This window comes from Myotis nattereri, assembly GCF_964212035.1.
Source record: "Myotis nattereri genome assembly, chromosome: X".
Lineage (NCBI taxonomy): Eukaryota > Metazoa > Chordata > Mammalia > Chiroptera > Vespertilionidae > Myotis > Myotis nattereri.
This window is the reverse complement of record NC_138078.1, coordinates 39062752-39639467: the sequence shown is the minus strand read 5'-3', so window position 1 is coordinate 39639467 and position 576716 is coordinate 39062752. Positions and strand designations below refer to the sequence as shown.

Genomic DNA, 576716 nt, shown 5'->3' with positions numbered 1-576716 from the left:
ACAGCTGAGGAGACAATTTACAAAAAAGGAAGGGCAGAGGGTGCCTGGAGAATGGTAGGAACAGGGATCTGGACTAGAGAGGGACACCCAGCCACCGGGCCAAGCAGGTGAGGAGGAAGCTGCATTGCACCAAAGCCATGTCCCTTGTTGACAGACATAACACCCAACTGTGAAAAGGAAAAGCCACAGGACTGCTGGTGGCTGGGGAATCTAGACCTAAGACCACAGCCAAGAAAGGCTGCACCCCAAAAGGCGGCCTGAAAAGTGACCCGAACAGTGTGGTGCCAGGAGGAAAGAATCCCGCAGTTTCATGGCTGTTTTGCTTTTGTTTTGTCATTGTTTTTATTCACTAAACCCAGAACATAGGACTTTTCAATTGCAAACACTCACCTGAGGCTGCTGTGCAGGTGGAGGCACAGGCTTGAGGTGCCTGAGGAGAGGCTGTGGAGGGAAGCAGGGCAAGGAGATTTGCCAGGACTCCGGCATTGGAACATTTGTAACCTTCCAAACCTAAGAGGCCATTTCTCCCCTGAAGAGACAACTCCTCCCAGTAGCCTTAAGGCAGGTAACACAGCCTGCCACAGCCAGCCTGCATTTTGAGCTATACAAAGGAAACAAAAGCTCTGAATAGCCCCCAAAGAGCCCTCAGTGACTGGGTTGGAAGAGGGGCCAATCTGCCCCACTATTCTTGGAACCAAACTGTTAAAAATTCCAGGTTTTCAGCCAACAACATTGGTTTCCATAAAAACATATCTGACCAACCAAGACCAGAGTAATATCTTGGGACACTCATGGAGTAGTAGATCTGGGTCAGGGAAAAAAATATCCATCTGATTCCCAGAAAGTGAAACAGCACTACCCCCACCTAAAGCCCTGTCAAAAAGAGATACTTGAGTGATTAAGATTGACAGCTGGCAGACAGGTAAAGCGGGCAAATTGGTCCCACCTGCTTGCAGCCAAGACTGTGGAGATAGACACAAGCATAGGAGCTGTGGATCGCTTGGAGCTTCAACAGGATGCTAAAAACCAAAGACAGTGCCTGACAGTGTTCAGCACCTAACTACCTAACAGGAAGCCCAAAATTGGCAGACAGAACAGAAGAGTGGGGTCCTAAACCAGCTCCCATGGGACATTAAAACCCGGCTGAAGCAAACAACACTTCACTTTTTTTTAGTATTATTTTTTCTATTTTTTTTACCTTTTTCTTCCTTGCTTCTCCCTTTTTCATTCTGTTTTTTTCTCCTTTCCCTGCCTTAGTTTTTCTCTTTCTTTTCTTTTTAACCCTTTTTAAAAATTGATCTTCTGACTGTCTCCTGCACACCCCACACTGGGGATTGAGCCCACAACCCGAGCATGTGCCTCGACTGGGAATCAAACTGTGACCTCCTGGTTCATGGGTCAACGCTCAACCACTGAGCCATGCTGGCTGGGCTGAAGATCTTAAAATATTCTCCAATAACAAAGTAGATGGGGACCACATCAAAATAAAAAGCTTCTGCACAGCAAAAGAAACATCGACAAAATAACAGGAGGGCCCGCTACATGGGAGAACATATTTGCCAATGATACATCCAATAAGGGGTTAATCTCCTAAATATATAGGGCACTCATACAACTTAACAAAAGGAAGACAAATAATCTAATTTAAAAATGGGGAAAGTACCTAAATAGACACTTCTCCAAAGTGGATATACAGAAGGCCAAGAGGGACGTGAAAACATGCTCAAAGTCACTAAGCATCCAAGAGATGCAAATCAAACAGCAATGAAGTACCACCTCACACTTTTTTGTTGGCTATCATCAACAAATCAACAAACAACAAGTGTTGGCAAGGATGTGGAGAAAAGGGAATCCTTGTATACTGCTGGTGGGAATGCAGACTGGTGCAGCCACTGTGAAAAACAGTATGGAATTTCTTCAAAAAATTAAAAATGGAACTACCATTTGACCCAGTAATCCCACTTCTAGGGATATATTCTAAGAAATCACAAACACCAATCAGAAAGGATATATGCACCCCTATGTTTGTGGCAGCACAATTTACAATAGCTAAGATTTGGAAACTGCCTAAATGCCCATGAGCAGATGAGTGGATAAAAAACTGTGGTACATTTACACAGTGGCATACTACACGGCAATAAAAAATAACTCCGACCATTTGCAACAGCATGGATATACCTGGAGTGCATTATGCTAAGCAAAATAAGCCAGTCAGAGAAAGATAAGTATCACATGATCTTACTCATATGTGGAATCTAATGAACAACATAGCTGATGAACAAAAATAGATCCAGAGACACAGAAGCATCGAACAGACTGTTGAACCTCAGAGGGAAGGCAGGGATGGGTGGGTGGGTGGGAAGAGATCAACTAAAGAGCTTATATGTATATATGCATAACCCATGGTCGCTGACAACAGTGTTAGGAAGGCCTGGGTTGGAGGGTGGGGGTAGACTAGAAGGTCAATGGGGAGGGGGGAGGGAACATATGTAATACTTCCAACAATAAAGATTTTCTTTAAATTTTAAAAAATAAAGAAATAATGGAAGAAGATCATCCAATGAAAATAAAAAACAAAGCAGATGTTTCACAGAACCTTAAAGCCAATGAAGAGGCTGAGACATAAGAAATAAGAGCTTTCCTGCTGAGAAGAGGGCAAAATGTACTAGACAACAAGACTGCCATCATGATGCTTGCCACAAATGTAATGTAGGCAAAGGACAGGAAATGCTCGAGTTAGCTCTATATCTACATGAAAATCAAACCTAGGCTGCTTCCATCTTTTCAAAAGTGACTAATGTGGTTTCCCATCCTTCCTTTTGGACTCGGTGTTCTGTCCCCAAGGATAGGACTCTCCTGTGAATCCTGGCCACAGTAATAAGTGCCTGAAATTATGCACTAATGGCCTGAAACCTTGAGGATGTTTATTAAGTTGTCTCTGTCATGCGCTTGAAGTTGGGTTTCAGAACAAACATTTTAAAGAGCAAATAAAGGCTGGCAGGTAATTTTGTTCCTTGAACCGCTGGGATATATGAATGTGTTAGACATATACTTGTATACATATAAAGTTTATTTTATACGAATATATATATATATATATATATATATATATATATATATATTGCTTAAAGTAATACAAAGGGTATTACATATGTGTCCATTTTTCCCCTCCGCCCTAGACAGTCCACTAGCCTCCCGTATCCCCCAGTGTCTTATGTCCATTGGTTATACTTATATGCATGCATACAAGTCCTTTGGTTGATCTCTTACCCCCCTCCCTCCTGCCCCCCAACCCTCCCCGGCCTTCCCGCTGCAGTTTGACAATTTGTTTGAGGCAGCTCTGCCTCTGTATCTATTATTGTTCAAAAGTTTATAATGGTCTCTATTATCCATGAAAGAGTGAGATCATGTGGTATTTTTCCTTCATTGACTGGCTTATTTCACTTAGCATAATGCTCTCCAGTTCCATCCATGACGTTGCAAATGGTAAGAGTTCCTTCCTTTTTAGAGCAGCATAGTATTCCATCATGTAGATGTACCACAGTTTCCTAATCCATTCATCTACTGATGGGCACTTAGGCTGTTTCCAGATCTTAGCTATGGTGAATTGTGCTGCTATGAACATAGGGGTGCATATATCCTTTCTGATTGGTGTTTCTGGTTTCTAGGAATATATTCCTAGAAGTGGGAACACAGGGTCAAATGGGAGTTCCATTTTCAGTTTTTTAAGGAAACTCCATACTGTCTTCCATAGTGGCTGCACCAGTCTGCATTCCCACCAGCAGTGCACAAGTGTTCCTTTTTCTCCACATCCTCTCCAGCACTTGTCGTTTGTTGATTTGTTGATGATAGCCAGTCTGACAGGTGTGAGATGGTACCTCATTGTTGTTTTGATTTGCATCTCTCGGATGATTAGTGACTTTGAGCATGTTTTCAGATGTCTCTTGGCTTTCTGAAAGTCCTCTTTTGAAAGGTGTCTATTTAGGTCCTTTGCCCATTTTTTGATTGGATTGTTTATCTTCCTTTTGTTAAGTTGTATGAGTTCCCTATAAATTTTGGAGATTAGGCCCTTATCAGATATGACATTGGCAAATATGTTTTCCCACACAGTGGGTTTTCTCCTTGTTTTGTTGATGGTTTCTTTTGCTGTGCAGAAGCTTTTTATTTTGATGTAGTCCCATTTGTTCATTTTCTCTTTAGTTTCAAGTGCCCTAGGAGCTGTATCAGTGAAGAAATTGCTTCAGCATATGTCTGAGATTTTGTTGCCTTTGGATTCTTCTAGAATTTTTATGGTTTCCTGTCATACATTTAAGTCCTTTATTCATTTTGAGTTTATTTTTGTGTATGGTGTAAGTTGGTGGTCTAGTTTCATTTTCTTGCATATATCTGTCCAATTTTCCCAACACCATTTATTGAAGAGACTATCTTGGCTCCATTGTATGTTCTTGCCTCCTTTGTCAAATATTAATTGAGCATATTGGTTCGGGCCGATTTCTGGGCTCTCTATTCTATTCCATTGATCTATATGCCTATTCTTGTGCCAGTACCAGGCAGTTTTGAGAACAGTGGCTTTGTAATACAACTTGATATCTGGTATTGAGATCCCACCTACTTTGTTCTTTTTCAGGATTGCGGCAGCTATTCGGGGTCTTTTTTTATTCCAGATGAATTTTTGGAGAGTTCGTTCTAGATCTGTGAAGTATGCCATTGGTATTTTAATGGGAAGTGCATTGAATTTACAGATTCCTTTGGGTAGTATGGACATTTTAATGATGTTGATTCTACCAATCCATGAACACGGTATGTTCTTCCATCTGTTTATGTCTTCCTCTATATCTTTTTTCAACATCATGAAGTTTTCTGAGTAGAGGTCTTTTACCTCTTTAGTTAAGTTTATTCCTAGGTAGCTTAATTTTTTTGGTGCGATGGTAAACGGGATTGTTTTTATAATCTCTCTTTCGGAAAGTTCACTATTGGTGTATAGAAATCCCTCAGATTTCTTGAGGTTAATTTTGTATCCTGCTACATTGCCAAATTCATGTATTAAGTTTAGTAGCTTTTTGATGGAGTCTCTAGGGTTTTGTATGTATAATATCATGTCGTCTGCAAATAAGGACAGTTTTACTTCCTCTTTTCCAATTTGGATGCCTTTTATTTCTTCTTCTTGCCGAATTGCAATGGCTAACACTTCCAGTACTATGTTGAACAGGAGTGGTGAGGGGGGGCTTCCCTGTCTTGTTCCTGTTCTTAGGAGAAATGATGTTAGTTTTTGTCCATTGAGTATGATGTTGGCTGTGGGCCTGTCATATATGGCTTTTATTATGTTGAGGTATGATCCTTCTACTCCCACCTTACTGAGAGTTTTTATCAAAAACGGGTGTTGAATTTTGTCAAATGCTTTTTCTGCATCAATTGATAGGACCATGTGGTTTTTTTCTTTCAATTTGTTTATGTGATGTATCACGTTTATTGATTTGCGGATATTGTACCATCCTTACATCCCTTGGATAAATGCAACTTGGTCGTGGTGTATGATCTTTCTGATGTACTGCTGGATCCGATTTGCTAAGATTTTGTTGAGGATTTTGGCATCTATGTTCATGAGGGATATTGGCCTGTAATTCTCTTTCATTGTGTTGTCTTTACCTGGTTTTGGTATGAGGGTGATGCTGGTTTCATAGAATGAGCTTGGAAGTGTTCCTTCCTCTTGAATTTTTTGTAGCCGTCTGAGGAGGATAGGTTTTAGTTCTTCCTTGAATGTTTGGTAAAACTCCCCTGTGAAGCCATCTGGTCCTGGGCTTTTGTTTGATGGAAGCTTTTTGATGACTGCTTCAATGTCTTCCATAGTTATTGGCCTGTTGAGATTTTTAGATTCTTCCTGATTGAGTTTTGGAATGTTGTATTTTTCTAGGAATTTGTCCATTTCCTCCAGGTTGTCTAGTTTGTTGGAGTAGAGCTGTCCATAGTATTTTTTAACAATCATTTGTATTTCTGTGGGGTCTGTTGTTATTTCGCCTCTATCGTTTCTGATTTTGTTTATTTGGGTCCTCTCTCTTTGCTTCTTGGTGAGTCTGGCTAGAGGTTTGTCAATCTTGTTTATCCTTTCAAAGAACCAGCTCTTGCTTTCATTGATTTTCTGTATTGTTTTTTTGGTCTCTATGTCATTTATTTCTGCTCTAATCTTTATTATCTCCTTCCTTCTGCACACTCTGGGCTTTTCTTGTTGCTCTCTTTCTAATTCTTTGAGTTGTAGAGTAAGCTGATTTACTACCATTTTTTCTTGTTTTTTGAGATAGGCCTGTAGAGCTATAAACTTCCCTCTCAGGACTGCTTTCATTGTGTCCCATAGGTTTTGGATTGTTGTGTTTTCATTGTCATTAGTTTCCAGGATGTTTTTAATTTCTTCTTTGTTCTCATTGGTAACCCAATCAATATTTAATAGCATGCTATTCAGCTTCCAGGTGTTTGAGTATTTTGGGTTGTTTTTATTGTAGTTTATTTCTAAAATTATGCCATTGTGGTCTGCGAAGATGCTTTTTATGATTTCAGTCTTCTTGAATTTGGGGATATATGGTCCCAATATACGGTCTATTTTTGAATATGTGTCATGAGCACTTGAGTAGAATGTATATTCCGTGGCACTGGGGTGAAGTGTTCTGAAGATGTCTATTCAGTCCATCTGATCTAGTGAGTCATTTAGGATTGCTGTATCTTTGCTGATTGTTTGTCTAGAGGACTTATCCAGTGCTGTCAGTGGTGTATTAAAGTCCCCTACTATGATTGTATTGTTATTGATCTCTCCTTTGATATCTTCCAGGAGTTCTTTTTATGAATTTGGGTGCTCCTGCATTGGGTGCATATATGTTTACCAGGGTTATATCTTCTTGTTGTATTGATCCCTTTAGTATTATGAAGTGGCCTTTCTTATCTCTTGTTATGGCCTTCACTTTGAGGTCTATTTTGTCTGATATAAGTATTGCTACCCCAGCTTTCTTTTCCTTTCCATTTGCCTGAAAGATATTTTTCCATCCTTTCACTTTCAGTCTGTGTGAGTCCCTTCTAATGAGGTGGGTTTCTTGTAGACAGCAGATGTATGGGTCATGTTTTTTTATCCATTCAGCCACTCGATGTCTTTTGTTTGGAGCATTTAGTTCGTTTACGTTTAAAGTTATTATTGAAAGGTACTTGTTTGTAGCCATTTCTTTTTTTGTGTGTGGTTGTTTTCTTTCTGAGCTTTTTATTATTTTTATACCAGTCCCTTTAGCATTCCTTGCATTGCTGGCTTGGTGGTGATAAACTCCCTTAGCCTTTTTTTGTCTGTGAAGCTTCTTATTTCCCCTTCAAGTTTGAATGCTAGCCTTGCTGGATAGAGTATTCTTGGATTCAGTCCTTTGCTTTGCATCACTTTGTAAATTTCTGTCCATTCTTTTCTGGCCTGATGTGTTTCTGTTGAGAAATCATTTGACAATCTAATGGGAGATACCTTGTATGTAACTTTCCATCTCTCTCTTGCAGTCTGTAAGATTCTCTCTTTTTCCTGAACATTTGCCATGGTAATTATGATGTGTCTTGGTGTGGGTCTTTTCGGGTTCACCTTGTTTGGGACTCTCTGGGCTTGTGTGACTTTTTTCTTCCCCACCTCAGGGAAGTTTTCTGATATTATTTCTTCTAATAGGTTTTCTAATCCTTGTTCATCCTTCTGTTGTTCTGGTACCCCTATTATTCTTATATTGTTTCATTTCATGCTGTCCCAAAGCTCCCTTAGGCTCTCCTCCTGTCTTTTAATTTTTTTCTCCAATTGCAGTATATTTTGGGTGTGTTTTGCTTCCTTGTCTTCTAATTCACTAATTCGGTCCTCCACTTCTCCTAGTCTACTGTTGATACTTTCAATGGTGATTTTCATTGCAGCTATATCACTCTTCATTTCTTCTTGGGTCTTACATAAGTTGTTGATTTTTTCATCTGTTTCTTCTAGCTTCTTCCATATGTTATCGATTTTTTCATCTGTTTCTTCTTGCTTCTTGCAGAGGTTGTCGATTTTTTCCTCCATCCGGTTTATGCACTCTAGGACCCTTTTTCTGAATTCTTTTTCTGTCATGTTGCATGCCTCTGTATTACTTAGCTGCTTTTCTGGAGAGTCCTCCTTCTCTTTCCTTTGGGGGTTTCTTTGTCTACCCATGTTTGATCTCACTGACATATCTAGGCATTGAGTCGTTCAGTGGTTGCTCCCTTGGTGGCAGTGACTCCTTGGTCTGTGCTTGCTCTTCGGGCGGTTGCGGTAGCAGCTGCTCTTCAGTTGGCAGCAGGTCCTCTGGTGGGTGCTGTTCACAGCTGAGGTGGCTCTTCTGGCTGGTGGGGCGATGTTTCACGTACAACTGCTGTTCCTCAGCAGAGGGTGTGGTGCTCTGGAGGTTGCTGTAGCTTCGATCTGCTTCGTTGATTTAAAGGCACAAAATACAACACCACAAGGCACCATGTACCAGGCAGTATACACAAATATATTCACGATATTAATAACCCCAATAAAATGTGACCACCCAAATTAAGAGAATTAGGGGATAAGGAGGAAGGAAGGGAAAAAGATAAAAGAGAAAAAAGAAAAGAAAAGTAGGGACCAAAAAAAGGAGTACAAAAATGAAATTGGGAAAAAGGAGGGGGGAAAATAAAAGCGAGAAAAGAAAAGAAAAGAAAAAAAAGGAAGAGAAAAAAGGAAAAAAAAGAGTGAAAAGAGAGAATGAAGTGGAAGAGGGGAAGAGACTTTTAATATGAGGAGAATACTCCTATAGAACAGCCATTAATCCCAACAGATTCCAGCAACAGCTCCCTGGAGATGAAGGCAAACTAGAAACAACCAATAATATAATTATGAATATAGAATGGAGAACACTAATCCCAATATAAAATAAAGAGAAAATAAAATGGCACTTTAAAAAATGGTTAAATAGTAGCAGTAATAATACTGGTTAAAAATAAGAAGGTAGTAATTAAAAGGGTAAAATCAGGTGATGGAAAAAGAAGAAAAAAAAAAGAAAAGAAAAAAGTAGAAGAAGAAGAAAAAAAATTGGTTTCTTAGTTAAAAGGTGAAACAAGAAAAAAAAAATTGCAGTAGTGAAGGTCCTTCGGTTCTTCTATTCTTCAGTGTGGCTCGCCTTAGACCTGCCAGGTATTCAGGAGAGTGTTGGGTTTCCCTGCGATACACTGTTCCTCTGTGTTGTAAACCACAGTCCTTATTTTAAAGCAGGCCGCATTTGTTTCCCAGACTGCCTTATTTTGTGTTTAGCAAAGAGTCAGTTTGTGGGTCAGCCTCTGGGTGGCAGTGTTCTGGGGTTGGCCTCTGAGGCTATAGGGCCTCTCTGTCAAGTGGAGGTTCACTGCCCAGAGCTGTCTGCGTAATAGTTAGTTACTGGCTCTGTGTTGTTGCTGGGATTGAAAATCCCTCTATAGGCCTGACCCTGTTAACTCCCAGGGACTGATCAGGTTATTTTAATCCTTGATGTCCTACAGGGTGAAATCTGGGTGTGGCTGTGCTCCTTGCCTGGGGGCTGGGGGGAGGAGTCTCACTCTCTGGAGAGAATGGCTGCCCCAGACCTGGGCTCAGGAGTGTCTCAGCACTCAATTCGCTGCCACCTCTCCCAGACCCCCTTCTCTCCTCAGTCTCTCCCCAGATTCCACTCCTCCGCACACTCTCCCTCTCTTCAGCACAGGTGAGTGTCTGTATCCGAAATGTCCCATGAACAGGATTCAGCAAAAACAAACAAACAAATGCTGGCCGCGGTAACGGGGAAGGCTTGGTTTCTGTAAGCTCCTTCTCTTACTGGGACTGCATGGTCTGGTCAGCTCTTCAGGCTTCCCCCTTTAGGCTCAGTCCTCCGTGATCACAGAACCCAGCTCTCAATTCCCCTGGCGGCGCCAGGAATCCCACGGTTCTCCTTTCCCCTGTCAGGGGCTGTGCCTGTCCCAAGGGACGCGGCTGTCTGCCACTTGGTCTCCCTCTGACTCTCTGGGCTCAGAGGTCTGGCAAACTTCCCTGCCCAAAACCCTGGTTTTTTTACCTTTCCAGGGGAGTTCTTCTCTTCCCGGCTGCAAACCGTCTCACCAGCTGAGCAATTACGCCAATTCGGGGTGGATGCTATTAGTTTCAGCTGCTCACTCCATTTGCTCCGGGACAGGACCTGCGACGCGTCTGTCTATATCGCCGCCATCTTCCCTTTTGTTTACACTTTTTTGTTCATTTATTTCTTTTGTTTTGTTCTCTCCACAAATTCTTAATTCTCTTTTGTGTTTTTTTTCTTTTAATCTTTTCTTGCTAACATTTTTGCTCTCTTTTCTCTCTCCTAATTCTCTTTTCTCTGGTGGTCACTTTTATTGGGGTTATCGTGTCTCATGTACAATCGTGTTCTGTTCCTTTTGTGTTGTGTCTTGTAGTGTTGCGTTTTGTGCTGTTCGGTCAGCACCTCCACAACGGTTGGCACAACGTGGTAGAGAACAAGCCACATAACAAGACAATCTGCAAGGAGATTCCATTCATGAACAGGACAATAACATTCAAGACCCAACTACATCAAGAGAACCCAAATATCTCAAGTAGTGGGCATACCTAGAGTACCCAGCCCAGAAGACCTGAAAGACTGCACTACTGGGTCTCACAAAACATCTATTACATAAGGCCAACCCAAAAAAATCTGGGTGGTAGAGCAGTTTTATCTAATACATAGACACAAGTACAAAGAAAAGGCACAAATGGGGAGACAGAGAAACAACCCATAAATGAAAGAAAAGGAGGAATTACCAGAAAAGGAACTAAATGTAATGGAGGAGAGTAATTTTTCAGAGAAAGAATTCAGAATAATGGTTATAAGGATGCTCAAATGTCAGCATGAGAAATACATGCAACTCAGTGAGAATTATAAGGAGCTGATTGAGAAATACACCAACATAAATTGGAATCAACAGGAAATAAAGAATGACATAGCTGCAATAAAGAACATCATGGAAGGTTTCAACAATAGACAGTAGTCAAGAAACTGAGAACCAAATTAGTGAGTTAGAAGACAAGGTAGGGGAAAAAAACCGTCCAATCAGAGAAGCAACTGGAAAAAAATTAAAAAGCAGGAGAAGAGTCTAAGATAGCTTTGGGGCAACATGAAACCAAAGAACATAAGCATAATAAGGGTGCTAGAAGGAGAGGAAGCTGAGCAAGGAATAGAAAATCTGTTTGAAGAAATAATGATAGCAAATGTCCCTGATTAGGGGAAGAGAAAAAGTCACACAAGTCCAAGAAGTACAGAGAGTCCCAATTAAGATGAACCTAAAAAGACCCACACCAAGATACAGTATAATTAAATTGGTAAATGATAAAGACAAAGAAAGAATCTTAAAGGCTGCAAGAGAGAGACAGAAAGTTACCTACAAAGGATCTCCCATTAGACTATAAACTGACTTTCTCAGCAGAAACACATCAGGCCACAAAGGATTGGCATAAAGTATACAAAGTGATGTAAAGCAAGGGATTGAATCCAAGAATACTCTATTCAGCAAGGCTAGCATTCAAAATTGAAGGTGAAATCAGGTGATTTGCAGACCAAAAAAAAAACTAAGGAAGTTTATTACCACCAAACCAGCAATGCAAGAAATTCTAAAGGGACTGCTGTAAAAAGAAGAAATAGAAAAGGAGGAAGGGACACAGGCATAAAGAATAAAAACGGCTACAAACAAGTACCTATCAATAATAACCTTAAACATAAATGGATTAAATGCTCCAATCAAAAGACTTAGGGTAGCTAAATGGATAAGAAAACATGACCCATATATACGCTGTCTACAAGAGACCCACCTTAGAACAAAGGAATGACACAGGCTGAAAGTGAACATATGGAAAAATAATTGTTCAAATGAATGAAAAAAAAATCTGGGGTAGCAAACTTATATCTGACAAATTGACCTCAAAGTGAAGACCATAACAAAAGATAAGAAAGGCCACTTCATAATACTAAAGGGATCAATACAACAAGAAGTTATAACTCTTATAAACATATATGCACCAAATACAAGATCATCTAAATATGTATAGTAAGAAAACTTCTGGGGGATATCAAGGGGGATACAAACAGCAATATAATCATAGTAGGGGACTTTAATACCCTACCAACATTACTGGATACATCTTCTGGACGAAAGATCAACAAGGATATAGCAATCCTAAATGACTCACTAGATCATATGGAACTAATTGACATCTTCAGAACATTTCATCCCAAAGCTATGGAATATACATTCTTCTCAAGTGAACTTGAAACATTTTCAAAGATAGACCACAAGTAAGGACACAAGCTAAGTCTCCACAAGTTCAAGAAGATTGAAATCATATCAAGCATCTTCTCAGACCACAAAGGCATGAAATTAGAAATCAGCTATAATAAAAATGCTCAAAAACAATCAAATACATGGAGACTAAATAGCGTGCTATTAAACAATGAATGGGTTACCACAGAAATCAAAGAAGAAAAAAATCCTAAAGACAAATGAAAATAAACACAAAACAATCCAAAATCTATTGGACACAGTGAAAAGAGCCCTGAGATGGAAGTTCATAGCACTATAGCCCTACCACACACACACACAAAAAAAATGGTATTAAGTTATCTAACCTTACAATTTAAAGAATTAGAAAGAGAACAATAAGAAAAGCCCACAGAAGAAGGAAGGAAAGAATAAATATTAGAGCATAAATAAATGAGATAGAGACTAAAAAATACAAAAAAAGGGACTAAGAACTGGTTCTTTAGAAAGATAAACAAGATTGCTGAACCGTTAGCCAGACATATCAAAAAACAAAGACAGAGGACCCAAATAAATAAAATCTGAAATGAAAGGGGTGAAGTAACAAGTGACAGCACAGAAATACAAAGGATAGTAAGAAAATACTATGAGCAAATATATACGAACAGACTGGACAATGTGGATGAAATGGAAAAAAGTTCTAGAAAAACACAACTGTCCAAAATGAATCAGGAAGAATCAAAAAACCTGAACAGGCCAACAACAATTGTTGAAATTGAAGCAGTAACAAAAAAATTTCCAGCAAACAAAAGCCCTGGTCTGTATGGCTTCACATGGGGAGTTTTACCAAACATTCAAAGAAGAAATAACACCTATCATCCTCAAACTATTAAAAAAAAAAAACAAGAGGAAGGAATACTTCCAGCCTCTTTTTATGAGGCCAGCATTATCCTAATTCCAAAACCAGAAAAAGACACTACAAAGAAAGAAAATTACAGGCCAACTTCCTTAATGAACCTAGAATCTAGGTCCTAGATGCTAAAATCCTCAACAAAATATTAGCAAATCATATCCAGCAATACATTAAAAAGATCATACACCATGACCAAGTGGGATTTATTATAGGGATGTAAAGCTGGGAAAATGTTCACATCAATAAACATGATACATCACATAAAAAAATTGAAAGACAAATTCACATGATTACATCAATAGATGCAAAAAAAAAAAAACATTGGACAAAATCCACCACCTATTTTCAATGAAAACTCTCAGCAAAGTGGTATTATGGGGATCATACCTCAACATAATAAAAGCCATGTATGACAAACCTGCCACCAATATCATACTCAATGACCAAAAAAATAAATAAAAACATTTCCCATCAGAACAGGAGCAAGACAAGGATGTCCGCTTTCATTAATGTTATTCAACATAGTACTGGAAGTCCTAGCCACAGTGATCAGAAAAGAAAACATAAAAGGCATCCAAATTAAAAAGGAGGAAGTAAAACTGTCAGTATTCGCAGATGATATGATATTGTACATAGAAAACCCTAAAGACTCCACAAAAACTACTAGGTTTAATCAATGAATTCAGCAATGCAGCAGGATACAAAATTAACACCCAGAAATCAATGGCATTTTTACACACCAATATTGAATTCTCAGAAAGAGAAATTAAACAAACAATCCCATTTACCATTGCAACAAAAAATTAAGATACATAGCAATAAAAGTAATTATGTAGGTAATAGGCCTATACTTGAAAACTACAGGAAAATGAAAGAAGATATAGAGCAAGACATAAAAAAGTGGAAGAATATACTGTGTTCATGGATTGGAAGAATTAGCATAATTATAATGTTCATACTACCCAAAGCAATCTATACATTCAATGCAATCCCTATTAAATTACCAATGACATATTTCACAGATCTAGAACACATTCTCCAAAAATTTATATGGAACAAAAAAAGACCTTGGGGAGAAAAACCAAGATGGCAGCATACGTTAACGCCAGAGATTGCTGCCTCGAACAACCACTTCAGAGATATAACTAAAGGACAGAACAGACATCATCCAGAACCACAGGAAGGCTGGCTGAGTGGAAATTCTACAACTAGGAGGAAAGAGAATATCATACCCAGACTCAGAGGAGGGGCAGTGCTGAAGTGAAATACTCAGGTGCGGAGTGCGCGCGCGGAGCGGGCTGGCGGCAAGGGCGCGGTTGTTGTTTTCAATCGGGAGGGAGTTTCAGACTCTGAGCTCCAGATCCCAGCGAGTCTCTGGGGACCCAGACTCAAACGGGAGAAGCAGGACTGTCTGGCTTCGGTCAGAACTCGAAGGCAGCTTTCTCTCCGAGGTTGGCAGTGGTTGCTGGGACTCTGAGAGGCAGAGCCCCTAGGGACGGAACTGAGAGCAGCCATAACTCCTTGCTCCGCCCGCCTTGTAGATCCCCAGGGACCCGCCCCGCCCAAGCCCTGCGCAGAGCCACTTGCCAGATAGCCTCAGGCAAATGCTAGATTAGCACCGCCCTAGAGATCCAGCACAGAAGCTCTCACACTGCAGACACAGCTGACTCTCATAGCCAGTTAGCCTGGAGGTCAAATCACCCCTGGTATTGCCGACAATCAAGGCTTAACTACAAGACTGCGCACAAAGACCACTAGGGGGTGCACCAAGAAAAGATAAAAAAATGCAGAGACAAAGAAACAGGACGCAAATGTCAGAAATGGAAGATATAGAGCTCAAAACCACACTTTTAAGGTCTCTCTCAAGAACTGTCTAGAAGCTGCCGATAAACTTAGTAAGGCCCTCGAAAAGACTGGTGAGACCGCCAATAAATGTAGTGAGATCCTCAAGAAATCTAATGAGACCCTCGATGTGATAAAGAACCAACTAGAAATTAAGCATACACTGACTGAAATAAAGAATATTATACAGACACCCAACAGCAGACCAGAGGAGCTCAAGAATCAAGTCAAAGATTCGAAACGGGAAGAAGCAAAAAACACCCAACTGGAAAAGCAAAATGAAAAAGAATCCGAAAATACGAAGATAGTGTAAGGAGCCTCTGGGACAGCTTCAAACGTACCAACATCAGAATTATAGGGGTGCCAGAAGATGAGAGAGAGCAAGATATTGAAATCCTATTTGAAGAAATAATGACAGAAAACTTCCCCCACCTGGTGAAAGAAATAGACTTACAAGTCCAGGAAGCGCAGAGAACCCCAAACAAAAGGAATCCAAAGAGGACCACACCAAGACACATCATAATTAAAATGCCAAGAGCAAAAGACAAAGAGAGAATCCTAAAAGCAGCAAGAGAAAGAAACCCAGTTACCTACAAGGGAATACCCATACAATTGTCAGCTGATTTCTCAACAGAAACTTTGCAGGCCAGGAGGAAGTGGCAAGAAATATTCAAATTGATGAATACCAAGAACCTACAACCAAGATTACTTTATCCAGCAAAGCTATCATTCAGAACTGAAGGTCAGATAAAGAGCTTCACAGAAAAGGAAAAGCTAAAGGAGTTCATCACCACCAAACCAGTATTATATGAAATGCTGAAAGGTATCCTTTAAGAAGAGGAAGAAGAAGAAAAAGGTAAAGATACAAATTATGATCAACAAATATGCATCTATCAACAAGTGAATCTAAGAATCAAGTGAATAAATAATCTGGTGATCATAATAGAATCAGGGACATAGAAAGGGAATGGACTGACTATTCTTGGGGGGGAAAGGGGTGTGGGAGATGCGGGAAGAGACTGGACAAAAATCGTGCACCTATGGATGAGGACAGTGGGTGGGGAGTGAGGGCAGAGAGTGGGGCGGGAACTGGGAGGAGGGGAGTTATGGGGGGAAAAAAGAGGAACAAATGTAATAATCTGAACAATAAAGATTTAATTTAAAAAAAAAAGACCTTGAATAGCCACAGCAATCTTGAGAAAGAAGAACAAAGTTGGAGGGATAACAATACCAGATATCAAGTTATACTACAAAGCAATTTTACTCAAAACAGCCTGGTACTAACACAAGAACAGGCATATAGATCAGTGGAACAAAACAGAGAGCCCAGAAATCAACCCAACCCATTATGCTTAATTCATGTTTGAAAAAGGAGGCGAGAGCATACAATGTAATAAAGGCAGTCTCAGAAATAAATGGTGTTGGGAAAAATTGGACAGGTACATGCAAAAAAAATAAAACTAGACCACCAGCTTACACCATACACAAAAATAAATTTAAAATGGATTAAAGACTTAAATATAAGACATGAATCCATAAAAATCCTAGAAGAAACCTTAGGCAACAAAATCTCAGACATATCTCATAGCAATATGTTTATGGATACATCTCCTAGGGCAAAGGAAACTAAAGAGAATATAAACAAATGGGACTACATCAAAATAAAAAGGTTCTGCACAGCAAAAGGAACTATCAACAAAATGAAAACTGAGCCCACTGTATGGGATAACATATTTGGCAATGATACATCTGATAAAGGGTTAATATCCAAAATATATCAGGAACTCATACAACTGAACAAAAGAAAGATAAATAATCCAATGAAAAAAAAATTGAGAAAGGACTAAAATAGACACTTCTCCAAAAGAGACATATAGATGGCCAAGAGATATATGAAAAAATGCTCAAAGTCACTGCTCATCAGTGAGATGCAAATCAAATGACAGTGAAGTATCACCTCACACCTGTCAGAATGGCTACCATCAACAAATCAGCAAATGACAAGTATTTGTGAGGATGTGGAATAAAGGGAACCCTAGTACACTCCTAGTGGGAATGCACACTGGTACAGCCATTATGTAAAACAGTATGGAGTTTCCTCAAAAATTAAATATGTAACTGCCTTTTGATCTATTGATCCTACTTATAGGATTATATCTTATGAAATCTGAAACACCAATCAGAAAGAATGCATGCACCCCTATGTTCATAGTAGCACAGTTTAGAATAGCTAAGATCTGGAAACAACCCAAGTGCCCATCAGCAGACGAGTGGATTAAAAACAGTGGTGGTACATTTACCCTGTGGAATACTATGCAGCAATATAAAAGAATGATCTCTTACCCTTTGAGACAGCATGGAGGGACTTGGAGAGTATTATGCTAAGTTAAATAAGACAGTAAGGGAAAGACAGGTATCACATGATCTCACTTATATGTGGAATCTAATGAACAAAAGAACTGATGAACAAAATAGATAGAGATACCCAGAAACATTGAACAGACTTTTGAAACTCAGAGGGAAGGCTGGGTTGGCTGGGCAGGAGGTAAGAGATCAACCAAAGAACTTGTATGTATATATGCATAACCTATGAACACAGAAAATAGGGTGGTGAAGGCCTGGGGTAGGGGGCAGGGGCAGACTTGAATGGGTCAATGGGGGGAAAGGGGACATATGTAATATTTTCAACATAAATATTTTTAAATTCATAAATTAATTAAATTAAAATACTATATTAAAACCGCAGAGGGCACACTTGAAACTAATATAATATTGTGTCAATTATAATTAAAAATAAGTTCATTTTTTTAATCACAGAAGGCAGAAATTGAATGGAAGACAAAAATAGAAACAAAGAAGAAAGAGAATAGAAAACAGTGACAAATATGGTAGATATTAATTCAACTATATCAATCATTTCTTTAACTGTCAACAGTAAACACACCAATTAAAAGACAGAGATATCATAGGGGATTAAAAAATAAGACCCAAGTAATTATATATTGTCTAAAAGAAATACACTTTAAGGCCCTGACTGGTTTGGCTCAGTGGATAGAGCCTCGGCCTGTGGACTCAAGAGTCCCAGGTTCGATTCCAGTCAAGGGCATGTACCTTGGTTGCAGGCACATCCCCAATGGGGGGTATGCAGGAGGCAGCTGATCGATGTTTCTCTCTCATCGATGTTTCTAACTCTCTATCCCTCTCCCTTCCTCTCTGTAAAAAAATCAATAAAATATATTTTTTTAAAAAAAGAAATACACTTTAAGTATGAATGCATATGTAGATTAAAAGCATATAAAGTACAGCATAGGGAATGTAGTTAGTAATCCTGTATAATAAAAGCCCAGTGACCGAAAGGTGGAACAACCAGAATGACCAGTCAACCAGCTGCCATGGTGCACACTGACCACCAGGGGCACTCAATGCAGGAGTTGCCCCCTGATGGTCAGTGCGCTCCCACAGTGGGAGCATCACTCAGAGGACGGGTTCACAGCCACTCAGCTGATTGGGATGAGCGGTGCTCCCACAGGGGCCGATCCTTGCAGGCCACACACCCCCCCACCAGTGTAAGAATCCTTTGCACCAGGCCTCTAGTATTATAATAACTATGTATGCTGCCAGGTGGGTACTGGAAATATCAGGGGGAACACTTTTTAAAGGATGTGGTTGTTTAACTAATATGTGAAACTAATATAAAATAAAATTGAATGTAATGTGTAATTTAAAAATAACATTTTTAAAAAGTAAAGTGATGGAAGAAGATACACCATGCTTACACTAATCAAAAGTAACCTGGAGTGGCCATATTAATTTCAGACAAACCTGACTTCAGAACAAAGAAATTATCAGGGATAAAGAAGGGTTTTACATAATGATTAAGAGATTAATTCTCCAAGAAACCCTAACAAGGTTTAATGTGCATGCACTGAACAAGAGAGCATCAAAATATATTAGGCAAACACTAAAGAATTGAAAGGAGATATAGATAAATCGAATATTATAGTTAGAGGCTTGAACACTCTATCAGAAACAGACAAATCTGTTGGCAAAAAATTAGTAAGGGCATAACTGAACTCAACAGCACTCAACCAACTGGACGTAATTGAAATCTACAGAATACTTCACCAACAATAAATTGAGAAGAAATAGTAGAAAGAGGTTGAAAATATGGAAGTATATGGGGAGAGTTGATCACATAAATGTATGAGGAAGCTGAATAGAATGGGATCCATAGTTTGGGTGGAGGGATATACTCAGAACAGAAGCTATACCTCCTCCACTGAGACAGAAGGAAAGACGGAAGTATTGGGTTCATATAAAATTGGGATTATAGATGATGAAAATGGAAGTTGAGGGAGGTACTACTTGATTTTCTTCATGTTTGCAGTCAAATAGGAGACAGTCAACTTCCATGAATGAGAGAAGAGAGAGAGTAGAATAGAGGGCAGGGGTCCTCAAACTTTTTAACCAGGGGCCAGTTCACTGTCCTTCAGACCATTGGAGGGCCGGACTATAGTTTTTAAAAAAACTATGAACAAATTCCTATGCACACTGCACATAACTTATTTTGAAGTAAAAAAACAAAACGGGAACAAATACAATATTTGTATTTGCATGTGGCCCGCAGGCCGTAATTTGAGGACCCCTGATATAGGGATTAAGAAGAAAAGTGAAAATGTAAAATAGCCACTAACAAAGTCAATAATGAGCTACCCAGGGACATGCAGAAGGGTTGCTAGGCAGCTCAGTGGAGGAGGGGAAACCGTAAATTTTTATTGGCTCCAAACTTCAGTGTGTGAGTGTGTGCATGTGTGTGTTCCAACAGCCTGAATATTGAGCAGAAAAGTGATGGAAACTTAGACTTATCCTAGGTTTCAGCTCTATATGGTAAGTGTGGCAAAGGGAGTAGGAAGAGTGGTGAGAATGAATGAAGTAAGGCTCCCAGGCTTAAGATGGACCCCTGGGAAACACAAAAATGTAAATAGTAAACAGAAGAAGAACATGCAAAGGTAAATGAGAAGGAGAAGCCAGAAGTCAATGGTTTTATAAAAGAAACAGTCCTGCCCAGCCAGTGTGGTTCAGTGGTTGAGCATTGACATATGAACCAGGAAGTCATGGTTTTATTCCTGGTCATGATATATGCCTGAGTTAAAGGGCATGCAAGAGGCAGCCAATCAATGATTCTTTCTCATCATTGATGTTTCTATCTCTCTCTCCCTCTCCCTTCCTCTCTGAAACCAATATAAAAAGAAATAGTCATGAAAACTCCAGCATTTGGAGAGCCTTATGAGATCATGTAGTCCAAACCCTTAAGTGTGGCAAGTGAGGAAAGAGAGGCCCCAAGAAAGTAAGGAACTTACCAAGGTTTACAGTGAATTAGGGGCAGAGGTAGGACTACAATGCAGGTCTTTTAACTCTTTTCCATGCTCTTATTTATTCTGTGGCACTTGGTTATCTTTTTATCTCTTATTTTAAAAGTAATATATGTTTCTGCAGATAATTTGAAAAATTAAAAAAATAAAGAGTAAAATTTTAATATTTTATAATGTTACCACTGATTGTTGACATATGTGGTAGTTTTAAAACAAGTTCAAAAATTCTTTCACATTTATCCCATCAAGAGGTGGAATCTAATTCTCCTCCTCTAGAATATAGGCTAGCTTTAATGACTTGCTTCTAACAAAATTTAGTTTATGTAATTTAATGCTGCATAACTCCCGATGCTAGGTCATAAAATCAATATAGTTTCCACCTGGCTCTCTCTTTCTCAGAACACTTGTTCTTGGAACATAACTGTCTCAACTTGAGGAAACTCAGACTACACAGATAAGCCGCATGTAAGTGTTCCAGCTGAAAGCCTCAGCTGAGTTCCTAGCCAGCAACCAGCAGCAACTGCCAGACATATGAATGAGGAAGCCTTTCAGATTTCTCCACCTACAGCCATTGTCTGACTGCAACTGCATGAGAGACTCTGAGCAAGAATCAGAGTCTAGTCAATCATCAGAGTCTTTAAAGGTAGTAATAAATGATTGTCATTTTACATTACTAAGTTTGTTACGCAGAAATCATTGTATTAGGCACATAATATCTGCCATATACAGCATATTTAACCAGTATTTCTTGTCAGACATTTATATTATTTTCCCATTTTTCACTATCACAGAAAATGCTGCAGTGAACATTCTTGCATATATGCCTTTTTAAGTATGTTTATTTTGTCACTTGAATGACTAAAGCAATACAGGTTAAATGAAACAATTCAAATACAAAAGTTAAAATGATATATTTTTCCACTCTCCCTCCAAAGCCATCACACAAATGAAGCCACTGTTGAAAATCTAGTGTGAAACCTTACATTCTTTCTCCACTGACACATATAAAAACATAGTGTGAGTGCTCGCTTCGGCAGCACATATACTAAAATTAGAATGATACAAAGAAGATTAGCATGGCCCCTGCACAAGGATGACATGCAAATTCATGAAGCGTTCCATATTTTTTTAAAAAAACTAGTGTGAGTTTATTTTCTTTCACAAAAATGAAGTTACTATAGCCTTCTCTTTTACTTAGCACAATGTATAATGGACAGCCTTCCAAGTCAATGTGCTTTATTCCTTCCAGTCCATGTTATAGATACAACATAATTTACATAACTAGTTCCCTATCAGTGGACATTTAGGATGTTGCTATTGCAAATAATATTAGAGCAAACAGAAGGAGAAATTGGAAGATGAATAGGCATCAGTGTTGTGCACCTCCTCCCAGGGCCAGGCCACAAAATCAACTAATCAGAGAACATCCACCATGAATAAAAAAATTAAAAACAGCTCAAGAGACAGTATTCAATAAGGAATGGCAGAGGACGCCTAGAGAATGCTGCTTGCCAGCCATAACCTGTGTGGAACCACCACTGTGCCCCAGCAGTGAGTGGCACATACTTCTTGGCAGGCTCCGAGATGTCTGCAGGGAGCATGTGCCACCAGAGTGAGCTCCCACACCAGGCATCCTTACCAGCCAGCTGGGACCCAGTGCCTTAGGATAAAGCAACTAGACCCCACTGTGAGTGCAAGCCAGGGGGAACCCTGTGCCCCACCCCAGCCCTGGGCCCAAGAACTGTGATGCAAACCTGAACCAGAGCAACCTGGCACCCACTCCATCCCAAGCCCTGGGACCTGCTGTCAGGGTCACCCAGAGCAACCCAGAGCATGCCCCAGTCTGGGCCACAGGGGAGCACTGATTGTGCAACCCAGAGAAAGCTCTGCCTGCTCCACCCTGGCCCCGAGGACAGTCCTACCAGGCCCATCCAGAAAAACCCAATGTGCATATTGCCCTGGGCAACAGGAGAGCAACACCTCACCCTAGGTGGGTGACAGGGGAGCACAGACAGAGTGACCCAGGGCGACCCAGGGCAACCCACCTCCACTTCACATTGAGGAGGGGCAAATTGGAGGAACCCAGTGTGCATCTCCATCCAGGCTATAAGAAAGTAGGGACTGTGCAATCTAGAGCAACCCATGCCCACTCCATACCAAGGCCAGCATCTTGCTGCCAAGGCAACCTGAAATAACCCAGCATGTGCCCCACTCAGGCCACAGAGGAGCTCTGACTGTGTGACACAGAATAACCTGCACCTGCTTCTCCCTGGACCCTGGAACAGTCCTGCAGGGGCTACCCAGAGAAACCCAGCAAATGCCTCACTCCAGGCTATAGGAAAGTGCTGCCAGGGTGACCTGGAGCAAACCAGTGTGCCTAGCCAGGGGCCACAGGACCACACTACAGGTGCACTGCCAGACGGATATAGGGTGCCATCCTACCGTGGGTGCTGGGGCCCCACAGCAAATTGCATGCAAGAGGGCTCTGGGTCCTCACAGGGAGTCACACATCAGAGGAACAGTGCATGTGCTCTCACCACCTCAAGAATCTGAAGCAGACAACTGAGGGATCAGATCCCTGGGAGAAAGGGTTACAACTCAGAGCAGAGACAATAAAGACATGAGACTCAAGGCAGGCCCAGCCTCAGGGCTAACGATTTCTAGACCATTGCCCCAATAGGCAAACCCTAAGCAGGGTACTCAGGGTCAGAAAGATACAGAAAAAAATGGGGAGACAAAGGGCAACTACCAAGGAAAAAAAGGAGGCATCTTCACAAAATGAACTATATGAAACAAAGGCATGCAATATGTCAGAAAAAGAAATCAGAATAAGGGTCATACAGTTTATAAACCAGATGGATGAGAAAATCAACAACTTAGTTCAGAATAAAGAAGAAATTAAGAATGATAGAGAGAAACCAAGATGGTGGCATATGTAAACACCGGAGATTGCTGCCTCGGACAACCATTTCAAAAATACAACTAAAAGACGGAACGGACATCACCCAGAACCACAGGAAGGCTGGCTGAGGGGAAATTCTACAACTAGAAGGAAAGAGAAAAGCATACCGAGACTCAGAGGAGGTGCGGTGCTGAAGTAAAATACAAAGGTGCGGAGGTGCATGCGGAGTGGGCTGGCGGCTGAGGGTGTGGTTGTCTGTTTCAATCAGGAGGGAGTCTCAGGCTCTGGGCTCCAGTTCCCGGCGAGTCTCTGGGGACCCAGACTCAAACGGGAGAAGCGGGACTGTCTAGCATTGGTCGGAACTCGAGGGTAGCTTTCTCTCCAAGGTACTTGCAGCGGTTGCTGGGACACTGAGAGGCAGAGCCTCTGGGGACAGGACTGAGAGCAGCCATAACTGCTCGCTCCGCCACCCTGTTGATCCCCTGAGACCGACCCCACCCAAGCCTTGCACGGAGGCATTTGCTGGTTAGCCTCAGGCAGAGGCTAGATTAGTGCCGCCCTAGAAGACAGAAGTTCTCCCACTGCAGACACAGCTGATTCTCACAGACAATTGGCCTGTAGGTCAAATCGCTCCCAGTGTTACCTACAACAATCAAGGCTTAGCTACAACAAGACTGTGCACAAAGACCACAAGGGGGTGCACAGAGAGTGTCTACCTCAGGTAATTGGGACACTTAGCACAGAAAGCCACTCTATCGACACAGCGAAGCATAAAAAATGCCAAGACAAAGAAACAGGACACAAATGACAGAAATGGAGGAGAGCAGGCTGCTGGATGGAGAATTCAAAACCACACTTTTGAGGTCTTTCAAGAGTCTTCTAGAGACTGCCGATAAACTTAATGAGATGTACAAGAAATCTAATGAGACCCTCGATGTTGTGATAAAGGACCAACTAGAAATTAAGCATACACTGACTGAAATTAAAAATATTATATAGACTCCCAACAGCAGACCAGAGGATCGCAAGATTCAAGTCAAAGATTTGAATTATCAAGAAGAAAAAAACACGCAACCAGAAAAGCAAAATGAAAAAAGAATCCAAAAATACAAAGATAGTGTAAGGAGCCTCTGGGACAGCTTCAATCGTACCAACATCCGAATTATAGGGGTGCCAGAAGATGAGAGAGAGCAAGATATTGAAAACCTATTTGAAGAAATAATGACAGAAAACGTCCCCCACCTGGTGAAAGAAATGGACTTACAGGTCCAAGAAGCGTGGAGAACCCCAAACAAAAGGAATCCAAAAAGGACCACACCAAGACACATCATAATTAAAATGCCAAGAGCAAAAGACAAAGAGATAATCTTAAAAGCAGCAAGAGAAAGAAACTCAGTTACCTACAAGGGAATACCCATACCACTGTCAGCCGATTTCTCAACAGAAACTTTGCAGGCCAGAAGGGAGAGGCAAGAAATATTCAAAGTGATTAATACCAAGAACCTAAAACCAAGATTATTTTATCCAGCAAAACTATCATTCAGAATTGAAGGTCAGATAAAGAGCTTCACAGATAAGGAAAAGCTAAAGGAGTTCATCACCACCAAACCAGGATTATATGAAATGCTGAAAGGTATCCTTTAAGAAGAGTAAGAAGAAGAAAAAGGTAAATATACTAATTTTGAACAACAAATACACATCTATCAACAAGTGAATCTGAAAATCAAGTGAATAATCTGATGAACAGAATTAACTGGTGATTATAATAGAATCAGGGACATAGAAAGGGAATGGACTGACTATTCTTGGGGAGGAAAGGAGTGTGGGGATGGGGGAAGAGACTGGACAAAAATTGTGCACCTATGGATGAGGATAGTGGGTGGGGAGTGAGGGTGGAGGGTGGGGTGGGAACTAGGAGGAGGGGAGTTTTGGGCGAAAAAAGAGGAACAAATGTAATAATCTGAACAATAAAGATTTAATTTTTTTAAAAAAAGAAAGATATAGCTTCAATAAAAAGAAACACAAAGGAAGGTTTCTACAGTATACTCAAAGAAGCAGAGGACCGAATTAGTGAGTTAGAAGATAAGGCAGCAAAACACAGCCAATCTGAACAGCAATTAGAGAAAAAAATTAGAAAGCAGGACAGCATAATGGAGCTTTAGTACAACATGAAACGAAGTAATCTACACTAATAAAAGACAAAGATGTTAATTGACCATACCTTCGCTACGCCCCAAGCCATACCCACCAGCCAATCAGAGCGACTATATGCAAATTAACCCAACCAAGATGGCAGCCGGAAGCCAAGGAGCTGGAGGAAGCAGGAGGCTTGGTTGCCCGGGTGATGGAAGAACCCAAGCTTCCCGCCGGCCCTAAGCCGGCTGGCCCTCCACTCATGGCAACAAAGTTTCAATTATAGAAGATAAATAAACCCCGGATACCTACTTCCAACCAGCCTCCACTGGAAGCTTGGGTGGCTGGGGGCTGTGGCCAGCCTGCAAACAGCCATCAGCTTCTCACCGAGGCTGGTCAGGCACCCCAGCGGGGACCCCTATCCTGAAGGGGCTGTGGCCAGCACACCAACAGCCATCAGCCCCTCGCCCAGGCTGTCCAGGCACCCCAGCAGGGACCGCCACCCTGAAGGGGCTGTGGTCAGCCTGCAAACAGCCATCAGTCCCTCTCCCAGGCTGGCCCGGCGCTCCTATATAATAAAATGGTGATATGCAAATTGACCCTAACAGCAGAACGACTGTGAATGACTGGTCACTATGACACACACTGACCACCAGGGGGCAGATGCTCAATGCAGGAGCTGCCCCCTGGTTGTCAGTGTGCTCCCACAGGGGGAGCTCTGCTCAGCCACAAGCCAGGCTGATGGTTGCCAGTACAGCGGTGGTGGTGGGAGCCTCTCCCACCTCCTCATCAGCACTAAGAATGTCCAACTACAGTTTAGGCCTGCTCCCCGCTGGCAAGTGGACATCACCTGAGGGCTACCGGCCTGGCAGAGAGATGTCTGACAGCCAGCTTAGGCCCAATCCCCCAGGTAGCGGGCCTAAGCCAACAGGTGGTCATCCCCCGAGGGGTCCCAGACTGTAGAGGGCACAGGCAAGGCTGAGGGACCACCCCCCCGAGTGCACAAATTTTTATGCACCAGGTCTCTAGTGTATGTATAATAGGGGTATCAGAAGAACAAGAAGAGGAGCAAGGATTAGAAAACTTATTTGAAGAAATAATGACAGACAAGTTCCCTGATTTGGGGAAGAAAAAAGTCACACAAGCACACAGTGTTCCAAACAAGTTGAACCCAAAATGACCCACACCAAGACACGTCGTAATTACAATGGCAAACATTAACAACAAAGAGAGAATCTTAAAGGCTGCCAGAGAGAGACAGAAAGCTACCTACAAAGGATCTCCCATTAGATTATCAAATGATTTCTCAACAGAAACACATCAGGCCAGAAAGGAATGAAATGAAGTATACAAAGTGATGCAAAGCAAGGGACTGAATAAAAGAACACTCTATCCAGCAAGGCTATCATTCAAAATTGAAGGGGAACTCAGGAGCTTCTAAGACAAAAAAACACATACACACACACACACACACACACACACACACACACACAAAAAAAAAAAAAAAACCCTAAGGGAGTTTCTCACTACCAACCCAGCAATGCAAGAAATGCCAAATGGACTGTTGTAAAAAGAAGAAATAGAAAGGGAAGAGGGAACACAGGCATAAAGAATAAAAATGGCCATAAAAAGTACCAATCAATAATAACCTTAAATGAAAATGAGCTAAATGCTCCAATCAAAAGACATCGAGTGGCTGAATGGATAAGAAAACATGTCCCATATATATGCTGTCTACAAGAGACATACCTCAGACCAAGCGATCCCACAGATGTAAAGTGAAGGGATAAAAATATATTTTTCAGGCAAATGGCAGGGAAAAACAAAAAAATCTGGGGTCCCAATACTTATATCTGACAAAATATACCTCAAAGTGAAGACCATAACAAGAGATAAGGGAGGCAACCTCATAATACTAAAGGAATTGATACAACAAGAGGATATAACTCGGTAAACATATATGCACCAAATGTAGGAGCACTCAAATACATAAAAAAGCTTCTGGAAGATATCAAGGGAGAGATCAACAGCAATACAATCATAGTGTGGGACTTTAATACCCCATTGACATCACTGGATAAATCCTCTAGACAAAATATCAACAAATAAACAGCAATCCTAAATAACTCACTAGATCAGATGGACTCAATCGACATCTTCAGCACATTTCACGCCAAAACTACAGAATACACATTCTTCTCAAGTGCACAGGGGACATTTTCAAAGATAGACCACATATTGGGACACAGGCAGAGTCTCTTTGAATTCAAAAAGGTTGAAATCATATCAAGCATCTTCTCAGACCACAATGGCATAATATTAGAAATAAAGTATAATAAAAACAATCAAAAAATTAAAACACGTGGAGGCTGAAAAGCATACTGTTAAAAAATTATTGGGTTACCAAAGAGATCAAAAAAGAAATAAAAACATCCTGAAAACAATTGACAATGAAAAAACAACAATCCAAAATCTATGGGACACAGTGAAAGCAGTCCTGAGAGGGAAGTTCATAACATTACAGGCCTACCTAAAAAGAAAGAAAGAAAGAAGAAAGAAAGAAAGAAAGAAAGAAAGAAAGAAAGAAAGAAAGAAAGAAAGAGAAAAACTTGTAATAAATCATCTAACTCTACAACTTAAAGAATTAGAAAGAGAACAACAAGAAAAGCACAGAGTGAGCAGAAGGAAGGAAATAATAAAGATCAGAGCAGAAATATACAACATAGGGACCAAAAAAAAGTAAAACACACAATAAAAAGATCAATAAAATCAAGAGCTGGTTCTTTGAAAGGAAAAACAAGATTGATGAACCTCCAACCAGGCTCATCAAGAAGCAAAGAGAGAGGATCCAAATAAAGAAAATCAGAAATGAAAGAGGCAAAATAACAACAGACCCCACAGACATAGGATTGTAAAAAAAAAAAATTAAAAATAACTGTTCCAACAAACTGGACAACCTAGAAGAAATGGACATATTCCTAAAAAATATATGACCTTACAAAACTCAATAGGACGAAATCAAAATACCGGAATAGGCAGATAACTATGGAGGAAATTGAAGCAGTTAAGAAAAACTTACAGCAAAGAAAAGCCCTGGACCACACAGCTTCACAGGGGAGTTTTACCAAACATTAAAAGAGGAACTAAAACCTATCCTCCTCAGACTATTTGAAAAATTTAAGAGGAAGGAACTCTTCCAAGCTCTTTCCATGAAGCCAGCATTATCCTAATCCCAAATCCAGATAAAGGCACTACAAAAAAAAAAGAGAGAGAGAGAGAGAATTACAGGCCAATATCTCTGATTAACATAGATGCTAAAATTCTCAAAAAATTCTAGCAAATCTGATCCAGCATCACATTAGAAAGATCATACAATATGACCAAGTGAGATTTATTCCAGGGATGCAAGGATGGTACAATATGCACAAATCAATAAACATGATACATCACAAAAACAACTAGAGAGATAAAAATCACATAATCATATCATTTAATGCAGAAAAGGCATTTGGCAAAATCCAACACCCTTTCTTGATAAAAACTCAGCAAAGTGGGAATAGGGAGATCATACCTTGAAATAATAAAAGCCTAATATGACAAACCTACAGACAACATCATAATCAATTGGAATAAACTAAAATCATATCCCTGAGAACAGGAATAATAAAGGATTGCCCACTCTCACCACTACTGTTTGACATAGTTCTGGAAATGCTAGCCATAGAAATCAGACAAGCATAAGAAATAGGCATCCAAATTGAAAAAAAGAAGTAAAACTGTCAGTATTCACAGATGACATGATTCTGTACATAGAAAACCCTAAAGACTCCAACAAAAAACTACTAGATTTAATAAATGAATTCAGCAATGTAGCAGGATACAAAATTAACACCCAGAGATACATGGCTATTTTATACACCAACTAGGGGCCTGGTGCATGAAATTCGTGCACTGGTAGGGGGGGGGAGTGTCCCTCATCCCAGCCTGCCTCCTCTCACATACTGGGAGCCCTCAGGGGATGTCCTATTGACCGCTTAGTCCCGCTCCCAGCTCCCCTTGGGGAGTGGGCCTAAGCAGTAGTCTGGCCTCCCTTTGTGGGAGGTGACCAGGCTGATCAGGGGAAGGCACCAGCCCCATCACCCCGCTGCTGCAGCCACTTCCAGTCACCACAGCCAGCAAGGTTTTTTCATCAACACGGACTCCAGTCCCATCACCATGAAAAAAATAACAACTTTTTTTAGGCATTTTCAAGATGTGTCTTTCATATAATAATAATTTCTTTATTATTTTTTTATCCTCACCTGAAGATATGTTTCCATTGATTTTTAGAGAATGTGGAAGAGAAAGGGAAAGACAGAGAGAAACATCAAAATGAGAGGAACACTTTGATTGGTTGCCAACTGCATGAGCCCTGACCTGGGCCCCAGCCAGGAAGGAGCCTGCAACCTAGGTACATGCCCTTGGTCAGAATTGAACCCAGACCCTGCCATCAGCAGGCCAAGGCATTATCCACTGAGCCAAAGTGGCTAGGGCAGGATGTGACATTTCTTAGCCCTCCAGCAGCGGACCTTCGTTTTTTTCACCAGGAGTGTGGTGAAAAACCCTAGGTCACCGTTTTGGATTCTTATTACCCAAGTTACTAAGAATATTACCAGTGGCATACAGGGAGCTTAACCAATGAGCGGTCAGAAAAGGTGCTTCCTCCGTAGTTCACACCAATATGCATCTTGGCACCCCACCCACCCCCACCCCAGGCTTGACGCCTCTGGCCCAGGCTTCAGGCCTGAGCAGGGGAACCCCATCTCCCCCGATCACGGGCTCCACCCTTGCCCAGGACTGACCCCTTGGCCAGAGGCGTTGACCCACATCACCCTCCGATTGCCAGATTGGCCCCTTGCCCAGGCCTGATGCCTCCGCTAGCGGTGTAAGGCCTGGGCAGGGGACCCCCATCTCCCTCCCATAGCTGGCTCAGCCCCCAGACCAGGCCTGATGCCTCGGCCAGAGGAGTTGACCCTCATCACCCTCCGATCCCTGGATCGGCCCCTTGCCCAGGCCTGAGGCCTCCCACAGAGGTGTCAGGCCTGGGCAGGGGACCCCCAGCTCCCACCATCCCCGGCTCCGCCCCTGCTAACCACACTCTCTGGCACCGCCCCTGCCAAGACCTAAGGCCTCTGGTGGAGGCATTAGTCCTGGGCAGGAGACCCCCAGCTCCCCGCCATCACCTGCTCTGCCCCGGCCTAGACCTAATGCCTCTGGCCAAGGCATTAGGCCTGGGCAGGGGAACCCCAGCTGCCCAGGATCACTGACTCCACCCCGCGATGGCTGGTTCCACCCCTGCCCAGGCCTAACGCCTCTGGCCAAGGCATTAGGCCTGGGCAGGGGACCCCCAGCTCCCCGCGGTTGCAGGCTCTGCCCCTGCCCAGGCCTAATGCCTCTGGCCAAGGCATTAGGCCTGGGCAGGGGACCCCCAGCTGCTCACGATTGCTGACTCCACCCCTGCTCCCTGCGATGGCTGGTTCCACCCCTGCCCAGGCCTAACACCTCTGGCCAAGGCGTTAGGTCTGTGCAGGGGACCCCCAGCTCCCCGGATTGCAGGCTCTACCCCTTCCCAGGCCTAACGTCTTTGGCCAAGGCTTTAGGCCTGGGCAAGGGACCCCTAGCTCCTCGGACTGTCGGCTCCGCCCCTGCCCAGCTCCCATCGCAGGCTCCACCCCTGCTTCCGGCGATCACTGGTCAGGGGTGGCAAAGGCGCCCGGTTCTCTGCCCCCGGCTCTTAGCTCCCCCCTGGGTTTCGGATCACCGTCAGTGGCAGGAAGGGGGCTTCTTCTGTCCTTTCCCTTTCGCCTCCCAGCATTGTGCCTACATATGCAAATTAACCACCATATTTGTTGGCAGTTAATTTGCATATCTCCCTGATTAGCCAATGGGAAGGGTAGCGGTCGTATGCTAATTACCATGTTTCTCTTTTATTAGATAGGATAATGAACTCACAGAAAGAGAAACTAAAAAAACAATCCCATTTACCATTGCACCAAAAAAATTAAGATACCTCAAAACTGCCTGTTATTGGCATAAAAACAGACATGTAAACCAATGGAACAGAAGAGAAAACACAGAAATCTACCTAAGCCATTAGGCTCAATTAATATTTGACAAAGTAGGCAACAGCATACAATGGAGTCAAGACAATCTCTTCAATAAATGGTGCTGGGAAAATTGGACAGATACATGCAAAAAAATGAAACTAGCCCACCAACTTACACCAGACACAAAAATAAACTCAAAATGGATAAAGGACTTAAATGTAAGATGGGAAACCATAAAAATCTTAGAAGAAGCCATAGGCAGCAAAATCTCAGACATATGTCATAGCAATATCTTTACCGAAACAGCTCCTAGGGCAATGGAAACTAAAGAGGAAATAAACAAATGGACTACATAAAAATAAAAAGCTTCTGCACAGCAAAAGAAACCATAAACAAAACAATAAGAGAGCCCACTGCATGGGAGAACATATTTGCCAATGTTATATCCAATAAGGGCCTAATCTTCAAAATTTATAAGGAACTCATACATCTTATCAAAGGGAAGATAAGTAATCAAATCAAAAAATGGGCAAAGGAGTTAACTAGACATTTTTCAAGCGTGGACATACAGAAGGCTAAGAGACATATGTAAACATGCTCAAAGTCACTAATCATCTGAGAGATGCAAATCAAAATGACAATGAGGTACCATCTCACACCTGTCAGAATGGCTACCATCAACAAATGTACAAAAGACAAGTTCTGGTGAGGATGTGGAGAAAAAGGAACCCCCGTGAACTGCCAGTGAGAATGTAGACTGGTGCAGTCACTGTGGAAAACAGTATGGCATTTCCTGAAAAAAATAAAAATTAGAACTTCCAATTGACCTAGTGATCCCACTTTTAGGTATATATCCCAAGAAATAAGAAACACCAATAAGAAAAAACATATGCCCTTCTATATTCATAGTAGCACAAATTGCAATAGATAAAATTTGGAAACAGCTTAAGTGCCCATTAGCAGATGAATGGATTAAAAAAATGGTGGTACATAAACACAATGGAATACTAAACTGCTGTAAAAAAGAAAGAATTCACCATTCACACCAGCATTGAAAGACAAGGAGAGCATTATGCTAAGCAAAATAAGCCAGTCAGAGAAAGATAAATATCACATGATCTCACTCATATGTGGAATATAATGAACAACATAAACTGATGAACAAAAATAGATCCAAAGTCAGAGAAACATCAAACAGACCATCAAAATTCAGAGGGAAGAAATGGGATGGGAGGGTTTGGGGGGTGGGGTAGGGTAAGAGATCAACCAAAGGCCTTGTATGTATGCATATAAACATAACCAATGGAGACAGGCATTGGAGGAGTAAGGGCATATGCTGGGGGGTGAGGGTGCTGGGGAGAGTTCAATGGGGGAAAAAGGAGTCATATGTAATACTTTAATAAACAATAATGAATTTAAAAATAAATAAATTAATTAAAATTAAAAATTTTAAAAATATTACAGGAAACACCCCTCTACACTTACCTATACATATTGACTCTTTTATTTCTTTTTAAATCATTTTTTATATTTCAATTATAGTTGACATACAATATTATATAAGTTATATAATTAGACTAGACATTATATAACTTACAAAGTGATAATCCTGATAAATCTCATACCCATCTGACACCATACATGGATATTAAAATACTGTTGACTATATTGTCTATACAGTATTTTACATCCCCATGACTATTCTGTAACTACCAATTTGTACTTCTAAATCCCTTCACCTTTTTCACCACTTCTCCCTTCCCCGCTCCCGTCTAGCAACCATCAAAATGTTCACTATATCTGAGTCTCCTTCTGTTCTGCTTGTTTGCTTATTTTTATTTTTAGATTTAATTGTTGATAGACATGTATTTGCCGGAGACCAATTCCAGCATGTACAGCAGGGCTGCATCTGGGAATGTCTGAGGGCATTTCCCCAAACCTGAATAGGATACATTAAATTGATTTCTTGGCTGCCAGACAGCTAAAAGGCATCTTAATTTACATGTTATTGCCTCCTACTGGCCAAACACCTGAACAGCCGTAGGCTAATTCCCCCATTCTGACAATGGACTCTGTACCAAACCCTGACCCTTTGAAGTGTATATTTCTGCCTTGCCTCAGGACAAGTTGTGTTAATAAAACGCATGGGGTCCTGGGGACGAGGAGAACCTAAGACCTTAGACTATAAGGCCTTAGAACTTAGCTCCTTTAGCTAAGCTCCTCTGACCCCCAATGCCTTTCAAAATTATATTTCATCTCTGGACTCTTTATTAGTCTCTCAACTCCTCTTATTTAACATCTACGTACAGCCTTCTCCGGATTCATCAATCCTTCTTGATGCTGGGACAAGAACCCCAACATGTATTTATTGCCTTTTATTGTTTATATTTTTCTTCATCTTTTGGTTTGGTGGTGATGAACACCTGTAGCTTCTTGTCCTGGAAGCTCTTTTGCTGTCATTTTTTCATATAGGTTTTCAATTTCTTGCTCTCTCTCTTCTCCTTCTGGCACCTTCATAATGGGAATGTTGGTACATTTGAACTTGTCCCAAAGGCTCCTTACACTATCCTCATTTGGGAGGAGGGATTATTTTTTCTTTTTGCTGTGCATGCTATAGAATGACTAGATAGATCAGAAATTAGAGACATCAGTGACCAAAGAAGGCAGGGATGTGTCAAGATGGTGAAAATAGAGGATTTGGTGCTTGTGTGTGAAAAATGCAGTTAGACCACTCTTAGGACCTTCATCCTGCTCAGTCAGGAAAATACCCAAGGCAGTTCCTCTTAAAGGGCTGGCTCATAAACCTGCACTGTAATGCTTCCTCTGGGATCCAGGGACATATGGGGAGGAACTGGATTGTCTGGTATGAGAGCAGGAATTTGGGGGGTGGCTTTCTCCCAGATGGAGGTGCTCATAGGAGTCATTGTTCCTGTGATGGGACCTCCCTATCACAGAGCTGACTGGCAGCCATATCTGAGTTTCCATCAGCATGGTCTACACTGTCTGCCTTGCCCTGGTGATTCCCTGAGACCCCACCCCATCCAAATTTCAGCCCCACCCAAGCTGTTTGCAGTGGCTTTTCCATAATGGCCTGTCCTGGCTCAGGCTTCAGACTTTCCTTAAATCTCTCAAACAAGCCACAGATGGTGTCAGCATGACACAAGCCTATCAATAAGAGTCCCAAACCCTGTCCTAGCATCAGCCTGCCTGCTTCATAGCTGGGCCTCTCCTGGGCACCTCCTAGCCCAATACAAGTGAGAGCCATCTGAAGAAGTTTCTGTAGCTCCTGCCAAGTGGCCCCAGGCAGTGGCTGACTTTTTACCTCCTGGGAGGCCCCTGAACCAGGGCACCCAGTGGATATCTTCAGACCATACCAGATTAAAACTCTACACATTCACAAGTGACACACTCAAGGCACAAACTCAGTGAGCACCAAAACCCTACTGAAGCAAATCTTGTTCCATAGGGGTATCTCCTGCATAGCAGCTCTTCCACTGTAGTCACAGCTGGTCCTCTCAGCCAATTGGCATGAATGTCAATTCCTCCCAGTGACACCAATAGAAATCAAGGCTTGACTAAAAGACTGTGCACACAGCCCACAGAGGGATGCACTTAGAGTGCACAGTTCAGGTGACTGGGAAGGCTGAGCCACTGGGCCCTATAGAACACCTATTACACAAGGCCACTCTACCAATTCCAGGAGACATGGCAGCTCTACCTAATATATAGAAACAAACACAGGGAAGCAGCCAAAATGCAGAGACAAAGAAACAGGTCACAAATGAAAGAAATGGAAGCAAGCAAGTTCCTCAATACAGAGTTCAAAACAATGGTTATAAGGTTGCTCAAGGATTTTAATGAGAGCTTTAAAGAACTTAATGAGAGCTTCAAGTGACTTAGTCAGACTTTTAAGGATCTTAGTGAGAATTTCAAAGATGTGAAAAAGGACCAGTTAGAAATTAAGCATACACTAACTGAGATAAATAACAATTTACAGGGATTCAATAGTAGAGTAGAGGAGTCTGAGAATCCAATCAACAATCTGGATTATGAGGAAGCAAAAAACACCCAATCAGAGGAGCAAAAAGAAAAAAAGAATACAAAAATATGAAGATAGTGTAATGAGCCTCTGGGACAACTTCAAGTGTACCAATATTTGCATTATGGGGGTGCCAGAAAGAGAAGAGAGGGAGCAAGATATTGAAAACCTATTTGAAAACTTCCCCTACCTGGTTAGAGAAATAGACTTACAAGTCTAGGAAGCAGAGAGTCCCAAACAAGAGGAACTCAAAGATGACCACACCAAGGCACATCATAATTAAAATGCCAAGGGTTAGAGACATAGAGAGAATCTTAAAAGCAGCAAGGGAAAAGCAGTTAGTTACCTACAAGGAAACACCCATATGACTGTCAGCTGATTTCTCAACAGAAACTTTGTAGGCCAGAAGGGAGTGGCAATAAATATTCAAAGTAATGAACAGCAAGGACCTACAACCAAGCTACCCAGCAAAGCTGTCATTTAGAATTGAAGGTCAGATAAAGAGCTTCACAAACAAGAAATAGCTAAAGGAGTTCATCACCTCCAAGCCAATGTTACATGAAATGTTGAAGAGTATTCTTGAAGATGAAGAAGAGAAAGAAGAAGAAGAAGAAGAACAATAAAGTGGCAAGAAATACATATCTATCAACAATTGAATCTAAAAACAAAATAAATGAATAATATATCTAATGAACAAAATAAACTGATGAATAAAATAGAATCAGAGGCATGGAAACATGGAACAGACTGACGAACTTCAGAGTGGAGGGGGAGGGCTGGTAAGTGATTAACAAAAGACCTTATATGTATATATGCATTACCTATGAACACAGACAATAGGGTGGTGAAGGCCTGGGATGGGGCAGGAACTGGGTTGAGGGGGGTAATGGGGGAAAAGGGGAGACATTTTTAATACTCTCAACAATAAAATTTTTTAAGTAAACAAATAAAATTAGGACAGTTCTGAAAAATAAAAATAATGAGAAAAATAAGCTCTTTTATATGTTAAAACAAATTATAAAGTTATAATGTTAAAACAGTGTCATGTTGGCATATGAATAGATAAATCAATGGATGTGCATAGAAAGTCAGAAATAGACCCCAATACAAATTGTAACTTATATAATAAAGAAAGAATTTAAAATCCAAAAATTAAAAAATAAAACTGCACTCACCTACTTTGACAAGAGTGTTATTTCATGAAATGGATGTGATAGCTCTTCTCTAATGCACTTAGAGATGTGTTTAAAATCACATGTAAAAAATCACATGTGATAAAGATGTTTATAAGAAAAAGAAAACTATGCATTTGGGATTGCTTGTAAAAATGAATTGTTATAAAAACTTAAATTCCACCAATAAGAATCTAATTAAACAAAATATTCCACATTCAACTAAGTGGAATGCAGATCATTTTTAAAAGAGTTTCATATACACTGACATGAAAAGATGCATTATTAGATTTTTTAAGCATATTTCAAAATGGAATATTTATTCACTAGGCTGATATTTACTGAGAATCTACTATGTACCAGTCATTGCTCTAGGCTCTGGAAGAAAGTTGAATTTATTTATAATAGCATATATAGTATAATATCATTTCTATAAAATTTTGAATGTATGTATATGTATGTTTAAATTTGTATAAAGAGAGAGATGTCTGAAAGCACAGCATAAACCTAATGGTCATTTTTTCTGGGTGGTAAGATTTTAGTTAATTTTTACTTTTTTATTTGAATTTTTCCTTAGTGTTTAAACTTTTAACATTAAGCATATATTTTATAATTATAAGAAACAATGAAGTTATACTCACTTGTGAAAGAAATTCCCAGTCACCATCCTTCACCCTTCACTCCCAGTTATTGTCCTTGAAAAATGTCAAATCTCTAAGAAAGAACAGCTAAGCTATCATCACCCTTCAATACCTCTTTGTGAACTTCTTTGTTATCCTTTTGAGGGAGTCATTGGCTAAGGGAAAATATTCCAAAAAGTTAAAGTAGGATGCTTGGATGTGGGAAGACAATCACTGAAATGGATCTGTTGACTACAGTTTTCTGAGGGAAAGTTGGAAAAAGCAACTACATCTAAATCTGAGGGAAGGGAAAGGTCCACACAATGCCAGAGAGATTTCAGACTTCTCTAGCCTTCTTGGCCCTTCACAGCATCCTAGGGGGAGCTATACTCTGTAGTAAGCCATGAGCCCTCTGGCATAAAAAAAGATCATAGGGAGGAGGAAAGATCTCATATGTGTAAATAATTGTCCTTCTTCTTTTTTCCTCCCTATATATAGACTCAGTAGACTTTTGGCATCCTCCAGACAGAGTACATGGGAGCCAGCCCCTCGCTGCTGACAATTCCCATTAGCATGCCTTCATTGCAGCTTTTTTATTGCATTAATCAAATTCCTTTTTCCAACAACATTCCCCAGCCCACTAACTAAATTATGTATTGAAGAGCATCTGGTAGCTCTCATGCTTCTTATTTAGCATGCAGATTCCCTGAAAATGGCAAGGTAGGGTACTCCTTAACTGAGGCTATACTCCCATTCCATTTACCAGAATCTATCACAAGTTCTGTTGCATTTAATTAACAGATATTTACTTAGAAGTATAGCATACCAATTAAGGGTTTAGTTTACAGTCCTGGAAGACTTACAGATATGTATATAATAAACAATACCAACCATGAGGAATTAAATGATATAATAAAGCACATCAAAGAGCTAAGAGATTAAAAAGTACCATTCAGTTTGATTGGAAGGTCATGGCCAACTCCATACAGAAAGTGGCATAGGAGCTAAGACATGAAGGATGAGTTTGATTTCAGGAGACAGAAATGATGAGAAGAATTAATCCAGGAGGAGAGAACAGTGTGAGTAAGGGCATGAAGGCAGAGAAGTAAGTGAAGTATTGAGCTAAGAGTAAGTAATCAGCTGTAACTAAAAAAGAGGTCACTGTAGCCCTCGCTCACAATGCTCACTAAATATTGAATAACATGTAGTATACCTGGAGAAATGTACTGAAATGACATCATAAAAAAGTGGCAGGGGCCATATTGTGAGAGCCCTTGAATTCCAGGCTATGGATTTTAGATTTAATTATTTAGGAACTAGAGGCCGGGTGCACGATATTTGTGCACAGAGGACTGGGGGGTGTCCCTCAGCCCAGCCTGCACCCTCTCCAATCTGGGACCCCTCGAGGGATGTCCAATTGCCCGGTGGGATCAGGGCCTAAACGGGCAGTCGGACATCCCTCTCGCAATCCAGAACTGCTGGCTCCCAGCCACTTGCTGCCTGCCAGCCTGATCACCCCCTAACCCAGTGATGGCAAACTTATGAAACGAGTGTCAGAGGTGACACACGAACCCATGTTTTGGTTGATTTTTCTTTGTTAAATGATATAATAAATGTTAAATGGCATTTAAATATATAAAATAAATATCAAAAATATAAGTCTTTGTTTTACTATGGTTGCAAATATCAAAAAATTTCTATATGTGACACGGCACCAGAGTTAAGTTAGGGTTTTTCAAAATGCTGACACGCCGAGCTCAAAAGGTTTGCCATCACTGCCCTAACTACTCCCCTGCCAGCCTGATCAATGCCTAACTGCTCCCCTGCTGGTTTGATTGCCCCTAACTTCCCTCCCCTGATAGCCTGCTCACCCCTAACTGCCCTCCCTTGCCAGCCTGGTTGCCCCCAACTGCCCTCCCCTGCAGGCCTGGTCACCTCCAACTGCCCTCCCCTGCTGGCCTGGTCACCCCTAACTGCCCTCCCTGCTGGCCTGGCACCCCAACTGCCCTCCCCTGCAGGCCTGGTCCTCCCAAACTGTCCCTCCCTGCAGGCCTGGTCACCGCTAACTGCCCTCCCCTGCCGGCCATCTTGTGGCAGCCATCTTGTGACCACATGGAGGCGGCCATCTTTGACCACATTGGGGCAGCCACCTTGTGTGTTGGAGTGATGGTCAATTTGCATATTACCTCTTTATTATACAGGATTATCAAGGGAGAGGAGTGACAGTATCTAGGTTTTTTTTCTTTTTTTATATCTTTTTTTTTATTATTGCTTAAAGTATTACAAAGGGTATTACATATGTGTCCATTTTATCCCCCCGCCCTAGACAGTCCCCCAGCCTCCCCTATCCCCCAGTGTCTTATGTCCATTGGTTATGCTTATATGCATGCATACAAGTCCTTTAGTTGATCTCTTACCCCCCTACCTCCTGCCCCCCAACCCTCCCCGGCCTTCCCGCTGCAGTTTGACAATCTGTTTGAGGCAGCTCTGCCTCTGTATCTATTATTGTTCAAAAGTTTATAATGGTCTCTATTATCCATGAATGAGTGAGATCATGTGGTATGTTTCCTTCATTGACTGGCTTATTTCACTTAGCATAATGCTCTCCAGTTCCATCCATGACGTTGCAAATGGTAAGAGTTCCTTCCTTTTTAGAGCAGCATAGTATTCCATCATGTAGATGTACCACAGTTTCCTAATCCATTCATCTACTGATGGGCACTTAGGCTGTTTCCAGATCTTAGCTATGGTGAATTGTGCTGCTATGAACATAGGGGTGCATATATCCTTTCTGATTGGTGTTTCTGGTTTCTAGGAATATATTCCTAGAAGTGGGAACACAGGGTCAAATGGGAGTTCCATTTTCAGTTTTTTAAGGAAACTCCATACTGTCTTCCATAGTGGCTGCACCAGTCTGCATTCCCACCAGCAGTGCACAAGTGTTTCTTTTTCTCCACATCCTCTCCAGCACTTGTCGTTTGCTGATTTGTTGATGATAGCCAGTCTGACAGGTGTGAGATGGTACCTCATTGTTGTTTTGATTTGCATCTCTCGGATGATTAGTGACTTTGAGCATGTTTTCATATGTCTCTTGGCTTTCTGAATGTCCTCTTTTGAAAGGTGTCTGTTTAGGTCCTTTGCCCATTTTTTGATTGGATTGTTTATCTTCCTTTTGTTAAGTTGTATGAGTTCCCTATAAATTTTGGAGATTAGGCCCTTATCAGATATGACATTGGCAAATATGTTTTCCCACACAGTGGGTTTTCTCCTTGTTTTGTTGATGGTTTCTTTTGCTGTGCAGAAGCTTTTTATTTTGATGTAGTCCCATTTGTTCATTTTCTCTTTAGTTTCAAGTGCCCTAGGAGCTGTATCAGTGAAGAAATTGCTTCGGCATATGTCTGAGATTTTGTTGCCTTTGGATTCTTCTAGAATTTTTATGGTTTCCTGTCGTACATTTAAGTCCTTTATCCATTTTGAGTTTATTTTTGTGTATGGTATAAGTTGGTGGTCTAGTTTCATTTTCTTGCATATATCTGTCCAATTTTCCCAACACCATTTATTGAAGAGACTATCTTGGCTCCATTGTATGTTCTTGCCTCCTTTGTCAAATATTAATTGAGCATATTGGTTCGGGCCGATTTCTGGGCTCTCTATTCTATTCCATTGATCTATATGCCTATTCTTGTGCCAGTACCAGGCAGTTTTGAGAACAGTGGCTTTGTAATACAACTTGATATCAGGATTATCAAGGGAGAGGAGTGACAGTATCTAGCTTTTTTTTCTTGAAATATTAATTTTTATTGCCGTATCTAACCTTTGACTTAAAAAGACAATTCCAGCATTTGTAATGAAGGTAGAGTAAAAAAATGAGACTGGTACTTAAGGAAGACCACTTAAGAGGCTACTTCAGTAGTCTAAGTGAAAGACAACAAAGGCCTGGACTAAGGTATTTACAATGAGGATAAAAAATAAGGATATAAATTTGAGTCTTCAATATATAGACCATGAGTTTATGTAACTAGAAAAAAATATAGACTGAAAAGAGAAGGTAATCAAAAATTAACCCCCAGATAAGACTATGTTAATTAGCTTAATTGTGGTAATCATTTCACAATGTATACATATATCAAATATCACATTGTGTACCTCAAATATATACAATTTCTATTTATCAATCATACCTCAATAAATCTGGACAGGAAGAGATGGAACAGTAGGAGAACCAGTAGAATACAGTGCCCTGAAAATCAAGGATAGAAAGTCTCTCAAAGTCTACTGTACCCTAGAGCTAGCACACCTTTGCTCTGCACACCAAAAAATTAGCCTGTGATTGTAGCCGCTTGTTTTTAGCAGCCATACCATTATTTAGGCTTATAGTGAGTTTGGTGTCATTTACATCTCCCAAGTGTTAGCTGCAAGAATTGTAATCCAGTCATATCTCCGTACTAGATGTTTACAGTCACAAAAGCAAGACCTATTTTGTTCCTACATAATGACATTGTGTTTGTTTTGACTTGTTATTCCAGCCTGGCCAAGAATTTTTACATTCAACATTTTAGCTCTTTCTCCCAGCTTTCTGTCTGCAATTTGGTCAGCTCACTACCTATGTTTTCATCCATAGCACTGATTAAAATCTTGACCAGAAGAGGACCAAATTAAAAAAAAAAAAAGTAAAGGAGCAAGTTCGATGTGGCTCTAGTCATCTCCATTAGGCTGACATAAAGCATTAATCAGCCATTGGGGAGTTCAAATTATGAATCTTGTACTGTTTCAGCACCCAGCCTACATTTCTGCATTCTGTTTACTAAGATATCACAGAGAAAATTTACTGAAGGCAATATACACCATTACTAAAGAGTTCTCTTTGTTAAGAAGTCTAGTAAACACAATTAGAGAAGAAATTGATGCCCTTTTGGTGTTTTGTTTTTTACTTTTTTTCATTTTATTGAATTTATTGGGGTGACACTGGTTAACAAAAGTATATAGTTTCAGGTGCGCACTTTTTCACCACATAATCTGTATACTGTATTATGTGTTTACTACACCAAGTCGTCTTCATCCATCACCATTTATGCCCCCTATACCCTCCTCAACCTTCTTCCCTTGCTCTCCCCCACCCCTGCAATCACCACATAGTTGTCTGTGTCCATGAGTTTTTTCTATTTATTGCTCAATCCCTCCACCGCCACCCAGCCCCTTACCCCAACAGCTGTCAGCCTGTTCTCTACGAGTCTTTTCCATGCCCTTTTGTAGACTACCTCCTAGTGATCACTTCTTTTTCTGGATGCTCACAAGGCATCAGCTTACTAATCAATTCTAAAATGTTGATGAGCATTGAAATCTAGTTTTTAGTCTCTACTTTCTAGAATCTGACTCCAGTTTTATGGTACTCCCTCTTCAAAGAGCATTTAAATGAGTACTACAGATAGTATCTGCAAATTTTTTTTATCTCCATAGTATGGAATGTTGGTGTTGTTATAAATGTGAGGAGAGGTCATGGTGGTTTTGAATAGGGATTAGGTGACATAAGTTTATTTACATGCTGCCTAGAACTAGACTAGATTGTCAATCCAGGGGAAGACTCCAAAGCTGAAAGAGGCTGCATAAAGTCCTTTTGAAATTTCATTAATGTCTTTAATTTTCCATAATGCAAGACCACACACTTCCCACTTCTGTTTTTATTCACTCTTTCCCTTTCTGCTTGGGACATCCCTTTCCTATTCCCACTACCTTCTTACCTATGAGCAAATTTGGTCCGTCCTTTAAGTTCCAATTCTAATATCACCTTTTACCAAGAAGACTTCTGTATTTCCCCAGCATCTGAATTCCTATATTGTTTCTCTGTGGCTTCCTCAGGCACTGAACACTTTCTACCTTAGACTATACTCTTGAGAAGTACCAAGGTAAAGTGAATAGACACACCAAAGGCTATTCTAAAATGATATGTTTTCACTGTATCCTACTATCTGATATTACAAGGCACTTCAAAATATATTTGGGTCCCTGAGAGTGCTATTAAGGAGCAATCAAGATGCTCTCAACACCCTAGCTGGGTTGGCTCAGTGGATAGAGTGTCAGCCTGCGGACTGAAGGGTCCCAGGTTTGATTCCGGTCAAGGGCACATGCCCGGGTTGTGGGCTGGATCCCAAGTAGAGGGCGTGCAGGAGGCAGCCAATCAATGATTCTCTCTCATCACTGATGTTTCTCTCTCTTTCTTCCTCTCTGAAATCAATAAAAATATATTTTTTAAAAAGATGATCTCAACGATGAACCTTTCTTCTTATTATTTAGCCCCATTATTACTAGGCTGTTTCATTAGCTAGGTTGTGCTCCCCAACCCACCTTTTACCTCCCACACTAAATGTATCAATACATCTGGAACAAAGATGACACTACAACAAAATTTTTGTTTTCAGTGCACCCATGTGATGATACAGGCCCCAAACATGAGCTTCAATGCCCTTTTCCATCGTATGTAGGCCTTCTTGTTGGAATGGGAGCTAAAATGTCTGATCACAGGGTATCATTCAGTTATGGCTCAAATGAAACTGCCCAGATATGTCCAAAAGCATACATTTCTTTTTTTTTTCTTTTTTATAATATGTTTTTATTGATTACAGAGAAAGGAAGGGAGAGGGAGAGAGAGATGGAAACATCAATGATAAGAGAGAATTATTGACTGACTGCCTCCTGCATGCCCCCTACTGGGAATCAAGCCTGCAACTTGGGCATGTGCCCTGACCTGGAATCAAACCATGACCTCCTGGTTCATGGGTCGACGCTCAATCACTGAGCCACACCACTTGGGCCATCCAGGAATTCTTAATCTAGATTTCCTTACGGGAGGGAGAAAGAGAGGAGCAGGGAGAATGAAGTCCACAGATCATGTGAAATTATGTGAAAAATTCTACGCATACACATATATACATTTTTCTGAGAAGAGGATCCATAGTTGTCATCGGATTGGCTGAAGCCCTCTTCAACTGCATTTCCAAAAGTGAAGCATACGTTTCTTAAAGAATAAATACTATACTTCCTTAAATTCTAAAGGAAAATTCCAGTATAAGTGAAAAAATCTGAAACCCTATTGTATCAGTTATGATTTTGTTCATCTTAATGTAATAGAAACCTAGGACCAGTGATAAACAAGAAGGGAGTTTATTTTCCCATGAAGCCAGAAGTCTGATGACATGCAGTCCAAGGCACATACAACAGTTCTATAACATCCCATGTTACAAGATAGCTGCTACAGGTGTAGATATCACATGTGCATTCCAGGCAGAAAGGAAAGAGAAAAGACCAAATGGAGCAAAACAGTCAGATATGTCAGTAAAACACTCACTTTCTGGAAGACCCATCCTGTAAAAACATTCATTGACATCTCATTGGCCAGAACTGTATGGCATGATTTAACTTCAGCTGCAAAGGTTCTCAGAAATCAAAAATTTTGAGAGACAAAAATCACATAATCATATTAATCGATACAGAAAAAGCATTTGACAAAATCCAACACCCTTTCTTGATAAAAACTCTGAGCAAAGTGGGAATAGAGGGATCCTACCTCAACATAATAAAAGCCTTATGTGACAAACCTACAGCCAACATCATACTCAATGGGCAAAAACTAAACTCATTTCCCCTAAGAACAGAAACAAGACAGGGATGCCCACTTTCACCACTCCTGTTCTATATAGTACTGGAAGTGCTAGTCATAACGATCAGACAACAAGAAAAAATAAAAGGCATCCAAAATGGAAAAGAAGAAGTAAAACTGTCCTTATTCTCAGATGACATGATACTATATGTAGAAAGCCCTAAAGACTCCATCAAAAAACTACTAGACCTAATAAATGAATTCGAGAACGTAGCAGGATACAAAATTAACACCAAGAAATCTATGGCCTTTTTATAAACCAATAATGAACTCACAAAAAGAGAAACTAAAAAACAATCCCAATTGCAACAAAAAATTAAGATACCTAGGAATAATCTCAACTAAGGAGGTAAAAGACCTGTACTCAGAAAACTACAGGACATTGAAAAGAGACAGATGAAGATATAAATAAATGGAAGAACATACCATTTTCACGGATTGGTAGAATCAACATCATTAAAATGTCCATACTACCCAAAGCAATCTACAGATTCAATGCAATCCCCATTGAAGTACCAATGGCATATTTCAAAGATGTAGAACAAACTCTCCAAAAATTCATCTGGAATTAAAAAAGACCCCAAATATCCACAGCAATCCTGAGAAAGAAGAACTAAGTTGGAGGGATCACAATACCAGATATCAAGCTATATTACCAAGCCACAGTTGGCAAAACTGCCTGGTTCTGGCACAAGAACAGACATATAGACCAATGGAACAGAACAGAGAACCCAGAAATTGACCCAAGCCTTTATGCTCAATTAATATTTGACAAAGGAGGCAAGAGCATACAGTGGAGTCAAGACAGTCTCTTCAATAAATGGTGCTGGGAAATTTGGTCAGATACATGCAAAAAATGAAACAAGACCACCAACTTACACCATACACAAATATAAACTCAAAATGGATAAAGGACTTAAATGTAAGACAGGAAACCATAAAAAGCCTACAAGACTCCATAGGTAGCAAAATAGCAGACATATGTCGTAGCAATATCTTTACCAACACAGCTCCTAGGGCAATGGAGACTAAGGTGAAAATAAACAAATGGAACTACATCAAAACAAAAAGCTTCTGCACAGCAAAAGAAACCATCAACAAAACAACAGGAAAATCCACTGCATGGGAGAACATATTTGCCAATGCTATTTCAGATAAGGGTTTACTCTCCAAAATTTCCAGAGAAGTCATACAACTTAACAAAAGGAAGATAAACAATCCAATCAAAAAATGGGCAAAGGACCTAAACAGACACCTTTCAAAAGAGGACATTCAGAAAGCCAAGAGACATATGAAAACATGCTCAAAGTCACTAATCATCCGAGAGATGCAAATCAAAACAACAATGAGGTACCATCTCACACCTGTCAGACTGGCTATCATCAACAAATCAACAAAGGACAAGGGCTAGTGAGAAACCCTCCTGCACTGCTGGTGGGAATGCAGACTGGTGCAGCCACTGTGGAAGAGAGTATGGAGTTTCCTCAAAAAGTTAAAAATGGAGCTCCCATTTGACCCAGTGACCCCACTTCTAAGACTCTATCACAAGAAACCAGAAACACCAATCAGAAAGGATATCTGCACCCCTATGTTCATAGCAGCACAATTTATAATAGCTAATATTTGGAAACAGCCTAAGTGCCCATCAGCAGATGAGTGGATTAAAAATCTGTGGAAGCCCTGGCTGGTTTGGCTCAGTGGATAGAGCGTCGGCCTGTGGATTGAAGGGGCCCTGGGTCGATTCCGGTCAAGGACATGTGCCTTAGTTGCGGGCACATCCCCAGTGGGGGGTGTGCAGGAGGCAGCTGATCGATGCTTCTCTCTCATCAGTGTTTCTAGCTCTCTATCCCTCTCCCTTCCTCTCTGTAAAAAATCAATAAAATAGCCGAAACCGGTTTGGCTCAGTGGATAGAGCGTTGGCCTGCGGACTGAATGGTCCCAGGTTTGATTCCGGTCAAGGGCATGTACCTGGGTTGCGGGCACATCCCCAGTGGGAAATGTGCAGGAGGCAGCTGATCGATGTTTCTCTCTCATCGATGTTTTTAACTCTCTATCTCTCTCCCTTCCTCTCTGTAAAAAAAAATCAATAAAATATATTTTTAAAAAAAATCAATAAAATATATTTTTTTTAAAAAAGCTGTGGTACATCTACACAATGGACTACTAAGCCACTTTAAAAAAGAAGGAACTTTTACCATTTGCAACAGCATGGATGGAACTGGAGAGCATATGCTAAGCAATATAAGCCAGTCAGAGAAAGATAAATATCACAGGATCTCATTCACATGTAGGATATAATGATCAACATAATTTGATGAACAAAAATATATCCAGAGACAAATGGCAGGGGAGGTGGTGGGGGAAAGGGTTAGAGAGCAACCAAAGGACTTATATGCATGCATATTAGCATAACCAATGGACACAGGAACTGGGGTGGTGGGGGCTTGCCTGGGGTGGGAATGGCTCGGGGGAGAGATCCATCAGGGGAAAAGGAGACATATGTAAAATTTTAAACAATAAATTTTATATATATATGAAATTAAAAATTTTAACTAGGCATGTCACAGCACCAAATAAAATCAGTGTATGTTGTTTAGTACAGAAGAAATTAAGAAATTACCTATTAAATAGGTAATTATCAGTGTTTGCTACTTATACAGAGATAAAGAGATCGAAACTATAAAATGTATAACAGTCATTTGAGTACATGGCTTATCTCCCTTTTTAGGCTGTACTTTCCCTAGTCAGTGCCTTAATCTTCATCTCTCCATTCCACAAAGTGAGTATAGAACATTTATTCCACACGCATGTTTTTACTAGAAAATGTATAGGCACTTAACATGTATTATTTCATCTAAAGTCCCCCCACCAACCCTAGAAGATAGATAATGTTACTCTTCATATTTAATAAATGATGAAATGAAGGCTCAGAGAGTTGGGATGATTTGTCTGAGCTCACATCTATAGCAAGTAATCTAGGTAGAATTTGAACTTTCAGATGATAAAGGCTGTGTTCTTCCACTATAACAAAGTACCTGATATAAGCATGACAATAACTGTTTCTTAATCAATCAATCACAATGATCACACCAAACTCCCTTTTTACACTGCTACCTACTTCAAAGGATCATATGCCTTCAAATTTGGGGGTACTCTTCACACAGCCTCTTGTGGCTCTATGCGCACTGCTCTCCTGCCCACCTTTCTGCCTCACCAGGGATTTGTCTCCAGAGCAGTAGAGGCTTTTGCAGCTTAATATAGGTCAACTCTAGGTGCCAGACAATTTCTGTTATTATGGTGCAAAACATTGTTTCAAGGACAACAGGCAAAAGCCTGCTTAAAGCAAAGAAATGAGAGAACTATTTATTGAGGTATGCCCAAGGTTGACCATGTTGGATCCTGGGAGGAGTGTTCTATTCACATCAGTCCAGTGCTAAGTAAGGGCAGGGAGGGGAGAATACAGGACTGGCAGTCAGGAGACTTATGTCCTAGCCCAGGTTTTGTTATTGATACATTGCATGACCTTAGACAAGTCACTGACCAGTTCTCATTCTCAGTGTTTACTGTCTGTAGAACAAGGGGCTTAGGATAAATAAGGTTGCTTTGAGTACATATATCTGTATATCTATAACCTAGAATTAAAAGGATGCTGGTAAGACTCATATGCATGGACAGATGCATGAAAGCATGCACACACACACAGTATTGAATAAGCCCTATCATTTGTGTAAGTACTAGCCATTTTCATAAAGGCCAAATTTAGTACTTTCTCTCTGCTTGCCAAAGCTAAGCCATGTGATCATTTTTCTTGTAATCTACATTCATTCACAAGAAGAATGTTGTTTTTCACGATGTCACCCAAATTATATTCACTAAAGTGCGTGATACTGGAAGCTGGGTCTGAGGAGTCTGCTTAATTGTATTATTTCAGTATATTAAGTTATCTCAGGTGTTCAAGTCTGACTGCGATGAGAAGAAAATCTGCCAGTGTTTGGGTTTTATTCACCAGCATTGAAGGTGGTCTTAGAGCTTGAGCAAAGAGGTAGATAGATTTTTTAAATGCTCACATTCTTCCTATTAAGCTTTCAAGCCTGTTTTTCCATTGCCTTGATCCTTATCAAAGGCTCTAGCACTCACCTGGGCCTAAATCTTACTGGGTTAACCCAAGTGGTTTTCCTTAGCCCTATGAGTACCCCAGCTTTTCTAACAGTTTCCTCATCTTGCCTCCCACCCTTCAAAAGACAAATGAAGATTGAAAATACTTTAGTGCCACTCATGGAACTTTGTTTCCCTCTGAGGAGCTGGCCTTATGGTTCTAACACATGTAGAAGACTGGCATGTACACTGGTGAAGGCATTCAGTGGAATTTAAGAAGACTGGCTTCTGGTCCAAATTCTGCCATCATGTATGTGGCCTTGAGAAAGTCATTTCTATTATTTTGGTTTTTAAAATTAATCTGGTTCTGACTGGTGTTTCTCAGTGGTTAGAGCATCAGTCTGTGCACCAAAGGGTGGTGGGTTTGATTCTCAGTCAAGGGCGTGTACCTAGGCTGCAGGTTCAATCTCTGGCCCTTGTCGGGGTGTATGCAGGAGGCAACCAATTGATATGTTTCTCTCACATTAATGTTCCCCTCTCTTCCATCCACTCTCTCTAAAAATCTTTGGGAAAAGATCCTAGGGTGAGTTTTACCAAAAAGAAAATTCATGTGCAAAATCACAGGATTGAACTAGGCAAAGTCTAAAAACTCCTTTGGTGCTAATAATCAAGATTTGCCCACATAAATACATCCATGTTAGAATACATTCTCCCAGAAATTGGGGCTATAAGTCATCTTTAGTACCTTGAGGTCACACAACTCCAAGGGGTACCATCTACATTGTGGTGAATACCACTCACCTGAAGGCCGGAGATCATCTGGCCTCATGTTTAAGAGAACATGACAAAGGCTTTTTTTAGTATGATACCTGCCATGGTATATGTATGTCTTAGGCTGGGCATGCTGCTTAAAAGCCTTTTTTCCCCACTAACCCTTGGCACAGAAGTCCCCACTCTAAAACCTCAGGTTTCCTCTTCACTGAGAAACCACCTATCTGTTTTGATATCTTTCAAAAAAATGTAGAGCCCATAGTGAATGGCATCTATGGTCAAAGGAAGATCTAAAGGTAGCATCTTTTGTTATTTTAGAGAGAGAGAGAGAGAGAGAGAGAGAGAGAGAGAGAGAGAGAGAATCTTCCTGCAACCTAATTGGAGATCCAACCTGAAACCTGGGTATGTGCCCTGACCATGAATCAAACCCACCATCTCTTGGTATACAGGAAGATGAACAGAGCCACATCAGCCAGGGCTTAAGGCAGCATCTTGGCCTGAATACAATCAGTAGGATTTTTCTCTCTTGCACAAAAGCCCAAGTACCTATGGGAGAAGGTCACAGAAAGGTAAGGTTTTGATGTTTTAAGCTAAGTGGAAGATTCCACAAATTTCATTGGCCAAACCAATAGTGCACCACCTATATATACCCAGCCAGGGGATGTATCAGAGGGTCATGAGATATTTCCCCAAGGGTATCTTTGGCAGAGGTGAGTAGTTTACACATCTCCCAGTGGAATGATCTAAGTTCTATTGAAATATCATATATGAGTATAAGTAGGAGAGGACTTGTGAACACATCTACATCCATTTACAAGAGGTTCCAGAGAACAATAGCTCTACTACATGTTCTCTACATGCATATTGTCTCTAACTTTGCTGACCAGATTAACTGGCCTTTCTATCCATATTTTTATACCCTTGAGCATTTCCCTCACTGGACTCAGTTTCTCAGTATGTAAGTGAGGGAGATGGAATGCAATCATAGCTTTGAAACTGTTCTGTGGAGCCCTAGGTTCAGACTCAAGGGCATGGCTTAAGTACATGCATCAAAGGCTACCTTATGAATGAGAAAGGCAAAGAGAGGCCAAGAGAGCAGATATCCTGAAACACCCTTCTCCCCCCCCCCCAAAAAAAAAAAACACATTTCAAGAAAGCAATTCAGTTGTTATCATTTTTACATATTGGGCTTCCACAAAAGATTCCATTGGGGGGCGATGTTCCAATGTGAAAAACAGTTGGAAAGCTATTGGTTTGCATGATTTCTAAGTGTCCTACAAATACTAATATTCTATATGTCTATAAAGAAAGAGTCATAAATTGAGAAGGACTATTCTTTTCTTGGGAGACTGATATTCTTTTAGCAAGAAATTATACTGAAAACCTCAAGAAGTAGCAAACAATCATCTTTCACTGAGCTATTTGAATAGATCTTTGGTTGAATTTTGTTTCCCACTCAGAGCAAGAGGTGAAAATCTTCTGTGCTTTAATTACCTTACTGTGGGTGAGATTCCAACTGAAAGAAAACTGATTTAGCTTGAAAGGAGCCAGGATGTATGGGTAAAAGGGCCCCCTAAGTTTCAGGTGGAGCTCTGTTCAAGAAAGTTAAATGGTGATGAGCATCACCCTCATCTGAATTTTCCAGGGTAATTGGTTACTATACCTACATTTAACTAGTCTATCGTTTTAGGAAAATTTTAGGTACTTGTTTTAAGAGGAAGAAACTACATTTTAGCACCATCTGCTGGTGTTAAGCTGGTTCTAGAAACCAAATGCCAACTGCCTACCTTACTTGCAAACTGTGCATCTTCTATCACTAATTAGTCAAGGTGACTTGCCTGTTTCAGTCATGTGGTCACTTTGAATTATTCACTTATAAAGAAGAAATTTGTCATAAAATACAGGTTCCATAGGAGTCTAGAACTATTGACTTCCACCAAAAGCCTGCCTACTAGAATTTGAGGAGCCCCAAAATAGAATTTCCTATTCCTAATTTCCCCACTGCTTGTCAACTCTAATATTCTTACATCTGTGTTATTTTATATCTTAAAGGCTCTTTGGTATCCTAAAGCCCTATGTGAAAATACAACTAGAAATAGCAGCTAACACTTCGTAAGGAATTAATTGGATACATATTAAGAGTCACCCTCCATAGGGCTATGACTAAGATTTGCTTTGGACAACCCCACTTTATACCTATTATCCTGATATGATTATTTAACAGCATTTACTCTCAATTTACTTTCAAATGTGTCCCATTTTTTAAAATGCATCTCAACTATTTAATATTGTGAAGGAAAACTCCTATTCTGTAAAACTACTGTTTGGAATTCTCTGCTATTCTTTGGACGGCCTCTATCTAATTCTGAAAAAGTAACTTTGTTTTCTAGCCTGCTTGAATAGTGGGGGAGATAAACTTAGCTATCTGACCTTGTAGGCCAGAGACTAGATACACCCAATGCCATGCCAGGTGCATTTTTTTAGTTGATAGAACTGTGTAGTTTTCAAGGCCGCCACCAGCAAGCGCACAAAGGGCTGGCTCTTCCATAAAAAGGGAAGTTCTGCTTGTAGCTTTGCTTAGAATTTGAATTCATTTCCTTAAGCCCACTGCAGTGAATAAAATGTAACTCCAAACTCTCAGAGAGCTGTTTGGTTCTTGTCTGGTTTTTCTGTAACAATATAAGAAAAGCTTAAACATTATAGAGATGCTAGAGAAAATGGCAGTGAAATAGGCAAGCCTGTTCTGAACCTCATCCTAGGGCCAGACTGGAAATACAACTAAATTGGAGAGTATTCACCAGGAATTACCAACTAAGGTCCAGCTGAGGAGGAGACATATCAAGGAAGGACAGAAAACACCTTGAGACTGGTAGTAAGGGTGAGGTCACAAGAGGAATGGACCCAGCTCCTAGGGGCAGCAGGCCAGTGGACCGAAAGGGAGGCAGAAACTCCCACGTATGGGAGAGTGTGTTCCCTCAGAAGACAGAGGCCCAGAAATTAAGCTGGGCTCCACAGCCCCAAGCACCAGAGCTGTAACCTGCAGCCCCTGTAACACCCAACTGTGAAAGGCGGCAGGGATGCTGGCCACAGTGGAGCCTTGAGTCCATAGACCAGAGCCAGTTGGAGAGAAAGCAGCAGTTTTATGGGTTTTTGTTTTTGGTTTTTTTCTTTTTCGTGTGTGTGTGTGTGTGTGTGTGTGTGTGTGTGTGTGTGTGTGTTTCTCTAAACCCAGAGCCCTGGAATTTTCATTTGCAACTATTCACCAGAGGCTTTGGTGAAGGGGCGTGGGGGGGCATGGAATCCACTCGAGGTGCCTGGGGAGATGCTGGGGTGGGAAGCATTTCAGGGAGAATTCCTAGAACAGCAGCCAAGAGCATTTGGTCATAGGTTCCCAAACCAAAATGGTCATTTTTCCTGAGGAGCTAGCTGTTCCCAGCAGCCAGAGTGCAGGTAAAGAAAAAAAAAAAACTGCCCTAGGGATGCAGCCCGCCTCCACCCTCAGGTGCCCTGCCTGCCACACCCTGCATTTTGAGCTTTTCAGATGAAACAAAAGCAGAGGCCAAGCTATGGGTTTGAACAGTTTCAAGGAGCCCTCAGTGACTGGATTGGGGGAAGGACGTCCCCCTCCCCCCCCCCCCCCCCCGCCCCAATATCCTGGGAATCAAACTATTATTTTCCCTGCACAGGAGAACTGATAGAAACTCCAGGTTTCCAGCTGACCCCATTGGTCTCCATATAAGGATCTCTGTCCAGCCAAGGGCAGAGTAATATTTTGGGCCACTTGCAGAGGAGTAGCTCTGGGACAGGAAACACAACCACCATATTCCCTGAAAGCCAAAAAGCACTTCCCTTGCCAAAAGCCCTTTCAGAAACAGACTATTGAGTGATTAAGATTGACAGCTGGCTAGCAGGCAAAGGCAGAGAGAGGGGGAGCCTGGGGAACCAAGGGAAGTTTGCTGACCTAGCCTGGGCCCCATGCTGCTAACAAACCTACTTTAAAGGGAAGATTGGCCCCTCCTGCTTGAAACCAAGGCCTGTGGAGACAAACACAAGCAGTGGATTGGTAGATCACTTGGAAATTCAAGCAGGTTTCTGAAAGCCAAAAGACAGTTCCAGGCAGTGGTTAGCACCTAAGTACCTAATAGGAAGCCCAGAATTGGCAGATGAACAGAAGAGTGGGATCCAAAGCAAGCTCCCATGGGACATTAAACTCAGCTGGAATGAACACCACTTCACTTTTTTTTCTTTTCTCTTTTTTCCTCCCCTTTTTCTTCTTTTCTTTTTTTTAGACTTTTTCTCTTTCCTTTATTTTTCCCATTTTTAAATTTATCTTTTTTTATCTGTCTGCTTTTTTAAGTTATTATTCTAGTCTGTTGTTTCATTCATATATCTAATTTTACTCTTTCCTTTTCCTACTCAATTTTTTTTCTCTTATTCACTACTCAATTTTTTCCTCTCTTTTCTTTATCTTTTCTCTTTCTCCTACTTTTTCATTTTTTCTTTTAATTATTTTAGATCTATCTGCTTTCTCCTCTATTATCCTTTTCAATTTTTTTCTTGTCTTTTCTTTTCCTTCCCCTATTCCTCTAATTCTGTATTCTTATTTTCTTTATTTCAGCTATACATCTACATGTTCTACCCCCATTGTTGTTTTTTGTTTGTTCTTTTTTGTTTTGTTTTCTCCTCAGTTTTTTCTATCATTCTTGCTCTCTTTTCTCTTTCTTAATTGTTGTTTCTCTAGTGGCTACTTTTGTTGGTGCTGTAGGGTACTTGTGTACATTTTTGTTTTGTTTCTAATGATTCATGTTTTGTTTTGTTGTATTTTTTTCTGTTCTATCAGCACCTCCACAGCAGCTTGCACTACATGATTGGGAGTGAACCACATAGTCAGTCAACCTAAGAGGAGACTCCATCCATGAGTGGGACAATCACATTCAAGACCCAACTACAATAGAAGAACCCAAATAACTCAAGTAAGGGGCTCTCCCAGAGCACCCATCTCACGATATCTAAGATACTGCACCACTGGGCCCCACTAAACACCTACTACATAAGACTACCCCACAAAATCTGGGAAGCATAAGAGTTTGATCTAATACATAGTAACAAATAAAAATAGACAGCAAAAATGGGGAGACAAAGAAACAAACTCCAAATGAAAGAAAAGGAGGAATTGCCAGAAATGGAACTAAATGAAATGGAGATAAGCAATTTGGCAGATAAAGAATTCAGAGTAATGGTAATAAAGATGTTCAAACAATTCAGTTAGAACTACAAGCAACTCACCCTAACTGGTTTGGCTCAGTGGATAGAGCGTTGGCCTGCGGACTGAAGGGTCCCAGGTTCGATTCCAGTCAAGGGCATATACCTTGGTTACAGGCACATCACCAGTAGAGAGTGTGCAGGAGGCAGCTAAATTGATGTTTCTCTCTCATCAATGTTTCTAACTCTCTATCCCTCTCCCTTTCTCTCTGTAAAAAAATCAATAAAATTTATTTTTTTTAAAAAAGAACTACAAGCAACTCAATAAGAATTATAAAGAAATTAATGAGAATATTAAGAGACTTAATGACAGGTACACCAACATGAAAAGAGAGGTTGAAATAATGAATAAGAATCAATTGGAAATGAGGAACAATATAACTCAAATAAAAAACACCCTGGAAGGATTCAACAGTAGACTAGAAGAAGCTGAGGACCAAATCAGTAAATTAGAAGACAAGGTAGAAAAAACACCCATTCAGAGAAGCAAATGGAAAAAAAAATTAAAAAGCAGGAGGAGAGTTTAAGGGAGCTTTGAGACAACATAAAATGTAATAACATTCACATTATAGGGGTGCCAGAAGGAGAAGAATCCAAGCAAGGAATAGAAAACCTGTTTGAAGAAATAATGGTAGAAAATTTCCCTAACCTGGTGAAGGAAGAAGTCACTCGAGTCCAGGAAACACAGAAATTCCCAGCCAAGATGAACCCCAAAAAACCCACCCACTCCTAGGGCAGTCTCTTAAATTTCCTGAGATGGGTGCTCTAGGAGAGCCCCTTACTTGAGGCACATAATAATTAAAATGGCAAACATTAAAGACAAAGAAAGAATCTTAAAGGCTGTAAGAGAGAAATAAAAGTTACATACAAGGGAGCTCCCATTATAAAGTCAGTGACTTCTCAATAGAAACACTTCATGCCAGAAGGGAATGGCATGAAGTATACAAAGTAATGAAAACTAAGGGACTGAACCCAAGACTATTCTATCCAGCAAGGCTATCTTTCAAAATTGAAGATGAAAATTTAGAGCTTCATAGACAAAAAGAGGCTAAAAGAGTTTAGTACCACCTAAACAGCACTGCAAGTAATGCTAAAGGGATCGTTGTAAGAAGAAGAAATAAAGATAAAGAGAAGAACACAGGCATAAAGAATAAGAGTGGCAATAAATAAGTACCTATAAATAATCACCTTAAATGTAAATGGCTTAAATGCTTCAATAAAAGACACAGGGTAGCTGAATGGATACAACAACATGACCCAAATATATGCTGTCTACAAGAGACCAACCTCAGAACAAAGGGCTACGTGAAATAAGCAAATCAGAGAAAGACAAGTATCACATGATCTCACTCATAAGTTGAAGCTAATGAACAAAATAATCTGATGAAAAAAATAGATCCAGAGACATAGAAGCATTGAACAGACTGTGGAATCTCAGAGGAAAGGTGAAGGTGGGTGGGTGGGTGGAAAGGGATCAACCAAAGAATTTGTATGCATATATGCATTATACATGGACACAGAAAATAGCTGGTGAAGGCCTGGGGTGGGGGGTGGCGGCAGACTAGAAGAGGTCAATGGGGTAGAAACAGGGGACGTGTGTAATACTATCAACAATAAAGATTAAAAATTAATAATAATAAGTAAATAAGTAAAAGCTGTTAGTGTCAACTTTATTATATCTCAATGACTGTAACATAACTGCATTTATTTGTTCAACACAAATGACTCTCTGCTAGACTTTGGTCCCTCCTTAGGAAATTAGACTTTTCAAGGTAAAAGCAACAAGGTAACATTTTTAAACATCACTCAATAGGTTTTACCTTCTTTTAAAAAGATATGTTGATTTTTAGAGAGAGAGGAAAGGAGAGGAATAGAGAGAAAGAAACATCAGCTGTCTCCTGCATGCCTCCTATTGGGTACTGAACCCACAACCCACGCATGTGTCCTAACCTGGAATTGAACCAATGACCTCTTGGTTACTGAGTTGCACTCAATCACTGAGCCATACCAGTCAGGCAGGTTTTACCTTCTTGGGTATTAATGGTGTGGACATAGATTAAAGTTTCTCAATGTAAGCAGTCTTGACATTTTGGCATGGGTGGGGGAGTATCCTGTGCACTATAGGACGTTTAGCAGCATCCCTGGCCTCTACCCACTAGATTCCAATAGCTTCAACCCCTAGATGTGACTATCAAATGGTCCCTAGAGGACAACTTCAACCCCATTTAAGTACTAGACCTTCTGTGCTGAAGCCTGGACCCAAGAGATTATAACTTCTTCTTCTGAAGAAGAAGAACAAGTAGTGCTGAAAAGTCATTGCTCATATGTCCCCTTTTTAGTTCTATTGACCCTCATAGCCCACCCTCTATGTAATTCTTTTAATAATAAAGATTTTTTTTAAAAAAGTAATTGCTTAGCTTTAAGTTTCTAACTAAGCTTTTGAAAGTCCATATGGAGACAATGATCTTGAAACTCAGCTTTTTAAAGAGAAAAAAAATGTTATTCTCAGAACTGTAAAGGCTGACCTTTTAAATTTCAATAATCAAATTTGGAGGGCTCTCCATAAAGTAAATCATAGCACTGAGAATGCAAATTATAACATATGAGAACTTCCCACCCCACAGGGAAAAGAGAAGCCTTCTAGGGCTGGAGAATGAAAATATAGGGGCAGAGTGAAGGGAAGGAATTGAAACTTGATTTTCTTGGTTTATGTCACAGGATCAAAACCTCCATGTGAGGCTGCATGGCGAGAACCCCAGTTAGATTTGGAGAATAAAAGAACATCTAAGGCTTATGCCATGTTTCCCCAGCCATAGCCTAGGGAAACTGCAAGCCTCACAGAGAAGCCCCTCAAATCCTAGTGCTTTGAACAATATGATGCAAAGGCTATGGAGCAGGTAGGACTAAAAGAGGGGGTGAATCTGAAGGCAGTGTTGCAGGAGCTTGTACACTCCTGCAGGATGTGGAGAAAAAAACTAAAGGGTTCCTAAGTCCTATTGGCATATAAATATTTTTAAAAGAATTAATTAGCCAGAACATGAGGTACCAAATTACAGGGACCTCCTGACTAGAGAAGGGCATGGCAACATCTATGGTCTTTAGCAGCGAGTGAATGCACAATGCCCTGAAAAACAGGTGGTCTGATATAATAATTGTTATAATTGCTAGAAAAGTCAATATATAAGTCTGAGCTGGGTTCAGAGAAAAATTTAGCTAATAGAAAGGAAAGTAGGTCACAGTTTTTCCCATCTGCTATGTGTTTAGTTTCTATTGCTCTATATTCTTGGAAATACAAGAAAGACGAGTGGCCTTCTTAGTATGCTCCCATTTAGATTTCAAGTACTTGTCCTGCAGAGGAAAAAAACTGCTCTCAGTTCCATATGAGTCTTCTCTGCTTTTACCTGGTTTCAGTTTGATAAAGAACAACTTCCACCACATCAAAATTCCATAAGTTTACCTAGGGTGGATGCTCCAGGATGCCTACAGATGAAGCCCCATGATTTTGCTTTGTTTTGTCAGTGGATCTTCTCTCCACTTGTTTCCTCTGTTATCAAATTCCCCTGCTCTTTAGAGCACAGAGCTGTGTAAAATTTAATTTGCCTTGGGCTACTCAAAATTATCTCTTAAAAATCCTAGTAGTTTTTTTTTTTTTTAATCAGGCATAGAACTTGTCTTCTGCCACAAACTTCTTACAGGAGCAATGCCTTTCTTCTTTTCTCGAGCATTGCATTTTATATAATGAATAATTAATACATGCTTAAATATGCACAAAATAGTGCCAACCAAATAGTAATTTTGTAACAGCCCTTAGGGAGCCTGGACTTTGTCTGAACAACCTTTCCACCTGTCAGGCCAAATAAACTTCCACAAAGTTGTCATATTAGGCAGAGGCTCTGTAGGGAACCAGTTGTACTGGAAGGCAAGGAGAAGAGAAGAGCAAGGGGGTTAAATATGGGGAAAACTCAAACACTTCAAGTTGAAGGCCCCTCAGTACCTCCCTTAATGGTCTCTTCACAGTTACCTGAAATCACTTAACCACAACAGCCACCAGCTTTGCTTCCATTGTATGCCCTGCCTGGAATGGCTTCCTTTGTTTTTTCTACTAATAAATCCTTCAAGGTCTGGCTCAAGCATTAGTTCTCCTAGGAAGCCTGCCTTGCCTCATTTAGCCTCACAGATATCTCCCTTTTCTGAACTTATGGAAGACTTACTATCACTTGGCACTTAACATACATTGTCCTCTAACATATCCTGTATTTTCATCTTTGTCAGTTATTTAATTTTTCCTGGAAGCTCATTCAGAGAAAGGGTAGAATGCAGTGAGCTTTCATATTCCCCACAGCATGCCCACAGTAAACAATCTATAATAAGGACACATCCACTGACTAATTGAACAAGGCCCTTGGCATAAAAGCAGAATGTCTGGTGGTCACACTCCTTTACAAAAACTCTGTTTTTATACCCCTAGCAGAGGCTTTTGCCCATGGTAGGCCTTAATAAAGACTTACTCAGGTGTGTGTGTGTGTGTGTGTTTTAAGTTGTCTCTTAAGAGATCCCTAGCCCTTCAAGATATGAGACTCTGTTCATATTTTTTTTTCAATTTTAGGAAAGCAAGCATGAATGTATTAACCACAGCAAAAAATATACTTAGGGTAGAGAAACAGGGAAGGGCATAAAAGATGCAACAGGAGAGCCTAGGCTGGACTGCCTTAGCTCCCTGGGAAGTCAAAGAAAAGGGGGCCTTGGAGTCAAGTTAGCCCAAGATGAGATGTCACTGCCCATTGCTCCTCTGGTTGCAAGTCTCATGGGGTCTCTTTGAGGATACGTGCTGGGGGCAGGGAGGAATGGCACATGAGTGCTCCCTAGAGGGAGAGAGTCTCTGTTTGTATTATTTAATAACAGCTGCTAATATTCATTAAGAATATGTTCTAAGCACTATTATAAGTGTCTTATAGAGTTGCATCATTTAATCACCTCAACCTCAGGAAATAGATTATAATGCTCATTTTATAAATGAGGAAAGTGAAGCATAATGAAGTTAACTTGTCTAAGGTTACACAGTTAGTAATTAGGAGAGCTTTGATAAAAACCCAAGAAGTCTGACTCAAGGGTGTGTTCTTTTAACCACTCTGTGATAATGGTTCCCTTACTTAGAAGAAAGACAATGTCACAAATAATTATAATCAGAACTTTAAATGAAAGAATATAAAGGATGCAGGTTTGAAAATAGGTTGACACACCCAGCCAGCATGGCTCAGTGGTTGAGCATTGACCTATGAACCAGGAGGTTATGGTTCAATTCCTGGTCAGGGCACATGCCTAGGTTGTGGGCTTGATCCCCAGTTTGGGGCATGCAGGAGGGAGCCGATCAATGATTCTCTCTTCTCATTGATGTTTCTCTCTCTTTCCCTCTCCCTTCCTCTCTGAAATCAATAAAAATATATTTAAAAAATATTTTAAAATGATAAAACAAGCAACTTTGTCATAGACACAAAGTCAGTACCATACGGGTGAGTGTACCTATGACACATGCCACCTCTGAGCAAACCTGTTAATACTAAGGGAAGTTGGCACTATCTCTAATGCCTAAGAGAAGATTTTTCAGCAAAGAAGTTTCTTTCATGTAGGGAGAGGGGATTTAAATGAAGTGGCTAATGAGGTACAAAATAAATTAATAGGAAGAGGTTTTCAGAGTTGAAAAGAGTAACATGTCTTTGAGAACATTTCCTGGTTTTAAAAGAATGTAAATTTTTTTGTTTCCTCAAAGTGTTTGTTTTTCTCTATACTTGGACAGGTCCTGGCAGTATATTTATGAGCAGGCTAGTTTTAGCCAATGACCCACAACAGGTAACTCAAATTTAGATGGCTATTGTGATTATTGCTGTGTGACAAAATACCTCAAAAATTTTTTTTTCATTGTACTCACAAAAGTTGGGAATCAAGAATTTGGGCTGAGCCGAGACCGGTTTGGCTCAGTGGATAGAGCGTCGGCCTGCGGACTGAGGGGTCGCGGGTTCGATTCCGGTCAAGGGCATGTACCTGGGTTGCGGGCATATCCCCAGTGGGGGATGTGCAGAAGGCAGCTGGTCGATGTTTCTCTCTCATCGATGTTTCTAACTCTCTATCTCTCTCCCTTCCTCTCTGTAAAAAATCAATAAAATATATTTAAAAAAAAGAATTTGGGCTGGACTCAACTGGATACTTCTGCTGGACACTCTTGGGTCACTCATGCCTATAGCTACCTCAAAGCTTAGCGGGATGGGTCGGTCTAAGATGACCTCACTCATCTGTGTGGCAGTAGGTACTGTGTCAGCTGGGCCTCTCAGTGTGGTCGCTCACCTCAACTTGTTCAGCTTGGTCTTTTTCATATGATGACAGAAGATTTCCCAGGAGCAAGAGAAGGAAACTACAAATCACTAGGGCTGTTCAATTTTCGGTTTATGTAACATTTGCTAACATTCAAATGGTCAAAGCAAGTTACTGTGTCAAGCATAGATGTGGGAGGGAACCATAAAAGTGCATAGATCTCTGGAGGAATGATTCATCAGGGACATTTACTTTATAAATTTATCCTTATTGTTGAAAGTATTACAGATGCCCCTCCTTTTTCCCATCGATCTGTTGGGAGCCATTAGAGATATTGGCTTAGACAAAGCCATCTTAAGAACTATAAGTTTCTGGTTCCTCCAGAAACTCCTAATTACCAGAAACCACCTGTGTCTTGCAATTTGGCCAGCAGTTAAAAGATAAACTACCCTCACACAGCCGCTAAATCACACATCTCCACTGATAAGCACACAGCCATCTGGAGCCTGCTAAATCACACATCTCCGCTAATAAGCACAGCCATCCGGAGCCTACTAAATCTCTAGTGATAGGTTACTGCCCATAGGCCCCTTTACCCACCCCCCCCGTCCCTAAAACAGTATATATCCTGCCACTGTAAGAATAAAATTTGAGGCTTGATCAGAACACTGTCTTGCCTCCGTTCTTTCGTGTCCCTTGTTTGTCTCATTCTCCTAGGGTGTCTCTTTGTTCCCCAGTTGTTGTCCCGCGGGACGGGACAGTCTGGCACCCAACGTGGACCTGGGGACCCCCTGCGAGAACGTCTGCTTGAAGCGCCTGGCCAGGCACCCCTTACAGTTGCCGCGCAGTATTGACTCGTGAGTGAAGACTCGGCATCTTGATCGCCACGGTTTCGCCCGCCCGTGAGACAGATCGTTGTGAAGGTAAGCAGACGAAACTTTTCAAACAAGAATTTCAAAATACCTCTTCAGAGCCTTCACCCTCTTTGGCTGGCCTTTTTAGTTTTCTTGATCTCCCTCCAGTCCACTAATAAGCGCTTCACCTCGCCGTTCGGGGAAGGGTGAAAGGTACCCAAAACCGGCAGTGAAAACTCTGAATCACTCGGAAGAGTAATTCTTCTCTGGCCCGACCTGTGTCACCCTCTCTGGCAAACTCTGAGCTCGCTACGTCTTAGTGGTTGCCATCCTGGTATGGGGCTTATACATCCCAACCTATGACACGTGAGCAGAAGCCATAAGGTAAAAAGAGAGCGGTTACATAAGAATCATCAGTGATTTAAGAAATTCCAAGATGACCTGGCACGGGGTTTTTACCTCCCAGAGGCTTACGTGGAGGAGGAAATCTTGAGAACTACCCAGCCAAAATAATAGGCAACTCATTGAACTCTCATGAGGTATTTCTAGATGGGCTCAGGGAGTCCCTCAGGACACGGGGAGTAAGGGTTAAAAGAAAGATTTAAGGATGTCTCAGGGGACTCAGGGAGTTCCTCAAGGCTCGAGGATTTCGGGTTAAAAAAGAAAGATTTAAGGATTTCTCAGGGGACTCAGGGAGTTCCTCAAGGCTCGAGGATTTCGGGTTAAAAAGAAAGATTTAAGGAATTTTTTCACTTTCATCACTGACCTTTGCTCATGGTTTATTATAGACTTTTGATTTGCATGTTTAAAGTGTTAAAATTTTAGAAGATAATCTTTTACAGTTTTTGCATGTTATTATAGAAAATAACCTTTGTTTTCCTTGAAAAAGGTACTCCTTTAGATAAGGCTGAAGAAAAAATAGTACCATGGTCATCTTAATGTGTTTTCTTATCTTAATTTGTATTTGGAATCTATCTGTAATAAGAAATGAAACCCCGCGGCCGAATCTCTCTCTGGTTCGGAGAGATTCAAAGGTGGCAGCAGAGCACAGAGCAATAGGCTCTCCTGCAATGAGATTACTTAATGTTCTGTTTAAGAATTACCTGAGAACATGTCAGGAAGTGCAAAGTCTAGCCAAGGTCACCTTGGGTGCTAGCTATTACTTTGGAAAGCGAAAAAGGAAAAACATTTTAAAATCTGTTTTTCTATTAAGCATGACTTTGGGAACAAATATGCCATCCGAGTCATTTGCTGAAACTTCCCCCAAAAGCAGGATGTGGAGGAAAGAAAAAGGGAGCACATGGCGATCTAATATGGACGCCCCCTCCCCAGTATTCTAATTTAAAGTCTCCTTCTCGTAATTGGAAAGTTTTACAAAATTTAAAATGCATCTGGGATTTCTGTTCACGTGTAAAGAGAAAACCTGGCTTAAAACTGATGGGCGCAAGTTCCGATTTTGGACATTTAGATAGAGTTTTAAGCTAGAATCTCTTTGCAAATGAGCAGAATAAAACCCAAGACTGTTTATTTCCTAAGGAAAATGGCGAATTTTACCCAGGGTAGAAATTCTAGCAACAAGATTGGTATTTTCCCATAATAATGTTAATGAAGCCTACTCCAAAGCTAACTTTAAGACCTCTACAAGGAAAATCAGTAAAATTGTCTCTGTTACAAAAATTTGCTAAAGTAAATGCCTGAAAATAATTGGATTCGAACCCCAAGAATTATTAAAAATATCTTAATTATAAAAATCTAAGTAGCCCGGTAAAAAAAAACGGCCCTTTGTTAATTAAAAAGGCTAGCCACGCCTTTCTGATGGAGAAAGGGGCTGCTTCCTGCCTGTAGCAAATTCTTAAAGAATGGGGTCAATTTGCATCTGATTGGTCCAGGGTAGGCCAAACCTGTTCTTCAAGGGAAAACAGTTCCTCCCCCGCCTCCCCGTCCCCCAGGCCAATTTTGAAACTTCCCACGGCAAGCAAGGGGCAGGAAACAATGTAGCTAAACCTTGTTTCTTGACCTTCCCCAGAGGAAAAAATTATGGTCCTTTTAAAATCAAAGGCTGGGCCAAGCCTGCCTTGCCAGGCTCAAGTGTGGTTTTCCAAAGCTGCTGTGAAATTTAAGACCTTGAAGTTTACACCTAGGTATCTTGAAGTGACATAATACTGAAATGTTGATCTGAGTACGCCTAGTATAAAGTCAAGATGATAGAAGTTAATCTATTAATTGAAAATGCCTTATATTTTGTTTGAAATGTATCCTTAAATGTAAAAGTATTGATTTGAAGAATGCTAAGTATTTAATTTGCTACCTAAGATTTAAAGCTCTGAAAGTTTTTAAGGTCTCTTTTCTTGCCATTAAAAGGTTTAAAGCTACACCTTTTTTTTTTAGTGGAGGGAGGGGGTAGACACGCCCTTCCCCTAGCATGTAGGTAATCCAATTCCCGCCAGCAGCCATCTTTAGGAATGTTAATTTGCATTTCAATGGCTACACCTTTTGCTAGCCGACTTTCCCAGAAAAGGTCAAGCGGCCAAAAGGTGGCTCCTTTGAAATCAGCTTTCCACCAGTAGTCATTTTGTAATACCTACAAGTTCGCTTCTCAGTTTCCCCGAGCAGAAAAAAACATGGTTTAAGGTTAATTATTAGATTTTAGTATTTATTCTTAAAAAGATAAAAGTGTAGTTAATCAAAGAACTGCTAATATTTGACTTGTAAGCTCTAAAAGTTTAAAGTGCAAATTGAATCGGGAGAAATTAAATATCTAATGTATAACTTGTTTTTGAAAAAATAAAATTGTTTTCTCTTAAATGATTAGGAATTCAAAATATGTTACTTCTTGGTCTGATTTTAAAAAGAGGATTAATTTTTAAGATCTCAACTGAAAATTTTTAATACAAAAACCAGTTTAAATGTAATTGATATTAAGATAATTATAAAGGGTATAAACAGCTAATGAGATTTCTGTTTGTCTACAATATAATGTTGGCCATCTATCTTTTAGGAATTTAGTTTGCTCTTCCCTTGTTTATTGTGAGAATAAGGAAATCATCTTTTCTGTCAGAGAACAGTGTAGACAGCCACAATGTTGGGCTGCGTGACTTGGCAGCTGCCATGTTGGCCACATGGCTTACCGCGCCCCTAGGGGTCGCCATCTTGGAACAACAAAGGCCCCGCCCTCTCATTTAGCCAATCACAAAAGGAATGTCTGCTCACTGAGGCAGGATGGGATTTCAGGGGTGGAGTTTTAAGGCGGAGTTTTACTGAGGAAATGCGGATGAGGCAGAAAGTGTGCTTGCCTCTCAGATTTATTTAATACTATTTTTAAGAAGATATTTTTAATGCTTAATAAATTAGCAATCATGGTCTTAATATAATTTCAGTGGTATGATAGACCAATGTTTTAAGCAGTTGGCTTTATAAGGGCCGACAATAGAGCTCATATTTCTTAAAAGGCTTGTAGATACATTTTTAAAAGATATCTTAAATTCTCAGTAGAACCACAGTTATACATATATCATAAACAAATTAAGAGTAATTGATTCCATGGTCAAGACTAGATCCTATTATGTTGAGAACTGTTTAAAAAGTGTTGAAAATGTTTTAATTAGATATGTATTTGACCGTTTTTCCCGAGAGCAATATTTCAAAATATAATATACTTGGTTGCATAAGGAATTTCTGCCAAATAAGAGAAAAAATTGATTTATTAGTAGTAATGTCTTTATTTAAACTAACAAAAGCTCCTCGCCGCTGCATTTTAAATTAGGCTAGAAGTGAAGCAGCGTTTGCATCTCGTGTATCAAAATAAAACTTTACTAAATTTACTAATCTTTGTAAGCAATTGAATCCTAGTAAAGTAAATTCTTCTAAAAAGGTTACTGATGGCTTCCCATGATCCCTCTGTATATGCAAATAAACCTAAAGGGAATGCTGTTTAAAAATATTATTTTAAATTTAATAAAAAGGAGAAAGTTTAATATTTTGAAATATCTTCCACTAATATTTACAGGATAATCTAATGATTTGCTGTTAAAATACCAAATCTGAAAATAAGTACAGTCACCATAAATGTTTTATGACTTTGACTTGAAATACATGGCCTTGCGGCACTATCAGTCAACATCCAAGAAGTAACCCTATAGTTACTTGGTGTAAAAAAGAAAGATTTTTCTTTTTTAAGTTAAAGTTCTCCAAGTGTAATTCAGCAGGAGGAAGACAAACCAGACAACCAACAGCCCAGAGACCACCTGGGGCATGGTAAAGTGAAGTATGGTAACAATTAATTCAGGTAAAAACTGTAATTCAGATAACATGCCTAAGTTTTACCTAGGTTACCCAAGGACTCTAGATAATGTGTTTACCCAAAACTGTAGTTTGGATGGCATGCTGTTTCTGTTTCTGTAAATTGCATTTTTTTGCAAACTAGGTTCCTCATTCCAAACCTCGAGACAGCCAATTTAAAATTGAATTGTCATGACCTAGAGCAAAGAATATTCTTACATGGTATTATTCTGCAAGTTTTATTCATAATTTTTGATGCTTTATAACAGTATATTGTACATTTATCCCAAACAAACTTACAAATTAATATTTACTTTGGATATTTTGAGAATGTGAAGGGATTTATCCCCTCCTGGGGAAGGCACTTAAGCATTCTGTATTGACCTCTCTTGACCTTTTTTTGCCAAAAGGAGCTGTAGCTACCAGTTCCGCCGGATTAGGAACAGCATTACATACTTATAACAAATTATCTAACCAGCTAATTGATGATGTCCAAGCTCTCTCAGGTACTATCAATGATCTCCAAGATCAGATAGATTCATTAGCTGAAGTAGTACTACAAAATAGAAGAGGGTTAGATTTGCTCACAGCAGAACAGGGAGGAATATGCTTGCCCTACAGGAACGCTGCTGCTTCTATGCCAACAAATCCGGGATCGTCCGAGACAAGATAAAGAAATTACAAGAAGATCTAGTGAAAAGACGGAGAGAATTATTCGAGAACCCCCTTTGGAGCGGACTGAATGGACTCCTGCCCTACCTGCTTCCTGCTCTCGGCCCCCTTATAAGCCTTCTCCTAATCCTAGCTTTCGGCCCCTGGGCTTTTAGAAAATTAACAGACTTTGTAAAACAGCAGGTTGATAGCATCCTGGCCAAACCCATTCAGGTACACTACCACCGTCTAGCCATGATAGACCGTGAACGTGATTATAATGACTGCCAAAACTCCCTCCCTGTGGGGACAGCATGACGCCAGAGGGATGCTTGCCTACTCCCCATAGAAGGAGAAAGGCATGGGCACCGACCTGGGTGCACGGCAAAGCACTGCAAGGGAAGGTCACAAAAATTTTCGACTGCCTCTGGATTTCCCTGTGAGCACACCTGGTTTGGATAGAGGTTGGTATCCATACATAACTATTGGCTCTGCCTCTCCTCCCCAAAAGATACCAAGAGCCACTAATGATGGGATTCCACAATCCCATGGGAGGAACCAGGTCCCTACTCCCCCAGTCGGATAAAGCCCACCCTTAATAAAAAAAAAGGGAGGAAATGTGGGAGCCATTAGAGATATTGGCTTAGACAAAGCCATCTTAAGAACTATAAGTTTCTGGTTCCTCCAGAAACTCCTAATTACCAGAAAACCACCTGTGTCTTGCAATTTGGCCAGCAGTTAAAAGATAAACTACCCTCACACAGCCGCTAAATCACACATCTCCGCTAATAAGCACAGCCATCCGGAGCCTACTAAATCTCTAGTGATAGGTTACTGCCCATAGACCCCTTTACCCACCCCCTGTCCCTAAAACAGTATATATCCTGCCGCTGTAAGAATAAAATTTGAGGCTTGATCAGAACACTGTCTTGCCTCCATTCTTTCGTGTCCCTTGTTTGTCTCATTCTCCTAGGGTGTCTCTTCATTCCCCAGTTGTTGTCCCGCAGGTCGGGACATAGATTCCCTCCCCCACACCTGTTAAACCCCCAGACCTTCACGATACCATTGTCTGTGTCCATGGGTTATGCATATCCTATATAATAAAGAGGTAATATGCAAATGGTCATTACACCGTGAAGTGTAATGACTGACCGCTTAACGACAGGATCATGGATCAGCAGGAGGGTGGGGCAGTGAGCTACAAGCGGGCAGTGGGGAGCTACAGGAGGAGGCAGGGCAGCAAGCTATGGGGGGGGGGGGCAGGAAGAGGGGTGCAGGGAGCTACAGGAGGGCGGGGCAGTGGGCAGAGAGCTACTGGAGGGCGGCAGCGAGCTAATGGCAAGCTACAGGTGGACGGATTCATGAGCAGGGTTACTAGTATGAATATAAGTTCTTTGGTTAATTTCTTCCCAACCACACCTTCCCTTTGAGATACATCAGTCTGTTATATATTTCTTGTCTCTGGATCTATTTTGTCCATCATTTTATTTTGCTCATTAGATTCCACATATGAGTGAGATCATGTGATATCTGCCTTTCTCTGACTGGCTTATTTTCCTTAGCATAATACTCTCCAGATACCTCCAGGCTATCTCAAAGGGTAAGAGAACCTTTTTTACTGCTGCATAGTATTTCATGGTGTAAATGTATCACAGATTTTTTTTTTATCCCCTCATATACTTATGGGCACTTGTGCTGTTTCCAGATCTTAGCTATTATAAATTACCCTGCTATGAACATAGGAGTGCACATATTCTTTCTGATTGGTGTTTCAGGTTTCACAGGATATAATCCTATAAGTGGGATCAATAGATCAAAAGGCAGTTACATATTTAATTTTTGAGGAAACTCCGTATTATTTTATATAATGGCTGCACCAGTCTGCATTCCCACCAGCAGTGTACTAAGGTTCCCTTTATTCCACATCTTCGCAAATACTTGTCATTTGTTAATTTGTTGATGGTAAATATTCTGACAAGTATGAGATGATAACTCATTGTCATTTTAATTTACATGTCTATGATGATCAAAGACTTTGAGCATTTTTTCATGTCTCTTGGCCATCTGTATGTCCACTTTGGAGAAGTGTCTATTTAGGTCCTTTGCCCTTTTTTTTTATTGGATTGTTTGTCTTCCTTCAGTTAAGTTGTATGAATTTCTTATATATTTTGAATATTGACCTTTATCAGATGTATCATTGCCAAATATATTCTCCCATACAGTGGGGTCCCTTTTCATTTTGTTGATGGTTTCTTTTGCTCTGCCAGCGCTTTTTATTTTGATGTAGTCTAATGTTTATTTTCTCCTTAGTTTACTTTGCCACAGGAGATGTATCCACAAACATATTGGAGGAGAGATGCCTAAGATTTTGCTGCCTATGGTTTCCTCTATGATTTTAATGGTTTCACAACTTAACATTTAAGTATTCTAACCATTTTGTTTATTCTTGTGTGTGGTATAAGTTTGTGGGTTAGTTTCACTTTTTTGCATGTATCTATCCAATTTGCCCGACACCATTCATTAAAGAGACTGCCTTTATTGCATTGTATGCTCTTGCCTCCTTTGTCAAATATTGAGCATAATAGGTTGGAATGATTTCTGGGTTCTCTGTTCTGTTCCATTGATCTACTTGCCTGTTCTTATGCTAGTATCAGGCTGTTTTTATTACAGTGGATTTTAGTATAACTGGCATTGTGATTCCTCCAACTTTGTCTTTCTTTCTTGAGATTGCTGCAACTATTCGGGGTCTTTTTTGCTTCCATATAAATTTTTGGAGTATTTGTTCTAGCTCTGTGAAATATTCCATTGGTATTTTAATAGGGATTACATTGAATCTGTTGAGTAGTATGGACATTTTAATGATGTTGATTCTACCAATCCATGAACATGGTATATTCTTCCACTTGTTTATATCTTCTTCTATCTCTTTTTTTTAACTTCCTATAGTTTTTAGAATACAAATCATTTACCTGCTTGGTTAAGTTTATTCCTAAGTATCTTAATTTATTTGTTGTAATGGTAATTGGGATTGTTTGTTTAGTTTCTCTTTCTGAGAATACATTTTTCGTGTATAAAAATTCAATAGATTTCTGGGTGTTAATTTAGTATCCTGCTGCACTGCGATATTTATTGGTTAAATCTTGTAGATATTTAGTGGAATCTTTTGGATTTGCCTTGTACAATATCATGTCATCTGCAAATAATGACAGTTTTACTCCATCCTTTCCAATTTAGATTCCTTTTATATATTTTTCTTGTCTGATCACTGTGGCTAGCACTTCCAGTACTGTGTTGAATAAGAGTGGTGAAAGCAGATCTCCCTGTCTGATTCTTAGGGAAAAGAATTTATTTTGTGCACATTGACTATGATGTTGGCTCTATGCTTGTCACATATGGCCTTGATTATGCAGAGGTATGATCCCTCTATTTCCACTTTGCTGAGAGTTTTTATCAAAAAGCGGTGTTGGATTTTGTTGAATGCTTTTTCTGCATCTATTAATATGATCATGTGATTTTTGTCTTTCTCTTTTTTTAAAAAAATATATTTTATTGCTTTCTTACAGGGAGGAAGAGAGAGAGATAGAGAGTTAGAAACATCGATGAGAGAGAAACATCGATCAGCTGCCTCCTGCACACCCCCTGGAGATGTGCCCGCAACCTGGGTACATGCCCTTGACCGGAATCGAACCTGGGACCTTTCAGTCTGCAGGCCGATGCTCTATCCACTGAGCCAAACCGGTTTCAGCAAGATTTTTGTCTTTCAATTTGTCATGGTTTATGATCTTTTTAATATATTGCTTGATCTGATTTGTTAATATTTTGTTGAGGATTTTAACATCTATGTTCATTAGGGATATTGGCTGGTAATTCACTGTCTTTGTAGTATCTTTATATGGTTTTGGAATTAGGATAATACTGGCCTTATAAAAGGAGCCAGAAAGTATTCCTTCCTTTTGGATTTTTTGGAACAGATTGAGGATGATAGGTGTTATTCCTTCTTTGAAGATTTGGTAGAACTCCCCATGTGAAGTATCTGGACCAGGACTTTTGTTTGCTGGGAATTTTTTTTTTTCTGTTCATCAGATTATTTATTCACTTGATTCTTAGATTCACTTGATAGATGCATATTTGTTGTTCATAATTTGTATCTTTACCTTTTTCTTCCTATTCCTCTTCTTAAAGGATACCTTTCAGCAATTCATATAATCCTGGTTTGGTGGTGATGAACTCCTTTAGCTTTTCCTTATCTGTGAAGCTCTTTATCTGACCTTCAGTTCTGAATGATAGCTTTGCTGGATAAAGTAATCTTGGTTGTAGGTTCTTGGTATTCATCACTTTGAATATTTCTTGCCACTCCCTTCTGGCCTGCAAAGTTTCTGTTGAGAAATCAGCTGACAGTCGTATGGGTATTCCCTTGTAGGTAACTGAGTTTCTTTCTCTTGCTGTTTTTAAGATTCTCTCTTTATCTTTTGCTCTTGGCATTTTAATTATGATGTGTCTTGGTGTGGTCCTCTTTGGATTCCTTTTGTTTGGGGTTCTCCGCGCTTCTTGGACCTGTAAGTCCATTTCTTTCACCAGGTGGGGGAAGTTTTCTGTCATTATTTCTTCAAATAGGTTTTCAATATCTTGCTCTCTCTCATCTTCTGGCACCCCTATAATTCTGATGTTGGTACGCTGAAGCTGTCCCAGAGGCTCCTTACACTATCCTCACATTTTTGGATTCTTTTTTCATTTTGCTTTTCCGGTTGGGTGTTTTTTGCTTCCTCGCATTTCAAATCATTGACTTGATTCTTGCGCTCCTCTGGTCTGCTGTCAGGAGTCTGTATATTATTCGTTATTTCAGTCCGTGTATGCTTAATTTCTAGTTGGTTCCCCAACATAACATCGAGGGTCTCATTAGTTTTCTTGTAGATCTCATTAAGTTTATCGGCGGCTTCTAAACGGTTCTTGAGAGACCTTAAAAGTGTGGTTCTGAACTCTATATCTTCCATTGACAATTTTGTTCTGTTTCTTTGTCTCCGCATTTTGTTATCTGCTGGGAATTTTTTTTATTACTGCTTTAATTTCATCAGTTGTCATTGCCATATTCAGGATTTCTGATTCTTCCTAATACAGTGTTAGAAGATTGTATTTTTCTAGGAATTTGTCCATTTCGTCTATATTGTCTAGCTTGTTGGTATATAGTTATTCATAGTATTTTCTAACCATTCTTTGTATTTCAGTGGTGTCAGTTATTACTTCACCTCCTTCATTTCTTATTTTATTTTTTTGGGACCCATCTCTTTCTTTCTTGATGAGTTTGGCTAAAGGTTCATTAATCTTGTTTATCTTTGCAAAGAATCAGGTCTTGGATTAATTTATCTCATATTGTTTTTTTAGTCTTTATGTCATGTATTGCTACTCTGATCTTTATTAAATACTTCCTTCTACTTACTCTGGGATTTTCTTGTTGCTCTTTTTATAGTTCTTTAAGCTGTAGGGTTAGAGTTTATTAGAAATTTTTCTTCTTACTTGAGATAGGCCTACATTGCTATGAACTTCCCTCTCAGGACAGCTTTCACTGTGTCCTATAGATTTAGTGTTGTGTGTCCAATTTCATTTGTTTCCAGGAAGTTTTATATTTATGTCTTATTTTATTGTGTAAAGTATAACAAAGAGTACTACATATGTTTCCTTTTCCCCCCATTGACCTTCCCCCAGTCTCCCCTACCCCCAGTATCTTGTGTCCATTGGTTATACTTATATGCATGCATACAATTCCTTCAGTTGATCTCTTACCTCCCCCCAATCCTCCCCAGCCTTCCCACTGTAGTTTCACAGTCTGTTCGATGCTGCTCTGCCTCTGTATCTATTTTTGTTCATCAGTTTAAAATGTTCTTTATTATCCATAAATGAGTGAGATCATGTGGTATTTTTCTTTCATTGACTGGCTTATTTCACTTAGCATAATGCTCTCTGGGCCCATCCATGCTGCTGCAAATAGTAAGAATTCCTTCTTTTTTACAGCAGTGTAGTATTACATTGTGTAGATGTACCACAGTTTTCTAATCCATTCACCTGCTGATGGGCATTAAGGCTGTTTCCAGATCTTAGCTATGGTGAATTGTGCTGCTATGAACATAGGGGTGCATATATCCTTTCTGATTGGTGTTTCTAGTTTCTTGGGATATAGTCCTAGAAGTGGGATTACTGGGTCAAATGGGAATTCCATTTTTAACTTTTTGAGGAAAATCTGTACTCTCTTCCACAGTGACTGCACCAGTCTGCATTCCCACCAGCAGTGCAGGAGGGTTCCTTTTTCTCCACATCCTCGCCAGCACTTGTCTATTGTTGATTTGTTGATGATAGCCATTCTGACAGATGTGAGATGATACCTCATTGTTGTTTTGATTTGCATATCTCGGATGATTAATGACTTTGAGCATGTATTCATATAACTGTTGGATTTCTGAATGTCCTCTTTTGAAAAGTGTCTATTTAGGTCCTTTGCCCATTTTTTGATTGGATTGTTATCTTCCTTTTGTTAAGTTGTATGAATTCCCTGTATATGTTGGAGATTAAACCCTTATTGGTGATAACATTGGCGAATATGTTCTCCCATGCAGTGGGTTTTCCTGTTGTTTTGTTGATGGTTTCTTTTGCTGTGGAGAAGCTTTTTATTTTGATGTAGTCCCATTTGTGTATTTTCTCTTTAGTTTCCCTTGCCCTAGGTGCTATATCGGTAAAGATATTGCTACGACATATGCCTGCTATTTTGCTGCCTATGGCTTCTTCGAAGATTTTTATAGTTTTCCATCTTACATGTAAGTCCTTTATTCATTTTGAGTTTATTTTTGTGTATGGTGTAAGTTGGTGATCTAGTTTTATTTTTTTCAAGTATCTGTCCAATTTTCCCAACATCATTTATTAAAGAGACTGTCTTGTCTCCATTGTTTGCTCTTGCCTTCTTTGTCAAATATTAATTCAGCATACTGGCTTGTGTCAATTTCTGGGTTCTCTGTTCTGTTCCACTGGTCTATATGTCTATTCTGGTGCCAGTACCAGGCAGTTTTGAGAACAGTGGCTTTGTAGTATAGCTTGATATCTGGTATTGTGATCCCTCCTATGTTGTTCTTCTTTCTCGAGATTTCTGCAGCTATTCGGGGTCTTCTTTTATTCCAGATGAATTTTTGGAAAGTTTGTTCTAGGTCTTTGAAGTGTGCCGTTGGTATTTTAATGGGGATTGTGTTGAATTATCGATTGCTTTGGGTAGTATGGACATTTTAATGATGTTGATTCTACCAATTCATGAACATGGTATATTCTTCCATTTTTTCATGTCTTTCTCTATCTCTTTTTTAAATGTCCTGTAGTTTAATGAGTACAGGCCTTTTACATTCTTAGTTAAGTTTATTTCTAGTTATCTTAATTGTTTTTGGTACAATGGTAAATGGGATTGTTTTTTTTTTCACTTCTCTTTCTATGAGTTAATTATTAGTGTATAAAAAGGCCATAGATTTCTGGGATTTACTTTTGTATCCTGCTACTTTGCCAAATTCACTTATTAAGTCCAATAGTTTTTTCATGGAGTCTTTTGGGTCTTCTATGTACAGTATCAGATCATCTGCAAATAAGGACAGTTTAATTTCTTCTTTTCCAATTTGGATGCGTTTTATTTCTTCTTCTTGTCTGATCACTATGGCTAGCACTTCCAGTACTGTATCAAACAGGAGTGGTGAAAGTGGGCATCCCTGTCTTGTTCCCGTTCTTAGGGGAATGAGTTTAGTTTTTGCCCATTGAGTATGATGTTGGCTGTAGGTTTGTCATACAAGGCTTTTATTATGTTGAGGTATGATTCCTCTATTCCCAGTTTGATAAGACTTTGTACTAAGAAAGGGTGTTGGATTTTGTCAAATGCATTTGATGCATCGATTGATATGATTATGTGATTTTTGTCTCTCAGTTTGTTTATGTGATATATCACATTTATTGATTTGCAGATATTGTACCATCCTTTCCACCCCAGAATAAATCCCACTTGGTATGGCGTATGATCTTTCTAATGTAATGTTGAATTTGATTTGCTAGAATTTTGTTCAGGATTTTAGCATCTATGTTCATCAAGGATATTGGCCAGTAGTTCTTTTTTTTTTTTTTTGATGTTCTTATCTTGTTTTGAAATTAGGGTAATGCTGGCTTCATATAAAGAGCTTGGAAGTGTGCCTTCCTCTTGAATTTTTTGAAGTAGTCTTAAGAGGATATGTTTTAGTTCTTCTTTGAATGCTTGGTAGAACTCCCCTGTAAAGTCGTCCGGACCAGGGCTTTTGTTTGCTGGACGGTTTTGATCGCTTTTTCAATTTCTTCGGTAGTTATCGACCTATTCAGGTTTGTTGATTCTTCTTGATTGAGTTTTGGGAACTTGTATTTTTTTAAGAATTCGTCCATTTCATCTAGGTTTCCCATTTTGTTGAAATAGAGTTGTTCATAGTAATTTTCATAATCATTTGTATTTTTGTGGGGTCAGTTGTTACTTCGCCTCTTTCACTTCTGATTTTGTTTATTTGGGTCCTCTCTCTTTGTTTCTTGGTGAGCTTGGCTATCAGTTCATGAATCTTGTTTATCCTTTCAAAGAAGCAGCTCTTGGTTACTTTGAACTTTTGTATTTTTTTTTGTCTCTATCTCATTTATCTCTGCTCTGATTTTTATTATTTTCTTCCTTCTGCTTACGCTGGACTTTTCTTGTTTCTCAATTTCTAACTCTTTGAGTTGTAGGGTTAGATAATTTATTACCATCTTTTCTTTCTTTCTTTTTTTTTTTATAGGCCGGCAGAGCTATGAACTTCCCTCTCAAGACTGTTTTTGCCGTGTTCCATAGATTTTGGATTGTTGTGGGTTCATTGTCATTTGTTGTCATGATGCCTTTTTATTTCTTCTTTGATCTCTTTAGTATCTCAATCATTGTTTAAAAGCAGGCTGTTTATCCTCCAAGTGTTTAGTTATTTTATTGTTTTTATTGTAGTTGATTTCTATTTTTATGCCATTGTGATCTGAGAAGATGCTTGATATGATTTCTATCTTCTTGATTTTGAAGAGACTTTGCCTGTGCCCCAATATGTGGTCTATCTTTGAAAATGACCCATGTGCACTTGAGAAGAATGTATATTCTGTGGCTTTGGGGTGGAATGTTCTGAAGATGTCAATTAATTCCATCTGATCCAATGTGTCATTTAGGATTACTGTTTCTTTGCTGATTTTTTCTTTAGAGGATTTGTCCAGTGGTGTTAGTAGGGTATTAAGGTCCCCAACTATGACTGTATTGCTGTCAATCTCTCCCTTAATATCCTCCAGAAGATTTTATGTATTTTGGTGCTCCTCTATTGGGTGCATATATGTTTAGCAGCATTATAACTTCTTGTTGAATTGCTCCCTTTAGTATTATGAAGTGGCCTTGCTTATCTCTTGTTATGGCCTTCACTTTGAGGTCTAATTTGTTGGATATAAGTATTGCTACCCCAGTATGTTTGTTTTTTTCATTTTTATTTGCCTGAAAAATCTTTTTCCATCCCTTCACTATCAGTCTGTATGAGTCTTTTGTTCTAAGGTGGGTTTCCTGTACACAGCAGATATATGGGTCATGTTTTCTTATCCACTCAGCTACTCTATGCTTTTTGATTGGGGCATGTAATCCATTTACATTTAAAGTTATTATTGATAGGTACTTGTTTGTCGCCATTTTTATTCTTTATGCCTGTGTTCCTTCTACCCTTCCTATTTCTTGTTTTTATAGCAGACCTTTTAGCATTTCTTGCATTGGTGGTTTTGTGTGAATAAACTCCCTTAGTCCTTTTTTGTCTATGAAGCTCCTGATTTCACCCTCAATTTTGGTTAATCGCCTTGCTGGGTACAGTATTCTTGGATTCAGACCCTTGCTTTGCATGACTTTGTATATTTCATTCCATTCCCTTCTGGCCTGATGTGTTTCTGTTGAGAAATTATTTGATAGTCTGATGGGAGATGCTTTGTAGGTAACTTTCTGTCTCTCTCTGGCAACCTTTAAGATTCTTACTTTGTTGTTGGCGTTTGCCAATTTTACTATAATGTGTCTTGTGTCGAAATTTTGGAGTTCATCTTGTTTGGGATTCTGTGAGCTTCTTGGACTTGTGTGAGTTTTTTCTTCCTGATATCAGGGAAGTTTTCTGTCATTATTTCTTCAAACAGGTTTTCTAATCCTTTCTGTTTCCTCTCCTTCTAGAACCCCTATTATGAGGATGTTGTTTTGTTTTGTGTTGTCCCAAAGTAACCTTAGGCCAGTGGTTCTCAACCTGTGGGTCACGACCCCTTTGGGGGTCAAACAACCCTTTCACAGAGGTCGGCTAAGACCATTGAAAAACACATATATAATTACATATTGTTTTTGTGATTAATCACTATGCTTTATTTATGTTCAATTTGTAACAATGAAAATACATCCTGCATATCAGATATTTACATTATGATTCATAACAGTAGCAAACTTACAGTTATGAAGTAGCAACAAAAATAATTTTATGGTTGGGGGTCACCACAACATGAGGAACTGTATTAAAGGGTTGCAGCATTAGGAAGGTTGAGAACCACTGCTTTAGGCTCTCCTCCTGTTTTTTGATTTTTTTTTCTAGATGCTGCTCTGCTTTGGTATTTTTTCCTACCTTGTCTTCTAGCTCACTGACGCAGTCCTCTGCTTCTTCTAGTCTACTTTTGATGCTTTCTATTGAGTTCTTTATTGCAGCAATGTCATTTTTCATTTCTTCTTGGTTCTTCTTCATTTCTTCCTGGTTCTTACACATATTGTTTAATTTGTCATCCATCCTTTTCAGGGACCTTATGACCATTCCTCTGAATTCTTTCTCTGTCATATTGCTTGACTCTATTTTATTTACTTCCTTTTGTGGTGATTTCTCTTTTTCTTTAGTATGTGGGCTGTTTCTTTGTCTCCCCATGATTGTTCCTCTCAGAGTTTCTGGTTATGTAGCTCTCTCTCTCCTGCATTGACTTAAAGGCACATAATACAACACAACCAGACACAATGCACAGGGTACCAAACACAAATGTATTCACAATACTAATACCCCTAAGTCAGTGGTCGGCAAACTGCGGCCCCTTGAGTGTGGCTCTTCCACAAAATACCATGTGCGAACATGCACATACAGTGCAATTGAAACTTCGTGGCCACACTCATAGGGTCAAAGAGCTGCATGTGGCTCGTGGGCCACAGTTTGCCGACCACTGCCCTAAGTAAAGGTTTCCACCAGAGAAAAGAAAATTAGGGAATAGAGAAGAGTGCAAAAATGATATTGAGAAAAGGAAAAAATGTAAAAGAGAAAAGAGAAGAAAAAAAGAACGGGAAAATATGTATATGGGGAGAAGGCTCCAATAAAACAACAACTAATCCAAAAAAATGCAAACAACAAACACCCAGAGATGAATGCAAACTACAAAGAACAACTAATCCACAAAATGCAAACAACAAACACCCAGATGAATCTGAGGAGGCAGAGCTTATTTCCAGGAGGAAAGGGCAAGGAATTGAATGAATGGGGAAATAGCCACAATTCAGTATAGAGGAGGTAGAAAGAGAATGGGTGTATAAGAAGAAAAGTAAAAAACTAAATACAAAAAAAGAAAATATATATATTGAAATATATATAAAAGGAAATTCATATTTATATTCAAATATATATAAAAGAAAATTTATATATACATATATAAAAATTTCCTCCTTCTTTAATCTATTTATCTATGTATCTGTTTACTATTGGAAAAGCAGGATGGAGAGTAGATAGGCCTGTGTCTGCCTGCCTGATCTCCCCTAACTGCTCACCTGCTTGCCTGATTGCCCCTAACTGCCTCTGCCTCAGCCACCGCCACTGCAGCTTCACCTAGAATGACATCCGGAAGGTCTTTCGGCTGTCCAGTCTAATTAGCATATTAAGCTTTTATTATTATCTAGATATCGCTATAGATATAGAGATATAGATACAGGTATAATTTCTTCTTCTCATTACAGCAGTCCCCTTAGCATTTCTTGAAGTGCTGGTTCAGTGGTAATAAGTTCCTTTAGCATTTTTTGTCTGGAAAGCTCTTTATTTTACCATCTATTTTGAATGATAGCATTGCTGGGTAGAGTAACCTTGGGTTCAGATCCTTGCTCTTCATTACCTTGAATACTTTATACCATTCCCTTCTGGCCTATGGAGTTTCTGATGAGAAATCAGCTAACAGCCTTGTAGGAGTTTCTTTGTAGGTCACAAATTGCTTTACTCTTGTTGCCTTTAAGATTCTCTCTTTGTCTTTAATTTTTGGCATTTTAATTATGATGTGTCTGGGCATGGGCTTGTTTGGAATCTTCTTGCTTGGAATAGCCTATGTCTCCTGAACTTATGTGACTTTTTCCTTCACCAGGTTAGGGAAGTTTTCTGCCATGATTTCTTAAAACAGGTTCTCTATCCCTTTCTCACTTTATTCCGCTTATGGTTCTCCTATGATGCAAATAGTGTTACTTTCATGTAGTCCCATAGCTCCCTTAAGCTGCCCTCCTTTTTTTAATTGTTTTTTTTTTCTTTTTCATTTTCTTACTGAGTGATTCTTTTCTACCCTGTCTTCTAATTAACTAATCTAATTATCAGCTTATCAGCTTCCCCTAATCTGCTGTGTATTCTTTTTTGTTTGTTTGTTTCATGGTGACATGGCAGACACTTAATTTGCTCTGGTATTCACTTTCTTTCTTTTTTTAAATTAAATCTTTATTGTTCAGATTATTACAGTTGTTCCTCTTTTCCCCAATAGCTCCCCTCCACCCAGTTCCCACCCTACCCTCTGCCCTTACCACCCCCCACACACACCTAACCTCATCCATAGGTGTACATTTTTGTCCAGTCTATTCCCTCACCCCCCACACCCCTTTCCTCCCCAAGATAGTCAGTACACTCCCTTTCTATGCCCCTGATTCTATTATATTCACCAGTGTATTCTGTTCAACAGATTATTTATTAACTTGATTTTTAGATTCACTTGTTGATTGATGTGTATTTGTTGTTCATAATTTTTATCTGTACCTTTTTCTTCTTCTTCCTCTTCTTAAAGGATACCTTTCAGCACTTCATATAATACTGGTTTGGGGGTGATGAACTCCTTTAGCTTTTTCTTATCTGTGAAGCTCTTTATCTGACCTTCAATTCTGAATGATAGCTTTGCTGGATAAAGTAATCTTGGTATTCATCACTTTGAATATTTCTTGCCACTCCCTTCTGGCCTGCAAAGTTTCTGTTGAGAAATCAGCTGACAGTCATATGGGTACTCCCTTGTAGGTAACTGACTGTTTTTCTCTTGCTGCTTTTAAGATTCTCTCTTTGTCTTTTGCTCTTGGCATTTTAATTATGATGTGTCTAGGTGTGGTCCTCTTTGAATGCCTTTTGCTTGGGGTTCTCTGAACTTCCTGGACTTGTAAACCTATTTCTTTCACCAGGTAGGGGAAGTTTTCTGTCATTATTTCTTCAAATAGGTTTTCAATATCTTGCTATCTCTCTTCTTCTGGCAACCCCGTAATTCGAATGTTGGTATGCTTGAAGTTGTCCCAGAGGCTCCTTACACTATCTTCACATTTTTTTATTCTTTTTTCTTTTGTATTTTTCAGTTGGGTGTTTTTTGCTTCTTCGTATTTCAAATCTTTGATTTGATTCTTGCAATCCTCAAGTCTGCTGTTGGAACTCTGTGTAATATTCTTTATTTCAGTAAGTGTATGCTTAATTTCTAGCTGATCCTTTTTCATAACCTCAAGGGTCTCACTAGATTTATTGAGGGTCTCACTAAATTTATCAGTGGTTTCTAGAAAATTCTTGAAAAACCTTATAACCGTGGTTTTGAACTCTATGTCCAGTAGTTTTCTTTCCTCATTTCTGTCATTTGTGACCTTTCTTTGTCTCTGCATTTTGGCTGCTTCCCTGTGTTGATAGAGTGGCCTTCTGTGCTAGGTGTCCTATACGGCTCAGTGGCTCCGCTTCCCCAATTACCTGAGGTGGACACTCTTAGTGCACCCCTTTGTGGGCTTTGTGCACAGTCTTATTGTAGTTAAGCCTTGATTGTTGTAGGTATCACTGGGAGGAATTGATCCAAGCCAATTGGCTGTGAGAATCAGCTGTGTCTGCAGTGGGAGAACTTCTGTGCTGGAGACCTTTCTGGGGCAAGACTTGCTTCAGTGGGGCTTTGGTGCTCACTGAGTCTGCCCCCTGAGTGTGTCCCTTATGAATCTGATGAGTTGTAATCTGGATGGTCCCACTCTGACCACTGGGTACACTGGCTCTTGGATCTCTAAGGAGTTGCTAATTTAGCCTCTGCATGAGGCTACCCAGCAGGAGCTATGGAGAGATCTGAAGATTCCTCTTCTTTTTTGGGGGTTTGGAGGTGCCCAGATGAGGCCCAGCTGCGAAGCAGTACAAGCTGCTGTGGGGCCTTGGGCCTTCTTTTGGAAGTTCTGGGTCTCTCTGACCCAGCTGCAGTTTGTTAGGTAATTTTCAGATTGCAAAGGGCCAGGCCTTTTATATGCAAAAGCCTCTGCACACAGCTTGGGTGGGGCAGGGTCTCAGGGAATCAACAGGGCGGAGCAAACAGCTATGGCTGATCCTCAACCCTGCCCTTAGAGGCCCCAGGTCTCAGTGTCCCGCGGTAATCGCTGTAAGCACCTCTGTGAGAAAGCCGCCCGAGAGTTCTGACCGATTCCAGACAGTCCAGTTTCTCCCAGTATGAGTCTAGGTCCCCAGAGACTCGCCCAGAACCAGAGTTCAGAGCAGTCGGGAGCTTGTGTCTCCCTCCAAATTGAAAAAGACAACCACGTCCTCAGTTGCCAGCCCTTTCCACGTGCACCTCCGTACCTCTGCACTTTACTTCCGCACTTCCTCTGAGTCTCAGTGTGCCTTTCTCTTTCCTTCTCGTTGTAAAATTTCCACTCAGCCAGCCTTCCTGTGGTTCTGGATGATGTCCGTTTTGTCTTTTAGTTGTATTTTTGAAGTGGTTGTGCAAGGCAGCAATTTCCGGTGTTTACCTATGCCTCCATCTTGGTTTTTCTGGTTGCTGTGTATTTTTTCCAGTGTGTTCATTACTATTGACATGTCATTCTTTATTTCTGACTTGTCTCTTTTCATAGCTACTATATCTTTTCTCATGTTGAGCATCCTTGCCATCATTCTTCTGAACTCTATACCTGATAAATTTCTTATCTCCATTTCTTTTAGCTCTTCTTCTGGAGAGTTCTCTTGTTCTTTCATTTGGGGCTTGTTTTCTTGTCTTCCCATTTTGGCTGCCTGTTTGGGTTTGTTTCCATGTGTTAGGTACATACGCTATGACTCCCAATCTCTAGTGCAGGACAGTGTCAGATACTGTTTGTGTCTGTCCTTGACTACCCTGTTTGGAGCTATCAGTAATCCACAGCTTGTGCCTTCCTCTGCTGGGACTGGTTGTGTTTGGATAGGGCAAGATGCACACCAAGGTCTACTTTTCCTAGCTCTGGATCCAGAAGCATATCAGGCAAAGTGTCAAAGCACCCAGATATCTGCCTCTGCCTGCAGGTTGATTGTTATTTTCAGTATCTTTTCTTTTAATATATTTTATTGATCTTTTACAGAGAGGAAGGGAGAGGGATAGACAGTTAGAAACATTAATGAGAGAGAAACATCAATCAGCTGCCTCTTGCACACCCCATACTGGAGATGTGCCCACAACCAAGGTACATGCCCTTGACTGGAATCGAACATGGGACTCTTCAGTTCACAGGCTGATGCTCTATCCACTGAGCCAAACCGATTAGGACTATTCTCAGGATCTTAATGAGCCTCAAGGCTGTAGACTACTGCAAGGCATATACTCTACAAGGTGGGCGAGAAGTTGTCCAACAGGATGAGGCAATTGCTTCACCGCAGGCAAAGCTGCCTGGATGGTTAAGGTCTGCCTGTGCAAGATTCCCTATGCAGTATGTAGGAATAACCCAGCACAGGAATCCAGGTGGCTGCCCTTTGAACTCTATCCACAGAGCCCCCAACTCTGTATTCTCATCACACAGCTCTAGTCCACTCTGCCCTCCCTCTGCCAGAGCACAAGGTGAGTGGCTGAATGTGAAATTTAGTGCATTGACCCTTTAAGAGCACTCCTGCATTTCCAGCATCTCTCCCTGACAGACAGAAACCCTGCTGCTTTTCACAGCTCGATTTTTATGTGGTCACCTTTATCAGTTCTGGTGCTCTGGGCTGGGGAGTTCAGCTTTATTAGTGGGAAACACGCACAGGTGAGTATCCCTCCAGAACTTCAGCTGCTGTCTGTGGGAACCTGGCCAGCCCTCTCTTGCCTCTGCACTGCCTACCAGTTTCTATATGGTCTCCACTTTACATCCTTGGTTATCAGGATTCTCTCCAGCTAGTCTTTAGTTATTTATTTAGGATGTTGTAATTCCAGTTTTGTCCTGGGAGTATGTCAGTGTAGTTTCCACTTAATCCACCACCATCTTAGAATCCTAGGAACAATTACTTTAGCAATCTACCACAGCTGTTATTCATAATTTAGCCAGACACAATCCAGTGGCTGGCACAATTGTCCAATTATTTTCCCATCCTGTTTGATTTCGTTGTGAAAAACTATTCAAATGTCTTCCAGAAAAAGAAAAATTGTCTTTAAGAATTCCCAAGTAGGAGAAGGCCCTGAGTCTGTTAGGCAGGTATACCTCTGGTCTGCTTGTGTCACCAAATGCCAACAAAATTTAAAGGGCATCTTAAATGCGTATTGTTAAGTAAAATAATCCAACCTGGAAAGGCTACATACTGTATGATTCTACTAGTAAGTATATGAAATTCTGGAAAATGCAAAACTGTGGTGACAGTAAAAAGATCAGTAGTAGTGAAGGGATTAAGAAGTACAGATTAGTAGTTATAGAATAGTCATGGGGATATAAAGTACAGGTTAAGGAATACAGTCAATAGTATTGTAATAACGATGTATGGTGTCACATGAGTATTAGATTTCTTGGGGTGATGACTTAGTAAGTGTATTCACTGAATTGTACACCTGAAACTAATATAATATTGTCCATCAACTGTAATCTAATCTAATAAAAGACAAACATGCAAATTGACTGTACCTTCGCTATGCCTTAGGCCACGCCCACCAGCCAATCAGAGCAACTATATGCAAATTAACCCAACCAAGATGACAGCCGGCAGCCTCAGAGCTAGAGCGAGCAGGAGGCTTGCTTGGTTGCTCCAGTGATGGAGGAAGCCAAGCTTCCCACCTGCTGCGGCCAGCTCTGAGCTCCACTGAAGGCAACAAAGTTTCAATTATACAAGATAAGTAAACCCCAGACACCTGCTTCCAGCCGGCCGTGGCCACAGAGCTGGAGCAAGCAGGAGGCTTGATTGCTCCAGTGATGGAGGAAGCCAAGCTTCCCGCCTGCCATGGCCGGCTCTGAGCTCCACTGAAGGCAACAAAGTTTCAATTATAGAAGGTAAATAAATCCCAGAATAAAAAAAAGAAAAGAAAAAAAGGAGAGGCTGGGAGCTTCCGTCACTGGGGGGCTTGGCCAGCCTGAAAACGGCCATCAGCCCCTCACCCAGACTGGCCAGGCACCCCAGTGGGGACCTCCCACCCTAAAGAGCGTGTGGTCAGCCTGAAAACAGCCATCAGCCCCTCACCCAGGCTGGCCAGGCACCCCAGTGGGGATACCCATCCTGATGGGGCTGTGGCCAGCCTGCAAACATCCATCAGCCCCTCACCCAGGCTGGCCCGGCACCCCAGCTGGACCCCCACCCTGATCCGGGACACCTTTCAGGGCAAACCAGCTGGCCCCCACCCGTGCACCAGGCCTATATCCTATATAATAAAAAGGTAATATGCAAACTGACCCTAACAGCAGAAAGACTGGGAATGACTGGTCACTATGACACACACTGACCACCAGGGGGCAGACGCTTAATTGCAGGAGCTGCCCTCTGGTGGTCAGTGCACTCCCACAGGGGGAGCTCTGCTCAGCCACAAGCCAGGCTGATGGCTGCCAGTACAGAGGGGGTGGTGGGAGCCTCTCCCGCAGCCTCAGCAGCACTAAGGATGTCAGGCTGAAGCTTAGGCCTGCTCCCCGCTGGCAAGTGGACATCCCCCAAGGGCTGCCGGGCTGCCAGAGGGATGTCTGATTGCCAGCTCAGGCCCAAACCCCCCGAGGAGCGGGCCTAAGCCAGCAGGTGGTCATCCTCTGAGGGGTCCCAGACTGTGAGAGGGCACAGGTTGGGCTGAGGGATCCCCCCGAGGGCACAAATTTTGTGCACCGGGCCTCTAGTCTACATATATAATAGAATAATATGCAAATTTGTCCAGTACACCATCATGTTACAACCCTTCACAGGGTGGGTGTGGCTGCAGGGCTGCCAGCGGCACTCCAGGTCTAAACATCATATTGTCCCACCTAGGCAGACTCCCCTGTGGCCCACAGCTGAATCCCAAAGCCGACCTGTGGTTTACTAAACTTTACTGGAGCTGCTCCCCACACCCCCACCCCCTGCCCCAGGACCGCGCTGCCCAAAGCAGGGCATCCTGACAGGTGGGCAGCACAGGGGAGCTGAGTAGAGAGGGTGCTGCAGGGAGCCACGGAGGGGCCAAGCTCCCGGGGGTCTGAGGAGAGCGCCTGAAGGAAGAGGAAGCTTTGGCAAAGCGGCCGGCCAGGAACCGTGGTCAGGTGGTCCACAGGTGTGCAGGCAGGCCTTCGCCTGAGGGACAGCACCTGGGTGAGCACTGCAGCTTCTGCGAAGTGGCCGGCCAGGAGGCAGGTGGCCCAAGGGACACAGAGTGGTGCCGAGGCAGGGTGCACTGAAGGAGGCTCAGGCCAGGGCAGGGCTCTGGTGGGCATGGATCTGCCCCCCCGTTGGAGAGTGAGGTTCTACAATGGCCCCAAGATGCAGGAAACAAGTGGCATGACTGCCAGCATGGAAAGATGCCCAGGTGAAGGGGCGTGGACCCATAGCACTGAGGTGGGGTTTGAGGGGCAGTGCCACCTCAGTGGAGGGGTGCTGCACTGGTGGGTACTGCACACTGCGGTGGTTAGGCGAAGCTCCCGGTGCTAACCGGGCCTCACCGTGGCCTGTGCACTAGAAAGGCCAGGACTCCTGCTCCCGCCTTGGCCCAAAAGCAAGCCTGCGCCCGCCCCGCCCCCAGTTCCTGCCCCACCCCATGGGAGCACACGCCTGCAAAGTGAGTGTGAAGCCTACCACCTGCTCCCAGAAGGGGGGGACAGTAAAGAATGGGGGCGGGTGGCGGGGGAGAGGAAAGAATGTGGAGCATCCGTGATGAAAATGTGCTTGAGAACGAGGCTCAGAAGCCTCACAGGGAGGTTTGTTCTGTTTGCCCGATGGCTGATCCTTAGGAAAGGCAGAGGGCATGGCTGTGAGGGCTCCCTATACACTGAGTCCAGTTCCACAGTCAACTGGAATTGGCCTCAGTTTCCTGGTCTATAAAATGGATTAAGCATGTCCCAGTGCCTTCACTGAGCTTTGAGGGTCAATTGAAATACTATATAAAGAAAATGAGTGAAGAAGTGAGAAGGAAAAGGAAGGACGAGCAACACGAAAGAAAGATTGGAAGGAACCTGTAAACCTATTGTCACTTAAATAGGGAATAGAGTCAATAGTGTAATGACAATATGAAGCCAGGTGGGTACTGGAAATATCGGAGAACACTTTGTAAAGTATATAATTGCCTAACCACTATTCTGTAACTAATATAAAACCTGAAACTAATACAAAATAATATTGAATGTAAAGAAATGAAAATAGGAGTGAAATTTTTATAAATTTAAAAAGTTTTTAAAAAGGCTGTAAAGGAAGGAAGGGGAAGAATAAAAATAGTGTTTTTCATTTTACCACTTTATTGTCTTTTCAGTACATGAAAAAGACAGTTGTCTTTATATGGTGCCTTTATGCTTTTCTAAGTCATTATCTCATTTGATGTTCAGGGCAACTTAAAGACAAGATAATTATTTCCTCCACTATTCAAAGAAAGAAAATCTTGGTGTCTGTCCCCAATGATTCAATCATCAAGCCCTTATTGTAAAGCACTGTTAGTGAAATTTTCTGTGAAGGGTCATATCTATACTAATAAAAGCCTTGAGGGCGATCAGGCCAGCAGGGCAACAGTTAGGCATCAATCAGGCCGGCAGGGGAGCTGTTAGAGGGTGATCAGTCTGGCAGGCAGAAGCAGTTAGGGGCAATCAGGCAGGCATGCAGACAAGTGGTTAGGAGCCAGGGGTCCCAGATTGTGAGAGGGATGTCTGACTGCCGGTTTAGGCAGTCAGACATCCCCCAAAGGGTCGGAGATTGGAGAGGGTGCAGGCTGGGCTGAGGGACACATCCCCCCCATGCACAAATTTTGTGCACCAGACCACTAGTTGGAAAATAAAAAAATATATATTTTTTAAAAGATCAGTCATGGAAGATGGTGGCATAGGTAAATGCAGTACTCACATCCTCCCACAACCACATCAAAATTACAACTAAACCAGAGAATAAACATCATTTAGAACCACCTAAAATCTGGTTCAACAGAAGTCCTACAACTATAGAATTAAAGAAACCACACTGAGACTGTTAGGAGGTGTAGAAGCACGGAATGATCTGGTACAACACCCACGTGTGGTGTGTTTTTTTAAATCAGGAGGGATATCACAGCTGTGGTGTATCCCCATGAGGATCAAGATGTCCCAGCCCCACACCAGACCCCTCAGCTCATTGTTCCAGTTCCAGGAAAAGAAATCTTCATAACTTCAGGCTATAAAGACCAGCGGGTATTGTGCTTGAGAAACACAGAGGGTTGCTGGAGTTCTAGGCAATTCTGCTTAAAGTGCCAGTGCACATATTTACTCAGTATACTGAAACATTGCTGGTTTGATTCCTCATCAAGGAACATGCCTATGTTGCAGGTTCAATTCCCAGTAGGGGGCATACAGGAGGCAACTGATCAATGTTACACTCTCACATTGATGTTTCTCTTTCTCTCTCTCTCTCTCTCTCTCTCTCTCTCTCTCTCCCTCTCTTTTTCTTTTTTTTTTAATTAAATCTTTATTGTTCAGGTTATTACATTTGTTCCTCTTTTTTCCCCCCATAACTCCCCTCCTCCCAGTTCCCGCCCCACCCTCCGCCCTCACTCCCCACCCACTGTCCTCATCCATAGGTGCACGATTTTTGTCCAGTCTCTTCCCGCATCTCCCACACCCCTTTCCCCCCCAAGAATAGTCAGTCCATTCCCTTTCTATGTCCCTGATTCTATTATAATCACCAGTTCATTCTGTTCATCAGATTATTCATTCACTTGATTCTTAGATTCACTTGTTGATAGATGCATATTTGTTGTTCATAATTTGTATCTTTACCTTTTTCTTCCTCTTCCTCTTCTTAAAGGATACCTTTCAGCAATTCATATAATCCTGGTTTGGTGGTGATGAACTCCTTTAGCTTTTCCTTATCTGTGAAGCTCTTTATCTGACCTTCAATTCTGAATGATAGCTTTGCTGGATAAAGTAATCTTGGTTGTAGGTTCTTGGTATTCATCACTTTGAATATTTCTTGCCACTCCATTCTGGCCTGCAAAGTTTCTGTTGAGAAATCAGCTGACAGTCATATGGGTATTCCCTTGTAGGTAACTGACTGTTTTTCTCTTGCTGCTTTTAAGATTCTCTCTTTGTCTTTTGCTCTTGGCATTTTAATTATGATGTGTCTTGGTGTGGTCCTCTTTGGATTCCTTTTGTTTGGGGTTCTCCGTGCTTCTTGGACCTGTAAGTCCATTTCTTTCACCAGGTGGGGGAAGTTTTCTGTCATTATTTCTTCAAATAGGTTCTCAATATCTTGCTCTCTCTCATCTTTTGGCACCCCTATAATTCTGATGTTGGTATGCTTGAAGCTGTCCCAGAGGCTCCTTACACTATCCTCGCATTTTTGGATTCTTTTTTCATTTTGCTTTTCCGGTTGGGTGTTTTTTGCTTCCTCGCATTTCAAATCATTGACTTGATTCTTGCACTCCTCTGGTCTGCTGTCCAGAGTCTGTATAATATTCGTTATTTCAGTCCGTGTATGCTTAATTTCTAGTTGGTTCCCCATCATAACATCGAGGGTCTCATTAGTTTTCTTGTAGATCTCATTAAGTTTATCGGCGGCTTCTAAACAGTTCTTGAGAGACCTTAAAAGTGTGGTTCTGAACTCTATATCTTCCATTGACAATTTTGTCCTGTTTCTTTGTCTCCGCATTTTGTTATGCTTTCTTGGTGCACCCCCTAGTGGTCTTTGTGCGCAGTCTTGTAGTTAAGCCTTGATTGTTGTAGCTAATACCAGGGAGGGTTTGACCTCCAGGCCAAGTGGCTGTGAGAATCAGCTGTGTCTGCAGTGAGAGAACTTCTGTCCTCTAGGGAGGTGCTAATCTAGCCTTTGCCTGAGGCTATCCGGCAAATGCCTCTGTGCAGGGCTTGGGCGGGGCGGGTCGCACAGGATCAACAGGGTGGGCCGGAGAGAGTAGTTATGGCGGCTCTCAGTCCTGTCCCCAGGGACTCTGCCTCTCTGAGTCCCAGCAACCGCTGCAAACCTCGGAGAGAAAGCTGCACCCGCTCTGACCAAAGCGAGACAGTCCCGCTTCTCCCGTTTTAGTCTGGGTCCCTAAAGACTCTCCCGTATCTGGAGCTCAGAGTCTGTGACTCCCTCCCGATTGAAAACGCCAACCGCGCCCTCTGCTGCCAGCCCGCTCCGCGCACTCCGCACCTCAGAATTTGACTTCAGCACTGCGCCTCCTCTGAGTGTCCGTATGCGTTTCTCTTTTCTCCTAGTTGTAGGACTTCCACTCAGCCAGCGTTCCTGTGGTTCTGGGTGATGTCTGTTCTGTCTTTTAGTTTCACTTTTGAAGTAGTTGTTCAAGGCAGCAAACTCTGGCGTTAACCTATGCTGCCATCTTGGTTCTCCCTCTCTCTCTCTCTCCCATTCTCCCTTCCTCTTTCTCTAAAAATCAAGTTTAAAAAAAAAATTTTTAAACAGAGGAAATCCTGCCATTTGCAATAACATGGATGAACCTGAAGGGCAATGTGCTAAATGAAATAGGCCAGGAAGAGAAAGACAAATATAACATGATTTTGTTAAATGTATAATCTGAAAAAAAAAATTTAAATTAACATAATAAAATGGTGGTTACAAGAGGATGGGAATAAGGGAAAAGGGGAAATATTGATCAAAGGGTACAAACTTTCAGTTATAAGATGAATAAGTTCTGGACACTTAATGTACTACATGGTAACTATAGTTAGTAATACAAATGCTCCTTGACTTACAATGGGATTACATCCTAATAAACCCATTGTAAGTTGAAAATATCATACATCAAAAATGCATTTAGTACACCTAACCTACTGAACATCATATCTTAGCCTAGCCTACCTTAAACATGTTCAGAATACTTACATTACCTTCCAGTTGGGCAAAATCATCTAACATAATGAATACACTGTAGAATATTGGTTGTTCATTATCATGTGACTGACTGGGAGCTGTAGCTTGCTGCTGCTGCCCAGCATCATGAGAGATCATAATGCCACATATTGCTAGTTCAAGAAAAGATCAAAATTCAAAGTATGGTTTCTACTGAATTCATGTCACATTCATACCATTGTAAAGTCAAAAATTCATAAGTGGAAACATTATAAGTCAGGGACCATCTATACTGTTTTGTCCACTTGAAATTTGCTAACAGAGTATTCTGAAGTTTTCTCACCACACACAAAATACTGTAACTATGGGAGATGATAATATGGTAATTAAATAGTGGTAAGCATTTCACAGTGTATACAAATGTCAAAACATCATATTGTATACCTCAAAATATATATAATTTTTATTTGTCAAAAATAAATTAAAAAAACAAAATATAAGAATAAGAGAAACTGTTGGGACAGTATACAGGAACTTTCTGCACTATCTGTTCAATTTTTTTATAAACCTAAAACTTCTCTAAAAATTCTATTGATTTTTAAAAATTGTACAAAAGGAGAGAGAAAGAGGGGGGATTGTGGTAGACTTATATTGGTGACTCCCAATGAATCACTTCTTCCAGTGTGTATGCCCTTGTGTAGGTCCCTCCCACATTGACTCTAGGTTTGACCTATGACTTGTTTTAGTCAATAGTATATTATTAGCAAGCATTATACAAATAGAGGCAGACTGCTCCTTCTTGGAGCTCAGCTGCCATGCTATAACAAGGCCCAGACTAATCCTGCTGGAGAGAGAAAGAGGCTACTTTAAAGGCACTGGAAGATAAGAGAGAGAAACACATAGAGGGGAACCAGGCACCCCTGCTTTACCACCTCAGACACAAGAGTGATCCCAACAAATATCACTTGAATAGAAGATTATCCCAGACAACCAACACTATCATGACAAATAATAAATTGCTGTTGTTTCAAGACACAAAATTTTGGGGTAGTTTACTATGTAGCAATAACTAAACGAAACTAGAAACTTTCCTTAAAAACAAAAAAACCTCTTGAAAAACTGAGCTCTTACTAGCACTTACGGAATAACAATATGGTGGGATGTGAGCATAGAGTGTATCTTAGGCTCTTCTCTATGTGAAACCAGCTTGTCTGAACAGGGAAGAAAGCAAGCTATTGATCTCATTAGTAAGCAATAAAAAATGGAAATCCCTAATCATTAATAGTAATTCCCTACATTTATATAAATGATTCACAGATAGCAAGTTGCTTTCCTATGAACCCCATAGTTGGTGTACTCTTGGAGGCCAGAATAACAATTTAGGAATTGTTGATTAAATGTAATGCCATAACTTATTCCTGAGCAAAAATAATATGAAAATCATATTTCAGAATAATTCTTCCATTAACCATATATAAAATCATTTACAGCAAAGAATCTTGGCATCCATACAAGCCAACTTGTAATGCAGGTGGAAGATACCAAGAAAAGTGATAAGAATCTAAGAGATGTGGATGACCACAAGATTTATCATCTAATTACATATAGTTAAAGAAAAGTAAAAATGGGTTTTGTATTTGTTTTCTATTACTGCTATAACAAATTACTACAATTTAAAACAACACAAAAGTATTATGCTACAATTGTGCAGGTCAAAAGTCTGACATGTCTCACAAGGCTAAAATCAAGGTGTCAGCAAAGCTGCATTCCTTTTTGTAGGTTCTAGAGAATTCTTTTCCTTTCCCTTTCCAGCTTCTAGAGCCACCCACATTCCTTGCCTCATGACCCTCTGCCTCCATCTTCAAAACCAGCAGCTTTGCATTGCTCTGAGCCTTTAATTCCTAGTCACACATGCCTATGACTCTCTCTGACTCCCTCTTCCACTTTTAAGCACCCTATGATTACATTGGGCCCGTCCCATAATCCAGGTGATTCTCCCCATCTCAAGGTCACCTGATTAGCCACCTTAATTTCTTAATTCCTGTAACATTAATTCTCCATTCAATGAAATTTGACATATTCACATATACTGGAGGATTAGAATGTGGGCATATTTAGAGGTTTCATGGCACTATTCTGCCTACCACAAGCTTTAGGGGTTATAACTTGGGAGTTCACAAGGATGGTAGTGCCACTGATGATGATGGATAAGATGAGAGGAATCCATTTGGATGGGAAGACATCAAAGTTTTTGCCAAGGTAAGTGTAGTATCCAAATGACAATGGTCCCTGGAGCTGTTGGTCTTGAGGATCTGAATCCCAGGAACACATTATGATTAGGGACATGATTTTAGGGAAACTTACATCTGGAGGTAAAGTCTGAAAGCCCTTAAGCCACTGATCTCCTAGTCATTGTAGAGAGATAATAACGAAAGGATGAGAAGCCCTAATCATGTTCAACATGGGGCAAACACTCATTCTTTAAAGAACTGAAAGGGAACAAGTAAGGCCTAGAGGTGTCTGAAGATGGTGCTAAAAAATTCCAAAGGGGACCATTTAACTGGTCCTCTCAACCACATCTGTAGCCCAGATGTTTCATGTAACCAGAGCACATGCCCACACCAAAAAGTCGACATTATATGCTCCACGAGGTCTGTGGCCAATGTAAAAGTGTGGAGGAACCAGTCCACATGGCAAACCAAGTTTGTTATTTGTGTCACATCAAAGCCAGAGCCCCAATGAATTACTGCCCTCTGAGGTCATTTAATTATGATTAAGTGAACTAAGAACCAGTGTAAATGGCATTTTATACTCCAGTGAATTAAGGTATGAGATGTAGCCGAAGTGAATAAGATTTATGGCCCAAACTCATGCAACCTTACAATAATTTCATGACACTTTTACTATGAGGCAAGCGATGCCAGCTCTTGAAATAATTAAAAGTACATACCAACTCCAAGGCTGGACTTCAGGCATATATGGGAAGCCAGGAGACAGAGTGAGGAGCAGGTTTCTTTGTGACTAATTTACTCTGGTTAGCAGCAGCTATTTCTTTTACCTGCAGCAAAGTCTTAATTAGGGTGGAAAGACTGACCCTGAGCAGCCAGGGTCATACCACACCACACATCTTCAGGAGTCAGGTTCTACCCAAATGAGAAATGCGTCATAGATAAGCAGTTTTTCAAATCCCCAGGCTCACATGCCACTGCCCTCTACAGATACCTTTGTGCCTTTGAGATGACTTTAGTCTGGGTTACTATCCTTGGAGGCAAGGGATCACTTTGTATAGATCCCAAGGGTACTAGCATAGTGAGAAGTGGATCAGGAAAAATGTGCCCCGCTTAACTTGGGTATTTTGTCCCCTGGTCTTCTGTTACTTCTGCTTCTTTGGGTTTATGCAGCAATTGGGATCTTCCTGACTTCTAATTTTGCATTGCATCTCAGGGATTCTGATCTCACCTCCCCCATTCAACGAGGGAGTCGTAATCACATAATTGAAATTGGCACAGAATTTTTTCCTTGCAGCTCCTGACACTCATGTCAGTGCCTGATTATATCAAGCATAAAGAAAACAGGGGAGAGAAGAGAGGAAAAAAGAAAACAGGGGGATGAAGAAAATGTTGTTAACCTATAATCATTGAATAAATATGTTTTATTCATCATGTGATGAGTTGAAGAATTTGGCTATTGCACTAGTCTCCTAGCTAATCTCCACATCTTTAATCACACCCCACTCTAATCCAGTCTCCCTCTGTGAACTAAATAATTTTTTAAACAAAAAATATTTTAATTTTTTTATTGCAATAGTAAATGGGATTGCTTGTTTAGTTTCTCTTTCTGAGAAATCATTATTGGTTAATAAAAAAGCCACCGATTTTGGGGTGTTGATTTTGAATCCTGCTACATTGCCAAATTCATTTATTAAATCTAGTAGTTTTTTGGTAGAGTCTTTAGAGTTCTGTATGTATGATATCATGTCATCTACAAATAATGAGAATTTTACTTCCTCCTTTTCAATTTGGATGCCTTTTATTTCTTCTTCTTATATGATTGCTGTGCCAGGATTTCCAGTATTATGTTGAATAAGAATGGTGAAAGCTGATATCCTTGTCTTGTCCCTGTTCTTAGTGAAAATAGATTTTAGTTTTTGCCCATCTACACTAATAAAAGAGAAACATGAAAATTGGTGTCACTCCTCTACGCCCACCAGCCAATAAGAGCAACTATGCAAATTAACCCAACAAAGATGGCAGTTAATTTGCATACACAGGCACAGAGCGAAGACTGAAGGCTCCGGCCAGACTGAAGACTGAAGACTGAAGACTGAAGAGGCTTGGCTTCTCCACTGCAGCTGGAGGAGAGAAGCCAAGCCTCACTGTGGCCAGAGGGGAGAAGCCAAGCCTCGCCATGGCCAGAGGGAAAAATCCTAGCTTCAAGGCTTGGCTTCTCCACTGCGGCCGGACCAAAGGCCTGGGTCCCAGGTGCCAGAGGAAAACCGGTGCTGGCAGCAATGGGAAGGAAGGCCTATTGCGTGAATCTTCATGCAACGGGCTTCTAGTTGAGTATAATGTTCACTGTATGTTCGTCATATATGGCCTTTATCATGTTGAAATATGCTCCCTCTATTCCCACTTTGCTGAGAGCTTCTATCAACAATGGGTGGTTGCCGAAACCGGTTTGGCTCAGTGGATAGAGCGTAGGCCTGCGGACTGAAGGGTCCCAGTTTTGATTCTGGTCAAGGGCATGTACCTTGGTTGCGGGCACATCCCCAGTAGGAGATGTGCAGGAGGCAGCTGAACGATGTTTCTCATCGATGCTTCTAACTCTCTATCTCTCTCCCTTCCTCTCTGTAAAAAATCAATAAAATATATATATGAAAAAAGAAAAAAAATAAGAATGGGTGGTGGATTTTGATGAATGCTTTTTCTGCATCTATTGATATGATCATGTGATCTTTGTCTTTCTATTTGTTTATGTAATGTTTTTTTGTTTTGTTTTTTTAATATATATTTCTTCATTGATTTCAGAGAGGAAGGGAGAGGGAGAGAGAGATAGAAACATCAATGATGAGAGAGAATCATTGATCGGCTGCCTCTTGCACACCCCCCATTGGGGATCAAGCCTGCAACCCAGGCAAGTGCCCTTGGCTGGAATCGAACCTGGGACCCTTCAGTCTGCAGGCCAACGCTCTATCCACTGAGACAAGCCAGCTAGGGCTTATTTATGTAATGTATCATGTTTATTGATTTGCAAATATTTTATCAGTCTTGCATCCCTGGAATAAATTCCACTTGGTCATGGTTTATGATCTTTTTAATATATTGCTGAATCTGACTTGCTAATATTTTGCTGAGGATTTTAGCATCTATGTTCATCAGTGATATTGGCCCGTAATTCTCTTTCTTTGTATTGTATTTATCTGGTTTTGGAATTAGAATAATGCTCGCCTCTTAAGAAGAGCTTGGAAATGTTCCTTCCTCTTAGACTTTTTGGAATAGTTTGAGGAGTGTAGGTGTTAGTTCTTCTTTGAATGTTTGGTAGAACTCCCCTGTGAAGCCATCTGGACCTGGGCTTTTGTTTTCTGGGAGTTTTTTGTGTTGTTTTTGTTTGTTTGTTTTGTTTTGTTTTTTAATTACTGCTTCTACTTCATCAGTTGTTATTGGCCTATTCAGGTTTTCTGATTCTTCCTGATTCTGTTTTCGGAGATATTATTTTTTTAGGAATCTGTCCATTTCATCCTCATTGTCCAGCTTGTTGGCATATAGTTGTTCATAGTGTTTCCTTACAAACCTTATATTTCTGCAGTGTCAGTGGTTACTTCTCTGCTTTCATTTCTGATTTTATTTATTTGGGTCCTCTCTCTTGGTTTCTCAATGAGTCTGACCAATGGTTCATCAATCTTGTTTTTTTCTTTCAAAGAACCAGCTCTTGGTTCCATTGACTTTGTTTTTTGGGTGTTTGTTGTGTGTTTTTTTTTGTTTGTTTGTTTTTTGCCTCTAAGTCATTTATTTATGCTCTAATCTTTATTTCCTTCATTCTACTTACTCTGGGCTTTTCTTTTTGTTCTCTTTCTATTTCTTTAAGTTGTAGGGTTAAATAGTTTATTGTTGATTTTTCTTGTTTTTGATGTAGGCCTGTAATGCTATGAACTTCCTTCTCAGAACTGCTTTTGCTGTGTCCCAGAGATTTGGGATTGTTCTGTGCTCATTTTCATTTTTTTCTAGTAAGTTTTTTATTTCTTTCTTCGTCTCATTGGTAACCCATTTATTGATTAGTAACATGCCATTTAGTCTTCATTTATTTGAATGTTTTGGGGTATTTTTACTGTAGTTGATTTCTAATTTCATTCTACTGTAATCTGAGAAGATGCTTGATATGATTCCAATCTTCTTGAACTTGTAGAGAGTTGTTTTGTTTTCCTAACATGTGGTCTATCTTTGTGAATGATCAATGTGCACTGGAGAACTTGGGGTTGAAACATCCTATAAGTGTTAATTAAATACATCTGATCTAGTGTCCCCTTTAGAGTCACTGATTGCTTGTTAACTTTTTGTCTGGAAGATCTTAACTTATCCAGTTAAGTTAGTGGAGTGTTAAAGTCCCCTACTATGTTGTTGTCTATTTCTCCCTTAACATCTTCTAGAATAGCGGTTCTCAACCTGTGGGTCGCGACCCCTTTAGCAGTCGAACGACCCTTTCACAGGGGTCACCTAAGACCATCCTGCATATCAGATATTTACATTATGATTCATAACAGTAGTAAAATTACAGTTATGAAGTGGTAACGAAATAATTTTATGGTTGGGTCACAACATGAGGAACTGTATTTAAAGGGCCAGAAGGTTGAGAGCCACTGCTCTAGAAATATATATATACTAGAGGCCTGGTGCACGAAATTTGTGCAGGGGGTGAGGGGGAGTCCCTCAGCCAGACCTGTACCCTCTCCAATCTGGGAGCCCTCAGGGGATGTCCTACTAATGGCTTAGGCCTGCTCCCCAAGGTTCTCTGCTCTCTGAGGGGCCTGCCTGTTCCACACCATGGCAACGGCAAGCAGGCCCTGCTGGGCGCTGCCTGCAGGCCGTGCTTGCCTGCGCGTGGATCGCCACGGTGATCCGCCATGCCCAGCGACCCGCCAGCAGGCCCTGCTGGGCGCTTGCCTGCTCCAGGTCACCACGGCAATGCCTGCTGGGCTCACGTTGCCGGGGTGACGCAGCCAGCATCCTGCCCCAGCTGCTATGGGCGCCACCATCTTTGTTGTGGAATGACAGTTAATTTGCATATTACTCTTTTATTAGATGGGATATATTTAGGTGTTCCTATATTGGGTGCATATATGTTTACTAGAGCTATGTCCTCTTGTTGGATCAATCCCTTTAGTATTATGTAGTGACCTTTGTTGTCTCTTGTGATGGCCTTCATTTTGATGTCTATTTTGTTGGGTCTGGATATTGTTACTCCAACTTTTTTTTCTTTTCCATTTGCATGCAAAATGTTTTTTTCCATCCCTTCACTCTCATCCTGCGTGCATCTTTTGTTCTGAGTTGAGTTTCTTGTAGACAGCATAAACTTGGGTCATGTTTTTATATCCATTCAGCTACCTTATGCTTTTTGATTGGAGCATTTAATCCATTTACCTTTAAGGCTATTATTGATAGGTATATATTTATAGCCATTTTAATTCTGTATGTCTAGGTTTCTCTCTCTATTTCTTCTTCTCATTACAGCAGTTCCTTTATCATTTTTTATAATGCTGGCTTGGTGGTGATGTACTCTTTTAGCTTTTTTTTGTCTTGGAAATATTTATTTGACTGTCTATTTTGAATGATAGCCTTGCTGGATTTAGTAATCTTGGTTTTAGGTCCTTGCTTTCCATTACCTTGAATGATTCATGCTATTCCCTTCAGACCTGTAGAATTTCTGATGAGAAATCAGGTGTCAGCATTATTGGAGCTCCTTTGTAGGTAACAGTTTGCTTTTCTCATGCTGCCTTTAAGATTCTTTCTTTGTCTTTAATTTTTGTCTTTAATTATGATGTGTCTAGACATGTGCTTATTTGGGTTCTTCTTGCTTGGGGTTCTCTGTGCCTCCTGAACATGTGTGACTTTTTCCTGTACCAGGCTAGGGAAGTTTTCTGCCATTATTTCTTCAAACACCTTCTCTATTCCTTTCTCCCTTTCTGCCTCTTCTGGCTCACCTGCTATTCGAATACTGTTACATTTCATGTTGTTCCACAGCTCACTTAAGCTATTTTCTTGTTTTTTGATTGTCCGTTTCTTTTTGGTTCTCTGATTGAGTGATTTTTCAACCCTGTCTTCTAATTCACTGATTTGATCCTCAGCTTCCCCTAATCTGTTGTGTATTCCTTCTAATGTCATCTTTATTTGTGCTATATCATTCATTAGTTCTGTTTCCATAGTTATTATATATTTTCTCATGCTGTTGAGCATGTTTACCATCATTATTCTGAAATCTGTAGCATATGAATTTCTTATCTTCATTCCATTTATCTCTTCTTCTGGAGAATTCTCTTGTTCTTTCATTTGGGAGTTGTTTCTTTGTCGCTTCATTTGGCCTGCCTGTTTGGATTTGTGTCTATGCACTAAGTAGATCTGCTATGACTACCAATATCTAGTGCAAGGCAATGTCATATACTGCTTGTTATTGTCCCTGAGTACCCTGTTAGGAGCTATCAGCAATCCATAGCTTGTGGCTCACTCTCCTGTGGCTGGGTGCCTTTGGAAAGGACAAAGATGTGCACTCAGTTCTGCTTTTCCTAGCTTCAGGACCTGAACAAAATCAGCCAAATACCCAAAGCCTCCAGAGAACTGCCTGTGCCTGCAGTCTGATTGTTATTCAGTGTTAGCATGGGGCAAGAAGTTTTCCAACCAGGTGGGGCAATTGCTTCCCCCCACCCTCAGCCCCAGGCATAAACTGCCTGGATTGTAAAGATCATCTGCAGTATGAGATGAGGGAATGATTCCACACAGTTAACTGGGGTGGCCGCCTTCCAAGCTCTCTAACATCAAACCTCCAAACCTGGATTCTCCACACACAGCTCTTGTATACACTGTCCTTCCTCTGTCAAAGCCCAAGGTTAGTGGCTGCACACAAAATTTTATGTGTTGGCCCTTTAAAGGGGTGCCTGCATTTACAGCCATATCTCTAAGGCAGACAGCAATGCTGCTGCTTTTCACAACCAGATGTTGTTTGGGCGCCTTTCTCAGTTTTGTTGCTCTGGGCTGGTGTCCAAGCTTGGGGTTTAGACCCCAGAGTTCTCAGTGGGAAACCCACCCACAGCTGAGATATGTCTATGGAACTTCAGCTGCTGCTGTGGGAGCCCAGCCAGCCTCTCACACCTTCGCACTTCCTAATAGTCTCTATGTGGTCTCCACTTTTTGTTCTTGGTTATCAGCGTTCTCTCCAGCTAGTCTTCAGTTGATTATTCAGGATGGTGTTTCTGTACTTTAATTGTAATTCCAGTTTGGTCCTGGGAGCATGTCACTGTACCTTCCCCTTACTCTGCCACCATATTGGCATCCCTCTGCTACTCTCTCCCTTACTCTCTCCCTCCCTTTCTAATCTACTATTCAGCTAAAAAATAGTACACACACACACACACACACACATTTTTTCCTTGATACATGAATGCCATGTAGATTATGTATATCTATAGATTATATAGAACATTATAATGCATAAGAATAACCAATAATCAACAAATAAAAATGAAGATTCATAGACCCCACTACAGAGATACAGTAACTCTGGGAATCTGAAATTTTAGGAAGCAGCCTGTGTAACTCTAATACAGATGGTCTGTGAACCATGCTTGGAGAATTACAGCCTACTCCAACTATAGTAGACCATACCATAATTCTTCAAATGCACATGCTCTTTCTTTTGTATTTGCTCATGTTGTTCCCTATGCTGGGATGCCTGTCCCCCATCTGATCACCTAGCTAATCCTTATTTATCCTTCACACCTATGCTTAACCCTCTTTTCTCTGGAAAGCTTTCTTGAATCCCAGCCCATGTCAGGTGCCCCTCCTATATTCTTTATGAGCTCTGTACTTCTCTTATAGCACTTAAGTGATTACCTGCCATAGAGGCAGAAAATATGTCAATCTTGTTTACCATCTTATCCCTAACACACTCAATCATATGACATAATGTCATTCAGTAAAACATTCAAATTAATGTATTATCTTGAATACAGATCCCAAAGGAAATCGAAATTCAATTGGCCTTTTGATATCTAGGTAACATAACACCTGTCAGCTTCAAAAGAAAGCAAACTGCCAATCTAGCTTTAGACTCAGATACAGGAATTCAATTCTTCTCTATTTTCTAGTTTGTATGAACATTTCTTGTACTTTGTAGCAAAACTGCTACTACTGCTTCCAAAAATTTCATCCTCTATAGATGGCACCCCTAATCACTTCTAAGGCCCAGGAATACACCAAAAGATGTTCTTTGTCATCCCTCACATAGTTTCCCATTCACCAGCATCTTAACAATGGCTTTCATTGCCCAGCATCCCTCAGATATTTTTTTTTCCTTCTGGATTCCTTTCTGAATGGTTTTATCCTATCCCAACTGGGGAGGACATTGCACTTTCATCTAAACGAGAGGGTTGTAGACCATTCCTCAAGCCCTTTCACCTTTCACCCTCTCTGCTACCAATGGTACCAGTATGAGGGCAACCTGATTTGCCCAGGACATTCCCACTTTTAATATGGAAAGTGCCCCATCTCCCTTTTTTCCCCACCTCCCAGACCTTGATCACCACCATTCTACTCGCTGCTTCTGTGAGTTTGACTTTTTTAGATTCCACATGTAAGTAATATCATATAGTATCTGTCTATGTCCAGCTTATTTTACTTAGCATAATGTTCTCCAGCTTCATCCAAGTTGGCAGATTTCTTCCTTTCTTGTGGCTGAATAATATTCTACACACTTTTTTTATTCCTCGCCCTAGGATATATTTATTGATCTTTTAGAGACAGGAAGAGAGAGAGAGAGAGAGAGAGAGAGAGAGAGAGAGAGAGAGAGAGAGAGAGAAAGAGAAAGAACTTCAAAGTGAGAGAGAAACATCAATCAGTTGCCTCCCATATGCGCCCCAACTGGCAATCAAACCTGCCACCTTTTTGTGTATGTAATGATGCTCCAACTAACCAAGCCACCTCACCAATACCACACTTTCTTTATTCATTCAACCATTGATGGACACTTAGATTGTTAGTGAAAGAGTAAACACTTTCAGTTATAAGATAAATAAGTGGGGATCTAATGTATACTATTGTGATTATAATTAATAATACTGTTTTGTACACTTAAAATTTTCTGAGAGTAGATTTTTTTTGTTGTTAATTCTCACTGGAAGATACTTTTCCATTGATTTTTAGAGAGAGTGGAAGAGAGAGGGAAAGACAGAGAGAAAAATTGATATGAGAGAAACACATTGACTGGTTGCCTCCTGCACAAGTCCTGACCAGGCCCCAGGCCGGGGAGGAGCCTGCAACCAACATGCATGCCCTTGACCGGAATTGAACCTGGAACCCTTTGGTCCACAGGCCAATGTTCTATCCACTGAGCAAAACTGGCTAGTGCTAAGAGGGTAGATCTTAAGTGTTCTCACCACACACACACAAAATGGTAACTAAGCGAGGTAGTTGATGTGTTGATCAATTTGATTGTGGTAATGCTTACACAACATATATGTATATGAAATCATAATGTTGTATACCTTAAACAATCATATTACACAAACTAAACATATATGATTTTTATTTGGCAGTCATACCTCAATAAAGCTAGAAAAAAATAAAGACTTTTCAAAAATCTTTTTTAAAAGGACAGTCCTCCTCATCTCAGGAAAGCCCTCAGTTCTAGGAAAACCTTATGTTAAATTTAAATCTATTACAGTAACTGGTTCCTTTGCCCCTCAGATAAGTAAATGAGGGTTATCCATCCCTAGAGCCAATAGGGACTCTTCAATTGAGATTAGCAAACACTGTACTGGGACCATCATTTCAACACCCATTATCAGTGCTCCTACATCTTGACTGTTTCTGGAATGTACTGCTTTTTAAAAATATATATATTTTTTAAATTTATTTTAGAAAGGAAAGGAGAGGGAGAGAGAGACAAAAACATCAATGATGAGAGAGATTCATGGATTGGCTGCCTCCTGCATGCCCCCACTGGGGATTGAGCCTACAACCCAAGCATGTGCCCTGACCCGAAATTGAACCGCGACCTACTGGTTCATAGGGCAAGGCTCAAACACTGAGCCATGCCAGCCAGGCTGGAATGCACTGCTTTTATATCTAAACTAGAGGCTCAATGCACGAAATTCATGCACGGGTGAGGGTGGGGGGTCCCTCAGCCCAGCCTGCGACCTCTCACAATCTGGGACCCCTTGCTCCTAACCACCCACATGTTCAGTCCTAACCACCTGCCTGCTCGCTCTTTACTGATTAGCTCGCCACTCCTTAGTGCTGCTGCAGAGGTGGGAGAGGCTCCCACCACCCCCACTGCACTCGCCAGCCGTGAGTCCAGCTTCTGCCTGAGTGGTGCTCCCACTGTGGGAGCACACTGACCACCAGGGGGCAGCTCCTGCATTGAGCGTCTGCCCCATGGTGGTCAGTGCACATCATAGTGACTGGTCATTCTGGTCATTCTGCCATAATGGTCACTGGGATTTTATATATATAGATAGTCTGTCTCTCAAACACACACCACCCAGAAGACTCCCTTATCTCTCATAAGTACACTGTTCATACAGTAAGGAGCAATGTTTCTTGCCTGCTATGGACCTATTCTAACTACTTCAGATATAGTCTTCATTGCCATCATGATTTCTGGGCAGGGTTGGTTATTTTGTTTGTGTTTTTTAAAATAATTTTTAATATTGAAATAAAATTTTTTATTTTAAAGTGATTTAAGTGGGGCCCTGGCCAGTGTGGCTCAGTTGGTTGGAGCATCATCTCATGCACCAAAGGATTGCGGGTTCTATTCCCAGTCAGAGCACATACCCACATTGCGGGTTCAATCCCCAGTCAGGGTGTGTACGGGAGACAACTGATCAGTAGTTCTCACAATGATGTTTCTCTCTCTCTTCCTCTCCCTTCCTCTCTCCCTAAAATCAATAAAAAATATCCTTGAGTGAGAAAAAAATAAAGTTATTTCAGTGGGGTTTTTAGTATATTCACAGTGTTGTGCAACTATCACCCCTTCTAATTTCAGAACATTTCTATTACCCCAAAATAAACCTCATATTTGGATGAAAATCTTTAAGATCCTCCTCTACTCTTGAATAAACATGTTCTTCAAATATGTTAAAAAAAATCAATGGATCCTGCATTTTCTATTGTTTATCTAATAAATGGAAATAGGATATACCATCCAACATGCCTGTTCCCTTTGCAACCAAAGACATCACATTTGAGGATAGAATAACAAAAATAACAATTCTCTACATTACGTATGTAATAATAATAACTACTTACATTTATATGCTGCCTAATAGCTTAGAAAGGGTTCTCACATAATCTTTCTCATTTCATAATACACACACAATTCTCAAACTCATGCAAGGTATCCAAGCTGGTGAGGAGCTGAGCCAGTGCAGAACCTCTGGTTTGACTCCTACTCAAGTGCTCTCCCCTGACTACACTGCCTTTCTAGCTGGGCTGATTATTGGTCCAAGTATTGTTTATGGAGCCAATCTTTATTTTGATGTAAAGCTAACTGGCCTTTAGCAGGACTCTAACTCCTGAACTTGGTTTTATTTGCCTGCTCAAATTCCAACCAGGCAGAAAGGAAACCAAAGATGACATCCAAAAGGAAGTTATTGAAGGCCCAACTTCATACCCTAACCCTGAGGACAAGGCGAATATATAACCCAGGAGAACAGATATCATTGGAAGAGCTCCAGCCTCCCCAGTCATGCACTTCTCCTCTTTAGAAGTCACCCAGACTAAAATAGATTTGTTTATATTTCCCCAGTGATCCTTGGATTTCCTTATTCTCTCTTAAAAGTATTAATTAGGAGAAGCCAGAAGGCCATGCAGTAATAATGACACTGACCCCGTCATACCTGCACCAGGCCAGGCATTATGGTCTATAAGGTCTTTTGCACATTTATTGTGGCTACCCAATCCTCTCAACAATCCTGTGAGGTAGATAAGCATCATCCTTAACCTATCTAATAATAGACAAACATGGTAATTAACTGCACCTCCGACATGCTTCCCATTGGCTAATCAGGGCGATATGCAAATTAACTGCCAACCAAGATGGCAGCTGGCAACCAGGCAGCTGAAGCGAACAGGAGGCTTGCTTGCTCCAGTGAAGGAGGAAGCCAAGGTTCCCCACCTGCCAACGCCCAGCTCTGAGCTGCACTCTAAGCAACTATGTTGCAATTATAGAAGCTAAACAAACCCCATGCTTTCAGCCAGCCAGCCGAGCTGGAGTTGCAACAGTGTTTCAATTATAGAAGCCAAACAAACCAGATACCTGCTTTCAGCAGCCGAGGTCTCAGAGCTAGAGTCGAGCCTCAGAGCTAAAATCGGCTCTCAGTTCCAGTGGAAGCCATAGAAGGTAAATAAATCCCAGAATTAAAAAAAAAGAAAAAAAGGAGATGTTGGGAGCTTCAGTCACCTGCCAGCCTGTAAACAGCCCTCAGCCCCTCACCCAGACTGGCCAGGCACCCCAGTGGGGACCCCCACCCTGAAGGGGGTGTGACCATCTGCAAACAGCCATCATCCCCTCATCCAGGTTGGCCAGGCACCCAAGCAGGACCCCCACCCAGATCCAGGACACCCTTCAGGGCAAACCAGCCAGCCCCGACCTGTGCACCAGGCCTCTATCCTATATAGTAAAAGGGTAATATGCCTCCCAGCACCGGGATCAGCGGAGCAGCAAGGCCTCACTGCCCCGGTGTCAAGCGGAGCCGCGAGGCCTCCTAGCACTGGGATCAGCTGAGCAGCGAGGCCTCACTGCCCCGGTGTCAAGCGGAGCCGCGAGGCCTCCCAGCACTGGGATCAGTGGAGCCACGAGGCCTCCTGGCCCCTGGAGCAGCGTGACAGGGGGCAGCGCCCAAACCCCCTGATCGCCCTGCAGCTCTGTGTGTGACAGGGGGCGGGGCCACAACCTCCCTATCCGCCCTGCTCTGTTCCTGACAGGGGAAGGCGCCCCAACCCCCTGATCGGCCCTGCTCTGTGCCTGATGGGGGGAGCTCCAGAACCCCCTGATCGGCCCTGCTCTGTGTGTGACAGGGTAAGGAGCTCCAACCCCCGTGATGGGCCCTGCTCTGTACGTGACAGGGGGTGGCGCTGCAGCCTCCCCATTGACCCTGCCTTGAGTGTGACAGGGGGCGGCACCCCAACCCTCCAATCTGCCCTACCCTGAGCGTGACTGGGGGTGGCATCGCAACTTCCTGATCCACCCTGCTCGGTGCATGACAGGGGGCAGCGCCCCAACTCCCCAATCGACCTTGCTCTGAGCCTGACCAGGGGCTGCACCTAGGGATTGGGCCTGCCCTCTGCCACCCGGGAGCGGGCCTAAGCCAGAAGGTCGTTATCTCCAGAGGGGTCCCAGACTGTGAGAGGGCACAAGTGGGGCTGAGGGACACCCCCCCCCCCCATCCAGTGCACAAATTTTTGTGCACCGGGCCTCTAGTTTAACATAAAAAGCTATTGAGACACAGAGTAGTGACCAGACACATCTTTTGTCCCACAGTTAATAGGTGGGACAGCCTCTTGGTGAGACCACATATTATATATTAATCTCCCATCATGTCAAGAATTGACTAGTGTTAGTCTCTTGGTACATTCTTATGATGGTTAGCTATGGTCTACCCCTAGGCCCCAGGAAGTTAATATCTCTTTAAGCTCCCAGCTCCTAATTTCAAGGCATTCAGTGCATTGATATCACCTACTTAATCCCCACCTCCAGCCACCCATCCCCAAATTAGGTCTTTCCCAACAAGTTTTTTATAGACATAATGGGAGAATTGAAGTTATAAAATTACTAAATACATTTTAAGCAGTACTTTCAGCCTCCCACTCAATCTTTAAGTATACCTGTCATTCTCTCTGGAGTCTTGACAACCATATACCTTTCTGCTGATTTATAAAAGGTAAGGGAGCCTCTCCAAGTTCCAGAGTCCTCACAAGAATAGGCAATCAGACTTGAAACTAGTAACTGGTTCTGTTGTTTAGTTTACAACTGGAGGCCAGGCTCCAGCTCTGGCTTTTGGCTGGCCTTTGTGAACAGAAAAAAAGAAACTTGTTTTTCATCCTCTGTTCCCAAAGTGCAACCTAACTCTCCGCACACAAATTCCATGACAGAGTTAGGCGCTTTAGGCTCAGCAGGTGGAAAGTGTTTCATTCCTGATGGGAATTCCTGGGCCCAAATTCCAAGTCCCTACCTCTCTTCTCACTACAGCTCACAAGCCCCTGCTCTCTGGTTGCCCCATTATCTCCTAAGCAAAGCAAACAGAATCCCAGCTCAGCCTGGTCTCAGAAGCATCTCCCTGAAGTCCCGATTGCTTACCTGAATTAGGAACCAGGACCTCCAGGAATTGATTGAGCTTAGTTGTGTGGGATAATGGCAAGTGTTCTGAGCTGTAAATAAGCAGCCCAAGACTCCTAGACCCACCTCTATCTCAAATTACTTCTTTTGAGGCCTAAGTTTTCTCAGCTAGAGAGCAAAATAATAGTGGTTTCCATGCCTGCCTTCATAGAGTATTGCACAGAAACTGAAAAGTCATATATATATATATATATATATATATATATATATATATATACACACACACACAAAACCCTAATATGCAAATAGACTGAACGGTGGAACAACCAAACAACCAAACAACCAGTTGCTACGACATGCGCTGACCACCAGGGGGTACACGCAAACATGGTGGGTGTCAGCCATGGCAGGATGGTGGAGCAGGTGAGCGGGGGTGCCGGACCAAGTCGAGGTGCCGGTCACTGTCATTGGGACAAGCCTCTGGTGGTTACTGAAAATTATTTTCTCCTGCTTGCTGCAGTCTTGCCTAGCACTCGCACCTGCTACTGGCACCAGAGCTGCCGCTCACACCCGCTGCTGGAGCCATCAGCAGGTGTGAGTGGTGGCTGCTGGCCCCGATTGCCCCTCAGGGTTCTCCACCCCCTCCCTGGTCCTGAGGGATGATCTAGGCCAGCAGCCACCTCTCACACCCACTGCCAACAACGGCCCCGCTCACACCTGCTACTGGCTCTAGAGCTGCCGCTCACACCTGCTGCCGGCGCTTGGCACCAGCTCTGATTGCTCGGTGCTGTCAGCAGGTGAGCAGTGGCTGCTGGCCCCAATCACCCCTGAGGGCTTCTCTACCTCCCCCTGCTCCTGAGGGACAATTGGGGCAGCAGCCGCCACTCACACCCGCTGATGGCGCCGGCCCTGCTCACACCTACTGCTGGCACTGGCCCCAATCGCTCCACACCATCAGCTGGTGTGAGTGGGGCTGGTGCCATCAGCACATGGAAGTGGCGGTGGCAGGAGCAAGGTTGCTGGCAGACAGAGGACCGAGGGCCACTGCGGGAGGGGCCAGGCAGGGGCACAGAGTATAGGCCAAGACCCGCTCCTGTGCCCACCGCAGCCTCGTGGCCCACAGTTCCTTTTAAGGTGCATGAATTCGTGCACTGGCCCTAGTTAAAAAGTAAAGACAGCCGAAACCGGTTTGGCTCAGTGGATAGAGCGTAGGCCTGCGGACTGAGAGGTCCCAGGTTCGATTCCGGTCAAGGGCATGTACCTGGGTTGCGGGCACATCCCCAGTAGGAGATGTGCAGGAGGCAGCTGATCGATGTTTCTCTCTCATCGATGTTTCTAACTCTCTATCTCTCTCCCTTCCTCTCTGTAAAATATCAATAAAATATATTTTTTTTAAAAAAAAGTAAAGACAGAAAGTATGATATAAATTTTTTCACCCACAATCCCTCTGCTCCAAGCCCAGGGCATAGTCAGTCCCTAGTTAGAGGATAAGAGTGTTACTCGAAGGATGATGCAGCAGTTAAAACATGTCTTAACTTCCCAGGCACCATTTCCACTCTTCCCTGGATGTAATCTAAATTGAGGCTGATGGGGATGGCATGTGACAAATGGAGGGATGCTTACCCAGCACATATGAGAAAGGTCCAAGCTTGAGTACATATGTGTATGAGAAAACATTGGACTAGGGCAGTGATGGCGAACCTATGACACCTCTGACACGCGAACTCATTTTTTTGGTTGATTTTTCTTTGTTAAATGGCATTTAAATATATAAAATAAATATCAAAAATAAGTCTTTGTTTTATTATGGTTGCAAATATCAAAAAATTTATATATGTGACACAACACCAGAGTTAAGCTAGGGTTTTTCAAAATGCTGACATGCCAAGCTCAAAAGGTTCACCATCACTGGACTAGGGGAAATAGGGATGCCAAGAGGCATAACGGCTAATCTACTCAAAGTGTGTAAATTATATCCATGCACAAAGCACAGCAGTGCCCACCCTCACTCAGCCCTCTTTTCTACCTGCTACTAACTAACTCCTCCAACAAGATCACCCTTTGTTAAATCTTGTGCAATAATAAGGTCCCTTCTTCTCATTGCAATCCTGGCTTAGTTCCCGTCTATGAAGACAGCCAAGGAGCCCAAGCTCTGCCCTCCAGGAGCTCATTACTGCATCCACAGATTTGAAGAAGTGACCCACTATTTAAGACATGTTTAATTTGACCTATCTAATTTGAGGTCTTACCAGCCAATTGAATATGTGGATCTGAGGCTTCAAAGAAAGGTAAAGTCTGGAGGTAACCATTTGAGAAACATCTTGAAAGAAATCATTGTTAAAGCCATGGGAGTAAATAGAGTCTCTCAGAAATTTGGGAGATACCTTCTAGAGCAAGCATGAAAGAGGATCAAGGATAGACTCCCAGGCCCAATTACTTTAAGAAAAAGAAGGAAGAAGTAGAATGGTTCAACCAGAGAGACTGAGAAATAGCAGTCAGGAAGTAGAAGAACCAAGAGGAAATCATCATGACAATCAAGGGAGGAAAGTTATCAGAAAGAGGGTGACCACAGAGAAAAGTGGTCAAGAAAATGAGAACAGAATAAAGACTGATTGATAAGGTGACCTTTAAAAAAGTAGGTACAATTTAGCCTTGGGGGTAAAATCTAGACAGCAAAGAACTAAAACTTTGAGAGGTAGGGTTGCCAAAGCTGGTACTCTGGTTTGAAAGGTTTGCAAATCAATGACATGATGGAGGGAGCAGCCAAATTCTTATAAGAACAGCAAGTTCTATATTCACCCCTATGTTCATAGCAGCACACTTTACAATAGCTAAGATTTTGAAACAGCCTAAGTGCCCATCAGCAGGTGAGTGGATTGGAAAACTGTGGTACATCTATACAATGGAATACTATGCTACTGTAAGAAAAAAAAAAAGAATTCTTATCATTTGCACCAGCAGGGGTGGACCTGGAGAGCATTATGCTAAGTGAAATAATCCAGTTGGAGAAAGATAAATATGATCTCACTTATTTGTGGAATATAATGAACAACATAAACTGATGAATAAAAATAGATCCAGAGACACAGAAGCATCAAACAGACCGTCAAACCTCACAGGGAAGGCAGGGGAGGATAGAGGGGCAGGGGAGTAAGAGATCAACCAAAGGACTTATATGCATGCATATAAGCATAACCAATAAACACAGAAAGTAGGGGAGGTGAGGGCCTGTCTTGGGGGGGCGGGGTGGGGAGAGGTCATTGGGGGGAAAAGGAGACATATGTAATACTTTCAACAATAAAGAATTCAAATAAAAAATAAACAAAATAAAATCAGATTATCATAAAGGAAAAAAAATAATCCTATATAATGAAAGCCTAATATGCTAAGTGTCCAGTCATCCAGTCATCCATTCAACGAATTAAAGTGTAATATGCTAATGATATGCTAAGGCCGCTCAACTGCTCACTATGACATGCACTGACCACCAGGGGGCAGAGAGTTGACCAGTCACTATGATGTGCACTGACCACTAGGGGGCAGATGCTCCAACAGGTAGGTTAGCTTTCTGCTGATATCTGGATGAACAGGACTGAGCGAGATGGGATGGACACACCCTGGAGCCCTCCCATGGTACCCCCTGGCCGGCCATCCTCCCACATTTGTTTCTGGCCCCAATCATGCACCAGTGGGGTCCCTTGGCCTGGCCTGAACCCTCTCGCAATCTGGGACCCTTCAGGAGATATTGGAGAGCCAGTTTCAGCCCAATCCCACAGGCCAGGCCAAGGGACCCCACTGGTGCACAAATTCGTGCACTAGGCCTCTAGTAAATAAATAAATAAATAAATAAATAAATAAATAAATAAATGGAACAGCAAGTTCAAGTGGAGGACTTTCTAGGAGAGGGAGAGTTGGACTTTTGGTCCTTGGTATCATTCTCCTATCAAAGTCATCTTAGACTCCATGGTTTCCTTACTATCTTCTTCTAAGCCTTTCCCACTTCTTACCCTATTTCTAATTGGCTGCAATGAATATGACTAAAGAAATCTGGAACCAAGAAACAAAATGGCGGTGGAATAGGCAGACATGTCCCAAGCCTTGTCCTGGAGCAGATAGAGGGAGCAACTAAATCGAATAGCATCCACCCCAAATTGGCAAAGTAGACACAGCTGGTGAGACAATTCACAGCTGGGAAGGGCAGAGGATGCCTGGAGAATGGTAAAATCAGGGATCTGGGCTGGAGAGAATTATGAGACCTCCAAGCGCGGAGGGTCAGAAGAAAGCCACACGGCACCAAGGCCATGTCCCTTGGGACAGGCGTAACATCTGACTGTGGAAGGGAAGTCCACAGGGCTGCTGGCAGCAGGGGATTCTAGATCTAAGCCCACAGCCACGAGAGGCTGAGCCCAGAGCGGGCAGCCCAAACAACTGTGCAAGCCGTGCCATGCTGGGAGGAGAGGGATTCACAGTGGCGCAGCTCTTTTCCCTCTTTGGTCTGTGCTTTTGTTCGCTAAACCCAGTCCATAGGATCTTTCAAATATGAACACTCACCCATGGCTGAGGTGCAGACTTGTGGATTCTGGGGAGAAGCTCAAGAGAAGAGCAGCTCAGGGTGAGGTGGCCAGGAGTCTGGCACTGAGACATACCTGACATGCTGGACCTAAGCAGCCATTTTCCCCTGAAGAGCCTCTGGGCAACCAATACAGGCACACCCAGACTACACCCTGAGTGCTACAAAGGATACAAAAAAAAATCTGAATAGTCCCTGAGAGCCCTCAGGGACTGGCCTGAAGAGAGGCCATTCAGTCCTGGAAAGCCATATGGCAACCTCCTCAACTATAGCCCTGTCAGAAAAAGCTGCTTAGAGATTAAGATTGAAAGGGGGCAGCTAGGCTAAATGGGAAGATTGATCCCACCTGCTGGCAGTCCAGGCTGTGGAGATTGTCACAAACAGAGGAGCAGTGGACCACTTGGAACTTCAACAACCTAACAGGAAACTGAGAAGTGGAAGACAGTACAGAAGAGTGGGATCTTGAACCAGCCCCCATGGGGAAATAAAACTTGGCAGACAATTCACTTTTTCATTTTTATATTTATTTTATTTTATTATCTCTCTTTTTTCTTTTTTTCTCTATTTCCTTTTTGTTTGTTTGTTTCTTTATTTTTATTTCTTCTATTTTTATTTTTTCTATTTTTTGTTTTTATTTTTATCTTATTTTTAATAAATTTTTAAAAATTTTTTCTTCTTTCTCTTTCTCTTTCTTTTTATCCACTCATCCTCTTTCTACTTCCTCTGTACTGAACTGAGATCCTCCCAATATTCATCCAATTCCTTAACCTTACCCTCTGTATTTAAGCTTGGCCTCTACAAAATAAGGGTCATAGAGTTCATAAACCAGATTGATGCAAAAAATCAACAACTTATATAAGAATCAAGAAGAAGTAAAGAGTGATATAGCGGCAATAAAAAAACACTATGGAGAGTTTCAACAGTGGACTAGGAGAAGCGGAGGACCAAACTAGCGAATTAAAAGACAGGGAAGCAAAACACACCCAAACTGAACTACAATTGGATAAAAAAAAATTAAAAGACAGGAGGAGAGCCTAAGGGAGCTTTGGGACAACATGAAACGAAGCAACATATGAATAATAGGGGTGCCAGAATGACAGGAAGAGGAACAAGGGTTAGAAAATCTATTTGAAGAAATAATGTCAGAAAACTTCCCTGATGTGGTGAAGAAAAAAGTCACACAAGCACACAGAGTCCCAAGCAAGATGAACCTGAAAAGACCCACACCAAGACACATCATAATTATGGCAAACGTTCAGGACAAAAAAAGAAACTTAAAGGTAGCAAGAGAGAGGCAGAAAGTTATGTACAAGGGATATCCCATTAGATTATCAAATGATTTCTCAACTGAAACACATCAGACCAGAAATGAATGGAACGAAGTTTACAAAGTGATGCAAAGCAAGGGACTGAATCCAAGAATACTCTATCCAGCAAGGCTATCATTCAAAATTAAAGGTGAAATAAGGAGGTTCACAGACAACAAAAGGCTAAGGGAGTCCATCACCACAAAGCCAGCAATGGAAGAAATGCTAAAGGGAAAGGGACTGGGATAAAAAGAAGAAATAAAAATGGAAGAAGGAACACAGGCACAAAAAATAAAAATGGCTACAAACAAGTACCTATCAATAATAGCTTTAAACGGAAACGGACTAAATGTGTCAATCCAAAGACATAGAGAGGCTGAATGGATAAGAAAACATGGCCCATATATAATGCTGTCTACAAGAGACCCACCTTAGAACAAAGGACTCACACAGACTGAAAGTGAAGGAATGAAAAAATATCTTCCCAGCAAATGGAAATGAAAAAAAGCTGGGGTAGCAATACTTATATCAGACAAAATAGACCTCAAAGTGAAGGCCATAACAAGAGATAAGGAAGGCCACTTCATAATACTAAAGGGATCAATACAACAAGAGGATATAACCCTGGAAAATATATATGCACCCAATGCAGGAGCACCAAAATACATAAAACTCCTCGAAGATATCAAGGGAGAGATCAACAACAATATAATCATAGTAGGAGACTTTAATACCCCCTGACATCACTGAATAAATCATCTAGACAAAAAAATCAGCAAAGAAACCGTTATCCTAAATGACAAACTAGATCAGATGGACGTCTTCAGAACATTTCACCCTAAAGCCACAGAACATACGTTCTTCTCAAGGGCACATGGGATATTTTCAAAGATAGATCACATATTGAGTCACAGGCAAAGTCTCTCCAAATTCAAGAAGATTGAAATCATATCAAGCATCTTCTCAGACCACAATGACATAATATTAGAAATAAATTACTATAAAAATAATCAAAAAAAATGAAACACTTGGAAACTGAATAGCATACTGTTAAACAATTATTGGGTTATCAAAGAGATCAAAAAAGAAACTAAAAAACATCTGGAAACAAATGATAATAAAAACACAATAATCCAAAATCTATGGGACACAGTGAAAGCAGTCCTGAGAGGGAAGTTTATAGCTCTACAGGCCTACCTCAAAGAAACAAGAAAAAATGGTAATGAATTATCAAACTTTACTACTTAAAGAATTAGGAGAGAGCAACAAGGAAAACCCAGAGTGAGCAGAAGGAAGGAGATAATAAAGATCAGAGCAGAAATAAATGACATAGAGACCAAAAAAATAAAAATACAAAAGATCAAAGGAAACAAGAACTGGTTCTTTGAAAGGATAAATAAGATTGATGAACCTCTAGCCAGGCTCACCAAGAAGCAAAGAGAAAGGACCCAAATAAACAAAATCAGAAATGAAAGAGGCAAAATAACCACAGACCACAGAAATAAAAAGGATTGTTAAAAAAATACTATGAACAACTCTATTCCAACAAACTAGACAGCCTAGAAGAAGTGGACATATTCCTACAAAAATACAACCTTACAAAACTCAATCAGGCAGAATCTAAAAATCTCAACAGGCCGATAACTATGGAGGAATTTGAAGCAGTCATCAAAAAGCTTCCAGCAAACAGAAGCCTGGGACCAGACAGCTTCACAGGGAAGTTTTACCAAACATTCAAAGAAGAACTAAAACCTATCCCCTGCAGACTGTTCCAAAAAATTCAAGAGGAAGGAACACTTCCAAGCTCATTCTATGAAACCAGCATTACCATAATAACAAAAACAGATAAAGACAACACAATGAAAGAGATTTACAGGCCAATATCCCTCATGAACAAAGAAGACAAAATCCTCAACAAAATTCTAGCAAATCGGATCCCGCATTGCATCAGACAGATCATTCAGCATGACCAAGTAGGATTTATCCAGGGGATACAAGAATGGTACAATTGCCCGGCCGGCCTGGCTCAGTGGATTGAGCGTTGACCTATGAACCAGGAGGTCACGGTTCGATTCCCGGTCAGGGCACATGCCCAGGTTGTGGGCTCAATCCCCAATAGGGGATGTGCAGGAGGCAGCCGATCCATGATTCTCTCTCATCATGGATGTTTCTCACTCTCCCTCTTCCTCTCTGTTCCTCTCTGAAATCAATAAAAAATATATTAAAAAAAAAAGAATGGTACAATATCCGCAAATCAAAAAACATGATACATCACATAAAAAAATTGAGAGATAAAAATCGCATAGTCATATCAATTGATGCAGAAAAACCATTTGACAAAATCCAACACCCGTTCTTGATAAAAAAAAAAAAAACCCTCAGCAAAATGGGGATATAGGGATAATAACTCAACATAATAAAAGCCCCATATGACAAACCTGCAGCCAACATCATACTCAATGGGCAAAAATTAAAACCATTTCATCTAAGAACATGAACAAGACAGGGATGCTCACTTTCACCTCTCCTGTTCGACATAATTCTGGAAGTGCTAGCCATAGCATTTACACAAGAAGAAGAAATAAAAGGTATCCAAATTGGAAAAGAAGACGTAAAACTGTCATTATTTGCAGATGACATGATACTGTACATAGAAAACCCTAAAGACTCCATCAAAAATTATTAGACTTAATAAATGAACTTGGCAATGTAGCAGGATACAAAATTAACACCAAGAAATCTATGGCATTTCTATAGACCAATAGTGAACTTACAGAAAGAGAGGTTTAAAAAAAAAATCCCATTTACCATTGCACCAAAAAAAATTAAGATAACTAGGAATAAACTTAACTGAGGTAAAAGACCTGTACTCAGAAAAACTACAGGACACTGAAAAAAGAGATATAAGGAGACATAAACAGATGGAAGAACATACTGTGTTCATGGATTGGTAGAACCAACATCATTAAAATGTCCATACTACCCAAAGCAATCTATAGATTCAATGCACTCCCCATTAAAATACCAACGGCATATTTCACAGACCTAGAACGAACTCTCCAAAAACTCATCAAGAATAAAAAAAGATCCCGAATAGTTACAGTAATCCTGAGAAAGAAGGACAAAGTAGGAGGGATCTCAATACCAGATACCAAGCTGTATTACAAAGCCACTGTTCTCAAAACTGCCTGGTACTGGCACAAGAACAGACATATAGACCAATGGGATAGAACAGAGAACCCAGCAATTGACCAAACCACTATGCTCAATTAATATTTGACAAAGGAGGCAAGAGCATACAATGGAGACAAGACAGTATTTAATAAATAGTGTTGGGAAAATTGGACAGACACATGCAATAAAATGAAACTAGACCACCAACTTACACCATACACAAAAATAAACTCAAAATGGATCAAGGACTTAAACATAAGACGGGAAACCATAAAAATCTTAGAGGAATCCATAGGCAGCAAAATCTCAGACATATGCTGAAGCAATATCTTCACTGGTACAGCTCCTATGGCAATGGAAACTAAAGGGAAAATAAATAAATGGGACTACTTCAAAATAAAAAGCTTCTGCACAGCAAAAGAAACCATCAACAAAAACAACAAGAAAGCCCACTGCATGGAAGAAGATTTTTGCCAATGTTATCTCTGATAACAGTTTAATCTCCAACATTTATGTTGAACTCATACAACTTAACAAAAGGAAGATAAACAACCCAATCAAAAAATAGGCAAAGGACCTAAATAGACACCTTTCAAAAGAGGATATTCAGAAAGCCAAGAAACATATGAAAACATGCTCAAAGTCACTAATCATCTGAGAGATGCAAATCAAAACAACAATGAGATACCATTTCACACCTGTCAGACTGGCTATCATCAACAAATCAACAAACGACAAGTGTTGGAGAGGATGTGGAGAAAAAGGAACACTTGTGCACTGCTGGTGGGAATGCAGACTGGTGCAGCCACTATGGAAGACAGTATGGAGTTTCCTCAAAAAACTAAAAATGGCACTCCCATTTGACCCTGTGATCCCACTTCTAGGACTATATCCCAAGAAACCAGAAACACCAATCAGAAAGGATATATGCACCCCTATGTTCATAGCAGCACAATTCACCATAGCTAAGATCTGGAAACAGCCTAAGTGCCCATCAGTAGATGAATGGATTAGGAAACTGTGGTACATCTACACGATGGAATACTATGCTACTGTAAAAAAGAAGGAACTCTTACCATTTGCAACGGCATGGATGGAACTGGAGAGCATTATGCTATGTGAAATAAGCCAGTCAATGAAGGAAAAATACCATGGATATTTAAACTTTGTCATTTAAACTATGCAGCGTAACACAGTCTCTGCCACAAGGAGTTCAGGGTCTTGTTGGGGTGAAAAGATGCCTACATCTTAATAAATCTAAGAGGGGATAAAATGAGGGAGCAGAGTTCTGAATAAGTTTAAACTTATTCATGGATAATAGAGACCATTATAAACTTTTGAACAATAATAGATACAGAGGCAGAGCTTCCTCAAACAGATTGTCAAACTGCAGTGGGAAGGCCAGGGAGGGTTGGGGGGCACGAGGGAGGGGAGTAAGAGATCAACCAAAGGACTTGTATGCATGCATATAAGCATAACCAATGGGCATAAGACACTGGGGGGTAGGGGAGGCCAGGGGATTGTCAAGGACGGGGGAAAAAAAGGACACATATGTAATACCCTTTTTAATTCTTTAAGCAATAAATAAATAAATAAATAAATAAATAAATAAATAAATAAAAAATAGGCAACAGACCTAAATGTGTATTTTTCGAAAGAGGATATAAGGAAGGCCAAGAGACATATGAAAACATGTTCAAAGTCACTAATCATCCAAGAGATGCAAGTCAAAATGACAATGAGGGACCATCTCACACCTGTCAGAATGGCTAACATCAACAAATGACAAGTGCTGGCAAGGATGCAGAGAAAAAGGAACCCTCTTGCACTGCTGGTGGGAATGCAGACTGGTGCAGTCACTGTGGAAAACAATCTGGAGCTTTCTCAGAAAATTAAAAATGGAACTCCCATTTGACCCAGTGATCCCACTTCTAGGAATATATCCCCAAAAATCAGAAGCACCAATCAGAAAGGATATATGCATCCCTATGTTCATAGCAGCACAATTTACAATAGCTAAGATTTGGAAACAGCCTAAGTGCCCATCAGCAGATGAATGGATTAAAAACCTGTGGTACATCTACACAATGGAATACTATGCTCCTGTAAAAAGGAAGGGACTCCTACCATTTGCAACAGCATGTATGGACCTAGAGAGCATTATGCTAAGTGAAATAAGTCAGTCAGAGAAAGATAAATATTACATGATCTCACTCATCTGTGGAATATAATGAAGAACGTAAACTGATGAACCAAAACAGATCCAATGACAGAGAAGCATTGATCAGACTGTCAAACCTCAGAGGGGGAGAGATCAACCAAAGGACTTGTATGCATGCATATAAGCATAATCAATGGACACAGACACCAGTGGGATTAGGGCATGAGAGGGGTTGGGGGGGCTACCAGGGGATAAGGACATATATGTAATACCTTAATCAATTAAGAAAAAAAAGAAAGAAAAAGAAATCAGGAAACACCACAAATATTTGCTCTCTGACCCCAACTGTGATCCGCCTACTGCCCAACACATTTTCTAGCCATCTCATGTTTACTCCCCAAAGCAATGGTTCAAATGGTTGTCTATTTTCCTTAATGTGCTGGCCTCCATCTACTCTTTTTTGGGAGATTATCTTACCTCCTGCGATATGTTTAAGATCGTCTAATCAAGATCAAGCTTCCTCCACTCTACCTAAAATATCTCAAACTCTACACCCTTGCTCTCACTCTCCTTCTTTCTCTTGTCTTTGAGAACACCAGTGCCCTAATCAATGCATTTGATTCAGTTCCCCAGGTTCCTTCCAGAACTCTGCTCCCTCATTTTATCCCCTCTTAGATTTATTAAGATGTAGGCATCTTTTCACCCCAACAAGACCCTGAACTCCTTGTGGCAGAGACTGTGTTACACTGCATAGTTTAAATGACAAAGTTTATAAAGACCAATTGGCTTGAGAGAGCAACCTGATTTCAAGCATTCAATATACAGTACTATACATCTTTGCAAAATGAGTTCTTAAGAAGTGCTTTAAGCATAGTTGTTAATAGCACATACTTTAGAGCTAGACTGCTTAGATTAGATTCCTGGCTCCACCGTTTAACTGTGTAATCTTGGACAATTCACCTTTTTTTTCAAATTTCCAAACATATGCAAATTTGAAAGAATTTTACAGTGAGCACCCATACATCCATTACTCTATTCTACCATTTACATCTTACTATATTTGTTTTATCATATGCATGTTTATTATGCAACCCTCTATCCACCATCAGACCATCCTTTTGTTGTTCTTATATCTCACTAGAGGCCAGATGCACAAAATTTGTGCAAGAGTAGGCCTTCCTTTCCCCAACTGCCGGCACGCGCTTCCTTCTGACACCTGGGACCCGAGCTTCCCTCGGGCTACCAGGAGGCACCTGGGACCCAGGCTTCCCTCACAGCCCCAGCTTCATCCAGAAGGTAGTCTGGAAGGACATCCGGAAGGACATCTGGTCTAATTAGTATATTATGCTTCTATTATTATAGATAGTATGTTGCAGACATCAGGACACTTTCCCTAGACACTTTAGCATTTATGTTCTTAACTAAAGTTTGGATAATTTGCATTTAACTTATATGTGCCTCAGTTTCCTCATCTATAAAATAGGGATGATGATAGTGCCTATCTCAAAAAATCTGGGGATACAAACACTTAAATAGTGCCTACATATGGAATGTAGTCAAAAGAGTTAATTTTGTAATTACTCTAGCAAATCCCATCTATTCAATTGCTCCTATAAGAAGCAGGCCAGCATACCAGTATTGTATCTCCTCCTTCCTCTCTAATCCCTACATACACACAAATTCATTATCTCCTAGGCCTTCTGAGGTCCCCACACCAATAGGGGTTTATTCTTTCTCCCAAAGAGACAACTTCCTCTGACTTTCACATCCCTAGACACTCAGTCACCTGAAATGATAGAGCTTCCTTCTTGGCTGTGTGACTCTTTCCTCATTTCTCTTTGCTGTATCCTGGTTGGCACATTTGAAGAGAGAACACATGCAAAGGCTGAAAGGGTATTTGTCAAAAGAAGTGTTGTTCTTCTACACCACACTGCTCTTAATTCTGTTTCAAATCACAGTCCAATCTAACTTGAAAATTACAAATGGGAGAAAATAAACTGGAATATTGCCCCTATAAGTCACACAAGCAATGTAATCAAAAAAGTTAATTCCTCCCCTCTCCAAGAGGAGCATGTTGCTGGAGAGACTTGCCCAATAATCCAGTCACACTCACTGTTATTATGTATAACTGAGTGAGGAAAGCCATAGCCCAAAGGTACACAATCCTTCCACTGCCCTGAACAATTTTCTCTCTTAGCCCCATCATTACACTTCTTTTTGACCAACTTGTATGTGGTAGGCAAAATTCTAAGATGATCCCCCAAGATTCCCAGCCCCTGGTATACACATCTTCTCCCATTTATTCAATCAAACACTAATTTAGGTGCTGCTATGAAGGGATTTTGCAGATACAATTAAAGCCCCTAATCAATTGACTCTATTTTAGGGAAGTTATCAGGGGTGGGCAAACTTTTTGACTCAAGGGCCACAATGGGTTCTTAAACTGGACCGGAGGGCCAGAACAAAAGCATAGATGGAGTGTTTGTGTGAACTAATATAAATTCAAAGTAAACATCATTACATAAAAGGGTACGGCCTTTTTTTTTTTTTAGTTTTATTCATTTCAAAAGGGCCGGATGTGGCCCGCAGGCCATAGTTTGCCCAAGGCTGGTTTGGATCTGAACTAATGAGGTGAACACTTAAAATCTAAAATTAAAGTCCTTCTTGTAATTGAATAGCTTTTACTAATTCATAAATGCATCCGGGATTTCTGTGCACATGTAAAGGGAAAAGGCCAGCTTAAAAACGAGTGCACATAGTTTTGAGCTGAACTTGACCTTTTGCTGCGTACAGAATAAAAACCTGAGACTGTTTTGGCCTTAAAAATAGCGAGATGAACCTGAGAAAGAAATACAGGCTGGTTTCCCAAGGCCATTTAAAGTAGCTCTTTGAAATTTCCCGCCCTGAGGCAAGTACCACCAGGAAGTTGATAGTCAAGTTTACATGTGAATAGCTATGGTTTTGCTTCTTGACTTCCCCAGCAGGAAAATTGTGACCATTTTGAAATTTAACAGCTATGCCAGGCTTACTGACTGGAAACTTAAAACTTTTAAGTTCAAATCATCTAAAAGTATTGAGATTTATAATACTGAAATGTTGATCTGAGTATGCCTAGTATGAAGTCTAGAAGATAGAAGTTAATCTATTAATTGAAAATGCCTTATATTTTATTTGAAATGTATCCTTAAATGTAAAAGTATTGATTTGAAAAATGCTAAGTATTTAATTTGCTACCTAAGATTTAAAGCTCTGAAAGTTTAAAGTGCAAATTGAATCAGGAAAAATTAATTAAATATCTAATGTATAACTTGTTTTTGAAAAAATAAAATGCGTTTTCTCTTAAATGATTAGGAATTCAAAATATGTTACTTCTTGGTCTGATTTAAAAAAGAGGATTAAATTTGTGATCTCAACTGAAATTTTTAATACAAAAACCAGTTTAAATTTGATTAATATTCTTTAAGATAAATATAAAGGGTATAAATAGCTAATGAGATTTCTGTTTGTCTACAATATAATGTTGGCCATCTATCTTTTAGGGATTTTGGTTTGCTCTTCCCTTGTTTATTGTGAGAATAAGGAAATCATCTTTTCTGTCAGAGAACAGTGTAGACAGCCACAGTGTTGAGCTGTGTGACTTGGCAGCTGCCATGTTGGCCACATGGCTCACTGCTCCCCCTGGGGGCCACCATCTTGGAACAACAAAGGCCCCGCCCTCTGATTTAGCCAAAAGGAATGTCTTCTCACTGAGGCAGGATGGGACTTCACGGGTGGAGTTTTAAGACAGAGTTTTACTGCATTAATGCTGATGGGGTAGAAAGTGTGCTTGCCTCTCAGATTTATTTAATACTAATTTTAAGAAGATACTTTTAATGCTTAATAAATTAGCAATCATGGTCTTAATATAATTTCAGTGGTATGATAGACCAATGTTTTAAGCAGTTGGCTTTATAAGGGCCGACAATAGAGCTCATATTTCTTAAAAGGCTTGTAGATACATTTTTAAAAGATATCTTAAATTCTCAGTAGAACCACAGTTATCCATATATCATAAACAAATTAAGAGTAATTGATTCCATGGTCAAGACTAGATCCTATTATGTTGAGAACTATTTAAAAAGTGTTGAAAATGTTTTAATTAGATATGTATTTGGAAGTTTTTCCCGAGTGCAATATTTTAAAATATAATATGCTTGGCTGCATAAGGAATTTCTGCCAAATAAAAGAATTGATTTATTAGTAGCAAAGTCTTTATTTAAACTAGCAATGTCTTTTAAAAGCTCCTCACTGCTGCATTTTAAATTAGGCTGGAGGTAGGGCAGCGTTTGCACCTTGTGTATCAGACATAAAACGTTACTAAATTTACTAATCTTTGTAAGCAATTGAATCCTAGTAAAGTAAATTCTTCTGAAAAGGTTACTGATGGCTTCCCATGATCCCTCTGTATATGCAAATAAGCCGAAAGGGAATGCTGTTTAAAAATATTATTTTAAATTTAATAAAAAGGAGAAATTTTAATAGTTTGAAATATCTTCCACTAATATTTATAGGATAATCTAATGATTTGCTGTTAAAATACCAAATCTGAAAATAAGTAGAGTCACCATAAATGTTTAATGACTTTGACTTGGAATACATGGCCTTGCGGCACTATCAGTCAACATCCAAGAAGTAACCCTATAGTTACTTGGTGTAAAAAAGAAAAATTTTTCTTTTTTAAGTTAAAGTTCTCCAAGTGCAATCCAGCAGGAGGAAGACAAACCAGACAACCAACAGCCCAGAGACCACCTTAGGCATGGTAAAGTGAAGTTTGGTAACAATCCTTTCAGGTAAAAACTATAGCTTCATACTGGTCTTAGAAGGCACATTTTTCCTTTACCTGGGAAGGACAGCACAGCTATCCCAAAGTCAGAAGGCTCCAGTTAGCGTGTCAACTCAGTGCTCTGGAGACCCAGAACTGTAATTTAGATAGTATACTGTCTCTGCTTCTGTAAATTTCTTCTTTTTTTGAAAACTAGGTTCCTCATTCCAAACCTTGAGTTTAAAATTAAGTTGTCATGACCTAGAGCAAAGAATATTCTTACATGGTATTCTTCCACTAGTATTATTCTACAAGTTTCATTAATAATTTTTGATGCTTTACAACAGCATATTGTGCATTTATCCCAAACAAATTTACAAATGAATTTGAATGTTTTATATGAAGGGATTTATTCCTTCCCACTGTGTGGAGGGCCTCCTGGGGAAGGCACTTAAGCATTCTGTATTCACCTATCTTGACTTTTTTTGCCAAGAGGAATCCAATTTCCTACAGCTGTTACCTGAGCTCTGTTCAAGCTGGGATCATGAAAAGCTGGTACCATGGATCTGTCTCTGGCCCAATGGCGTAAGCTGGGCCCTCTCTGGAGAAGAAACCTGGGTTCCCTATGATCAATGCCAGAGCCCCGCCAGCAGGCGAGGGGATCCAAAGGCAGATGCTGGGCATGGAGGCCAGAGGGACATAGGCTACCAAGGAGACAGAACTGAACCTCACATCACCCTACTTGGCCCAGAGATGGTTGGTAGTCAACGACGGGTAAGACCCCACAGAGCGGGGCAACCTAAGACAGGCACAACCGGGGGCCAGTAGGAGAAAACTTGGGGTGCAACAAAGGTGGGGCACAGGCACCCCCCCCCCAATGGTGCATGGGCTTGAACACTCGCCCCTTCTGAGGAAGGTCTCCTGTCCCCATGGCTGCTTCTTGCTTCCCATGCCCAGCCCAGATCAGGAACCAAATAACAGAAGAGATTTGGTCCAGCTGAAATCAGAACCCAGAAAAACGGAGGCTTGGCTAACAGACCCTATGTCTAAATCTAGCCTAACAACAGGAATGCTCGGAGCCTTCACAAGGATGTAAAGTGATCCTTTTCATTAATATTTACAGTGTAAATTAATATCATTGTTAGAATATCAAATTTGACAGTAAAATAGTTGTCAAGTTTTCAAATTAATTAAATTTGGCTATTTGAAATAAGTAATTATTCAAAAAGTATTAACAAAAATTTTCATTTCATGGTAAACATGCTATGAACCTAAAGCAGTCATATTTTTGTGCAGAAAAAAATAAAAATTTAAAGTTATCTAGACTGCATTAAAAAAATTTTCTATAAGCCTCCTAATTAAACCAAAAAAGGGGGATAGTGGAAGAATACCATGCAAGGAAAAATATCCTGTAACTAAATTACATCAAGAAAAAATTTTTTTTCATTTTGTAATGCTAACAGCAAGACACCCATGAAAAACATATGTGGTGTCAAAATAAGCCAAAGGAAAATCATTTGGGCAAATATAAAAAGGATTCCCCAAGTAAAATTTCCTTTATTAACCTTTGGTCGAGAATATGTTTGTATACTTTCAGAGAACAACTCCAAGACCATGTGGATTCCTGTAACAACGGATCACAGAAAGCCAGCCACAAAGACAGAAGAGACAGTTCAGAGATGGAGATGGTGGAAGACGCCTTGCCATGCTAGCAGTCAGCAGCTGTGCGTCGCTGCAGGGTGCCCAGGACCAAACCAGAGAGGACCGGACCTCCATTTGTCCACCATCCAGAACCAGCATTTCATTGCTGGCATGTACACATGAACTTTTGGACATTGAAACATGGACTCAGAACTTTTGGACTTTGAAATTGGGACTTGATTATTTTTTAAAGAAAAAATAAGGGGGAGATGTGGGAAACTGTTTATTGCCTTCACTATCTGATAAGCATAGACAGAGAACTCCCTGAAACCCCCCAAAGGCTGGGTGCCTTTGAAGCCCTAGCAAAGCTCGGAGCTAGGCGCCACCTCTGTTTGTCCAGACAGTGGTAGCTGAAACTACTCCCCCATTTATTATTATGTAAATCCTTGCTGATGGGCTAGTCTGCTTGTTACTAGGGGGTCACCTGCCTAAGGGCTATGCTATGGGTGCATCCCAGATCAATAAAAGCTTGGTGAGGCCTGAGCATGGAGGAAGTCCTTTGGGACTTGCCGCCTGGTCCCCCAATATTGCAAAATTATCTCGTGTCTTTTCCTCTCATTTGTTGTGCGGCTCCTCTTTCAGATACCGAACCCTACTCCACGCAGGTCGTGGAAGGAGTCTCACTCAACACCTGTGGAGCTACAGAGGTCATTTTTAGGATTCCTGGCCTGTCCCAAGATCCAGCTGGGGCACAGGAATATCTGGCTTTCTATCCAGGGTTCTAGTCACTAGCAATACCTTGGGCAGACTGGCAGCAAGAGGCCTAGGGAAGGTGCTGAAATATGACCCTGAAGAATCAGCCAATATGATTGATGAAAGAAACTAAATTTGGACTGGAGCAAACCTGAGAATGGAAATGATAGCATCCTGCATGTATTTGGACTGAAAACACAGCTAAAGGTAATGGATAGCGGTGAGAATAGTAAGATCATGGGCAATAGGGTAAAAGAATCAAAAGGAATCCAGGACACTGAAGACCGTCTCTACCTGCATTTCAAATGTGTTTGGGTTGACCCTGAGTGCCAAAAACCACTCTTGCTTAGTCAGTGGAGAAGATAAGGCCAAGGTCATGATCATATTTGTATTATCCCCTACTATACAATTTTCTTTACCATGAGTTTTCTCTGGAATATAGTAAATTCTCAAGGCAATATACCGTTCTGAGGATAGAGAGAACCCTTCCAGGTAAGATGGGCAGAGAATGTTTCACAAAGGTTGATTGCCTGACTCCATTTATTGAACAAATCTTTACTAGGAACCAAAGTGTGCAGAAGATTGTGCTATAAAATGTTGGGAATACTAAGAAAATGCTGGACACGGTCCCTGTCCTCCAATAGAATGTATCATCCTTCAGGAAAACATGTCCATAGAGTCAGACAATGATAGTTATATCACTGTGTATTACTGATAAATGCAAGTAGTACATGAAAAGGGGTACTAAGGAGCCCAGTCAGTCAGACATTGGATTTCAGAGAAAGCACTGAGACTTAATGTTCAAAGAGACTTCTTGGGGGAATGGGGCCTTGAATGATAGGCAAGATTAAGCGAGACTGAAAGAAAATATGTATGTCCAGGGGAAAAGAACAAAGAATGTAGTTTGGATATAATAAAAGATCTCATTAAAGAATATGGGGTGGGATAACCCTCCTGGATGACCCTCAACCCATTCTACATAGATGACCACAGAATAGGTTATTTACCCTTTATACTTACACATAAAGGTCAGCTTTCAAACACTCCTTTACTAAGTTGGATAAAGCCTTCCCTGACTTGTCCCTGGATTTATTTTGACTTCCTTTTCACAATGGCCCAACTGACCAATTCCTCAAAATAGCTTTCTGATAGGTGGATAAAGTTCCATCACCCACAATCTAATGTTACTAAATGAATAAGTATCTGTCTAACCATATTATGTCAGGACTCCTAGAAAGGCCTGAGTAATTTAATTTCAATAAACATAACATAAAGATGCATTCCAGGCCTTCTGCCTGGGGTGTGTTAACACATATAATCCCCAAAAGGAGTTTTGGCCACATCTGAGAGCCAACTTGGGGCCTGCAGTGGAAGAAGGGAATATAACTCCATGCCCCTTCTAAATCTGTCTGGTATTTGCAGTCACCAGGTTGCAGGAGCTGCTTTTGATTGTTTTCACTGCAAGTACATAAAAGGATACTAATCTACTTAAAAGAAGGTGGTGTTTTGCTTTGGTACCTGAAACATTTTATTCTCAATTGAAAACCCTTCCATTATATATCGAGTACAGTCAACACTATAGGATAAGAGTTACTATAATGGAAAAGGAGAATAGACCAATGGTCTCTCCTACTATAACCTGTGACCTCCCTCTGTAATGACCTGCCTGTCTCCATTCCCAGATATTCTTCTGTGCCACACAGCTATAGGCACTTTGTTCATTTAGTCATTCATTCAATTATTCACTCAACATTTTTTACCAAGCACCAACTATGTACTAGGCACTACATATCAGGTACAGGGTACTGGAAATCTAATCAAATTAAACGATCTTAGTCCCCATTCTCCTGAAGTTTAAATTCTAGCAGAAAAGACAGACATAGAAAAATTACACAAATAAACGTGTACTTGTAACCTATGTGCAGTGCTATGAGTAAAAAGACCAAAGTACAGTTGATTCTTATTATCCGCAGTAGTTACACTGTATAAAGTCACCACCAACACTCAATCCATGAATCCTACCCCTCTGTTCTTGGGAAAATACAGGGTTAAGTCCCTGTGAGCCTTTGGTTAAGATATTTTTGTCAACTAATCAAACAAGTGTTGCCAAGGATGTGGAGAAAAAGGAACCCTTATACACTGCTGGTGGGGATGCACACTGGTGCAGCCTCTGTGGCAAATAGTATGGAGTTTCCTCAAAAAATAAAAAATGGAACTCTCACTTGAACCAGTGATCTCACTTTTAAGAATATATTTCAAGAAATCAGAAACATCAACCAGAATGAATATATGCACCCCTATGTTCATAGCAGCACAATTTACAATAGCTAAGATTTGGAAACAGCCCAAGTGCCCATCAGCAGATGAGTGGATTAAAAAACTGTGGTACATCTATAAAATGGAATACTACACAGCTATAAAAAGGAAAGAACTCTTACCATTTGCACAGTATGGTTGGACCTAGAGAGCATTATGTTAAGCAAAATAAGCCAGTCAGAGAAAGATCAGTATCACATGATCTTCCTCATATGTGGAATATAATGAACAACATAAACTGATGAACAAAAATAGACCCATAGGCATAGAAACATTAAACAGGCAGTCAAACCTCAGAGGAAAGGCAGGGGAGGTGGGTGGGAAGAGATCAACCAATGAACTGCTATGCACATATGCATAACTCAGTGACACAGACAATAGAGGGATGAAGGCCTGTGGGGAATAAGGGGCGGTGACTGACTGGGAGAGAGGTCAATGGGGAGAGAAGGGACATACATAATACTTTCAACAATAAAGATTGTTTTACAAAGAATAAACTTTTTTCTTTTTCTCAATAACTAAAAAAGAAGATAAATTTAAAAAGGGAAAAAGCAAGGAAAGGGAAAAACTAAAAAAGGGAAAGAAGAAAAAGGAAGTAAAAAGGAGAAAAGAAAAAAAGGAGAAAAAAATTTTTTAAAGTGATGTTCATTTCTGCTGAGTTTAATGCCATGTGGGATCTCACTTTGCACCCCACTCTTCTGTTCTGTCAATTCTGGGCTTCCTGTTAGGTACTTAGGTGCTAACCACTGTCAGGCACTGTGTTTTGGCTTTTGGCAACCTGCTTGAAGTTCCAAGCAATCCACAGATCCACCGCTTCTGTCTGTCTCCACAGGCCTTGGCTGCAAACAGGAGGGGCCAATCTGCCCTCTAAAGTAGGTTTATTAGCAGTTGGGTCTCATGCTGTTGCAAAGGGGACCCAGGACTGGGTCAGCAAATTTCCCCTGGTTCCCCAGCTCTGCCTCTGCCCGCCTTTGCCTGCTTGCCAGCTGTCAATCTTAATAACTCAAAACTCTGTTTCTTTAGGTGGGGGAGGTGCTGTTTAGCTTTCAGGAAATATGGTCGGTGTGTTTTTCTGTCCAAGAGCTACTCCTCCATGAGTGGCCCAAAATATTACTCATCCGTTGACCGGACAGAGATCCTTGCATGGAAACCAACAGGGTTGGCTGGAAACGTGGAGTTTCATCAGCTCTCCCATGTGGGGGAAAAATATCACTCTGGTCCCCAGGGTAGTGGGACGGGGAGGGGGGGGGGCCCTCCTGAAATCCAGTCAATGAAGACTCTTTTCAGTGGTTCTCAACCTTCCTAATGCCGTGACCCTTTAATACAGTTCCTCATGTTGTGGTGACCCCCAATTTCATTGTTACAAATTGAACATAATTAAAGCATAGTGGTTAATCAAAAAAACCAATATGTAATTAAATATGTGTTTTCCGACGGTCTTAGGCGACCCCTATGAAAGGGTCGTTCGACCCCCAAAGGGGTTGCGACCTACAGGTTGAGAACTGCTGCTTTAGACTGTTCAAATCCCTAAGCTTGGCCTCTGTATTTGTTTCCTCTAAAAAGCTCAAAATGCAGGGTGTGGCAGGCAGGGCTACTGAGGGTGGGGCGGGCTGCATCACTTAAGGGTTGTTTTTTTTTCCTTTACCTACCCTATACCTGCTGGGAGCTATCTCCTCTCAGAAAAAATGGCCTAGGACCAAATGCTCCTGGCTGCTGTTTGTTTTCTTTTTTGTTTTCTTTGTTTTGGGGTTTTGGGGTTTTTTATCTTTATTGTTGAAGGTATTACACATGGCCCCTTTTTCCCCCCACTGACCTCTCCCAGCCAGTCACTGCCCCCACTCCAGGCCTTCATACCCCTATTGTCTGTGTCCATTAGTTATGCACATATGCATAGAAGTTCATTGGTTGATCTCTTCCCACCAACCCACCCTCCCCTGCCTTCCCTCTGAGGTTTGACAGTCTGTTAGATGTTTCTATGTCTCTGGATCTATTTTTGTTCATCGGTTTATGTGGTTCATTATATTCCACATATGAGGGAGATCATGTGATACTTATCTTCCTCTGACTGGCTTATTTCACTTAGCATAATGCTCTTCAGGTTCATCCATGCTGTTGCAAATGGTAAGAATTCCTTCTTTTTTATTGGAAAAGAGGAAGTAAAACTGTCCTTATTTGCAGACGACATGATATTATACATACAGAACCCTAGAGACTCCATCAAAAAGCTACTAGACTTAATACATGAATTTGGCAATGTAGCAGGATACAAAATTAACCCCAAGAAATCTGAGGCATTTCTATACACCAATAGTGAACTTTCAGAAAGAGAGATTATAAAAACAATCCCGTTTACCATCGCACCAAAAAAATTAAGCTACCTAGGAATAAACTTAACTAAAGAGGTAAAAGACCTCTACTCAGAAAACTACAGGACGTTGAAAAAAGATATAGAGGAAGACATAAACAGATGGAAGAACATACCGTGTTCATGGATTGGTAGAATCAACATCATTAAAATGTCCATACTACAAAAAGCAATCTATAAATTCAACGCACTTCCCATTAAAATACCAATGGCATACTTCAGAGATCTAGAACGAACTCTCCAAAAATTCATCTGGAATAAAAAAAGACCCCGAATACCTGCAGCAATCCTGAAAAAGACCAAAGTAGGTGGGATCTCAATACCAGATATCAAGTTGTAATACAAAGCCACTGTTCTCAAAACTGCCTGGTACTGGCACAAGAATAGGCATATAGATCAATGGAATAGAATAGAGAGCCCAGAAATCGGCCCGAACCAATATGCTCAATTAATATTTGACAAAGGAGGCAAGAACATACAATGGAGCCAAGATAGTCTCTTCAATAAATGGTGTTGGGAAAATTGGACAGATATATGCAAGAAAATGAAACTAGACCACCAACTTACACCATACACAAAAATAAACTCAAAATGGATAAAGGACTTAAATGTATGACAGGAAACCATAAAAATTCTAGAAGAATCCAAAGGCAACAAAATCTCAGACATATGCCGAAGCAATTTCTTCACTGATACAGCTCCTAGGGCACTTGAAACTAAAGAGAAAATGAACAAATGGGACTACATCAAAATAAAAAGCTTCTGCACAGCAAAAGAAACCATCAACAAAACAAGGAGAAAACCCACTGTGTGGGAAAACATATTTGCCAATGTCATATCTGATAAGGGCCTAATCTCCAAAATTTATAGGGAACTCATACAACTTAACAAAAGGAAGATAAACAATCCAATCAAAAAATGGGCAAAGGACCTAAATAGACACCTTTCAAAAGAGGACATTCAGAAAGCCAAGAGACATATGAAAACATGCTCAAAGTCACTAATCATCTGAGAGATGCAAATCAAAACAACAATGAGGTACCATCCCACACCTGTCAGACTGGCTATCATCAACAAATCAGCAAACGACAAGTGCTGGAGAGGATGTGGAGAAAAAGGAATACTCATGCACTGCTGGTGGGAATGCAGACTGGTGCAGCCACTATGGAAGACAGTATGGAGTTTCCTCAAAAAACTTCAAATGGAACTCCCATTTGACCCTGTGATCCCACTTCTAGGAATATATCCCAAGAAACCAGAAACACCAATCAGAAAGGATATATGCACCCCTATGTTCATAGCAGCACAATTCACCATAGCTAAGATCTGGAAACAGCCTAAGTGCCCATCAGCAGATGAATGGATTAGAAAACTGTGGTACATCTACACGATGGAATACTATGCTGCTGTAAAAAGGAAGGAACTCTTACCATTTGCAACAGCATGGATGGAACTGGAGAGCATTATGCTAAGTGAAATAAGCCAGTCAATGAAGGAAAAATACCACATGATCGCACTCATTCATGGATAATAGAGACCATTATAAACTTTGGAACAATAATAGATACAGAGGCAGAGCTGCCTCAAACAGATTGTCAAACTGCAGCGGGAAGGCCGGGGAGGGTTGGGGGGCAGGAGGTAGGGGGGTAAGAGATCAACTAAAGGACTTGTATGCATGCATATAAGCATAACCAATGGACATAAGACACTGGGGGATAGGGGAGGCTAGGGGACTGTCTAGGGCGGGTGGATAAAATGGACACATATGTAATACCCTTTGTAATACTTTAACCATAAAAAAAAAAATTTTAAAAATTTAAAAAAAAAGAATTCCTTCTTTTTTTACAGCTGCGTAGTATTCTATTGTGTAGATGCACCACAATTGTTTATCCACTATACTGCCAATGGCAACTTGGGCTGTTTCCAAATCTTAGCTATTGTAAATTGTCATGCTATGAACATAGGTGCATATATCCTTTCTGATTGGTGTTTCTGATTTCTTGGAATGTATTCCTAGAAGTGGGATCACTGATTAAAATGGGAGTTCCATTTTTAATTTTTTGAGGAAACTACATGCTGTTCTCCACAGTGGCTGCTCCAGTCTGCATTTCCACCAGCAGTGTATGAAGGTTCCCTTTCTCCACATCCTTGCCAACAACATTGTCCTTTTTTGATTTGTTGATCATAGCCATTGGGACAGTTGTGAGGTGGTACCTCATTGTTACTTTGACTTGCATCTCTCAGATGACTAGTGATTTTGAACATTTTTTCATATGCCTCCTTTTGTTAAGTTGTATGAGTTCCCTATAAATTTTGGAGATTAATTCCTTATCGGATGTATCATTGGCAAATATATTCTCCCATGCAGTCAGCTCTCTTGTTATTTGTTGGTGGTATCTTTTGCTGTGCAGAAGTTTTTTATTTTGATCTAGTCCCCTTTCTTTATTTTCCCATTAGGTTCAATGGCCTTAGGAGATGTATCAGTAAACACATTGCTACAAGAGAGTTTTCTACTTATGGTTTCTTCTAAGATTTTTATGGTTTCATGTCTTACATTTAAGTCTTTTATTTGTTTTGAGTTTATTTTTGTGTATGGTGTAATTTGGTAGTCTAGTTTCATTTTTTTACATATATCTGTCCAATTTTCCCAAAACCAATTATTGAAGAGACTGTATTTACTGCACTGTATATATTCTTGCCTCCTTTGTCAAATATTAATTGAGCATAATGGCGTGGGTCCATTTCTGGGTTCTCTGTTCTGGTCATTGGTCTATATGCCTCTTCTTGTGCCATTATCAGGCTGTTTTAAATATAATGATTTTGTAGTATAACTTGATATCTGGTATTGTGATCCCTCCAACTTTGTTCTTCTTTTTCTTCTTTTTTGGTTCTACATAAATTTTTGGAGTATTTATTCTAGAACTGTGAAATATGCTGTTGGTATTTTAATTGGGATTGTATTGAATTTATAGATTTCTTTGGGTAGTATGGACATTTTAATGACATTGATTCTACCAATTTATGAACACGGCATGTACTTCCACTTGTTTATATCTTCCTCAATCTCTTATTTCAATGTCCTGTAGATTTCAGAATACAGATGTTTTACCTCCTTGGTTGAGTTTATTCCTAAGTATCTTAATTTTTTTTGCAATGGTAAATGATATTGTTTGTTTAGTTTATCTTTCTGAAAGTTCATTATTGGTGCATAAAAATGCCATACATTTCAGGGTGTTAATTTTGTATCCTGCTACATTGCCTAATTCATTTATTAAATCTAGCAGGTTTTTGATGGATTATTTAGGATTTTCTATGTACAAAACCATGTCACCTGTGAATAATGAGTTTACTTCTTCTTTTCAAATTTGGATACCCTTTATTTCTTCTTCCTATCTGATCGCTGTGGCTAGCACTTCCAGTACTATGTCAAACAGGAGTGGTGAGAGTGGGCATCCCTGTCTTTTTACTGTTCTTAGGGGAAATGTCTTTAGTATTTGCCCATTGACTATGATGTTTGCTATAGGTTTGTCATATAAGGCTTTTATTATATTGAGGTATGATCCCTCTGTTCCCACTTTGCTGAGTGTTTTTATCAAAAGGCAGTGTTGGGCCCTAACCAGTTTGGCTCAGTGGATAGAGTGGCAGCCTGCAGACTGAAAGGTCCCAGGTTTGATTCCAGTCAAGGGCATGTACCTTGGTTGTGGGTACATTCCCAGTAGGGGATGTGCAGGAGGCAGCTGATTGATGTTTCTCTCTCTCTCTTTTTTTTAAAAATATATTTTATTGATTTTTCACAGAGAGGAAGGGAGAGGGATAGAGAGTCAGAAACATCGATGAGAGAGAAACATCGACCAGCTGCCTCCTGCACACCTCCCACTGGGGATGTGCCCGCAACCCATGTACATGCCCTTGACCGAAATCGAACCTGAGACCCCTCAGTCCACAGGCCGACGCTGTATCCACTGAGCCAAACCGGTTTCGGCGATGTTTCTCTCTGATCGATGTTTCTAACTCTCTATCCCTCTCCTTCCTCTCTTTAAAAAAAATCAATAAAATATATTTTTTTTAAAAAGTGTTGGATTTTGTCAAATGCTTTTTCTGCATCAATTGATATGATCATGTGGTTTGTGTCTTTCAGTTTGTTTATGTGAAGTATCACATTTATTGATTTGCAGATATCGTACCAGCCTTGCATCCCCAAAATAAAACCCACTTGGTCATATTGTATGATCTTTTTAATGTATTACTGGATGCTATTTGTTAATGTTTTGTTGAGGATTTTAGCATCTATGTTCATCCAAGATATTGGCCTGTAATTCTCTTAATTTTCAGTGTTTTTATCTGGTTTTAGGATTAGAGTAATGCTTGTTTCATAGAAAGACCTTGAAAGTGCTCCTTCCTCTTGAATTTTTCATAATCGTTTGAGGAGGATTGGTGTTAGTTCTTTTTTGAATATTTGGTAAAACTCCCCTGTGAAGCCATCCAGACCAAGGCTTTTGTTTGCTGGAAGTTTTTTTATTTTTTTACTGCTTCAATTTCATCAGTAGTTATCAGCCTATTCAGGTTATTTTATTCTTCCTAATTGAGTTTTGGATGATTTATTTTACTAGGAATATGTCTGTTTCATCGACTTTGTTGGAATGGAGTTGTTCATAGTATTTTTTTATGGACCTTTGTGTTTCTGTGGGGTCAGTTGTTACTTCACCTCTTTTGTTTTTTATTTTGTTTACTTGGGTCCTCTCTGTTTCTTGGTGAGTCTGGTTAGAGGTTCATCAGTCTTGTTTTATCCTTTCAAAGAGCCAACTCTTGATTTCATTGATCTTTTGTATTGTTTTTGTCTCTATATCATATATTTCCACTCTGATCTGTAGTATTTCCTCCCTTTTACTTACCCTGGGCTTTTCTTACTTCTCTTTTTCTAACTCTTTAAGTTGTAGGGTTAGATAACTTATTATAAGTTTTTCTTCTTTTTTGATGTAGGCCTGTAGTGCTATGAACTTCCCTCTCAGGATTGCCTTCACTGTGTCCCATAAATTTTGGATTATTTCCTTTTCATTGTAATTTGTTTCCAGGATGTTTTTTATTTCTTCTTTGATTTATTTGGTAACACACTCATTGTTTGATAACATGCTGTTTAGACTCCAGATGTTTGATTGTTTTTTATTGTTTTCATTATAGTTGATTTCAAATTTTATGCCATTGTGATCTGAGAAGATGCTTGATGTGACTTCAATCTTCTTGAATTTGTAGACACTTAGCTTTTTTCCTAACATGTGGTCTATCTTTGAAAATATCCCATGTGCACTTGAGAAGGATGTATATCTCATAACTTTTGGGTGAAAAGTTCTGTAGATGTCAAATAGTTCCATCTGATTTAGTAAGTCATTTAGGATTGCTGTTTCCTTGTTGATGTTGATTTTTTTTGTCTAGAAGATTTATTCAGTGATATTAATGGCATAATAAAGTCCCTTACTATGATTGTATTGCTGCCAATCTCTTCCATGATATCTTCCAGAAGTTTTTTTTATGTTTTTGGATGTCCCTGAGATGGGTGCATGTATGTTCACCAGAGTTATATCCTCTTGTTGTGTTGATCCCTTTAGTATTATGGCCTTCCTTATGTCTTGTTATGGCCTTCACTTTGAGTTCCATTTTGTCAGATATAAGTATTGCTGCCCGACCTTTTTTTCATTTCCATTTGCCTCAAAAAATTTTTCCACGCTGTAAGAGTTTTTGTTCTGAAGGGGGATCTCTTGTAGACAGCATATATATGGGTCATGTTTTCTTATCCATTCAGCTACCCTATGTCTTTTAATTGGAGCATTTAATCCATCTACACTTAAGGTTATTATTGATAAGTATTCTTTTGTTGCCATTTTTATTTTTTATGCCTGTGTTCCTCCCTCTCTTTCCATTTCTTCTTACAATAATCCCTTTAGGATTTCTTGCATTGGTGGTTTGGAGGTAATGAACTCCTCTAGCCTCTTTTTTGTCTGCAAAGCTCCTAATTTCACCTTCAATTTTGAATGATAGCCTTGCTGGATAGTGTAGTCTTGTATTCAGTCCCTTGATTTTCATTACTTTGTATACTTCATGTCACTCCCTTCTGGCCTGATGTATTTCTATTCAGAAATAAGCTGATAGTCTAATGGGAGATCCATTGTAGGTAACTTTCAGTCTCTCACTTTCAGCCTTTAATATTCTGTCTTTTTCTTTAATATTTTCCCTTTTAATTATGATGCGTCTTCGTGTGGCTCTTTTTGGGTTCATCTTTTTTGAGACTCTGTGTGATTCCTGAACTTGTGTGACTTTTTTCTTCCCCAAGTCAGTTACGTTTTCTGGCATTATTTCTTCAAACAGGCTTTCTATTTCTTGCTTAACTTCTTCTTCTTCTGACACTTCTATTATGCAGAAGTTGTTTCATTCCATGTTGCCGTAAAGCTCCTTTAAACTCTCCTGTTTTTTAATTTTTTCCCAATTGCTGCTCTAATTGGGTGGTTTTCCTACCCTATGTTCTAACTCACTGATTTGGTCCTCAGCTTCTTCTTGTCTACTCTTGATACCTTCCAGAGTGTTTTTTATTGCAGTTATGTAATTCTTCATTTCTTATTGATTCTTATTCATGTTGGTGTATTTTTCATTCAGCTCATTATAATTTTCATTGAGTTTCTTCTAATTCTCCCTCAGATGTTTGAGCATCCTTATAACCATTACTTTGAATTCTTTATCTGGCATATTACTTGCCTCCATTTCATTTGGTTCCTTTCCTAGCAATTTTTTTCTTTTCTTTCCTTTGGGGATTGTTTCTTTGTCTCTCCATTTTTGCTGTTCCTTTGTATTTGTTTCTATGTCTTAGATCAAACTTCTATGCCACTCAGCTTTTTTTGGTGTGGTCCTATGTAGTAGGTATTTTGTGGGACCCAGTGGTGCAGTCTCTCAGATCTTCCTAGCTGGTTGTTCTAGGACAGTGGTTGCCAACTGGTGGTCTGTGGACAACTGGTGATCTGTGAGGTCCAAAGGTTGGCAACTGCTGTTCTAGGAAAACCCCCTACCTGAGTTATTTGGGTTCTCCTGATGTAGTTGCGTCTTGAATGTTATTGTACCATTCATGGATGGAGTCTCTTCACAGGTTGTCTGACTATGTGACTCACTTCTGATCTCATTGTGTAGGCTGTTGTAGATGTGTTGGCCAAACAGAACAAAATACAAGACAAAACATGACACAGGTGAAACAAAACAAGAATGTATACCAGACCCCTAGAGCACTAACAAAAGCAACCACCAGAAAAGAGAGAATTAGGAAAGAGGTAAGAAAGGAAGGATGACAGAAAAATAGAATGAGAAATTATGGGGAGAAAACACAATAAAACAAACAAACAAGAAAGACAAAAATCAACAAGAAAATGGGGGTGAAAGGAATATGTAGATGCAAAGCTTAAATAAACAAAATAAGAATAAAGAGTTAGAGGAATAGGGGAAGGGAACCATTTTCGAATAAAGGAGGGAGACAAAAAATGAAAAGACAAGAAGAAAACAAAAAAAGAATTTGAAAAGACAAATAGAGGAGAAAGCAGATAGACCTAAATTGAGGAAGAGAAAAAAAGATAAGATGTCAGGAGAGAAAGAAAAGAGAGAAAGAAAAAAATTGGGTGGTGAGAAAAAGAAAAGAAAAAGAAAAGTTGAGTGGGGGTAGGGAAGCAGAAAATTAGATATATGAATGAAACCACAGAGACTAGAATAATAACTAGTCAAGAAAGAAGATAACTTTAAAAGGGGGAAAGAGCAAGAGGAACACTAAAAAGGAGAAAAGGGAAGAAAAACTGGAGGGAAAAAGAGAAGAGAGAAAAAAAGAAAAGAAAAAAGTTATGAAAAGGGAAAAAGGAAGTGATGTTCCTTTCAGCTGAGTTTCATGCCCCCTGGGAGTTCACTTCAGACACCACTTTTCTGTTCTGTCTGCCAATTCTGAGCTTCTTATTAGGTACTTACACGCTAACCCTGTCTAGCACTACCTTTTGGCTTTTAGCAACCTATTTGAAGCTCCAGGCATTCCACTAATCCACCAATACACCACTTGTGTCTATCTCCACAGGCCTTGGCCACAAGCAGGAGGAGTCAACCTGCCCTCTAAAGTAGGCTACTTAGCCACATGGGGCTCAGAGCTGGTTCAGCACAGTTCTGCTGGCTCCTCAGACTTCGCCTCTGACCAACTTTGCTTGTCAGCCAGCTATCAGTCTTAACCACTCTAAAGTCTGTTTCTGACAGGGCTTTGGGGGTGGGAGGGGGGGTGATGTTTAGCTTTCAGGGAGTATGGTGGGTGTGTTTTCCTTCCCCAGAGATACTACTCTGAGAGTGTTCCAAAATATTACTCTTCCCTTGTATGGACAGAGATCTTTGTGAAATAGAAATTTTAGGGGAATATAGGCAGGTTTAGGGAATTTTTAGAATTGGGGGTTCATGAAAAATAAACATGGCTACGACTGGGAGAAGTTACTTTTCCATAATGCAAGGGAAACTAGGAGAATTTACATTTCCATAACACAAGGGAACAGCAACAGTTACATTTACATAAGACAAGGGAACTAAGAGTAGCAAAGAAGTCTATATTTACAAAATAAAGAAAGAAGAAGAAAGCCCAGAAAGAATAGGAGAACAATGAGGGAGCAAGGCATCACATGTCCTATGTGATGTTTGACCTTTGAGCTCAGGAGTTACTATAGTAACCAATTCAAAGGGGAATATTGACCAATCAGAGGGGATATCAGGGCACAGGAATAGTAGCCTTTATAAACCATGGAAACAGGAAATTTGTGGGACCCTTTCCCCCTCCTCACATGGGAGTTCATTCTGTGGGACTCTTTTCCCGTCCCCACATGGAAGTTTGTACTTGTTATTCAATAAATCTCCACCTTTGCTATACCATCTTCTGTTCATGGAGTCATTCTTTGACTCTGGCAGATAAAGAATCCAGGAAACCATCCTGCCCAGGAGAACACTGCATGTTCCAATCCAAAAATCACATATCACTTGTATGGACACCAATGGGGTCAGCTGGGACCCTGGAGTTTTTATCAGTCTGGTTCCCAGAATAGTGGAGCAGATAGTCCCTCCTCCCCAATCCAGTCATGGAGGGCTCCTCGAAACTTCCTCCTGTAAGCTTGACCTCTGCCATTGTTTCCTCTGTAAATCTCAAAAAGCAGGGTGTGGCAGGCTATATCTCTTAGGGCAGGGTTTTTTCCCTTGCCTGCCCTCTGGCTGTTGAAGATAGCGCCTCTCTGGAGAGACGGCCATTTCGGTTTGGACACATATGAACAACCCAATGCAGGACTCCTGGCTCTTGCTTTTCCAAGTCTCCCTGCCCTGCTTTCCACCCCGACCTGTCCTCAGACACCTCAAGTCCATGTCTCCCTCCTTGCACCAAAGCCTTGGATGAGTAGTTACAACTGAAAACTCCGGCGTTCTGAGTTCAGAGATTTAGAAAAACAACAAAACTATGGCTTTCTCCCCCACCAGCACCATGTTGCTTTTCCCTTTCATGGTGCCAACTCTCTCGGCTGGGTTCTTAGGTCCAGATTCCCCAGCCACTAGTATCCCTGCGCTTTTCCTTTTCGCAGTTGGATGTTGTGCCTGCAGCTGGGGGTCATGGCTCTGGTGCTCAGCCTGGACTCCAGGCTTCTATTTTTCTGAGGGAACAGACTCTCCCAAAGTGCAGCACTCCCCCCTCTCCCTTGCAGTCCACAGGCCTGCCATCCCTGCGGGTTGGGCCTGTACCTCTTGCAACCTCGCCCTTCCTACTAGTCTCCAGGAATTTACTGTCTGTCCTTGCTATAGGAAGCTGGGCCTCATTTGGTAATTCCCAGGGAATGTTCTCCAATTTAGTTATATTTCCAGTCTGGCCCTGGGATGAGGTGCACAACAGGTCTGACAATTTAGCCGCCATTTTCTCCTCACTCCTGGTTGCTGTTTCACCATGTCTCTCTGAAATGCTTGCCAGCCCAGCTCCTCGAGTCCATGTCTCCCTCCCTACCAAAGCCTCAGGTGAGTAGTTGAAAATGAAAACTCCTGGGCTCTGGGTTTAGAGGTAAAACACACACACACACACACACACACACACACACACACACACACACACACACTAAACCACAGCTTTCTCTCCAACTGGCTCCACTGCAGCCAGCAACTTGGCTGCCTTTCATGGCTGTTGCTATAGGTTTCAGCTCTGATCCTCAGGCTGTGGAGCTCAGACTGGGTTCTGGGCCTTTATCTTCTGAGAGAACAGACTCTCCCATAGCTGGGAGTTTCCTCCTTCCTCTCTGCCCACTGGCCTGCCACCCCTAGGAGCTGGGTCCACTCCTCTCGAGACCTCGCCCTTTCTACCAATCTCCAGGTGTTTTTTCCCCTTCCTTGATATATGTCTCCTCCTCAGCTGGACCTCAGTTGGTAATTCCAGGTGAATGTTCTCCAATTTAGTTCTATTTCCAGTCTGGCCCTGGGACAAGGTGCATGATAGGTCCACCTATTCGGCCACCATTGTTTTTCATCTCCCTTTCTTTCTTTATTATAGTTTGTTATTAGTGTAAAGAAACACAACAGTGATCCAACATGGTGACAGAATACATGGAAGTTACATTCACCACCTCCCAGGACCACACTGGAATTACAACTAAAATATAAAATAATTGGGGTTCAAAATGGCAGTGGAGTAGGAGGATTTGCTCGCAGTGCCTCCCAGAACCAAACATGGAAGTTACAGCTAAATTGAGGAATAATCATCATGAAATACTAACTGGAGACTATCTGAAGAGGAGTCTTTTAACCAAGGCCTGTAGCAGCTACGGTGACACTGGTGGAACGGCAGTATTGAAAGGGGCCAGTCCTGCCCCCAGGGATGACAGGAAGAGGCTACCAAGGGATACCTCAGCTGGGGGAGGTTCCCACAGACAGACAGAAGCCTAGTCCCCAGCCTAGAGCACCTGGAGCCAGGAACAGGTGCCCACCTAGCATCCAGCTATGAAAAGCAGCCGGGTTATTGTCTGCCAAAGAGAGGCAGAGACACCAGAATCTAAGCCATCCATTTAAAAGGCCAATGTGCAAAACTTTTGCTTGCAGACACTCACCTGAGGTGCAGATGGAGGGAGGGCAGTAAGGACGGGAGTTGCAGGAGGAGACTCTGGGGTGGCTGGTACTTGGGAGAGATGTGAGGGAGTGCCCACCAGGAACCCAATGCTACATCATCCTGTGATTGTAGCAGCCATTTTTCTTGGAGGGAACAATTAATCCTTTCCAAGTGCCATCAGCCTGGGGGAAAGCAACTGCACCCACCCTCTGGCATTCATCTTGCCTGGCCAATCTTCTGGAATCCTCCCTGTCCCAACCCCGCTGAGGAGTCAGCAGGATAGGCTGAGGAGTCAGCAGGATAGGCTGAGGCTTTTAAGCCCTGCTGAGGAGTCAGCAGGATAGGCTGAGGCTTAGAAGGCTGGGCAGTCTTAGGGGTGTCAGCGACTAGCTTTGGGATGGGCCCATTCCCGACACTTACCAGGGAACCTCATGGAAGATCCAATAGAAACATCCCTATCAGCATCCAAAAAAACCCAACCTTTGGGCTTCGTAGGCCCCACCTGCCTTGATACTAGGTTCTCTGCCCTGCAAACTTCAGGGAAAAACCCGGGGCAGACTTAGACTGTGGCTGGGAGCAGGGAAACATACCCACCATCTTCTCTGAAGCCTGAATGGCACCACCCCTCTCATGAGAAATCCAGTTAACCCCATCCTCCAGATTCAGCCAGAAGCTCTTTCAGAGACTAAGTCTTTTCAGTGTCTAAGACTAGCAGCTGACCAGCAAGGGGAAGCAAGCAGAAATGGATCTGGGGAGCCTTGAGACATTTGCTGACCAGCACCTGGATCTTGTGCTAGTAAAAAACATCCTTGGAGTGCAGCTTGGCTTTTCTAGGGCACAGCCAAGCCCAGAAGAGGGGACTTATATACATTGGATAACTTGTGGCTGTGGACAGGTTGCTGGGAGGCCAAGAACCTGCAGATAAAGTGGGCAGCTTCAAAAAGCATTGGAGCAGAATCCAACAAGATTCCCTATATTCTTTCTTATTTTTATTATATTTTACTTTATTTAATTTCCCCCCAAAGTTGTTGGTTTCTTTCTTTTTCTTTCTCTTTCTTCATTAATATTTCATATTTCTCTCTTTCCTTCTCTAATTCTATTTTCTACACTTTTTCATTGCTTATACTTTCCCTAACCTTTTATTTTCTTTTCCTAATTTTTTCTTTCTTTTTCTTATTTATTCTTCTTTTTCTCCTTTCCTTTCATATATTATCTCCTTATTCTTTTCTTTTGATTTATATAATTCTTTATTTTCCTTTTTTCTTACTCTTTTGTTTTTTTCCAAGTTTGTTTTCATTTTTTAAAATTTATCTTTATTGTTGAAAGTATTACAGATGTGCACTTTGTTGTTGTTTCCCCATTGACCCCTCCTTCCTGAACCCTCCCCTCCAAAGCCTTTACAACACTAGAGTCTGTGCCATGGGCTATGAATATATATGCATATAAATTGCCTGGTTAATTTCTCCCCCTCCCCCACCTTCCCTCTGAAATTCATAAGTCTGTTCATGGTTCTATGTTTCTGGATCTATTTTTATTCGTCAGTTTATGTTGTTCATTATATTCTACAAAAAAAGCGAGATCATGTGATATTTAGCTTACTCTGACTGGCTTATTTCGCTTAGCATAACACCCTCCAGGTCCATCCATACTGTTGAAAGTGGTAAGAGTTCCTTCTTTTTTACTGCTGTGTAGTATTCAATTGTATAAATGTATCACAGCTTTTTTATCCACTCACCTACTGATGGGCACTTGGGCTGTTTCCAAATCTTGGCTATTATAAATTGTGTTGCTATGAACATAAGGGTCCATATATTATTTCTGAATGGTATTTCAGGTTTCATAGAATATATTCCTAGAAGTAGGATCACTGGGACAAATGACAATTCCATTTTTATTTTTTTGTGGAAACTCCAAACTGTTTTTCCACAGTTGCTGCAGCAGTCTGCATTCCCACATCATGTACTAGGGTTCTCTTTTCTCCACATCCTTGCCAGCACTTGTCCTTTGTTGGTTTGTTAATGATAGCCATTATGACAGTTGTGAAGTGACATGTCATTGTCATTTTAATTTGTATCTGTTGTATGAGTAGTCACTTTGAGCATGTTTCCGTATATCTTCTAGCCTCTGTATGTCCATTTTGGAGAAGTGTCTATTTAGGTCCTTTGCCCATTTTTTATTTGTCTTCCTTTTGTTAAGTAGTATGAATTCCTTATATATTTTGAATATTAACCCCTTATAAGATGTATCATTGGCAAATATGTTCTCCCATGTAGTGGGCTCTCTTGTTGTTTTGTTGATGGTTTCTTTTGCTGTGCAGAAGCTTTTTATTTTTATGTAGTCCCATTTGTTTATTTTCTCCTTGGTTTCATTTACCCTAGGACAGTAGTCGGCAAATTAATTAGTCAACAGAGCCAAATATCAACAGTACAACGATTGAAATTTCTTTTGAGAGCCAAATTTTTTAAACTTAAACTATATAGGTAGGTACATTGTTATTAACTTAATTAGGGTGCTCCTAAGCTGGCCTTTGCTAAAAACGTCCTCAATCTGATTGAGGTACAATTCACTGAGATTGACCCCTTCCAACTCTCCCATCCTCACTCGTACTGTATACTTGTTTCGTCTATCTGCTTTCCGAAAACCGACTTCTGCACATGGGCCACAAAGTTTCAATCGCATTGTACGTGCGCACCAGCACATGGTATTTTGTGGAAGAGCCACACTCAAGGGGCCAAAGAGCCGCATGTGGCTCGCGAGCCATGGTTTGCCGACCACTGCCCTAGGAGATGTATCCACAAACATATTGCTAAGAGAGATGTCTGAGATTTTGCTACCTATGGTTTCTTTTAAGAATGTTATGGTTTCATGACTTACATTTAGGTCTTTTATCCATTCTGAGTTTATTCTTATGTATGGTATATATTGGTAGCCTAGTTTCATTTTTTTGTATGTACCTGTCCAGTCTTCTTAACATCATTTATTGAAGACATTGTATATACTCCATTGTATGCTCTTGCCTACTTTGTCAATTATTAATTGAGAATAATGGCTTAGGTCAATTTAGGGGTCTCTGCTCTGTTCCATTGGTCTATATGCCTGTTCTTCTGCCAGTATCAGGCTGTTTTAATTACAGTGCCTTTGTAGGTATAACTTGATATCTGGTATTGTGATCTCTCCAACTTTGATTTTCATTCTCAAGATTGCTGTGGCTATTCTGGGTCTTTGTTGATTACATATAAATTTTTAGAGTGTTTGTTCTATATCTGTGAAATATTCCATTGGTGTTTTAATAGAGATTGTATTGAATCTACAGATTGCTTTGGGTAGTAAGGACATTTTAATGATGTTGATTCTACAAATCCATGAACATGATATTTTCTTCCACTTGATTATATCTTCCTCTAGCTCTTTTTTCAGCCTCCTGTAGCTTTCCAAGTACAGGTCTTTTACCTCCTTGGTTAAGTTTATTCCTAAGTATCTTAATTTTTTTGTTGTTGCAATGGTAAATGAGATTGTTTATTTGGTTTCTCTTTCTGAGAGCTCATTATTGGTGCATAAAAATGCCATAGATTTCTAGGTGTTAATTTTGTATCATGCTACATTGCTGAATTCATTTATTAAATCTAGTATTTTGGTGGATTCTTAGTGTTTTCTATTTGTGATATCAGATCATCTGCGAATGAGAGTTTTATTTCCTCCTTTAAATTGGATGCCTTTTATGTTTTCTTCTCAGATCACTGAGGCTAGTATTTCCAGTACTATATTGAATAATAGTGGTGATAGTGGACATCCATGTCTTGTTCCTGTTCTTAGGGGAAATGGTTTTAGTTTTTGTCCATTGAGTATGATGTTGGTTGTTATGTTGTGCATGGCCTTTATTATGTTGTGGTATGACCCCTCTATTCTCACCTTGCAGAGTTTTTATCAGAAATGGTGTTGGATTTGTCCAATGCTTTTTCTGCATCTATTGATATGATCATGTGCTTTTTGTCTTTCAATTTGTTTATGTGATTCATCACGTTTACTGATTTGCAAATATTTTGCCAGCCTTGCATCCCTGGAATAATTCCCACTTGGTTATGGTGTATGATCTTTTTAAGGTATTACTGGATCTGATTTGCTAATATGTTGTTGAGGATTTTTGCATCTATGTTCATGAGGGATATTGGCCTGTAAATCTCTTTCTTTGTAGTATCTTTATCTGTTTTGTGGTGTGGTTTTGTGTGTTTTTTTTTATTAGGCTAATGCTAGCTTTGTGAAAATAGGGTTTTCTTGGAATAGTTTGAGGAGGATAGGTTTTAGTTCTTTGAATGTTTGGTAAAACTCCCCTGTGAAGCCATTCAGACCAGAAATTCTGTTTGCTGACAGGTTTTCTTTTATTTTTATTACCGCTTCAATTTCATCAGTAGTTATGGGCTTATTCAAGTTTTCTGATTCTTTCTGTTTGAGTTTTGGAAGATTTTATTTTTCTAGGAATATGTCCATTTTGTGCAGGTTGTCCAGCTTGTTGGAATATTATTGTTCATAGTATTTGTTGCGATCCTTTGTATTTCTGTGGGGTCAGTTGTTACTTAGCCTCTTTCAATTCTGATTTTGTTTATTTGGGTCCTCTTTGTTTCTTGATGAGTCTGGCTAAAAGTTCACCAATTTTGTTTATTTTTTCAAAGAACCAGCTCTTGGTTTCATTGATCTTTTGTACTGTTTTTTGGTCTCTGTGTCATTTATTTCTGCTCTCATCTTTATTTCCTTCCTTCTACCTACTCTGGGCTTCTCTTTATTTCTCTTTCTAATTCTTTAAGATGTAAGGTTAGATAACTTATTAAAAGTTGTGGGTTTTTTGTTTTTTGAAGTAGGCCTGTAATGCTATGAACTTCCCTCTCAGGATTGCTCTCACTGTGTCCCATAGATTTTGTATTGCTGTGTATTAATTTTCATTTGTTTCCAGGGTATTTTTTATTTATTTCTTGATCTTTTTGGTAACCCATCCATTGTTTAATAACATACTACTTAGCCTCCATTTGTTTCATTGTTTTTCATTGTTTTTATTGTAGTTGAGTTCCGATTTCATACCATTGTGATCTGAGAAGATGATTGACATGATCATCTTGAACTTGTAGAAACTTAGTTTGTGCCCTAATAGTGGTCTATCTTTGGTCTATCTTTGAAAATATACAATGTGCACTTGAGAAGATATGTGTATTCTGGAGCTTTGGAGTAAAATGTTCTGAAAATGTCAATTAATTCCAGCTCACCTAGTGTGTCGTTTAGGATAGCTGTTTCTTCATTGATTTTTTTTTTTATCTAGAAGATCTATCCAGTGATGTCAGTGGAGTGTTAAAGTCCCCTACTATAACTTTATTGTTATCCATCTCTCCTTTAAAATGCTCTAGAAGTTTTTTTATATATTAGAATACTCCTGTATTGGGTGCATACATGTTTACTAGATTACATCCTTTTGTTGTGTTGATCCCTTTAGTATTATGAAGTTGCCTTCATTGTCTCTTGTTATCACTTTTACTTTTAAGTCCGTTTTATCAGATATGAGTATTTCTACCCATCTCCTTTTTCATTTCCATTTTCCTGAAAAAAATTTTTCCATCCCATCACTTTTTAAAATATCTCTATTGTTAAAAGTATTACATGTGTCCCCTTTTTCTTTCATTGACCTCTTGTCCACCCCCACCCTAGGTCTTCACCCCCTATTGTCTGTGTCCATGGGTTATACACATATGCATAAAGGTTCTATGGTTTATCTCTTCCCACCCAAACTCCCCCACATTCTCTATGAGGTTCAAAAGTCTGTTCCATGCTTCTATGTCTCTGGATCTATTTTGTTCATTAGTTATTTTGTTCATTAGATTCCACATATGAGTGAAATCATGTGATACCTTTCTCTGACTGGCTTATTTCACTTAGCATAATACTCTCCAGGTCCATCCATGCTGTTGCAAATAGTAAAAGTTTGTTCTTTTTTACAGCAGCGTAATATTCCACTGTGTAAATGTACCACAGTTTTTCTTTCCACTCATCTGATGATGGGCATTTGGGCAGTTTCCAAATATTAGCTATTGTAAATTGCACTGCTATGAATATAGGGGTCCATATATCCTTTCTGATTGGTGTTTTCAATTTCTTAGGATATATTTCTAGAAATGGGATCACTGAGTTAAATGAGAGTTCCATTTTTAATTTTTTGAGGAAACTCCATACTGTTTTCCACAGAGGCTGAATCAGTCTGCATTCCCACCAGCAGTGTACTAGGGTTTCCTTTATTCCACATCCTCACAGATACTTGTCATTTGTTAATTTGTTCATGGTAGACATTCTGACATGTGTGAGATGATACCACATTGTCATTTTAATTTACATCTCTCAGATAATCAAAGACTTTGAGCATTTTTCATGTCTCTTGGTCATCTATATGCACACTTTGAAGAAGTGTCTATTTAGGTCTTTTGCCCATTTTTTAATTGGATTTTTGGCTAAATTTTCTTAAGTTGTATGAGTTTCATATATATTTTAAAGATTAACCCCTTACCGGATGTATTGGCAAATATGTATTCCCATGCAGTGGGCTCTCTTATTATTTTGTTGATGGTTTCTTTAGCTGTGCTAAGCTTTTCATTTTGATGCAGTCCCACTTATTTGTTTTACCCTTAGATTCCATTTTCCTAGGAGATGCAACTGCAAACATATTGCTACAAGAAATGTCTGAGATATTACTACCTATGACTTCTTCTAGGATTTTGATAGTTTCATGTCTTAAATTTAAGTCTTTTATCCATATTGAGTTTATTCTAGTGTGTGGTGTAAGTTGTCTAGTTTCTTTTTTTTCTTTTTTCTTTTCTTTTCTTTCTTTTTTTTTTAATTTGCATCTATCTGTCCAATTTTCCTAAAACCAATTATCGAAGAGACTATATTTACTCCACTGTATGCTCTTGCCTCCTTTGTCAAATATTAATTGAGCATATTGGCTTGAGTTGATTTCTGGGTTCTCTGTTCTGTTCATTGATCTATATGCCTTTTCTTGTGCCAGTACTAAGCTGTTTTGAGTACAGTGGCTTTGTAGTATAACTTAATATCTGGTATTGTGATCCCTCCAACTTTGTTCTTGTTTCTCAAGATTGCTACAGGTATTTGGGGTCTTTCTGATTCCATAAAAATTTTTGGAGTGTTTGTTCTAGGTCTGTGAAATATTCCATTGGTATTTTAATAGGTATTGCATTGAATCTATATATTGCTTTGGGTAATATGTACATTTTAATGATGTTGATTCTATCAATTCATGACCACAATATGTTCTTTTATTTGTTTATATCTTCTTTTATCTCTGTTTTCAACATCTTATAGTTTTCTGAGTGCAGGTCTTTTACCTCCTTGTTTAAGTTTATTCCTAAATGTCTTTAAGTTTTTGTGGCAATGGTAAATGGGATTGGTGTGTGTGTGTGTGTGTGTGTGTGTGTGTGTGTGTGTGTGTGCTCATTATTGGAGTATAAAAATGTCATTTATTTCTGGGTGTTAATTTTGGAGGGTTTTTTTGTGTTTTTTTCTTTCATCCTTATTGGTGAAAGTATTACATATGTCCCATTTTTTCCCCCAATGACCTCTGTCTGGGTTAGTTTTTTATCCTGCTGAATTGCCGAATTCATGTAATAAAGCTAGTCATTTTTTATGGAGTCTTTATGGTTTTCTATGTACAATATCAGATTCTCTGGGAATAATGACAGTTTGATTTCCTCCTTTCCAATTTGGATGCCGTTAATTTCTTCTTTTTGTCAAATCACTATGTTTAGGACTTAGAATACTCTTTTGAATAAGAGTGATGAAGGAGGGCATCTGTGTCTTGTTCCAGTTCTTAAGGGGAAATGGTTTTAGTTTTTGCCCGGTGAGTATGATGTTGGCTGTAGGTTTTTCGTATATGGCTTTTATTATGTTGAGGTATGATCCTCTATTCTCACTTTCCTGAGAGTTTTTATTTAAATAAAAGGTGCTGGACTTGTCAAATGCGTTTTCTACCCTATGTCTTTTGATTGATATGATCGTGTGATTTCTGTCTCACAACCAGTTTACGTGATGTATCACATTTATTGATTTGCAAATATTGTACCAGACTTGCAGCCCCCAAATAAATCACACTCGGTCATGGTGTATGATCTTTTTAATGTACTGCTGGGCCAATTTGCTAATTTTTTTAGGATTTTATCATCTGTTAACATCAGGGATATTGGCTTGTAATTCTCTTTCTTTATAGTGTCTTTATCTGGTTTTGGAATTAGGGTAATGCTGGCTTATAGAAAGAGCTTGGAAGTGTACCTTTCTTTTGAATGTCTTGGATTAGTTTGAGAAGGAAAGGTGTTATTTATTCTTTTTTAGTGAAAGTCCTATGTGAAGCTGAACTGACCAGAGCTTCTGCTTATTGCAAGTTGTTGTTTTGGTTTTGTTTGTTTTTTTATTACTATTTCAATTTCCTCAGTAGTTATTGACTATTCAGGTTTTCTGATTCTTCTTGATTGAGTTTGGAAGACTATATTTTTCTAGAAATACATCTATTTCATCCAGATTGTCCAGTATGTTGGAATATAGTCATTCATAGTATTTCTTTATGAACCTTTGTATTTCTGTGGGGTCAGTTGTTACTTAACTCCTCATTTCTGATTTTGTTGATTTGGGTCTTCTCTTTTTGTTTCTTGATGAGCCTGGCTAGTGGTTCATCAATCTTGTTTATCCTTTCAAAGAACCAACTCTTTATTTTATTGATCTTTTGTATTGATTTTTTTTGTCTTTATATCATCTTTTTCCACTCTGATCTTTATTATTTCCTTCCGTCTACTTACTCCAGGTTTTCTTGTTGTTCTCTTTCTATTTATTTAAGTTGTAGGGTTAGATGACTTATGAACAGTTTTCCTTATTTTTTTGAGATGGGCATGTAATGCTATGAAGTTCCCTCTAAGGACTGCTTTTCCTGTGTCCTATATATTTTGGGTTGTTGTTTGTTCATTTTCATTTGTTTCCAGGATTTTTTTAATTTCTTTTTTGAGCTCTTTGCTAAGCCGTTCATTGTTTAATAGCATGCCTTTCAGTGTGCATGAGTCTGAATGTTTTTGAGGGTTTTTATTATAGCTGATTTATAATTTCATGCCATTGTGATCTGAGAAGAAGCTTGATAAGATTTTAATCTTCTTGAACTTGTAGAGACTTAGTTTTTATCCTAACATGTGGTCTGTCTTTGAAAATGTCCCATTTACACTTGGAGAAAAATGTAGATTCCATATCTTTTTTGTGAAAATGTTCTGAAAATGTTAATTCCCTCTGATCTAGTATATCGTTTAGGGTCACTGTTTCCTTGACGATTTCTTGTCTAGCAGATCTATCTACTGATTTCAGTGAGTTATTAAAGTTCCCTAATATGATTGTGTTGCTTTCTATCTCTCCCTTAATATTGTTCAGAAGTTTTTTTATATATATTTGGATGCTCCTGCATTGGGTGCATATATGTTTACCAGAGTTATATCATCTTGTTGTATCAATCCCTTTAGTATTATGAAGTGACCTTCATTATCTCCTGTTATGGCCTTCACTTTGAAGTCTATTTTGTCAGATATGAGTATTGCTATCCCAGCTTCTTTTTTTTTTCATTTTCATTTGCCTGAAACATTTTTTCCATCGCTTCACTTTCAGTCTGTGTGAGTCCTTTGTTCTGAGGTGGGTGTCTTGTAGACAGCATCTATATGGGTAATGTTTTCATATACATTCAGCTACCCTATGTCTTTTGATTGGAGTTTTTTGTCTATTTATGTATGTGGTTATTATTGATAGGTACTTATATGTTGCCATGTTATTCTTTATGCCTGTGTTCCTCCCTCTATTTCTATTTTTTTCTTTTTACAATAGTTCCTTTAGCATTTCTGTATTGCTGGCTTGATGATAAACGCCTTTAGCCTATTTTTGTCTGAAAAGCTCCTAATTTCATGTTCAATTTTGACTGATAGCCTCACTGGATATATTAGTCTTGGACTCAGTGTTTTGCTTTTCATTACTTTAAACACTTCATGCCAATCCAGTCTGGCCTGAAGTGTTTCTATTGAGCAGTCAGTTGATAGTCTAATGGGAGTTCCCTTGTAGGTAACTTTCTGTTTCTTACTTGCAGTCCTTCAGATTCTTTATTTTTCTTTAAAGTTTGCCATTTTAATTATGATGTGTTTTGGTTTAGGACTCTCTGTGCTTCCTGAACTTGTGTGACTTTTTTCTTCCCCAAGTCACAGATATTTTTTGTCATTATTTCTTCAAACAGGTTTTCTATTCCTTGCTCAGCCTCTTCTCCTTCTGGCACCCCTATTATGTGGATGTTATTTCATTTCATGTTATCCCAAAGCTACCTTGATCATTCCTCCTCTTTTTTTTTTTTTTCAATTTCTACTCCGATTGGGTGTTTTTTTCTATCTAGTCTTCAAACTCACCAATTAATTTGGTCCTGAGATTCTTCTAGTCTACTATTTAAACCTCCAAGAGTGTTCATTATTGTAGCTATGTCATTCTTCATTTCTTATTGATTCTAATTCATGTTGTATTTCAAATTCATCTCATTATAATTCTCATTGATTTTCTTATAATTCTCCCTCAGATGTTTGAGCATCCTTATAACCATTACTTTGAATTCTTTTTATGACAAATTAATTGCCTCCATTTCATTTAGTTCCTTTTCTACCGATTCTTCCTTTTCTTTCTTTTGGAGGTTGTTTCTTTGTATCCCCATTTTTCTATCCCTTTGTATTTCCTTCTATTTATTATATCAAAATGTTATGCCTCCCAATCTTTATGTGATCATTTTATGTTGTAGATTTTTTTGAGGGGCCCAGTGTGCAATCTCTTAGAACTCCTGAGCTGGGTATTCTAAGAAATTCCATAACTTAGGTTATTTGGGTTCTCCTGTTGTAGTTGGGTCTTGAATGTTATTGTTCTGTTCATGGATGGAATATCCTTTCGGGGTGGCTGACTATATGGCTCACCCATGACCATGTTGTGGAAGGTGTTGTGGAGGTGCTGACTGAACATAACAAAATACAACAAGACAAAACACAACACAGAAGAAACAAATCAAGAATGTATACCAGGTTTGGAAGACAAGATGGTGGTGGAATAGGTAGACGCGTCCCAAGGCTTGTCCCAGAGCAAATAGAATGAGCAGCTAAAACAAATAACATCTAGCCCAAATTGGCGAAGGAGACTCAGCTAGTGAGACAGTTTGCAGCCAGGAAGGGCAGAGTTCCCCTGCAAAGGTAAAAACCAGGGATTTGGGCAGGAAAGTTTGCCAGATCTCTGAGCCCAGAGGGTCAGAGGGAAACCACGCAGCGGCACCCAGGCTGTGTCCTTTGGGACAGGCACAGCCTCTGACGGGGGAAAGGAAATCTGCAGGACTGTTGGCACTGGGGGATTTGAGATCTGGGTTCCATAATTACAGAAAACTGAGCCCAGAGGGGACAGCCTGAAGCGCTGACCAGACTACGCAGTGCCAGTAAGAGAGGAGCTCACAGAGATTCAGTCTTCCCCGTTTCTGCAGCCGGCGTTTGTTTGTTTGTTTGTTTTCACTGAACCCTGTTCATAGGACATTTAGAATACAGACACTCACCCGTGCTGAGGAGCAGGAGAAGGTGCGGACGAGTGGAATCTGGGGAGAGGCTGGGGAGAGAAGGGGGTCCAGGAGAGGTGGCAGCAAGTTTAGTGCTGAGCCACGCCTGAACCCAGGACCTGGGCAGCCATTTTCTCCTGAAGCTATAACCCCTCCCTCCAGACCCCAGGGAAGAAATACAGCCACACCCAGATTCTACTCTGAATGGGATGAAGGATTAAACAAATCTGATTAGTCCCTGGGAGTTAACAGGGTCTGGCCTATAGAGAGGCCTTCAGTCACAGCAACAACAAAAAACAAACAAAAAAATTATAGACATTCCAGAAAACTGGGATCTAAAGCCAGCCAAAGGAATGACATTTTAATTTCTCATTTTTATTTTTTTATTATTATTTTTAGCTTTCTTTTTCTTTCTTTTTTTTTTTGCTTTTTTCTTTGTTTGCCTTTTTTATGTTTGTTGCTCTTTTTTTGCTTTTTTCTTTCTTTTCCTTTATTTGTTTGTTGCTTTATTTTCTACTTCTTTTCACATTATTTTTTCATCATTCAATTTTATTTTATTTTTACTTGTTATTTTCTATTTTTATATCATTTTTAAATCAATTTTTTTGTAAATATATTATTTTGTTCCCCTTCTTTCTCTTCTTATCCACTCATCCCTTTTCTACTTCCTCTATACTGAATTGAGTTCCTCCCCATATTTATCCAATTCTTAACCTTATTTCCTGTATATAAGCTCAGCCTCTACAGATTCAGACCCACCCTTTACTGGGTATTTGCTGTTTTTATTTGTTTGGTTTATCTATTGGTTCTGTGGTGTTTTCTCCATATATATGTTTTCTCCTTTTTCTTTTCTCTCCTATCTTTTTTTTCTCTCTTAGATATCATTTGTGCTCTCTTTTCTCTCCCCTAATTCCTTTTCTCAGGTGGTCACTTATATTGGGGTTATAGGTGTCATGAGTACATTCATGCTTTGTTCCTTTTGGGTCATGTCTTGTTAAAGTGAATTTTATCCTATCTGGCTAAAGCGCTAGAGAGCAAGCCACATAACCAGACACCTGGAGAGGAAACTTCATTAACGAATGGGTCAATTACACCCTAGACCCAGCTACAGAGGCAGGAAGAAGGTGGCAGCGAGGGAGCAAAAGAGGAGTGTGTGGTTGTTGTGGTGTGTGTGTGTGTGTGTGAGTGTGTGTGTGTGTGTGTGAATGAGGCACAGTTAGACCACGCAGGACCTTCGCGTGCAGGCTAACTGGGCTAGCCTAATTAGGCAGCCTCTGCTACCATTGCAAACAGGACCAGGAGGCCAGCTCTTCCTGAGAGGTCTCGCCTTTTCGAAGGGGAGAGCTGATGTAACTGAGAGCCCAGCCTCACCTCCACCCAGGGTGCCCTCAGGTAACACCTGAGACTCTACAGCCACCCCTGCCAGGGACCTGCTACCTTGGCTGTGGTCCCACAGTCACCAAGTCTCCAGCCACCCTGGGAACAGGTTCCTGTGAGTTCTGAAGCATGCTCCCCTCTGACCAGCCCAACGCTTTAGTCCAGTGCATTGCAACCACATGAGCAGCATGCTCCTGTCCAAGGAACATCAGACCCGCAAGCAGCCTGCCCCAGGCCTAAGAGCAGCAGGCTCATGTGGCCTGCCCCTGTACAAGGAGTAGCAGCTATGTGAGTGGCCCGCTCCCTCATCCAAGGAGCAGCAACCACGTGAGCAGCCCAACCCATCCAAGGAGCAACAGCTGTGCACAGCCCGCACCCTGAACCAGTCCGAGGAGCAGCAGCTGTGCAAGCATCTTGCCCTCGTCTAAGCAGTAGCAGCCACATGAGCAGCCTGCCCAATCTGAGGAGCAGCAGCTGTGTGAGCAGCCCGCCCCATCCAAGGAGCAGCAGACACACATGCAGCTCGCTCCCACCTGAAGAGAAGCAGCCACGCAAGCAGCCCACCCCCGTCCAAGGAGCAGCAGCCATGCAAGCAGACAGCCCCTGTATGAGGAGCAGCAGCCGCACGTGCAGCTCACTCCGGCCCAAGGAGCTGCAGCCGCCTGAGCAGCTTGCCCCTGTCCGAGTAGTAGCAGCCACATGAACAGATAGACTGACCACATCTAAGGAGCGGCAGCCCTGCGCAGCCCACACTGGTCCAAGGAGCAGCAGCTACACGCAGTCTGCACCTGTCCGATGAGCAGCAGCTGGGTGAGCATCCCGCCCCCATTTGAGGAGCAGCTGCCGCACATGCAGTTCACTCCCGCCTGAGGAGCAGCAGCCACACAAGCAGCCCATCTCCAATCTGAAGAGCAGCAGCTGCATGAGCAGCCCACACCCATACGAAGAGCAATAGACCTGTAAACGACCTGCCCCTGTCCAAAGAGTGGTAGCCTCACAAGCAGCCCGCCCCATCTGAGGAACAGCAGCAGCATGCAGCCAGCCCCAATCCAAGGAGCAGCACCCACATAAGTAGTCCACTCCCATCCGAGGAGCAGAAGCCACGTGAACAGCCTGTTCCTGTCCAAGGAGCAGCAGCCGTGCTCAGCCCACCTCCACCTGAAGAGCAACAGCCTTGTGATCAGCCCACCCCTGTACAAGGAACAGCAGCTGGGCAAGCAGCCTCACCTATCAGCCAGAGGAGACACCACTTCTGTGAACAGCACCCACCAGAGGAGCTGCTCCCAACTGAGGAGCAGCCACTACTGCAACCACTTGAGGGGAAACTGCAGCCCGAGGAACCACTACCACCCAAGGAGTAGCCCCTGCACGACTCGACATCTAGATCAGTTGGTGAGACCAAAAATGAGTAGACAAAAAAAAAAAAAAAAACACAAAGGAAAGAAAAGGATAAATCACCAGAAAAGCAGCTAAGTGAAACAGGGGCATGCAATATGTCAGAAAAAGAATTCAGAATAGGGGTCCTTGAGTGCATAAACCAGATGGAGGGAAAAATCAACAACTTCTTCAAAAATCAAGAAGAAATGGATGAAAATATCAACAACTTATGTAAGAATCAAGAACAAATGAATAGTGATATAGCTGCAATAAAAAACACCATGGAAAGTTTCAAAAGTAGACTAGGAGAAGCGGAAGACTGAATTAACAAATTAGAAGACGGAAGCAAAACACACTGAACTGCAATTGGAGAAAAAAATTAAAAGACAGGAGGAGAGCCTACGGGAGCTATGGAACAACATGAAAAGAAGCAACATATGAATAATAGCAGTGCCAGAACAACAGGAAGAGGAACAAGGATTAGAAAATCTATTCAAAGAAATATTGTCCAAAAACTTCCCTGATGTGGGGAAGAAAAAAGTCATGCAAGCACAGAGAGTCCTAAACAAGATGAACCCAAAAAGACCCACACCAAGACACATTATAATTACGATGACAAATGTTCACGACAAAGAGAGAATCTTAAAGGCTGCAAGCAAGAGACGGAAAATTACATACAAGGAATCTACAATTAGATTATCAAATTATTTCTCAACCGAAACACTTCAGGCCAAAAAAGAATGGATGGAAAATTACAAAGTGATGCAAAGCAAAGGACTGAATCCAAGAATACTCTATCCAGCAAGGCTATCATTCAGAATTGAAGGGGAAATAAGAAGCTTCACAGACAAAAAAAGGCTAAGGGAGTTTATCACCACCAAGCCAGCAATGCAAGAAATGCTGAAGGGACTGGTGTAAAAAGAAATAAAAATCTAAGAAAGAACACAGGCACAAAAAATAAAAATGGCTACAAACAAGTACTTTTCAATAATAACTTTGAACATAAATGGACTAAATGCTCCAATCGAAAGATATCGAGTGGCTGAATGGATAAAAAAAAAAAAATGACCCATACATTTGCTGTCTACAAGAGACCCACCTCAGAAGAAGGACACACACGGACTGAAAGTGAAGGGATGGAAAAATATCTTTCAGGCAAATGGAAATGAAAAAAAGCTCGGGTAGCAATACTTATATCTGACAAAATAGATCTCAAAGTAAAGGCCATAACAAGAGATAAATAAGGCCACTTCAGAATATTAAAGGGAACGATACAGCAAGAGGATATAACCCTGATAAACATATATACACCCAATGTAGGAGCACCCAAATAAATTTAAAAAAAAAGTCCTGGAAGATATCAAGGGAGAGATCCACAACAATACAATCATAGTAGGGGACTTTAATACACCACTGACATCACTGGATAAATCCTCTAGACAAAAAATCAGCAAAGAAACAGCAATCCTAAATGACTCACTAGATCAGATGGACTTAACTGACATCTTCAGAACATTTCACCCCCAAGCCACAGAATATGCATTCTTCTCAAGTGCACATGGGACATTTTCAAAAATAGACCACATATTTGGTCATAAGCAAACTCTCCCCAAATTCAAGAAGATTGAAATCATACCAAGCATCTTCTCAGACCACAATGGCAAAATATTAGAATTAAACTATAATAAAAACAATCCAAAACACTCAAACACTTGGAAACTGAATAGCATGCTATTAAATATTGTATGGGTTACCAATGAGAACAAAGAAGTAATTAAAAACATCCTGGAAACTAATGACAATGAAAACACAACAATTCAAAACTTTTGGGACACAATGAAACCAGTCCTGACAGGGAAGTTTATAGCTCTACAGGCCTGTCTCAAAAAGCAAGAAAAAAAATGGTAGTAAATCATCTAACACTACAACTCAAAGAATTAGAAAGAGAACAACAAGAGAAGCCCAGAGTGAGCAGAAGAAAGAAGATAATAAAGATCAGATCAGAAATAAATGACATAGAGACCAAAAAAACAATACATAAGATCAATGAAACCAAGAACTGGTTCTCTGAAAGGATAAACAAGATTGGTGAACCTCTAGCCAGGCTCACCAAGAAGCAAAGAGAGAGGACCCAAATAAACAAAATCAGAAATGAAAGAGGTGAAATAACAACAGATCCTACAAAAATTCAAAGAATTGTTAAAAAAAAAATACTATGAGCAACTCTACTCCAGCAAACTAGACAACCTGGAGGAAATGGACATATTCCTAGAAAAATACAACCTTCCAAAACTCAATCAGGAAGAATCTACAAAACTCAATAGGCCAATAACTATGGAAGAAATTGAAACAGTCATCAAAAAGCTTCCAGCAAACAAAAGCCCAGTCCAAGACAGCTTTACAGGGGAGTTTTACCAAACATTCAAGTAAGAAATAAAAACTATCCTCCTCAAACTATTCCAAAAAATTCAAGAGGAAGGAACTCTTCCAAGCTCATTTTATGAAGCCAGCATCACCCTCATACCAAAACCAGATAAAGACAACACAATGAAAGAGAATTACAGGCCAATATCCTTCATGAACATAGATTCCAAAATCCTCAACAAAATCTTAGCAAATCGGATCCATCAGTACATCAGAAAGATCATACACCATGATCAAGTAGGATTTATCCCAGGGATGCAAGGACGATACAATATCTGCAAATCAATAAATGTGATACAGCACATAAACAAATTGAGAGAAAAAAACCATATAGTCATATCAATTGATGCAGAAAAACCATTTGACAAAATCCAACACCCTTTCTTCATAAAAGCTCTCAGCAAGGTGGGAAGAGAAGAATCATACCTCAACATAATAAAAGCCATATATAACAAACCTACAGCCATCATCATACTCAATGGGCAAAAGCTAAAACTATTTCCCCTAAGAACAGGAACAATACAGGGTTGCCCACTCTCACCACTCCTGTTCGATATAGTACTGGAGGTACTAGCCATGGCAACCAAACAAGAAGAAGAAATAAAAGGCATCCAAATTGGAAAAGAAGAAGTAAAACTGTCCTTATTCACAGATGACATGATATTGTACATAAAAAAACCATAAAGACTCCAAAACACTATTAGACTTAATAAATGAATTCGGAAATGTAGCAGGATACAAAATCAATGCCAAAAAATGTATGGCATTTCTATACACCAATAGTGAACTTACAGAAAGAGAGACTAAAAAAGCAATCCCATTTACCATCGCACCAAAAAAATGAAGATACCTAGGAATAAACTTAATCAAGGATGTAAAAGACCTGTACTCGGAAACCTACAAGACATTGAAAAAAGAGATAGAGGAAGACATAAACAGATGGAAGAACATACCATGTTGATGGATTGGTAGAATCAACAGCATTAAAATGTCCCTACTACCCAAAGCAATCTATAAATTCAACGCACTTCCCATTAAAATCCCAACAGCATATTTCACAGGCCTAGAACGAACTCTCCAAAAATTCATCTGGAATAAAAAAAGACCCCGAAGAGCTGCAGTGATTCTGAGAAAGAAGAACAAGGTTGGTGGGATCTCAATACCAGATATCAAGCTGTATTACAAAGCCACTGTTCTCAAAACTGCCAGAACAGACATATAGACCAATGGAATAGAATAGAGAACAAAGAAATCGACACAAACCACTATGCTCAATTAATATTTGGCAAAGGAGGCAAGAACATACAATGGAGTCAAGACAGTCTCTTCAATAAATGGTGCTGGGAAATTTGGTCAGACATATGCAAAAAAATGAAACTAGACCACCAACTTACAGCATACACAAAAGTAAACTCAAAATGGATAAATGACTTAAATGTAAGATGGGAAACCATAAACATATTAGAGGAACCCACGGGTAGCAAAATCTCAGATATATGCCAAAAGAATTTCTTCACTGACACAGCTCCTAGGGCAATGAAAACTAAAGGGAAAATAAACAAATGGGACTACATCAAAATAAAAAGTGTGCAGGAGGCAGCTGATCGATGTTTCTCTCTCATGGATGTTTCTAACTCTCTATCCCTCTCCCTTCCTCTCTGTAAAAAATCAATAAAAAATATTTTTTTAAAAAAGAGAATTAATTAGCAGAGATATTTTAATATTGCTATTTGCCCTTTCTATATAATAGAATTGTGAGAGATGAAAGGAAATTAGTAAAATGTAAAAGAAAATAATATATAAATTTATTAATAAATAAATAGTAACAAGTGGATATAACAACAGAGGCATGACATAAAAGCAACAAAAACATGATATGAAAACAACAAAAACATGATATGAATACAACAAAAACATGATATAAAAACAACAGTGATGCAAACAATGACTGATAAAGTGATTAAACTTATTCTAATATCTCCCTGTACACCACAGTAAGAGTGAAAACACTTTCAGAGTGCTTGACTAATTTCCCTTGTGATGAAGTACTTAGAACTTTAACTGTAACATCACATGCTCTTCAAACTCGAGAGAAAGCAACATATAACTGACCATGTGCAAAAACGGGTTCAGGTAGGAATATGCCTACTTTGTCTAGAGTTTGTTCTTGTGATTTATTAATAGTCTCATTACAAAAGCTGGCATCATGGGAAACTGTCATCGAATCAATTTAAATGGGAGGCCAGTGTCAGATGGGGACAAATTAATTCTTGGAATCAGAACAGCCTCTCCCTCTGCAGATCCTGTTAATACTTCAGCTTCGATAATGTTAGGTCGTAATCTTTTGATAATAAATCTGGTACCATTACAAAGACCCCATTTACTATTGAGATTTCTCAATAGCATGATGATTGCACCCACTTTCAATTTTAATTTATGACACGGCATTCCTGAAGGAGTAATTCTATTAAGAAATTCAATGGGAAATTTTTCCTTTTCAGCATCATCTGTGGAATCAATGGAATCATCACTCAAATATGTGTGAAAATCTCCATCGAGTATATCCAAGTTTTCTTCATTTAATTTTTGAACATGCTCATTTTTGGACAAAGAATTGCACGTTTAGATATATTTTTAATATTATCTATAGCAGTCGTTCTCAACCTTGGCTGCACATTAGAATCACCTGGTAATCTTTATAAAATCCTGATTCCCGGGTCTCATCCTCTGGAAATTGTTTCTTTGTTATGGGGTGGGGCCACAACAACAGTAACAAAGAAACAGAATTAAAACTTTATTGTGGGAAGCTGCTACAGTGTTTTGGACAGGTTCAAGCCTTGGACTGATGAGAGTGCACAGTCCTCTCATTGCCATGTGCAAGTCCCAGCTTGGAGGGCAGGACCCTCCCAGCACAATTATAACCAACAGCTGTAGTTGTAAGCTTGAACCTGTGGTCAGAACATGTAGCCCCATGTGCCTGAGTGATGTAGGCTTGATAGAGTTCAGGTGCATGTAGTTGAGTAGGATTGAAACCCAGGAGAATGTTGTAAACATCTTGGTCACGCCCTTACTTTGCCTTGTAGCTTCTGCTATAAAATAAAGGCATGGCTGTGGGCATCATTGCTGTCTCTCAGAGAAGCAGCATCCCACGGAGACCCGGCTTTCATTCTCTTGACTGTCTTTTCTAAGCCTTTCAGCTGCCCCCACTCAGGTTCACCCTTGGCTGTGCTGGTGCAGCACACTTTATATAAAGATATGCCTCCCTGCTCCCAGGGTGGGTTGCTGCCTCAAACCCCGCCCTTACAGGAAACAGCTCCGGGAACTAGCTCGGGGAAGGGCACAGGACTGACTTCCTTCCACTTGATTGCGGTTCTAATGGTCATGGTGAACACCACCCATGGTTTTTCTATAAGTAGATTATATATATATATATATATATATATATATATATATATATATATATATATCCTATATAATAAAAGAGAAACATGTAAATTGATCATCCCTCTGCTACACTCACCAGCCAACCAGGAGTGAGTATGCAAATTAACCTGACAATGATGGTGGGTTAATTTGCATACACAGGTGCCAAGTAGCCTGGGTCCCGGGAACATCCTCGGGACCCAGGCCGCTCCTAGCCTGTAGACCTGTGCATAGGCCCTGAGCGGCCAGGGTCCCAGAATGTCCCCAGCCACTCCGAGACTACGGGCGCAGGCTCCAAGCGGATGTTCCCACCCCATGGTCGCTTGCGCATGTGCCGGCGCCAAGCAGCGGCCTGGGTCCACACCCGCCAGCCCAGCGCCCACAATGCAGGGCTGGCTGCTGGCCTCGGGGGCATGCCATCTTGGCAGCAGGGACACACTCCTAGCCCAGTGGACACAACACAGGGGGTCCTCTGCTCATGAGCTGCAGAGGAAACACCTTTTCTTTTTTTTAAATATATTTTATTGATTTTTTAACAGAGAAGAGGGGAGAGGGATAGGCAGTCGGAAACATCCATGAGAGAGAAACATCCATCAGCTGCCTTCTGAACACTCACCACTGGAGATGTGCCCCCAATCAAGGTACATGCCCTTAACAGGAATCAAATCTGGGAACCCTTCAGTCTTCAGGCCGACGTTCTATCCACTGAGCCAAAACAGTTCAAGCATAAACACCTTTCTGACCACTCATTGGCTAAGCTCCCTGTACACTGCCACAGGCTGGGCTGAGGGACCCCCCTCCCCCCCGAGTGCACAAATTTTTGTGCACCGGGCCTCTAGTATATATATAATGTTCATACTACCCAAAGCAACCTATATATTCAACATGTTTCCTATCAAAATACCATGGTATATTTCTCAGAAATAGAGCAAGTATTCCAAAAATTTATAAGTAACTACAAAAGACCCCAAATAGCCACTACAATCTTGAGAACGACAGACAAATTTGGAGGAATCACAATATAAAACTGTACTACCAGGCCAGTATTCATTGAAACAACATAATACTGGCTTAAAAATAGACATATAGGTCAATGAAATGGGATGGAGAACTCAGAAATAAACCTATGTCTTTATTGTCAGTTAATACTTGACAAAGGAGGCAAAAACATACAATGTGGTAAAGACAGTCTCTTCAATAAATGGTACTGAGAAAATTGGAGAGATTCATGCAAAACAATGAAACTAGGACCACCTTCTTACACTATATACAGGAATAAATGCAAAATTGAATAAGAACTTAAATGTAAGATTTGAAACCATAACATCTTCAAAGAAAACATAGGCAATAAAATATCAGACATTTCTCATATCAATATTGTTTCTTATATATCTCCTTAGGCAAGGAAAACAACAGAAAAATTAAAAATCAGGCACAGAGCCCTGACCAGTGTGGCTCAGTTTGTTGAACTTTGTCCTATGCACCAAAAGATCCCCTGTTAGATTCCTGGTCAGCCATATTCCCAGTTGCAGGCTCAATCACCAGTAGGAGGCATGAAGGTAGCAGCCTATTGATGTTTTTCTCACATTGATGTTTCTTCTCTCTCTACAAAATCAATAAAAACATATTTTTAAATGGGCAAAAGACCTGAATATATACTTCTCCAAAGAGGATATACAGATGGTCAATTGACATATGAAAAAATGCTCAAAGTCATCAGAGAATTGCAAATTAAAACTACAATGAGATTATCACCTCATACCTGTCAGAATGGCTACCATCAACAAATCAACAAATGACAAGTTTTTCTAAGGGTGTGAGGAAAAGACAACACTCAAGCACTGTTGGTGGGAATAAAGATTGTTGTAGCCACTTTTGAAAATAATATGTAGTTTCCCCAAAAAATTTAAAATGAAACTGCCTTAGATCCAAGATAGTGGCAGGCAGCACTGGAGTGAGGGTAAGATTGTGAGTGGGTGAACATGTACGAGAGAGAGTGTGCATAGGTAGAAGTGTGGTTGGGATTCTGTCTGTCATTGCAAGAACCCAGGGCAAGCAGTTTGGGCACTCCAGGAAGGGGATCTGATGGCCTCCCACCATGTACTGCTAGACTGGCACTTCTTCCCACTTGACATCAGAGACAGTGCCATTTTGGCATTGCTTCAGGGTTCTCCTTGGGAGGAGGCTGTGAAACCCAGCACCCCAAGTCCAGAAACAGGTGTGCCCTGGACTACTGCCACCACTGCCAGTCAATGGTCCAAACACCACAAGCCATCAATGTAAGCAGCCACAGGCCACCAGATATATGGTGGCAAGCCACCCATGCAAGAACAAATAGAAAGAGAGAGTGAGGAACTCAGGAATAAAGAACAAAAATGGCAACAAATAAGTAAATTTAAATGGCTTCAATGCTCCAATAAAAAGACATACCATACGTAGCTGAATGGATATGAAAACATGACCCATATATATCCTGCAAAAGACACCCACCTCAGAACAAAAGATTCACACCGACTGAAAGTTAAGGGATGGAAAAAAATATATTCTATGCAAATGGAAATGGAAAAAAGCCTGGGGTACCAATACTCATATCTGACAAAATAGACTTCAAAATGAAGGCCATAATAAGAGATAATGGGGATCCAAGATGGTGCCGACAGGACCACAGTGAGAGAGTATGAGCAAGTGAGAGAGCAGAAGGGGAGTACATGGACGTGTGGAGTATGTGTGAGTGAGGGACAGTTATATTCCGCAGGACTGTTGGGGCCTGGTGGACCCTAGCCGGGTTGCCTCTGAGACCACTGAAATCTCTCCTGGGCCAACCAGCACAGAGACCATGCCATCTTGAAGAGGAGAGCGGCTGTGACTGAGAGCCCAGCCTCACCTCCACCTGGGGAGACCTCAAACACCACCTGAGACCCTACAGCCACATCAGTCAGGGACCAGCTGCCTTGGCTGCAAACCCATGAACACCGAGACTCCAGCCTCCCTGGCCACAGGTGCCTAAAAGGTTTGTCCAGGGGGAGACAAAATGGTGGCTGAATAGGCGGACGGGTCTGGCACCTTCTCATGGAACAGACAGAAGGAACAGCTGAATCAAATAATATCCACCCAGAATTGGTGAATTAAACAGCTGGAGAGACAATCCATAGACAAAAAGGTCAGAAGTAGCCAGAAGACCAGGGATTGGGGATCTGGGCTGGAGGGAGAAACCTGCAAAGCCGGGACTAGAGTGTCAGAGGGAGACTGTGTTACACCAAGTCCGCGTACACTGGGGACACATGTAGTACTCCACTATGGAAGGGTGTCCACAGGGCTTCTGGCAGCAGGGGACTCTAGATCTAAACCCATAGCCATGGGAAGCTGTGCCCAGAAAGGCAGCCTGAAGCTCTGCACTGCCCAAGCAGTGCCGGGGGGGGGGGGGGGGGGGGGGGGGGGGGGGAGATAATCACACATCCACATGGTTGCTCTGTCTTTATAATTTCCTTGCTTTTACCCACTAAACCTAGGATCTTTCAATCACAAACACTCACCTAGGCTGCAGTGCAGGGGAAGGTGGTTTTGTGGAAGCTGGGGAACAAAATCAGGAGAGGCGATCACGAAGCCAGCTCTGGGGCATTCTGGTCCCTCCAACCCTGAACAGCCATTTTTCTCCTGGAGACCAGGCCCCTCCTAGCAGCACAGCCCCACCCAGCCTTGAGCTCAGCAGGGAAACTAATACAGAAACACCACCACCTAGAGGCCGTGTCAGAAATAGACGCGTGTGTAAATACAACTGAAAAAGGTAGAAAAACAAAGCAGGCAGATTGATTCCACCTGGCTGAAAACAAGGCTGTGGTGTCTGACACAGAGGAGTGGTGGATCACTGGGAGCTTCAACACGGTGCTGACTATCTAACAGGAAGCTGAGACTTGGCAGACAGAACAGTGGAGAGGGGACTTAGACCAGCCCCCATGGGACATTAAATACTCAGCTGAAGTGAACAAACTTCACTACTTCACTTTTTTTTGTTTATCTTTTACTTAAGAAACTAAATTTTTTCTTTAATATATATATATATATATATATATATATATATATATATATATTCTTATTATTCTTCTTCTTATTATTATTATTATTACTAGAGGCCTGGTGCACAGATTCATGTACCAGTGGAGTCCCTCAGCCTGGCCTGTGGGGATCAGGCCAAGACTGGCAGTTCAACATCCTGTGAGGAGTCCCAGAGTAGAGAGCACTCAGCAAAGTTGCTGTCACTCAACAGCTCCTGCATTGAGCGTCTGCCCCCTGGTAGTTGGTGCACATCATAGCTACTGGATGGTTGGCCAGTCGGATGATCACTTAGGCTTTTATAGAGAGAGGTTTTTTTTATTAGTGTTTTACATTCTATTTTCTTTTTATTTTATTAATATTTATCATTATTTTACTCTCTCATTTTTTCCTTTATGCCAACACTTTCTTCCTCATTTCCCCCTCTTCATCCTGTTTTTCTTCTCCTATTCCTGCTTTAGTTTTTCTCTTTCCTTTCTTTTTACTCCTTGATAATAATTGATCTTCTTTATTTGCTCTATTGATGCACTACTATTATAGTAGTCTCTGTTGGCTTACTAATATATCTAATTTCCTTTCCCTGGTCCAAGTCCATGCATTCTTCTCTTTTCTGTCTTCACTAGCCAACTTCTTTTATTGATGTTGTTTGTTTGATTGTTAGATTTTTTTGTTTTGTTTTTTATTGCATGCTTTTGTTTTTCTTCTCCTCGCTTGTTCTCTTCTTCTACTAATAGTTTAATTAGTTTCACTCACCAAAATCATGCTTATCTGATCCATACTCCATTCTCCTTTTCCAAAAATAGATGAATACATAGATAGATAAATAGATTAAAGAAAGAGAAAATTCTTTTGTTTTTTAGTAATTTGTTTTTTCCTTTCTTCTTACACACTCACTCCCTTTCTACCTCCTTTATACTGAACCATGGGCATTCCCCCATTCATTCAATTCCATTACCTTACCTACTGCTAATAAGCGCTGCCTCTTCAGATACAAATTCAATAACATGTGTAATAATCCAGAGGTAATGAAGAGGAACCAAGAAGAAATCAAGAATGACATTGCTGCAATGCAGAACATAATAGAAAGCATCAACAGTAGGCTAGAAGAAGCTGAGGACCGCATCAGTGAGCTGGAAGACAACGTAGGAAAAAACACCAAAGCAGAACAGCAACTGGAAAAAAAACTTAAAAAACAGGAGGAGAGTGTAAGAGAGCTTTAGGACAACATGAAACAAAACAACATCCACATAATAGGGGTGCCAGAAGGAGAGGAAACTGAGCAAGGAATAGAAAACCTGTTAGAAGAAATAATGACAGAAAACTTCCTTGATATAGGGAAGAAAAAACTCACACAAATCCAAGAGGCTCACAGAGTCCCAAACAAGATGAACCCAAAAAGACTGACACCAAGAAACATCATAATTAAACTAGCAAACACCAAAAACAAAGTAAGAATCTTAAAAGCTGCCAGAGAGGGATAGAAGTTACATACTAGGGCTCTGTGATCAAACTATCAACTGATTTCTCAACAGAAACACATCAGGCCAGAAGGGAATGGAATGAAATATGCAAAATGATGCAAAGCAAGGGACTGAGTCCAAGAATACTATACCCAGTAAGGCTATCATTCAAATTGAAGGTGAAACCAGGAGCTTCACAGACAAAAAAGAGCTAAGAGAGTTTATTACTACCAAACCAGCAATGCAAGAAATTCTAAAGGGACTTCTGTAAAAAGAAATGAGAAGGGAATAAGGAACACTGGCATAAAGAAAAAAATGGCAACAAAGAAGTACCTATCGATAATAACTTTAAATGTAAATGAATTAAATGCTCCAATCAAAAGACATAGGGTAGCTGAATGGATAAGAAAACATGACCCATATATCTGCTGTTTACAAGAGACCCACATCAGACTGACAGTGAAGGGAAGGAAAAAAAATTTTCAGGCAAATAGAAATGAAAAAAGAAAAAGCTGGGATAGAAATATTTATATCTGACAAATTAGACCTCAAAGTGAAGGCCATAACAAGAGTTAAGGAAGGTCACTTCATAATACTAAAGGGAGCAATTCAACAAGAGGATATAACTCTGGTAAACATATATGCACCCAATAGAGGAGCACCCAAATACATAAAAAAACTTCTGGAAGATATCAAGGGACAGATCGACAGGAACACAATCACAGTAGGGGACTTTAATACCCCATAGATACCACGTGATAAATCCTCTAAACAAAAAATCAGCAAAGAAACATCAATCCAAAAATGGCTCACTAGATCAGATGGACTTAATTGACATCTTCAGAAAATTTCACCATAAAGCCACAGAATATACATTCTTCTCAAGGGCATATGGGTAATTTTCAAAGATAGACCACATATTGGGACACAGGCAAAGTCTCTTCAAAATCAAGAAGTTAGAAAACATATCAAGCATCTTCTCAGATGACAATGGCATAAAATTAGAAATCAACTACAATAAAAACTATTTTAAAAAATCAAACACTTGGAGGCTAAATACCATGCTATTAAACAATGATTAGGTTACCATAGAGATCAAAGAAGAAATAAAAAGCATCCTGGTAAAAAACAAACAATGAAAACACAACAATCCAAAACCTATGGGACACAGTGAAAGCAGTCTTTAGAGGGAAGTTCATAGCTCTACAGGCCTACCTCAAAAAACAAGAAAAATTGTAATAAAATATCTAGCCCTACAACTCAAAGAATTAGAAAGAGAGCTATAAGAAAAGCCCAGAATAATCAGAAGTAAGGAAATAATAAAGATCAGAGCAGAAATAAACAACATAGAGACCAAAAAAAAAAATACCAAAGATCAATAAACAAAATCAGAAATGAAAGAGGTGAAGTAACAACCAATCCCACAGAAATACAAACTATTATGAAAAAAATACTATGAACAACTCTATTACAACAAAATGGACAACCTAGACGAAATGGACATATACTTAGAAAAATACAGACTAAAGGGGAGAAAAAACCCAAGATGGTGGCATAGGTAAACACCGGAGATTGCTGCCTCGCACAACCACTTCAAGAATACAACTAAAAGACAGAACGGGCATCATCCAGAACCACAGGAAGGCTGGCTGAGTGGAAATACTACAACTAGAAGGAAAGAGAAAAGCATACTGAGACTCAGAGGAGCTGCGGTGCGGAAGTTAAGTGCACAGGTACGGAGGCGGACGCGGAAAGGGCTGGCGGCTGAGGACATGGTTGGCTTTTTCAATCGAGAGGGAGTCTCAAACTCCCTACTGCTTTGAACTCCAGTTCCAGGCGAATTTCTGGGGACCCTGACTGATACGGGGAGAGGCCATACCAACCGTGGGCAAACTACGGCCCGCGGGCTGGATCCGGCCCATTTGAAATGAATAAAACTAAAAAAAAAAAAAAGGACCATACCCTTTTATGTAATGATGTTTACTTTGAATTTATATTAGTTCACACAAACACTCCATCCATGCTTTTGTTCTGGCCCTCCGGTCCAGTTTAAGAACCCATTGTGGCCCTCGAGTCAAAACGTTTGCCCACCCCTGGGCTAGACTGTCTGGCATCGTTCGCATCTCGAGGGCGGCTTTCTCTCAGAGGTGCTTGCAGTGATTACCGTGACACTGAGACTTGGGGCCTCTTAAGGAAGGACTGACGATCAGCCATAGCTGTTTGCTCCGCCCTATTGATCCCCTGGGACCCCACCCCGCCCAAGCTGTGCACGGTGGCTTTTGCAAGCCGAAAATTACGTAACAAACTTGCAGCTGGCCCAAGGCCCCAGGGCAACTTGCATTACTTCACAGCTGAGCTCCGGCTGAATAGCCTCAGGCAAAGGCTAGATTAGCACCTCCTGAAAGATCCAGGAGCCAGTATACCCGGTGGTCAGAGTGACTCAGTGAGCACCAAAGCCCCACTGAAGCAACTCTTGCCCCGGAGGGGTGTCTCCAGCACAGAAGTTCTCCCACTGCAGACACAGCTGATTCTCACAGCCAATTGGTCAATTCCTCCCAGTGATACCTACAACAATCAAGGCTTAACTACAACAGGACTGTGCACACAGCCCACAAGGGGGTGCACCAAGAGAGTCCACCTCAGGTAATTGGGGAGGCTGAGCCACTGGGCCCTATAAGACACCTAGCACAGAAAGCCACTCCATCAACACAGGGAAGCACAAAAAATGTGGAGACAAAGAAATAGGACACAAATGACAGAAATGGAGGAAAGCAAATGACTGGATATAGAATTCAAAACAACGCTTTTAAGGTTTTTCAAGAACTGTCTAGAAGCCGCCGATAAATTTAGTAAGACCCTCGAAAAGACAGGTGAATCCGCTGATAAATGTAGTGAGATCCTCAAGAAATCTAATCAGACCCTTGCTGTTGTGATAAAGGACCAACTGGAAATTAAGCATACACTGACTGAAATGAAGGATATTATACAGGCTCCCAACAGCAGACTAGAGGATTGCAAGAATCAAGTCAAAGATTTGAAATATGAAGAAGCAAAAAACACCCAACCGGAAAAGCAAAATGAAAAAAGAATCCGAAAATATGAAGATAGTGTAAGGATCCTCTGAGACAGCTTCAAGCGTACCAACATCAGAATTATAGGGGTGCCAGAAGATGAGAGAGAGCAAGATATTGAAAACCTATTTGAAGAAATAATGACAGAAAACTTTCCCTACCTGGTGAAAGAAATAGACTTACGAATCCAGGAAGTGCAGAGAACCCCAAACAAAAGGAATCCAAAGAGGACCACACTAAGACACATCATAATTAAAATGCCAAGAGCAAAAGAAAAAGGAACCCTGGTGCACTGCTGGTAGGAATGCATACTGGTGTAGCCACTGCGGAAAACAGTATGGGGTTTCCTCAAAAATTTTAAAATGGAACTTCCATTTGACCCAGTGATCCCACTTCTACGAATATATCCCAAGAAACCAGAAACACCAATCAGAAAGGATATATGCACCCCTATGTTCATAGCTGCACAATTTACAATAGCTAAGATTTGGAAACAGCCTAAGTGCCCATCAGCAGATGAGTGGATTAAAAAACTGTGGTACATCTACACAATGGAATACTACGCTGCTGTAAAAAGAAAGAACTCTTACCATTTGCAACAGCATTGATGAACACGGATAGCATTATGCTAAGTGAAATAAGCCAGTCAGAGAAAGATAAATATCACATAATCTCACTCATATGTGAGATATAATGATCAACATAAACTGATGAACAAAAATAGATCCAAAGACAAGTGGCAGGGGAGGGGGTGATAGAGATCAACCAAAGGACTCATATGCATGCATATTAGTATAACCAATGGACACAGACACTGGGGCATTGGGGGTTTGCCCTTGTGGTTGGGAGTGGCCAGGGGGATCAATTGGGGGAAAAGGAGACATATGTAATACTTTAAACAATAAAAAAGAGATAAAGATGGCAGCCTCCACGTTGTCACAAGATGGCTGCCAAAAGATGGTCACCCCACATCATCACAAGATGGCCACCCCCTCATTGTCACAAGATGGCCTGCAGGGGAGGGCAGTTGGGAGCAACCAGGCCTACAGGGGAGAGCAGTTGAGGGCGACCAGACCTGCAGGGGAGGGCAATTGGGGGCAACCCGGCATCAGGGGAGGGCCTGGGTTCTGCACTAAAACTGGGCCAGCCTGGGAGTGCCCAAGGTGGTAGCAGGGGTTCCCTGTATCGGAGAGCATGATCTGCCAGTCCTTGGGATTCCTGCAATATCTAACTGTCTCTCACTCCCTCTCACACACACCACACATGTCCACACACGCTTCTCTAGCTCCTTTACTCACTCACACTCCCTTTCTCCCTGCCATCCTGTCAGCCGCCATGTTCAAATCCCATTCAACTGATTCTTATTTATGGGTTTTCTTGTTTCATGCTGCCGTAGTTTCACTAAGTTCTTTGTAATTCTTACTAAGTTCCTTGAGCGTCCTTTTAGCCATTACTTTGAACTCTATACCTTATATATTGCTTTCCTGCATTTTGTTTAGCTCTTTTTTCTAGAATTTCCTCCTTTTCTTTAATTTGGGGGTTGTTTGTCTCCTCATTTTGGCTGTCCCTTTGTATTTGTTTCTATGTATATCAACCTGCTGTGCCTCCAAGTCTTCATAAGGTGTCGTTATGTAGTGAGTGTTCTGTGAGACCCAGTGGTGCAGTCTCCTTGATCTCCTGAGGTGGGTGCTCTAAGAATGTCCCTTGTGTGGGTTATTCGGGCTCTCCTGTTGTAATTGGGTCTTGATTGCCATTGTCCCTTTTGTGGGTGGGATCTCCTCTCAGTGTGGCTGTGAGGATCACCCCCAACTATGTTGTGTGAGCTGTTGTGCAGGAGCTTACAGAACAAAACAAAACAAAATTCTTGAATTCTTACAGTATTTGTTTAGCACATTGAAAGTATTTCATACCATAGAATTGCCTTACTTTTTGAGAATTTTAGGGGCATTCAACTTATACAGGCACTTATTTATAACCAAAAGACCCCTACAACAACAATAAAACAACCACAAAAATAAATTGGGAAAGAGAACAAGAATCATAGAGGAAAATAAAAAAATATTAGAAGAAAAAAATAGGGAAGAAAGAAGAATATGAAAGGGCAGAGATGCAAGAAATAAGAATAAAAGAATAAGTGAAGGAAAATGGTATAAAAGAAAAGAGGAAGAAAATTTATGATAAAAAAGAGAAGTCAGAAAGACAAAAAATAGGAAAAGGAAAAAAGAAAAAGCAAAGAAGAAAATAGAGTGATAAAAGGAAAGACAAAATTAGAGATATGAAAAAATAGACAGATCAAAATAATAACAAAGTGATATAGAAAAAAATAAAGGAGATAATGCCCCCCCCCCAAAAAAAAGTGAAGTGGCTTTCATCTCAGCAGAGTTTAGTGCCTCCTGGGAGCTCCCTTTGGATTTTTAGATTACTTGTTCTAGTTGTGTGAAATATGCCACTAGCAGTTGACTCAGAATTGCATTGAATCTATAGATTGCTTTGGGTAGTATGGACATTTTAACAACGTACAGAACTAGTGTTATTTTTTCTAGTCTTTTGAAAAAAAAAAATTCCATCAGTATTTTAATAGGGATTGCATTGATTCAGCAGATTTCTTGGGGTGGTGTGAGACATTTTAATGATAAAACATAATTACTATTGAAATAAGGTTTGTCAAATTATTTGATCTGATTAAACACAAGTTAATTTTCTCATAATCTTAAACATTTAGTGGAAGTAATACTAGCTTATTTGTACAACAAACTTGCATACCTTTCAGAAAACATACTCAAATAGAATAAAAAACATAATCTTGTAGTATTTCAACACTGATAAATCAGAAACAGCATAGCTGTTTTATTAAGTAAAAAATATTAAATAACTCTCATTTGCTTGATTTACCTAAATTATGTGATCTTTAATTTTTACAATACTTGTTTAGCACATTGAAAGTATTTAATACCATACAATTTCCTTACTTTTTGAGAATTTTAGTATTCCATTTATACAAGCACTTATTTATAATCAAAATAGATCTCCTTTAAAATATTTTATAATCTAATTTTATATCATGCAGAGGTAGAAAAATATAATATAATCATACAATGAAAAGTAAAGGCCTTTCTGAATTACATATAAACATAGAGATGGATGAATAGACAGCTTATAGCTTTAATTATAAAATTTCAGCCATGGCCCTAACAGGTTTGGTTCAGTGGATGGAGCATCGGCATGTAGACTCAAGGGTCCCAGGTTCGATTCCGGTCAAGGACATGTACCCTGGTTGCGGGCACATCCCCAGTGGGGAGTGTGCAGGAAGCAGCTGATCGATGTTTCTCTCTCATCGATGTTTCTAACTCTCTATCCCTCTCCCTTCCTCTCTATAAAAAAATCAATAAAATGTATTAAAAAAAATTTCAGCCATGGGTCAAGTGTAAACACAGAATTATAAAACTCACTGTTCTATATCAAAGAGCTGTTCTTTTCCTGATAGGCATGGGATTCTTAATTTAAGCTCAAAATAGACAGGAAAAAAAAATCAGATGCTGTCACCTTTCACCAACAGAGATAAGATTTATATAAAACATTAATATATTTACAGAGATCACTGAATGGTCAGACCATGAAAACCAAAGCAAGGAGGCACCAGAAATCAAGTAAGTACTCAAAAATAATTAAAATCAAATCTTTACAGTGCTAACAGTGAACAAGAGTCCAGAACACAGGATCTGGTGCTGGATTCACTGTTGGATTCCTAGATTAGCACTCAGGAGAGGAACACAAAGGGCTCTGTGGGGCCTTGTAACCACGGTAGGGGAAATAGGCATCTGACAGCGAAATCTTACCCATGCTGGTCATGGCAACAAAGCCATGAAAGATAAAATGCAACAATTAAGGAAATCATTTTTTTCAGGCTATTGCAATAATGAGAAGGTTCATGAATGAGGAATCTATCAAAGAAGAGGGGGGAAACTTGGAGTGGCCTTATCTGAGTCATTCAGAAAGGGTGGAGGTGGGTCTTTTTTGTGGGGGCAGGGTGGTCCTTTGCAGTTAGCCACTTCTTGGAGCACACAATTATCATTCATAAAAGGGTAAGGGTTTTTCCAGAAATACGGGGCTCAAAACATTGCTCAACATTGCCAGGTTTGCTTACCTTTGTTTGTGTTCATCCTAAGAACAATGGTAAGTTATTGAGGGGTTAAGTAGGACTATGGCAGGGTCACTTGACCTTAGACAGTCTGATTCTATCTTCTACTTGCAGAATATTTTCCCCTCAATTCTTCCTGCCCAGGTCTTCACAAGATACTGGATTCTGAACTTCCTATTGCTGTGATTCCCCTGCCTCACAGAATGCCCAATGGCAATTCCAGGCTGCCTCTCTCAGGCTTTCTGATTATTTTCAGGCCCCACCACTCATCTCATCTCATCTCACAATGGCTTGCAGCAGAATCTCCCCATTAGGCCTATTCCATCATCATGAATGTTGAATATTGAGGGATCACAAACTGGTTTACAAGAGCCAGACAATCTAAATAAAAGAAGGGTACCTGGTATAATGCCATCAATAAGGAAAGAGGGTATTGTGAAAAACTGGAAAGTGTAAACCTGCCCAAATGTGGCAGCCACTACTCAGTATAACAGTGCTAACAGTGACCAAGCTTACCCAGTGTTATCTGATTCTTTTATTTTCAAGTTTATGAATTATTAAATGTGGGCAACCAATTCAAATGCTTTAAAACACTGCTCAAGTCACATAAGTTGTGAATGCTGAATTTGGCCTTCAGATTCCCACTTGGAAACTTCTACTCTCATCCCCAAGGAGATTCTGCACCTCTCAGCCTATTCCCCACCCCATCCCAGCTGCCAGCAGAGCTCTGAACATCTGTTCAGATGCCCTTGGCCAAAGAAAGAATTAACCTGCAATCCCACTGCCCTAAAAGCAAATCACCTGTGGATCACCTCTTGGCTCATGAAAAACATTAGCATATACATTTACATATTAAGCCAGCCTCATGGAGAGAATAGATCCATCTGAGTCTACCACAGAAAATGGGTTAAATTGCAATACATGCCTGAGTGGAGGCTTCATCAACATTCCTGGCAGGAGCTGGATTGTAGGACAGTCTGGTGGCCACTGATCCCACAAAAGCTGAGAAACAAGATATTTTCCAACCAAATGGAGGTGAGATTCAGATATCTCCCTTTTCACTCTTCCTCTGGAGAAGCAGGTATGAGGCAGAGGAGTACAAATGGCAGACAAACCCTGTGATAACCTACCAGCTGCAAGACAACTAGCCTCTGGAAAAGTACAGGTCCTCTAGTTCGACCTCTCCTGGATCACTTTTCCAAAATTTATCCAAGGTTCCAACATTGTGAATGGAAAACACTGAGGTACAGAGTGGCAATCTGCTGTGCCTGGGTATTTCCAACTTTAACACATTTAAGAATAATGCTATAAGAAGCTTACATGATGGCTTTACTTACAGAAAAGGAAGCAAGAAAGAACAATTTCTTTCATAGCCAACTCTTGCACTAGAAAATCCTTACTAGAACCAAAGGACAAATTTACAGAGCATGTATACAGGCCATGCACACTCAAAATACACACTCATGCCCACAGCCCACACAGGAACACACCCTACCCCCAGCGCTGCCCATACCTGCAACTCAAACTAGCCCCAGCCAGTAAACCCCTCACCTTCCCCTCCTGGTCTTCAACACACGTGCAATCCTTTGCATGGATATTTCAGGCACAAAATTTATTTCTGCTTAACATTAAAAGCACACCTATTTCCAAAGTTATTTAACACTGGACATCAAAGGCACCAGGCTATTCTGAGTCTGTGAAAAGCCTTAGGAGCTGCTTGGGAGGTTAGTCGAAACAATATTCACAGACTACTGGCTTTCCTGGGCCCCAAGTCTGATCTATAAGCATGGAACATAACTCATCAGGCCTCCTGAGTCAGTGTGACTCAAAACTCAGGGAAGGAGCAGGTAAACTGCTAGAGACTGGTTTTGTGTGCTCTTTGAGGCCTCATTATAAAGAAGACCCCATTGTGGTCCTATGTGCCTCAGGCATTTGCTACATTCAAACACACAGTGTGTGCAGCAGGCAAAGACCTACGTGAACTAAAGTTAGGGGTCCCTTATTAGGGAAGTTTAAGAAATGGCTTAGGAGGCCCCCTAATAACAACAAAATGCAGTTCTCCCCTGCCCAAGCACCTGGAATCCACCCTTACTCATTCTTCCTGAAGCAAGGAAAGTTCCCTGTTGAAATGTAAATATACCATCCAATTAATACCCATTAACACATTAGCATGGGATTTTTATCCAGATTTAGTGATAAAATAGCCTAGAGAACAGAAATTAGAGTCCTAAAGGGATAGTAAATAGGTTTAGGTAAAGGTTGCTAGGCAGGGACTGGGGGGATGAGGAGGGAAAGAGGCCTAAAAGGCAGTAATTATGATTCTCTTAGAGGTTACAAAGAGCTTGGGCCCCTCAATAATCCTGGTAAGTAGTTTATTTAGCCTTCTCTTATTTTTATACATCAATAATGAACTCTCAGAGAGAAGGAAGGGAGGGAGGGAGGGTGGAAGGGAGGGAGGGAGGGAGGAAGGAAGGAAGGAAGGAAGGAAGGAAGGAAGGAAGGAAGAAAGAAAGAAAGAAAGAAAGAAAGAAAGAAAGAAAGAAAGAAAGAAAGAAAAAAGAAAGAAAGAAAGAAAGAAAGAAAGAAAGAAAGAAAGAAAGAAAGAAAGAAAGAAAGAAAGAAAGAAAGAAAGAAAGAAAGAAAGAAAGAAAGAAAGAAAGAAAGAAAGAAAGAAAGAAAGAAAGAAAGAAAGAAAGAAAGAAAGAAAGGAAGGAAGGAAGGAAGGAAGGAAGGAAGGAAGGAAGGAAGGAAGGAAGGAAGGAAGGAAGGAAGGAAGGAAGGAAGGAAGGAAGGAAGGAAGGAAGGAAGGAAGGAAGGAAGGAAGGAAGGAAGGAAGGAAAGAACCAGCCAACATGGCTCAATGGTTGAGCATCAACCTATGAACCTGGAGATCATGGTTTGATTCCCAGTCAAGGCGTGTGCCCAGGTTGTGGGCCTGATCCCCAGTGTGGGGCATGCAGGAGGCAGCTGATCAATAATTCTCTCTCATCATTGATGTTTCTCTCTCTCCCTTCCTCTCTGAAAGCCATAAAATACTTTTTAAAAAGAAAGAAAGAAACTAAGAAAACAATCCCATTCACCATTGCAATAAGAAAAATAAGATACCTTGGAATAAACTTAACCAAGGAGGTAAAAGACCCGAAAGACCTGTACTTGGAAAGCTGTACTTGGAAGTAGTAGGACATTGAAAAAATAAATAGATGAAAGATACAAACAGGTAGAAGCATATACCGTATTCATGGATTGGAAGAATGAACATCATTTACACAATGAAATGCTATGCAGCTGGAAGAAGAAGAAGAAGAAGAAGAAGAAGAAGAAGAAGAAGAAGAAGAAGAAGAAGAAGAAGAAGAAGGAAGGAGGAGGAGGAGGAGGAGGAGGAGGAGGAGGAGGAGGAGGAGGAGGAGGAGGAGGAGACTCTCTTACCCTTTGAGAGGCACATGCTGTGAAAGTGGCTAATTAAACTTAAGTGAAACTCCTTTTTATGCCTCCCTTAGTTTTCCCCATAGTCACAGAATCCCTGCAGCAGTAGCCATGACCTGTGTCTACAAATAGTCCATAAAAAAACTGTCAGGTTGGTTATTTATCTGTAGTACCCCAGCATCCCCTTCCTGTGCCTTTCTCTTCCCTTGAGGAAAATCTTTCCCTGGCCTGATGTTTAGGACTCTCATGGTCTCTCCTTTTACCCAATCTCCTTCTTTCAGGAAATAATCGTAAGAACCCATTAATATTAATATTGAAGTAACTGATGAGATTGAAGGAGTATTTAAATTTTATTAGAGTGGAATTCTAGGTCTTAACAAGTAGATGTAGAAGTTTGTTTTGTTTTCAGCTGGGCACTTTACATGCTTCCCTAAAAATGATATTAGCAAGGCAGTTGCCTATTCTGGCAATACATAGTTAAACTCTGGTTCCCTGAGGCAGACACTAAAAGAAAGACAATGCAGAGGCAGGAAAGAGCCAAGACACAGATTTGTCATAACTGTGGGATGAGTTTATTTGTTTTTAACCATAATAATGATTAATATATGACAACACCCTGTATTTCGGGTATAAAAACACAGTCCTTCCCAAAATATGACTCAGCCTCTGTGTTCCCAGATACATTGAAATTCCTTGGAAGGCAGCTGCAGGATTTCATGGAGGCTCCCATTCTTGCTTCTTTCACAGTAAGACAAACTAAAGCAGACCCACAACGCTGATTCTAGGTTCCAAGTTGTAAGGAAAGAGGGACTGGGCTCACAAATCCCCATACTGTATAGCCAAGTATGTCCTGTTTGAACCAACAGTTTTCTCACCCCCAACTACCACCTGGGAAATGGGCTGCTTCTAGGCCAAATTCCCTGTTTAATAGTGATCCAAACACCTCATCCTGGACCTTTGAGTGGAAGGGCCTGGGCAAGGTTGGAGGAATAACTGTTGCCTTTATTCACAAAATTCCTACACTTCCAGAACCCTAACACTTCCCTCTTCTTGCTTGGGGCGTCCTTGTGATTAAATCTTTTCTACTAAGAAGTGAAAAAGTAACTAATTCTCTCTACTCAGACCATACTCCTGGGTGTGGCTTTTCAGTTAACTAACTGCTTCCTGGAAGGAGGAGAAGTAGGAAGGAGTGGGGTGGAGTAAGGGCAAGGAAAAACCCAAGTATTATAATTACTATGACTTTTGACTGTGGGTTCCAAAGGTTTTCCTTTCTAAAGGGTGTCCCAAAATTCACGCAAGAAGTAATTTTGATAGAAAACACAGGTTTATAATTAAAAATTGTGAATTTTTTATTGATTCATAAAGTATACAGTATAGGGTTATGTATGGAATAGTATATCGGGTAAATGGCCTACTGACTACGCACAGCGAATAGAGTTCATTGAATGGATTATGGAACAAGTGGGTGCTGATTTTTCAAACAAAATCATCTTCAGCGATGAGGCTCATTTTCATCTTGATGGCTTGGTTAATCGACAAAATTGTCACATTTGGGGCTCAGAAAATCCACGAGTGATTGTTGAGAAACAAATGCATCCACAACGTGTCACTGTTTGGTGCCGATTTTGGTCTGGAGGCATCATCGGGCCATTCTTCTTAGAAAATGCGGCTGCTCAGGCAATAACAGTTAATGGTGCTCACTATCGAGACATGATAATCCAGTTTTCTGTGCCTAAATTGCAAGATATGGATGTGGATGACATGTGGTTTCAACAAGACGGTGCCACATGCCATACACCCCGAGAAACAATTCAATTACTGCATGAGTCCTTTCCTGGTCCTGTAATTTCCCGTTTTGGTGATCAGAATTGGCTGCCCAGATCATGCGATTTAATGCTGTTGGACTTTTTTCTTTGGGGTTTTTTGAAGTCTAAGGTTTATGCCAACAAACCCACGCCTTGAAGGAGGAAATTGAGTTCTGTATCAACGAAATTCAGCCACATTTATGCAAAACAGTCATGGAAAATTTCAACAAAAGAGTGTGTATGTTCCAGCAAAGCCATGGAGGTCATTTACCCGATATGCTATTCCATACATAACCCTATACTGTATACTTTATGAATCAATAAAAAATTTACAATTTTTAATTATAAACCTGTGTTTTCTATCAAAATTACTTCTTGTGTGAATTTTGGGACACCCTTTACTTACTATACTTATTATTAGGAAAGCTAAGAGCCAAAGAGGGCAGGGACTTGTCCAAGGTCTCACCAATTTACTTTACTTCAGATTAATCCTTACAAGTGTATTTATTGTTTTTGTAACCACAACAAATGAGAGTGAGTAGCAAATTATGAGGAGGCAGAAATATTGATAACAGCAGAATTAACAGTTGAATAGAGATGGAAATGGTGAGTCAAAGTCTTAAGGTTGTACCCTCTTAATAATACAGCAAGACTGACTGACTCCTATTGTCAAACATGGAGCAACTTGGTAAGCAATGAGAAACTTGACAAGTCTTGTTGGCCAATCCTGCCTAGCTATTCCCTTTAGGGCATTATTTGTTGTCTCTGGACCATCCTTAGCCTGACCATTTGCTTGAGGGTGATGAGTTATGATGGAGACAACTCAGCTAAGTTTCCTTTCTTAGAAAACATTAAAATAACTCCTTAAGCCCAACTGAGATAAACCCCAGCCCCATATTAGAAATGATGGAGCCCAGAGGTGTGGTTGTTGTATATTTGGGACAGGATTCAAAACATCAGGCTCCCACTAAAGAAGGAGCTACCACAGACATGAGTCTTTTCCCTGAACTGATATTGCCAAATCATTGTAGATTCTTGACTAAGGCTTCTCAGACACTTCCCCCGGAAAGTCAGGTGCCTTTGGAAACCTGGGATAAACAGCCCCACCTACTCTACACTCCTCTATCCGTGTTACTTTTAGCATCAGAATCCCACCCAGGGCCACCGGGTTCAGCTAGTATCAATAGTTCCTGGATATGCTGTTTGTATTGTGGGCAAGATAACAGGATTACCATTTGACTGTCACTTGAGTAGATTTGGGTGTGAGGCATGCAATATGGACCAGTGAGGAGGACGAAGACATTACTCCCAGGTGAGATGAAAGCCAGAAGTCACTACCCTGACCACTTTGGCTTGGCCCTGAGGGAGAACAATGCACCCTTGCTAAAAAGCATGTGGATCTCTGGGTTAGGTTAGGTATAGGATGCAGGTTCCCAGAAAGCAGGCAGGTGCAGCAGCATCCCCTTGCCATCACAGCTAGAGAATTTACATAGCAGGCAATAATCCCCCAGATTAGAAAGACGATAGCATTGAGTCCATTCACAGCTAGAGTTCAGACACTGGCAGGGGAGGACAGGAAAAAGCATTCAGCCTCCACGGGAGGAACTTGGAAAGAGATAGGTTGGGAATCAAGGCCACACCCAAGTAGACCTTAGTCCAAGAAGAAAGCCAAAGCCCAGGCAAATTAACTGAGCCATACAGTTGGGGATAGGAAAGGGCTGTGACAAGAGGGATGCAAGGTACTTGGTTCTTCCTTCTGGCTCACCACAGACACCAATGGGCTAAGGTAGCTGAGGTGCCTCCATACCCTATTCTGGTTGGGCTCAGGGTGGGGAACTAGGAAAGATTGGGGAAGGAAAGGGCTTGTAGTCCTCTTGAATAAAATAACAGTTCCAGGGATTCCAAAATGGTGGCAGAGTAAGTGGAAGCTACACTGACACTCTCCCAGTATCAAACTGGAAATACAACTAAAGTACAGAAAAACCACCCTAAAAAATCTACTGAAGACTAGCTGGAGAGCACCCAGATAACCAAGGACAGAAAATGGAAACAGAATAGAGATTGGTAAGAAGTTCAGAGGTGTGAAAGGGTTCCCACAAACAGAAGGTGAAGTTCTGGAGGGCTATTTCAACTGTGAGGCTTTCCCACTGAGAACTCTAGGGTCTAGAGACTCCAAGCTAAGCTCCCCTGCCCAGAGCTCCAGAACTGAGAAAGGTGTCCACATAACATCTGGCTATGAAAAGTTATCAGGGCTGCTGTCTGCCAGTGAGCGACAGCTGGAAATGGTGGCACCCTCTTAAAGGGCCAATGCACAAAATTTCGTGTGCAGCCAATCACCTTGGGCTCTGGCAGAGGGAGGGCAGAGTGGAGTGGAGTTGTGTGAGAAGAGTCCAGGGTTGGGGGCTCTGGGATTGGAGCTCGGAGGGCAGCCAACCAGGTTTCCTATGCTGAGCCATTTCTTCACACTGCGAAGTACATCTTTCTCCAGCAGACCTTTGCTTTTAAGGAAGTTTTTGCCTGGGGGAAGGCAGTTGCCCCACTCTGTTGGAAGACCTCTCCCTCCATGCTGTGCTTGATAGCCTGAGGCTAATCAAGACTCAATGTCAAGCCCTGACTGGTTTGGCTCAGTGGATAGAGAGTCGGCCTGCGGACTGAGGGGTCCCGGGTTCGATTCCGGTCGGGGGCATGTGCCTTGGTTGCGGGCACATCCCCTGTGGGGGGTGTGAGGGAGGCTGCTGGTCGATGTGTCTCTCTCATCGATGTTTCTAACTCTCTGTCCCTCTCCCTTCCTCTCTGTAAAAAAAAAAAAATCAATAAAACATATATGTTTAAGACTCAATGTCAATTGGACTAAAGGCAGGGGTGGATCTCTGGAGGATTTGAGTCTTTCCCTGATATCCTTCTGCTCTCAGGGCTAAGAAAAGCAGGCCCTATACAGAACTTGGTTCTTTCCAAAGGCACCCAGTCCCATCAGAGGGAATGGCAAGCTGTTAATTGCTGATAGCTCCAAATAGGGTACCCAGGGCCAGTCTATTTCACTAGAGATAAAAACTCTTAGCAAAGTGAGACTAGAGGGATCATACCTCAACATAATAAAGGCCATACATGACAAACCTACAAAGAACATCATACTCAATGGGCAAGAACTGAAATCATTCCCCCTAAGAAAAGGAACAAGACAGGGATGTCCAATTTCACTACTCTTATTCAGCATAGTACTGGAAGTCCTAGCCACAGCAATCATACAAGAAGAAGAAATAAAAGGTGTCCAGGGGACCCTTTCCCCCTCCTTACGTGGGAGTTCATTCTATGGGACTCTTCCCTCTCCCCACGTGGGAGTCTGTATCTATTCAATAAATTTCCACCTTTGCTATAAAAAAAAGGTGTCCAAATTGGAGAGGAGGAAAGAAAAGTCTCATTATTCACAGATGACATGATATTGTGCATAGAAAACCTTAAAGACTCCACCAAAAAACTACTAATTTAATAAATAAATTCAGCAATGTAGCAGGATAAAAATTAACATCCAGAAATTGATGAAATTTTATACACCAATAATTAATTCACAGAAAGAGAAACTAAACAATCTCATTTACCATTGCAATAAAAAAAATTAAGATAATTAGGAATAAACTTAACCAAGGAGGTAAAAGACTTGTACTCAGAAAACCACAGGAGGCCCTGACCAGTTTGGCTCAGTGGATAGAGTGTCGGCCTGCAGACTGAAGGGTCCCAGGTTCAATTCCAATCCATGTTTCTCTCTCATCGATATTCTAACTCTCTATCCCTCTCCCTTCCTCTCTGTAAAAAATCAATAAAATATATTTTTTTTAAAAAGAAAGCTACAGAAGGTTGAAGAAAGAGACAAAGATACAAGTAGATGGAAGCATATACTGTGTTCATGGATTAGAAGAATGAACATTATTACAATGTCCATACTACACAAAGCAATTTACAGATTAAATGAAATCCCTATTAAAATACCAATGGCATATTTCACAGATCTAGAACAAATACTCCCAAAATTTATAGCAAAACAAAACAGGCCCCAAATAGCTGCAGCAATCTTGAGAAAGAACAAAGTTGGAGGGATCACAATTACAGACATCAAATTATATTACAAAGCCACTGTAATCAAAACAATCTGGGACTGACACAAGAACAGGCATATAGATCAATGGATCAGATCAAAGAACCCAGAAATCAACCCAAGCCATTATGCTCAATTAATATTTGACAAAGGAGGCAAGAACATGCAATGGAGTCAAGACAGTCTCTTTGATAAATGGTGTTCGGATAACTGGACAGGTACATGAAAAAAAATGAAACTAGACCAACAACTTACACAATACACAAGAATAAACTCAAAATGGATAAAAGACTTAAATGTAAGTCGTGAAACCATAAAAATCCTAGAAGAAGCCATAGTTAGCAAAATCTCAGGCATCTCTCATAGCAATATGTTTACAGATACATCTGCAGCAAAGGAAACTAAGGAGGAATGGGACTACTTCAAAATAGAAAGCTTCTGCACAGCAAAAGAAACCATCAATAAAATGAAAAGGGAGCCCACTGTGTGGGAGAACATATTTGGCAATGATACATCTGATAAGGGGTTAATATTCAAAATATATAAGGAACTCATACAACTTAACTGAAGGAAGACAAATAATCCAATTTAAAAATGGGCAAAGGACCTAAATAGTCACTTCTACAAAGGGAACATACAGATGGCCAAGAGACACATGAAAAAAATGCTCACAGTCACGATCATCAGAGATATGCAAATTAAAACAACAATGAGGTGTCACCTCACACCTGTCAGAATGGCTACCATCAACAAATCAACCAATGACAGGTGTTGGCAAGGATGTGTAGAAAAGGGAACCCTAGTTGACTGGTGCAGCTATTATGAAAAACAGTATGGATTTTTCTCAAAAAAATTAAGTATGGAAGTGCCATTTGACCCAGTGATCCCACTTCTAGGAATATATCCTAAGAGACCCGAAGCACCAATCAGAAATAAAGTATGCACTCCTATGTTCATAGCAGTGCAATTTACAATAGCTATGATCTGGAAACAGTCCAAGCCCCCATCAGTAGATGAGTGGATAAAAATTCTGTAGTACATTTATACCATGGAATACTATGAAGCTGTAAAAAAGAGGGATCTCTTACCCTCAGAAACAGCATGGAGGAACCTGGAGAGTATTATGCTAAGCCAAATAAGCCAGTCAGAGAAAGACAAGTACCACATTATCTCATTCATATGTGGAATCTAGTGAACAAAATAAATTGATGAACAAAATAGATCCAGAAACATAGAAGCATGGAACGGACTGTGGAATCTCAGAGGGAAGGTGGGGGGTGGGTGGGTTGGAAGAGATCAACCAAAGAACTTGTGTGCATATATGCATAGCCCCAGGACACAGACAATAAGATGGTGAAGGCCTGAGGCAGGGCAGGGGAGGATGGCTAGAAGTCAATGGTGTTAAAAGAGGACACATGTAATACTTTCAAGGATAAAGTTTTTTTTTGGTTTTTTTTTTAAAGAAGGATCAGTGATGAGAGAGAATCATTGATTGGCTGCCTCCTGCATGCCCCTTAATGCGGATCGAGTCCACAGCCCAGGCATGTGCCCTGACCCAGAATTGAACAGATACCTCCCGGTTCATAGGTCAACACTCAACCACTGAGCCACATCGGCCAGGCTTTCCTTGTGGTTTTGATTTGGAATTCTCTAATGATTAGTGATCTTGAGCAACTTTCATGTTCTTATTGGCCATTTGTACATCTTCTTTGGAGAAATGTCTATTCAAGTCTTTTGACCATCTTTGAATTGGTTTGTTTGTTTTTATATTACTGAGTTTTAGGAGTTATGTATATATTAATCCCTTATCAGATGTAATCTGCAAACATTTTCTTCCAATATTGTAAGAAATAATGCAGAGATCTCTTGTACACTTTGTCCAGTTTCCCCCAACAGTAACATCTTGCAAAAGTATAATACAATATTACAACCAGGACATTGACATTGATATAATTCACCCATCATGTTCAGATTTCCCACTTTTACTTGTAGAGTTAAGTTCTCACTTATGTCATTGATAGGTTCTATGACTTTAAGCGAATCAATGTATAACAAAACCAATTTTACCATCGCCTAATTGATATAAACAAGAGTTAAGTTCCTAAGGTATCGCGTTAACATTGCAACAAAATGACATTGAATGAAAATGCATTATTCCAGGACCTAAAGTACTTATTTGCATATGGACATGTTTCGTTCTATGCTATTTTATTACCTATGTAGATTCGAGTATCTGCCACCACAGTCAAGATGCTGAATGGTTCCTTCTCCACATGATCCCTCATGTTGCCCTCACCCCTCACACCTGCCTCACTCCTTCTCCCTTCCCTAAACCTGGCAACCACTAATCTCTTCTCCACATTTATAATTTTGTCATTTAATAATGTTATGCAAATAGAATCATACAGTATGCAACCTTTGAGGACTGACTTTTTTCACTCAGCATAATGCCCTTGAGATTCATTCTACTTGTTTCATATTTCAACAGTTCATTTCTTTTTATCTTACACCCACTTTTAAGTTAGGGAGATCTGCTAGTGGCTTGATAACACTAAAGGAGAGACCCTGGAGATGGCAGTGCAGCACAGTGAAGGAACTGCAGAAGCAGAGGGCATGGGCTTCAGCAGAATTTTTCCCACCTTAGAGACATGCCTGAAGTCTTAAACTGCACTTAAGCACATGGCTCCCTCTTTTAGTTGAAAAGTGCATAGCTCTGTTCTTGAGCAAACAGCCATCACCAGTTGTCACCACAAGACATCTAGCATTTGGGGTTTCCATCCAGATCAGACCCCACTCTCTAGGAGAGAAGCTTCAGAGGTGAGAAATTGTTAATCCTAGCAGAGCCCAACCATCGACTGCTTAACATTGCAGAAACTGTCCACATACTGAGCAACAGTTGCCTTTGGAGGAAGAAAACTATGGCAGAAGCCAAGGAGCCTCAGGAAAGCTAAAGGCTCTCACTTTATTTTTAGAGTGGGCTTATCTTGAGGATGGTATACTCCAGCAGTCTTTGTGGTGCTGATTTCATATTTCTCTTCTTTCACTCATATTGAAAAACCTAAAGACTTTCTGCGTCTTGATTTCTATTGATCCCAGGACCATCAGAATGAAGTACCTGTTATGATGTCTGTAATTTACTTTAAATTATTAAAGCAGAGACAATGTGATATTCTGTGTGATAAGTTTATATACTCTATGTGTAGACAGTTGCCCTATCAAGACCTCTCACTCAAAATCCAGACTCCAGAGATGGTTACTATGGCTATCTGCTTCAGTTGTCACTACTTCTTATTAACACTAGAAGCTATACTAATTAGCAAAGTAAGTGTTAGAATACGTTTTCATTGGAGAAAACAGGCATTTTAACTTATACAATGGTTATTAAAATTGGTTCTTATTGGTGAAATTAGTGGTATGCAAAATATATGGATTGACTAAAATATCTTAACTCGAACAGGGCATAAAAATCTACTGATCTCTATTTTTAAGGATGGGGCTCTTGACCTGATTCCTAAAGGGTCCTGAGTTCTCCTGCTATATCCAGATAATTCTTGATCCCTTGGCCCCAATAAATGATAAATTGCATCTGTGGCTGTAATATTATCACATTTGCCTCAGGTGAACTTTTCATTCAAAAAGAACCAAAAAGGACAGAGATCTGAAACATCATTGAGCTTCTAGAACAGGTTTTATGACATTTGTGTATGTTTGCTAATAAATGTTTATATGTGTGGCAAATTTGGTCTGACACTTGCTTTTATTCCAAAATGGCCGCAAGGTTGTGGGGAGGTAGCTAATCCCTTCAACTCCCTCCAAATATTGGTGACCACCAATAAAACCTAATAGTTTAGGTCAGTTCACCATAGCACCTTAAAAATGCAAAAAAAAAAAAAAAAGGAGCCCTAATGATAGGATCTCCAGAAAGCTCTGAAAAATCCCAAGAGCCACAAAATTTCAAAAGAGAAGATACGGAACTCAGTAGCAAACAGCATGAACAACCAAGGTGTAAGGTGAGGAGATGCACACTTGTGGTTCTGGGTCTGCATTGGGAAGGACTTTTCTATGGCATAATCTCTCAAGATGAATTTTCTTGAAAAATCTACATTTCAAATCCTTGAAATCATGGTGTATTAATAAGCCTTTCATAGCCTTAGCTAACCCACACATCTTTTAAAATCTAAAATCTCTGAATAATGATTGATAGAATAAAAACTTCTCTGCATATTTAAGTACCAGGCATGTTACACACATAATGTTTGATTCTTTAAAAAATAAAACCTTTGAGGAAAGTGAAGCTCAGAAAAGTAAACATGGCTCATCTAGGATTCTATGGCCTGTAAGCGACACAGCTGGGGTTCAAGCTCTACTCCATGCTGCCTCTTGTCCATTGAAAAATAATGTGTGGAGAATAGGTAGAAAGTTGGACAAGGAAGGAAAATGAATTCACAAAACAGTCATATCTGCAAAGTCACTTAAACTCATCTCTCAAAAACTTTACAGTCATGAAAATAAAAAAGAATCAAAAGACCCAATAATGTCAAACCAGAGGGTTCCTGGCATACATAACGCCATGGAACTATTACTAACTCACTGGAAGACCTTCAGATACAGATTATAGATATAAATGTAGAGATAGATCGATATAGATATAGATGATATAATAGATATAGATATAGATATATAGATTAGAGATATAGATGAGATAGAGATAGAGATAGAGATAGAGATAGAGATAGAGATAGAGATAGAGATAGAGATAGAGATAATGTGTGTATTCACATTTTAGTCTCACAATCACCTAAGAGGTAGTTTCTTTTGTCGTTGTTGTTAATCTTCACTTAAGGATATTTTTCCATTGATATTTTAAAGAGAGTGGAAGAGAGAGGGAAAGACAAAGAGAAACATTGATGTGAGAGAATCACATCGATTAGGTTGCCTTCTGCATGCACCCTGACCAGGGTCGAGGCCGGGGAGGAGCCTGCAACCAAGGTAGGTGCCCTTAACCAAAATCAAGCCCAGGACCCTTTGGTCCACTGGCTGATGCTCTATCCACTGAGCGAAACTGGCTAGGGCACATAAGAGGTAGTTTCAATTATTGTTTCAATTTACAGCAGAAGAGACAGAATTGGAGAGGATTAAATGCCCTGCCTAAGGTCACATAGCCAATAATAGAGCTAGGAGTCAAACTCAGATCTGTCAGATTCTACATCTTCTACTCCAGTGGTTGGCAAACCATGGCTCGCTAGCCACATGTGGCTCTTTGGCCCCTTGAGTGTGGCTCTCCCACAAAATACCACGTGCAGGGGCACACGTACAGTGCGATTGAAACTTCGTGGCCCATGCGCAGAAGTCGGTTTTCGGCCTGGGCGAGTCTATTTTGAAGAAGTGGCATTAGAAGAAGTGGGGGGTGTCCCTTCGTCGGTCGGGCGACGGGAGACGCGGCGCAGGTGGGCCGTGGGATACACAACGTGGGGGAGGCGTGCGTGATTCATGCACAAGTTGAGGATGGGAGAGTTGGAAGGGGTTGACCTCAGCGAACGTACCTCAATCAGATTGAGGACGTTTTTAGCAAAGGCCAGCTTAGGAGTACCCTAATTAAATTAATAACAATGTACCTACCTATATAGTTTAAGTTTAAAAAATTTGGCTCTCAAAAGAAATTTCAATCGTTGTACTGTTGATATTTGGCTCTGTTGACTAATGAGTTTGCCAACCACTGTTCTACTCCACTGCTTATCAAACCTTTACCTGATACTTCACACCATCCACAAATTCACTTTTGGACTCAGAGAGAGCCTGAGACCCGCCAGTTATGGTGTGTATCTAATTCCAGACTGTTAGCCTCTGGATAACCCAGCCCCATACCTTCAATGGAGGGCAAGTCATCTTGCCCCACAAGCAGCCAGCTGTCCCTAGTTATTATTTGGGAGGCTGAGCAATTGCTGCTAGGATTCTCTCTCACTTTTTCTTTTCAGGTCAGGGTCAGTAAGTTAAGCAGACTTTGCTTTGGAAATCTTCAAGGCACTTGAAAAGACAAAGCTTTTTTAAAAATATATTTTATTGATTTTTTTAACAGAGAGGAAGGGAGAGAGATAGAGAGTTAGAAACATCGATCAGCTGCCTCCTGCACACCCCCCATTGGGGATGTGCCCACAACCAAGGTACATGCCCTTGACCGGAACCGAACCTGGGACCCTTCAGTCCACAGGCTGACGCTCTATCCACTGAGTCAAACCGGTTAGGGCACAAAGCTTTTATATCTGCAAAAAATGAGACCCCTGTCACATTAAGAGAAACCATGAGTGTTGGTCTTTCCCTTGTATCATCTGGGCCTTGCTTGCCTCCCCCAGCTCTTAGCTCTTCCTTCACCCACACCACCATAAGCCATAGACTAATCCACAGTTGGTTCAGAAGAAAGTCAGAATTTTACAAATAGCTTCATGGCCATTGCTTTGAATTACACAACCTTTTGGGTAAACTATGAGATTACGAAATTTATCTTTAAAAGCAATTGTTTTATTGCCAGCCAAGTCATGCATGATACTGTCATCTCATCTCACACCAGGGTGACCTCATCTTCCACTGTAGGCCTAAGATGCTAATTAAGAAAGGCCTAGGGCTCAGTGGGTAGAGCATTAGCCTGCAGACTGAAAGGTCCTGGGTTTGATTCCAATCAAGGGCACATGCCCAGGTTGCGGGCTCAATCCCCAGTGTGGGGCATACAGGAGGCAGCTGATCAATGATTCTCTCTCATCATTGGTGTTTCTCTCTCTCTCTCTCTCTCTCTCTCTCTCTCTCTCTCTCTCTCTCTATCTTTATTCCTCTCTGAGAGCAATAAAAATATAGTTAAAAAAAAAAAGCCTGGGTTTGGGGAGGTCCAGACAATCGAGCCAGTAAAGCCAATGTCCTGAAAGGACAATTTTGTGCTCCTTTCTTGACATCCGGGAGAGGAGGACATGGAGGGGGAAAGTGAAGAGACATACACCTCTGACACTGCTCCAGAGATTTTGAACACTAGTATGACTACATGAACTTGTGCGGGGGCATTTTGATAACCCATTCAGCTTCATGCCCCTCCTAAGGCCACTTAACCTACACTGATAGGTTTTTCCCCTCCGTATTTATGAAAACTGGATTCTGGGATTCATTCTGTGTTGAATCAGGTGGAAATATAGGGTATCTACACCCATACTTCATCAGCTGAGGGTCAAGTAAGTGGTGTCTGGCCCTGTTCTGATCTCATAATCCCAGTGTCAGTAATTGGGCTTTTGTCTCTTCCCTTATGTAGGGGTATCTGCCTTGAATCCCTCCCTAACCTGGATCTTCTCTGGCAATTGGAGTTCTTTGGAATTTTAAAATTTACATATTTCAATTTTAGCTGTTATGAATTGGCTTCCTGGTAGGAAAGATTAAGAAATTAGCACTCGCCCTAACCAGTGTGTCTCAGCTGGTTGGAGTGTCCTCCCATGTACTGAAAGGTTGCAAGTTCGATTACTGGTCAGGGCACACACCTAGGTTGGGGATTCCATGGCACATCAATGTCTCTCTCCCTCTCTCTCTCTCTCTCTTCCTCTCTCTCTCTCTCTTTGCGTGTGTGTGTGTGTGTGTGTGTGTGTATGTGTCTATCTATCTATCTCTCCCTTTCTCTCTAAAATCAGTAAACATATCTTCATCTCAGATTTTTTAAAAAAAGAAATCAGCACTCAGTTATACTAGATGTATAAATCCTGGAGATCTACTGTACAGACAGTACCTATGGTTAATAATACCATATTATATACTTAACATTTTGCTAAGAGGGTACATATTATATGTTAAGTATAACCACCAAAAATAATAGTAAAAAATAAAAAGGATGGGAAGAAACTTTTGCAGGTGATGAATATGTTTATGGCATAGATTGCAGTGATGATTTCATGGGTTTATGCATATACCCAAGCATAAAAAGTTGTATTTATTAAGTAGGTACAGCTTTTGTATGTCAATCATGCCTCAAAGTGCTTTTAAAAAATCAGCACTGGATCTCAACATGGTGGCCCACAGGATGGAAGGGAGGGAGAGGATTTGAGTGAGTAAAGGAGTGAGAGAGGAGTGTTGTGGACATGTGTAGTGTGTGTGTGGGGGTGAGTGAGGGACAGTTAGAGCTCACAGGAGTCTGGAGGACTGAAAGATTGGGCTGTCCTAGACGGGGAGCCCCTGCTACCACCGTGGGCACTCACAGGTCAGGCGTGACTTTGGTGTGGAGCCTACGCCAACTTGTAGAGGGGAGCAACAGAGGCCAGGAGTGCAGCCACACCAATACTCAGACTGGTCTCAGACACCACTCTGGACTCATGCAGGGAGCATTTTACCAGCCATAAAAGGCATGGGACCACCACCATGCCCTGGCAGTGAGTGGCACAATACCTCGCATGAGCTCCCAGACATATGCAGTGATCACATGCCAGAAAGATCTCCTGCACCTCAAATTCTTGCCCCTGCACCCAGACCCAGTGTCCCAAGATTCCTTGCTGACAGGGATGCCATAGTGACACAGAGTGCCCCACAACTGCCCCAGCCCTGGCCCCAGGGCAGTGCTGCCATAGCAACTGGGAGTCACCCTGTGACAGCCCAAACCCCAGCCCCAGGTCAGTGCTGCTGGTGCCACCCCAGAGCAACCCAGTGTGTGCCCCACCCTGGGCCCATGGACTGTGCTGCTGGTATGACCCAGTATGTCCAGCCAAGAGTCACAGGACCATGTTGCAAGTACACTGCCAGAGGATCCAAGGGCACCACCTTACTGCAGGCACCAGGGTCACACAGCAAATTGCAGGCCAGAGAGTGCTAAGCCCTCACAGGGAGTCACACACCAGAGTAACTGTGCATATGCCCCCACTGATACCAAATATCTGAAGCAGATAAAGGAGAGGCCAGATCAGTGGGAGAAGGGGGTACAACTCAGAGCAGAGTCAATAAAGGTGTGAGAATTAAGGCAGACACAGCTGGGGCTAATTTGCAGATCATGGAACCACTAAGGGCTTCAACCTCTTGGATCTTAAACAGGGTGCCCAGGGCCAGAAAGACAGCAAAAATGAGGAGACAAAGAAATAATCTCCAAAGGAAAGAAAAGGAGGACTTTCCAGAAAAGGAACTAAATGAAATGGAGTCAAGCAATATGATGAAGAATTCAGAGTAATGGTTATAAAGATGCTCAACCTTCTGGATGGGAAATATGTAAGAATCAAGAGGAAATGACGAATGATATAGAGGCAATAAAGAACAGAATGGAAGGTTTCAACAGTAGATTAGAAGAAGCTGAGGACCGAATCAGTGAGTTAGAAGACAAGGTAGAAAAAAAAACACCCAAGCTGAACAGCAATTGAAAAAAAAATTAAAAAGAAGGAGGATAGTATAAGGGAGCTTTGGGACAACATGAAACAAAGCAACATATGCATAATATGGGGTGCCAGAAGGACAAGAAGATGAGCCAGGAATAGAAAACCTATTTGAAGAAATATTGACAGAAAACATCCTGGTTTGGGGGAAGAAAAAGGTCACGCAAGCACAAAGAGTCCCAAACAAGATGAACCCCAAAAGACCCACACCAAGATATGTCATAATTACAATGGTAAAAATTAACAACAAAAAAAGAATCTTAAGGGCTGCAAGGGAGAAAGAGAAAGTTACCTACAAGGGATCTCCAATTAGATTATCAAATAATTTTCAACAGAAACACATCAGGCCACAAGGGAATGGAATGAAGTATACAAAGTGAGGCAAAGCAAGGGACTGAATCCAAGAATACTCTATCTAGCAAGGCTATCATTCAAAATTAATGGTGAAATCAGGAACTACGCAGACAAAAAATGGCTAAGGGAGTTTATCACCACCTAGCCAGCAATGCAAGAAATGCTAAAGGTACTATTGTAAAAAGAAGAAATAGAAAGGGAAGAAGGATCACAGACATTTATACATATAAAAGCCTAAGCAACCGTCTGACTATTCAACTGTCTGACCGGTAGCTATGACATGCAATGACCACCAGGGGGAAGATGTTCCGACTGGTAGCTATGACATGCACTGACCACCAGGGGGCAGATGCTCAATGCAAGAGCTGCCGAGGTGTGGTGACTTGGCAGCTGTGGTTCTCGGGTGACGCACCAGGTTGCATCACCCAAGAACTGCCCTCTCTTAATTCGGGACCCCTTGGGGGATGTCAGAGAGCCAGTTTCGGCCTGCTCCCCACAGGCCAGGCTGAGGGACGTCACCGGTGCATGAATCCCTGCACTGGGCCTCTAGTAAAGAATAAAAATGGCAATGAGCAACTACCTATCAATAATAACCTTGCCCTAACTGGTTTGGCTCAGTGGATAGAGTGTTGGCCTGTGGATTCAAGGGTCCCAGGTTCGATTCCGGTCAAGGGCATGTACCTTGGTTGCGGGCACATCCCCAGTGGGGAGTGTGCAGGAGGCAGCTGATTGATGTTTCTCTCTCATCGATGTTCCTCTCTATCCCTCTCCCTTCCTCTCTGTAAAAATCAATAAAATATATTTTTAAAAAATAATAACCTTAAACACAAATGGATTAAATGCTCCAATCAAAAGACATCAAGTGGCTGAATGGATAAGAAAACATGACCCATTTATGTATATGCTGCCTACAAAAGACCCACCTCAGAACAAAGGGCTCACACGGACTGAATGTGAAGGGATGAAAAAACATTTTCAGGCAAATAAAAATGAAAATAATAAAAACTGGGATAACAATTCTTATATCTGACAAAATAGTCCTCAAAGTGAAGACCATAACAAGAGATAAGGAAGGCCACTTTATAATACTAAAGGGATCAATACAACAAGAGGATTAACTCTGGTAAAGATATATGCACCTTATGCAGGAGCACCCAAATACATAAAAAAAAAAAATTCTGGAAGATATCAAGTGAGAGGTCGACAGCAATACAATCATAGTAGGGGACCTTAATACCCCACTGACATCACTGAATAAATTTTCTAGACAAAAAATCAACAAAGGGATAGCAATCCTAAATGACTCCCTTGATCAGATGGAACTAATTGACATTTTCAGAACATTTAACCCCAAAGATATGGAATATAGACTCTTCTCAAGTACACGTGGAACATTTTCAAAGATAGACCACAAATTAGGATGCAGGCTTAGTCTATTCAAATTCAAGAACATTGAAATCATATCAAGCATCTTCTCAGACCACAATGGCATAAAATTAGAAATCAACTACAATAAAAACAATCAAACACATGAAGACTAAATAGCATGTTATTAAACAATGATTGGGTTACCAAAGAGATCAAAGAAGAAATTTAAAAAATCCCAGAAACAAATAACAATAAAAACACAATCCAAAATCTATGGGACACAGTGAAAGTCCTGAGACAGAAGTTCATAGTATTACAGCCTACCTCAAAAATACAAGAAAAACAGGTAATGAATCATCTAACTCTACAACTTAGAGAATTAGAAAGAGAGCAACAAGAAATGCCCAAAGTGAGCAGAAGGAAGGAAATAATAAATATCAGAGAGGAAATAAATGTCATAAATACAGAAAAAAAGCAATACAAAAGATCAATAAAACCAAGAGCTGGTTCTTTGAATGGATAAACAAGATTGATGAACCTCTAGACAGCCTCACCAAGAAGAAAATAGAGAGGATGCACAAAATCAGAAATGAAAGAGGTGATATAACAACAGACCCCACAGACATAGAAAGGATTGTAAAAAAATACTATGAACAACTCTATTCCAACAAACTGCTCAACCTAGAAGAAATGGACATATTCCTAGAAAAATATTACCTTGCAAAATTCAATCAGGAAGAATCAAAAAATCTGAATAGGCTGATAACTATGGAGGAAACTGAAGCACTAATCAAAAAACTTTCAGCAAACAAAAGCCCTGGGCCAGACAGCTTCACAAGGGGATTAAACCAAACACTCAAAGAAGAACTAAAACCTCTCCTCCTCAGACTATTCCAAAAAATTTAAGAGGAAGGCACACTTTCAATGTTTTTCTATGAAGCCAGCATCACCCTAATCCCAAAACCAGATAAAGGCAACACAAAGAAAAATAACTACAGGCCAATATCTCTGATGAACATAGATGCTAAAATCCGCAACAAAATTCTAGCAAATCAGATCCAGCATTACATTAGAAGGATCATACACCGTGATCAAGTAAGATTTATTCCAGTGATGCAAGGATAGTATAATATCCGTAAATCAATAAAAGTGATACATCACATAAACAAAATGAGAGACAAAAATCACATAATCATATCAATGCAGAAAAGCATTTGACAAAATCCAACACCCTTCCTTGATAAAAACTCTCAGCAAAGTGGGAATAGAGGGATCATACCTCAACATATTAAAAGCCATATATGACAAACCTACAGCCATCATCATACTCAATAGGCAAAAACTAAAACCATTTCCCCTAAGAACAGGAACAAGACAGGGATGCCCACTCTCACCACTCCTGTTTGACATAGTACTGGAAGTGCTAGCCATTGCGATTAGACAAGAAGAAGAAATAAACAGCATCCAAATTGGAAAAGAAGAAGTAAAACTGTCATTATTTGCAGATGACATGATATTGTACATAGAAAACCCTAAAGATTCCATCAAAAAACTACTAGACTTAATAAATGAATTCTGCAATGTAGTAGGATACAAAATTAACATCCAGAAATCTATGGCCTTTTTATACACCAATAATGAACTCACAGAAAGAGAAACAAAAAAAAAATTCCATTTACCATTGCACAAAAAAAATTAAGATATCTAGGAATAAACTTAACTAAGGAGGTAAAATATGTGTGGCCCGGGAAAGGTCAATGGGGGGAAAAGGAGACATATGTAACACTATATGTAATGCTTAAAAAAAAAAATTTTTTTAAAAAGAGGATTCATAAAATTTGAATAGGCCCATAACTACTGAGGAAATTGAAGCAGTAATCAACAAACACCCAGCAAACAAAAGCCCTGGTCCAGACGGCTTCACAGGAGAGTTTTACCAAACATTCAAAGAAGAACTAAAACCTACCCTCCTCAGACTATTCCAAACATTTCAAGAGGAAGGACCACTTCCAAGCTCTTTCTATGAAGCAAGCATTACCCTAATCTCAAAACCAGATAAAGATATTATAAAGAAAGAGAATTACAGGTCAATATCTAAGCATGGAACAGACCATCAAACCTCAGAGGGGAAGGTGGGGGGGGCGAAATTGGGAGGGAAGAGATCAATCAAAGAACTTGTATGCATATAAGCATAATCAATGGATACAGACAATGGAGTTGGGGTGAAAGCCAGGGCTGGGGGGAGGGGCAGGCTGGGAGAGGACAACATGGGAAAAAGGGACATATGTAATACTTTCAATAATAAAGAATTTTAATAAATAAAAAAAATTAGCACTTATTCATTTCTTTCTATTTTTTTCCCATCCCCTCTTTATTTCTGTTAGTCATATTAGTATTTTTACTTTGACCAGATTTCTAACCAGACAAATGTAATGTGTCCCTGCCACCTGAAACTGCACTTCCTTAACACCAACTCACTTACCTAGACCCTTCTCTAAAGCCTGCTACCAGATACCTTTGGCTGCCTGCTGCCTAGCTCCCTGGTCCTGACCACCAACCTACAATCTAGTCCTCTCTTGGCCTGTTGATGAAGCCTCCCCTTGCTACCGACTCTGCTCCCCTGGGTTGTGTCTCTCCTTAAGCTCTTCTCTGAAACAGTCCTGGCATTGCCATCCCTGGGCACCAGCAGGTCCTTGGTAGGTCCCTGGCCCTCACACTCTGCTCTGAGGTGATACAAACAGGGACTTGGAGCTTCCTGGCACTCAGATACCCTGAACAGTATATGCTGTGCAAGTACTTCTTACCCAGGCTCCTTTGAAATAAACTTTTATCAATAAGTTAAAGAAAACCGGAGGAAATGACATGCACCCAAAGACCACAAGTCTAATGACTTACAGAATAAGCCAACATCTAATCACTGATTGGATTGGATGACAGTAAATGAGAACATTTAGATATCTTTCTATCCTTCACTCCCCAAATCCTTTTTGATGGCTGTTTTTTGTTTGTTTGTTTTGTTTTGTTTCGTGTTGTTTTTTTTTTGTTCCGGGGACTTCCTACTCCCTGCAGGAGAGGGGCTCAGCCCTAGTCATAACCTCCTATGAAAAAAGTACAGTAGTCTGATAGTAGTTAATAATTCATGCCCAGGAGGAGAAAGACTCCATTTCAGCTATCTGTGCCTCCTGCCACTGAGCAAGACTCTAGCCTAGGCTTAAGTCGAACACAATCCTGTCAGACTCCAGACCTTTACTGCTGCCCTCCTCCCAGCTGGAATGTCACTCCCCCTCCACCCATATATCTGAACCATGCTCATTCTTCATACTTCTTTCTTGCTCTCCTATCACCTCCTCCAGGAAGCACATCTGCTTCTCAACCACACAATTTAACTCACCAATCTAACCCCTGTTGCTCCATGTAAGTTAGTTTAGACTCCACAATAGTACCATCAGACTCTTTCTTGACTTCCCTGGGACACAGCTTAAACCTGAGCCTGTAGCTGGGGCTCAGCAAAGACACATGGGAGATGCTTGTCATAGAAACAAAATCAGGGTTTTCTATTCTTTTTGCAGAACTAGCTAGAAAATGGACTGCTCCGATGCAGACATTAAAAAAGAAAACCTCCAGCATCCTGGGGAGCAGTTACCAAAGACACCACAGGTATCCCCAAGTCATTGAACCACACAGAGTGTTAGAGCAGAAAGGAATCTTAATCATTTGCTCCCAAACTTTTAAACTGGGGTATGCATACCTTTTGGGGGTCCATGGCAGTATGCCAAGGGGGTTCACAAAGCCACAGGATGAACATGGCATGCTTTCTTAGAAATTTAAAACATTTCTATATTAAAACAAATATGGCTATATTATAAGAAGAATGAAAATGTTTCATGCATTTTTAGGATAAAACATGAGACCTCAAAGACACTTTAGACCAGCCGTGGGCAAACTGTGGCCCGCGGGCCGGATCCAGCCCATTTGAAATGAATAAAACTATTGAAAAAAAAGACCGTACCCTTTTATGTAATGATGTTTACTTTGAATGTATATTAGTTCACACAAACACTCCATCCATGCTTTTGTTCCGGCCCTCCGGTCCAGTTTAAGAACCCATTGTGGCCCTCGAGTCAAAAAGTTTGCCCACCCCTGCCTTAGACCATGTAGTAGGCTGTTTTGAGTTACCACCATCCATCCCCCTCCTCTACCTTTGCTGGGATTTCATTTTCCCTGTCCTCTATCATTAGGGTTACTTCAATTAAGAAAATAAATAGACGTTTGGGAAGATTGATCTAGTCCAGTGCCCTCTTTTCACAGTTAGGAAAACTGAGGCCCACGGAGGAGAAATGATCTGGTCAAAGCCACAGGCAGTGAGTTCAGCAAGAACCAGGACCTCAATCCACGCCCAGCAGATGTACATTTTTTTCTAGTGACTTGTTCAGGTGACTCCTGACTGAAAACTAAATGTCTTTACTAACTCTGTTCCACCCATTGTACCTACCCTTCAGCACTGTTTTTTTCTTTGCCAAGGGTTACACAACCTATCCTTAGAGAAGCTTGTGGCATCAGCAGCTCTGGGAGCAGGCCAGAGCCTTTAGTCCCTTTCTATAGTTTGTAATGCAGTAAATAATGCTGCGTTTCCCAGAGATCTGAGTGTAAACGATGAGATTCAAACCAGGATGAAGTCCATAGCATTCGGGAAAGAGAGGCAAAGCGGGGAGGAGGTCCTACTAATCAAAGGCCATAGCCAGGAAGCAAGGAGCTGATGCTAAGACCCTGCTTTTTCCCTTCATTTATGTAAGAAAAAGATGCTCTATGGTCACCATAGCAAGGCTCCAAAGAAACTGGACCCTCAGTTTTTAAAAAAGGGAGTGACAAAGGGAGTGACTTTGGATTTAAATGAATTCAGATTCACAACTGTCATGTATATTCTCTGTGCAAATTAGCAGGGGCTGCCTGTAGATTCACTTATTTATGTGCACTTATTCACAATTTAAACCTACAATGCTTGCTGTTACACAGACATGCAAATTCTTCTGCACACTGTCACAAATACAAATATAAGCACATATTTGTGTTGGGAAAACCAATACGATCATAGTCTCTGCCCACACTTCTTCCCAACACCCAGCCCCAGACACACACAGCCACCATTGATACCCACTTTCACAGTCACACATACTGGGTTGAGAAGTGACCCGCCTGCCAAGGTTAGAGCCACATTCCATGGTGTCCCATTCCCCTCAGAGAACTAACAGATCATTTCACAAAGATGTCATCACCTGCCTACTAATGGCAAGTTACAGCCAGAATAAATGGTCCATTACCCACCCCCATTACAGGTAGGCCCACAGAGGAATGACAGCAGAGACAAAGGAGACTTGTGGCTCAGTGTCACTGGAGGAGAATGACCAGACAGGTAAGATGGGGGCTCAGACAGATAAGATGGGGGCTCATTCCAGCCAAAGAGATTTCCTTTCCTCTCTGCACCCTAGAGTTGGGGGTGGGGAGATCAGGAGGTAGTCTTACTTTTTGTAGGTTTCTCAATCTCTAGCTACAAATCATGTGGGCGGGCGGCGGGGGGGGGGGGGGATGCTCTTTTAACCAGGGTCATCCTTGTCCAGAAGAGGATTGGATTTTGTCATAGTACTTTCATTTTTGAACAAGGCCCGAACACTTTTTGGAGTAGTGTGGTGACCAACAGCATGGTCTCTGGAGCCACTCTCCAGGTCTGAATTTTGGCCCCACCACATACAAGCTGTTTGACCTTGAGCAAATTACTTAACCTCTCCAGCCCTCAGTTTTATCATTTGCTAAAAACTGGAATAATAATATCATCTGTTTCATGGTAGTATGACATGATTTAAATGTTAGGCACTTAGATACAGAGTTCCCCATTATTGACAATTTTGTTTTCTGCTTTTATTTACCTGCAATCAACGGTGGTCCGAAAATATTAAATGGAAAATTTCATAAATAAGCAGTTCATACGTTTTAAATTGCAAGCTGTTATGAATAGCATGATAAAATCTCACCCTGTCCCACTCTGTCCTGCCTGGGACCTGAATCATCCCTTTGTCCAGTGTATCCACTCCCCGCCCACCCATCAGTCACTGAGAAGTCAGTTGGGTTATCAGATCAACTGTTGCAATATTGCAGTGCTTGTGTTCAAGTAACCCTTATTTTACTTATATTATTATTGCTGTTATATTTATTATTAGTTATTATTGTCAATCTCTCACTGTGCCTAATTTACAAATTAAAATTATCAGAGGCATGTATGTATAAGAAACAATATAGTATATATAGGATTCAGTACTATCCGTGGTTTCAGGCATCATCCACTGGGGGTCTTGGAATATATCCCATGCAGATAAGGGGGAACTACTGTAGTGCCTGCCACTTACTAGTAGAATGCTCAATAGATGGAATTATACAAATAAACGATTTCCTGTTTTTCTCTGACCTCCATTCCCTCACCTTTGACCACACAAAGGTGACAGTTTAGTCACCCTATTTCTGAGACAGGCCTTCTAAAGCCCAGAGAGAATCACACAGAAAGAGTAATAGGATTGGAATTGATAGTTTTGGGGTGCTATGCACAGGGTTCTCACCTACTTCATTTCTCACTTAGGACAAAATAATTATAGTTGGAAAAAAACTTGGAGAAGAAATATAACTAGGGCCATGCAGGATGTAAATAATATTAAGAACAGTGACCACTTAATGTGTACCAGGCACAAGTTCAACACATTCTGTGTATTTTTTAAAAATATATATATTTTATTGATTTTTTACAGAGAGGAAGGGAGAGGGATAGAGAGTTAGAAACATTGATGAGAGAGAAACATCGACCAGCTGCCTCCTGCATGCCCCCTACTGGGGATGTGCCCGCAACCAAGGTACATGCCCTTGATCAGAATTGAACCCGGGACCCTTCAGTCCACAGGCCGACGCTCTATCCACTGAGCCAAACCAGTTAGGGCCTGTGTATTTTTTAAGTTTAAACCTCATAGCAACCCTAGGAAGAGATGACTATCATCATCGTCACCATCATCATCATCATCTATATCCTACAGAAGAGGAAACTGAGGCTAGAATGACTTCAAGCTGGGATTTGAACCCAGACAGTCTGACACCAGAGATGAAGTGTGCAACCACTAGATTATATTGTGGTCCACAAGGAAAGCAAGAGAAGAGGGAAGGCAGGAATAAAGAACAAAGGAGCAATACAAGTTCTTTTTGAAGTAAATAGATTGAGGCAGTGTAGTTTGTGGTCAGGTCCTAACTTAAGATCAGGGTTGAAGTCCTACCACTGCTACTAGTTAATGAATGTCTTTGAGCCTTAGCTTCCTTGACTGTAAAGTGGGAATAAAACTACTTTTTGGAGTTGTGATAAGGCTTAGAGAGATAAGCACCCAGAACAATGCTTAATTCAACATATGTGATCAGTAAACAGGAGCAAGTGTTGTCTGTTAATTGTGTTCCCCACAGGATATGCCTAGCATTACAACTCCCTTGTCCCTTCTCAGGGAAAATAAATTAAGAAGGAAAAACATTTTTAAGTTGTCAGGAAAATGAAGAACTGGACAAAGCAACAATTCCAGACATACTTTCCCCACTCCTGGGTATGTGCATGGGGTGGGGGGTGGGAGGGGAGAAAGTACCAGCTAATAAGCCTCGCTCTCTCCTTCCTTAAGGAACAAATCCCAGCACGTTACCCCTAGCCTCTGGTCACTTATAGCCTGAGTCAGAACTGTCCTATTTCTTAAAGAATTTTGTTTTTCCATGTCCTTGTCACATAGGTTGTGTTATTTTTCACATCAGTCCTATGAGAAAGGAGGACAGAATCTCAGATTTTCCATGTGCCAGACAGAATGCTGGGCACTTTCCATCAGTGATTTCATTTTATCTTCACAATACCACTGTGAAACTGTACAGCAAGCATGTCAAACTCAAAGGCTAACACAGACCAAATAAACAAGGTTTATGTTTATGTGGGCCGCAAAAAAACAAAAGCTTCAATTTTCATAGAAACATCGGTTTATTTCGATAGAGACATGCTGAATACAAAGGGCTGAAATAAATGAGACATCGTTAACATAAAATAATATAACATTTTAATAAAAATTAATATTTTTTCTTGAACATTAACTTACCAGACACTGAATAACTGCACAAATTAATAAGCGTAATGCAAATAAACCTATTTTCTTGTTCTCCAAAAGTGAAATATTTCCTGTTGCACACACCAAACAAGTCAGTACAAGACTAATGACGTGGCAATCAGCTGCTAAAATATTCGCTGCTAGTATTAGTGGAGAGAAATGGTGCATCGGCATGTAGGGCGCATAAGGGAAATGAATGCAACATGATTATAGTAATCAGTCATTAGCAAACTTTGTAGTTCATTATTAATAATTATATATAGCATGATATTGTAAAAATTAAGATACAAAACTTTTATTAAAATGTTTCTTACATACCGTTATATTGACTGGGCTGCAAAAATATTCATTGTGTGCTGCATGCAGCCCTCGGGCCACGAGTTTGACATGCTTGCTGTACAGTTATTCAAACTTTACAAGTAACATACTGAATCCAACAAGGGTTGCTTCTTTTTTGCACATTTTCTCTCATTCCATATATCCAGCACAACCCTGGCCTGAGATTGTGTCCTGCTGAGGATTTTTGATAAACCAAAGTATTATGAAATCTCACTATCCTAAACATATGGATCTTTACACAATCCCAGACCTATAAATCAAGAGTAATTTCCCTTCAGTGGATCTGAGATCAAATTATTACTCTGCTTCTTATTAACCATACTAGTGGCCCAGTGCATGGATTCATGTACATTGAAAGGAAATTAATTAGAAGAAATATTTTAATATTGCTATTCGCCCTTTCTCTATAATAGAAGTGTCAGAGATGAAAGAAAATTAGTAAAATTTATATGACAATAATATATAAATTGATTAATTAATAAATAATAACAGCATGATATAACAACAAAGACATGATATAAAAACAACAAAAACATGATATAAAAGCAACATTGATAAAAACAACATTGATAAAAACAATGACTGATGAATTGATTAAACTTATTTCTCCCTGTACACCACATTAAGAGTAAAAATACTTTCAGAGTGCTTGACTAAGTTCCCTTGTGATGAAGTATTTACAACTTTAACATCACATGCTCTTCGAACTTGAGAGAAAGCAACATATAACTGACTATGTCTGAAAACGAGTTCAGGTAGGAATATTCCTACTCTGTCTAGAGTTTGCCCTTGTGATTTATTAGTAGTCATCACAAATGCTGGCATCATGGGAAACTGTCTTCGAATTCATTTACTAGTAAATGGGAGGCCAGTGGCAGACGAGGACAAATCAATTCTTGGAATCAGAACAACCTCTCCTTCTGCAGATCCTGTTAATACTTCAGTTTGGATTATGTTGGGTAGCAATCTTTTGATAATAAATCTGGTACCATTACAAAGACCACATTTACTATTAAGATTTCTCAGTAGCATGATGATTGCACCTACTTTCAATTTTAATTTATGACACGGCATTCCTGAAGGAGTAATACTATTAAGAAATTCTATGGGAAAATTTTCCTTTTCAGCATCATCCATTGAATCGATGGAATCATCACTCAAATAGGTGTGAAAATCTCCATCAAGTGTATCCAAAATTTCTTCATTTGATTTATGAACTTGCTCATTTTTAGGACAAAGAATCGCGTGCTTAGATATCTATTTTTGTTTAGTTTTGTGTTTTTTGTGGGGTTTTTTTCTTTATTGATTAAGGTATCACATATGTGTCCTTATCACCCCATTGCCTCCCCACCCTTCCACTCATGCCCTCACCGCCCTTCCAGTTGTCTGTGTCCATTGTTTAGGCTTATATGCATGCATACAAGTCCTTTGGTTGATCTCGCCCCCTTACTCCCACCCTCCCCTACCTTCCCTCTGAGGATTGACAGTCTGATCAATGCTTCTGTCTCTGGATCTATTTTTGTTCATCAGTTTATGCTGTTCATTATATTCCATAAATGAGTGAGATCATGTGATATTTATCTTTCTCTGACTGGCTTATTTCGCTTAGCATTATGCTCTCCAGTTCCATCCATGCTGTTGCAAATGGTAAGAATTCCTTCTTTTTTAGCATAGCATAGTATTCCATTGTGTAGATGTACCATAGTTTTTGAATCCACTCATCTGCTGATGGGCACTTAGGCTGTTTGCAAATCTTAGCTATGGTAAATTGTGCCGCTATGAACATAGGGGTGCATATATCCTTTCTGATTGGTGTTTCTAGCTTCTTGGGATATAGTCCTAGAAGTGGGATCACTGGGTCAAATGGGAGTTCCATTTTTAGTTTTTTGAGGAAACTCCATACTGTTCTCCACAGTGGCTGCACCAGTCTGCATTCCCACCTGCATTCCAACTAGGGTTCCTTTTTCTCCGCATCCTTGCCAGCACTTGTCATTTGTTGATTTGTTGATGATAGCCATTCTGACAGGTGTGAGATGGTACCACATTGTCGTTTTTAATTTGCATCTCTCGGATAATTAGTGACTTTGAGCATGTTTTCATATGTTTCTTGGCCTTCCTTATGTCTTCTTTCGAAAGTATCTATTTAGGTCCGTTGCCCATTTTTTGATTGGGTTATCTTCCTTGTGTTAAGTTGTAAGAGTTCCCTGTAAATGTTGGAGATTAAACCCTTATCGGTGATGACATTGGCAAATATGTTCTCCCATACAGTGGGCTTTCTTGTTGTTTTGTTGATGGTTTCTTTTGTTGTGCAGAAGCTTTTTATTTTGATGTAGTCTCATTTGTTTATTTTCCCTTTAGTTTCCATTGCCCTAGGACAGTGATGGCGAATCTTTTGAGCTCGGCCTGTCAGCATTTTGAAAAAACCTAACTTAACTCTGGTGCCGTGTCACATATAGAAATTTTTTTTATATTTGCAACCATAGTAAAACAAAGACTTATATTTTGATATTTGTTTTATATATTTAAATGCCATTTAACAAAGAAAAATAAACCAAAAAAAATGAGTTCGTGTGTCACCTCTGACACGTGTGTCATAGGTTTGCCATCACTGCTCTAGACAGCACTGAAGAGGGACAGAAGGGTGTGGATGGAGCTGTATTGGTGAAGAAATTGCTTCGGCATATGTCTGAGATTTTGCTGCCTGTGGATTCCTCTAGTATTTTTATGGTTTCCTGTCTTATGTTTAAGTACTTTATTTTGAGTTTATTTTTGTGTATGGTGTAAGTTGGTGGTCTAGTTTCATTTATTTTTTTTGCATGTATCTGTCCAATTTTCCCAACACCATTTATTGAAGAGACTGTCTTGACTCCATTGTATGTTCTTGCCTCCTTTGTCAAATATTAATTGAGCATAGTGGTTTGGGTTGATTTCTAGGTTCTCTGTTCTGTTGCATTGATCTATATGTCTGTTCTTGTGCCAGTAGCAGGCAGTTTTGAGAACAGTGGCTTTGTAATACAGCTTGATATCTGGTATTGAGATCCCACCTACTTTGTTTTTCTTTCTCAGGATTGCTGCAGCTATTTGGAGTCCCTTTTATTCCAGATGAATTTTTGGAGAGGTCGTTCTAGGTCTGTGAAATATGCCATTGGTATTTTAATGGGGAGTGCATTGAATCTATAGATTGCTTTGGGGTAGTATGGACATTTTAATGGTGTTGTTTCTACCAATCCATGAACACGGTATGTTCTTTCATTTGTTTATGTCTTCCTCTATGTATTTTTTCAGTGTCCTGTAGTTCTCCAAGTACAGGTCTTTTACCCCCTTAGTTAAGTTTATTCTTAGGTATCTTAATTTTTTTGGTGCGATGGTAAATGGGATTGTTTTTTCAGTCTCTCTTTCTGTAAGTTCATTATTGGTATATAGAAATGCCATAGATTTCTTGGCGTTTATTTTGTATCCTGCTACATTGCCAAATTCATTTATTAAGTCTAATAATTTTTGATGCAGTCTTTAGTGTTTTCTATGTACAGTATCATGTCATCTGCAAATAAAGACAGTTTTACTTCTTCTTTTCCATTTTGGATGCCTTTTATTTCTTCTTCTTGTCTGATCTCAATGGCTAGTACTTCCAGTGCTATGTCAAACAGGAGTGGTGAGAGGGGGCATCCCTGTCTTGTTCCTGTCCTTAGGGGAAATGGTTTTAGTTTTTGCCCATTGAGTATGATGTTGGCTGTGGGTTTGTAATATATGGCTTTTAATATGTTGAGGTATGATCCTTCTATTCCCACCTTGCTGAGAGTTTTTATCAAGAAAGGGTGTTGGATTTTGTCAAATGCATTTTCTGCATCAATTGATATGACTATGTGATTTTTATGTCTCAATATGTTTATGTGATGTATCACATTTATTGATTTGCAGATATTGTACCATCCTTGCATCCCCGGGATAAATCATACTTGGTCATGATGTATGATCTTTCTGATGTAATGCTGGGTCTGAATGCTAGAATTTTGTTGAGGATTTTGGCATTTATATTCATGAGGGACATTGGCCTGTAATTCTCTTTCATTGTGTTGTCTTTATCTGGTTTTGGTATTAGGGTAATGCTGGCTTCATAGAATGAGCTTGGAAGTGTTCCTTCCTCTTGAATTTTTTGGAATAGTCTGAGGAGGATAGGTTTTTATTTCTTCCTTGAATGTTTGGCAAAACTCCCCTGTGAAGCTGTCTGGCCCAGGCTTTTGTTTGCTAGAAGCTTTTTTGTGTGTTTTTTTTTATATTATTATTTTAGTAAATCTTTATTGTTCAGATTATTACATTTGTTCCTCTTTTTTTCCCCCCCATAGCTCCCCTCCACCCATTTCCCACCCCACCCTCTGCCCTTACCCCCCCACTGTCCTCATCCCTAGGTGCACAATTTTTTCCAGTCTCTTCCCGCATCTCCCACACCCCTTCCCCCACCAAGAATAGTGAGTCCATTCCCTTTCTATGTCCCTGATTCTATTATAATCACCAGTTCATTCTGTTCATCGGATTATTTATTCACTTGATTCTTAGATTCACTTGTTGATAGATGCATATTTGTTGTTCATAATTTGTATCTTTACCTTTTTCTTCCTCTTCCTCTTCTTAAAGGATACCTTTCAGCATTTCATATAATACTGGTTTGGTGGTGATGAACTCCTTTAGCTTTTCCTTATCTGTGAAGCTCTTTATCTGACCTTCAATTCTGAATGATAGCTTTGCTAGATAAAGTAATCTTGGTTGTAGGTTCTTGGCATTCATCACTTTGAATATTTCTTGCCACTCCCTTCTGGCCTGCAAAGTTTCTGTTGAGAAATCAGCTGACAGTCATATGGGTATTCCCTTGTAGGTAACTGAGTTTCTTTCTCTTGCTGCTTTTAAGATTCTCTCTTTGTCTTTTGCTCTTGGCATTTTAATTATGATGTGTCTTGGTGTGGTCCTCTTTGGATTCCTTTTGTTTGGGGTTCTCTACGCTTCCAGGACTTGTAAGTCTATTTCTGTCACCAGGTAGGGGAAGTTTTCTGTCATTATTTCTTCAAATAGGTTTTCAATATCTTGGTCTCTCTCATCTTCTGGCACACCTATAATTCTGATGTTGGTATGCTTGAAGCTGTCCCAGAGGCTCCTTACACTATCTTTGTATTTTCGGATTCTTTTTTCATTTTGCTTTTCTGGGTGGGTGTTTTTTGCTTCTTCGCATTTCAAATCTTTGCCTTGATTCTTGCGCTCCTCTGGTCTGCTGTTGGGAGTCTGTATAATATTTGTTATTTCAGTCTGTGTATGCTTAATTTCTAGTTGATTCTTTATCATAACATCGAGGGTCTCATTAGATTTCTTGAGGATCTCAATAACTTTATCGGCGGCTTCTAGACAGTTCTTGAGAGACCTAAAAAGTGTGGTTCTGAACTCAATATCCTCCATTGACAGTTTTGTCCTGTTTCTTTTTCTTTGTCTCCGCATTTTTTATGCTTTCTTGGTGCACCCCCTAGTGGTCTTTGTGCGCAGTCTTGTTGTAGTTAAGCCTTGATTGTTGTAGTTAATACTAGGGGGATTTGACCTCCAGGCCAACTGGCTGTGAGAATCAGCTGTGTCTGCAGTGGGAAAACTTCTGTCCTCTAGGGAGGTCCTAATCTAGCCTTTGCCTGAGGCTATCTGGCAAATGGCTCTGCGCAGGGCTTGGGCGGGGCGGGTCGCACGGGATCAACAGAGCAGGTGGAGGGAGCAGTTATGGCTGCTCTCAGTTCCATCCCCAGAGGCTCTGCCTCTCAGAGTCCCAGCAACTGCTGCAAACCTCGGAGAGAAAGCTGCCCTCGAGTTCTGACTGATGCCAGACAGTCCCGCTTCTCCCGTTTCAGTCTGGGTCCCTAGAGACTCGCCCAGAACTGGAGCTCAGAATATGAGACTCCCTCCCAATTGAAAATGACAACCGCACCCTCAGCTACCAGCCCGCTCCGCGCATACCTCCGCACCTTTGTATTTTCCACACTGTGACTCCTCTGAGTCTCATATGCTGTTCTCTTTCCTTCTAGTTGAAGAATTTCCCCTCAGCCAGTCTTCCTGTGGTTCTGGGCGATGTCCGTTCCATCTTTTAGTTGTATTTGTGAAGTGGTTGTTCAAGGCAGCTAACTCCGGTGTTTACCTATGCCGCCATCTTGGTTTTCCCCTAAATAGACCTCTTTCTAGCTGTTCTCTTGGGTTAAGTCTGGCTCTCTCCGAAGAAAAGTTCCAACTATGCTAGAAGCTTTTTGATGACTGCCTCAATTTCTTCCATTGTTATCGGCCTATTAAGATGTTTAGATTCTTCCTGATTGAGTTTTGGAATGTTGCATTTTTCTAGGAATATGTCCATTTCCTCCAGGTTGTCTAGTTTGTTGGAATAGAGTTGTTCATAGTATTTCTTAACAATCCTTTGAATATCTGTGGGTCTGTTGTTATTTCACCTCTTTCATTTTTTATTTTGTTTATTAGGGTCCTCTCTCTTTGCTTCTTGGTGAGCCTGGCTAGAGGTTCACCAATCTTGTTTATCCTTTCAAAGAACCAGCTCTTGGTTTCATTGATCTTATGTATTGTATTTTGGGCTCTGTGTCATTTATTTCTGCTCTGATCTTTATTATCTCCTTCCTTCTGCTCACTCTGGGCTTTCCTTGTTGCTCTCTTCTAATTCTTTAAGTTGTAGAGTTAGATGATTTACTACCATTTTTTCTTGTTTTTTGAGGTAGGCCTGTAGAGCTATAAACTTCCCTCTCAGGACTGCTTTCATTGTGTCCCATAGATTTTGGATTGTTGTGTTTTCATTGTCATTCATTTCCAGGATGTTTTTAATCTCTTCTTTGATTTCTTTGGTAACCCAATCATTGTTTAATGGCATGGATAGATTTTTAATATTATCTATAGATACAGTATTTCCCAAGGTATCTTCAATAATAGATCTGTTACAAACCATTTCTTGGGGGATTACAATAATACCTATTCTGTGAGCTTTATATGTATCATGCATTTTGCGAGTCAACATCTATTATTTTTAAATTGCCAATGCGCATCATATGTACCAGCTAGTGGGTGACGGTCAGACGGACAGACTGTGAGTCACTTAGCCTTATATATATATATATATATATATATATATATATATATATATATATATACATACAGAGAGAGAGAGAGAGAGAGAGAGAGAGAGAGAGAGACTAGAGGTTCTATGCACGAAATTTGTGCAAAAGTAGGCCTTCCTCCCCCCAGATGCTGGCACTGGCTCCCCCCCTGGCAGCCAGGACCCAGGCTTCCCTCGCAGCCACAGCAGCTTCATCCAGAAGGTCATCTGGAAGGATGTCCAGAAGGACATCTGATCTAATTAGCATATTACACTTTTATTATTATAGATGATTCTGTGCTAGTCACTGAAGCTCACCTCTAAAACAGTGATAATGACACCTCCTACTTCACAAGGTTGTGAAAATTAAATAACTTCCATGGAATTGCTCTGTCATTGGGACACTTTATGGAAACGTTATTTAAAACACAGTCATCAGTCAGCTTAATCTCAAAACAGCCCCAGAAGGGCAATGAAATGTTTGTATCTCTAATCGTTGATCAGATAGGCCTCCAGATATGCAACTGTGGTTGGTGACTTTGGGAATGTTGGGGGGCAAAGAATGCAGAAGGTTCCTGGTGCTACTATTGAGGAAATGGCCTTTCACCATTATCAATGCATCATTTATACCATCATAGAAACATCTAAATCCTTTATGTCACATATTTCTCAAAGCAGTTCTATCTACAGTATTTCATTTGACATTCACTAAAACCCCCAAGAATTAGTCTTTAAAATTAAAATTGTTCCACTTGCTTTGTTACCATTTTCCTCTTCCTAGAAGTGGAACACCTGAATTGGAAAAATCCAGCCCATCCATTACAAAGGCCACCTTGGTCCAGAACCCATCCCTAAAACCAAGGATCAGCCTTCTCTCTGCTTTCTGAGTCCACACAGCACTGTATACCTTATACTGCCTTGTATTCTAGTCATTTATATACTTGTCTTAACCTCTGTCCCTCCTCCCCCAGTTTCTCACTAAATCCACAAAATCTTTGAAGGGAAGAAAAAAGAAGGAAGGAATGGTTTATTTGCTGTTTTATGTCAGTCCCATTTTAAAAGTTTTTATTGTAGAAAATTTCATGCACGTGTGTGTGTGTTTAGAGAGTGAGTAGAAGAAATATATAATGAATACCTATATACCCATCACCTGGCTTTAACAACTAGTAACACATGAATAATATTGTCACATGTATACCTCCATTCTTGCCTTCTCACTCTGGATTATTTTCAAGTAAATCCCAGATAGCCTGCTATTTCATCCGTAAATACCCCAATACAGAGGCCATCTCTTACAGTTCTGTTTGAAGACCATTTGCATCTGTGCCCTACTACTGGGAGCAAACACATCAGAAGATGATTTCTGGGCACCTAATATGTGCCAGACCTTGTGCTTGGCTCTGGAGGCTCTGGCTGAGCTAAGGGGACACACTAGAACTATGACACGATATTCCAAACCAAGAATTTTTATGGCACCAGAGAGTGAGCAAGGGGTGCAGTGGAAACCCAGCACCAGGACCTCAAATTGCACTAACTGAACCGAGCTGAATCTGTTTTCTCTAATGGAGACCCTGAGTTCCAACGGATTCTCAAGCAGGAGGCGCTGCAAAGGCGGGCAGGGGATGCTTGCTCTGTTGTTTCTCCTGTAGGAGCAGGAAAAGGCGACCAGAGCCCGCAGAGGGTACAAACTGCAAGCAACAAAGCAGTTTAATGAGCCTGCAGGACGCTGAGCGCTGGGGCCTAAGAAGGGCCCCAGGGTTCAGGTGCCTGGCGGGGGGGGGGGGGGTACAGGGCAGGCCTGGCACCTGCTCTCAGTTCTTATTGAGGCTGCCCGTTGCCCTGACTGCCGCCAGTTCCCGTCCCAAATGCCGCTCTTCTGATAGAATATTTCTGAGCAGGGCACGGGACAGAGCGAGGAAACACCTGTTTCCAGCAAGAAAAGGGGTGGAGGGAAGCCCCGACCAGGTTTCCAATGGCCCCTCATCAAGCCTGCTCTCCAGAGCCCTGTAAAAGCACGCCCACAAAGCCAGTGGAGATCATTTTTTTCTAAAAGATCGCTTTCTATTTCTTACTCCCCCCCCCCTCCATCTCCTAAGCTGAACGTCCCTTAAAAAAATGTCTTCTTTCCTCCGTGGGGTTTCCCCGTTCCTCCCAGTCTCCTTAAGACCGCGCCTTGGTTCCTGCAGGGGCTGCCAGCACCCCCACTCCCAAATTTTGCAACTGCACTCGCTTCCGCACTTTTCACTTCCTCAGCCCTCGTCCAACCTACAGGTGGGGAGTGAGGTTGGGGGGTGGGCAACAGAACAAAGAAACCAGGGAGGCCCTTGTCCCAGGCCAGGCGCCCCGTCTGCAGCCTCTGACCAGCCGGGGAACAAGAGGGGCTCAGGAACGCGGGAATGTCCCGGTCTCGATCTCAGGCCACTTTCCCAAGGCGAGCAGCCCGAAGACGCGAGGGAGGTGGGGATTGCCCCCGCGCAGCAGACAGACCTCCACGCAACAGGCCTGAGTGGCCGTGGGCGCCAGCAGCCTCCACGCATTGGGCTCCGTTATTTCATCAGCAGTTTCAGAAAAACCTGCCAAAAGCAGTTATGCCTCACTGCAATGTGTAGCTTTTTCCTGCCATTTTTTCATAATAAAAGAGGGAGTGAAGCTCGTTTGTTCTCTTCCCCTCTCCACCCCCCTCTCCCAAAAAGAGCCAAATGGATACGAGAAGGAGAAAGGAAAAAAAAAAAAAAAAAGAACCCACACACCAATCTCCGAGGGGATGCCAGTGAGGTGTGGCTTGTATTTAAATATCCAATATGTCAATGTAAGGGGAGTGGGTACGTATATAAAGTGCCGTTTGTATCCGATAGCTCGACGAAGCCAGCTATGAGAGGCCTGAGGAGATGGATGTGGAGGGAAAGCAGCACTTTGACTGAGAGCAAGGTCAGGAGCGCGCTGCCCTACGCTCCCCGCCGCTGAGAAGTTCCTTGGACGAGAACAGACGTCGACTGCAGCTCTGCAGAGCGAGGAGCGAGCGAGCGAGCGCCGCCGGCGAATCGCCCACGCCCGCTGCGGGGAGAGGCAGTTCGCGCACCTCCGCCCCGGCTCGGCCCCGCGCACCCCGCCATGGCGGAGGTGGGGGGGGTCTTCGCCACCTTGGACTGGGATCTGCACGGTTTCTCCTCATCTCTGGGGAACATGCCCTTAGCCGACTCCCCTGGTTTCCTGAACGAGCGCCTGGGCCAGATCGAGGGGAAGCTGCAGCGCGGTTCGCCCACAGACTTCGCCCACCTGAAGGGGATCCTGCGGCGGCGCCAGCTGTACTGCCGCACCGGCTTCCACCTGGAGATTTTCCCCAACGGCACGGTGCACGGCACCCGCCACGACCACAGTCGCTTCGGTGAGGACACTACCGGGAGGGACGGGAGGCGAGCGTACCGACGGCGCGCTGGGGAGCCGACGGCTCTGAGCTCAGGCTCCGGGCCCCGCGGACCGCCCCCAGCTCAGTGCCGTCAAGGCGGAAGGCCGCCAGGGACGCGGGGCAGACGGGACACGACGGTGCGGACTTGAGCCGTCAGGCGTCAGGGCGCCTGGCACCCTGAGACGCTCGGGAGGGGGCGGGGGCGCGGGAGCCTTGAGGTGCGGCCTCTCCTTCCTCTACTCCACTCTCCCTCCCTCCCTTGGGTGAGAGCGGATCGTTCTGGCATCTGGATGCTGTACTTCGACTGGAAGCAGGTGGAGCTGGGAGAGGGGTAGGAGCAGAATCACAGCAGCTGCAGCGCGGGACAGAGCCTCGAGGGCAGGATTGTCGCGGGCGATGGCCTGGAGTAGGAGCCTTCTTGGGCCATGGACGTGATGGGCGAATAGCCCACACCCACGTCGCTTTTGGCCAGCACCTGCCTGCTTCTGGGTTGCTTTGCCTGGGGTGGGGGCCAATCCAGGCAGCAGGGCATGAGCTGCTAGGATTGGAGAAACTAGGAAAGCCTTCCAGTGTCCCCTGTGTAAGGGCACAAGCCCTGGGGCAGCTTTTGCTTGGAGCTGCCTCTGGACTCCTTGCCTCAGTGAGGAAACAGTCCTGGGCCCACTCCCAGCAACAGAAACAGGTGTCTCCTGGACCAGGACAGGAAATGTCCAACCTCTGTCCAATGCCTGTCTCACATATAGAACACAATATAAACCTTGGTCTGAGACAGAGATTATTAGGTTTTGAAACAAATGTGTCCACTCATCAGTAATTTGGCCATTTTTATTTTCAATGTCCTATTCTCTACTAAACCATTTCTCAGGTGCTGTGACAGCTACCCTTCCTTGGGCCCTCTTGCCCCCAATGCCCCTACTTCCTCCCAAGGACCCAGTGGCCCAAGGAAACCTATCCCTAAGCCTATAAGAGGTTTTGACTACGTTCAGGCATAATAAGTTCTTTTCTTTTTCCCACCCTCCTTCACTCCCCCTATGCCTCCTCATCCTCCTACTCTCCATTCCTTGCTGGAGCTGCTGCTGGCATGCACAGTAAAAAGTGTGTGTGGGGCGGGGGGTGCACAGAGGCCAAGTCTAGCAAATAACTTAGGGCCAGGGCTGGTCTTCCTTGCTGGGAGCAAGCAGGAACCCTAATGAGGTCTATGTCATCTTGGAAAAATGCACTCCCAGAGCCGGAGTGCAGTAGGTTGCGTGTGGGGTGGGGGTAATGGAGGGGTGCAGGTGTCTGTATAAACTTGCAGCATGTCCTCAAATGGGTGATAAGGTGGGGTGGAGGGAGAAGGAGTGCCAACTTGGCTCCTTTTCCTTCCATTGCTTATGACTTTGCAGTCCCCTTTTGTTTCTCTTCAGAAGTAATGGGACTCCCGCCCTGGCCTCAGAGCCCCCCAAAGACTCCCAAAATGGCCGAGAAATATTGGAGTAGCTCATTCCTGAAATATAAGAGAAAAATCATGAAAAAAAAAAGAGAAAAATCATGAAATAATAGAGAAATGTTGGTTGGGGGTAGCAGAGGTGGAGAAACTATGAGCTTGGCTCCCAGCAGCTACAAGTGTTTGTCTGATTCTGTGCCTAAGCTGAGCCCAATAACCTACAAGGTCAACATAAATCAATAATAGGCTCTTGGGATAAGTGGTCTTTAATTACATCCCTAACGACACATCTTGATTTCTTTTCATCTCTCAGGCCTGCTAGGGGTGTTAAGTTTAAGGAGAAACCAAAGGAAATAAAACTGGCAGGAAGAAGGGATGTTTTCACTGCTGCTTAACTGACTGCTTCATTTTCTGTTTTGTCTTTAAAAAAACACTGCCTGAGACCACCTCTGCATCACCTTTTCCCTTTCCTCCTTCCCTGGCTTCCTGGCAGTTTTGTGTATTTCCTGTAAATGAAATGATAACTGGTCAAAGCTGTCTCTCTGTAACCTCCCCTGCCAACTTTCTAACACATATACTCTTTCTCAGTTTAGCTTTTGGCAAAGAAAGAGGTGGCGTTTGAGTTTGCTAACTCCTCCCTTCACATTTGAGTTAATCAGCCAGGGTATTCAATAAATCGAAACTTTAACATTCCATAAGTGCTTTAGCAGTCAACATTCCAGCAGGGTAAAGTAGGCCAGACTTAAGATATAAAATATTATAGATTTCTGCTTGGGAGGAGGAGGTAGTCTCCAAAGGCCATGTAAAGTAAATAGCTATTTGTTGTAATTGGAGAGCAGGGCCCCCAAGGATTACCCTGGAATCCATGTGTTCAGAACAAGTCAGGCTGAGCCCAAGAGCAGCCCCGACTCCATATAATAACCTGTTGGCACAGCCTATCCTCCCCCCTCAACACCCCCCATCCTGCCATCAGTAGCCAGAAGTATTACAACCTCTGCCTGGCTGGTGGCATTAACATGAGGTTCACAGAGATACTGACATTCTTAAGGGACACCTGTGGATTGGCATAGTAGGGTTTGGGGGCCAGGCTGGAGGAGAGGCCTCCCACCACGTGGGATGGAGCAGGCTCCTGCAGCTGCTTTGGGTTTTGAGTGATCTGGTTCTTATTTGGCAGGATGCCAAGGCAGCACTGTCTTGGCCATGAAGGTCTGAAAGGATGGCTGAGGGAGCTCAGGAAAGTTATGGAACCAGATTAAATGGCACGTTAGCCAGTCATCTAGCTAAGTTCTGAAGCAGTGGGACCCAGGATGATCCATTTTGAATGAGGCCATGGGGGAAAAGGTGTAAGAAGACAAGAGTCCAGAAATTGTCGAGCAAAGGCCAGAGCTTGAGGTGGACGGGTCAAGATGAGGTAGAGCAGAGGGAGGTCCTGAGCTTTAAAGGGGGTGAGAGTAGTGAGGACAAACTTTGTCTACTTAATACTTTGCCTCAACACTTTACTGTTAACACCCCTCTCCAGCTGTAGCTGGGAAAATGTAAAAATGGCTTGTTTTCTCTCTCCCTTCATGCTGGCTGGGATTCAGAGAAGGTTTAGGAATATCTGTTCCATCATCATGTGCTACTGGGTTCCCACAGTTTAAATCCAGCTAATAGGAAAGTTGGCAGAGGGAAATGATGCCCAAAGACAGCTGGGCAGGGACGATTCCAGCTGTTGGAGACCCCTGTTACTGGACACAACCCAAGTGACTTCCTGTATGATCTGTCCTTTGGCATCATGTTAACAGAGAATTGGAGAAAAACTGTGGTGACTCAAATGGCCACACCTCTTGGGTTTCATGATTTGTTCTCACACCAGGTCTTGGATGGTGAGATCACAAGCTGACCTCTGCTACTTAATGAGCTCGGGGTGGTTAGAGACATGAGATACTTAGAGAATGAGGGAACTAAGGCTTGAAGCTCATAAGTAATCTGCCTAAGCAAAGCAAAGAACTGAAGGCTCCAACAGGTTGGTATCCCTCAAAGTTTAGCACCCAGAACTGAATCATGACCTGGTTTCTCATTTCCTTGCCACACTGGCTGTTCTCCTTTGAATACACTCCTGTGTTTCTGTAGCCCTCTTTAAACACAGTAGAACTAAAAAACAAAGCAGAATGGGGCAGTCCTCTCCTTTAAGCCACTTACTAGACCTCTATCAGTGCAGCCTTAAATCACAGTAGCTTTATTTTCCCTTTCCCCCCCTATGTTTTACATTAGCTTTTTAATAATTTTTAATTTTTACATGACTAGTTTCACATTAGCTTTTTAATAATCTCATGTATCACCCATACTGAGCTTACCTTATTCAATCAAATCCCCTAAGCCATTGTTGTGTATGTTTTGCTAAGCCACATCTCCCCATTCCAGAAATGGGCAGACTTGCATTTGATAAAAATGCATGAAAACACAAAAGAACAGTATGTTTTCAAGAAAATATACATGGTTGCCTAAAATGGGGAGGAGGATGGGAGCAGAGTATGGAAATAAAAAGAAAGAAATAGATAACTAAAACACCCTTGCACAGGCCAATTATGATAATAGAACAAAAAAAGAAGGAGTATGATTTCCACAATTGTCTGCACTTGCGCTCACCCTCCCCCAACAAAACCCCAAACACAAAAAACATCTTCGGTAGTTGGTTTGGGGCCCAAAGTGCAGGATTTTACATTTTATTCCAATTAAAGCTTATTTTGTTGGTGTCAGTCCGATTTTCCATTCTCTTGAAATCTCTTTGGATTTTGTTTGTGTCACCCTCTCAGCTGTACGTCTTCTGGACATAGAGTCCCTCTATGTCCTCTTACAGTCATTTATTAAAATGTTAAACAGGGAAGAACCAAAATCAGAATGTTGTACAGTACAGCTAAAGGTTTTGGTATATAAAATCAGTATCTGCTTAACCATTACTTGGCACCAGGTATTTTCCCTTTCACCTCCTACCATCTTGTATCAATCTCTTTTCCCAAAACTCCTTTCTTTGTACTATAAGAGTTAGTAACAACCAGACTGAGAATAAAACTTGGAGAATTTTTATACAATGGCAGCCAAAGAACTTTACATTCTTCAAATGGGCCATGGAAACATGTGCCCTAAAGCTGCCACACTTGAACACCACCTACCAGCCCAAGTCACTGGGGCTCTTCAGACTTCCCACTGGAGTTTTGCACATGATTTCAAAATTAACCACTTACATTTTTAAGTGATCTTTGAGGAATTAGTCTCACTTTTTATGTAGATTACATAGAACATTATTACCCTTAAAATTGCATTTTTTAATAAGAAAGACAGCCAGATATGAGCTCATTTCATACCTTTGGTTGCCTCTGTGAGTCAGTTGTATCAAGTTTTGCTCTGTACATTGAAAAGCATGGTTAGAGACAGGAATATCACAGAGGAATCTAGCTGCCCATTATATCTGCATCCATTTGATAGATGTGCTATCTTAAGATAAAAGTATTAAGTGTTCAATGTCACTAGCGTTTCAGTTCTTGGTCCCTTTTCCCTCTTAGTGGTTGATTTCTTTTTTCCTCTTACTGCTGCTCAGTAAATGAAAACATTTTCAAGTCTTCACCTCTATCCTTGTCAGCTAGAGGGACATGTCTGAATGTCTTACCTTTTCCCTTTAATTTGCAACATCTCAAATCAGTATTAACTCCAATACTACCTGCCAACTCTTGGCCATGAATAAACTTGAAATTCTCAAGAGAGAAGGGGAGAATGACAGGCTTGTCAGCCTGGGACTGTACTGGCTGAGAGCACTTTTCAGGAGAAAGCTCTTACCAGGCCAAGTTCTGCATCCTGCCTATGGCAGGAGAAACAAACTTAGTGAGTGGACTGTGTGGCCTTTGTTAGAGTCAGCTGCAGGCAGTTGACAGCCTCATGTGGCTTTAAGTACATGGGAGCTAAGAGGGTGCAAAACAAGTTCAGCCTAGAGGACAGAAAGGTAATGCTCTGTGCTCTAGGGAGGAGAGAAATGACTTTGGGAAGTTACAGAACCCTGGCCATGTTCTCCTATTTAGGAAGCTGCAATCCCATTTCTTGAAATGTTGGTATAACAGTAATAGTGCCTTATAATTAGGAGCTTTTGTAACTAAAGCCTTCTCACTGTATCTTCCTCATAATATGCTTAAGAGTGTTGACTAGAGGCAGAGATTGTTTCCCCCATTTTACATATGGAAAACTTGAGGTCCACAGAGACTCAGTGTCTTCTCTGTAGTTCCATTCTTGCTGCAAAAGATGGTTTTATCAGGTCATTCATGAAAGGCACCCAGGGCTGGCCTCCAGTTGTGGATAAATGACTTGTAGCTCATGTTACCTGAACAGCTTCCTCTTAGCTTGATGTCAGTAATGGAAATGGCATTCACCTTTTTTGCTCTAGGCATCCTGGAGTTTATCAGCCTGGCTGTGGGGCTGATCAGCATTCGGGGAGTGGACTCTGGCCTATACTTAGGAATGAACGAACGAGGAGAGCTATATGGATCGGTAAGTTTAAGATTTTCTTTTCATCAGAGGCTATTACCACCAGTATTTGGACAATGTAAGGCAAAAGTACATAAAGACTTTTATCTAGCACTTGAAATCCCTTTTGTCAACTATAAAAGACTAGTGTTCTCTAGTCACGTGTGGTTGCCCAGGAACTTGCTCCATAACACTTTCACTCATTCAGCCCCCATGAAAACATAAATTTACTGTGGCATACTTGCTTTTGCCTTTTCCATTAGAAGGCCAACTAGTCTGATGATAATAGTAAGCTGTGCTAGTTTGTTAGTGGATGGTATGGGTTTGGGGCATTTGCTGTCCTGAGGCGTACATATGAATTTTAATGGATGCCCAGAGGGGTAACAGACTAGCTGGCACAAAAATAGGCAGTGGAAAATCTGGCCTTCAGATTGAGAATTCTGAGATTAACAACACAGTCCCTGATTTCCAGATTGCTTCAGCTGAATCCCAAAGGCCAAATGAAACAAATAAATGAAGAGTGAGGGTTCCAGGGTCTGGTGACAGCCCTAAGTCTCCAGCTAGGACTGGGTTGGCTGCAGTGCATGTTCTCTATTCTGGAAGCTAGCCAAGAGCTGGGGAATGGTGAGTGACTTTGCTGACCTTAACCCTTTCAGGGAATCCCAACTCGTGGCTTTGGCTTTTGAGTCACATAGAATGCTTTCTGGCTGCCTGCACCCCTTGAAATCAGAGCACATTTTTCCCTGACACCTAAGCGATAGGCCTGTCCCCAGCACTCAGTATCGGCAACCCCAGCAAGTACTATGGATCAAATGTGAGAAGGGACAGAGGCAAGAGACCCAGGAGCTGCTAGCTTAATGTAGCCAGATTGGAGGAACTTTTCAAGGAGATCTTTTGTAAGCTTTCCAACTGACAGGCCTTGGGCCCTTCATCAGGAGAGATCACAGCTCACCTCCTGTGGAACTTAATATAGATCCAAGGCCTTTGCCTATCAGTTGACATGGTTGACTGTAATCTCAATGTATTTTAACATTAGCCCTAAGTAGGGAGAAAACTCAGGGATGCCAGTGGGGCATTGGGCAGCCATAGCAGCCATTCTCAGGCTCAGAAAAATCTCAGACTCTATTGTAGAATTGTGCCCCTGAGACCTATATAATTTTATTAGCCAATGTCATCCCAATAAATTCAATAAAAATAATTTTTAAAAAAATTTCAGCTCAAAGAGCCAGGTGAGGCTCTCTCCTCCAATCTCCTACCTTCAGGAAAGATCTTACCTAGAACATTTTTGTGTAGCTCATGAAAGAGAATGAAGGTGACACAAATAGGACTATTTTGCTATTTGGAAAGAAGATACCTCAGTAATATGGGAGATAGGACTGAAATTTTCTAATATCAATGTGCTATTGCTGTTTCAGGGTTCTCCACCAGCAAGCTGGGATGGGGAAAATAGTCATATAATGGGCTCTGCTTTATTTTCTCACCCTCACAGAAGAAACTCACGCACGAATGTGTTTTCCGGGAACAGTTTGAAGAGAACTGGTACAACACCTATGCCTCCACCTTGTACAAACACTTGGACTCGGAGAGACAGTATTATGTGGCCCTGAATAAAGACGGCTCACCCCGGGAAGGATACAGGACTAAACGACACCAGAAATTCACTCACTTTTTACCCAGGCCTGTAGATCCTTCTAAGTTACCGTCCATGTCCAGAGACCTCTTCCACTATAGGTAACGGAACCTAGCGTGACCTCTGTAACCCATATACTTTAGGGCCACAGTTGTCTCTGCAAGCACTATACTCGTAGCTTTTCAATCTTTCCTATCAATTTAGATAGCAAAGAAACACTTACTGTTCAAGTCAACCCAACTGTACCCTTGTTGTTTAAAATGTATATCAAAGTTGGGTTATTTGGGGAGGGATGTGGGGGGAAGGGTGGGCTAAAGGGAATCTTGTATATACTTTTTTCTTTACTCATGTACTTTCCCCTGAGGTGGTACGAAAAAGACTGGGGGCCCCTGCAAAGGGCCAAGGGTATCTCTCTCCACAATCTACCCAAATACTTTGACAATGGGTAAATGAAAGACCAAAAGATCTGCCATAGATGCTACCTACAGACTTTAGAAAAGTCTCATTCAGAAAAATCCTCAGGGCTACAGCCCTGCTGCAAGCCATCCTTGATTTGGCTCTGCAGATTTCTCATCTGTCCTGACATGCAGTTTTCTTGCCATTGGAAGTGGGAGATGGGGAAGATTGCAAAAAAAATGCTATTAAAATGTAAGCATGGATACTGTGCATAAGGACAAACTATTTATGAAATGTATATGCTATTTATTTTATATATTTATTTATTTCAAAATAATTTTATTTTTAATGAGAGATGCTATGACTGGATTTTCATCAGAAAGAATAAGGTCCTACTGAAACAGGATAAATTAGTTATTAAAGGCTTTTATTGGCAATAAAATTATCTTTATATTGTAACCACTGTCTAATTCTATTGATTTGTACATTCAGTAGGATAAGTCAGCTTCTTTCTTCTCCAACTTGTTAGAATTTCCTGATGTCAGCATCACACTGCCTAGGCTTGATGACCCATTATTCACAATATTAGTATTATCTAGGGGCTCTATCTGAAGTCCTTTCTGATTCTATGACATTAAACTTAGTGATGAACAAAGTTTCAGGAAAGCCTGAATCAACATCTCTTATGGCAGCTCCTATTTGAAATTAGGACTTAGGCGTAGAAAAAACCCTCCTTTAGGATTTGGTTAGGGCCCAAAGCATGAAGGTCAGAAACCCTAATTGGTGGCTGCGTCCTTTATTTATTTTTTATAAGAAAAATTTGTTTATGAAGTTAGGTAGTAGAAGTGAACTAACTGGGCTGCATAGGCTCAGGATATAAGTTACATAAGCAAAAGAAGGGCCTTTGGAGCTTAAGAGAGAGAAAGGCAAGGTAAAGATGGGAAAAGAAAGATGACGGTGTGTCCTCAAGAGGGAGAGCCCATTGGTGGCTTTCTATATGAAGATGAAGGGATTCAAAATAAACAATAATCAATAGGGAAAGTGAGCCCTAGCTGGTTTGGCTCAGTGGATAGAACGTCGGCCTGCAGACCAAAGGGTCCCAGGTTCGATTCTGGTCAAGGGCACATACCTTGGTTGCAGGCTCCTCCCCGGCCCAGGCCCTGGTCAGGGCTCATGCAGGAGGCAAACAATAGATGTGTTTCTCTCACATCAATGTTTCTCTCTGTCTTTCCCTCTCTCTTCCACTCTCTCTAAAAAAAAAAAAATGGAAAAATATACTCAGGTGAGGATTAACAACAACAAAACTGTATACACACACACACACACTGAGTGGCCAGATTATTATGACCACCTGATGTTTATAGGCAAATTAGCTATAATTTCGCGCTGAAGTTGCTAGAGGGCCAGACCATTATAAATAGGGAAGCAGGTTGTTTACCACGACAGCAGAAGTGATTTTTTTCTGAAGATATGGGTAAACAACGCGATTTAGCAGCCTTTGAACATGGGATATATTTGAACGTGAGTGGGCAGATTATTATGACCACCCCATCAGTACTTCCTTGGGCCACCTTTTGCCTTCATTACTGTGGTGATTCTTCTTGGCATTGACTCCACAAGATGTTGAAAGGTGTTGCGAGGAATCTGACACTATGCCTGATGAATAGCACTGTCCAGCTCTGTGAGATTTGATGGCTCTTTTAACTTTGTCCCACAAATGCTCAATTGGATTGAGATCTGGTGATTGTGGGGGCCACCTAAGCAAGGTAAAGTCTCCTTCATGTTCTTGAAACCACTTCTGCACAATATGAGCACCGTGGCATGGTGCATTGTCTTGTTGGAAGAAGCCATCTCCATTGGGATACTCCATCAACATGATAGGATGAACTTGATCAGCAATGATACTTAGGTATGTTGTGCTATTCAGACGTTGTTCCACACGAATTAAAGGGCCCAAATCATGCCAGGAAAACATGCCCCAAACCATAACACTGTTCCCACCAGCTTGAAGGGTTGTATTCATGCATGTGGGATGCATGCTTTCATGCTGTTTCCGCCAAATTCTCACTCTGCCATCTGCATGATGCAACTGGAAACGTGATTCATCGGACCACATGACTTTTTTCCAATGTTTCACTGTCCAATCCTTGTGTTCCTGTGCGAATTGGAGATGTTTTATCTTGGTAACTGCAGACAGCAAAGGTGTTCAAGCAAGCCTTCGGCTTCCATATCACACACGATGCAGTGTACAGCTAATTTGCCTACAAACGTCAGGTGGTCATAATAATCTGGCCACTCAGTGTGTGTGTGTGTGTGTGCATATATATATATATATATACTGATTATTTGAACCAGTCAGCTTACCTTCTAGAGATGTTCTCCCACTCCCTATCTAGCCCCAACCCCCATGCCCTGCCAGTGCTTTTCCTAGAGAATTCTGGGAAGCTGTTAATACATTTCCCTAAAGCAGTAGTTCTCAGAGTGTATGGTCTCTTGACCACCATAAGCAACTGAGAACTTGTTAGAAATACAAATTATCAGGCCTTACCCTAGACCTGCCAAATCTGGGGGCGGGGCAGAGGGCAATCTGGCAATTTGTGTGTTAACAAACCTCCCAGAGGATTCTTGTGCACGATAAAGTTTGAAACCTAGTGCCATAAAGGAATAGTTTTCAAAAATAATTCCTTGTGCAGCTGAATGGCTTATAGATAAAGTTTGTGGATAATTCCGGTCCATAAAACAAAAGTAGAGTGCCTCTAATTGAAGGGCAGGTGGCATTTCTGGAGCTCCCTCTTCTCCAGAGCAGCTCCTAAGATATCTTGGTTTAAAATCCCTGGCCTCTTTACTGATATTTACTGAGGTAGAAGCATATGGTTATTTTCATTTTCAAAGTGAATACTAGTACTTTTCAGGAAACAACCAAAGAAATCAAAGTCTCATTGCATACTCAGGCACCAGAAGGGCTGGTGGGAAGAGGTTTGGGGTTTAAGATAGTTCCTCCTGGTGTTCCTCATTCACATCAGATTAACATCTGCTATTTTTCTGATTGTACATCTGAAACAAATAGCTTAGGAAGCAGCTCACTTCAAAATCAAAACCAAAAAGTCTATAAAAGCTCATTCAAACCTAGGTACCCAACAGAAAAACCAGCCACATATATATGAGAATGTATACATTAGATAACAAGCAAGACTGTAGAATAAAAAATGTTAGGTTGCATACTATATATGATCACAGAATACTCACCAATGGAATCACCAAAGCTGAGATCTTGCAGGGCTAGGATGGGTAGGGAAAGTTTCAAAGAGGTAATGCCTGCCATGAAGAACCAATAGGATTTGGAGAGGCAAGGAGGTTGATGGTAATGTCCATGTTGAATTACAGGAAAGAGACATCACCTCTAGAGGTCTCTGGGAAATGGATAAAAATCAGCTGTGTGATATTTTTTATCACATTTTAATGTACATCATACTTCATTTTAAAACCAAAATTTTACCTACATTATCTATGGTCAGCTACCTAGAACTTTTGATACACAGCTACATCTTCTTTTTAAATTACAGTTGATGTACAATATTATATTAGTTTCAGATGTACAACCCATTGATTAGACATTTATATAACTTATGAATTGATGCCCCCAATAAGTCTGGTACCCACCTGGCACCATACATAGTTATTATAATTCTATAGGCCCAGCGCATGAAATTTGTGCACTGGGGGGGATTCTCTCAGCCTGGATTGTGAGAAGGCACAGGACTGGCTGAGGGACCCCACCCATGCACGATTGGGGCCAAGGAGGAACACAGGAGGTTGGCCAGCCAGGGAGGGACCCCGGGAGGGCTCCAGGGCATGTCCGACCCCTCTCGCTCAGTCCCAATCAGCCAGACCCCAGCAGCAAGCTAACCTACCATTCAGAGCATCTGCCCCCTAGTGATCAGTGCATGTCATAGCGGCTGGTCTACCGGTTGAATGCCCCCTGGTGGTCAGGGCACATCATAGCAAGCAGTTGAGCGGCCGTAGCATATCCATTAGCATATTATGCTTTGATTGGCTGAACGGAGGACCAGACAACTTGACACTTAGCATATTAGGCTTTTATTATATAGGATTATTTACTATAATTCCTATGTTGTACTTGAGTCCACAACTTCTGAGGGCTTGTGAGATAAATGAGATTTATTTCAATTAATAGGAAGCTGTCACTGACCTATGAGTAGGGCCAATGTTACTCTAGTGAGACACGTGACATGGGTCTGACAAGGCGACAAGCACTACAGGGCAGGATTTACAAGGAAAATGGCACTGTAATGAAAAAGGGAAAGACTCCCAATCCTAGAGTCAGGCAATACCTTTTTCCTCTGGGTTGAAGTAGAGGGAAAGGATTAGAAGAATGGTGTAGGGTTCCAGGAGGCAGAAGGAGTTCATTAGGAGTGGGTGAGGCTCTCTTTGGTATTGAACTATGCGAATAGCCATGAAGGGGGCACATGACCAGAAAATGTCAATAGGCAGCTGTTTTCATTTCAAAAAGAGGGGAAAGATAAATTCTGGGAACGGAAATATACCACTAGATCAATCGATAGCTGATTGATACCATATCTTCAAAATGCTAAAATAATGCATTTTGTGCCAATCTAGAGGGAATTTTATAGCAGTAAGCTCTAGACCTCTGGTTTTGGGTGAAAACATGCACAGAGACAATTTCTTATTCATCTTTGCATCCCCTCCAAGCATTCCCAGAACAAAACAAACACTTAGTAAATGTTTGTTGAATACATGAATGGTTGATTGAAAGAATAAGTGAATAAATGGACATAGACATCTTTATCAAATATGTGCATGATATAAATGTTGAGCTAAAGATAGTGAATGCATTATATAACTGACTCATCTGAACTGTTAAGTTCTGAGTATTCTGAAGTAGGCACAATGACAAACTAGAGTGTGTTTAGGGAAAGATATTGAGTTCCCTGTCACTAGACATGTTTACACAGAGGTTAGACATCCTCTTGACAAGGATATTGCATCATTGAGAGGGGACAGGGTAAATACTACATAAAAATGGCAGAATGTGGTATTAGTTTACTATTTACTCCTTGGGACCCCCAGCTATCTTCTGAGCACCAATAGTGTTCCAAGAAAAAAAGTAAGACCTAAGAGTGCTACTTAACTGCTAGTTTATGCCAAGAAAAACATTGTGGACCAGAGGTTCCAAACTTGGGGTTCATTAGGTCCTTAAATATCCATGGAAGCACCCTGAACTCCCAAAATTGTATGTAAATTTTATGTGTATACACATTTTTCCTTTCATTGGTTCTCAAAGTGTCCCCCCAAATGTTAGGAACAACTACCTTAGGAGTTTCTATGGTCTCAAAGCGCTGGTACAAGAACTGGTGGCAACTGTGATCCTATGTGAAAAATCTGACAGTCTTTAGCTTTGGGATTTTTTCAGAGAAGTAGATTTTATACATGAAACCTTTGACTTCTGTACGCTAACACATAGCTTCAAGTTTGGCAACAGGGAGGTGGGAGTGAGGGGAGGGAGGAGCTGGGATGGCTTCACCACTCAGTGGCTGTGAACAAAGCTCAACCCCATGCCAGCGCCCTCAGCAGACCTGATAGCAACAAGACTCTCCTCCCCCACCCCACACACACCTCTTTTCACTCCCACTGCCATAGCCAAATGTTGCTCATGTTCAAAAAACAACCAGAGACTGAACCCACCAGGCCTAGACACAAGGAGCTTATCAAGCCATCAAAGCAGACTCCTTCCCAAAAGGAATTTAATCAAAGGTTTGAAATAATAAAAGAACCCGAGTTTATCTTACGAAGCTTCACGGCACTGCAGTGCTCAGCCACCAAAACCCTCTCTGGAAAAGAGCTGTTCACTGTCAGTCATCTAAATACCTTGCTCAGTAGAAGGATCAGAACATAATTTAGTTTGTCATTCCTCTATTAGAGCTCCCTCTATTCTCAACTGGAAATGGAAGACCTTTCTAATAGGTCTGCACGACAGGGCTCTCGTGGCAATTGCAGATACCCAATTGTCTTCTTGACCCTTAATAGTCTCCACTCCTCCAATTCCCATTCAAAATATGGGATCATCCCTGTTCTTTATTGTCGGCAATGGAGCAAAAGACATGGAGATAACATGTTCTTCAGGTACTGGAGTCAGATCAGCCATATTTACATCCATATTCCTTTACCTCTTAACTCTTTGACCCTGAACTACTTCATTAATTCATTCATTGATCTAACAAATATTTATTGAGCACCTATTACATCTCAAACCATCAAAGCAGAGATATAGTTGTGAATAAGATAGACTTACTCTCCCCATGACATGATGTAGTTGGAAAGACACATAAAAAGTGAACCTATATATTGTAATAAGTGCTGTAAAGAAAGAGTACAAGGTGCTATGAGAGTGTTTATCAGGGAGGCACAACCTATTAAGGAGGTTAGGGTAAGGCTTCCTGAAAAATGATGCTTAGGGTGAGCCCTGAATGGTGAGTAGGAGTTAGCTTAGTTGGGGGTAGAAATAGTTTTCCAGGCAGAGAACAGGAATACATAAAAGTCCAGAGGCAGGAAGGAGTTAGGCATGATTTTAAAAAACTACACCCAGGCCAGGTGGCTCAGTTGGTTGGAGTGTCATCCTGTACACCAAAAGTTGTGGGTTTGGTTCCCAGACAGGGTACATACATAGACTGCAGATTCAATCCCCAGTCAGGAGCACACAGGAGCAACTTATTGATGTTTCTCTCTCACATCAATGTTTATCTCTATCTGTCTCCCTTTCTGTGTCTACAAAAATCAATGAAAACATATCCTCAGGTGAGGATTTAAAAAAAAAAACTACAAAAACGTAGCATGGCAGAATTTTAGTAAGCCACAGTGTCTTTACTTATAAAGTGAGGTTGATCACACTACCTACCTCAAGAGTCGTTGTTATGAAGGTTAAATGAGATAATGTCTGGAAAGTGTAAAGTACTTAACACAATACCTGGTGCATAGTAAGCACTCAATAAATGTTAGCTATTGCTATTATCTTTAGTTCAGTATTTTTTTCATTATTTATTATTCGTAGTATTAATTTGAAGACATATCTCTGATGAACATATGCATTGCTCCATACCCCCTTCTGTATGTATGATTATTCTGGGGTTTACAAAGGACAGGTACAAGAAAGCAAGGTGGCATATGAGACAGTCATGCCATTCAAATGCTAGCCTCTTTCTAAGAATATAGGAGAGCACCAACTGGGAAACTCCACCTTATAATGTACGTGGAATGAATCTCTCAGCCCTCACCCAATTTCCATTTTAATTATATTTTAGCAATGCAGCCTAGAATCCCAGGATCCTCCCTTGTCCAGGCTCCCATTAACCCCACCAAGCATCGATAGTGTCACCTGGGTGCCACTTATCCAGAACCCTCCATTTTCATTTTTCTTCCTCACAGTCCTACCCTTTGAGACCCATCCCAGTCCCCTTTAATATGCCACACACTAGACTCCTAGTAAACCCCTGTCGGCAGATGCACATTTGCCCTGTCAGTTTGTGACTTCCCTGTGTCCCACCAGTTGTAAACGCTTCAAGTTTTCAAACTCATCACAACATCTGAACCTTACTTAACACTGTATCCTATAGGTATCCCCAGGCTATTATACCTACACACAATAGGTCCTAAAACTCTCCTCCAGTATAAACCCAAGGCATTGTCTCCTCAACATACAATTTGAATGTCATGTATATATCTAGTATAGGATAACTTAGTGAGCCCCACCCAAAGTCCCATCCAACTCTAGTTTAAAGTGCTCACTTTCACCCTGGTCAGCATAGCTAAGTGGTTAGAGTGCCAACCCATGCACTGAAGGGTCATGGGTTCGATTCCAAGTCAAGGGCATGTACCTAGGTTGCAGGTTCGATCCCTGGCTAGTTGGGAAGCAACCAATCGAAAACTATCTCTCCCATTGATGTTTCCCTCCCTCCCCTCCCTCCCTCCAAACCACTCTCTCTAAATATCAATGGGAAAAATATCCTCTGGTGAGGATTAACAAACAAATAAATAAACAGTGCCCACTTTCTCTGCTTCTGTTCCAGGATTGTCAACATTGCTAGATAAAGCTCTGAAAATTGGGTCATCAAATGGCCTCACTAGAAATACAGTCTCATCAACCCAAATGGACCTGCCCTTTTCTGCTTAACAACCCTTGTAATCATTTAGTTTTGATTCTGTCTGGCATTCACCATAGCTCATCATAAAAATACCTAACATCATATTCAGAGATAAGGATGCATGGAACAAAATGACAGATCTCAGAGGGGGTGGGGGAAGAGGGGACTGGAACAGATTAACTAAAGAACATAGATGCATATTGGCATAGCGCATGTGGGAAAGACCTGGAATGGGGCAGGAGCTGGGTGGAGGGGGCAAAGGAGGGGGAAATGGGGGGCATCTGTAATACCGTGAACAATAAATTTCTTAAAAAGATAATAAAAAAGAAATAGACAAAGGCAAAACAAAAGAATTATAAAGACTGTTATGATGGTACTAAAAAAAAATGCCTAACATCTGAGCAACTTTGTATTGGCTCATTGTTAACCAAACTTCTCTGATAAGCACCTGGTGTAGTTTTCTAAAAATACAGACTCATAAGCTCTATTGGGACTTCCTAAATAAGAATTTCCATCTCAAAGGCTTGGTTATCTACTAGTATATCAATGGTTCTCAAAATTTTTTACCTGAGGAACCCTTATACACTTAAAAATTATTGAGGATCTCAAAGAGCTTTTGTTTATGTGGATTATAGCTCCTGGTTTTTACCATATTGGAAATTAAAATTCAGAATTTTTATTATCTAATAATTCATTTAAAATAATAAACCCATTATCATTAATATAAATCACATTTTTATGAAAAATAACTATATTGACAAAATTTTAGTAATTGGTATTCTTTTACATTTTTCCAAACATCTTTGAAATCTGCCTTAATAGAAAACAGCTGGATTGCTATACGTGTTTTCTTCTGCATGCAATCTGTTACTATTCTTTTGGTTGAGGTATGGGGAAAAAAGCTGGCCTCTCCTAGATCTGTAATCAGAAAACAAAGGACCTCATGGACCCCACAAGTTCTTAAACCACATTTGGAGATTCAATGATCTGTATATTTAGCAAGTCTCCTAGTAAATTTTTATCCTGAGAATAGTTCATGTAAGATGCATGAACTTGCATTAGTTCATGTAAGATGTTACAAATATCCACTGGTTTCAGCTCTGTTTCAGCCTGTTGTGGATCAGGAACTCTCTGGTCTCTCTCTGTCAACAAAACCTCCCTCACATTTTACTAAGACCCAAGTCATCTAGTAGTGGCTTCCTATCAATCATTTATTGGTACTGTTTAGTTTTGCTTTTTTTCTTTTAAAGAAATATCTTTTAAATTTTTTATCATGGTAAAATATATATAACATAATTTGCCATTTTAACCATTTTTAAGTGTACAATTCAGGAGCATTAATTATATTCAAAATATTGTACAACTATTGGTACTATTTCCAAAACTTTTTCATCACCCCAAACAAAAATTCTGAAAGTATAACTCCCCATTCCCTCCTCTTCCCAGCCTCTGGTGATACTTAATCTGCTTTATCTCTATGGATTTTCCTGTCCTGGACATTTTATATAAATGGAATCATATAACATGTGTTCTTTTGTGATCAGCTTCTTTCATGTAGCATAATGTTTTGATGATTCATCTATGCTGTCACATGTGTAAATATTGCATTTCTTTTTATGACTCAATAGTATTCCATTATATGGTTGTATCATATTTTGTTTATCCATTCATCAGTTGATGGGCATTTGGGTTGTTTCCAGTTTGGGGCTATTATGAATAATGCTGCTATGAACATTGTGTACAAGTCTTTGTGTGAGCACATGTTTTCATTTCTCTTGCATATAAACCTGGGAGTAGAACTGTTAGGTCATATGGTACTTCTATGGCCAACCATTTGAGAAATTGCCAAACACTTTTTCAAAGAGACCATACCATTTTACATTACCACCAAAAATATATGAGGGTTCCAATTTCTGTACATCCTCACTATCACTTGTTACTTTCCATCTTTTTTATTGTAACCATCCTAGTGGGTGTGAAGTGATATCTCACTGTAGTTCTGATTTGAATTTTCCTGATAACTAATGATGATGAGCATCTTTTCATGCGCTTCTTGGCCATTTGTATATCTTCCTTGGAGAAATGTCTATTCAGATTCTTTGTTCATTTTTAAATTGAGTTATATGTATTTTTAAGAGATTTATTTATTATGGACACAAGTATATGATGTGAGTTAGAGATCCAACTTTATTATTTTGCATGTGTATGCCCAGATATCTTGGCACCATTTTTTGAAGACTATTGTTTCCCCATTGAATAGTCTTGGCACTTCTGTGATAATTAATTGACCATTGATGTGTGGGTTTACTTCTGCATTCTCAATTCTATTTATTGATCTATATGTCTATCCTTATGCTACTACCACACAGTCATGATTACTGTAGATTTTTGTAGTAAGTTTTGAAATCAGGATATGGGAATCCTCCATCTTTGTGTGTGTGTGTGTGTGTGTGTGTGTGTGTGTGTGTGTGTGTTTCAGGACTGTTTTAGCCATTCTGAGTTCCTTGAAATTCCATATGAATTTTAGGGCCAGTTTGTCAATTTATACAAAGAACCCATCTGGGATTTTGATAGAGATTATATTGGATCTGTAGATCAATTTGTGGAGTATTTGCCATCTTAAAAATATTAAGTCTCTGGTCCATGAACATGGTATGTCTTTCCAGATTTTTAGGTCTCCTTTAATTTATTTCAGGCAGACTTTAGACTCATTTTTCCTTTCTTCCTCTTTCAGAGAGTGTTCATCCCTCCCTGAAAACTATGTCTTTTCTTTGCACAGTTGATCCCAAGTCCACACAGCCTTGTCCTTTCAACATGTTCAAATTTCTCTCGTTCTTGAAGAACTTCCTAAACATACAAGTGAAGGATGAAACCATTAAGAAAAATATCAAGAATTTTGTACTCTTAAATATAAAAAATATTAAAATTAAAAGGTAGCCCTGACTGAGTTTTTTTAGTGGTTAGAGCATCAGCCCATGAACCGAGGGGTCACAGATTCAATTCCCTGTCAAGGGCATGTACCTAGATTGCAGGTTCGATCCCCAGCCCCGGTTGGTCAGGGAGAGTGTGGGAGGCAACCAATCAATGTTTCTCTCTCACATCAATGTTTCTCTCCTCTCTCCCACCACCCCCACTTTCTTCCTTCCATTCTGTCTGAAAATCAATGATAAAAATATTCTTGTGTGAGAATTTAAAAAAATAAATAAAAGGTGAGAAACCTGGAGAAATATTTGCTACAAAATTTAAAATGTTATCCTTAATATACTGAATATAGGACTCAGACAAATATATAACAACACTAAGCCTCCAATAGAAATAGGCAAAGAGCCTAACCGGTTTGGCTCAGTGGATAGAGTGTCGGCCTGCGGACTGAAGGGTCCCAGGTTCGATTCCAGTCAAGGGCATGTACCTTGGTTGCGGGCACGTCCCTGGTGGGGAATGTGCAGGAGGCAGCTGATCGATGTTTCTCTCTCATCGATGTTTCTGACTCTCTATCCCTCTTCCTTCCTCTCTGTGAAAAATCAATGAAATATATTTAAAAAAAAAAGAAATAGGCAAAGAACATAAATAGATAATTCAATTCATAAAAGAAGATATACAGGTTTTTTTTTAAAAAACCCACACAAGCAATATACTTCAATCTCAAACGTTTTTAATGAAGTGCAGAACAATGAAATATATTTTTCTTATGAAATTAACAAAGTTTAAAAATATATAATAATACAACCAATGATGGTGCAGAAAACTAGGCTCAATCATATACTGCCATTGGAAGAATAGTGATGATGTAATGATAATATAAATTAAGAACTTTAAAAATGTTTATGCTTCTTGACACAGTAAATCCAATTCTAATAATGCAAAGACTTATAAACAAATGTGCTTATAGCAACATTATGTATAAAAGCAGAGAAAGAAAGAAAAGAAAGACTAACTTTTCAACAGTACAATGCCTATGTTATAGTACATCACTAAGATAAATTATTATGCAGCACATTTAAATGAGATTGTTCAATATTTTAAATGATGTAGAGACATTCTCTCAGAATAATTTAAAGGGAAAAGCAGAACATGGAATGGTATTACATTATGATCTAAAATATGTAAATACTAGAGGCCTGGTGCACAAAAATTTGTGCACTCAGTAGGGGGTCCCTCAGCCCGGCCTGTGCCCTCTCACAGTCTGGGACCCCTCGGGGGATAACCACCTGCTGGCTTAGGCCCACTACCTGGGGGATTGGGCCTAAGCTGACAGTCAGACATCCCTCTGGCAGCCCGGGAGTCCTCAGGGGATGCCCACTTGCCAGCTCCCTGATTAAGCTGCAGTCGGACATCCTTAGCGCTGCTGAGGAGGCGGAAGAGGCTCCCACCACCACTGCTGTGCTGGTAGCCATCAGCCTGGCTTGTGGCTGAGCAGAGCTCCCCCTGTGGGAGCGCACTGACCACCAGGGAGCAGCTCCTGCATTGAGTGTCTGCCCCCTGGTGGTCAGTGTGTGTCATAGTGAACAGTCATTCTCAGTCTTTCTGTTGTTAGAGTCAATTTGCATATTACCCTTTTATTATATAAGATAGAGGCCTGGTGCATGGGTGGGGGCCAGCTCGTTTGCTCTGAAGGGTGTCCCGGATCAGGGTGGGGGTCCCGCTTGGATGCCTGGCCAGCCTAGGTGAGGGGCTGAGGGCTGTTTGCAGGCTGGTCACAGCCCCTTCAGGGTGGGGGTCCCCCCTGGGGTGCCTGGCCAGCCTGGGTGAGGGGCTAATGGCTGTTTGCAGGCTGGCCACAGCCCCCAGCCACCCAAGCTCCCAGTGGAGGCTGGCTGGAAGCAGGTATCTGGGGTTTGTTTATCTTCTATAATGAAACTTTGTTGCCTTGAGTGGAGCTCAGAGCCGGCCAAGGCCTGTGGAAAGCTTGGCTTCCTCCATCGCTGGGGCAACCAAGCCTCCTGCTTGCTCCAGCTCTGTGGCTGCCAGCTGCCATCTTGGTTGGGTTAGTTTGCATATAGTCACTCTGATTGGCTGGTGGGCATGGCTTGGGGCATAGTGAAGGTATGGTCAATTAGCATCTTTGTCTTTTATTAGTGTAGATACCACACATATGAAAAGGAAAAAATGATTGTGGTAAATGAGCCAAAACGTTGAGTGCTAGTCTCTGATAAGTGGGTTTTTATATTTTTCTGTATTTTTCAAACTTTTCTACAGTAAACATGTATAATTATCTATATAGTTGACTGTCTTGATGCCAATACAGTATTTAATCAGTCCCCCATCAGTAGGCATCTAGTCTTCTGCTACTGAAACCAACGTTCAAGTGAATATCCTTGCACAAATATTTTGTGGAGACATGTGAGTATATCTGTAAGATAAATTCTTAGAAGTGAAATATCCTGGGACAAATGGAATGAGCATTTTAAATTTTGATAGATAGTGTTAAATTATCCTTCATCAAAGTTGTGCTAATTTATACTACTGCATAATTTATGAGGGTGCCTGTTTCTCCATACCCTTGTCAACAAAATAAAGAATTGTTTTTTATCTTGGTTAGTGAGAGATAGATAAAAGTGTGTTTATTTTAGCTTCGTTTTCATTTTATAACTGAGATTAATCACCTTTCCATTTGTTTAAAAGACATTTTCTTTGCTTCAACTTCCTTATTTTAAAAATGGGAGATTGACACCAAAGGAGGTAATGTATTTAAGGGTACATAGCTAATTAGTGGCAGAATCAAAATTAGATCCATACTTTACTGAACTTTATTCCTAGACTATTTGGATCCATCATTTTGTCTTTAGCTGTGACACAAATTATCACCTGATCATAAAGTGTTCCAATATGTTGTCTTTATATCAAGAACATCAACCCTATCTTCTGAAAAAGGTTGCAAGAAGTGCCTTTAAAAAAGGGCCTTCTAACCTAGAGTAACAATGCACTCTATTATTTTTATTTTAAGGCCTATCAGTCTTATCGATAAAAATAAAACGGGGTCAATTTTAAAAAGAAAAGATTATGTTACAGAAAATATATTTCAAAGAATAAAGCAATTGAATTTATATGTATTTTAAAAGAACCAGGGATTGAGGGGCTCTCATTCTAATAAAATTTAAGACATTAAAACTTTTTTTAAAAGAAGGGGGAGGCTTTGCCCTTGCCTGGACAGCTTCACAGGGGAGTTTGGATCCAACAATTGAATCCAACAATATATTAAAAAGATCATACACTGTGACCAAGTGGGAGTTATTCCAGGGATGCAAGGTTGGTACAATATTTGCAAATCAATAAATGTGATACAACACATAAACAAATTGAAAGCCAAAAAGCACATGATCATATCAAATGGTCCAGAATCAAGCACAAAATCAAGCACTCATTTTTTATAATAAAAACTCTCAGCAAAGTGGGAATAGAGGGATCATACCGCAACATAATAAAGGACATACATGACAAACCTAGAGCCAACATCATACTCAATGGGCAAGAACTAAAACATTCCCCCTAAGAACAAGAACACGACAGGAAGTCCACTTTCACCACTCTTATTCACCGTAGTACTGGAAGTCCTAGCCACAGCGATCAGACAAGAAGAAGCAATAAAAGGCATCCAAATTGGAAAAGAGGAGTCAAAACTCTCATTATTTGCAGATGACATGATATTACACATAGAAAAACGTAAAGACTCCACCGAAAAACCTACTATATTTAATAAACAAATTTGGCAAAGTACCAGGATACAAAAGAAACATCCAGAGATTGCTGGCATTTTTATACACTAATAATGAACCCTCAGAAAGAGAAACTAAGCAATCCCATTTACCATTACAACAACAAAAACATAAGAGAGTAAACTTAACTAAGGAGGTAAAAGACTTGTATGCAGAAAACTATAGGACATTGAAAAAGGAAATAGAGGAAGATGCACAAAAGTGGAAGCATATACCATGTTCTTGGATTGGAAAATTAACTTAATTAAAGTGTCCATACTACCCAGAGCAATCTATAGATTCAAAGATATCCCTATCAAAATACCAATGGCATATTTCACAGATCTAAAACAAATATTCCAAAAATTTATATGGAAACAGAAAATACCCTAAATAGCCACAGCAATCTTGAGAAAGAAGAGCAAAGTTGGAGTGATCACAATATCAGATATCAAACTATACTACAAAGCCACTGTAATCAAAACAGCCTGGTACTGGCATAAGAACAGGCATATAGACCAATGGAATAGAACAGAGACCCCAGAAATTGACTCATGCCAATATGGGCAATTAATATTTGACAAAGGAGGTAAGAGTATATAATACAGTAAAGATAGTCTCTTCAATAAATGGTGCTGGGAAAATTGTATAGGTATATGAAAAAAATGAATGTAGACCATCAACTTACACCATACACAAGAATAAACTCAAAATGGACAAAAGACCTAAATGTAAGTTACAAAACCATAAAAATCCTAGAAGAAAACATAGGCAGTAAAATCTCAGACATCTCACATAGCAGTATTTTCACTGATACATCTCCTAGAGCAATGGTTCTCAACCTTGGCTGCACATTAGAATCACCTGGGAATCTTTTTAAAATCCTGATTTCTGGGCCTCATCCTCCGGAAATTCTGTTTCTTTGTTATGGGGTGAAGCCACAACATTAGTAACAAACAAACAGAATTTCTGGAAGATGAGGCCCAGAAATCAGGATTTTAAAAAGATTCCCAGGTGATTCTAATGTGCAGCCAAGGTTGAGAACCACTGTCCTAGAGCATGGGAAACAAAGGAAAAAATTAACAAATGGGACTATACCAAACTAAAAAGCTTCTGCACAGCAAAAGAAACCATCAACAAAATGAAAAGGGAACCTACTATTTGGGAAAACATATTCACCAATGATATATCTGATAGGGTTTAATTCCCAAACTATACAAAGAATTCATATACCTCAACACCAGGAGGAAAAACAATCCAATTAAAAAATGGGCAAAGGATCTGAATACACACTTCTCCAAAGAAAACATACAGATGGCCAATAGACACATGAAAAAATGCTGTCACTAATCAGCAGAGAGGTGCAAATTAAAACTACCATGAGGTATCACCTCACACCTGCCAGAATGGCTACCATCAATAAATCAACAAAAAACAAGTGCTGGAGAGGATGTGGAGGAAAGGGAACTCTAGTACACTACTGGTGGGAATGCAGACTGGTGCAGCCACTGTGGAAAATAGTATGGAGGTTCCTCAAAAAATTAAAAATGGCCATTTGATCAACTGTTCCCACTTCTAGGAATATATCCTAAGAAGTCTGAAACACCAATCAGAAACAATATATGCACCCATATGTTCATAGCAGTGTTATTTACAATAGCCACGATCTGGAAACAGAGAAACCAAGATGGCAGCATAAGTAAACACCAGAGTTTGCTGCCTCGAGCAACCACTTCAAAAATACAACTAAAAGACAGAACGGACATAATCCAGAACCACAGGAAGGCTGGCTGAGTGGAAATTCTACAACTAGAAGGAAAGAGAAAAGCATACCGAGACTCAGAGGAGGCGCAGTAAGGAAGTAAAATACTAAGGTGCGGAGGTGCATGTGGAGTGGGCTGGCGGCTGAGGGCGTGGTTGTCTGTTTCAATCGGGAGGGAGTCTCAGGCTCTGAGCTCCAGTTCCGGGCGAGTCTCTAGGGACCCAGACTCATACAGGAGAAGCGGGACTGTCTGGCATCGGTCGGAACTAGAGGGCAGCTTTCTCTCCGAGGGGCTTGCAGCAATTACCGGGACACTGAGAAGCAGAGCCTCTGAGGGCTGGACTGAGAGCAGCCATAACTGCTAGCCCCGCCCTGTTGATCCCCTGGGACCCAACCCGCCCAAGCCCTGCAGGGAGGCTTTTGCTGGATAGCCTCAGTCAAAGGCTAGATTAACACCCCCCTAGAGATCCAGGAGCCAGGACACCCAGAGGTCAGAGTGGGACCATCCAGTTTGCAGCTCCATGGAACCATAAAGGACACACTCAGGGGGCAGACTCAGTGAGCACCAAAGCCCCATTAAAGCAAGTCTTGCCCCAGAGGGGTGTCTCCAGCACAGAAGTTCTCCCACTGCAGACACAGCTGATTCTCACAGCCAATTGGCCTGGAGGTCAATTCCTCCCAGTGATAACTACAACAAAAAAGGCTTAGCTACAACAAGACTGTGCACAAAGACCACAAGGGGGTGCACCAAGAGTGTCCTCCTCAGGTAATTGGGGAGGTTGAACCACTGGGTCCTAGAGGATACTCAGCACAGAAAACCACTTTATCAACACAGGGAAGCATAAAAAATGTGGAGACAAAGAAAAAGGACACAAATGACAGAAATGGAGGAAAGCAAACTACTGGATATAGAGTTCAAAACCACACTTTTAAGGTTTTTCAAGAATTTTCTAGAAACTGCTGATAAACTTAATGAGATCTACAAGAAATCTAATGAGACCCTCGATGTTGTGATAAAGGACCAACTAGAAATTAAGCATACACGGACTGAAATAACAAATATTATACAGACTCCCAACAGCAGACTAGAGGATTGCAAGAATCAAGTCAACGATTTGAAATACGAAGAAGCAAAAAACACCGAACCAGAAAAGCAAAATGAAAAAAGAATCCAAAAATACGAAGATAGTGTAAGGAGCCTCTGGGACAGCTTCAAGCATACCAACATCCAAATTATAGGGGTGCCAGAAGATGAGAGAGACCAAGATATTGAAAACCTATTTGAAGAAATAATGACAGAAAACTTCCCCTACCTGCTGAAAGAAATAGACTTACAAGTCCTGGAAGCGTAGAGAACCCCAAACAAAAGGAATCCAAAGAGGACCACACCAAGACACATCATAATTAAAATGCCAAGAGCAAAAGACAAAGAGAGAATCTTAAAAGCAGCAAGAGAAAGAAACTCAGTTACTTACAAGGGAGTACCCATTCGACTGTCAGCTGATTTTTCAACAGAAACTTTGCAGGCCAGAAGGGAGTGGCAAGAAATATTCAAAGTGATGAATGCCAAGAACCTACAACCAAGATTACTTTATCCAGCAAAGCTATCATTCAGAATTGAAGGTCAGATAAAGAGCTTCACAGATAAGGAAAAGCTAAAGGAGTTCATCACCACCAAACTAGTATTATATGAAATGCTGAAAGGTATCCTTTAAGAAGAGGAAGATGAAGAAAAAGGTAAAGATACAAATTATGAACAACAAATACACATCTATCAACAAGTGAATCTGAAAATCAAGTGAATAATCTGATGAACAGAATGAACTGGTGATTATAATAGAATCAGGGGCATAGAAAGGGAGTGGACTGGCTATTCTTGGGGGGGAAATGGGGTGAGGGGGATGCAGGAAGAGACTGGACAAAAATCGTGCACCTATGGATCAGGACAGTGGATGGGGAGTGAGGGAGGAGGGTGGGGTGGGAACTGGGTGGAGGTGTGTTATGGGGGGGAAAAAGAGGAACAAATGTAATAATCTGAACAATAAAGATTTAATTAAAAAATAAATAAATAAATAAATAAATAAATAAGATCTGGAAAGCGCCGAAGTGTTTATCAGTAGATGAGTGGATAAAGAAGCCTTGGTACATTTGCACAATGGAATACTATGTAGCTGTAAAAAAGAAGGATCTCTTACCCTTTGAGACAACATGGAAGGACCTGAAGAGTATTATGCTAAGTGAAATAAGCCAGTCAGAGAAAGACAAGTATCACATGATCTCATTCATATGTCGAGTCTGAGGAACAAAATAAACTGATAAACAAAATAGAGACAGAAGCATGAATACATGGAACAGACTGATAGTTGTCAGAGGGGAGGGGAGTACTGGATGAAATAAGGTGAAGGGATTAGCCAAAGAACATATATGTGCCTGGCCAGTGTGGCTCAGTGGTTGAGTGTAGACCTATGAACTAGAGGTTCACAGTTTCATTCCAGGTCATGGTACATGCCCAATCTCCAGTGGCCAACATGCAGTAGGCAGCCGATTCATGATTCTCTCTGATCATTGATGTTTCTATCTCTCCTTCTCCCTTCCTCTATTTGAAATCAATAAAAACATATTGTTTTTAAAAAGAACATATAGGCATAACCCACAGACACAGACAACAGTGTGGTGAAGACCAGGGGAAGGGGTAATGGAGGCTGGGTGGAGGTAGGCAAAGCGGCGAGGGGTGGGGGGTGAGAATCAGGGACATCTATAATAGTGTCAACCAAAAAATAAAAATGTTAAAGATCTGAAAGAAGAAAATATAAGAGAGGGGGGTGATGGGTAGAGCCAGATCTTTGAGGAGAGAGGAAGTTGGCTCCATAGCACAGGTAGGGGAATTCACCTATTGCCAGAAGGGAAACACTGAAACACAGGAGAAGGGGAAAGGAAAAGGTAAGTTTGTTCAGGGGACTGGGTGGAAAGGAGGTTAAGGGGTTCTGATTTGATGATGCTCTTGTCATGTCTCAGTGAATTAGGAGGCGAGTCATTATCTCCTGGGTATAGAGAGGAGTATAGTAGGCAGCTGACTAGGAACACTTAGAAGGGTTTCTAGGCAGCTGAGTTTAGAGATCATGACTTTGTTGTGGTTCCAGTCCACAGAGTTATGGAATTTTCTTTCTGATAAAAAGTTTTGGTGATTAGGATATCATAGGTTACTGTCAAAAAGTGTCTTCTGGGCCCAGCCCAAGTGGCTCAGTTGGTTGAGCATCATCCTATGCACCAGAAGGTTGCTGCTTGATTCCTGGTCAGGCCACACACCTAGGTTGTGGGTTTGGTCCCTGCTGGAGGTACACATGGAGGACAACTGATAGGTATTTCTCACATCAATGTTTTTCTTTCTCCCTTCCTCTCTTTCTAAAATCAATAAAATATATTTTTTTTAACGTACCTTCTGTGTATTAGTTAGAGCAGAAGGCATATTGCCAGGCCTGATGAGTGAAGAGGAGGGTGAAGGCAGCAGTTATAGACCACACTTTTGAAAGATTTAGAAGAAAAGAGAAAGGAAAGGAAAGATAGGACCATGGTTGGAGGAAGAAGCAGAGAAAGGACACTTTGCATTTGTTTTTTGGGTAGGAGAGACTGAGACCTAAAAAGATGCTACGTACATACTCTAATGGGGGTAATATAAAGTAGTGTTTAAGAGCACAGGCTCTGGAGCCATCAGTGCCTGGATTCAAATTCTGACTTTGCCACTTACCTTAAAATTAAATAACTCACTTAATTTTTCTGTGCCTGCTTTCACAATTGCAAAATGGGGGTGGTGGAAATCACAGTACCTACCTCGGGATTGCTGCAGTAATAAATGAAAAATATTCATAGAACACTTAGGACTGTAACTGGCATATAGTACCAGTAAGTGCTTGATAAGTGTTAGATATATTATCATTATTTAAACAAAAATCACATGCAGGATATTTTTAAATATATTGTTATTGATACCAGAGAGGAAGGGAGAGGGAGACAGAGATAGAAACATCAATGATGACAGAGAATCATTAATTGGCTGACTCCTGCATGCCCCCCACTGGGGATCGAGCCCGAAACCCTGGCATGTGCTTTTGATTGGAATCGAACCTGGGAGCTTTCAGTCCACAGGCCATTGCTCTATCCACTGAGCCAAACCAGCTAGGGCCACATGCAGGATATTAATGGGCAAATTTGGCAAGCTTTTTTCCTTATTGTAAAAGTATATATGTGCCTTTTAAAAAGTAGCTTTTGAAATATTATACAAGCATTTTATGACTAAAGAAAAAAACAGAAAATAAAGATAAGCAAAAAGAAGAAAACAAAAACAGTTGTATCTTCATTTTCTATCACCTTTAACATTCTGGTGCATATCATTCCAGACTTTTTTCTACTTATCTAATAATGGTTTTCAAATTGTGTTTTGGTATATGTGCACGCATACAACAGGGAGGCCAGGAAACTACTTCCTCTGTGCTTTTGGGCTTTGTCTCTTTGGCAGCTAGGGTTAATTACCCTAATACATATGCTTGCCTCATTTTCCTTGAGTCTACACGACACCACCCCCCCTCGGCTAGGGAAGGCCAGACCCACTATACTCTGCCCCAGTCCTTGCTTCTTGGAACTCCAACACATGAGAGACCAAGGCCCTCCATCTGCCTAAATGGAAAGGAAAGCTCAGACACCTTCCCTGAGGCTCTGGTTCTAGAAATTCCTGCCTTCCAATTCCAGCGTGCAGAATGCAGATCTCCTATACTGACTGCCATAGGTCCATTATCCTCTTGCTCCTTGAAATGTGGTCTCTGGACCAGCAGCATCAGCATCACCCAAGAGCTTGTTAGAAATGCAAATTACGGGGCCCCACTTCAGACCTATTATATCGGAATCTAAAACTTAACAAGCTCCCCATACATTAAAGTTTGAGCAACATGGGACTATCAGAGGTCCGTTTAATTCTAGGATGAAGATTTCCCTAAATGTTCTTGAACACTAGGAATTTCAAGACCTTGCTTATCATTAGGCCATTATGTTTAATGGAACAGGTTGAGCTATGCCTTCCTCAGGATTCCAGAGCATCCCATTCAAACATTAAACATCTTTATGATCAAACTAATCAGAGGATGGAGCCATGGGGGGAAAAAACTGAATAACTCTGGTTCTAATGGGGATCTGATTTCTTCTGAATAGACATCAAACAATTTCCACTCAGAAGAGAGCAAATTATGTTATGTGGCCCATGCAATCAGGAAATAAGGTCCTACCAGTAGATACAAAGGGACAGCTTCTGTGGGATATTTCTGTCCCTGGGTTTCATATACCATCCTAAGTCGGAAATGAGAAATGTCTATCAAGGATCACTCACCCACTGATGTAAATTAAATAGGGAATAAATGAAGGGCTGTTGAGAATACAGTAATTTTTTTCATGTAATAAACTAATTGTTTCTTTTAAATACCATAACTAGAAAATGTAAGACCTTATTTCACAAACATAACAGAATTATAAGATGTGGATGAAAGGGGCCACATGCTGACCTGACAGGCTCAGGGAAGGCCTGCATGGCAGTCTTGCAGACTCAGAGACCTAAAGTAACCACAAAGGATGGTCTGTAATTAAACTTTAACTAAAAGCAGTTATGGTGGGCAGTTATGTCCTAGGCCGGTATCATCACTAACAAGGTCAACCTTTACCTTAACTGAGCCTATCTGTCTTTTTGCATCTATGATAACATACCCTTGAAATGTCTGGGTAACTTGTGACTTCCCTGTATCTGGAGCCCCTGGGGCACAACCAGGTGTGCTAGGTCCCAGGACAGATACCACAAATTCCTTCATCATCATGTTTTTTGTTGTTGTTGTTGTTGTTGTTTTTTATTATTATTAGTTAAGGTATTACAAATGTGTCCACATCCCCCCCATTAACCCCCAACCTCCCCCACACACACAAACTCATGCATCATCATGTTAATTGATCCTGCACCCACCTAAGTATGTGTCCATCATTTACTTTTTATCCAATCCCAGGGGTTTCCCCGCTTTGCTTTATCCCTCCTCCTTAATCTATCACCAATGAATTTCATGTAACTTACCTATGTCCCTCCTTTGATTGCAATGTATAAATACAAATGTAACCCCGCCATTCTTCGGAGCACCATCTCAATTCGTTGGGGTTCTGCTTCCCGGCATATGTCGACAGTTTCGCTCAAATAAACTCACCAAAAATTCTTTACAGGTTTCAATGTTTTTTTTTACATTAACAAAGATGTACTTCAGTCCTCAGTTAAAGCCAATTAAGAAGTAGGGACAGAATTTGTGACAACATGGATGTATCTTGAGACTATCATGCTAAATGAAATAAATCACACAGAAAAAGTTAGGAGACATATGACTCCACTCAAATACAGAATATAAAACTGAAAGCAACAAATGAACAAACAAGAAAAACAAAAAGCCATAGGCACAGACAACAGTATGGTGTTCACCAGAGTGAAGGGGAGAGGTAGTGAAAGGTAAAGATAGTTCAAATATATAGTGATGGAAGATTGTTTGACTTTGGGTGGGGGATACACACTGAAATATACATATCATGTATTATAGATCTGTACACTTGATAATTTTATTAACTGATGTCACCCTAATAAATTTGATTTAAAAAATAAATGGGGACAGAAATAAGAAAGAGAAGAGAGAATCAAGAAGGGGAAGGAGAAACTCAAAGGGATCCAAAGAAAAAGAGAAAGAGATATACATATAGATTTAGGGAACAGGTTTTGATTTGTATTAACATTGCCAAAATGTTCTCAGGCAACATATGCCTGCCAAGACATTTACACAGAAGATCATCAAACATTTATCTCACACTTTTTCCGTCAGGTGCTGAGGATATTAAAGTGGGCAAAACAGATAGGGTTCCTGCCCTTCAGCAGCTCACGTATCTCGCAAGGAAGCAAGACATTAATCAAGTAATCACACAAATAACCATTTGTATTAGTTTCCTATTGCTGTTGTAACAAATTACCACTAATTAAGTGGCTTACAATAACACTCATTTATTATATTACAGTTCTGTAAGGATAGAATTCTGACATGGTCCTCACAGGGCTAAAATAAAAGTGTCAACAGAACTGCATTCCTTTTTGTAGGTTCTAGAGGAGAATTATTTTCCTTTCCCTTTCTAGCATCTAGAGGCCACCCACATTCCTTGCCTCATGACCCTCTTCCTCCATCTTCAAAATCAACAACGTTGCCTCTCTCTGAGCCTTTAATTCTTAGTCACACTTGACTGTGGCTCTACTTCTGCCTCCCTCTTCCCTGATTACATTGAGCCCCTCCCATAATCCAGGTGACTCTCCCCATCTCAAGGTCTTCTGATAAACCACCTTAATTCCTTAATTCCTGAACATTAATTCTCCATTGCCATGTAAATTAACATAATCACAGGTGCTGGGGATTAAGACATTGATAGACCATTATCCTGCCTACCACATCATTTAATTACAGATTGTTACTTACAGAAGCTATTGGCTTAAATAGGTTGTGACCTGTGCACAAGTACAGAAGCATGGCATTTCTTGGAACTATCTTGAGTTCTGTTCTTTGCTGCCTATATGTGTTTGCTGTTTCTTCTGAGATGCCCTCCTTCTTCATCTCTACATTTCCATATTCTAGCTCTGTAGGCCTTGTTTAAATGGTGCCTAGACTTTATCAGGTGGAAAAATGAAAAAATATACTTAGTTTTGAACTTCTTTTACCTTTAGGATTCTTAGTGCCTAAATGAATTTGTGAGGAAGCCACTACATTAAAAATGAGTTCTGATATCTGAAACCATACTTTAAAGTAGTCACACTGGATTTTTCAGACACTTCTGTTTGGATCACAGAGGGAAATGAAAGGAGAAAGCCAAATGTTCTAGACCAGTGATGGCGAATCTTTTGAGCTTGGCGTGTCAGCATTTTGAAAAACCCTAACTTAACTCTGGTGCCCTGTCACATATAGAATTTTTTTTGATATTTGCAACCATAGTAAAACAAAGACTTATATTTTTGATATTTATTTTATATATTTAAATGCCATTTAACAAAGAAAAATCAACCAAAAAAATGAGTTTGCGTGTCACCTCTGACACGTGTGTCATAGGTTTGCCATCACTGATCTAGACAGCACTGAAGAGGGACAGAAGGGTGTGGATGAAAGGGGCCACACGCTGACCTGACAAGCTCAGGGGAGGCCTGCATGGCGGTCTTGCAAACTCAGAGACCTAAAGTGACCACAAAAGATGGTCTGAAATTAAACTTTAACTAAAAGCAGTTCTAGTGGGTAGCCACTTCCTAGACCAGTATCTTCACTAACAAGGTCAACCTTTACCATAATTGAGCCTATCTGTCTTTTTGCATCTATGATAACATACCCTTGAAATGTCTGGGTAACTTGTAACTCCCCTTTTTCTGGACCCCTTGGGGCACAACCTAATGTGCTGTGCTCCAGGAAAGATACCACAAATTCCTTCATTATCACGTTAATTGTTCCTGCACCCACCTAAGTATGTATCTATCATTTTACTTTTTATCCAATCCCAGAGGTTTTCCCACTTTGCTTCCTCCAGCCTCTCTAGTCTATCACCAATGGATTTCATGTAACCCACCTATGTCCCTTCCTTTGATTGCAATGTATAAATATAGATGTAACCCGCCATTCTCCGGAGCATTATCTCAATTCGTTGAGGTTCTGCTTCCTGGCATATGTCAACAATTTGGCTCAAATAAAATCACAAAAATTCTTTACAGGTTTCACTGTGTTTTTTTTAAGTTAACAAGGGAACCCTGCTTGCCTGCATGGTGCTAAGTCTCCCAGGGACTGTCCAGCCCAGACCTGCACCACAGATGAAGGCCCAGGACATCCATATCACTTCGTGACTCCAATCAGAATGGGCACTCCTGGGGCCCTGGAGGTGCACGCTATTCCCACTTGTCAGCCATGACCCTATTCAGAAGTGCCAAACGCAATGTTGGGGCAGCACAGGGATTATCAGAGCCCTAAACTCTTGTCCACATAGGAATTCATAGGAATTCTAATGAATCATTGATTGACCAGCACCATTTTACTAGTTGGAATTGAGTTATCAGAAATGGGAATAAAGCCAACATATAATAGATGGCTGTTACTCGATGGTGATTATTTCTTTAAGCCAAAACATTTTTTTATTCCATAGGATCTTTGTCTCTTCATCTTTGAATCTCAATTACTATTGTTGGCAAATAAAATAAAAGGAGTTCATGTAGTTTTTGCCCAAGCTTGAGTCACCATGAGCAGTAGTTTAGGAAAAGAAAAAGCCTCTAAAGTGAAAGATAACCAAGTGCCATCAGCCAAGGAAAGAGAAAAGGAGGCAAAAGCCTCTAGAGCAGTGGTTCTCAACCTTCCTAATGCCGCGACCCTTTAATACAGTTCCTCATGTTGTGGTGACCCCCAATTTCATTGTTACAAATTGAACATAATTAAAGCATAACGATTAATCACAAAAACAATATGTAATTATATATGTGTTTTCCAGTGGTCTTAGGCGGCCCCTGTGAAAGGGTTGTTCGACCCCCAAAGGGGTCGCGACCCACAGGTTGAGAACCACTGCTCTAGAGGTTTTTGGGAAAGAGAACAAAGAAAAAGAACCTAAGACCAAAGGGAAAGATGCCAAAGATGGAAAGAAGGACTCAGTGCTGCCCAACAGGGGATGGCTTTTTCAGTTGATAATACAATCAAATCCAGCACCTGGGACTAGAAAAAAATCTAGCAACGCAGAGGTAATTAAGGAGCTCAACAAATGTCAGGAAGAGAACTCAGTGTATTTGGAGTTATCCAAAGGTCTATACACATATTGGCATCATCAATCAAAGAGTTGACTCAATTAACAGAACTTTATTTATATAGCAACAAATCGCAGTCCCTCCCAGCAGAAGTGGGTTGTCTAGTACTAGTAAATCTCATGACACTATCTCTAAGTGAAAATTCACTTACCAGTTTGCCTTACTGTCTTGATAACTTGAAGAAGTTGTAGATGCTTGGTTTATGGCATAATAAACAGAAATCTCTACAGTGGTGTATAGGCTTCTCTCACCTTTCTTTACCTTCACTTTAATCATATAACTACTGTGGAAAAGGACATTAAAAAAAACCTGTCAAAAACTCAGCATGCTTAGCTTTTGAGGAAACAAAAGCAAACAACTACCTGCTGAAATTGGTGAATTATGTAACTTCATTATGCTGGATGTAGCTCACAATTAACTTGAACATCTTCCAAAGGAGATTGGAAACTGCACACAGATAACAACCTTGACTTGTAGCACAATGAACTGCTAGACCTCCCAGATACTATAGGAAACCTGTCCAGTTTAAGTCATATTGGTCTGAGATGTAACCAACTCTCAGCAATACTCACATCACTGACAAAATGCAGTGCACTTGAAGAATTAAATTTAGAAAACAATAACATTTCTACTTTGCCAGAGAGCCTTTTATCAAGTCTTGTGAAACTGAATAGTTTGACCTTAGCTAGAAATTGCTTCCAGTTATATTCAGTAGGTAGTCCATCTCAGTTTTCCCTCAACATGGACAATTGGATCAATAAAATTCCATTTAGAATTTTCTCCAGATCAAAAGTATTAAGTAAGCTGAATATGAAGGACAATCAGTTGACATCACTTCCCTTGGATTTTGGAACTTGGACCAGTATGGTAGAATTGAATTTAGCCACTAATCAGCTCACAAAGATCCCTGAGGATGTGTCTGGTCTCGTTTCTCTTGAGGTTCTGATATTATCAAACAGTCTTCTAAAGAAGCTTCCCCATGGTCTTGAAAACCTTAGGAAGTTAAGAAAACTGGATCTAGAAGAGAACAAATTGGAATCCTTGCCAAATGAAATTGCTTAACTTAAGGATTTACAGAAATTGGTCTTGACAACAACCAGTTGACCACTCTTCCCAGAAGCATTGGTCACCTTACCAATCTCACACATCTAGGCCTTGGAGAGAACCTACTTACTCATCTTCCTGAGGAAATTGGTACATTGGAGAACCTAGAACAGGGGTGGGCAACCCCTGGCCCGCGTGCCAAACATGGCACGCCAGTAACTCTTGCTGGCACGCAAAACCCTCTCTTATAATCTTCCATTTACAATTTTTTCTTAATATCAACTTTTTTATTTTTCAGATAAATTCAGTGTAGGTGCATCTTAGATAAATAAATAATCTTACATAACAAGTTGTCTTAAAAATCATAGACATGAATTGACGAGAGAGGGAAAGAGCAATTTCTATGCCTCTGCCTTAACTCTCCCTGCCTTCATAGATCTGACCAGTGTTTTGGTTTCATCCACATACACTTGTGAATCTTTGTTCTCAGTGATGAATTTTGTTAAGTCTTGTAATAGGAGTAGCCTGATGGATGAAAGTAGTAGCTCGTGCATATCTCTGAAGGTCACGAAATATAAACCTGATGTAAAATCTCTGTCATCAGTGATGCAGCAGCAAAAGTCCCACTGATAATATCAAATGGAGTCATAAAGTTTTCTGTCGGACTATCAGTGTACATGTATACATTAAAAAATAAATGTATTTTTCTTCATCATATACTGTGTTTTTGTCACTCGAATAAATTTTATTATTTCTTCAAGGTTCTTCACATACGTACACCTTAAGAGATATCAAGTAGGCATAACATGTTCTCAAAAAATTAGGGTTGGCATGAAGAAGAATTTTGAGTCAGAGATTTTGCTGGTTTTGGCACGCACTCATAAAAAGCTTGCCCATCCCTGACCTAGAACTGTATTTGAATGACAACCCCAACCTGCACAGCCTTCCCTTTGAGCTGGCTCTTTGCAGCAAGCTTTTAATCATGAGCATTGAGAACTGTCCTTCCACCTCAGATTGTTGCTGGGAGTCTTTTGTTCAGTTCTTAAAGATGTAGGGTCCATATCATCCCATGGTCTGATACAAATCTTCTGGTCCAACACACTGTTCACAAATAATGTTTCATATCTATACGTAAGTCTATTTATGTAAATATTGCTATATTTGGCAAATTTACAAAGATTGCATTATGTGTTTCTGCTAATAGAGGAATCATAGTCATTTAGATTTTTTAAATTTCTGTACAAAAGGCTTATGTAAGTTTTCTTTGCTGAACTTGATGGATGCTTTTCTGTTGTGTAATATGATGTGCCAGTTTGCTAAAAAAAATTCTAAACAAATTATGAATTTATTAAATTTAAGGGGCAAAGGTAGTAGTTAGATATACTTTCTTTTAGTAAAAATAATGGACAAATAAATTTGCTGCAACTTTTCATATACATTTCCCCTTACCAATTGTCAGATCTTTATAGTATTACTAGAGGCCTGGTGCATGAATTCGTGCATGGGTGGGGTTGGGCCGGCCCATCCCGGTCGGGGCCATTGGGGCCAGGCTGGCCAGGGGGAAGGGACACGGGAGATTGGCCAGCTGGCCCTACCCCTGATCAGGGTAAGGGGTGCCAATCAGGCTGGTTGGCTGGTCACAGTGCACGTCATAGTGACCGGTCATCCTGGTCGTTCTGGTCCTTCTGGTCGCTTGGCTTATAGATAGATAGATAGATAGATAGATAGATAGATAGATAGATAGATAGATGATAGATAGATAGGCCCTGATGGTAGAATATTTTTTAACTTACTTTGAAATTTAAATTTTATATATTGTTTACACTCAGATTAAATCACTGGATTTTTTTGTTGTTGCTTTGATTTGCTCTGTTTTAATCAGTTAAATCTAGAGTTTATATCCTCTGCAAAGAATTTGAATCAGCTGGTTTAAATATTAAGATATTTGCTTTTTGAAACAACTGGCAAAGTGAAAAGATACAGTCAAAATTCTAGAATTCTTTTTATTGTGATTCTCAGATCAATTGTCAAGAAAAATATTTGAATTGATTCTTTAGGTTGAGGGAAGGGTATTGAGACCTCTTCTAGTATAAATATCTTTTCTTAAATTTGGGGAACAGAAACTTGTAGTGTAAAGGAGTTTTCATTCCTAAAAGTTGCAGGTTCACAAAAAATAACAGAATAATTTGGCAAAAAAATACATAAACACACACATTCTATACATGTATATATAATACTATATAAATACTTATTACAAACTATAATAGGTAACTTCAAGGATTTCTCCTTAGTCTTGTGCAATGAAAATGAATGTTTTTCTTTGAACACTGCAATATATGTATGTTTCAAGGTTATTTAACAGTGTACTGTGGTTTTATATCTTGACTTGCCTTGTAGATCTTTTAGTTCTGGAATATCTGCATCTAAGCACAATATCTTCACACTGTGCTGTATTACTACTGAACTATACGCACTTTTCCCCACATGTGGTACACTGGCTTCAAAAAATTCAGTTCAGGCCTTTCCGAGGAACCAAGATGGCGGAAGTGGAGCAGAAGAACAAGCGGACCTTCCGCAAGTTCACCTACCGCGGCGTGGATCTCGATCAACTGCTTGACATGTCTTATGAGCAGTTGATGCAGCTGTATAGTGCCCGGCAGCAGCGGCGGCTAAACCGGGGCCTGCGAAGGAAGCAGCACTCGCTCCTGAAGCGCCTGCGCAAGGCCAAAAAGGAGGCGCCGCCCATGGAGAAGCCAGAGGTGGTGAAGACACACCTGCGGGACATGATCATCCTGCCGGAGATGGTGGGCAGCATGGTGGGCGTATACAATGGCAAGACCTTCAATCAGGTGGAAATCAAGCCTGAGATGATTGGCCACTACCTGGGTTAGTTCTCCATCACCTACAAGCCAGTGAAGCATGGCAGGCCTGGCATTGGAGCCACCCACTCCTCCCGCTTCATCCCTCTCAAGTAGTTAATAAAAAGCAGACTTACCTCAAAAAAAAAAAAATTCAGTTCAGTACTGTTGATTTTAATATCATCTTTCCTTTCTTGGTAGTTGTTAATACAGTATGGAAAAGAGGCACATTGCATAGAAGCCATTGATAGTTCAGTGGGAATTCTGTAAGATGTGCCTGTGCTCTTTGATGTATTTTCTTTGCTTTACTGCTTTTAAGGCTGGCAGTGTTGTAAATGTGTGCCCCTTATATGTTACTTTTGATAGTGTCAATTTAAGTTGGTTTAAATTTTAGAGAGACTCACAGAGCAAGTGCATTCTAGATATCATTCTAAAAAAATACACCTCACATAATGAATAACCATTATATGTAATTACATATTGCTGCTTGGATTTATTTTTGTATTCCCATTTACACGGGCATTGTGTTTTAAAGAAAATAACTTTTGAATTAAGGCCATGATATTAAGATAGAAATTTGAGGTGTTGTTTTGCTTTTCCTGGTGCTCAAAATCAGGAATAAGTTTGAGGTGAAACCTATCCGATCTAATAAAAGAGAAACATGCAAATTGACCATAACCCCGACACCCTTCCCATTGGCTAATCAGCAGGATATGCAAATTAACTGCCAACCAAGATGGTGGCCGGCAGCCATGCAGCTGAAGCGAACAGGAGGCTTGCTTGCTCCAGCGATGGAGGAAGCCAAGGTACCCTGCTTGCCGCAGCCCGGCTCTGAGCTGCACTTTAAGAAACAATGTTGCAATTATAAAAGCTAAACAAGCTCCAGAGACCTGCTTTCAGCCAGTTTCAGCCTCAGAGCTTAGAGCTGCAGTGATGGCAACAGAGTTTCAATTATAGAAGCCAAACAAACCTATAAACCTGCTTTTAGCCAGCTTCAGCCTCAGAGCTTAGAGCTGCTGTGATGGCAACAGAGTTTCAATTATAGAAGCCAAATAGACTCAGAACCTGCTTTCAGCCCTCAGAGCTGGAGCTGGCTCTCAGCTCCAGTGACAGCTATAGAAGGTAAATAAATCCCAGAATAAAAAAAAAAAAAGGAGAGGCTGGGAGCTTAAGTTGCCCTCCAGCCTGAAAATGGCTCTCAGGCCCTCACCCAGACTGGCCAGGCACCCCAGTGGGGACCCCCACCCTGAAGGGGGTGTGACCAGCTGCAAACAGCCATCAACCCATCATCCAGGCTGGACAGGCACCCAAGTGGGACCCCCACCCTGATCTGGGACACTTTCAGGGCAAACCAGCTGGCCCCCACCCGTGCACCAGGCCTCTATCCTATACTACAGGCAGGGTGGGACAGCGCAAGCAGCCATCCAGGCCTCATGTGCAGCCCTGGGCAGCGGGGCATAAGCCTTGCCCCCAGCCGGGACCCCTGTGTGCCACCTGAGCCCCCAGCTGGGACCCCCTTGCCGCCTAAGCCCCGCACTGCTAAGCCCCGCCCCCAGCCGGGACCCTATGACTATTGGAGAGCAGGAAAGTGCCACTGGGCCCTGGGTTGCTGTGGTGATCCGGCCATCGGTAAGTAGAAAAGTGCGGCCTGTAGGCAGCCCCCAGCTGCGCCTGATCTGGGAGCAGGAAAGCAAGCCTGGCCTGCAGGCAGCCCCCAGTTGCGCCTTCTCCCCGGTCACCATGAGGATCTGGGAGCAGAAAAGCAAGTCTGGCCTGTGGGCAGCCCCAAACTTTCCCTGCTCCCCGGTAGCCATGGTGATCTGGGAGCAGGAAAACAAGCCTGGCCTTCGGGCAGCCCCCAGCTGAGCCTGCTCCTTGGTCGCTATGGGGATCCGGGAGCAGGAGAGCAAGCCTGGCCTGTGGACAGCCCCCAGCTGGGCCTGCTCCCCGGTCTCCATGGCGATCCGGGAGCAGGAAAGCCCGGCTTGCAAGCAGCACCCCCATCCTGTCCATAGCTCAAGAGAGAGTACAACATGCAGTGGAGGCCAGGAGCCTGAGAGATCAACACAGAAGGGCTCTTGCTCCAAGCCTCCATAGTGTGGCTGGGGGCAGGCCCCCAGCAGACACACACATACACACACAGTGCCTGCTCTGAGCCTCCAATGTGGCTGGGGGCAGACCCCCAGTGGGGACACACACACACGGCAACTGCTTCGAGCCTACGTGGCGCGGCTGGGGGCAGGCCCTAGCAGACAGACACACACGCGCACACACACACACACACACACACACACACACAGGACACCTGCTCCAAGCCTCTGCTGCCAGACTGTGGCCATCAGTAGGACATACACTGAGGGCTCCCGGACTGTGAGAGGGGCAGGCTGGGCTGAGGGAACCCCACCCCTAGTGCACGAATTTCGTGCACCGGGCCTCTAGTATTCATATAATTGGCAAATTTTTAAGTCAACTAAGAAATGGAAGACAGGTGAAGATATAAAACCCTGGAATGCATAAATATGCTGTAAAACTATTGTATATTCAATGGATTTTATCAAGTAACTAGAGGCCCAGTGCACAAATGCATGCATGGGTGGGGTCTGGCCAGCCCACCTCGATCGGGGTTGAATGGGCCAACTGGTGGAGGGGGGGGGGGCCTTGGGAGGTCGGCTGGCCCAGACCCTGATGGGGGGGGGGCGATTGGGGCCAGGGCTGGCCAGGGGGAAGGGCCATGAGCCAATCAGGGGTGGGGCAGCCGGAAGGAGGGGTCGAGGGAGGTTGGCTGGCCAGCCCCGCCCCTGATCTGGCCAGTTGGTCAGCCACAGTGGGCATAATAGCACCCAGTTGTTCTGGTTGTTCTAGTCATTCCAGTTGTTCCAGCATTCTGGTTGCTGGCAAAAGAAAAAAATAACAAGGTACTCTGAATGGTTTGCAAAAGGCTTGGATTAAATTGTGGTTCTAGGAAGAGTTGTAAGCTTGTGGCAAAACATAGATTTAGATACATACTTTTGAATACTGCCTCTTTCTTTTTATTTTTCTTTATTGATTAAGGTATTGCATATGTGTCCTTATTGCCCCCATCCCCCCACTCATGCCCTCACCACCCTGTTATCTGTGTCCATAGGTTAGGCTTATATGCATGCATACAAGTCCTTTGGTTGATTTCTCCCCCTTACCCCCACCTTCCCCTACCTTCCCTCTGAGGTTGATGGTCTGATCGATGCTTCTCTGTCTCTGGATCTGTTTTTGTTCATCAGTTTATGTTGTTCATTATATTCCATAAATGAGTGAGATCATGTGATATTTATATTTCTCTGACTGGCTTATTTCGCTTAGCATAATGCTCTCTAGTTCCATCCATGCTGTTGCAAATGGTACAAATTCCTTTTTTTTTTTTGTTTTTACTGCAGCATAGTATTCCATTGTGTAGATGTACCACAGTTTTTGAATCCACTCATTTGCTGATGGGCACTTAGGCTGCTTCCAAATCTTAGCTATGGTGAATTGTGCTGCTATGAACATAGGGGTGCATATATCCTTTCTGATTGGTGTTTCTAGTTTCTTGGGATATAGTCCTAGAAGTGGGATCACTGGGTCAAATGGGAGTTCCATTTTTAGTTTTATTGAGGAAACTCCATAACGTTCTCCATAGTGGCTGCACTAGTCTGCATTCCCACCAGCAGTGAAGGAGGGTTCCTTTTTCCCCACATCCTCGCCAGCACTTGTCGTTTGTTGATTTGTTGATGATAGCCATTCTGACAAGTGTGAGATGGTACCGCATTGTCATTTTGATTTGCATCTCTCAGATGGTTAATGACTTTGAGCATGTTTTCATATGTCTCTTGGCCTTCCTTATGTCTTCTTTCGAAAAGTATCTATTTAGGTCCTTTGCCCATTTTTTGATTGGATTGTTTATCTTCCTTTTGTTAAAGTTGTATGAGTTCCCTATAAATGTTGGAGATTAAACCCTTATTGGTGATGACATTGGCAAATATGTTCTCCCATGCAGTGGGCTTTCTTGTTGTTTTGTTGATGGCTTATTTTGCTGTGCAAAAGCTTTTTATTTTGATGTAGTCCCATTTGTTTATTTTCTCTTTAGTTTTCATTGCCCTAGGAGCTGTATTGGTGAAGAAATTGCTTCGGCATATGTCTGAGATTTTGCTGCCTGTGGATTCCTCTAGTATTTTTATGGTTTCCTGTCTTATGTTTAAGTCCTTTATCCATTTTGAGTTTATTTTTATGTATGGTGTAAGTTGTTGGTCTACTTTCATTTTTGCATGTATCTGTCCAATTTTCCCAACGCCATTTGTTGAAGAGACTATCTTGACTCCATTGTATGTTCTTGCCTCCTTTGTCAAATATTAATTGGGTTGATTTCTGGGTTCTCAATTCTATTCCATTGATCTATATGTCTGTTCTTGTGCCAGTACCAGGCAGTTTTGAGAACAGTGGCTTTGTAATACAGCTTGATATCTGGTATTGAGATCTCACCTACTTTCTTCTTCTTTCTCAGGATTGCTGTAGTTATTCGGGGTCTTTTTTTTTATTCCAGATGAATTTTTGGAGAGTTCATTCTAGGTCTGTGAAATATGCCATTGGTATTTTAATGGGGAGTGCACTGAATCTACAGATTACTTTGGGTAGTATGGACATTTTAATGATGTTGATTCTACCAATCCATGAACATGTTATGTTCTTCCATCTGTTTATGTCTTCCTCTATCTCTTTTTTCAATGTCATGTAGTTTTCTGAGTACAGGTCTTTTACCTCCTTAGTTAAGTTTATTCCTTGGTATCTTAATTTTTTTGGTGCGATGGTAAATGGGATTGTTTTTTTAGTCTCTCTTTCTGTAAGTTCACTATTAGTGTATAGAAATGCCATAGATTTCTTGGGATTAATTTTGTATCCTGCTACATTGCCAAATTCATTTATTTAGTCTAATAGTTTTTTGATGGAGTCTTTGGGGTTTTCTATGTACAGTATCATGTCATCTGTGAATAAGGACAGTTTTACTTCTTCTTTTCCAATTTGGATGCCTTTTATTTCTTCTTCTTGTCTGATCGCAATGGCTAGTACTTCCAGTACTATGTCGAACAGAAGTGGTGAGAGTGGACATCCTTGTCTTGTTCCTGTTCTCTGGGGAAATGGTGTTAGTTTTTTCACATTGAGTATGATGCTGGCTGTGGGTTTGTCATATATGGCTTTTATTATGTTGAGGTATGATCTTTCTATTCCCACCTTGTTGAGAGTTTTTATCAAGAAAGGGTGTTGGATTATGTCAAATGCTTTTCTGCATCAATTGATATGACTATGTGATTTTTATCTCTCAATTTGTTTATGTGACTTATCACATTTATTGATTTGCAGCTGAATCCTGCCTCTTTCAATTAGTCATGTGACACTGGGTGAATAATTTAATTATTTTAAACCTATTTCCTCTTCAGTAAAACAGGAATTATAAAAGTGACCAGTCATACTGCCTGACACATAATAGGCATTCGATAAATATTTTGGTATGAGAGATGATTCTTAGAGGTGAAGTAACTTGTCCAAAATTACACAGATAGAACCCCAAATTCTAGCATATCAAAATTATTTTGCTATTTCTTAGTTCTTTGGAAATATGTTATTCATGGTTCTTGTGGCACATCTCTATAACTCAAGAATATTTGCCCCTGTCCTGACAGAGATCACTATAAAACACAGAACTTTGTTTCCTTGTGAATACAGCAGCATTTCTAAATTATGATTTTTGAAGTACTTGTTACATCAATCTGCCTCATTTGAGTAAGGCTGAATGATTGTAAGCTTGGCATTGGACACTGAGATCCAGAAAGTGAAACATTTCTTCTAGATCTTATTGAGCTGTGCTATGTGGTGAAAAAACCTTTTAAACAAATATCCCTCGGAAACAAAATCCTGAAACGAATGCCCTGGATACTAAATTAAAGTCGTAGGGTATATGCCAGGGGTCCTCCCATTTTACAGTTGTCACACAGAAATTTCTTTCCCCTTCATTTTAGTTCACATACTCCTCTAATTCCCACAAACACTTCTCATTTTAAAGCTTAGTTCAGTACCAATTATTCTGAAATTTTGCTTAATGTGGTCTGGCAGATTGAAAAAATGAATTGTAATACAAGAGAAATAGGAGGCATCTTAATGGAGTGGAATAAAAACTAGAAGACATGTATGTCCTTGGGCATCTCTTCCCCTCCCCTCCCCTGCCCCCACTTCCCCGTGATTGTACCAGTAGAGAGAGCTGGGGAAAAATTGCAGGCAGGCAGTTCATCCAGTAGAGTGTGCATGATGTGGGAAGAGGAGGCAGGATAACTTGCTAATAGAATAAAATATTTACTATGCTAAGGATAGGGTCCAAACAAGCCTGCATCATTAATACCTTTGAAGCTCAACCTCCACCATGTATTGTTGAAAACCTACCAAGAGCTGGGAATGCACCAACAAGACCTCAGATGATTATATTAACCATGTTTCCTTTCTCTGAAGTTCGGTTTTGGTTTCACTGAGATGTATTCAGGAAGCTAGACACAGGCTCCCACCTGCTTTGCTACTGGCATGTGGGGACAAGCAGCTACAGAAAAAAAAATTACTATTTCACTCTTTTCTTCTATTAGTTTTCGTAGTTTTTGTCACAAGATTTGACTCTTGATAAAAACCACAGCTCAAAAAGTATGCTATATGTGTTTTACTTGAGTCAATATAAACTCCTAGTCACTATACTAGTAAACTTCATCCAGACCAGACAATTTAAATATTGGCCTAATTTGGACTTTAAAGTTATGAACAATAGAAAGGGAAGTTACCAATTATTTGCTTAAAAGTTGACTACAAAAGGTGATTTATATTTACCTTAATGTTTTGTCATGCATATAACCCAATCAGGCAACCAAAATGAGTCATGTTTTTTTCATTTTCAGAGGCAGTTAAGAAACCCAGATCTGGAAGTGCCTCTGGGCAAAGATAAAGGTTACAGCTTGTGGAAGTGGTAATTAGAGCCAATTACAACTTGACTTATCTGCTTTGCCATTAAAATGCCTGTCAGACTTCTCATTTTCTAAACGGGGGGGGGGGGGGGGGGGGGGAGAGTGAAGGTATAGCTTAGTGGAGGGAGTTAGCCAAAGGGGAAGGATTTCTAATTCTGCTCACAAACTGAGTGTGTAACCTTAGACACTCTGCCTTTTGTGTTCTGCTCACAGTCAACTCTAACTCTTGGAGCTGAAAGGGACCACAGGAAATCACCTGGCCTAGTCTTTTGACTTTAAGAAATTAAGGCATTATTATAGTCCCATTTTCCAAATGAGATATGAACAACAATTCAAGTTAACTAGAATGTCTTCTGTCTCCTAAGTGCAATAGATTTTATTTTGGTCCTTTAGCTTAACTGTCATGAAGAGAATGTAATTATTCGCCTCACTCTTCTCACAGGTGTTGTATACAGGTTAATACAAGACTGTAAAGCACATTGAAAACACCAAGGGAAGCTTATAAATAAAACATTACCAACAGAGATACCAGAGCTTGGAATAGGCGGGTCTCAAAGAAAAGTAACAGGTGTGGATTTAGCCCTTTAAAGAATTAGCTTGAGGAAAGAAATAGAATTACATTCAACTTAGTTAAAAGGACCAAACTCACTTGCTGCAAATATGTGAGTGTAATAAAGAGTAGGTGAAATTTTCCTTGTAAAATAAAAAATCCTGAACAAAGTGGACTCCTTGGGGTAAGGGTAAAAGGAAATAACGGGTTTTTCTTACAACTTAAGAATCCTATACAACCTCTAATGATTTTTTTTGCCTTTTGTCCTTAAAATGATCTGTAGTCAGTCACTGAATGCCTGGACTCATTATCTTCCTGTCTCTAATCTGTCTTCACTTTGCATTCTAAACCATTCAAATTACCCCTGCCCAAATCACAATCTTTACCAGCTACTTTGAACACATCAACCCCCTCACAAATCCTTGTTATCCCCCATATTGAATTACTCATTCATAATTTCAAGGCTGTCCATCAATCTACCCCAATCTAGTCTCTTTCCTGATCCTTCTCTACCTGTATTCCTTTTCTTTCAATACTACACTTTCTCTTCATATACCTGAAACAAATCCCATTCTTGCATCTGGTAAGTCATCTCTTCACCTTTCTTGAAAATCAACTTGTATTTCATGTGCGGGGCTGAGTCTACTTAATAGGTAGAAGCCTAATGGTAGTCATCGAATATGATCAGCTAAGGGAGATTAGAGCTTCCCTCTTCCTTACATGTTTCTATCTGGGATGAGCAAGGACAGGATGGTCTGGAGAAGAATGTGGAGAAGTGCTGCTGGGTAGAGATTGCTTGGAATATGTGCTAGTTCTAAGTATTAGAGGGTCTGCAGTATTTTAGGATTTGTCTCACCTTTTCATTCAATTAACATTTTATCTTTAATAAAAGCCTCAATTCATATGCTGTCGTCCTTGGTGAACATGTGTAGCAGTCACTATCAGAAATAGATACCTAGAGTGAGGGAAGGAAGGGTGATTCCCTTAGTTAGCCAAGTAGGCACAATGGTGTCAGGAAGGTTATTCCAAAGAGGTGGCAATATTACATTGTACAGTATCACTCTGAGGAGTAAAACTCTTAGATGAGGGTGGGAGGGGCCATTCTATTATTAGATCCAACGTGAGTGATATGGGCAGATATTGAGCTTAGAAACAATAAGTATTTTGGATTTTAAAATTTTATTCACCTCAATATAACAGCATATATAAAATGTTGCACAGACAAAAAGCATTTCTAAAACCTGGTCACTCCTTTGGGATTGGCACAGAATACAGTTTTGAGAAGAAAAAAAATTCAATGGTAGAATTTTCCTCTCTAAGGTCAGATTTGATTTGGAGATAGTCAAGTCACTTAAGAGTAAGTCTGGTGAAATAAGGTGGGTAAAAATCTGAACATAAATTTTAGTGAAATACGGATGTAAAAGGATAACCTCTCTTCCTCTTAAAGTATCTGTAAGCTTCACAACATGCCACCCTCAAAAGAAACAATGATTACTAAGATAATTGTTTTTAAAGTTTTGTTTGGGGCACAGAAATATGTATCTGATTTTATGATACTAAAGCAAGAACAGGCATAGCTAGGGAAGACTACAACACATTCAGCTTCTTTGGAGGCCAGGTAATAAGGTTTTCCATCAACCTCCTATGGCTTCAGGATAGTAAGCAGCTTTTGTACAGATGTGGATCGGTAGTCCTGTTTGGCTTAAATGAGTGATGCAGTTCTTGGGAAGCAGAAAGTGGTGCTGGATTACACAAAGACAATCAAAACTAACACAAACACACATAGGCTTCCTGGTATGTAAATTATTTTTGAGGTTAAAGATCTCCTTTTACAGAATTTAGTATATAACAAATTTAAAAACCAAACTTCTTGACCTCCCAACATTAAATAACTAAATGTGCAAAAGAACCACCATTAAATATGGTATAAAAAGCTATACATTTTCTATGAAACAATATATGCACAGATTTTCAAAGCTGTGAAAATGCAATAAAGAGCACAACACATTTTGGTCACTTTATTAAATGACATTAAATAGTTTAAGTTTCAACTACTAAACAGCACTTTGAATGGTGAAAACACAGATAGTATTATTGTCATACTGAATGCTTTTCTTTAAAAACACAATTCCAGTCCTTATATATATTACAAAACAGCCTCAAAGGAAGAAGTGACATCTTTTCTACAGTACTTAAGGTACTCAATACAGAACTGAAAAGCAGTCTAACAGAAACAAAGGCAAGTCTTCACAGCTGTATGATTTCAGCAGCCAAAGCTGGATGATGACTGAAACATTACTATACAACTGGGACAAAACATATACAATATCACAATACTAAGCAAAAATGCTTTACACCCAAAGAAATAAAACAGGTTACAAAATGTGGAGAATTTAGCAGGCAAAACTGTATTACAAGCAACATTTTAAATCGTCATTTTTAAGCCATTGCAACTATTTAAAACATCTAAAACAAATATAAAACTGAGCCTTTTAGTATCTTATTGACGTGATTTTTGTCTTTAAATATTTGTTAAAGCTTGATTTTATACTCAAAGTACATATTATGTAGCTAAAATGTCAAGTGAGAATAGTGTATGCAAAGTGGTCCAAGTTTTATTTCAAACTCTCTTATTTCCAATTATTTAATCCTTCTATGCATTATTTTTAAGTCATAGTTTCATCGTGGTAAAACGGTTTAGAAGGTTGCTTAAAATTTTCACATCTATGTCTTTGAGCAGGTAATTAGACCATGTTGAAAGTTCCCAGGTCTAATAAATCAGATATAAAGTATCCTGGACTTGTAGAAATACCGACTGAGAACAGTTGTCCAGAGTATACTGTCTTCAAATATTTACCTCATAAATCTTGATTTTTTCAGTTCTCCTAAAGTAAACACACATCTCCCTGCCCCCCAATTAAATAAATTTGATTATATGGCTGGTATAATATCCAAATATATGGAATTTGTTAGTGATAATTTATCATGGGAGGTGGGAGGGGGTGGATCCTACAAATCTTACAAGTTTCATTATCACAAACCTAGTGCTCTTGGATGTTTTATCACTAGTTCTTTCAAGATAAAAATGGAAATCTCATAACCATCCAAACATCTTGAAAGAGTTTTAGCTAATGTTAAACTCATTCTAATCCAGTGATACCTGGAACAAGTCAATCTTCCATTCAACTTTCTTTTTTCTAGAATTCCTTAGCTGTTTCCACTTCCTGTTATATCATCATCTCAAAAATGTTTTTGTCATGTTGAGTTGACTCTCATAGTCTAACAATCTTTTTAAGAAACTCAAGCAACCAAATTGTACATGAATAAACTTATAGGTTATTTTTACAGGTCTGAATAAAGAAAAACAACAATGTAATGATTTTCTAGTAAAACTTCACAAAGGGGTATTACATGAATTAATTTGGATCAATAATTGCCTCAAGGACCTAAACTTAAAAAAAAAATCAAACTGAGACATAATTTAAGAAAACAGGGAAGTTGGGGGAAAAGAACATGATGAGAGAAAAGAAGATGAGCATAGAAGCCAGTGATCCTTATCTTTAAAAGTAATTAATTCACAATACTGACAGTACTGGGAATTGTTAAAGCACATTCCTCATGTGAACTTAAAGTCAGCAATGGTTCTGCCATTTTGATGTTGTTTATAAAACAGGGTGTGAACTTAACAACCACAATGTCATCCTTAACCTCCTAAAATGCTAGAACTTGATTTTGTTAGACCACATCCCACTGCCAGCAATAGGATGAAGCACTAGCACTGGCACCAAGCAGTTAAGATGTGCTTTATATTAGTGCCAGGAGAGAGAAAATTCATGTGTGGAAGATAATCCACAACCCTGAAATTTTACCAGTAATTATTTCAGTACATATAACTGAAAATAAAAAATGGCAGAAAGTCTCAAGAAGAAAAAGGAATTCTCTTCTTAGGCTGTACTTAAGGCTGTTTATACAATACTAAGATAACTGCAAGATTCCTCCAAGTTTTAGAGCAGTAGTATTTAAGAATATTGCACACAATTCTGTGTCAAAGATAACCCTTAGTTTCTAATTTTCAGTCACAGACATGATCTAGCAAGAGCCCAGTTTCAGACTTCAGTCAAAAGAACATTAAAACCATTTCAATTACTTTAATCAATAAATTGATTAAGTACAAAATTATTTTATAACTTGAGGAATCAACTCTAAGAACTCAGCTGTGTGTTTTTATATGTAAAGAATGAATATATAAATCTGTATTATTTCCTAAATTCATTAATTTCATGACAATTTTATGGTCACTAAAAGCAGGCATAAAAATTTAGAGAGGAAATCTGTGGAGGTGTTACTGTTATGGAACGACTTGTTTTCACTGAAAACAATTTGAAATATCTTCTGTACTCAATGTGTGTAAGAAGATTCTAGGCAACATCACTGACAAATGTCAGGAAGAAATGGTATGCCCTATTTTTAAAAAATTTTAAACTAATATGGAAGATTGGCATTTAAGGGGACCAAACTATTTTTACAGTTGAGTTCTGTTAAGTCATTGATTCCTAAAAAAATAAAAGATCTTTCTATGATTTTAACAATCCTTTAAGCTTTTAGTGCAAAATCACATTGATTTCCCTTGGGAAGGTCCTGGATTTTTGCTTCTCATTGGGGGTGGTGCACGCTGTAATGGTGGTGGCTGCATACCACCAGCCATTGACTGATACATTCCTCTCATATCAATCTGCTGGTAGTTAGAAGGATTCATGATTAAATTTGGAGGCTTTGGCATCATGAGGTGACCTAGTGTTGCTTGTTGATAAGTCATTTGTTGCTGTTGCTGCTGATTGTACTGCTGCTGGAGCCTTCGGTTCATAAGTATTCGCTGAACACAGCTGATTAACTAAAGAGAGAAAAGGGAGCTGTTACAAGTGCATGACCTGTTTCAAAGAGGCAAGTATCAAGTTTTGGGTTAAAATCAATTTGTTAGGGGGTACCATACCAAAAAGAAAACACATTATTGTTATCACCATTACTAATTTGATGGCATTCACAGGACCATTACTGTAGAAACCAGTTAGTAACACCATTTAGGGCTAAATTCTCCTAATGACTTAACTATTGTATTGCAAGCAGCATTTAGGTTAGTTACCATAGTAACCTGTCTTGCACTGTGATTAGTCTCAAGTATTAGTTACAGCACTTTTTGTCAAGTCTCCTTTCTTTGTCATTCTTTTGAATATTTCACATTATGACATATAAATAAACATTTTTAGTGACAGACACCAAAGGGAAAAAGCGCTCACAGTAGGAATAATTCCTACCTGGAATGTCTGAAATTTCCTAACAGAATTTAAAACTTTACAATGTTTTCTAAGTATAATTCATGCCACAGAAATTGATTCTCTGGTGTCAAGAGTTGAAATTTCCCAGTGTAAGGCAGGTGGCAAGCAAAGGACTGCTGGGAAAGATGATCAAGGATCTTAGGATCTGCATTTTTTTTAAAGCAACATTTTACTTTTGTTATGATAAAATAATGCTATAGAAATTCCTTTTTAAGATCCAGGATACATAAAAAATAAAATTATATGGATGACAGCATATATAAACTTCAAGGGAACTCATTAGGGAAGATATTGCTCCTTTGTAACAAAAGATATTGCCTTTTCTTGACATTACTAGGTTTTTTTGACAAAATTTCTTCTAGAAATAACCATGTCCATCCGTCCATGTGAGAGATGGTTACTGACATAGACGTCATACAAATGCCTTATCCTATCTCTTAAAGAGGAAATACGCTGACCGTTGCAAAGATGGCGGTGCCCACAGCCAATAAGGAGGGAATATGCTAATTGACTGCCCCACCCACAGCTCCAAGATGGTGGAGCCCAGTCTCCTCAGCCCCACAGCCGCCCAGGGCTGGCCAAGGCACAGGCAAGCCTCAGCTGTCGGCTGCCCAGCTGCCTAAGACCGGCCCGAGGTGCAGGCAAGCCTCAGATGGCAGCTGCCCAGCTGCCCAGGGCCGCCAGAGGTTCAGGTAACCAGGGCCGGTCGAGGCTTGTGCTGCTGGCAGTGGCAGCAGCAGAGATGTGATGGGGGTGTTGCCTTCCCCTGATCGCTGGGTCATCTCCTGCCCCTGAGGGCTCCAGGACTGTGAGAGGGGGCAGGCTGGGCTGAGGGACACCCCCCTCCAGTGCATGAATTTTCATGCACTGGGCCTCTAGTTATAAATAAAAGAAAATTAAACATAGCCAGAATACTCAGAATTCTTACCATCTGTTGTTTTGTCAATACATCATTGTAGATTGCTTCTCTTCGTTTAACATCAAGCTCCTGGCTGGCTTGTCTACTCAATGCTAACGCCTGTACTTGGGCCTCTGAGAGATTCATGTTTTCCTTCCACTGAAAGAAAAAGTTTCTATTTAGTCCTGTTGCAGTAGAACCAAGGAAAAATAATTAAACTACTTGAAGATATTCATAGTCTTTCAAGTTTTCTTCTCTCCTTTCCTTTCCTTTATTCTGCTTAGAAGAAAACAACATTGCCAAGTGCCCCAAAACTGGTACATAAAGGAACAGTATGCAGCTGTAAAAAAGAAGGATCTCTTACCCTTTGAGAGAGCATGGAGGGAACTGGAGATTATTATTCTAAGTGAAATAAGCCAGTCAGAGAAAGACAAGTATTACATGATGTAACTTTATATGTGGAATCTAATGAACACAATAAACTGATGAATAAAACAAAACTAGAGACATGGAAACAAGGAACAGACTGACGAATCTTAGAGGGAAGGGGGAGTGGGAAGAGATTAACCAAAGAACTTATATGCATATATGCTTGCCCATGAACATAGACAATCGGTAGTGAAGGCCTAGGGTGGGGTGAAAACTGGGCGGTGGGAGGCAAAGGGGAAAAAAAAAGTGGGGGCATCTGTAATACTATCATCAATACATTTTTTTAAAAAGCAGGGTACTAAGTTTTCCACTGTTGTATAAGGGTTGGCTATCTCTGCAATAAAACTGTATTTAATTTGTGAAGCTGGTCATAAAAATATGTTTATGTAAACAATGTATACATTTCTATGATTGATTGACTTCCTAATTTTTAGATTTCAGCCACTTCTATTTTGTGCCAACATCTAGGTAAAACTGATAAATTATACTTGTACCTTGTCACTATTATCCACTGTACTAGTGTTTTACTATTGCGAATCAAGTTATAAGAATTATGCTCCTTTCCCCACAGAAATAGTGAAACAAACATTTAAAAATTAAAACAAATGGTGGGGGAAAGAACACAAATTTCAAGTTGGAGTAAGACAATTGCCAATTAACTTACCACAGCTGAAATTATATCTTCAAGTGGCTGAATCCTCACTGCTGCCATACTGTTTGTTGCTTCCACAACTTTTTCTCTTCCTTGATTTATGAGGTCCTAGAAGAATGTAAGAAATAAGTTATATAGAGCTTATAAAAGATAGTTTTAAAGTATAGAATTGCCAATTTATAGAATTGAAAAGAACAGCAAACTTCAGCATCAATAAAGTGGAATAAAACTCATCAGTGAGGGTCTTGTTAGGAAGATAAAAGTTTGGGTTTCATTGAACCAATAATTTAATAATTTAAATGACTCCATAAGCACATTTTAAAAAGGAAACCACAGATTCCATTAAGTTATTAAATTATTGGTATAATAAAATCTAATCTTTCTTAGTTACTTCATAATTGATTCTGGTTTTAAGTCAATTATTTCATAATACTGGGCATTATCATATACTTAGTGTTGCATCTACATGGCATTAGAGTGTAAGTCAATGTGTGCATTTATCCTACTTTCAAACATTAAACAAGTAATTTGTTTATTCAAAATATTTTATAACTGAAGAAAGTGCTATTTCCTTACTCAGTCATCTGCCCTATTGTTTCTTAAATAAAGTAATCCAAACTACATTAAATCAGGGCCTGATTCCCTTGTGCTCTAAACCACATTTTACTACATACACTATGCTGGGTCAAAAAGATCAACAAATAAAATTTTTTTGGTCTATTCAGAAGTAATCTTTTGGAGAATGTGATATTCCTGCATAAGGAACCCTCAACAACAGGGCACTTGAGATTGCTTTTAATTCAAGTTAAACTACTTTTGTACTTCACAACTTACCTCCAGCTGTTGATTACTCATTGCTGACAGGGCTCCCAAATTGAAAGGAATATAAGGAGTTTGAGAGTTGAAACTGACAGGGGGAAAATTGGTCCCAGTTGGTATGTTGAAACGCATGGTCAGTCCCTAAAAACAAAAAATTATGCGCTTATCCACACTGTGATTTAAAACTTGAAATTCTACATCACCTACTGGTTTAGAATAGAATCCATATTCTCAGATTTAGGAAATTATTAACACCCTTACACACACAAACAAAACACCCTTTTTACCCAAAACCAAGATCTTATTACACAGAAAGCTTTAACCCCTAAAGGTGTACCCTTTTTCTGATAATTCCCACAGAATGGAGCAACTCATAATTCTGATGAGACTCCTAACATCACATTAACATTAAAGAAGTTTGGTACAATGAGTTAGGAGTTTAAAAAGAATTCATGTATTAGGATAAGGTTTCCCATGCTCAGGCACATTTTTGCTCAAGTGGGTTGGTGAAACTATTTTAAATGAAGTTGCTGCTGGAGAATGATGTTAATGTCCAATCATAAAATATTTTTGTGTTCTGATACACATTCAGTCAAAATTTAGATTTCATAGCACACATGCTAAAACAATGTTTATTCTTTCCTACCTCCAAACTCTAAGCTTCTGTATGTCTGTTACTACAGTGAGGGTGTTGATTGGAGTTAAGTGATGCTAAATATATACCTTTCCACTAATCGCTCAATTCAGCAAGTGCTAAGCAGAAATGGGGTTACTACTCTTTAAGTGGAAAATATTTCCTTCTCTTCTCTCTTCCCACTCTACCACCAAAGGTAGCCAAAGCCTGTAAACAGGCTCTGATATCTGGGGACTTCGTTCCTGAAGACTCACCTATTCCAAATGTGGCCTTTTCTTCCTCAATGCTCTTTCAAATTACTAACATCAAAACAAAAACCAAAAAGCATTTCAAATGATCTACCTTCTTCTCTGCTTCATACTCAGCCCAAGCTGCTTTTCTTTCTTCTTCAGTCAGCTCTTCTTCTTCTTTGTGGTCCAAAAGAGAATCATGCTCATGATATCCTACAATGTGTTCTTTATGTATCTGAAGAAGTTCTGCAAGTATGGTGTCCTGTTTAAAGGGGTTGAAATAACAGAATTATTTCCTCCCTCTGGATTGTATTTGGTGTACTGTTAGACTAGAAACTAGAACATGGCTGTTATACATATTTTTGATATATATGATAAATTACCTAGGAAACAGTTGCTAAACATGCAACACCAGCCTCTTATGTAAGAATTTCACATTTATATGACATATTTTAGGGAGTTGATTTTTTAATGACTAATTTTCAGAGTTCAAGGTTTTTTCTCCAATTTTTAATTTTTATTTATTTTTTTAGAAAGAGAGGAACAGAGAGGGAGAGAAACACCAATGAGAGAGAGAAACATCATCTATCTGTTGCCTCCTGCATGTCCCCTACTGGGGATTGAGCCAGTAATCTGGGCACGTGACTTGACAGGGAATTGAACCAGTGACCTCTTGGAGCATGGGACAGTGCTCAACCAACTGGGCCACACCAGTCAGGGCACTTTTCCCCTAATTTTTTTTAAAATATATTTTATTGATTTTTTACAGAGAGGAAGGGAGAGAGATAGAGAGTTAGAAACATCGATGGGAGAGAAACATCGATCAGCTGCCTCCTGCACATCTCCTACTGGGGATGTGCCCACAACCCAGGTACATGCCCTTAACTGGAATCGAACCTGGGACCTTTCAGTCCACAGGCCGACGCTCTATCCACTGAGCCAAACAGGTTTCGGCTACCCTAATTTTTTCACACATATTTTGTGCTTTGTTCTAAGTTCATAATAAATGCTAACACAAGTCTTACTAAATCAGAAATTATATTGGGTGCTTGTGTTAAAAATCATGGCTACTCCTATTTATACATTATTTAGCAACTGTATTTTCACAATCACTTTAGCTATCAACCACTATGCTAACAAAAACCAACTCTAAATTAAACAGCTACAAAACAGTTTAACTGGAACATATAGTCCTTATATTTCAATTGTAGGAAAGTAAAATATAAATTGCACTGTTAAGGACACACTGATATACATTGTTCATCAACTTATTATAAGAGTGCGTTTTTTCAAAGTCACAGTGTTTCTTAAGTCAGTCTTTTAAAGTTAAAAAAATTAAAAGCTTAAAAATTGAGATCATTTTTATGTATTCAGTGAGAACACCAAACTTGTGCTCTGTGTAATTATGATTATGAGAGAGACACACACAAAGAGATTGGGTAGAGGGGAATATGTTACTTGCTAATAAAAATTTAATATTCACAAGTTGTTTATTAAGAAATCACAGATAAAAACTTGAATATATAAAAGGCAAATCAATTCACTTCACAAAATGATTTTCCACAGCTTCTAATGCAAGTTCCCTTAGAACATGCTTTCTAAATTGTGAATTTAGTGAAGGAACATAAATAGTTACTGTCAAAGGAAGGTATAGGGAGGTTTATGGCAAATTAAATTTAATTTGTACCTAGTAATTCTTAATGTCCCCATAAAGTTTAGCATAGACAAAGCCCAAACTTGTAAATAATTTTATGTTCATATCTTTAACCACACCTAGAGTATAGGGTCCAACACATGGCAGGAAATCAAATGTCTGTTAAATAACTCAAGATGAAAATTTTAAATCATAAGGCCCTAAATTTTTTTCTGTACAATAGCAAATGCTGACACTAATTCCAAATATTCTGACATTTGATCTCATGTAAACAACTTTTTATCTTGCTATCCCAATAAGTACCTGAAATAACTACTTCATAATTTCATGAATGGATTCTCTTAATGGATACTGCTGATAATTTAGACTTTATAATTGAGTTTGCCATGTATGTGCTATTTCTTTTATTGAAAACAGAAAACATTAAAAGATAGTACAAATGAGAGGGCTCAAGAAAATCTACTGGTGGGATACATATATGTTAACAGGTTTAGTTCTTTTGAAATGTTAACTAAACCTTTCTATCCCATGCCTGTGTAGCAATCTGCCATCAAAGCTGACTTCTCTGGCCTATACCATATAGAACAGGCTTTATCATCACTAGACAGACCTCCAAAGTTCAGAGTTACTGACCAGGAAGGCACAGAGATAGGCCAGTCTGAACTAAATTCTTTTAAAAAATAATGCTTCTTTAGACATGTGTCTCCTATGCTCACTCCCCAAGCATAACTCAAAAAAAGGTATATAATAAAACCAGGTAACATTGCCAAATACAATTAGTAAATCAGCTGTTCTACAAAATACCAAATAAATTACAAGGTAGAAATGTTCTACGAATAGTCCCTAATTTTACTTCTGTTTGGCAATGTGATGTTCTTAAACATAGTAAAAAAATCATTTCTCTAAGAAAGCAACCTGAAGGAAAGACCAAGAGTACTGTGTACTAGAAACTGAATTTATTTTCAGCTATGCTACTGATTCTCTCTGTAACACTGGATAATTACTTAGTCTAGCTATGAATTGAAGTTAAATATGAAATACTCTCTGCTCACATGTGTAACAGAATGAGAATAGCAGAAATACTCATATATACCTTTTTAAAAAAGGACTAGCTGAGACTAGAAGCTAAGTTTCCTGACTCCTATCCAGTGATCATCTTACCTAACAAAAGACAAACATGTAAATTGACCGTCCTTCCGTTACGCTCACCAGCCAATCAGGAAAGTATGCCCGCAGTGGGTCCGGATCCAAGCCCCAGCCCCACAGCAGCGGTGCTGGGCTGCTGGGGCCGGAGCCAATGGGGAGACAAGCCCACAGGGGGTCCGGACCCCAGCCCCAGCCCCCCAGCAGCAGCGCTGGGCTGCTGGGGCCAGAGCCAGTGGGGAGACAAGCCTGCAGGGGGTCCATACACCAACCCCAGCCCCAGGGCCATGGCGCTGGGCTGCTGGGACCAGAGCCAGCGGAGACACAAACCCACAGAAGATGGCCCTGATCTGGCCGGTCTCTATGACATCCACTGTAGCCAGCAAACCAGCCCGATCAGGGGGTGGGACCATCGGCCAACCTTGCAGCCCTTTCCGCCTGCTGGCCTGCCTTAGACTCTCCCATCCCCATCAAGAGCAGGCTGCACAGAGCCTGGACCCTTCCTGGCAGCCCTGAGTCCGTGGGTTGAGAATTCTGATGGCCCTGCCCAGAGAGTAGAGGTGCCTGACAGGCAGGGACAGGGACCACAGGCCTCCAGGGAGTACTGCAGAGTTGGCAAGGGGAGGAGAGGGCCTGCGAATGGGGAGGAGATGAAGCCAGCCAACATCAGCCCAGGATCCAGCCCTTCTCCTCCAGAGGCAGCAAGACCTAGACCCAGAACCTCAGCCCGAATCGAAAGAGCCCTAGGGAGGCATCAAGAAACTCTATGCAAAGCTGCACATTGAGAACTAGAGACTTCGTGAGGACCTGACCCAGACCATGCTGCGACTGGCACAGCTCAAGGTGGAGCTGGAGCACATCACGCAGAGGCAGGAGCGCTTTGAAGAGAGGCCGGCCCTCCTGGAGCTGGAGAGATTTGAGCTCAGGGCCCTGGAGTATAAGGCTGCTGAGCTGGAAGAGGAGCTGAAGGGCCTGTCCAAACTCCGGGCTGACAATCAGCACCTCAAGGAGGAGAACACAGCCCTGATCCAAGTCATCAGCAAACTGTCCAAGTGACCCCGGAGGACTTGCCCCTACACCTGCATTTATACAGCTGCTTCTGCCACATGCACCCCTTCCCCTATGTGAACACGAGTGACAGGGATGCTGGGGAGTCTCTGAAAAGCCATAGCCTCCCCTCTTGGGAACTCCAGGCTGGGAGGGGAGGACAGAGCCCCCAGGAGCCAAGCGGGCCATCTGAGGCCAGAATGGAGATGGGAGGCTGAGCCAGATAGGGGGACCGGGGCTGCAGGCAGGACCAGGAAGGAACCAAGGACCAGGAAGTGCCAGGACCAGTAGCCAGGACCAGAGTGGCCACCCAGAGGTCCCCTTTCATGTGTGCTGCCACCAGTTACCCCTCCAGCCCCTGAGCAGGGATCTGAGAATGTGCCAAGAATCGCACTGGCCTGGACCAGATGGGCCTGTATATAGGGTCTGTGTGCAATAGGGAGGGATGTCTTCTATCTTTTGCTGCCCCCTCCCCAATGCTGTCCTGGGAAGGGGGAAAAGGTATTTTTGAGACAAAGCACAAGCACCACAAATAAAAGTCGTGAAGTTGCCAAAAAAACAAACAAAACAAAAACAAAATCAAAGAGCTGGCCCCACCACAATAGGCCCGCAGCCCCTCTCCGTGGCTGCCTGCCTCTGATCGCACCCCCACCCCAATAGGTGGCAGGGCTGGCCAGCCAATCACCTGCAGCCCCTCTCTCGCCCAGCCCCACCCCAGATTGGCCACCCTCCCATCCCGATCAGGGGCAGGGCTGGCCGGCCAACTACCCATGGCTCCTCCTTCAAGCCACTGGCCCTTGATTGACACCCCCCACCTCACTCGGGGATGTGGCCGGCCAGCCCACCAAACACAGCCCCTCCTCCATGGCTGGCCCCACCCCCAATCAGCCCCCCAAACCCAATCAGGCCAGCAGGGGGGGAATTTGGGGGCAATCTGGTCAACGGGGGGCGGGGGCATTTGGGGGCAATCAGGCTGGCAGGAGGGGTCAGTTGGGAGCAGTCAGGCAGAGTGGTTAGGGGTGATCAGGCAGGCAGGCAGGTGAGCGGTTAGGAGCCAGTGGTCCTGAATTGCGAGAGGGATGTCCAACTGCTGGTGTGGGATCGGGCCTAAACAGGCAGTCTGACATCCCCCGAGGGGTCCATGATTGGAGAGGGTGCAGGCCGGGCGAAGGGACACCACCCCCCACACACACACACGAATTTTGTGCACCGGGCCTCTAGTTCTAATATAAAACCTAAAGATAACTACTGGTAACATTTGTTGTATATTCCTCCACACATTTACACTTACACACAAACACACACACTTTTACATAAAAATGGGATTATACTTAACAGTTTAGAAATCTTTTCTGCCTTCATATCTTTCCATGGACATCATTTTACCTCAAATACGTCCTTCATCATTTTAAATATTATTAAAGACATTTAACAATAAAATATTATGTAGACATACTTTATCATCTACCTAATTTTTTTCTCTTATGAGTTTATTAAAACATTTAGGCCACTTTTATAAGTTACCAAATTTGCAATGAAACAGAGTAATGGATACATTTTAATGTATTTCAACCACTAGTTTGTACAATAATTATGCTTATAATTCTCTAGGACTTAGACAAGTATGTTTACCACAATCTTCATTTTTAACAAAGGAAGGAAATTACATGGACATTAACTGACTTTCATAGGAACACAATTCATTTATATAGTCTAGAAGCAGGAAAGCAGAAAGTTTTCTTTCCTTCAGAGTACTGTATGAAGCACAAATAAGAGAAAGAAGATACAGGATTTCTGAAACAAAGTCTTTCTTTTCCCTTTTAAATTAATTGCAGCATACTGTCAATACAAGAAACAGATGATGTGATTAAGAAGGCAAAAAAGTATTTTTAACAGGATCCTCCAAACATTTCTTTGGGAAAAACAGTTTTGCAAAGTCTAGAGTGAGTTACAAAAGTTAATAAAGAAAAATTTCATCTCAATATACAATACAATCGGTGGAGAGATTTTTTTTTGTTTTTTTCCCCTTGAAGCATGCATTTATATTAGTTGCTATAGTAACACTATTATTGAAAACAATACTGGGATAGAATCTATAATCACTAGGCCAACAGTCATCAAAATGAGGTTTAAATTACATCCAAATGTGTACCTTTACTTTTCTTTGTCTAAACTTTATTTTTCCTTAAATAAGTGAGAAGGCTTACAAACTGGGAAAAGCATGGGCTATATTCCAGCTAACAACCTAAATTAGTTTAAGCTTTAAAAATGACTAGTTCAATTAATAAAACAAAGTTAATGATAAATTAAAAGTTAAAGTTAATTTATTTAGAAGTTTAAAGTATTTGGCAGGCTGACAAAAATTCCTATCTAATTAATTCTGAAATTCAACCTTGAAAATAAAATTTTTAAAAAACAATCAAGGGTTTGCCTGGGGAAAGGGGTGGGGGTTCGCCATGTTTCAAAATATTTTGCTTGCCATCACTTTGAATTTGAGTTCTATAATATCTGGAAATAAAATGTCACTAGAATACTTAAGTGCCATAGGACCCATTAAAAAAAGGTATGAAAAATTCCTTTTATTATCTAAACTAGAGGCCTGGTGCACAAAATTCGTGAAGGCGGGGGGGGGGGGGGAGTCCCTCAGCCAGGCCTGCACCCTCACAATCCGGGACCCCATGGGGATGTCCGACTGCCCTGCAGGATCAGGCCTAAACTGGCAGTCAGACATCCCCCTTGCAATCCAGGACCGCTGACTCCTAACTGCTCACCTGCCTGCCTGCCTGATCGCCCCTAACCACTCGCCTGCCTGCCTGATTGCCCCTAACTGCTCGCCTGCTTGCCTTATCACCCCTAACCGCCTCTGCCTTGGCCCCTGCTGCCGCAGCTTCGTCCAGAAGGATGTCTGGAATGACGTCCAGAAGGTCGTTTGGCTGTCCAGTCTAATTAGCATATTACGATTTTATTATTATAGACTAGAGGCCTGGTGCACGAATTCGTGCATGGGTGGGGTCCCTCTGGGTGGCCTGCAGGGATTGGGCTGAAACCTGCAGTCCAATGCTGCCCACAGCTCCTACCTGCCACTCCCACTGATCCCGGCCCCACTGTGCCTGCTGCGGGCTCACCCCCAATCAGTCCTGATTGGGAGAGGCTCGTGCTGCCAAAGCAGTGCTTGCAGCCATGAGCCCTGCATCTGGCACCCTCCCAAGGGGGAGTTGCCTGTGGGACCGGGCTGAAACAAGCTGAAACGGCAGTCTGACATCCCCCATGGGGTCTTGGATTGCAAGAGGGCACAGGCCAGGCTGAGGGACCCCACTGGTGCACGATTGGGCCAAGGAGGGACCGCGGGAGGGCTCCAGGTCATGTCTGGCCCATCTTGCTCAGTCCCGAACCCCAGCAGCAAGCTAACCTACCAGTTGGAGCATCTGCCCCCTGGTGGTCAGTGCACATCATAGCAAGCAGTTGAGAAGCCTTAGCATATCATTAGCATATTACACTTTGGTTGGTTGTTCTGCCCTTCAGTCTATTTGCATATTACCCTTTTATTATATAGGATGTCTAGATTCTTAGTTAAAAAAAAAAATTTCCCGATGAAAAAAGTTTCTTCTTTCAAATTTAAAGATCATTAGTTCCCAAACTACACTGGAAAATAATTGCAACATATTTGATAACTAGATAGCTATTGAATGAAGTTCACATACTACCTTATATCAGATTTTCAGGTGAAGCACACATAACCTTTGCCAAATGGCATTTATAAATATATCCAAATCCCCAAACTGTAGATATGAATAAGATAGTGACAACTATAAAACTTCTCACTTTCAGGGAAAGAAAAGGCAGTACTGACTTTGATGAAGGGTAAAAGTCAGAGTCTCCTTTGATAAGAATGTTTTCTATTCAATTTAATATTTAAAGAACTATATTTAGCATTTAACTTTTAAAAATTAATTATCTATTACAACACATGCCAGTCACTGTAGTGTCAGTCTAGATTTTAAATGACTATAGTGACTTTTTAGAGGTTATAGTTTTTCAAGTAGAGCCTGAACTGAAACTTAATTCTCAGGCTATCTAATCTGGAGTTCATATTATCTCTATACATTATAAACACTGTTACATCCTTTAACTCAACTATAAGTGTGCTATAAAAAGGAAATAGAAGAAATACAAAATAGGAATGAAAGCAGCTACTTATTTGGCAGTCCAAATTACACCTTAAAGAAAGAAAACATTAAAAGATAAAAGATTTGGCTCAGTAGATAGAGTGTCGAGCCCATGGACTCAAGGTTCCCAGGTTCAATTCTGATTAAGGGCTTGTACCTCGTTGCAGGCTCCATCCCTAGCCCTGGTTGGGCACTTGCAGGAGGCAGCCAGTCAATGTGAGAGAGACACATCCGATGTTTCTTTCTGTCTCTCCCCTTCCCTTCCACTCTCTTTAAAAATCAATGGAAAAATATCCTCAGGTGAGGATTTAAAAAAAAAAAAAAGGTAAAAGGTAGTGCTTAAAAAACCCCGACATAAATAAGGTCATCTAGAGATTTGTACATAACCAAATCTCTCTCACAATTTATATTCCTTTAAGGGTCCAAAATATTAGATTTCATGTAAAAAGCTTGCACCTGGAAACATCAGCAAATGAAGAGACACAAGTAAGGCATTCTCCTACTTAATTCCCCTAAAAGTATCACAGCTTCAATTTTCCACTGTTCTTACTCCTATAAATGTTACAAGACATATTTGCATTAGCCAGACTAACCAACTGAGTAACATACTGTAGGATATTAATATACAGATACTGTGGCACCTAGGTGCCTATATTAATTCAGGATCACTGATCATTCCAATATGTTAATTATGTCCTTCTGAACATGAAAATGGAAAAAGTGAAAGGACATACATACAGCCTTGCTTCCCAGATTTCTCTCCACAATTTCATGATGATATTGCTTAAAATATAAACACCAATATAAATTTTGCTAGAATCACTGATTTAGTAAAAAGTAGATCTGTGTCAGCCTTCTGAATTTCAGAGGAAATTTTAATGGCAGGATATAGTTAAAATAAAAAAAACCCATATATTTATAACTATGCAAATTGGTAAGTTTTATGTGTGATGGTTAAGATCACAGGCTCTAGTCCTTCCTGGGTAGCTCCGTTGGTTAGAGCATTGGCTCAATACACCAAGATTTCAGGTTCAATTCCCAGTCAGGACACATACAAGAATCAACCAACGAATGCATAAATAAGTGGAACAACAAATTGATGTTTCTCTCTCTCTAAAATCAATCAATAAATTTTTAAAAATCACAGGCTCTAGAACAGTGATGGCAAACCTATGACATGCGTGTCAGAGGTGACACGTGAACTCATTTTTTTTGGTTGATTTTTCTTTGTTAAATGGCATTTAAATACATAAAATAAATATCAAAAATATAAATCTTTGTTTTACTATGGTTGCAAATATCAAAAAATGTCTATATGTGACATGGCACCAGAGTTAAGTTAGGGTTTTTCAAAATGCTGACACGCCGAGCTCAAAAGGTTCACCATCACTGCTTTAGAGTATTGCTATCGACAACTCTGGGTAATGATGGAAATGTTCTGTGTCTGCACTATCCAATATGGAAGCTATTAGCTACCTGTGGCTACTGAGCACTTGAAAATGTGACTAGTGTAACTAAGAACTAAAATTTTATTTTAATTTATAATTAATTTAAATGTAAATAGCCACATGTAGCCACTGGCTCTTGAATTAGAGAGTTCAGATTTAGAGTATTACTGGGTTTTAAATCCTAGTTCTAACACTTACTAGCCCTATGTCCTTGAGCAAGTTATCTCTGAATCTGTCTCCTGGTATGTAAAATGGGCTAATAAGGCATTTTCCATGTAAAAATTAAATTAGGTATTCCATGTGTTAACATGCAGTTATGCATTCAATTCAGCTTTAGAAAAATCTATAGAGAGGTGACTTGGATTCTGATCCCAGTTTTAGAAAACTGTTGTGATATGTTAACATATAGAGCTAACTAGGGGTAAAAGGTCTTTTAGACTTTGGCCTGTCCTGGAAATCTGACACATAGACCAGTGTTGTCTGTCTCCCTTATCGCAAAAATAAAAATACAAGAAAATATATACTTAATTAAAATTTTTGTACTGTGAAACTTTTCGAACCAGAAAAATAGAATGGATACTCATATACCTATCACCTAGATTTATTGTTAATATTTTGCCACATCTGCCTTCTTTATTTTTACAAAATATTTTGTTATAAGACTATAATTTCACTTGTTAATGCTTCAGTATAAATCTCTGAAATACAGACATTTCTTTTCTTTTTTAAAAAATATATTTTATTGATTTTTTACAGAGAGGAAGGGAGAGAGATAGAGAGTTAGAAACATCAATGAGAGAGAGAAACATCGATCAGCTGCCTCCTGCACATCTCCTACTGGGGATGTGCCCGCAACCAAGGTACATGCCCTTGACCAGAATCGAACCTGGGACCTTTCAGTCTGCAGGCTGACGCTCTATCCACTGAGCCAAACCGGTTTCGGCCAGACATTTCTTATATAACTACAATACCATAAAATTAATAACTTCTTAATCCCCTAGCATCATCTAATACCACACCCATATTCAGATTTTATCAGTTGTCTGCAAAATGTCTTTGATAGGTGCTTTGTTCAAATCAGGTGCTTTTTTCAAATCAGGATCCACTCAAGGTACACACACTGCATTTGGTTGGTGTCCCTTTGTTAACTTTCTTTTAATTTAGTACAGTTATCTCCCTTTCCTTCATTCTGGATTTATTTCCTGATGGTGTGTTTGAACTCCTATTTATATATATAAAAGCCTAAGCAACTAAATGAATGACCAGTTGACTGGTCGCTATGACATGCACTGACCACCAGGGGGCAGACGGTCAATGCAGGAGCTTCTCCCTGGTGGTCAATGTGCTCCCACAGCCAACCTCCCACAGCTGGCCAACCTTGCTCTCTGTTCCTCAGTCTCTGATAAAACAGGGCAACAAATTGACTTGACTCTCACATATGTAAATTGCTTAGGCTAATCATACTTTCATGTTAGGTAATGAGAGCTATCCTTTAAGCATCAGCTAAAAATGTTTCACATGCACAGGACAGGTAACCTATTGTTCCTCCTATAATTATAATGTTCATATATCTAAAATTTTCAAGGACAATTCTGATAGCAGATAATTCTTGAATTTTTCATTAGAAAAATTTGGTTAAGGTATAAAACCCCTTTCTCTGTATGGGAATACAATGGTTGTTTTTTAAAGTGAAAGTCTGCTTTAGACCTCTGGAAAAGTTTCTAGAAGTAAGAGAAAGTGGTAAATAATGCCAGTAGAGTTCTCTCAGTTAACTGAACAAAAGAAGAAACTATTTGCTCAAGCAAGTGAATAAATTCTGTCAGATATACTGGTAGATGTACAGGGTCAGGTCTAAGAATTGACCATTTGATTTAGCAAAGCAAAGGTCATTGGTAAACCAGGCACTGTGCTAAGCACTTCATGAATAATATTTAATATTCCAGTAATCCTGTGAAGTAGATAATTATTAGGCCCTTTTGATAGACCAAGAGACCGAGATTCAGAGACATAACTTACTTAAGGACATAGGGCTAGTAAGTGTTAGAACATTATTATCCCCTATTACTAATGAGATTTCATTGACCATGAATCAGCATGGGCTCCTGGCACTCTCCCCCACAATCCAAATACAGAAAATATAGATGGGAAAAGGAAACATGAATTCTAAGAACTTAGACACACACACACACACACACACACACACACACACACAACATTCCTGGGGTAAAATAAACTGGCACCATGTGCAATCTAAAGCAAAGTTATTGAAAAACATGAAGTACCAAATATTCAAATTAAGCATGACAAGTATCATTAAGGAAACAAAGGAAGATATTATCAATATGAAATCAAAACAAAAATTATCTAAAAAGGGTCGAAATGAAATATTAGGGATAAATATAATCACTGAAGTAAAATAACTTAATGGACATTATAAACAGTAGAGGTACAGGTGAAGAATAACAATGAGCTAGAAGATGACACTAAGGCACTCTTTCAGAAGATAATAGGAAAAGGTAAAGAAATAGGTAATGCAAAAGAAAAAGGATACACCATATGACCCAGCTATTCCACTTCTGGGTATTTATTAAAAAAAAACAAACATTAAAACACTAACCTGAAAAGGTATCTGTATTGCAACATTATTCACGGTGGCCAAGACATGGAAACAACCTAAGTATCTTGCAATAGAGGACTGGATAAAGATGTGATACATATACACAATGGAATGCTACTCAGCCATAACAAAGGATGAAAAAGTGCCATTTGCAACAACATGGATGGACGTTGAGAACATTATGCTAAGTGAAATAAGTCAGTCAGAAAAAGCTAAGAACTATATGACTTCACTCATATGATGTGGGATATAAAACTGAAACTCGTGAACACAAACAGCAGTGTGGTGATTGCCTGACGGAAGGGGGTAGGAGGAGAAGGGGGTCCTAATATAAGGTAACAGATTTGACTTTGAGTGGTGGGCACATGGTGCAATATACAGACCTTGTAACATAGAAACCCACACCTGAAACCTATATGTTCATGTTGACCAATGTCACCCCAATAAATTTAATTAAAAAGAAAAAAAGATATCTCTGCCCTCATATTCATACCGCATTATTTATAATAGTGAAGACATGGTAATATCCATTGGATGAATGGACAAAGAAAATTACACACACACACACAGAGGAATATTATTCAGCCAACATGGATGGACTTGGAGGGCATTATGCTCAGTGAAGTCAGATTGAGAAAAACAAATACCATATGATCTCACTTACATACATAATCTTAAAAAGCTGAACTCATCACAAGAAAACAATTTGTAACTACATGTGGTGATGGATGTTAACTAGACTTATTGTGGTAATCATTTCATAATATAGACATACATTGACACATCACTATATTATAGTCCTATGTCAATTATATCTCAATGAGAACACAGTTGGAAATAAAAAAAAGTGTGAAGTCATATCAAAAGAGAGTGCCTCAATTTACTTCTTCCAGAAGTTTAATCATATAGCATATTAATGTCAGCACAATAATGTAGTGGTTAAAGAGTATGGGCTCTGGAGTCATGACACTAAGATCTAATGCAGGTGCCACTATTTGTCTGTGCCAGGGGTCCTCAAACTTTTTAAACAGGGGGCCAGTTCACTGTCCCTCAGACCGTTGGAGGGCCGGACTATAGTTTAAAAAAAAACTATGAACAAATTCCTATGCACACAGCGGCGGCAAAAACACCCGGCGGGCTGGATAAATGTTTTTGGCGGGCCACATGTGGCCCGCGGGCCGTAGTTTGAGGACCCCTGGTATGCTATAGTCATCTATATATATAAAAGGCTAACATGCTAAGTGTCCGACCATCCAACCGATTGCTATGACGCACACTGACCACCAGGGGGCAGATGCTCAATGTAGGAAATGCCGAGCTGCAGTGACTTGGCAGTGGCAGTTCTCAGGTAATGCACCCCAAAACCAGAGAGGAGGGAGCCCAATTCCTCCGGTGATTCCACCTTTGGCCGTGGGTTATGTTGCTTCTGTGGCACTGTCTGCCCCGAATCTGGTTTACTGCACACTTGCATTTGTGTTCCACACTCTGTATGACAGTAACTTTGCAGAGTGCCCTCACGCACCCTGGGACCCCTCAGGGGATGTGGGAGGGCCGGTTTGGGCCTGATCCCCGCAGGGGGATCCTAGGCCAAGGGACCCTACCTGCTGGAGGGACCCTGCTCACTCTGCAGACGCCAGGAAGGGAGTGCAGGAGGTTGGCTCCAGGGCATGTCCTGCCCATCTCACCCAGTCCCGCCCAGCCAGCTACCTTCTAATTAATTTCCAGGTCACTAGTCATCTATAAAATACAAATAAACGGCACTGGCTTTGTAAAGTGGCTATAAGGATTAAGTGATGTAATACAGTGCCTGGCATAAATATCACTCAATGTTAGCTACTCATTATTATTCTTAATTCAAAGGTTTAGCTAATAATGACTATAAAGGCAAATCATGTCACAACATACTTTGTACTCACAACAATGGTGGGCCTTGTTAAACATACAGATTCCTAGCACCCATTCCCAGATATTAATTCAGTAGATCTCAAATGAAACCAGAAAATCTGCATTTTTAACAAGCTGCAGATTAGTCCAAGACTACACCCAAGGAAAAATGTTATTTAAAAGGCATGCCAATCATTGGATTATAATGGTCAAATTGCAATTTTAGGACAAAAGTTCATTTGTTTAGATATTATATTTTTATTGAATATGTGTTATGGTTAGTTATTATTCCAGGTGATGTGAATACAGTGATGAGGATACACTGACACAATCACTGCTTTCATATACTAGTAGAAAGCTTAATCTAGAGAGAACAAAATACCCATTCAGAGCAGCAATGGGGAAAAGATTAAAAATCAGGAGGACAGTTAAAGGGAGCTTTGGGAAAACATGCAACAAAACAACATCTGTAAAATAGCAGAAAAGAATCTGAGAAAGGAATAGAGAACTTGTTTGAAGAAATAATGACAGAAAACTTGCCTGACCTTGTTAAAAAAAAAAAAAGTGACACAAGTTCAGAAAACAAAGAAAGTCCAATTCAAGATGAACCCAAAAACAGCCACACCAAAACACATCATAATTAAAATGGCAAACATTAAAGACAAAGAAAGAATATTAAAGGCTGCAAGAGAGAGAAAGAAAGTTACCTACAAGGGAGCTCCCATAAGACTGTCAGCTGATTTCTCAATAGAAACACTTCAGGCCAAAAGGGAGTGGCATGAAGTATACAAAGTAATGAAAATTAAGGGACTGAACACAAGACTACTCTATTCAGCAAGACTACTGTTCAAAATTGAAGATTAAATTAGGAGCATTTTACACCAAAAAAGCTAAAGGAGTTTATTACCTTCAAACTAACACTGTAAGAAATGCTAAAGAGACTGGTGCAATAAGAAGTAGAGAGAGAGGTAGGAATACAGGCATAAAGAACAAAAATGGCAACAATTAAGTACCTATTAATAATAACCTTAAATGTAAATGGCTTAAATGCTCCAATGTAGTTGAATGGATTAAAAAACATGACCTATATATATGCTGTCTACAAGAGACCCACCTCAGAACAAATGACTCACACAGGATGAAAGTGAAGGGATGGGGAAAAATTTTCCATGCAAATGAAAATGAAAAAACTGGGGTAGCAATAACTCATATCTAAAAAAAACAGACTTTAAAATGAAGGCCATCACAAGAGACAATGAAAACACTTCATAATACTAAAGGGATCGATAAAAAAAGAGCATATAACCCTTGTAAACATATAAGAACCCAAGAAAGGAGCAACCAAATATATATAAAAAACTTATGGAAGACCTAAAATGAGAAACGGACAGCAATACAATCAAAGGAGGAGACTTTAACACCCCACTGATATCACTGCATAGATCTTTTAGACAAAAATATCAGGGAAACAGTGACCCCAAATGATATACTAGGTCAAATGGACTTAATAGACATTTACAGAACATATATTTCACCCCAAAGCTGCAGAATATACTTTCCTCTCAAGTGCACATGGGAAATTCCCAAGACCAAATATTAGGACACAAACCAAGTATCTACGAGTTCAACAACACTGAAATCATATCAAGCATCCACTCAGATCACAATGGCATAAAATTAGAAATTAACTACAGTAAAAATAATTCAAAAACATGGAGGCTACATAGCATGTTAAAAAAACAGTAAATGGGCTACCAACAAGATAAATCAAAAAAATTCCTGGAAACAAATGAAAATGAACACACTATAGCCCAAAATTTATGGGACAAAGCAAAAGCAGTCCTGAGAGTGAAGTTAATAGCACTACAAGTGTATCTCAAGAAAAAAATATTTCTAAATAAACTATTTAACCCTATAACTTAAAGAACTAGAAAGAGAACAACAAGAAAAGTTCAAAGTGAGCAGAAGCAAAGATCAAAGCAGAAATAAATGAAATGGAGACTAATAAAGCAATACAAAAGATCAATGAAACAAAGAGCTGGTTCTTTGAAAAAATAAAAATAAACAAGCCTGAAAAACCTTTAGCCAGACTCATCAAGAAACAAGGAGAGGACTCAAATAAATAAAATCAGAAATGAAAGAGGTGAAATAACAACTGACACCACAAAAACACACAGGACTGTAAAAAAAAATACTGTGAACAACTATATGCCAACAAGCTAGACAATGTGGACGAAGTGGACAAATTCTTAGAAAGATACTACCTTTCAAAACTGAATCAGGAAGAATCAGAAAACCTGAATAGGCCAATAATAACTGATGAAATTGAAACAGTACTCAAAAAACTCCCAGCAAATAAAAGCCCTGGCCTGGATGGTTTCACAGGGGAATTTTAACAAATATTCAAAGAAGTAACACTTATACTTCTCAAATTATTCCAAAAGATCCAAGAGGAAGGAACATTTCCAACCTCTTTCCACAAGGCCAACATTATATTAATTCCTAAACCAGATAAAGATACTACAAAGAAAGAGAATTACAGGCCAATATCCCTGGTAAACATAGATGCTAAAATACTCAATAAAATATTAGCAAATTAGATCCAGCAATATATTAAAAAGATAACATGCTCTGGTTGGTGTGGCTCAGTTGGGTGGTGATTGTACTAGGCACCTAAAGGTTGCCAGTTCAATTCCTGGTCAGGGCATATGCCTCAGTTGTGAACTCCATCCCTGGTAAGGGACATGCAGGAGGCAGCCAATGTGTGTGCGTGTGTGCGCACGTGCCTCTCTTCCACTCTATCTAAAAATAAATCAATAAATAAAATTTACAAAAAGATCTTACACCATGACCAAGGAGGATTTATTTCAGGGATCCAAAGCTGGTACAATATTAGCAAATCAATAAATGTGATACATCGACTGAACAAATTGAAAGACAAAAAGCACCTTCTCTTATCAATAGATTCAGAAAAGCATTTAACAAAATCCAACACCCACTTCTGATAAAAACTCTCAGCAAGGTGGGAAGAGAGGGATCATACCTCAACATAACAGGCATATATAACAAACCTACAGCCAACATCATACTCAATGGGCAAAAACTAAAACCATTTACCCTAAGAACAAGAATAAGACAGGGTTGTCCTCCTTCATCACTTTTATTCAACTTAGTACTGGAAGACCTAGCCACAGCAATCAGACAAGAAGAAGAAATAAAAGGCATCCAAATTGGAAAGGAGGAAGTAAAACTGTCACTATTCACAGATGACTTGATATTGTACATAGAAAACCCTAAAGATTCCACCAGAAAACTACTAGAGTTAATAAAGGAATCTGGCAATATAACAGGATACAAAATCGACACCCCAAAATTGATGACATTTTTATACACCAATAATGAATTTTCAAAGAGGTGTAGAGGATCTACTTAAAACATAGTCAAAACCCAAGTAGATAACCAAAATGAGGAGACAGAGAAACAATCCCCAAATGAAAGAACTAGAGAAGTCTCCAGAAGAAGAGCTAAATGAAGCAGAGATAAGAAATTTATCTGAAACAGAGTTCAGAGTAATGATGGTAAAAATGCTCAACAGAAAAAAGATATAGTAACTATGAAAAAGGAAGAGTCTGAGATAAAGAATGACATAACACGAGAGAACCAAGATGTCAGCATAGGTAAACACCTATACTTGCTGCCTCTCACAACCACATTAAAATTACAACTAAAAGACTGAACAACTATCAGGCAGAACCATGGGAAAGCTGGCTGAGTGGAAGTACTACAACTAGAGAGGTAAAGAAGAAAGCACATTGAGATTGGAAGGAGGTACGGAGGCGCAGACCGGGCTGGCACCCAGGTGCGCTGCTTTTATAATCGGGAGGGAGATACAAGATCCCACTTGCTCTGAACTCCAGTTCTGGGCGAGACTCTGGGAAACCCAGACACATACGGAGAGAAACTGGCATCGGGGCAGGAATGTGAGGGCGACTTTCTTTCAGACGGAGGTGCTTGCAGCAGTCATTGTTCCTGCGCTATGACCTCTCTGGTGCAGGGCTGACTGGCAGCCATTGTTGTTTGCTCCACCATGGTGATTCCCTGATACCCTGCCCCATCCAATTTATAACCCCACCCAAGCTGTGCACAGCGGCTTTTGCATATGAATGGCATGTCCTTTCCCAGCCTAAAACCTGTCAAACAAGCTGCAGCTGGGTCAGGGAGCCCCGAAGCTACCAATAAAAGGCCCAAGGCCAGCACTAGAACCAGCCTGCCTTCCTTCACAACTGGGCCTTGCATGGACACTTCCAAACCTGATACAAAGAAGAGGAATCTTCAGATCTCTCTGTAGCTCCTGCTGGGTGGTCCCAGGCAGTGGTTGACTTTGCACCTCCCTGGAGACCCAAGAGACAGTGTACCCTGTGGTCAGTGTTTAGACCATACCAGATTTCAACTCTTCATATCCGTAAGTGACACACTCAAGGGGAAGACTCAGTGAGCACCAAAGCCCCACTGAAGCAAGTCCTGCTCCATAAGGGTGTCTCCTGCACAGCAGCCCTCTCACCGTAGTCGTAACTGGTCCTCACAGTCAATTGGCTTGGAGGTCAATTCCCCACAGTGAAACCAACAGCAAATAAGGCTCAACGACAACCAGACTGTGCACACAACTCACAAAGGGGTTCACCAAGAGTGTCCACCTCAGGTGACTGGGGAGATTCAGCCACTGGCCCCTATAGGACACCTACTACACAAGGCCACGCTATCAACTCAAGGAGACTTAGCAGCTACCAAATACATAGAAGCAAACACAGGGAAGCAGCAAAAATGTGGAGACAAAGAAACATATCACAAATGAAAGAAATGGAAGAAAGCAAAATACTGGCTATAGAGTTCAAAAACCACAGTTATAAGGTTACTCAAGAATCTTCTAGAAACCTCCGAGGAACTTAGCGAGACCTTCAGGGATCTTAGTGCGAATGCCAAAAAAAAAAAAAAAAAAAAAGGTAAAGGACCAGTCAGAAATTAAGCATACACTGACTGAAATAAAGAATAATACACAGGGATTCAACAGTAGATTAGAGGATCTGGAGAATCAAGTCAATTATTTGAAATATGAGGATGCAAAAAATACCCAACCAGAGGAGCAAAAAGAAAAAAAGAATCCAAAAATATGAAGATAGTGTAAGGAGCCTCTGGGACAACTTCAAGCATACCAACATCCAAATTATAGGGGGGCCAGAAGAAGAGAGAGAGCAAGATATTGAAAACCTATTTGAAGAAATAATAACAGAAAACTTCCCCTACCTGGTGAAAGAAATAGACTTACAAGTCCAGGAAGCACAGAGATCCCCAAACAAGAGGAATCCAAAGAGGACCACACCAAGACAGATCATAATTAAAATGCCAAGAGCAAAAGACAAAGAGAGAATCTTTTTTTAAATATCTTTTATTGATTTTTTTAAAGAGATGAAGGGAGAGGAATAGAGTTAGAAACATCGATGAGAGAAACATCGATTCAGCTGCCTCCTGCACACTCCACACTGGGTATGTGCCCGCAACCAAGGTACATGCCCTTGACCAGAATCCAACCTGGGACCCTTCAGTCCGCAGGCCAACGCTCAGTCCACTGAGCCAAACCGGTTAGGGCAAGAGAGAATCTTAAAAACAGCAAGAAAAAAACAGATAGTTACCTACAAAGTAGTGCCCATACAATTGTCAGCTGAATTCTGAACAGAAACTATGCAGGCCAGAAGGGAGTGGGCACTGGAAACTAAAAAGAGAAAATAAACAAATGGGACTACATCAAAATAAAAAGCTTCTGCACAGCAAAAGAAACCATCAACAAAACAACAAGAAAGCCCACTGCGTGGGAAAACATATTTGCCAATGTCATATCTGATAAGGGCCTAATCTCCAAAATTTATAGGGAACTCATACAACTTAACAAAAGGAAGATAAACAATCCAATCAAAAAATGGGCAAAGGACCTAAATAGACACCTTTCAAAAGAGGACATTTGCCGGGAGCCGGTCCATGCTTGCTGTTTCAAGGGACCTGGCATATATGGCATACTGTTCTTAATATGTTTGCTCACCTTCTTGGCACTATGTGTTTTAACCAAGGTCTCTGAGGAAGGCTGTTTCCCCAGGTAGGGATTTTCCCCTGAAGTTAGGGAGGGAATAAAACCTCTTAACTAAGTGCCAGGCGGGTAATTAATCACTTTAACTATGAACAATCATGCTTAAGCTACATAATCTTTACTCCCTGGAATGGAGATAAGAAACGCCCTAACCTTTGTAATAGAGATTGATAGGATTGAATCAACTGGTATAAATACAGATGTAACAAGACAGCAAGAGACAGAGAGAAGACAGAACCTAGGCACAGAACCTACACAGAACGTTCTCTAGAGACAGAAGAACTTCGCTGGAGAGAACATGGCAAAAGATCCTGGACAGAAACTGGCCTCAAAACCTAGCGAGAGAACATGGCAAAAGATCCTGGACTGAACCTGACTACAGAAATTGGCAAGAGAACCTGACTAGAACCTGGTGACTGAACCTGGCTGGAGAACCTAGACAGAACCTGGCTGGAGAACCTAGCAAGGGAACATGGCTACAGAGCCTGGCTGGAGAACCTGGAGAACCTAGCAAGAGAACATGGACACGGAACCTGGCTGGAGATCCTAGCCAGAACTTCGCTGGAGATCCAGATCAGAACTTGGCTGGAGATCCTGGCTAGGCTGCTGATCAACTGAACGCCGTCTCCGTGTCATTCCTTCTTCGCCAACTCTGTCCACACCTTTGGGGACCCCTGGACCCGCTGGGGTTGGACCCCGGCAGACATTCAGAAAGCCAAGAGACATATGAAAACATGCTCAAAGTCACTAATCATCTGAGAGATGCAAATCAAAACAACAATGAGGTACCATCTCACACCTGTCAGACTGGCTATCATCAACAAATCAACAAACGACAAGTGCTGGAGAGGATGTGGAGAAAAAGGAACACTTGTGCACTGCTGGTGGGAATGCAGACTGGTGCAGCCACTATGGAAGACAGTATGGAGATTCCTCAAAAAACTAAAAATGGAACTCCCATTTGACCCAGTGATCCCACTTCTAGGAATATATCCCAAGAAACCAGAAACACCAGTCAGAAAGGATATATGCACCCCTATGTTCGTAGCAGCACAATTCACCATAGCTAAGATCCGGAAACAGCCTAAGTGCCCATCTGCAGATGAATGGATTAGAAAACTGTGGTACATCTACACGAGGGAATACTATGCTGCTGTAAAAAAGAAGGAACTCTTACCATTTGCAACAGCATGGATGGAACTGGAGAGCATTATGCTAAGTGAAATAAGCCAGTCAATGAAGGAAAAATACCACATGATCTCACTCATTTCTGGATAATAAAGACCATTATAAACTTATGAACAAAAATAGATACAGAGGCGGAGCTGCCTCGAACAGACTGTCAAACTACAGCAGGAAGGCTGGGGAGGGTGGGAGGGCAGTAGGGGGGTGGGTAAGAGATCAACCGAAGGACTTGTATGCATGCATATAAGCATAACCGATGGACATAAGACACTGGGGGGTAGGGGAGGCCAGGGGATTGTCAAGGGCAGGGGAAAAAAAAGGAGACATATATAATACTCTTTGTAATACTTTAAGCAAAAAAAAAAAAAAAAAAGGCTAAAATAACCTCAAAAACAAAACAAAATAAAAGTGGGCAGATAGATGTAGACAACTATAAGACAGACTTAGAAAGAACTCATGGTCTCTAACACAAATGGTCTTAATACAGAACTGAATTTATCTTTCTGCTTCTCTCCTTTCCTGAGGGTAGTCATGCAGAGAATAAATTAAACAGCCAGAAAGAAAAAAAAAAGAATTATTCAAAGTGATGAATAGCAAGGACCTACAACCAAGATTACTCTACCCAGCAAAGCTATCATTTAGAATTGAAGGTCAGATAAAGAGCTTCACAGACAAGAAAAAGCTAAAGGAGTTCATCACCACCAAACCAGTATCATATGAAATGCTGAAGGGTATTCTTTAAGAAGAGGAAGAAGAAAAAGGTAAAGATAAAAATTATGAACAACAAAGTGACAACAAATACATATCTCTCAACAAGTGAATCTAAAAATCAAATGAATAAAAAATCTGATGAAGAGAATAAACTGGTGAATGGAACAGAATCAGGGGCATGGAAATGGAACAGACTAATGATACTCAGAGGGAAGAGGGTGTGGGGGTGTGTGGGAAGAGATTAGACAAAGATCTTATATGCACGTATGCATTATGTAAGGACACAAACAAATAGGGGGCGAGGGCCTGGGGTGGGATGGGAACTGGGTGGAGGGGAGCTGTAAGGGGAAAAAAGAGGGACATTTGTAATAAATTCAACAATAAAGATTTAAAAAATCCATGAGGACAGCTTAAGGGAGCTGTGGGACAATGTGAAATGTAAGGATATTAGAAAAGCAGGTGTGCCAGAAGAGGCAGAAAGGGAGAAAGGAATAGAGAAGAAATAATGGCAGATGACTTCCCTAACCTGGTAAAGGAAAAAGTCACACAAGTTCAGGAGGCACAGAATTCCAAACAAGAAGAACTCAAACAGACCCAAACCCAGACACATCATAATTAAAATGCCAAAAATTAAAGACAAAGGTAGAATCTTAAAGGCAGAAAGAGAAAAGAAAACTGTTACCTACAAAGGAGTTCCCATAAGGCTGACAGCTGATTTCTCATCAGAAACTCTATAGGCCAGAAAGGAATGGCATGAAGTACTCAAGGTAATGGAAAACAAGGATCTGAGACCAAGATTACCATATCCAGCAAGGCTACCATTCAAAATAGACAGTCAAGCCCTAACCGATTTGGCTCAGTGGATAGAGCGTCGGCCTGAGGACTGGAGGGTCCCAGGTTCGATTCCGGTCAAGGTCATGTATCTTGGTTGTGGGCACATCTTCCCTAGGGAGTGTGCAGGAGGCAGCTGATTGATGTTTCTCTCTCATCAATGTTTCTAACTCTCTATCCCTTTCCCCTCCTCTCTGTAAAAAATCAATAAAATATATTTAAAAAAATAAACAAACAAACAAAATAGTCAAATAAAGAGCTTCCTAGACAAAAAAAGTCTAAAGGAGTTCATCACCACCAAGCCAGCATTACAAGAATTGCTAAAGGGATTGCTGAGAAGAAACAGAGAGAAACCTAGACATACAGAATTAAAATGAATATAAATAAGTACCTCTCAATAATAACCCTAAATGTAAATAGATTAAATGCTCCAATCAAAAGGCGTAGGGTAGCTGAATGGATACAAAAACATGACCCAACTATATGCTGTCCACAAGAGACCCACCTCAAAACACAGGATGAAAGTGAAGGGATGGAAATGGAAAAGAAAAAAAAGCTGGAGTAGCAATACTCATATCCGACAAAATGACTTTAAAATGAAGGCCATCACAAGAGATAACAAAGGTCACTACATAATGCTAAAGGGATCAATCCAACAAGAGAATATAACCCTGGTAAACATATATGCACCCAACATAGGAGCACCTAAATATATTTAAAAAAACAACGAATATTGATCAACAACTATTTCCCTAAAATATTTGTTGACTTTGGCTCCTTAAGTTTTTCTTTGTGTTATAAGGTGATACAATTGAATAAGATAGAGAGCAGCACTTTAATTTTCATTTTATTTTTTAGAGAAAGGGAGGGAGGAGGGAGGGAAACAGAGAGGGAGGGAGGAAGGGAGAGAGAAACATTGATTTGATGTTCCTTTTATTTATGCATTCATTGGTTGATTCAGTAAACTATGCGTTGAGTTTTCAAAACTTGAATAAAGGACTAAAGACAAAGGGAGAAAATTGTACACAACATTAGGGTGGAGGAAGAAAAACCTAAAACCTCACTTTGGGTACTTTAAATCTTCATTTGTTCTCCCTGTAATTACCAACACACAGTCCACATTTAAAAAGACACGTGTAGTATAGTGCTAGGAAAAGGAAGAGAAAAAAAATTTCTATGCCAGTCTTATTGACTTTCATTTTCTTAATAAAGGGTACAGAGCTTAGGCTATATTCCCACTTAAGCATATTATGAAATATGACCTTGACCAAAATGTTCTTCTCTGATATCTGTGTAATTCCTAAGTTTATTAACAGAAAAGGTACCTGCCCTAACATAATTTATATAAACATTACCAGATATTAGATATTATCTTAATATTTTAACAACAGTTAAGAATTACTCAACAAATCTATATCACTAGAAATTTGTGTTAAAACTATTCATAAGTTTAAATCATGGCGTAGTTTCAAAACAGCAGAGGAATATTATTACCCTGAACAACTAAAGATATGCACAGACTATTGGTAGACACAATTTGGTAGATCCTAAAATCAGTATATGTATTAAAAAATAGGGTCACAAAAGCAGCAGTACCAACAATAGAAAAAAAACAATGTGAGGATTTAACAAAATATAATTCATGGGATGGAGTGGTGAATAGAGCTAACATAGCTGGTTCAGTATACAGAACTGAGGACCCAAATTAAAGCTCCAGTTCCCTACTTTTCACACACCCGCTGTGACAGACAAATCACTTCATTTCAATTTTATTGCTTGCAAAAGTAAGTCTAATTCTAACACCACTTTCAATGATCATTAAGAAACAATAAAAAGTCATTAAATATCACTGGAAAGGTGACTAGAATTTTGAAACAGGCCATATGAAAGTGCTAGCATTGTATAATTCACTATGGATGAAAGAAAAGGAGCAAAGAATAGCATTCTTGACTTTAAGTAGGTGCAAAAGTAAAAAGACAAGTTAATAAATTGAGCCTGAGGTATTAAATATAACTGAAAAGTGGAGAAGCAGAAAAAGTAAATAAGAACAGAAATACAGGAAGAGGAGTTATATAATAATGACTTAAAGAGGAAGTGATAAGGCAGAAAGATATAATTGCATATCAAGTAAGTTGAAAATAAACACCTTCAGAACTATCAAAGGAAAATGGGGGAAAAAACTCAAAAAGACATGCAATTTAATCATTTTTCAGATAAACAGCAATTTGAGGGGGAAATGAAAATGTATCATTTTTAGCAGTCTTTCATCTTAAAAATTATATATAAAAAGGAAGGTGTTTGCAATTGTACCATAATAATAGAACCCAACTTTGAAATGTCTTTAAGAGCAGGCTGAAATACCAAGAAATTCCTCACTACAAATATCAAAAACACCTATTTGTACCCATTTTCAGAGAGGACCAATTTTCAAATTCGTGTTAAAGGAAATATAAATCAAGTAGTAGTGGACAGAGTTATATAATAATCTAAATATAAGCCTAGGAAACAAAGTCTCAACATTTTTTAATTTAAAATAATTTTAATGTTGACATTATTGCAGGACTCCCTCTATCTCCCCCCCCCCACCCCCCCGCCTTTTTAGAGTATCTACATTGGGCCTGGTACTTCTCTTATCCCAATGCTACCACCTTACTTCAGGACTGTATATTCCCCTCTCCTCTGGATAATTTTAATAGCATCCAAACAAGTATCTTAACATCCATTTTATTTTCTCCAATCTATTCTGCACACTAATACAGAAAGTGATTTTTCTAAAATGAAAATTTGATGTTGGTCCTGTGCTTAAAAATCATTAAATAGATCCCAAACATACAACACAATGTACAAATTCTTTAACTTCTATGGTCAGTCTTTGTTCTCACCTCTTCTCACACCCACCATTACTCTACCACTACTTCTTTACACTCCATCATGTTTAACTACTTGAGACTCCTAAAATTCACCATGCTATTTTATGCATGTTTTTTTTTCTTTGCTTCTGTTCTTGAAGGGCCTTCACCTTTTACCCTCATAGCAATGCAAACAGCTACCCACTTCTATTTTCAACATCAGTCAGTTCCCCATCCCAAACTTTTCCAAGAAAGAACCAAAAATTCCTTCCTTGGTGCCTATACTGTTATCTATTATAGAAGCCATAATTTTTATTTTTATATTTATTTGCTTAGAAGTACACTCATTAGACTACAGGTTCCTTAGGAGCAGGAACCAAGTCTTAATTATCAATGTATACTTAGTAACTAGCATAATATCGGCACGTCACAGATACCTGAAAAGTTTTTAATCAATGAATGAAAAACTAAGCTTCATTATTTTAATTATTTACTGCCTACAGATTAAAAGCTAAAACCTATTACCAGTTATTGAGTTATATCAATTATTTTCTTGAAATTTCTGATTTATTCCATAATCATTACCCTATCATATGTCCTCTTCTTGCATTTTACTGCCTGGCTAATTTTTCAAAAGCCTACATTCACATACAACAGCACCATTCATAAACTTATAGTGAATACTATTTTAAATTCAAATACCTTCATTTACTTTCCATGACTCTCCATAAGCTGGCCCCACCTTACCCATCCAATTTCAACTCTTCATCCGGCCAATTTATTCATCATACCTTATTTCTCTGGTATATAAATAATTTACCTTTCCTTTTGCCCAAGCTGTTTTACACCTCATTCTTTCCTAATATAATTATATACTAACCATCCTTTATGGGCCAATAGTCTGACTTTTTCCATTAAAACTGTACCTGAATGCTCCATCCTCTGTTTTTTTAACCATATACAGTAGGCTGTAGATCCTCAGGTTATGTAGGAGATCCATTCCTACGGCACGACGTAACGAGATTTTTGCCGTAAGTTGGAATCCACCTATATAAGCACCTACGTCACTCACATGGAGCACATACACAGCAGTAATGAAGTGAAACAGTAAAAAAAATTTAAAAGAAAGATAACAATTCCTGACCTTTACTTGTGGTACATAAATAATAAAAAAACATAAAGCACGTATGTGCATATGTCGAGATGATGAAACACTTTTTTTAATAAATACTATAAATGGGAGATGGCGATTTAACCACAAAATGACATACACCGAGTCCAACATAACCCGAGGACTTTCTGTACAGTAGTCCACCCTTATCAACTGGGGAGATGTTTCAAGACTCCCAGTGGATGCCTGAAACTGTGGATAGTACCGAATCCAATATATACTATGTTTGTCCTATACATGCATGCCTTTGATAAAGTTTAATTTATAACCTAAGCACAGTAAGAGAGTAACAATGATAACTAATAATAAAATAGAACAATTACAACAATTATGTGAATGTGGTTGGTCTCTCAAAATATTGTATTGTACTTACCCTTCTTCTTGTAATAATGAGATGATAAAGTGCCTACCTGATGAAATGAAATGAGGTTAATGACTTAGGCATTGTGATGTAGTGTTAGGCTACTAATGACCTTCTGACGATATATCAGAAGGAGAATCATCTTCTTTGGGTTATCCTGGATCATCAGCCTTGATAAAATGTTGATTTTGGGGGGAAATTTAATATTCTCAGACCATGGTTGACCTCAGGTAACTGAAATTGCGGAAAGCAAAACCATGAATGGGGGGGGGGTGGGGGGAGAGGTACCGTACTATGGCAAAAACATTCAGTACCTTAATTCTTTGATTTTTGTGATTAATCCTTACTCAAGGATATTTTTCCCACTGATTTTTAGTGAGAATGGAAGGGAAGGAGGGAGAAGAGAGAGAGAGAGAGAGAGCGAGAGAAAGAGAAAGAAACATTGATGTGAAAGAGACACATTGATTGGTTGCCTCCTGCACAGGCCCCGACCAGGCCTGGGATCAATCTCCCAACCCAGGTATGTGCACTTGACCAGAAATCAAACCCACGGACCCTTCAGTATGTGGGGCTATGCTCTACCCATTGAGTAACACACCAGCCAGGGCTTAATTCTTTAAAAAAATGTTATTTTTCTCTCTAAAAGTGGACTATCATTACTTCCTTCAGGTAAATCTCCTATATTTCCTACTGCATTCCCTTTTAAATCCTGACAAGTTTAGTTATTCTGATAGGTAAAGGGCATTATGGTATAAGTACAATGTTTCTTAAATATTTTTAAGAAAATATTTAAAGCCAGCATGGCTGAGTGGTTGAGCATTGACCTCTGAACCAGGAGGTCACAGTTTGATTCCCGGTAAGAGCACATGCCCAAGTTGCAGGCTTGATCCCCAATGGGGGTGTGCAGGAGGCAGCCAATCAATGATTCTCTCTTATCATTGATGTTTCTATCTCCCTCTCCCTTCCTCTCTGACATCAATAAAAATATATTTTTTAAAAAGCAGTAACAGCCTCTCTTTAAATTAAATCTTACGTTGCAGCCCAATATATAAAAGAGATAAAAGGAGTGAATGAAACTGATTTAAAGTGCTGCCTATCTGGCCTTTCCGTACTCACTGAGCCTTATGGTAGCTCTGGACCACCTCTGCAGGTCTCCTGGGGGCATCTTGGAATACAATTTGAAAACTACTGGGTTAAATTTTAGCTCTAACATGTATTGGCCATATACCCTTGGGTAATCACAAACTATCTAACTTTCAGTTTCTTCAGATACTATATATGTATAAGAAAGACCTTTGTAAACTTTATAGCTTCCTATAAGTTTGAAGAATTTACAATCCATGAGCTAAACTGGTTATATTATAAAATCTTAACAGTTATCTCACACAATGGTATTTTCTGTGAAATCATTCTATATTTTAAAATCCAGCTTTATTTAAAACAAAATGCATTCTACATGCCATTCAATTCTAGGAATCCCAGGTCCTCTGCCTTATTTCTTATACTTGGAATTAACTTTCTAATCTCCATTTAGGGGTAATAAAATATGATAAAGAGTGCATGCTTTCAAGTTAGGCAGACTTAGTTTGAAGACCAGCTTCACCACTAATCTTACCTAATAATAGACAAACATGTAAATCGACCATACCTTTGCTACACTAACCAACCAATCAGGAGAGTATGCAAATTAACCTAAGAAAGATGGCAGTTAATTTGCATACGTAGGCTCCAAGCGGTGGAGCGAAGCTTGACAGCCCTGGGGCCAACGGAGCAGCGAAAGCCTCATGGCCGCAGGGCCAGCTCTGGCTGGAGCCCAGCCAGAACGAAGGTCTGGGTGCTGGGTGCCAGAGAAAAACCGGTGCCAGCAGCCAGGGGAAAGGAAGGCCTACTGCACGAATCTCTTTGTGCAACAGGCCTCTAGTCCTATCTAATAAAGAGGTAATATGCAAATTGACCATCACTCCAACACACAAGATGGTCACCCCCATGTGCACACAAGATGGCCACCACAAGATGGCCAACAGGGGAGGGCAGTTGTGCGCGATCAGGCCTGCAAGGGAGGGCAGTTGGGGGGGACCAGGCCTGAAAGGGAGGGAAGGTGGGGGTGACCAGACTTGCAGGGAGGACAGTTGGGGGTGACTGGGCCATCAGGGGAGGGCAGTTGGGGGCAATTGGGCCGGCAGGGAAGCAGTTAGGCATCGATCAGGCTGGCAGGGGAGTGGTTAGGGGGTGATCAGGCTGGCAGGCAGAAGAGGTTAGGGGCAATCAGGCAGGCAGGCAGGCAAGCGGTTGGGAGCCAGCAGTCCTGGATGATGAGAAAGATGTCCGACTGCCCATTTAGGCCCAATTCCACCAGGGTCCCAGATTGGAGAGGGTGCAGGCTGGGCTGAAGAACACACACACACACCGTGCACGAATTTCGTGCACCGGGCCTCTAGTTAAGTTTATAAACTTAATTAAGTTACATAACCTCTCCAAGCCTTAATTTCCTCACCTCAAAAATGAAAAGAGCACTGTCAATTTTGCAGTTGCTGTTGGATTAAGGAAGATAATTTGAACAAAAAAGTAAGAAACCCATAAGTTAACTATTATTTTCCTTTTGGAAAGACCTTTGGAGAGTTGAAACACTTTGTGCTAATGTAGCATTTAATAATCCTTTTCCTTTTTATTCTTGAGCAAAGGATAACAGCACCAAAATCAAAATACAATAAAGTCTATAAATGAAAAAGTATGACATATTTGATGACTCAGAATGCCAGGTTATAACACAGATGGTTTATTTCCAGACATCCTATAATGATGAAATAGCATTTTTCCCCCTGATTTTTAAAATCTTCTTTAAAGCATAGACAACATATCACTTCTCAGCCTTTTGGCTAAAATTAAGTGTAAAGCATACACAATGTCTTGTTTTTATTAATATACTCTCACAATACACCTCCAAAGTCGGCAAATAATAAACGTTTATAGAAGTAAACAGATTTCATACAATCAGAAATTTACCATTTAACAAATAAGTTCAAGTCAATTACCTCTTTTCAAACTGGAATCTTTGCTTCCTGTCAGAAATATTACTATGGGCTATTTTTCATAAAAGTTGAAGTTTAAAGTTAAGTAAAATTTTAGGCAAGATGCTAGTTGGATATATGATCTTTCTCAAATTGAAAACAGATTTCACTATCCTTAAAATTGTAAACATATGTGCAATTAAGTAACTGATAGGAAAGGTGTTGGAGATACAAGAGTTAAACAAAACAAGGCAAATAAACACTATGCAGTTGTTTTTAAAAGGTAGAGGTAGCCCTAACCAGTTTGGATCAGTGGATAGAGCATCAGCCTGCAGACTGAAGGGCCCCAGGTTTGATTCTGGTCAAGGGCATGTATCTTGGTTGCAGGCGGCAACCAATCGATTTGTCTCTCAGACTGAAGTTTCTCTCTCTCTTTCTCTTCCCCTCCCTTCCACTCTCCCTAAAAATCAATGGAAAAATATCCTCAGGTGAGGATTAACAACAACAAAAAAAGGTATAGGTATATGTTTTAACTAGAGGCCCAGTGCCTCCCTCCCTTCCCCCGGCTGGCCCTAACCCCTGGTCGAATTCCCAGTATAGGGGACAATTTGCATACTATGCTTTTATTATATAGGATATGGAAACTTGTTCAAGAAACATCTGGGTGAAAAGAGCAAGTTGCATAAGAGTATGTATGGTATGGTTCCATTTGTGCTTGTGTGCTTTTAAAGTTATGAACAAAATTATTTGCCTACAGAAAAATTTCTAAAGACTATTCAAGAATCCTACTCACATCTACACTAATAAAAGAGAAAAATGGTAATTGGCGTACGACGATACCCTTTTCATTGGCTAATCAGGGCTATATGCAAATTAACTGCCAACTATGATTGGCAGTTAACTGCCAACTAAGATTGGCGGTTAACTGCCAACAAGATGGCAGTTAACTGCCAACAAGATGGCGGCTAATTTGCATATGTAGGCACAATGCAGGGAGGCGAAAGGGAAAGCAGGAAGAAGGCCCCTGCCACTGACAGTGATCGGAAACCCAGGGGGGAGCTAAGAGCTGGGGGCTGGGGCTGCCTTTGCCCTGCCCCCCGGCCATGATGGGAGAATCAGGTGCCTTTTCCCCCCTGGCCAGTGATAGCAGGAAGTAGGGGTGGAGCTAGCGATGGGAGCTGGGCACGGTCGAAGCTGGCAGTCCTGGGAGCTAGGGGTACCTCGCCTGGGCCTAAAGCGGAGCCCACGATTGCGGGGCCGCTGCAGCTGCGGGTCCTGCTGCCTGGGCCGGACGCCTAGGCCAGAGGCGTTAGGCCTGGGCAGGGGCGGAGCCTGAAACTGCGGGGAGCTGAGGGTCCCCTGCCCAGGCCTGACACCTCTGCCGGAGGCCTCAGGCCTGGTCAAGGGGCCGATCCGGTGATTGGTGATCGGAGGGTGATGAGGGTCAACTCCTCTGGCCGAGGCATCAGGCCTGGGTGGGGGGCGGAGCCGGGGATTGGGGGGATATGATGGTCCCGTTGCCCAGGCCTGAAGCCTGGGTCAGAGGCATCTGGCTTGGGCGGGGGGTGGAGCAAGCGATCAGAGGGAGATGGGGGTCCCCTGCCCAGGCATGATTCCTGGGCCAGAGGCCTCAGGCCTGGGCGGGGGCCAGAGCCAGTGATCGGGGGGGAAATGGGGGTCACCTGTCCAAGCCTGACACCTCTGGCGGAGGCGTCAGGCCTGGGCAAGGGGCCGATCAGGTGATCAGAGGGTGATGGGGGTCTACGCCTCTGGCCGAGGCATCAGGCCTGGGCAAGGGGCAGAGCCAGCAATCGGAGGGGTCTGGGGGTCCCCTGCCCAGGCCTGATGCCTGGGCCAGAGGCATCAGGCCTGGTCTGGGGGCAGAACCAGTGATGGGGGGAAATGAGGGTCCCCTGCCCAGGCCTGACATCTCTGTCAGAGGCATCAGGCCTGGGCAAGGGGCCGATCCTGCGATTGGAGGGTGATGGGGGTCAACGCCTGAGGGCTCCCAGTATGTGAGAGGGAGCAGGCTGGGCTGAGGGACACTCCCCCCCACACACACACACACCCAGTGCACGAATTTCGTGCACCGGGCCCCTAGTTCTATAATAATACTAGAGGCCCAGTGCATCCATGCACCAGTGGGGTCCCTCAGCCTGTCCTGCGGTGATCAGCCAAAACAGGCAGTCCTATATACCCTGAGGGATGTATTAGTGCACAAAGCAGTATGTGGCTGGGGAGGAGCCCAAGCCCAGGCCGGGAGCTGCACTGCTCCTGCTCATTGCAGCCCCACTGCACCTGCTGCCGGTACCACTCAGTAGGCTCGCTGCTGCTCTGCTACAGTCTCCATGCACCTGTCCTAGGGCAATACTGGTTCACCCATGACTGAGAAGTGGCCACAGGCTCACACCCAGTCAGTCTCAATGCCTGTCCCAATCCCAGTCCTGGTCCAGATGGGGGAGGAGCGCACGGGGAGAGGAGGGAGGGAGTGTCCAAGGGAGAGGCTCACGCCACCACAGCTGCGCTCGCCAGCCATGAGCCCTTCATCTGGCATCCACTGGTCAGCTGAGCTCCCACTGTGGGAGCGCACTGACCACCAGGGGGCAGCTCCTGCATTGTCTGTCCCCTGGTGGTCAGTGCACATCATAGCTACTGGTAGAACGGTCACTTAGGCTTTTATATCCTATACTAGTGGCCCGGTGCACAAAATTCGTGCAAATTAAAAGGGAATTAACTAGAGGAAGTATTTTAATATTGCTATTTGCCCTTTCTCAATAATAGAAGTGTCAGAGATGAAAGAAAATTTAAAAAATGTATATGAAAATCTCCCTCTTGTCAGAGTCTGGGGCACACTGCAGGACCCAAAGTCAAGTCCCCGGCCACCCACATGCACCTCAAAATCGCGCAAGACCCAGACCCGGCCAGCCCCATGCTCATCAAGCTCCGCCAGGTGGGTGGTGCAGCCTCAGGTCCCCCATCAAGTCCCGCCAGGTGGGGGACATAGCCTCAGGTCCCCCGTCAAGCCCCGCCGGGTGGGGGGCACAACCTTAGGTGCCCCGGCCCCAGTGTGAGGGCACGAGGACCATTTGCACATTAGCTCTTTATTATATCCTATCTAACAAAGAGGGAATATGCTAATTGAAACTCATGCGATTGCAAAGATGGCGGCACCCACAGCCAATAAGGAGGGCAAACCAGCCGGCACCCACCCGTGCACCAGGCCTCTACCCTATATAGTAAAAGAGTAATATGCCTCCCAGCACCGGGATCAGCGGAGCCGCAAGGCTTCCCGGCACCGGGATCAGCACCCAAACCCCCTGATCGCCCTGGTAGCTGCTTTCCCAATTCTCTTAACAGGCACATGGAACCTTAAGTGTTTGAATTTGAAACCAAAACAACAGGAATAGCATCCCCCAACAATTCCGCCCAGAATGGCTTTTTAGATAACTAGAATAGGTTTAAATGTATAAACTCCTTATTTAGATCAGAGCACATATGGTTTTCTCTTATGTTCAAAGGGTCAAAATGTTATCTACTGTCATATTACATTTCTATGTTAATATTAAAAAATGTTTTCTTATCTAAGGACAATGGACCAAATGACATGTAGATATCAGTCCTGGCTCTGCCCCTTATTAGCTGAAAATTGTTGACAAATCACTGAATGTCTCTGACCTAAAAGTTTCCCTACTTATAAAATGAACGGGCTTCACTAGATTACCTTTAAGGTCCTTTTCCAAGTCTTACTTGCTTTATGACAATGAAAACTATCAAATAAGAGACACTTTTATTTGCTGATTCTTAATTACTATACGACAGCAAAGAATGTTACGGAAGAGATAGTTAATTTTCATATACATTTTAAAATTATGTGCGCCCTCTACTGGAGATTATTAAAAGAGAACCATACTACAAGGAGGGGGGAAAAGTAGGTTTACAGTTGCTCGTATGGAAAAATACAAATTAATAAATAATAATACAAGAATAAACTCTCTGCTTTGCATACTCATAACTGTAAACCTACTTTGCCAACCCCTGAATTTCTTTTAAGGTTTCTACCCAGAAACCTTTTTCTGCAGGGCTGAACTTTTTATTTGACATAAAATATTTATTTCAGATTATACTATCTTTTCGTATTGTTATGTGGAGAACTAAAGACGTATCCTTTCATTTAAACACAATTTTATGGCCCAACCAGCGTGGCTCAGTGTTAGGCGTCAACTTATAAAAAAGGAAGTCATGGTTCACTTTCCATTCAGGGCACATGCCTAGGTTGTGGGCTTGATTGTGCAGGAGGCAGTTAATTGATTCTTTCTCATCATTGATGTTTCTATCTCTCTCTCCCTGTCCCTTCCTCTCTGAAATCAATAAAAATATATATTTGAAAAATAAACACAATTTTATGCTCTTTGAAAAATTCTGAAATATAGCCGTAGTCAGATTTATAGTAGTAAAATTTCCTTAGTCCATGTCGGAATTTTTTTGAGCTACTAATTTAAAGATGCTTACCTTTGGCAGCATGGGAGTATCCCTTTTCTTCTTTTTTTCTGAATTAGGGTCATCTAATAAGTCTGGTTCAAAAGTATAAAGTTCAGTAAGCTCATTCATGGTAAAATGACGCTCGACCTGCTGCTGATCAACAACTCTAAAGGACAATGACTGCTTAGTTACTTGCCGATCATAAATCTTATCTTCCATGGTTCCCTTTGTAAAAAGAAGGAACAATATATAAATAAGTAAATTATGTAAACACAAAACTTAATCAAGTGGAAATATAGTTATTGGTTAATATCAAATGGCAAAACTTCATAGCAATATCTGCCATAAAGCAAGTTTTATTAGCAGTGCTACTTAATTCATGAGAGATTTCATTCTTATGGTTTACTTTGACAAAAATCATTCTCTACTATCTTATTAATATGATTCATATGTTGCTTTATATATTTCTGAAGTTGGCAGAAGTAGGAGAGCAGTCAGATACCAAGGTAAACAGAAATAAATGAGTACATAAAATAAGAATTTAGGGGGTATTGAAGTAAGATTGCAAGAGGGCAGCTTAATAACTTTTCAGTAATCACTATAAAATGACTTTATATTAAGTCTTACTTTCTGTAATTTCAGGACAGAAAATTAATATAGCTAAAATGTCATCTCTATTATATATTTAGCATTTAAACTAGGACAAAAAGGAGTTCTTAATTTAAATAACAGGAAGGAGTTTACAATGTATTTACCAATTATACCATGTACTAAAGATCATCAAATAAGCAAGGACCTACCAATAAAAACCAGTCTCAGGTTGAGAAACCCAGATTTTTAGGCAGGTGGAAAGGGTAGCATCTGCTCCCAAAGCAGATGCATCAGTTAAAAGAGCAACTTGATTCTATAACCTGTATTGCTCTGAACTGCACCTACCTCTTTGATTTTACTATTTTTCTTCAAATTCAGTATCTGTTTTTAATACCTTAGTTTTTATTTAAATATATATAAATAATATATATATATATATTTAATATATATTTATATTTTATATATATAGTAAATATATATATTTACTATTATATATTCTTTGTTATTATCATAAATTAACTTTGTCTTCTTACTTATCCATATTCCTCAAATTAAGAGACTCTGGTGGCCACTAAAAACAATGATCATTTGACCTTTGTTTCTTTAAGCAATTTAGATTTAGTTATTGGGTTTTCTATGTATGCTAACTAAAAGAACTATAAATGTTTAACTTTCCTGAACTAGCCCGAAAATGCAATGGGGAGAGATGTGGGGGGGCAACTGGATGAAAGAAGGTGAAGGGATTAGCCAAAGAACATATATGCATAGCCCAAGGACACAACAACAGTGTAGTGAAGCCCCCTCCCCCAGGGGGAGGGGGATGAAGCCTGGGGGGGTGGGTAAAGGAAAAAGGGGGGTGGGGGAGACAGGGGATATCTGTAATTATGTTAAAAAATTTTTAAAAAGCTAAATATGCTTACCCATGCAAATCTATCTCAGTCTGAGAAAGTTGACATTATAGATATGGAAGAATGACAAAACAGAAAATCATGATAGGCCAAAACTTGACTGCTGCTGCGTTATGTATAGCAATGATGTTTTCAACTTTGTTTGCCTCTCTAATACATATATGTTCTGCATTCCAAAAATATTGTTTCACCCAACATTACAATAAGAAAAAAAAGAATAAGAATATAAATTATGAACTTACCTGAGCTAAGAACCTATATACATATACAGGTTTAGTTTGTCCAAAGCGATAAACTCTGAATATACTCTGGATATCATATGATGGATTCCAAGAAGCATCAAATATAATCACTCGATTAGCAGCTACCAGGTTAATGCCAAGAGATCCTGCTTTGGTGGAAATAATAAACAATCGTCCTCTGAAAATGAAAATACAGAATAAATGCTTTAGTAATGAGTGTTTCACAGAAATTTTAATTATGCTATGGCTTTTTAATCCTAAGGCAGTTTTCTGAACAATCAAGAGTTCAGAGAATTCATTTCTCACTTACTGAATTAAACAAGAGATGTCTAAAGAATTAGACTGAAGCTTTATATGCCCTGGAAGAATCTTAATGCTGGAAAATAAAATAGTCTGAATTAGGAATAAAGATAAATATGGAAATCACATGTTAATAATGTACTCAAGGTATTTGCAGATTTCTGAGTAAATGTAGAAAATTTAAGTATAACTCAACAGTCCATATTATGTTCAGTACTCTTATTAGCATTAAATACATCTAAATGAAGGAAAGTGCCCCATGAACTGAGTGTATTAGGGGTACCTTATATGAAATTACAACACAGCATAATGAAGGTAGGGAAATTAGATAGATGCAAGATACCAAGGAAGCTAAAATAGGACCAAGAAGACAGAAAACTCCAAGAATTCGTTCAAGGAAAAAAAAAAAGAAACTGTTAGATTACCTGCTGTGTCAGAACACAAGAATTTATATTTCTGTTGGAGAATTTGGGAATGAGTGATAGGCTCATAGAAACTGAGGAAGTGGTAAAAATAAACTATTCAGCCGAAACCGGTTTGGCTCAGTGGATAGAGCGTCGGCCTGCGGACTGAAGGGTCCCAGGTTCAATTCCGGTCAAGGGCATGTACCTGGGTTGCGGGTGTATCCCCAGTAGGAGATGTGCAGGAGGCAGCTGATCGATGCTTCTCTCTCATCGATGTTTCTAACTCTCTATCTCTCTCCTTTCCTCTCTGTAAAAAATCAATAAAATATATTTAAAAAATAAATAAATAAACTATTCAACAAAAATAAACAGGTATACAAAAAAGAAAAAGTAATCACAATATTTCAAATAGCTTCAGTGTGAATATTTACATACTCACAATAAACGAAACACTCCAAATTGATTTAGGTAAATACTATGAAAAATATATACTAAGAAAATAATTGAGGAAAAATGTGTGTGTGCATGTGGGTAAATTCCCACAAGAGATTGTAGAAAGGACATATGTAAGTAAATACCAGAAGAATTGCCAAGAGTCGATATTGGTTATCTGCAAGGAATAGAAATCATGGGTAGAAAAGGGTTGCTCAAGGAACTATGTGCACTCCTTCAAATTTCTTGGTAAACATTATGCTTGGTAGCTGCATAAGATTCTATTGGATGACTACATAATTTGTTTACTATTGGCAATTTAGAGTGAGAAAACCCCTGGAATATAATAAACGTTCAACAATCTCCATAAAATGCCTTTATACACCAAGTCTTATAAGACCATAAAGTTGAAAACAAAAAATATAATACAGAAGACTAAACTATATTTTGGCTCTTCAATGGTTTAAATTGCCATTAAAAATCTGCAACATTATGGTATATGATAAAAACAGGATATAGAGCCTTACATATAACAGAAACTCATTAAAAACAAAACATAAAGCCTGACCAGCATGGCTCAGTGATTGAGCATCGACCTATGAACCAGGAGGTCACAGTTCAATTCCCGGTCAGGGCACATGCCCGGGTATTGGCTCAACCTCCAGTAGGGGGCATGTAGGAGGCAGCCAATCAGTGATTCTCTCTCATCATTGATATTTCCATCTCTCTCTCCCTCTCTGTTCCTCTCTAAAACCAATAAAAATATATTAAAAAACAAAACAAAGACAAAACATACATACAATATTAACAGTGGTTATCCCTGGTCACTAGTATTACGATATTTATTTTCTTTATACTTCTGTAATAATACACACTCATTACAGAGAACAAACTGTGTTTTCTTTAATTAATGGACATATATAAGGTTTAAGGGCAAATGCTGCCTCCAAATTACTCCACTTATTTACATCTATTCCACACCAGCAAAAGGATCAAGCACATAGAAAAGTACAAACTATGTAGGTTAAACACACACATGCGTGCACACACACAAACAACAACAACAACAACAACAACAAAACAACACACACAAGAAAGGAAACTTTGTAGAAAACTTCAAAGCTCTTTGGTATGAATCCACTAATGAAGAGTTGCACGGGTTTAATAAGAATGCTTATCACACTGTTATGCAACCCAAATACTAAGCTAGACTGGGAATACAAAAGATGAAAAAATATCTGGTCAGTGCACTTCAGAAGACCACCAACTACAAGACACCAGACATATAAACAATTGTAATGCAGTCTAATTTACAACATTAGATGTATTTATTTATATTTTATTTTAAAAGCATACAAGTAGAATTACAGTTTATCCCCATTTACAAAAATTAATTCAAAGTAGATCAAAGACCTAAATATAAGACCTGAAACAGTAAGTTACATAGGAGAAAGCATAGGTACCAAACTTATGGACCTTGGTCATACAGAACATTTTATGAACTTGACCCCAAAGGCAAGGGAAGTAAAGGCAAAAATAAATGAATGGGGCAATATCAAACTAAAAGGCTGCTGCACAGCAACAGAAACGGACAACCAAACAAGGAGAAAGCCAACCAGATGGGAGATGATATTTACAAACAGTAGCTCTGGTAAAGGTTTAATTTCCAAAATACATAAAGAACTCATAAAACTCAATACCAAACAAACAAACAACCCAATCAAAAAGTGGGCAGAGGATCTGAAAATACACCTCTCCCAAGAAGACATACGAACAGCCAACAATATATGAGAAGATGTTCAACCTCACTGGCAATTAGGAAATTGCAAATCAAAACTACAATGAGATACCATCTCATACATGCTAGACTGACCATATCAACAAGACAAGCAATAACAAGTGTTAGAGAGGTAGAAAAAAGGAAACCCTCATTCATTGCTAATGGGAATATAGACTGGTGTAACCACTATGGAAAGCAGTCTAGAGATTCCTCAAAAAATTGAGACTAGAGCTACCACATGACTCAACAATTCCTCTCCTGGGTATATACCCCAAAACCTCATGTATTCACAAAGATATATGCACCCCTATGTTCACTGCAGCATTATTCATGGTGGCCAAGACATGGAAATAGCCAGTGTCCTGCAACAGAGGACTAGATAAAGAAGATGTGGTACATATACACAATGGAATACTACTCAGCCATAAGACAGGATGAAATAGCGCCATGTGCAACAACATGGATGGACCTTTGAAAACATTTTGCTAAGTGAAATAAGTCAGAATAAGAAGTATATTATTTCACTCATATGTGGGATATAACACTGAAACTCATGCACACAAACAGCAGTGTGGTGGCTGCCAGAGGGAAAGAGGTGGGGGGAAGTAGGGGGTCCTAATATATGGAGAAGATTTGACTTTGCATGGTGGGCATATGGTGCAATATACAGATCTTTAACAGAAACCCACACCTGAAACCTGTATATTCATGTTGACCAATGTCACCCCAATAAATTGTTTAAAAAAGTCAAAGTATACAAGTGGGAAGCAAAATTGCTTAATTTTGCCTCCAAAAGGAAAAAAACAAAAAGCAAAAAGAACCACAGACAAGTGACTGAACTGTTATTAAGAATTATTTTACAACTACTTAACCTTCAATATTATTCAGGCTGGGATATATAAGTCTACACTGAGATAAATTAACCAGGATATTTTTAGATTAAAAAAATACTAAACATCAGTATTAAAGTATACATGGAAAAAAGTATACACTAAAAACAAAAACAATGAAAATATGAACCATTGTTTTAATAGTGCTGCTTTATAGGTCTACTAGAGGCCCGGTGCACAAAAATTTGTGCACTTAGGGGTCCCTCAGCCCAGCCTGTGCCCTCTTGCAGTCTGGGACCCCTCAGGGGATGACCACCTACTGGCTTAAGCCCGCTCCCCGGGGATTGGGCCTAAGCTGGCAGTCAGACATCCCTTTGGCAGCCCGGGAGCCCTCGGGGGATGTCCACTTGCCAGCGGGGAGCAGGGCTAAGCTGCAGTCGGACATCCTTAGCGCTGCTGAGGAGGCAGGAGAGGCTCCCATCACCACTTCTGTACTGGCAGCCATCAGCCTGGCTTATGGCTGAATAGAGCTCCCCCTGTGGGAGCGCACTGACCACCAGGGGGCAGCTCCTGCATTGAGCATCTGCCTCCTGATGGTCAGTGTATGTCATAGTGACCAGTCATTCCCAGTCATTCTGCTGTTAGGGTCAATTTGCATATTACCCTTTTATTATATAGGATTGGTAAAAACATGTGTTTTGTTAGGCATATACTTAAAAGTAGAATTGTTGGGTCATAGGGTATGTGTATGGTTCTGTCCAAGCTGAACAAATAGTTCTTCAAACTGCTTATTCCAATTTACATTCCCACCAGCACTGTATGAGAGTTCCAGCTGTTCCAGATCCTTGACAATTAATAGTATTGTTTTTATTATAACCTTTACAAAACAGTTTAAGGGTCACACGAATGTGCAACATGAATACAGACAGTTCCCGAGTACCCTTGATACAGCTTTCCCCAAAGGTAATAATTTACATAACTATAGTACACTGTGAAAACCAGGAAATTGACATTGGTATAATACTATGAACTCAGGTACAGAGCTGATTTAACTTTCACAAGTTTTTATATGTACGTTTTTGTTTGGTGTACTGTTCTGAGAAACTTTACCATGTATGCAGAACCATGTAACCATGACCACAAGCAGGATACAGAATTGTTCCATCACCACACACACACACACACACACACACACACACACACACACACACAAAACCTCCTTTGTGTTACCCTTAGTATGTATAACCTACCCTTAACCCTAATACCTGACAACCCCTAATCTATTCTCTATCATATAATTTTGTACATCAAGGCCACATGAATGGAATCATACAGTATGCAACCTCTGAAGATTGGCATTTTTCTTTCAGCATAAAGCCCATCAGACTCATCCAAACTGTTGACTGGATCAATATCAATAGTTCATTCCTTTTTATTGCTGAGAGTATTACATTATACAGATATACTATCATTTATTTATCTATTCACATATTAAAGGTTATCTAGTTTGTTTCCAGTTTTTGGCAATCACAAATAAAGATGCTATGAATACCTATGATTGGTTTCTATGTGAAACAAGTTTTCAATTCTCTGGCATAAATATTTAAGAGTGTGTTTGCAGGGTTGCATGATAAACAAATATTTAATTGTTTTTTAAAAAAAACTATTAAATTGTTTACAGGAGAGTGGTTGTGCCATTTCACATTCTCAATAGCACTGAAAAAGATACCCATTTTCTCTGCATCCTTGCCAGCATTTGGTATTGTCACTATTTTATATTTCAATTATTCAAATAGCTATAAAGCAGTATCTCCTTGTTGTTAATTTCTATTTCCCTATTGCCTGGTGATACTAAATATTTTTTCACGTGGTTATTTGCCATGCATAGATCCTCTTCAGTGAATCGTCAGTTTAAGTCCTTGGCCTTTTCAAACGGAACAATGATAATTTTTACTATTACATTTAGAGAATTTTCATGAGTCCTTTGTTAGATAAGCTACTTGCAAATATTTTCTCCAAGTATGTGGCTTGTCTTTTCCTCTTCTTACTGACAAGTTTATAATTTTGGTTGTCCAATTATTGGTTTACTAGTGGCCCGTTGCACGAAGATTCTCGCAAAAGTACCTTCCTTCCTCTGGCTGCCAGCACCGGTTTTCCTCTGGCATCCGGGACCCAGGCCTTTGGCCCAGCTGCAGCAGCGAGGCTTGACTTCTCCCCCTGTGACCCAGGCCCCCAGCCACTCTTGAAGCGGAGTCCAAGGCCGGCGGTAAGCTTGGCTCCTCCGTCGCCAGGAGAAACCCAAGCCTCCTGTTCGCTCTAGTTCCATGACAGCCACCATCTTCAGTCGTCTTCAGTCTTTGCTCCACACCTGCGTATGCAAATTAACTGCCATCTTTGTTGGGTTAATTTGCATAGTCACTCTGACTGGCTGGTGGGTATAGCTGAGTGTCGGAGTGGAGTGAAGGTTAATTTGCATGTTTCTCTTTTATTATATAGGATTCTTTAATGACTTACAAGCCTTTGGTTCCATGATTAAAAACAATTTGCCTAACCTTACTTCCTGAGGTTTTCTTCATTTTTCTTAACAGGTATAATGTTTTACATTTACATTTATGATCCATTTGCACTTCATTTTAGGGCGAGGCTTAGGGTCAAGGTTCATTTTCAGCCTGTTAATAACCAGTTGTTTCAATACCATTTGTTTTTATTTTATTTTTCAATTACAATTGGCATTCAATATTATATTAGTTTTAGCCATACAGCATAGTGGTTAGGCAATTGTATAATTTGCGAAGTGGCCCTCCTAATAATTCTAGTACTTTACTTGACATCATATACAATATTACAATATTATTGACTATATTCCCTATGATATACTTTACATACCCATGAGTACTGTGTAATACCAGTTTTCACTTCTTAATCCCTTCCTCTTTTTCACCCAGCCTCTCAATCCCCCCTCCATCTGGCAACCTTAAATTGGTTTTCTTTAAAAACAAAACAAAACAAAAAAAACAACCACCATTTTTGTTGATTTCAGAGAGGAATGGAGGGGGAGAGAGAGATAAAAACATCAGTGACAAGAGAGAATCATTGATCAGCTGCCTTCTGCACAGCCCCCACCAGGGATGGAGCCTGAAACCCCAACATGTGCCATGACCAGGAATCAAACCGCGATTCCTGGTTCATAGGTCGACACTCAACCACTGAGCCATACCAGCCAGGCTTAAATTGGTTTTCTGCATCTATGACTGTTTGTTTTATATGTTTCTTTGTTTTGTTCTTTAGATTCCACACAGAAGTGAAATCATATATTTCTCTCTGACTTATTTCATTTAGCATAATACCCTCTAAGGCTATCTATGTAGCAAATAGTAAAATATCATTGCTTTTTTATGCCTGAGTAATAGTCCATAGTAAATATGTACCACTTCTTTATCCAGTCATCTACTGATGGGCACTTGGTTTGTTTTTATATCTTGGATATTGTAAATAACACAGCAATGATCATAGGGGTGCATATATCTTTATGAATTAGTATTTTAAATTTATTTGGATATATACAAAAAAAGCAAAATAGCTAGATCATAAGATACTTTTATTTTTATTATTTTGAGGAGCCACCATACTATTTCCCATAGTGGCTGCACCAATCTGCATTGCCACCAATAGTGCACAAGGACTCCCTTTATTCCACATCCTTGTCAGCACTTATTTGTTAATTTAACGATAGCCATCTTGACAGATGTGAGATGGTATCTCATTGTGCTTTGAATTGGCATTTCTCTGATGATTAGTGATGTTGAGCATTTTTTCACGTCTATTGGCAATCTGTATGTCTTCTTTGGAGAGATGTCTATTCAGGTACCCTGCCCATTTTTTTAACTGGATTACTTATTTTTTGGTTTTGAGTTGAATGAGTTTATAAATTTTGAATATTAACCCCTTATAAATATAACATTGAAAAATATATACTCTCATTAGGCTGATATTTTGTTTTGATGATGGTTTCCATAGCTGTCTAAAACTTTTTAGTTTGATATAGTCCCATTTTTTTGTTTGTTTCCCTTACCCAATGAAATACATCAGAAAAAATATATTGCTGAGAGAAATGTAAAAGATTTTACTGCCTATTTTTTCTTCTCGGAGTTTAATAGTAGTGGATTTTACATTTGTCTTTAATCCATTTTGAGTTTGTTTTTGTACATAGTGCAAGAAAGTGGTCTAGTTTCATTTTTTAAAATGTATCTTTTTCAACTTTTCCAACACTAATTATTGAATAGGCAGCCTTTGCCTCATTGTATGTTCTTACTTCCTTTGTCATATATAAATCAACCACATAGGCATGGGTTTATTTTTGGGCTCTCAATTCTGTGCCATTGATCTATGTGTGTTTTATGCCATTGCCATGCAGTTTTGATTACTATGCCCTTATAGTATAGTTTGATATCAAGACACGAAATACCTCCAACTTTGTTCTTATTTCTCAAGACTGCCGTGGCTATTCAGGGTATTTTGTGGTTCCAAATGTTAGGATTATTTGTTCTACTCCTGTGAAAAATGACATTGTTGTTTTTAGAGGGATTTCTTGGAATCTATAGACTGCTTTGGGTAGTATGGATATTTTAACAATGTTAACTTTTCCAATCCATGAGCAGGATACATGCTTCCATTTCTTTGTACCTTCTTCAATTGTCTACGTTACTGTGTTATATTATTCCAAGTAATGATTTTTAACCTTATAGATTAAATTTATCACTAGGAGACAACCAAGATTGCGGCATAGGTAAGCACCTGTACTTGCCACCTCTCACAACCACATCAAAACTCCAACTAAAAGACAAAACAAATATCATCCAGAACCACAGGAAAGCTGGTTGAGTGGAAGTTATACAACTAGAAGCAAAGCAAAAAGCGCGTTGAGTCAGTAGGAGGTACGGAGGCATGTGCGAAACAGGCTGGCAACTGGGTGCGCTGTTATTTTTTTCAATCGGGAAGGAGATACAAGCTCCCGATTGCTCTGAACTCCAGTTCTGGGTGAGAGTCTGGGGACCCAGACTCATAAGAGGAGAAACTGGACTGTCTGGCATCTGGCCGGAACGCGAGGGTGGCTTTCTTTCAGAGGTGCTTCATTGTTCCTTCACAGTGCCACGGGACACAGAGACCTGGGGACCTCTCTGGGAAAGGGCTGACTGGCAGCCATTGCTGTTTGCTCCGCCAAGGTGATTCCCTGAGATGCCACCCCACCCAAGCTGTATGCAGCGGCTTTTGCATATGAATGGCCTACAGCTGGGTCAGAGAACTCCAAAGCTTACCAAAGGCCTAAGACCCTGCAATAGCAGCCTATATTGCTTCATAGCTGGGCCTCATCTGGGCATTTTCAGGCCCCCAATAAACAGGAGGAATCTGCAGATCTCTCTGTAGGTCCTGCTGGGTGGTCTCAAGCATCAGCTGACTTTGCACCTCCTTGGAAATCCAAGAGCCAGTGTACCCAGTGGTCAGTGTGAGACCATACAGATTACAGCTCTTCACATCCATAAGCGATTCCGGTCAAGGGCATGTACCTGGGTTGCAGGCACATCCCCAGTAGGAGATGTGCAGGAGGCAGCTGATCGATGTTTCTCTCTCATCGATGTTTCTAACTTTCTATCTCTCTCCCTTCCTCTCTGTGAAAAATCAATAAAATATATAAAAAATAAATAAATAAATAAAAAATAAACCTGATGAACAGCCGAAACCGGTTTGGCTCTGTGGATAGAGCGTCAGCCTGCGGACTGAAGGGTCCCGGGTTCGATTCTGGTCAAGGGCATGTACTTGGGTTGCGGGTGCTTCCCCAGTGGGGGATGTGCAAAAGGCAGCTGATCAATGTTTCTCTCTCATCGATGTTTCTGACTCTCTATCTCTCTCCCTTCCTCTCCGTAAAAAATCAATTAAAAAAAAAATCTGATGAACAGAAAAAACTGGTGAATATAATAGAATAAGGGGCATAGAAAGGGAGTGGAATGACAATTCTTGGGAGGAAGGAGGTGTGGGAAGAGATTGGACAAAAATCTTACACCTATGGATGAGGACAATGGAGGGGGTAAGGGCATGGGGTTGGGTGGGAACCGGGGGAAGGAGAGCTATGGGGGTAAAAAAGAGGAACAACTGTAATAATCTGAACAATAAAGATTTATTTTTTTAAAAATTATCTCTAGGTATGTTATGCAAATGTAAGTTGATCTGATTTATTAATGTTTTATTCTTATAGTTCATTATCTACACTAATAAATGAGAAACATGCAAATTAACTGTCACTCCACCACTCTGCCACACCCACAAGCCATGCCCACCAGCCAATCAGGAGTGAGTATGCAAATTAACCCAACTAAGATGGTGGCAGCCACAGAGCTGGAGTGAGCAGGAGTCTTGGGTTGCCCCTAGTGATGGAGAAAGTCAAGCTTCCCACCTGCCTGGCCAGCCCTGGGCTCTGCTCAAGGCTACAAAGTTTCAATTATAGAAGATAAATAAATCCCAGATACCTGCTTCCAGCCTGCCCTGGCCTCCGTTCAAAGAGGCGCTAGGAAAAAAAAACAGAAAAAAAAAAAAGAGGCTGGGAGCTTGGGTCACCCGGGGGCGCGGCTAGCCTGAAAACGGCCATCAGCCCCTTACCCAGGCTGGTCAGGCACCCCAGTGGGGACCCCCACCCTGAAGGGGGTATACCCAGCTTGAAAACAGCCCTCAGCCCCTCACCAAGGCTGGCCATGCCCCCATGGGGTGAGGGTACCCTGTGGGGGGCATGGCCAGCCTGCAAACAGCCATCAGCCTCTCACCCAGGCTGGCCAGGCACCCCAGTGGGAACCCCCACCCTGAAGGGGGTGTGGCCTGCTTGAAAACAGCCCTCATCCCCTCACCCAGGGGGCCATACCCCTCCAGCGGGGACCCTCACCCCATGGAGGTGTGGCTGGCTTCAAACCACCACAGGCCCCTCACCCAGGCCGCCCCACACCCCAAGGGAACCCCCCACCCTGATCCGGGACACACTTCAGTGCAAACCAGCCGGCCCCCACAAATGCACCAGGCCTCTATACTAATAAAAGGGTAATATGCTAATTAGACTGGAAGACCTTGCAGGAGAACTTCTGGACATTATTTTGGACAAAGCCATGGTGGCGGGGCCGAGGTAGAGGCAGTTAGAGGCCAAGAGGAACATCAGTGGGGGTCAGATGGGGGTGATCAGGACTGCGGGGGGGGGGAGTGCAGTTTGGAGTGAGCAGGCCAGCAGGGGGGGAGTTGGGGGTGAGCAGGCCAGTAGGGGGGCAGTTGGGGGTGAGCAGACCAGCAAGGGGGGCCAGTTAGGGGCAAACAGGCCATCAGCGGGGGTATGTTGGGGGTGATTAGGGCTGCGGGGAGGGGGGGAGTTGGGAGTGAGCTGGCCAGCAGGGGGGCGAGCAGCCTGGCGGGGGGGGGCCAGTTGGGGGCGAGCACACTGGCACGGGGGGCAGTTGGGGATGATCATGCTGGGGGGGGTGGCATTTGGGGGAAAGCAGGCTGACAGGCAGAGTGGTTAGGTGCAATCAGGCAGGCAGGCGATTGTTTAGGAGCCAGCAGTCCCAGATTGTGAGAGGGATGTCTGCCTGCCAGTTTAGGCCTGATCCCTGTAAATCGGCAGTAGGACATCCTTCGAGGGGTTCCAGATTGGAGAGGGTGTAGGCCGGGCTGAGGGACACACCTCCCCCCCATGCACGAATTTCGTGCACCGGGCCACTAATAATAACATAATCTTCCAAAACTGAATAACAAATCATCAGAAAATCTGACTAGGTCAATAACAACTGATGAAATTGAAGCACTAATAAAAAATCTCCCAGCAAATAAAATGCGAGGTCCCGATGGCTTCACAGGAGAGTATTAGGAAACATTCAAAGAAGAATTAACACCTATCCTCCTCAAACTATTCCAAAAAATCTCAGAGGAAGGACTACTTTCAATCTCTTTTTATGAGACCAGCATTACCCTAATTCCAAAATCAAATAAAGGCACTACAAAGAAAGGGAATTACAGGTCAAGATTCCTGATGAACTTACATGCCAAAATCCTTAACAAAATATTAGCAAATCAGATCCAGCAATATATTAAAAAGATCATACACCATAACCAAGTAAGATTTATTCTAGGGATGCAAGGCTGTACAATATTCACAAATCAATAAATGTGATATATCACATAAACAAATTAGAAGACAAAAATCACATGATCGTATCAATAGATACAGAAAAAGTATTTAACAAAATCCAACACCCCTTTTGATAAAAAATCTCCGCCAAGTGGGACTAGAGGGATCAAGATAATAAAGGCCATATATGACAAACCTACAGCGAACATCATACTCAATGGGTAAAAACTAAAACCATTTCCCCTATGAACAGGAACAAGAAAGCGATGTCCACTTTCACCGCTCTTATTAAACACTAGTGGCCCGTTGCACAAAATTCGTGCACATTAAAAGGGGATTAATTAGAGGGAATATTTTAATATTGCTATTTGCCCTTTTTCTATAGTGGAAGTGTCAGAGATGAAAGAAAATTAATAAAATGTATATGAAAATCTTCCTCCCATCAGAGTCTGGGGCGCATCACGGGGCCCAGAGTCAAGTTCCTGCATACCCACGTGTGCCTCAAAATCACATGAGACCCAGACCCGGCCTTCCCCCCATTGGGCTAGATCCACACCCAGCCAGTCCCACCCTTGTCAAGCCCTGCCGGGCAGGGGGTGCACCTTGAGGTTCCCCAAAATTCCCTGCCAGAGGGGGCACAGCTTCAGGTCCCCCATCAAGCCCCGTTAGCCGAGGGGCATGGCCTGAGGTCCCCCAGCCCGGGGCAAGGGGAGCAGCCTGAGGTCCCCTGGCCCAACACTGGGGTGGGGGTTGCAGTCTCAGGTCCCCCAGCCCAGTGCCGGGGCAGGGGGCATGATCTGAGGGCCCCCGTCAAGCCCTGCCATGTGGGACGCACAGCCTAAGGTCCCCCGGCCTGGCGCCAGGGTGGGGGGCGTGGCCGGAGATCCCCTGGCCTGGCACCAAGGCGGGGGCCCGGCCTGAGGTCCCCTGTCAAGCCCCATGGGGGCGGGGGGCAGGCAGCCTCAGGTCCCTGCTGATTGCTCATTAAGGCTTGTTACAGGAACTCAGCCTCCGCTGTGGGTGCAGCCATCTTGTGTTACAGAAACCCCACCTCCACTGTGGGCTCCGCCATCTTTGTGGCAGAGTGACAGAGTCAATTTGCATATTCCCTCTTTATTATATAGGATAGTACTGGAAGTCCTAGCCATAGCAATCAGGCAAGAAGGAAAAGAAATGCATCCAATCTGGAAAATAGGAAGCAAGGAAAATTATCATTATTCACAGATGATATATGTGCAGAAAACACAAAACACTCTACCAAAAACTTTGGATTTAATAAATGAATTTGGCAATGTAGCAGGATACAAAATTAAGACCCAGAGATCAATGGCATTTTTATGTACTAATAATTAACTCACAAAATAGAAACTAAAAAACAATCCCATCTACCATTGCAACAAAAAAATTAAGATACTTAGGAATAAATGTAATAAAGGAGATAAAAGACGTATACTCAGGAAACTACAGAACATTGAAAAAAGAGATAGAGGAAGATATAAACAAGTGGAAGATTATACTGTGTTCATCGGTTGGTAGAATCAACATCATTAAAATAACCATATTACCCAAAGCAATTTACAGATTCAATGCAATCCCTATTAAATAACAATCTGCATTATTTCACAGATCTAGAACTAATCCTAAAATTCATATGGAACCAAAGAAGACCCTAAATGGCCACAGCACTCTTGAGAAAGAAGAACAAAGTTGGAGGGAACACAGTATCAGATATCAAGTTATACTATAAAGCCACTGTAATCAAAACAGCCTGGTACTGGCACAAGAAAAGTCATACAGATCAATGGAACAGAACAGAGAACCTAGAAATCTACCCATGCCATTCCACTCAATTAATAATTGATTAAGGAGGCAAGAGCATAGAATGGAGTAAAGACAGTCTCTTCAATAAATGGTGTTGGGAATATTGGACAGGTGCATGCAAAAAAATAAAATAGACCACCAACTTCCACCGTACACAAGAATAAATTCAAAATGAATAAAATAAATAAATATAATTTCTTAAACCATGAAAATACTAGAAGACAACATAGGTAGCAAAATATCAGACATCTCGTGTAGCAGAATTTTCACTGGTACATCGCCTAAGGCAAGAGAAACAGTCCGTAGAGGACCTAAATAGACTTCTCCAAAGAGGCCATACAAATGGTCAAGAGACATATGAAAAAATGCTCAATGTCACTAATCATCAGAGAGATGCAAATTAAAATGATAATGAAGTACCACCTCACACCTGTCAGAATGGCTGCCATCAATAAATCAACAAACAACAAGCACTGGTGAGGATGTGGAGAAAAGGGAACCCTAGTACACTGCTTGTGGGAATGCAGACTGGTATAACCACTATGGAAACAGTGTGGCGATTCCTAAAAAAATTAAAAATGGAACTACCATTTGACCCAGTGATCCCACAGCTAGGAATATACCCTAAAAAGCCTGAGTGGATTAACACGTTGTGGTATATTCAGACAATGGGATACTAGGTGGCTGTAAAAAAGAAGGATCACTTATCCTTTGAGACACCATGGAGGGACCTGGAGAGTATTATGCTAAGTGAATAAGCCAGTCAGAGAAAGACAAGTGTCACATGATCTCACTTAAATGTGGAATCTAGTGATTAAAATAAACTGATGAACAAAACAGATCCAGAGACATTGAAACATGCAACAGACTGATGTATTTCAGAAGGGGTCTGGGGGATGGGAAGAGATTAAACCAAGAACTTATATGCATATATTCAAAGCCATGGAAAAACAACAGTGTGGGAAGGCCTGGGGGGTCGGGAATGGAGTGGAGGGGGGCAATGGAGGGGTAATACTTTCAACAATAAAATTTTTAAAAAATTAAAATTAGAACTGAATTTGACCTAGTGATCCCACTTCTAGGAATATATCCTAAGAAGCCTAAAACACTAATCAGAAAGAATATATGCACCCCTATATTCATTGCAGTATTATTTACAATAACTAAATTCTGGAAACAGTCCACGTGCCCAACAGCAGATGAATGGATAAAAAAATCAGTGGCACAGTTAAACAGTGGAGCTGTAAAAAAGTAGGATCTTTACCCTTTGGAACAGCATGCAAGAATCTGGAGAGTATTATGCTAAGTGAAATAAGTCAGTCAGAGAAAGGTAAGTATCACATGATCTCACTTATATGTGGAATCTAATGAACAAACTAAATTGATAAACAAAACAGAACCAGTCATGGAAGCATGCAACAGACTGATGAAAGTCAGAGGGAAGTCAGGGGCTAAGAGGTAGAGAAGAGAATAACCGAAGAAATTATATGCATATTGGCATAACCCATGGACACAGACAATAGTGTGGTGAAGGCCTGGGGCACGGACAGGAGTGGGAAGGAGGAAGTGGGAGACATCTGAAATACTTTCAACAATAAAGATATATTTTTAGAAATTAGTAATCTAAGATTCCACCTCAAGAGAGTAGAAAATAAAGTCAAAGTGAGATGAAACTAAAAAGAGAAAAATCAATAAAACAAAAGCTGCTTCGTTGAAAAGATCAATAAAATTGACAAATCTCTAGCAAGATTAACAAAAGAGAATACACAAATTAGCAATACCATGAATGAGACAGGCTATTATCATAGACCCTGCAAACATCAAAAGGACAAAAAGGGAATGCTGTGGATAATTCTATACATAAATCTGTAATTTAGGTGAAATGAACTAATTATTCAAAAAGCATAATAAACTACCACAACTCATTCAATATGAAATAATTTGAATATTCCTGTAATTATTAAGAAAATCCAATTAGTAATTTAGAAATTTTCCCAAAAATAAATCTCTAATCTCACTGGCAAGTTCTACCAAAAATTTAAGATTAATTAACACAAATTCTAGACATCTCTTCCTTCAGAAAACAGTATGAGGCCAACGCTGTGCTGATATTAAAATCAGGCAAAGGCTGTACAAAACCAAATGATTACAAACCAGTATCTCATAAATATCTTTCAACAAAACATTAGCAAATACAGCCCAGTATTACATAAAAAAAACTATTTATCATAATTATGTGGGGTTTATGCCAGAGATCTAAGGCAAGTTTAATATTTAAAAATCAGTCTATTGCCGAACCGGTTTGGCTCAGTGGATAGAACGTTGGCCTGTGGACTGAAGGGTCCCAGGTTCAATTCCGGTCAAGGGCATGTACCTGGGTTGCGGGCACATCCCCAGTAGGGGGCGTGCAGGAGGCAGCTGATTGATCTCTCTCATCGATGTTTCTAGCTCTCTATCCCTCTCCCTTCCTCTCCGTAAAAAATCAATAAAATATATTAAAAAAATAATAATAATAAAATAAAATAAAAATCAGTCTATGTAGTATACCATGATAACAAGCTAACAAAAGAAAATAGATGATATTAAACGAGACAAAAGTGATCTGACAAAATTTAGCACCTATTCATAATAAAAAGGGAATAGAGTTAACTTCCTCAGCTTGATAAAAAGTATCTACAATAAATCTACAGCTAACATTCTAGTTAATCAACACTGAATAGTCTTCTCTTAAGATCAAGTAGAAGGCAAAGATCTCTACTCTCATCACTGCTATTCAACATACTACTGAGGTCTACCCAGTGCAATAAGGCTAGAAAAGGAAACAAACAGCATACAGACCAGATATAAAGAAATGAAACTGCCCTGGTCAGTTTGGCTCAGTGGATAGAGAGTCGGCCTGCAGACTGAAGGGTCTGGGTTTGATTCTGGTCAAGGGCATGTTACCTAGGTTGCAGGCTCCTCCCTGACCAGGACGCTTATTGAGCACGTGCAGGAGACAACCAATCAATGTATTTCTCTCACATCATTATTTCTTTTAGTCTTTCCTCTCTCTTCTACTCTCTCTAAAAATCAATGGAAAAATATCCTCAGGTGAGGATTTTTTTTTTTTTAAAGCAATTTGGTGGAGGAAAGAAAACGTTTTCAAGAAATGGTCATAGAGCAATTGGATATCCACATTTTTAAAAAAAGGAAAAAACAGAAAAATGAACAAGCTAAATCTTGCATCTTAAAAATATTAATGCAAATACACCTCAAACAAATATAAAATGTAAAATTATAAAATTTTTACAAGATAACTCAGAAAATCTTCAGGGCCTAGGGCTTAGGTCAGAATTCTTAGCCTTGACACAAAAAAGCATGCTAAAAAAACAAAAACACTGGCAAACTAGACTCCATCAAAATTAAAAATGTTTTCTCTGTGATAGACCTTGGGAGGGCATGAAAAGACAAAGCATAGACTGGCAGAAAACATTTGCAAACCACATATCTAACAATGATTCATCTATGACCAAAACGCGAAACAACCGAACAACTGTACAACCAGTTGCTATGATGTGCGCTGAACACCAGGGGGTGTTCGCAGAACATGGCAGGTGGTGGCCACAGCGGGATGGTGGAGCAGGTTACCAGGGGAGCCAGACCAAGGTGGGGCACCGGTCGTTGATATCAAGGCGAGCCTCTGGTGGTTACTAAAAATTCTTTGCTCCCATGAACCATGGTCCCACCTGGCACTTGCACCTGCTGTCAGCGCCAGCCCCACTTGAACCCACTGCTGGTGCCAGAGCCGCCATTCGTACCTGCTGCTGGTACCCAGCCAGTGCCCAGTGCCGGCCCCAATTGCTCAGCGCCATCAGCTGGTGCAAGTGGTGGCTGGCGGCCCTGATCACCCATAAGGGCTTCTCCGCCTCCTCTTGCTCCAGAGGGGCGATTGGGGCCAGCAGCCGCCTCTTGCACCCGCTGACAGGACTGGCCCCACTCACACCCACTGCTGGTGCTGGCCCCAATTGCTCTGCACTTTCAGCAGGTGCAAGCAGGGCCAGTGCCATTAGTGCGTGGAGTGGCAGCGGTGGGAACAGGCTGCCAGCAGACAGAGGGCCGCGGAAGGAGGAGACAGCCAGGGTCATGGAGGATGGGCTGAGACCTGCCCCTGTGCCTACCATAGCCTCACGGCCCACAGTTTCTTTCAAGGTGCATGAATTCGTGCACTGGGCCCCTAGTATGTATATAAAATTAATTTTAATCAGAGACCCTTTTTGGCATATGTTGGAAGCGGGGGTTAATTTGCTAGTAAGCAAGCCAAGCTGATAGCTCAGCATCCACATTTGTTCCCTACCCATCATAAAATACGAAATGTTATAACAGAAATTATATGCTACTATAATATTTATAAATTTGGGAAACTGATCAAGTCAAAGGTTTAGATTAAGTTTGAAAAATTACTACTATTATTTTTTAATCCTCACCCAATGATATTTTCCATTGCTTTTTAGAGAGAGTGGAAGAGAGAGGGAAAGACAGAAATATCGATGTGAGAGAAATACATTGATTGGTTGCCTCCTGTATGTGCCCTGACTAGGGCCGGGACTGGGGAATAGCCTGCAATCCTGACCCGAATCAAACCCAGGGGCCCTTCAGTCTGCAGTCCAACACTCTATCCACTGAGCCAAACTGGCTAGGGCAAGTTTGAGAAATTAGATTAGGTTACTAAGCAACTCAGCTAATAAAATTACTTCTTCACACAAATAATTTTTAAAGACATGGTCAACAAAATATGTGTATTTATGATTTAAAGGTATCTACACTAATAAAAGGGAAATATGCTAATTAGACCAGGAGACCTTCCAGAAATCCTTCCAGACAAAGCCATGGTGGTGGGGCCAAGGCAGAGGTGGTTAGGGGTGATCAGGCCAGCAAGGGAGGGCAGTTGGGGGCAAGCAGGCGGCAGAGGGGGGCACTTGGGGGCAATCAGGCCGGCAGGAGGGGCAGTTGGGGGTGAGCAGGTCAGCAAGGGGGGGCAGTTGGGGGCAAGCAGGCCAGAAGGGGGGGCAGGTGGGGGCAAGCAGGCTGGCGGGGGGGGCAGTTGGGGGCGAGCAGACCGGTGAGGGCGGGGCAGTTGGGGGCGAGCAGGATGGCGGGGGTGAGGGGGAGGAGAGCAGTTGGGGGCAATCAGTCCGGCAGGGGTGATCAGGCCAACAGGCAGAGTGGTTAGGGGTGATCAGGCAGGCAGGCAGGCAGGTGAGCAGTTAGGAGCCAGCAGTCCCGGATTGCAAGAGGGATGTCCGACTGCCAGTTTAGGCTGGATACCTGTGGGATCAGGCCTAAACTGGCAGTTGGACATCCCCCGAGGGGTCCCAGATTGGAGAGGGAGCAGGCCAGGCTGAGGGACAGCCCCCCCGCACACACATCCCGTGCACAAATTTTGTGCACCGGGCCACTAGTTTAAACATATGCTTTAAAACTTTGCTATACTCAAACCATCCTCTGTAAGCTCTCCCAGACTATAAATTTTAAATACCTTCCTATGGCACAACTATAATTTCTCTAGCCTTACCCCTAGGTATAGTTCAGGACTCTGCTAGAAGTAACATAAGTTTTACATACACAATATAATACACAATATATCTTTCATAATTTAACACATTTACGAAGGCATTCCTCAGCCACCTTCTCATTAAACTAACTCCATCTCTTCATCTTTTTCTTAAAGGCTACGCTTTCACACACACACGTGTGTGTGTGCATATATTTATATGTATGTGTATATGTATATTTTTTTCTTCCAAATTAAGTTCAAGTCTGTTAATTGCTAAGTTAGAAGCAACACCAACAACACATATACAGCACACCTGATATCTACAGTGGCTTAAAGTCCAGCTGATCTCTGAAAAACATGGGTTTGAACTGTGAGGGTCCATTTATATGTGAATTTTTACGTGTATTTTTGCTTCCTTAAGATTTTCTTATTAGCATTTTCTTTCCTCTAGCTTACTTTATTATAAGAACACAGTATATAATACATATCATATACAAAATATGTGCCAGTTGACTTTTTGTGTTATCAGTAACACTTCCGGCCAACAGTAGGCTAAGTTTTGGGAGAATCAAAAGGCAACTTAGTAGCTTAAGTTTTGGGAGAATCAAAAGTTATATGTGGATTTTCAAATGTGGAGAGGGTTCAGTGATCCTAACTCCCACATTGCTCAAGAGTCATGACTCAAACTTCTATAATAAAGAGATCAGGAACACTTTGTTAACTTTAAAATCCTGTAACATGCTTGTAACCAAAGATGATAAAAAAAGGCTAATAAGCACATGAAAAGATGTCCAACATCAATTATCATTAGGGAAATGCAAATTAAAGTAACATGAGATACATAACCAGTAGAGTGGATAAAATAATTTTCTTAAAAAGACGGTAATACCAAGTGTTAACAAGGATGCAGAGCACCTGGAACACTCTTATATTGCTAGTAAAAATGAAAAATTGGACAACTACTTTGAAAACTGCCTGTTTCTTACAAAGCTAAACAGAAAGTTACCATACCACCCTGGAACTGCACTCCTGGATTTTTATTTCACTGGGTAATTATCTATGGATCACACAAAAACTTATACATGAATACTTAGAGTAGCTTCAATTTTAATTTCAAAACCTAGAAACAACTTAAATGTCTCTCAAGTACAAATAAATTATGATACATCCATACAATGAAATATTACCCAATAAAAAGGAACAAACTATGGACACATATAACAATATGGATGAATCTCAAATGCATGTGCTTTGTGAAAGAAGTGATATTCAAAAGGCTACAAATTGCATGATTCCATGAATGAATTTTTTGAGGGGTTGATGAGACCATTTTACATCTTGACTATATCTTGCAATTGTCAAAAATTTAGAAGTATACACTAAAAAGAGTGAATTTTACTGTATATAGATTTAAATGACTTTTAATAACTCTACAGAAACAGAAAAGGTTTTCTACCTCACATTAGTTTCATCATTAAATTCTTCAGCCCATTTTTTCCTTGACTGTGCAGTAGTAGAACCATCTAAACGATAATAGTCAATATTTCGGAGCCACTTCCCTTCACCTGAAAATTTAACAAGAAAGAAAGAAAGAGATTTGATATATACTGTTCTTCTAGTAATAACATATTTTCTTCCTTGCTGAATGTTTAAAAGCTGGTTATCTGTATTCTATTTGCATAGCAAAACACATTTTTTAATCAAGGGGTAATTCACTGTATTACAAATAAATTCACCACACATTTCCTTCTACGAGATATTGAATAACAAAGATACTTTAAAAAGTATATCATCTACATGTGAATTTCTTAACACATTGTCTTGATTAGAATCCTTTAAAACTGTCAAAAGAAAATGTTAAGTTGCATTATGCCCATGAAGCTTGTTTTTTATTGAATCTGTAAAAATCCAAGTTTTCCCTTCTTATTAACAAGTTGATACTGATAAGATAAAAAACAGAGGCATATAATACAATTACTCATTCACTAAACAAATATTTACTGAATGCCTGTTATGTGCCAAAATTATTCTATAGCCTAGCAACAAATATCAGCATATGTTCCTATTTTATGACAATTGTATGCGTGTGTGTGTGTGTGTGTGTGTGTGTGTGTGTAAGGATTGCAACTTTGTAAGTTAAACAGTGGTCAGACACATTGCCTTTTGTACAGTGAGGTGAAATTTTACCCAGTACTTACATTGATACTAAATTACCAAGAGATTAAATGCTTATGACATACATAATTTCCATTCCAATTCTTTAACTTTCAACATAACACTATTTCGCCTTCGAGAAAAATTGACATCATATCCTAGAGTCTTAACATAAAAACAAGTTGGCAACATGAAGATTTATATATTGACATGTTTATTACTTACCTATATCTTTTTCGTTTTTTTCTTATATCTTCACCTATATTAATAACCTAGAATTTCCTTAATAAAAATTCAGTAATGGTTAAGGAAGTCAATTTGTTTATTTAAGTTTATATCTTTTTTCTTAATCCTCACCCAAGGATATTTTTCCATTGATTTTTAGAGATAGTGAAAGAGAAAGGGAAAGACAGAAAGAAATATCGATGTGAAAGAAACACATTGATGGTTGCCTCCTGCATGCACCCTGACCAGGGACCAAGACAGGGAGGAGCCTGCAACAGAGGTACGTGCCCTTGACTGGAATTGAACCCAGGACCCTTTGGAAAATTGCACCCAGGACCCTTTGGGGAATTGAACCTGGGACCCTTTGGTCCGCAGGCCGATGCTCTATCCACTGAGTCAAACCGGCCAGGGCTATTATCTTTCAACTGGACAAAAAAAAAAAAGGCATACACATCAAAGAAAAGAAGAATTTGAGCTGGATAGCAATGTAAGAGATGGAAGTCACATTGCATTAACTGTTCACTTCAACAGGATAATTATTAAAGTAAATATGCTAATCATAACTGAACAGCATATATATTTTAATAAGTATTTCAAGATACTCACCTTTCCATATCACAAATGAACAACTTTACCATCACTTTTCTGAATACAATAAATAAAAACTGTGATATAGTCAGTATAGGTTAGCAATAAAATATATACACTTTGGAGTCAGATGTCCTGAGTTTAAATCACAGTTTCATCATTTACTAGCATTTTCACTTAAGGCAAAGTAATTAAACTCGTTGTGCCTCAGTTTTTTATCTTTAAAAATGGGAGATAACAAGTGTACCTATTGCATAGTATTACTGCTTATTAAATGAATTAATATAAAAAAGACCTCTTCAAACAGTACCTGTCACATAGTAATTAAATTTATTGGGTACTTAATATTATCACCCAAGATTCCATAGCTAATTATGTCTATCTCTATTATGGCACATATATGTGTCTGATCCCTCTCTATAACATGGTTTTCTATAATACACCTTGAACCTAGTTCAGTACCCAAAACACAGTACTAATTAATAGTCATAGTAGTAGTAGCAGCAGCAGTAGTAGGAGATACTCAAAAGATAAACTGAACAAATTGATGGTTAAAAAAAATATTTGCTGGCCTGGCTGGTATGGCTCAGTGGTTGAGTGATGACCTATGAATCAAGAGATCATGGTTCTGGTTCAATTCCTGGTCGGGACACATGCCCAGGTTGTGGGTTTGATCTCTAATGGGGAGGGGATGTGCAGGAGGCAGCTGATCAATGATTCTCTCTCATCATTGATGTTTCTATCCCTCTCCCTTCCTCTCTAAAATCAATAAAAAATATAAAAACAAGTATTTACTGAAGGTAATTTATAAAATTAGATATGAACTAGTAAGCATATGGAAAAATATTCAACCTTATCAAAATAAAAAATATAAATTAAACAAATTTTAAATTAAACAAAAACAACTGTTCTTACCCATGAAAGATGAAGAAAATGTAGTTATAGTACTACAGGTATACAGTAATATGGGCATTTTGCTACTTTTTCATGATTGTAGAGTAAATTGATATAACTTTTTTTGTAATATACCCTTTAAGATAATGAAGCACTGTCAGAATATAAAATCTAACTAACAAACCTAATGCACAGTTATAATAGAAAAACATACTTATAGTTCCGGTCAAGATGGCAGAGTAGGAAAACACTGTGCTTGTTTCCTCCCACAACAGCATCAAAATTACAACTAAATTACAGAAAACTACCCTTCAAAACTATCTCCAGTCTAGCTAAACAAAATTCCTATAACTAAGGACATAAAGAAGAAGCCATGTCCTTACTGGTAGGAGGGGGCAGAGAGGCAAAGTGGGCTGGATCCACACCCACACGTGCCAGTTACATCAGGAGGGCTTTATCTGCTGCAGAGGTAATACCTGAGAAACAAAAGGTACCAGCCCCACACTGAGCACTCTAGCTCAGAGCTCCAGTGCCAGGAAGAGGAGTCTCCACAATGTCTGCCTGATAATCAATGAGAATTCCATCCAATTGAGAGAGAGGGCTGGCTGCAGACCCAGGTGTCCTCTTAAAGGGCCCACACAGAGGCTCACAAAAACTCGCTAAGCTCCAGTGAAGTGACAGCAGGCAAAAAAAGCACCGGGGACATTCAGAAAGGAACGAAATTTTCTGGAGGGGAAGTTCTCCTTTCTTGATCCTTCCCCTCACACAGTCTGCAGGCAAAGGCTGATGCCAAACCTTAGTCTCCATTAATCTAACACTGCTCGCCCCACCTCATCTGGCTCAAGTGACAAGGGAGATAGCAACACTGGGCCTCACAAAATATCCATTACATAGAGTCAGCCTGCCAAGACTTGGAGACACAGCAGACCTACCTAATACATAAAAAAAACCACAGGGAGTGAGCCAAAATGGGGAGACAGAGAAAGATGTCCCAAATTAAAGTGGTGTCATAATTCCCCGTGACACCACTCCCACCAAACTAGCCCACGTGCCAGAACTTTTTCAATAGCTATTAACACAAGTGGCTGGCTTCCACCTATGCTACAGACTTTCCTAAAATCTATCAAAAATCTATAGACTCAAAACAAGCAATGGGAGAAGGGAGCCTTGGAAAACCCTGTACCTCTTGGTAAGTGGCCCCAAGCCAGGCATAGTGACAACTATCTTAATTTCACAGCAAAGCCTCTTCCAGGTGCCTCAAACACAGCACAGACAGCTAACAACCACAGATCACTTTGTAGTTGCCACCATGTGGCCCAAGGCCAGGCACAGGCAGTAGATAAACTTGGCCTGCACTAGAGCCCATCCCAAGAGGCACCAGAACGAACATACCTGGTAACTGACTTTAAACAACACCAGAGCACCACCCATTGCCTACAATAATGACACAACCAAAAAACCAACTTGGAAAGCACCAGAGCACCACAGCACCAATAAAGCAACACCCCCTCCATGGAGTCAGCTCCCACACAATAGCTCATCCACTGTAGTCAAAGCCAGTCCTCACTGCCAGTCAGCATAAGGATCAATCCCAGATACAGACCTGCCAACAGCAATCAAGGCTTGATAACAACAGGAAGGCACACAAAATCCATACAAGGAATACCCTTGGAACATCTGGCTCAAGTGAGAAGGGAGGTAGCAACACTGGGCCTCACAAAACATCCATTATATAGAGTCACCCTGCCAAGACTTAGAGATATAACAGATCTACCTAATACATAGAAAGAAACACAGGGAGTTAGCCAAAATGGGGACACAGAGAAAGGTGTCCCAAATGAAAGAACAGGACAAAATAACAGGAGGAAAAAACTAGATGAAAAAGAGGCAAGCAATCTATCAGATTCCAGTCAAGGGCATGTACTTTGGTTGAGAGCACATCCCCAGTAGGGGGTGTGCAGGAGGCAGCTGATGAATGCTTCTAACTCTCTATCCCTCTCCCTTCCTCTCTGTAAAAAATCAGTAAAAATGTGTTTTTAAAAAAGTGGGCAAAGGACCTACACAAACACTTCTCCAAAGAGGACAAGCAGATGGCCAGGAGATATTATGAAAAAATGTTTAATGTCAATGATCATCAGAGCGATGCAGATTAAAACAATGAGATTATCACCTCACACTTGTCACAATGGCTACCATTAACAAATCTACAAATGAAAAGTGTTGGTGAGGATGTGGAGAAAAGGGAACTCTAGTACACTACTGGTAGGAATGAAGATTGGTGCAGCCTTTATGGAAAACAGTATGGAGTTTCCTCAAAAAATTAAATATGGAACTACCATTTGACCCAGTGATTCCACTTCTAGGAATATATCCTAAGAAACCCAAAACACAAATCAGAAAGAATATATGCACCCCTATGTTCACAGGAAGCAGCACAATTTACAATAGCCAAGATTTGGAAACAACTTAAGTACCCATCAACAGATGAGTGGATTAAAAAACTGTGGTACATAAACACAACGGAACATTATGCTGCTGTAAAAAAGAAAGAACTCTTTACCATTTGCAACAGCATGGATGGACCTGGAGAGCATTATGCTAAGCAAAATAAGCCAGTCAGAGAAAGATAAATATCACATGATCTCACTCATTTGTGGAATATAAGGAACAACATAAACTGATGAACAAAAATAGATCCAGAGACACAGAAGCATCAAACAGTCCATCAATCCTCAGAGGGAAGCCGGGGTGTGTGTGTGTGGGGGGGTGTTGGGGGGTGGGTGGTAAGAGATCAACCAAAGGTCTTTTATACATGCATATAAGCATAACCAATGGACACAGACACTAGGGGAGTAGGAGTATGTGCTGAGGGTGGGGGAGGGCCTACGGGGAAAAAAGGAGACATATGTAATACTATATGTAATACTTTAAACAATAAAGAATTTTTAAAAATCCAAATGGATAAAATGTCCATTGTGAATATTATACATCCTACTGTACCAAATTTGTATAGAAGGTACAAACTATATTTTTCAAGTCACAATCAGAATTATGGTCGACACAATTTGTTTTGTGTAAAAGTAATAAAAATTGAAATTTAAAAAGTAAGAAAAAAAGTTGTTGTATATTTATACTATAGAATGCTATGCAGCAGTAAAGAAGAAGGATCTCTTACCCTTTGAGACAGCATGGAGGGACCTGGATAGTATTTTGCTAAGTGAAATAAGCCAGTCAGAGAAAGACAAGTGTCACATGATTGCAATCATATGTGGAATCTAATGAACAAAATAAACTGTTGGAAAAAAAATAGATCCAGAGACACAGAAGCATAGAACAGACTGTCAAATCTCATAGGGAAGGTCAGGTTGGGTAGATATCAACCAAAGACCTCGTGTGCGTATATGCATAACCCATGAGCACATCAATAGGGTGGTGTAGGCCTGGTATAGGTATAAGGGGTCAATGGGAGAAAAGGGGGACATATGTAATACTTTCTACAATAAAGATTTTTTTTAAAAAATCCCTGGGTAATAAGGATTAACAGAAACAAATTTAAAAAAATATAAAAAATCACAGTGAGATACCATTTCATAAAAAACTAGGATTGCAATAATAATAATAATAATAATAATAATAATAATAATTGTTTTTACAGTAAAAAAAAAAGGAAAGCAAGTGTTGGCAAAGATGTGGAGAAATTAGAACCCTTGTATACTGCTTGAAGGAATGTAAAATACTGTAGTCAGTGTGGAAAACAGTTTGCTCATTCCTCATTACATTAAACACAGAATTATTATATAATTCAGTAATTCCATTCCTAAGTATATATCCTAAAGAATTGAAAACAGATGTTTAAATACATAAAAACTTGTACATGAATGTTCATAGCAGCATTATTCACAATAGCCAAAAGGTGAAAACAGCCTAAATGTCTATGAATGAATGAATGGATAATCAAATGTGGGTTTTATCCATACAATGATATTTTATTAGACCATAAAAATGAATGAAGTACTGTCATATGCTATAACATGAATGAACCTTGTAAAGATGCTATGTGAAAGAAGCCATTGACGAAAGATCACATATTATATGAATCCATTTATATGATAGGTCCAGAACAGATCAATCTACAAAAATAGAAAATAGATTAGTGATTGCCTAGGGATGGAAGTGGTAGAAGGGTGAGCTAGGACAATCATAGTTAAAAGGTATAGGGTTTCTTTGGTTGTGATTAAAATTTTCAAAAATTGTGTTGATAGTTGCACAACTCTGTACATATACTAAAAACCATTGAATTGTACATTTTAAATAACAGTTCAACTGCACATTATGTGAATTAGACCTCAATAAAGCTTTTTGAAAACATCTTATATAATAAAGAGGTAATCTACAAATTGACCATTACACCCTCACAAGATGGCTGTCTACAATCAGGCTGGCAGGGGGGTTAGTGAGGGACGACCAAACGACTGAACAGCAGGCTGCGTGGGGCAACCAGGCCAGTGGGGGGGCTGGGGGGGGACACGCAGTTGGGAGTGACTAGGCCAGCGGGAGGGGGGAGGTTAGTAAGAGGCAACCAGGCTGGCGAGGGGGCAGTTAGGGGTGACCAGGCAGGGCAGGTGAGTGATTAGGAGCCAGCAATCCAGGACTGTGAGAGGGATGTCCGACTGACGGTTTAGGCACGAATTTTGTGCACTGGACCTCTAGTTTTTAATGATTGATATTAAAATTGCAACAACAAAGACCTCAATAATATGGATAAGGTTAAGAATGAAGTGGAGAAAAACACAGACATATTAGGGTTGTGGGTCTGGCTATTTTTTCTTTTATTGTTAGAAAGTTTACACAACATATATAAATGAATGTTTTTAAAACTTATGATATAGAAATGTTTGTAACTCACCTTTATAAATAAGAGGTTTATCTTTATCTTCTGTTTTCTCCCTACTAGCCAATTCAAGAAAATCTTCAATCAAGTCCAGAGATATAAGAGACTGGCTGAAAACAAGTCTAAAAAAAACAGATGAGTGTTCTTAGATTAAAAGATTCATAGAGTAAAGATATTACTTCTTAAATTAATCTGCAAATTCAACACGATACTAATCAAAACCCCAATAGGGTTTTTGTAGAAATTAACAAGCTGAGCCCTAGCTGGTTTGGCTCAGTGGGTAGAGTGTTAGCCTGTGGACTAAAGGGTCCCAGGTTCGATTGTGGTCTAGGGCACATGCCCAGGTTGCTGGCTCGATCCCCAGTAGAGGGCATGCAAGAGCAGCCAATCAATGATTCTCTCTCATTGATAATTCTCTCTCTCTCTCTCTCTCTCTCTCTCTCTCTCTCTCTCTCTCTCTCTCCTCTCTCTCTCTCTCCCCCTCTCTTCCTCTCTGAAATCAATAAAAGTATATTAAAAATAAATAAATAAATGTCTGCAAATTACTGATTCTGTATCCCAGTATTTCTCGTACTCTGTTTAGCCATGAAGACTATTCGTTCACATAAAGTCTTATGCAGTGCTAAAATAAAAATAATATAAAAGCAAGGTGTTTTAGGCATTGTTGGAGGAGTTAAAGTGTTAATGGCCCTTCATCCCCCGCTCTAGGTCATCAATTTACAAAGCCTCTGAGAAATAGCTTGAAAACCACTGCTCTGATCTATCCAATTGGTGAGAACTGGACATAATTACACACCTGGAAGTGAAGAAAAAAAAAAAAACACTAGAAAAAATATAGGAGAGCTCATTTTCTCCCTTATATAAGGCAAACAAAGTAAGTCAGTAGCCAAGAAACTAGATACCTGTAGCAAGCATATTTTTTTGTTTTAATTCTGAAAGATGTAATGTAGGAGAGAGAGGTGCTTATGGAAGATGTCTCACTCTTACTGCTAGTTGTTTTCAACTTTAATAGAAATAAAAAGAAGAGTGAACAACATATGCATTGGTTATTATATGGCTTCCTCTGCACTTTGAGAGTCTAGGTGTCTACCAGTTGGTACTCCTAGAATACTGGGAAGTAAATGAATTGACTCCTGGTGCTCAGTGTAAATTATCAGGGCTATACCTTGATCCCTTAATAGATTAGTTATCTTTCCCCAAATCAGAAACTTTTTTGAATCAATTCTTTCTGAACTACAAATTAAGTTTCTGAAAGTTTCTATAACTGAGAAACTTAAACCCTTAGACATATTAATTATTTAATGGGAACTAATCTGGAATTTGGGCTACTACTGGGGAAAGCTGTTGACTTGAGTCAGCATTAAGGCTGGTTCTGGGAACCACTAAGTTCAGGTAAGTCTCAATATGAAAAAGGTAGTTATTAGGACCAAGTAACTAGAAACTAATGGTTATCTCTGTTAACCTTTTCTAGTAGCAGACAACATGAATAACTATTGTCCTGATTAGTAATAATTTTCATACTTATATAAACTATTTTGGCTTTGTCTATTTTATAAATGACCCTTGTGAAAATATACAGACAACACTTAACAAATTCACTCATATAAAAAAATCTGGAAATAAAGATTCAATCAAAATTTAATATTTAAATGACAGAAAATGGATTAACCAGAAGGGCTGAGCTGAAATTAGTGGTGTACTAGAGTAGAGTTGGTTGTAACTAGCTTGAAACATGAAAGTGGATTATTAATATTTCTTCCCACCTCTGACATCATGTTGGTGATTTGAATTGGCCACGGTGGGAGCATTTATACCATGAAAATCAGCAAATGTTACAAATCAGGACTTTTTTTTTTTTTTTTGCTTCTTTGCTTTCTCTAATACAGTGATGGTGAACCTATGACACACGTGTCAGAGGTGACACGCGAACTCATTTCTTTGGTTGATTTTTCTTTGTTAAATGGCATTTAAATATATAAAATAAATATCAAAAATATAAATCTTTGTTTTACTATGGTTGCAAATGTCAAAAAATTTCTATATGTGACACCGCACCAGAGTTAAGTTAGGGTTTTTCCAAATGCTGACACGCCGAGCTCAAAAGGTTCGCCATCACTGCTCTAATATATACAAATTTTTTCATTTGTTCATTTGAAGAATCGGCTAAACATTTATCAACATATCACTGGCTAAAATCACTAAAATTCATTTCTTTCTCATCCTGTAGAAATATCAAATTTCTACAGGATGGGGCAAAAGTAGGTTTACAGTTGTGAGTATGCTAAGCAAAATTTAAACTTGTATTATTTATTTATTTATTTATTTATTTATTTATTTATTTATATTGATTAAGGTATTACATATGTGTCTTTATCCCACAATTGCTTCCCCACCTCCACACTCATGCCCTCACCCCCCCTGGTGTCTGTGTCCATTTGTTAGGCTTATATGCATGTGTACAAGTCCTTTGATTTGTATTATTTATTAATTATTATATTATTTTTCATAAGAAAAACTGTAAACTTACTTTTGCCCCACCCTGTATTGGGGTCAAAAGTCAACTGCACAAATAGAAAATAGGGAAATCTGATTTAACAGAGAAGCTTTTTTTTTTTAATGTGTTCACTGACCACAGGTTTCAACATGAATCAGCAGTTATTTAGAGGTTGTAAAGGGGTTCAGAACAGGCCTCTCCAAGATATGCTACTTTGGAATGTGGACTATTTTGAGCTAAAGGTAATTGAGACGCTGAAGGCACAAGAGAAACTTTTACCAGAAATAACTTTTTATGACCTATTTATAGGACAGGGCAAACATATTTACTAAACACTTGCTCTTATCTTGAAAATTATCCTCCTTCTGAAATGTCAGGGCATTTTACCCTACTTTAGTTCAGGATATCATAGATACCTCATATTAATTTTCTGTCTGTAAACCTCTCTTGTATGTGGAATCTCTTATTCTGTAATATATGTTGGGGTTCCCATACATGCAATATGTAATTAAACTTGGTTATTTTTTCTTAATCTGTCTCATGCTGATTATTAGACCAGCTAAAAGAAACTGCAAGGCTAGAATAAAATGTCTTCCTTCCCCAAAGTTGGAAAACCTCTCTATAGGACTGCATGAATATATGTATAGCGTCCAGAATAAACAAGAACCAGCCTCACTAAAGCTCTGTGGGGTTGTGTGTGTGTGTGTGTGTGTGTGTGTGTGTGTGTGTGCGCGCGCGCGCACGCGCGCGCGCGCTTTTGTTTTTGTTTTGTTTTTAATCCTCACCCGAGGATACTTTTTCCATTGATTTTTAGAGAGTGAAAGGGAGAGAAAAAGAGAAACACTGACGTGAGAGACACACTGATTGGTTGCCTTCTGCAGGAGCCCCGACCAGGGCCGGGGATCAAAGCTACAATGGATGTATGTGCCTTGACCAGGAGTTGAACCCGAGGCCCTTTGGTCCATGGGCCGATGCTATAACCACTGACCCAAACCAGCCAGGGCTAAAACTCTGTGTTAATAAAAACTAAGCTGAGTGTTTTGTTTACTGCAACCATATTTTGAAATGGGTACTTAAAAACCATGTGGTCAGGACTGAAATTATGCCACACAAAAAAAATGGCCAATGAACTGAGAGGAGAAACTATAAAATTCACAAGAGTGAAAAAACTACCACTATTTGAGGATAAGTCAATTGAAATAGTACTGATGTCTGTAACCTGCTTTAAAAGGCATCAGGAAAATAAGATCAATGGAGGGATGGATAGGCAAATAGGTGTGTAATAAAGAAAATATAGTAACTATAGAATATAGTATCAATTCTTGGTGACAGATATATGGGTATGCACTATAAAATTCTTACCACTTTTAATTATGTTTGAAAACTTCCATAATGAAATGTTGGACGGATAAAGAACAGTGGTAATCACAATTCTGGAAATGCATAGTTTTATAGTCTTAATACTGATAACATCTATCAGTTGGGTTTATAACTAAAAAAATATCATTAACAACAGTGTAAAAAGAGCAGTAGATATATTTTGTTTTAGACCAGAGGGGAAAGAGCTATAGGAATAGTGTATAAAGATAAGGATACAGCCCTAGCCAGTTTGGCTCAGTGGATACAGCATCGGCCCGTGGACTGAAGAGTCCCGGGTTCGATTCCGAACAAGGGCACATGCCTGGGTTGCAGACTTGATCCCCAGTGGGGGTGTCAGGAGGCAGCCAATCAATGATTCTCTCTCCTCATTTATGTTTCTCTCTCTCTCCCTCTCCATTCTTCTTTGAAATAAAAAAAACCCCATATTTTTATAAAAAGACAAGGATACATTTTCTAGCAATGTGAAGTATTCAAATATAAGTAGCGTTATAAGATGGTATTCTATCGCAGGAAAAAATAGGAGAATATCTATGATGAACATGGTAGAAGAAATTCTTGCATTGATTAGGAAATTAAGAGACCACTATAATCATGTGTACACTCTTAAAATTCTTGTATGGTACCCAAATAAAAATTAATTTTAATCTACAGAAGTTGATACTAGAAAAAATCATGAGCATGTTTAGAGCAATAATCTCTCCTTACCTTTCAGAAACTCTGAACTCTAATAGACACTTTCTACTTGACATCTCTCCTGGATATCTTATAGGCCACTCAAACATAATATAGCTAGAGCAAAACTCGATTTACTGTCACTTGTGAATTAAGTTCTACCCTAATATTGTCCATTTTAGTAAATAACATTATAATCCACGAGCCACTTAGGCTGGAAGTCTGGGAGTCATCTTTGACTAATGCCAAAGATGACTTATTTTTAGCTTTATGTTAATTGTTATTAAAAACATCACAGATATAATTTTTAAATATCTTGTAATAAAATGTGGGGACCTTAGAACAGCCTAAACAATAAGCCTGGTTCAAAACTATGAAAGTACATTTTTAAATAGTAATTTTACGGATAAAACTGGGGACAGGAGGCAGGGAAGGAAATGAGAGCACAAATGCTATAAATAAAACAAACAGGAACAAAAAAACAAAGGAGAAATTATAAAAAGAATCATCAAAGAGGTGAAATAAAGACTAGAAGTGTCCACTAGATATGGGGATTAAAATGTCACTAAATGACTTTAGGTGGGAAAAAGCTCAGTAAAATGACAGGGTAAAAGCCACATTGCATGGATTGGAAAATGATTTTGAAGATGATAACATATAGATATCAACTAGAGGCTTGCATTAATAAAACAAATTTTAGAAGCAATAGCCAGAAGGGAAAAACAGCACTAAAGAAATAACCAGTGGTTCTCAACCTTCCTAATGCTGTGACCCTTTAATACAGTTCCTCATGTTGTGGTGACCCCCAACCATAAAATTATTTTCATTGCTACTTCATAACTGTAATTTTGCTACTGTTATGAATCATAATGTAAATATCTGATATGCAGGATGTATTTTCATTGTTACAAATTAAACATAATTAAAGCATAGTGATTAATCACAAAAACAATATGTAATTATATATTGTAAAATATTTATTTCTAATTACAAATGTGTTTTCCGATTGTCTTAGGCGACCCCTGTGAAAGGGTCGTTCGACCACCAAAGGGGTCGTGACCCATAGGTTGAGAACCACTGACCTAGTTGGTTTGACTCAGTGGATAGAGTGTCAGCCTGCGGACTGAAGGGTCCCAGGTTCCATTCCAGCCAAGGGCACATGCCTGGGTTGTGGGCTCCATCCCCAGTAGGGGGCGTGCAGGAGGCAGCCAATCAATGATTCTCTCTCATCACTGATATTTCTATCTCTCTATCCCTCTCCCTTCCTCTCAGAAATCAATAACAATATATTTTTTTAAAAAAACTAGTGGCTTAAATGGAAGAAACTTGTCTATCACTATAGCAACCAAAGTAAATGACATTTTTGGAAAGGAAGAAAACACATTTTTCTTCAAATAAGCTGTTGAAACAATAGAAAGCTTATAAAAAGTTCATTTGTATAAAGAATAGGAAAGAACTTACACTTTATCCCCAATTTCCTCTGCCATTCGAAGAATTTCAAAGAGAAGTACCATTTTGCCAGAATGCTCTAAAATCTCAGCATCAGCATCTGTAACAAAATCTTTATACCAGTCTGGAGCTGGGCTGCTTGGATTAGAAGAGGAAGTAGCTTTACCTAAATAAAATAAATGAAACATAAATAAGTAGGCAAATAAGGGAAAAAAAACTACAAGATCCCAAGAGAGAGATTAAGAAAACATATATACTAGGTGTACCATAAACGGAGTTACACATATGTTGATATAGATGCGATTTGATATGTATGCTATTTTGTTGTATTGACAGCAAGCTTCAAAACTTCTTATGTCAAATTTGCTGAAGATGTTAACATCATAGATATTTTTATGCTTAAAAATGTCAAATTTCGTGCCAAAAAAGAGCATTTGCGGGATGTTTTAATTCATTACTTTACTTTGAAGAAAAAGTTATCATATACTTCGGGAAGCTTATGGTGAGTACCCATCTCAAAATACTTGTGAACGCTGGTTTAAATGCTTTAAAAGTGATGATTCCGATGTGAAACACAAGGAACATCCAAGTCAACCGAAAAAGTTTGAAGACCAACAATTACAAGCACTATTGGATGAAGATGCGTGTCAAACTCAAAAACAACTTGCAGAAAGATTAAACGTTGCTCAGCAAACAATTTCTGATTGTTTACAAGCAATGGGAAAGATTTTAAAGGAAGGAAAATGGGTGCCACATCAACTGAACGAAAGACAAATGGAAAAATGAAAAGTCATCAGTAAAATGTTGCCTCAAAGGCACAAAAGAAAGTCTTTTTTGCATCGAATTGTGACTGGTGATGAAAAGTGGATTTATTTTGAAAATCCCAAATGCACAAAATCATGGGTTGATCCAGGTCAACCATCAACATCGACTGCAAGGCCAAATCGTTTAGGAAAGAGGACAATGCTCTGCGTTTGGTGGCATCAGGAAGGCGTGGTGTATTATGCGTTTCTAAAACCAGGTGAAACCGTTAATACTGATCGCTACTGACAACAAATAATCAATCTGAACCACGCTTTGATTGTGAAACGACCAGAATGGGCCAGAACACGCAGCAAAGTAATTGTGCTTCATGATAACGCACCATCACACACTTCAAAACCAGTTAAAGACACGTTAAAAGATCTTGCCTGGGAAGTATTAACCTACCCGCCGTATTCACCAGACCTTGCTCCTTCAGATTACCACTTGTTCTGATCAATGGCACACACACTTTCTGAGCAGCACTTCAAAACATACAAAGAAATGGAAAATTGTGTCTCTGAATGGTTTGCCTCAAAACAAGAAAAGTTCTATTGGGACAGTATCCACAAATTTCCTGAAAGATGGGGGAAATGTGTAGCTAGAGATGGACATTACTTTGAATAAAGCACTTTTGACATTTCTCTTGAAATTATCATGTTTTCTTTGATTACAAAATCCACCATTATTAACCGGTACACCTAGTAGACCAACCCAGAGAAACCGACATAGGAATTTGAGAGGGGAGCGACCCACGCCTGCGTGCACACACACCACCACCACCACCATCCCAGCACCCCCCTCGGCACACTCATGCCCAGAGAGAAAAACGGGACCAACACAGGGGAGAGACAGAACTCTATACTGTGAAAGAAAAATACTTGAGGCAGAGCACTTGGGTAGACAGAAACTCTAAGAGACAGAGGCCCCCAAGCCCTGAGAGATAACCCCAAAGCACGTCCCAAGAAACAGGGACTAGGAAAGAAAAAGGCCCAAAGAGAGACAGAAGGAGAAATGAAGGGAAGGAAGCAGAGAAGGAGACTGACTCTGAGATCAAGAGAGAGAGAGATCTTAAACTCAGGGGCAAGAAACATTTCGCTGTGTTACTAGAATTCTAGAACACTCAAATATTCATCCCAGAATCATTATATCATATTAATTTTGTTATTTGCACACCAACTTTCACTATGAAAGTTATACAAAATAATCTATTAAAGGTCTAAACATAAACAATTCAATACAAAATGAGGAATGAGGTTTAACCTGTTTTTGCCCAATTGCTTTTTAATGTGAAGTATTTTACATTTTTATAGATTTCTGCTATAAAATATTTTACATATCCAAAAATGCATATAGAATAAACTGCCAAGTTCCTACATCCCACTTTTATCCAATTTATAACACTTGTTAAACCTGCTTCTGATGCACCTGAAGACTACTATGTGATCCTACCCAATCACATTCTTCTTTTCCTCCCTCCCTTTAGAGAGGTAACTAAAACCTTAAAGTCTATGTTTATTATTTCTGTGTATGTTTAATATTTTCACTATATCTGTATCCCTAAACTGTACATTACCTTTTATGTTTTTAAACTATAGCAGGTCCTTGAATAATGTTGTCTTGTTCAAGGTTGTTTTGTTACAATATTGACAAGATACTACAGGAACTTAACGCTTGTTTACATCAATTGGCCTAGGGTAAAATTGGTTTCATTACACATCATTTTGCTTAAAGCCACAAAACTGACCTAGCCAGTTTGGTTCAATGGATAGAGCATCAGCCTGGCGACCGAAGGGTCCCGGGTTCGATTCTGGTCAAGGGCACAAGCCTCAGCTGCGGGCTCCTCCCTAGCCAGACCCTGGTTAGGGCTTGTGTAGGAGGCAAGCAATCGATGTGGTTCTCTCACAAAATATTTCTCTCTGTCTTTCCCTCTCTCTTCCACTCTCTCTAAGTCAATGGAAAAATATCCTCAGGTGAGGATTGAAAATACAAAAACAAAAACAAAAAAACCCCCAAACCTTTAAAGTTGCAAAACCTATGTGGTGTTATATTTTTCCAGAATGTTGTCTGCCAGCACAAAATTATGCTTATGATTTTTTAAATTATCACTTTAACCATACTTATTTTATAGTCTTTATAAAATAGTTCTATTATCTGAGGTTCTTAAGAATTGAATCATGCTGTTTGTTTTGTGTGCTAACTTTCATCAGATTGACTGCTAACTTATTTTGTTTCTATCTTTACCTATGGTTAATTGTTTCCTCTGATAGCCTATATTTTTTATTGTGATTTCCCTTTCAGTGTAGCTATAATATGGGAGAATCTTGGTAGCTCAGGTTGAGGTCATTCATCTCCACAGTGATTCTCCAACTGCTTCTGCAAGTGCTCCAGGGAATTACCAACCCAGAATTACTTTTGAGGCTAGTATGTCAGCTTGAGATTTTTAGACTATATAAGTAATATAAATTCAAACCATAAACTATGTGAGGGAAAGCCCGTGATTATGAATCCAAGGAAGCAATTTTTCCTAACCCAGAGCTGAGGGTAAAACAAATAAGCTTTCTTGTCTTTTCCCTGGATTGAAGGGTAATATTTTTTCTTATCCTATTCCTCCATGGAATATGTACCCTTTAAAGAAATTATGGATTAATCTGGATTCTAAAAACTCTCCACCTTATAAATGGTTCAAGGCCTAATATCCTATCTCTGGATAGATAAAAACCAAAATTGCTAGTATCAAGAGTAGCATATCCCTATAGCATACCTTCTTGAACTTACTACTTATTAGCTCCCTCTTTTTCTGTCTGCGTCCTAGTGATTTTCATTACATTTAGCAGGCTGATTATGCATTTATACTAAAACCACAATGAACTACTGCCTAAACTTTTCACATATCTGCAAGGTTCCATACCTATCCTTAAATGTATTACTTTCTTCCCCTCTTTGCCTGGTAAACTTCTTATTTATGCGTTACCATCCTTCAAGAGTAAACTCAAATTTCATCTAAGAAAAGCCTCCTTGTAAAGTTGGCCTGTGGCTACTGTCTGGGAACTTCAATGGTAAATAGTTTCCTGTACTAATATAAAACTTTCCCTGATAAGAGGGGCTCACTGTGCCTAGATTGTTTGTACAAACAATGTGGTTTATTCTGAACACCTATTTTCTTTCTGGGAGTCTGGAATTTGGTAAGAGCTCTGTGCTGTGTACATATACATAACAACAGTGACTTAATTAATCAAAGTCATTCCTAAATATACACTCTAGATATTACAAAATGTTTACAAGGTAAGGCACAAAAAAAAATACAAACAAACAACTTTACCCCTAATTTCTTTTCTTGTTTTCTGTTCTCTGTCTATAACTTTTGGTTATTTTATTATTATTGTTATTTTTTTTTTCCTTAATCCCTTCACCTTTCTTCACTCATCACCCCTACCACCGACAGCTGTCAGTCTGATCTCTATCTCGGAGTCTGTTTCTATTTTGTTAGTTTTTATTTTGTTTATTCCCCATATAAGTGAAATTGTATCATGTTTTCCTTTCTCTGACTGGCCTATTTCATTTAGCATAGTACCTCAAGGTCCATCCATGCTGTCCCAAAAGGTAAGATTTCCTTCTTTTTAATGGCTGAGTAGTATTCCATTGTGTAAATGTACCATAGCTTTTTTTATCCATTCATCTACTAATAGGCACTGGGCTGCTTCCAAATCTTGTCCATTGTAAATAACACAGCAATGAACATAGGAGTGCATATATTCTATTTTTTAATTTATTTTTAAACTGAATTTATTGATGACATTGGTTAATAAAATTATATAGGTTTCAGGTGTACAATTCTGTAATACATCATCTGTATATTATAATGTGTATTTACCAACCACAGTCAAGTCTCCTTCCATCTCCATTTATCCTTCCTTTACCCTCTTCTACCTCTCCTTACCCCTCTTTTCCTCTGATAATTACCATACTGTAGGGGTACAGAAAACACTACCCCTAATTTCTTGAGGCATTCTAAATATATATTTAACTACCATATTTACAGCAAGATGCACTGTAGTTTTTTTTTAAAAAGTAGCATATCATTAAAATAGTAGTACTAGTAGAATGGTAAGCTCCATGAATGCATTTTGTTCACTGATATAACCAAAGCTGCTACAGCAGTGCCTGGCTCATAGTAAGCACTCAACAAATCTTTGCTGAATAAACAAATATCATATAATAGTGCTAATAATATGGTCCTACATCACATACAAGGATTCTATCACAAAAGCTGATATCCATACAATAAATTATATATATTTTAAAATGTACTCTAATAATACCAAGATAATTAATAAACTGAATATTTTAAAGTAGTTACACAGCAAATTTCACATCATAAAACTGTCCTTCTTCTAAACCAATATTAAAACACAGAAAAAGTGATGCTGTAAGGTAAACTTAAATCAAGATTCTGCTTCTCAGAAAATTCAGAAATCTTCTGTAAAAGAATTAAAAAGCAACTCTTTGAAGTAAAAATGAAATATGCCCTAGCCAGTTTGGCTGAGTGGATAAAGCATTGGCCTGCGGACTCAAACGTCCTGGGTTCAATTCTGGTCAAGGGCTCATACCCGGGTTGCAGGCTCAGTCCCCAGTAAGGGGCGTGCTAGAGGCAGCCAATTAATGATTCTCTCTCGTCATTGATGTTTCTATCTCTCCCTCCCTCTTCCTTCCTTTCTGAAATCAATAATACATATTAAAAAATAAAATAAAAATGAAATATGCAGTGAGAATCATATTATAGTTCAACTAGAGGCCCTGTGCACAAAAATTTGTGCACTCGGGGGGGGGGGGTGGGGGGAGAGGTGTCCCTCAGCCTGGCCTGTGCCCTCTCGCAGTCTAGGACCCCCTCAGGGGATGACCACCTGCTGGCTTAGGCCCGCTCCCTGGGGAATTGGGCCTAAGATGGCAATCAGACATCCCTATGGCAGCTTGGGAGCCCTTGGGGGATGTCCACTAGCCAGCGGGGAGCAGGCCTAAGCTGCAGTCAGACATCCTTAGTGCTGCTGAGGAGGTGGGAGTGGCTCCCACCACCACCACTGTACTGGCAGTCGTCAGCCTGGCTTGTGGCTGAGCAGAGCTCCCCCTGTGGGAGCGCACTGACCACCAAGGGGCAGCTCCTGCATTGAGCGTCTGCCCCCTGGTGGTCAGTGTGTGTCATAGTGACCAGTGATCCCCAGTCGCTCTGCTGTTAGGGTCAGTTTGCATATTACCCTTTTATTATATAGGATAGAGGCCTGGTGATGGGTGGGGGCCGGCTTGTTTGCCCTGAAGGGTGTCCCAGATAAGGGTGGGGGTCCCGCTGGGCTGCCTGGCCAGCCTGGGTGAGGGGCTGATGGGTGTTTGCAAGCTGGTCAAGCTCCCCCACCAGTGGGGACCCTCACCCCATGAAGGTTTGGCCAGCCTAGGTGAGGGGCTGATGGCTTTTTTCAAACTGGCCACACCCTCTTTAGGGTGGGGGGTCCCCACTGGAGTGCCTGGCCAGTCTGCGTGAGGGGCTGAGGGTCGTTTTCAGGCTGGCCAAGCCTCCCAGTGATGGAAGCTCCCAGCCTCTCCTTTTTTCCTTTTCTTTTTTTATTCTGGGATTTATTTACCTCCTATAATTGAAACTTTGTTGCCTTCAGTGGAGCTCAGAGCCGGCCATGGGAAGCTTGGCTTCCTCCATCACTGGGGAAACCAAGCCTCCTGCTCGCTCCAGCTCCGTGGCTGCCAGCAGCCATCTTGGTTGGGTTAATTTGCATATAGTTGCTCTGATTGGCTGGTGGGCGTGGCTTAAGGCATGGTGAAGGTACAGTCAATTTGCATGTTGACTTTCATTAGATTAGATTATAGCTATGTACTTACTTAATATCCATTTCAAATTCCAGATGCAACATTTTCGCCCTATAATGCTTCCTACTTAGTTTTTTTTAAAAATATATTTTATTGGTTTTTTACAGAGAGGAAGGGAGAGGCATAGAGAGTTAGAAACATCGATGAGAGAGAAACATCGATCAGCTGCTTCCTGCACATCCCCTACTGGGGATGTGCCTGCAACCAAGGTACATGCCCTTGACCAGAATCGAACCTGGGAACCTTCCACAGGCCGACGCTCTATCCACTGAGGTAAACCAGTTAGAGAGGAAATAAATTTTTAAAAATTTATAATACCAGCTATATGTGTTCATATACTATGATCTACTCAGCCTTCTATGGAGTTAATCTAGATCTACAGAACAAAAATACACTTTTATCATTTATTTGTTCTGAAAAATGTTTTTGATAAACTATGTGTACACAGATGCAAAAAATATAAAATAATCCATATATGAATGACATCTATTTAAATGCACACAGCTAAAATTAAACAAAGACCCTACACAAGTAGTCAGTTTCTCATTTGGAACCCAGAGCCTTCCCTGTTTGCTTTTAAGATTACAACATGTAGCTACCTACATTTTGCCCCTGTTCTTTGCAACCTTTTTACATTATGGCATAAATAAAAAGCAATCACAGTCACATAGTACACCAGGAAAAATGGAAGAATCTATTCATTTCTGGACGTAACTCAGCTGCCTCAGACCCCACCTATACTTCCAAGTGATGAAGGAATCAATACATCAGCATGCTTCTATGTAACCCATTTACAGCAAAGAATGGGACATACTATCTTTGATCTCTAAACTTTAAGTTATGAGAAACATTTTAACAAGTAAATTTTAAGAAAATCATTCCCAGGAACACATAAACTCTAAGGCAGCGGTTCTCAACCTGTGGGTCGCGACCCCTCTGGTGGTTGAACGACCCTTTCACAGGGGTCACCTAAGACCATCCTGCATATCAGATATTTACATTATGATTCATAACAGTAGCAACATTACAGTTATGAAGTAGCAACGAAAATAATTTTATGGTTGGATCACAACATGAGGAACTGTATTTAAAGGGCCAGAAGGTTGAGAACCACTGCTCTAAGCTATCCTATATAATAAAACAGAAACATGCAAATTAGCCATTCCTCCGCTACGCTCAAGCCATGCCCACCAGCCACGCCCACCAATCAGAGTGACTACGCAAATTAACCTGACAAAGATGATGGTTAATTTGCATACGCAGGTGTTAGGCGCCCCAGGAGGCGATGGCGGCTGGGGCCACAGGCTGCCAGGACATTTGCTGGTCCGGGAGGCGAGACCGCCCGTGCCTAGCCATGCCCGTGGACTCCTGGAACCTTCGCAGGCTCGGGAGGCAAGGCCGTAGCCACACCCATGGGCTCCCAGCACCTTTGCCGGTCATGGAGGCAAGGCCGCCCATTCCTAGCCACGCCCGCGGGCTCCTGGGACCTTTGCAGCAGAGAGAAGAGCGGGAGAGGAGCAGGCAAAGAGCGAGAGGTTTGGAGAACTTGGCAGAGCAGAAGACCGCTGGACATAGAGCAGAGTGAGAGAGAGGGGGGCTTGGAGGGCACGGCTCCCTCTTTCACCCCAGATTCTTCATCACAGCTGTGGAAACTGACAGCAGGAAGGAGGAAGTCCCACCCCCACAGAATCAGCCTTTGGTCAGACAGCTCTCAGCAGCCTGACAGCCAGGACTCTCATTCACCTGCATCTCAGACCGTGACAGTAGAGAGGTGGGACGATGTCTAAAGAACAACTGTTGATACAAAGTAGCTCTGCAGCCGAAAGATGCCAGCGTTATTGACATAAAATGTCTGCAGAGCAGCGTGCGTCTGATCTTGAAAGAAGGCGGCAAGTGCGACAGGATGTATCTGAACACCAGCTACTGGAAAAACGTCACTCTGATGCCAAAAAACACCAGCATTATGGACAGAATATGTCTAAAGACCAACATGCCTTTCAAGGTGAAAGGAGGCGGTGGCGACAACAGAATATGTCTACAGAACAGTCATCAACAAGTACCACCAATACGGGTAGGAACTGCCTTCTCAGCGAAAATGGAGTACATGAGGATGCAATTCTCAAACATATTTGTGGTGGAATGACTGTTCAATGTGAATTTTGCCTATCACTAAATTTCTCTGATGAAAAACCATCCGATGGGAAATTTGCTTGATGTTGTAGCAAACGGAAAGTCTGTCCAAATGATATACATTTTCCAGATTACCCGGCATATTTAAAAAGATTAATGACAAACGAAGATTCTGACAGTAAAAATTTCATGGAAAATATTCGTTCCATAAGTAGTTCTTTTGCTTTTGCTTCCATGGGTGCCAATATTGCATCGCCATTAGGATATGGGCCATACTGTTTTAGAATACACGGACAAGTTTATCACCGTACTGGAACTTTACATCCTTTGGATGGTGTTTCTCAGAAATTTGCTCAACTCTATATTTTGAATACAGCCGAAGCTACAAGTAAAAGATTAGCAATGCCAGAAAACCAGGGCTACTCAGAAAGACTCATGATCAACATCAACAACCTCATGCATGACCTAAATGAATTAACAAAAACGTACAAGATGCTACATGAGGTAGAAAAGGAGGCCCGATCTGAAGTAGTAGCAAAAGGTACTTCTCCCACAGAAGTAACAATGGCGATTAAATACGATCGTAATAGTGATCTGGGTAGATATAATTCTCCCCGTGTAACCGAGGTTGCTGTCATATTCAGAAATGAAGATAGAGAACCTCCTTTTGAAAGGGACTTGCTCATTCATTGTAAACCAGATCCCAATAATCCAAATGCCACTAAAATGAAACAAATCAATATCCTGTTTCCTACATTAGATGCAATGACATATCCTATTCTTTTCCCACATGGTCAAAAAGGCTGGGGAACAGATATTGCATTAAGACTCAGAGACAACAGTAGAACTGACAATAATACTAGACAAAATGTAAGGACATGAGTCACACAAATGCAGTATTATGGATTTCATCTCTCTGTGCAGGACACATTAATCCTATTTTAAATGCAGGAATATTAACTGTTGATCGTGGATTCGTATTAAAAAATGGAGGCAAATCGGATAAATTTCATCAAAGCAAACCAATCTAAGTTGAGAATTGAAAAATATAGTGGTTTGATGGATTATCTCAAATCTAGATCTGAAAATGACAATGTGTCAATTGGTAAAATGATAATACTTCCATCATCTTCTGAGGGTAGTCCCAGAAATATGCAGCAGTGATATCAGGATGCTATGACAATTGTAACAAAGTATGGCAAGCCCGATGTATTCGTAACCATGACATGCAATCCCAAATGGGCAGATATTGCAAACAATTTACAACACTGGCAAAAAGTTGAAAACAGACCTGACTTGGTAGCCAGCATTTTTAATATTACGCTGAATGCTCTTTTAAATGGTATCTGTAACTTCCATTTATTTGGCAAGGTAATAGCTAAAATTCATGTCATTGAATTTCAGAAACGCCGAGTGCCTAACGCTCACATATTATTGATATTAGATAGTGAGTCCAAATTACGTTCCTCTAATTAATTCCCTTTCAATGTACACGAATTTCGTGCACCAGGCTACTAGTTCATTTATAATTGTGAGATGAGAGACTGCAGATGATTTTAAGTGAAAAGGCAGATTGGGAGAGCAAAGGAAGATATAACAGGAGCTTCCCATTTCCTTAAATTAAACTATAAACATTCCTTTAGTATTCTTAGAAAAATATTCTTTAAATGTAATTGGAAGTTGAATGCTGATAACAAACTGCCTTTATGGAATAACAAGAGAGAAAAAAACAAGGAGGGAAATTTTGTAGTTTAATTTTTACTATTTCCCTGATTTCTTAGAGAAGACAGAGGCTGTGGTTAGGCTGCCATCTATCTATTCGAAGGAGGTACTACTGAAGAGAGAAATGTTTACCAAGGAATCACCAAATAAGTTCATCTGCACGCCTAAGACCAGCCAAGCATGTTTGAGTACAGGATCATTCACCTAGTTAGCACCTATATCTCTCTCTGCAGTTCATAGTCAACAGCTTTGTTCATGACTTCCAAATGCCAACTATTTAGAGCTATTTACACTGTTTTGTCTTTAAATATTTGATATTTCAAATATTCAGATATTTGGTCCCAGCTTTAGATCAGACATCCAGTGAGGCTGTACCAGGAGAATATGGAGCTTCAATACTAATTCTTTAAATATAGGTAACAGGTAAAGACAACTCAAGCCTTTGGGAGTTCAGTCAAAACCTTCACTGTGTGTATACTCATGCACAAGAGGAAAAAAGTAAAAGAGGTGACACAAACTGTACACAACACAGAGGAAACCTAGACAATTATAAATTTTTAAGAGTTACAAAGGAAAAAGACTAAACCATTAAAAATAATTTCACTATATAAAATCAATTATAATGATACTTGATTCCTTGAAATTCTTCCAGTTATTTATACATAGTTAAGAAAAATTACCATGATGGTTTTGAGATTGAATGTATCTAGGTCAGAATCCAACTTCTACCAATCACTTATAAAAATAAAGATATAAACAACCTTGCAAGGCTGCTCAAGAAGTAAGCTAACATATGGAGTAAAAGTAATACAGAGTTTACATTTATACATGTAAATAAACATTACTTTTTCTTTCCTAGGAAATACAAGAGAGAGCACAAGGCTTGCTTTTTTTTAATGAGTTATCAGATATTTATTATTATTATGTGTTCCATGATTATTCTGCATGCTTACCAATTGAGAAAAGATATGCCTCTGGCCAACAAGAGAGGATGATTAATAATTGAAAAAAAGTACTGACATGATAATGACATATTTCTAAACAATGTTCAGTGATAAAGACAACATTCATTAGACTTACTTTCTTCCGTCTTTATAGAAACCGAGGGATTGTTTCCTGTTTCATCCACATTTCCTTCACCACCTCCTCGAGATCTTGAATTCCACACTTTAATGACTTCAACATCATTGTCACTGCCACTTCCACTTGAGCTACTATCTTTTTTTCCCTTTTTCCCTTTTGTTTTCTTCTTTCTGAAAAAGAACAAATTCAAACAAATAGAAAAGTATAGTAAACATATAAGTGCCAATTATGAGAACAATCAATAAATAGGGAGTTTTAATGTGTCAACACAAGGCACAAAAGTATTCGATTTACTTTGCATAATCATCGGAGCTTAAACTCATGGAGGTTTCATCAGAATCTGAAGCTATAAATTCATCCATGCTGTCTTCATCAAAATATCCCTAGGGAAAAAAGATGAATGTTTTAATAGTTTATTTTAACTTATATTGGAAATTATAATATTGTTCATTTATTTCTTAAGAATAAGTCAATTGTCATGAGATAAGGAAGAACTAAAGAACTATCACGAATTAGAAAAATAAAGGAGACATGACAGATATGACTATTAAATGCAATGTGAGGTCTTAGCTTTATCATAAAAAAGAAAAAGTACAAAAACTAAGAAAATCCAATTGAATTCTGTTGTTCAATTAATAATACTCAATGTTAATTTCTTACTTTTGATCACTTTGCTATGATTATGAGAAATGTTAAGATTAACATTTAATATTCATGTTATAATCATAATGCATTCAAACAGAAATTAACTAGAAATAAAATACATGAATTATTATACCACAAATCAAAAGAAAATTCAAATATACAGTAAGTGTACATACATCAACCTTTTTCCTAAAGTTATTCTGCTTCCAACAGATACCTTTTAATAAATCTTAGGTTACTTGATTTACCTTATTTTCTTTGCTAATATAGTCCAGCTGTAAACACCAAGGATGAGTCCAGATTCTACTTAACATCTGAAAATCTTGGAAAAGTTTTGCACCTGCTTTTCCTCTTCCACCTTCACTGCTATTACCTACACCTGATCAAAAGAAAAATAGTTAATGTTAAGACATAAGAAGATCTTTTCAACCTAGGTGTTTCTAAAACAGAGGTTTTAACAATCTATTCTATGAACTCCTTTGGCAGTGCTTACAATAATGTTTTCAATTACATAAAATAAATAGAATTGAAAAAGAAATCCATTATATAGAAATTATAAAAATACTAAAAAAAGTGATATTGTAATATGTGTAATTTATTAATGCATTAAATAAAAAATATAACAGCAAGTCTAATAATTACATGAAAATTTGAAGTATTAATAATGGTAAATAATTTTGAGATATCATTAATATACAGAAATATATGATTTATATTGGTAACAAAGTCAGTTATCAATACTACTACTGTGGTTTGCTGCATACCTTTGAAACTGGAAAAAATGCTACACTTTTGTTGGAGGGTAGTGAAAATTAAAAAGGAATTTTTCTTATTCAGGTTCATATACCCCTAAATTCTATCCACTGGACCCTAGATTACAAACTCTTGTTTTATTGTTATTTTTTAATAATAATTTCATTTTTCAATTGCAGTGAACATATACTAGTATTAGTTTCAGGTGTACAACATAGTTATTAAACATTTACATAACTTACTAAGTGATCACCCTGATAAGTCTAGTACCTATCTGACAACATACACAATTACTACAATATTATTGACTCTATTTCCTATTAGGTGTTTACATCCCTGTGATGATTTTTATAACTGGCAATTTCTACATCTTAATTCCTAAACCTTTTTCATGAATGCGCCCCCCCCCAACCAACTCCCATCTGGCAACCATGAGTTTGTTCACTGAAAATATCATTCCATTTCTGTTTTGTTTGTTCACTTGTTTAGGTTTTTTTAGATTCCACATAAGTAAAATCATATGGTATTCATCTTTCTCTGTCCAACTTCTTTTACTTAGCATAATATCCTCTAGGTCCATCCATGCTATCACAAATGGCAAGATTTCATTTTTTTATTGCTAAGTAATTTTCCATGGTAGGTATGTATGTAGGTACATATGAATGTGTGTGTGTAAATATCTTCTTTCTCAATTCACCTATTGATTCCACACCTAGGATGCTTCCATATCATGGCTATTGTAAACAATGCTACAATGAATATAGGGGTGCATGTATATTTTCAAATTAGTAATTTTGTTTTCTTAAAAGAAATACCAGAAAGTGGAATTGCTGGATCATATAGTAGTTGTATTTTTAAATTTTGAGGACCCTGCATACTGTTTTCCATAGTTTCTGTACCAATTAATAATGCCACTGCCTGGCCAGCATGGCTCAGTGGTTGAGTGTCGAACTATGAACCAGGGAGTCACAGTTCGATTCCCAGTCTGAGCACATGTGGTTGGCGGGCTTGATCACCACAGTGGAGTGTGCAGAAGGCAGCCAATCAATGATTCTTTCTTATCATTGATGTTTCTATCTCTCTCTCTCCCTCTCCCTTCCTCTCTGAAATCAATAAAAGTATATATATTTTATAAAAACAATGCCACGAAAAGTGCACGTGTTCCCTTTTCTCCATATCCTTATATCACTTGCTTTTTATTGACTTTTTGATAAGATATATTTTTAAAGGTCTGAGGGGATAAGTGGTTTTTATTTGCATTTCCCTGATGCTTAGTGTTATCTTTTTATATGTCTGCTGGCAATTAAATTGCCTTAGGAGAAATGTCTATCCATGTCCTCTGCCCTTTTTTTTTTCTTAATCCTCACCGGAGGATTTTTTCCATTAATTCTTAGAGAAAGTAGAAGCAAGACAGAGAGAAACATCGATGTGAGACACATCGATTGCTTGCATCCCCCATATCCCCAATCAAGGCCAGAGATCAAGGCCACAACCAAAGTACATGCCCTTGACAGGAATCGAATCCAGGACCTTTTAGTCAGCAGGCCAACACTTAATCCACTGAGCCAAACTGGCTAGGGCTCCTCTGCCCATTTTTAAATAGAACTGTTTGTTTTTTAAGTTGAGATGCATGAGTTCTTTATATATTTTGAATATTAAGGTCTTCTCCAATATATCAATAGTAAATCTCTTCTCCCATTCACTAGGCCAGTGGTCGGCAAACTGCGGCTCGCAAGCCACATGCAGCTCTTTAGCCCCTTGAGTGTGGCTCTTCCACAAAATACCAACTTCTGCATATGGGCCACAAAGTTTAAATCGCACTGTACGTGCACGCCTGCACGTGGTATTTTGTGGAAGAGCCACACTCAAGGGGCCAAAGAGCTGCATGTGGCTCGCAAGCCACAGTTTGCCAACCACTGCACTAGGCTATCTCTGCATTTTGCTGATAGCTTCCTTCTCCCTGTAGAAGCTTTTTAGTTTGATGTAGCACCATTTGTTTATTTTTGCTTTTATTGACCTTCCCCAAGGAGACATACAGAAAAAGATACTGATTGCTAAGACAAATTTCAGAGAACTCAGTGCTTATGTTTTCTTCTAGGAGTTTTAAGGTTTCAGATGTTACATTTAAGACTTTAATTAATTTTGACTTTATTTTTGTACTGGAGGTCCAGTGCACGAAATTCGTGCACAGGGGTGGGGTGGGGTGTCCCTGAGCCCGGCCTGCACCCTCTCCAATCTGGGGCCCCCAACTGCCTTCCCCTGCAGGCCCGGTCACCCCTAACTGCCCTGCCCTGCAGGCTTGGTCGCCCCTAATTGCCCTCCCCTGCCAGCCTGATCTCGCCCACAACTGCCTTCCCCTGCTGGCCTGTTTGCCCCCAACTGCCCTCCCCTGCCGGCCATCTTGTGGTGGCTATCTTGTGACAATGTCACGGTGGCCATCTTGTGACGATGTCCCACGATGCCACCTAGGCTTTTATTATATAGGATATGGTTTAATTTGTCCAGTTTCATTTTTTGGCATGGATCTGGTCCCATTTTCCCAACTATGCTTTTACAGAGACTATCATTTCCCCATTGTATAATCTCTCATTTGTCATACACCAATTCACCAAGGAAAACACACAGAAATCTCTCACATTTCTGCACACTAATAGCCAATGATCAAAAAGAGAAATTAAGAAAAGGATGTCATATGTAATTGTATCAAAAAGAACAAACTAACTAGGAATAAATTTATTCAGTGAGGTGAAAAACATATACTCTGAAAACTCTAAGACATTGAAAAAAATAAATTAAAGAGGGACACAAATAAATGGAAGGAAATAGTGTTCATGTATTGGAAACATCAATATTAAAATGTATATACTACCCAAAGCAATCTAATGACTCAATGCAATCACTACCTAATTCCAATGATATTGTTTACAGAACTAGAAGAAAACCTAAAATTTATATAAAATCACAGAAGACCCCAAACAGAAAGCAATCGTGTGGTGTGTTTTTTAAAATTTTAATATTTTAGTTCTGTTTACTGGGATGACATTGACTTTAAAAAATTTTAACTGTTCAAAGTATCACATATGTCTCCTTTTTATCTGCATTGACCCCATCCAGCCCACGCCTGCCCCCTGCCCCAGGCCTTCATCATACTATAGTTTGTATCCATGGATTATGCATATATGCATCCCAGTTCTTAAGTTAATCTCTTCTGACCCACCCCATCTTCCCTCTTAGATTCCACAGTGTGTTCCATGCTCCTATGTCTCTGGATCTATTTTGTTCAACTGTTTATTTTGTTCATTAGATTCCACATATAAATGCAATCATGTGACACTTGTCTTTCTCTGACTGGCTTATTTCAATTGGCATAATACTCCCCAGATCCCTCCATACTGTCTCAAAAGGTAAGAGGTCCTTCTTTTTTACTGCTGCATTGTACTCCATGGTGTAAATGTAGATCTTTTTTTATCCATTCATCTGCTGATAAGCACTTGGACTGATTCTAGATCTTAGTTATTGTAAATTGCTCTGCTATGAACATAGGGATACATATATTCTATTTGATTGGTATTTGAGGATTCCTAGGATATATTCCAAGAAGTGGGATCACTGGGTCAAATGGCAGTTCCATATTTGATTTTTTTAGGAACCTCTATATTGTTTTCCATAATGGCTACACCAGTCTGCATTCCCACCAGCAGTGTACTAGGGTTCCCTTTTCTCCATATCCTCACCAGCACTTGTCATTTGTAGATTTCTTAATGGTAGCCATTCTAAAAGGTGTGAAGTAATAACCTATTGTTGTTTTTATTTGCATCTCTCTGACTTTGAACATTTTTTTGTATTTCTCTTGTCCATCTGTATGTCCACTTTGCATAAGTATCTATTTAGGTACTTTGCCCATTTTTTAATTGGACTGTTTGTCTTCCTTTTATTACTTTGTATGAGCTTCTAATATATTTTGGATATTAACACTTTATCAGATGTATCACTGCCAAATATGATCACCCATACAATGGGCTTTTTATTATGTTGAGGTATGATTACTTTATTCCCACTTTGTAGAGAGTTTTAATCAAAAAGGGGTGTTGGATTTTGTTCAATGCTTTTTCTGCATCTTTTGATATGATCATGTGATTTTTATCTTTCAATTTGTTTATGTGATGTATCATATTTATTGATTTGTGAATATTGTACAAGCCTTGCATTGCTTGAATGACTCCCACTGGGTCATGGTGTATGACCGTTGTAATATACTGCTGGATCCAATTTACTAATATTTTGTTGAGGATTTTAGCATCTATGTTCATCAAGGATATTGACCTATAATTCTCTTTCTTTGTAGTGTCTTTACCTGGCTTTGGAATTAGGATCATGCTGGCCTCATAAAAAGAGCTTGGAAGTGTTCCTTGCTCTTGGGATTTTATGAAAAGTTTTAGGATATGTATTAGTTCTTCTTTGAATGTTTGGTAATACTCCCCTGGAGAAGCCGTCCAGACCAGGGCTTTTTGTTTGCTGGGTTGTTGTTTTTTAAATAACTGTTTCAATTTCAGTTGTTATTGGCCTATTCAGGTTTTCTGATTCTTTTTTATTCATTTTTAGAAGACTGTATTTTTCTAGAAGTTTGTCCATATTACCCATGTTGTCCAACTTGTTAACATAGAGTTTGTTCACAGTATTTTCTTACAGTCCTTTATATTTCTTTGGGGTCAATTGTTACTTCATTGATTTCACTTCTGATTTTATTAATTTAGGTCCTCTCCCTTTGTTTCATGATGAATCTGCCTAAAGGTTCATCATCTTGTTTATCTTTTCAAAGAACCAGCTCTTGGTTTCACTGATTTTTTTTTTGCATTGTTTTTTTTAGTCCCTATGTCATTTATTTCCACTGTAATCTTTACTATTTATTTCCTTTTACTTACTTGGGGCTTTTCTTGTTGTTCTCTATTTCTTTAAGTTGTAAGGCTAGATAGTTTATTAATAATTTTTCTTATTTTCTGAGGCAGGCCTGTAGCGCTAAGACCTTCCCTCTCAGGAATGCTTTTGCTGTGTCCAAGAGATCATGGGTTGTTGTCATTATTTCTTCAAATAGGTTTTTAGTATCTTGCTCCCGCTCTTCTACTGGCATCCCCATAATGTAAATATTGGTATGCTTGAAGTTGTCCCAGAGGCTCCTTACACTAGCTTCATATTTTTGGAGTCTTTTTCCTTTTTGCTCTTCTGGTTGGGTGTTTTTTGCTTTCTCATATTTTAAGTTGTTGATTTGATTCCCAGAATCCTCTACTCTACTGTTCAATCCTTGTATATTATTCTTTGTCAGTCAGTGTTTGCTTAATTTCTGACTGGTCATTTTTCATTTTGGGGGCATTCTTACAAAGATCCTTGAAAGTCTCACTAAGTCCTTGGAAGTCACAAGAAGATTCTTGAGTAACCTTGTAACTGTGGTTTTGAATTCTATATCCAGTAGTTTGCTTTCTTCCATTTCTTTCATTTCCTCATTTGGCTACATCCCTGTGTTTGTTTATATGCATTGGGTAGAGCTGCTATGTCTCCTTTAGTAGAGTGGCCTTGTGTAGTAGGTGTCCTATAGAGCCCAGTGGCTTAGCCTACCCAGTCACCTGAGCTGGGCACTCTAGGTGTGCCCCTTTGTGGGCTCTTTGCACAGTCTTACTGTAGTTGAGACTTGAATGGCATTGGTGTCCCTGGGAGGAATTGACCTCCAGGCCAATTGGCTGTGGGGACTAGCTGCTACTACAGTGGGAGAGCTGCTATGCAGGACAACCCTATGGAGCAGGACTTGCTTCAGTGGGACTTTGGTCCTCACTGAGTCTGCCCCATGAGTGTGTAGCTTATGATGTGTAGAGTTATAATTTCGTATGATCTGACACTGACCACTGGGTGCACTGGCTCTTGGGTCTTCAGGGAGCTACAGAGAGATCTGCAGATTCGTCCTGTTTGTATTCAGTTTGGAAGTGCCCATGTGAGGCCAAGCTGTGAAGCAAGGCAGCCTGGTGCTGGTGCCAGGTCTTGGGCCTTTTATTAATAGGTTTGGGGCTCCCTGACCCAGCTGTAGCTTGTTTGAGAAAGTTTTGCAAGGTCTGAAGCCTGAACAATGACAGGCCACCCATATGCAGAAGCCACTGCACATAGGTTGGAAGGAGCTGCAAATTAGACAGGACAGGGTCTCAGGGAATCACCAGTGCAGAGCAAAGAGAAATGGCTGCCAGTCATCCCTGCCACAGGTGAGGTTCCAGGATAGGAATAATGACGCCTGCGAGCACCTTCGACTGGGAGATATCCACCCCAAAGTTCCTGCCCCAATGCCAGGCAATCCAGTTCCTCCTTGTATGTGTCTGTGTTCCCCAGAGCCTCACCCTGCCACTGGAGCTCAGAGGAAGCAGGACCTTGTAAGTTCAGTTTGTGTGCTAGGTCTTTGAGAGGATCAGCTATGTCTCCAGCAGCCTCTGTGTCACTAAGCCCCAATCCCCACTGGTTTTTGCAGCCCATAATTACAGGTACTACTTTTCCCAGCTCTGGGAGCCTGAGCTGGGGGTCTAATGTGAGGCTGGGACCCCTTGCTCCTCACAGGGAGCCTCTGCAGAGACAATCTCCCTACCAATTACAAAAACGTTACACTTGAGTTTCAGTCCAACCTGTTCCATGCCTCTGCCCCTCCTACCAGTTTCAATGTGCTTTCTTCTTTACTTCTCTAGTTGTAGGACTTCCATTCAGCCAGCTTTCAGGCCATTATGGATGATGGGTGTTCTGTATCTTAGTTGTAATTTTGATGTGGTTGTGGCAGACGGCGAGTACAAGCAGTTACCTATGCCACCATCTTTGTTCTCTGCCTGCTATCATTTCAAAATTCTTGAAATGTAGGACTTGTTTTGTTTCCTAACATGGGATACAGTCTATCTTTGAGAATGACCCATATGTATTTGATAAGAATGTATATTCTGCAGCCTTGGGGTGCAATGTTCTGTAAATGTCAATTAAATCCATCTGATATCTGATTCAGTGTGTCATTTAGTTAGAGTCACTGTTTCCTCATTTATTTTCAGTCTGGAAGATCTGTGCAGTAAAATCAGTGGTGTTAAAGTCTCCTAATATGACTGTATTGCTGTAGATCTCTCCCTTAAAGTCCTCCAGAATTTGTACTATATATTTTGGTGCTCCGATATTGGGTGCATATATGTTTACCAGGGTTATATCTATCTCTTTAGTGTGACCTTTATTGTCTCTTGTTATGGCCTTCATTTTGAAGTCTCTTTTGTCAGATATGAGTATTGCTATCCCAGATTTCCATTTCCATTTGAAGGGAAAATTTTTTCCCATCCCTTCACTTTCATCCTGTGTGAGTGTTTTGTTCTAAGGTGGGTCTCTTGAAGACATCATATATTTGGGTCATATTTTTCTATCCATTCAGTTACTCTATGTCTCTTGATTGGAGTATTTAATCCATATACATTTAAGGTTATTATTGATAGGTATTTATTGCCATTTTAATTCTTTAAGCCTATGTTTATCTCTATATATTTATTATTATTACAGCAGTCCTTTTAGCCCCCCCCCCCCCCACCCCGCATGCTGTTTCTTAGTGATAAACTCCTTTAACCTTTTCTTGTCTGGGAAGCTCTTTAGTTCAGAATTGATTTTTGAATGATAGCCTTACTGGTTAAAGTTTGTTTTCAGATCCTTTGTTTTCATTACCTTGAATACTTAATGCCATTCTCTTCTGGCTGTAGAGTTTCTGATTAAAAATCAGCTAACAGACCTTTGGGAGCTCCTTTGTGGGTAACAAATTGTTGTTGTTTTTTCTTACTGCCTTTCAGATTCTCTGTCTTTAATTTTTGGCATTTTAATTATGACGTGTCTGGGTGTGGGCCTGTTTGGGTTCTTCTTGCTTGGGACTCTCTGTGCCTCATGAACTTGTGTGACTTTTTCCTTCACCAGGTTAGAGACATTTTTTTGCTATTATTACTTCAAACAGATTCTCTATCCCTTCCTATTCCTTCCCCGTCTGGTACTCCTAAGATGTGCATATTGTCATGTTTCATGGCCACAGCTCCCTTAACCTGTCCTCCTTTTTTTTTCAAATATATTTTATTGACCCTTTCCAGAGAGGAAATGAGAGGGATACAGAGCCAGAAACATCAATGAGAAACATCGATTCAGCTGCCTCTTGCACGCCCCCTACTGGGGATGTGCCCACAACCCAGGTACATGCCCTTGACCGGAATCGAACCTGGGACCCTTCAGTTGGCAGGCAGATGCTCTATCCGCTGAGTCAAACCGGTTAGAGCTATCCTCCTACATTTTAATTGTTTTTTTTCTTTTTAGTTTCTCTGATTTTTTTTCTACCCTCTCTTCTAATTCACTGATTCAATCCCCAGCTTCCCCTAATCTCCTATGTATTCCTTCTAGTGTATCATTCATTTGTGCCATATCATTCTTCATTTCTGACAGGTCATTTTTCATCATTTCTATATATTTTCTCATGCTGTTGAGCATCCGCGTAATCATTAGTCTAAATTTTATATCTGATTAATTTCTTATCTTCATTATATTTATCTCTTCTTCTGGAGAATTATCTTATTCTTTCACATGTGGCTTTTTTGTCTCCCCATTTTGGCTGCCTGTTTGGGTTTGTGTCTATATATTAGGTAGATCTGCTACAACTCCCAGTATCTGGTGCAGGACAGTGTCAGACACTGTTTGTGACTGGTCCTGAGTACCTTTTGAAGCTATCAGCAATTCACAGCTTTTGGCTCCCTCTTCTGGGGCTGGTGCCTTCGGAAAGGACCAAGATATTTACCCAGGTGTGCTTTTCCTAGCTCCGGGTAAATAAGATTAGGCAAAGACGCAAAGCCTCCAGAGATCTGCCTCTACCTGCAGGCTGATTGTCATTCTCATTCTTAAATCATCTCAGGCTATAGACCACAGCAAAGCATAGACTCCACTGGGTAGGATGAGAGGTTTTCCAACAGAGTGGGGCAATTGCTTCCTTCACCACCACCCCCACCTGGATGGCTGTGAAAGATGTCCTCTGTGGTATGGGGGAATGACTCAGCACAGGAAACCAGGCAGCTTCCTTCCAAGCTCTAAACCCAAAGCACCCCCCTCCAACCATGGAGTTTCCTCACACAGTACCATTCCACTCTACCCTCCTTCTGCTGGAGCCCAAGGTGATTGGCTGCACATGAAATTTTGTGTTTTGGCCCTTTAAGAAGGTGCCTGCATCTCCAGCTGTCTCTCCCTTGCAGACAGTAGCCCAGCTGCTTTTCACAGCCAGAAGCTATGTGAGCACCTTTTTCAGTCCTGGTGCTCTGTGGTGGGGAGCCCTGCTTGGGGTTTAGACCCCAAAATTCTCAGTGAGAAACCTCCACACCTGAGATATCCCTCCAGAACTTTAGCTGCTGCCTTTGGGAGCCCAGCCAGCCCTCTTTCACATTCGCATTTCCTACCCGTCTCTATACAGTCTCCACTTTCCATTCTTGGTTATCAGGTTTCTCTCCAGATAGTCTTCAGTGGATTATACAGGATAATTTTTCTGTATTTCAGTTGTAATTCCAGTTTGGTCCTTGGGTAGTGTCAGTGTAACTTCCACTTACTCTGCCACCATTTTGGGATGACATTGGTTAATAAAATTATATAGGCTTGAAGTGTATAAGTCTATAATACAACATCTGTATATTGCATTCTATTTAGTACCTAAAGTCAAATCTCCTTACATCACCATATATTTGACCCTTTTACGACTTCTCCCTCACCCCCCTTTCTCTCTGGTAACCACCATACTGTTATCTGTGCCTGTGAGTTTTTATTTGTCTTGCTTGTTCATTGCTTTCATTTTTACATCCTTCGAGTGAAATTATATGGTTCTTGACATTCCTTCTGACTTATTTTACTTAGCATGATAGTCTCATGACCCATCTATATCGCCACAGATTGTATTATTTCAACTTTTCTTATGGCACATAGCATTCCATAATATATATGTATCACATATTCTCAGTTCAATCTTCTATTGAAGGACGCTTTAGTTGTTTCCATATCTTGGCCAGCATGGATAATGCTGCAATGAACACATGGGTACGTATATCTTCATGAATAAATGTGTTGAAATTTTTTGGGTGTATATCCAGAAGAGGAGTGACTTTGTCATGTGGTAACCTCTATTCTTAATTTTTTGAGGAACTGAAATACTGTTTTCCCTAGAGGCTATATCAGTTTACATTCCCACCAGAAGTGAATGAGGGTTCCTTTGTCTCCATACAATCTCCAACATTTTATATTACTTGTCTTGTTGATAATGGCCATTCTAACAGGTGTGAGGTCATATCTCATTGTACTTTTGATTTGCATTTCCCTAACAGCAAGTGAAGTTGAGCATCTTTCCACATATCTGTTGGAGTTTGTATGTCTTCTTCAAAGAAGTGTCTATTCAGGTTCTCAGCCCATTTTTAATTGAAATGTTCAGGATTTTTTTGACCTAGCCAGTGTTGCTCAGTTGGTTGAGGATGGACCCATGCACCAAGAAGTTGCCAGTTCAGTTTCCAGCTAGGGCACAAGCCCAGGTTATTGATTTGATCCCCAATAGGGGGCAGGCAAGTGGCAGCCAATTAATGTTTTTCTCTCATCAATGTTTCTCTCTCTCACACCCTTCTCCCTCTCCCTTCCTATCTAAGAATCAATTAAAAACATATTTTTAAAAATTGTATCATCTCAATAGATGCTAAATAAACACCTGACATGATAAAACATCCATTTATAATTAAAACACTCAATAAAATGGGTATAGAAGGAAAGTACCTCAACATAATAAAGATCACATATGACAAACCCTTAGTCAATATCATACTCAATGGTGAAACACTCAAAACTTTTCTCCTAAGATCAGAAAAAAGACAAGAATGTTTATTTTCACTCTTATTCAACAGGCAAGAGAAAGAAAAAAATCAGCATCCAAGTTGGGAATAAAGAAGTAAAACTGTCACTTTTTGAAGACAATGTAATTCTTTATATAGAAAATTCTAAAGACACCAAAAAACTATTAGAAAGAATAAAAATACAGTAAAGTTGAGGACAGAAAATCAATGTTCAAAAATCTACTGTAGGGAAGTTCCAAGATGGCTACAGACAAGCGAGGAGCTGTGCCCACTTACAACAACCCCAAACCGGATGTACAGCTATATTACAGAACAATCAACCTAAAAAAAAAAATTGAAAACTAGCTGACCTGAAATATTATAACCAAGGAGCACAGAAGAAGCTACATAGAGACTGGTAGGAAGTGCAAAGAAGAAGGGAGAGACCCCTCACACAGTTATGGCGACATATGAGAGGCTGAAGGAAGACCATGGCTGCAGAACTCCTGTTCCCTACAAGCCTGGGGTCTCAACCCCACAGAGGGCTCCCCAGCTCAAAACAACAGATATGGAAAGAGGATGCATGGCATATAGCGGTGGGAGTCAGTGGAAATTTGGTCCGCCTAGAACAGCCGTGGGCAAACTACGGCCCGCGGGCCGGACCCGGCCCGTTTGAAATGAATAAAACTATTGAAAAAAAAGACCGTACCCTTTTACGTAATGATGTTTACTTTGAATTTATATTAGTTCACACAAACACTCCATCCATACTTTTGTTCCGGCCCTCCGGTCCAGTTTAAGAACCCATTGTGGCCCTCGAGTCAAAAAGTTTGCCAACCCCTGGCCTAGAAGATTTCAACTACACCCTCCCAGAGAAAGAGCACTCCTAAATTTACAGTACTAGCCTGGGAAGTTCACTCTGGACTCTGACTGCTGGAGAGTCCACGCTGCTGTAATCGGATCTTTGAGAGAGTTCTGCGGGCTGTACCAGCAGTGATTTCTAGGGAGGCCCTTGGCAGAGATATAGACAGTGACTAACCCAGCCGTGGGCAAACTACGGCCCGCGGGCCGGATCCGGCCCGTTTGAAATGAATAAAACTAAAAAAAAAAAAAAGACCATACCCTTTTATGTAATGATATTTACTTTGAATTTATATTAGTTCACACAAACACTCCATCCATGCTTTTGTTCCGGCCCTCCGGTCCAGTTTAAGAACCCATTATGGCCCTCAGGTCAAAAAGTTTGCCCACCCCTGGACTAAACTGTGTGGCTTGGGAAAAAGGACCAGTCTCCCCAACCTCCACCCCACAGTGAACAACCCTATACCCCCCTATTGAGCTGTTCAGACACTCAACCTGTCCCTTCCTGGTGGGTTTGATGGTGCAGGAAAATTGGCCCTGTCCTGCTGGGTTTGGCAGCATGGCCCAGCTGAACTTTTAGCCCCGTCCTGCTGGGTTCACAACCCGAGTAGGGCAGACAATTTCAGCCCTGCACTGGTGAGAGCAGCCACATGGAAGTGCCACACAGGGCTGACTTTCAGTCCATACTCCTTGGTTTGGCAGTGGGGGGGAGAGGGGGGGGTGGGGGGGGAGGAGACAGGGAGCTGCAAAAATCTGGGATTTTTGGACTGTGTCTCATGGGGAGGCTTCTGTCTGGGAACCAGATGGGCAACTACTGGACCGTGTGCCTGCATTGTGGAGAGGCAAATCCAGGTTCCCTTGTGAGTTCAGCCCATGCTACACAAGGAAGGAGAAGTGCCTATGCCCATCCTAGAGTTTGTGGGAACCATGCCAAAAGGGAGACTGTTTGGATCAGCCCTGCAAAGTCCCAGATAGCACCCAATGAGAGCAGTTCCATGTAGGGAAGGGAGGATGGCTCAGAGTAGGGACATTCAAAGTGTGAGTCCCTTGGGGGGGGGGGGGGGCGCTACTATCTGGGACTGGGATAAAGAGCTTAGCCCCCTCTTGTGGGCTGGGCCAACGTCATCCTCAAGTGAAGAGTGATTGTATCTATCCCCTAAGCACAGAGAAGTTGAACTTGCTCCTGCAGAGGGGACAGCTGGCTGTACCCAATCTGAACTTGTAAATGAGCCTCTCCACCCCGCCCCCCCCCAGATGGAAATATAATTGGAGGCTCTAGCAGAAACTAAGAGGTTTAGCTTTGAAATTGGGGTGCTTTCTCCTCATTGAGTGCCTCATTGCATGATCCCCCAATATGGGACCCATTAGGCCATTCTCGGTGAAACTAGGCTCATCCTACAACCTCTCTTTGGAAGGCTCTGGAGGAAAACGAAATGACCTCAGCAAGTGGCAGAGTAGCCCACAGCTGGAGGCGAATGTCAGAGAGCCTCAGTCTTTTTACAGAACTACCCCTAGCTCTAAGATAGAAGAAATAGAAGAAGCTTGCCCTTTTACACAGAATGGCCACTCCCACGCACACTCAGTCCAGTAGATACAGACACAAAAAAATGAATAGCATGTTAGCCACAAACAAGTAGCCCAAGAAGGGTTACATTCAACATCCGACAGCAACCTGTGCCTGAATTACTAGGTATACCAGTTAATAATATGGATTTTTTTCAATAGATGGAGTTACGCATATGTTGATACACAGACAGTCCTTGGGTTATATCGGACTCAACGTATGTCGTTTCATGATAATGTCACCATCTCCCATTTACTTATATTAAAAAAAGTTCCATCATTTTGATGTAGGTACATATGCGCTTTAGGTTTCTTATTATTTACTTACCACAAGTAAAAGCCAAGAATTGTTAACTTTCTTTTAAATTTTTTTACTGTTTCACTTCATTACGGCTGTGTATGTGCTCCATGTGAGTGACGTAGGTGTTTCTGTAGGTGGGTTACAACTTATGCATTATGTCGCACCATAGGAACAAATCTCCGACGTAACATGAGGACCTACTGTACATGCAATTTGATATGTATTCTATTTTGTTGTATTGACAGCAAGCTTCAAAACTTCTTATGTCAAATTTGCTGAAGGTGTTAACATCATAGATATTTTTATGCTTAAAAATGTCAAATTTCGTGCCAAAAAAGAGCATTTGCGGGACGTTTTAATTCATTACTTTACTTTGAAGAAAAAGTTATCGTATACTTCGGGAAGCTTATGGTGAGTACCCATCTCAAAATACTTGTGAACGCTGGTTTAAATGCTTTAAAAGTGATGATTCCGATGTGAAACACAAAGAACATCCAAGTCAACCGAAAAAGTTTGAAGACCAACAATTACAAGCACTATTGGATGAAGATGCGTGTCAAACTCAAAAACAACTTACAGAAAGATTAAACGTTGCTCAGCAAACAATTTCTGATTGTTTACAAGCAATGGGAAAGATTTTAAAGGAAGGAAAATGGGTGCCACATCAACTGAACGAAAGACAAACGGAAAAATGAAAAGTCATCAGTAAAATGTTGCCTCAAAGGCACAAAAGAAAGTCTTTTTTGCATCGAATTGTGACTGGTGATGAAAAGTGGATTTATTTTGAGAATCCCAAATGCACAAAATCATGGGTTGATCCAGGTCAACCATCAACATCGACTGCAAGGCCAAATCGTTTAGGAAAGAGGACAATGCTCTGCGTTTGGTGGCATCAGGAAGGCGTGGTGTATTATGCGTTTCTAAAACCAGGTGAAACCGTTAATACTGATCGCTACTGACAACAAATAATCAATCTGAACCACGCTTTGATTGTGAAACGACCAGAATGGGCCAGAACACGCAGCAAAGTAATTGTGCTTCATGATAACGCACCATCACACACTTCAAAACCAGTTAAAGACACGTTAAAAGATCTTGCCTGGGAAGTATTAACCCACCCGCCGTATTCACCAGACCTTGCTCCTTCAGATTACCACTTGTTCTGATCAATGGCACACGCACTTTCTGAGTAGCACTTCAAAACATACAAAGAAATGGAAAATTGTGTCTCTGAATGGTTTGCCTCAAAACAAGAAAAGTTCTATTGGGACAGTATCCACAAATTTCCTGAAAGATGGGGGAAACATGTACCTAGAGATGGACGTTACTTTAAATATAGCACTTTTGACATTTCTCTTGAAATTATCATGTTCTCTTTGATTACAAAATCCACAGTATTAACCGGTAGACCTATTACACCTAGTGGACCCAGATCCAACATAAATAGTGGTGGGCTTCAGACCACACCAAAGCTCAACTCAACCAGCCACATAAGCTGCATACCAAAAGGGGGATTACAGCAGGCACCAGACCCTGCTGGGAACAACCCAACCTCAGGGGGACAGCCGTGCACAATGTCACATACACAGTGATCAAGGTTTACCCTTATGGTCACCCAGCCTGTAGGGTTAACCACATTCAAGATGCAACTACAATAGAGGGTGCACATAACCCACAAAAAGCTTTCCTGGAGCACGGAGCTCAGATTATCTGCAAGATTGTGCCACTGAGCCCAAAAAGACAGCTCAAGATTGGACCTGCACAGCAATTTTCATGCCATCGTCAGGAGCAAGCCTCAAAGTCAGCCAGCAATAGGGTTGACCCCACCCACAAATGGGGCAAAAGCAATCAAGACCCAATTACAACAGGAGGGCCTACGTAACCACACAAGAAACATTTCTAAAGCACCCATCTAAGGAAATCAAGGAGAATGCAGCACTGGGTCCCACAGGACACCTACTATGTAAGAATCTACAACGAAGAATGAGAGCCACAGCAGTTCTATCTAATACATAGAAAAAAAACCACAGACAGCCAAAATGGGGAGACAAAGAAAGAGGCCCCATATTAAAGAACTGGAGGAACCTCCAGGAAAAAAGCTAAATAAAATGGAGGCAAGCAATTTATCAGACATGGCGTTCAAAGCAACAGTTATATGGATGCTCAAGGAACTTAGTAAGAAGAACAACAGCATGAAAAATGACTTATAAGCCATGAAGAAGAACCATTAGGAAATAAAGACACTAAGAATACAATGGAAAGAATAAAAAGTAAGTTGGATGAGGCAGAGGACTGAATCAGCAATTTGGTAGACAAGGTAGAAATAAAAACACCCAATCAGAGCAGTAAAAAGAAAAAAGAATGTCTCTTTTCAATGTCCTATAGTTTTCCAAGTACAGGTCTTTTACCTCCTTAGTTAAGTTTTTTCCTAGGTATCTTAATTTTTTGTTGCAGCAGTAAATGGGGTTGTGTGTTTTTTTAGTTTCTCTTTCTGTGAGTTCATTATTGGTGTATAAAAAAGCCATAGATTTCTGGGTGTTAATTTTGTATCCAGCTACATTGCCGAATTCATTTATTAAATCTAGAATTTTTTTTTCATGGAGACTTTAGGGTTCTCTATGTATAATATCATGTCATCTGCAAATAATGACAGGAACCCTTGTCATTTACATGGAATAAAAAAAGACCCCAAATAGCCACAGCAATCCTGAGAAAGAACAACAAAGTTGGTGGAATCACAATACCAGATATCAAGCTATATTACAAAACTACTGTTCTAAAAACTGCCTGGTACTGACATAATAAGAGACATATAGGGCAATGAAACAGAACAGAGAACCCAGAAAAAAGGAACCCTAGTGTACTGTAGGTGGGAATGCAGACTGGTGCAGTCATTGTGGAAAGTTTCCTCAAAAAATTAAAAATGGAACTCCCATTTGACCCAGTAATCCCACTTCTAGGAATATATCCCAAGAAAACAGAAACACCAATCAAAAAGGATATATGCACTCCTATATTCATAGCAGCACAATTTACAATAGCTAAGATTTGGAAAGAGGCTAAGTGCCCATCAGCAGACGAATGGATTAAAAAACTGTGGTACATCTACACAATGGAATACTATGCTGCTGTAAAAAAGAAAAGAACTTGCCCTATCTGGTTTTGCTCAGTGGATAGAGCGTTGGCCTGCAGTCTGAAGGGTCCCAGATTTGATTCCCGCCAAGGGTACATGCCCGGGTTGCGGGCTCAATCCTCAGTAGGGAGAGTGCAGGAGGCAGCCGATCAATGATTCCCTCTCATCATTGAGGTTTCTATCTCTCTCTCCCTTTCGCTTCTTCTCTGAAATCAATAAAAATATATTAAAAATTAAATAAAATTTTTAAAAAAGAAAGAACTCTTACCATTCGCAACAGCATGAACAGACATGGAGAGCATTATGCTAAGCAAAATAAGCCAGTCAGAAAAAGATAAATATCACATGATCCACATGATCTCATTTATTTGTGTAATATAATGAACATCATAAACTGATGAACAAAAATAGATCCAGAGACATTGAAGCATTGAACAGACTACCAAACCTCAGAGGGAAGGCAGGAGGGGGGGGGATAAGAGATCAACCAAAAGACTTATATGCATGCATATAAGCATAAACAATGGACACAGACAGTAGGGAGGTGAGGGCATGTGCGGGGGGGGGGGGGGGGGGGGAGTGGCAGCGGCTGGGGAGATCAATGGGGGGAAAAAGACATATGTAGTATTTTAAACAATAAAGAATTTAAATCTAAAAAATAGTAAAAATAAATAAGTAAAACATTAAAAAACTGCATTTCTGTTATGCGCTAAAAAATAAATAAAACAAATAAAACTGCATTTCTGATATATAGTGAGAAAAAGAAGAATAAAAAAGAATGAGGATAGTTTAAGTGAACTTTGGGACAACATGAAACATAAGAACATCCACATCAAGGTCTCAAAAAATACTAAAGGTATTGATAAAACAAGAGGATATAACCCTTGTAAACATAGAAGCCACTAAATATATAAAGAAAATCTTGGTGGACTTTAATGGAGAGATCGATAATAATACATTCAAAATAGGAGATTTTAACACACCACAATCATCACTGGATAGATGTTTCAGATAAAATATCAACAAGGAAATAGTGACCTTAAACAATACACTAGATAGGACACATTCAAGTGATATTTAGAGAACATTTCATCTTCTCAAGTGCACATGGAACATTCTCATAGACCACATGTTATGACACAAAATAAGTCTTAACAAATTCAAGAAGATTGAAATCATATCAAGCATATTCTTGGTTCACAATAGCATGAAACGAGAAATTAAATATAACAAACTCAAAATCATTTAAACACATGGAGGCTAAACAGCATGTTATTAAACAATGAATGGATTACCACAAGATCAAAGAAGAAAAAAATTACCTGGAAATAAACGAATATGAACACACAACAAACAAAAATCTATGGGACATAGGGAAAGCAGTCCTGAGAGGGGAGTTCATAGCATGACAGGCCTACCTCAAGAAACAAGAAAAATCTCAAATAAACAATCTAACCCCATACCTAAAAGAACTAGGAAAAGAACAAACAAAGCCCAATGAAAGAAGATGGAAGGAAATAATTAAGATCAGAGAAGAAATAAATTACATAAAGACTAAAAAACAATACAATAGATCAATGAAAACAAGACCTGGTTCTTTGAAAAGCTAAACTAGATTGATGAACCATTAGCCAGACTCATCAAAAACAAAGAAGGACCCAAATAAATAAAATCAGATATGATATAGGAGAAGTAACAACTGACATCACAGACATACAAAGGATTGTAAGAAAATACTATGAACAACTATATGCCAACAAGTTGGACAACCTGGGTGAAATGGATAAATTCTTACAAACATACAATTTTCTAAAACTGAATCAGGAAGAATCAGAAAACCTGAATAGACCAATTGCAACTAATGAAATCGAAGCAGTAATAAAAAAAAAAACTCCCAGCAAACAAAAGTCCTGCACCAGATGGCTTCACAGGTGAATTTTAATAACCATTCAAAGAAGAACTAACACCTATCCTACTCAAACTATTTGTCCACTCTGGATATTTCACACATATGAAATGAAACAACTTATGTCATTTCTGACCAGCTTCTTTAACTTAATGTATGTTTTCTAGGTTGATCTATCTTGTAGCATGTATCAGCAATTTGTTCCTTTTGATTGCCAAACAATGTTCTATTACATGCATATACTACCTTAGTTTATCCATCTTAATGAACATATAGGTTATTTCTCGGTCTTGACTATAAAGAATAATGCTGCTATGAACACTCATGTCCAAATCTTTGTGTGCAAGCATATTTTCATTTCTATTGGGTATATACCTACAAATGTAATTACTGGATCATATGGTAACTCCATACTTAACTTTTCAAGGAACTGCCAAATTGTGTTTCACATCAGTTACACTATTTGACATTCCAAACCAGCAACACATAAGGGTTTCAATATCTCTACACCTCACACTTATTATTTTCCATTTTAATATTATAGCCATCCCAGTGAGTAATGAAGCAGTATCTCATTGTGGTTTTGATTTACATTTCCCTGATGGCCAGTGAGGTTGAGCATCATTTACAGCAGTGATTCTCAAGCTGAGAGTATACCAAAATCACCTGCAGGGCATACAAAAATACAGATGCTTGAGCCATACTCCATGTCCACTGAATCAATCTCTCAAGGGTGGCACTTGGACCCATGAATTTTTTAGAGACAAAAGCATGTTACTGCTCTCCATTTATAACAGTACAATTCAGTGCCATTAATATAATTACAATGTTGTGCAACCATCACCATTCTCTAAGATTTTTCGTCATCCTAAATAGAAAGAGAAACTCTACCCATTCAAAATAACTATGAGACCCAGCTGGCGGGGCTCAGTGGTTGAGCATCAACCTATGAACCAGGAGGTCATGGTTCGATTCCCCGTCAGGGCACATGCCCAGGGCTGGATCCCCCCCCCCCCGGGGGGGGCGTGAAGAAGGCAGCCAATCAATGATTCTCATTATTGATGCTTCTCTCTCTCTCTCTCTCTCTCTCTCTCTCTCTCTCTCTCTCTCTCTCCCCTTCCTCTCTGAAATCAACAAAAAAACAATTAAAAAAAAGAAAAACAAAATAATTATGAATTCTCTCTTCTCCCAGCCCCTAGTAACAATTCTACCTTCTACCTCTATAAATCTTACTACTCTAGGTATCTCTAAGTGGAATTATATAGTATTTATCCTTTTGTATCTAGCATATTCCACTGCTAAGCATTATGTCTTCAGGATCCATTCATGCTGTAACCTGTCAGAATTTGCTTACTTTTTTTTTTTTTTTTAAATTTTTTTTTTTATATTTTATTGATTTTTTACAGAGAGGAAGGGAGAGAGATAGAGAGTCAGAAACATCGATGAGAGAGAAACATCGACCAGCCGCCTCCTGCACATCCCCCACCGAGGATGTGCCCGCAACCCAGGTACATGCCCTTGACCGGAATCGAACCTGGGACCTTTCAGTCCGCAGGCCGACGCTCTATCCACTGAGCCAAACCGGTTTCGGCAATTTGCTTACTTTTTAAGACTAAATTATATTCCATTGTGCATATGTATACACACACACATCACATCACACTTTGTTCCATTATTTTGGGTATATACCTAGAAGTGGAATTGCTGGATCATATGGTGAATCTATGTTTTACTATGAGGAACTGCCACGCTGCTTTTTGCACAGCAGCTGCACCATTTTACATTCCCACTAGCAATGCACCAGGTTCTAATTTATCCACATCCATTCCAATACTTGATACTTTTCTTTTTCTTATTCTTCTTATAGTAGTCATCCTATCAGGTGTAAAATGTATCTCATGGTTTTGATTTGCATTTCTCTAATAATTAATAATGTTATATATATATGGCATCATTTCATGTGCTTCTCAGCCATTTGTATATCTTATTTGGAAAAATAACTGTTGAAGTCCTTTGCCCATTTTTAATTCGGTTGTTTGGGATTTTTGTTGATGAGTTGTAGGAGGCTCTTTATATATTCTGGATATTAATCCCTTATCAAATACATGATTTATAAATATCTTTCCCATTGTGTGGATTGTAATTTCACATAATCCACACCTGTATGCTTTACAATATTGTATAGATTTTAATTTCCTTTAAATTAATTAAAAGTCAGTCTCTTATGACATTAATTCTGCAAATATTACAAATTCTCACAACTAAAATTAACATCAAACCATTGCTAGTATTAGAAGCATAATTTAAGTGAACTTCTTAAAATTAAGTAGAGTCTAAAAGGAGTCAAGTAGAAAACCAAAATAATTTTTAGAATATATAACAGAAATGTAAGTGAAACAGGTGGGTGACATTTCAGGAGAAATAATGTAATAATGGTTTGTAGTGAGAATATAACTCATTTGGCCTTTCATGGAAGTTTTATCAAAGGGGCTATTAACTCAAGTTATTATACTTTAAGAAAATAAAATGTCATATTTAGTATGAGGGAAACCCCGGGCATTTTCATAATTGAAAGATTCATGGAATCAAATTGTTATTTAACAATCATACAATTCAGAGCTTTGAAGCTTTGGCAATTAGTGATTTAGATATTTACTCCTATAAATTAAAATCACAAGAAATCAGGCTACTTTAATTCTTAAATATTGCATTGCTTTCAAAATAATACATTTTAACATCTATATATGAGCTATTAACATTTTGCTACTGGCTATTAAAGACAACTGATTCTCTAATATTTGAAAACAACACTTTCCCTAAAAAGAAAATTTTAAATGGAAAAAATATTAAATTAAATGGCCAAATTTAGCACCCTTTATCACTCAGAAATTAGTAAAAGAACATCTCCCTTTCTTAAACTACAAGGTAACTCTCTCCTTAGGATGTCTATATTTGGTTACTTAATTATGTCTACAACTTCTATCATTTAAAACAGTATGGGACAGAGCCTAGAGATAGAACCTAGCAAGAGAACATGGCAAAAGATCCTGGACAGAACCTGGCTACAGAACTTGGCTGGAGAACCTAGACAGAACATGGCAGGAGAACCTGGATAGAACCTGGTCACAGAACCTGGCCTCAGAACCTAGCGACTGAACCTGGCTGGAGAACCTAGCGAGAGAACATGGCTACAGAACCTGGCAAGAGAACCTAAACGGAACCTGGCAAAAGATCCTGGACAGAACCTGGCTACAGAACTTGGCTGGAGAACCTAGACAGAACATGGCAGGAGAACCTGGACAGAACCTGGCTACAGAACTTGGCTGGAGAACCTAGAGAGAACCTGGCTGAAGAACCTAGAGACAGAACCTGGCTACAGAACCTGGACAGAACATGGCAAGAGAACCTGACTAGAACCTGGTGACTGAACTTGGCTGGAGAACCTAGAGAGAACCTGGCTGAAGAACCTACAGACAGAACCTGGCTACAGAACCTGGATAGAACATGGCAAAAGAACCTGACTAGAACCTGGTGACTGAACCTGGCTGGAGAACCTGGACAGAACCTGGATGGAGAACCTAGCGAGGGAACATGGCTACAGAACCTGGCTGGAGAACCTAGCAAGAGAACATGGACACAGAACCTGACTGGAGATCCTAGATAGAACCAGGCGAGAGAACCCAACCATGCTGGTCAACTGAACGCTGCCTCCGTGTCAGTCCTTCTTCGCCAACTCCGTACACACCTTTGGGGACCCCGGACCTGCTGGGGTTGGACTCCAGCATCCCATGACCTCCTGTCTCTTGTCTAAAGGAACTCTCCACTTTTCCACACCTTATCTTTTCTTCATAGTCCTTACCACCATCTGAAATTGTTTTATCTGTCACTAGAAAGTAAGCTTCATGGGGGCTTTATCTTTCTTATTCACTGCTAAATTATCAGCCAATACTATGGTTGGCATATAGTAAGTGGCATATAGTAGGTGCTCAGTAAACAAAATAAATAATTACTAATATTTATTGGAAAAAAATAAAAATAAAACAGTATGGTATAGCCCTAGCTTGTTTGGCTCAGTGGATAGAGCGTGGGCCTGTGGACTGAAGGGTCCCAAATTAGATTCTGGTCAAGGGCACAGGCCTGGGTTGTGGGTTTGATCCCGGGGGGGGGGGGGGCACGCGGGGGGCAACCAATCAATGATTCTCTCTCATCATTCATGTTTCTATCTCTCTCTTCCTCTCCCTCTCTTAAATCAATAAAAAAAATTTAAAAAAAAAATAAACCAGTATGGTATAATAAATCTTACAGCTTCTGATTGATATACAAAGGAAAACATGTGCTTTATTAGAAGTGATTTTCTTCCAAAAGTCAACAAGAAAACTGTTTTTAAAATATAGCAAAAAAGAAGTTATATAAAATACTAACATTCAAATCCTATTTTCCCCAAAGCAGAACAACTCTTATAGACCATCAGCATTATTTTACTCTGTAAAATGCACTGCTGTTACAAACAGAATCACATTAACTATTAATATAAAGTATCATTTTAATATGTGGGCACACATTTCCACCTTCCATTATTTTTTAATAAATTATTGTATCCACAACGACTGAAGGGATCCTACCAAACTGTATCCCCTAAAAAAATCTGACACATCACTTGGGGAAAGGTATCAGAATAAAGTGACCAATAAGAAATCCCATTTCAGGACAGAGACTAGGTTTTGTTCTGTGAACAGTGACAACCTTGGGCACAGCCACAGACACACACATATACAAGTTTATTGATGACAAAATGATACCTACTCATGGTATTTTGAAAAGCCCATAGAAAAGAATAAGAAATAAACTAAAAGTTCATCATAATGAAATCACCCAGAAAACAATTTCTGTTAACATTTTGGCATATTTTAGGCATTTACGTGTATTTTTTTATAACAGTGGGAGCATAATATATGCTCTGCCTTGTATTTTGCCACTTCCTTTCCTTCAACCATTGTCAATGTGATAACTAAGAAATGATTTCATGGCTTTTATTTACATGCTTTTTATTATTAATGTGGTTGAATGTTTTTTAATAATATACTAGAATTATATATATTTTCTTTTATGAATTTATTCACATTTATAAATTTTCTGAAATAAAAGCTTTATACAAATTAAAGGTATTAGTCATATATGCTGTGTATATTCTTTCAGCTGTTTATTCTACACTGATTTTATTTTGACAAGTTTAGTGTTTTTTAATTAAAAATATTTTTTACCTTTACAAAATAAGCATACCAATTTTATTCAATTGCAAAATTGAAAAAAAGAACTGACACAGTAAAATTACCAAGACAGAATTCTACAGAAAACAATGTATTTAAAGGAAAGATAAAAACAATAAACCAACAGTGTTTGTTACCTGTTAAGTGATCTAAGTAGTACTGATAGAGCTTGCACTGAATAGGAGTCATTCTTACAGCTAACACATATTCATGTTTTGGAGGCAAGAACTTTGTTAATGCTGTATAATCTTTCCTCTGTAATTAACAAGAGAATGAAAATTAGTTAACCTAAATATATAACAGGAATTAAGTGCTCTAAGAATTATCACTGCTTGCAACTAAAAGATACACACACACAAATAGATACCAAACATATAACAAAACATCTTCTTAAACAGATTTACCCACTTAAATCACACAAAATGATTCCCATATGAGTGCAATATGATGCACTGGTAAAAAGATACTGCAACACAAGTTTTAAATGGAAGTGGTCATATTACCAAGTAAGCAATTTAGGTTTTCAAATGGTCTCCTTCCTCTCTCTCTGTTTCTCTCTCTCTCTCTCTCTCTCTCTCTCTCTCTGTCTATCTATCTATCTATATATATATATATATATATATATATATATATATATATATATACACACACACACACACACACACTAGAGGCCCACACTAGAGGCCCAAAAAGTTGTGCACTGGCGGGGGAAGGGGGGTGTCCCTCAGCCCGACCTGTGCCCTCTCAGGAGATAACCACCTGCTGGCTTAGGCCTGCTCCCCGGGTCGCAGATGGCAGGCCCAGATGACGGCTGGCAGCAGGGCGGATCGCGCTGCCGCCCACCCCGCCGCCCCAGGTCGTACACAGCAGGCCCAGCTGGCGGCTGGGTGGGCGGTGGCAGATCGTGCCGCTGCCTGGGGTTGCACACTGCAGGCCCAGCTGGCGGCTGGCAGCGGATTGCGCTGTCCCACCCTGCCTGCAGTATACAAATTTAACGGCCATCTTTGTTGGGTTAATTTGCATACTCTTCTGATTGGCTGATGGGCATAGTGAAGGTACGGTAAATTACCATCTTTGTCTTTTATTAGTGTAGAGATATATATATATATATATATATAATAAAAGCATAATATGCTAATTAGACCAGATGGCTGAACAGCTCAACCATCCAGACGACCTTCCAAATGAAACCGGGGCTGCGAGGGCCGAGCCCCTTGCACAAATTGTGTGCATTGGGCCTCTAGTATATATATAAGAGAAGAGAAAAAAGGAGAGTAGGGGATGTAATAGGTAGTGCTAGCAAAAAGACTTGCTTTAATCATACAGTAAAATTGATGAATCAAAGTCTGATGAACTCTGAATTGTGCTTTGTGTAAGATGTGCAAAATGCCAGAGAATAATGCATAACTCATGGGGCAATCTTTGCCCAATTGAGAAATCAAGCCACATATAAGCATTCTTGAAACCAATTATTGGAATAGAAAAGAAAGAACACTAATATGCAAGATACACATGACTACCTAATCCAGGAAAAAAAAACAAAAACAAAAAAACACTGTATAGGTAGCAGCAACACAGAAACAGAGTACTTGCTAGTACCTGTGGCCAACAAGAACAGGATGACTTTGCCTTATATGATGGTAGCATACCATCATATAAGTATACTCAGGCATAAGGATGGCCTGTTTCATTTGTTACATCTTTGTGGCTACCATTAGTATCTAGTATTAAAAGAAAAAAGTGCAGATGTTGAAATCTATTAACTGCTGGCTCAGTCTCTATAGAGTTATCTACTCATTAATATAGGTTCATTGAAAATGTATATATAAACAACAATACTAGACCTTCAGGTTTTTGTACTTGACAATAATAAAACTGTTCCTTCAGAATTACATTTAAAATGACATTTCTCGTAAATCATAAATGCCTTTACTACAACCGTTTCAAATAAATGATGTTTAGAATACTATAGATTTAGAATGAGCACAGAAATTTCTTAATCATAATAGCTGTGTTCTTTTTACATAGTCCCTATCTTAAGGATAAGGGATCTAAACATTTACATATTCAAATATGAAGATGTACACTAGGCAAATCAATAATGGAACTTTTTAAAAAGTCAATGTTGCATACACTTTTAAAGACAATGCAAGGAGGTTTAACTGTAAACTATATACTGAAAAAGGGGGAAAACAAAATAAAATTTAAATTCAGAAAACAATTTAGGATTGCAATATAATGAAGTAATAAAATTTTGTTACTATGGAATGTATTTGTACCTGAACACATCCAGCTAACATCTCATAGAGAATGTGAGCACGTTTTTTCATCACTCTGACATCTACCATGGTAGAATCTGCACACTGACCATTTTGGATTGGATTTATAAATCGATTTCTGAACTCCTTAATGGAGCCAAGCAAATTTTCCTTGATAAAGTTAACCATGCAATGATCTAAAAGAGAAGACATTAGTTTATTAACAACAATAATGAAAAAAAGGTCTCAGAAAAATTTTCAAATAAGATGCTTATATCAAAATATGTATGCCATGGAAGGATTAGAATTAATCTACAAAGAAAGAACACCAAACTGAAGATAGATTAAACATTGGTTATAAGTCTGATCTAGAACTAGATTTCCTAAACCAGATGAGAAATTCAAATAAAAACCAGCCCTGGCAAGTGTTGTTCAATTGTTAGAGCATTGGTTCATGCCCCAAAGGGTTGTAGGTTCGATTTCCAGTCAAGGGCAAGTACCTGGGTTGCAGGTTTGATCCCCAACCCTGTTTGGGATAGGTCAGGAGTCAACCAATTAATGTGTCTCTCTCACATCAATGTCTCTCTCTCGCTTTCTCTCTCCCCCCCTCCATTACACTGTCTCTTTTATTATAACTCAGTACTCTTTATATGTGAGTATAAAACAAGTATTCTATTAATTTTAACCAAGATTTTATGATCAACAAGAGTACATTAGGAAAAAATAACACATAGAGACTGGCCAGCATGGCTCAGTGATTGAGCATTAATCAATGAACCAGGAGGTCACAGTTCAATATCCAGTCAGGATGCATGCCTGGGTTGCTGACTCAATCCCCAGTGTGGGGCATATAGGAGGAAGCCAATCAATGATTATCTCTCATCATTGATGTTTCTCTTTCTCTCTCTCTCTCTCTCTCTCTCTCTCTCTCTCTCTCTCTCTGAAATCAATAAAATATATTTTAAAAAAACATAGATACTGAATCAAAATAATAAAATCAGGTAATAAGCTACTATATCAAATTTTATATTACTGCTTTAGTTCTAGAAGTCTTTAACAGAATTATCAGTTACCCCATACAAATCAGACCACAATGAGAAACAGCGTTTGTATTAGTATGGTAAGAGAAAAGAAGGAAACTAGAACACATAAAAATAAATTGAAATAATGACATGTATTAAAAATAATAAAAAGTTAAATTACTATCTATAATAATAAAAGCATAATATGGTAATTAGATCGGATAGTGGGACAACCTTCCGGACGAAGCCAGGGCTGCGAGGGTCAAGCTCCTCGCACAAATTTCGTGCATCAGGCCTCTAGTAAATACACTAAACGAATGAAAACAACATAAAAAAAACAAAATGCTACTACAGTGGATTATAATAAAAAATTTCAATTTGTTACTTGCTAAATAACAAACTAGTGTTCCCTTTTCAGCGTCGTTACAAAAATTAAAATGAGGAAAATTCACAAGTCATATCCCTGTATTCACATCATCTATCCTCCCCCACCACAAACTCTATGCTGACATGGATTCAACACAGCTCCCCTTGCCCATCTTCACCTTCCTAAAATTTCCATACCTCGCATTTCTTTTCAATTTCATATCAGGACCTCACCCAAAACTGGATATATTTGTTACAGTATCTCCTGAATAGTCACAAATGCATCTGTGCTTTTAAAGCAAGCATGTCAAACTCTCGGCCTGCAAGCCGCATACAGCCCACAATGAATATTTTAGCAGCCCAGCCAATATAACAGTATGTAAGAAATGTTTTAATAAAAATTTTGTAACTTAATTTTTACAATATCCTGTTACACATAATTATTAATAACGAGCTACAACATTTACTAATGACTGATTACTATAATCGTGTTGCGTTCATTTCCCTTATGCGCCTTATGCAAAGGCACACCATTTCTCTCCACTGATGCTAGCAGCAAATATTTTAGGATCCAATTGCCACGTTATTAGTCTTAGACTGACTTGTTTGGTGTGTGCAATAGGAAATATTTCGCTTTCGAAGAACAAGAAAAATAGGTTTATTTGTGTTACACATATTAATTTGTGCAGTTATTCAGTGTCTGGTAAGTTAATGTTCAAAAAAAAATGTTAATTTTTATTAAAATGTTCTATTATTTTATGTCAACGATTACTCATTTATTTCAGCCCTTTGTAATCAGTATGTCTCTATTGAAATAAACCTACATTTCTATGACAATTGAAGCTTTTGTGTTTTTGCAACTCACATAAACTTAAACCTTGTTTGGCCCATGTTAGCATTTGAGTTTGACATGCTTGTTTTAAAGAAATAATTAAAACTTCTGATACTGTTTATATATTTCAAATTCTCTATTTATAGTTGAAGGCTCGCAATGGCATAACACTTAACTGTGGTTTACCGGTCATATTTATAAAGCATTACATTTGAAATGTAAGGTATTCTCTCACAGTAGACTAAGATGAACCTATATAGTTCATGGTCAGAGAATATACTAGTAAAACAGAAGGTGAATGGCAAAGAGGAAAAGCTAATACTCTATAGATTATTAGAAGTGGTGTTCCTGTTAAAATAATCCTCACACTCACACTCAATTAGATTATTTTGAAGTGGTGTTCCTGTTAAAATAATCCTCCTCCTTGATCGTATAGAATTCATAGCTTTTGAAACAGCAGATGCTTCATTTTTTAGAATATGGCCTTCATCACAAACAACAAAGTCAGGGCCTACAAAAATGTAAAGAAAAACAATATTTAATTAATATATAACAAAGTGTAATCAATTTAAGTAAATAAAGTTAATTCTTTTACAGACCTGCTGATGTAGGAAGATAAACATCATTCTTATAAGAATAGTTATATTTTATCTGCTGTTGGATTGGGTTCATGTGGCATAAACTAGTGTTAATTATATCTTAATAGCAGAGTATTAAAATACTAGTATAATGTTACTCAAAATTAGGCAACAATAAAAATAATCACAAGGGTGAAAAGATCCCACCAATAGATTTGAAGTATTTGAAAAAACAAATCTTTTTTACAAGTGAAAAACAGTATCTAAATAGGAATTTCAGAACTAGTGTATCAAGATAAAAAGATTACCAGAGACTAAGAGAAATATATATATATATATATATATATATATATATATATATATATATAAATTTTCAAAAATTACATTTTAAGAAATAATATATAACTCACAATGGGCCATGAAGTATTTCCCATTTAACTTATGCCATATAACACTCATTGCTGGGAGGAAAATTTAACAGATAAAAACAGCTAAACTGATTTTTACATTGTTATGAGGGGTGGGGAGAATGCTTTCTAAGCTATAAAAGATCACACAGCTTAGTGACTATTTTGAAAGAAATATATACACTTACTTTACTAAAATAACATGTAAAAAAAAAATAACATGTATTTTTTCTAAAGTACCCAAATACAAGTTTGCTTGTTCATTAACTTTCACTATAGTAATCCTGTATAATAAAAGGCTAATATGCAAATCGACCAAATGGCAGAACAACCAGTAGCTATGACATGCACTGACCACCAGGGGGCAGATGCGCAGCACAGGAGCTGGTCCTGGGTGGCCAGTGCACCCCCACTGCTCAGCCAGAAGCTGGGCTCACTCCCCAGCATGTGTAGGAGTCAACCAATAGATGTGTCTCTCTCACATCAAAGTCTCTTTTTCTCTTCCCGCCCCCCCCCCATCTCCCTTCTACTGTCCCTCTGAAAAGCAATAGAAAAAAATAATAATAAAATAAAATAGAGGCAAACGGGTACTAACTTTCAGTTATAAGATGAATAAGAAGAATAAAGTCTGAGAATCTAAATGTATAACATGGTGACTATAGTTGTGGATCTAAATGTACAACATGGTAATAACTGTATTGTATAACTATAATTTGCTCAGAATTTGAATGTTTTTACAAAAAAGTAAATATGTGATGTGGTAGATGTATAAGTAGAAGGGGGAATCCTTTCACAATGTACATCAAATCATCATGTTGTGCACTTTTAAGTATCTTACAATTTAATTTGTCAGTTATACCTAAATAAAGCTGAAAAAAAAATCAAAGTAAATAAAAAGGAGGACAAGCCATGAATTCTAAAGAATACTATTATATTTTGGAGTGAAAATTAGACTTTCTCAACAAACATCTAAAGCCTCAATAGTGTGTTAAAGTAGTGAAATATGACAAGATGAAGATTGAACGGAACAATTATAGATACAAATGTTTTGTGGATAGTACGACTTGATGCTTCTCCAAGTGGCAAAAAAGAGTCAAATATTTGGACCTTAGGTCATGAGGATTACTGTCATAAGAATCAACAGTATTGCAAATGTTAACCTTCCATAGTGACGACCCTTTAAAAGAGAAAAAATATGCAGCAATTCTTCTGACATAATGCTGGGATAGAAACTTAAGGACTGTTTTCAGAGTAAGGAGAGAGCTCTTGTTATCTTACCTAATAATAGACAAACATGTAAATTAACCATCCCTCTGCTATGCTCACCAGCCAATCAGGAGAGTATGCAAATTAACCCAACAAAGATAGTGGTTAATTTGCATACATAGGGGGCAAAGCGGCAGAGCGAAGACTGAAGGCTCCATCCGGAGCGAAGACCTGGGTCCCGGGTGCTGGAGGAAAACCGGTGCCAGCAGCCAGGGCAAGGGAAGGCCTATTGCACGAATCTCTTCGTGCAACAGGCCTCTAGTCTATACTAATAAAAGGGTAATATGCTGATTAGACCGGGAGACCTTCCAGACAAAGCCATGGTGGCAGGGCCAAGACAGAGGCGTTTAGGGGTGATCAGGCTGGCGGGGGTCAGTTGGGGGTGATCAGGCTGGCGGTGGGGGGAGGCAGTTGGGGGCAAGCAGGCTGACGGGGGGGGGCAGTTGGGGGCGAGCAGGCCAGCGGGGGTGGGGGGGCAGTTGGGGGTGATCAAGCCAGCAGAGGGGACAGTTGGAAGTGAGCAGGCTGGCAGTGGGGGGCAGTTGGGGGCAATCAGGCTGGCAGGGGGGCAGTTGGGGCGAGCAGGCCAGCAGTGGGGGGAGGGCAGTTGGGGGCGAGCAGGCGAGCAGGCCAGCAGGCGGAGTGGTTAAGGGAGACCAGGCAGGCAGGCAGGTGAGCAGTTAGGAGCCAGCAGTCCCAAATTGCAAGGGGGATGTCCCACAGGGATCAGGCCTAAACCAGCAGCTGGACATCCCCTGAGGGGTCCCAGATTGGAGAGGGTGCAGGCCGGGCTGAGGGACACCCACCCATGCAAAAATTCTGTGCACTGAGCCACTAGTCATATAATATTCAGACAGTTGGAAATATCTGCAATTGTGCCACAGGCACGTGACATTTTTAATTGTTTACAAGGTCTCTCCTAAAAACCATAAGCACTTCTATTCTAAGGACATGCATTCTGAACAGTTGGCAACATTAAGGGTGATTTCATCTTCATGAAATTATACCAAGAAACAAAAAGGCAAAAACCTGAAGGATAAATGAAACAAAACTAGCTACTTAGCAGCTGCTCAATTGGTATTTGTTAATTAAAACTTAACGTACATTTTTTATTCAACTTGCTTCTCTATCACAGTGCCTGTTAATAACTTACCTGGATCAACCAAAGCTTTGTTAAATATTTCTTTAAGTTTCCTACTCTTCACATTTCTTCCTTGAGCAAGATTTCTGTACATCTCATAGCCTATGATCATAACACCACCATCTTCTTGCCACCTCTGAAGCATGTAGCTTCTCTCCTGAGGACGTTTCACAGTTGCTAATTCAGAGACCTTTTGTGGGAAAATAAAGATTTTTAAAAGTAGATATTAGTAATGTATAAATGCTAAATATCCTCAATGAAATATATGTCACTGGTAAAAAAAAAATCTTTTTTAGTATACTAATTTCATCCAGTTATTTTAATAATAAAAACATTAAAATGATACCTCAAGCTTCTCATCATCTTTTAACCCCTCTTGCCACTTCTCAAATTCATTCATCCAATTCAAAGCAGTATTAAGAGGACAAACCACCAAAGCTGTACTGAAATCCAATTTCTCACACAAAAGAACTGTATGAAGAAAACTTACTACCTACAAAGAAACAAATGATATCAATATCTGCAAGAAATTAAATCAAGCTATCTTACAATTCAATAGTTGTTTCAGTTTGTTTGTTTCTGCTTTAAACAATAAAGCAGCTAACCAAAGCTCACAACTTCCAAACCAGGCAAAGTACAGGGGAAGAGATATCCTATGTAAAAAAAAAAAGGGGGGGGGGGCTTCAACTAGATAATGCATAATTATACAGCTCCATGATTCTTTGACCAGTAATAATAATCTATAATAATAAAAGCATAATATGCAAATTGACCGAACGGCCAAAGGGCGGAACAACCGTTCGAACAACCTTCCGGACAAAGCCAGGGCTGCCAGGGCTGGTTGAGGCAGCCAGGGATGCAAAGGCCTACTCTTGCATGAATTTCATACTTCGGGCCTCTAGTATGAATATAAGAAGTGAACACACCAAAACAGCTACTAAGTTCCTGGCCTCCACAGAACATTCCTACAACCTTTCAGAAAATGCCACTGCATTTAATAGACAATTGTGTTATGAAGTACTTTTCCATTTCTAAGTGTTCTGAATCTATAATAATTATCTTATGGTTTAAAATACATAGATTCACTAATTTCCCTTCTCTGTTACAATTCCTGACATTCAGAAATGTAGTACCTTAATAGTGAAAAATATTTAAGGTTCTCATTACTACAGGATGACAGACTGTTAAAAAGTGTTAAAGGAAATTCATTTCTACCTCAGAATCTAAGCAGTTTTTACTGGCTATGCTTGTAATGCCATTCCTTCTCTTAACTAGGATCTCTGCTCAAATATCACCTCTTAAGAGATGCTTTCCTCCTTATTTTCCCTTAACACTTGTTATCTGAAAATATACATTCTTATTTTGATTAAAATCTCTCTCTACCACCAGAATATAAACTTTTGGGGGAGGGATCTTGTTATTCTTATTTACTGCCTTATCTCCACCCCTATAACTGTCTGAAACATAACAATCCTATATTCTTAAATTAATAAATGCACAAGAACAGAATACCTTCATGTTCGTACCTGTAAAGTCTTACCAAGGCCCATGCAGTGGGCTAGAATACAACCTGAACCTGGAGATTTCTTTGTTTTTTTAACAGACTCACAGCAGCAATCCCACATAAACTGAACACCTAAAAAGAATAGCTTCATTAAGTTCAATTTAAAGGCCCAAGTTAAAAATCTTCCTTCATAAATATATCAAAAACATTAACAGTAACAAAACATCTAGGAAATAGAATTTTTAAAACAAATAAATAATCTCTTAAATGTAAATGAGGATTCCCCACAATGCAAACCTCCCCCAATGAACTAGAAAAAAAGACAGTGAAAACAAGCACACAATAAGGTGACTTTCCTTCATTCACCTTATCTAACTTATACAGATCACCATTCCCTGGGATGGTCCAAAGAAACATACAAATAATCTAAAATAGAAACTTTATCCAAAGAAGAAACAGATTTCTATCAAATATACTTTCAGGTTTATTGAGTAAATCAATAAAATAACAGGAGATAATTTATCATTACTCCCTTCATTCATTAGTAAAGACTGAACAAGAAAGGGGGCTGGCTACCCAAGAGTAGTTAACTGTAAAACTTCCTTTACTCAAAACTGACTTACTGATTCCACTCTAACAAAGCTGAGGATAGAGATAATTTGTTAACTTTCTAATACTAATATAGAAAAATTATTAACAAACGTACCTCAAAATGTTGAAATAGCATTGCCTGACAAAGATTTTAGCTAACTAACTCTCCACCACCACGCTGCTGACCGTAGTCAACCACTGCAGACCAGGTGAGATACACTTGCCATATATATCCATTTATAAGTGGCACTTACTTCCACTTTTGTTAACACTCACTATCATTGTAATCATTCAATTTTTTTCTTCCTCATTTGCTTATATGCTCCATAAGAGCATGGATCTCATGTTTGTTTTGCTCACCAATGTACCTCCAGTGCTTAGTAGAATATGAGGCACACAGAAGACACCAAATGTTGGTAAAACTTAATTTAAAATGTTTTAATCATCTAACAGTTTCTTACCATCTACTTGATGGGGTTTCAATTTGATAACCATATTTCTATGAACCTGTACTAATGGTTCTTTAGTTTCTTCATCTTCATCTAAAACCAACTTGGTTGTTATTGGACACTTGGTAGGAGAAGCATCTTCTATTTCTATCACCTACAAGGAAGGGAACTATAGTTAAGCTCAAAGAAATCTTGCAAACAAGGGTAGAGTATTACTCTTACTAAAAGAAATTTTTCAAAATATAAACATCTACTTCGAAACCACACATCCAATATTTTGGCTTCAGAAGACCAGGACAGATCACACGTTTACATGTTTTCCAAAGTTAAAAAACCTCCACAAGACTTAGAAGCACTGTGGTAATGTCTGTGATTTATTTCATCATTTCTCACCCTGGATATCTCATTACATGCCATAAGTCGAGTACTAGAGTTGTGCTGAGTTGAAGAAACAAAGGTCAAGAAGAACTACAGAAACTACAGAGAACTATAGAGAAAAAAGAGCTACACAAAAGACCTCCAGAAATCAAGATGAGAGTCACTGAATTTTAGCTGAATATTAAAATGTATATGAGGAGTAAAACTGCACAAAGCCAGACAAAGAGTGATTCAGAAGCTATGAGTTAAACAGTCCCCAATGATCAGAGGTCTAGAAAGCATGCAATTACAGACACAGAAGAGTAGAGAGTCTTCATGCATAACTGAGGGCATTCAATATAGAACAGAGAAGGGCCACACAATAGCAATGGGGCAAAACCATACATAAAGGCTATTTAAGACAACTTAACAAAGCTTTTAAAAATATATATCAAAGCTCTTAAATATATATATATATGTATATATGTATATATATATACATATACACACACACACACACACACACACACACACATATATATATATATAATTAAACTGAACTTAAAGTAACTTAAATGCCTGTAGAGAAAAATGGCAAGCACCCTTTAATAAAAGACTACAGACACTCAACAACATCCAAATTACAATATCTTTTTTTAATGAAACATTACTAGATATGTCAAGAAAGAGTAAAATATGAAAAACCAGGAGAAAAATCTTTTAACAAAAATGGAACAAGAAGGGATAGAAATGTTGGAATTGTCAGACAAGCACAGTAAAACAGCTGTAAATTATGTCCCGATACTGAAAGGAAAACATGAACACAGAAGAGAAATAAAAGATATAAAAATAACGAAGTGGAATTCCTAGAGACAAAAAATAAGTATCTAATATGAAAGAGTCATTAAATGAGAATAACACCACAATAGTACAAAAGAAAGTATCAATGAACTTAAAGCCAAAGCAAAAGAAATTATCCTCAGCCCTGGCCTGATGGCTAGTTGGAGTATTGTCCCATGCAACAATAGGCTGTGGTTTTGATTCCCAGTCAGGTCATAGAACTAGGTTTTGGGGTTTGATCCCCTGTCGCAGCACTTACAGGAGGAAACCGATTGATGCTTCTCTCTCTCCAAAAATCAACAAAAAACATATCCTCAGGTAAGGATTAAAAAAAGAAACTATCTAAAGTGAAATACAGTGTGTGTGTGTGTGTGTGTGTGTGTGTGTGTGTGTGTGTGAGGGGGGGGGTGTTGAAACCAGTGAGACAATTTCCAACAGCCTAGTATATATGTAAATAGAGTCCCACAAAGGAAAAGAATAGAAAACAGGACAGAACAGGACAGAGGAGAGGAGAGGAGAGGAGAGGAGAGGAGAGGAGAGGAGAGGAGAGGAGAGGAGAGGAGAGGAGAACAGAGGAGAGGAGAGGAGAACAGAGGAGAGGAGAGGAGAGGAGAACAGAGGAGAGGAGAGGAGAACAGAGGAGAGGAGAACAGAGGAGAGGAGAGGAGAACAGAGGAGAGGAGAGGAGAGGAGAGGAGAACAGAGGAGAGGAGAGGAGAACAGAGGAGAGGAGAGGAGAGGAGAGGAGAACAGAGGAGAGGAGAGGAGAGGAGAGGAGAGGAGAGGAGAACAGAGGAGAGGAGAGGAGAACAGAGGAGAGGAGAGGAGAGGAGAGGAGAGGAGAACAGAGGAGAGGAGAGGAGAACAGAGGAGAGGAGAGGAGAACAGAGGAGAGGAGAGGAGAACAGAGGAGAGGAGAGGAGAGGAGAACAGAGGAGAGGAGAGGAGAACAGAGGAGAGGAGAGGAGAGGAGAGGAGAACAGAGGAGAGGAGAGGAGAACAGAGGAGAGGAGAGGAGAACAGAGGAGAGGAGAGGAGAACAGAGGAGAGGAGAGGAGAGGAGAGGAGAACAGAGGAGAGGAGAGGAGAGGAGAGGAGAGGAGAGGAGAGGAGAGGAGAACAGAGGAGAGGAGAGGAGAGGAGAGGAGAACAGAGGAGAGGAGAGGAGAACAGAGGAGAGGAGAGGAGAACAGAGGAGAGGAGAACAGAGGAGAGGAGAGGAGAACAGAGGAGAGGAGAACAGAGGAGAGGAGAGGAGAACAGAGGAGAGGAGAGGAGAACAGAGGAGAGGAGAGGAGAACAGAGGAGAGGAGAACAGAGGAGAGGAGAGGAGAACAGAGGAGAGGAGAGGAGAACAGAGGAGAGGAGAGGAGAGGAGAGGAGAGGAGAACAGAGGAGAGGAGAGGAGAACAGAGGAGAGGAGAGGAGAACAGAGGAGAGGAGAACAGAGGAGAGGAGAGGAGAGGAGAACAGAGGAGAGGAGAACAGAGGAGAGGAGAGGAGAACAGAGGAGAGGAGAGGAGAACAGAGGAGAGGAGAGGAGAACAGAGGAGAGGAGAGGAGAACAGAGGAGAGGAGAGGAGAACAGAGGAGAGGAGAACAGAGGAGAGGAGAGGAGAACAGAGGAGAGGAGAGGAGAACAGAGGAGAGGAGAACAGAGGAGAGGAGAGGAGAACAGAGGAGAGGAGAACAGAGGAGAGGAGAGGAGAACAGAGGAGAGGAGAGGAGAACAGAGGAGAGGAGAGGAGAACAGAGGAGAGGAGAACAGAGGAGAGGAGAGGAGAACAGAGGAGAGGAGAGGAGAACAGAGGAGAGGAGAGGAGAACAGAGGAGAGGAGAGGAGAACAGAGGAGAGGAGAACAGAGGAGAGGAGAGGAGAACAGAGGAGAGGAGAACAGAGGAGAGGAGAGGAGAACAGAGGAGAGGAGAGGAGAACAGAGGAGAGGAGAGGAGAACAGAGGAGAGGAGAGGAGAACAGAGGAGAACAGAGGAGAGGAGAACAGAGGAGAGGAGAGGAGAACAGAGGAGAGGAGAACAGAGGAGAGGAGAACAGAGGAGAGGAGAGGAGAGGAGAGGAGAGGAGAACAGAGGAGAGGAGAACAGAGGAGAGGAGAGGAGAGGAGAGGAGAGGAGAACAGAGGAGAGGAGAACAGAGGAGAGGAGAGGAGAGGAGAGGAGAGGAGAACAGAGGAGAGGAGAGGAGAGGAGAGGAGAGGAGAGGAGAGGAGAGGAGGAAAGGGGAAGGGGAAGGGGAAGGGGAAGGGGAAGGGGAAGGGGAAGGGGAAGAAAAGAAAAGAAAAGAAAAGAAAAGAAAAGAAAAGAAAAGAAAAGAAAAGAAAAGAAAAGAAACAATGGTCAAAAATTTCAAACAATTTAATGGAACCCCTGGCCAGTGTGGCTCAGTTGTTTAGGCATTGCCCCATGCACCAAAGGGTTGCCAGTTTGACTCTTGGTCAAGGCACATGCCTGGGGTTGCAGGCTCAATTTCCTGTAGAGGGCATGCAGGAGGGAACCAACTGATGTTTCACTCTCACATCGATGTTTCTTTCTCTCTCTTCCTCCCCCTTCCTTCTCTTTATGAACAATAATAGATACAGAGGCAGAGCTGCCTCAAACTGATTGTCAAACTGCAGCGGGAAGGCCAGGGAGGGTTGGGGGGCAGGAGGGAGGGGGGTAAGAGATCAACCGAAGGACTTGTATGCATGCATATAAGCATAACCAATGGACATAAGACACTGGGGGGGGGGGGGAGGCCAGGGGATTGTCAAGGGCGGGGGGAAAAAAAGGACACATAAGTAATACCCTTTGTAATACTTTAAGCAATAAAACAATAAAAAAATCAATTTAAAAACTTCAAAAAACTGTAATGGAAATCATAAACCCACAGATCCAACAAGTTAAAGGAACACCAAGCAGGATAAAAACTAAGAAAACTACAATAATCAACTCCTGAAAGCTAGGGATAAACAGAAAATCTTTTTAAAGTCATTAAAACAATCTTCTAAATAAAAAAAAGACACATTACTTACAGAGGGGCAAAAACAAGGAAGACTATAAACAACATGTCATAAAGAAATACCATTTTTAAACGGATAAAAGAAAAAAATTATCAACTTAGCATTCTATAACCACAGATAATACCTTCCACAAAATGAGGGGAAAAGGTAGATGTCAACAAAATGTTAAAAGGGGAAGCTCGAAGCTCTCATTTCCACACAGAAATGTTGAAGAAAAAATAATCAGAAACTGCCTGAAGCAACTTTGTCTGTGTTCTGCAAAACAGTCAAAGGTTTTTAGCAACCAAAAAAATAACCAGTCAAGAAAAAGCCATCTTCAAAATGGTAGGAAAGTTTTATGTCATTTTTACTTGCTCTTACCCCATTACCTCCTGGTCTTTTACTTCAAGCAGCTGCAGCTTGGTTGCCAGTTCTCTCCCTCAAACAAGGGAGGAACAGAGGACCTTATTTGCAAATTATTGTGTACTAGAGGCCCAGTGCACAGATTCGTAAACAGGTGGGGTCCCTCAGCCTGGCCTATGGGGATCGGGCCAAAACCAGCTCTCTGGCATCCCCTGAGGGGTCCAGGATTGCAAGAGAGCGGTTCTCAGGTGTAGCACCCTGGAATTGTGCTCCCTCCTCTCTGGTTCCAGGTGTGTCACCCAAGAACCGCAGCTGCCAAGTCACTGCAGCTCAGCAGCTCCTGCATTGAGTGTCTGCCCCCTGGTGGTCAGTGTGTGTCACTGCTACCGGTCGGAGCGTCTGCCCCCTGGTGGTCATTGTGCGACATAGCTATCCCAGTCAGCCAGTCACTTAGCCTTTTATATATAAAGATATCTGTTCTAACCTGTCAGGGAGATAACTGAAGGGTTGACATAAAACACTTGTTACTGCTTCACCTAACTTGAAACTCTGGTGGGAAAGCCAGAATGCACTACTAAAAAAAACAAAAAGGGTGCCATGGCCAGTGTTGGTTAGAGTGTCATCCACATAGCAAAAGACTGTAGGTTTGATTCCAGTCTGGGCACATACCCAGGTTGCGGATTTAATTCCCGGTTGGAGCATGTGTGGGAGGCAACAAATCGATATTTCATATCAATGAATCTCTCTCCCTCCACCCTTATTCTTTGAAACCGATAATTTTTAAAAATACAAGGTAACTATAAACCCATAGTAACCAGGGATAAGACATTATAGGTGGAGATACAAAACCGACCACCTAAGGCCCGGAGAAGAAGCTGGAGTGAGACTTTTGGAATTTAAAACATTCAAAACTAGCAACACATACAGAGTTTTACTAGAAAGATGGAAAATGAATTAATCCTAAGTATACAGAAAAAGACCCCAAAACATTAACTCTAAGAAATGTAAACAAAAAGTAAAACAAAAAGAACCTAATCATTATGTACTATGTGTACATAAACATGCATATGTGCATATGAGACACACACGAAATATACACTACATAGCCCTGCTGTGAATATTTACATGGTTATAATCATGTGAACACTGACTCATGATTTAACCAGAACTGTGATATAACCATACTGATAAAACGAGAAGGAAACTCTAGCTTTGGTAGGTAGTACATGAGAGCTAAATCTACAACTTCCTAATAATACAATGAGAAATTAAGAAATAGCATAAGCATAATAAGCAGAAACATATAAGTAAAAGCAAAGAAGAGCTAAAAGAATTGAGAGTTGTTTCTTCTGAGTGGAGAATCCAGGTAGGATAGAAAATTATTTTTTACTAGAGGCCCGTTGCAGGAAGATTCCTGCAAGAATAGGGCTTCCTGCGGTTGGAACGAAGCAGAGAAGGGAGCGAAACCCGCCGCGCAGCTGGGTTTTTCTCTCCCTCCCACTCCGCTGTGCAGCTGGGTTTTTCCCTCCAGCTCCACTGCCCGGCTGGTTTTTTCCCTCCCACTCTGCCACCCAACTGGTTTCCCTCCCACCTCCTGCCTCCACCCCATTCCTGTCTCCGCCGCCTCTACTTTCCTCCCTTCTGTAGCGCTTTGCTTCCACACTGTCTTCAGGCTTTGCTCCCAGCCGGCATATGCAAATTAACTACCATCTTGGTTCGGTTAGTTTGCATATAGTCGCTCTGATTGGATGGTGGGCGTAATGAAGGTATGGTCAATTAGCATCTTTGACTTTTATTAGTGTAGATTCCAATGTAGGCTTATAGTAATATATGATTTTTTAAAACTATATTTGTATTGATTGCAGAGAGGAAGGGAGAGGGAGAGCAAGATAGAAACATCAATGATGAGAGAGAAGCATTGATCAGCTGCCTCCTGCACGCCCCACACTGGGGATCCAGACCACAACCCAGGCATGTGCCCTGACCAGAAATTGATGTTAACCTCCTGATTCATAAGTCGACGCTCAACCACTGAGCCACGCCACCTGGCAATAATATATGATTTTTAACAATACATATACAGGGATTAGCAAAAGCAGGTTTACAGTTGTGAGTACATGAAACACAGTGTATTCTTGTGTTATTATTTATTGTATTATTTATTTAAATTACAACTATAAACATACTTTTGCCCACCCCTGTATATTCAATTTAATATAAAAATTTAATTAGAAAATAAAAATAATAAACCAATTAAAAGTAAATGGAATATGATAATATACACTTAAATTGCCTGAAATAAAGTCTAGAGGAAATGGAGTGGTGAATACGCAATACAGTAGATATATTGTAGAATTGTATACCTGAAATCTGTATAAATTTATTAACCAGTGTCACCCCTATAAATTCAATAAAAAGGAAAAATATTTTTAAAGGGAGAGAAAAATACAGCATATGCACATATAGTGGTGTGGGTATGTGAAACACACATATGTACACTGATAAGAATCAAAATTAGAAAATTATAATATAGGATTTTAATGTCTATTTACCAAATTGTTGTTTAAAAATTTTAAATAAAATTAATATCACAAAAAGTGACTAGATTTAAAGTACCTCTAAATGAAATCCAAGAAAAAATATATATTACCACCTATGAGTAATTCTATCAAAAAAAGAACTGACTTTATATCTGGTCAGGCATCTATTTCCAACTAATACTGAATAGGACATACAGTAGCCAATGAAAATACAAAACAGGGATGTGACCAGCAAAACTCAGAATATAGGAAACGCCATACAAATAATCTGGTTTCTTAAACAAATACACCATAAGGAAACTTCAGGTTAAAGTACACATAAGAAACATAGCATCCAAATGCAACATAACATGTAGTGAGTGAGACCATCTTGGGATTTTGGTACACACCAACTATATTTACAAACCATTACTATGTTTTTGAGGAAAATGAATAAATTTTAAATAACTAGATATTTGATATTATGGAATTAATGTTAATGGTTTAGTGTAATAATAATACTGTAGTAATGTTTAAAAGGTCTTTATCTTTCCACAATATATTCTGAATTACATACAGACAGAATATGATTTCTGAGATTTCAACAAAATAATCTGAATAGATGAAATAGTGACAATAGATGAAACAATATTGGTAACTTGAAGCTAGGTAATGGGTACAAAGAAATTTATAAAGCTAGTCCCTCCATTTATACATCTGCTTGAAATCTATACTAATAAAAGAATAATATGCTAATTAGATCAGGAGACCTTCCAAAGACCTTCCAGACTTCCTTCCAGACAAAGCCAGGGGGTTGGCCAGCCTGCAAACAGCCCCCAAATGGCCCTCAGTCCCTCGCCCAGGCTGGACACGCCCCCGCCCCCAGCAGGGACCCTCACCCCGATGGGGGCATTGCCAGCCTGAAAACTGCCCCAGGACCCTCATCAGGCCGGCCCCACCCCCCAAGGGGACCCCTACCCTGATCTGGGACCCCCTTCATGGCAGACCAGCTGGCCCTCACCCATCACCAGGCCTCTATCTACACTAATAAAAGGGTAATATGATAATTAGACTGGGAGATCTTCTGGACGTCCTTCCAGACAAAGCCATGGTGGCGGGGGTGAGGCAGAGGCAGTTAGGGGCCATTAGGCCAGGAGGGGAGGGCAGTTGGGGGCAAGCAGGCTGGCAGGGGGGGGCCAGTTGGGGGCAAGCAGGCCAGCGGGGGGTGGGGGGGGGCACTCGGGGGCAATCAGGCTGGCAAGGGGAGCAGTTGGGGGCAAGAAGAGCAGTTGAGGGCAAGCAGGCCAGCAGGCAGAGTGGTTAGGGGCGATCAGGCAAGCGTGCAGGTGAGTGGTTAGGAGCCAGCAATCCCAGATTGTGGGATCGGGCTTAAACCAGCAGTCGGACATCCCCCAAGGGGTCCCAGATTAGAGACGGTGCAGGCCGGGCTGAGAGACACCCCCAATTCCATGCACAAATTTCATGCATCGGGCCTCGAGTTTTTACAATAAAAAGTTTATTTAATCATTTTTCTACCCCAGATAAAACACAATCATGTTGGTCATCATATAATTATCTTAACTCTTTCCATGTACCTAATTATATTAATAAAGCCTTAAAGATTTTTAAGTGGCTAGTAGAATAAAACCAACTATCACTAAAAATCTGTGGTTGATTACAACATTCTATTCTTGTAATACTGAAATATATCTATGAATCTATATAAGTCACATGTTAAAAAGAAATCACAAATAAAAACTGATTTACCTCTCTCAATTTCTCTCGTTCCCGCTCCCTCTCAGCAATACGTTTCCGCCTCTCTTCCTCTTCTTTAAGAGCATTTTGTGTTTCTGTTCTTAGTTTATCATCTTTAAGAATCTTTCTAATTTTCTTCCTGCCTTTTCCAGGTGACTTGGAATCATCATTTTCATCTTCTTCTTCTTCCTCTTCATCATCTTCTTTATCTCCTTCAGAATTACTCTATGGAAATTAAATGATCAGAGGTAATAAACAAAGTAGCAAACTTATCGATTTCATATGAAAATAAATAATATAGCAAGAAAAGGTAGAAGAAAACAGACTGAAAACCCTCAGAAGTATACTTTGCAATAAAGAAGAGTATTAAAACACAAACAACCCCAAAAAGGGGGCAAGGAACTGGCATAGACTTTTCTCTGAGGAAGATATAGAAATGTTCAGTAAGCACATGAATAGATAGTCAACATTATTTGTCATTAGGGAAACTTAAATCAAAACCACAAATGAAATACTATTAGGATAACTTTTTAAAATTTAAAAAAAAGACAAAAGTAACAATTGTGAAGATGTAGAAAAATTGAAAGCCTGGTGCATTAAAAAAAAGTGTGACAGTTCCTCAATATGATAAACACAGAATTAACACATGATCCGGGCAGTCCACTTCTCAAATTATAATCAAAAGAATCAAAATCATGGATTCAAACAGATATTTGCACACCTACGTTAATAGCAGCATTATTCACAATGGCCAGAGATGGAGACAACCCAAATGTCCATCAACAGATAAATGAATAAACACATTGTGTTATATACATACAATGGAATATTATCCAACCTTAAAAAGAAAGGAAATTATGACACATGCTACAACATGGATGAACCTTGAAAACATTATGTCAATGACTACAAGGCAGACACAAAACGAGAAATATTATGACTACACTTAAATGAAGTACCCAAAAATAGGCAAATTCATAGACACAGAAATTAAAATAGAGGTTATAAGGGGCTGGGGTTAGTCAGGAAAGAGGAGTTACTGCTTAATGGGTAGAGAGTTTTCCAATTCTGAATTTAATTAAGGCCCCTGAGTTGTATACTTAGAAATGGTCTAAAAGGTTCGTTTAAAACAATGAACCCTCCCAAAAGAGAATAGTGTTGACCTAATAAAACATATTACAGAGAATTATACTTTACATAATTCTGTTTATATACAAGAAATTCATATTGGCAAACTTCACTGCTAGAAGAAATAATTTACATGAGTCATTATGCAGAATAAAATATATCTTCAGAAAATACAACACTTGGAATGTAAAATAATGAATTAGAACAGCTTAAAATTTCAATTATATTTAGTTAAGAAACAAAAAAATTATGTCAAAATTAATACCTCTGCATATTTATACATTCAATAAGTCAATCCTTCCACAAAAAGTATAAAAAAGAAATTAACCAATAGAATTTGACAAATGCATGAAATGCTAAAGAGGTAATAACATACTTTCATGGTCTACTGTACCAGTTACAATTAAAGCACATAGTAAATATTATTACCTTGTTTTCACTGGATGAATCTTCTTGAACCTTAATGCGTCGCCTTTTCTTTTTCTGTTTATAACTCCGCTGATTTTCTTCCAACTCTGCTTTCTTTGCAGACCTAAAGAACATTTAAAATAGAAAATAAAAATACTGCATGATGCCAGAACTGGTTTGGCTCAGTGGATGGAGCATCGGCCTGCGGACTCAAGGGTCCCAGGTTCGATTCCAGTCACGGGCATGTGCCTTGGTTGAGGGCACATCCCCAGTGTGGGGCCACGCAGGAGGCAGCTGACCAATGTTTCTCTCTCATTGATGTTTCTAATTCTCTATCCCTCTCCCTTCCTCTCTGTGAAAAATCAATAAAATATATTTTTAAAAAAATACTGCATGATGAATTTCCTTAAGTGAATTAACTACTATTTTAGAACTGCTTCACCTTTGTGTACATTCTGGAAAATGATAGAGAAAACAAAAAGCAAAATAACTTCACTAGGTTCAAGAAGAATGACTCTCAATTCTATCCAAAGACCAAAATTTTAAGTTATTCAAAGCAGAGATTTAGCATATAAGTAATAAGATGGGTGAAGGGCCTATATACACATAAAAACATTCATCATCTCTAAAAAAAAGCTGATTATGAAAGTTGGATGCTAATTTTTATCAGCTCATTTAATTTTTAAAAAAGGAACAACTTTTGATGAGAAAAGTTCTCTCAGCTTAGAAGTTGGTACACAAAGTTAGAGTAATCCAAATAATATGTTCCTAGCATCAAGGATAGACATACAGATTAATGGAAGAGAAATGAATATCGAGAAACAAAACTTTACATTTATGGTCAACAGATTTTCCACAATGGTATCAAGACAATTCAATAGGGAAAGATAGTCTTTGCAACAAACTGTGCTGAGACAACTCTATGTCTATAAGCAAAAGAATAAAGGTGGACCCCAATTTTGTACCATTTACAAAAATTAACTCAAAGTGAATCCAAGTCCCCCAAAATATACATTACAGCTAAAAAACTGTTAATTGTTTTAATTCTGGAAGATTGAAGAAATGGCTACTTACACCTTCTGCTGGGAGTAGAAATTTGGCTTCTATAAGAAGTTTAAAATATGTCTGATAAGTCTTAAAATTGTACAACTTTGACCCAACAATGTCACTTTTAGGAATATACTCCAAGGAAATAATCAGACCAATGTGTGAATACATACAAAAATATGTGTTTGTAAATGTGTGCCTGTGTGTATGTGTGTTATCACAAGTGTTAAATAAAAATATTTCTAAATATCTATCTGGGTGAGTACACAAATATTTTTACAACAGTATCTATAATAGAAAATTTGAGAACCATCTAAACATACAAAACTAGATCATTTATATAAAATTTCAAAGATATTATAAAGAAAGGATCACAGTTCTAGATGTAAGAACTTAAACTACAAAACTTGTGAAAGAAAATACCACCATACAAAAAAAATAAAACACCACCATAAATCTTTGTGACCTTTAATTAGGCAATGGATTCTTAGATGTGTCATCAAAAGCACAAGCAACCAAAAAAACTGGTAAACTGGACTTCATAAAAAATTAAAATTTTTTGTGCGTAAGTGGATACTCTTAAGAAAGTAAAAAGATAATCCACAGAATGGGAGAAAATATTGGCAAATCATACATCTGGGTATGGGTCTTATATCCAGACTATATAAAAAGACAGTTACATTAAAAATTTGGAGAAGAATTTTTATAAATGTTTCTTCAAATGGGATATGCAAATCACCAGTAAGCACATGAAAAATTACTCAACAGCATTAGTCATTTGGGAAAAGCAAATGAAAATCATGAGTTGCCACCACACACCAGTAGGTTGGCTCTAAGCAAATTAAAAAAAATGACAAATGCTGGTGAGGATGTGGAGAAATTGGAACCCTGATGCACTGAGTGAATGTAAAATGGTAAGCCATTATGGTAAACAGTTTGGTAATTACTTAGAAATTAGGCACAGTGTTACCATATCACCAAATAATTCCACTCATAGGTATATTCCTATGAATGCATATGAAAACATATAACTATGCAAAAATTTACACAAATGTTCATAGCATGGATTATTCATAATGGTAAAAAAAAATGGGAACAACCCAAGCATCTACCTACAGATGAATGGAGAAACAAAATGTGGTATTAATACAATGGCATATTATTCACCCACTAAAAGTAATGAAATACCAGGTGACCTCAGCAAGATGGTGGACTAAGAAACTCCAGGCTGTTGTTCTCCCACACAAACAAAGAATAAGCAACAATATGTGTTAAAAATTAACTTTGTGAGAACTCAGAAACCAGTTAAAAAACTGTAGCAAGCAAACACCTAACCAAGAGTCACACTTAAAATGGTAGGAAATTTCATAGCATTTCTACTCACACTTGCCCTACCCCCTCTTCCCTGATCAGCTCAACAAGGTCAGAAGGAAGCTGCCCAACTCCCAGATAATTCTGCAGAAAGGAAACAAAAAAGTGGAACTTCCTTGCACCTTTTGGAACTGAGAGATGCCCAAGGGACATAAATATATCTCATCTAACTCAGAGATGATAAAAACACATGAAAAGATGCTCAACATTACAGCATTTTCCATTCCTAATGAGACACTGCCCACTGAGATCCACAAGAGAAAGAGTAATAAACAAGAGAAAGACTTCTACGTATGAATCTGCTAAATTGTTTTTTAAAAAATATCTAAAAAGATTTTAAAATATCAAATAACAAGGCAGTGAAAAACCCATCAAGTATTATGAATAACCAAGTTGACAAGGTAGTTCAGAAATTAATTAAAAGTCTCCAGAAAACAAACTAAAAGACATGGAAGACAGATTTAAGTGACAGAAAATTCAAGATTGTGGTTCTGAATAAACTGAATGAGATAGAGGAAAACAGAAATGCAGTTCAATGAGCACAGGAATAAAACTGATGAACAAAAGGCATTCTTTAAAGATTGAAACTATGAAAAGGAATCAAATAGAAATTCTGGAACTGAAGAAATCAATAAATGAGATGAAGAATGAATTAGAGAGTTCAAACCATATGGAAGAAAGAATGAGTGATCTTAAAGTTAGACATCTAAAAATGACTCAGGTGGAAGAAGAGAAGAGTTAACAAAAAATAAATCAACTCTAAGAAAATTATATGACTCTATTAGAAATAGGATTATAAAAATAATGGATATAGCAGAAAGAGAAGAGAAAGAGAAGGGAACAGAGAGCCTATTCAAATAAATAATTGATGGAGACTTCTCAAACTTATAGAAACCTAAAACCTCAAATCCAAGGGATTAACACAACACCTAATTATCTCAGTATAAAAACAAGCAAACAAAAAAACCCACTTTCTCCAAGAAACGATGCATTCCATGTATTAAAACTGTCCAAAGTTAATGACTATGAAAGATTTCCCAAGATTATCAGGGGGAAAAGACTGCCACGTATTAAAAAAATTCCATTAGATTATCATCGGATTTCTCAGAAGAAACCTTACAAGATAGGAGACTCTGAAACCAAATACTGAAATACTAAAGGAGAGAAATCAACAGCAAAAAAACAATGTATCTAGCAAAGTTTTCCTTTAGATATGAAGGAGAAATAAATATGTCTCCAGCCTGGCCGGCATGGCTCAATGGTTGAGCGTCAATCTATGAACCAGGAGGTCATGGTTCAATGCTGATCAGGGCTCAATTCCCGGTGTGGAACATGCAGGAGACAGCCAGTCAATAATTCTCTCTCATCATTGATGTTTCTATCTCTCTCTCCCTCTCCCCTTTTCTCTGTAATCAATAAAAATTTATTTTTTAAAAGACTTCTCCAGACAAAAGCTAAGGGAATTTACCACCACAAGATGTGCATTATAAGAAATATTGAAAGGACCAGTTTTACTGGAAGCAAAAAGACAATACAAAACTATAAGTTGACATATAGACAGACAGAAGAAAAAAATGGCAACTCTATTTCAGAATAGGGTATTAAACACTTAAATATAGCATAAAAGTTAAAATGGGGTAAAATATTTTTTTGAAAAGACTCAAATGAACACACAACATAAATGGGATAATTTATGAGAACAAAACCATAAAAGTGGAGGATGAAAAAGACTGAACTTTCATAGGCAAATGGAGATGAGATGGAATTAGAAGAAAAGAAGACTACTGTATATATAAAAGGATTTTATATAAACCTAATGGTAACGACAAAACAAAAATCAAGAATTGAGACATGTAACTATAAAAAAAGAAAAATGGCCATAGCTAGTTTTTCCCAGTGGTTAGAGCAGCCGTGGGCAAACTACGGCCCATGGGCTGGATCCGGCCCGTTTGAAATGAATAAAACTAAAAAAAAAAAAAAAAAAAAAAAAGACCGTACTCTTTTATGTAATGATGTTTACTTTGAATTTATATTAGTTCACACAAACACTCCATCCATGCTTTTGTTCCGGCCCTCCGGTCCAGTTTAAGAACCCATTGTGGCCCTTGAGTCAAAACGTTTGCCCACCCCTGGGTTAGAGCATCAGTTTGAGGACTGAAGGGTCTCACATTCAATTCTGGTCAAGTTCACATACCTCACTTGCAGGCTCGATCCCCGGCCATGAGTTGGGGCATGCCTGAGAGGCAAGAAATCAATGTTTATCTCACTCTGTCTCTCCCCTCTCTTGCACTCTCTCTTAAAAAGCACGGGGGGGGGGGGGGGGGAGGAAAAAAAAAGGAGACATATATAATACTCTTTGTAATACTTTAAGCAATAAAACAATTAAAAATAAAATAAAAATCAATAGAGAGGGTATCTTTGGGTGAGGATTAACAAAACAAAATAATTTAAAAATGAGAGAGAGAGAGAGAGAGAGAGAGAGAGAGAGAGAGAGAGAGAGAGAGAGAGAGAAACGGAAAACTGAGGGTCAAAAATCGTACACTACAACCAAACTAAAATACAAATAGTACAAGGGGAAAATAAACAATGGAGATACAGAGAAATAAGAAAACAAAAGATAAAATGGATAGAGAAAGTTCTCATACATCAATAATATTCCAAAATGTAAAAGGACTGAACTCACCCAAAAAAGGCACACTGTAGCAGGATGGATTTAAAAATAAGACCCAAGTGTATGCTGCCTACAGTAGACTCATCTCAGCTCCAAACACAAACATTGGCTCAAAGCTAAGGTAGAAAATGACACTTTAAGAAAATGGTATCTAGAAAAAAGTGGGAGTAGGAGTACTGATAACAGACAAAAAGGTAACAAAAGACAAAGATGGGCATTATGATTAATAAACATAAAATTCATCAAGAAAACATAACAAATCATCAACAAAACAACAAGAAAGCCCACTGCATGGGAGAACATATTTGCCAATGTTATCACTGATAAGGGTTTAATCTTCAACATTTACAGGGAACTCATACAACTTAACACAAGGAAGATAAACAACCCAATCAAAAAATGGGCAACGGACCTAAATAGATACTTTTGAAAGAAGACATAAGGAAGGCCAAGAAACATATGAAAACATGCTCAAAGTCACTAATTATTTGAGAGATGCAAATCAAAAAGACAATGAGGTACCATCTCACACCTGTCAGAATGGCTATCATCAACAAATCAACAAACGACAAGTGCTAGCAAGGATGCAGAGAAAAAGGAACCCTCGGGCACTGCTGGTGGGAATGCAGACTGGTGCAGCCACTGTGGAGAACAGTATGAAGTTTCCTCAATAAACTAAAAATGGAACTCCCATTTGACCCAGTGATCCCACTTCTAGGACTATATATCCCAAGAAACTAGAAACACCAATCAGAAAGGATATATGCACCCCTATGTTCATAGCGGCACAATTTACCATAGCTACGATCTGGAAACAGCCTAAGTGCCCATCAGCAGATGAGTAGATTAAAAAATTGTGGTACATGATCTCACTCCTTTGTGGAATATAATGAACATCATAAACTGATGAACAAAAATAGATACAGAGACAAAGAAGCATCAAACAGACTGTCAAACTTCAGCGGAAAGGCAGGCGGGGGGAGAGATCAACCAAAGGACTTGTATTCGTGCACATAGGCATAACCAAGGGATGAAGACTCTAGGGAGGTGAGGGCATGTGCCAAGGGGTGGGGGAGGCTGGGGGGAGGTCAATGTGGAAAAAGGAGAGATATATACTACTATTTGTAATACTTTAAACAATAAAAAATATAAAAAGAAACAAATGGGACTACATCAAACTAAAAAGCTTCTGCACAGCAAAAGAAAGCATCAATAAAATGAAAAGGGAAGCCACTGTATAGGAAAACATATTTGCCAATGATATATCTAATAAGGGATTAATTTCTAAAATATATAAAAAACTCATACACCTCAACACCAAGAAGACAATACAATTTTAAGAATGGGCAAAGGACCTGAATAGACACTGCTCCAAAAAGGACATACAGATGGCCAATGAACGTATGAAAAAATGCTCAATGTCACTAATCAACAGATAGATGCATATTAAAACTATGAGGAATTACTTCACACCTGTCAGAATGGCTACCATCAATAAATCAACAAACAACAAGTGGTGGGGAGGATGTGGAGAAAAGGGAACCCTAGTACACTGCTGATGTAAATAAAATTGGTGCAGCCATTATGGAAAATAGTATGGAGTTTCCTCAAAAAATTATAAATGGAACTGCAGTTTGACCCAGAGATCCCACTTCCGGGAATATGTCCTAAGAATTCCGAAACACCAATCAGAAAGAATATATGCACCCGTATGTTCATAGCAATGTAATTTACAACACCTAAGATCTGGAAACAAAGTGTCCATCAGTAGTTGAGTGGATAAAAAAGCTGTGGTACATTTAGAAAGTGCAATATTATGCAGCAGTAAAAAACAAGGGTAACTTACGCTTTGCAGCAGCATAGATGGACCTGGAGATGATTATGCAAGTGAAATAAGCCAGAGACAAATATCAAATCATCTCACTTATATGTGGAATCTAATTAACAAAATAAACTAACAAAATGGGTCCAGAGGAGTGGATGCAAGAAGCAAGCTGAGAGATCTTAGAAGGAAAAAGGTTGGGGGATACAGGAAGAGATTAATCAAAGAACATATGTGCATATATGCATATGCCATGGAAACAGACAATAATAAAGAGGAGGGAGAATGGGGGACATCTGTCATTCTGTCTACAATAAATAATAAAGTTAACAATAAAAACCTACTATATTCTATACTTGAAAATAATTAGTGTTATGTGAATTCTATCTCAGTTTTAAAAAATTATCATTGCATTCTGCTATTATGTTATATATCTCTCTAAAACATATTAAATTGTTATACTCCAAGCACAACATTACATGCAAAAATCTAAAAGAAAAATCTCAAATGTTTTAAAATTTAGAAGTGTTGGCACCTATGTTGACATAAATATACACAGTCACACCAGCACAAACAGATTGCCCATTCAATAAGTTATAGAAGAATCATTTTTAAAATTTAGAAGTGTTGGCACCTATGTCGACATAAATAGACACACTCACACCAGCACAAACAGATTGCCCATTCAATAAGTTATAGAAAAATCATATTATTCTGAAATAAAGAATTCTTAGATTTGTTAGTATTATTCTAAAATACTATGCTACAAAGCAAAATTTTAAATAACTAATAATCTAGATCAGTAGCTTTATGAATTGAGAGAACAAGCACATGTTAATTACTATTATACTAGTACCACTAGTTAAAAAAAAATAATTACTATTCGTGGAGCACTATTTTCCAAGTAAGCACTATTATAAGCCTTTTAAATGAATGCATACAATAATCAACAAGAAAAGTACTATTGCAATCGCCCATTTTACAGATGATAGAACTAAAGCACAAGGTACTCATACAAAAAGAAAGTAAAGCCAGGAGGTAGTCTGTCCACAGTCTCTCCTACTATAACTCCCCACCACAACGAAAAATTACAGTCAAGAGTGTTTTTGCACATTGACAGTTCACTTTGTTTAGCACACATAATTCAATTATACATATTTATGTACACTCTTTTTAATTAATAATTTGGGGGTGGGTTAAGGTGGGCAAAAAGAGGAAAAAAGGGAAGCCATCTGTAATATTGCTTACAATAAAAATACCAAAAAAATTAATAATTTCAACAATTAGGTACAAATCAAAACATTAAATATTTAGTTAACTAAGAGCAATGTTTCTACAAATAACATAAACATAGTTACTAAGATTAATTCCTAAAATTTTTAAATTATATATATACTAGAGGCCTGGTACACAGATTTGTGCACCAGTCCGGTCCCTTGGCCTGGCCTGTGGGGATCGGGCAGAAACCAGCTCTAACATCCCCCAAGGGGTCCTGAATTTCGAGAGGGCACAGGCCAGGCTGAGGGACCCAAGCAGTGCACAATTGGGGCCAGGAGGAACTGCGAGAGGGCTCCAAAGCGTGTCCAACCCATCTTGCCCAGTCCTGATCAGGGCTGGCAGGCTGGGGAGAGACTGCAGGAGGTTGGCTGGCCGGGGAGGGACCTCGGGAGGGCTCCAGGGCGTGTCTGGCCCATCAAGCCCAGTCCTGATCAGCCAGGCCCCAGAAGCAAGCTAAACTACCGGTAAGAGCATCTGCCCCCCTGGTGGTCAGTGCACGTCATAGCGACTGGTTGAACAGTCAGAGGGACAATTAACATATTAGGCTAATGTTACCTATTATACAGAGAGAGATACTAGAGGCCTGGTGTAATCCGTGCACCGGTGGGGTCCCTCGGCCTGGCCTGCGCCCTCTCTCAATTTGGTACCCCTCGGGGGATGTCAGAGGACCAGGGCATGGAATCGGCCCGATCCCCACAGGCCAAGCCGAGGGACCCCACCGGTGTATGAATCCATGCACTGGGCCTCTAGTATGCATATAAGATCTTTGATTAATCTCTTCCGACCCGACCCTATCCCCCCTTCCCTCTGAGATTCATCAGTCTGTTCCATATTTCCATGCCTGTGGACTTAGTGTCTGCCCCCTGATGGTCAGTGCACATCATAGCTACCGGCTGAATGATCAAACAGTCAGACACTTAGCATATTAGCCTTTTATAGATATAGATGATTTTATATATAAAATTTAATATTTACCTTGTTCTGGGCCGTTGTTCATCTTCAGATTCACTAACTTCTTCACTAACTCCTGATTCCTGAAAATCCGAATCTTCAGAATCTTCACTGCTCACTTGAACAAAAAAATATATAAAGTTTCTAAATACTTCCCAATGCAAATATAATTCACTTAATTTGTCAACAACTTCACAATAAGACCACTGTGAGAATATCTATAATATGTACATTACTGGTGCTACATCATAAACATTAGATCAGTTAATGATTCAAATGGTATTTATAAAAATAATTCAAAGCTATTCCAACTATAATTATAAAACTATGGTTCTACATAGAAATATTAGTATTAACTATATATGAATTTTAAAAATAAGAATTTACCTGTCAATAAAATATATACCTAATTATCAAAGAAAAATAAAGTAAAATAAAATAATTCTGATTATTCAAAACAAGCACAGTAGACTGGCCATGATGGAGTACAGACTCTGCCATTTATGAGAACAAAAAATTATGGACAGAATACATAAAGAAATGACATAAGGAAAAAAAATTATTTGATGATGAGATTCCAAAATGGCAGTGGAATAAGTGGAAGCTACACTAACACTCTCCCAGGACCAAACTGGAAACACAATTAAAATACAGAACCACCCTGAAAATTCAACTAAAGACTAGCTGAAGAGAACACTGACAACCAAAGACAAAAAGTGGAGACCACACAGAGACTGATAGGAAGTACAGAGGCACAAAAAGGGCTAGCCGGGCTCCACAGACAGTAGGTGAGGTTCTAGAGAGATACCTCAGGTGTGGGGGGTTCTCACTGGGAACTCTGGGGACTGAAAACCCAAGATGGGCTCCCCAGCCCCGTGTACGAAAATAGAGAAAGGTGCCCACATCCTGCTGTCAAATGCAGCAGAGTTACTGTCTGCCAGCAAGAGACAACTGGAAAGGCAGGCACCCTTTAAAGGACCAATGCATAGAATTTACTGTGCAGCCAATCACCTTGGGCTCTGACAGAAAGAGGGCAGAGCAGACTGCAGCTGTGTGAGCAAAAGCCAGAATTGGGGGCTCTGAGGTTGTAGCTCAGAGGGCAGCCACCCTGGTTTCCTGTGCTGAATCATTCCCTCACCAGGTCATAACTTTGCTATCCAGGTGGGTTGTGCCTGAGGGGGAGTCAGTTGCCCCACCCTGTTGGAAGACCTCTCCCCCCACCCTGTAGTACATAGCCTGAGAATAGTCACAGCTCATAAAAATCAGACTGCGAGCACAGGCAGATCTCAGGAAGCTTTGAGGCTTTGCCTGATCTAATCCAGGAACCAGGGCTAGGAAAAGCAGACCCTGGTGCTAAAATCCTCAACAAAATATTAGCAAATCAGATCCATCAATATATTAAAAATATCATACACCAGAACTAAGTGAGATTTATTCCAGGGATGCAAGGCTGATACAATATACACAAATCACATAAAAAAACTGAAAGACAAAAATCACATGATCATATCCATTGATTCAGAAAAAGCATTTGATAAAATCCAACACCCATTTTTATAAAAACTCACAGCAAGTGGGAATAGAGGGATCATACCTCAACATAATGAAAGCTATCTATGACAAACCTACAGCCAACATCATATTCAATGCGCAAAAACTAATACAATTTACCCTAAGAACAGGAACAAGACACGATGTCTACTTTTACCAATCTTATTACGCATACTACTGGAAGTCCTAGCCACAGCAATCAGACAAGGAAAAGAAATAAAAGGCATCCAATTAAAAAGGAGAAAGTGAAACTCTCATTATTCACAGATGACGTAATGTACACAGAAAAACCTAAAGACTGCACCCAAAAAATGCTATCCTATCTAATAATATACAAACATGGTAATTAACCATACCTCCAACACACTTCCAATTGGCTAATCAGGGTGATATGCAAATTAACTGCCAACCAAGATGGCGGCTGGCAGCCAGGCAGCTGAAGCACAAAGGAGGCTTGCTTGCTTGCTCCAGTGAAGGAGGAAGCCAAGGTTCCCAGCCTGCCGCTGCTGGGCTCTGAACTTGCACTCTAAGAAACAATGTTGCAATTACAGAAGCTAAACAAACCCCATGCTTTCAGCCAGCCGGCCGAGCTAGAGCTGCAACAGTGTTTCAATTATAGAACCCAAATAAACCCAGATACCTGCTTTCAGCAGCGGAGGTCTCAGAGCTGGAGCCTAGCCTCAGAGCTAAAGCTGGCTCTCAGTTCCAGTGACAACCATAGAAGGTAAATAAATCCCAGAATAAAAAATAAAGAAAAAAAAGGAGAGATTGGGAGCTTCAATCACCCACCAGCCTGAAAACGGCCCTCAGCCCCTCACCCACACTGGCCAGGGACCCCAGTGGGGACCCCCACCCTGAAGGGGGTGTGACCAGCTGCAAACAGCCATCATCCCCTCATCCAGGCTGGCCAGGCACCCAAGCGGGACCCCTACCCTGATCCGGAACACCCTTCAGGGCAAACCAGCCAGCACCGACCCGTGCACCAGGCCTCTATCCTATATAGTAAAAGGGTAATATGCCTCCCAGCACCGGGATCAGCGGAGCCGCGAGGCCTCCCGAACCCAGGAGCAGCAGAGCCGCAAGGCCTCATGCCCCAGGATCAGTGGACCCGCGAGGCCTCCCGGCACTGGGATCAGCAGAGCCGCGAGGCCTCCTGGCACCGGGATCAGTGGAGCAGCGAGGCCTCACTGCCCCTGTGTCAGGCGGAGCCGTGAGGCCTCCAGGCACTGGGATCAGCGGAGCCGCAAGGCCTCCCAGCATCGGGATCAACGGAGCAGCGAGGCCTCACTGCCCCGGTGTCAAGCGGAGCCACGAGGCCTCCCAGCACTGGGATCAGCGGAGCCGCGAGGCCCCCTGGCACCGGGATCAGTGGAGCAGCGAGGCCTCACTGACCCGGTGTCAAGCAGAGCCGAGAGGCCTCCCAGAAAAGGGATCAGCGGAGCCCCAAGGCCTCCTGGCCCCTGGAGCAGCATGACAGGGGGCAGCGCTCAAACCCCCTAATCACCCTGCAGCTCTGTGTGTGACAGGGGAAGGCACCCCAACCCCCTGATCGGCCCTGCTCTGTGCCTGATAAGGGGGAGCTCCCCAACCCCCTGATTGGCCCTGCTCTGTGTGTGACAGGGTGCAGCGCCCCAACCCCCTGATTGGCCCTGCTCTGTACGTGACAGGGGATAGCGCCGCAGCCTCCCCATCGACCCTGCCTTGAGTGTGACAGGGGGCGGCACCCAACCCTCCAATCGACCCTACCCTAAGCGTGACTGGGGGTGGCATCGCAACCTCCCGATCTGCCCTGCTCTGTGCATTACAGGGGGTGGCGCCCCAACTCCCCAGTCGGCCCTGCTCTGAGCCCGACCAGGGGCTGCACCTAGGAATTGGGCCTGCCCTCTGCCACTCGGGAGCGGGCCTAAGCCAGCAGGTCATTATCTCCCGAGGGGTCCCAGACTGTGAGAGGGCACAAGTGGGGCTGAGGGACACTCCCCCCCCACCACCAGTGCACAAATTTTTGTGCACCGGACCTCTAGTATTTAATAAATGAGTTTGGCAGAGTAGCAGGGTACAAAAATAACATCCAGAAATTGATGGCATTTATACATACCAATAATGACTCTCAGAAAGAAAAACTAAACAAACAATCCCACTTACCATTGCAACAAAAAAAAATTAATATGCTTAGGAATAAACTTAACCGAGTAGGTAAAAGACTTGTACTCGGAAAACTACAGGATGTTGAAAAAAGAGATAGAGGAAGATACTAAAAATGGAAGAATATATCATTTTCACGGATTGGTAGAATTAACATCATTAAAATGTCCATATTACCCAAAGCAATGTATAGATTCAATTCAATCCCTTTTAAATTACCAATGATATATTTCACAGATCTAAAACAAATACTCCTAAAATTTATATGGAACCAAGAAAGACCCCAAAAAGCCACAGCAATCTTGAGAAAGAAGAACAAAGATGGAAGGATTACAATACCAGATTTCAAGTCATACTACATAGCCACTGTAATTAAAACAGACTGCTACTGACACAAGAACAGACATATAGATGAATGGACCAGAACAGATTCCAGAAATCAACCCAAGCTATTACGATCAATAATATTTGACAGCCCTGACTGGTTTGGCTCAGTAGATAGAGTGTCGACCTGCAGACTGAAGGGTCCAGGGTTCGATTCCAGTCAAGGGCATGTGCCTAGGTTGCGGGCACATCCCCAGAGGGGGGCGTGCAAGAGGCAGCTGAATCGATGTTTCTCTCTCATTGATGTTTCTAACTCTGTATCCCTCTCCCTTCCTCTCTGTAAAGAATCAGTAAAATATATTAAAAAAAATATTTGACAAAGAAGGCAAGAGCATACAAGGGAGTCAAGACAGTCTCTTCAATAGTGTTGGGAAAATTGGACAGATACATACAAAAAAATGAAACTAGACCACCAATTTACACAAGTGTAAACTCAAAATACATAAAAATACTTAAATGTAAGTAGTGAAACCACAAAAATCGTAGAAGAAACCATAGGTGACAAAATCTCAGGCATCTCTTATAGCAATATGTTTACCAATACATCTTCTAGGACAATGGAAACTAAGGAGAAAATAAATAAATGGGACTACATTAAAAAAAAAAAAGCTAAAAACAAACAAACAAAAAAAAAACCCCAACAAAATGAAAAGGGAGCCCAATGTATGGGAGAACATATTTGCCAATAATATATCTGATAAAGAATCAATATCCAAAATATATAGGGAACTAATACAATTTAAAAAAAGGAAGACAAACAATGCAATTAACAAATTAGCAAAAGACCTAAACAGACACTTCTCCAAAAAGGGCATACAGATGACTAAGAGACATGAGAAAAAAATGCTCACTGATCATCAGAGAGATGCAAATTAAAATGACAATGAGGTATCACCTCACACCAGTCAGAATGGATACCATCAACAAATCACCAAATGATAAGTGCTGGTGAGGATGTGGAGAAAAGGGAACCCTAATACACTGCTGGTGGGAATACAGACTGGTGCAGCCACTGTGAAAAACAGTATGGACTTGCCTCAAAAAATTAAATATGGAACTGCCACTTGACCCACTGATCCCACTTCTAGGAATATAGCCTAAGAAACCTAAAACACCAATCAGAAAGAATGTATGCACCCCTATGTTCATAGCAGCACAATTTACAATAGCTAAGATCTGGATACTGCCCAAGTGCCCATCAGTAGATGAGTGGATAAAAAAGGTGTGGTACATTTATACCATGGAATATTATGCAGTAGTGAAAAAGAAGGATCTCTTACCCTCAGAACAGCACGGAGGGACCTGGAGAGTGTAATGCTAAGTGAAATAAGCCAGTCAGAGAAAGACAAGTATCACATGATCTCACTCATATGTGGAATCTAATGAACAAAATAAACTGATGAACAAAATAGATCCAGATACATAGAAGCATGCAACAGACTGGAATCTCAGAGGGAAGAAAGAGGTGGATGGGAGGGAAAAGAGATCAACCATAGAACTTGCATACATATATGCATAATCCATGGACACAGACAATAGGATGGTGAAGGCCTGGGGCAAGAGATGTGCCGGGAGCCGGTCCATCCTTGCTGTTTCAAAGGACCTGGCATATATGGCATACTGTTCTTAATATGTTTGCTCACCTTCTTGGCACTATGTGTTTTAACCAAGGTCACCTCTCCGAGAAAGGTTGTTTCCCCAGGTAGGGATTTTTCCCTGAAGTTAGGGAGGGGATGAAACTCCTTAACTAAGTGCCAGGCGGGTAGTTAATCACTTTAACTACAATCATGCTTAAGCTACATAATCTTTACTCCCTGGAATGGAGATAAGAAACACCCTAACCTTTGTAATAGAGATTGAGAGGATTGAATCAACTGGTATAAATACAGATGTAACAAGATAGCAAGACACAGAACTTAGAAGACAGAACTTAGAAGACAGAACCTACACAGAACCTAGAGACAGAAGAACTTCGCTGGAGAGAACATGGCAAAAGATCCTGGACAGAAACTGGCCTCAGAACCTAGAGACAGAACCTAGCGAGAGAACCTCGCTGAAGAACCTAGAGACAGAACCTGGCTACAGAACCTGGATAGAACATGGCAAGAGAATCTGACTAGAACCTGGTGACTGAACCTGGCTGGAGAACCTGGACAGAACCTGACTGGAAAACCTAGCGAGGGAACATGGCGACAGAACCTGGCTGGAGTACCTAGCAAGGGAACATGGCTACAGAACCTGGCTGGAGAACCTGGAGAACCTAGCAAGAGAACATGGACACAGAACCTGGCTGGAGATCCGAACCAGAACTTCACTGGAGATCCTGACCAGAACTTGGCTAGAGATCCTGGCTAGGCTGCTGATCAACTGAACGCTGTCTCTGTGTCATTCCTTCTTCGCCGACTCCATCCACACCTTTGGGGACCCCTGGACCTGCTGGGGTTGGACTCCAGCAGAGATGGAGGTGGGTTAGAAGAGGTCAATGTGGTGGGGGGTGGGCGGGATATATGCAATACTTTCAACAATAAAGACTAAAAACAATTTTTTAAAAAAAGCAAAAATCTCGGTGGTTGCCAGGGCTGTGGGAGGGATGAACAGGTGGAGCACAGGGCATCTTAGGGCAGTGAAATTGTTCTGTATGATTATTAACGGGGCACACATGTCATTATATATTTGTCAAAACCCAGAGAATATAGGACCCAAAATGTGAATTCTTATGTAAACTATGGAGTTCAGTTAAAAACAATGTATTGATGAAAAAAACAATGACATAAGGAGTCTGAAAAGAAAACAATAGCAGACAGATTGGGGACAAATCAAAACTTAATAGCAGCACTATTTACAATAGCTAAGCTCTGGAACCAGAACAAGTGCCCGTCAATAAGTGAGTGGATAAAAAAGTTGTGGTGCATTTACACAATGGAATACTATGAAGCTATACAAAAGAGGGATCTCTTACCCTTTGAGACAGCATAGAGGAACCTGGAGAATGCTATCCTAAGCAAAATAAGCCAGTCAGGGAAAGACAAGTATCATATGATCTCACTTGTATGTGGAATATAATGATCAAAATAAACTGACAAACAAAACTGATCCAGAGGCATGGAAGCATGCAAAAGACTGAGGATCCTCAGAGGGAAGGGTGGGGGGAGAGATCAACCAAAGAGCTTATATGGCATAAAGGCATAACCCATGGACACAGACAGTAGTGGGGGCAAAGACAAGGGACCAGAGTTGGGAGAAGAGGGGGTTAATGGGAAAAGAGGGGGATAATTGTAATACTTTAAATAGTAAAGATAAAATTAGGGGGGAAAAAACTTGAAAAATGACCCTGGTCAGGTAGCTCAGTTGGTTGGAACATCGTTTCATAGACCAAAAGGTTGCAAGTTAGATTCCCTGTCAGGGAACATACCAAGACTGTGGCTTCAATCCCCAGTCTGGACACGTACAGGAGGCAACCAATAGATGTAGATGTTTCTCTCTCTTCCTCTCTCTCTAAAAATCAATAAAAACGTATCCTCAGGTGACGATTAAAAAAACAAACAAAACTTAAATAATGATCCCTATAAAACTTTCAGTTTGGCAGGTAGCTGTTGAGTGTCATTTCCCACCCCCCTCCTTTCTTTCCTGTTTTTGAGACAGGCAGGCAGGCTGAATTGCAAAACTACACAGAAAACCCCATTTCCAGCCCTAGCCGGTTTTGCTCAGTGGCTAGAGCAGGGGTGGGCAAACTTTTTGACTCGAGGGCCACAATGGGTTCTTAAACTGGACCGGAGGGCCGGAACAAAAGCATGGATGGAATGTTTGTGTGAACTAATATAAATTCAAAGTAAACATCATTACATAAAAGGGTACGGTCTTTTTTTTTTCAATAGTTTTATTCATTTCAAACGGGCCGGATCTGGCCCGCGGGCCGTAGTTTGCCCACGGCTGGGCTAGAGCGTCAACCTGTGGACTGAAGGGAACCGGGTTCAACTCTGGTCAAGGGCACATGCCCAGGTTGTGGGCCTGATCCCCAGTGTGGGGTGCACAGGAGGCAGCCAATCAATGATTCTCTCTCATCATCGATGTTTCTCTCTCTCTCTCCCTCTCTCTTCCTCTCTGAAATCAATAAAAATAAATTTTTTAAAAAAAGAAAATAAAACCCATTTCTAGGAGAACAACATTTCTAGCCACAACACTGGGAAAGAAAGCTGGTCTCTACATATCACAAGAATATAAGGGAATCCCTGATTTATTTTTTGCACCAAAATTTTCTTTTTCTGCACTAAAATTGCCACTATGACACAGACACCTAAAACCCCGGGAGAATACTCATCTTTTTGGCTTCAGGAAGCCAAGCAGGGACTATACAAAATGAGTCTGGAATATTATTTGGTGCCAGAAAATAAAGCAGTGCTCAGAAAATGAAGGAGGCATATTAAAATGACACATGATCCAACTTAAAGGAGATCCCATGAGCCAAACCTGGAACAATTTGAGCAACACAGTGAACAATTGGATTATAACTCATAGAATAAAATAAATATCTTAAGTCCCTATTAATGTTAAGTAATGGGATAAAAATAATGGGGTAAAACAGACAGCTCTTCCTTAAAATTACTAAAGGTAGAAGCAACGAAAGAAATAGAAAATCACCAATAGACAAAACACCACTGTAATAATTGCTCCAGGCAAGAAGGATGCAAAAATTAGTGAGCTTAAGTATGATGAGAAACAAATTTGCCTAGTCTCAAAATATTTCCCCATATGATATTCATTAAATATGAATAGGAAATATTTTTTCAGTGGAAAAACCAAGCAGACACCAATTTAACTACATTATAAAGGTTAACAATATCAGTAATAAGACATCCTATCATCATATACCCTTGGTATGATACAATGAGAAGGATTCAATATCATTTGTGTGGTATTCTTGTCAGAATGTATAATAACCTCAATCTAATGAAAAAATATTGAAGTACAAAAAGGACATTCATTAATGGGGAAAGATCTATATTTTATTTCAGAGGTCAGAAAACAATTTATGTGAAAAGTCTGATGGTAAATATTTTCAACATTTTGGCTATATAGTCTCTTTTGCAACGACTCATCTTTAATCAACTTTGAAAGAAGTAACTGAATAAGTATGACTGTATAGCAATATACCTTTATTTATTAAAAAAACAGGCAGAAGGTCGGATTTAGCCTACTGGTATAATTTGCCAATACTTGGTTCACTTAATAGCACTGTATCAATCAATGCTCATTTCCTAGCTTTGATTATTATACTACTAGAGGCCCGGTGCACAAAAATTTGTGCACTCGGGGGGGTAGAGGGGTTCCCTCAGCCCGGCCTGTGCCCTCTCGTAGTCTGGGAACCCTCGGGAGATAACGACCTGCTGGCTTAGGCCTGCTCCCAGGTGGCAGAGGGCAGGCCCAATCCCTAGGTGCAGCCCCTGGTCGGGCTCAGAGCAGGGCCGATTAGGGAGTTGGGGCGCCGCCCCCTATCATGCACAGAGCAGGGCGGATCTGGAGGTTGTGATGCCACCCCTAGTCACGCTCAGGGTACGGCCAATTGGGGGGTTGGGGCACAGCCCCCTGTCACACTCAAGGCAGAGTCGATAGGGAAGTTGTGGCGCCACCCCATCACGCACAGAGCAGGGCGGATCAGGGGGTTGGGGCGCTGTCCCCTGTCATGCACAGAGCAGGGCCCATCAGGGGGGTTGGGGCTCCGTACCCTGTCACACACAGAGCAGGGTTGATCAGGGGGTTGGGGAGCTCCCCCTGTCACGCACAGAGCAGGGCCGATCAGGGGGTTGAGGAGCTCCCGCCGTCACGCACAGAGTAGGACCAATAGGGGAGTTGGGGCACCACCCCCTGTCACACACAGAGCAGGGCAGATCAGGGGGTTGGGGCGCTGCCCCCTGTCATGCACAGAGCAGGGCCCATCAGGGGGGTTGGGGCTCCGTACCCTGTCACACACAGAGCAGGGATGATCAGGGGGTTGAGGAGCACCCCACTGTCACTCACAGAACAGGGCCCATCAGGGGGGTTGGGGCACCGCCCCCTGTCACACACAGAGCAGGGCGGATCAGGGGGTTGGGGCGTCGCCCTCTATCATCCACAGAGCAGGGCCGATCAGGGGGTTGGGGTGCCTCCACTGTCACACTCAGGGCAAGGCCGATGGGGAGGTTATGGCTGTACCCCGTCACACACAGAGCAGGGCCCGTGGGGGGCGGGGGGGGGGGGGGTTGGGGCGCCGCCCTCTATCACCCACAGAGCAGGGCCGATCAGGGGGTTAGGGCGCTGCACCCTGTCACACACAGAGCCGCAGGGAGATCAGGGGGTTTGGGCGCTGCCACCTGTCACGCTGATCCCGGTGCCGGGAGGCATATTACCCTTTTACTATATAGAATAGAGGCCTGGTGCACGGGTGGGGGCTGGCTGGTTTGCCCTGAAGGGTGTCCTGGATCAGGGTGGGAGTCCCCACTGGGGTGCCTGGCCAGTCTGGCTGAGGGGCTGAGGGCCGTTTTCAGGCTGACGGGTGAATGAAGCTCCCAACCGCTCCTTTTTTTCTTTTTCTTTTTTTTTTTTATTCTGGGCCAGCTTTAGCTCTGAGGCCTCGGCTGCTGAAAACAGGTTTCTGGCCTTTGTTTACCGTCTGTATTTGATACAATGTTACGGCCCGGCTGGCTGAAGCCCCGCTGAGTAAAGCAGGTTTCTGGGGGTTTTTTAGCTTCTATATTTGCAACATAGTTGCTTAGAGTTGCAGCTGAGAGGCCGGCAAGTCAGGCGGGGAACACTGGAGTCCTCCGTCACTGAAGCAAGCAAGCCTCCCTGTTCGCATCAGCTGCCTGGCTGCCATCTTGGCTGGGAGTTAATTTGCATATCTCCCTGATTAGCCAATGGGAAGGGTAGCGGTCGTACGCCAATTACTATCTTTTTCTTTTATTAGATAGGATGTAGTAAGGTGTTAGAGAAGCTCAGTCAATGGTATGAAGGAACTCTGTACCATTTTTTGTAACAATTCTGTAAATCTAGAAGTATTAAAAAATAAAAATTTTTTAGATTTACCATGATCTGAGATCAAAATCAAAGGTCTTGTCTATCTTAAAAAAACGTGGCCCTAGCTGATTTGGCTCAGTGGGTAGAGCATAGGTCCTGAGGACTGAAGAGTCCCAGGTTCGATTCTGATCAAGGGCACATGCCCAGGTTGTGAGCTCGATCCCCAGTTGGGGGCGATGCAGGAGGCAGCAAATCGATGACTCTCTCATCATTGATGTTTCTATCTCTCTCTTCTTCTGCCTCCCTCTATGAAATCAATAAAAATATATTTAAAAAAAGAAAACTCATGGAGAGATATTTAAAAAAAAAAAACATGAGAAAACATCCTATATAATAAAAGGGTAAATATCAAATTGACCCTAACAGCAGAATGACCAGAATGACCACTCGACCAGTCACTATTAGGCGCACTGACCACCTCGGTCCCTTTTCCCGGCCCACAGGCTCCGATCACCCAATGGCAAATGAGGAACTGGGAGAGGGTGGTGGGGGACGTGAGTGGCACCAGGCCAAGGAGCCTGCCCCACCAGTCACCCCACACACAGAGGGCAACCTGCGGCGGGTGGCAGGGCTGGCGAGCAGGCGAGAACAGCTGACCTCTCAGTCCCTTCCTCTGGTCTTCAGGTTCTGATCGCTCAGTGGCGAATGGGGAACCAGGGGTTGATAGTGGCAGGGGGCGGGGCCAGCTGCAGGCAGCTGGGGAAGATGGCCCTGATCGCAGGCCAGGCCTAGGAACCTTACCTGCTCATGAATTTCGTGCACTAGGCCTCTAGTAAATATTATAAAGAATTGCTATTGGAAGAGAGGGAAATGAGTTATTCATGTGATGATAGTTCTGAAGACAGATAATGTTAATGGTTGCACAACAATGTGACTATACTTAATGCCATTGAATTGTACACTTAAAATGGTTTAAATTTTGTTACGAATATTTTACTGCAAGAAAAAATAGAAAAGCTTTGATACATTTATACCATAGACTAGTATATAGCCGTAAAAAAAGAAGGATCTCTTGCCCTTTGAGACAACATGGAGAGACCTGGAGAGTGTTATGCTAAGTGAAATAAGCCAGTCAGATAAAGACAAGCTGTGGGAGCACCGCTCATCCAGGTCAGCCGAGCAGCTGTGGACCCACCCTCTGAACAGCTGCTCCCGCTGTGGGAATGCACGGACCACCAAGGGGCAGCTCCTACGTTGAACGTCTGCCCCGTTGGTCAGTGTGCACCACAGCGACTGGTCAAGCAGTCATTCTGGTCATTCCCGTTTGGTCACTGGGCTTTTATTATATAGGATTATGTTGTAAAACCAGTATATTACTTACATTCAAAATTAAAATGTCTTACCCTTCCTTCTATTTCTGCCTTTGGCTTCTTTGTGCTCTTTAGGCTTCATCTTTTTTTCTTCTCCAGAGTCTCCGTCACTCACAGTCAGTTTGTGCCTCAAAAGCCTATGTCTATATCTTGGCTTCTTAGATTCTTCAGAATCTGAATCTGATTCAGAATTGACTTGATTTTTTGCTTTTAAATGGAGAAAATAAATCAGTAAAACACTTCAGCCTTTTTTTCTTTAAAATGTTTTGTAAAATTATTTTGTTTGTTGACAATGATCATGATTTAAGGAAAAGCTCAAAGTTATATATTTACCTGGGTATCATCGGTGAGACCAGGCAATCACATACATCAGACCTAATCTATTACTATTATTAAATATTGATGAAATATTTGTAGATTTTTTTAAAGGTGAAAATTACGTTGTTTTAAAATCATGTTTATTAGCAGTAATTGAGAAAACATGCACAATTATCATCAGATACTCAAAAGAAATAAAGGTAGTAAAGTTTTAAACATTTTAATAAACTTTAAATGTATGTATTAAGGAATATCATGCATGGTCAGATAGTCTTCAAAGACTGAACTGGTCTAACAATCAAATTATGATATCCTATACATTAATTTGGAGGGCTCACCCTCATCTCCTGGATTTACTTCATTTTGTTTTCCAGTTCTTTTTTTCCCTTCTTCTGGTTCATCATCTGAAGATCCATCCTCCTCAGAGGAAAGATTGGCTTTAATTTCTTCTAAAAGCATCTTCTTGGCAATTCTTGAGAATAAAAACACAATAAATAAAAACTATATTGGTGGTGAAGTGTAACAAATTAAAAACAAAGAATTACCTCTTTCAAAAGAGACAAATGTGTTAATATATTTTATATTATGAGTAAGAAATCATCAAAACATTGTTTTAACCTAACAACCAAAACTTTTGAAAATGCTCTTAGAACTTATATTTTCCCAATTCTGTGTAATTCTGCAATATATTGAAAAGTCTGATGGATATTTCTACTATTTTAACCAATTTCAACTTCATATTGATAACCTTCCACTCCTATACTTGCTCTGCTGCCATCAACCAGTAACTACCATATCAGACATGCCCACAATAGTGAATTTGCTTATTCAGACAAATGGCATTCCAAGACAAAACTCGACATGAGATAATTTATTCAATAGCAAAACATATTCTTAGAAAATCAATCTGTAATATATTACTTCATTATAAAACAGTGCCTCAAACTGAGGAATAATATTTTTAACCATTTACTTCATAAATTGTTAACCAAATGAAAGCATCAACTAAATATTAAGTATTGAAGCAATCAGAAAGCCCTGATAATACTCAAGCTAAGGCAGAGAAGGAACATCAGTACTATTAATTACACACATGGTAAAAGAACACAAGTTACCATAACTGAGTTTTCATCTTCCAAAAAAATAGACAGTGCTATAGCTGTACTCATACCAAAATTTCTCAAGATACTAGAAGAACTTGCTAGCCCAGCCAGCATGGCTTAGTGGTTGAGCGTTGACCTATGAACCAGGAGGTCACAGTTTGATTCCCAGTCAGGGCACATGCCTGAGTTATGGGCTCAATCCGCAGAGGGGTTTGTACAGAAGGCAGCCTATCAATGATTCTCTCATCATTGATGTTTCTATCTCTCTCTCCCTCTCCCGTCCCCTCTATGAAATCAATAAAAACATTAAAAAAAGAACAACTTGCTAATGGAAACTCTAATACTAAAAACATGAAAAGTACTTCTTTAACACTACCTTCTGTTAAAATAAAATATATTCCTAATAAATTTCCATGGTTACACTAAAGGAAAACATCTTTATTTTTTTTAATATTTTTTATTTTTTTTATATATTTTACTGATTTTTTACAGAGAGGAAGGGAGAGGGATAGAGAGTTAGAAACATCAATAAGAGAGGAATATCAATCAGCTGCCTCCTGCACAATCCCCTACTGGGGATGTGCCTACAACTAAGGTACATGCCCTTGACCAGAATTGAACCTGGGACCCTTCAGTTCGCAGGCCGAAGCTCTATCCACTGAGCCAAACCAGTCAGGGCAGGAAAACATCTTTAAGTATAAAAGGAATCATGTAGCTTTTGTGCTAGACTAACTGTTTTGCACTTAGATGTGCTTTCAAAATAAATTCATAAATCACAGTAGCAAAGAAATACCTATAGAAAGGTTCAAAAGGACGGTGGCACGATTCTGTTTTCCATGAACTTTTATAGAATAAAGTTCTACTCTGCTATTCAATGCTCTTACTCATTCAAAAACTTGCAGCTGGAATTGCAGGAATTTTGTTATTTTTGGTTTTGCAATTCTTTATATTTCTTAACATGCACTAACTTTTCAATCAACAATTCATTAATGGTAGGAGATGCTAATGCATGTTAATATCTTCATGTTTTATCAAAGGTAGAATTCCACCCAGGCCAGTTCTTCACAGTGGTTAGAGTGTAAGTCTACAAAATGAAGGGTCACAAATTCAATTCCTGGTTCAGGGCAGGTATCTTGGTTGCAGGCTTGATCCCTGGTCCTGGTCTGGGGGTGCATGTGAGAGGCAACCAGTTGATGTGTCTCTCTCACATTAACGTTTCTCTATGTCCCTCCCCCTCCATTCCACTCTTTCTAAAAAAAAAATAATGAAAAAAAGATCCTCAGGTGAGGATTAACAAAACCCAAAAAAGGAAGAATTGCTATTTATATTAAAAGACATATAGTAAAGACACCTAAACAAAGTGAAGCAAACTAAGCAATTACTTACTCAAATGCTTATTATATGCCCTTTAGTGCCCCCTTCCTTAACAGAGGAGTCAAAAATATTAAAACACAGAGTTACCATGTGCTAAAAGAAGCCATAGATGATGACTGCATTTCTGAGGTTTTCTGCCCTGATTTGCACTTTACTAAAGTGATTAGATCATTCCCGTTTAAATCATACAGGAGTTGAGTTATAAAATGTTGCTCTTAACCTTCTAGATCACTGGTTCTGAACCTTGGCTGCACATTAGAATCACCTGGGAATCTTTTAAAAATCCTGATTTCCGGGCCTCATCCTGCAGAAATTCTGTTTCTTTGTTACTAATGTTGTGGCTTCATCCCATAACAAAGAAACAGAATTTCTGGAGGATGAGGCCCGTAAATCAGGATTTTAAAAAGATTCCCAGGTGATTCTAATGTGCAGCCAAGGTTGAGAACCACTGCTTTAAGGGAACCTCCACTACCTTAACTCTTGAGTCACAGGCCACAGAGACTTCCAGCACATTGTCATTTGAAGACCAGTTGAGGATGGCAAAGCATCACTTTGGAGGCCTTGACTGGACCCATGCTGGTATGTATGTGATGGACGTATAGTAATGATCCATAATTGATTGTTTGCTCTAAAGCTTTCTTTATTGAGGCTTTCCAGGAAGTTTCTGAGGAAATCATCCAGGCACGGAAATCTCAATGCTCAATATTTTATCTTGGGGTAGGTGGAACATTCAAAGCAGTCAAGACTCTATCAGAAGCACTAGAGGCACAGGCTATGCCACTCTTGGACAGAAAACCTGGGCAGAGCTGAGAGTAATGAAGCCATTCCTCCATTTTCCCGACGGGGGGGGGGGGGGGGGGGGTGGGGATGGGGGAAAAGCAAAACAATATGGGAGGGTAAAAACACACAAACATTATGCTAAGTGAAATAAGCCAGTCAATGAAGGAAAAATACCACATGATCTCACTCATTCATGGGTAATAGAGACCATTATAAACTTTTGAACAATAATATATACAGAGGCAGAGCTGCCTCAAACAGATTGTCAAACTGCAGCGGGAAGACCGGGGAGGGTTGGGGGGCAGGATGGAGGGGAGCAAGAGATCAACCGAAGGACTTGTATGCATGCATATAAGCATAACCAATGGACATAAGACACTGGGGGGTAGGGGAGGCCAGGGGATTGTCAAGGGCGGGGGGGGGGGGAGGACACATATGTAATACCCTTTGTAGTGCTTTAAGCAATAAAAAAAAAAAACACAAACAATAAAGGGAACTGGTGGGTGAGAAAATAAATATTAAAATTCCAAAACCAAGCACACTAAGTCTTCTAAATCACATAATGAATACCAAAATAATGCCTTATTATACCTTACACCTTCATCTACTAAAAGAAAGCAAAAATAACGAATGGCCTCAACAATGCAAAGACAAACAAGCAAATAGAAATAGAGAGAAAGCAAAGAAAGTCTTTTTAGTAATTCTGATCATATCTACAAAGGAAATGAGTAATGTCTCTTATTTAAACACTTGAATATTCAAATTGTTGAGCTTCTTAAAAAAGAATAATCAAGAGATGGGTCTCCGGGACCAGGAAGCTTTAGAGCAGCAGTTCTCAACTTGTGGGTCGCGACCCCTTTGTGGGTCGAACAACCCTTTCACAGGGGTCACCTAAGATCATCGGAAAACACATATATAATTACATATTGTTTTTGTGATTAATCACTATGCTTTAATTATGGTCAATTTGTAACAATGAAAATACATCCTGCATACCAGATATTTACATTACGACTCATAACAGTAGCAAAATTACAGTTATGAAGTAGCAACGAAAATAATTTTATGGTTGGGGGTCACCACAACATGAGGAACTGTATTAAAGGGTTGTGGCATTAGGAAGGTTGAAAACCACTGCTTTAGAGAAATGACCATTAGAAAAGCAGCACAAAACGTTAGACATAGAAGGGGCCCTAGAGTCTAATTTTATCATTTTACAAGTAAGGAAACATGCTAAAAGAGGGGAAACATGGCCAAAGAAACAAAGCTAGTTAGTGGCAAACTTGAGTCCTAACTTAATACTGATTTTACTATGCCAGTGCTATATTATCTACTCATTCACTGCGCCTGTCCTAATGAGTGCTTTGGCAAATACACTATAGTCACATTCTTAAAGATATCTGTATTTCACTGATTACTAATACATGTATTTAAAAAAAAACTAATTCAAGCTTTGATTTTTAAAGATTTATTTTAAAAGGTGTTCTAAACATCATTATTCAGTATTCTCCATCTCTAAAACGCACTGAGAGGACATCTCAGATTTATCTTCCAAACTACTGTTTTAACTTCAAAGAGGCTCTAAAAACAGGTTTAAATAAAACTATTCAATAAAAAAATGCATTTTAGAAGGCCACGATACTGTGTATCCATACACAAAAGTTACAGTTTTTTAACTGTTTTTTCATTTGTGTACAATATAACAGAATAATTACTTAAAACAGAGAATTCTGAATAAGATTATAGGTTTAAATATATGTACCTCATAGTAATAAATCAAGTGTCTATGTAGTGCTAAAATATATTTAAAAGGTTGATATGCAAAACTATTCAAATGATTACAACCAAAGAATGTTGGATATTTTTTGGATGATGAACAAATATCCTCCTAGCAGAGTTTAAGTCTTTGTTTTAATAAATGTTTTCAGCCCAGCCTCCAAGACCTCAGTGTGTGCCGCGGTTCCAGCACATCCAACCAGTAAGTCTGGGACTGTGCTCTCCACCCGCCAAGCCACAGCATCGCACCAACCCCGCGGTCTTGCAGGCAAGCTTCTGAGTTCCCTGCCCACAAAGTCTGCAGCATCGCCCCGGCCACAGTCCCACAGGCTACTCTCTGGCTGAGTTCCCTGCCTCCAAGATTGCAGAGTCAGCTCCTGCACCGCACACCCCACAGGCAACGTTCTGTCTGCAGCTCCTGCCTGCCAGGCCCAAAGTGTAGACCCTGGCCCAGCGCAACGTGCCTATGACAAGCCTGGGACTGTGCACCCTGCCAACCAAGACCACGAAGTTAGTCTCGCCACAAGCGTTCCACAGGTAAGCCCGTATCTGCATTCCCTGCCCACCAAGCCCGTGGCATAGGACCCAGATTCAGCGCATTCTACCAGCACGCCTGGGACTGCACTCACAGTCAGCCAAAACAGCAGCACTGGCTTAGACTTGTGCTTCCCAAAGGCAAACCCCTCACTGTGTTCCCTACCGGAGGAGAACAAGGCATTGGCCCAAGCCCTGCGCATCCAGCCAGCAAGCCACAGACCAATGTTAGCAGGAATGGGGAGATAAAGTAACAACCACCAAAGGAATGAAAAGAGGGAATCCTGCCCAAAAAAGAAAATAAATGAAAGCGAGGCATGCAATATGTCAGAAAAAGAATTCAAACTAGAGAAAACTAAGATGGCGACATAGATAAACACCGGGAAATTGCTGCCTCCCACAACAACTTCACAAAAACAAGATAAAAACAAAATGGACATCATCCAGAACTACAGGAAGGCTGGCTGAGTGGAAATTCTACAACTAGAAGGAAAGAAAAGCACGCTGAGAGCCAGAGGAGCTGCGGAAATAAAGTGCAGAGGTATGGAGGCTTGCGTGCGCAGAAAGGGGCTGGCACCTGAGGACTTTTTGAATCAGGAGGGAGGCACAAGCTCCCGAATGCTCTGAACTCCGGTTCCGGGAAGTCTCTGGGGACCCAGGACTCATACGGGGAGAAACTGGACTGTCTGGCAGCAGGCAGAACTCGGAACTCGAGGGCGGCTTTCCCTCAGAGGTGCTTGCAGCAATTACCGGGACACTGAGACGCGCGGCCCCTTAGGGCAGGGCTGAGAATCCGCCATAGCTGCTTGCTCCGCCCTTTGATTCCCTGAGACCCCACCCCACCAAGGCAGGGGCAGAGGTTTTTACATATGAAGGCCCCGGCCCTTTGCAACCTGAAAATTACCTAACTGCAGCTGGGCCAGACAGACCCAGAACTTCCAAGAAAAGGCCCAAGGCCCCACAGCGGCTTGCATTGCTTCACAGGTGGGCCTCATCAGGGCACCTCCAAACTCCAAATAAGGAAGGGGAATCTGCAGTTCTCTTCGTAGCTCCTGCTGGGTAACATCCAAGAGCCAGTGTACCCAGTGGTCAGAGGGGGACCATCCGGATTACAACTCCTCAGATCCATAAGGGACACTCTCAGGGTGCAGACTCAGTGAGCACCAAAACCCCACTGAAGCAAGTCTTGCCCCAGAAGGGTGTCTTCAGCACAGAAGTTCTCCCACTGCAGACACAGCTGATTCTCACTGCCAATTGGTCTGGAGGGCAATTCCTCCCAGTGATCCTACAACAATCAAGGCATAACTACAATAAGACTGTGCAAAAAGCCCACAAGGGGGTACACCAAGAGTGTCCACCTCAAGTAACTGGGGAGGCTGAGCCACTGGGCCCTACAGGTCACCTAGCACACAAAACCACTCTACCAACACAGGGAAGCATAAAAAATGCAGAGACAAAGAAACAGGTCACAAATGACAGAAATGGAGGAAAGCAAACGACTGGATATAGAGTTCAAGGCCACGTTTATAAGGTGTTTCAAGAATTTTATGGAAACCGCCAATAAATTTAGTGAGACCCTCGATAAATCTAGTGAGACTCTCGAGGATATGAAACAGGACCAACTAGAAATTAAGCATACACTGACTGAAATAAAGAATAATATACAGAGATCCAACAGCAAGAATCCCAAGAATCAAGTCAAAGATTTGAAATACGAAGAAACAGAAAAGACCCAACCAAAAAAGAAAAAAGAAAAAAGATTCCAAAAATATGAAGATAGTGTAAGGAGCCTCTGGGACAACTTCAAGCGTACCAACATCAGAATTATAGGGGTACCAGAAGAAGAGAGAGAGCAAGATGTTGAAAACCTATTTGAAGAAATAATGACAGAAAACTTCCCCTACCTGGTCAAAGAAATAGACTTACAAGTCCAGGAAGCGCAGAGAACCCCAAACAAGAGGAACCCAAAGAGGACCACACCAAGACACATCATAATTAAAATGCCAAGAGCAAAAGACAAAGACAGAATCTTAAAAGCAGCAAGAGAAAGACAGTCAGTTACCTACAAGGGAGTACCCATACGACTGTCAGCTGATTTCTCAACAGAAACCATGCAAGCCAGAAGAGAGTGGCCAAGAAATATTCAAAGTGATGAATGCCAAGAACCTGCAACCAAGATTACTTTATCCAGCAAAGCTATCATTCAGAATTGAAGGTCAGATAAAGAGCTTCACGGATAAGAATAAGCTAAAGTTCATCACCACCAAACCAGCATTATATGAAATGCTGAAAGGTATTCTTTAAGAAGAGGAAGAAGAAAAAGGAACTCTTACCATTTGCCACAGCATGGATGGAACTGGAGAGAGGATAAATACCACATGATCTCACTCATTTGTGGAGTATAATGAACAACATAAACTGATGAACAGGGACTGATCCAGAGACGGAGAGGCATTGATTGGACTGTCGGGCCTTGGAGGGAAGGTGGGGGAGGGTGGGGGAGGGGGGGAAAGATCAACCAAAGGACTTCTATGCAAGCATATAGGCCTAACCAATGGACATGGACAACGGGGGGGGGGGGCCATGAGTGGGGGGTAGGGGGGTAGAGGGTAACGTGGGGATAGGGACACATGTGTAATATCTTAATCAATAAAAAATATATTTAAAAAAAAGAATTCAAACTAATGGTCATATAGTTCATAACCGAGATGGATGAGAAAATCAACAACTTATGTAAGAATCAGGAGGAAATCAAAAAATGATATAGCTACAATAAGAAACACGATTGAAAGTTTCAACAGTAGACTAGAAGTGGAGGACCAAATTAGTGAGTAAGAAACTAGGGCAGCGAAACACATACAATCTGAACAGCTATTGGAGAAAAAAATTAGAAAGCAAGAGAGCCTAACAGAGCTTTGGGAAAACACGAAACAAAATAACATATATATAATGGAAGTGCTAGAAGGACAAGAAGAAGAGCAGCAAGGATTAGAAAATCTATTTGAAGAAATAATGACAGAAAACTTCCATGATTGGGAAAGAAAAGGTCACACAAGCACAAAGACTCCCAAATAAGATGAACCCAAAGAGACCCACATTAAGAAACGTAATTACAATGGCAAACGTTAATAACAAAGAGAGAATCTTACAGGCTTGAAGAGAGAGACAGAGAGTTACCTACAAAGAAACCCCCATTACACTATAGATGATTTTTCAACAGAAACACATCAGGACAGAAGGGAATGGAATGAAGCATACAAAGTGTTGCAAAGCAAGTGACTAAATCAAAGAATACATTATTCAGCAAGGCTGTCATTCAAAATTGGAGGGGAAATCAGGAACTTCATAGACAAAAAAGGGCTAAGGGAGTTTATTCCTACCAAGCCAGTAATGCAAGGAATGCTAAAGGAACTGCTGTAAAAAGGAGAAACAGAAAGGCAAGAAGGTACACTGGAACAAAGAATAAAAATGACTACAAACAAGTACCTATCAATAATAACCGTAAACATAAATGGATTACATGCTCCAATCAAAAGACATAGAGTGGCTGAATGGATAAGAAAAAATGACCAATACATGTGCTGTCTACAAGAGACCCACCTCAGAACAAGGGACTCACACAGACTGAAAGTGAAGGTCTGGAAAAATATCTTTCAGGCAAATGGAAATGAAATAAAAACCTAGGGCAGAAATACTTATATCTGACAAAATAGAACTCAAAGTAAAGGCCATAACAAGAGATAAGGAAGGCCATTTCCATAATACTAAAGGGAGCAATTCAACAAGAAGATATAACTCTAGTAAAAATATATGCACCCAATACAGGAGCACCCAAATGCATAAAACAACTTGTGGAAGATATCAAGGGAGAGATTGATAGCAATACAATCATAGTAGGGGACTTTAATACCCCACTGACACCAATGGATAAATCCCCTAAACAAAAAATCAGCAAAGAATCAGCAATCCTAAATGACTCAATAGGTCAGAAGGACTTAATTGACATCTTCAGAATATTTCACCCCAAAGCTACAAAAAGAATATACATTCTTCTCCAGTGCACACGGGACATTTTCAAAGATAGACCACATATTAGGACACAGGCAAAGTCTCTTCAAATTCAAGAGGATAGTAATCATAACAAGCATCTTCTCAGATCACAATGGCATGCAATTACAAATCAACTACAATAAAAACAATGAAAAAAATCAAACACTTGGAGGCAAAATAGCATGCTATTAAACAATGATTGGGTTACCAAAGAGATCAAAGAAGAAGTAAACAGCATCCTGGAAACAAATGACAATAAAAACACAACAATCCAAAATCTATGGGACACAATGAAAGCAGTCTTGAGAGGGAAATTCATAGCTCTACAAGCCTCTCTCAAAACAAAGAAAAACTGGTAATAAATTATCTAACCTTGCAACTTAAAGAATTAAAAAGAGAGCAACAATAAAAGCCCACTGTATCCAGAAGGAAGGAAATAATAAAGATCAGAGCAGAAATAAACGACATAGAGACCAAAAAAACAATACGAAAGATCAATGAAACCAAGAGCTGGTTCTTTGAAAGGATAAACAAGATTGATGAATCTCTCGCCAGGCTCACCAAGAAACAAAGAGAGAGGACCCAAATAAACAAAATCAGAAATGAAAGAGGTGAAGTACCAACTAATCCTAATGATATACAAAGGATTGTAAAAAAAATACTACTCCAAAAAACTGGACAACCTCGATGGAATGGACACATTTCTAGAAAAATACAAGCTTCCAAAATTCAATCAGGAAGAATCAAGCAACCTGAATAGGCCAAAAACTACTGATGAAATTGAAACAGTGATCAGAAAGCTTCCAGCAAACAAAAGCCCTGGACCAGATGGCTTCACAGGGGAGTTTTACCAAACATTCACAGGGGAGTTTTACCAAAGAAGAACTAAAGCCAATCCTTCTCAGACTATTCCAAAAAATTCAAGAGGTAGGTACACTTCCAAGTTCTTTCTATGAAGCCAGCATTACCCTAATCCCAAAACCAGATAAAGACACCACAAAGAAACTGAATTACAGGCCAATATCCCTGATGAATATAGATAGTAAAATCCTCAACAAAATTCTAAGAAATCGGATCCAGCATTACATTCGAAAAATTATACACCATGACCAAGTGGGATTTATTCCAGGGATACAAGGCTGGTACAATATCCGCAAATCAATAAACGTGATACATCATAAACAAATTGAGATACAAAAATCACATAACCATATCGATTGATGCAGAAAAGGCATTTGACAAAGTCCAGCACCCTTTTCTGATAAAAACGCTCAGCGAAGTGGGAATAGAGGGATCATAGCTCAACATAATAAAAGCCTTATATGACAAACCTACAGCCAACATCATACTCAATGGGCAAAAACTAAAACAATTTCCCTTAAGAACAGGAACAAGACAAGGATGCCTGCTTTCACCACTCTTGTTCAACATAGTAATAGAAGTACTAGCCATAGCGATCCTACAAGAAGAAATAAAAGGAATCCAAATTGGGAAAGAAGTAAAATTGTCATTATTCACAGATGACATGATACTGTACATAGAAAACCCTAAAGACTCCATCGAAAAATTACTAGACTTAATAAATGAATGTGGCAAAGTATCACAATACAAAATTAATGCCAAGAAATTTATTGCATTTTTATACACCAATAGTGAACTTACAGAAAGAGAAATTCCAAAAACAATCCCATTTACCACTGCACACAAAAAGTTAAGATACCTAGGAATAAACTTAACTAAAGAGATAAAAGGCCTGTACTCAGAACACTACAAGACGTTGAAAAAAGAGATACAGGAAGACATAAACAGAGATACATACCGTGTTCATGGATTGGTAGAATCAACATCATTAAAATGTCCATACTACCCAAAGCAATCTATAAATTCAATGCACTACCCATTAAAATACCAATGGCATATTTCACAGATCTAGAAAGAATTCTCCAAAAATTCATCTGGAATAAAAACAAAAATTCATTTGTCATTTGTTGATTTGTTGATGATAGCCATTCTGACAGGTGTGAGATGGTACCTCATTGTCATTTTGATTTGCATCTCTCGGATGATTAGTGACTTTGAGCATGTATGTCCTCTTTCAAAAAGTGTCTATTTAGGTCTGTTGCCCAGATGAATTTTGATGTAGTCCTATTTTTTAATTTTCTCCTTTTACAAAGGATTGTAAAAAAAAAAAAAATACTATGAACAGCTCTATTTCAACAAACTGGACAACAGATAAAAAATGGTCATATTCCTAGAAATATATGATCTTCCAAAACTTAATCAGCAAGAATAAAAAAATCTGAATAGGCCGATAACTATGGAGAAAATTGAAGCAGTAAACAAAAAACTTCCAGCAAGCAAAAGCCCTGGGCCAGAGGGCTGCACAGGGGTGTTTTCCCAAACATTCGAAGAACTAAAGCCTATCCTCCTCAGACTATTCCAAAAAATTCAAGAGGAAGGCACACTTCCAAGCTCTTTCTATGAAGCCAACATCACCTTAATCCCAAAACCAGATAAAGCCACTATAAAGAAAAAGAATTACAGGCCAATATCCCTGATGAACATACATGCTAAAATCCTCAACAAAGACTGAGAAAGCACAGACCTGGATTCCTGGCCAGTGAAGTCCGCACTGGGCCTAGAGGTTGGTGGGTGGGTCCGGAGCCTGGTCAGCACACCCTGCAAGTAGGAGTGGGGTCCCAGAGACTCGGAGGAGAGCCGGGGAGAGAGGAGAGCAGGGGAGAAGCCCGGCCTAGGCCCCGCGGAGATGTCTGGCTGCGGAGCTTGTAGTTGCGGAGAGGTCGCTGTGGCTGCAAGGCTCACCACTTCCTCGCTTGCCTCGGCGCCGAAAGGTAAGGAAGTAGTACTTCACCTGAGCCTTTGGGCCCAGGGTGTCCCAGCCAATGGTGGGGATCCCTGGTGGGGATCCCGGGGAAAGCCAGAGGCCTACCCACGACGAGAGAGTGAGGGATGTGTGGAGCTTCGCCTGGTACTCTACCTTCCCAGGAGAGTGGGGCTCTACCAACCTCTAGAGCAGCCGTTTCTCAAATTGGAAGTAAATTGTGTTCCCCTGCTCGCGCACTCTCAAGCCTCCGGACTTGAGGGCCAAAATGGGGTCACTTCGCAGACACCCCAAGAAACACAAAATGCTCCTCCTTTCGTTAAAAATGGCCCCAGACCCTACTCAAAGCTCCTCCAAAGACTGCTGTCTGCCCAGTTGCAATTCCTCTTCCGGAGCGCTCCGGTGGGGGACTGAGGGCAATGCCTGCACAGAGGCAGGTTTCAGAATACTTGCGCAAGGAAACTTCCCTGGCCGCTGGGGAGCAGCAGGGAGATAGGGAAATGGTTTGGTGCTCAGGTCTCAGCAGCTGTCATTACAACTGGACAGTCTCATAGTCTCTTCAGGGTGGAGCTGTTTGCGTTTCCCTTCTGTTTATCAGGAGCTGTGAAGTTGGCACTCCAGCCAGGAGGTTCCGGAAAAGAAACCATTTCTCTTCCCCGAATTTATGACTTTCACACTATGAGACTGGATCCTGTTATAATCACTGAACTTCTAGACAGATCCATTTCACTTTGGGTTGACAGCTTATGACCCTTGGTTAAATTTTAAAAAGCCCCCTTTTCCTAAATTTTAGGTTAATTATAAAATTTTTGTTTACTAAATGTACATTTTTCTGACAATTTATTTCACAGAGGAATTAAATGAGCATGTGGGCAGAAGCATTTGTAAAGTGATATATAAATGTAAAAGCAATGAATTTAGTCCCATGACCTTGTTAAACCTAAACAAGTAAGTACATGTCCCTATTCCAGGAATTTGAGTTGCAACCACTTGAAAGTGACAGATTTAAATGTATTTACTTGACATGTATTTGTTGAGGGCCTGCTAGGCTGTGTTGGCGCTGGAGGTAGAATGGTGAACAAGCCTCACCTTCAAGTTTAAATCTGGTACAGTAGACAAATAATATTGTTTCTCAGAATGGATAAAGTATATGTGTGTTCAAGGTCATTTTAGAATTTCATATTTTTACATGACAAACAGCAACATACTTTTCACATTGATTTAAGACTTTCCCAAGATATAATTACATAAAATGTTTATTTTTTATAGTGGAAAAGTCTAAAAGTCTATAATAATAAAGTTTATAATAATAAAGTTTATAATAATAAAGGACTTAAAAAAACACCAGGAGGATTATTTTTATTCAAAACTCCTGAAAAAAGGAAGAAAGGCAAAAGATAGAAATATCAGAATTGAACTTTAACTAGTTTATTCTTATAAAGAGAGTTAAGAATTTCAACAACATAATAAAAACAAAAAGAACTTGATCAAATTAGTCTTCTAACACAAAATTCTAAAATTAATTAGGAATAAAAAGGGACATTTGAGACCTCCTCTGAAGTACAGTGTTATTCTTTATTTCCATTGGTCTGTTAGACTTTAAATATGTTATATGGTAGTTTGAAAAATTATTTGGAAAATCAAATTGTCATCCCAGATACTGGATCTATTTTCTTTTCCTGATGTCCTATGTGTACCCAGTTTAATGTGTTTTTCCTCATTAGTTTCTTTGAATATGAAACCTATGGTAAGGAGAAATTTTAAATATTTTTTTCTACCCAGGTCACGTGTATTTTTAAATGTTAGTGTATATTTTAAAAAACGTACTTTACATGTATAAGTAAATTTGTTTTCTAAATTTGTGTATTCAGAAATGCTTGATTCCATTTAAGAGATTCTGAGTGGCAGTATTTGTTCTGAATTTGGCTGTAAGAACTGTAGGATCAGAATTGTGATTTCTGGCTGCTCTCTGTCCTTGTCTGTTTAAAAGGTGTTACCTCATGCCTTAACCGGTTTGGCTCAGTGGATAGAGCATCGGCCTGCGGACTGAAGGGTCCCAGGTTCGATTCCAGTCAAGGGCATGTACCTTGGTTGCAGGCACATCCCCAGTAGGGGGTGTGCAGGAGGCAGCTATTGGATGTTTCTCTCTCATCGATGTTTTTAACTCTCTATCCCTACCCCTTCCTCTCTCTGTAAAAAATCAATAAAATATATTTTTTAAAAATAAATAAATAAAAGGTGTTACCTCATGAAGGTGAAATGATATGAAGATGCTTAAACATGTCCATAATTTTCATGATTGTTACATAATATGCCTAGACTATAATTTTAATTCTCTCTTTCTCTGTAGTTCAGTGGTCCTCAACCTTCTGGCCCTTTAAATACAGTTCCTCATGTTGTGACCCAACCATAAAATTATTTTCGTTGCTACTTCATAACTGTAATGTTGCTACTGTTATGAATCGTAATGTAAATATCTGATATATGCAGGTTGGTCTTAGGCGACCCCTGTGAAAGGGTCATTCGCCGGCCAACGGGGTTGCAACCCACAGGTTGAGAACCGCTGATGTAGTTAAATATAGTACAGTTTAAATAAGGAAAAGTGAATTAATGATACAATATCTTTAAAAAAAAGTCCTCAACAAAATTCTAGGAAATTGGATCCAGCATTACATTAGAATGATTTTACACCATGACCAAGTGGGATTTATTCCAGGGATGCAAAGATGGTACAATATCTGCAAATCAGTAAACATAATATATCACATAAACAAAGTGAGAAATAAAAATCACATTGCCATATCAACTGATGCAGAGAAAGCATTTGACAAAATCCAACACCCTTTCTTGATAAAACCCTCAGCAAGGTGGGAATAGAAGGACCACACCTCAACATAATAAAAGCCTTATATGACAAACCTACAGCCAACATCATATTCAATGGGAAAAAACTAAACTCATTTCCCCTAAGAACAGGAACAAGATAAGGTGGCCCACTCTCATCACTCCTGTTCAACATAGTACTGGAAGTGCTAGCTATAGTGATCAGACAAGAAGAAGAAATAAAAGGCATCCAAATTAGAATAGAAGAAGTAAAACTGTCCTTATTCGCAGATGACATGATACTGTACATTGAAAACCCTAAAGACTCCATCAAAAAACTATTAGACTTAACAAATGAATTCAGCAAGGTAGCACAATACAAAATTAACACCCAGAAATCTATGGCTTTTTTATACACCAATAATGAATTTACAAAAAGAGAAATTTAAAAACCAATCCCACTTACCACTGCAACAAAAAAATTAACATACCTATGAATAAACTTAACTAAGGAGGTAAAAGACCTGTACTCAGAAAACTACAGGATGTTGAAAAAAGAGATAGAGGGAGATATAAACAAATGGAAGAATATACCATGCTCATGGATTGGAAGAATCAACGTCATTAAAATGTCCATATTACTCAAAGCATTCTATAGATTCAATGCACTCCCCATTAAAATACCAACTGCAGCCAAGGCCGGTTTGGCTCAGTGGATAGAGCATCGGCCTGTGGACTGAAAGGTCCCAGGTTCGATTCCGGTCAAGGGCATGTACCTTGGTTGCGGGCACATCCCTAGTAGGAGATGTGCAGGAGGCAGCTGATCGACGTTTCTAAATATCTCTCTCCCTCCCTCTCTGTAAAAAATCAATAAAAAATATTTTAAAAAATACCAACTGCATATTTCACAGACCTAGAACAAACTCTCCAAAAATTCATCTTGAATAAATAAAGACCAAGAATAGCTGCAGCAATCCTGAGAAAGAACAAAGTAGGAAGATCTCAATACCAGATATCAAGCTACACTACAAAGCCACTATTCACAAAACTGCCTGGTACGGGCACAAGAACAGACATATAGACCAATTCACAGAACAGAGAACCCAGAAACTGACCCAAGACAGTATGCTCAACTAATATTTCACAAAGGAGACAAGAGCATACAATAGAATCTAGCCCAGCCATGGGCAAACTACGGCCCGCGGGCCGGACCCGGCCCGTTTGAAATGAATAAAACTATTGAAAAAAAAGACCGTACCCTTTTATGTAATGATGTTTACTTTGAATTTATATTAGTTCACACAAACACTCCATCCATGCTTTTGTTCCGGCCCTCCGGTCCAGTTTAAGAACCCATTGTGGCCCTCGAGTCAAAAAGTTTGCCCACCCCTGAATTCTAGACAGTCTCTTCAATAAATGGTGTTGGGAAAATTGGACAGATACATGCATAAAAATGAAACTAGACCACCAACTTACACTATACACAAATATAAACTCAAAATAGATGAAGGACTTAAACATAAGATGGAAAACCATACAAAACTTAGAACAAACCACAGGCAGCAAAAAATCAGACATTTGTAGTAGCAGTATCTTTACCAATAGAGCTGCTACCACAATAGAAACTAAGGAGAAAATTTAAAAAATAGGACTACATCAAAATAAAAATCTTCTGCACAGCAAAAGAAACCATCAACAAAACTACGAGAAAACCCACTTCATGGGAGAACATATTTCCCCATATTATCTCTAATAAGGGTATAATCTCCAAATTTTACAGGGAACTCATACAACTTAACAAAAGGAAGATAACCAACCCTATCCAAAAACGGGCAAAGAACCTACATAGACACTTTCCAAAAGAGGACATACAGAAAACCAAGAGACATATGAAAACATGCTCAAAGTCACTAATCATCCGAGAAATGCAAAACAAAACAACAATGAGATACCATCTCACACCTGCCAGAATGGCTATCATCAACAAATCACCAAAGACAAGTGATGGCAAGGATGTGGAGAAAAAGGAACCCTTCTGCACTACTGGTGGGAATACATATTGGTACGAATGCAGACTGTTGCAGCCACTGTGGAGAACAGTATGTAGTTTCCACAAAAAACTAAAAATGGAACTCCAATTTGACCCAGTGATCCCACCCCTAGGAATATATCCCAAGAAATCAGAAACACCAATCAGAAAATATATGTGCACCCCTTATGTTCATAGCAGCACAATTTACAATAGCAAAGATCTGGAATCAGCCTAAGTACCCATCAGCAGACAAATGGATTAAAAAACTGTAGTACATCTACACCAGGGGTCCTCAAACTACGGCCCGCAGGCCACATGCAAATACAAATATTGTACTTGTTCCCGTTTTGTTTTTATACTTGAAAATAAGATACATGCAGTGTGCATAGGAATTTGTTCACAGTTTTTTTTAAAACTATAGTCCGGCCCTCCAATGGTCTGAGAGACAGTGAACTGGCCCCCTGTTTAAAAAGTTTGAGGACCCCTGATCTACACAATGGAATACTATTGTGCTGTAAAAAAGAAGGAACTCTTACCATTTGCAACAGCATGGATGGGTCCAAAGAGTATTATGCTAAGCGAAATAAGCCAATGAGAGAAAGATACATGCCACATGATCTCACTTATTTGTGGAATATAGTGAACAATATAAACCAATGAACAAAAATAGATCCAGAGACAGAGAAGCATCGAACTGTGACACCTCAGAGGGAAGGCAGGAGAATGGGTTGTGGGGTAAGAGATCAACTAAAGGACTTGTATGCATGCATATAAGCATTACCAATGGACACGGTCACTAGAGGGTGAGGGCATGTGCTGGGGGTGCGTGTGGCCAGAAAGAGGTCAATGGAGAAAGAAAAATAATATTGTAATAGCTATGTACAGGCCAGTGGGGAGGTACTTAAAATATTAGAAGGACCACTCTGTAAAGTAGTATATGATTGTCTAACCACTATGTTGTGCACCTGAAACTAATACAGAATAATATTTAATGTGAACTATAATGGAAAAAAAAGATGGAAAATTGTGTATGTTTTTCATAAAAAAAGAATAAATGAGCCTACAATATATCTATCTTTAGGAGGAAGAAGAAGGTGGGCATCAGGCATGCTGCTAACTCAGGGGTTAGCAATAAATACCCTTTGGTCCTCAAAAAAAATGTTTTCAGGAATAAAAATTTCATAAAATTACTATGGAATTCCTCATCTTAAAAGTCTGTATTGCCGAAACCGGTTTGGCTCAGTGGATAGAGCATCGGCCTGCGGACAGAAAGGTCCCAGGTTCGGTTCCGGTCAAGGGCATGTACCTGGGTTGCGGGCATATCCCCAGTGGGAGATGTGCAGGAGGCAGCTGATCGATGTTTCTCTCTCATCGATGTTTCTAACTTTCTATCTCTCTCCCTTCCTCTCTGTAAAAAATCAATAAAATATATTTTAAAAAAAAAAGTCTGTATTAACATATTTTTAACCTCTGTGATTCAAACTTAGTATCTTGATATGAACACTTATATAAAAAAATGACTAAGATGCCCTGGTTGGGTGGTTCCCTTGGTTGGAGCATCATCACATACAACAAAAAAGGTTTCAAGTTCAACTCCTTGTAAGGGCACATACATAGGTTGTGGGTTTGATCCACAGTCAGAGCGGGTCCGGGAGGCAATCCATCAAAAACTAGCATTGATGTCTCTATCTTGCTCTCCCCTCCTTCCCTCCCTCCCCCAATCCCTTCCTCCTTCCAAATTTTAAAAATAAAAATAATAAATAAATAAATATAAAAACATACTCTTAGATGAGGATCATTTTTAATTTTTTAATAAAAATTTAAAGAGCCTGGCTGATGTGTCTCAGTTGGTTGGGTATCATCTCATGCACCTCACAGTATCAGCCTGTAGACTAAAGGGTCCTGCACTTGATTCAAGTCAAGGGCATGTATCTCAGTTGCAGGTTTCATCCCTGGCCCTGGTGAAAGCACATGCAGGAGCCAACTAATAGATGTGTCTATCTCATATTGATGTTTCTCTCTCTCTGCCTCTCCCCCTCCCTTTCATTCTCTCTAAAAAATCAATGGAGCCCTAACCGGTTTGGCTCAGCGGATAGAGCGGATAGAGCGTCGGCCTGCAGACTGAAGGGTCCCAGGTTCGATTCCGGTCAAGGGCATGTACCTGGGTTCCAGGCACATTCCCAGTAAGGGGCGTGAAAGAGGCAGCTGAATCGACGTTTCTCTCTCATTGATGTTTCTAACTCTGTATCCCTCTCCCTCTCCCTTCCTCTCTGTAAAAAATCAATAAAATATGTTTTTAAGGATCATACCTCAACATAATAAAAGCCATATATGACAGGCCCACAGCCAACATCATACTCAATGGACAAAAACTAACACCATTTCCCCTAAGAACAGGAATAAGACAGGGATGCCCCCTCTCACCACTCCTGTTCAACATAGTACTGGAAGTGTTAGCCATTGCAATTCGGCAAGAAGAAGAAATAAAAGGCATCCAAATTGGAAAAGAGGAAGTAAAACTGTCCTTATTTGCAGATGACATGATATTATACATACAAAACCCTAGAGACTCCATCAAAAAACTACTAGACTTAATACATGAATTTGGCAATGTAGCAGGATACAAAATTAACCTCAAGAAATCTGAGGCATTTCTATACACCAATAGTGAACTTACAGAAAGAGAGATTATAAAAACAATCCCATTTACCATTGCACCAAAAAAATTAAGCTACCTAGGAAAAAACTTAACCAAAGAGGTAAAAGACCTCTACTCAGAAAACTACAGGATGTTGAAAAAGAGATAGAGGAAGACATAAACAGATGGAAGAACATACCGTGTTCATGGATTGGTAGAATCAACATCATTAAAATGTCCATACTACCCAAAGCAATCTATAAATTCAACGCATTTCCCATTAAAATACCAACGGCATACTTCACAGATCTTGAACGAACTCTCCAAAAATTTATCTGGAATAAAAAAAGACCTCGAATAGCTGCAGCAATCCTGAGAAAGAACAAAGTACGTGGGATCTTAATACCAGATATCAAGCTGTATTACAAAGCCACTGTTCTCAAAACTGCCTGGTACTGGCACAAGAATAGGCATATAGATCAATGGAATAGAATAGAGAGCCTAGAAATCGGCCCGAACCAATATGCTCAATTAATATTTGACAAAGGAGGCAAGAACATACAATGGAGACAGGATAGTCTCTTCAATAAATGGTGTTGGGAAAATTGGAAAGATATATGCAAGAAAATGAAACTAGACCACCAACTTACACCATACACAAAAATAAACTCAAAATGGATCAAGGACTTAAATGTACGACAGGAAACCATAAAAATTCTAGAAGAATCCAAAGGCAACAAAATCTCAGACATATGCCGAAGCAATTTCTTCACTGATACAGCTCCAAGGGCACTTGAAACTAAAGAGAAAATGAACAAATGGGACTACATCAAAATAAAAAGCTTCTGCACAGCAAAAGAAACCATCAACAAAACAACAAGAACACCCACTGTGTGGGAAAACATATTTGCCAATGTCATATCTGATAAGGGCCTAATCCCCAAAATTTATAGGGAACTCATACAACTTAACAAAAGGAAGATAAACAATCCAATCAAAAAATGGGCAAAGGACCTAAATAGACACCTTTCAAAAGAGAACATTCAGAAAGCCAAGAGACATATGAAAACATGCTCAAAGTCACTAATCATCCGAGAGATGCAAATCAAAACAACAATGAGGTACCATCTCACACCTGTCAGAATGGCTATCATCAACAAATCAACAAACAACAAGTGCTGGAGAGGATGTGGAGAAAAAGGAACACTTGTGCACTGCTGGTGAGAATGCAGACTGGTGCAGCCACTATGGAAGACAGTATGGAGTTTCCTCAAAAAACTACAAATGGAACTCCCATTTGACCCTGTGATCCCACTTCTAGGAATATATCCCAAGAAACCAGAAACACCAGTCAGAAAGGATATATGCACCCATATGTTCATAGCAGCACAATTCACCATAGCTAAGATCTGGAAACAGCCTAAATGCCCATCAGTAGATGAATGGATTAGAAAACTGTGGTACATCTACACGACGGAATACTATGCTGCTGTAAAAAAGAAGGAACTCTTACCATTTGTAACAGCATGGATGGAACTGTAGAGCATTATGCTAAGTGAAATAAGCCAGTCAATGAAGGAAAAATACCACATGATCTCACTCATTCATGGATAATAGAGACCATTATAAACTTTTGAACAATAATAGATACAGAGGCAGAGCTGCCTCAAACAGACTGCCAAACTGCAGCGGGAAGGCCGGGGACAGTTGGGGGGCAAGAGAGAGGGGGGTAAGAGATCAACCGAAGGACTTCTATGCATGCATATAAGCATAACCAATGGACATAAGACACTGGGGGGTAGGGGAGGCCAGGGGATTGTCAAGGGCGAAAAAAGAAAAAAAAAAGGACACATATGTAATACCCTTTGTATTACTTTAAGCAATAAAAAGGAAAAAAAATCAATGGAAAACTATCCTTGGTGAGGATTGATAAATAAATAAATAAATAATCCAACCACACTGAAAGAGAAATTATGAAAAAAATATAGAGTATTACTATACCCAGTTAAGCATTTTTCAATTATAAAACAAATATATGTATGTGTGTAGCAGGGGAGAATATCTATATAAAAAAATCTCAGCTTTTAATAAAAATTCAGGTTAAAAAAAAGAATGCTTATTTAGAAAAATACCTAGCAATATGATTTTTCTCTTAAAAGCTCAGTTTTAAATATGTGTCACACCATGTAAAAATACAAATTAAGAATATTCCAAAAATAATTCTTTTTACAGGAGGAATGGATTCCTCAATAATCATTTTAGTATGCAACCTCTAAAGACAAAGCTTGGTTTAATGATCCACAACACTAACAATGGGGAGAAACCAAGATGGCGGCATAGGTAATCAACTGAAATTGCTGCCTCACATAACCACTTCAAAACTACAACTAAAAGACAAAACAGACACAACCCTAACAATGTTAAACATGAACACAATACCATCTTATTGCTGGGACTAATTGACAGTAAAATATAGAACATTCTTAAAAATTTTTTGGTCAAAATATTTCTATTAAAATTTAAAACATTAAGGAATCATAATGCATTTTCAATACCAGGATAATTATAGAACTGTAACAATAATAAAAAATTATGTGAATAAATGTCTTTTTAATGAAAGAACCAATTTAAAATACAATTAAAAGGGATTCAAAAGACAACACTAAAATAATGGTACATTTGCCTGGCCAGTGTGACTCAGTGGATGAACATCAACCTATGAAGCAGGAGGTCAAGTTCAATTCCTGGTCAGAGCACATGCCTGAGTTGTGGACTCGATCCCCAGTAGGGAGCGTACACGAGGCAGCCAATCAAAGATTCTCATCATTGATGTTTCTATCTCTCTCCCAATCCCTTCTTCTCTGAGATGAATAAAAATTTAAAAATAAAAACGAATATGGTACATTCAAATAACTTACTGTAACAGTACATGTATAATTTAAATAATCTGACAAACTGGTATTATTATTCCCCTTTCAAAAAGTACATAAATCTTAATCTATAAAATATAAAGTAAATTCTCAGTTATAGAAAATTCAAAAGATAAAGGTAGTCTATTGCTTATATTTTTTAAAGGTTCGACCAAAAGTAATGAAAGTTCAACTGCCAATCAATCCATAATATTTTTTCATTGTTTGTTACATATATGCAATTATACAGAAATAATTTACAAGTTAGAGCTATCAAGTCTGAATGATGCCATCTAATTGTAGGCTAAATAGAAACTTACTTATTCATACCCAATAACATGTTCAGGACATGGCTAAGTCTTTTATATTGACCTCAAAAGCTATCACTGCTTTAAAATAGAGAAGTTAAATAAGAGTGAAATCTGTTATAAAACTTTCACAATACTATTTAAGTACATAGGTTATATCTAAGTATATGTTATATAAAATAAATGTTTTGGGAATTATAAAGTATTTACTTCCTCAATTTCAGAAATATCAAAATATCTTTGGCTATAAACTAGCCTGCATTATCTCAATTCCAACAAATTCTTTCAAGTGTCATAAAAAGATGCATTATAATTAAAATCAAATGCTTGAACAGGAAAAAGTTTTACAGCCCAGCCAGCAGGGCTCAATGGTTGAGTGTCGACCTATGAACCAGGAGATCACGTTTGATTCCAGGTCAGAGCACATGCCAAGGTTGTGGGCTCAATCCCCAGTGTGGGTTATGCAGGAGGCATCTGATCAAGGATTCTCTCTTATCATTGATGTTTCTATCTCTCTCTCCCTCTCCCTTCCTCTCTAATATAAACAAAAATATTTTTTAAAAACTTATTATAATTACTAAATTTCTGCAACACCAAAAAGTATATTTTTTGCATATCTGACAAAAAAATAGGTATGATTCTGATTCATTTACACTGGAAGGCTATTGTTTTGTTGGCTGGTGTCATTCTTTTTATTTGACAGTCAAAAGGAAAAGAGGTCTATACTCCTGACTTAGTCAGGTATTGCATGTTTTAAAAATTCTTGCAGCACACCAGCATGCCACAGCACACTGTTGGAAAATCATTGGGTATGTGTATATTATAAAAGCACATTAAACTGAGTATCATGAAAAATATGCTCAAGATAAAAATTGAATTCTTCTCAAAATACTCAAAAGGGTTATATTTTTTAACCACAACATAAGATGGAATTGTATATACCTTCAATAAAATACTTGCCAGTTACAGAGAGATGTAATAAAGTACTTAAAAGATGAAAATGATGTTTATATTTTGACAAGCTCTAAAACAAAGAAAAAATTATTATACCTTAATGATACTCTCAATTGGTGGCTAGATATGAAATTAAGGCTCATCACTCACATTAAAATTATAGCATGTTTTAAACATTCTTAGCCTTTCAATAACATTTGAGGCCTCATGTTTTGCAGGAAAACAAACAGTAGCATAAATAAGTGAAAAGGAATTAAAGAATTTTAAAATAATATATTTTTAAATGCTTTCATAATTTCTCTGTGATCCTGTACTACATAAATCCCTGATGAATACAATATATGTCCTTACCATCCCATTCTGGACCCCACACCTATCCCATAAAATAATTGGTTATATAATAAAAAAAAAAAATAGCCCTAGCTGGTTTGGCTCAGTGGATACGAGCGTCTGCCTGCGGACCAAAGGGTCCCAGGTTTGATTCCAGTCAAGGGCACATATTTTGGTTGCAGGCTCCTCCCTGGCCCAGACCCTGGTCAGGGCATGTGCAGGAGGCAACCAATTGATGTGTTTCTCTCACATTGATGTTTCTCTCTATCTTTCCCTCTCTCTTCTATTCTCCCTAAAAATCATTGGAAAAATAACCTCAGTTGAGGATTAACAAAAAATAATAAGTAGCAAGCAGCATCTGTCTTTGTATACATCTATTCAAAGTGCAAAATAAAACTGTTCATTTACCCTAATAACAATGTTTTCCTGCTAATTAGGAGAATGCTGATCTTTGAAACAGAAAAAACTATCAGCATCTGCAAGACATAAAACAAAGCTAGAATAACAGCTATCCTTAGAAAATTATGACACAAAAATTACATATATATTTTCATGTTTTCTTAACATTACAGCTTACTATTCAGAATAAATGGATGGTTAATATAGTGTTCTTTAATAAAACCTATCAAGTCTATCAGCTTTTAGAGACTTAGAATTAATCAGAGAAAGCTTCATCCAACATTTTCATTTTAGAGATCAGAAAATTTTGGCAAAGAGTAGTTAAGTCACTTGACCAAGATTACAGAAACAGTTGTTATAAAAATTAGAAGTCAGATATTCTTATTCCTATTATTTCAAAATTCCATCCACTTCACCACACTTGGCTGAACATTATGAATGTGGGGTATACTGTAGTCCAGGGAAAGGTTTAAAAGACATGTAAAAACTTTATGGTATATTCTTTAATATTATGTTGTTATTTTTTATTCTCCATTGCTGGGATATGAGCATGCCTTTGCATGTTTCTCTTCTCCCAGCCATCCTTAGCTAAAAATATCTGTACAGGCTATACTGTTCACATTTACACTTATTGTTTAAGTCTTATTAAAGTTAATAGTATCATACTATTTCTATTTTATTTGAAAAATAGTTAAAATCTGTATCAGTCTGGACACTTCGTAAATTGATACTAATTTTACAAGCAATTTCTTAATCTTAAATATCTGAGTAATGTCCCTTTTTTTTTTTTTACTTTGAACAGATTTTAATAAATAGGACTACCATAATGGATAGCAATTAAAAACAATACTCAGCCCTGACCAGTGTGGTTCAGGGTCAAGAGTTCAATTCCAGATCAAGGGCAGGTGCCTGGGTTGCAGGTTGGATCCCAGCCTCCCTGTAAGAGTGTGCGCAGGAGGCAACCAATGTGTCTCTTTCACATTGATGTTTTTCTCTGTCTCCCTCTCTCCTCCTCCCTCCCTCCTTCCATCCTTACCTTCTACTCTTTTTAAAAATCAATGGAAAAAATACCCTCACTTGAGGAGTTTTTAAAAATCAAACATTAAGGAGAAAGATGTCTGTTGTCACCAATTTGAGATAGTTCACTTCCATCAATAAAATAATCTGTAAGAATTAAAAATTCTCAAAAATTAGCAGTTTACATAAAAATATAAAATTGACAGTGCTATACATATTTATATCACACCCTATGCTAGGTGTGTCAATATTTATATTTACTTTCTCTTAAAGTTTCTGAGTTTTAGCCTATTTTCTGGCCTTTCTTTCAAACTTGAGGAAAGACCATGAGCAGTCTTTCTAACACACTCCTGGTTTTTACAACCAGCTTGAGGTTCTGTTGCTGCTGTTTGTGCCCACATCTAGGGTGTGTCATTATCTTTTTAAAGTCCTTACAGATAGAAACATACCTATTCTCAGGATCATTGTCATCATCATCATCATCCACTGTGACTGGCACTGATTTAGATAAGTCTTCATCTCCTTGAAGGGAAAAAAGCATACTCAAAATTAGTTTTATGTTATCTACATAAGTAAAACCATGTAAAATAAAACAGAAAGCCTAAAACTTTAATAACAACTAGTTGGTTCTAAACTGTATTCTGGGGTCCAAAACATGATTTAAAAGAATTTATAAGCAAGCACATGGATAATTTAAAAAGTGCCAGTAGTAAAATGATAAATAAGTTGGATCTTATGTATTTCAAAGTTCCTTTCCAGAGCACAAGGGTTTTACTGCGCATCCTTCAGGTAGCACGTCTTTACCATTTACCATCATATTAGCATAAGTTTCTTACTAAATAAGCTATGTTCACAGTGATCCATTTTAAGTTTAAGGCTAACATATGTATAATTATTTTCTGTATTACTGAAGAATAGCAAAATTGCTATCAATATTTTGGTGGTACCAAATAATTTCAAATATATTTGAATTTGTATAATATTAATGAGTAGAAATATACAGACACATTCAAGTACAGTAAAACTTATGTCCTTATAAAGAGCTACTCTTCTACCCTTTGATTAAAACTCTAAAGACATTAACATTTGGCATTTCATTATATGTAAAATGTGCCTCAAACACAAACTTAAATATTAAACTCTCATTAATACTATATATGCTGAAGTAATTAGGAAAAAGTATGCTGATGTTTATTATTTCTTTTGAAATGCATCCAAAATTTCAAGAGCATTGCATTGAGTGAAAAAAAGCCAATCTCAAAAGGTTACATGCTTCATGATTAGTCTCAAAATAACAAACACAAAAATCAGATAAGTTGGTAGGAGTTAATACGGGGGGGGGGGGGGGGGGGAATAAAGAAGGAAGCTGTGCATAAGGTGTAGCACAAGGAAAACTTGTGGTAATGGGACAGTTCAATATCTTGGTTGTAATTTACAAAGCTACACATGATACAATCTCATAGAACTATATTTATACATACATGCATACATACATACATACACAAAAGAATAAATGCATGTAAAACTGGTGAATCTAAATAAATCTTTCATTTCCTGGTTTTGACATTGTACTGCAGTTATGCAAAATGTTACCAGTAGGAGAACGGTAGAATATCCAAAATCTCCCTGTACATTTTTTTGATTGCAAATTCCTGTGAATTTATAATTATTTCAAAATAAACAGTTAAAAGGGCACACAAAAGTTAGTTACATTGATGGATAGAAGAATATATGAATAGATATCTTGAAAAACAGTACTCTTTACATATGCAAATACAGTACAATATTAACAAAAGAAACTTTTCTACATATTAAAATTTTTTCATAATAACATATTTGAAAAAAATGTTGGAGAGAAAAAAATCTACAAAGAATGCAGACAGCTACATGTTCATGATAGAAATACAGAAAAGCAAAAATAAATCTCACAATATCCTAGCAAACTCAGAATACTTCATTCAAGCAGACCAATCTTCAAATGAATTATCACTAGTAATACTACTTCTTTACTATAAATTTGACCCATTCTTTAAACTAGTGTTTAAATGCTATCTGTTTACCTCCAATAATTAGATTAAGTAGCTCACTTGCTAATTATCACACAGCCCCATTCTACTTCTATATCTTTTTCTGGTATTTTTTAATGATTTATCTATGTCTGTCTTGCTCATTAAACTGCAATCTCCTAGCACTGTGTTCTTAATCTTGGTTGCTTATGCCATTCCCAAGCCCCAATTTCTTTTTTTCTTTTTATAATGAATCTTTATTTCTGTAAAAAGAATCTGAGTTTCTAAAAGGCAGTACAGATATGCCAGGAGATAATACATGCTTTTCATATCCTCAGTATGAAATATATGGTATATCTGTATACAGAGTATTGCCTTCATAAATGAAAACCGTAATCAGTAACACTGACTTACAGCAAATTAAATTATATAAAGTAGAGTTCAGTTTACAAAGAAATATTTCTACTCCCCTCTAAAAGCCCCAATTTTTACGAAAATGTTGTACCATGTACTAGGATAACCAACTACTGCTGAATAAATTAGAATCCTCTAAATTCTTGAGAACAGGTGAGGCTTTTTAAGAGTTCATAAAAATTGTCACCTAAATTAACTTGGACATAGTAGGGGAACAAATAAATATAGCTTGCTTATATATGCATGCAAGCAAATTCTTAAAGAATGCCACTTTAAAAAAATAAAAAGAAAACAAATGAAATAAATAAAACATTAAAAAAAATAAAAAGAATGCCACTTTTATCATTGGCTTATATCCAAACTTATCTTGAAAAACAGTACTTTTTACATAGTGCTTGTATTAAATACCCTTCAGATTCTTTTCAGCTTAAGTATTTCTTTGACAAAGTCCATTTTTTAGATTTGTTAAACTCCCTAGAAAATTTACCTTATTTTTTCATCTAAAATAATCAGTTCCAAAAATATCCAGGGTAAACAAAATCTGAACAAGGCTTATGAGACCGAATAGTTGAGAGATTGGCATATGCTGAAATTCTGAATTCTTAAGGCTGCTCTGGACATACATATGAGAAAGGATTCACCTCCCCATCAGGGCACTGGTCCTTCAGAATAAAGTTACATAAGTCCAAACAGAACACAATGATCTAGACTAAGGCTGGGTTAAGAAATTATTGGGAAATACCCCCTTTGAGTATTTGCCATATGTTGCCACCTCTTCTTAAGATCTGATGAACACATATTGCATATTACACTAGGTATTAATAGTTCCAAACATGAAAGATATATCCTAGATGTCCTCATATGTGTCATATATAATCAGATTTGGGGAAATGAAAATCAGTATTTGAAATCAAACATGTTGATTTTGCTAGGGAAGCTGTTCAATCATGAAAAACAGTTCTCCAAAGTTTAAGATTAGTTCAATAGCCTAAATTTGCTAGTGAGAATACTCCATGTAACTACAATTTATTATTCTTATACTCTAATCCTTAAAAAGAGTTTCCTTAAGTAGCCTGATAACAAAAACATTGATTTGGGAGGAAAACCAAGATGTGGCATAGGTAAACACCTGAAATTGCTGCCTCAAACTACCACTTCAAAAATACAAAAGACAAAACGGACATCATCCAAAACCACAGGAAGGCTGGCTGAGTGGAAATTCTACAATTAGAAGGAAAGAGAAAAGCACACTGAGACTCAAAGGAGGCACGTGCGGAAAGGGCTGGCAACTGAGGACGCGGTTGTCTTTTTAATTGGGAGGGAGACACAAGCTCCCGACTGCTCTGAACTCCAGTTTCTGGCAAGTCTCTGGGGATCCAGACTCATAAGGGGAAAAACTGGACTGTCTGGCAGCAGGCGGAACTCTAGGGCAGCTTTCTCTCAGAGGAGCTTGCAGCGATTACCAAGGGACACTGAGACCCGGAACCTCTTAGGGCAGGGCTGAGGATCAGCCATAGCTTTTCGCTCCGCCCTGCTGATTCCCTGAGACTCTGCCCCACCCAAGCTGTGCACAGAGGCTTTTGCATATGAATGGCCTGGCCCATTGCAACCTAAAATTACCTAACAAGCTGCATCTGGGTCAGAGAGACCCAGAACATCCAAAAGAAGGCCCAAGGCCCCACAGCAGCTTGCATTGCTACACAGCTGGGCCTCATCTGGGCACCTCCAAAACCCAAACAAAGAAGAGGAATCTGCAGATCTCTCCATAGCTCCTGCTGGGTAGCCTCAGGCAGAAGCTAAATTAGCACCTCCTTAGAGATGCAAGTGCCAGTGTACCCAGTGGTCAGAGTGGGACCATCCAGATTACAACTCCTCACATCCATAAGGGACACTCTCAGGGGACAGACTCAGTGAGCTCCAAAGCCCCACTGAAGCAAGTCTTGCCCCATAACGGTGTTTTCAGCACAGAAGTTCTCCCACCATAGACACAGCAGATTCTCACAGCCAATTGGCCTGGAGGTCAATTCCTCCCAGTAATACCTACAACAATCAAGGATTAACTACAACAAGACTGTGCACACAGCCCACAAAGGGGTGCACCACAGAGTGTCCACCTCAGGTAATTGGGGAGGCTGTGCCACTGGGCCCTATAGGACATCTAGCACAGAAAGCCACTCTATCAACACAGGGAAACAGCCAAAATGCGGAGACAAGGAAACAGGTCACAAATGACAGAAATGGAGGAAATCAAACTACTGGATATAGAATTCAAAACCAGAATTTTAAGGTTTTTCAAAAATTTTTAGAAACCACCGATAAATTTAGTCAGACCCTCAATAAATCTAGTGAGACCCTCGAGGATATGAAAAAAAAAAAAAACAACTAGAAATTAAGCATACACTGACTGAAATAAAGAATATTATACAGAGATCCAACAGCAGACTGGAGGATCGCAAGAATCAAGTCAAAGAAATAGGAAAAACCAAAAAAAAAAAAACCCAACCAGAAAAGAAAAAAGAAAAAAGAATGCAAAAATATGAAGATAGTGTAAGGAGCCTCTGGGACAACTTTAAGCATACCAACATCCGATTATAGGGATGCCAGAAGTAGAGAGAGCGCATTATATTGAAAACCTATTTAAAGAAATGATGACAGAAAACTTCCCCTACCTGCTGAAAGAAATAGACTTACAAGTCCAGGAAGGGTAGAGAACCCTAAACAAAAGGAATCCAAAGAGGACCCCACCAAGATACATCATAATTAAAATGCCAAGGGCAGCCGAAACCGGTCCGGCTCAGTGGATAGAGCATCGGCCTGCGGACTGAAAGGTCCTAGGTTTGATTCCGGTCAAGGGCATGTACCTGGGTTGCGGGCACATCCCCAGTGGGATGTGTGCAGTAGGCAGCTGATCGATGTTTCTCTCTCATCGATGTTTCTAACTCTCTATCTCTCTCCCTTCCTCTCTGTAAAAAATAATAAAATATATTTTTTTAAAAATGCCAGGGGCAAAAGACAAAGAGAGAATACTAAAAGCAGCAAGAGAAAAACAGTTAGTTACCTACAAGGGAGTACCCATATCACTGTCAGCTGATTTCTCAACAGAAACTATGCAGGCCAGAAGGGAGTGGCAAGAAATATTCAACGTGATGCATAGCAACAACCTACAACCAAGATTACTTTACCCAGAAAAGCTATCATTCAGACTTGAAAGTCAGATAAAGAGCTTCACAGATAAGAAAAACCTAAAGGAGAGTTCATCACCACCAAACTAGTGTTATATGAAATGCTGAAAGGTATCCTTTAAGAAGAGAAAGAAGAAAAAGGTAAAGATAAAAATTATGAACGACAAATACATATCTATGAACAAGTGAATCTAAATATCAAGTGAATAAAAAATCTGAGGAACGGAATAAACTGGAGAATAGAATAGAATCAGGGGCATAGAAAGGGAGTGGACTGACAATTCTCGGGAGGAAAGGTTTGTGGGGGGGTGCGGGAAGAGACTGGACAAAAATCGTACACCTATGGATGAGGACAGTGGGGGGGTAAGGGCAGAGGGTGGGGTGGGAACTGGGTGGAGGGGAGCTATGGGGGCAAAAAAGAGAACAGCTGTAATAATCTGAACAATACAGATTTTTTAAAAAAGAGAGGGAATGAAAAACTGTAGAAAAAAATGGAGTACTCCAATTTGAACAACAAAGCGATGGTTGCAAAATAACATATTTGCCTAAAATATTGTCAATCAATGCTAACTTTGAATATTTATATAATCTATCTGGTGTAAAAATAAAAAACTGAGACAAAAACAAACATACATTGATTTGACAAAGTAACTATGAGATTGTATTTTTTTTCCAATTTTGATTGAATTTATTAAGGTGACATTAGTTGATAAAATTATATAGGTTTCAGGGATACTATTCTACAATACATAATCTGTATACTGTAGTATATGCTCACCACCCAAAGTGAAGTCTCCTGCCATCACCATGTATCCCCCTTTTATCCTCTTCTACCTGCCCCTGATCCTCCGTTCCCTCTGATAATCACCATACTGTTGTTGCCTGTGTCTACAAGGTTTTTGTTTTTGTTTTTGTTTTTGTTTTTTTTTGGGGGGGGGGGGTTGCTTAATCCCTTCACTTTTTCACCCAGCCTCCCAAACCCCTTCTCTCTAATAGCTCAATCTGTCTTCTGTATCTATGAATCTGTTTCTACTTTGTTTGTTAGTTTATTTTATTCATTAGATTCCAAATATATGTGAAATCATATGGTACTTGTCATCTCTGACTGGCTTATTTCACTTTGCCTAACACTCTCTAGGTCAATCCATGCTATCACAAAGAGTAAGATTTCCTCCTTTTTTTACAGCTGAGAGCATTCCATTTTGTAAATGTACCACAGCTTTTTTTATCCACTCATCTACTGATGGGCACTTGGGCTGCTTCCAGATCTTGACTATTGTAAATAATGCTCCATTCTGAGACTGTGTTTTGAATGCAAATCCACAATCTCTTATACATAATTCTGAAATCCAAAAAGTTCTCAAACTCAGAAGCTATATAAGGTAGTGCCAAAGTTCATTTGGCAGCAAAACCTAATTTGAACTATTTATTCTTCTAAGTATTAGTATTCTTATGCTTTGCTGCAGAAATACTAATATGTTTGATAATGTGTTGCCTCAGGCCCTAATGGAGCTATAGTACAGCATGTCCCCCAAAAATGTATACACACTTTTAACAGATGATAACTCAATTTTGAAAATGAAATATATTTTAATAAATACTGCATTTATAATTATTCAAAGTGTGTATACATTTTTTTGGGACACCCTATATATGGCAACTACTCTATATTACCTTTCTGAAACACAAACAGTTGAAAATTCTGAAACACATTAGGCCAAAGAATTTCAAAAAGTGAGGACCTGTAGTTACAATAGCCATACAGGCAGAGTTCCATCTAAGCATGTAATATAGCAGAGCATTAAACTGAGTATACTGTGCATATTACACTTGGTTTTCAAATCAACTCATTAGATAAGCACTCCATAAAAGGAATTTAAAGTTTTATTATAAAACAAGATTCAAGTAAATTCCACTAAAATCTAAACGGGATAAATGGAAAATCCTAGCATAAAGAATGAAAGGAGCCCTGGCCAGTTTGGCTCACTGGATAGAGCATCAGCCTGGGGACTGAAGAGGCCCGCGTTCGATTCCGGTCAAGGGCATGTACCTTTGGTTGTAGGCGCATCCCCAGTAGGGGGTGTGCAGGAGGCAGCTGATCGATGCTTCTCTCTCATAGATGTTTCTAACTCTCTATCCCTCTTCCTTCCTCTTTAAAAAATCAATAAAATGTATTTTAAAAAAAAAGAATGAAAGGAAACTTGAAACATTCAACCTATGTTGAGAACACAGTTTTAAGTAAAATCTACTTTATAAAATTTTTAAGATTGGAGGGGGGGAAAGAGGGGCTGAGGTGGAAAAGAATATAGTGGGGTTAAATGGTGATGGGAAAAAAGAAAACAAAAAAAAGTAAGATAATGAAAATTATTTTTATAAGTATTATTGGGGGGAGGTGAAGTATCATTGACCAGTTGACCCAAACCCTAATAGTCCTAGTGCACTATCTCATAAGGCTAGGGAAATCCATCTACTTTTTGGATTTCTTTCTTCCTTTAGCTTGTTAGTATTAAAGACAGAAACATCTGTTCATGTCATTAGAAAATAACTGATAAGCATCTGCAAAGAGTTTCAATGAAGTAAATTTAATTTTTTCAGAAAATTGCATAGGACACAAAGTTACTCTGGCTAATTAAAAAAATCCTATGCATGGTAAGACAGTTACCGATCATATTAATAAATACCTACTGAAATACTGGTGCCAGTCTGATTTTCCTTAATAAATGACCGCTAATTACTTCAGAGAAAAATCATTAAACATTGATAAAAAATTTTTGTTATTTACCAAAAAAACTTTGTTTAAAATACCTTCCAATGATGGCATAAAAATAAATGGAGAAAGGCTTTCTAGGAAATCTGTAAAGAATTTTTAAATTATATTTTCCTAAACAGTAACCTTGCATTTGATTGGCTTCAAGAAAAGTTAAATAATGTAGTTATTCAAGAGGGAGTAAGTACAAATTACACATTTTTGAATTTATCTTTGCATACCTGAAGATTGACAAAATCCAGTATGTGAAGACAGGACTAAATTTTCAGTCACAGGCATAATTTTCTGCTCATCACTGCTGCCCTCGCCTACAGAATTCTGAGCATCATCTCCTATATCAGAAGAAGATGAGGAAATAATTTCAGCTTGCTTCCTTTTAGTGCTTGTTCTGACGGAGTTTCTCATTTTCTCCTTGACATTGCCTGTCTTCTTTTTAGTGGAAGTTCTTTGCTTCTTCAACTTTTTATTATCTTCAGAACTTTCCTCAGCATCTGAAGATGATGAGCCACTTCGTACTTCCTTGGGATTTCTCTTTGAATTTAAATTTCGTCTTTCCCTCAATTCTATTCTTTTCAATTTCTTATCAGAAGAATCATGACTTTCTTTCATGGAATATTTCTCAGTATCAGATGATGAAAAATCTTGTCTCTTCCTTGATCTCTTTTCAGACAAATTGCACCTTTTCTTATCTCTTCTGAATCCTGCACTCCTACACCTTTTTTCTTCTGAAGAACCACAACTATCTCTTTTCCCTATTAACTTCTCAGCACTAACAGATAATTCATCCTTCTTTTTAGAAGTTTTACCTTTTATTTTTTTACTTTGCCTTTCCCCATCAGTTGTGTCATTCTTATTTTGTTTTATTCCTTCAGAAAAATGACAAATTTCTTCTCCCTCAGGTAATATCTCAGTGCCATCAGATGATGATTCATACTGTTGTTCCATCTTAATTACTTTTTTCTTCAAGTCTGTAGTTTTCTTTTCTTTTTCTTCAGTCCCCTTTTTGCTCACCTTTTTATCATCTTCAGAAGAGTCATCACTGTGCTCTGTCTTTGAGAACTTCTGAACAATATCAGATAAGCTACCCTGGACTTTCTTACAGGTTTTAGTTTTCAGAAGCTTACACTTTGCTTTAGTTTCAGCAACCTTTTTGTCCTCTGGAGAACTACAACTCTCCTCTTTCCCAGAAGAAGGCTTATCAGAGGAAACACCTGGCTGCTGCTTCTTAGAGAGTCTACCTTTTAATTCCAAGATGGTTTTGTCATTATCAATTGTGCCTTCTGCTGAAGAAAAACTCTCTCTCTCTTGTTTCCTTTCAGCATCATCAGATGACCCTTCTTGTGCAGCCTTCAAACTTTGCTGCCCTTGGTTATTCATTTCTTTTTTACTATGTTTTTCATCTTCTGAAGAATCATAATCTTTTTTATTTGGAACTCTGTTTTTGGATGTTCTAGCAGCTCCAATTTTACTCATGCTCTTTATCTCTTTTTCTAATTCTGAGTCATAATTGGAAGATTCAGACTGATTTTCTCGTTTCTTTTTAGAAATTATAGACCTTTTAGCAGATTTGCCTTTTTTAATATCAAAATCTGAGCCAGAAGTAGAACATTTTCGTTTTCTTTTTCCTTTATCATCTTTCCCTGTTTGAGACTTTAAATCATACAAAGTCTTCTCATGATTTATATGAGTGTCATTAATGTCAGTATCTGAAGAAGAACTATGACTCACTCTGGATACCTCTTTGAGGATTGTTAGCATTTCATCAGAATCTGAATTTTGATCCATAATCTCTGTCTGCCTAAGTTTAGACAATTTATTAGTTTTAGGATTATCTATAACACTGTCAGAAGAATTCTGCTTATCTTTTTTTCTCATTGGACCTGATAGTTTTTGTTTATTCTTAACTGTTTCATTAATTTCTTCATCGGAATTAGAAATCGCAGGGTTGGTTTCTGGCTGTCGCCTCAAGGGTGTAGTCTTAACACGTGGGGATCTTCGAAGATCAGATTCTTCTGAAGGTAATAAAACTTCACATTCAAGCAAAAGTGCATCATCATTTTTTTCCTGTCCAAGTCCACAGTTCTCTGGCTTGGGGCTCAGACCAGAACTTTTATAGCCATCTTTATCTTGTAGAACTTCCTGACAATCAGCACCTTTAATTGGGGAATTAGAAAGGGAAACAGGGGTAAGTTTAACAAATAATTCTTTTGTTACTTTAGCTGTAGTTTTTGATTTAATACCTCCTCTGTTGTCTTTTGAAGTAATATTTAATTTTACAGAAGAACTCTCTAGTTCTTGCTCAGTGCTACTGCTGCCATCTCCCTGGTGATCAGCTGAACTCTGAACTTCCATAGCAGTCTCAAGATTTTCAAAAATGTCTTCTGGAACTGAGGAAGGAACAGATACAATATCCATGTCTAAGTCTTCAGAAGTGTTAGCAGGTTCATACTGAGGTTCTTCTTTTTTATCAGATTTCTCATGTTCACCACTGGTACTTTTATTTGCTCTTTGTTCCGCTACTGGAGTACTCTGATCCATGTGCTCACTGTCTACTTGCTTTTTTGACAGTTTGGCTTCTGATTTTGAAATATCCTTCCTTTCCAAAGCACAGGGTTTTTCTCCTTTTCGTGCTTTTGTTTCACACTTAGCATCTATAACTTTATGCTCTTTGGTATTTTTCTCTTTGTTTACAGCATCCAAACCTCGAATCTCTGTATTTAAATTTTCTTCTAATGCAAGATGAGCTTTCCTGATATCAGCCAACACAGATTTAAAAGCCTTAAGCTGACGTAACTTTGTAGCAGAATCAATTTCTAAATTATCTGTTGACTGCTTCAAAAACTTAACGTAACTAGAGTTCATGTTGGCTGTGGTCTCAATCAATTTTTTTGCCTTCTTAATCATCTCTTTGGGCACAATTAGTGCTGAATAAGAATAGGTTACAGAACCAGAACATGAATCACCCAATTTCTTTTCTTGTCCATTACAATTTGAACTATTTTTCTTTGGAGAAAATCTGGGTGTATGGTCACATACTTTATTATTCTTTTCATTGTCAACTTTTATCTTCTTCTTATTTTGTTGCAACAACTGTTCTAAATTTTCAAATACGCTGTTACATGCAGTAACCAAGTCCAACAAAGGCTCCGGGTGACAAATGTAGCAATACCATTGATTGTTTTCATCCATTATGGTAGACAGCTCTTTTCGGCCAAGGTTACGCAGAATGCATTTCTTACAGAAGGCATTATGGCAAAAATCACAACAAATCAGGTTTCCACCTTCTGCACACCATCTGAAATTATTAAAAATTAAAATATTACTCCCAAATGAAACTCATTTTACATTATTAAAACAATTTAAGCCCAGCTGGTGTGGTTCAGTGATTGAGCATCGACCTGTGAACCAGGAGGTCACCATTTGATTCCCAGTGAGGGCACATGACCAGGTTTCAGGCTTAATCCCTGATGGGGGGCATGCGGGAGACAGCTGTTCAATGATTCTCTCTCAGCATTGACGTTTCTGTCTCTTCCCCTTCTCCCTCCCTATCTGAAATCAATAAAAATATATTTTAAAAATAAATAAAACCATTTAAATTTTCCTGACAGTAATTTTAATAGTAAAGCAATTGTTTATTAGAAACTTAAAACAGCCATAAACCTAAGGCTTTCTGGAATAGAACAATCGTCCATTAAACACATCAATAAAAATAATACAAAAAAATGGATCTAGTAACAGATTATGTAAGAATCCCCCCTTCCAAAAGAGTAAACAACACTGAATTTTAGTTAATCTTGATATATTACCTACCTACATTGTTCATCCATTCCATCTGAGTCACGGCTAATATCATCACTCATGTAATATTTAAAGCAATTCTATTTAAAAAAAGAGAAAAATTTATTCAAAATTGGTAACATACATAAAGGGGAAAAAACTTTATTCTTAAGTCATTAATAAGTAAAGGGAATATGTGTGTATGTGTGTGATTATTATAGACAATCAAAAAAAAAAAACAACAACAACAACACTAAACTACTCAACACTAATACTTTCCAGACATAGGAATAGCTCAAGAAAACAATTCCTTCAAATAGATGTCCATGTCATCAAGCACATTATCCCTTCTATAAATGTTTATAAAATATTTTACTAAAGCAAATTTCTGAACTCTTATGACTAGCTACTTAAGATCTACATTAAAATGTATTAAATGTCAAGGCTAAGCAGGGGGCTTTCTTCCTGCTGGATCAGTTTGCTCTATTCCATAAAGGCACCAGCAGAGACACTGAGGAAAGGCTGCTGTTTCTCTTAGCTATATGCTTATGGCATTTGTTTCTTTATCCCTTAACATTTGGCAATCTGGGGAAGTTGGTTGAAGTGGTATGTGGAGCCCTACTCTGGAGCTGGAGAAAAGCACAGGTACAGCCAAAGGAATTTGTAATGTGTAAAGTTGGCTTCAGTGGGCCTGCCTGTCATAAAAGTGCCTTGCTTCCTCCTCTTAACTGGAATAGTTGTACAATAGATGATCTAATGTCATTGTCCCTTAGTTGACTTGTTTAAGCAAGAATTCCCTGTTAAAGCAACAGCAATAACAATGTAACACTGCAACAGATATGTGCCTGAGTCTTTCCTCCACTCTGGCAATACTCCAGATAAAAGAGGCAAATTGTATAAATACTAGAGGCCCAGTGCAGGAAATTTGTGCATGGGTAGGGTCCCTAGGCCTGGCCAGCGATCAGGGCCTACCTGTGGGGTGACCAGCAGGGCAATCGGGGGGCTCCAGCTGGCACCTGCCTTGGCCAGCCTGGTATCGCCCACTCGCTGGCCCCACCCCCTGTTGCTGCTGCTGGTCGCCTCTCTCTGCGGGGCGACCAGCGAGGCAATCGGGGGAGCCCCCGCTGGCACCTGCCTTGGTTAGCCTGGGGCCTGCGGGCTGGGGGAAGCTCCTGCGTTGAGCATATGCCCCCTGGTGGTCAGTGTGCATCATAGCGACCAGATGTTCTGCCAATCGTTCCACCAGCTGTTTCGCTGTTTGGTGGATTTGCATATTAGGCTTTTATTATATAGGATAACAGACATACAGTGTGGACAAAGAGAAAAAAATATACTACATGTTGAGAGATACTTTGGTTGTTTCCATGTCTTGGCCACCATGAATAATGCTAAAGCTGCAATGAACATAGGGGTGCGTAAATCCTTGTGAAAAAATGTAAAATTTCTCCTGTAGATTCCCAGAACAGTTGCTGAGTCATATGATAACTAAATTTTTCTTAATTTTGGAGGAACCTCCATACTGTTTTCCATAGTGGCTGTATCAGTTTACATTCCCACCAGCAGTGAATGAGACTTTCTTTTCATCCATAGCCTCTCCAAAACTTATTATTAGTAATTTTTATAATAGCCATTCTAACACATGTGAGGTGGTATCTCAATAAAGCTGTGGTTTGCTCTTCTGATTTGCAATTTGATTTGTAGAATTAATAGAATGAATAAAAAACATGTCGAGCATGGCTGGCATGGCTCAGTAGTTGAGCATCAACCTATGAACCATGAGGTCATGGTTGAATTCCTGGTCAGGGCACATGCCCAGGTTGCGGGCTCAATCCCCAGTGTGGGACATGCAAGAGGCAGCCAATCAATGATTCTCTCTCATCACTGATGTTTCTATCTCTCTCTCCCTCTCCCTTACTCTCTGAAATCAATAAAAATATATCTTTAAAAAAAGATGCCATACATATATACAATGGTATACTATAAGATGAAATACTGCCATTTGCAAAAACATGGATGGCTCTTGAGAATATCATGTTGAGCAAAATAAGTCAGGCAAAAGTACAGAACCACGTGATTTCACTCATATGTGGGATATAAAAATGAAACTCAGACACAGACAATGTATAATGGTTACCACAGGTAAGGTAAGTAGGGGTAATAAAAGGTAAAGGGTTCAAATATACAGTGATAGAATAAGATCTGACTTTGGGTGGTGGGCACATAATGCAATATACAGATTATGTATCATAGAATTGTATACTTGAAACCTATATAATTTTATTAACCAATGTCACCAAAAAAAAATTGATTTAAAAAATAAAATCTATCACAGAAAAATGTATTAGATGATCTTGGTACTTAATAAATTTAATACTCACCATCTATATAAACAGCTACTATGTGTGCAGCTTAGCAACATTATACTACATTAAAAAACTGTTATATTTATTTCGAAAAATACCTACCATGCAAGGTCAGAGGTATTATGCCTCATTTGAGAGTAAAAACTAAGTTTCCATTGATATGTGAATAAATCTGCTAAAGGCATACCACTGCACTAGTAAAAGACAAAACTAGCATTCAAATCCAAGTCTGATTGACACTAAATTCCTTTTACTGGGACTGGATAAAGGGAAGGTTCCATATCCATTGGTAAAAACTGTTTGTTACTGAAATGGGCTAACCTCAACAGACAGGTCCTTTGGGGGAAAAATCAATAAGATATATAAGAAAAGAGAATTGGAATGCCCATTACAAATCCAACAACTTGAATTTCAGCTATCAGAATTTAAAACTAGAGGTTACAACATGAACCCTACATAGGATCCTGGCTGAACTTAATTCAAGGAAAGGAAGGACACAAATTGCTAAAGAGAAAAATTTACTGCATTTAAGTAGGTCTCTATCAAAAATGCATAAGAGAAACTATCTAAAACTAGAACTCTGAGGAAAGTTTGGTCTGACCCCGCATTTCAAGGAGACATTATATTGCAAAACAAACACAGGATTAATCTTAGCAGTTGATATGTATTGGGGAAACCATAACCTTGATATTATACATCTATAAAATAAACTCCAAAGCATTATTAATTTTAAAAAGTGTACATAAACTGCTAACAGTATTTTTAACACATATTAAACATTTTTATTTCCATTATCTCCACAGAGACAAATAGATTTTGGAATTTAGATTACATAAGAGGGAAAGATACCTGAAAAAATAGATATAAAAATACTCAACGAAATATTAGCAAACTAGATCCAACAATACATTAAAAAGATCATATGCCATAATCAAGTGGAATTTATTCCAGGGATGCAAGACTGGTACAATATTTGCAAATCAATGAACATGATCCATCACATAAAGAGATTGGAAGATAAAAATCACATCATCATATCAATAAATGCAGAAAAAGGATTTGAAAAAATCCAGCACCCACTTATAATAAAAACTCTCAGCAAAGTGGGAAGAAAGGGAACATACCTCAAAATAATAAAGGCCATATATGACAACCCCACAGCCAAGATCACACTCAATAAGCAAAAAATAAAAGAATTTCCCTTAAAATCAAGAACAAGACAGGAATGTCCACTTTCACCACTCTTATTCAACATAGTACTGGAAGTCGTAGCCACAGAAATTGGACAAGAAGAGATAAAAGGCATCCAAATTGGAAAGGAGGAAGTAAAACTGCCATTATTTGTAGATGACATGACATTGTATACAGAAAACACTAAAGACTCAACCAAAAAATGACTAAAACTGAGAAATGAATTCAGGATACAAAATAATGAGAAATGAGTGCAATTTTATATACCATAATGAACTACCAAATGGCAACGTAAGAAAACAATCCCATAAAAAAATATGGTACCAAGAAATAAATTTAGCCAAGGAAGTAAAACACCTGTATCCAAAAAATTAAAGATACTGATTGATGAACCAAGATGGCAGCATAGGCAAACGCCTATACTCGCTTCCTCCCACAACCACATCAAAATTACAACTAAAATACAGAACAACCATCATCCAGAACCTCTGGAAAGCTGGCTGAATGGAAGTTCTACAACTAAAGAAATAAAGAAGAAAGCACACTGAAACTGGTAGGAAGTGCGGAGGCATGGAACAGGCTGATCCTGCACCCACGGATAACATCAAACTAAAAAGTTTTTGCACAACACAGGAAACCATCAAATAACTAAAAAGAATGGAAACTAAGGAGAAAATAAATGAGACTACATCAAAATAAAAAGCTTCTGCACAGCAAAAAAAAAATCATGGGGGGAGGAACCAGGATGGCGGCTTAGGAAACACCAGAGATTGCTGCCTCGCACAACCACTTCAAAAATACATGCCAAAACCGGTTTGGCTCAGTGGATAGAGTGTCGGCCTGTGGACTGAAAGGTCCCAGGTTCGATTCCGGTCAAGGGCATGTACCTGGGTTGTGGGCACATCCCCAGTGGGAGATGTGCAGGAGGCAGCTGATCGATGTTTCTCACTCATCGATGTTTCTAACTATCTCTCTCCCTTCCTCTCTGTAAACAATCAATAAAATATATTTTTTAAAAAAAATACAACTAAAAGATGGAATGGACATCACCCAGAACCACAGGAAGGCTAGCTGAGGGGCAATTCTACAACTAGAAGGAAAGAGAAAAGCATACCGAGACTCAGAGGAGGCGCAGTGCTGAAGTAAAATACAAAGGTGCGGAGGTGCGTGCGGAGCGGACTGGCGGCTGAGGGCACGGTTGTCTGTTTCAATCTGGAGGGAGTCTCAGGCTCTGAGCTCCAGTTCCAGGTGAGTCTCTGGGGACCCAGACTCAAACGGGAGAAGCAGGACTATCTGGCATCGGTCGGAATTCGAGGGCAGCTTTCTCTCCGAGGGGCTTGCAGCGATTACCGGGACACTGAGAGGCAGAGCCTCTGGGGACCGGACTGAGAGCAGCCATAACTGCTCGCTCCGCCTGCCCAGTTGATCCACTGGGACCAACCCTGCCCAAGCCTTGCACAGAGGCATTTGCTGGTTAGCCTCAGGTAGAGGCTAGATTAGCACCGCCCTAGAGATCCAAGACAGAAGTTCTCCCACTGCAGACACAGATGATTCTCACAGCCAATTGACCTGGAGGTCAAATCCCTCACAGTCTTACCTACAACAATCAAGGCTTAGCTACAACAAGACTGTGCACAAAGACCACAAGGGGGGGGCACCAAGAGTGTCTACCTCAGGTAATTGGGACACTTAGCACAGAAAGCCACTCTATCGACACAACAAAGCATAAAAAATGCTGAGACAAAGAAACAGGACACAAATGACAGACCTGGAGGAAAGCAGGCTGCTGGATATAGAATTCAAAACCACACTTTTGAGGTCTTTCCAGAGTCTTCTAGAGACTGCCGATAAACTTAATGAGATGTACAAGAAATCTAATGAGACCCTCGATGTTGTGATAAAGGACCAACTATAAATTAAGCATACACTGACTGAAATAAAGAATATTATACAGACTCCCAACAGCAGACCAGAGGATCGCAAGATTCAAGTCAAAGATTTGAAATACGAAGAAGCAAAAAACACCCAACCGGAAAAGCAAAATGAAAAAAGAATCCGAAAATACAAAGATAGTGTAAGGAGCCTCCGGGACAACTTCAAGTGTACCAACATCCGAATTATAGAGGTGCCAGAAGATGAGAGAGAGCAAGATATTGAAAACCTATTTGAAGAAATAATGACAGAAAACTTCCCCTACCTCCTGAAAGAAATAGACTTCCAAGTCCAGGAAGCACAGAGAACCCCAAACAAAAGGAATCCAAAGAGGACCACACCAAGACACATCATAATTAAAATGCCAAGAGCAAAAGACAAAGAGAGAATCTTAAAAGCAGCAAGAGAAAGAAACTCAGTTACCTACAAGGGAATACCCATATGACTGTCAGCTGATTTCTCAACAGAAACTTTGCAGGCCAGAAGGGAGTGGCAAGAAATATTCAAAGTGATGAATGCCAAGAACCTACAACCAAGATTACTTTATCCAGCAAAGCTATCATTCAGAATTGAAGGTCAGATAAAGAGCTTCACAGATAAGGAAAAGCTAAAGGAGTTCATCACCACCAAACCAGGATTATATGAAATGCTGAAAGGTATCCTTTAAGAAGAGGAAGAAGAAGAAAAAGGTAAAGATACAAATTATGAACAAATACGCATCTATCAACAAGTGAATCTAAGAATCAAGTGAATAAATAATCTGATGAACAGAATGAACTGGTGATTATAACAGAAACAGGGAAATAGAAAGGGAATGGACTGACTATTCTTGGGGGGGAAAGGAGTGTGGGGGATGGGGAAAGAGACTGGACAAAAATCGTGCACCTATGGATGAGGACAGTGGATGGGGAGTGAGGGCGGAGGGTGGGGTTGGAACTGGGAGGAGGGGAGTTATGGGGGGGAAAAAGAGGAACAAATGTAATAATCTGAACAATAAAGATTTAATTTAAAAAAATCATGAACAAGAGAGTCCACTGCATAGGAGACATATTTGCTAATGTTACATCTGATAAGGGTTTAATCTCCGAAATTTATAGGGAACTCATACAACTTAACATAAGGAAGATAAACAATCCAATCAAAAAATGGCAAAGGAACTATATACACACTTCTCAAAAGTGGACATACAGAATGCCAAGAGGCATATGAAAAATGTTCAAAGTCACGAATCATCCAAGAGATGCAAATCAAAAAGACAATGAGATACCGCCTCACACCTGTCAGAATGGCTATCATCAACAAACAACAAGTACTGGCGAGGATGTGAGAAAAAGGAACCCTCATAGACTGCTGCTGGGATTGCCAATTGGTTCAGCCATTGTGGAAAACAGTATGAAGTTTCTTCAAAAAATGAAAAATGGAACTCCCATTTGTCCCAGTAATCCCACTTCTAGGACTATATCCCAAGAAATAAGAAACACCAATCAGAAAGGATATATGCACCCCTATGTTCACAGCAGCATAGTTTACAATAGCTAGGATTTGGAAACAGTCTAAGTGCCCATCAGCAGATGAGTGGATTAAAAAACTGTGACAATTACACAATGGAATACTACCCTGCTGTAAAAAAAAAAAAAAAAAAAAAAAAAGAAGTCTTACCATTTGCAATAGAATGGATGGACCTGGAGAGCATTATGCTAAGCGAAAAAAGCCAGTCGCAGAAAGATAAGTATCACATGATTTCACTCATTTGTGGAATATAATGAACAACATAAACTGATGAACAAAAATATATCCAGAGACACAGAAGCATCAAACAGACCATCAAACCTCAGAGGAAAGACAGGGGAGGGGGTAGGGAGGATAAGAGATCAACCAAAGGACTTGTATGCATGCATATAAGCATAATCAATGGACATAGACAATAGGGGGGTGAAGGCCTGTGCTGGGGGACCAGGGCAGGCTGGGAGAGGTCAATGGGGAAAAAGAAGACATATGTAATACTTTCAACAATAAAGAATTTAAGAAAAAAAGACAACCCACTAAATGGAAGTACATACTTGCCAATGATACATCTGGTAAGGGGTAAATATTCAAAATTTATAAAGAACTTAACACCACAAAACAAATAATCCCATTTTAAAAATGGGCAAAAGACCTGAATAAACACTTCTCTAAAGAGGACATACAGATGGCCAATAGACAGATGAAAAGATGGGCAATGTCAGTACTCATTAGAGAAACAGAAAGTAAAACCACAATGAGATATCACCTCACACTTGTCAGAATGGTTATCCTATATAATAAAAGTATAATATGCAAATTGACCAAACAGCGAACAGCAGAACGACCATCTGGACAACCATCTGGGACCACGCTATGACACCCACTGGCACCAGGCCAGCCAAGGAGGGTGCTATGCGATTGGTCAGGGGCCCGGCTATTGCCCCATGATCATCCCACAGAGGAAGGCCCAGGCCACCGACCAGCAGTCTGCACCGTGTGGGCAGGGCCTCCCCCTGCAAGGGAAGCCCAGGTCCCAGGTGCTGGCGGCCAGAGGAAAGCCCAAGTGCCATTTCCCTGCCAATGGCCAGAGGGAAGCCTGAGTCCCGGTGCCAAAGGAAAGCTGGTGTCGGCAACCGAGGGAAGGAAGGCCTACACTTGAATAAATTTTGTGCATCAAGTCTCTAGTCATCAATAAGTCAACAAACGACAAGTGTTGGCAAGGATGTGAAGAAAAGAGAACCCTTGTGCACTGTTGGTAGGAATGTAGATTAGTGCAGCCACTGTGGAAACCAGTATGGTTTCCTCAAAAAATTATAAATGGAACTGTCTTACAACCCAGTGATTCCACTTCTGGGAATATATCTAAAGAAACCAAAACACTGATTTGAAAGAATGTTCATTACAGCATTATTTACAATAGCCAAAATATGGAAGCAGCTCAAGTGCCCATCAGCAGAGAAAAAAGCTGTGGTAAATTTACATAATGGAATATCATTCAGCCATAAAAAGGAAAGAAATCTTACCTTTTGCAACAGCATGGATGGACCTAGAGGGTATTATGCTAAGTGAAATAAGCCAGTCAGAGAAAGACAAATACCATCTGACTTCACTTATATGTGGAATCTAATGAACAAAATAAACAAACTAACTAGAAACAGACTCATAGATACAGAGAACAGACTAACAGCTGTCAGAGGGTAGGGGAAATGAGGAGGGCTGTGTGAAATAAATGAAGAGATTAAGCAAAAAACAAACCTCATAGACACAGGCAACCGTAGGTTGATCACCAGAGGGAAAGAGGGATGGTAGGCAGGTAGAAGTGGGAAAAGGGGGGGATAAATGATGATGGCAGGAGACTTCACTTTGGGTGGTGAACACACTGTACAATTTACAGATGATCTATATATATAAAAGCCTAATGTGCAAATTGTCCCCACGGGAGTTCAACCGGGAGACCGATTGCTCGCTATGGAATCAGCGCAGAACGAAGGTCCCTGCTATCAGCCCATAGGCCCTGATTGCAGCCCCGGCCTAGGGACCCTACCCATGCACGAATTTCATGCACAGGGCCTCTAGTATATTATAAAATTGTATACTTGAACTCTAGATAATTTTATTAAGTAATGTAACCCCTATAAATTCAATAAAAAAGAAAATGTTTATAATTTAATAGATATAAAATTATATATTCAGTCTGATCTCAATTACATAAGTGTGCATTTTTTGAAATTTAAAGGAAATTTTAAAAACTAATGTTTATCCATGAAAAAAAGGTTATAAAACATACATATGCATATAAATACACTCTTCAGATTTTGTAACACACTACACTCTCCCTTACTTACCAGTCTTTGAATACCATCTTGCCTCTGCCTGGAATAAGCTGAACCAATCCCACTTCATCAGGCTAATTCCTATTTATATTTCAGATCCTATTTTATATCATCCTATATAATAAAAGGGTAATATGCAGATTGACCCTAAAAGCAGAACCACTGGGAATGACTGGTCATTATGACACACACTGACCACCAAGGGGCAGACACTCAATGCAGGAGCTTCCCCAAAGGGGAAGCTCTGCTCAGCCACAAGCCAGGCTGACGGCTGCCAGCAGCAGTGGTGGCAGGAGCCCCTCCTACCTCCTCAGCAGTGCTAAGGATGTCCGACTGCAGCTTAGGCCTGCTCCCCGCTGGCAAGTGGACATCCACTGAGGGCTCCTGGGCTGCCAGAGGGATGTCTGACTGCTAGCTTAGGCCCGATCCCCTGGGGAGTGGGCCTAAGCCAGCAGGTGGACATCCCCCAAGGGGTCCCAGACTGCGAGAGGGCACAGGCCAGGCTGAGGGCCCCCCCGCCCCGAGTGCACAAATTTTTGTGCACCGGGCCTCTAGTGTTCATTATAAAGCCCCCCACCCACCCAAATCCAACTTACACAGGCTTCCTGTGTGTTCCCAAATCTCCCCTATCATGGCACTAATTGGGCAGTCTTCCCCACTACAATATTAGCCCTCTTCTTCAGCACTGTGGACCAAAGTTCTAACACTGTGCTGACACATGGTAAGCATTCAATTATTTGTGGAATGAATTATCAACAGATCATTACATACCTTACAAATAAGTACTTGGAGGGAAGGATGTCTATAAATGGAATCTTTTTGAAAATGATTGACCTGTTGTCCACAAGCTGTGCAGCTCACAATCCCATGAAGCCCATCTTCTAGGAGAAATGAGTGGCCTTTATTAACACATATACATACATACAAAGAGATATTTACATTGGTCATAATTTTGCACCTTTCGTATTGGAAATGAAATATATCATAATCCTTGGGAAAATGACATTTGGACATAAGTAAAAAGGTTAATAATTTTATTAACTTACTAAAAATATGACAATCTTAGCAAATCTCAGAGATACAAATTCTAACTTGTTTCCCTTTACAAATGCAAACCCTATTTCTCACAACAACTCAATATAACATGAGACTCCATAAAAGAAGTTCTAAAAACAGGGGTGAAGAACTCTTCATTTTGTTATTAATTTTCAAATAAATTCAGATCTTGAAGAATCAAGAACCAAGTGATATATATAGAACAGATTCTTTATCAACCCTATACTAAAGTTAGGTATGCCATATAGGTTTTATTCTCAAAATAGAATTGTCTACACAGTTATTTTCAATATAGTATGTGAAAACCTAATAATATTATATTACCAGTTTGTTCCCAAGATTTACTTCAATATTATCCACAATTCCCATTAAGCTGCCTTATTTTTGTGTTTATTCCACTGTCTACTCCATAGTTGCACTGACTATTTCCAAATAAGACTTGTAGGTACACCTATCTTGGCAGCAAAACCGCAGAATGGTTGAAGGAAGGAAGGGACAGCCCCATTGGTATTTGCAGAAAAACAGATTGAAGGTAACCTAAGGAACAAATCATAAGAGGAAACCTCTACTGCCTTACTCTCATCCCTCGTGCTGCTTAAGACAGTGCTTCGCAATCTGAGCTGAACATTAGAATCATCTGGTGAATCTTTTTAAAAATCAGATAGTCATCCCCCACCCCTAAATGGAATCCCCTAAAATTTTTTTTTAAGTTTTGCCAATGATTCTGATGTGCAATCAAGATCTTGATCAAAGTAAGGATGTAGATTATGATTCAAAACAAGCCAATAAAATGTTTGCATTCACAAGTAAAAGAGAGACAACTAAAACAAAAAATACAAACTGTCTATCCCTAAATAAAAGATAAAAACAACATAACATTTTTCACCTATTAATTTCTTATTTTGTTTTCTTACTTTTAAGGTCCAAATCACTTATGGGCCCAAATATTATCACAAATATTTTTATTTTGCAGAGGTTACAAAAGTTTATCCAAGGTATAAGGGTACCACCATACTTTCCAGAAAATATAGAGAATTTGACTTACTACATAAGCTGCTAACACTATATTTTAAATCATATTGGTCTGCATTAGTGTTTGATCGTGAGTATTCATATATTTTGTGTTTTAACATAAATATACAGTGTGCTTTTTCATTTAAAATAATTGCTTTCAGATAAACAAGATGAATAAAAGCTAGAGTTTGAATATTCACTCAATGGTAGATAATATTTATTAAACATCTTCTATGTGCTTTTTGCACATATATCACTCAAGAATTAAATAAAACTAGGTGACACATTGAAGAATTTCTCCAAAGTGTGCACAAGGAATCATATAGAGGATAGTCACTGCAGTATTAATTAGGAAATTAGAAAAAAACTGGAAATACCGTCACATTTGGGAAATAGTGGTTTACTAATACAACAGAATTCTACAAAGCAGTAAAAAATAAAACAACTAGATATACACTTACTGGCATGGATACATTTCAAAAACAATGTTGAATGGAAAATGTTGCAAAAGTATATATACAACATACTATTTTGTATATGTTTAAAAGAAAAATAAATGCTTTATGAGTAGATGTACAGAAAAAACATAAAAACATGCATGGAAATCACACACACACACACACACACACACACACACACATGCATGCATACAAACTTCAAGATAATCATTACCTGAAGGGCGGTAGGAAAGGGAAATTGATGAGAGTAAGACTGAACCAATATTTCAGCTAAGCAAATACTGTAAAATACTGAAATATTCCTTTGATTTATGTACTTGTTTCTATGTGTTTTAAATCTTTATTTTTAGATATAAAATCTTAATGATTATAATACAGTATATACATAAAAAGGAAGCATTGTTGTTTTTGAACTCAATATATTTTAATAATTTTAAAGAGGAAACAAAATTATTGAGAAATATAGAAAATCAGATATAAAGTATATTTTTAAATAGTTAAACTAGGAAAAGGATGTCAAAAGAGACTATGGTACTTAAACAACAGTGGCTCCTAAAATGGTCAAAATAGCTGTATCTTTGTGTTTAACTTTATTTCAAATCAATATGAGAATATTTTATATATAGTTTACATTCTTGACAGTTTCCTAAGTTAGGCTTCAATTTTTGAGCTAGCTTTCCTTGGAAGTCTGAATATTAACTAGCAACCCAGTACTTCAGATCACTAGTTTACTCATACAAGTATATATAAGTGAACATAGTTAAATTTTCTGTGTGATTTATGACAGCTTAAAGATATACCATATCATTCAGACAAAAACAAACATAAAAGATTTAAGTGCTACAATATGGCTATAAACATAGGTATTTCCTTAAGCACAATGTAAACATTCTTATACAGAACACTCAATAAAATGCTCCAGAAACTTATCAGCTCAGATCAAATACCAGCAGCATATCAAAGTGGCACTAGGAACACCCTCCCCAAAAACTTTGGTTCTTTTTTAATCTCCTTATCCATATTTCAAACACTGGCTGCTCCAGAGTCCCTCCCCAGAAGACACCATTTAGGTATTAATTTTAATACAATGTAGTACACTTAATTATGTGTCCTCTCTAGAGGACCCATGATCAGAAAAAAATAAACTCTTGCTACTGGTCCTTACTATCATTTTCTACTTGCCATTTCTCTTGTTTTTAGAATACTATTTAGTTTCGGCGAGTTTTGTTGCTGCAATAGTAATTACCCTTCTATAAACTAGATTCTCAATAAATCTTTCTTATATTTGAAAGACATAGAACTCCCCATTGTGGACAAAAAAACTAAACATTTCCTTGATTTTCTTTCACAACTAATAAGTTATTTAACCTGAAAACTGATCATAAATTTTATAAATACTGATATGTTTTACTAGTCCTATCAAGATAATCATACAGCACTGAAATAAAAATCTACAAAAAATTTCACCAATATAAGAACCATGCTATAATTTCACAATGAACAGGATAAATATTAAGCAGACACACATCCATTACACTTCTACTCAGAAATTTAGTGGCATGTTCTATCTTATAGAGATTGGTTCCTTTTATAGTCATGGATTCTGGCTCTGTTAATATGCCCCCAAAATACATATAGACACTATTTAAAAATCACAAACAATGGGATACATACTCCATTGTCATGAATTTCTAAATGAATTCTACTTATGCTAACTTTCTACAGATGATAAGCCAATATAATTGTGTGTATAAGTGAGAGTAGACAGACAAAGGAAGAGACGACTCAGAGAAATGTAGCTCCCTTATCTTTTCTACTCAACCTGCATTGCTATCCTTAGATCAATAGCTCTCCAACTTTAATGTACATAAGAAGAAACTGGGACAAATTTCTGACATCATCCCTAGAAGTTCTAATTTGTTGGGAATGGAGTCAAGGGACTTGAATTTTTAAAAAGCACCCCAGGTAACACTAATGCAAATGTTCATCACTCTGTGAAACAATGTTTTAGATATGTATAAAGTTACATGAAGGCCACAGGCAAGATTTTGTCCAAATCTAAAATTATTTTGGGGTGAGGGAACACATAGTATTCTGACATATAGCAATACAGAACTAACATGTGCAAGAAGGAAATGCTAATCTTCTGGAGATAACTTAATAGCCACTGAAGGCAAAGGTGTTTTGATTAATGGTATTAACCTTTTCTGCTTCAGAGCTCAGAGAGAATCAGAAGTTATTTTTAAGTAGTGCTTTTAATAAACAATGGGCAGAAAAGTGGAGGTATTTTTAGTAAGCACATCAGATTTTCCAATATGGTCATAAACAGCAATTTAAATTCATGTTTTCATTTTCATTTGTATTTACCTCCGCGTTTTTTGAGATTTTCAGTTTTCATTTTACTTCTGCTTCTAAATTCAGGCCCTTTAAAATCATCTTTGTCTTCATTCAGCACTGGCTCTGGTTGTACAATCACTGTACCTAGAATGATTTCATTTAAAAAACCATTACACATATTAAATGTGCACGTGAAGTACAAGACTTCAGTTCAGATAAAGCCAACATTGCTGGTACATAGTTTTGTTTCTTTCAAGCTTTCAATACTTGTATAAGGACCTCTTAAGTGAAAATAAAACAGGGAAATAGTAAAAGGGCCAGGTGTCAACAATCAGATTACTTTTTGGAATATTGCTCATAAAAATGGGAGAGGGAGGTATTATAAAGTAATAACATAAATGTGTGAATAAAGCAGAAAGTCTCAGCCCAATTCTGATTTTTATAGTGCCTATATGAACATCCATGCTAAGTTCCATAAAGAGTTTATAAAATAAAATGACCAGATGGGAAATTTTTAAAAAAATACCCTATTCTTCTCATAATCCAAATTCTAAACTACAAAAAAAGATGTTTGAGGTTTCTTTTTATTTCTCAATTATAGTTGACATTCAATATTATATTATTTTCAGCTGTACAATACAGTAATTAGACATTTATATAACTTACAAAGTGAGAAAAAGATTATTAAGAGATGTTTTATATTGCTTTGGATGAGAATAATGGGGGGCAATGTGAGTAGTTAATTCTGCTATTATTGCTATAACTATTCTGAGGCCTTTCCCAACTAGTATGTCAAAGTTTCAGTAACCTACAAAGTTCTTAAAGAGTTCCATACAAAAGGTTTCTTTGAGATACTTAAGTTTAAGTGCTCTAACAATAAACTGTAGGATGACTTCAATTGTTAGTCCCTATGGAAATATTTTAGAAAGACTATACTTTCTTAGCTATAAAGCATGTGAATTTAAGACAGGGGTTATTCATTTAATTTTTCATTTTAATCTCTCAAGAAAAAATAAAGCAGGGATATAGAAAAAGGGTCCAGGTCTCACATTTATCTACATTGCTGAGCTTAATAACTGTGCATTATGGCAACAATTAAGAAAGTAAAACCTGGTAGTCAGGGGAGGTTCCCCTGACCCATGTGTCCATGTTATTCAGCAAGCAGATTTTCACAAGGAATAGCAATCTAGTTAAATGAATTTCTGAGAAAAGGGGAAGGAGACACAAAGGATTGAGTTTTTACAAACGAGTGAATTTACACAACCTCCAAAAAACTTAATCAACAACAACCATTTCACATATATACTCTCAGAGAAGCCACAGCACTTGAAAAAAAGTTAAAGATTTATAACTAACAAAAATATTAGGATTCTTTCTGAAGTTTCTCCTCTAAATGGAAGCAAAGCAGCAGAGTGGAAAGAGCATTCACTAGCTTTGGATTCAGACAGACCTGGGTTCAAATTCTAGCTTCTCAATTTAAAGCTGAAAAAGTGCCTTGAGCTCTGAATTTGTTCCTTCATCTCTACAAATAGAAACAATATCTACCTTACAGCACTGTTCTGACGGTTAAATGAGTTAATTTTGTAAGAATCTGGTATCTACACACACTCAATATATAATTATTAACAATAATTACAATCACCTAAACTTAACTTCATGGAAAGAGTTTATTTCTGGTTTAGTGGGAGAGTATTATGCTTAGGTCAAGTTAGTAACATCCCATACTAACTTTGTTCCACAACATCATTAAAAGAAAAATTTGAATTCCTAGTTCTTAGCTCACCCAGTGGCCATCATAAAGACACCCAGTAACAACCACTGACAATGAAGCAAGCCAAAGTGAATCACTGCCTACAGGACTCAGACTCCCATGTTAGCAGTTTCTGCCCTTGGCTAGCAAAACCATTATATAATATTTATCATAAATTATTTGCAAAACCATGTAAATGGTAGGCCCATCAATTTTTCTTCTATCTTTCTTCTTTCTCTCATTTACTCATTTTTCCTCACTTCATTCCTCAGCTACTGTAACTTCTAATTGGTCTTAGTCAAACAATGTCTGATCCTCCTACCCACCATTTTTTAAAATTTCTGTAGTCAAAAAACGTGTCATAAAAACATAAGTACAGACAGAGAACAAAATTTACTAAACACTGCTGTCAAAATAAATTTGAAAAATCTGCTAAGAGCCATAAACTATTTAATAAAGAAAAATAATCCACACTTTTAACTCTGAAACACCGTGAAATTACCAAAACCCTTGTCATTCTCTTATGAGGAAATCATTCCGCTCTCAGACTTGGACTATGAAAAACTCAAGATTTTCATTTGGCTTTTTTGACGCAATTCAATTAACTGTTTAAAGGTTAGAACTGCAACAGTCGAGAAATATATGACAAGGCTTTTTAAAGGGATAATTACAAAAAATACACCTAAATCTATCTTTAATAGTTAACTTTAGCATTGACTCTTAGCAAATTTAAGAATAAAGTAAAGCTAAACTCAGTTTTAAATGTTTTTGTTAAAAAGTTTTCAGAATATTCATTACGTTTTTCTACAAAGCAAGCACATTAAAATTTACTGAACCAAAACTTAATACATTAAAATTTTAAACCAACTTCCAAAACCATGTAAAATGAAAACTAAAATCCCTTTTCTAGAACCCAATCGAAAGAGAAAGTAAGTATTGTTCTTTCAAAGCTGACTGAATATTCTAAATTAATAACCTCAATAACACATTATCATTACCATACTAATACATTTCCATCACTATTAAAGTGCCAGGTTGGTCCTTTACACACAGTTAACAGAAATCAAGTTCCAATTTTATAACAATGATTTTTTAAAATACATTTCAACTTAAATTCATATGAAAAAATAATACACATTACCTTTTGGCAAGCTTTGCATAGTAATATCATTTTCTGAATTGTCATTAGAAGCATCTTCATTTACAGTCTCATCCAAAGGTTTTTCATCATCTGATTCTACATACTTTGTTACAATTGAAGGTTTCCTATGAAAGAATTACGTCCATAGAATTATGGACACTTCTGACAATTGGAACAATACCCAAAGAATATAAATAACAGGTTTAGATTGAGCAGTGGCTCTTAAGCAGGAAAACATATAAAAATCACGTAGGGAAGCATACATCTCTATTCCATATTACTGAAGATTACAACTCAGTAGGTAGGACCAGAACATGTACATTCAAAAAAGCTACCGAGGGATTGTGAAGGAAACTCCCAGTTAAGAATCATTACTTTAGAGAATCTACACTAATAAAAGAGAAAAATGGTAATTGGCGTACGGCAATACCCTTTTCATTGGCTAATCAGGGCTATATGCAAATTAACTGCCAACTAAGATTGGCAGTTAACTGCCAACTAAGATTGGCAGTTAACTGCCAACTAAGATTGGCAGTTAACTGCTGACAAGATGGCGGCTAATTTGCATATGTAGGCACAATGCAGGGAGGGGAAAGGGAAAGCAGGAAGAAGCCCCCTGCCACTGACAGTGATCGGAAACCCAGGGGGGAGCTAAGAGCTGGGGGGCAGGGCAAAGGCGGCCCTGGGGCCGCCTTTGCCCTGCCCCCCAGCCATGATCGGAGAATCAGGTGCCTTTGCCGCCCTGGCCAGTGATAGCAGGAAGTAGGGGTGGAGCCAGCGATGGGAGCTGGGCACAGTCGAAGCTGGCAGTCCCAGGAACTAGGGGTCCCTCGCCTGGGCCTAAAGCGGAGCCCACGATCGCGGGGCCGCTGCAGCTGCGGGTCCCGCTGCCCGGGCCGGACGCCTAGGCCAGAGGCGTTAGGCCTGGGCAGGGGCAGAGCCTGCAACTGCGGGGAGCTGAGGGTCCCCTGCCCAGGCCTGATGCCTGGGCCAGAGGCATCAGGCCTGGGTGGAGGGCGGAGCTGGGGATTGGGGGGATATGATGGTCCCCTTGCCCAGGCCTGAAGCCTGGGTCAGAGGCGTCAGGCTTGGGGGGGGGGGTGGTGGAGCAAGCGATCAGAGGGAGATGGGGGTCCCCTGCCCAGGCCTGATTCCTGGGCCAGAGGCCTCAGGCCTGGGCGGGGGCCAGAGCCAGTGATCGGGGGGAGATGGGGGTCCCCTGTCCAAGCCTGACACTTCTGGCAGAGGCGTCAGGCCTTGGCAAGGGGCCGATCCGGCGATCGGAGGGTGATGGGGGTCTACGCCTGAGGGCTCCCAGTATGTGAGAGGGGGCAGGCTGGGCTGAGGGACACTCCCCACACACACACACACACCCAGTGCACGAATTTCGTGCACTGGGCCCCTAGTAAGTTAATAACAATCAAGCTGTGTTTATTAAAAGATATTCCCATCCTGTCCAGGTAGGTAAGCTGGTTAGAGCATCGTCCAGATATCCCGGCTTTGGTTGCAAGTTCAATCCCCGGTAAGGACACATACAAGAATCAACCAATGAATGCATGAATCAATGAAGCAATGAATCAATGTTTCTATCTCTTCCTCTCTTCTCTCTCCCTCCTTCTCTCACTCTCTCTCTCAAAATCTATAAATAAAATTTTTAAATGATCCCAAATGCTTCAGAGCACGACAGTTTTAAAAAAGACAGTCCCACTGATCAGAAACAACAAAAGTCCAATAAAATAAATTGAAAACTTCTAATAAGAACTATACTACACAGCCCAGCCAGTGTGGTTCAGTGGTTGAGCATCGACCTATGAACCAGGAGGTCAGGGTTCGATTCCTGGTCAGAGCACATGGCCAGGTTGTGGACTCGATCCCCAATGTGGGACATGCAGGAGGTAACAGATCAATGATTCTCTCATATCGTTGATGTTTCTATCTTTATCTCCCTCTCCCTTCTCCTCTGAAATCAATAAAAATGTATTTTTAAAAAAGAATTATGCTACACAGTATAGTATGCATTATAGTATGCTTGGAAGTAGTTTCAGTCATTATGTACAATTCACTGGCAATTTTACACAGATAAGTATTTTTACCACTCTTTGATTTCCTTATAAATTCCTCATAACTATAATGGCTACCACTCCCAATCTTAGACAATTTCGCATAACCCTAAAAAAACCATACTGCCTCATGAGGCATTCAATATTTCAACTCCCTTTTCCTCCTTTTTCAAAGCACATATATGATGTAAAATAAGTGATATAAATATAATAAAGGCCACTAGCACCTAATAAATCCTCCCCAGAAAATTCAATAAAAATTCAAAATCAAAATGAATTAATAATTATTGAAGCCAAGTGATAAATAAAAGATTCATTATACTATTGTGTGCATTTTAATTTGTATGTTTGTGTAAAATAGTTTACTTGAAACAAGAGTACTTCAAGTAAGTTTAGAAAAAAGTTATTCTTAGAAAAAAATACAACCTGAAAAATAAATTAACTTTTTTCCCTGCAATATCAACCAACCTCTTTGATCGTGATGATCCTGATGATTTGGATTTTCCTGAAGAGCTAGATCCCTAAATGTGAGGAATAAATACAGAGGTGATTAAGACATTCAAAGAAACACCCCTACAATTAACTAGTAACCTATGCCAAGACCTCTGATACAGTGATATAGTGAGTGTGTGAATGTGTGTGTGTGTGCGTGTGTATATCCTATATAATAAAGCTATAATATGCAAATTGACCATCACACCCTCACACAAGATGTCTGACCCCATGTGGTCAAAATGGCCACCCCATGTGCTCACAAGATGGCTGGCAGGGGAGGGCAGTAGGGGGTGACAAGGCCTGCAGGGGAGGGCAGTAGGGAGGGACCAGGCCTGCAGGGGAGGGCAGTTGGGGTTGACCTGGCCAGCAGGGGAGGGCAGTTGGGGGGGACCAGGCCTGCAGGGGAGGGCAGTTGGGGTTGACCAGGCCTGCAGGGGAGGGCAGTTGGGGTTGACCAGGCCTGCAGGGGAAGGCAGTTGTGGGGGACCAGGCCTGCAGGGGAGGGCAGTTGGGGGGGACCAGGCCTGCAGGGGAGGGCAGTAGGGGGGGACCAGGCCTGCAGGGGAGGGCAGTTGGGGGTGACCAGGCCTGCAGGGGAAGGCAGTTGGGGGTGACCAGGCCTGCAGGGGAGGGCAGTTGGGGTTGACCAGGCCAGCAGGGGAGGGCAGTGGGGGGGACCAGGCCTGCAGGGGAGGGCAGTTGGGGTTGACCAGGCCAGCAGGGGAGGGCAGTAGGGGAGGACCAGGCCTGCAAGGGAGGGCAGTTGGGGTTGACCAGGCCTGCAGGGGAGGGCAGTTGGGGGGGACCAGGCCTTCAGGGGAGGGCAGTTGGGGGTGACCAGGCCTGCAGGGGAAGGCAGTTGGGGTTGACCAGGCCTGCAGGGGAGGGCAGTTGGGGTTGACCAGGCCAGCAGGGGAGGGCAGTGGGGGGGACCAGGCCAGCAGGGGAGGGCAGTTGGGGTTGACCAGGCCTGCAGGGGAGGGCAGTAGGGGGGGACCAGGCCTGCAGGGGAGGGCAGTTGGGGTTGACCAGGCCAGCAGGGGAGGGCAGTTGGGGGGGACCAGGCCTGCAGGGGAGGGCAGTTGGGGTTGACCAGGCCTGCAGGGAAGGGCAGTATTGGGGGACCAGGCCTGCAGGGGAGGGCAGTTGGGGTTGACCAGGCCAGCAGGGGAGGGCAGTTGGGGGGGACCAGGCCTGCAGGGGAGGGCAGTTGGGGTTGACCAGGCCAGCAGGTGAGGGCAGTTGGGGGGGACCAGGTCTGCAGGGGAGGGCAGTTTGGGGTGACCAGGCCTGCAGGGGAGGGCAGTAGGGGGTGACCAGGCCTGCACGGGAGGGCAGTTGGGGTTGACCAGGCCAGCAGGGGAGGGCAGTTGGGGGGGACCAGGCCTGCAGGGGAGGGCAGTTGGGGTTGACCAGGCCTGCAGGGGAGGGCAGTTGGGGGGGGGACCAGGCCTGCACGGGAGGGCAATTGGGGGCGACCGGGCTTGTAGGGGAGGGCAGTTGGGGGTGACCAGGCTGGCAGGGAAGGGCAGTTGGGTGCGATCTGGCCGGCAGGGAGCAGTTAGGCGTCGATCAGTCTGGCAGGGGAGTAGTTAGGGGGTGATCAGGCTGGCAGGCAGAAGCGGTTAGGGGCAATCAGGAGGGCAGGCAGGCAAGCAGTTGTGACCAGCAGTCGTGGATTGTGAGAGGGATCCCAGATTGGAGAGGGTGCAGGCTGGACTGAGGGAAGCCTCACCCCCCACCCAGTGCACAAATTTCATGCACTGGGCCTCTAACATATATATATATACATACATACACACACACACACAAACACACAAATATATATAATATTTTTCTAAAAGGAACTTTAAAATCTAATTCTCATTTACTCTCAGGTTTCCTAGATTTAAAATAATTTTCTGAGTTTTTACTAAATTATTAATGTTAAATTTTAGGGGGTGAGCCTAGACGGGTATGGCTCAATGAATTAACCAGGAGGTCATGGTTCGATTCCCGATCAATCCCCAGAAGGGGCCATACAGGAGGCAGCCTTTCAATGATTTATCATTGATGATCCTATCTGTCTCTCCCTTCCTCTCTGAAATGAATAAAAATATATATTTTAAAAATTTTAGTAAGAGGGAAAGGATACACTTCTTTATCATGTTCTTAGCCCAAGTCAACAAAGACAAAAAAAGATCTAGAAGTAATCAGAGCCCAACAGAGATAGGGAGTTTTAAGGATAAAAAAATGTGTCATTTTCTCTACCCTAATTATGGCACAGAATACCTTCTACAATTTGCTTTAAGATACTAAATTTACTCTTACTTTGTCAGTATAATAAATATATTTTATTGGATTAAATATTTTATATTAGGTAAAATAATACCAAAATCATAGTGTAGGCCTGGGTATCATGTGAAGGACCCCAGGATAGATTCCTATAATAATGCTCAAGATACCCTGACTATCCAGTTTTGATAGATCTCAGAATCATGGAATTCTGCCTGTAACAACCACCTTGATCACCACTGTTACAATATAATAATATTCAAATATCTATCTGTTAGCAAGCCTTCAGTGGTCTGACTTTTGGTATACTGCTCAACCACAATAATAACAAAATCAATAAATATCCTTCTAAAAACGAACAACTACCCAAAATGAAGTAGCATAATAATACTTGGGTATAACAGTAAATTTAACACATGCATGAATTAAATAGGTGTAATCTATCACATTACTCTAGTTGTTATTAGCAATTATTTTAAATGTTTCAAATTATTCTTACCTCTTCCTTGCTGTTTTCCATCATATCAGAGTTATTTCCAGAAACAATGATTTTATCTTTAAAGAGAAGAAATAAAAACATTATTTATCTCTTCAATCCATTATCAAACAGAACAGGAAAACCTACAACTCCACGAACACATTTTTTAATCTATGAAGCATGATAGTATTCATTAATTTATTCTAGAAGAGTTGTCTGACTAAAATCACTCTTAAATTTCAAAAAAAGAGTAGTCTGGTAACAAACCATTCCCTATTATAATTGTTTTAAGGTTCATCTCCTATTAAAAATAAAATCATACTATTAATAAATTATCTCTGCCCTAGCCGGTTTGGCTCATTGGATAGAGCATCGACCTGTGGACTAAAGGAACCCAGGTACGATTCGAGTCAAGGACACGTACCTTGGTTGCAGGCTTCTCCCAGACCCAGGCCCTGGTAGGGACAAGTGCAGGAGGCAATCAATCAAAGTGTTTCTCTCACATTAATGTTTCCTTCTCTCTGTCTTTCCCTATCTCTTCCACTCTCCCTTAAAAAAAAGAAATCAATGGAAAAATATCCTCAGGTGTGGATTAACAAACAAAAATAAATTAAATACATAAATAAATTGTAAAAAAAAAATACTGTAAAATAACAGCAAACAAACCTAAAGAAAACACAGAGAAGGAAATAAAATAAAGATCAGAGAGGAAATTAATGAAACTGGGCATAAAAAAGCAATAGAGAAAAATCAGTGATACTTATTGTGGTCCCTCAATATCTGTCCCTCTGCAAATATCAAAATCGTGGAGAGCTCATGTCCCTTATATAAAATGCTGACGTATTTGCATTTAACCTACACACATCCTGCCATATACTTTATATCAGTGGTTCTCAACCTTATTAATGCCGCGACCCTTTAATACAGTTTCTCATGTTGTGGTGACCCCCAACCATAAAATTATTTTCGTTGCGACTTCATAACTGTAATTTTGCTACTGTTATGAATCGTAATGTAAATATCTGATATGCAGGATGTATTTTCATTGTTACAAACTGAACATAATTAAAGCATAGTGATTAATCACAAAAACAATATGTAATTATATATGTGTTTTCCGATGGTCTTAGGCGACCCCTGTGAAAGGGTCGTGCAACCCCCAAAGGGGTCGCAACCCACAGGTTGATGACCACTGCTTTAAATCATCTGTGAATTATATACAATACCTCAAATAATATGACTGCTACATAAATATTTGTTATATTGTATTGTTTATGGAATAATGACAAGAAAAAAAAAACTGTACATATTCAGTACAGATGCAACCATTACAGGCCTACTACATAGTACCCATCACCAAAAACATAACTTTTTTTCCCAAAAATGTTCAATCCATGTTTGGATGAATCCATAGAAACTATATAGAGACCCACACTGTCATGCTTTGAAAAGATGAACAAAATTGACAAAGTGTAGACTAGATTAATCAAGAAAAAGAGACAAACCTCAAATACTAGAATCAGAAATTAAAGACGGGATGTCACTAACTATTTTAAAAGGGGAGATTGCCCAGCCAGGTGTGGTTCAGCCATTGAGCATGGACCCAGGAACCAAGAAGTCACCAGTTCAATTCCCATTCAAGGAATATGCCCGGGTTGCGGCTCGATCCCCAGTGGGAGGCGTGCAAGAGGCAGCCAATAGATGATTTTTCTCTTGTTGATGTTTCTCTCTCTCTACCTCTCCTTTCCTCTCAAAAATTGAGAAGAATATGTATTTTAAAAAGGGGAGTATATTGAAATATCTTGAACAATTGTACACCAAAAATATTAGATAACCTAAATAAAATGGACTAATTCTTAAACAAACACAAAATACTGAAACTGACACAACAATAGACATTGTGGTAGATTAAAAATGGCTACCGAGTAAGAGGATGTTTACTGAGGGACTTTCTGAAAAACACTGCTGGATGCTAGGGGAAAAATTAACTTAAAAGTGTCTGTATTCAAGATGCTCACATTCTAACGGGAAAGACTGGTATATAAACAATTAAAATACAACTAGAGGGACAGTGCACGAAGTTCGTGCAATGGGGGGGTGTCCCTCAGACCAGTATGCACCATCTCCAATCAGGGACACCTCGGGGGATGTCCGACTGCTGGTTTAGGTCCAATAACCTGTGGATTGGACCTAAACCGGCAGTCGGACATCCCTCTCACAATCTGGGATTGTTGGCTCCGAACTTCTCGCCTGCCTGCCTGCCTTATTGCCCTTAACCGCTTCTGCCTAGCAGCCGGAGTACCCCCTAACCCAGTGATGGCAAACCTATGACACACGTGTCAGGTGACACGCGAACTCATTTTTTTTATTTTTCTTTGTTAAATGGCATTTAAATATATAAAATAAATATCAAAAATATAAGTCTTTGTTTTACTATGGTTGCAAATATCAAAAAATTTCTATATGTGACACGGCACCAGAGTTAAGTTAGGGTTTTTCAAAATGCTGACACACCAAGCTCAAAAGGTTCGCCATCACTGCCCTAACCACTCCCCTGCCAGCCTGATCAACGCCCAACTGCTCCCCTGCTGGCCAGATCACCCCCAAAAGCCCTCCCCTGACGGCACGGTTGCCCCAACTACCCTCTCCAGCCAGCCAGGTCGCCCCCAACTGCCTTCCCCTGCCAGCCTGGTCCCCCCCAACTGCCCTCCCTCCCCTGCATGCCCGGTTGCCCCTAACTGCCCTCCCCTGGCAGCCTGGTCACCCCTAACTGCCCTCCCCTGCAGGCCTGGTCACCCCCAACTGACCTCTGTGCCAGCCCAGTCACCCCCAACTGCCCTCCCTGCCAGCCGGGTCACCCCTAACTACCCTCCCCTGCCGGCCTGGTCACCCCCAACTGCCCTCCCCTGCAGGCCTGGTCCCCTCCAATTGCCCTCTGCTGCTAGCCTGGTCGCCTCCAACTGCACTCCCCTGCAGGCCTGGTACCCCCCAACTGCTCCCCTGCCGGCCCGGTCGCTTCAGATGCCCTCTCCTGTCGGCCCAGTAGCCCACAACTGCCCTCCCGTGCAGGCCCCGACCCCCCCAACTGCCCTCTCTCCCCTGCAGGTCCGGTTGCCCCCAACTCCCATCCCCTGACGGCCTAGTCTCCCCCATCTGCCCGCCCCTGCAGGCCTGGTCGTCCCCAACTGCCCTCCCCTGCTGGCCTGGTTGGCCCTAACTGCTCTTTCCTCCAGCCCAGTAGCTCCCAACTGCCCTCCCCTGCAGGCCTGGTCGCCCCTCACTGCCCTCCCCTGCCGGCCATCTTATGTGGCTACCTTGTGACCACATGGGGGCAGCCATCTTGTGAGAGGGCATGATGGTCAATTTGCATATTACCTCCTTATTATATAGGATGTGCTGAATTGATCTCAAGTGACATGGAAGAACGAGGAAAAACTTAGTTAAGGAAGAAAGTAATGTTTGAGCTAAGACTTGAAGAGTAGGAAACCTCAGGAAAAGGTGTGGGGTGAGTGAGAAGGGAGATTCTCCAGCAGAATTCCAGCAAGTATAGACACAAGAGAGTGCAGAAGATCAAGGCAGTCAGGGAATTCAGTATGACTGCTGGGGGCCAGATGTTAACTGGCAAGGTCCTTGCACCTGCAGGGGCTAGCAAGGCTGGGACCCTTACCCACACAGTTTTCCCAGACTTGTTTGGATGGTGATTATCAGTAGAATGAGAGCAACATTTGTAGAATGAGAACATCCTTTCATAGCTTACCAAGAAGTCTGTAACTATTTACTGAGATATGCTGTACTGAGAACTTGTCCTTCTGCTGTATCTCTCCCTTAGAGATTAAGAGGAACAAAGAATACATTCCTCTTGACAGACCTCCTATTCAGTGTGTTGTGTATAAATAGGATTGTATAGCTAATAAATTCGCTTCAGTTCATCAAGAGAACTGGGGTCCTCCCGACCCCGCTTTCCTGTCTTTCTTTCTTTTCTCAATTCCCACCTCCCTGGCTCAGCCCGGCTCAACCCTGTCAGGCTGGTCCTGACATATGACTAACACAGGAGAAGCTGGGACTGAGATGAGACTGGAAGAAGCAGACCAGGTACAGGCTACAGAAGCCCTTTTATACTTTGCAAAATATGTGAAAAGGTTCTCAGATTTTATTTGCATCTATGGCAACACTATGAAGGATGGTTTCAAGGATGACCAGTCAGGATTTGAGAGAGGGTGAGCAGTGGGCATGATAGAAAGGGAGTTAAAACCTGATTCCTTTTTAAAAATATTTTTGAATGACAATAAGGTACCATCTCACATCTGTCAGAATGGCCATTATCAACAAACAACAAGTGCTGGCGAGGATGTGGAGAAAAAGGAACCCTCGTACGCTGTTGCTGGGAATGCATACTGGTGCAGCCATTGTGGAAGACAGTATGGAGTTTCCTCAAAACATTAGAAATGGAACTGTTTGATCCAGCAATCCCACTTCTGGGACTATATCCTAAGAATCCTAAAACATCAATCAGAAAGAATATATGTACTCCTATGTTCATAGCAGCACAATTTACAATAGCTAAGATTTGGAAACAGCCTAAGTGCCCATCAGCAGATGAGTGGATTGAAAAACTGTGGTACATCTACACAATGGAATAGCACTCTGCTGTAAAAAAGAAAGAAGTCTTACCATTTGCAACAGCATGGATGGATCTGGAAAGCATTATGCTAAGCGAAATAAGCCAGTCAGAGGAAGATGAATATCACATGATCTCACTCATTTGCGGAATATAATGAACAACATGAACTGATGAACGATTATAGAATCAGAGTCATAGAAGCATCGAACAGACCGTCAAACCTCAGAGGGAAGACAGCGGAGGGAGGGTAAGAGATCAACCAAAGGACTTGTATGTATGCATATAAGCATAATCAATAGACGCAGACAATAGGGGGTGAAGATTTGTGCTGGGGGACAGGGCAGGCTGGGAGAGGTCAATGGGGGAAAAGTTAGACATATGTAATACTTTCAACAATAAAGTTTGTTTTTTTTAAATAAAATCGTGGTTCATTTACACTATGGAATACTATGCAGCTGTAAAAAAAGAGGGATCTCTTACCCTTTGGGACATCATAGATCAGTGATGGCGAACCTATGACACGCATGTCAGAGGTGACACGTGAACTCATTTTTTTGGTTGATTTTTCTTTGTTAAGTGGCATTTAAATATATAAAATAAATATAAAGATATAAGTCTTTGTTTTACTATGGTTGAAAATATCAAAAAATTTCTATATGTGACATGGCACCAGAGTTAAGTTAGGCTTTTTCAAAATGCTGACACGCCGAGCTCAAAAGTTTTGCCATCACTGGCATAGATGGACCTGGAAAATACTATGCTAAGTGATATAAGCCTAACTGAAAAAGACAACTATCACATGATCTCAATTTATTCATGGAAGCTAATGAACAAAATGAACTGACCAAGAAACTAAGACTCAAAACATGGAGGAATGGAACAGACTGACATTCCTCAATGCAGGGTTGGGGGAACAAGAAAAGATAAACCAAAGAACTTATATACTTACTAGAGCCCCGGTGCATGAAATTCATGCACAGGAGTGGGGGGTCCCTCAGCGCGGCATGCACCCTCTCACAATCCGGGACTGCTGGCTCCTAACCGCTCGCCTGCCTGCCTAATCTCCCCCAACTGCTCACCTGCCTGCCTGATCGCCCCTAACCGCCTCTGCCTCAGCCCCTGCCCACTGTGGTGGCTGTCTCTGCCTTGGCCCCACTGCCGCGGCTTCATCCAGAAGGTCCTCTGGAAGGATGACCAGCTATCCGGTCTAATTAGCATATTACACTTTTATTATTATAGATATGCACAGTCCATGGATACAGGCAATAGGGTATTGAAAATCTGGCAGGTGGGGGGGACGCATGGGAGATATCTGTAATACTATCAACAATAAAAAATATATTTAACAGTGAAATAAAGATGCCAAAAAAAGTTAAATTGTCTAATCTAAAAGCCTTAATTGGAAATTAATTTAAATTATATTGGTCTGTAGGTTTCTCTTTTTGTGGTATTTTTTATGATTTTTGTATGACACTGGTCTCATAAAATGAGTTGGGAAATGTTCCTTTTTTACTGGAAGAGTTTATGAGGAATTTGTATTAAATCTGTTTTGTTTTGGATTTTTATTTTTTTAATCCTCACCCAAGGATATTCTTCCACTGATTTTTAGAGAGAGTGAAAGATAGAGGAAAAGATAGAGAGAAATATCAATGTGAGAGAAACACATCGATTGGTTGCCTCCTGCACAAGCTCTGACTAGGGACTGGGCTGGGAGGAGCCTGCAACCAAGTTATGTGCCCTTAATTGGAATCTAATCCAGGACCCTTTGATCCGCTCTATCCACTGAGTCAAACCAGCTAGGACTGGATTTTTTTTACTGTTTTGGTGTAATTCTGAGTAAAGTTATATGGACCTTTGCTTTTCTTTAAAAGCAAACATTTTTTTTTTAATTTCTAATTCAGACTCTTCAGTTATAGGTCTATTCACAATGTCTATTTGTTTTTAATGATTTCAGAGAGGAAGGGAGAAGGAGAGAGAGATAGAAACATCAAAGACGAGTGATAATTATCAATCCGCTGCCTCCTGCATGCCTCCCCCCGCCACTGGGACTGAGCCTGCAACCCTGGGCATGTGCCCTGACCGGGACTTGAACTGTGACCTCCTGGTTCCTAGGTCGATGCTCAACCACTGAGCAACACCAGCTGGGCCACAATGTCTATTTTTTTTTTTCATTACAAATTACAATTTATTCACATGCCCATCTATGGGGGAAAATATGAGGGCACAAAAATTGAGTTTCCCACAGAGCCTTCAGAACGGAATGTAGTCTTATTGACACTTTGACTTTGGCCTTGTGATACCCTAAATCAGTGATGGCGAACCTTTTGAGCTCAGCGTGTCAGCATTTTGAAAAGCCCTAACTTAACTCTGGTGCCGTGTCACATATAGAAATTTTTTGATATTTTCAACCATAGTAAAACAAAGACTTATATTTTTGATATTTTATATATTTAAATGCCATTTAACAAAGAAAAATCAACCAAAAAAATGAGTTCACGTGTCACCTCTGACACGCGTGTCATAGGTTCGCCATCACTGCCCTAAACAGAGCTCAGCAAAGTCCACTAGACTCTTGATATACAGAATAGTTATCTACAGTAAGATAATACATTTTCAAGCTTGGTACATTTTATTTCTTTCTGTTGCCTTCATGCTCTGGCTAGAATCGCCAAGGTTAATAAGATTATATGTTTCAAGTATGCAATTCTATGATACATCATCTGCATAATGCAGTGTGCCCACCACCCAAAGTGAAATCTTTTATCACCACCATATATTTTGCCCCATTAACCCTTTACTACTGCCCTACTTCCCTCCCCTCTGGTAACTACCATACTGTTGTCTGTATTTATGAGGTTTTTCTCTTTGTCTTTGTTCATTTGTTGCTTTCAGTTTTATATCCCACGAGTGAAATCAAATAGTTCTTGACTTTATGTATGAAATTTTAAAAGCAGGAGAATCTTAACACGCCAAAAACTGAAGCACTTAGGTTAAAATCTAACAAAAGATGTGCAAAATAAGTATGTGAATAACTACAAAACACTGGGCCCACTCAGAGTTTCCACTGACCTTTTTTTTTCCTGAATAGGGCTCAACATTCTTATTCTTTGCATGTGTTTGATTGATAACTATACAGTTTCATAGGGGAAAGGATTTAAGAAGCAAGTGTTCTGTACACTTTTCAATTTTTTTTTCATTTTTTATTGATTTTTAGAGAGAAAAAGTGAAGGGGAGAGAGAGAGAAACATGAATGTGAAAGTGAAACATGGATTGGCTGCCTCCTGCATGCCCCCTATCAGGGATCTAGCCAAAAGCAGGGCATATGCTTTGACCAGGAATCAAACCCGCAACCTTTCAGTGCACAGGACAATGCCCAACCAACTGAACCACACAGCCAAGGCCTCTTTTAATTTTTTAATGTTTTCTATTCTCATATTGCATAATTTCTAATAGTCTAACATCAAATCCAATGACACTTCCACTCCTACCTCTAATCTGTGAATTACCAACAATAATTTATTTAGAAATTATATTTTTCAATTTTTCAATTCTAGAAATTTCAAATGGGTACCTTTTTTATAATTTCTATCTTTGCTGAGATTTCTTATTTGTCCATTCATAATAAATATTAATTCTTGTTTGCTAAGCTCAACATTTAAGTCACCTATAAGTTGATCTCTATTGATTACCTTTCCTTTTGTGCATGGGTCACAGTTCTTCTTTCTTCACTTACCTACTATTTCAGATTGGATTCCAGACATTTTAAAAGATACAGTGAAAATACTGCATGCCATTATGTTACTCTGAAGAGTTGATATTCTTGTTAATAACAGATAGTTAATTTAGCGGAACTCAAACCCCAAACTGTCTACCCTATAGTGGAAGCAGCTAAAAATTTAATTCTTTTTAAAAAAATATGTATTTTTATTGATTTCAGAGAGGAAGAGAAATGGAGAAACACCAATGATGAGAGAGAATCATTGATCAGCTGCCTCCTACACGCCCCCCATTGGGGAGAGAGCCTGCAACTGGGCATGCGTCCTGACCTGGAATCAAACTGCAACCTTCTGGTTCACAGGTTGACACTAAACCACTGAGTCACACTGGCTGGGCACTTTATTCTGTTCTTTTAGCCCTAACTAAGCTGTCTGCAATATGGACTACACAACAATTCAACTAGAGATATGCTAAGAGTTTTTGAAGATTTTGGAGCTCCCAATCTGTAGATGGGATCTCTCCTCTCACTTTACTAAAGATGCTGTGGTCCCTTAAATTTCTTGATAACCCATCCAATAAAAATGCGGGTTTCTGTTCAAGTCTTAAATGCTACCAACAGAATTAACTGACACCATACCCATGGAAAAAAGCCTTAACAACTGGGAATTCAGCCATTGGTATATCCTTTTTCCATGCACTGACTCCCCTCCAGATTGTGTCTGCTTTTTAGAAAATTGTCCAGTTCCTTCATATCACTGTTTTTGGTATTTTGGCCAGAGTTTATCATGGGTATCTGTGGGAGATATCTGTTTGTCCATACAAAGCTAATCTGCCACTACCAGAAGCAGAATTCGCCAACTAACTACTAAACACAGAACTCTGACACCATAACTTCATTCTAAAGATAAAAATAACTTTAAACAAATATTTAATCCATTAGATTTCTTTATTGTGATGATATGGTTAGCAAATTTGAAACTACGTGGATACAACGAGGACTGAGCAAATGAGACATAAAGAAGCCAGGCTTCTTTCTATTAGAGAAAAAAGTTAAAATATGAAATGAAGAAGACTAAACTATGGTATCAAATTAGAATTAAAACTATCAATATCAACTCATAAAAATATAACGCATGTATTAGCTTTCTCCGTGAAAGGTCCTGAAAGCAGATATATCTAATGGCAATGAGCACATCACAAACCAAAATCTTGATTTCTAAGTACTATCCTATATAATAAAAGGCTAATATGCAAATAGACTGAACAGCGGAACAACCAAACAACTGGTTGCTATGACATGTGCTGACCACCAGGGGGCATGTGCAGAACATTGGCAGGCGTTGGCCGTGGTGGGATGGTGGAGCAGGTGAGCAGGGGTGCCAGACCAAGGCAGGGCACCAGTTGCTGTCAATGGGGCTAGCCACTGGTGGTTACTGAAAATTCTTTGCTTCCACGCACTGCAGTCCCACCTAGCACTTGTACCTGCTGCGGGCACCGGCCCCGCTCGCACCCGCTGCCAGCACCAGCGCTGCTGCTCGCACCCACTGCCAGTGCCGGCCCCCATCACTCGGTGCCATCTGTGGGTGTGAGCGGCGGCTGCCAGCCCCAATCGCCTTCCCCTGCTCCTGAGGGGTGATCGGGGCAGCAGCTGCTGCTTGCACCCGTTGACATGTGGGCCCCACTCGCACCCTCTACTGGGGCCGGCCCCAACTGCTCTGGGCCATCAGTGGGTGCAAGTGGGGCCGGTGCCGTCAGCATGTGGGAGCAGAAGCAGTGGGAGCAGAGCTGCCGGCAGATGGGGGACTAGGGGCCACGGCAGGAGGGACCAGGCGGGGGTGTAGAGGATGGGCCAAGACCCGCCCCTGTGCCTACTGCAGCCTCGCAGCCCATAGTTCCTTTCAAGGTGCACAAATTCATGCACTGGGCCCCTAGTATCTAACTAAAAGGAATTGGAACTCCTTGGAGAAATAACTGATTCCAGACCTGGGGAAAGGACATTGCAAAGTAGACATTGAATATCTTGTGAGGACAAGAAGTAAGGAAGAAAGTGCTCAAGGCTAATGAAGATTTGTGAAAAGGTCAGTAGGAGTCATACAATAGGGGTTCCCACTAGCCAGTACTGGTACAATTTGAGGCTTGAAATAAATAATGATAGGAAGAGAATATTCATAGGGGGAAAACCCCTTACTTATCTAAAATAATAAAAGTGTGATATGCTAATTAGACCGAAATCCTTCCGGACAACCTTCCGGACAAACCCGGGGCTACAAAGGAAGCCCGGATCCCGGGTACCTGTCGGCAGCCAGAGGATAGCTCGGGTCTCCGATGCCTGCCAGTGGCCAGAGGGAAACCTGGGTCCTGGGTGCCTGCCAGTGGCCGGAGGGAAGCCCAGGTCCCGGGTGCCTGCCAGCAGCCGAAGGGAAGCCCCGGGTCCCGGGTGCCAGAGGGAAGCTGGTGCCAGCAGCCCGGGGAAGGAAGGCCTACGCTTGCACAAATTTTGTGCATCGGGCCTCTAGTAGTAATATATCAACTAAAACACAGAATGAATGATAGATTAGAACATCAGCATTTTGAACCCATCATTGTATTATACCATTCTGGCAGGATCATGAATGGATTGTGTAGTAGGCAGAATTTAAAGGAATGGCCCCAGGATTTCAAACACGCTTATCCCCAGAACCTGTGAATATGAGGAAATATGACCCCCGTGATTGTGCTATGTAAAATGGAACAGTTGACTTTAAAAAATGGGAGATTAGCCATAGTCAGTTTGGCTCAGTGGAAAGTGTTGGCCTGCAGACTGAAGGGTCCCAGGTTCGATTCCAGTCAAAGGCACATGCTTGCTTTGCGGGCTCAATTCCCAGTAGGGAGCGTGCAGGAGACAGCCAATCAATGATTCTCTCTCATCATTGATATTTCTCTCCCTCTCTGAAATCAATAAAAATATGTATTTTAAAAAATTTTTTACTGTGCAGAAGTTTTTTATTTTGATATAGTCCCATTTGTTTATTTTCCCTTTAGTTTCCATTGCCCAAGGAGCTGTGTCAGTGAAGAAATTCCTTCGGCATATATCTGAGATTTTGCTACCTGTGGATTCCTCTAATATTTTTATGGTTTCCCGTCTTACATTTAAGTCCTTTATCCAATTTGAGTTTATTTTTGTGTATGGTGTAAGTTGGTGGTCTAGTTTCATTTTTTTGCATGTGTCTGACCAAATTTCCCAGCACCATTTATTGACGAGACTGTCATGATTCCATTGAATGTTCTTGCCTCCTTTGTCAAATATTAATTGAGCATAGTGGTTTGGGTTGATTTCTGGGTTCTCTGCATAGAAGAACATATTTGCCAAAGATATCTCTGATAAAGGTTTAATCTCCAACATTTACAGGGAACTCATACAACTTAATAAAAGAAAGATAAACAACCCATCAAAAAATGGGCAATGGACCTAAATAGACATTTTTTTAAAAAGGACATACATAAGGCTGAGAGACATATGAAAACATGCTCAAAGTCACTAATTATCCAAGAGATACAGATCAAAACGACAATGAGGTACCATCTCACACCTGTCAGAATGGCTATCATCAACAAATCAACAAATGACAAATGCTGGCGACGATGTGGAGAAACAGAACCCTCCTGCCATGCTGGTGGGAATGCAGACTGGTGCAGCCACTGTGGAGAACGGTATGGAGTTTCCTCAAAAACCTAAAAATGAAACTTCCATTTGACCCAGTGATCCCACTTCTAGGAATATATCCCAAGAAATTAGAAACACCAATCAGAAAAGATATATGCACCCCTATGTTCATAGCAGCACAATTTACAATAGCTAAGATTTGGAATTAGCCTAACTGCCCATCAGCAGATGAATGGATTAAAAAACCTTGGCACATGTACACGATGGAATACTATGCTGCTGTAAAAAGGAAGGAACTCCTACCATTTGCAACAGCATGGATGGAACTGGAGAGCATTATGCTAAGTGAAATGAGTCAGTCAGAGAAAGATAAATATCACATGCTGTCACTCATTTGTGGATTATAATGAACAACATAAACTGATGAACATAAAGAGATGTAGAGACAGAAGCATCGATCAGATGCTCAAAACTCAGGGGGAAGGTAGGGGAGTGTGGGGGTGAGGGGGAGAGATCAACCAAAGGACTTGTATGCATGCATATAGGCATAAGTGATGGATGTGGACAATAGGGGGTGAGGGTGAGGGCAGGATTGGGGGGATGAGGGGACATTGGGGGGATAAGAACACATTTGTAATATCTTAATCAATAAAGGGAAAAGAAAAAGGAAAAAAATTTTAAATGGGAGGTTACTAGAAGTGAGAGAAAAGGGAACCTAATGTAATCATGTGTCTTTAAAAGCAGAAAATTTTCTCCAGGTGATGGTAAAAGTGGGCAGAAGAAGGAAGAAATGTGGACCTCAAATATAAAACGACAAGAAACTGAATTCTGCCAACAACCTGAATGAGCACAAAAATTGAGTTTTCCACAGAGCCTTCAGAATGAAATGTAGTCTTATTGACACTTTGACTTTGGCCTTGTGATACCCTCCCTAAATAGAGCTCAACAAAGTCCACTAGACTCCTGATATACAGTAAGATAATACATTTGGGTTGTTTAAATCTGCAAAGTTTGTAGTAATTTGCAATAGAAAATACATTTTATTGCCATTACAGCTTACATTCAATATTATTTTATAGTAGAGGCCCAGTGCATGAAATTCGTGCAGGGGCGGGGGTGTCCCTCAGCCCAGCCTGCACCCTCTCCAATCTGGGAGCCCTCAGGGGATGTCCAACTGCTGGTTTAGGCCCGATCACTTGGACACCCCTCTCACAATCCGGGACTGCTGGCTCCCAACCACTCACCTGCCTATAGGCCTGATCTCCCCTAGCTGCCCTCCCCTGCTGGCCTGATCATCCCACAACTGCCCTCCCCTGCCGGCCATCTTCTGGTGGCCACATGGGGGTAGCCATCTTGTGTGAGGGTGTGGCAGTCAATTTGCATATTACCTCTTTATTAGATAGGATTAGTTTCAGGTGTACAGCATAGTGGTTAAACAATTATATACTTTACAAAGTGTCCCCTCTGGTATTTCCAGTACCAACCTGGCACCATATATAGTTATCACAATATTATTGACTATATTCCCTATGCTGTACTTTACAACCCCATAACTACTAGTATTTTGTAAGTACCAATTTGTATTTTTAATCCCTTCCTCTTTTTAACCCATCCCCAACTGCCCTCTCCTCTGGTAACTATCAGTCTGTTCTCTGTATGTATGCGTTTATTTCTGTGAAAATATATTTTTGTGATGACAATAATACCTAAGGAGTTTCAAACTAATCTTCAACAAATGACTTATTAATCAAAAAGGAATAAATCAAAACTTTATAGTGGATTAATATAGTAAAATAACCATAATCAAGAAATTGAAGTTAACATCACCAATAAAGAGGAAAATTATGTGCCTTATGAAATGATGAACTAACAAGAACATAATACCATTTATGCAGTAATCTTACCAAAAATAACCCAAATCTAATTATAACTAATCAGACAAATCCTCAATGAGGGGAGAATCACCAAATGTCATACTTGCAACTAACAGATAAATTGTTTTGGATTTTAAAAGATTAAAAAGACAAGACAACTATATGTAATATGTAATCTTCAACTAGATCCTGGACTTGGGGTGAGAGGGCTTACCTATAAAATTATTGTTGCGGCAATTTGTCAATGAAGACTAGAAACTGAAGGGTTAAATAACAGTACTTGTTTATTAGTTTTACCCACCTATTTACCCTTCCCATTGTTATTCATTATTTCCTGTACTTTGGTATTGGCATTTCAAAATATTTTCTTTCTGATTTAAGAAAATTCTTTACTATTTCCTCTGTTTTAGTTCTGCTGACATCAGGTTCTTGTTTTTTTTGTCATTATTCCACCTTCACTTCTTTTTTTTAAACCTCACCTGAGGATATGTTTTTATTGATTTTAGAGAGAAGAAAAGAGAGGGAGAGATGTGAGAGAAACATTGATAAGTTGCCTCCTTTACATCCCAGGGATTGAACCTGAAACCTGAATATGTGCCCTGACCAGGAATCAAACCTGCGACCTTTCATGTACAGAACAATGCTCCAACCAACTGAGACACACTAGCCAGGGCCAACCTTCACATCTGAAAAATATTTTCACTAAAAATAAAGTTCTATGCTGGCAATTATTTTCATGTGGCACTTGAAAGAAGTAATTTCCTTGTCATCTAGTTTTCTGATGTTCCTGTTGCCAAATGAACTATCAATTGCTGGGTTTTTTAAAAATCAATGACCTTTTTCCTCTGACTGCTTATAAGATTTTTCTCTTGGTTTTTGTTCTTTAGGAGTTCAATTATGACATGCATAGCTGTAGCTTTCTTTATATCTATTCTGCTTGGGATTCACAGTTTCATGAATCTATGGCTTGATGTTTTTCATTACTTTTAGAAAATGCTCACGCAATTATCTCTTCACATTCAGTTTCTGACCCATGGTATCTCCTCTCTTTTGGGAACTCTAATTATACATATTATTTTACTTTTCACTGTGATCTACCTTTTACCTTTTGTACATATCATGTTTGTGTGTGCGCACACACGTGTGTATGTGTTTACATTCAGCTCTCAAAATGTAGCTATCCTTGAAATCCTCAGAACAAGTGATGGTAATCACAGATACAGGATACTTTTAAAAAGGAATTTAAGCATCTATTCATATATCTGTTTGCCATTTGTATGCCTTCTTAGGAGAAATGTACAGGTCATTGTTTGACTTTTTTTGCTCTTAAGTTGTATGATTTCTTTATATATTTTGGGTATTAACCCCTTGTCAGAGCTCTTGTTTGCAAATGTCATTTCCCATTTGATTGGTTGCCTCTTTGTTTTGTTGATGTGCAGAAGCTTTTTAGTTTGATATAGTCCCATTCTTGCTTTTTACTTTCCTTGTCTTGGGGTCAAATTCACAAAATCCTATCTAAGATCAAGGTCCATAAGCTTAGTACCTATGTTTTCTTCTATGTAATTTATTGTTTCAGGCCTTATTTTAGATATTTTTATCCCTTTTGAGTTAATTTTTGTGTATGGGGACAATCAGTAGTCTAGTTCATTCTTTTCCATGTGGCTTTCCAATTTTCCCAGCACCATTTACTGAAGAGACTTTGTTCAACTTCACTAGCTATTAGGGAAATGCCAATCAAAATTACAATGAAATACCACTTCACACCTGTTAGAATGGTTACTATCAACACAACAAGTAGTAACTCGTTTTGGAGAAGTTGTGGAGAAAAAGAAACCCTCTTTCACCACAGGTGGGAATATAAACTGGTACAGCCATTATGGAAAAGAGTACGGCAATTTCTCGAGAAATTAAAAGTAAAGTTACCATATGACCAAGCAAACCCTTATCTGGGTATCTACCAGAAAAATTTCAGAACATTTATTGGCAAAGATATATGTATGCCATAGGTTTATTGCAGCCTTATGCATGGTGGCCAAGACATGGAAACAACCAAAGTGTCCCTCCACAGATGATTGGATAAAATTGATGTAGTACATATAGACAATGGAATACTACTCAGCCATAAGGAAAGATGAAATACTGTCATCTAAGACAACATGAATGGATACCATGCTAAGCAAAATAAGAACATCATGCTAAGCAAAGTAAGTCAAACAGAAAAAGGCAAGATCAATAAGATTTCACTCATATGTGGGATATAAAACTGAAAGCAACAAATGAACAAACAAACAAAAATTCATAGACACAGACAACAGTATGGTGGTTGTCAGACAGAATGGGAGGTAAGGGGGTAGTAAAAGGTAAATGAAGTCAAATATATGGTGACTTTGGGTGGTGGGCACACAATGTAATATACAAATGATGTATCATAGAACTGTACATTTGAAACCTATATAATATCATTAACCAATGTCACCCCAATAAATTTAAAAAATAATTTTTCTTTAAAAAGATCAGGCCTGGCCACTGTTGCCCAATGGTTGAGCATCGACCCAGGAACCAAAAGGTCACTGGTTTGATTTCCAGTCAGGGCACATGCCTTTGGCTCATTGATCTCCAGTACAGGGTGTGCAGGAAGCAGCCAATCAATGATCTTTCTTACTCATCGATGTTCCCATCTCTCTCTCTCTCCCTTCCTCTCTCTCTAAAATATCAACAACATTTTTTTAAAAGATTAGATATTCACCCTGGCCAGTGTGACTCAGTGGTTAGAGCATCAGCCCATGCAACAAAGGGTTGCAGGTTCAATTCATGGGTCAAGGGCATGTACCTGGGTTGGAGGTTCAAGCCCCAGCTCTGGTCAGAGCACATGTGGAAGGCAATCAGTCAATGTGTCTCTCTCATTTTGATAATTCTCTTTCTCTCCTCCCCACTACTTCCCTCTCTTCCATTCTCTGTAAAAAAAATCAATGGAAAAAATATCCTCAGATGAGGATTAACAAAAAAAATTGGAAAAAAAAGATCAGATGTTCTCCATAAGAAAAAAAAAAAAAAAAAAAAACTAAAGGGGTCTAGAGAGGTGGTGTTAAAATGTTTTTTAATTTAAAAAAACACATGCACTGCCCTGGCCAGTTTCTCAGTGGTTAGAGCACCAGCCCATGGACTAAAAGGTCTCAGGTTTGTTTCCCGGTCAAAGACACAAACCTTGGTTGCAGGCTCGATCCCTGGCCCCTGGGTCAGGGGCATGTGGTTGACAACCAGTCCATGTGTGATGTTTCTCTCTCTCTCCCCCTTCACTCCCTCTAAAAATCAATAGGGAAAATATCCTTGGGTGAGGATTATCCAAAAAGAAAAACATATGCACTGACTAATCAGGTGAATACACACAAACAAAAAAATATGTACAAAATATACTCAGAGGTAGAATTAATTTACATTAAATTTAACTTAGTTTTAAAATTTTAACTCATAATAATACATGAATAACTGCAAGAATTATATATTTCTGTACTGTTCCTACCTCTTCTAATACTACCTATTTTTCACAGTCAAGATTCATCAACCCCTCTATAAGGTATTTCCATTACACATAAATCCAAAAGTACATCGTTCTCTAAGAATCTATAACTATAAAAATTTATATTTTCACATATCTAAGTTAACATCTCCAACATATTAGCTAAATACTAGATACAGAGAGGCTATCAAATCCTTTAATAGCTACCCCACCATAAAACAATAAATGGATTGTCTAGAAGATACTGCACATTCTTTTTCAATTTACCTGTGCTTTGGCTCATCATAGGTCTTGGAGGAGAACTTGTTTCTTCAGATTCTTCAGATGAATGTGCCAGAAAATCGTGAAGTTTCTGCACCAATGTATTCAACTTGCTTTCACTATCAAAACAAAATTTAAAGAATTTCCTTAATTAGCCTGTCACGAATTTAATTAAATGTAAAGTTCTAACAAAATGAAACTATATCTATAGGGTAAGCTGTCTGAAAGAATGCATATTCAAACTAAAACATAAAGAAAATAAATTTTATTCCTCTAGGGATATAAAAATATGAGTAACACAACCTACTATACAGTTTCCTAGGATCAAAATATTATTTATGTAAAATGCTGATATTATGAAATTTTGCTTTATATCATTTAAAATAATGATTCAGTAATATATCAAATATATTTACTGAGCACTTACTCTCTGAAAGGCTTCAGTAGTCTTTTTTTGATTATTACTCAATCCTCCTTGGCACAGAATCATTGAATAAATGACTTACAAATAAAAGATAGAATAGGACTTAGAAGACCTCAGAGATTCCCAGGGAAATATTTATGTAACTAAATTATATATATATATATATATATATATATATATATATATATATATATCCCTAATATGCAAATAGACTGAACAGCAGAAGAACTGAACAACCGAACAACCGGTCGCTAAGATGTGCGCTGACCATCAGGGGGCACGTGCGGAACACAGCAGGCGTCGGCAGCAGGCGTCAACCGCGGCGGTATGGTGGAGCAGGTGAGTGGGGGCACCAGACCAAAGCGGGGCGCCGGTCACTGTCATTGGCGCAAGCCTCTGGTGGTTACTGAAAATTCTTTGCTCCCACGCACCACGGTTCTGCCCAGCGCTTACACCTGCTGCCGGCACCGTAGCCACCACTCGCACCCACTGTCAGTGCCAGCCCCGCTCACATCCGCTGCTGGCACCCAGTGCAGGTCCCGATTACTCGACACCATCAGCAGGTGCAAGTGGCAGCTGCTGGCCCCAATTGCCTCTGAGGGCTTCTCCACCTCCCCCTGCTCCTGAGGGGCGATGGGGCAACAGCCACCGCGCAGATCCACTGATGGTGCCAGCCCCACTCACACCCGCTGATGGCGCCAGCCCCAGTGCTCCACGCCGTCAGTATGAGCAAGGCTGGTGCAATCAGCACATGGGAGCGGCGGCAGCGGCAGGAGAGAGGATGCTGGAAGACAGTGGACTGGGGCCGTGGTGGGAGGGGCCAGGTGGGGGTGCAGAGGATGAGGATGTGCCAAACCCCGCCCCTATGCCCACTGCAGCCTCGCGGCCCACAGTTCCTTTCAAGGTGCACGGATTCATGCACTGGGTCCACACATTATAACAGGATATTATAGCATATCCTTTTAAGTTATGTAACTCAAAAGGGACATAAAAAGTTAAACATTTCAAATGCAGAAAATAAATATATACCCTATCTATATATATAAAAGGTTAATATGCAAAGTGTCCCCTCAGAAGTTGGACCAGAGACCAGGAGTTCGATCGCTTGCTATGACATGCCCTGACCACCAGGGGGTGGCACGGAACGAAGGAAGGGCCCGGCCGGCAGCCAGAAGGCCTCGATAGGCCCTGATCAGCAGCCAGGCCTAGGGACCCTACCCATGCACGAAATTCATGCACTGAGTCTCTAGTTTCTAATAAAAGATTTTCTAAACTTAAAAGAAAGAAGGAAAATAGATAAAATTGACTTCATCCAAATTCAAAACTTGTGTGTATCAAAAGTTACAACCAAGAAAGTGAAAAGGCAACCCATAGAACTAAAGAAAACTTTTCAAATATATCTGAAAAGGTATTAATAGCCCTTTTTAATAATATATATCCTTTTAAAGTTATAATAATACAAAGTATTCTTATAATTAAATAATAAAAAAAGAAACCAATTTAAAAATTGGCAGAGGGCTTAGGTTAAATTTACCCCAAAGATATACAAATGGATAACAAGCACATAAATGCTCAAGATTATTAGTTACTAGTGGCCCAATGCATGAAATTCATATAAGAGTAGGCCTTCCTTCCCCCGGGTGCAGGCACCAGCTTCCCTCTGGCACCCGGGACCCGGGCTTCCCTCCAGACGCTGGCAGGCACCTGGAACCTAGGCTTCTCTCATAGCCCCAGCTTCATCTGGAAGGACATCTGTACTAATTAGCATATTACGCTTTTATTATTATAGAGGTCTGGAGCACGAAATTCGTGCACGGGATGGGGGGGGTCCCTCATGCCGGCATGCACCCTCTCCAATCTGGGACCAGTGATTACACTATGTATGCCAGGTTAGGCTAAGCCTTTCCCAGTATTATCTTGTCCAACACAAGAGTGAAAGGCAGTGGGTTCTCAAGACTAGATTTTGAATCCTGCCAAAGAGCAAAAAGTTATTCATTAGAAATGAAGAGTACAGCAAATCAGCAAAATTAGCCCTAGCAGGTTTTGCTCAATGGTTAGAGCATCAGCCTCCGGACTGAAGGGTTTTGGGATCAATTCCGGTCAAGGGCACTACCTTCATTGCAGGCTCAATCCTGTCCCTGGTTGGCTGGTGCTGAAGGCAACCAATGGATGTTTCACTCTCTCTGTCTCTCCACCTCCCTTCTACTCTCTCTAAAAATCAATGGAAAAAAAATATCTTGGGGTAAGGTTTAACCAAAAAAAAAAAAAATCAGCAAAATGATAACTATCCACTCATTCCTAGAACTGACAACAATCCAACCACAAAGTCAGCTTAGTTATCACATGAATTCATGCTACAGCTTACCAAGGTCAGGACTATGAATAAAGCAGTGCAGGCCATTATTAGTGCCACCACACACAAAAATAAAAACAATACAATCAGTAGAATGTCTTTCCTCTATGAAGGACAGCATTTTTAGGCATAAATATGTTTGTGTTATATTATGAGTCCAGGTAGGAGCCCAAAGGTGAAAAAATTGTTAAGTACTTAAAAAATTGTGCTCATTCATTTGAGAAATCTGAGGACGGATGTGATTTTTGAAAATAGCCAAATGTCATGTAGAGTCAAATATGGTGAATAATGCAAGATTATCAACTAGGGTAAATCAGTTTTTGCCAAAATCTGAAGTATTCCTGAAAATTTTTCTTGTATGACTTCTAAATTGGTTACAAAAATAGAGTTCTCAAAATGTCCTCAGAAGCAGTGAAGGTCTGAGGTCATGGCCCTGCAGCATCTATGCAGGCGGCTGGGCGGGGTAGGGCAGCAGCTGCTAGATGGGTCAGTGGGAGAAGTGGGTGCAGCCCTTGGCCCTGCACCCCCAGTGCAATTGTGACGTGCAGGTATGCAACACCCAACGCCAAGGCAACAGGGCTCAGCTCTGCTCTGATTTGGTCTGGACTGGCACACAGTCCCAAGGTGCAGCAGATCCCAGACTGAGATGGAGCAAGAGGAAGAAGTGCTGAACCAGTAGCAGGCAGCTCAGCACCAGATGGCAGAGAATGCTGAGAAGTCAAAATAAATCTTGGACATGTCTCCATCTCCCAGAAGCAGAGGAGTGCATACCTCTTGGAACCATAGTTCATAAGGCATTCAACACATCCTTCAGTGTCCACAGCTGGAGAGGATCCCCTTGGTTTCTGCTCAGGCGCCCAGGCAGAATGCAAATGAAATGGGGCCACAGTGTATTGCTGCCTCAGCCTGGTGTGAACTATTAGCCCCAAGTGACTCTCCCTCCTTCCCAAATGATTTACTGTCAGGGAATGCCTCCCTCTCAACCAGGAATGATGATTTTCAAGGGGCCCCAAATGATGTCCTTAGGAAAGTCCAATATTCCAGGAGTGGCCATGACCTTCAATGGGAATCTAAAGATGCCCCCCATGGGCCACACCAGTCACAGTGTCCCACATGAGGACACCAACAATGCATTATTCTGGCCACCCTATAGTATCTAAAATGTTATTGCCTCTAACCATACCTTCTTCTCGGTGCCAGGCAAGACTCCTTTCTTTGGCTCAGATGTTGTCCCTTAGAGATCCCCACAACTGTGGAATGCCCCCAGATGAGTCCCCATCATTGCTGACTTTAGAATCCCAGGACTCTTTTGTTAGCCAGCCAGCCTCCCAGGACACCTTACTACCTGAGCAGCCCATACCTGCTCCACAAAGAGCAGAGCAGAAGTGCAGGGCTCTAGAAAGGGCTCCCATGAGGAGAGCCCCAGTTGGAAGTCCTTAATGCTGCCAGTATGAGAACTGCGGAAAAGCTTACGCTAAGCTCTTCCACCTCCTGAGTCACCAACGCACACACAGGTGAGAGGCCCTATAAATGTGAGTGGGAAGGTTGTACGTAGCCGTTCTTCCGTTCTAATGAGCTTGGACGAGATATATGGATACATATCAGATACCAGCTACATATATATGATCAGTGCGCCCGAAAATTCTTGAGATCTGACCATCTTAGGCAACACCAAAGGACTCATCTTTGGGTGCCAGGATCCCCCAATCCACAGGCCAACAATGAACAGAGAGCTTCATTTTGGCTTCTCCACCCAGATCCTGCCTGCCTCTGACCAGCTAGTCTCTTTAGTAGGTATAGACTTAAATGCAGACAGAGAAAGAGTATGAGGTAGTGTTGAATGAAGCCCATATGAGTAGGACCCTGTCAGGTACTCTTCAAAAACTATCTTGGATGCCCTTACCTCTTTGGGTCCACCTACTTTCACTGAGTTTAGCTACATGGAAAGATGAAGCAAAGTGGAGACTGGGATCTTTATTAAAAAGCTCTTTATGTCACTTCCCAACTTGAAACCCTTCAGTGACTGTCCTTTACCTGCTACAAAAAATCCAAGTTCCTTATCTTGGTCTTCCAGTTTCCAGAGCCAGGCTATGTTCAAATCCTGATTTTACCACTTGTTAGTTAGCCATGTGACCTTGGGAAAGGTTTTCTGGTGAGAAAAACACTATTAGACTGTTTGGGACACATCTTATGTATTCAATCAGATTCTGTCCAGAATTCACCAGCCACATTCCCAGAGCTTCTGTCTCCTCCCACCACTTCCAAACTTGGATGAAATGCCCCACCGCAGGGCATGGGATCTGGCATCTCAAGTAGCCACTAGTAACACAGAAGCCTGGGGGAGTTAATCCTCTTGGGTAACATTTAACTAATGGGAGTTCAGAGAAACCCAGGCAGAAAAATTCCCTTTCTTCCCTCCCTTCTCTGAATTGCTGCAAGGCACTGTTTCTCCAAACAGTACAGCCAATGGGGAGTATTTCGGTGCTCCCAAGTAGCCAGTGAACACACCTGCTGTGCTTCAAGGCTTGTCGTGAAGCGGGACCCCATCTGCTATCACCTTGCATTACCTTCCATTCTCCCCTACCTTGTTTCTCTTTTCTCACTCTCAGTGCCTTGAGTTTACACCATCCAAATAAAATATTGGTACTTAGTTCTTATTTTAGGCTCTGTTTTCTAGGTGACTTGGGGGTGGAGGATATTATACTGGGGCAGAGAAGGACAAAACCCCACTGTAACTTTGCCTCCTCCTTACAGAACTCAGGTACCACACACCAAGTATTAAAAGGCCTGTTCTTCCCTCTCCCCTTGGATTGAGGGCATAATGGCTATCCTGACAACTCAAACAGGTAGCTCAAAACTTCATTTCTGAGCTTCTCAGCCAGCCATTTGTCTGATCAGCAAACTAATAGAAAGGAATTTACCCAAGCTCTCCAGTGAACTTTCAAGTGGCAGAGCTGGGATCCCAACCAGGATCTGTCTACTCCAGAGGTACATCTCTTCACTAAAATATGATGCCTTCTACAGATGTTGCCTGTGCCTAGTCCAGTGATGGCGAACCTTTTGAGCTCGGCGTGTCAGCATTTTGAAAAACCCTAACTTAACTCTGGTGCCGTGTCACATATAGAAATGTTTTGATATTTGCAACCATAATAAAACAAAGATTTATATTTCTGATGTTTATTTTATATATTTAAATGCCATTTAACAAAGAAAAATCAACCAAAAAAATGAGTTCACGTGTCACTTCTGACACGCATGTCATAGGTTTGCCATCACTGGCCTAGTCTGACACCAAGTACTGCCAGGTGATGCCACAGTGAGACGAATCAGGACTGGTTCCTGTAGTCCAGGAACCATTTGATCTAGAGACAGAGGTCCACCTAGGTGCAGTGACCATGGAGAAGAGGAGCACCTAAACGGAAATATCAGAAAGGCATATGCACCCTGACAAGGGGTTGAGCTCACAACCTTGGGTACGTGCCCGGATTGGGAATCAAACCAGCAGCTTTTCGGTGCACAGGACCATGCTCAGCCAACTGAGCCACACTGGCCAGGCTCAGCAAATATTTTGAAGCCCACAATTCAGAAAGCATTTTACCCTTGGTCATGCTAGAGCCAGTGGTGGGCAAACTTTTTGACTCGAGGGCCACAATGGGTTCTTAAACTGGACCAGAGGGCCGGAACAAAAGCATGGATGGAGTGTTTGTGTGAACTAATATAAATTCAAAGTAAACATCATTACATAAAAGGGTACGGTCTTTTTTTTTTTTTTTTAGTTTTATTCATTTCAAACAGGCCGGATCCGGCCCGCGGGCCGTAGTTTGCCCACGGCTGTACTAGACACTAAAAACTCAGAACATGATGGGGCCTGCTGTAGGGCAGAAAAGTAATGGACAATTCTGAAAGTGCTGCCAAGGCAAAGAGCTGAACCTCTGCAAGTTCAAACTTATTCTGAGCAGCTGGGGATGTCCCAGAACCTTAGCTATGCCTGCCCTCTCACCCCGACCCTAACTCTGTACTGCATGCCACCTTGGTCTGTTCTAGTGGCCCCAATGTACCTGGGCCAGGCCTCTAAGGTCCTCCATCCAAATTTCAAGCAAGGGGAGTGGATATGATTTTTTTTTTTAAGTAGGGACAAGAAGGTGCACATTTGTGACCCAATTACTGGCCCCAAGGACTTGGGTTTCCAACACCGAAAATCTCTTTTATTCCCACCTGGGCACTAGGACCCTTCAATGGTGAGGGAGTGATAGGAGAAGAAATCAAACTATCCCTTTAACCAGTGATTACACTATGTATGCCAGGTTAGGTTAAGCCTTTCCCAGTATTACCTTGTTCAATACAAGGGTGGAAAAGACAGCGGGTTCTCAAGTAAGACTAATACATTTTGAATCCTGCCATTTCCTGGCTGCATGGTCTTGGGCAATTTACTTATCTCTGTTGCTTCTGATAGCAAGTGGGCAAGATTGGATTCAAACAAATGATAATCACATTTTAAAAAATGGTTTATTTGACTTCCTTAAGAGAGAGGAAGGGATTTCAGGGCTCCGGGTGACAGTTAAAAGAGGCTTGGACTAGTGGAAGTGGAAGATTAGAAAGATTTAGGAGTGATAATTAATGGGATTTGGTTGAGGACATGGTCAAGGATGACTCCCAGGTTTTTGGCTTGAGTTGTAAGTAGCACAGAAGAATGGACGAACTTCATTAATTTATTTTCTACTTTTATGATCTGTTATACAATGCAAAAAGTATTATTTCCCATGTATGCAATTTAAAGGATAATTAAACTTACATACCCTTTTATGTCACTTGAGAAAAAGTAGATACTAATTAATACATCTGAAGCCTTTGAGCTCCCCTCTCTGATCAAATCCCCCAATCCTCCATAGAAGTAACCTCTATCCTGAATTGTGGTAAATCTCACCTTTGCTTTTATTTGTTGTTTTTACCATATGTGTATCTATTCTTAAACAATATAGTGATTAAGTGGGGAGAAACAATGTCCTCAGAAATGACATTATCATTGCTATCACTGTGGCCTCCCAGGATAAGTACTTAGAATGGAAATACTCATTTCATATAAAGTTCTGATTTCAGTTAAAAATCTACCTCATTTCTAGACTCATACATTAGACATGGTCCTTAGAATTGTTTACGTCTTATTTGTGAAAATGGTATTTTACACACAACAAACCAACTGTATAAAAGGCAGCACTTATTAATCATTTTGTAAATTGAAGAATCTTTTCCTAAGGCAAAAATGCACATATTAAGTGATGAGTTTTACAACGGTGAACTGTTAGAAGTTATTTTTTTTTAATCCAGACATGGTTGTCACTCTCTTCTCCCTCTACCAAAATGTAAAGCTGACTAAACCAGCACTACATATTACTTAACTCTAGGTGCTAGGTAAAAGACCTTAAAATGGCCCTTTTAGGAGTGGTTAAAAATCTCCATTGAAGAAGAACATATTCAGCAATCATGCTCACGGCCACGCAATTAAAGGATGAGTTCGATGCAGATGTGAGATCTGATCTGCCTATCTGACAAGTGGAACCCCCAAAAATCTAAATTCTTAACATAAGCAAGCTAACCATATACTAAATGACTAAATTTCAGACAAGTTTTGAGCCCGAAAGTCAATGTTTTTAACTATGAACCATGTTCTTTCTCTCCCTTGAATGTTTTACTGATTTACATATTTTCCATGAGTAACTGTGGAGTTCCCAAAATTATTAGTGTTACACCTTTTTTGCACTATTATTTTGGAGAATTATATGTGTAGAAGAACTAGTCTTTTTTCAAATTATACTTTTCATTTTGAGATAACTGCAGATTCACATGCAGTTGAATTAGCCTGTATATCTGTTACCCCGTTTTCCATATGGTAACATCTTATAAAACTACTTCTCATTTTCATGCAACTAGGAAGAAAGAGAAACGCATACGGACACTCAGAGGAGGCGCAGTGCCGAAGTCAAATTCTGAGGTGCGGAGTGCACGGAGCGGGTTGGCGGCGGAAGGCGCGGTTGGCGTTTTCAATCGGGAGGGAGTCGCAGACTCTGAGCTCCAGATACAGGCGAGTCTTTAGGGACCCAGACTCAAACGGGAGAAGCAGGACTGTCTGGCTTCGGTCAGAGCGAGTGCAGCTTTCTCTCCGAGGTGTGCAGCGGTTGCTGGGACTCAGAGGCAGAGCCCCTGGGGACAGGACTGAGAGCCGCCATAACTGCTCTCTCCGGCCCACCCTGTTGATCCTGTGCGACCCGCCCCGCCCCGCCCAAGCCCTGCACAGAGGCATTTGCCGGATAGCCTCCAGCAAAGGCTAGATTAGCACCTCCCTAGAGGACAGAAGTTCTCTCCCTGCAGACACAGCTGATTCTCAGCCACTTGGCCTGGAGGTCAAACCCTCCCTGGTATTAGCTACAACAATCAAGGCTTAACTACAAGACTGCCCACAAAGACCACTAGGGGGTGCACCAAGAAAGCATAACAAAATGCGGAGACAGCCGAAACCGGTTTGGCTCAGTGGATAGTGTGTCGGCCTGCGGACTCAAGGGTCCCAGGTTCGATTCCGGTGGAGGGCATGTACCTGGGTTGCAGGCACATCCCCAGTGGGGGATGTGCAGGAGGCAGCTGATCGATGTTTCTCTCTCATCGATGTTTCTAGCTCTCTATCACTCTCCCTTCCTCTCTGTAAAAAATCAATAAAATATATATTAAAAATAAAAATGCGGAGACAAAGAAACAGGACAAAATTGTCAATGGAAGATATAGAGTTCAGAATCACACTTTTAAGGTCTCTCAAGAAGAGAGAAGCCGCCGATAAACTTAATGAGATCTACAAGAAAACTAATGAGACCCTTGATGTTATGTTGGGGAACCAACTAGAAATTAAGCATACATGGACTGAAATAACGAATATTATACAGACTCCCGACAGCAGACCAGAGGAGCGCAAGAATCAAGTCAATGATTTGAAATGCGAGGAAGCAAAAAACACCCAACCGGAGGGGCGGAATGAAAAAAGAATCCAAAAATGCGAGGATAGTGTAAGGAGCCTCTGGGACAGCTTCAAGCGTACCAACATCAGAATTATAGGGGTGTCAGAAGATGAGAGAGAGCAAGATATTGAAAACCTATTTGAAGAAATAATGACAGAAAACTTCCCCTACCTGCTGAAAGAAATAGACTTACAGGTCCAAGAAGCACGGAGAACCCCAAACAAAAGGAATCCAAACAGGACCACACCAAGACACATCATAATTAAAATGCCAAGAGCAAAAGACAAAGACAGAATCTTAAAAGCAGCAAGAGAAAGAAACTCAGTTACCTACAAGGGAGTACCCATACGACTGTCAGCTGATTTCTCAACAGAAACTTTGCAGGCCAGAAGGGAGTGGCAAGAAATATTCAAAGTGATGAATACCAAGAACCTACAACCAAGATTACTTTATCCAGCAAAGATATCATTCAGAACTGAAGGTCAGATAAAGAGCTTCACAGATAAGGAAAAGCTAAAGGAGTTCATCACCACCAAACCAGGATTATATGAAATGCTGAAAGGTATCCTTTAAGAAGAGGAAGAGGAAGAAAAAGGTAAAGATACAAATTATGAACAACAAATATGCATCTATCAACAAGTGAATCTAAGAATCAAGTGAATAAATAATCTGATGAACAGAATGAACTGTTGATTATAACAGAATCAGGGACATAGAAAGGGAATGGACTGACTATCCTTGGGGGGAAAGGGGTGTGGGAGATGCGGGAAGAGACTGGACAAAAATTGTGCACCTATGGATGAGGACAGTGGGTGGGGAGTGAGGGCGGAGGGTGGGGCAGGAACTGGGAGGAGGGGAGTTATGGGGGGAAAAAAGAGGAACAAATGTAATAATCTGAATAAAGATTTAATTAAAAAAAAAAAAAACAATGAACCACACAAGAGTCTCTGAAATTTGGCTATATAATCATGAATATATTGACCAAAATGTTGTTTTTATAAAAAAATAATGGTAATTAATTTAAATTTTTGTTCACTTCCTGATTGTTTAAAATGGCATTTTATAATGAACAAAGATTAAAAAAAAACAATATCACACCAAAAAAACCTTAGTTAATAAACGAATTCAATAAAGTTGATGGATACAACATCGATATGTAAAAATCAACTGCATTTCTATATATTAACAATGAACAATCCAAAAATAAAATTAAGAAAACAATTCCAGCCCTAGCAGGTTTGGCTCAGTGAACAGAGCGTTGGCCTGAGGACCACAGGGTTCCGGGTTCAATTCCGGTCAAGGGCACATACCTTGGTTGCGGGCTCCACCCCAGCCCAGGCCCTGGTTGGGGTGCATGCAGGAGGCAATCAATCGATGTGTTTCTCTCACATTGATGTTTCTCTCTGTCTTTCCCTCTCTACTCCACTCTCTCTAAAGGATGAATGGAAAAATATCCTCGGGTGAGGATTAACAACAACAAAAAAAATACCATTTATAATAGCATCAAAAACAATTAAATATTGCCCTGGACAGTTTGACTTGGTGGATAAAGTGTCAGCCCTTGTACTGAAGGGTGCTGGGTTCAGTTCTGGTCAAGGGCACATACCTCAGTTGCAGGCTTGACCGCCACATACCGGCACGCCCGGGCTGAGGGGCTTGGTGCCACTGGGCTGCCCGGCTGCGCGCCTACGCCGGCGGGTCAGAAGGATGAGCAGCGCCGGGCTCTGAAGCATGGAGGGGGTTCTGTACAAGTGGACCAACTATCTCACAGGTTGGCAGCCTCGTTGGTTTGTTTTAGATAATGGAATATTGTCCTACTATGATTCACAAGATGATGTTTGCAAAGGCAGCAAAGGAAGTATAAAGACAGCAGTTTGTGAAATTAAAATCCATTCAGCAGACAACACAAGAATGGAATTAATCATTCCAGAAGAGCAGCATTTCTACATGAAGGCAGTCAATTCAGCTGAGACAGAGGTGGCTGCTTGCTCTGGGGAGCTCCAAAGCCTGTTTGACTGACACTAGGACTAAAAATGAAAAAGAAATAAGTGAAACCAGTGAATCTCTAAAAACCAAAATGTCTGAACTTTGCCTCTACTGTGACCTTTTAATGCAGCAAGTTCATAGGATTCAAGAATTTGTTCACCATGAGAATCATTCATCTCTCAGCATAGAGAACATGAACGAAGCCTCTTCCCTACTTAGTATCACATGTAATACGTTCATCACAACGCTTGAGGAATGTGTGAAGATAGCACCAAGTTTAAACATGAGATGTTTCAGCTGTCCCATCTGGATCCCTTAGTTTCTCCTGTGTCACCTTCTCCTGTTCAAATGATGAAGCGTTCTGTCAGCCACCCTGGTCCTTGCAGTTCAGAGAGGAGTAGCCACTCTATAAAAGAACCAGCATTTACACTTCACCGGCTCTCCCAGTTATGCCGAAGAACCTACTCAGATACAGTCTCTTGTAATGATATCCCTCTTGAAGACCCAGATAGGCCTGTTCACTGTTCAAGAAATACACTTAATGGGGATTTGGCATCAGCAACCATTCCTGAAGAAAGCAGACTTATAGCACAAAAAAAAAAAATCTGAATTGGAAGATCCTCTTTCATCCTTTTCTTCCTGAGGAAACAGAAATGTTCAACTTCCTCTAAGTATTGCTATGCAAAAGCTGCTGTAATTAAACTATGTCATAGGGAGTAGTTATTCCCTTGGGATTTCTGTGCACTTTATAGAATATTGTAAAAGAAACAAAAAAAACCACATACCTTTGAAGTGTATTTTATCTTTATACTAGAGGCCTGGTGCAAAAAAATTTTTGCACTGGGAGAGGGGGGGACCCTCAGCTCGGCCTGTGCCCTCTCGCAGCCTGGGACCCCCTCAGGGGATGACCACCTGCTGGCTTAGGCCTGCTCCCTGGGGGACTGGGCCTAAGCTGGCAATCAGACATCCCTCTGGCAGCCTGGCAGCCCTCGGGGGATGTCCACTTGCCAGCGGGGAGCAGACCTAAGCTGCAGTCAGACACCCTTAGCACTGCTGAGGAGGCAGGAGAGGCTCCCACCACCACTGCTGTACTGGCAGCCGTCAGCCTGGCTTGTGGCTGAGCAGAGCTCCCCCATGTGGGAGCACACTGACCACCGGAGGGCAGCTCCTGCATTGAGCGTCTGCCCCCTGGTGGTCAGTGTGTGTCATAGTGACCAGTCATTCCCAGTCTTTCTGCTGTTAGGGTCAGTTTGCATATTACCCTTTTACTATATAGTATAGAGGCCTGGTGCATGGGTGGGGGCCAGCTGGTTTGCCTTGAAGGGTGTCCCAGATAAGGGTGGGGGTCCTGCTTGGGTGCCTGGCCAGCCTGGGTGAGGGGCTGATGGCTGTTTGCAGCTGGTCACACCCCCTTTAGGGTGGGGGTCCCCATTGGGGTGCCTGGCCAGTCTGGGTGAGGGGCTGGGGTCCATTTTCAGGCTGGCCGGCGACTGAAGCTCCCAGCCTCTACTTTTTTTTTTTTTTCTTCTGGGATTTATTTACCTTCTATAATTGAAACATTGTTGCTGTCACTGGAGCTGAGAGCTGGCTCCAGCTCTGAGGCCACCGCCTGCTGAAAGCAGGTATCTGGGGTTTGTTTAGCTTCTATAATTAAAACTCTGTTGCTTTCGGAGCTTAGAGCCAGGCCATGGCAGGCAGGGAACCTTGGCTTCCTCCATCACTGGAGCAAGCAAGCCTCCTGCTCGCTTCAGCTGCGTGGCTGCCGGCTGCCATCTTTGTTGCAAGTTAATTTGCATATCGCCCTGATCAGCCAATGGGAAGCGTAGTGGAGGTATGGTAAATTACCCTTTTTGTCTTTTATTAGAAAGGATAGTTTATTTGCAGGAGTATTTTCCTAATAACTTCACAGTATGAATGTGTATCTTTTTTTCTTTTTAAACAAATTATGGTGTAACATTTTGACATCCCTAAGGACAAATGTAGATATTTTTCTAAAAAACTGTGAGTGACTGACAGCTTAGTCTGTGTATTGTAGCTTATAAATATGAAATCTTATAAACATAAGGTTTCCGTTGGACAGAAGTGTGACATATGTAACTTGAGCCATGGACCAAATGGTCACTTTGCCCCAGTTGGAAATGAGTTACCATAGCAGCTTGATGGTGATTGTACTGTATTCCTTTAAGCAAAAGGAAATATTTAATAATCTTAAATATTTTTAGCCCAAATACCATGACATTGAGGATTTTATTTACAAACCAGACAGTGCTGTCCTTCATATGTGAAACTGACACTACTGATTTGTCAAAACCAAATGTTGCGTTAAAGTATTTAATTTTTATTTATTTTTCTGTTGCATCAAAAATGACCTACCAAATTTAAGATGCGTATACATTGTTATTTACACTGTTCTGGGAAAGAGGCTAATGTTGTAGTGACCTTGCTCAGAGAAATAAACAGCTTTCAATGGAAGAAGATTTTAGAGCTTTTTTCCTAAAATAGACATTAAGCTGCTGTTTTAAGGTATTAATGTTTGCAGCTCTTTAGATATCTAGAGACATTTTTTAATTTATGAATATTTATACAAAAAAGGAATTCTGTTAAGGCAACTGCACTACATCACTTGAGAATAGCATTATTTAATTAAAGAATAGCATTTTTTGGTAGTTCCTGTCCATATCTATTGTCATTGTTTGCCTTTTAAACTGTTTTTCTAAATTCACTTTGGAGTGATGGTTTTGTCCAAGGTCTTGAATGAGGAGCACTTTAAAACTAACTGGTTTGGTGTTTTTAAGTTAATCATATGTTTAATAAATATGTGGTTTTTACATTCAAATAAATAAATAAAGTAAAAGGATAATCTTAGAATGACTGTTACACTTTAAAATGAATTTTTATTTATTCAGACCACAAGTACAGCAACTAAGGGCTACTATGTGCACTGGCTATTATAAAAGTTTAACTGAGAAAAAATAAGTTAACACTTATTTTACTAATATATTCACTTAGCCCAGCAGAAGTGGCTCAGTTGTACAATCCTCGGTAGGGGCATATACAGAAGACAAATGATCGATGTTCTTTCTCATATCGTTTCTTTCTTTCCCTCTCTCCCCCCCCCCCCTTCCTCTCTCTCAAATCAAATCAATATATATTTCTTTTAAAAAACACAATAGGATGGATTGCTACATCGATGGAGAATTGGATAGATGGCTAAATATATGATAAAATAGGCACAGTAAAATCTTAAAGGTAGAAGATAGTTGGTGAGTTTATGTAAAATTCTTTCAACTTTGGTATAAGTTTGAAAATTTTCAGAATAGAGTGTTAAAAATTTTATATTTCAATAATGTGAAAGTATAGTAGCTTCTAAACTACAAAATATAATAAACGACATACACCAAAAACACTATCACTTAAAAGAAATCAAGCCCAGCCAGCGTGGCCCAGTGGATAGAGCGTCGACCTGAGGACTGAAGGGCCCCAGGTTCAATTCCCAGTCAGAGTACATGCCTGGGTCATGGACTCAATCCCCAGTGTGGGGCATGCAGGAGGCAGCCGATCAATGATTCTCTCTCATCATTGATGTTTCTATCTCTCCCTCTCCCTTCCTCTCTGAAATAATTTTTTTTTTAAATCAAGAGGGCAACCTGTTTTTAGTACTGGCAACAAAGGAAATAAAACAACTTGTATTTTTGCAAATATAGTGTAGTTCATTTTAGGCAAACTTCCCTTAGTATAGCAAGTTTATTTATTTAATATATTTTTATTTATTTCAGAGAGGAAGGGAGAGGGAGGGAGAAATAAAAACATCAATAATGAGAAAGAGTCATCAATTGGCTGCCTCCTGCATGCCCCCTACTGCAGGTCAAGCCCGCAACCTGGGCATGTGCCCTTGACCGGAATGGAACCAGGGACCCTTCAGTCCGCAGGCCAACACTCCATGCACTGAGACAAACCGGCTAGGGCTAAGTTTATTTTTAAAACTTCAATATGATAATATGTCTGAAATTTGTTTCAAAATAATTCAGTGAGGGAGACTTGGGTAAATATATATGAAATTGTACTAATTACAAGATGATAATTGTTGAAGCTTAGTGATACGTATTTGTAGTGTTCTATTTTCTTCTTTTTGAATCTGTAATTTTCCAGAATAAAAAAGTTGAATATACAGAGTATTGTTTTAATACCTAGTTCAGTGTTCTATATCCTAGAATAGTGACCTGTAGGCAGGCACTCAACTGTGTTATAAATAAGCACTTAACGTAAAAAAATCTAGAGTTTAAACTCACACCCTTATGGTTAAATTCAATTAAACATGGATTAATGCTTATCTGTGAATTCATTTCATAAACACATCCAAGTCACTCATTTAAGTGTCCCTTGACCTTAGCCCTCATTGGGTGTTCCTACAGAAGACTCAATCACCAGCAACATATACACAAACTGATAAAAATAAAAATCAGCCCTGACCGATTTGGCTCAGTGGATACAATGTCGGCCTGCGGACTGAGGGGTCCCGGGTTCGATTCCAGTCGGGGCATGTACCTTGGTTGTGGGCACGTCCCAGTAAGGAGTGTGCAGGAGGCAGCTGATGTTTCTCTCATTGATGTTTCTAGCTCTCTATTTCTCTACTTTCCTCTCTGTAAAAAAAATCAATAAAATATATTTTAAAAAAAATAAAAAATAAAAATCATAGCTTACATTTACTAAATATCTAATATATGACCAGCACTGTTCTAAGTGCTTAATGTACATTATCTCATTTAATACTCAGAACTACCCTGCAACATAGCTACTATAATTATCCCCATTTTACAGATGTGCAAATTCAGGTACAAAACAGGTGGTCGGCAAACTCATTAGTCAACAGAGCCAAATATCAACAGTACTTCTTCAAAATAGACTCGCCCAGGCCGAAAACCTACTTCTGTGCATGGGCCACGAAGTTTCAATCGCACTGTACGCATGCCCGCACGTGGTATTTTGTGGAAGAGCCACACTCAAGGGGCCAAAGAGCCGCATGTGGCTCGCAAGCAGCAGTTTGCTGGCCACGGGGTTAGGTAACTTGCACAAAGTCACAATGCAAATAAATTGTGGAGCCAAGATCTATAAATCCAGCTAATAACTCCCAAATCATACCTTAGCCCAGTGATGACGAACCATTTGAGCTCGGCGTGTCAGCATTTTGAAAAACCCTAACTTAACTCTGGTGCCGTGTCACATATAGAAATTTTTTGGTATTTGCAACTATAGAAAAAAACTTATATTTTTGATATTTATTTTATATATTTAAATGCCATTAAACAAAGAAGAATCAACCAAAAAAATGAGTTCGCGGGTCACCTCTGACACGCGTGTCACAGGTTCGCCATCACTGCCTTAGCCAGATCTTAATTACAATGTACTTAAAAAGTAAAGGTTTGCTTTTTAATATAGTTAGTAAAGACTAGAGAAACATATTTTTAAGAACTCAGGAAAAACGTTTGCAATATTTGAACTGCATGGAGCCTTTATTCTTTTTTTTTCATCCTCACCCAAGGATATTTTTCCCATTGGTCTTTGGAGAGAGAGTGGACGGGACGGAGGAGGGGGAGAGAGAGAAACATCCATGTGAAAGACACATCAACTGGTTGCTTCCCAAATGGGCCCAGCCCTGACCAGGGCCAGAGATCAAACCTGCAACCCAGATACATACCCTTGACCAGGAATCGAACCCACGACCCTTCAGTCCACGGGCTGACGCTCTAACCACTAAGCACCCAGACAGGACTAGATGGGACCTTTAAACAATTGAGTCCTATGTCCTGAATTTACACCAATTCAACCATGGTTATAATTAAACATATTCTAATTGACTACAAAAAAAATTGCACAAATAGCCTGGCTAGTGTGGCTCAGTTGGTTGAGCATTACCCCATGCACTCAGAGGTTGAGGTCGCAGGTTTGATTCCCAGTCAGGCATATGTCGGGGTTGTGGGCTCAATCTCCAGTAGGGGGCGTGCAGGAGGCAGCCAATCAATGCGTCTCTCTCATCAATGTTTCTATCGCTCTCTCCCTCTCCCTCTCTCTGAAATCAATAAAAATATTTTTTAATTCCACAAATAAATTTGACACCAGAAAGAAACAGTTCTCAAAGGACACAGGATAATATCTACTTCACCACTGTATTATCCCCCAGTAACTAGCAGAACAGCCATTTCATAACTATTTGTTGAATAAGCTGAATGATTAAAAGTCTGTATCTGATTTGTATACTTAGATATTTGTTACTTTGCAAATAAAATAAACTGTTTAAATGTTTTATATTAAAAGTATAACTAATCCTGGCTGATCCGTAACATAATCTCGTGGAAAGGTACTAATCCTTGTGTTTATGTACAGTTAGTTCTAAATCTGCTGGGTACCTACATGTTCCTTGATCTACTATTATAGTCTGCATCTAGAAAAATACTAAGAGTTACCAGGACTTGCCCTAACCGGTTTGGCTCAGTGGATAGAGCATTGACCTGCGGACTCAAGGGTCCTGGGTTCGATTCCGGTCAAGGGCATGTACCTTGGCTGCAGGCACATCCCCAGTGGGGAGTGTGCAGGGGGCAGCTGATAGATGTTTCTCTCTCATCGATGTTTCTAACTCTCTATCCCTCTCCCTTCCTCTCTGTAAAAAAAATCAATAAAATATATTTTTTAAAAAAAGAGTTACCAGGACTTGATATGAGTTCCATAAATCTGATCCAAGCTGTTGGACTTTGCCCACTCTGATCAAAGAATATGAGAGAAGGTTAACTGTTCTGTAACCAACTTCTCACTTATTCCACATTGCTCACCATAATAAAATCATAGGAGATAAAGAAACAGAGATTCAAGTTGCAGTAACATATAAAAACATATGACACTCTCCTACTATAGCAGGCATCAAGACTACTACTCTTCCTAGCATATGTAATCTACACAATCTGACCTCTAATGGTCATATTGTCAAACTGGTTACTGAATTCCAAACAGGTAAAAATTATGGACTATGCAAATCCAAAGTAAAAATTGCACATTGCAATAGGGAGCACATATGAACTACTCTGAGATTGGAAAAGAAGGCCCAAGGCCCCACAGCAGCTTGCATTGCTTCACAGCTGGGCCTCATCTGGGCACCTCCAAAACCCAAACAGAGAAGAGGAACCTGCAGATCTCTCCACAGCTCCTGCTGGGAAGCCTCAGGCAGAGGCTAAATTAGCACCTCCTTAGAGGTCCAAGTGCCAGTGTACCCAGTGGTCAGAGTGGGACCATCCAGATTACAACTCCTCAGATCCATAAGGGACACACTCAGGGGGCAGACTCAGTGAGCACCAAAGCCCCACTGAAGCAAGTCTTGCCCCATAACGGTGTTTTCAGCACGGAAGTTCTCTCCCCATAGACACAGCTGATTCTCACAGACAATTGGCCTGGAGGTCAATTCCTCCCAGTGATACCTACAACAATCAAGGCTTAACTACAACAAGACTGCACACAGCCCACAAAGGGGTGCACCAAGAGTGTCCACCCCAGGTAATTGGGGAGGCTGAGCCACTGGGACCTATAGGACACCTAGCACAGAAAGCCACTCTACCAACACAGGGAAGCAGCCAAAATGCAGAGACAAAGAAACAGATCACAAATGACAGAAATGGAGGAAAGCAAACTACGGGGTATAGCGTTCAAAACCATGGTTATAAGGTTACTCAAGAATTTTCTAGAAACCGCCGATAAATTTAGTGAGACCCTCGAGGATATGAAAAGGGAGCAACTAGAAATTAAGCATACAATGACTGAAATAAAGAATAATATACAGAGATCCAACAGCAGACTAGAGGATCCCAAGAATCAAGTCAAAGATTTGAAATACGAAGAAGTAAAAAACACCCAACTGGGAAATCAAAAAGAAAAAGAATACAAAAATATGAAGATAATGCAAGGAGCCTCTGGGACAACTTCAAGCATACCAACATCCGAACTATAGGGGTGCCAGAAGAAGAGAGAGAGCAAGATATTGAAAACCTATTTGAAGAAATAATGACAGAAAACTTCCCCTACCTGCTGAAAGAAATAGACTTACAAGTCCAGGAAGCGCAGAGAACCCCAAACAAAAGGAATCCAAAGAGGAGCACACCAAGACACATCATAATTAAAATGCCAAGAGCAAAAGACAAAGACAGAATCTTAATAGCAGCAAAGAAAAACAGTCAGTTACCTACAAGGGAGTACCCATACGACTGTTGAGCTGATTTCTCAACAGAAACTATGCAGGCCAGAAGGGAGTGGCAAGAAATATTCAACGTGATGAATAGCAAAAACCTACAACCAAGATTACTTTACCCAGCAAACCTATCATTCAGAATTGAAAGTCAGATAAAGAGCTTCACGGATAAGAAAAAGCTAAAGGAGTTCATCACCACCAAACCAGTATTATATGAAATGCTGAAAGGTATCCTTTAAGAGGAGGAAGAAGAAGAAAAAGGTAAAGATAAAAATTATGAACAACAAATACATATCTATCAACAAGTGAATCTAAAAATCAAGTGAATAAAAAATCGATGAACAGAATATACTGGTGAATAGAATAGAATCAGGGGCATAGAAAGGGAGTGGACTGACAATTCTTGGGGGGAAAGGGTTGTGGGGGGTGCGGGAAGAGACTGGATAAAAACCGTACACCTATGGATGAGGACAGTGGGGGGGTAAGGGCAGAGGGTGGAGTGGGAACTGGGTGGAGGGGAGCTATGGGGGGAAAAAAGAGGAACAACTGTAATAATCTGAATAAAGATTTAATTTTTATTTTTTTATTTTTTTTTAATATATTTTATTGATTTTTTACAGAGAGGAAGGGAGAGAGATAGAGTTAGAAACATGGATGGGAGAGAAACATCGACCAGCCGCCTCCTGCACATCTCCCACTGGGGATGTGCCCGCAACCCAGGTACATGCCCTTGACCGGAATCGAACCCGGGACCCCCCAGTCTGCAGGCTGACGCTCTATCCACTAAGCCAAACCGGTTATACTACCCAAAGCAATCTTCAAAATCAATACAATCCTTATTAAAATACCAATGGGATATTTCATAGATCTAAAACAATTAATCCAAAATAGTATATGGAACCAAAACAGACTCCAAATAGCCACAGCAATCTTGAGAAAGAAGAACAAAGTGGGAGGGATCACAATACCAGATATCAAGTTTTACTACAAAGCCATTATAACCAAAACAGCCTGGTACTAGCACAACAGTGATAGAGATCAATGGAACAGAACACAGACCCCAGAAATCTACCCAAGCCATTATACTCAATTAATATTTGACAAGGAGGCAAGAACAGTGGAGTCAAGACAGTAACTTTGATAAGTGGTATTGAGAAAACTGGACAGATACATGCAAAAAAATGAAAGTAGATCATACACAAGAATAAACTCAAAATGTATAAAAGACCTAAATGTAAGTTGCGAAACCATAAAAATCACAGAAGAAACCGTAGGCAGCAAAATTTCAGACATCTCTCATAGCAATATGTTTGTGGATACAGCTCCTAGGGCAATGGTCGGCAAACTGCATCTCGCGAGCCACATGCAGCTCTTTGGCCCCTTAAGTGTGGCTCTTCCACAAAATACCGACTTCTGCACATGGGCCACGAAGTTTCAATCGCACTGTACGTGCGCGCCCACACGTGGTATTTTGTGGTATTTTGTGGAAGAGCCACACTCAAGGGGCCAAAGAGCCACGTGTGGCTCACGAGCCACAGTTTGCCTACCACGGTCCTAGGGTAAAGGAAACAAAGGAGAAAATAAACAAATGGGACTACATCAAAATAAAAAGCTTCTGCACAGCAAAAGAAACCATCAACAAATTGAAAAGGGTGCCCACTGTATAGGAGAACATATGATACATAAATTAAGAGGTTAACATCCAAAATATATAAGGAACTCATACAACTTAACAAAAGGAAGACAAACAATACAATTAACAAATGGGCTAAGGACCTAAATAGACACTTGTCCAAAGCGGACATATAGATGGCCAAGCGATATATGAAAAAGTGCTCAAGGATCATCAGAGATATGCAAATTAAATTGACACTGAGGTATCACTTCACACCTGTCAGAATGGCTACCATCAACATATCAACAAATGACAAATGCTGGCGAGGATGTAGAGAAAAGGAAACCCTAGTACACTGCTGGTGGGAATGCAGAGTGGTGCAGCCACTATGGAAAACAGTATAGAGTTTCCTCAAAAAATTAAATATGGAACTGCCATTTGACCCAGTGATCCCACTTCTAGGAATATATCCTAAGAAACCTAAAACACAAATCAGAAAGTATGTATGCACCTCTATGTTTACAGCAGTGCAATTTATAATAGCTAAGAATGGAAACAGCCCAAGTGTCCATCAATAGATGAGTGGATAAAAAAGCTGTGGTACATTTACACTATGGAATACTACTATACAGCAGTAAAAAGAAGAATCTCTTACCCTTTGAGACAGCATGGAGGGACCTGTAAATTATTATGCTAAGCGAAATAAGCCAGAGAAAGACAAGTATCACATGATCTCACTCATATGTGGAATCTAATGAACAAAATAAACTGATTAACCAAATAGGAGCAGAGACATAGAAGCATGAAACAGACTGTGGAAATTTCAGAAGGAAGTTGGGGAAGAGTGGTTGTTGGGAAGACATCAACCAAAGAACTTGTATGCATATATGCATAACCCATGAACACAGACAATAGGGTGGTGAAGGCCTGGGGTAGAGGAAGGGGGCAGGCTAGAAGGGGTCAATAGGGGTAAAAGGGGACATATGTAATACTTTCAACAATAAACTTTTAATTAAAAAAAAGAATGCACCATCACTTCTGTTTTATTCCTGCCAAAAATCCATAAATCTAATCATAAGGAGGCATCACACAAAGGAAATTCAAAAAATAATTGACCAGCTCTCTTCAAAGATATCAAGGTCAGGAAAGACAATGAGACACAAAGAACTTCCAAATCAAAGGGTATTATTAGGGCAATTAGAAAATTTGAATATGGATTTTGTATTAGATAAGAGTATCATATGTATTAAAATTTTTATTTGATCATTACCCTGTAATTGTGTAAAAGAATAACTTTGTCCTTTGAAAACAGATGAAGCTTTAAAGGAAAGGGAGCAATGATGTCCACAACTTACTCTCAAATGGTTCAGAAACAAAAATGAGTATAACAAGAGAAAATGAAAATGATAAAGTGCCGAAACCGGTTTGGCTCAGTGGATAGAGCGTCAGCCTACGGACTGAGAGGTCCCGGGTTCGATTCCGGTCAAGGGCATGTACCTGAGTTGCAGGCACAGGATGTGCAAGAGGCAGCTGATCGATGTTTCTAACTCTCTCTATCTCTCTCCCTTCCTCTCTGTGAAAAATCAATAAAAAAATATATTTAAAAAAAAAAGAAAATGATAAAGTATTGGGGACAAAATATTAACAATGGTGACTCTAGATAAAAGGTGAGTAGGTTTTTTACAGGTCCTATAACTCTTCTATAAGTATGAAATAGTATCAAAATTAAAATTACAAAAAAACTGTAGCATTTAAACTCTTATTCAAATATCTTCTTTTTCTCAGGACACAGAACTATTGAGTCCAGTTTCAGTTAATCTGACTACATGTCCATCCAAGAAAGCAGATGCCAGTTTAAAATATATCTTTGATAATTTTGCTTGAAAAAAATATAAAAACTTTGTACATTTGCCACTTCAATCCTGCTCTGAAATATCAAGAATCATTATTAGTGTTGATAATATCTAAGGATTTTGACAAATATAGATGAAAAAAGTCTACAGAGTGATGTCAGAGTAATCTCTGAGATCTAGTTTTAGTTTCTTTTAAATTTTTTTTTAAATATATTTTATTGATTCTCCACAGAGAGGAGGGGAGAGGGATAGAGAGCCAGAAACAATGATGAAAGAGAAACACAGATCAGCTGCCTCCTGCACACTCCCCACTGGGCATGTGCCCGCAACCAAGGCACATGCCCTTGACCGGAATCGAACCCGGGACCCTTGAGTCCGCAGGCCGACGCTCCATCCACTGAGCCAAACCGGTCAGGGCATAGTTTTAGTTTCTTTTTTTTTTTTTAAATATATTTTATTGATTTTTTACAGAGAGAAAGGAAAAGAGATAGAGAGTTAGAAACATCGATGAGAGAGAAACATCGATTAACTGCCTCCTGCACATTTCCCACTGGGGATGTGCCCGCAACCCAGGTACATGCCCCTGACCGGAATCGAACCTGGGACCCTTCAGTCCGCAGGCCGACGCTCTATCCACTGAGCCAAACCGGTTTCGGCAAGTTTTAGTTTCTTATAAATCTCCATCCCCCTTTTTTATTTTCCTACTTTATAATCTAGATTTATCTTCTTGAATTGAATGTTCATGTTTATTTATCATTTTACTATATCTTTATTGTTCTTTAGAAAAAGTTGATATCACTCTAAAGACTTTTAAAGTATTTATTAGTTTTCTATAATGAAAAGGCAAAAAAATTAAACATCTTAGCACAGCATAAATAGCCTTTTCAAATCTGACTCCAACTAAAGGGAGTCCCAAAACTCGCGCAAGAAGTAATTTTGATAGAAAACACAGGTTTATAATTAAAATTTGTAAATTTTTTATTGGGTTATGTATGGAATAGGATATCGGGTAAATGGCCTCCACAGCTTTGCTGGCACATATGCACTCTTTTGTTGAAATTTTCCATGACCGTCTTTGCATAAATGTGGCTGAATTTCGATGAGGCTCATTTTCATCTTGATGGCTTGGTTAATCGACAAAATTGTCGCATTTGGGGTTCAGAAAATCCACGAGTGATTTTTGAGAAACAAATGCAGCCACAACGTTTCACTGTTTGGTGCGGATTTGGGGCTGGAGGCATCATCGGACCATTCTTCTTCGAAAATGCGGCTGCTCAGGCAATAACAGTTAATGGTGCTCGCTATTGCGACATGATAATCCATTTACCCGATATGCTATTCCATACATAACCCTATACTATATACTTTATGAATCAATAAAAAATTTACAAATTTTAATTATAAACCTGTGTTTTCTATCAAAATTACTTCTTGCGTGTATTTTGGGACACCCTTTATCTTCCTTTTTTTCAACTCATATCCTCTCAAATTACACTTAATGTCTTGGTATTCTCAAAACACATAAGGGCCCCATTTTAGCAAGTATCTAGACTTCCCCTTTCCACCATCTAGAACATTCCCCTCCTAATCAACTCTACCCATTTGCTTAAGACCCAACTCAAAAACACCATCTCTCTCTTTTAGAGAATACTTGCCACCAATTCTCCAAGGCAATTTTTTGCTATTCTCCCACATTTCTTGATTTGTATCTCTGTAACTGTGCTTGACTCCATCACAAGGCATTTCAGCCATTTACTCCTCCACTTCCTCAGTATTAAACATATGTGAATCCCCATAATGTAGGTTAATAGTTCTCAAATGGGAGAACTGTACCACCCCCACATTCCCACCACCCACAGGGACCATCTAATAATGTACTTAAACATTTTTGGTTGTCACAACTGAGGGAAGCTTGCTACTGGTACCTACCTACTGTGTAGAAGCCAGGGATACAACGCATAAACAGACAGCCTCCCACAACAAAAAATTATCTGGACCAAAATGTCTATGTAATGCAAAGTTAAGAAACTTTTATCTAAAACAATGCTTGGCTCACATTAGGCCTTTAAAGATTTATCAAAATAGAATAAAACATTTATCAAAGAATTTAAGAACATAAAAAGGGATATATACTATGGAACAATAGAAGATAAAGAATAGCCAAGACAGTGCAAAGAACATGAGCATTCATGCCCTAGCAGATATCAAGACTTCATAAAAAGCTATAGTTATGCCGAAACCGGTTTGGCTCAGTGGATAGAGCGTCAGCCTGCGGACTGAAGGGTACCGGGTTCGATTCCGGTCGGGGGCATGTACCTGGGTTGCGGGCACATCCCCGGTGGGAGATGTGCAGGAGGCGGCTGATCGATGTTTCTCTCTCATCGATGTTTCTAACTCTCTATCCCTCTACCTTCCTCTCTGTAAAAAATCAATAAAATATATTTTTTAAAAAAAGCTATAGTTGCCGAAACCGGTTTGGCTCAGTGGATAGAGCGTCGGCCTGCGGACTGAAGGGTCCCGGGTTCGATTCCGGTCAAGGGCATGTACCAGGGTTGCGGGCACATCCCCAGTAGGAGATGCGCAGGAGGCAGCTGATCGATGTTTCTCTCTCATCGATGTTTCTAACTCTCTATCTCTCTCCCTTCCTCTCTGTGAAAAATCAATAAAATATATTTAAAAAAAAAAAAAAAGCTATAGTTATTACAAAAATGTGGCACTGGCATGGGGATTAAAACAAACATACCAGGAATGACATCATACACAATGGTGAAGCCGGTAACTCCAAAATTGCACTCCCACATTAAGGCAACAATTACGCTGATAAAAATGGTCAAAATCAACTTTTTGAAACTCTAAAATCTAATCAAAACTTACAACTATCAAGGGAACACTTAAGAGAAAAAGCTGCTGAACTTTGGTATGAGAGCACTGTAGTGTTTAAACTTATGCACCAACCATGCCCCACTCCCTGGCTTAGGTAGCAGCCACAAAGACAGTGGCCCACATTCCTGGCGCAACTTGCAGATGCCAAAGGAAGTAATATGAACCTTATTCTTTCTGTTTTATTTTGTTTTGTTAATCCACTCCCGAGAATATTTTTCCATTGATTTTTTCGAGAGAGTGGAAGAGAGAGGGAAAGACAGAAACATCGATGTGAAAGAAACACATGGACTGGTTGCCTCCTGCACGTGCCCCCGACCAGGGCCTGAGACAAGCAGGGGGGCGGGGGGTGGGAGGGAGAGCCTGCAACCAAGGTACGTGCCCTTGACCAGAATTGAACCCAGGACCTTCCCCGCCCGCCCTCCCCCCCCCCGCCCCCCCCCGCCGCAAGCTAATGCTCTATCCACTGAGCCAAACCGGCTAAGGCTATGGGCCTCATTCTTAAAGAATTGTCATCGTGTGTTTTGACCTGTTCAATCGTTATCTGATGAATTCTGTCAGGGGTCTGCCTTTCTTTCACCCAACTCAGAACTTTCTCAGGAAGAGCAAGTTCCTGAGATGAGTGGGGGGTTTGTCCGAGACATTTAAAGGCAAATATTACTATCCACAGCTACCTGGGACAAGGGATAATAAGTGGGCCAGGCACTGGACAAATGTAAAAGCACAGGAAGAAGCTGCAGAAAGAAATCGTGAGGAAATAACATCTCTAAAAAGCTCCTGCATAGCCTAGGGCTGTGGTCGGCAAACTGCGTCTCGCGAGCCACATGTGGCTCTTTGGCCCCTTGATTGCGGCTCTTCCACAAAATACCGGCTTCTGCGCATGGGCCACGAAGTTTCAATCGCACTGTATGTGCGCGCCCACACGTGGTATTTTGTGGAAGAGCCACGCTCAAGGGGCCAAAGAGCCGCATGTGGCTCGCGAGCCGCAGTTTGCCAACCACGGGCCTAGGGGAGTGGTCAGCAAACTCAGTCAACAGAGCCAAATATCAACAGTACAACGATTGAAATTTCTTTTGAGAGCCAAATTTTTTAAACTTAAACTATATAGGTAGGTACATTGTTATTAACTTAATTAGGGTACTCGTAAGCTTAGGAGGAGCCACACTCAAGGGACCAAAGAGCTGCATGTGGCTCGCGAGCCGCAGTTTGCCGACCATGGGCTAGGGTATTTGGAAGGCCACCCACATGCCCAGTGCTGGACACATGCTCAGAAAAGACATGAAAAAGCCATAAGCTTTCACCTCTGGCTGACCCCTTAGCCACCACTCAATCAGGAAGTGAAGGCTAGAGAAGAGCTATAAATGACCTGGCTAAACACTGATAAAGTACCCCAAAACTGAGACAATCTGCAAAAATTGAGAGTTGTTTCGTTATGTTTGCTTCTAGGCATTTAAGGAAAGTTCTGTCAAACCACAACATACCAATAAACTACCAGAACAAGCACTTCAGTGTCTATACATGACAAAAAATATAGTCTTTATGAAAATAGGTTAGAAAGTTCATTAAACAAAAATTACAACCCAAAACAAACAGTACAACAAATCCTGGGGAGGAGGAATAAAATTTCCCAGGGTTACTACATTAAATACTGTCATGCCTCACTTAGCAACCAGAATATGTTCTGAGAAATACATCATTAGGTGATTTTTGTCATTGTGCGATAAGTCAGAGTACACTTATGCAAACTTAGATGGTAGAACAGTGATGGCGAACCTTTTGAGCTCGGCGTGTCAGCATTTTGAAAAACCCTAACTTAACTCTGGTGCCGTGTCACATATAGAAGTTTTTTGATATTTGCAACCATAGTAAAACAAAGATTTATATTTTTTATATTTATTTTATATATTTAAATGCCATTTAACAAAGGAAAATCAGCCAAAAAAATGAGTTCGCGTGTCACTTCTGACACGGGTGTCATAGGTTCATCAACACTGGTAGAATCTACTACACACCTAGGCTATATGGTATAGCCTATTACTCCAGGGCTACAAAACTATACAGCATGTTTCTGTACTGAATACTATAGGCAATGGTAACACAATGGTAATTTGTATATCTAAATACATCTAAACATAGAAAAGGTACAGTAAAATATGGTATAAAAGATTAAAAAATGGTTACCTGCATAGGGCACCTACCAAGAATAGAGCTTGCAGGAATGGAAGTAACTCTGGGTGAGCCAGTGAGTGGTGAGTGAATGTGAAGGGCTAGGATATTACTGCACTACCGTAACCTTTATAAACATTGTACATTTAGGCTACACTCAATTTATAAAAATAAATTTTTTCTTCAACAAGTTAACCTTAGTTTACTGTATTTTTTTACTTTATGAACTTTTAAATTTTTAACTTTTTGACTTTTGTAATAACACTTAGCTTAAAACACAAACCAATTGTAGAGCTGTACAAAAGTATTTTCTTTCTTTTTTGTTTTTTAATCTTTATTGTTGAAAGTATTACATAAGCCCTCTTTTTTCTTCCCATTAACTACCTCCAGCCCACTCCCGTGTGCCTCATCACCTGTCTGTGTTCACAGGTTATGTTTATATGCATACAAGTTCATTGGTTGATCTCTTCCTACCCACCCTCCCCTGCCTTCCCTCTGAGGTTCAACAGTCTGTTCATGCTTCTATGTCTCTGGGTCTATTTTTGATCATCAGTTTATTTGGTTCATTAGATCCCACATATGAGTGAAATCATGTGGTACTTATCTTTCTCTGACTGGCTTATTTCGCTCAGCATAATACTCTCCAGGTCCATCCATGCTGTTGCAAATGGCAGAGTTCTTTCTTTTTTATTGCAGTGTAGTTTTTTTGTCAAAAACTAAGCTACAAGCCTGGCCGGTGTGGCTATTTGGTTAGAGCATTGGCCCACACACCAAAGGTCACAGGTTCAATTCCCAGTCAAGGGTACATATCTGGGTTGTACGTTCGCTCCCCCGCCCTGGCTGGGGCAAGTGTGAGAGGCAAACAATTGTTGTGTCTCTAGACACATCGAGGCTTCTCTGTATCTCCCTCACTCCCTTCCCTTCCACTAAATGGAAAAAAATATCCTGGGTTGAAGATTAAAAAACAAACAAAAAGAAAACACAAACACACACACACATACATTAGTATAGATCTACACAAGATCATGATGATGAATATGATGAATATCACCATGTTTCACCTTCACATCTTGTCCCACTGGAAGGCCTTCAAAGTGAATAACATGCATGAAGCTATCATCTCCTCTATCTCCTGTGATAACAACGCCTTCTTCTGGAATGCTTCCTGGTGGAATTGCCTGAGGCTCTTCCCAAGGTGAAATAACTCTATTCAGAAATATGTCCATGGTAGTTTTGCTTGGCTTGTTTCTTTTTTTCATCAAAGATTTGCTTGTAAGCAGATAATGCAGTATGAACATTCCTCACTATAATGGAAACCTTTCATTGTTGGGGGTCCATGTTTTCAAACTTTTTAAGCAGCTTACGGAGGTCCGAAAAAGCTTCTGCTAAGCCCTAGCTGGTTTGGCTCAGTGGACAGAACATCAGCCTGCGAACTGAAGAATCCCGGGTTCGATTCTGGTCAAGGGCACATGCCCAGGTTGCAGGCTTGATCCCCAGTAGGGGGCGTGCAAGAGGCAGCCAATCAATGATTCTCTCTCATCATTGATGTTTCTATCTCTCTTTCCCTTTTCCTTCCTCTCTGAAATCAATAAACATATTTAAAAAAAAAAGTTCCTGCTAAAACATTCACTGTCACTTTCCTTGGGAGCTGGTCTTATGGGACCACCATCATATATGCAGTCCATCTAACCAAAACGCCATTATGCAACATATGACTATATTCAAAATGTCCATTTCAAAAAAAGTTACATGCATGCAAAGAAACAACAGAGTATGGATATTCACTAGAAAAAAAGGAAATTAAGAGGACTGTCCACAAAGAAGCCCAGACATTGGAATTAGGAGACAAGACTTTAAAATCAACTGTCTTAAATACACTAAAAGTGATGACAAGGAAATCATGGACAAAGAAGTAAAGGAAACCAGGATGTTTTAAACACGGTAAGACTATCCAGTAAAGAAATTATAAAAAGAAACCAAATAAAATTTTGGAATAGGAAAGTGCAATAACAGAAATTTAAAATCCACTATCGAGGTTCAACAGAAAATCTGAACAGGAAGAAATAATCAGTGAACTAAGATTAACCAGCATAAGCAGAAAGAAAAAAATAATGAAGAAAAATGAATAGAGCATCAGGATAGACACCATCAAGCATACCAACACACACATAATGACAGTTGCAAAAGGATAGAGAAAAAGGAACAGAAAGAGTATTTGAAGAAACTGTAACCTAAAACTTTCCAAATTTCATAAAATACACGATTCTTCATATCTAAGAAACTCAACGAACTCTAAGTAGGATAGAGATCCACACTGAATCAAAATATAAATAAACTGTCAAAACCTAAAGAAAATTTTGAAACCAACAGAAGTAACCTGTACAAAGGGCCCTCCTTAAATTAACAGCTGAACGAACACCTTCAAGACCAGATACATAACATATTTAAAGTGCTGGGGGGGGGGGGGGAGACTGTTAACCAACAATTAATTCTACATGTAGGAAATGTATCCTTGGATAAGGAAGAAGAAATGTGACAGAAAACAAAAGCTGAGGGAATTTGTTGCTAGTATACCTGCCCTACAAGAAATGCTAAAAGGAGTCCACCAGCCTGAAGTGAAAGGACACTACAAGTGTAACTTGGAGCTATATTATAAAATAAAAAGAACAATGGTATAAGTAACTAAAACTACTTTTTTAAAGTTTGTAACTAACTCAACCTCTTTAATTGATAATCAGAAACATCCCCCAGCCCTGGCCAGGTGATTCAGTTGGTTGGAGTGTCCTCCCTTACACCAAAAGATTTCGGGTTCGATTACCAGTTGGGGGCATGTACAGGAGGCAACGGATTAATGTTTCTCTTTCACATCGATATTTCTCTCACTCTTTCTCTCTCCCTCCCTCTCTCTCTCTGTCTCTACCCCCTTCCTCTCTCTCTAAAAATCAATAAAAACATATTCTTGGATGAGGAATTAAAAAAAAAAACACACATAGCCCTGGCCGCTGTAGTTCAGTTGTTTTAGAGCATCATCTCATCTCCTACACCGAAAGGCTGCGGGTTCAATCACCAGTCAAGGAGTATACATAGGTTGCAAGTTCAGTCCTGGTTGGGGTACCTGTGAGAGGCAACTAATTGATGTTTCTTTTCCTTTCTTTCTTTCTTTCTCTTTCTCTCCCTTCCTCTCTCTAAAATCAATAAACATATCCTCAGGTGAGGATTAAAAAAAGAAATTTTTTAAAGTATCATCAGTGATATATTTTTTAAAAAGAAAAACCTAATAAAAATGGTAGCATAACTTTACACATATTAACCAGTTAACTGCCACGATATTTTAAATTTAATTAAAAAAGGTAAGCCACTTGCGTCTATAGACGCTTACTGCGTACAAATGTTAAGTGATTAAGAAATACACAAATAGACCAATAAACATGGCACTTTACCTTGAAAAAGACCTTAAGTTTGCTTGTGGAAGTGCGCATCTGAAGGGTTGCAGCTTATGAATTATTGTGAAGTGATGGAAGGAGGGCTATCTGAAATCGGATGGAAAATTGTAACAGATGTGGATGGGTAAGACCCATAACATAAGGGATGAACTGTGATAACTGGTAGATGTCTGAAGTGTGTGTATGTATATGCAAATATTTTAATGCAGCTCAGTTAAGCTTGGTGCAATTTCCTGCAAACTCTATAAAGGGCCAGAAAATAAATATTTTAAGCTTTGTGAGCCATTAGGTCTCTGTTGTAACTATTCAACTCTGAGATTGTAGTACAAAAGCAGCCACAGACAATGTAAACAAATGGGCTTGGATGTGTTCCAATAGAACTTTATTTACAAAAATAGGCCACTGGTTGGTGGCCATAGTTTGCTGACCCCAACCTTGCAGACAAAATATTACATAAACAAATGAAAAGTTTTATGTTCAAATTGTCGCCTTGTTGGAACAAATTCACATTTTCAAAACAAGCATTATGTCAGAACTAGGTTTGAAATGCTATCAAATAAATAAAAAACTAACATAACTCAAATAAGCAAATAGCAAATCCAGTATTACTTGAAAATAAATTAGTTTTGAGTTTGTACTTTATACATCAAATGTCACACAAAAGCCAACAGACCACTTCAGATGACCAAAATAAAGACAACTAAGGATAGATTTAAAACAATCATAGTCATTCAAAATCTGTGCATTAAATTCTACACAATCTTTAAGGAAAGTAGGTAATACTTTTGACAGTCCTGAACTAGAATCATCAGGCTCACTCACAAGATACATGTGGCTTTTACAAGATCATCAAGCTACAAAAGCTAGCCCAGAGCTCTGGCTGGTTTCTCAGTGGTTAGAGCATCGGCCTGAGGACCAAAGAGTTTCGGGTTCAATTCCCGGTCGAGAGCACATACCTCGGTTGCAAGCTCGAACCTTGGCCCCAGTCAGAGCAAGCAGGAAGCAACCAAGAGATATGGCTCTTTTACATGGATGTTTCTCTCTCTCCTCTTCTCTCTCTTCCCTCCTGACTCCCTTCCACTCTCACACACACACACACAAAAAAAAAAATCAATGGAAAAAATATCCTCAGGTGAGGATTAAAAAAAAGTTAACCCAGAAACTGCAATATAACATGAATAAGTTCTGGATATCTAATGTACAGCATGGTGACTATAGTTAATACCATAATATACCCTTGAAAGCTACTATATAAATAGATCTTAAATATTCTCACCACAGCAGCAAAAAAAAAGGTAATTATGTTAACTAATCTTACTGTGGTAGTAATTTTTAAGTATATACATATATCAAATCATCACATTATACACCTTAAACTACACAACATTATATGTCAATTACATCTCAATAAAGCTAGAAAGAAAACCAAGCTAATTGCACAATGGTCATACAATATTTGTCCAGCAGTTTAGTTAAAAATTCTAAGTTAACCTTTTCCCAAATAGAAAACACTAGTATATACAACATTCCTTTACTCAAGGTGATATGGAATCCTCCCCCAGTCCAGTCTTCTCTGTCAAAACTATACCCACCCTCCAAGGGCCAGATTCAAATGCGCTCTATAAAACCTTCCATGGACCCTTTCAGAAATGTCTTTCTACCCTGAACTCCCACAGCAACTTAGTTTTTACCCAATGCAACATTTATCATTTTATATCCTGCTGCAAAACTATTTGTGTATATGGCTATTTCCTCTGCTATGTGGGAAGTAAGACTAATCATTAGCCATACTAAATCCCTCTGCCTGGACTGCCCTTTTTCATAGCCAACCCTTAACTGCTAACTCATCTTCAAGACCCAATACAGATACCATCTCCTCTGCAAAACTTTTCTTAGACAATCCCCAAATTAGGCTTTCCTTCATTTCTGATCCATAGCACAACCAATATACCTCCATTTTAGCACTTTGTGACTGCTTATTTACTTACTAACTCCCTTGCTAAATGAAGAATGCCTTAATTAAGTAGGCATGAATTTTGTGAAGAGCGAAATTCACCTTCGTTTCCTTTGGTGATATTTACCTTAAGGAACACTCCACTTAAAAACCACTCAACCTAAAAGCAGTCAAGGTGGTGATCTTAAAAAGCACCTACTATTCCAGGGACATAAACTTCTTTTGTTTGTGGTTGGCAAAGGCTGAGCTGCAGTTAGTTAAAAAAAAAAAAAAAAAAAAAAACCTAAGTGAATCTTCCACACCGGGGATGTGCCTTTTTAAATGCAAATAATTAACCCCTCCTAACTCCTTTGGCCCCCTTCCTTTCCCAGACCACATTAGGGATGGGAGTATTGCACTGAGACAGGTGGTGGGGGGAGAGGGGTTGAGAGGAGACTGGCAGGAGACTCACAGAAGATTCCACCTTGTCAACCTTTGCAAACCCTAGCACAGTGCCTGCCCCCTAGTTGATACTAATGTAATTAATCAACAAATAAAGCATTCCCCTAAAAATGGAACATAGAAAAAAATATATATATCACTGCCATACAAATATTTAAACAAATATTGAATGGAACAGTTAACATGAAAACTGAACTACAGATAACAAGAATGGCTACTTCAAGCCAAAACTGAAAGACAAAGTCTCAGAGATAGTATCAGAAAATAGTGGTGCACATCCAACAGATTCTGGGCCAATCACATCAGTAAAAGTTCTCTCCAATGTCAACTGAAATACCTGCACAGCATTAGCTCCCAAACTGGACAAAGGGTGCTATGACATCAAGGGAAGCCACACAGCCATGGGTGCCAAGCAGAAGCCTGGAGTCACAGAGACATGGGGTCCAAACTCAGTCTGTTGCTCATTCACTGGGAGCCCTGGAGCATGACTTAACCTCCCAAAGTGTCACAGTTTCCTCATCTGTAATGTAGGGATACAGAATTACTACCTCAGCCAGGCCAGTGTTGCTCATTAGGTTGGGCATTGTCCCATGCACCAAGAACTTGCATGTTTGATTTTTGGTAAGGGCACATGCCCAAGTTACAGGAATTGATCCCCAGTAGGGGGCATTCAGGAAGCAGTTCATTGATGTTTCTCTCTCATTCATGTTTCTATCTCTCCCTCCCTCTCTCTCAAAAAATCAATAAAAAAGAATTACTACCTCAAAGGGTTATTATAAGGCCTAAATTAAAAACATCACATAAAAAAAGAAAGGAATAGTGGCTACGGGGCAAAATTCACAGAATATTTTCCCAGGGCAAAAATCACAATTGGCTAGAACTAATATAGGTATTTTCAGAAGTATCTCCAATCATAAAAGAGCACAACTCTAATACAACTGAATATAGTATTCTTCCAAATAGAGCATGTCCTGAGCCACAATAATTAACAAACTTCCCATGAAAATTTTTTTCTTTTCCAATAAGTGTTTGCACAAGTATGTGTACATGATATGACAGATTATATTAGCAACAAAACATTTATTTCCTAACCATGTAACTTTTAAGGCAAAAAAAGATATACATGCAATGAATAAAGAAACTTCTCATCACTACTCTTCTCCCTACCCCCAAAAAAGGCAATAAAGTTTAAGAATGACTGATACTCAAATAAGAAGGATCACTTTTAAATAACTGACTTTTCAATGTATGATTTTGCCAGGTCATCAGTTTATTTTCTTCCCTCTTGCCTACTCGCTATTTTTTTTTAAATATATTTCTTTATTGATTTCAGAGAGGAAGGGAAGAGAAAGAGATAGAAACATCAATGATAAGAAAGAAACATTGATCGGCTGCCTCCTGCACACCCCCCATGAGGGATCGAGCCTGCAACGCCAGTATGTGCCCTTGGCTGGAATCGACCTGGGACCCTTCAGTCCACAGGCCGATGCTCTATCCACTGAGCCAAGCCGGCCAGGGCTACTCGCTATTTTTTCACCACACTATCCTAGAAAATTTCTTTTTTATAAAAAAACAAGTAAAAATCAGACCTAATCAAGTGCTCAAGAGAAGATCTGATAAAGAAAAAAATCTGGAACTACTGTGTAACAAAATTAATGGTAATGCATTAATTGTTCATATTATGTCTCACATTAGAAGAGAATCAAGAGTGATTTGGTGTTTGGGTTCAACTCACTCAAACATTACCTGTCAGATCATCCTTCAACTGATTATGGCTTGTGATTTATGACACTTCAGCCTGAGATAGTTCTTCTGACCATTCACTTGAAGCTCTTTTATAGTAAATAATCAGGGAGCATCATGCTTTTTAAAAGTAATTCTCTACATTTACTAGTATGTATGTGGTTCTTTACAAGGGTTTTTCACATAACTTAAAGACTCTCCTGGAATTGTTTCTTTTATCCCACTATCTCATCTGTACTTAAAGACAAAATATTGTTAACAGCTAAAACTCAAAGCTGCAACAAATGACCACAATAGTAGCTAACATGTGTTTCTTATAATACTTGGGCTAAAGTGGTCATAATCATATTAGATCTGGCAGCTTAAAGAATCATTAATGCCTTATGGTTAAGAACATAAGCTCTGGAGTCAAGACTGGGTTCAATTCCAGCATCACTAATTATAAGCAGTATTAACTTTTGATCAAGTTCTATGATCTCAAAGAACTTATGCCTCAGTTTCCTTCTCATCTGCAAAATGAGAAATACCAAGTACCTACCCCATAGGATTGTTTCAAGAATTAATCAAGATTATACAGGTAGCCTTAGCTGGTTTTGCTCAGTGGTAAGAGGGTCAGCCCAGGACTGAAGGGTCACTAGTTCAATTCCAGTCAAGGGCATGTACCTCAGTTGCAGGCTCCATCCCTGCCCCAGTTGGGGCACATGGGGAGGCAACCAATCAGTGTCTCTCTCTCACACTGAAGTTACTATGCTGCTGTAAAAAGGAAGGGTCTCCTACCATTTGCAACAGCATGGATGGAGCTGGAGAGCATTATGCTAAGCGAAATAAGCCAGTCAGAGAAAGATAAATAGCACATGATCTCACTCATTTGTGGATTATAATAAACAACATAAACTGATGAACAAAACAGATCCAGAGACAGAGAAGCATCCATCAGATGCTCAAACCTCAGAGGGAAGGTAGGGGAGGATGGGGGTAAGGGGGAGAGATCAACCAAAGGACTTGTATGCATGCATATAAGCATAACTAATGAACACAGACACCAGGGGTGGTGAGGGCATGGGGGGATGGGGCAATGGGGGATAAGGACACATATGCAATACCTTAATCAATAAAGAAAAAAAGTCAAAAAAAGATACTTAATTAAAAAAATGAAGTTTCTCTCTCTGCCTCTCCCCCACCCTTCCACTCTCTCTAAAAATCAATGGGAAAAAATATCCTCAGGCGAAGATTAACAAAAAATAATCCTATATAATAAAAGCTAATATGCAATTTGTCCCCTCAGGAGTTCAACTGAATGGGAGTTCAACCGCTTGCTATGACGTGTGCTGACCACCAGGGGGCAGCGTGGAATGAAGGAAAGTCCCAGCCAGCAGCTGGCAGCCGGCAGCTGGGGGAAGGAAGGCCCCCAATCAGCCCTGATCTCTGGCCAGGCCTAGGGACCCCTGCATGAATTTCATGCACCAAGCCTCTAGTAACAAAATACAAAATTAAAAAGATTATACAGGTAAAGGTATAATTCTTACTCTTACCACCAGGTTCTACAAAAATTCAAGAACCATAAGGAGAATCAACCCTGGCATAAAATGAATAATTCTATTCAGAAAGTGTATACATGGTTATTCACTCACTCTAAAGAAAGGAAGAAATCCAAATTCAGAAAACCCTACATTTTTAAATGCCAACTTTGTGAGATACAATAAAGTACACCCTTCATGATGAACATGAGCACCTGATAATAACCAACCAACAAGTTGTACTGGTACGTACCTCTATGGGTCCAATACCCTATATATAAAGGTTTACTATCCTTGAGACAATAAGCACAAATTCAGAAACCAAAGCCACAATGTTTTCACAGCTAGGAATCTATAATCTAAGAACTAAAGTGTACTTTTTTCTCGCGGGAAGGAAATCATCTATCTACTGGTGGTTAATGCAGAAAAATAGTCATAGGTATCATAGGCTCATTCCCAAAATCTATATACTAGCTAAAGAGCCCCATAAACACATAACATCCTAGTAGTTACTCAAAGGCACATTTCGCCAACTACGAATGCAATTCTGATCCATGCTCCCTGTTTTTTCCTTTAGTTTGCCACTAGGCGCCAAGAATACATCTCAGTTGGCTGGCCAGTGTGGCTCAGTGGTTGAGCATCGACCTATGAACCAGGAGGTCACCGTTCGATTCCCACCGGTCAGGGCACAAGCCTGAGTTGTGGGCTACATCCCCAGTGGTAGGCATGCAGGAGGCAGCCTTCCATCACTCATAATTGATGTTTCTATCTCTCTCTCCCTCTCCCTTCCTCTCTGAAATCAGTAAAAATATATTAAGAAAAGGGAAAGCTAAGTTAAAAAAAAAACACACATCTCAGAGTAAAAAAAATTATTAATTCACAAAGGATGGAATGTCCAATGTCAAACTGCCAGAGAAGCAAGCCAGCCACCTGTCTAAAAGTGGTATACATTTCATATTAACCCATATTTTTAGACACTATCAAGAGGCAAATCAGAAGCACAAAGGGAAAAAAGCCTGAATCTAATAAACGTGCTTGATTGGTAAGAGGCAGCCTGCTAGGCATAGCTTCCCTTGCAATAAATCTTACTTCCCATCAACCCACATTTACCTGCTCCCCATCCCTCATGGAATAAATAAAGAAACAAAAATAGGGTCTAATTACTTTTGCTCGAAATTTGCTCAGAAAGTGGGAAAACATTTGAGATCTGCCTTACCAACCATAAAAGCTGGACTTCACAAAAAAGTATGCCCTTCGGAAGCAAAACCTCATGTTACTTTCCCCTTGCCTAGAGGTAAGTCCAAGGATACCCTTGAGGATCTTAAGTAGAAAAGGGATGTAAATACTTGGCAAGATCCATCCATTCACCCCCAGAAAGGGACTTGTCCCCACGGGCTACAAAAACAAAAATCTGCAAGGCCTGGGTACTTCCGGTCTCCAGCAGTCTTAAGGCCACTAAGTCGTCCCAGGATCTCACATCCTCATGCACGCACGCCCTTCCCCCTCTTCCCACCCTCTCACCCCCTTCTTCCCACCCTCCCACCTCCCCCTCTTCCTACCCTCCCACCAGCTTCTTCCCCAACGCAGTTTCTAGGCCCAAAGATTAGGAAGAATGACGGGGATTGCAACAACTGCCTCCGACTTCAACGGTCTCAATGCACAGGCATCAAATAAACAAGAGGAGGCCAACTAAGCTTCACTGGTTAGGGAACGTTAAAGCATGCGCCCAACATGCCAGGCCGCCCCCCCACCCCCACCCCCACCCCCACCCCAATACCACCCCCACCCCCACCCGGAGCTGGAACCTACCGCCAAAGCCCAAAACCCTTCTCACCTAAAGAGAAAACGATGCCTCTTTCAGCTAAGCAACAGACAGGTCTGAGCCACCAAGCCAAAGCTTTCCCAGACTCAGAATGCGCGTAGGCCAAGATCGTTAGGACCCGTGAGACCGGGTTGTGTTTTACCTCATGGGCTCAGCAGTCATGTTTTCGCTTCAAAGCCTTATGGGCTTCAGCTACCGTAGGGCGTCGCTCCGCGCTTCCTGGCGCCCGGCTACGACAGAAATGCACTGCACTCAGTCGTCACGATAGCTGCTGCTGGAAGCTTCCCACAGCTCAAAGGCCGCGACTACTGCCACCACTGCAGAAGCCGCGGAAACAAAGCGACGCAGCCGCCGCCGCCATTTTGTTGGGCCGAGGCTTAGGCAGGAGAATTGGCGCGTCCTCCCTCTTCCTCTTTCCTTCCTCCATTGGCTACCTCCTCCTCAGTTCGGATGCTGATTGGCTACGGAGATTCACATTCTTTGGGGGCCTGTTGCTAAGGCGGTCTGAGTCATTTGATCCTCTCCACCTTTTTGTAGAGGTTCGCACCAATTTAGTCCCATTGACCTGAAAGTGCTAGTGACTATTTTGACTTTTTTCCAAAATGCTTTTTGATGCATCCTCTTTTCTTGACATATTCGCAAACTAATAACAACAACTTACATTTATTGAGAGCTTACTATATACCCAGCACTATACTAATCTTTATCTGGACTATTTCATGTAATCTTCATACCCTGAGGGTATACACACTATTATTACCTACATTTTTCCAGATGAGGAAACCAAGGCACAAAATCCCACAGTAGTGAAGCCGAGATTCAGGCCAGACACCACACTCTTAAACACCAATCTATACTTAGATCCTAAATGTTCTTTCCAAAATTCCAGGTTATCATGAAGTGCTTTCCTTTTCCGGATGTTTTATGTATAATATTCAGCATGTCATATATATATATGACATAAGACCAACTTGAAACCTGCATACAATTCTTTCAATATTGAATAAACTCTACACTGCTGCTTGGAAAACACACACACACACACCATTTACCCAATCTGATGTGATGTGTAGCTCACAAACGAACCAATCTAGATCTGTTTCCTCATTACAGAGGTATGGTGGATGATCTCTGCTTTCATGTTCTATAATTTAATGGTCCATTGGTAATCTCTGCAAGTCACAAATCAGTTCTCTAAAATTGAATAGTTTCAATTTTTTATCCAAAATTATTCTGCAATACATGTTTTAGTTAATTCTGTTTGTTTTTCTTGAAATCTGCAAGAACTCCTGTTGTGTTTAGGTTGCAGGGTTGCTGCTTTCTATTGGAATATCAAGTGATGAGCCTTTTTTGAATGGAATACTTTGATAATCTGATAGACTCAGACAACTTTTTAATCAAAAGAAGCTTGTACACATTTCAAGTCATCTTTCAAATATTTAGGTACCATTGCCAACTGTAGAAACCAGCTTTCTGTATCCAGTATACTGATTTTCTTCTTGTGGTACATTAAGCATCACTTAAATATACAACTTACAGAAGTTTTATTTTTCTCCCTGGTAAATGCAATTAACTAATTAACTTGAAAGGAGATCCACTTCATTACTGAAAGCACACAACTTTTAAAACATATCTTGGTGACAAAGAAACACTAAAGAGCTTTAAATGACATCCTACAAATAGAGAACAATAACCACATTTTAATCATTGAATTTTAAAAATACACAATAACTCACTATATTTGTTTATTATAAGAAAGAGTATTTCTATGCTTTTAAAGGATAACTAACAAAGTTTTACTGATATAGTTATATCACTTTCAATAAATGCTTCTCAATTACTTTCATTCAGCTGTATTTTAGAAAAAATTCAATGTTACACATCTCTTTCACAATTTTTATCAAATTGCCACAGAAATCAACTTAGAACCCTTTCTTCCTATCAAACCTAATAGGATTCTTGGCCATAAGTGTGTAATTTGTGAATTTGCTTATTTGCTTTAGAAGAAAGAGAAGGTAAATTACCTTTAAGAGAACAAGTTGGATGAGAACTAGATCCTCTCATATTTTTTAAATAAACACCATCACAAGTTCTATTTTATGTCCAAATCACAATGCTATGGAAACATCTATGAAATGTTTAAATGTATAAATTCTTAATTCAGAAATTTAACTAATAGGGATTTATCCTCTATAAGTGAAAACTGAGATGTCCGAAAGACTATATTCACTGAAGCATTGTCACATCTAAGTGACATAGATGTTCCTCAATTGGGGAGTGGTTAAAATAAATTATTATATCCATACAAAAAATACCATATAGCTTTTTAATATAAATTTGTTTCCAAAATCCCCATTTCTACTGCAAGTGAGACTGTGGCACAGTTCATAGACTAAGAAATAAGAATGGATGCAGGCGATTTTTTTAGTATTTAAAGGGCAAAAATACCGAAACCGGTTTGGCTCAGTGGATAGAGCGTCGGTGTGGACTGAAAGGTCCCAGGTTCGATTCCTGTCAAGGGCATGTACCTTGGTTGCGGGCACATCCCCAGAAGGAGATGTGCAGGAGGCAGCTGATCGATGTTTCTCTTTCATCGATGTTTCTGACTCTCTGTCTCTCTCCCTTCCTCTCTGTAAAAAATCAATAAAATATATTAAAAAATAAAAAAATAAAAAAAGGGCAAAAATGATTTGTCCCAGGATATAAACAAGGTAATTAAAATGTTTAGACTCTAAGGATGTAATTATTGGGTATTTTTAAAATGTATCTTTATTGTTGAAAGTATTACAGATGTCCACCTTCTCTTCCCCCTATTGACCCCTGGGTCTTTTTTTCCTATGCTTTTTTTCTCCCTCTCTTTGTGTTTGCCTTGACATAAATACCAAATTCCATGCCTTTATCAGGCCCTTACAGCAATTTATTTTCATACCAAACCTCTCACTAAGCCTCCTCCTTCTCTTTAAAAAAAGTTTTTTGAGAAATAATTCACATAAATTTCATCCTTTCAAAGTGTATAATTCAGTGGTTTTTAGTATTTTCACAAAATTGTGCAACCATCACCACTATCTGATTACAGAACATTTTCATCACTCCAAAAAGAAACCAAATACATTAGCAATCTCTCTCCATTTTCCCTCTCTCCAGTCCCGAGCAACCACTAGTCCTTGTGGATTTGTCTCTTCTGGACATTTCATCCTATATAATAAAAGCTCAGTGACCAATAGGCGGAACAACCAGAACGACCGGTTGACCAGTTGCTATGATGCATGCTGACCACCAGGGGGCAGACACCAATGCAGGAGCTGCCCCCTGGTGTTCAGTGCGCTACCACAGTGGGAGCGCCACTCAGCTGACCAGAAGTCAGACATCCCTCTCGCACTCTGGGACCCCTCACTCCTTATCACCTGCCTGCTCACTACTCCTTACCACTAAGCTCACTGCTCCTTAGTGCTGCCACAGAGGCAGTAGAGGCTTCCACCACCACCACTGTGCTAGCCAGCCATGAGCCTGGTTTCTGGTTGAGCAGCGCTCCCCCTATGGGAGCACACTGACCACCAGGGGGCAGCTCCTGCGTTGAGTGTTTGCCCCCTGGTGGTCAGTGCACGTCATAGTGACCGGTTGTTCCTCTGTTTGGTTGATTTGCATATTAGTCTTTTATTATATAGGATTTTACAGTGTTTATAAGAGAACCTCTGACAGATTTAGTAATGTATTTTCTACAATGATGGTTTTCTAGAATTATCTTCCCAGATAAAAGTTAGAAAAATGTGAGGGATATTTCTTCCTAAGCCAGTTATTAGTAAAGTTATTCTCCAGTGAACTGAGTGTTTTAGTTTTAGTCTTATTCAGAAAGTTAGACCAGGTAGGGAGCTAGTCAGCTAAACTGTTGAAGAGACACTTAGCTGAAATCAACTCCAAGAAAATTATATTAGTATTCTTTTTATTTTAATTTAAAAGATTTCCAACTAAAATGAGAAGTGTTCTGTGGGCATTTTTGCCGGGGTCCAACCCCAGCAGGTCCAGGGGTTCCCAAAGGCGTAGATGGAGTCGGCGAAGAAGGAATGACACGGAGACAGCGTTCAGTTGATCAGCAGCCTAGCCAGGATCGCCAGCCAAGTTCTGGTCTCGATCTCCAGAGAGGTTCTGCCTAGAATCTCCAGCCAGGCTCCGTGTCCATGTTCTCTTGCTAGGTTCTCCAGGCTCTCCAGCCAGGTTCTGCAGCCATGCTCCCTCGCTAGGTTCCCCAGCCAGGTTCTGTCCAGGTTCTCCAGCCAGGTTCAGTCACCAGGTTCTAGTCAGGTTCTCTTGCCAATTTCTGTAGTCAGGTTCAGTCCAGGATCTTTTGCCATGTTCTCTCGCTAGCTTCTGTCTCTAGGTTCTGAGGCCAGTTTCTGTCCAGGATCTTTTGCCATGTTCTCTCCAGCGAAGTTCTTCTGTCTCTAGAGAACGTTCTGTGTAGGTTCTGTGCCTAGGTTCCGTCTCTCTCTCTGTCTCTTGCTGTCTTGTTACATCTGTATTTATACCAGTTGATTCCAATCCTATCAATCTCTATTCCAAAGGTTAGGGCGTTTCTTATCTCCATTCCAGGGAGTAAAGATTATGTAGCTTAAGCATGATTATTCATAGTTAAAGTGATTAATTACCCGCCTGGCACTTAGATGAGGGTTTTATTCCCTCCCTAACTTCAGGGGAAAATCCCTACCTGGGGAAACAATCTTTCTCAGAGAGGAGACCTTGGTTAAAACACATAGTGCCAAGAAGGTGAGCGAACATTTTAAGAACAGTATGCCATATATGCCAGGTCCTTTGAAACAGCAAGGATGGACCGGCTCCCGGCACATTTTAAATATTTAGAGAAGATAGGAAAGCAACTAAGGATTTATACTTTTCTATAGTCGTTTTGTATATTTTTCATTTGGATAAAATTGAACATAGGGTTGGGGGCATGAGAAGAGATAAACCAAAGAACTTACATACTTATATGCATAGCCCATGGACATGGGCAATAAAGTAATGAAGACCTGGGGGGTCGGTAGGGGCAGGAGGTGAAGAGGTGGGAAATGGGACATATCTGTAATATTATCAACAATAGAAAATATATTATTTTTAAAAATCCCATTTCTATGCACTAACAATGACCAATCCAAAAAGGAAATTAAGGCCGAAACCGGTTTGGCTCAGTGGATAGAGCATCGGCCTGCGGACTGAAAGGTCCCAGGTTCGATTCCGGTCAAGGGCATGCACCTTGGTTGCGGGCACGTCCCCAGTGGGAAGTGTGCAGGAGGCGGCTGGTCGATGTTTCTCTCTCATCGATGTTTCTAACTCTCTATCTCTCTCCTTTCCTCTCTGTAAAACCTCAATAAAATATATTTTTAAAAAAACAAAAAAACAAAAAGGAAATTAAGAAAACAATCCTAAGCTCCTTTACTAAATTTGACAAAGGTTCAATAAATTCTTACATCACACTAATGGACTTTTATATATAAATCAAGTTTGCTGAAGTGATCACTGTCTATAGTGGTTCAATTTTTAAGTTACGGAAAAAACTTTTACTTTGTAGATGATATAAAATAAAAAATAAAACAGTCCCCTTTACTGTAGCATCAAAAAGGGTGAAATACTTGGGAATAAACTTAACCAAAAAGGTGAAAGAATTGCACACTGAAATCTACAAAATATTGCTAAAAGAAATGAAAGAGAATGCAAATGAATGGAGTCGAAACCGGTTTGGCTCAGTGGATAGAGCGTCGGCCTGCGGACTGAGGGGTCCCGGGTTCGATTCCGGTCAAGGGCATGTGCCTGGGTTGCGGGCATATCCCCAGTGGGGGATGTGCAGGAGGTGGCTGATCGATGTTTCTCTCTCATCGATGTTTCTGGCTCTCTGTCTCTCTCCCTTCCTCTCTGTGAAAAGTCAATAAAATATATTTTAAAAAAAAGACAAATGAATGAAAAGACATCCCATCCTCATGGAACAGAAGATTTTAATGCTGATAAAAAGTCATACTATCCAAGATTAAAAATGGCAGCAGAGTAAGTGGATGCTGCACAGACACGCTCCCAAGAACAAACTGGAATTACAACTAAAATACAAAAAAACTTCTTTAATAATCAATGGTAGAATCGCTGGAGAGAACCCTGATACCCGAGGACCGAAAGTGGAGACCGTATACAGCAGCCGTGGGCAAACTACAGCCCGCGGGCCAGATCCGGCCTGTTTGAAATGAATAAAACTGAAAAAAAAAAAAAGACCGTACTCTTTTATGTAATGATGTTTACTTTGAATTTATATTAGTTCACACAAACACTCCATCCATGCTTTTGTTCCGGCCCTCCGGTCCAGTTTAAGAACCCAATGTGGCCCTCGAGTCAAAAAGTTTGCCCACCCCTGGTATACAGACTGGTAGGAGGGGTGGAGGTGAGAGCAGGCTGGGCAGGCGCCCACAGACAGCAACTGAAGTTCTGAAGAGATAGATATCTCAGCTGTGGGAGGTTGCCACTGAGAACTCTGGGTTCTAATCCCCAAGCTGGGCCCCCCAGCAGAGAGCACCAGAACTGAGAAGGGTACCCACATAACATCTGGCTGTGAAAATCAGCATCTGCCAGGGAGGAACGGCTGGAAATTCAGACTGGTGCAATCATTATAGAAAACAGTATGGAGTTTTCACACAAAAATTAAATATGGAACTGCCATTTGACCCAGTGATCCCACTTTTAGGAATATGTCCTAAGAAACCCGAAGCACCAATCAGGAAGAATGTATGCACCTCTATGTTCATAGCAGCACAATTTACAATAGCTAAGATCTGGAAACAGCACACGTGCCCCTCAGTAGATGATAAAAAAGGTGTGGTACATTTATACCATGGAATATTATGCAGGAGTAAAAAAGAATCTCTTACCCTTTGAGACAGCATGGAGGGACCTGGAGTGTATCATGCTAAGTGAAATAAGTCAGTCAGAGAAAGACAAGTATCAGATGATCTCACTCATATGTGGAATTAACAACATGAACTGATGAACGAGTGGATCCAGAGACAGGAAGCATGGAACAGAGCACAGAATCTCAGAGGGAAGGTGGGGGAGGGTGGATGGGTGGGAGGTAATCAACCAAAGATCTTGTATGCATATACCATATGCAGAATCCATGGACACAGACAATAGGGTGCTGAAGGCCTGGGGCAGAGGGTTAGGGTTGGGGTTGGGCTAGAGGGGGCCAATAGGGAAAAAAAGGGGACATATGTAATGCTTTCAACAATTAAGAGTTATAAATAAATAAAATGTCATACTATCCATAGGGACCTCCAGATTCAATGAAATTCCAATGGCATTCTTTGCAGAAATAGAAAATCCTAAAATCCACATGGAAGCTTAAGGGATCCTAAATAACCAACACAATCTTTGCTGCTTTTTTTCGGGGGGGGGGGGGGGCTGGTCTGCTTCTTTAAAATTAAATTTATAAGGGTAGCATTGGTTAATAACATTATATGATTTTTGTGTGTACAAGATTGTAATTCAACATCTGCGTCACCCACAAAGTCTAGTCTCCTTTCATTACCATATTTTGATCCCCTTTAACAACTTCATTCTCCCCCTACCCCTTTTCCCTTCTGGAAGCCACCATTCTGTTATGTGTGTCTATGAGTTTGTTTGGTGTGTTTTTTTAACTATATTTTTATTTATTTCAGAGAGGGAAGCGAAAGGAAGAGAGAGATAGAAACATCAATGATGAGAGAGAATCATCGATCGGCTGCCTCCTGCACGTGCCCTACTGGGGATCAAGCCCACAACCCGGGCATGTGCCCTTGACCAGAATCAAACCCAGGACCCTTTAGTCCACAGGCTGATGCTCTATTCACTGAGCCAAACTAGCTAGGGCTGTTTGGTTGTTTTTTTTTAAGTTCCTTTTTGTTTTATATTCCACATATGAGTAAAATCATATGGTTCCTGTCCATTTCCAAGCCAACACATTATTGAAAAGGAAGACCAAAGTTGGAGACCACACATTTTCTGATTTCAAAACATACTACACCCCCTAATAAAGAGTACAACTAGTAAAAACACACACATACTACAAAGCAATAGTAAGCAAGTCAGTGTGGTATGCAGATCAATGGAATGCAAACGAGAGCCCAGAAATAAACACTTGCATATATGGCTGTCAAATCGAAGAATGACAGCCTATTGAGAACTTCTGATAATTGAGCTCAAATTTTTAAACAGAGTCTAGCAGTTATTTGCTAAACAGGGACCTTATATGCTTGCTACACTTAGGGAAAAACTGCACTGAAATGCCTGCGTCCTATACTGCGTTTCTGCCAGCTGATTCAACTTTTATAAAGGAGGTCTTAGACTCCTAAACCAACCAATGCGCTGCAGTAGCCAATGGGAGGTTCACAGCTGTATCATCATTCATTTGCATCTTTACCAACCAAACAGAGCAGCTCTATTCCAATAAATTAGGACCGTGCTTTTTTTTTTTTTTTTTTTTTTTTTTTTTTTTTTTTATCAGACTGTGAGGATTTGGAGTCCTCATTTGCATGAGAATGGACCAATCAGGGACCAGGGGGCAGGAACTCTTCTTTATATAAACCAGCTTCACCTCTGTCTTTGGTTTCCCGAAGATGTGTCCAGCTTCCCCAGCTGGAGCTACCACATTGGCTGAAGCTGTGACACCAGAACTACAAGACTGGAGCTGCACCACTGGAAGGGCTTTGCCCTTGAGCCACCTCACCCAAAACCACTCCATTTTGGCTCTCCTGTTTCACACCTGAGCTGTCTCAGAGCCTTGTTATTCCAAAGCAGAGCTTTTTCAAAATTGAGCTACTTTCACTGAATAAAACTTCCTCCTTCACCACACCCCAAATTAGGGATTCCTGTTGGCATCTAACTGATGATGATGAGCTTCAGTTGACATGATTTTCAACAAGGTGCCAAAGACTACACAATGGGAAAAGGACAGTCTCTTCAATTATCGTGCTGAGAAAACTGGATATCCACAGGCAAAAGAGTGAATTTGGACCATTAACTTATACCATATATAAAAATTATCTTAAAATGGATTAAAGAACTAAACCTATAAAATTTCTAGAAGAAAGCATAGGGGGGAAGCTTCAGGAAATTGGATTTGGCAATTGTTTCTTGGATGTGGCACCAAAAGCACAGGCAACAAAAGTAAAATAGGAAAATGGGACTCTATCAAACTTTAAAACTTCTGCACATTAAAGGAAACTATCAACAGTAAAAAGGCCACCTACAAAATGGGAAAGATATTTCCAAATCATATATCTGGTAAGGGATTATATTCAGAATATATAAGGAACTTCTACAACTCAACCAAAAAAATGAATAACCATATTTGAAAATGGCATGACTTGGATAGACAGTTCTCCAAAGAAGATATACAAATGGCTAACAAGCATATGAGATGTTTGACACCACTAATCATAAGAGAAATTCCAATCAAGAGCACAGAATGAGATGTTAACTCATGCCTGTTAGAATGGCTATTATCAAAAAGTCAAGAGATACACTATGTTTTGAAATACCTTCATGAGAATTTGAAATCCATTGCTTGCATAGTTCTTTGAGACTCCATCACTGCTAGAAATAAAGTTATGAGACCTAGCTTTGCGCTTCCCATTAGTTAATTCATTACCATGTATAACAGAAATCAAGTACGTGTCTAATACAGAATGCCTATAGATTTTACTCACAAATCATATATCCAGCTAATCCCTCCACAAGCAGCAAATAGAGACTAATCAGAAGAGTAAAAGTCACTGCTGGGTGTTTGAAAGCAATCCTTATGAGGGGCTGTGAATATTGCTATTTTTGCAATTTTCATTTCTGAAATCTCTCAGGTTACCATTTGAAATTGTTGAGTATACAAAGTATATGATGAGCAGATGTAGTAACTGGTATGATAAGTAACTTGTATCATTATTAAAAAACTAGAGGCCCGGTGCATGAATTTGTGCATGGGTGGGATCTCTCGGCATGACTGGCAATCGGGGCCATCCCCATTGGGGCTGATTGGGGCTGGCCGACCGGGGGGAGGAACCACGGGAGGTTGGCCAGCCACAGGAGGTTGGCTGTGGGAGTGCACTCACCACCAGGGGGCAGCTCCTGTGTTGAGCATCTGCCCCTTGGTGGTCAGTGTGCGTCATAGCAATCGGTCGACTGGTCGTTTGGTTGACCAGTCATAATGGTCACTTAGGCTTTTATGTATATATAGATTATTATGGCCCTAGCCAGTTTGGCTCAGTGGATAGAGTGTGGGCCTGTGGACTGAAGGATCCTGGGTTCGATTCTGGTCAAGGGCACATGCCTGGTTGTGGGCTCAATCCCCAGTAGGGGGGTGCAGAAGGCAGCCAATCAATGATTCTCTTTCATCATTGATGTTTCTATCTCTCTCCATTCCTCTCTGAAATCAATAAAAACATATTTTAAAAAATTATTATGGCTCTTGTTTACAATGGTTTTATGCTGTGATTTTAGCATGAAGCTGTACTTTTTCTTAGTTTCATGGTTCATGTAAGATCACTTGAGGTGATGGCATTTCTCCCTGTGGATTCATTGAACAGCATTGTTCCCCAAAGTGAGCTATGCTTTAAGTGCAATCACTGTTGACCTTTCTTATGTCAGACTTTTTTAAATAAGTTTTTTTAATTGATTTCAGAAAGGAAGAGAGAGGAAGAGAGGGATAGAAACAGGATAGGATGCTTAACCGCTGAGCAACACCAGCGGGGCTTATGTGAGACTTTATTACAACCTATCTCCTCCTATTTCTAATTTCTATTTCTATTTCTTTGTCTAATATATGAGCTACACTTCAGCCAGTTTTTTTAAAAAATTGATTTCAGAGAGGAAGGGAGAGGGAAAGAAAGATAGAAACATGAATGATGCGAGAGAATCACTGATCGGCTGCCTCCTTCATGCCCCCCACTCAGGACTGAGCCCGCAACCCTGGCATGTGTCCTTGACCAAAATCGAACTCGGGACTCTCAGTCTGCAGGCTGACACTCTATCCACTGAACCAAACCAGCCAGGACTCAGCCAGTTTTTTTTAGAGCTTATTGTGTAATTAATATTCTCTCAGTCACCAATTATTCAGGAACAAAATTCCCTCTAATCCTAAAACATTAGCAAGGGCCCGGCCAGCATTGCTCATACATTGAACATTGACCTATAAACCAGGACGTTGATTCCTGGTCAGGGAACATGCCTGAGTTGTGGGCTCGATCACCAGTGTGGGGTGTGCAGGAAGCAGCTGATCAATGATTCTTTCTCATCATTGATGTTTCTATCTCTCTCTATCTTTCCCTTCCTCTCTGAAATCAATTAAAAAAAATAAAAAAATAAAACATTAGCAGGGTACAAGTAAGGATTTCTTGAAATTAGAATATGACGTCTAAAAAAAAATGAATATGAAGTCTAGCTGACTTGACCAGATCTTTTTTTTTTCTTTTTTTTTTTTAAATATATTTTATTGATTTTTTTACAGAGAGGAAGGGAGAGAGATAGAGAGCCAGAAACATCGATGAGAGAGAAACATCAATCAGCTGCCTCCTGCACATCTCCTACTGGGGATGTGCCCGCAACCCAGGCACATGCCCCTGACCGGAATCGAACCTGGGACCTCTCAGTCCGCAGGCCGACGCTCCATCCATTGAGCCAAACCGGTTTCGGCTTGACCAGATCTTTTTATCATTGTACCTTTAATGTTCTTGTGGTCTTTTATACTTAACTGAAAAACCATTTTAGGTGAATGTCTTTGTTCAAAAAAAATATTTTTAAACAAATTTTTGTTGGGTCTGACTACTGGCAAAGTTTTGATGTGTTTTCTCTCTTTGTACCTGTTGTTTTGAAAGTAGTGGTTATATTGTACATGGATTATTTTTAAATCATGCTTTCCTTGTCCCACATAACAAATTATTTCATGTTACTAAAAATTTAATATATGTATGATATTCTGTTACAAAGTGATACTTTATTTTAGTTAACTTGTTCTCTATTGTTGGATATTTTGAAATGTTCAAGATCTTCGATTATAAATTACTGTAAGAACAGCACCATTTTATTTTATTTTATTTTATTATTTTTAATGGATAGTTATACAAAGTTTAAGATATTCATATCTTGTATACAGCTGACAAAAGTAATTTGTTCTAATTTATGAAAGAAATTGAATAGGCAATAAAACATTATTATATGTGAATAAAAAAAAAAAAAGACAAGAGATAACAAGTGTTGGCCAGAGTGTGAAGTAAAGGGAACTCTTGTGCACCATTGGTGAGAATATAAAATGATTCAGCTCTTACGGAAAATAGTATGGCAGTTCCTCACAAAGTTAAAAATAGAATTACTTTATGACCCAACAGTTCCAATTCTGGATATATACCCAAAACAATTGAAAGCAGGGTCTCAAATATGTATTTTTACACTGATGTCCATTATAGCATTATTTACAAGAGCCAAGAGGTGGAAGCAACCCTAATTCTATCAACAGATAAATGAATAAAGCAAATATGATCTATATGTACAATAGAATATTATGCAGTCTTAAAAAATGGAATACTAGGGCCCTAGCTGGTTTGGCTCAGTGGATAGAGTGTTGGCCTGCGGACTAAAGGGTCCCAGGTTCGATTCCAGTCAAGGGCACATGCCTGGGTTGTGAGCATGATCCCCAGTAGGGGGCATGCAGGAGGCAGCCAATCAGTGATTCTCTCATCGTTGATGTTTCCATCTCTCTCTCCCTCTACCTTCCTCTCTGAAATCAATAAAAATATATTTTTTAAAAAATGAAATACTAAGGACAACCAAGATGGTGGCATAGGTAAACGCCTGAACTTGCTGCCATGTACAACCACATTAAAACTACAACTAAAAGCCCTAACCAGTTTGGCTCAGTGGATAGAGCATTGGCCTGTGGACTGAAGGGTCCCAGGTTCGATTCCGGTCAAGGGCATGTACCTTGGTTGTGGGCACATCCCCAGTGGTGGGTGTGCAGGAGGCAGCTGATCGATGTTTCTCTCTCATCGATATTTCTAACTCTCTATACCTCTTCCTTCCTCTCTGTAAAAAATCAAAAAAATATATATTTAAAAAAAACTACAACTAAAAGACAAAACGAATAGCATCCAGAACCACGGGAAGGCTGACTGAGTGGAAATTTTACAACTAGAAGGAAAGAGAAAAGCTCATTGAGTCCAGTAGGAGGTGCAGAGGTGTGGAAGTGTGGAGGTACAGAGTCATGGAGGTGCTCGCAAAATGGGCTGGCAGCTGGGTACGCTGTTGTCTTTTTCAAACATCTGCTCTGAAATCCAGTTCTGGGCGAGAATCTGGGGACCCAGACTCATACAGAGAGAAACTGTACTGTCTGGCATCAGGCCGGAACGTGAGGGCGACTTTCTTGCAGAGGTGCTTGCAGCCTTCATTGTTCCTGCCTGGGGCCGAGGGACACAGAGACCCAGGGACCTATGAAGGAGGGCCTACTGCAACCATTGCTGTTTGCACCGCCCAGTGACTCCCTGAGACCCGGCCCCACCCAATTTACAACACCACCCAAGCTGTGAGCAGAGGCTTTTGCATACTAAAGGCCTGGCCTTTCTCTGCCTAAAAACCTGTTAAACTGCAGCTGGGTCAGAGAAACCCAGAGCTTCCAAAAGAAGGCCTAAGGCTCCTCAGCAGCCTGCATTACTCCACAGCTGCAACTCATAAGGGCACCTCCAAACCGCAAACAAAGAGGAGGAATTTGCAGATCTCTCTGTAGCCCCTGCTGGGTGGCCTCGGGCAGTGGGTGACTTTGCACACCCTTGGAGATCCAAGAGCCAGTGTACCCAGTGGTCAGAGTGAGACCATCCAGATGACAACTCTTCACATCCATAAGAGACACACTGAGGGGGCAGACTCAGTGAGTGCCAAAGCCCCAATGAAGGAAGTCCTGCCACATAAGGGTGTCTCCAGCACAGAAGTTCTCTCATTGTAGACAAAACTTGTCCTCACAGCCAATTGGCCTGGAGGTCAATTCCTATCAGTGATACCAACAACAATAAAGGCTTAACTACAACAAGACTGTGCACACAGCCCACAAAGCGGTGCACCAAGAGTGTCTATCTCAGGTAATTAGGGAGGCTAAGCCACTGGACCCTATAGGACACCTAGCAAATAAAGCCACTCTATCAACACAGGAAAGCAGCCAAGATGGGAAGACAAAGAAACAGGTTACAAATGAAAGAAACAGAGGAAAGCAAACTACTGGATACAGAGTTCAAAACCATGGTTATAAGGTTACTCAAGAATCTTCTAGAAACCTCCGAGAAATATAGTGAGACCCCCAAGGATATGAAAAAGGACCAATTAGAAATTAAGCATTACACTGAATGAAATGAAGAATAATATACAGAGATCCAACAGCAGACTAGAGGATCCCAAGAATTAAGTCAATGATTTGAAATATGAAGAAGCAGCAAACACCCAACTGGAAAAGCAAAAGGAAAAAAGAATACAAAAATATGAAGATAATGCAAGGAGCCTCTGGGACAACTTCAAGCATACCAACATCCGAACTATAGGGGTGCCAGAAGAAGAGAGAGAGCAAGATATTGAAAACCTATTTCAAGAAATAATGACATAAAACTTCCCCTACCTGCTGAAAGTAATAGACTTAGAAGTCCAGGAAGCGCAGAGAACCCTAAACAAAAGGAACCCAAAGAGGACCCCACCAAGACACATCATAATTAAAATGCCAAGAGCAAAAGACAAAGAGAAAATCTTAAAAGCAGCAAGAGAAAAAAAAGTCAGTTACCTACAAGGAAGTACCCATATGACTGTCAGCTGATTTCTCAACAGAAACTTTGCAGGCCAGAAGGGAGTGGCAAGAAATATTCAAAGTGATGAGAACCAAGAACCTACAACCAAGATTACTTTACTCAGCAAAGCTATCATTCAGAATTGAAGGTCAGATAAAGAGCTTCACAGATAAGAAAAAGCTAAAGGAGTTCATCACCACCAAACCAGTATTATATGAAATGCTGAAAGGTATTCTTTAAGAAGAGGAAGAAGAAGAAAAAGGTAAAGATTCAAATTATGAACAACAAATATCCCCCTGATAGATCCCGCATCTATCAACAAGTGAATCTAAAAATCAAGTGAATAAAAAATCTGATAAACAGAATAAACTGGTGAATAAAATAGAATCAGGGACATAGAAAGGGAGTGGACTGACTATTCTTGGGAGCAAAAGGGATGTGGGGGGTGCGGGAAGAGACTGCACAAAAATCGTACACCTTTGGATGAGGACAGTGTGTGGGGGAGGGTAAGGGCAGAGGGTGGGGTGGGAACCGGGTGGAGGGGAGCTGGGGGGGGGGAAGAAGAGGAACAACTGTAATAATCTGAACAATAAAGATTTAATAAAAAATAAAAAATACATTTTTAATTGATTTTGTACAGAGAGGAAGGGAGAGGGATAGAGAGTTAGAAACATCAATGAGAGAGAAGCATCGATCAACTGCCTCCTGCACACCCCCTACTGGGAATGTGCCTGCAACCAAGGTACATGCCCTTGACCGGAATTGAACCTGGGACCCCCAAGTCTGCAGGCCAACTCTCTATCCACTGAGCCAAACCAGTTAGGGCAGTAAAAACCTTTTTAAAGGCAGGTATAGATGTAGAGATATGAGATATTTTCCTAGTATTATTAAGTGGGAAAAAGCAACTTGTACAACACTGTGCAATGTATTTTACTATTTGTGCTGGGGGGGGGGAGAGAGAGAGAGAGAGAGGAAGAAGAAGAAGAAGGAGGAGGAGGAGGAGGAGGAAGAGGAGGAGGAGTAGGAGGAAGTAAACTGTTAGCTAGAGCAATAGGGCAGGAGGACACTTCAATATACTATACTAGAGTCCCAGTGCATGACATTTGTGCACTGGGGGAGGGGGTGTCCTTTAGGAGTCCGGAAGCCCATGTCTAAATTGTCAGTTGGACATCCTTAGCACTGCCGCGGAGGGGGGAGAGGCTCCTGCTACCAACACTTTGCTCACCAGCCATCAGCCCAGCTTGTGGCCGAGCAACACTCCCCCTGTAGGAGCGCACTGACCACCAGGGGGAAACTCCTGCATTGAGCGTTTGCCCCCTGGAGATCAGTGTGCATCATAGTGACCGATCATTCCGCCATTTGGTCAATTTGCATATTACCTTTTTATTATATAGGATTATTATATAGGACTAGAGGCCTGGTACACAAAAATTTGTGCACTCGGGGGGGAGGGGAGGTCCCTCAGCCCGGCCTGTGCCCTCTCGCAGTCTGGGACCCCTCGGGAGATAATGACCTGCTGGCTTAGGCCTGCTCCCCGGTGGCAGAGGGCTGGCCCAATCCCTAGGTGCAGCCCCTGGTCAGGCTCAGAGCAGGGCCGATTGGGGAGTTGGGGCACCGCCCCCTGTCATGCACAGAGCAGGGCGGATTGGGAGGTTGTGATGCCACCCTCAGTCACGCTTAGGGTAGGGCCAATTGGGGGGTTGGGGCACCACCCCCTGTCACACTCAAGGCAGGGTCGATGGGGAGGTTGCGGTGCCACCCCCTGTCACGCACAGAGCAGGGCCCATCAGGGGGTTGGGGCACCGCCACTCTCACACTCAGGGCAGGGCCGATGGGGAGGTATGGCTCTACCCTGTCACACACAGAGCAGGGCCCGTGGGGGGGTGAGGGAGTTGGGGCGCCGCACCCTGTCACACACAGAGCCGCAGGGCGATCAGGTGGTTGGGGAGCTCCCCCCTTTCAGGCACAGAGCAGGGCTGATCAGGAGGTTGGGGCACCTTCCCCTGTCACAAACAGAGCAGGGTGGATAGGGAGGCTGTGGCCCCACCCCCTGTCACACACAGAGCCACAGGGCGATCAGGGGGTTTGGACACTGCCCCCTGTCATGCTGATCCCAGTGCTGGGAGGCCTCGCTGCTCCGCTGATCCTGGTGCTGGGAGGCATATTACCCTTTTACTATATAGGATAGAGGCCTGGTGCATGGGTGGGGATGGCTGGTTTGCCCTGAAGGGTGTCCTGGATCAGGGTGGGGGTCCCCACTGGGGTGCCTGGCCAGCCTGGGTGAGGTGATGATGGCTGTTTGCAGCTGGTCACACACCCTTCAGGGTGGGGGTCCCCACTGGGTTGCCTGGCCAGTCTGGGTGAGGGGCTGAGGGCTGAAGCTCCCAACTGCTCCTTTTTTTCTTTTTTTTCTTTTTATTCTGGGCCAGCTTTAGCTCTGGCTCCAGCTCTGAGGCCTCTGCTGCTGAAAGCAGGTATCTGGTTTGTTTGGGTTCTATAATCAAAACAATATATAACTCCAGCTCTGAGATCCCGGCTGGCTGAAAGCAGGTTTCTGGGGTTTTGTTTAGCTTCTATATTTGTTACAATGTCTCAAACTGCAGGCTCAGTGGCCGGCAAGGCAGGCGGGGAACGTTGGTTTCCTCCGTCACTGAAGCAAGGAAGCCTCATGTTAGTTTCAAGCTGCCTGGCTGCCGGCCGCCATCTTGGCTGGCAGTTAATTTGCATATCGCCCTGATTAGCCAATGGGGAGGTTAGTGGTCGTATGCTAATTATCATGTTTCTCTTTTATTAGATAGGATAGTCTTTGTACATTTTATATTTTGTACCATGTGGGTATTTCCTATTCAAAAAATGAATGTAATTTAAAAATTAAAATTGTCATATTGGTGAAAGAATAGACAAATAGGTCAATGGAACTGAATGAGAACTCAGAAATAGAGTTAGCTGATCTCTGATAAAAGATCAATGACAATTCACTGGGAAAAGGATACTCTTTTAAATAAATGGTGCTAGAAGAGCTAGATATTCACATACAAAGACAATAAATCTAGACACAGATCTTAATACCATTCATAAAAATTAACTCAAAATTCATCAAAGATCTAAATTCAAAGCACAATACTATAAAAACTCCTATAAGATAAAAAAAGGAGAAAAATCTAAGTGATTATATATTTGGCAATGACTTCTTAGATACAATACAAAAAGCATGATCCATTTGAAAAAAAAATCCTTGGTAACTGGGATGTTATAATTAAAATGTCTACTCTGCAAAAGACACTGTTGAAAGAATGAAAACGTAAGTCATAGACTAGGAGAAAATCTTTGCAAAACCTAGCTGATAAAGGACTGGTATCCAATATACACAAAGAACTCTTACAGCTCAACAATAAGAAAACAAAACCCAATTTAAAAATGGGCAAAAGAAATGAACAGACACCTCATCAAAGAAGATATACTGATGGCCAATAAACTTATGAAAAATGCTCAATATCATAGGCTGCTGGGGTCCAACCCCAGCGGGTCCAGGGGTCCCCAAAGGTGTGGACGGAGTCGGCGAAGAAGGAATGACACGGAGACAGCGTTCAGTTGATCAGCAGCCTAGCCAGGATCTCCAGCCAAGTTCTGGTCTGGATCTCCAGCGAAGTTCTGTTTAGGATCTCCAGCCAGGTTCTGTGTCCATGGTCTCTTGCTAGGTTCTCCAGCCAGGTTCTCCAGGTTCTCCAGCCAGGTTCTGTAGCCATGTTCCCTCGCTAGGTTCTCCAGCCAGGTTTTGTGCAGGTTCTCCAGCCAGGTTCAGTCACCAGGTTCTAGTCAGGTTCTCTTGCCAATTTCTGTAGTCAGGTTCAGTCCAGGATCTTTTGCTATGTTCTCTCGCTAGATTCTGTCTCTAGGCTCTGAGGCCAGTTTCTGTCCAGGATCTTTTGCCATGTTCTCTCCAGCGAAGTTCTTCTGTCTCTAGAGAATGTTCTGTGTAGGTTCTGTGCCAATTTCTGTCTCTCTCGTTCTGTCTTCTTACATCTGTATTTATACCAGTTGATTCCAATCCTATCAATCTCTATTTCAAAGGTTAGGGCGTTTCTTATCTCCATTCCAGGGAGTAAAGATTATGTAGCTTAAGCATGATTGTTCGTAGTTAAAGTGATTAATTACCCACCTGGCACTTAGTTAAGAGGTTTTATTCCCTCCCTAACTTCAGGGGAAAATCCCAACCTGGGGAAACAACCTTTCTCAGAGACCTTGGTTAAAACACATAGTGCCTAGAAGGTGAGCAAACTTATTAAGAACAGTATGCCATATATGCCAGGTCCCTTGAAACAGCAAGCATGGACCGGCTCCCGGCAATAGGCCAGTGGTCAGCAAACTGCGGCTTGCGAGCCGCATGCGACTCTTTGGCCCCTTGAGTGTGGCTCTTCCACAAAATACTGACTTCTGCGCATGGGCCACGAAGTTTCAATTGCACTGTACATGCGCGCCCGCACGTGTTATTTTGTTCCCTGGTTGGGGAACATAGGCCATTCGGGAACTGTAAATTAAAAGAACAAGGACATATCATTGCACACCTATTAAAATGTCTAAAATCCAAGACAGTGACAACACCAAATGCTGATGAGCGTATGAGGCAACAGGAGCTTTCATTCGTTGCTGGTGGGAGTGCAAAATGGTACAGCCACTTTGCAAGGTTTCTTAACATATTTTTACCATATGATCCTGCAATTGTAGGAATGAATGAGTGAATGAATTAATAAATTGAAAACTTACATTCACACAAAAACCTGCACACAGATGTTTATACCAACTTTATTCATAATTGCCAAAACCTGGAAGCAACGAAGATGTCCTTTAGTAGGTGAATGGATAAATAAACTATGGTACATACAGAGAATGGAATGTTATTAAGCCCTATAAGAAATTAGATATCAAGGCATCAAAAGACTGGAGGAAACTTAAATGCATATTACCACGTGAATGAAGTCAATCTGTAAAAAACTACACAGTGTATGATTCCAAACTATATATTATTCGGTAAAAGGCAAAACTAAGAAGACAATAAATGGTCAGTGGTTGCTAGGGGTTGGGAGAGGGAGGGATGAATAGGCAGAACACAGAGGATCTTTATAGCAATGAAACTATTCTGCTTGGTACTATAATGGTGGATACAAGTCATTTGTACATTTTTCAATGTAGATGCATTAATTGTCACAAATGTGCCACACTAATGTAAGTAATTAATAAATGAGGAACTGGGGGTGGTGGAGTAGGTAAGTGGGTATATGAGAATGCTCAGTACTCTCAGCTCAATTTTTCTGTAAACCTGAAACTGCTCCCCAAAACTCCATTAAAAAGGAAATTAAAGCCTGACCAGTTTGGCTCAGTGGAAGGAGCCTTGGCCTGCGGACTGAGGGGTCCCAGGTTTGATTCAGGTCAAGGGCATGTACCTTGGTTGTTGGCACATCCCCAGTAGGGGGTGTACAGGAGGCAGCTGATCGATGTTTCTCTCTCATCAATGTTTCTCTCTATCCCTCTCCCTTGCTTTCTGTAAAAAATCAATAAAATATATTTTTAAAAAGGAATTAAAAAAAATGAATAGAGCCCTGGTGGGGTAACTCAATTGGTTGGAGCGTGGTCCCATTCACCAAAAGATTGCAGGTTTGATTCCTGGTTGGGGAACATACCTATGTTTTGGATTCAATTCCTGGACGGGGAGGCAACTAGTTGATGTTTCTCTCTCACATCAAAGTTTCTCTGTCTCTGTCTCTCTCCCCCCTCTCTCTCTCTTAATATCAATGAAAGCATATCCTCAAGTGAGCATTTTTTCTTTAAACCAAATGTAGACCCTGAGCGCTGAGCCTGTGGTTTATTTTTTTAATTAATCAATTTATTTATTTATTTAATTTTATTATTTTATTTTTCCCCGTCTCTTCTGCAAAGATAAGCTAAGAGGCTTTTCACTTCATTAATAATTAAGGTTATGCCACTATGTGTATCTCAACATAATTCAAAATATTTTATTTATAAAAAATCTTTATTGTTGAAAGTATTACATATGTCCTCCCCCCCACCCCGCATCGACCCCCTCCAGCCCACAGTCACCCCCTGCCCCAGGCCTTCACAACCCCACTGTCTGCGACCATGGGTTATGCAGATATGTATACAAGGTTTTTAGTTTATACCTCCCACCCACCCACCCTCCTCCGACTTTCCTATAAGGTTTCACACTCTCTTTCATGATTACATGTCTTTGGATTCACTCCTTTCATCAGTTTATTTTGCTAATTAGATTTCATATATGAGTGAGATCATGTGATACTTGTCTTTCTTTGACTTATTTCACTTAGCATGATACACTCCAGGTCCCACCATACTGTCTCAAAGGGTAAGAGATTCTTCTTTATTACTGCTGCATAGTATTCCATGGTATATATAAATGTACCACAACTTTTTTACTCACTCATCTATTGATGGGCACTTGGGCTGTTTCCAAATCTTAGCTATTGTAAATTGTGCATATATTCTTTCTGACTGGTGTTTCAGTTTTCTTAGGATATATTTCTAAAAGTGGGGTCACTGGGTCAAATGGCAGTTCCATATTTAATTTTTTGAGGAAATTCCATACTGTTTTCCATAATGGCTGGACCAGTCTGCATTCCCACCAGCAGTGTACTAGGGCTCCCTTTTCTCCACATCATCAAACCAGCACTTGTCATTTGTTGATGGTAGCTATTCTGAAAGGTATGAAGTGATAACTCATTATCGTCTTAATTTGAATCTCTCTGATGATCAGTGACTTTGAGCATTTTTTCATGTCTCTTAGCCATCTGTATGTCCACTTTTGAGAAGTGTCTATTTAGGTCCTTTGCACATTTTATAATTGGATTTTTTGTCTTCCCTTTGTTTAGTTGTATGAGTTCCTTATGTATGTGGATATTAATCCCTTATCACATGTATCATTGCCAAATATGTTCTTCCCATCAACCTTTTGTTGATGGTTTCTTTTGCTGTGCAGAAGCTTTTTATTTTGATGTAGTCCCATTTGTTTACTATCTCTTTAGTTTCCATTGTCCTAGGCAATATATCTGTAAACATATTGCTATGAGAGATATCTGAGATTTTGCTGCCTATGGTTTCTTCTAGGATTTTTATGGTTTCCTGACTTACATTTAGGTCTTTTATCTATTTTGAGTTAATCCTTTTTTTTAAAAATATATTTTATTGATTTTTTACAGAGAGGAAGGGAGAGAGATAGAGAGTTAGAAACATCGATGAGAGAGAAACATCGATCAGCTGCCTCCTGCACATCTCCTACTGGGGATATGCCCGCAACCCAGGTACATGCCCTTGACCGGAATCGAACCTGGGACCTTTCAGTCCGCAGGCCGACGCTCTATCCACTGAGCCAAAACGGTTTCGGCTTGAGTTAATCCTTGTGTATGGTGTAAGTTGGTGGTCTAATTTAATTTTTTGCATGTATCTATCCAATTTTCCCAACACCATTTATTGAAGAGACTGTCTTGACTCCACTGTATGTTCTTGCCTCCTTTGAGAAATATTGAGTGTAATGACGTGGGTCAATTTCTGGGGTCTCTGTTTTGTTCCATTGACCTATATGCCTGTTCTTCTGCCAGTACCAGGCTGTTTTGATTATGGTGGCTTTGTATTATAACTTGATATCTAGTATTGTGATTCCTCCAATTTTGTTCTTCTTTCTCAAGATTGGTGCAGCTATTCAGGGTCTTTTTTGGTTCCATATAAATTTTTGGAGTATTTATTCTAGCTCTGTGAAATATGTCATTGGCATTTTAATAGGGATTGCATTCCATGCTAGGTGTACCAGTTACTAATTTGGATTCTTTTTAATAGATGGAGTTACACATATGTTGATATATATGCGATTTGATATGTATGCTATTTTGTTGCATTGACAGCAAGCTTCAAAACTTCATATGTAAAATTTGCTGAAGGTGTTAACATAATAGATATTTTTATGCTTAAAAATGTCGAATTTTGTGCCAAAAAAAGAGCATTTGCAGGAAGTTTTAATTCATTACTTTATTTGAAGAAAAGTGCTGCTGAAAGTTATCACATACTTTGGGAAGCTCATGGTGAACATGCCCCATCTCAAGATATTTGTGAACGCTGGTTTAAATGCTTTACAAGTGATGATTTCCATGTGAAAGACAAAGAACGTCCAGGTCAACCAAAAAAGTTTGAAGACCAACAATTACAAGCATTATTGGATGAAGATGCGTATCAAACTCAAAAACAACTTGCAGAAAGATTAAACGTTGCTCAGCAAACAATTTCTGATTGTTTACAAGCAATGGCAAAGATTTTAAAGGAAGGAAAATAGGTGCCACATCAACTGAACGAAAGACAAATGGAAAAATGAAAAGTCATCAGTAAAATGTTGCTTCAACGGCACGAAAGAAAGTCTTTTTTGCATCCAATTATGACTGGTGATGAAAAGTGGATTTATTTTGAGAATGCAAAACGTACAAAATCATGGGTTGATCCAGGTCAACCATCAACATCAACTGCAAGGCCAATTCACTGGTTTTGAACTCTATATCCAGTAGTTTGATTTCCTCCATTTCTGTCATTTGTGATCTGTTTCTTTGTCTCCACATTTTGGCTGCTTCCCTGTGTTGATAGAGTGGCTTTCTGGGCTAGGTGTCCTATAGGGCCCAGTGGCTCAGCCTCTCCAATTACCTGAGGTGGACACTCTTAGTGCACCCATTTGTGAGCTTTGTGCACAGTCTTGTTGTAGTTAAGCCTTGGGTGTTGTAGGTATCACTGGGAGGAATTGACCTCCAGGCCAATTGGCTCTGAGAATCAGCTATGCCTGCAGTGGGAGAACTTCTGTGCTGGAGACACGCTTCTGGGGCAAGACTTGCTTCAGTGGGGCTTTGGTGCTCACTGAGTCTGCCCCCTGAGTGTGTCCCTTATGAATCTGAGGAGTTGTATTCTGGATTGTCCCACTCTGACTACTGGGTACACTAGCTCTTGGATCTCTAAGGAGGTGCTAATTTAGCCTCTGCCTGAGGCTACCCAGCAGGAGCTATGGAGAGATCTGCAGATTCCTCTTCTTTGTTTGGGGTTTGGAGGTGCCCAGATGAGGCCCAGCTGTGAAGCAATGCAAGCTGCTGTGGAGCCTTGGGCCTTCTTTTGGAAGTACTGGGTCTCTCTGACCCAGCTGCAGTTTGTTAGGTAATTTTCAGATTGCAAAGGGCCAGGCCTTTCATATTCAAAAGCCTCTGTGCACAGTTTGTGTGGGGTGGGGTCTCAGGGGATCAAGAGGGCGGAGCAAGCCGCTATGGCTGCTCTTCAGTCCTACCCTAAGAGGCCCCGTGTCTCAGTGTCCCGGTAATCGCTGCAAGCACCTCTGAGAGAAAGCCGCTCTCGAGTTCCAACCGATGCCAGAAAGTCCAGTTTCTCCCTGTATGAGTCTCGGTCCCCAAAGACTCGCCTGGAACTGGAGTTCAGAGCAGTCGGGGGGTTGAGACTCCCTCCCGATTGAAAAAGAAAACCGTGTCCTCAGTTGCCAGCCCTTTCCGCATGTGCCTTGGTACCTCTGCACTTTACTTCCGCACCTCCTCTGTGTCTCAGTGTGCTTTTCTCATTCCTTAGAATAGTAGAATTTCCACTCAGCCAGCCTTCCTGTGGTTCTGGATTATGTCTGTTTTGTCTTTTTAGTTGTATTTTTGAAGTGGTTGTGCGAGGCAGCAATTTCAGGTGTTTACCTATGCAGCCATCTTGGTTTCTCCCCACCCTAATAGCTCCTTCTCCACAGAGAATTGTCAGTCCACTCCTTTTCTATACCCCTGATTCTATTCTATTCACCAGTTTATTCTGTTCATCAGATTTTTTATTCACTTGATTTTTAGATTCACTTGTTGATAGATATGTATTTGTTGTCACTTTGTTGTTTATCATTTTTATCTTTACCTTTTTCTTCTTCTTCCTCTTCTTAAAGTATACCCTTCAGCATTTCATATAATACTGGTTTGGCGGTGATGAACTCCTTTAGCTTTTTCTTATCTGTGAAGCTCTTTATCTGACCTTCAATTATAAATGAAAGCTTTGCTGGGTAGAGTAATCTTGGTTGTACGTCCTTTGCTATTCATCATCTTGAATATTTCTTGCCACTCCCTTCTGGCCTGCATGGTTTCTGTTGAGAAATCAACTGACAGTCGTATGGGTACTCTCTTGTAAGTAACTGTTTTTCTCTTGTTGTGTTTAAGATTCTCTCTTTGTCTTTTGGCCTTGGCATTTTAATTATGATGTGTCTTGGTGTGGTCCTCTTTGGATTCCTTTTGTTTGGGGTTCTCTGTGCTTCCTGGACTTGTAAGTCTATTTCTTTCAGCAGGTAGGGGAAGTTTTATGTCATTATTTCTTCAAATAGGTTTTCAATATCTTGCTCTCTCTCTTCTTCTGGCATCCCTATAGTTCGGATGTTGGTATGCTTAAAGTTGTCCCAGAGGCTTCTAAAATATCTTCATATTTTTGGATTCTTTTTTTTTTTTTTTTTTTTTTTTTGCTTTCTGCTTGGGTGATTTTTGCTTCTTCGGATTTCAAATCTTTAACTTGATTCTTGGGATCCTCTAGTCTGCTGTTGGATCTCTGTATATTATTCTTTATTTCACTCAGTGTATGCTTAATTTATAATTGGTCCTTTTTTTAAATCCTAGAGGGTGTCCCTAATTTTCTCAGAGGTTTCTAGAAGATTCTTGAGTAACCTTATAACCATGGTTTTGAACTCTATCTCCAGTAGTTTTCTTTCCTCCATTTCTGTCATTTGTGACCTGTTTCTTTGCCTCTGCATTTTGGCTGCTTTCCTGTGTTGATAGAGCGGCTTTGTGTGCTAGGTGTCTTATAGGGCCCAGTGGCTCAGACTCCCTTATTACCTGTGGTGGACACTCTTGGTGCACCCCTTTGTGGGCTGTGTGCACAGTCTTGTTGTAGTTAAGCCTTGATTGCTGTTGGTATCACTGGGAGGAATTGACCTCCAGGCCAATTGGCAGTGAGGACCAGCTGTGTCTACAATAGGAGAACTGCTGTGCTAGAGACACCCTTACGGAGCAGGACTTCCTTCAGTGGGGCTTTGGTGCTCACTGAGTCAGCCCCTTGAGTGTGTCTCTTATGGATGTGAAGAGTTGTACTTTGGTATGGTCTCACTCTGACCGCTGGGTACACTGGCTCTTGGGTCTCCAAGGAGGTGCAAAGTCAGCCATTGCCTGAGGCCACCCAGCAGGAACTACAGAGAGATCTGCAGATTCCTCCTCTTTGTTTGGGATTTGGAAGTGCCCAGATGAGGCCCAGCTGTGAAGCAATGCAGGCTACTGTCTAGGCCAGCCATGGGCAAACTACGGCCCGCGGGCCAGATCCAGCCCATTTGAAAACAATAAAACTAAAAAAAAAAGACCGTACCCTTTTATGTAATGATGTTTACTCTGAATTTATATTAGTTCACACAAACACTCCATCCATGCATTTGTTCCAGCCCTCCAGTCCAGTTTAAGAACCCATTGTGGCCCTCGAGTCAAAAAGTTTGCCCACCCCTGGTCTAGGCCTTCTTTTGGAAGCTTTGGCACTCTTTGACCCAGCTGCAGTTAGTTAGAATTTAGATTGCAAAAGAAGAGGTCATTTATATGCAAAAGCCTCTGCTCACAGCTTGGGTGGGTTTGTAAATTGGGTGGGGTGGGGTCTCAGGGAATCATCAGGGAGGAGCAAACTGCAATGGCTGCCAGTCTGCTCTGCCTCCGAGAGGCCCCAGGGTCTCTGTGTCCCGTGGCCCCATGCAGGAACAATGTTCACTGCAAGTGTTGTAATGTACCCCGCGAATTGCACAAAGGATACACCAAGAAGTCAAATTAAAGAGTGATTTATTCCAAATCTGGCGGTTACGAGGGAGCTTTAGTTCTTCAAATCTCACAGCCCCGAATGGTACTAGCATTTGGCTTATAAAGGCAAAACTCACAAAGGCAGCAATTATATCCCTAGGGTTGGAATGAGGAACTATTTTGCCAAAGCAGTTTCGTACAAAAACTAAATTGAGCAGGTTAGTTATCTCTAAAGATTAATTACAGTTTTACTCCTGATCACCACACCCTCTGTCTGAGGAACAGCAGCTATGTGTGCAGCCTCCCCCCAGCAGCCAGAGGAGCCACCACAACTGCGAATACCACCCACCAGAGGAGCTGCTACCAACTGAGGAGCAGCTGCTACCACAACTGCCCGAGGAGCAACCGCAGCCCAAGGAGCCACAGCCACCCCAGGAGCAGCCACGGAATGACTCAACATCTAGATATGGCGGTACGATCAAACTTGGGTAGACAAAGAAACCCCCAAAGGAAAGAAAAGGAAGGCTCGACAGAAAAGCAGCTAAGTGATATAGAGCCATGCAACATGACAGAAAAAGAATTCAGATTAAGGGTCCTAGAGTGCATAAACCAGATGGAGGAAAAAATCAACGACTTATGCAAGAAGCAAGATGAAACAGATGAAAAAATAAATACATTATGTAAGAACCAAGAAGAAATAGTGATATAGCTGCAATGAAAAACACCATTGAAAGTTTTAATAGTAGACTAGGAGAAGCAGAGGACCAAATTAGTGAATTAGAAGACAGGGAAACAAAACACACCCAAACTGAACAGCAATTGGAGAGAAAAAATTAAAAGACAGGAGGAGAGCCTAAGGGAGCTATGGGACAACATGAAACGAAACAACATACAAATAATAGGGGTGCCAGATCAACAGAAAGAGGAACAAGAGTTAGAAAACCTATTTGAAGAAATAATATCAGAAAACTTCCCAGAGGAGGGAAAGAAAAATATCACACAAGCACAGAGAGTCCCAAACAAGGTGAACCCAAAAAGACCCACACCAAGACACATCATAATTACCATGGCAAATGTTCAGGACAAAGAGAGAATCTTAAAGGCTGCAAGAGAGAGACGAAAAGTTACATTCAAGGGATCTCCCATTAGATTATCAAATGATTTCTCAACAGAAACACATCAGGCCAGAAAAGAATGGACAGAAATTTACAAAGTGATGCAAAGCAAAGGACTGACTCCAAGAATACTCTATCCAGCAAGGCTATCATTCAAAACTGAAGGGGAAATAAGAAGCTTCACAGACAAAAAAAGGCTAAGGGAGTTTATCACCACCAAGCCAGCAATGCAAGAAATTCTAAAGGGACTGGTATAAAAAGAAGAAATAAAAAGCTCAGAAAGAAAACAGCCACACACAAAAAGAAATGGCTACAAGCAAGTACCTTTCAATAATAACTTTAAACTAAACGGACTAAATACTCCAACCAAAAGACATTGAGTGGCTGAATGGATAAAAAAACATGACCCATACATTTTCTCTCTAAAAGAGACCCACCTCAGAAGAAGGAACTCACATAGACTGAAAGTGAAGGGATGGAAAAATATCTTTCAGGCAAATGGAAATGAAAAAAAAGCTGGGGTAGCAATACTTATATCGGACAAAATAGACCTCAAAGTGAAGGCCATAACAAGAGACAAGGAAGGCCACTTCATAATACTAAAGGGATCAATACAACAAGAAGATATAACCCTGGTAAACATATATGTACCCAATGCAGGAGCAACCAAATACATAAAAAAAACTCCTGGATGATTTCAAAGGAGAGCTTGACAACAATACAATCATAGTAGGGGACTTTAATACACCACTGTCATCACTGGATAAATCCTCTAGACCAGCCGTGGGCAAACTACGGCCCACGGGCCGGATCCGGCCCGTTTCAAATGAATAAAACTAAAGAAAAAAAAGACCGTACCCTTTTATGTAATGATGTTTACTTTGAATTTATATTAGTTCACACAAACACTCCATCCATGCTTTTGTTCTGGCCCTCCGGTCCAGTTTAAGAACCCATTGTGGCCCTCGAGTCAAAAAGTTTGCCCACCCCTGCTCTAGACAAACAATCAACAAAGAAACAGCAATCCTAAATGACTCACTAGATCAGATGGACTTAATTGATATCTTCAGAACACTTCACACCAAAGCCACGGAATATACATTCTTCTCAAGGGCTCATGGGACATATTAAAAAATAGACCACATACTGGGTCACAAAACAAAGTCTCCCCAAATTCAAAAAGATTGAAATAATATCACTCATCTTCTCAGACCACAATGGCATAATATTAGAAATAAACTACAATAAAAACAACCCAAAATACTCAAACACTTGGAAGCTGAATAGCATGTTATTAAATATTGATTGGGTTACCAATGAGATCAAAGAAGAAATTTTAAAAATCCTGGAAACTAATGACAATGAAAACACAACAATCCAAAACTTATGGGACACAATGAAAGCAATCCTGAAAGGGAAGTTCATAGCTCTAAAGGCCTACCTCAAAAAAACAAGAAAAAATTACAGTAAATCATCTAATTCTACAACTCAAAGAATTAGAAAGAGAGCAACAAGAAAAGTCCAGAGTGAGCAGAAGGAAGGAGATAATAAAGATTAGAGCAGAAATAAATGACATAGAGACCAAAAAAACAGTACAGAAAATCAATGAAACCAAGAGCTGGTTCTTTGAAAGGATAAACAAGATTGATGAACCTCTAGCCAGGCTCACCAAGAAGCAAAAAGAGAGGACCCAAATAAACAAAATCAGAAATGATAGAGCTGAAATAACAACAGACCTCACAGAAGTACAAATGATTGTTAAGCAATACTATAGACAACTCTACTTCCACAAATTAGACAACCCGGAGGAAGTGGACATATTCCTAGAAAAATACAACATTCCAAAACTCAATCAGGACGAATCTAAAAATCTCAACAGCCCAATAACTATGGAAGAAATTGAAGGAGTCATCAAAAAGCTTCCAGCAAACAAAAAGCCCAGGACCAGATGACTTCACAGGGGAGTTTTACCAAACATTCAAGGAAGAACTAAAACCTATCCTCCTCAGAGTACTGCAAAAAATCCAAGAGGAAGAAACACTTCCAATATCATTCTATGAAGCCAGCATCACCCTAATACCAAAACCAGGTAAAGAAAACACAATGAAAGAGAATTACAGGCGAATATCCCTCATGAACATAGATGCCAAAATCCTCCCCAAAATCTTAGCAAACTGGATCCAGCAGTACATCAGAAAGATCATACACAATGACCAAGTAGGGTTTATCCAAGGAATGCAAGGATGGTACAATATCCGCAAATCAATAAACGTGATACATCACATAAACAAACTGAAAGAAAAAAAACACATAGTCATATCAATAGATGCAGAAAAAGCATTTGACAAAATCCAACACCCATTTTTGATAAAATGTCTCAGCAAGGTGGGAAAAGAAGGATCATACCTCAGCATAATAAAAGCCATATATGACAAACCCACAGCCAACATCATACTCAATGGACAAAAACTAACACCATTTACCCTAAGAACAGGAACAAGAAAGGGATGCCCACTCTCACCACTCCTGTTCGACATAGTACTGGAAGTACTAGCCGTTGCAATTAGACAAGAAGAAGAAATAAAAGGCATCCAAATTGGAAAAGAAGAAGTAAAACTGTCCTTATTTGCAGATGACATTATATTATACATAAAAAGCCTAAAGACTCCATCAAAAAACTATTAGACTTAATAAATGAATTCGGCAAGGTAGCAGGATACAAAATTAACGCCAAGAAATCTATGGTATTTCTATACACCAACAGTGAACTTACAGAAAGAGAGACTAAAAAAGCAATCCCATTTATCATCGCACCAAAAAAAATTAAGCTACCTAGGAATAATCTTAACTAAGGAGGTAAAAGACCTCTACTCAGAAAACTATAGGACGTTGAAAAAAAAGGTAGAGGAAGACATAAACAGATGGAAGAACATACTATGTTCTTGGATTGGTAGAATTAACATCATTAAAATGTCCATACTACCCAAAGCAATCTATAAATTCAACGCACTTCCCATTAAAATACCAACGGCATATTTCACAGGCCTAGAACGAACTCTCCACAAATTCATCTGGAATTAAAAAAAAAAAAAAACCCGAATAGCTGCAGCGATCCTGAGAAAGAACAAAGTAGGTGGGATCTCAATACCAGATATCAAGCTGTATTACAAAGCCACTGTTCTCAAAACTGCCTGGTACCGGCACAAGAACAGACATATAAATCAATAGAATAGAAGAGAGAGCCCAGAAATCTGCCCGAACCAATATGCTCAATTAATATTTGACAAAGGAGGCAAGAACATACAATGGAGTCAAGATAGTCTCTTCAATAAATGGTGTTGGGAAAATTGGACGGATACATGCAAGGAAATGAAACTAGACCACCAACTTACACCATACACAAATATGAACTCAAAATGGATCAAGGACTTAAATGTAAGATGGGAAACCATACAAATACTAGAGGAATCTACAGGCAACAAAATCTCAGACATATGCCGAAGCAATTTCTTCACTGATACAGCTCCTAGGGCATTGAAAACTAAAGAGAAAATAAACAAATGGGACTACATCAAAATAATAAGCTTCTGCACAGCAAAAGAAACCATCAACAAAACAACAAGAAAGCCCACAGCGTGGGAAAACTTATTTGCCAATGTTATATCTGATAAGGGCCTTATCTCCAAAATGTATAGGCATCTCATACAACTTATCAAAAGGGAGATAAACAATCCAATAAAAAAAATGGGCAAAGGACCTAAATAGACACTTTTCAAAAGAGAACATTCAGAAAGCCAAGAGACATATGAAAACTTGCTCAAAGTCACTAATCATCCGAGAGATGCAAATCAAAACAACAATGAGGTACCATCTCACACCTGTCTGAATGGCTATCATCAACAAATCAACAAACGACAAGTGCTGGAGAGGATGTGGAGAAAAAGGAACACTCGTGCACTGCTGGTGGGAATGCAGACTGGTGCAGCCACTATGGAAGACAGTATGGAGTTTCCTCAAAAAACTACAAATGGAACTCCCATTTGACCCTGTGATCCCATTTCTAGGAATATATCCCAAGAAAGCAGAAACACCAATCAGAAATAATATATGCACCCATATGTTCATAGCAGCACAATTCACCATAGCTAAGATCTGGAAACAGCCTAAGTGCCCATCAGCAGATGAATGGATTAGAAAACTGTGGTACATCTATACGATGGAATATTATGCTGCTGTAAAAAAGAAGGAACTCTTACCATTTGCAACGGCATGGATGGAACTGGAGAGCATTATGCTAAGTGAAATAAGCCAATGAAGGAAAAACACCACATGATCTCACTCACTCATGGATAATAAAGACCATTATAAACTTATGAACAAAAATAGATACAGAGGCAGAGCTCCCTCGAACAGACTGTCAAACTACAGTGGGAAAGCCCGGGAGGGTTGAGGGGCGGCAGGAGGGCGTAAGAGATCAACTAAAGCACTTGTATGCATGCATGTAATCATAACCAATGGACATAAGACACTGGGGTGTAGGGGAGGCAGTGGGATTGTTAAGGGCGGGGAATAAAAGGAGACATATGTAATACTCTTTGTAATACTTTAAGCTATAAAACAATTAAAAAAAAAAAGAAAAATAAGAAAAAGTAAAACCATAACTTAACTTCGAAAAAAAAAATTATAGTTTTAGTTTTTGGAGCCACTGAGTCAACGGTAAACATTCCTGGAGCCACTGAAGCAATTAAAGCAATTTTTTTTTCAGTTCTGTTTCTCAGGTACAGTAGAACGTCTTTGGGGTATACAACTGAATGGGGTTATTTATATGAGTTTAGGAGATCAAAATAACTTCTCTATTATTTTAGCAAGCAAATGATTACAGAAGCCAGAATAGAAGGGTTAACATTTAAACAGCAGTTTTTACCCAAGATTAATGCTACTATGATTCACAAGCAACTCTGTGAGAAAGCTGCCCTCATGTTCTGGCCGGATGCCAGACAGTCCAGTTTCTCCCTGTATGAGTCTGAGTCCCCAAAATCTCACCCAGAACTGGAGTTCACAGCAATTGGGAGCTTGTATTTCCTTTCCAATTGAAAAAGACCACAGCGTACCCAGTTGCCAGCCCGTTCCATGTGCGCCTTCGTACCTCCGCACTTCCCCATCTCTACACCTCCTACCAGTTTCAATATGCTTTTCTCTTTCTTTCCAGTTATAGAATTTCCACTCAGCCAGCCTTCCCATGGTTCTAGATGATATCCGTTTTGTCTTTTAGTTGTAATTTTGATGTGGTTGTGCGAGGCAGCAAGTACAAGTATGTAACTATGCCGCCATCTTGGTTCCTTCTCTCCTCTAATCTTTATTAATTCCTTCCTTCCTTCTTCCAATCCTTTAAGTTGTATCATTAAGTAGTTTATTGTTGACTTTTCTAGTGTTTTTTATTATTATTTTTTTTAATGGTAGGCCTGTAGTGCTATGAACTTTCCTCTCAGTACTGCTTCTGCTGTGTCCCAGAGATTTGGGGTTGTTGTGTGTTCATTTTCATTTGTTGCCAGGAAGTTTTTTTATTTCTTTCTTGATCTCTTTGGTAACCCATTCATTGTTTAATAACATGCTATTTAGCCTCCATGTGCTTAAAAGTTTTTTTAGTGATTTTACTGTAGTTGATTTCTAATTTCATTCTACTATGATCTACTTGATATGATTTCTATCTTCTTGAACTTGTAGAGACTTCTTTTGTGTTCTAACATGTGGTCTCTCTTTGTGAATGACCCATCTGCACTTGAGAAGAATGTATATTCTACTGCTTTGTGTTGAGATATTCTATAAATGTCAATTAAATCCATCTTATCCAGTGTGTCATTTAGAGTCACTCTTTCCTTGTTAAGTTTTTGTCTGGAAGATCTATAGTGAAGTCAAGTCAGAGGGGTGTTAAAGTCCCCTACTGTGACTGTATTGTTGTTTATCTCTCTGTTAAAATCCTCTAGAAGTTTTTTTTTATATATTTATGTGCTCCTATGTTGGGTGCATATATGTTTACCAGTGTTATATCCTCTGGTTGTATTGATCCCTTTAGTATTATGTAGTGACCTTTGTTGTCTCTTGTGATGACCTTCATTTTGAAGTCTATTTTGTCAGATACTAGTGCAGTGATGGCGAACCTATGACACGCGTGTCAGAGGTGACATGCGAACTCATTTTTTTGGTTGATTTTTCTTTGTTAAATGGCATTTAAATATATAAAATAAATATCAAAAATATAAGTCTTTGTTTTACTATGGTTGCAAATATCAAAAAATTTCTATATGTGACAGGGCACCAGAGTTAAGTTAGGGTTTTTCAAAATGCTGACACACCGAGCTCAAAAGGTTCACCATCACTGTACTAGTGGCTCAGTGTACAAAATTCGTGCACATTAAAGGGAGATTAATTAGAAGAAATATTTTAATATTGCTATTTGCCCTTGCTCTGTAATGGAAGTGTCAGAGATGAAAGAAAATTAATAAAATGTATATGAAAATCTTCCCCCTGTCAGAGTCGGGGGCACACCACGGGACCCAGAGTCAAGTCCCCGCCCACCCACATGTGCCTCAAAATCATGCGAGACCCAGACCCAGCTGGCCCCCCCATTGGGCTAGATCCAGAATTGGCCAGTCCCACCGTTGTCAAGCCCTGCTGGGCAGGGGGGAGGGGGGGCACAGCCTCAGGTCCCCTGGCCTGGTGCGGGGGAGGGGGGCACCACCTGAGGTCCCCTAGTGTGGGCCAGGGCAGGGGGCGCACTCTAAGGTCCCCAGTCCATCCCCGCCAGGTATGGGGCATGGCCTGAGGGCCCCTGGCCTGGCACCGGTGTGGAGGGAGCAGCCTGAGGTCCCCTGCCCAGGACTGGGGTGGTGGTCATGGCCTCAGGACCCCTGTCAAGCCCCGCCAGGCAGGGGGTGTGGCCTCAGGACCTCCGGTCCGGTGCCAGGGCAGGGGGTGCGGCCTCAAGTGGCATGGCCAGGTGCTGGGGCAGGGGGTGTGGCCTGAGGTCCCCCGGCCCAGCACCGGGGCAGGGGCACACCTTGAGTTCCCCTATCAAGATCCACCGGGCGGGGGGTGTGGCCTCAGGTCTCCTGGCCTGGTGCTGGGACGAAGGGCACAGCCTGAGGTCCCCAGTCAAAGCCTGCCGGGCGGGGGGCACAGCCTGAGGTACCCCGTCAAGCCCTGCTGGGTGGGGGGCATGGCCTGAGGTAACCTGGCCTGGTGCTAGGGTAGAGGGCGTGGCCTGAGGTCCCCTATCAAGCCCCATCAGGTGGGGGTGTGTGGCCTGAGGTTCCCCATCAAGCCCTGCTGGGCAGGGGGCATGGCCTGAGGTCCCCTGGCCTGGTACCAAGGCTGGGGGCATGGCCTCAGGTCCCCCATCAAGCCCTGCCAAGTGTGGGGTATGGCCTAGGTCCCCCTGCCTGGCATCAGGGTGGGGGGACATGGCCTGAGGTCCCCTATCAAGCCCCATGGGGGGTGCACAGCTTCAGGTCCCTGCCGATTGCTCATTAAGGCTCGTTACGGGAACTCGGCCTCCACTGTGGGTGCAGCCATCTTCTGTTACAGAAACCCTGCCTCTGCTGTGGCTGCAGCCATTTTGTGTTACGGAAACCCCCACCTCTGCTGTGGGTGCTGCCATCTTTGTGGCAGAGTGACGGTCAATTTGCATACCCCCTTTATTATATAGGATGAGTATTGCTACTCCAGCTATTTTTTTTCTTTTCCATTTTCATGGAAAAAATTTTTCCATTCCTTCACTCTCATCCTGTGTGTGTCTTTTGTTCTGAGGTGGGTCTCTTGTAGACAGCATACAGTTGAGTCATGTTTTTGTATCCATTCAGCTACCCTATGCCTTTTGATGGCAGCGTTGAATCCATTTACCCTTAGGGTTATTATTGATAGGTACTTATTTATTGCTGTTTTAATTCTGTATGCCTAGGTATCTCTCTGCTGCTTCTTGTCATTACAGCAGTCATTGTAGCATTTCTTGTACTGCTGGCTTGGTATTGATGTACTCCTTTAGCCTTTTTTTTCCCATGAAGCTCTTTATTTGACCATCTATTTTCAATGACAGCCTTTCTAGATAGAGTAATACTGGTTTCAGATACTTGTTTTTTATTACGTTAAGTACTTCATGCCATACCTTTCTGGCCTGTAGAGGTTCTATTGAGAAATCAGGTGTAAGCCTTATGGAAGCTCCTTTGTAGGTAACAGTTCGCTTTTCTCTTGTTGCCTTTAAGATTCTCTCTTTGTTTTACTTTTTGGCATTTTAATTATGATGTGTCTGGGCATGGGCCTGTTTGGGTTCTTCTTGCTTGGGGTTTTCTGTGCCTCCTGAACTTGCATGACTTTTTCCTTTATGAGGTTAGGGAAGTTTTCTGTCATTATTTCTTTAAATACATTCTCTACCACTTTCTCCCTTTCTGCCTCTTCTGGCACACCTGCTATTCCTATATTGTTTTTTTTAAAAATATATTTTATTGATTTTTTTACAGAGAGGGAGAGGGATAGTTAGAAACTTTGATAGAGAGTTAGAAACATCGACCAGCTGCCTCCTGCTTACCCCCTACTGGGGATGTGCCTGCAACCAAGGTACATGCCCTTGACCAGAATCTAACCTGGGACCCTTCAGTCCGCAGGCTGACACTCTATCCACTGAGTCAAACAGTTAGGGCTCTATATTGTTTTGTTTCACACTGTCCCACAGCTCCCTTAAGCTGTCATCCTGTTATTTGTTTTTTCTTTTTGGTTCTCTCATTGAGTAATTTCTTTCAACCCTGTGTTCTTAATTCACCGATTCGATCCTTAGCTTCCTCTAATCTGCTGTATATTCCTTCCAATGTGTTCTTTATTTGTGTTATGTCATTCTTTATTTCAAATGGTTCGTTTTGTCATAGTTACTACATGCTGTTGATCATCTTTACCATCATTACTCTGAACTCTGTTTCAGATAAATTTCTTATCTCTGTTTCATTTATCTTTTCTTCTGGAGAATTCTCTGGTTCTGTCATTTGTGGTTTTTTCTCTCATATTGGCTGCCTGTTTGGGTTTGTGACTATGTACTAGGTATATCTGCTATGCTTCTCAATCCTTAGTGTAGGACAGTGTTAAATGCTGTTTCTGACTAATTAGATCAGGTAAAGGCTCAAAGCCTCCAGACCAGCGGTTGTCAACCTGTGGGTCGCGACCCCTTTGGGGGTCAAACGACCCTTTCACAGGGGTCAGGTAAGACCATCGGAAAACACATATATAATTACATACTGTTTTTTGTGATTAATCACTATGCTTTAATTATGTTCAATTTGTAACAGTGAAATTGGGGGTCACCACAACATGAGGAACTGTATTAAAGGGTCTCAGCATTAGGAAGGTTGAGAACCACTGCTCCAGACTGATAGGATTAGGACTTGGATTGCCCTCAGGCAATTGTCCTCAGGTGTGGGGAGAGTTTTTTTCAACAGGGTGAGGCAGTTGCTTCTGCCTGGAGGCTAATTTTTATTTTTAGTCTCTCAAGTGGCCTCTGGAATTCCACATGATGGGGCAATGTGTTTTTCAATAGGGTGGGTCAACTGCCTTCTCCCCAGTCAAGGCCGTCTGTATAGTAAATGTCTGTGTGGGAAAGATGTCCTCCACTGTGTGAGGAATTGATTTAGCACAGGAAACTGAGGTGTCCGCCTTCTGGGCTCTAACCCCAGAGCTCTGAATCCTGGCTTCTTCTCACACAGTCTACTCTGCCATCCCTCTGCCAGAGCACAAAGTGGTGGCTCTACAGGGAATTTTGTGCATTGGCCCTTTAAGAGGGTGCCTGGTCCTAACTGGTTTGGCCTAGTGGATAGAGCATTGGTCTATGGACTGAAGGGTCCTGGGTTAAATTCTGGTCAAGGGCATTAATCTTGGTTTCAGGCTCGATCCCCAGTAGGGGGTGTGCAGGTGGTAGATGATGCATATTTCTCTCTCATCGATGTTTCTATCCCTTTTCTTTCCTCTCTGTAAAAATCAACAAAATATATTTTTTAAAAAGAGGGTGCCAGAATTTCCAGTCATCTATCCCTGGCAGACAGCAACTCTGCTGCTTTTCACAGCCAGATGTTATGTGGGTACCCTTCTCAGTTCTGATGCTCTCTGCTGGGAGGCTCAGCTTGGGGATTAGACCCCAGAATTCTCAGAGGCAACCCCCCACAGCTGACATATCTCTTCAGAACTTCAGTTACTGAATGTGGGAGCTCAGCCAACCCTTTCGTGCCTCCATCCCTCCTACCAGTCTCTGTGAAGTCTCCACTTTCCATTCTTGGGTATCAGGTATCAGATTTCTCTCCAGTAAGTGTTTTGTTGATTATTCAGGAAGTTTTCCTGTACTTTAGTTGTGATTCCAGTTTGTTCCTGTAAGCATGTCTATGAAGCATCCACTTACTCCCCTAACATTTTTAATCTCCGAGGTGTATTCAGTTTTTAAATCTAACAACTACTTTCGGGGATTTGCCCACCTCTCTAGGGTTTGAATGTGGGTTGTGTACCATATACTGTCTTTGAAGTTTACAGTTAACATGTTTCTCCTCTTCCCTTGCCCATGGGAGTCTCCTCTTTGACTCCTTAAAGTTTGCTAATTAGAGTGAAAGTTCAGCAGGCAGGTAATCATGCTGCAAGTTCTTTTTGGGCCTCTGACAAACGGAGTGATCAGTGAAGGCCATCACTATTTTGGGTTTTGCAAGGCTAGGTGTTTTTGCTACCCTCTTGCAGTCCGGGACCCCTCAGGGGATGTCCAACTGATGGATTAGGCCTGCTCCCCAGGGGATCAGGCCTAAGTTGGCAGTCGGACATCCCTCTGGCAGCACAGGAGCCACCACCGCTGTGGTCGCAGCCATCAGCCCAGCTTGTGGCTGAGCAGAGTTCCCCCTCTGGGAGAGCACTGACCACCAGGGGGCAGCTCCTGCATTGAGCTTCTGCCCCCTGGTGGTCAGTGCACATCCTAGCGACCGATCATTCCACCGTTAGGGTCAATTTGCATATTATCTTTTTATTTATTGATTTCAGAGAGGAAGGGAGAGGGAGAGATAGAAACATCAACGATGAGAGAGAATCATCAATCAGCTGCCTCCTACAAGCTCCATACTGGGGATTGAGCCTGAAACCCAGGCATGCTCCTTGATGGGGAATGAACCGTGACCTCCTGGTTCATAGGTCGACACTCAACCACTGAGCAACACTGGCCAGGCCAGTATTTGTCTTTTATGACTGCCTCATTTCACTTAGCATAATGTCCAAAAAGGTTTATTTGTGTTATGTGTCAGACTTTCCTTCCTCTTTAAGTCTGAATAATATTATTGTATGTATATACCACATTTTGTTTTTCTATTCACCCATCCATGAACACTTGATTGGTTCTACTTTTTGACTAGTCAGAATAATGCTGCTATAGATATAAGTATGAAAGTATCTCTTTGAGGTTCTGCTTCTAATTCTTTTGGATATGTACCCAGAAGTGGGAATTGCTGGATCATATGGTACTTCTATTTTTAATTTCTTGAGGAACCTCCATACTGTTTTCTGTAGTGGCTGCACTATTTCAGATTCCTACTACCCAATAGTATACAAGGTTACCAATTTCTCTACATCCTTGCCAACACTTATTTTCTGTTGTGTGGGGTTTTTTTTTGTTTTTTTTTTTGTTTTTTTTTTTTAGTAGTTATCCTAGTGGGTGTGAGGTGGTATCTCATTGTGAATTTGATTTGCATTTCTCTTATGACAGTCATTGGTATTTTCCTCCATAATTACACCCAGGAAAAGTTGAGAACACAGACCAAAAGGAATGTACAAGACAAAATTCTGAAGAGTAATCTCTAGGCTACTGTTCCTGCCTCCCTTCTGAATCAAAGCCTTTTTGTGTCCCCAATTAAATTCCACTTTCACGGTTTAAAGAGAGTCATACTAGAAACTCCTCCCTTCTGAAGCCTGCATCAGTCCCTGTTGGGTAATGCTTCTCTCATTAGGACCCTTCTCCCAGCAATCTAGATGTGAGGAAGCAATCAAGGTAAACTAACTATGGTTTCCATGTCTTTAGGGAATAATTTATATTTCTAAGTGAAACCTAATCCATAGGGAATTTGCAGTAAATGGGAAACCTGTAGGCATTCCTTAGAATAACTTTCAGTAAATTGTTTCCCCTCTCTAGGGCAGGTTTTCTTTAGCAGTCAAAATGAAGGGGCTGATTAAATAGTATCAAACTCCCTTTGGATTTAACTTTCTATAACTTTAAAATATGTAATAGTAATAAGCATACTATTATAGTTTTTGATCTTACCCTTTTTAAAAAAATTATCTTTATTGCTGAGAGTATTACAGATGTCCTCTCCCCTTTATTCCCTCTTAATTTTATCCTTGCTTACAATTTGTCAGAACCCACTTAAATCTAGATGTGATATTAATATATTGGTTTCAAGTGCATCCTTTCTAAAACATATTGCAATGCATATTATTAAACAATTTACAGTTTAATGGCCTCCACAAGCATTTCAGCTTCCTCATAAATCTGACTATAAAACATCCTACATTTCAATTGATTTAATTCAACACCAAATGTGAAAATGACCAATGATATCTATTCAAAATTTAAATACATCTTTAATATTTTGCATCAGAACATCAGTATTAGAAGGAACATTGGAGTGACTTAGTCCACTGCACTCACATTAAAATAAAAAAGTCCTTGCCCAAGCCAATTCGGTTCAGTGGATAGGGCATCGGCCTGTAGGCTCGATCCCCAGTGTGGGGCGTGCAGGAGGCAGCCA

At 40.3% G+C, this 576716-nt stretch overlaps 3 protein-coding genes and 3 pseudogenes across 6 annotated transcripts; 5 read left to right on the top strand and 1 right to left on the bottom strand.

The window, feature by feature from the left end:
• Positions 1–213487: 213487 nt before the first annotated feature.
• On the top strand, positions 213488–221434 carry FGF16 (fibroblast growth factor 16; the record flags this gene model as incomplete). Its single annotated transcript, XM_081081495.1, has 3 exons — positions 213488–213761; positions 219620–219723; positions 221189–221434. 3 exons carry the CDS (start codon positions 213488–213490, stop codon positions 221432–221434), a joined length of 624 nt encoding a protein of 207 aa, XP_080937621.1.
• Positions 221435–247668: 26234 nt separating this feature from the next.
• LOC308511661 lies at positions 247669–250319 on the top strand (annotated as a pseudogene). The gene is made up of 4 exons: positions 247669–247767; positions 248000–248595; positions 248733–249460; positions 250174–250319. The product of its transcript is annotated as an uncharacterized misc_RNA (transcript).
• A 1469-nt stretch (positions 250320–251788) lies between these two features.
• Positions 251789–252257, top strand: LOC308535980 (small ribosomal subunit protein uS19-like). The gene has a single exon (XM_081114990.1). The coding sequence runs from the start codon at positions 251803–251805 to the stop codon at positions 252154–252156; it is 354 nt and encodes a 117-aa protein (XP_080971116.1). The 5' UTR covers positions 251789–251802; the 3' UTR covers positions 252157–252257.
• Positions 252258–261669: 9412 nt separating this feature from the next.
• Positions 261670–536580, bottom strand: ATRX (ATRX chromatin remodeler). The gene is made up of 36 exons (XM_081080786.1): positions 536288–536580; positions 496727–496839; positions 479109–479164; positions 476309–476361; positions 473781–473905; positions 470920–471033; positions 466796–466905; positions 456733–456800; positions 455163–456217; positions 453144–455075; positions 445003–445075; positions 419023–419156; positions 418400–418573; positions 405954–406047; positions 396811–396913; positions 395266–395478; positions 386436–386577; positions 385406–385515; positions 384226–384372; positions 383892–384069; positions 380861–380998; positions 378289–378464; positions 376147–376264; positions 351606–351736; positions 351007–351095; positions 350710–350882; positions 339118–339271; positions 333126–333232; positions 325815–325923; positions 305104–305281; positions 303393–303587; positions 268785–268934; positions 267824–267949; positions 267002–267097; positions 265939–266067; positions 261670–264568 (listed from the first exon to the last, which is right to left on the bottom strand). Exons 1-36 carry the CDS (start codon positions 536305–536307, stop codon positions 264290–264292), a joined length of 7362 nt encoding a protein of 2453 aa, XP_080936912.1. The 5' UTR covers positions 536308–536580; the 3' UTR covers positions 261670–264289.
• Positions 500234–501271, top strand: LOC308510951 (Krueppel-like factor 17; annotated as a pseudogene). The gene has a single exon. The product of its transcript is annotated as a Krueppel-like factor 17 (transcript).
• On the top strand, positions 508230–509127 carry LOC308511327 (pleckstrin homology domain-containing family A member 3-like; annotated as a pseudogene). Its single transcript has one exon. The product of its transcript is annotated as a pleckstrin homology domain-containing family A member 3-like (transcript).
• Positions 536581–576716: the final 40136 nt, after the last annotated feature.

Excerpts from the sequence above, each read along its gene's own strand:
- LOC308535980 (XM_081114990.1), top strand. The coding sequence starts at position 251,803 with ATGGCGGAAGTGGAGCAGAAGAACAAGCGGACCTTCCGCAAGTTCACC.
- ATRX (XM_081080786.1), bottom strand. The coding sequence starts at position 536,307 with ATGACTGCTGAGCCCATGAG. Across the intron at positions 471,034-473,780 it reads TATGCAAAGCTTGCCAAAAG|GTACAGTGATTGTACAACCA; the intron begins GTAATGTGTATT and ends AAATCATTCTAG. Across the intron at positions 466,906-470,919 it reads AAATCTCAAAAAACGCGGAG|AAGATGGGCTTCATGGGATT; the intron begins GTAAATACAAAT and ends CATTTCTCCTAG.